The sequence below is a fragment of the Bubalus kerabau genome, chromosome 1 (genome assembly GCF_029407905.1).
Source record: "Bubalus kerabau isolate K-KA32 ecotype Philippines breed swamp buffalo chromosome 1, PCC_UOA_SB_1v2, whole genome shotgun sequence".
Classification (NCBI taxonomy): domain Eukaryota; kingdom Metazoa; phylum Chordata; class Mammalia; order Artiodactyla; family Bovidae; genus Bubalus; species Bubalus kerabau.
The window spans coordinates 10,624,008-11,120,315 of record NC_073624.1 but is presented as its reverse complement, the minus strand read 5'-3'; the positions used below and the strand labels follow the sequence as shown (position 1 = coordinate 11,120,315).

Sequence of the window (496,308 nt, the reverse complement as noted above, 5' to 3'; positions counted from 1 at the left end):
CGCATGTCACTGGATAATTACCAGACTCACAGGAGAGAATACACATAGGGTAGTTAGTGAGGTGTTGGCACATAATTTAGGGCAAAAAAAAAAAACTTGTGGGCAGCAAATACTTCCTGGGTTCCATGCACCGGGCACTGAGCTGGCTCAGGGCACTTGGAGGTGAGGTCTGCGGTCACCTAGGGCCCTGGCAGGGCTGCTGGACGGACACTGTGGAGGCATCTGGCCCCGATCATGGATGCTGACGGGGATGTCCATGCTGGGTCTGGAAGCAGGGCCAGTGGCCTTCAGCCTGGTGAGGGAGGCAGAGCCCTGCCCACCGGCTAAACTGAGTGCATCTGAACAAGGCTGCACATCGGGTGGGGGTGGGAGGGAGCCCTCTCCATCAGACACAGTTTCCCTCTCTGTCACCACCACCAGGCAGGGGGCTGGGAGTGGCTCCTCAGGCTCAGATGTCACAGCATTTCCTCGAACCTGTGTTTTCTGCTGGCATCATCCTCTCACCAGCCCTCCTTCCCCAACAGCCTGGACCTCAACCCTTCACCTGCTCTGCATTCCTGGAGCCACACCATCACCTAGAAACGGCCTGGAGTACCTTCTGAACATAGATGGCACGTAAGCACAGAGGTAAGTTAGCTGTGAAGTACAAGCGTGTGGATGAGAAGTCGGGCTCTGCAGGGTGCCAAGCTTGTCTCCTCCAGGGCAGCATCTTCCCGAGTCCCCGGCCCCCATGGACACTCTGAGGGCTGTGTTGGGCCTCCTGGGACAGTCCCTCTGTTTGCTTGCCCCTGAGATACCCTCACCTCCAGGCAGGGGCTCTTGCACAGGCCCTGAGCTCCCCGGAACCCACCCGCCCAGAGCAGCCTATCCAGCTCCTGGCCTTCAGGCTAAATGCCCACGATTCTCCATCTCCAGACAAGGCTGACCAGCCTCAAGGCTCCAGCTCAGGCCTTTGGGAAGATTCACTGCAAACGAGAGAACCGCCCCTTATCCGTCCCACCAAGGCCTCTGCTCGCGGTTCCCCAGCAGCATCACCGGCCCATGGGAGGCAGAGAGGCCAGGAGCTGCCCACGGGGAAGGGCCCGGGGCTGGGTAGGGGGACGGCTCAGGCACCCGCCGCAGCATCTCCGAAGACCGCAGACCATGTTCCACAAACACCCACCTGGGGGCAGAAAGCAGAAAGTGGTTACTTGTGACCTGCCTGCCCTTTGTCCAGGAAGAGGAACATTCCACAGAACACACATCCAATTGTTGTGTTGTGCACCTTGAATTCACAGTGTCACGTGTCAGCTGTTTCTCAGTAAAACTAGGAGAAAAGAAAGAGTAAGAAGAGGCCCGGAGAATCGATGGGAATTGAGAGTCCAGAGAGGAGATGAAGGGGTGGAGAAGCAGGGACCCCAAAGACTCCCTGTGGCCGGCCTGGGCCCTGGTCCCAGAAGGCGCAGTAAGGAGCCAGGACTCTGAAGACTAGGCCCCTAAAAGGATGGATTTAGGAAACCAGGGAAGCAAAAGTGTCAGCTTTGTGTGTAGGGGTGTCCTGTGTCTCCTGCCTTCAGTGACGACCCAGTGGACACAGCTCTGCCCCGGGTGGTCAGGGTAAATGCTCACCAGGCTTCCAGTCTGAAAGGCCTCGGGAGGGGACTGGGCATGGGCACCTCCCACGGCCAGCCCCGGAGACAGTGAAGGCCGTGGGTTCACAATACACTGGGCGGGGGGCACCCACCAACCCTCTCCTTATTGATGGGAAGGTGACAGCTGAGTGACTGGATGGCCAGCTCTGTGCTCCTCCCCTGGGCACTGACCAGTAAGTACAGAGAGATGGACAGACAGACAGATGGACAGACACCGGTGCAACGCAGAGGCTGTAGCTGTGGAGCAGGGGTTCTAGCTGTGGGCACAGGTTGGGATGGTAACAGCTGACCTTTGGCCTGCGATCAGCCTCCAGTCCCCCAGGGCTCCTGCCTGGGGGCTCCTGCAGCCCACCAACCGGGTGCCTGTGCTCCAGCTCAGATTTCCTCACTCTGAGACCGTGGTCTTAGGAAGCTGCCCCTGGCTCTGCCATAGCATCAAACGAAATGGGGTGACATGTGGTGGTCGCCAAGGACGCCCCGGGCTAGGGGGAAGCCAGGGCCTGAGCCACAGCTTGGACCAGCTGCTCGCCCAGACCCGAGCCCCTCAGGACCCCCGCCAGGCCCCCTTCTAAGACCCAGCATTCCCTGGGCTTGCTGTGGGAGCCGCAGGCAGCCCCCCCAGGGTTGTGAGAACTGACTTCCCCGAGTGTCACCAGCTGCAGACGCCCATCGTAAACCGTCCCAGCTTCCAGCCACCCAGGGCTTTCATCCCCCCACCCCAGCTGCTCATTACCCTGCTTAATTAGGCCAGGAAGTGCTCTGCAGAGGACACTCTCAGCAGGAGGTGAGGGGGGTGGGCATTGGGGGAGGTCCCTAGCAGCTCCACTTCCTGAAGTTCCAGTGGGGGCTGCTGGATGTGGTGGGAAGATGCTTGTTTGCTCCCGGCCCTCAGAGCTGGTCTGAGCGCTTGGAGAGCCTGCCTGCCCCCAACCGCTACCCTCCTCCCTGCTCTGCAGAGCAGCCTCCCACCCCACCCCCACACCGCCCCCAAGCTCCCCACCAGAAGAACTGGCACCTACAGGGTTTCAGAGAGAATCGCTGCCAAAGACAGGGCCTGAGACGAGACCACCTTCCATTTCCAAACGGCCTGACCTTCACCCTGAGCCTCTTTGGTCCCTGTGAGGCTGGCTAGCCCCCCACCCCCACCACCCGCAGGCCCCCCAGCAACGTAGCAGGAATGCTTCAGACTGGGGGTTAACCGCACGGATAGGCTGACGGCCCCATGACCTCCAACAGACTGCTCCACTCCTCTGAGCCTCGGTTTCCTTCTCTGAAAAAAATGGACAGCGGCTGTGATTTCGAGGGGTGTCCCCACAGCAGAAGATCCTCAGGAAGAAGCAGCTGGTGTCCAGTGTCAGATGGCGGCCAGGGTGTGGGTGGGGGTGGGGTGGGGGCAGCATCCTTACCCTTCCACCCCTCATCCCCCAGCTTTGCTCTGGGGGAAACTTGAGGAAGGGGAGACAAAAGTTCTGAGCACCCCCTGCCTATGGGGGCATCCATGCTAAACTTACCTCACTTCAACCGTTAAGTATCTGCTGAGGCTTCGAATAGGAAGGAGTAAACTGAGGCCCAGGCAGGGACAGGGAATAGCCAGGAATGCACAGCAGACCCTGTGCCCTGGTCATGGGCGGATGCCTGGTCTGTTTCATTGCCTGGAAATGCCTGGAAACATCAGAACCACAGTGGGAGGGAGGCCTCAATCTCAACACCCAGCAGGGTCATGTCCTTCAGGGGAAGTTGTCCCAGGACGACTGTCCAGAGGAGCCACCTTCCTGGCCTGAAGCCCGTGTCCGCTGGCCTGGAACTCTGGAGCTGTTGGCCGGATAGTCCTGGCCCACGCTCCATCCATGCTTCATGCCGGCCACTTCCATCATATCAACATTTTCTTAGAAAACGTGCATCTTGAGAAGTGGCCTCTTTTCCCTCTCTTGTAGGAAGACAGAAGTGAGGGTTGGTTCTTCTGTCCATCAGCACTGCGATACGGGTTTCCAGAGTAATTCTGAAAAGAACTCTGCTTTTATCTCATCCACCCCTGGACAGCCAGGGCATGGGGTCTCCCCAACCCCACCTGAGGAGGGCAGGGATCCCTTCATCCCCAAGGAGTACCCGGGACCGGGAGCCTAGCCTCCCCAGGACCTCAGAGGAATCTGAACTTCCTTGGACACATCCCAGGAATGTACCTGCCCTCCCATATCTCTGGCCCTGCTGGTTGTGGTGCTCGGGGACCTTCATGGTTGGAAATCCATACCATCAGAGAGAGTTCCCAGATGAGCCTCCAGAGCCGTGAGCCCTGTGGACCTAGACCTGGAACCCTCTGGCTTGGTCACTCTGGGCTGTGAGCTAAGGGAAGTGAAGCCAGCAGAAGCGTCCGATCACTTGGGGAATGCAGGCTGGGTCGGGGCACAGGGAGGCGGCCTGCACCCCACACTCGGGGTCCCGGCCTTGGTGTGGTCAGCACGAGAACATGGAGCCCAGGTGCTGCCCGTCCTGTGGGGCAGGAAAGGTCAGACCCTCAGCCAGCATGCTGACGGGAGGATGCTATGAAGGCATTTCTCCCGCCCCCGATCCCCTTCTCTCCACCGCCAGGAGACGCGGCCCCTGCGCGCTCTGACTCCCACACAGAGGCAGGAGCAGCTGGCGGCAAACACCTGCAGCTGCCATTGTTCCCTGACCTAAGGAGGTGGGAGGCCCTGGCGAGAACCTAGCCCAGTCTCAGTCACAGGCCCACTCGGGGCACTCAGGGTGCCTCCCCCAAGGCGCCCAGGAGAGGCTCCAAGAGGGGATTTCAGGGGTCCTGCCCGAGGGCGGGGCGGTCACCTTCCTTGGTGACACCCTTGTTCGGTCCCCAGCTCCCCTGAGCCTGGCCAGGCCGGGGCCCCCGTGGCTCTCCCTGCCCTCTGGTCTGCCTGGGCCACGACGTCTAAGTGCTGGGCGGCAGTCCCACCAAACAGCTGGGTGCACCCAGGCAAGATGTGGGTGGGCACCTGCCAACCTGCCAGGACACGTGGGACTGGTTCCAGGACATTCCTGGCCACCCATCTACCTAGAACCCAGGTGCCGATGCTGGCTGGGGACAGAGGGGGCTGTGGGGAAGACTGGGCTCCCCATCCAGGTCGTCGGTGTGTTGGGGCAGGCATGGACCCTGCAGGTGACAAGCCCAGTGCAGACAGGAAGGGAAGGTGGGCTCCTGAGAACAGGGGGCAGCCAGAGCAGAGTAACAGGGTGGAGGGGAGCTCTGAGGACCGGGTTCCCAACTGAGAAGCAGAGGTGGGGCGGACGGGGTTCCCAGCTGGAGTCCATAGTCGGCATGGGACCCAGGGGTGGAGAGCAGCACCGAGCCCGCTCCACGCCCCTCTCTTCCTGCTCCTTCCTGTGATTCATCCTGCGACCTGACCGCCAGCCCCTGAATTCCCCATGGACGATGCTGTCAGCCTGGCTCTCGAGGATAAGAGCAGGTGTTTTGAGGTTCTCAGGTGTTAACAAGCCCAGCACGCGGTTACATCACTTACAACACACCGTTTCTCATTTATACCTGCTCATGCCCATCCCCCTCTTCCTCCCATGACCTTCAGGTCCCTCCTCCCCTCCTGTGCTGACCTTGCAGATTTAGAGCCTTGCGTCTACCTGCCGTCTCTGCTTCCCTGTCACCTTCATTGTGGCTGTGGGTGACTTTTTCCTCTTTTACAAGTAAACAAATATAACACACTCAGAACAAATCAAGTCCCCTCCTCCTCCTCTGCACAGTGGCTCCTATCCCCCCGCCCCCAGCCCGTGGCCTCTGCCCACATCTGGGTTGCACCATCCAGGGGTCACCTCACTCAAACACACCCACTTGCCTGCTGGACCCAGACTTCCACTCTGGGTTTCTTGTCCAGGGTGTATGCTCAACTGTTGTTTTCAGCTGCTTCACAGTATGACTTAGTCTGGGGGTCATGATTTGTTTAACTTTTCCCTTATCGATGGATATTGGGGTCCCCTCCTTTTTTTTTTTTTTTTTTTTTAACTCTGATACCTTGGGTAACTTCTTCACAGGGCGGATAAATTTACTCCTTAGAAAACCTTCTTCAACAGGGCAGCACAGGGCTTCCCTGGTGGTCCAGCGGTTAAGAATCCACCTTGCAATGCAAGGAACACTGGGTCGATCCCTGGTCTGAAAAGATCCCACATGACTCAGAGCAACTAAGCCCGTGCGCCGTAACTACTGAGCCAACCACTGAAGCCCGTGTGCCTGGAGCCTGTGCTCCACAAGAGAAGTCACCGTAAAGAGAAGCCCACACACCACAGTGAAGAGTAGCCCCTGCTTGCCACAACGAGAGAAAGCCTGTTTGCAGCAGCCAAGACCTACCATAGCCAAAATAATAATAATAATAAATACATAAATATTAAAAAAAAAAGGAAAAAAAAAACCTGGGGCAGCAGGAAGACTCCAGCACCGCTAGTTCTGCCTCACTGGCTCTGCCTGGACAGCCTCATGCCATGTTGACCTCGGCCCCTGCCCCCCAGCCCCACCCTGAAGGGGGAAGGTGCCACTTCTCTGTTTCCATCTGGGCCGGGCCGGGCTCCTGTTTCTGCCCACCCACTTCTCTTGGGCGCCCTTTGGACAAAGCGGCCGGGACGTCTCCTCTTCCCATCGCCCGCCCGCCCACCAGGCTGCTCTGGACTATCTGCTTCTCTGTCCCACCCCTGTGCTCTGCATCCTCTGAACCTCAATTTCTGGGGGACTTTCTGGGGCCCCGCCAGGGCCTCTGTCACGGTTCTTTGGTTTGCAGCCCTGTCCCCTCACACCCGTGGAGTCCCTCCACCATCTCCTCCCTCCCGCCCTGCTGTGTTCTCTCCCAGCAGCCTCTCCTCCAGACCTTTACCAGGTCTGGAGACAGAGTGGAGAGGCAGCGATTATCTAATGAGCCCACACAATGCGGACGGCCAATTAAAATATCCCTCAGTTGTTTCAGGCCTAGGTCTGCCCTTCACAAGATCTGTCATGCCATCTACATGATTGGGTGACAAGAACTGATGTTTATCTTGCTGACAAGCGAGAATTTCAGCAACCTCTCTGGCTCCCCAGATAGAGGATATTTAAATACACTCACATATAATATACAAAAACACACAGAAAGTTACTGTCTTGGGTTTGTGAACTGGAAATCATCCTCAAAATGGGGATTTCTGTGGAAAAGGCTGTTTGCACGGAAACTAAATCTCAGCATTTTATTCACAGACGGAGCCTTTGCAAAATACAGAGCAGAAACGAGTGCAGCAGCTTTTGTGACTCCAAAGACCTTGACATTCCTCCCTTCTGCCTTGTTACAAAAGTGCAAACCAGAGGAAGCCTATGGGATGGGACCTGGGGTTGGTGGAGGAAACCTCAACACATTCCTATTTTATTTGCTGATACCAGTCAGAAAACACCCAATGCTCATGACAGTTTTAGAAAACACTTAAATGATTTCTGTTGTTTTCCTGAACCAACAACTAGATGTATTATTTTTGGAACTAAAACAATAATCAGGTGCTTTTATTGATTTTAAAAGATTTGACCATTATTATTGAACTCGATTTAAAATATCTTTGGGGGAAAGCATGCATTTAAAAGGGCTTCCCTGGTGGCTCGGTGGTAAAGAATCTGCCTGCATTTCAGGAGACATGGGTTCAATCCCTGGGTGGGGAAGGAAATGGCAACCCCCTCCAGTCTGGGAAATTCCATGGACAGAGGAGCCTGGAGGGCTGCAGTCCACAGGGTCACAAGAATCAGACACGACTTAGCAACTACACTATCACCTGCATACTTTTAAAACATGGACCATACCTTTCTTGAGTAAGTAAAACAAATAAAAGCGCATTTGAGGTTTTTCCAACATTCATTCTCTAGCCAGCATCCTCTATCTTCCCATCCCTGCTCTCCCCACAGGTTGTCAGTCCTGAGGGTGGGGTATTGTGAAAACTCCCTCAAAGCAAAACAAACACCATTTTTCCCTCCCCCCGCTTAACCTGTCCACTGAGGGGCTCCTGGGGAGACCATGGGATCTCGGGACAGCAGTGCATTGCTTATTTCTTTCACTGTAAAACAATGTTCATGGGACACGTTAGGGGTGTGCAGGGCATTTGTTAGTGTCACAGTTTTGGGACTGACAGAACGAAGGAAAGCAGATCTACATCCAGGATAAGTGTGCAACGAGGACACAGAGAGGAACCGTTTCCTTGCTGGAAGGGGTCTGAGGAAGGGAAGCTGTCTCCAGGCATCTGGCCAGTCTCTCAGGGAATAGAACCCTGGTACAGAGCCAGGGAGCTGCCAGGGGGGCTCGAAGTGGCTGTGGGGCCAGGCCAACCATGGCCAGAGGGAGGTCATCTGTTGGGACCATCCGTGATGTCCACTTCTGCACCAGGGCCTCCGCTCCTGGCCCAGTGTGCACACCTGGGGTGATGGGAGGTGGTCCTTGAGGTCCTGACCACCTGATTTCAAGACTTGTGATGAGAATTCCTGCGGACACAGCATCCTGCAGAGATGCTCTCCTCCCAGGTTACTCAGAGGGACCACTGAGGCAGTAAGGGGCTTGCACGGCCCACGACTTGTGCACAGGACATGGCAGTCAGCATCGCTAAGAGCAGACTCTGCACCCTGTGCTCACGTGTCCTGACTCTGTGCTGAAAACATTCGGTAGAGATAAAATAAAAACTCCCACGTGTACACTGTGTACAATGCCTAAAGTAGGTCAAAACCTATTGGGAATACCGAGAAACATGTTTCCTTTCTGGGAAAATTGTTACTTAACTTTGATAAAATCCAACCCTAGTTACTTTACCCAGGAAAATAAAAAAGACATTTTCATTTTGGAAACAAAACCACAACATCAGGTTTAGGTGCTGTAGCTGTTGTTTTCATGGGGATACAGAAATTAGAGTAACCTTTATTCACATGATACAGAAAACCACAAAGCGAAAGTATTCACAGGTTTGTGTTTTTTTTGTAAAAGGCAATTGTTTTGTAAGTTAATAATTTGTTTTTATTTGACTCTTTTTCCCCCTAACGATCTAAAATGGCTTAGTAGGTAACTGTGATGCTTACTTTACAAAATGGGCAATAAATTTTATTCCTAATCCAAGTGGCGTTTATTGCACAGGACGTGGTGTGGGCTGTGGGTCCAGGGCAGAGAGGAAGGACGTTCCAGCCTCTGCAGAGCAACAGTCCTAGGTGAAGAACAGTGTGATGCTGGTGAAGGCTCGAGAACGAAGGCAGCGAAGCCCTGCGTGTATCAGGTATGGGCGAACACCCACCTCCTTCCCCTCAGTCCTATGAAAACAGCCTCATTCCCAGAGCCAGAGCGGGGAGCACCACGCTGAGTGCACCAGCAGGACGGAGACCTGGATGCAGGTGGGGGTGGGGCAGGCAGGAGGAGGCCGCTGGTCACCCGCATGTCCAGATCTAGGCCAGAGCTGGTGACGAGCCCTGCCAGTCAGCACCTCAGGCTCCTGGCTCCACGGCAAGACCCGAGTCCTCGACAGCTCACAGACCATGGAATTTCTCAGACAAATAAACTCACTTAATTGCCTTCGCAGATCATCCGAGTTTCTCGTGGACATTGGAGGGGTGAGATGAATGGTCCACTGCACAGAGTCAGCCTGAAGGCCCACGACGTCGGCACTGTCCCTCCAGCATTCAGAGCAGCCCGGAAGCTCTCCCAATCACACCTGAACCCTGAACCTGGCCTCCATGCACCACAGCTTCCTTCCCACACCACCGCGTGTGTTTGTGTTCACATGTGTGTGCGCCCTGTGTGTGTGCACCTGTGTGTGCTGGGGGCCGAGGCTGGCGTGTTTCACCCCCCATGTTCACGATCACGGCATGCCTCTCCCCCTTGCCTGTCGGTGGTTGGATGACGTGGGATGCTGGGGGGTGGTCTCTTCTGAGCTGCTCTTCCCTCCCACCATCACTCCATTCCTATCACAGGCTGCCAGAGGCAGACCCACACATCCAAACACAAAGCCAAACCCCTCCCCAGGGGTCCAGAGCAAAGGTGGATATTGTCTTCCTTCTCAGGACCCTGGGAGTGACCACGTGGTGAGGCTGTGAGTCCAGGCCCTGGAGTTACTAACTACTTGGCTGAGACACTGTCTTCAGACTTCCTTGGCCTCACCAGCTGCTGCTCCCAGCCTCACTTCCCGTGGGGCACCTGTGCTTTTCTTGTGTTAATATTTGCCCAGTGTCCTTCCTTTGGGGGAACTATCTGCACCAATGCCCCTGTCGCATCTAATTTAGATGGGGAACTAACCCCAGGGGTCCATACCCCAACCACACAGGGCACTTGACAACCCCCTCCAAGCCCATTGGTAGCTCCCTTTTAGTAAATACTGAGCAGAAACCAGGGGCTGGAGGTAAGTTGGAATCAGTGCCTGAGAGCCACCTAACTGCTGAGAATCCTTTCAGAGTGGGTGGCTTGATCCTTGCTTTGGTTCTCTGGGGCTTCCCTTGTGGCTCAGCTGGTAAAGAATCCGCCTGCAATGTGGGAGACTGGGTTTGATCCCTGGGTTGGGAAGATCCCCTGGAGAAGGGGAAGGCTACCCACTCCAGTATTCTGGCCTGGAGAATTCCATGCATTGTACAGTCTGTGGGGTCGCAAAGAGTCGGACACGACTGAGCGACTTTCACTTCACTTTCACTTGGTTCTCTGAGCTTGGTTCCCCACTCCCCTCCTTCACCCTCCCCCTCCCCCCACACCCCCACACCTGCCTCCAGTTAGCAGAAATCCTTTGCTGTTGCTTATAAATAAAGCATCAGACGCAACATTTTAATCTCAGCTTTGCAAAAAGGGAAAAATTAAAGACAGAGTATATATTCATTTGATTTGTGTCATCCATAAGCATACACATGTATGTACGTATAGTTTACCTTTTTAAATGACGCTGCTATAGGCTGTTAAAGGTTAGCAACTAGGTTTGTTTGGTTTTGTCTTTTGAAACAAGGATCCCTGGGAGCATTCTGTGCCTCAGCGAACTCCAAAGTCGGTTCCCGCCTCAGTGATCACACCACCTGCCACCTTCGGGCTCAGCGGCCAAGTGGCTGGCGGGGTCCTGGAATCAAGAGGCCGCCTCAGCAGTCAGCCTCGCTGGAGAGGCCGCTTCTCACTGCGGCCTGCTGCCCGTGTCCCTCCGTTCCCTCTGCTGAAGGATTGAATTTTTAATGTTTTATTCCCCCAGGAAAACCAGCAAAAACAGGGACTTCCCTGGTAGTCCAGTGGTTAAGACTTCATCATCCAACGCAGAGGGCATGGGTTCCATCCCTGGTCGGGGAGCTAAGATCCCATGTGCCTCTCTCGGTGGAAAAACCAAAACATAAAACAAAAGCAATACTGTAATAAATTCAATAAAGACGTTTTGGTCCACACGCAAAAAAAAAAAAAAAAAAAAATCTAAGAAACCTGGAAAAAACAAATGGCTGATGAGGTGACTAACACACTCTTAGGATAAAGACACCACCCTCGAGTATTCTTGGTGCTTCAAACTGTTGTGTGATGTGAGCACTGGGCGATTGTGGGTTTCTTTTGCTTTGGCGCATTTCCTTAGTTGGGAGGTGGGGAGAGGTAAATCCCCTTTATATTTAATGAAGAGTATGAAGGACTATACAAATTAACATTCATTCAACCCACTCCTCACATATACATAAGATACCTGGAATGAGCTGGGGAGAGCTGGGGAGCATTACAGTAACTCTCAGATGGTGCTCACTGCTCTGTAGAAATGTGTGTCTATAGAAACCCTGTGCTGAGTTAGTTCAGTCATGTCTGGCTCTTTGCACCCCATGGACTTAACACACCAGGCTCCTCTGTCCATGGAATTTTCCAGGCAGGAACACTGGAGTGGAGTGGGTTTCCATTTCCTTCTCCAGGGATAGAAACCCTGGTCTTGATATTTTGGTCATGAACAAAAAAACAACCACAAAAAAGAGAGACTTTGACTCAAGTGTGAAAGTAGGCTGCATCCCATGTAACTGGGGCCACAGAGGTTCTCATCTTTTTGTTCCTGCAGTGCCCAAGCAAAGCTTTGTGTGAATATGAATACATAACGATAACGTGTATCTACTGAAATACAGGGCATTATTGAAATGAAGGAGAAGGGGTAGCAGGGGATGAGATGGTTGGGTGGGATCAGCAACGCAAAGGATGTGAATCTGAGCATACTCCGGGAGACGGTGAAGGACAGGGAAGCCTGGCAAGCTGCAGTCCATGGGGTAACAGAGGCGGACGTGAGTTAGCGACTGAACACACATATTGAAACACAATGACTTTAAGGGACTGGGTCTGTGATGGCCTGAACGCGTGTGTCCCTCCAAATTTCACATGCTAAAATCCTGATCCCCAGGGTGACGGCAGAGCCTTGGAGAGGTGATCAGGGTGTGGGAGTGACCAGGCTGTGTACAGGATGAGTGCCCTCCTCCTTCCCACTAGTGAGGGCACGGCAGGAAGACGGCGTCTCTGAACCAAGAAGGGCCCCTCACTGCACTCAGACTCTGCCCTCATCTTGGACACTCAGCCCCCAGACCGTGAGAGCTACTTGCAGGCTCTGGTGTCTTGTTGAAGCAGCCCAAGTGGACTGAGACAGGGTCCCAGCCTCACACTCCGTGCCACCAGAGTCTGAGATGTCCTGCCCTGTGCTCCTGGCTGCAAGTGCCACGACCACCTGCTGGTCACCACGGTGTTAGTTATCACCAGAAGCAGATCATCTGTCTGCTTCCACTCCAGCAAATTCAAAACCTCCCGTCTGCCTGGCAGGAGAAAGCCCTCCATTCCCAGCTCTGGACGAGGAGACTCCTGGGCGTTAGGGACCAGAAGGGAAGGTCAGAAAAGGAAGGTCCAGTTTGCTGATAAGCTCAGGCCATCAGAGAGCAAGAAAACAGAGGGATTTTAGCCCAGAGGACGCATCTGTGATGGGGCACCTGGTGTCCTTTTCTTGACCTGCTGGGCAGCTGTCAGCGATTGCATCACCCCTATTTTCCCGTTTCTATAAAACGAAGGGACTGATTAGATGCCTTTGAAATCAGCTTCAGGTCTAAAACTCCAATTCTATAATTAAGTCCTCCAGCTTTCAGTTCAGTTCAGTTCAGTCACTCAGTCGCTCTTTGCGACTCCATGAATCGCAGCACGCCAGGCCTCCCTGTCCATTACCAACTCCCGGAGTTCACTGAGACTCACATCCATCGAGTCAGTGATGCCATCCAGCCATCTCATCCTCTGTCGTCCCCTTCTCCTCCTGCCCCCAATCCCTCCCAGCATCAGAGTCTTTTCCAATGAGTCAACTCTTCGCATGAGGTGGCCAAAGTACTGGAGTTTCAGCTTTAGCATCATTCCTTCCAAAGAAATCCCAGGGCTGATCTCCTTGCGGTCCAAGGGACTCTCAAGAGTCTTCTCCAACACCACAGTTCAAAAGCATCAATTCTTCGGCGCTCAGCTTTCTTCACAGTCCAACTCTCACATCCATACATGACCACAGGAAAAACCATAGCCTTGACTAGACGGACCTTTGTTGGCAAAGTAATGTCTCTGCTTTTCAATATGCTATCTAGGTTGGTCATAAATTTCCTTCCAAGGAGTAAGCGTCTTTTAATTTCATGGCTGCAGTCACCATTTGAGGTATAATTGACAAGAAACTCGTACGTATGTGTGGAATCCACCTGCCACCTCCCCAGCACCTCCGTGTGTATGATAAGGACACCCCAGATCCACTCTCAGCAAAGTTCAAGTGTACAACACATGTTATTAACCAGAATCACCCCTTTGGGCATGACATCTGATGTGAAACTCTAAGTTCACTTAAGCCAACTTAATAATGGCCCTGATTAAATTGTTTTTAGGTTTGCTAAGTTCAGCTCACAGGAAAGCTCTTGCTAAGACAGCAGCATGTCTTGGTCACTCAGAGCCCTAGCCAGAGCCTGACCTGAACCCCAACTTTCAAGGTCACGGCTCACCTGCTCTCCCCTAACCACCCTGCAGGTGCCGTGTACCACCTGCAGAGAACAGAAGCAAGGAGGATGGGGGAGGTTAAGCCTCTCTTTACTCTGATCTAAGTTTCCTCCCCAGCCCACTGATCTGTTCCTAGCATTTGATCACCTCTTTGGAACCAAGTTAATTGCCTTTTTTTTTCTTTCTTTCTCTTTTTTTTGCTTGTTTAGATAACAGTCTATATCATCTTCAAAGGCCAAACGTCTGGAAGAGAAACAGAATGACATCTAATAATTTACTGGCCTCTGTTTCTAATTAATAATTTTGTACACTTTAACCTGTAGGGCCTGTTACTAGGAAGCTCAGACTTTTAACTGGAAAAGACAGGGACTTGTGTATTAATAAGGGGTTAGGAGTCCCTGTTAAGTTTTCTCTGCAAACCTGCTAGTGTATAAGGAAAAGAAAAATAAAAGGACAGAGAAATATCTGACCAGGTGAGTATTGTGTTTGTATTTTAAGTTGTTTTATTTATGATAGTTACTCATTTACTTGGCTGCACCAAGTCTTTATCGTGGCCTAAAGGATCTCAGTGCTGGACCAGGGATCAAACGCGGGCCTCCTACACTTGGAGTGCAGAGTCTGAGCCACTGGACCACCAAGGAAGTCTAAGTTATTTTATTTTTAATCAAAGACAATTTCTGGTGGCTGGCCCATCACTCCCTTTAAGAGCTGCCTTGAACAGTAAAGAGAGCACCAAACTCGCCCAGCACAGGACGAGGTTTGAGATAAACTGTCTCTTGTCCTTGATCTGAAAACATACATCAGAAAAGCAAGCTGGAGAGTAAAGTGGTTGCTCCTCTGATGGGTTCTGAGGGGTGCTCCAGAGCCCCGCTAGGGAATAACTCTGGTGAAGCCTCAGAACAGCAAGGCTCCCTCCTGTCTGTAGGTGGGTAAACTGGTCTGGTCCGTGGGGACCGGCTCCTTCCCAAACTGTGTGGGCTCAGTCACCTGCTTACAAGGAGGGCTGCGAGGGGTACCAGGTACAGAGGAGACACACAGCAGGGGCTGGCATGCGCCGGGCCTACCCTCCTTTTGGTCTGTTCGTTGGACCCCGACCTGTCCTCACCTGCCCACGCCCGAGGCCCCGCGCAGTCACCTGGCCACCCTGGGCCTCGGGCCTCTGAGTGCTCGCTCTTCTTGCCGCAGCTCTGCGTGTGCCCATGACTCTGTGTGTGTGCGTGTGCCTTGCGCATGCCTGGGCCTGTGAGCGTGTGCCTATATGCGTGCGCGTGCCTGTGCATGCCTGTGTGCCTGTGCGTGTGTGCATGTGGGTGACCCCACCCACAGCGACCCCTGCTCTAGAAGCTCTTCTGTCCCTTCTTGTTCTGCCTCCGTTTGCCCGAAGCCCAGCTCCCTGCAGTGCCCCACCCCCCGCCCAGGCTTCTCCTGGGCCTCGGTCTCCTCATGACCCCAGGACGGGGGCCACCCCCAAGCCCTGACCTCCCGCCCCCTCCCCTGAAGGAAATCGTGTCCCCAGTGTAAGGGCCTGAAGGCTGCTTCTCCACTGCAGCTCCACTCAACTCAACCTACATTTCTGGAGCAACTGTCCTTTGCGAGGACCTACGAGGTGGGAGGTCCTAAAACTGGTTTAAGGCAAAAAAAAAATCAAAATCATGGCTCTTGAGTTGGGATTGGAAGGAAGGTGGGGATTTTTCTAGGGTGAGGTAGGTGGGCAAGGTAGACTGCAGTAGGTCTATTTGGTTGGATTTGATTTTTTCAAGACTCTCTCCCCAAGTGCCCCCCACACAGGGAAGGACTGCAAGGGCCAAGTGTGTGCAAAGGACCCTGTATCCCCTGGACACTTGACACGGGGAGCCGGCGGCTTTCTCGCCTGTAAATCTGAAGTCAGGGTTCCTAGGCACAAGTGAATCTCTTCCACAGCAGCTGACGACTTTGAACTTGGGAACGCAGGGCAGCATCCGCTTCCTGTGCCAGCAGGGGACCCGAACCAACACCTAGGGAAGAATGGGGGACAGCACCTCCCAGGCCCAGGCCCCAGGCCCTTGGGAAGCTTGACCAGATGTGACACCTGGGGTTTGGTGACATTTCTTCACATCCTTATAACAAGCTTTCTCTTTTTTTGCTTGCTTATGTCTTTCAGCTACTTACCATCAAAAACATTTAACTGAGACATAGTGGCCTAAACACTGGAATTGGTAAAAGGAAGTGGGGTCTGAGATGTTCCCTTCTGCCCAGAGTTCAAAGTAGGAAGTGCTTGGCCCTCGGGCTGGAGGGCAGGTTGTTGAGACACTTGGTGGAGGCCCTCAGTGCCATAGGGAAGTCAGGAGCAACAGGGAAGTCAGGAGCAACATTGCTTAAGAAGTAAAGAACTATTGACCTTTCTGCAAAACAGCGGTTCAGTTTCAGAGGGTGCTCCAGGGAGCTGAGCCAGGATGGAAGCAGAGTGTGTTTAAACCCAACTGGTAGACGACAATCTTTTTATTTATGTTTCTAGACCTTGAGACGGAGAAGGCAATGGCACCCCCACTCCAGTACTCTTGCCTAGAAAATACCATGGATGGAGGAGCCTGGTGGGCTGCAGTCCATGAGGTCACTAAGTCCGACACGACTGAGTGACTTCACTTTCACTCTTCACTTTCATGCATTGGAGAAGGAAATGGCAACCCACTCCAGTGTTCTTGCCTTGAGAATCCCAGGGATGGGGGAGCCTGGTGGGCTGCCGTCTATGGGGTTGCACAGAGTTGGACACGACTGAAGCGACTTAGCAGCAGCAGCAGCAGCAGACCTTGAGAAAAATCACCTAACCTGTTAACTTGGTTTCTTTATTTGTAAAATGAGAATATTAATACTTAGCTCATAAGATATGGGGGGAAACCCTATGAAATAATGATAATAAGTTGACAAATACTAAGGTCTCAAATGGTATTATTTTTATCCCTCTTTTCTCTAAATTCCTCTGACATTACCATTACCATACACACTAGCCCTCTCTGTTTTTATTTTGGCTGCAACAGCTTGTGGGATCTCAGTTCCCCGCCCAGGGATGGAACCCAGGCCCCGGCAGTGAGAGCACCAGAAGAATCCTACTCACGAGGCCACTGGGGAACTCAGGAACTCGCTAGCCTTATTGATTTTTAAATTTTTTTGAGGGTGCTGACTTTGTATTGTAATCAGGTGAAAAGCCTCCAGGCAGTGAGGACACCTTAAATGGGTTTTGCGTTTCTCTCTTTCCCATGCAAGCGTCTGGGTGCACGAAGGACTGTGTCCGCTAACTGACTGGCTGTTAGCAGCAGCAACACGTCTGTGCTGGCATTTAGAAGCTGATAAACATTCCCACATGTTGACTCTTCATGAGCTAATGGTCTGGGTTTGGGGCTGAAAAGGAAAATGACCACATCACTGAAGCCACTTCCCAAATTATGGGATTTAATGAGCCAAGGAAATTAAATTATCCTCTAAAGTGTACTTTCTGGTTTACATTATGACTGGATGGCAGCCGTTGCTACCATCAGATTTTTGGGGAAAATTACACACAGAACTGGGTTCAAAACACTATGATTTTACTTGTTCGTTCACGTGTATGAAGAATCTACTATGTGAACTGCCTGATGCACAGATGTACACTGAATAGGGTCCCTGCCCACAAAGTCTGTGATCGGTCAGGAGGGCCGTGGAAATGAAGAACAATTACAACCTGAAGCACTAAGTGAGAAGTAGAATAAAAGTGGTAGAAAGTGTAAAAGAGCTCAAGAGGGTCAGTAAGTCAGGAAGGGCCACCTGGAGGAGGTGTCGCATACACTGGGCTTTGAGGGCGAATAGGGTTTGGGATTTCGGTAGGGAGGTGGGAGAACTTCCCCTCTGGTCCAGTGGTTAAGACTCTGCCCTCCAGTTCAGGGGGCATGAGGGCCCAGATTTGATCCCTTGTCCAGGAACTAAGATACCACGTGCAGCCAAAATAAATAAATAAATAGTGGAGGCTGGTCAACAGCCGTTTGAGCTGAGTGATGTGAAAAAGACCTAGAGCTTGAAGAGGCTGAGCTGGCAGAGGAATCGTTGGGAACTGGATTCAGGAAAGCTTCACAAGCTTCTGGGAGCTTGGAGTTAGTAGATTGGACAGGAGGAGACCCCAGAGGCCTCTGAGAGCAGAAGAAGGTTGTGTGAGATTTATTGTACAATTTGTGATTAATTGGTGGTGAGGTAAAGGTGGGAGGAAGCAGGAGTTACAGCTTTGTCCTGGTGCGTGGTGAGAACGCCAATTCAGGGGAGCACCAGGGCGGGCAGGGTGCAGACAAGTGAAGGACTCACCAGCTATTTGGACATCAAAGTCTGGGGAGACATCAAAGAGCCCATCTTCCAGAGACAACAAACTGGAATCCAGGAGTGTTGATGCTGGTGCTGACAGGGCCACCGAGTCAGGGTCTGGGGGTACTGGGACTGGGGCTGGAGCTCGGGGGAAAAAGCAGGAAGGACTCAAAGCTCACTGCCTATGCTGGATGCAGCTCAGAAGAATCATGTGATACAAAGCACAGAGGAAAGAAGGTGAACAGGCCAAGCTGAGTCACCTTCGGGGAGCTGGAAAATGAGCTGGAGAAGGAGACAGAGAATCCAAGGACAAAACGACCACAAGTAACGTCGATTAAGTGCTCATCATATTCCAGGCACAACTCTGAGGTCCTCTCGAGTATTAATTCATATAACTCTCACAACCACCCAGCGAGGGGAGCATCACCAGTAGAATCAGAGACAGAGACAGGGAACAGCTGCGGACTCCCCAGTGAGGCCCAGGGCCAAGGGCCGTGTCCTGGACCCCCAGCTGTTTTGCCTCCAAAGTGGGGGTACAGGCCAGGGATGAAGGCATCTCAAGGTGGGGTGGTCTCCAGGAGACGGTGAAGGACAGAGAAGCCTGGAGTGCTGCCGTCCATGGGGTTGCAGAGTTGGACACGACTTAGCGACTGAACAATAATACTGGGGCTCTGGCTGGGTTTTTGTTTGTTTGTTTGTTTATTTGTTTGCTTTGTGGCTGTGCTGGGTCCTCGTTGCCGCACTGGCTTTCTCTAGTTGTGGTGCTTGGGTTTAGGTTACTCCGAGGCATGTGGAATCTTAGTCCTTCAATCAGGAATTGAACCTGTGTTCCCCAAGTTGGGAGGCTGATTCTTAACCAGCAGACCACCAGGGAAGTCCCTGGCTCGGGTTTTTCACTCCACTTGATTATCTTTGTGCAGAATCAGGTCTGTCCCCCCATTGGTGGCCTGTTAGCTGCTTAGGGATTATTTTTAACCCAGTGAGGTACCAGGGAGACCTCGGATCCATCACCTTTATAATGACCCTCCAGCCATCCCCATCCGTGGACTCACACGGACAGTCCCTGATTCTTCTTGACCATATTTGGCCTCTGTACTGTCTACAACATCTTCTAGAACAGGCGAGGCTCAGCCCTCCTTTCTCAATTCATTTCTTTCTTTGTTCACCAGATAGTTATCGAAAGTCTGCTATGGGGCAGGTGCTATACTAGCTGGAGAAGATGAACAATGATCAAATGGATATGTATTTGTGAGAAAATCAGAAAGTGTGATGTGAGGGACTGGAGAAGAAGGAGGAGGTGAAGGACCGGAGAGGGAGGAGACGATGGAGCTATTTCAGAGAGCGGCTCTGATAACTAATAAGGACCTGCTGTGGAGCACTGGGAACCCTGCTCAACACTGTGATAACCTACTTGAGAAAAGAATCTAAAACAGAGTGGACATATGTATTAATATATGCAGAACTGATTCACTCTGGCGTACAGCAGAAACCAACACAACATTGTAAATCAACTAGACTCCAGTAAAAATTTTAAAGGGTCAGAGCTCAGAGTAAGAGATGACAAAGATCCAAACACTGTGAAGGATCCAGCAAGAGATTCGCCCTGGGGTATAAACAGCTCAGACATGGGGGGTGTATCCTGTTCATTCCATGCCCCTCAGAGCATCCTCGGCTGTGTCTCAGTAAACATTAGGGGAGTGGCTTCCTGCAGGTATAATTGGGGACAAACTACTGACTGTTACACCGGACTAGAGAGACATGTGTTGCCCAGAAACTTTTTTTAGAGGGCACTTTATTAAAACTAGAAATACCCAGTATTTTTATATAGGATGTGAATGGGCAGGGATGTGAAAAAGGTTTTTATATATTTTAATAGAGAACTCTTCTTTGCAGCAGTAACTATTATAATAAGATTTTATTGAACTAACCAATTATTAGAATTGTGCACATTTTATTACATGTAAATTTCATTACAATTTTCTGCCTTATAAAAATAATTATTTTGGGACTTCCCTGCAGGTCCAGTGGTTATGACTCCATGCTTCCACTGCACGGGGCATGGGTTTGAATCTTGGTCAAGGAACTAAAATTCCAAAAGCCATGCAGCACAGCCAAAACAGAATTATTTCAAGTAGGCAATACGTATATAAGGTTTAAAAATTGGAAAGCACAAATAGGAACTCAATGAAAAATCTTCCTCCACTTCTTGCTCTTGTTCTGCCCAGATCCATCCCATTCCCACCCCCACCCCCACGTGTGGCTACTCGTACCAGCACCTGGTGTGTTCTTCCAGTTTCTTTCAGTTCAGTTCAGTCACTCAGTCATGTCTGATTCTTTGTGACCCCATGGACTGCAGCACACCAGGCTTCCCTGTCCTTCACCATCTCCTGGAGCTTGCTCAAACTCATGTCCATCAAGGCGGTGATGCCATCCAACCATCTCATCCTCTGTCGTCCCCTTCTCTGCCCACCTTCAATCTTTCCAAGTATCAGGGTCGTTTGCAATGAGTCAGTTCTTCGCATCAGGTGGCCAAAGTATTGGAGTTTCAGCTTTAGCATCAGTCCTTCCAATGAATATTCAGGACTGATTTCCTTCAGGATGGACTGGTTGGCTTTCCTTGCTCTCCAAGGGACTCTCAAGGGTCTTCTCCAACACCACATTTCAAAAGCATCCATTCTTCGGCGGTCAGCTTTCTCTATAGTACAACTCTCACATCCATACATGACTGCTGGAAAAACCATAGCTTTGACTATACAGACTTTTGTTGGCAAAGTAATGTCTCTGCTTTTTAATATGCTATCTAGGTTGGGTATAGCTTTTCTTCCAAGGAGCAAGCGTCTTTTAATTTTATGGCTGCAGTCACCATCTGCAGTGATTTTGGCAAAATGGTTGTCTGAGGAGACCTTACAAATAGCTGAGAAAAGAAGAGAAGCTAAAGCAAAGGAGAAGACGAAAGATATAACCATTTGAATGCAGAGTTCCAGAGAATAGCAAGGAGATGTAAGAAGTCTTCCTAAGTGATCAATGCAAAGAAATAGAGGAAAATGATAGAATGGGAAAGACTAGAGATCTCATCAAGAAAATTAGAGATACCAAGGGAACATTTCATGCAAAGATGGGCACAATAAAGGACAGAAATGGTATAGACTTAACAGAAGCAGAAGATATTAAGAAGAGGTGGCATGAATACACAGAAGAACTATTCATAAAAGATCTTAATGACCCAGATAACCACAATGGTGTTATCACTCTCCTCGAGTCAGACATCCCAGAATGCGAAGTCAAGTGAGCCTTAGGAGGCATCACCATGAACAAAGCTAGTGGAGGTGATGGAATTCCAGCTAAGCTATTTCAAGTCCTAAAAGATGATGCTGTTAAAGTGCTGCATTCAACATGCCAGCAAATTTGAAAAAACTCAGCAGTGGCCCCAGGACTGGAAAAGGTGAGTTTTCATTCCAATCCCAAAGAAAGGCAATGCCAAAGAATGTTCAAACTACTGCACAATTGCCCTCATCTCACACACTAGCAAAGTAATGCTCAAAATTCTCTAAGCCAGGCTTCAACAGTACATGAACCATGAACTTCCAGATGTTCAAGCTGGATTTAGAAAGGGCAGAGGAACCAGAGATCAAATTGCCAACACCCATTGGATCATAGCAAAAGCAAGAGAATCCTAGAAAAACATGTACTTTTTTATTGACTATGCCAAAGCCTTTGACTGTGTGGATCACAACAAACTGTGGGAAATTCTTAAAAGAGATGGGAACACCAGACCACCTGACCTGCCTCCTGAGAAATCTGTATGCAGGTCAAGAAGCAACAGTTAGACCCGAACATGAAACAATGGACTGGGAGTTCGTCAAGGCTGTATATTGTCACCCTGCTTTTTTAACTTATATGCAGAGTACATCATGGGAAATGCAGGGCTGGTGAATGAAGTACAAGCTGGAATCAAGATCACTGGGAGAAATATCAATAACCTCAGGTATGCAAATGACACCACCCTTATGGCAGAAAGCGAAGAGGAACTAAAGAGTCTTTTTTTTTTTTTTTTTAAAGAGTCTTGATGAAAGTGAAACAGGAGTGTGAAAAACCTGGCTTTTTGAATCAACATTCAAAAAACTAAGATCATGGCATCAGGTCCATCGCTTCATGGCAAATAGATGGGGAAACAATGGAAACAGTGTTTCTTTATATAGATACAATTAAGTACAAATAGTCCACTCTGCATTTTGCTCTTCAAAGTTCCATAATACATCTTTCAAGTCAATACATGGAGGGTTTCTCCTTCTAGTGGCAGCTGTCTTGCATTCCGTGGTATGAAGGGCCACGATTTAGTTTGATGTGTCCCACAGATGGGCCGTAAGACATCCTGTCTTTTGTTATTAAAACAAAGCTTCAATACATAACCTGGAACGTTGATCACTTTACACATGTATGAGTAAAGCTGCAGAAGAAATTCCTACAGAAAAATCACTGGATCACAGGGCATATTAATTGTGATTTTATAGATAATGCTAAGTTGTCTTACCCAGAGATTTTACCATCTGACTGTCCTGACAGCAAAATCAAGAGAACAGTGGTTCATTTTCCCCATCATTCATTGCACGTGTGTTTATCAACCATCTACGCTCTCTGATGCACCAGGAGAAGCCCTAGGGATGTTAACAGTACAGACAGGCTTTCTTACCCAAAGGAGCCAACGTCGGGGTTGGTGGTTCTCAATGGGGACAATGTCACTTTGTGGTCCTGGAGACATAGCGAAGAAGGGCCTGGTCCAAAGTGTCAGTCGAGAAGTCCGGTCTCACGGGAGACGGACGCTCCCAGGTGTTGTGGACACTCGTGTCCCTGGAACCTGGAGGAAGGAAGGGGGGAGGTCGGGGGCTGGCCTCCAGGGCCAGTTAAGGAGGGTGGATGGGGGAGAGGAGGGGACAGAGAGGACCAGGGTCCGGGGTGAGGCAGAAGGTGAAGCAATGTGAAGCGTGCTAGGAAGGTGGGCGGTCGTGAGCGGCTGGGGGTGACTGCGTGGATGAGGTCAGAGGAACAGCGGCGCACCTGGTCCCAGGGCCCTGGGTACTTAGCTACGGAAGCAACCTGTGAGCACAGTGGGCAGGGCAGAGAGGGGATGGGTTATGTTCAGAAACCCTCTCTGCAGGCCAGAGGGCACGCTGATGGGCTGTGGTGGCCCCTCCGGTTGGGAAGTGACAAGAGCCACCGCTCAGGTGGGAATGGGGGCGGGGTTCATGAGACACAGAGGAAGGTGTAGGCAGGAGAGAGAAGGGGAGCTGCAGAGCCCAGGGCTGGAATTCCCTCTCCGGGTGCCAGAACTGGCCAGATGCGGTCGTCCAGGGGAGTGTGGCCCTCCCATCCCAGGAGCAGCTGCAGACGGGCCTTCAAGGAAGCCAAAGCAAGAGCAGCCCCGTGCTCAGCTCCCAGGAGCTGCTCTCGCTTCTCCTGGCCACACGGATTGGACAACACTACCTCTTTTCCTTCCAGGCAAGAGCCCCATTTCTGATGACTCAAAGGCTATGCAAACCCAGCTTGTGAGTAACATTGTCGCGTTCATTACCTCAGTTGCTCACCTGGTACCTGAAAGCTTTCTGCAACATACCCTCTGCCACCCTCAACCTTCTGGGGCTCAGCTTGAGTCCTGGGATTCCCACCTCCTCACAAGGAACCCTGTGTGAGCACCAGCCGTGTCACTCACATCCTTCCCTGTCTGTTGTTTGCTTTCCCAGCAACGCTGCAGGTTTCTTAGGGCAGAAATCATGGTTTAGGTTTATCGTCTTAGAATCTCTCTTGGCCCTTAGACCTTTGAACAATGACTGTTGAAGGAGTGTATCCAGCTGAATCCTGAGCGGTGTGTTGACAAGGCTGCCATGCGCCCTGGGGCAGGCCTGGTTTACACCGGGGTCCTGGCATCCTCGTAAATAATGACCTCTTTCAATCTCCAAAGTGCCCTGGTTTGGAAGGTAAAGTATATGGTACCCTCTTTACAGGACACCCCACTGTCATGGCTGCTGCCAGGTGTCTCTGTTTATAAGACTTTCCGGCCAGAGACACCAGCAAATTCTGGTCAACGCGAAATGATGGGGCCCACTCTTCTGAGATTATGAGACAGAAACAAGACTCCAGAGTTACAGAGAGATTGGGAATTCAGGCAGATCCTCAAGTCAATAAAGCTTCTCTCAAAACAAGCATGTTGTAGAATCAACAGAGAAATGCTGATCAAAAATAGAGTGTAGTGCCAGGCACCAAGGACCACAGGATCTTATAGACACACGGTGGCCTCCCATGTCAGGGAGGTACAGTGACTTGCCGTGGGGATGGGGGGACGAGGCCAGGACGTCATTGAATGGACCACTTACACAATCAGTGTGAAAAAAAATCTGGGCCTAGACATAGGAAAAATCAAATAGATCAGTGAAAGAAAACAGACAGACTCACCTGGTGGTCCAGTGGTCAAGACTTCGCCTTCCAAAGCAGGCAATGTGGGTTCGATCCCTGGTTGGGGAACTAAAATCCCACACTCCCTGAGGCCAAAAAACTAAAACATAAAACAGAAGCAATATTGTAACGAACTCAATAAAGACTTAAAAAATGGTCCACATTAAAAAAAAAAAATCTTTGATTTAAAAAAAAAAAGGTTGGGTTACAGAGGTGTAAGCCTTTGTCGAAGCTCCTTGGTTAGAATGCTGTAGGTCAGTCAGTTCAGTCGTTCAGTTGTGTCCAACTCTTTGTGACCTCATGGACTGCAGCACGCCAGGCTTCCCTGTCCATCACCAACTCCTGGAGCTTACTCAAATTCATGTCCGCAGAGTCAGTGATGCCATCCAACCATCTCAATGCTGTAGGTAATTTGTTTATTTCACTATAGGTGAGTTTTACCTAAATAGAAAGAACCATAAATGACTTCAGTTATCCATATACTTGCCCAAGTGTTTAGAGGTGAGACGGACTGTTATCTCAAATATATCAGAAAATAAGATCAAGTGCTGTGTGTCTAGACAGACAGCTGGCTGGGTAAGCAAACAGAAGGAAATGTTAGTTGTAGAATACACATACATGGCAAGTATATACATGTTCACTGTACAATTCTTACAACTTTTCTGTGTGTTTGAAATTTTTCATAATAAAATACTGGGGAAGGGGCCACCAATCCCAGAGTCTGTCTTCCCATTCTGTTGCTCTTTGCCCAAACCACACTGCCTCTTGGTTCTAGCCGCCTACTGGACAAACTTTTAGAGTCTAATCATCAAAGACAATCCATTTTCTTGCAAAGTCAGGCCAGACTAACAATAAAACGTGAGGGAGACAAGATATGTCAGGAAAAGCCTCCACAGAGCCAAGGACGTTATTAAGCAACTCAGATCTGAAAAACAGTCGCCCGGCTTCATCAAGGCCCCATTCTTTCACAGGGAACTCAGACAGGAAAGACCACGTTGCCTAGCGGGGAGCCCTCAGGCCTCGGCTGACCTGTGACCCCACAGCCTGTTAAACACCTGGGTTCGCTGGACACCAGGTCTGTCTGACTCCGCCGGGCCTGGTCCTCACACCTCATTTCCTCAGCGGTCCCAGCAACTTCGTTCTTAAGTCAGACTCACCTCACCCACAGGGAAGGTGCCAGGAGACACCTGTTCTGCCTGCACGGGAGCCAGACGCTGGCAGTCCCACCGCTGAGCAGGCATGGGGAGGGCGGCGGCAGGACACACTGCTGCCGCTGGGAGGTGAATGGACAGCGCGGAGGGAGCCGGCCTCGCCGCATCAGCTCAGGCCGCAAGTCCGCAGCCGGGCAACGAGGCAGGGAGGCTGAGCTGCACACGGCTCACAGCACTGGTGCAGGCTGGACCCCAGACGCAGAGGGCAGCCAGTCTCCACCGATTCTTGGGCTCAGAGCCACAGGCAGTCTTCCCTGGGCTGCACTCACACATCTGCATGGTACTCACTGACACTGTCAACTCTGAAAATTAAGGCTATCGATTAAAGATATAAAATACAGACACACCAGGTGATGTGCAGACCCTTCTAATACACATGTAACTCACCCTCACAAATTCAGATTTACAAAACACTTAAATTTGGGGTGATTTAAAAATTTGTTTATTATAAAGTAATACTTGCTTACAGTAAAAGATTAGAAAAGCAGAACACTGAATAAACAGAGCTAGGTAACCTCTCTGGTGGGCCAGTGGTTAGGATTCTACGCTGTTACTGAGGGGGCATGGGTTTTATCCCTGGTTGGGGAACAAAGATCCCGTCTGCATTGCAGTGTGGCCAAAAAATAAAATAAAAAGTAAAGGGCTGGTGTTGTTGGTTCCATCTACTTGAACAAATAAATTGAGTGACGTAGACTCGGCCTTGCTGCCGTTTTCTAAGGGACCAGCCCCACGGAGGCAGCCGGGGTGGGCCTTCAGCCCCCTCCCCAGTGGCTGTCTCTCCATCCATCAGGGAGCATTGATTCCCTATGAGACTGTGAACCTTTCTAGGCTGGTGCCCCTGAGGTACTGGACCACTGGTGCTGAGTCCAACTGCCAGCAAAGGCCTGGCCTCCCATCGCTGGTCATTCCCTCTGGCCCAGCTGTGGAAAAGCACCAGCTCCCCTCCCGCCCCCTCCTAATGCAGCTGGGGACTAGTGAGAATCTGCCAAGGGAACTCTCCTAAAAATTCAGGGAAGCCAACAGGAAAATGAACAAGGGAAACTCAGGAGTGAGGGACTCGGCAGATAGTGCAGGCTGGAGCAGACAATGGCTAACTCACTTGCAAGCCATTTCCTGTTTGGTGGGGGCCCCTGGGATCCAACCTTCACACCTCGCAGGCTGAGCCATTAGGGAGGGGCTGGGCTAGCTGCTCTTCTGGCTGATTCTAAAAAAACCCAGAGGAGCCAGAAGGGCTGAGAGGGCCTCACCTTGCCTCCTCCTCCGGCACCCAGTATAACCTTCTAGACTCATCTCCGGAAACCCTGCCTGCACTCCCCTGAGGACCAAGAAGCTGCACAGTCCACTTGAATTTCCTACTGGTCTTCTCCAGACTCTCCAGACTGTCAGAGGCCAGCACTCATTTCTGAGACACCTCTGTGTCTCTTATATTAACACAGTTCCTAGCATATAGTAGGTGCTTCTATGTCTTTCGAGGAGAATGAATTGAGTTGAACTGAGCTGGACCACATGGCTCCTGGTCAGTCAGTCCCAGTCTTGTACTCACTGAAGGATATCCCCAAATCCTTTTATTGAAGTAAAATTGCCTTATAATAATCAGTTTCTGCTGTACAATGAAGTGAATCAGCTATATGTATATATATATATATCCCCTCCCTCTTGGACTTCCCTCCACCCCCCATCCCATTCACCCCTCTAGGTCATCATAGACCCTGAACTGAACTCCCTGAGCTGTACAGAAGCTTTGCCCTGTCTCCTGGAAGGGCTGTTTTACACACCATAGTGTATGTAAGATAACCCCAGATTCTTCACAATGCCTTCAGTTACGCTCTAATTCTTGAATCCCACCAAGGTGTGTCCCTGGGGACCAGAGGCTGGGTTTCAGACAGTGCTTCTGAGTCCCAGGGGAACAGAAAATCAGTTGACCTGAAACTCTATTCTTCCCTTTCAGCTCTGGCTTCAGTAAGAGATAAGGGGTAAAGGGGAAACAGGGCGCCTCCTGCAAACCAGGAGCAAAGCGGGACCTCCCTATCTCCTGGGCCAGGACACAGCACCAAGGGCGGCTCAGCCCACATCGCGCTTATCTGTCCATTGGGGAGGGTTGCCCTCTGTGACACCAAGGCTCGTGCTGACAGTGACTTTCCCCTTCCTTTCCTCCCAAAGCCCGTGCTGCTCACTTTCACGTGGACTCTCCCTCAGTTTCGGGCATCTTCCGACTTGACTTGATGCAATAGGTTCGGGGGCCTCTCACTGCTTTTCTTTCTATCACTCGGAACATCGCGGCAGGCCCAGTTTCCCGTGATGCAGCTGGTACTCTCAGGTTGTGAGCACGGGTGTGTGTGCTTCTCTCGAGATTAGAAATTCATGGGTATAAAGTAATCTATTCTTTTAAAAAATATATATCATTTATTTATTTGGCTGCACAGGATCTTAGCTGTGGCATATGGATCTTTTTTAGTTGTGGCATGTGGGATCTAGTTCCCTGACCAGGGACGGAACCTGGATCCCCTGCACTGGGAGCATGGAGTCTTAGCCACTAGACCACCAGGGAAGTCCCAATTTAGACTTTCTGTTTTCCGAATTTTGTTTGAAGTAGATCACTTTTCTTCATTTCACTCTGTCCATGAACCACCCAGATGCCCTTCCTGAGGGCAACAGTATTTGGAGTGGCATTTTAATACAATCTAGTTTCAAATATGCATAAAACCAGTGTTCACACTCCTCCAGATCCATAAATCTGGACACCATTGATTTAATATACTTTTTAATTTCTCAGGAAACAGGAGCAAAACATCCAAGTTTTGGGTTAAGATAAAACTTGAAAGTTTCATGCCCAAAAGGATTTTTAAACACACTAGAACATCCCTGGGGGTCCAGAGGTTACAAGTTGGGGCTCTCAATCTCAATGGGGATGCGGGGGCGTGGGTTCATTCCTTGGCTTGGGAAATAAGATCTCACAAGCTGCATGGAGCGGCCAAAAAAGCAAAACAAAACAAAAAACCCACACTACTATTAAGTCCTATTAAAAAGGAGAAGTGAGTCTAGGCTGTTCTCGGTGGCAGCAGCCTGCTAAGTGCATCGTGTAGTAAAGCAAAAGTCTCTCAATCATGTCCGACTCTTGGCAACCTCATGGACTATAACCTGCCAGGTTCCTCTGTCCATGGAATTCTCCAGGCCAGAATACTGGGGTGGATAGCAATTCCCTTCTACAGTGTAGTGGTGTGTTCAGTTCAGTTGCTCAGTCGTGTCTTACTCTTTGCAACCCTATGGACTGCAGCATGCTAGACCTCCCTGTCCATCACCAACTCCTGGAGTTCACTCAAACTCATGTCCATAGAGTCAGTGATGCCATCCGACCATCTCATCCTCTGTCGTCCCCTTCTCCTCCCTCCCTCAGTCTTTCCCAGCATCAGGGTCTTTTCCAATGAGTCAGTTATTCAAGAAGTATTGGAGTTTCAGCTTCAGCATCAGTCCTTACAATGAATATTCAGGACTGATTTCTCTTAGGATGGACTGGTTTGGTCTCCTTGCAGTCCAAGGGACCCTCAAAAGTCTTCTTCAACACCACAGTTCAAAAGCATCCATTCTTTGGTGCTCAGCTTTCTTTATAGTCCATCTCTCACATCCATACATGACTACTGGAAAAACCATAGCTTTGACTAGATGGACCTTTGTCGGCAAAGTAATGTCTGTGCTTTTTAATTTGCTGTCTAGGTTGGTCATAACTTTTCTTCCAAGGAGTTAGCATCTTTTAATTTCATTGCTGCAGCCACCATCTGCAGTGATTTTGGAACCCAAAAAATTAAGTCTGTCACTGTTTCCCCATCTATTTGCTATGAAGTGATAGGATCAGATGCCATGATCTTAGTTTTCTGAATGTTGAGTTTTAAGCCAACTTTTTCACTCTCCTCTTTCACTTTCATCAAGAGGCTCTTCAGTTCTTCACTTTCTGCCATAAGGGTGGTGTCACCTGCATATCTGAGGTTATTGATGTTTCTCCCTGCAATCTTGATTCCAGCTTGTGCTTCTCAACTCCAAGGGCTGCTGGGGCGGGGCCATTGTCGCCTCGAGGTGTCAGAGCCTGTCAGTAGCCTGTTTATTCAGTCTCAGACTAAGACCCAAAGGTGCCATTGACTCACCTTCTGCAGACTGGAGAGCCCAGCAACTTCCTGATTCTGTCTTTGAAGCTGCTCTCCGGCCGTGGCTCTGTCTTCCTGTGGCTGCAAAGCTAATCTTGGACCTAGCGCCTTGTGTTGCCTTTTGCAAGTATCCTAAAATAGCCCCAGTGACTCCAGCACTTCTCCCCTGAGTCCTTCCTGGCCCGAGGTGGCCTCCCCTGGCCATTTCCCAATCGTCCTAACAAACACCCCACCCTGGGAGCCTGGTCCTGTCCACCCCTCAAGCACCGGCCAACCTGTCCTGGCCTGTCCTGGTGTTTATCTCCTATGCCTTTATGCCTCCTCTCTGGCTCTCCTGACCTCACCCACATTCAAGTTCAGCTAGGACTGGCCTGGAACTTTCCTCAACAGCCCTGAGCTATAATCACGTCACCCTTCCAGGCACCCCATGACCCTGAGAACCCTCAGCCATCACAGAAATCAAAGCATTAATTCCACCAGATAGGGAAACAGATTCAGCAAGGTGATGACGAGACCCACCCAGGGTCACATAGTGCATTTAACTGTGAGATCTTGGGCAAGTCACTTAACCTCTCTGTGCTTCAGTCTCCTTATCTTGTAAAATGGGAGTAGTACCTACCTCACAGGGTTGTTGTGGGGATTAATTAGATAAAATGTCTGTAAAGCACCGAAGGTTCTTGAAGAAGGTGCTATATAAATACAAAATAATATCTATTAAAGTTTGTTTATTTGTGGGGAAAAAGCAAAAAAGACACACCAGCTCTTTGTCTGGGGTCATTCCTCTCCCACTTTCTTCCTTAATAGGAATTTGCAGACATTATTTACATTTGTTTCATGGAGCAAAGGGAGAAGAAAATGGCAACCCACTCCAGTATTCTTGTCAAGAGAATCCTGTGGATGGAGGAGCCTGGTGGGCTGTTGTCCATAGGGTCGCACAGAGTTGGACACAACTGAAGTGACTTAGCATGCATGGATACATTGGAGAAGAAAATGGCAACCCACTCCAGTATTCTTGCCTGGAGAATCCCAGGGACGGAGGAGCCTGGTGGGCTGCCGTCTGGGGGTCACACAGGGTTGGACACGACTGAAGCGACTTAGCAGCAGCAGCAGCAGCATGGAGCAAAGTTGCACCTCCCTCTGAAGGTTGAATTGTCTCTTTTTTAACAGCAATCTCTTGCTTATTTGCCTGTTTCTTCTTCTTCTTCTTTTTTTTTTTTTTTTTTTTTTGGCCAAGTCCCATGGCACCTGGGATCTTAGTTTCCTGACCAGGGATTGAACCTATGTCCCCAGCATCGGAAGCACCAGGGAAATCTGGCTGAATGTCTCTTGAGATTAGAAGCCATGTCTCTTACTTCTTTGGTATTCTCATAGTAAATAACAACACTCAAAACAAAAACAAAAAAACTCTGTTGTATTAAACAAAAAGATTTTAAAAATCTCTTGTCAAGTCCAAGTGCCTTGCACATGATGAGCAGATGCTTTAGAAACACCAGCTGATGGATTAGCTGAAGGAAAGACAGATATGTGTGCAGGCATCTCTTTGTTCTTGCAGAGTCAGGCACCAACCACCTACCCACTGGAGGGATGTGGATTGCAACAGTGTTCCAGGGACAGTGAATACTCCCTAGGCACTGTGGGCAGTCAAACGAGGCTCTAATGCACATGTATACAGCAGAGCGAGGGCTGGGAGGAAGTCCAGAGATACCACCTGTAAGATGGGTCTTGAAGGAGAAAGATGGTTTCACAGAGCGTAGAAACACAAGGAGGGCATCCCCAGTGGTGTAGCTATAAAGAATCCTCCTGCAATGCAGGAGATGCAGGTTCAATCCCTGGTTCAGGAAGATTCCATGTGCTGTGGGGCAACTAAGCTTGTGGGCCACAACTATTGAGCCTGAGCGCCTAGAGCCTGTGCTCCTCAACAAAAGAAGCCACCACAATGAGAAACCTGTGCACCGCAGCAAAGAGCAGCCCCTGCTCGCCTCAAGTAGAGAAAGACTGCGCACAGCAATGAAGACCCAGCGCAGCCATAAATAAATAAAGGTTTTGTTTTTTTAAAGAAAGACCTGATATAGCCCAAGACATAGACTAAACCCCCCCCCCTCCCAAACCTGCCTCTTTATTAAAAAAAAAAGATGTGAGCCAAATTCGAGGCCAGGGGAACAGCAGTCAGAGACGTGACACTGGTTCTCTGCCCTCAGCACCAGCTGAGGGGTGGACTGGCCAGTCGGGGGCTGGACTGAGGTCTGGGTGAGTGGGGGCTGGCAGCACAGAGTTAGGAGGACACTGACCAGGGTCCTCAAGGAAGGACGCTGCGTGGATGAGACTGAAGACTCATGATGTCTTTGGAGGAGCCAAGAAGCACGCTTAACACGATTTTTTTCTCCAGCAGCAATGATACAGCAATCTCATAAGCTGCTTCCTCTAGGCTCTATTTGAAAACACTTTTCTGAAACTTCCTCATGGTCTCCACATGATAGTAACTGGCATCTTTGTCTGCTGATAGCAGAGCCTGTGGAGTGTAGGCTGAGAGGGTCATCTTCCAGCAGGTAAATGGTGAATTGGGTAATCAGGTTCTGAAAGTCGATTCCAAAAACATAGCTGGAGGGACCCTTGGCCTGACAGTTTACTTAAAAGTTTGGCGGTTGAAGTGCACTGGGCTTGAATCTCTGAATACCAAGGACCCATTAGAAGACTGTTCCAATTGTCACAAATCGTAGTGCCTGAAAACATTTTTAAACTGACTGTCTTAAAAAGAGAAAGTTCTCTAAAGATTAAACAGGAACAATTGTTATAACAGAAAATAAAATTATGGTTGAAATGTCTGTGGTTCCTTGGAAATGCTATGCTTTTTGTATTTTCCATTATTAGTGCAGTTCAAATGAAGGTTTATAGTTCAGGGGTCTTCATGTTTGCATTTTAAAATTAGGTAAATGACTTCATCTTTCAAGCTTGAATTCATTTTTAAATTTAATTTTATATTATACAGTACGCAATTTCCTGTTGTCTGCATTTAGAAGGCAATACAAATCTTTTAATTCTGTAAGTAATTTTTATAACTATAATGTAACTCTATGCTATCTTTTCAACATTTAAAATACGTTTAAATGTGCCAAAAAAAAGAAAAAAAGTCTGGAACTTTTGATGTCCATTAGCTCAGCATAACTAGCCGTGTGATGGATGAGTCGCCCAAAGCTACTGCTGTCCTGGTTGCTACAGTATAAACTTGCTTACCAGATCAAGGGACAGGGCACCACAGCTCTGAGCACTGGTGAAGCCACTTCTGTTTTCATTTGTTTTTTTATGTGCAATCCCAAGAAGAACCTCGGCTAAGAGCTTCAACAGGACTCTAAGAAGTCTTTCTAAAAGAGAGATCAGTTCATGTGATTCTCTTGCTCAAAACCTCTCAGTGGCTTCATCACAAAGCCTTCTCGCTTCCTGGGTCTCGGGGTAGCCACCAGCCTCAAGCCTCCAGGCTCCAGCCCAGGGTGCTGCTATAGCCTCTGGGCCGCGCCTCCACTTAACAGGCTCCACCAGCGCCTCCTCATCCAAGGAGACCTCGCTGTGTCCATGCTAGTTTCCACCACTCTGCACTGACACTTAAAACTGAGAACCTCAGTGTATCTGTTTGCCTTCTTGTCTACACCGTCACTGCCAAAGTGCTCAGACCCTGGTTTATGGAACTTCGTAAATGTGAATCAAGAGCCTGGTGCTGTGCCCGGAGCGGAAAAGGCCTTCAGCACGTGACTGCTTCTGTTTGATTTGATTTTACTCCCACACTTCATGCTGCTCTAGGTGCTGAGAATACAAAATGAAGAATCTCAATATACATCTGGGTCCTGCTTTAAATAAACAAACACATAAACACTGACAAAATGAGCTGGGTGTGTTTACTTGGCCAGCGAGAAATGCCACTCTGTGCCATGCGTGACGGGGGTGCACACGGACACTCGGGTCCCTGTGAAGGAATTGCTGGTGTCCATTTGCTCTTCACAGCTGACCACCGAGCCTCTAGCTGGAGGCCAAGCCTGGCTGGAGGCTGGGTTTCCAACAGCACGTCCCAGGGACCCAGAGTCCTTAGAGACACTTGCAGAGTTCCTGGCCACGGCACTGTCCCAGGAGAGATGTCTTTCCCCCATTGACTGGGAAGCCTGTTAACTCAGGCTGTTAGCCAAGCAGGGATGTATGCGCCTTGAGAACACTTGCTTTCCAAGGCCATCATATTAGCTTGTGTTTTGGTGGCGCAGGATGGAACTCAAGTTACCAGCTGCTCTGTCTATGTTTTACCAGGAAGCTCTCGCTCTTTGGCGTGACTAAGCCTAGCAGCATAATCACCTCTGAGTCTACACAGCCTAACTGCGGTCACCACAGGGCCTTCTCCCCTTCACCAGCCAGTCTCTCCCTCTGGAGCTCCCAATCCCTTCAGACTTGTCAGCCAAACAAAAGCCACCATTTCACAGGCTCTTCTTTCTTGGCTCTGGAGTGAGCTAAGGGAGGCTTGTTAATTTAAAAAATAATGACACCGTAAACATAACAGGTTTGACGCTCTAGGCATTTCTATGTGCTCAACTCTTACAACCTTGCTTAGGACATAGCAGCTGCTTAATAAACATTTATTGACTGAGTGCCTGGAGCAGTCAAACTAGGAAACGATATTCATCTCACAGTCATATTCAAGAAAAGCAGATTTTTTTTGTTGTTGTTTAAGAATGATGTTAGCTTAAACAAGATAATAATCTTATGTTGTATAGTAATAAAATGAACAGTGTTCACTGTAATTGTTTAAAGTTACTCTATACTATATACATGTTTACTCTTTATTCCTAACAATAAAGATAATAAGCAAGAGAAGCTAACTTCCATGTTCCTTTGTTTTTTTTTTGCTTTCTTTTTTTATATTTTAAGTTTTTAAAAAACTCATTTATTTTTAATTGAAGGATAATTGCTTCACAATGTTGGTTTGGCTTCCACCACACATTAACATGAATTAGCCATAGGTATACATATATCCCTGCCTCTTGAACCTCCCTCCTACCTCCCATCTTTTCCCACCCCTCTATATATTCCTCTTTAAAAAACACACTCAGATCAAGAAATCCAGAGCACATCGATAAATGGTTTTTACGGTGATGGCAACTAAGACCCTCTTTACCCTCCGACTTTGCATCTTCTTATTCAAGGTGATGGGTACTTGAGATATGTTGTATACTTTAAATGAACGGGCTCATGCATGTAAGAGTGATCTGACTTGGGACCTGTCTAGATAAATTGGAACTACACGTTTTTAAGGAAGTACACCACTTTTGTGTTGAACAGGATTAAAAATAATGAAATTAATATTCTTCCTATGAATGTGACAGTTTATGGTTTAAACAACTTTCTCCTTTGCTCCATGTATCAGTCATGGAGCGAAACAGGAGTCTGTATGATTCCTATTGAGTATCTGAGAAAATGTAGTGTAAGAAACAAGCTCATATGGCAGCTGATTCTAAAGCAGCTGGTTCAGCTGGGACTAAAATTACAGGCTGAGTCCCAGGCCTTCTGAATCCAAAAACGCCACACTTGCCTCTCTACTACAACTGCTTTCTCTACTAACTATTACTCTAAGTTAAAAAAATTATTCCATCTTAATTGGCTTTGACATCAAGAGAATTTTATTCCAAAGTTTAAGCTACGGGAATTCCCCAGTGGTCCTGTGGTTAGGACTCGATGCTTTCACTGCTGAGTATGTGGGATCGATTCCTGGTCAGGAAACTATTAAGATTCCTCAAGCCGTGAAGTACGGCCAAATGTTAAAAAAAAATGTAAAAACAAATAGATTTGAAGCTATGAATGCAGATATCCAGTTGTGTTTCTCACCAAGTCAAGGTGGCCTCCCCAAGCCCTCCAGCTCACACTAGATTCCACTCGGAACTCCTCACCAAAGGAGCACGTGGGCTGCATGACTTCGAAGCCCTTCATGACTTGAACATCTCACAGCATACTTCTGTGCTGTACTGCACAGATAAACCTTATCAACTGCATTAGAAAACCCTCGAGGCGAGAGACTGAGTTTTCTACCCATACACTTATTTCTACGTCACGTGGATCCAACAGGAGGGACATCACTGGCCCAGCAAGGGAGTCTGAGGCCAGGTGTACAGAACCCCGGGCACTCTGTCAACCAAAATAATGTGACCTGTAAACTGAGTAGGGAGGGTCTGAGACCAGAGGAATGACACAAGGAGCTAAAATAATTAAAAAGGAAAGTTAAAGAAATTAAGGATTGGAGGCTCTTTGAAAAGAGATTAAGGGAAGAACTCATTAAGACTCACCAGCTTCTGAATGGCTCGGAGAACTGAGATGCTACAAAGCTATTTGACCTGGTGTCAAGAACAAGGGGAGATGCCACAATGAGATAGGCCAGAGGTGGACACGCCAGGAATTCGAGAAGGAATTTCTGAACAGAACAACAGAAACCAAGTCGCCCGGAGGCAGCACAGAAGCTGATTCTTGGGTACAGTTTCTAGAAGAGGACTGAAGAAGTTTCAGCAGGCAGTAAAATCTGGTGAGGTTCCGAGTCCTGAACCACAGACATGAGCAGAAAGGACACCCCCTTGCCCCGTCTAGCGGCTGAGAACCGGGTTAACTAACATTGCAATAATCTCCTTAAAGGCTGCATGTGGTGTCAGAACCACGCCAAGGACGCAGCCTCCAGCTCCGGTGCCAGCTGGTTTGAGCCAGAGCAGACAGAGCCTTCCTCCAGGGACTGCAGCCAGGCGGGCTGCTCAGGGCCTCCCTGCTGGCCCGAGGGTTTCAAGCCTCAGGCTGGGGTTTCCTAGCGGTAATAGCTTACCAGCCTTACTGTGCTCAGTCGCTTCAGTTGTGTCCCACACAATTCAGTTCAGTTCAGTTCAGTAACTCAGTCGTGTCTGACTCTTTGTGATCTCATGGACTGCAGCACTCCAGGCCTCCCTGTCTATCACCAACTCCCGGAGTTTACTCAAACTCATGTTCATTGAGTCGGTGATACCATCCAACCATCTCATCCTCTGTCGTCCCCTTCTCCTCCCGTCTTCAATCTTTCCCAGTATCAGGGTCTTTTCCAAAGAGTCAGTTCTTTGCATCAGGTGGCCAAAGTATTGGAGTTTCAGCTTCAGCATCAGTCCTTCCAATGAATATTCAGGACTGATTTCCTTTAGGATGAACTGGTTGGATCTCCTTGCAGTCCCACACACTGCGGAGCAACTAAGTCCGGGTGCCAGAGCTACTGAGTCTGCGCTCTAGAGCCCAGGAGCTGCAGCTACTGAGCCCATGTGCCTGAGAGCCCATGTTCTGCAGCAAGAGAAGCCACTGCACTGAGAAGCCGTTGTACTGCAAGTAGAGGGTAGCCCCTGCTCGCTGCAACTAGAGAAAGCCCGTGCAGCAAGAAAGGCCCAGCACAGTGAAAAATAAATAAAATTATTAAAAAAAAAAATCTACAAACTTTGATCACCAACTTTCTTCTCTCTCTGTTTTGTTTTTGGCTGCGACTTGCAGCTTATGGGATCTTAATTCCCTGACCAGGGACTGAACCTGGGTCCCTGGCAGTCAAAGTGCAGAGTCCTAACCTCTGGACTGTCAGGGAATTCCCCAGTGTTCTTCATGGTTAAAAATATGTTATAAATAAGCTATGAGGATATATTGTACAGGAGGGGGAACAGAGCCACTATTTTATAGTAACTATCAATGCAGTATAACTTTTAAAAATTGTAAGCCATGATGCTGTACACCTGCAACCTATACAATATTGCACACCAACTATATCTCAATTTAAAAAATTTCTACATCGTAAAAAACTATGTTCAAAGAGTAACTAGCGTTTTCTGTGACTATATTAGTAATATTAATACATTTATTTCATCAACACTCATATAGACCAGTTATTTGTAGCCTGCTCCAAGGAGAACAGTCCAAGAGCTATTTCTGAGGAAAGAGCTGGGATTTTCTTGGTAAAACCAAACATAAATAAAAGAGGTCAATTGGGAGATTTAGCACTAGGCTAGAGTGAGAGTTGGACTGTGAAGAAGGCTGAGCGCCGAAAAATTGATGCTTTTGAACTGTGCTGTTGGAGAAGACTCTTGAGAGTCCCTTGGACTGCAAGGAGATCCAACCAGTCCATTCTGAAGGAGATCAGCCCTGGGATTTCTTTGGAAGGAAAGCTGAAACTGCAGTACTTTGGCCACCTCATGCAAAGAGTTGACTCATTGGAAAAGACTGATGCTGCGAGGGATTGGGGACAGGAGGAGAAGGGGACGACAGAGGATGAGATGGCTGGATGGTATCACTGACTCGATGGACGTGAGTCTGGGTGAACTCCGGGAGTTGGTGATAGACAGGGAAGCCTGGCGTGCTGCGATTCATGGGGTTGCAAAGAGTCGGACACGACTGAGCGACTGAACTGAACTGAACTGAGAGTGTTCAGGGAGGCCTGCCTGGAGGAGGGTGCAGGCAGGAGGATGTGGATGGGTCCAGACCGGGGTCCAGAGGGTCAGAGTGCTCAGGGTGAGTCCTGGGCATGTGGGTACCTGCAGACCTGTCTGTCCAACACAGCACCTACCACCCACGAGTGCCCCACGCAGCACTGAGATGGTGGGTCCTAACAGAGATGCCTGCGGTTAACTGTAAAATGCACACCAGATTCCAAAGAACTGCCGTGAAGAAAAATGCATGTAGACCATCTCATGGATATTTTTAATACTGATAACACATGTTGAAATAATAATCTGGTGGATATACTGGGTTTAAGAACACATTAAATTTACCTTCTCAGAACTGACGCACTAAGAAGATTAATCCAGCCACAATGGAGAGACAGAGGAGGAGATAAACCAGAAGAAAGGGAACCAGTTAGGAAGCTTCTCAACTAGAGAGATGAAACAACCTCGATTGGGGTGGAGACTGGGGGTGTCAAAAAGAACGGGGAATACAAGAGACTTCATGGAGGCAGAACCCACACGACTGTGGTTACGAGTAGCCAGGACAAAAGCAGAGAGTTGAGGGTGAACCTGGTGGTCTGGAACTATGATTGTTCCATTAAAGGAAATACGAAGTCAGTAAGGTGTGTGACTTACAAAGAAAAAATCCAGAGCTAGTTTCCCACCTTCCTTTTAACATGGTGAGATTCAACATCCAACTGGCATTTGGGGGAAATGACCCTGGGGCTCAGGAGAAAAGCCAAGCTGAAGATGGATCCATCCTTGGTTGGTTGAATCCATGACTGCGGGTAACTGCGGATATGGGCTGACCACTCTATGCCACTTTATAAAAGGGACTCCAGTGACTTTTGTTATCCTGGGGGTCCTGGAGTCAATCAATCCCCTGAAGATATGACTGTATTGAGAAAGGCATGACCTTTGAGTGAATGAGTTCCAGGAGGGAGAAAGCTAAAAGGCAGAGGAAGGAATGAAGGAAAGGTAAGTAAATCAACATCAGGCATTTTAAGAAGTTCTAATTTTTTTTACGGTTTTATGTCATCATTAAATAATCAATCATTTAGTTTCTGTGTATTAGGAAGGATTCCCCCCCACATACTCCAGTCTAATCTGGATGAGAAGAAAAGACACCCCCAACTACAGTGAAAGATTTAAGTAGCACTTCAAAATAAATAATAGAATGATGACCTAAGGAAGTGGTTGACTAGTGAGTCATACACACTGTAGTTTCTCCAGTCAGAGTACCTGGACAAATACCCCTAAGCGGGGGTGTTTCAGGAAAGCTTTAGGAAGGAGGTGAGTTTTGAGTGATCTGAGAAGTTGAGCTGTCTTTGTAAGCAATTGAAAGGGCAGGATCAAAAGGGAGGAGCAAGAAGATCCGGGGGTGAGTGAACCAGTTTGACAGGAGGGAAGGAGTCACTGGTTGGATGAGGTGGGGGTGGGGATCGCAGGTGAGGCTGGGAAGGCAGGTGGGAGCCAAACTGTGGCTTGAGTTAAGACTCAATGGACTTTCATGATCAAGGGAGAGTCATAGAATTTTGAGCAGGTGAATGACATGATTGAATTTACATTTTAGAACATTAAATCTGGTCATACTCTAAAGGTGAAGCTATAGGGTTCAGGGACCATGAGTTAAGCCCCTCCTCACAGATGAAATACACATGCAAGAGATTAAGTCTTTTCTAAGGGACAGCCAACTTTCCTGACTACTAATACAACTCACTTGCCACGATTTTAAAATGTTAAAATTAGCCTGACTTACAGTCCTCTGTGGGAATAGTACCCTGTGGAAGGTCGCTCTCTACTGAGAAAGGAGGGCTGTGCCAGTACTTCGGGAGGGACCTGGGCTCGGATGTGGAGACAGCTAAAGTGACAGGATAATGGTTCTGCCTCACTGCGGCTCCAGCTGGGCTCCTGGACTGAATCGAGGAGCAACCACGTCCGGGTGGGCAGGCAAAGGGGTAGAAAGGGCAACTGGAGAAGTGAGAAGCAGTGTAATCCGACTGGATGATCAGCTAGAAGATTTGAATTCTAGTCCTGGTTAGCAGGAAGAAACATGGAAGAACCGCACTTTTGTCACGTGCCTTCCAAGGTTCAAGTAATTGTTTTTAGCTGATCATACAGAATTTACAATGTATTTCTCAAAGAAATGGTGTTAGAAAATGCTGGTTAGTTCCCCAGATCATCCTCCAAGAACCTAGAATAATCCCGAAACAGCTGACATTACGGGAGATTTTGCAAAGAGAAATTCAAATATTTTTTGCCACATTAATTAACAAGCGAAACAGGTTAGTCAAACTAAGTCTTGTGTGTGTGTGTGTTTAATGGAAGATATTTAATTAGAAGATGGTATGGAAGTGGAGGTGGTAGGAAATCTGGAAGAGAATTTCTTTTGGCACTTCCAAGGTCATCTCAGATCAACAGCGCTCACAAACAGAAAAGAGGCAGAGAGGGCAAAAGAGAGAGACAAAGTATGAGAGCTGTATGCCTTTTGGGAACAGGATAAGAAACAACTGGTGTTTGTAGGGTGAGAAATGGGCCAGCCTTAAAAAGGCAGGGGCAGGCAGCGCTGAGAGTCCTGGGAAGAAGGAAGGAGGTGGGTGTCCCGGGAGGCACCAGGGTCAGTGATCCAGGTCTCAGGAGGTTAGGGTGAAGCCAGCCCAGAAAACAGATTTGAGGCGGTTAAATCCCAGGGGAAAGGTGGAACAAACAGTCAAGGATTGTGGGTATCAACTCCAACAGAGGCAGAGGAAGGCATGGGTACAAATGTGAGGCTCCAGATGGAGCCGGAACTTGAGGAACCCCGAGGAGACACAGAAAACCTCTGGGCTGGAGGAGGAGGACCTGCTCTGGTTGGGGGTGGGGGGGTTGCGGGGAGAGTTACAGTGGATCAGAGCCAGAGAGGAGAGAGAGAGAAAGAAAGAGGTTTGAAGCTATGTGCCTGTCCAATGGGACACCGAGAGATGACCCTCAGATGAAGAAGGCAGCATGGGTGCTGAGGATGGGGCAGGACCAGCACCACCGAGGGGTGACCCCCTCAGCCACCACCAGCGCTGCTCCTGCCCCCCACACGCCAGGGTAGTGTGGCTGGATTCCAGGACCCCGCAGTGTGTGGGGAGGGCAGCGCTCATTCCAACGGGCCAGAGTAACCCAAACTTGTCACCTTTCTGCTTGCTGGTATGTGACTTTTTAGGCGCTGTGACTACCAGGCTGGGGCCCAGATCACCGAGGGACAGGTAAGATGGAAAAGGGTAAAGGGCAGGATGAGGAGCCAGAGGAGAACCAGGAAAAGGCGGGGAAGCAGAAAGGCAGGATGTAATGGATTAGAAACAAATGTGAAGGGAAGCAGGAACCCTTACACAAAAGGGAAGGAAAGGTGAGGAAAGTCAGGCTGATCCGTGCGGAAATGCAGACAGACAGGGGTTAGAGAGTCCCCAGAAGAGAGTGCGAATTCAGGTCAGGTGGGTCACCCCACGGTGCGTGTCACCCTTCCCACACCTCACCTGGTCATCGGGCATCTGCCTTGGAGCTGCGCGTTACACACTCAAATGCATCCTCTGCTCCTGGGGGGTTCAGATAGGCGCTCATTTTTTTCAAAGATGGACACGTGGTAGCATCTGCGGGTGAATTTTAAAGCATTCAATAGTTGAGGTAATAAGCGAGCACAACTATCTAAGTTTGGAACAGGAGGCGAGTGGCGGGGTAGTGTGCAGTGTTGGATGAAGTATTTTCTTCCAGTAAACATCTAGTTAAATATACATGTTCTTTAAGATTTTTTTTAATGCTGCCTTATATATATAAAAAAAGAACAGGTTACTAAATTGATGGGAATAAAACGAGGGAGAGAATAAACCGGAGGCGCACTCCATAACATCCCAGCTGAGTGAGGCCACTGCGCCGGCCCGTCCGGCGGGCGTCCGCGCTCAGAGGTCCCCACGCGGGTTTCCGAGCGGCTGCGCCCGGGACCGGACGGGACTGGAGCGCTGGCGCCCCCCGGGCCAGGGGGAACCACCTCCACCCCCACGCAGCACCCCGCGCACCGCGGACGGCGAGGGGTAGGTCTCCCCCGGCCCGAGTGGGGCAGGAGGCCACGGGCTCTGTCCGGGTGTGGGGTCCGCCGCCCGGGACCCACGTGGGCGCAGCCCAGCGAGGCGCAGACCGCCGGCCTCCGAGGGGCGCGACCCCCGGCCACGTGGGGGCGGGGCCCGGCGGGGCTGGGGGGCGGTGCTCGACCGCAGCCCCTCCCCCCGGCCCTCGGGCGCCCCTCCCCCGCCCGAGCGCGGCCCGCGGGCGGCGGGCAGGGGCGGGGGCGGGGTTGTTGTTGTGCCGAGGCCCCGCCCCCGCCCGCCCCCGGCCCATCTGTTCCCCGCGAGCCGCGGCGACATTGTGCGGGCTGGGCGGCCGGGCCGCGGCGCGATGGGCCCGGGGCAGCCGCCGCGGTAGCTCGGCTGGAGCGGCTCCGGGAGCGGGCGGGCGGCGGGCGCGGAGGCGGCGGCGCGGCCGGAGATGCGCCCCGAGGAGGGCGGCGCGGCCGGGCTGGGCGAGCTGCGCTCGTGGTGGGAAGTGCCGGCCATCGCGCACTTCTGCTCGCTCTTCCGCACGGCGTTCCGCCTGCCGGACTTCGAGATCGAGGTGCGCGGGCCGGGCCGGGCCGGGGTAGGGGGTCGGGACCCGGGTAGGGGGTCGGGGCGGCGGCGCGCGGGGACCTCCGAGCGTCTGACTCTGAGGGACTGAGTGGGGGCTGAGCGCGAGGAGCGCTCCCGGCCGGCCCGGGTGGGCGGGTGGGGGTCGGGGTCCGGGCTGAGGGGACCCGGGCGGTGGGGAAAGTTGGGCCGTTACTCCGGGCGGCGTCCCGGCGGGCGCAGCGCGGGGCCGGGCGGTCAGGGTAGCGGGCGGCGGGCTTTGTGGGGCCCGGCGGGCTGGCGGGCGGGCGCCCCCGGCCGGCGCCCCGACCCCTCCCCCGGCCGCCTGGGGCCGAGCGCGCGGCCGGTCGGTGCCGCGGCCCCGGACAAAGGTGCGAGACCGGCGCGGCCGGGCCGGCGAGCGGGGGCCATAGGTCCGCCGCCCGCGGGAGGCGCGCCCGGCGGCAGCCGGGAGGGTGCGGGCCGGCGGGCGGGCGGGCGGCGGCGGCGGCGGCGACGACGACAATGCGGCGGCCTCGGGTGCGGGGGCCCGGCGCCGCACGCCGTTTTCAAAGTTGGGACGTGACTCGGACGAGCACGGCTTTTTCTAAAAAGGAGAGTGGGACGGCGGTTCCCGCGGACTGAGGGGGAGAAACGGCAGATTAGGGAATGCTGAGCGTCAGGACTTGCTCCACAACTGTCCCGAAGACCCCGTGTTTCCTTTTAGTTGGTCAAAATCCTCAGCACTTTAATTCTGCTGCTCAAAATGGTGGCTGTGGTGGGAGGTGGTGTGGTGACAATGCCGTCGTGGTGCCGCTAAACTTGCCCCTGCCCCATTTTCTCCCTGAAATGGGATAAAACTGAGGCGGTGCTGAATTACAGGTTAGAGTTCACGAACCCCGTCTAAAAACACTGTGGAGAAAACTTCAAATTTCAAAAATCCAAATATTCTGATTTGGTTGATTGGAAAAAAAAAAAGAGGTAACTAATTTTGTCCTAAATTGTTAGAGAAATCTAGCGTAACGTATAAATAACGCCTTATGTTCTAAGAAATAAATCTGTGGTTTCTAAGTATTAGCTGCTTTAATTCCAAAAGGAAATGTAACCTGATCTGAGAGGTCCAATTTGTATGTATAACAGAAGTGAAAAATCGTTGCTACAGGTGAATAATCAGGGCCACTTGAGATGAGTGTTTTCGCTTCGGATCCCAGTATTTCTTGCAAGTGACACTTTTTTGGTGGTTGTAGTTAAAGTGTATGCTATTTGAAGTATATACGAATGAATATTTGGAATAAAGCTTGTACATATTGTGATCATCCATATCTCTCTGATTTGGAGATGTTCAGTCGAAGACTAATGGTGACTTACTCCTGCAATTCTTCTGTAATCTTTTTCACATGAAGTGTTTTGATGAATTTGATGAATACAGGTTAAAGTTTTCACTAATTATCAGAAATTAAAATTTTCAAAGTAATTTTTAGGTTTCTAGCAAATTTGAGAGTGCAGAACTTACTGAGAACATGATCAGTTTTGATTCTCTATTTATTTTGGTTAGGTGATTTTTTTCTTTTTTAATCTAATAATTTACCGTTCTGAACTGAAGAAGGATCACTTGATTACAGTTTATGATGCACTGGAAGAATCTTCTTAAAAACAGACAAACAAAAAACAGTACTAATACTGAATTGTACCTGTTAGGATGGCTGGAAAGACCCTATAATCTTAATTTACTGTAACTTTAGAAATGAATAATACCAAGTGGTAGAAGTTGGATATCAGCTTTTTTAGGAAACTAGTTTTCAGCTGTGGGAAAGTACTCATCTTACTCTTGACAACCAAACTGAACCCATGGATTTACAGAAAATTTAGGAAGCAGAATCTTCAAGGACTTGGCTTCTATTTATCTAAAACAAGGCAATCTCTTAGATAGCTGACAGGCTGGGAGCATTCATGCTGCAATTCTGTAAGAGGTCAAGACCTCCCATTTAACTGGTCCCCAAAGCATGGATATTTTTATTTTTGCATGTAAGAAAACCTTTTTCCTCTGTTAATTAGCCTTGAATGTACAGGATTTAATTAGAAGAGTCAGTATACTGGATTCTTGTTTTTTGGGTTGTGTTTAGGGACATCTGTGTTGCTGCCCCCCAGATAGGGGTTCTGCAGTCATCAGATCAAAAATCTGCAAATGTGTAGACATATTTTAAGTTCAAAATTTGTGGTTTTAAAAAGCAGTGCATAATCACAATATAAAACTTGAAAATTATAGCAAAATATAGGTAAGAGAATTAAATCACCCATAATCCCACCACTCAGGGATAAAAATTGTTACTTAAAAATTCCCAAATGTGTTCACAGCGTATTTGTGGCCCATTTTAATTTTCCAGATGAGGAGACTGAGCTGTGTGTAGCTGGACAACTGTAGATTAATGATACTGAGTTCACTGGTTGGTATTATGAAACATCTGTTACTAGCTGCTTAACTGGATGGATTACCAAAGAAGCTCATGGCATACCTCCTTTGCCTCAGGATTATCAAATTCGGAACCACTTCATTTATATCAAGTTTTCTATGATTGTTTAACATTCCAGTGGATTAGGCTGGTTATGTTTTGTCCTGATTAGAGAATGAAGAATAGTGAATTGACCTTCCTGAAGATTTAGTACTGATTTTCTTTTTTCCTCTAACAAGTGTTCTTTACAGTGAATAGCATCATACTTAACTAGATTGCGGTTAAGGGAGGATAGACCATCTTCGGTAATCTTGTCTGGAGTTAATTGTGATGGGTATAGGGTTGCAGGGAGAAATTCCATTATAAACATTTTGGGTATATTTTCTCCAGAGAAGAAACTATGGGGCCTCTATGTGATTATTTGAAAATGGTCATGTAGAATTATCTGGTTCATACGGCGGCAACATGATGAAAATAATCTGATTTTTAATAGTCCCATGTACTTTTTTCCCCCGAGCTTCCTGCTTTGAGAATGAATCCTTTGGGTTGAATCCTTAGGCATGAATTATTAAGCATTATTATGTTTATTCATAAATATTATTCATAATTATGAAAATAGGTGATAAAAAACTTGCCGAGAGAAACTTATTGGTACAGCAGTCTTAGTTCTCTGGGCCTGGAGCCCAAGGACGGGTTATAGGAGGTTTTGTGTTGGTGTACATGTATGTACTCTGCTGTCACTTTCATCAAATTTTGAAAGCGACCCCAACCATACAAAGGTTAAAAGGCCTTGAACTAGATGAAAGATTTAAGTTGGCCTTGAATAGGGGAACCAGAGGCTAGTTTCATGACATGAGATCCCGTGGATCAGGAGTTAGAAAACTTGAATTCTTATGCTTGTTTTGCTACTGCTGCCTCTGTGACCTTCGGCAGGTCAAATAGCCTAATGGTGAAGGACACTTGTATAGCACTTTGTACATTTCCCAAATGTTTTCTCATCTTGTCCATCGTCATCATTAATCATTACTGGGAATTAGCAGTTTTGCGGATGAAGGAATTGGAAGTTTAGACAGGCTAAGTTTCTTGCATAGACTCTCACCTGGATCTCAGGTTCTTTGATACCAAATTCTTTGCTGGTGCTGCTATATCACACAGCTTCTTCTTTAGTTTTCATTATGTATAAAAATGAAAGGCTGGACCTAGAAGTAATGGCCAAGATTTGACAGTGCAGATCTAGAGTTCTTCGGTTCTTAATAATGCGGGGTACAAAAGATCCTTTTAAAGGATCTTAAAATACAGATCTTAAAGGATCTGTTTTCTGCCGAATACAGAGGGACAAGTTCATGATTTCATTTGGTTCTTTCAGCAAATACTTATTGAGCATCCCCTATGTGCTAGATGCAGTATATTAAGTGCTGGAGATACAGATGTGAACATAACACAAACACTCCTTTAGTGGAAGGAGACAGATAATAATAAACTGGCACAGAGAGGGCCAAGTTGAGGGGGTGGGTGGTTACAATTTAAAATAGGGTGATTAGACGTGGGAGGGGTTTCTCTGGTGGCTCAGACAGTGAAGAATCTACCTGCAGTGCAGGAGACTTGAGTTTGATCCCCTGAAAAGGTTGGGAAGATCCCCTGGCGAAGGGAATGGCTGCCTGCTCCAGTCTCCTTGCCTGGGAAATCCCATGGGCAGAGGAGTCTGGTAGGCTACAGTGCATGGGATTGCAAAGGTGTGGGTGGCCTCACTGACAAGATGGCATTTGAGCAGGACTGAAGGAAATAGGGGACTTAAAATTATTTAAAAACTAGTAGTTTGTGGGACTTCCCTAGTGGTCCAGTGGTTAAGACTGTGCTTCACTGCAGGGTGTCAGGGTTACCTGGTCAGGGAACCCACATGCTGCATGGTGCAAAAATTAGTAGTTACAATGATCTATTGAACGGAAAATACCAGATGATCAGTGTCTCCTGAAGACTCAGCATATGCTCCTTCTCTGAGGAGGAAAGCCCAAGAACAGGATGTGAATAACAGAGGGTAGGTCTTGAAACCTGAAAGGGGGGACTGCTCCCTCAGAGTGTAACTCCCCCAAGGTGAACCCTGGATCCCATTCTGCTTATACCAGTGTCTTAAAGGGGAAGTCGTTGTCTTCGTCTTCATTTGCCTGTTCGAGAAGCTTCAAAAGCGTAGAGATTTTCCAGTTGTGGAAAGGGCAGTAACCTCTCATCTCTGAAGGACAACTCATGTTAGCATGTGGCTTGCTTTACCACGGAAGTTCAGTTTGGTCTTGCTTAATTTTCTGGAACACAGTGAGGAAGCCCAAAATACGACTTGGCAACATGGCAGCATTTGGTACAACCGACCGTCTGCCCTTTGATCAGGAGAGTCTAAGGGCTGAATTCCAGTTTGTTTTTTTTAAGGGGCTGGCTTCTTGTGGTGTGTTGGGTTGGGGGTAAGAATGAGGCGCTCTGGCATTACTGGGAAACTGCCGGTGCACACGGTGGTTTAGATAAAAAGTGGGTGTGGACAGAGTCCAGGGGGACAGAAGGCACAGTTTCTAACTAGATGGCCTTAGATACAGTTGATGAGATTGAAGGTACTTGTCAAAGGAATCATGCAGAGAGCCAGAAACCTGGACTGTGGACCCACCTCTGTCATTACCTGGTGCTGCGATTTTAGGCAGATCATTTGGTTTCAGATGCCCTATCTATAAAAAGACAGTTGTGGACTAGGTGATTTCTAGGATGTTCCTCAGGCCAAAGTGCTGCGATTCCCCTGAGATGTTTCTCAGTATGCACGGCACAAGTAACTGATCCAAAAAGTTTTCCTGAGCTCATTGGTTAGGGTCAGGTTGCTCAGATAGTAAAGAATCTGCCTGCAAAGCCGGAGGACCCGGGTTGGATTCCTGGGTTGGGAAGATCCCTTGGAGAAGGGAATGACAACCCACTCCAGTATTCTTGCCTGGAAAATCCTATGGACCGAGGGGCCTGGCAGGTTACAGTCCATGGGGTAGCCAAAAAAAGAGTCCACTGAGTGACTAACACTTTCACTTTCTTTTTTTATATGCTGTGTTGGGGTCCCTATCTTAGAAATTAATTTTGCACCAAACTAAAGCAGCAAATCCACACTTCATGTCTTCATAGATTATATGAGTTTGTCTTTCTGTGGAAATCCTGTCTGCAAATACATTACGTTGAAGGTAGCTTCAACAGTGAAGCTGTTGATATTGATATTTTCACTGTCTTCGAGGTCCTTTCAAACTAATATTTTGTATTTTGAGATTATGAGAAACTCAGGAAGATAAAGGTCTTAAATTGTGTTCTTTCCCCTTCACTTCTATTTATTCACTTAAATTGAATATCGTTCAACACGTAGAACTTTGAATGGAGGCGGGTAAAGGTTTTGGTCTGGGGCTGATGGCGAATATTTCCAGGCAGCTGTGCCCCCCTTCCCTGTATTTTCCTGTTTCACAGGACTCTGTTCCTTGAATGCTTTTATATTGTTTTCTCTACAGGAGCCTCTAACAAATACTTGTTTATTCTGGAAAATAAACTTGTTTATTCTGGAAAACTCTGGAATTCTCTTTCTTTGATTTAGACAGGAGTCTTCACATGGTGGTACTGAGCTCAGGATTCTCCCAGCCTTGTTGCATCAGGGTATTCAGTGCTGACCACTGCCGCGCGTGTCGCGGTGGTGCCTCCTGTCCCTGAAGAACACTGGGCCCTGAGGTGGGGGGACTCTTCCCCATAGGGAGTCCTGTTCTGGATGTAATGTTTTTTTGTGTAGGGTTGAAGGGATTTATTTATGCCGACTTGGCTGTCATCAGCCCGGGAAAACAGCTCAGTCGCGTCTGACTCTCTGCAACCCCATGGACTGCAGTACGCCAGGCCTCCCTGACCATCACCAACTCCCAGAATTTAGTCAAATTCATGTCCATCAAGTTGGTGATGGCATCCAACCATCTCATCCTCTGTCGTCCTCTTCTCCTTTCGCCTTCAGTCATTCCCAGCATCAGGGTCTTTTCCAGTGAGTCAGTTCTTCGCATCAGGTGGCCAAAGTATTGGAGTTTCAGCTTCAGCATCAGTCCTTCCAATGAATATTCAGGACTGATTTCCTTTAGGATTGACTGTTTGGATCTCCATGCAGTCCCAGGAACTCTCAAGAGTCTTCTCCAACACTGCAGTTCAAAAACATCCATTCTTCGGCACTCAGCTTTCTTTATAGTCCAACTCTCACATCCATACATGACTACTGGAAAAACCAAAGCTTTGATTAGACGGACCTTTGTTGGCAAAGTAATATCTCTGCTTTTTAATTTGTTGTCTAGGTTGGTCATAACTTTTCTTCCAAGGAGCAAGCATCTTTTAATTTCATGGCTTCAGTCACCATCTGCAGTGATTTTTGGATTTAGCCCCCCAGAATAGTCTGTCACTGTTTAGATTGTTTTTCCATCTGTTTACCATGAAGTGATGAGACCAGATGCCATGATCTTAGTTTTCTGAATGTTGAGCTTTAAGCCAACATTTTTACTCTCTTTCATTTTCATCAAGAGGCTCTTTAGTTCTTCTTCACTTTCTGCCATAAGGGTGGTATCATCTGCGTATCTGAGGTTCTTGATATTTCTCCCGGCGATCTTGATTCCAGCTTGTGCTTCATTCATCCTGGCATTTTGCATGATGTACTCTGCATATAAGTAAAATAAGCAGGCTGACAATATACAGCCTTGATGTACTCTTTTCCCAATTTGGAACCAGTCTGTTGTTCCATGTCCAGTTCTAACTGTTGCTTCTTGACCTGCATACAGATTTCTCAGGAGGTAGGTCAGGTGGTCTGGTATTCCCATCTCTTTAAGAATTTTTCAGTTTGCTGTGGTCCACACAGTCAAAGGCTTTGGCATAGTCCATAAAGCAGAAGTAGATGTTTCTCTGGAAGTCTCTTGTTTTCTCAGTGATCCAAGGGATGTTGGCAATTTGATCTCTGGTTCCTCTGCCTTTTCTAAATCCAGCTTGAACATCTGAAGTTCATGGTTCATGTACTGTTGAAGCCTGGCATGGAATATTTTGAGCATTACTTTGCTAGCTTTTGAGATGAGTGTAATTGTGCGGTAGTTTGAGCAATCTTTGACATTGCCTTTCTTTGGGATTGGAAAGAAAACTGACCTTTTCCAGTCCTGTGGCCACTGGTGAGTTTTCCAAATTTGCTGGCATATTGAGTGCAGTGCTTTGACAGCATCATCTTTTAGGATTTGAAATAGCTCAACTGGAATTCCATCACCTCCACTAGCTTTGTTCATATTGATGCTTCCTAAGGCCCACTTGACTTCACATTCCAGGATGTCAGGCTCTAGGTGAGTGATCACACTATCGTGATTATCTGGGTCATGAAGATCTTTTTTGTATAGTTTTTCTGTATGTTCTTTCCACCTCTTAATATCTTCTGCTTCTGTTAGGTCCATACCATTTCTGTCCTTTATCGAGCCCATCTTTGCATGAAATGTTCCCTTGGTATCTCTAATTTTCTTGACGAGATCTCTAGTCTTTCCCTTTCTATTCTGTTTCTATGTGGGAAACAGATCCTTTAATTTTTTTCTTAGGGCTTCCCTGGTAGCTCAGTTGATAAAGAATCCACCTGCAATGTAGGAGACCCTGGTTCGATCCCTGGGTTGGGAAGATCACCTGGAGAAGGGAACGGCTACCCACTCCAGTATTCTGGCCTGGAGAATTCCATGGACAGGGGAGCCTGGCAAGATTTGGTCCACGGGGTCGCAAAGAGTCGGACATGACTGAGTGACTGATACACAAACACACCCCTGCACACATACACACACCCTTACACACCTGCCCCACCCAAAATCATTTAGGGGAAGAGAACAGGTTGGGGGGCTGTCTAGAAGGAGCCGCGATGCCACCTGTGCCATGTTGGGGGGCTGTGGAGAGGGAGCCCCGACGCCGTGCATACCTGAAGGGGGCCCTCTCTCAGCCCTCTTGCGGGACTGAAGCCAGGGGTGGTGAGCGTGCGCGTGCGGACAGTGAGTGTGTGCCCCTGTGTGGGGACTGAGCTCCTCAGGTAGTACGAGGTGTGTAATTTAGGCAGAACCTGGGCCTTCTGCGCGGCCTCGGCTCTGGCGGCACCACGGGCGTAGTGGATTCACACTGGGCATCATTTTAGCGGCAGGAAAGGTTGCGTGGTGGCGGTCTGAGCCGTCATGCATTGTGGGCCTCCAGGTGTGGAGTCAGGCCCTTCTGGCCGCGACTCAGTGATGTGGATCATCCATAAACCCAGTGCATGCAGTTTATGTAGAAACATTCGGAAGGCGGCGTTTGGAACCCTGACCTTGTGTGGCCTGGAAGATGGGCACTGGACACATGTCCTGTCCTCTGCGTCTCAATGTCACGGTCACTTCAGCTTTGGCCCCGGCCCAGCCTCTTGAATTTAAGCAAACTCTGGGAGAGGGTGAAGGACAGAGGAGTCTAGCATGCTGCATACAGCCCATTGGGTCGCAGAGTCGGACATGACTTGGAGACCAAACGTCAACAACACCCGCTTGGGCTTTCTTTGGGTGGTGTGTGGCCCCGGGACTGAATGTCATCACAGACTCTGCACCCTTCTGTGCACCCCTGTGACCCGCAAGTAAGTGCTAACAGGCACTGATGGGGCCACGGTTATTCTAAACTGTTTATTATCTTTTTAATGTTGAACCTTCAAGTCACCTACCATTAATAATTGCTAAGAATAGGGTAAGTTCTTATAGCTGAGAGTGCTCTGAGCAGTCTGGTGGAGGGGAGAGTGTTTTTCTCTAGGCCAGTTGCTTTTGATGAACACCACTCCCTGAGTGGTCATTGTTTCAACAACAATGCACTGAGGACAGTTGATTTGCTTGACAGAAAATGTGTTAAATTAGCAAATCTAGCAAATCTTTTCTCCCCCACCCCCATTGTGTCTCTTTTATTTCCCTGAAAGGTTGTGTTTGCAGAGTCTTCTAGGTGTGAGAGACAGTTTTTATAATCAGTTCTTTGTCTAGGGGACACTTAGATAGGGTAAAGGTGACTAAGAGAAACTTGTGTCATGATTAAGGGATTTAATTTTTTTTCACTCTTAGGCTGGTATTGATTTGGGTTAGTATCCCACACATTGTTTCTGAAAGACCTATTCTCTCCTATTTTCCACTGTGCTGTTGAAGCAGGCACCCCAGCTTTCCTTACTGGATATTGGGGATTGGGAGGGAAATGTTCTAACAGTGTTGAGAATGCCTGTGTCCATATAGCTAGATTTTCATCACTTTTGATGGAGCACCTCTCTTCATTATATATAACTGTACTTTGGAGTTGCATGTTACAGAAATCTAAAGTAGTAGTGAAATTACAAAGAAAAGTGGAATCTGAAACCCCAGGCAGTCTCCTTTCTCTGTTGTCACTTTTATTAATACTAGCTGCCCCAGAATGATTGTAGAGCTAAGGGACTGGGTGCGGTTCTGCTGCTGCCCTGGGAAATTGGAGTAGTTGTCGGGGAGGAAAGGGTGGCTGGCTGGGTGGCAGCCATGGCTGCAGGAGTTCAAAGGCCTCTGGGGTCCTGAGTGAAGTGCTTCCTGGAGAAGGCAGGGCTGGGAGGGGGTCACAGTGAGGAAGTCAGGGCAAGGAGATGAGCCTTCTCTTGTGTGGAGGGCTGCTGAAAGATGGAGGCAGGATGCTGCAGCAGGCCTGGAATGCCAGACCCGTTTGTGTGGATCTTTTTTATTCAGGCACTGAAGTTTTAGACAAGAATGATCTTAAAGTTTTAGACAAAGAATGTCCTGAGTACTACGTGTTTTGATATCTAGGCTTAACTCTAGGAGTGGAGTGGGTGTAAAATGCTTCAGGTAGCAGTGACAGGAAGAGACCTTTGTTGCTGGCTTTGAGTGGAACTAGATGATAGTGTTGGGTGCATCAAGAAGGTGGTATGGGGTAAGGATGTTGGGGGCTGCAAGTGATGGGACGCTGCACTGAAAAGCAGTGTGGTTTGTCCTAGAACCTGGGGTCTGGAGGATCGTGGCAGGTGTGCCGCCCAGTGACGATGTCCTTAGGTGCCCAGGCAGCTGCCTGTGCATGGTTACAGGATGCTTGCACAGTTCCAGGGTCTGCATTGCTGAGCGTTTCAGGGAAGTACAGGAAAATTACAATTTCAGTTGAAAACAGCCATTGGGTTGGTGATTTGAAGAGACTAGAGATAGCATCACCGTCTCAATGGGTATGAATTTGAGCAAACTCTCAGAGATAGTGCAGAACAGAGGAAGGAGCCTGGCATGCTGCAGCCCACGGGGTTGCAGAGTTGGACGCGACTTAGCAGCCACTGAACAACAACAGCAAAAGCAAGAGATGGCATTAGAGAAGGCTATTGGAGAGAGGACGAGGGAGCGGCTAAAACTGCATTTTCCTGGAATGAGAGAGGAAGAGAGCTCTCTAGGAGGCTTAAGAGAATGGTGGAAAAGAATTAATGTTTAAAAAAATTTTCATGAATAATATGCAATATAAGAAGAATCCTCAGTTCCTCCCGTGTTAACATTTTAGTGCCTTACTGAAGAGGTGCATTGTGGGACAACCCTTCCCTGGCTTTTTAAAAGAGTCATTTTCCAAATTTTCCTCCCTGTTTTGTGCTGGCAGTCCTCTTCACTCTTCTTCCCCTTCTGATTGTCGGGAGGTGGGGTGGTAGTGACCCCACCCCTAGGATTGCCAGTTGCTCCTTGTTTTAGCTTCCTGTTTAGGAAAATGAAAATGAAAATCTGGGCCCAGAAATGTACCCTTTTTATCATTAGAATTTTAAATTTGTTTATCTATTGATTGTTTGAAATTCTCCAGTTCTTAGATTCTTTCTGCTAGTATTTAATGATCTGTAAGACTACTACTGATAGTGTAGCGGATGCTGAAGCTGAAACTCCATCCAGTACTTTGCCACCTGATGCGAAGAGCTGACTCATTGGAAAAGACCTTGATGCTGGGAAAGATTGAAGGCGGGAGGAGAAGGGGACAACAGAGGATGAGATGGTTGGATGGCATCACTGACTCAATGGACATGAGTTTGAGTAAACTCCTGGAGTTGGTGATGGACAGAGAGGCCTGGCGTGCTGCAGTCCACAGGGTCGCAAAGAGTCGGACACGACTGAGCCACTGAACTGAAGACTACTACTTAAATGGGACTCTGATCCTTCTGTAATGAGAGTTTATGTACAAACAGGATAGCTATCAGTGCGATGTGAAAGTCGTTCAGTTGTGCCTTACTCTTTGCGACCCCGTGGACTATACAGTCCATGGAATTCTCCAGTCCAGAATACTGAAGTGGGTAGCTTATCCCTTCTCCAGCAGATCTATCTGACCCAGGAATCGAACCGGGTTCTCCTGCATCGCAGGTGGATTCTTAACCAGGTGAGCTACGAGGGAAGCCCAGCAGTGTGATATGTTCTTTCTAATCACAGTTCCCCATGCCTGGGGGAGTAACAGCTCCACAGAAAGGAGTATTTCCTTCACTTATTTGTTTGCCTTATCTCCTTCCTGGTTGTACAAAAATTTTTGGAAGTTAATCTGACTGTTCTACCTGCCCTTTGCCCCCTTTCTCTCCTCCTGTGTCTATATTAAGTCTATATCCTGGCTGGTAACCTGACATCTTGCCTGAAAAGATGCACTGGATCAATCCCCATTCTTGGGATTCTAGTTTAGGAAATACAAGGGTTACCAGGCTAGTGTGAAAAAGCATTTAGGTCACAACAAAAGCCTCGATACAAACCAAACTCTTGCATTTGGAGGAGCAGAAATTAAGGGGATTAATAGGAAGACTTCAGCCTCCCCCCCCACCGCCGCCACTGCTGTCCATCCTGCAGGAACCCCCAAGCATCTGGGGGAGTCTGCGCTCCTTGCCCCCCAAAGAAGGATATGTGCGTGTATTAAATATTTTATAAACATGGGCTCATGCTTTTACATACTCTCCGGATTCCTGTTTAATTCAGTTAACAGTAATACACGATGTAGAATGCTCTTTCATAGCATACATTGTGACTTTAATAGTTTTGGAGCATTTATGGTCTGATTTTATTTAACCAATCCTCAATGGAGCATTGAGGTTTTATTTTTAGTTGTTTACTATCATAACAGCCATGGACAGAAAGATTTTTTTTCTACCCAAGATAGGATTAGTGTTTTTGTTCATTAGATTTCTCTTATTACTGTCTATGTTTGAAGTCTCATCTTGAATTTCATAGTCAATTTTTATCTTACATTTCATGACAAAAACTAACATGAATTTGGTGCCCACTGTGGGTGCTCCAGGCACTGCTTAGTGTTTCTCATGTGTCAACTTATCTGTACTTTTTTTTTAATTGAAATGCAGTTGACATACAACATTATGTTAGTTTCAAGTGAACAGCATAATGATTCCATATTTGTATATATTATGGGCTGATCACTACAACAAGTCTAGCTAGCATTCAGTACCACCTATAGTTACAAATTTTTTTTCTTGCAAAGAGAACTTTTTAAGATCTGTTCTCTTAGCAGTTTTCACATACAAATCGTACAACACAGTATTGTTGACCATAGTCACCATGTTGTACATCCCATCCCCTTATGAAAGGAGATTGTGCCTGCTGACCCATTTACCCATCACACCACCTCTGCCTAGGAACTACCTGTCTGTTCCCTGAGAGTAAGTTGCAGACACGATACACCTCACTTCTAAACAGTGTTTTTATGCCTTAAAAAGGAATTCCCTTTAGCTCAGATGGTAAACAATCTGCCTTCAATGCAGGAGGCCCCGGTTCTATCTCTGGGTCAGGAGGATCCCCTGGAGAAGGGGATGGCAACCCACTCCAGAATTCTTGCCTGGAGAATCCCATGGACAGAAGGGCCTAGCGGGCTACAGCCCATGGGGTTGCAAAGAGTCGAACACAACTGAGTGACTAACGCTATATACTATACTACTATGCCTTAAAAATGCAGATGTTTTCTTACATAGCCATAGTACAGTTATCAGAACCAGGAAATTAATACTGAATAAGATCTTTAGATATTAATGTGTAATTTATAGGTTTTTATGATTTTAAATTCAGTATTATTTTAGAAATTATTATGGTGGCTTGGGTTTTTAATGTAGGATTATGTGTTGCATTTAGCCATTGGATCTCTTTCAGCTCTGTTAGCCTAGAGTAGTTTTTCAGTCTTTGTCTTTCATAACCTTGACCTTTTGAAATGGAGACTGTCCCTCAATATGGGTTTGTTGTATGCACTCTCTTGATGAGATTGAGGTCCTGTGTTTTGGCAGGAGTGCTGAAGGAGCGGTGTGTCCTTAGGGCAGCAGATCAAGAGTCACGTGATGTCACTTAGTCCGATGGCGATGGTTATTATTAACTTTGATTGCTTGGTTTGAGGTGGTGTCTGCCAGCTCTCTCCGCTGTGGATTTACTGTCTTTCCCTTACAATCGGAGACATACCTGGTTGGGAGAGGCTATGTAAATGTCCTGTTTACCATCAAAATTTCACCCATTTTAATCCTTGCACAGTGCTTTGCCTGAGTCAGTCATTACATAATAGTTGCCAAATTGTTATTTTCAAATTGTATCATTCTTTTCACACTTAAAAGTTGGCATTCATAATTTAAGAAATAATTTTATTTAAATTTTATTTGTTTTAGCGTCTCTGGGTCTTTGTGGCCTTTGCTCTTCGTTGCAGTGCGTGGTCTTGTCCCTGCAGTGGCTCCTCTTAAGCCAGCACGGGCTCTAGGCGCACGGGCTGCGGTAGTTGCAACATGCAGGCTCCGCAGTAGCGACTCGTGAGCTCTAGAGCACAGGCTTAGGAATTGTGGTGCACAGACTTAGGCGCTGAGGCATTTGGGATCTTCCCAGACCAAGGGTGGAACCTGTGTCCCCTGCATTGGCAGGCGGATTCCTCTCCACTGAACTGCCAGGGGAAGAGTGGAGTTTATAGTTTTCACTCATAGATTTAAAAGTGTTTGATTCAAAACTGTTTCTAGTATCTGATTTTATAAATTTTTTTTCTTGGAAATTTCATCTAAAGTGGATAAACATTGATATACTAATTTTCACAAAGTAAAATAATTTGTAAATGATAAAAAAATTGTAAAGCTTCAGGTCTTTTTTCGTTATACTTAAAAAATGTTTCAAACCTACAGTGAAGTTCAAAGACAAATATAGGTGAGCCTTGCATACCTTTAGTTTAGATTCACCAGTTGTAAACATTCTACTTTATGTTTTCTTTTTTGATGAACCATTAGAAAGTAAGCTGGCAGTGTGATACTTTTCTCCTGAAATACTTTGCCATGCGCTTCCTAAGAATAGGGACCCTCTCCCACATGACCGCATCAGCATATTCACATTTAAGAAATTAACAATAATTCTGTAATATATCAATATCCGAATGTTGTCACTTGTCCCCACAGTGACTTTTATAGATGTTGTCCTTCACCTCTATCCTGGATTACATATTTGTTTGGTTTTGGAGATAGTTTTTAAGCAGATTGAAGCCAATCGTTTATCCCAGTAATAGGGAAAAGTTGATCAAATGATTTAAATTTCAAGCTGTAAATATGTGAGGTGAAATAATAAGGAAAAAAGATTTCATTGGAATAATACTGGCTCCAGTCCAGGCAGTGCTCAAGGTGTGGACAGACTCTCTCTGAGCCTCAGCTTTGTTGGAGAGTTTTTTGCTCATTCCATAGGGTTATGCTAAGAGTCAAGTGTTCATTAACATTGTGTTTTAAAATCAGTTTTGTTAACTATAAATACAATAAACTTGCATCTTTTTTAAGTATGTAGTTTGAGTTTTGACCAATGCATGCACCCTTTTGAGTATCTTTACTTCAATCAAGATGTAGAACATTTTGAGGGAGTTTCCTTGTGGTCCAGTGGTTAGGACTCTGTGCTTCCACTGCTGAGAGCACAGGTTTGATCCTTATTCAGGGAACTAAGATCCCACAAGCCGCATACTGCGGTCAAAAATCACCCGCAAAAATATAGAACATTTTTGTCACCACCGAATTTTCCTTGTGTCCCTTGGCAGTCACTGATGTGCTTTCTGTGACTGTAGATTTGTTTGCCATCCCTAGAATTTCACATAGATCGTCTCACAGTCCATGTTCCTTTGTATCTGGCTTTGGTCAGCATGATTTTGAGAGGCGTATTGTTGTGTGTCTCAGTTGTTATGAATATAAGTGCTTGTATATTCACTTACTGGGGAAGGAAATGGCAACCCACTCCAGCATTCTTGCCTGGAGAACTCACTGGACAGAGGAGCCCATGGGGTCACAAAGAGTTAGACACGACTGAGTTACTTCCACTTTGCATGTTCACTTATAAGTCTTGGTGTAGATATTTGTTATTAATTCTTTTGAGTAAATAGCTAGCCATGGAATTGTTGGGTCATCTTAACTTTATAAGAAACTGCCAAATTGTTTTCCAAACAAATTTCTTTTTAAATTATTTCAATGTATACTTTGTGCATGTTAACAGCCCTGTGTACATTCTGTGACTTTCTGCGGTTGTGGAAACGCTGTCACAGTCAAGGTGTAGAATAGGCTCACCCCCTGAGAACTTTGATCACGCGCCTTGGTAACTGAGCATTTCCTCTAGCCCTCAGCAGTCACTCCTCTGTGTCACATAAATGGAACTGTACAGTGTGCAGCCCTTTGGGTTCCATGTCTTTACTTGGCAGAGTGCATTTGAGGTTAATTCCTGTTGTGCCATGTGTCAGCACTTAGTTCTGTTTATTGCCAAATACTCCTTTGTTGGGACACACCGGTTTGTTTATGCATTCATCAGAAGACCATTGGAGCTAGTTCTAGTTTGGGCGATCATGAATACAGTTGCTTAAGCGCTCATGTACAGGTGTCATTGTGAATACCGAGCAGCAGGATTGTTGAGTGCCGCAAAGTGCGCGGTTCCTTTGGAAAGCAGCGTGGTGGTTTCTGGCATTCCCTGCAGTAGTGTGTGAGCCTCATTCCTCTCTGTCTAGTGTGTGTTCTTGTCAGTGTGGTTTTGAAAACTGTCCTAAGAGGTGTATACTGCTCTCTCGTTGTGTTTTGAATTTGCATTTGCCTCATGACTAATTGTACCGAGTATTATTTGCCATCCACATACTTTGGAGAATTATCTTTTAAAATCTTTGCCCATTAAAAAAATAAATCTTTTGCCCATTTAAAAAAATGGGTTTTCTTAATATTGAGTTTTGAGAGTTTCTCATGTATTTACAATAGAAGTTCTTTATAAGGTGCATACTGAGAAAATATTTTCTCCTGTTCGAGGGCTTATCCTTAATTCTCCTAACAGTGTCTTTTTTTTTTTTTTTTTTTTGCCATGCCGCGTGGAGGATCTCAGTTCCACAACTAGGGATTGAATCCCTCCCACAGCTGTGAAAGCCAAGAATCCTAACCACAAGGCCACCAGGGAACTCCTCAACAGTGTCTCTTGAATAGCAGAATATTAAAATTCGAGAAATCGAACTTAACAGTTTTTTTTTTTTTTTTTTTTTTTTTGGGATCATGCTTTTGGTATTGTATTTAAAAAATGATAGCCTAACCCAGGATCACCAAGAATTTCTTTTGTGTTTTCTTCTAGAGGTTTTACAGTTGTGGTTTTATAGTTGCTTTTTGCATGTTTTGTTGATAGTGTATGAGAAATATTTTTATAGCTCTTCATTTGATCTCTAAGAAGTAAGTGGTATTTTTCTATTTCCATAGAACTGTCTGGGACAGTCCAGAGGGCCAACCCTTAGAAGCAAAGTTCAGCTTAATTCTGGAGAATACAGAATCATTTTATGTTGAAAAAGACATATCTTCATTCTGGGTTTGTGAAAGGGGATTTTCCTCAAAAGTTGGCTGCAGCGGGCTTTCCTGGTGTTTCAGTGGTTAAGAATCCGCCTTACAGTGCAAGGAACATCAGTTAAATCCCTGGTCCGGGAAGATCCCACATGGCGGGAAGCAAGTAAGCTCCTGTGCCACAACTACTGAGCCAGTGCTCTGCAGCCTGAGGCCACAACTACTGAGCCAGTGTGCCCTAGCTACCCAAGCCCAGGTGCCCTAGAGCACGTACTCTGCAGCAGGAGATGCCAGTGCAAAGAGAAGCCTGCGCACCGCAACTAGAGAATAGCTCCCACTCTCCGCAACTAGAGAAAGCCTGCATGCAGCAAGGGAGACCCAGCACAGCCAAAAAATAAATAAATCTTAAAGAAAAGTTGGCTGCAGTGGTGCTACAGAAGCATCAGCATTGTGTGTGTTAGCTCTTTCTCTGGAGGTTGGAATTTGATGATGAAAATAAAGAGTAGATTATTGAGATAGTTGGTACACGATAATTTAAGAAGCAAAAACAATTTGTTTATTTTGCATTCAGTTCCTCAAGTACTTAATGATTAATGGGATAAAAAGCTGTGAATGCAAACTCACATGCAGATTAGTACAAGTAAAACTGGAGAAATCTGAATAAGATCAGTGGATGTAGTTTGCTGGTGGCAATATCATAGTTGTGCAAAATGTTAGTGTTGGAGGAAACTGAGCAAAGTGCCCGGGTTTCTCTGTAGTATTTCTTACACCTACATGCAATTATGACTTTATTAACTGGAGATGTATTAATACATGTTTTGTTACCAAAATGTTGTTGATTGGAGACATGTTTGTAGACTTGATACAATTGACATCATCGTGTAACATTGTTAGAGCTTCATATTGATCACGGGTTCATTATACAATTCGCGATTGTTATTATCGTTCACATCTTGCTCCATTGGGTTTTTGCTCCAACCTTGTGTATATTATAGGTGTAAAATTTTCAAAAAATGACGTCACAAAATTTTGAGTGAAGAAACTTTTTTGGTGAATTTTATACAGATACTTTCTCTGATTGTCTGAGCAGCATATATACTACTGGTTTCTCAGAAGAGGATAGTTCTTCAGAATATAGTTTTGCTTCAGATGACGTGAATATTGTTGTTGTTCAACTGCTCATTGGAAGTGATGGACAGGGAGGCCTGGCGTGCTACAGTCCATAGGATCGCAAAGAGTTGGACATGACTGAGCAACTGAACAGAACTGCTAAGTCCTGTCCGACTCTGTGTAATCCCGTGGACTGTAGCCCACCAGGCTCCTTTGTCCATGGGGTTTCCCAGGCAAGAATATGGAGTGGGCTGCCATTTCCTTTTCCAGGGGAGGATACTTTACTGCTGAGCCTCCCGGGAAGCCCATACACACTGTGTATAAACATAAATAAGCACTTTTTAAATAATGCATAAAATGCACGTTCATGCTCAGCTGTGTCTGACCCTCTGTGACCCCACGGACTGCAGCATGCCAGGATTCCCTGTCCGTCACCAACTCCCGGAGCTTGATCAAATTCATTTCCATCGAGGTGGTGATGCCATCCAACCATCTCATCCTCTTATCCCCTTCTCCCACCTTCAATCTTTCCCAGCATCAGGGTCTTTACCAGTGAGTCAGTTCTTCGCATTAGGTTGCCAAAGTATAGGAGCTTCAGCATCAGTCCTTCCAATGAATATTCAGGACTGATTTCCTTTAGGATGGACTGGGTGGGTCTTCTTGCAGTCCAAGGGACTCTCAAGAATCTTTTCCAACACCACAGTTCAAAAGCATCAATTCTTCGGTGCTCAGCTTTCTTTATGGTCCAACTCCCATATCCATACATGACTACTGGAAAAACCATAACTTTGAGTAGAGGGACCTTTGTTGGCAAGATGTTGTCTCTACTTTTAATACACAGTCTAGGTTGGTCATAGCTCTTCCAAGGAGCAAGCGTCTTTTAATTTTATGGCTGCAGTCACCATCTGCAGTGACTTTGGAGCTCAAGAAAAGAAACTCTGTCACTGTTTCCTTTTTTTTCTCCCATCTATTTGCCATGAAGTGATGGGACCAGATGCCATGATCTTCAATTTTTGGATGTTGAGTTTTAAGCCAGCGTTTTCACTCTTCTCTTTGAGTTTTATCAAGAGGCTTTTTTTAGTTCTTCTTTGCTTTCTACCATAAGGATGGTGTCATCTGCATATCTGAGGTTATTGATACTTCTCCTAGGAATCTTGATTCCAGCTTGTACTTCATTCATCCAGCCTGGCATTCCCATGATGTACTCTGCATAGAAGTAAAATAAACAGGGTGACAGTATACAGCTTTGACGTTCTCCTTTCTCAATTTGGAACCAGTCCATTGTTCCATGTCCAGTTCTAACTGCTGCTGCTTGACCTGCATACAGATTTCTCAGGAGGGAGGTGAGGTGGTCTGGTATTCCCATCCGTTTAAGAATTTTCCACAGTTCTTGTGATCCACACAGTCAAAGGCTTTTTATCGTACATACATCATGATACTTCATTCTTAAATATTTCAGCATACATTGCCTAAGAACAATATAAAAATAAGAACATTCTCCTTTACAGCCACAATACTATTAATATTTCTAAGGAAAATTAAAAACAGTTTCATAATATTACTTAATCATATTTATAGTATTATCTAATATTCAGTTCCTCCCCCTGCTCCCATCAGAAAAATATCTTTCATTGTTGGTTTGGTTTTGGTCAAGGTTTCTTGCATTGCACCTGGATATTGTTTAATTTCTTTTCATCTAGAGTAGTCCTCTTGACTTTCTGCTTTTTATAACCCTTTGATGAGTGTCAGTCAGTTGTCTTATAGAATGTTACATGTTTTGAATTTTTCTCTTAACTCTAGATTCAAGTTAAACAGTTTTAGTAAGATTGTTTCATATGTGTCATTGGGTACTTACTCTTTCATGTCAGAAGCTGCTGTGATTTCAAGTTGTTACTGTTGAAATCAGTTGTGTCGGACTCTTTGCAACCTCATTGTCTGCAGTGTGCAGGCTTCTCTGTCCTTCACTATATCTTCTGGAGTTTGCTCAAACTCATGTCCATTGAATTGGTGATGCCATCCAGTCATCTCATTCTCTGTCACCCCCTTCTCCTCCTGCCCTCAGTCTTCGCTAGATTCAGGTGAGTTGGCTCTTCGCATTATGTGGCCAAAGTGTTGGAGCTTCAACTTCAGCATCATTCCTTCCACTAAATATTTAGGGTTGACCTCTTTTAGGATTGATTGGTTTGATCTTTTTCCAGTCCAAGAGGCTCTCCAGTCTTCTTCAGTACCACAGTTCGAAAGCATCAGCTCTTCAGCGTTCGGCTTTTTTTGTGGTTCAGGTCTCACGTCTGTACATGACTACTGGAAAACTGTAGCTTTGACTATACGGGCCTTGGTCGGCAAAGTGATGTTTCTGCTTTTTAATATGCTGTCTAGATTTGTCAGCTTTCCTTCCTAGCTTTCCTTCCAAGGAGCAAGCATCTTTTAATTTCAGTGACTGCAGTCACTATCCGCAATGATTTTGGAGCCCAAGAAAATAAAATCTGTCACTGTTGCCTCCTTTTCCCCTTCTATTTGCCACAGAGTGCTGGGGCCAGATACCATGATCTTCGATTTTTGAACGCTGGGTTTTAAGCCAGCTCTTTACTCTCTTCTTTCATCCTCATCAAGAGGCTTTTTAGTTCCTCTTCACTTTCTGCCATCAGGGTGGTGTCATCTGCATATCTGAGGTTGTTGATATTTCTTCTGGCAATTTTGACTCCAGCTTGCGCAGCCTTGAATCCAGCCTGGCATTTCATATGATGTACTCTGCATATAAGTCAAAGGAACAGGGTGATAGTTGATTCGGCAGTACATATACTAAAATTGGAAGAATATACAGAAGATTAGCATGGCCCCTGTGCAAGGATGACACGCAGATTTGTGAAGCATTCCGTGTTTTTGCTCGATGACAACCTAGAGGGGTGGGATGGGGATGGAAGTGGGGGGACATGGGTGCCTGTGGCTGACTCCTGTTAATGTTTGGTAGAACCAATGCAGTACTGTAATGCAATTACCTTCAATTAAAAATAAATAAAAAAACTAAATGAATAAATATTGAAAACAAAAAATAAGCGGGGTGACAGTACATAGCCTTGACATACCTCTTTCCCAAGTTTGAACCATTGTAACCATGTCTGATTCTGACTGTTGCTTCTTGACCTGCGTACAGGTTTCTCAGGAATTAGGTAAGGTGGTCCGGTATTCCCATCTCTTTAAGAATTTTCTGTAGTTTGTTGTGATCCATATCACAACAAGGCTTTCGCATAGTCAGTGAAGCAGATGTTCACTGACTGCAAACTTTTCCCCAAGCCGTGAGTAGGACTGTTCCTTCCATGGCCATCTTTTCATGTAAACATTAGTTGTGTGTGTGCCTGCGTGCTCAGTCGTGTCTGACTCTGCACAACCCCATGGAATGTAGCCTGCCAGGCTCCTCTGTCCATGGTATTTCCCAGGCAAGAGTACTGGAGTGGGTTGCCATTTCCTTCTGCAGGGGATCTTCCTGACCCAGGGATCAAACCCACATTTCTCGTGTCTCCTGCATTGGCAAGCGATTTCTTTACCACTGTGCCACCTAGAAAGCTGTTTACTGTTAGTGATATTTATTTTGATCACTTGGGTAGGGAAATTTTTTTTGTTTTTTGTTTTTTTTTATTTTTTATTTTTATTTTTTTTAATCAGAGAGTGTTTATTACTTTACAATATTGTATTGGTTTTGCCATACATCAACAGGTAGGGAAATTTATATTTTAGATTGAGAAGAAGAGAAACCTACTAATATCACTCAGGCAGCTTACCCTTGAGAGGAGGAGAGCTCTGTACACTGACAGGTGCCAGAAAGTAAAGTAAAAGACTTAGTCACTGCCCACAAAATCTGAGAGAGAGGGGGAGATATTATAGAGGTAGATGTTCAAATAGACTATTGTAGTACAGTATTTGTGAAATGAAAGTGTGCAAAATACAGCAGAAGCTAGTAGCTTTACAAAAAAAATAGCTGAGCCTGTTGGGGGATGGGTGTAGGGCATTTGGGACGGTTTCACAGCTTCCTCAGCCTGGAAGGCTGGGTAGAGAATTAACAGGTGCATAGGTACAGAGAGAGGGTCACTTAGTAGGATGACAGGCCATGTGGAAAGGAGGAAGAGACTGTGCCAGAGAGGGGATGGCACTGTGGAACCATCTGCAAGGTTGATGGGGGTACAGGAGATGAGGCTCAGTTAGTGCTGAGGTGATGGTTAGATAGGAAGGTTATTTGATTTTATTTTGAAGTCGGGGTTTTCAAACTTTTAAAGCTGTGAATCACTTTGTTAAAAGGAAATTTTATGCAGGAACTCAGTATATAAAATAGATAAAAATAGAGCACTGTTTGAAAAATTGCCATAGGTGATGAGCTATTCTAGTTTGAGCAGGAGAATGTTGTGATTTATAGTGTTTAGAGCAGGATGGCATATAGTCAGTGTGCAGAAAATATTTGTTGACTGAATGGAGAGTAGAGTTCAGTTCCCTCGTAGTACAGAGGCAGCAGGTTGGAACTAGAAAGGCAGCCACCAGGCTGTGCCAGTTGCCTTGGTGAGCGCTGCCGACCGGAGCTGGAGATTGAATGGGGCTGCGGGTGAGGGTTGGACACAGAGTTGGTTGGACAGTGGCTTGAAGAGACTAGTACCAGAGTCCCAGTTCCATCCCCAGGGGTGTGTCATCCCCAGAGTGTTCTGGGAATTTGTGGAGGCCTTTTGGTGCCAGAGGTCAGAGGCAGCACGGGTGGAGAGAGGATGGGCGTGGGGGTGCTAGGCGTCACAGGTCCAGCCTGAGGTCTTTCATGCAGGTGAAGGAAAAAACTGGGATTTAAACCCAAACTTATGGTTTTACCTGTCAACACAGGGTAGTTTTTGCAGTGTTTAAACAGGTACCAAGATTTTTAGTAGTGCCTCTGTTCAGAACCAAGGAAAGATGATACTGTTTTGTTTGAAACGTTGATGAGAGTTTTTCACGGTTTGGGAATATCCTATATTGTATCTTACTCATCACTGATCATAGTTAATTGCTTACACCTCAGCTCGGTGTTGGTCTGTGTTTTTATTTTGGGTTCTGTTTTAACAAATGACTGCCGTGTCTTCTAGTGAGTCCATGCTTAAGCATTTACATTTTGGAATACTTTTTATTATGTATTTAATTTTTGTCTTCTCTTGATTGTAGTTGGGGTCATATATCAATTATGTTTATGGTTGTAAGTTATATTTATGGTTGTAGGAAGGCATCATTATCTGTGAATTTCACCTCAGGACAGTGTGGGCGTTGTAAAGCTCAGTGCTGTGAGGAGGGGGTGCGGACTTAACGGGAGGACTCTCCCATCCCCGTGAGTCCTAGGACTCTGGCTTGGGGGCCGCCCAGATGCAGTTACTCTTCATTGAGATGAGGATTGCGGCTGGGGTGAAGGTGGTAAACATGGGGCACGCTGAGGTTGGGCTTACACACAGCCTCAAGTTAGAAACGTATGGTAGAAATTGTGAACTGGGATTTGGAGTTGAGGAGGAAAAATAACAGCATTTCTGGAGAGTGAGGTGCTTCGTGCGGGTTGTGGGCCAGCCTGGGCTTCCTCCCCTGGCCGTGCTCTGCGCCTGTGTGGCACTGCCCTATGACACGGACTGCCGGCACGCCCAGTTTTCTCACTTTTAAAAGTGGGGATAATATACTTACCCATTGAATTCATATGGAAATTAAGTGCTTTAAAACATGTCAAATACCTGAATAATGCCAACTTAAAAGTTGTATTCAAATTAGCTATTCACCAAAAATTCAGTAAATGCCAACAATTTTGAATAGATGTATGAATTCTATCATTTGGGCCTTATAAAACAGAATTTTTATGGAAGACTGAGGGCTAGGGAGATTTCCTGTAGACTCAGGAGTCATAAATTGTACAGGAAGTAAAAGTCTGAATTGGCAAAGATAGAATCACATGCTGCCAGACCTTCCCTTCCATCCGTGGACTGTGGACCAGCAGCAGCAGCATCGCTTGGGAGCTTGTTAGAAATGCAGAATCTTAGGCCTCACTCTGAGATTACTGTTTCAGACTTTGAATTTAAGTGAAGTTTCCAGGTGATTCCTGTGCATATTGAAGCACGAGAAGCACTGGGCTCAGGTGTGAGCTGGTCTGGTTCAGCAGGGGCGGGGAACAGGGAGGGAGGCCTTGCTCAGGGCAGGTGCTGGGCCGCCAGGCTGGTGGAGCCTGGCCTCGTTCCAAGTTTTAGCTTTGGGACCTTGGCATGTCTCCTCCATTCTCTGGACCTCAGCTTTTTCATCTTTAGGTGAGGCAAGTTGTCTTCCGCTCTGCTTTTTCTGGGTTTTCTCCTGGGAAGACACTTGTGCATGGTGGTTAGGATTTGGACGGTGTGGGAGGTGAGTGGAGCATTGGGAGTGTGCTTAGGCATGAGTACACCATGAATGGAAATGGTGGATTTTACTAAAGTAAATATATTTAGTCATCCTTTCTGAATTTTGTTCAGAAATCTTAAGATTTAAGAGACACATTCTTTAAGCATATCTTCAGATTTAAAGCTGGCAAGCTGAAGCTTCTGTGGTGATTATTTTTTCTTTATTTGGCTTATTCTCAAGTGAACATATCATAGTTGGATATATTTTATATTAACTTCTAAAATAGTATTACTTTTTAAAAAATCTAGAAATCACATTTGGCTTCCACATTTTGTCTGAGCTTCCTCATTTTTCTTCAGACTTTCTGAGGACCTTGACAGTATCTACTACGTTTTACCTGCAGGGATCATGTCTAGAATAAACAGAATTCCTTGGTAGCTCAGTCGATAAAGAGTCTGCCTGCTGGGCAGGAGACCTGCGTTCAATCCCTGGGTGGGGAAGATCCCCTGGAGAAAGAAACGGCAACCCACTCCATTATTCTTGCATGGGAAACCCCATGGACAGAGGAGCCTGCTGGGCTACCTCCATGGGACCGCGAGAGTCGGACACGACTTACCAACTAAACCACCGCCAGGTATTAGATAATGTTTTGTGTTTGATTTATAAATTTTTATTAAAAATGTTTTAGCTTCCTTGAAGTTGAAAAATACAGGTCTTTGCCCCGTGAGTGTAATTGCAGTGTAATCTTCAGGAATATCTTCAATTTTTATCCCAAACTCAGGTTGCCTCACTGAGGAAAAGAGGTTTGTAATACACAAAAGAAAAAAAAGGTATGGGGGAAGTGGAGAGCTCAGCAACACGCAGCCATGAGGTGTTCTGGAGTAGGTGGTAGTGGTTTCCGTGGATGGGCTGACTATTAAGGAGTGGTGCAGAGAAGGCAGTGGCACCCCACTCCAGTACTCTTGCCTGGAAAACCCCATGGGCAGAGGAGCCTGGTAGGCTGCAGTCCATGGGGTCGCTAAGAGTCAGACACGACTGAGCGGCTTCACTTTCACTTTTCACTTTCATGCACTGGAGAGGGAAATGGCAATCCACTCCAGTGTTCTTGCCTGGAGAATCCCAGGGACGGGGGAGCCTGGTGGGCTGCCGTCTATGGGGTCGCGCAGCTGAGATCAAGGAAGCCAGAGATCACTACCTCCCAGCCCCTAGGGGAGGCGCTTCGCAATGTCTTGCTTTCTGCAGAACACTTCAATTTGAATTTAAAATCTTTGTTCTTAAACGGGCTGCATTTTGAGTCCTGTGCTGACTGCCATCTGCTTTTCTCCCAGGTTTGGGAACATGAGGAAAGCCAGCAAGCCTGGGAAGGCCAGAGAGAGGGGAGAGGTTCTGAAGGGGGTGGGGGCTCTCTTAAGTAACTGGCTGCATATCTGTGTAATCATAATCTCATCTATCTTTGTACAGTTGGTTGAGGGGACCCCAACTCGTTGTCCTTGCAACGAGCAGGATCTACTCTCTAGTTGCGGAGCAAGGTTCTCATTGTGGTAGCCTGTCTTTTTGCTGAGCATGGGCTCTAGGGCGTGTGGGCTTCGGTAGTTGTGGCATGCGGGCTCAGTAATTGCAGTGCACAGGCTTCGTTGCTCCGTGGCATGTGGATTCTTCTCAGACCAAGGATCGAACCTATGTCTCCCACATTGGCAGGTGTATTCTTCATCACTAAGCCACAAGGGAAGCCCCGAACCCTTTATATTTTAGAATCATTTTAGATTTACTGAAAAGTTACTGTCACAGTACCAAGAGTTCATGTATTACCCTGTTAGCAAACTTTTTCTGTGGAGGACCAGATAGTAAGTATTTTAGGCTTTGTGGACAGATTGTCTTTTCTTGGAATAGCTTAGTTCTGCCAGTGTAAGGCAAAAGCGGCCATAGCTGGACAGTAAGTAAATGAAGGGTATGGCTATGTTCTAGTAGATATTTTTTTTTTTTTTTTTCCCCTTTGGTATGCCATGTGGCTTGCGAAATCTTAGTTCCCCAACCAGTGACAGAACTCAGGCCCTGGCAGTGAAAGCGCCAAGTCCTAACCACTGGACCACGGGTGAACTTCCTCAATAAAACTTGATAAGAGCAGGTGGCTGGTTGGATTTTGGTCAGTGGACATTAGTTTTCTGACTCTTGCTGAATACCCTTTACCCAGCCTTCCTGATGTTTAATCTTACACAATCAGGGTACATTTGTCAAAATGAAGATACTTTGATACAATGCTGCTAACCAAACCCAGACTTGATTTGAATACGTGTCCGTCTTTGATTCGGTTTTCAGTCTTGGCTTCAGCTTTATGCTTTGTTGACAGCATGTCTCCTCCGCCTGTTACTGTCAGCTGGAGACTCTGGATACTCATTTTGCTCTGTGAACTTTGTTGCCCAAATTGTCCTAGCTTTGGCCTTTGTGGTTCTTTCAGGTAAGCCTATGTCTTTTGGATATGTCCTCAGTTTTTCTTGTTTGAACCCTTTTTGTCTTTTTGGCTGCACAACATTTGGGATTTTAGTCCCCCAACCGGGGACTGAAGCTGTACCCCCTGCAGTAGAACCGCAGAGTATTAACCATTGCACCTCCAGGGAAGTCCCTCGAATACTTTCTGACTGAGTTATATTCCGTTATAAGGATATACTCCTCTTCTCTCTGGATCTTTTTGTGAGGTGGTGGACGTTTGGATTGTTTCCACCGTTTGTTTTGGTATGAATAATAACTTTGTGTATTGCTAATGGGTATTTTTGTGAGCATGTATTTTCTTTTCTCCTGGCTGGGTACCTAGGAGTGGAACTGGAGTTGTTTGACTTTATAATAAACCCCCAAACTTATTACCACAGTGGCTGCACGAGTTCCAGTTTTTCCCATCATCATTATTGCTCAGTATTGTCTGTATGATTATGACGTTCTGGTGGGTGTGGAATGCTGCCTCCCTAATGATGATGATAGTCAGCACCTTTTCATGTGTGTGTTAGTGATTCACATATTGTTGATGAAATTTCTATTAGGATATTTTGGTTATTTTAAAAATTAGTCTGTTAGGTGTATATGTTCTGGATGGAAGTCCTTTGTCAGAATTACTGTTTTACATATCTTTTCTTTCACTATGTGAGTTGTCTTTTCTTTCAGTCTATGAATTTTCTTTTTTCTAGTCTATGAGTTGTCTTTTCTAATTAATAAATTAGAATTTTCGAATTCTAATTTATCAATTTTTTCTTTTATGGTTGTGCTTTTGTTATCATCATATCTAAGACATTTTTCCTTGCCCAGGGTCACAGAGGTTTTCTCTTACATTGTCTTTTGCGGAGGAGGGCTGCACCTCGAGGCATGTGGAACTTCCCCACCACACCCTCTGTGGTAGAAGTGTGGAGTCTTAACCACTGGGTCACTGGGGAAGCTGTTCTTAATATTTTCTTTAGGTTTTATTGTTTTAAAAAAATATTTCTGTTTTTTTTGGCTGTGCTGGGTCTTTGTTGCTCCATGGGCTTTGCTCTAGTTTTGGCAAGCGGGGGCTGCTCTCTAGTTGCCGCGCGCGGGCTTCTCTTATGGCTGAGTGTGGGCTCTAGGGCCTGCAGGCTTCCGCAGGTACGGGTCCCAGGCTCTAGGTCAGCTGTTGTGGCGCCCAGCCCTGCTTCTCTTCAGCATGTGGGATCCTCCCGAACCAGGAATCAAACCCATGTCTCCCTCATTGGCAGGTGGATTTTTTTTTTTTTTTTTTTTTTAACCACAGAGCCACAAGGGAAACCCTGTTTTGGATTTTATATTTAGATCTGTGATCCATTTTGAATTGATTTTTGCTTATGGTGTGAGGCATTAATCACAACTGTTGTTTTGTTTTGTGTATGTTGTGGCACCATTTGTTGAAAGGACGTCCTTTATTCATTGAACTGCTTTTGTCCTTTTATAAAGAATCAGTTGCTTACATATGTGTGGGCTCACTTCTGGACCATTATCCTGTCTCATTATTGAACTTGTCTGTTTTTAGGCTAATACCACACTGTCTTGATTACTATAATTTTGTCATAATTCTTAAAATTAAATAATGTTAGTGATATTCACTCTGTTTGCCTATTTTATGTCCTTTGTACTTCCATATGGATTTTAGAATTATGCTGAGATTTTGAATGGGATTGTGAGGAATATACAGATCTTGTGGGAAATTGACCTTTTAATAGTATTTAGTCTTTTCTGTTTGTTTAGATTTTATTTAGTTTCTCACAGAAAAATATTATGTTTTTCAGTTTAGGTCCTACCTTTTGTTGGATTTTTTCCTGAAGCATTTTATACTTGTTTTCTATGCTGTTGTATATTTTAAAAATTTTTAATCATTTAAAAAGTTGTTTTTTACTGTCCTGTTGTACATTTTAAAAAGATTTCAGTTGTTTTTTGCTAGTTTATAGGCATGCAATTGAGTTTTATATATTGATCTTATATCCTGTAATTTTCCTAAATTCACTTTTTTAGCAGTATTTTTGTAGATTCCATTGGGTTTTCAACATAGATGATGTGATGATGTCTATAAATAAGACAGTTTTGCTTGTTTCTGATCTGGGTACCTTTTATTTTTCTTGCCTTATTGCTCTGTCTAGAACTCCCCATAAAACGTCCAATAGAAGCAACCAGAGCAGTCATCCTTGTCTTGTTCTTCATCTGAGGGAAAAGCATTCAGGCTTATCACCCTTTTATTTTGATTTTTTTTCCTAAAGTTATTTAGAAGTATGTTAATTTAGTTTCAAATACTTGGGAATCTGTCAGTTTTCTATTATTGATTTCTAACTTAATTCTATTTTGGTCAGACAAGTAGAGTTGGCATCTTTTTTTTTTAACTTCTCATATTCATAATTTTAATGCAAAGTTAAACTGTAAAGAAAAAACATTTAGACATTATAACAATAAGAGCAAATGTAATAGTTGGGAAAGTCAAGAACATGTAGAGAAGCAGCTCACTAAAAGAAGAAGCCAGTAGCCAGCATGTATGTGGGGATATGTTTGTCTTTGCTAGTGGGGTTGTCTGTTGTTTTTGTCTATTATTTCCTTTTGGGGATACATGCCTCCTCTACTCCACAGTTTCTTGCCTCAAGTTGGCATCCTTTAAAGTTGATTGAGACTTGTATTGTGGTCCATAACGTGGGCTTGCTAGTTATTTAATGTGTACTTGAAAAGAATGTGTGGTCTGCTGTCGTTGGCTGGAGTTTTCTTTAAATGTCAGTTCAGGAGCTTGGGTACCTTTAAACACAAAGAGTGAAATATGACATAGATTCTTTTCTCTTTCCCCAAATTCATAATGTGAGTGCTTAGATCCTGCTATCTCTTTCTACTAGCTGAGAACAGTCTCCTGATCAGAATGACAGCTCTGAGCTGGAAGGCCTTATTTCATTAGTGCACTAACCAGCCACAGAGGTTAGCTTATTGGCTACTTAATAATTAAATGAAGTTGGTTGTAATTCTTTGAGCATACACAGAACTTAGTAGGTTAACCCTTTACTGCCCAGGATTCCTGAGGTGTTCATGTATGAATACAGAGGAGCCTAAAATCCTTGAAAACTATGAGAAAAGATGTTTCAGTTAATTTCAAGAGAAGGTCTCATTTAAGAGGCATATTAAATGAAAACAAAATTACAGATTTGGAAACGAGTTCTCTGACTTGAATATTCCTTTATTAACTGATCTTGGAGTCTTAATGGAAGAACTTCTATACCAGCATTTCTTTCGGCTAGCCAGTTTTACTCTTTGAGGAGGTTTCACTAAAGCATTTCCTTGGTTATTTCATATCCTTGTAAGACACAGAGGAAGGTTAGTGGAAGAGAAGGCTGCACTAGATTATAGATCACTGGTGGTGAACCAAATATGGACTAGAATTCCAGAAATGAAAGAGACCTTGGATAAGGTGATGGGCATCTGGTGGTTGAGGAAATTCAGATGCAGAAAAGTTAGTGGTTGCCTGACAGCAGGGTGCCATGCCCCTCAAAGGGACTTTGACAGTCTTGAGACATATTTAGTTGCCACAAGTTAGGACAGGGGGCCCCCCTAGTATTCAGTGGTTAGAAGCCCAGGAAATTGCCAAATATCCACAGTCCCCAGAACAGAACAGTGCTCTGGGCCAAAATGTCAGTACTGCTGAGCTTAAGAATGGTCTGCATTCAGTTTATCTTGAGTTTTGATCAGAACCTGAATCTAAAACTGCTTCCAGTGATGTACATACTCGCCATCAGCTGCTCTTATTTTTCATTCTTTTCAACTTCATTTTAAGATTCAAGGTAAAATCCACATAACATAAAGTTAACCATTAACCACTTTAAAGTGTATAATTCAGTGACATTTAGTAAATTCAGTATGTTGTGCAACTGTCATCTGTTTGTAGTTCCAGGATATATCCATCACCCCACAAGGAGACCGCACACCCTTTAGACAGCGCTCCATTCCCTGCCCCACCTCTGGCCACCACTAATCGGCTTCTGTCTCTATGGAGTCTTTTTTTTTTTTTTGTAAATGTCTCTGGATTCTAAATTCTTTTATAAGGTTTTTAAGAAATAAACTGGATGAGAAATCAGGAGCATGGACATGGCATCTGGGGTCCCATTCTTTTCTGTCAGTTAAGGGGGAAATCATTCATTTGACCTTTTCCCTTTATTTATGTGGCTGCTGGCCCAGTAGCCAAAATATTTTTCTGCTTTACATGAGTCTGAAATTCTAGCCCACAATCTGTTTGCTCAGAGTTTTTATGGATGTCTGTGAAAGTCGCTCAGTCGTGTCCGACTCTTAATTCTCCAGGCCAGAATACTGGCATGGGCAGCTCTTCCCTTCTCCAGGGGATCTTCCCAACTCAGGAATTGAACCCAAGTCTCCCACATTGCAGGCGGATTCTTTACCAGCTGAGCCACCAGGGAAGCCCTTGGACGTCTGTAACAGAATTTAATTTCTCACTGATCCTTTCTTACCTGGTATGCTTCTGAGCCACCTCCCCAGGTACTGAACCTAAATGTCCTTACATTGATGTGCTTGAAATTAGGAACTGAAGTGATTAGGGAGGTAAATTCATCCCATTACTAAACATAAATGTGTTTGGAGTCATTTAGCACCTAATTTGTATTGCTTTGTAATTAAAAACAAAAACAAGTATATTCCTATGTTTTCATTCCTGCTTAAAACCCTGCAGTGGCTGCTTCTTGGGTTTAGAGTAAACTCTGAATTCCTTACCATTGTGTAATAGGGTCCCCACAGGCTCTGCGTCCACTCCTGGCCTGTTCCTTCCTCTCCCCGGCTCTTGGTGTGGGCACATGAGCCCTTTTTTCTCATGAAGGATCCCAGCTCCTTGAGGCCTCTGCACCAGCAGTTGCCTCTCTGCGCATAGGGAGACATGCCTTGTACTGGTTTTCGAATCTTAGCTCACATGTCCTCTCACATGTGAAACCTGCACTGATTATCCTGCTGTCTATGGCTTGTTGTAAAAATTTCGAGTGAGTATTGTGGAGAGAATAATACAGCAGATTCCCCTTACACACGCTTTTGTTCACAGTCAGCCAGTTTAGAGCAGCGCTGCCTCTTCCTGAGCGTCGCTGTCTGTCATACTGCTCTTTTCAGTTTTCTTTTTCTGCGGTTGGCGTTTTTTTGTGTACACCCAGGACTGCGAGTTTTTTGAGCAGTAATCTTGTCTGTCCTGTTTACTCTTGCCTGGAACATGTTCCTTTGTCTGTGTACATAGTAGGTGCTCAGTAAATATTTACTGAATGAATGAAATGAAATAAACTTCTTCAAATCAGAGACTGTGCCTAACGCATGTTTGTCTTCGTAACTGTGCCTGATCCAGAGCTGCTGCACACACAGGTTCCTCTCCTCTCCTGACAGTAGATTTGTGGATGTAGTAACCCACGTGCAGGGTTTCTGTGATGGGAGGAAGGAGAGTATACTCTTCTTTGCATTTGCTTTCAGATTGCTCTGCTTGTATAGTAAGACTGGAGATTTTTTTCCTGTTGCCATATTCACGTGCTATTTAGTCTCAGTTGTTGTCTGCTTATAGGTAAATTTGTAACTCATACTAGAAGCCCACATTTATCTTTCCTTCCCTGATTGGTTGTTTCTAGAACTCTGGAAGGTAAGATCATCTAGGTTTAACTCCCATTTTACAGATGAGGACTTTGCCCAGAGTCATACAGTAAGGTGGTAGGTTCAGTTGGGGTTGGAAATGAGAGCCAAGCCTAGCAGTTAAAAGTACTTTGTAATTTTCTCTCTGTTGCATATTTATGAGTTCTGTTTTATTGGTTGGACTCTATAAGTTTTATTAGTTCTTTGTGATCAGGGGCTATGTACTCTGAGTACCTGGTATAGCTTTTAACACCAAGCATAGACTAATGTTTTTGGACTAGGAGACTAATATAAGAGCATTGCTTTATTTGAGAATTAATTTAGTGTTATATCGCTATTTCTCCCTGCCTTATGGGAAGAGACACTTGGAGGACAGAGCTTGCTTACTTATGCAGAGGGCACATACAGGAACTGAGAACGGGGCGGATGAGACGGGGAGGGTTAACAGAAGGCTACAGGCGGAGGCTTTGCTCTTTGGAGCGAGTCCATCACTTCCTGCTGTCCAGTCCAGTGTGAAAGACCATCTGGGCCTCCCCTCAGCAGATGAACATGATGTAGTGGATGTGGGATATAAAAGCTGGGTTTTGCTGAAAGTAATTGTCAGGTTAGATAGATCTGGAAATATCCAGTGCAGAGACGGGATTGAAATGGGCAAAAAAGTGTAATGATTATTTATAATTATTTTGAGCCAGTGTAGATCTATTTATATCATGCAGACATATATTGAATACTTTTAAAATACGTGGTATCATTATAACATCGCTTTATGTATGTGTGTACTCAGTCGTGTCTGGCTCTTTGCGACCCCACAGACTGTAGCCCACCAAGCTCCGCTGTTCATGGGATTCTCTAGGCAAGAATACTGGAGTGGGTTACCATTTTCTACTCTAGGGAATCTTCCCGATGCAGGAATCAAACCCAGGTCTCCAGTGTCTCCTGCACTGGGAGGCGGATTCTTTACCACTGAGCCACGTGGGAAGCCCATTATAACATATTATATAGTTTTATTTCTTTTTAAAGTCATATATAATAAACATTTTCTGTGTTAATATTCAGTACTGCTGTAGAAATCAGTAAGTGATGTTTTTGTTTGTCATGGCTGATACTGTAATAACGTACCTCATTTCTTTTGCATGTTGAATGAATGATGATCAATAGCTGGTGGCTACAGTTTTGGTGTTCTTCTTTATTGTAACTAGGAGTTACAATAAATTACCCTTGGGAAAGGGTAAGTTCTGTGTATCTAGTCTGGTTCCCCAAAGTAAGGCCTTAGGAATTGCCACCATTGAGACTCGGCGGTGCAGCCAGGGCCAGTTGTTTTCTTAGAGCTACGCTTCTCTTCTGTCTCTGACTTTGCGTTTTCATTCCCTGCCCCACCCTGCGCCCTGCAGCTGCTTCTGTGCTGTGTGTGCCTAAAGCAGGCTTGGGCTTCGGCGTGGCTCCCATTCTCAGGGCTGAAGAGCCTGAGCCTTTGGCTCCCAGTGCAGCAGTATCGCTTGCTGGTTTTTCACTTTGGGGGAGGGATACGAGGACCCTTTCAGATCCCTCCCGTCTTCAGCAGATCTAACTGATGGAAGATAGAAAGACACCCTCCGCCCACCACCCCCTGCCCCGTGCTGTGGGGTCAGCCGGTAAGCCCTTTTTTCTGGAGGCTCAGCCAACCGCAAATGAGGACTTCTGAGGTTGGGATGGTTGTATCTGGAAGTCTGCTATATCCCTCAGAGCTCTCGAAGTCACTCAAGAAGCTTGCACATGACTTGCCGTTTCCATCAGGGGTGTGCTGCCTTTCTCTGGGGCTCAGCCACCTCCTTTCTCCTGATGGGGTGGGCACTGCAGTGTTTTTGTGCATCTGCACTCTGTCCCCTTAGATGGGCTGCAGTCAGACTCTCTTGATTAGCACTGTTACAGTTTTCTTCAGGAAACACTCTTTAAAACCGCTCTGAGGTGGAGAGAGCCTGGGCTCAGCCCCACTGCCACGCTTGGGGCACACAGACCTTTCCTTGACCTCGTTGGAAAGACATCCTCCGCAGAGCCCACAGGCTAGTTTTAGATGAGGGAGACCTGTGATGGTTGTGAACCTCCTCTAAAGGGATCAGAATCAAGGAGTTATTCTTGTGGGAGAACAAAGCTGGAGTGTGGGGAAAACAGGAACAAGCAGTGTCCTCACAGTGCTGGAGGGGTGGGTCTTCCTTGCAAGGTTCCCTTTTCCAGGCACTTACTGGTCAAGACCTCAAGTGATGCTTAAACTTTGCTTTTAACTGTTCTAATTGGATCCTTAATGCACTGTTCTGTCTTGGCTTTAGGCGACCTGTTCGGTCACACTCACTGTCCAACCACTGCTTGGCTTGCTCCCCTGCCTCCTCACCCCTCAAACACACACTGTTTGGATACTCTGGTCTGAGCAGCAGGAAAGTGGGTGTTTGGTCTCAGAGGACCTTCTCTGCTGCAGGACCTTAGGTCCAGTTTTCCATTTGGTATTCAGTCTGACATTTTAGACCAACCCTCCTCTCCAGATGTTCTGAAAGCTAGATGTGCAGTTTAAAGCTACATTTACTTGGAAGTTTCACATACATTTACTTGGAAGACAGTCTAGAATCAATCCAAGTCTCTGGAAGACAGGGTTTCAGATGACCAAGTTTTGAGGTGTATTGCAAGTATCGTTACTGATGTGAATTACCTTAGTTGGTAAAGAATGTACCTAAAAGATTAATTTGAGCAGATGCAGATGGAATCTTTTTGCTCACTCTCTAGGATGGGAGAAAACTTGTTGGGATGAGGAGTTGGAGTGTATCATAGCTCATCGGGGCCAAATCTGTCCATCATTCACCTTCGCCCTTCTTGGTGATCTTTCCTTTTGGGGCATGCTTACATGTGTGAGGAATCTGTAACCAGTGACGAATTCCTGAAGTGTGGTTGTAAAAGTTAAGAGTTGCCTATACACAACTCTTAAAATACTTCTTACTAAATTGTCTCTTATTTAGATGGTGGAAAAGTATGGCGGTGACTCAGTTCACTTAGAAGGCATTTGTATTGGTGCCTTTTGTGTGTAGCAGTGGGCCCTTAAGTGTTTGAATACATGAATCGATAGATGAAACGATTTTCTTCTTGCCAGTGAAATGTGCCTGTTGACAGGCACTTGGCATTTCGTCCGAGTCTCTGACTTCAGTGTCCTTTTTCTTCCCTTCTTAGAAGGTTCAGTATTCTGCCCTGCCTTTTTGGCCCAGTGTTTTCATTCAATATGCTGCTGCTTATTAGGTGAACTGCTTTCCTGCTACACATTTCAAATAAAGACTTTTGAAACTTAGAGTAATCCATATGTAAATTGGGACTGGACTGGCATTTTGGGTATAATTCACTGGAGCGCAGGCAGTATGACGGGGCTTGTAATTTCCTTCATATTTTATATTGTTCCTCTAGAGAAGTACCCATAGACAGATACCATTTTCTAAATGATTCCAGAGTAGTGCTTCACAGTGCCTATTCCACTGAGCCCTAGGTCTCTTCCAGTTATTTCATTGTGTTGTAAAACTCATGGTATTCAAGATAAAATTGTAATTCCCCTATAGAAATAATTCCATATAACAGGATACAAGGTACAAAACTATTGTACAGTATCTGAAATCTCCCCTTTTGCTATAAACTAGAGAGAAGGGAAACAAATGTTTGTACATTATAGTGGAAAATAGAGATCATGTTCTTCCAAATGTGCTTGCATGAAGTAGTGTTAATATCCCCTTTTAGCACCACGTGTGAACTATCTGGGGCTTCCCAGGTGGCGTTAGCAGTAAAGAACCCACCTGCCAGTGCAGGATACTTAAGAGACCCAAGTTCAGTCCCTCGATCGGGAAGATTCCCTGGAGCAGAGCATGGCAACCCACTCCAGTGTTCTTGCCTGGAGAATGCCGTGGACAGAGGAGCCTGGTGGGCTACAGTTCACGGGGTTGCAGAGAGTTGGACACGACTGAGCGACTTTGCATGCAGCATGTGAACTATCTGGGGCTGAAGTTGAAATGAGATAATGTAGTGGCCAAATGCATCTGGAACTCTTGGGAACAATGTGACCTATAGTATAGTACATCAAAGTACAGTAAAAATCTGAAAATCTAGGATTTTGTATTCCAGAAAGTTCTGATGGTATAGCATCTGTGTGCTAACCACTAGGCATACAAAGAGGTTTTTACTGTAATAATATTTTCTTATGGATAGGCAGAGTGCATTTATTAGAACTGTTTGGCTTGCTAGTAATATGAACAAATCGTGATAGATCTTAGCTGAATGAGAGAGTATATTTCACTACTCTTGATAAATTTGCCATTTATTTTATACAGTCTAGAAGTGATATACTGTATTCAGTTGTGATTATCTCAGAAGTCTTTTGACCTTTTTATTTCATATATAATTTGTGTTGGCCTCAAGTCAGTAGCGGAAATGGCAACCCACTCCAGTGTTCTTGCCTGGAGAATCCCAGGGACAGGGGAGCCTGGTGGCTGCCGTCTATGGGGTCGCACAGAGTCGGACACGACTGAAGCGACTTAGCAGCAGCAGCGGCAGCAAGTCAGTAGCAGAGGTGTAATAATAGTGGATTGCGATAACCTTAGTGATACCACCAAAGCAGCACTAATAACGTGTCTTGAATAAGGTAAAATCAGAAGTGTGACCATTCAGGATTTCAGTATAGGTTATCTACATTGCCTGGTACACATTTTTTTGTATTTAAAATTTTTAATTGAAATATAGTTGATTTACAGTGTTTCTGCTATACAGCAGTGATTCAGTTATACATAATTAAAAAACTTTTTTTCCATTGTAGCTTAGGATATTGAATATAGTTCTCTATGCTATATATAGGACCTTGTAGTATATGGTATTAATTTTTATATATAAGGTTAATAGTTATTTCAATGGGAAAAGAAACTTATACTGTATTCTGACGCATTAGATTGTTCTCCCAGTTGGCATTCACAGCCCTTCAGTATGCAGCACAGCTCCTGCACCAAACCGTTCAATAGATCCTCTTTTACAAGCCATTTCTGCAGTACTAAAGAATTTCTCTGTCTATATTTGTGGGTATTTCTTAATGTAAGATGATAATAATCAACTATGTTTTCAATAAAATTGTATGTGCATGCTGTTGTATTATATATAGTTCATTTTCGTTACCCTACATTCTACCATGGAAATGCCCACCGCACAGAGCGAAAGACAAGGCGGTGCGCTGTGGCAGTCCGGGCCTCACTGGGCCAGCAGTCATCCCGCCTCTGCTCTAAGCCTGCCTTGTTGGTGGGGAGGAACATGCCTGGTAGTACCTCTTCCTGAGACGATGGTTGTGTTATAAGTGAGTCTGAATTTGGAGATGAAAAATGTTGACTTCAGCAATTTAATTTTATCTCCTTGCTTGGTTTATTCTGTAAATAATGTGAAGCTTTTAATCTATCAGTCAATCATCCATCCATTTGTAGTCCACTGAGAACCAACTTCCTTCTTCCATTTAAATTTTGTTCACTGGAGATTTGAGGCTTCATCACTGCCTCCTGAGGCCAAGGTTTTCTAGTATACTGATGATGTCTGGGAAGAAACATTTTGGGATTGTTTTTACTATTTCCAGATCATTCCCATTCTGGGTTGGAGAGGCTGAAATGGTGAAATTATGAAGCCAGCAGTTAGTGCTAAGGGAGTTGAGTGCCCTGTTTACTGAAATACCTATGAACACAGCCCCTTTAATGGTGATGAATTTCATGCAGAATATTTGAACCTAGGCAGCTAAGGATATGTGTAGGGTCAAAGGTAAGTTGAGACACAAAGAAAGGGGTAGTGATTTTTATATTTATTTAGTGCTTTTCAAAATGATTACTAATACTGAATTTAGAATTGCTTGACTTCGTGGGTCAAGAAGGTGGAGTGCATATCTTTTTAATTGTTTTCTTTTTCTAGACCTTTATTATTTCTTACTGATTTTTGTATTGGTTTACTTCGCTGTCAAATATTGATAAATATCTTCCCCTCAGTAATGCCCTGAATGATAGAGTGGGTGAGGCAATGGAGGGTGTTAGTTAAGGGCTTGGGCTCTAAATTGCCCGGATTTAGATCTCAGTCACCAGTGAATGGATGGATACTGTTTGTCTAATTACTTCTCCAGTTCCGACTCTTAGATTGTTACAGTGCTTTGCCTTTTTTTTTTAAAGTAATAAAGTACCAGTGATATCAGATGTGCGCAATTGTGATTAGGGGGCTAGTCTTTTTAAAGTCTCTTGATATATAATGTCCTATTGAAGTTGTCAGGTGTGTTCTTTCACAACAGAGGAACTTTTAAGAATTTAAAATTGCTTCATCACATGGGTTTGGTGAGTGTTTTGCCCATCCTTTTTGTTGAGGAAGAGACTTAATTTCTGATGGGCTTTCTTACATAAATTCAGCAAGTTTCTGTGGTATGAATTCAAATAGAGAGCACATTTAGGTAAATACTGGCCATCCACAACCATTGGCTACTATTATGTTTTCTTTGAGGGTCACCTCTTAGTAATTAAGTTTCACTTTATAAAATTTCTGTTTTCTGGACAGTACTTGCTTCTTGGAGAAGCAATAATTACTTTTAGTTCCAAGGAATATTTTTTATAGCAACTTAATAACTTGTAGTTAGTGAAAGTTTCATAGATTAATTCACTGGTCAAGTTTTGCAAAAAGTAAGGGAAAAATGTTAAGAAATCAATGTCTTTGCTACAGTCTCTGTTTAGGGCGAAAGGTAAATTGTGGCTTCCTGGAGTTTCCTTGGAAGCGGAACTTCTGGGTAGCCAGGATTTCTGTATATTGCGAAGTTTACCACTGTACCACTGTTCATGAATTTATGGCCTAAACTTTGAATTTACTTATTTTGAGAAAAAATCTACATAGAATGTGTTTAACTTCCCAATCTTAAGAAAAAAAATTAATTCACTTTATTAAGTATACAGTTGCATTTCAGCAATTGGATATACCTGTGTAACCAGCACCCCAAACAAAATATCAACGATGGCATTTCCCTAAGAGTTCCTCCTGCCCCTTAGAATGATATCAGCCCCCTCAAAACACACACACCAGGACCACGCAGTCAGGGGGTGAGCATTAGAACCCACAATATGCATTCTTTCCTTTCCCCCCAGCCTAGTGGGGGACATACTTTTATCTGGTCCCAGTAACTGCGGGCCTCCTGCATGGCAGCACATGGTGAATCTCCTCTCTCCTGAGCACCTTATGCCTCTGCCCTTACTTTAGTGGTTCCACGTGTAGGCTTGGGGGCGAGGACTCTTGTTCCAGCTTTCTAAAACAATTAGCTTTCTTTTTTAAAAAAATTATTTTTGTCTTTGCCGGGTCTTCGTTGATGCGTAGGCTTTTTTTCTTTAGTGCTGAGAGTGAGGGCTTCTCATTTCAGGAGTTTCCCTGGTTGCAGCATGCAGGCTCAGTGGTTCCAGCACCCGGGCTCCAGAGCACAGGCTCAGTAGTTGTGGCGAGAGGGCTTAGTTGTTCCATGGCCTCTGGGATCTTCCTGGATCAGGGATATAACCCGTGTCTCCTGCACTGGCAAGCAGGTTCTTTACCAGGGAAGTCTGCACTAACTTTTTAAAAGATTGTCTCTGGCTCTTCAGATCATGTCAGACTACTAGCTACTGGGCAACTCTGGTTTTTTTTTTTTCTGGCCATTTTAGCTGCAGTATATCTTTCATAGATCAGTCCTGTTAAACTGGGCAGACGTACAGTAGGGTGCTGGATGATAAAAACCTGTTCTATTTATGAACATGGTGAACATGAACGCGAATTTCTGGGCACGGATTCTGCTGGTGTTCTCCTGCCTTTCGGTGCCCTACCCATGACCCCGTCCCGTGGGTCCTGCGGCCATCATTCCATCTGTTGCTCTTCTGTTGCCCCCAGTTCTCCAAGAGCTTCTCTGAGCCGTATCATCCTTGCCTGGTTCATCACACTCTACCCCTCTCCCCTCGACCCCCAGCACGCTGCACCCAGTGCCCTCGTCTCTCAGGCAGTGATTGATTCCCCCTCCTCTCCTGCCAGCTCTCTCCCAGTGGGGCCGCGCGGCAGATTGTAATGCTGGGGGAAGTAGGGTTCTGCCCTGAGCTCCAGTCACGCTGTGCAGCGAGGAGGACGACAGCAAGCTTTATTGTCTCTGTGGGTGTGGCTGTAGTGTCTCTGTGGTTTTCAGAAGATGGCAGTCACTGAAGACAGTTACTCTTCCTATGTAAGTCATAATAATTATGGACGATCACTGCCACCATTTAGATTTATGATTTAGCACAATTATGGTAACATACATCATTAAATGTATGTCAGATTAATTGTTATTTTGTTTGGCCAACACAGTAACCTCTGTGAATGCCGTGTTTCCTAGTTTGTTGCTCAGAAAGCCCTGGTGAAGATGACAGCAGTGATGATCTTTGAATAGGATCATAACCCCATCATTTATCCATGTTTTTGGTAGCTTTCTGAAGGCTTTGTCTGTTTTAACTGAAGGGGGGTTAAAAGGAACTATTTACTGTGTCCATTAAATATACATTCTTTCTCATGTTCTTTTCCATTATGGTTTACTCCGGGATATTGGATATTACTCAGTTGAATGTTGGTTACAGGCTAGTCCCCGTACAGTAGGACCTTGTGTGTATCCATCCTATGTATGGTAGTTTGCACCTGCGAATCCCTACCTCCCAGTCCTTCCTTCCCCCACACCCGTCCCTTGGCAGCCACAGGCCTGTTCTCTAGTCTTCGAGTCTGTTTCTGTTTCATAGTTCACTTTTACCATATTTTAGATTCCACGTATAAGTGATGTCATGTGGTATTTTTCTTTCTCTTTCTGGCTTACTTCACTTGATATGATTATCTCTAGGTCCTTCCATGTTGCTGCAAATAATGCCAGCTTCTTAATACACCTTGTTTCATAGAGCTCTTAAAATTGCTCTGATTTAGGGAACATCATTATTTCTTTCATGGATCAGGAAGCTGAAGCTTCGATTACTGAGTTGAATTGTTCTCTCCCGGTCTTGAGGCTGTTTGGCTGTTTCACATGAAGATAGTGACACCCATCTTGCAGGGTTGTTGGAAGGATTACAACTAGTGCACGCGTGAAGCATCAGGCATAGCGCCTGACACTGAGATTATTACACAGACATTTCCTGTTCTCAGTGAGTTGATGGTCTAGGTCATCCTCCACGACGTCCTAGTCTTTGCTCGAATCCGTTAATTTCTCAGGGAGGTCCATTCCTTCTTGAACCTCAGCGTAAAATGATTTGTATATAGATGCTGAATAACTGCCATCAGTACTTTGCTTTTATACACTGCTATTCAACCTGAATTCAGTGCACTGAAAAAAGTATTTCCATTTTGAATTATTGGAGCATTACTTTAAAATGAAAAACAACCGTAACCACAACCAAAAAATCCAGACTACACTTCCTGGTATTTTTTCAAAGACTTACTTCTTTCTGGTAACAGTTCATTGAGATATTCACAAACCACACAATTTACCCATTTAAAATATGCAATTTATTGGTTTTAGTGTATCCACAAAGCTGTGCAGCCATTACCGCGATCAATGCTAGAACATTTTCCACTACCTCTAACAGAAAACTTCTGACTTCTGGACAGTCACCCTCTACTCCCTTCTCCCACTTCATCCTCCAGAAACTTCTGATCTCCTTCCTGTGTCTGGGTTTGCCAATTCTAGACGTTTCTGGTAAATGGAATAGTATAAAATGTGGCCTTTTGTGATTGGCTTCTTTTACTTAGGGGCCTCTGTGCTAGACAGGTGTTAGTACTTCACCTCTTTGTTGCCGAGGAGTGTTCAGGTTTTTGGATACACCACATTTTGTTTATCCATTCATGAGCTGATAGGCATTTAAGTTGTTTTCACTTTGGGCCATTGTGAATAATGCTGCTATTATGAACGTCATGTATAAAAGCCTTTGTGTGGATGTAGGTATTCATTTCTCCTGAAGAACTGCCAGACTTCTCCCAAGTGGCTGTGCCATTTCACATTTCCCCCAGCAGTGTGTGAGGGTTCCATCCTTCCCATTTCCTCAGTAACACTTGCGTTTATCTGTCTTTTTGATTATAGCTTTCAAAGACTTTAAAGACACTCCAGGGAGGTCTGCAGTCATAGTGCCTGGTGTTTTCCCTGGTACTTCTTTGCTACTCTGACTTTGGGGTGGGAAGCTTACGTATCATGGGAACTGGAGGGTTAACTGATAGAGTGGCATCACTGGTTAAAGTCAAGGTGTATGTGAGGGCTGCATCTAAAAGTTCTTAGAAACACTTTTATATGCAATTTGTGGCATGTTTGTAACAGTTGACAGGTTTTATAGGAATGCTGTTGGTGTAATGCCCAGGGTTTGTCAAAAGTTTATGTGGAGAACTGATGGAGGGATTTAAAACTTGGTCAGTAACATGTCAGGTCAAACCATGTCTTGATTTGGTCTGAGAAGTTAAAACTAAGACATTCTTCCCGTCGTTTCATCGTTGTTGTTAATATTCACATATGATTGTGTGCATTTTAAAGGAGGGGATATTTTCTCAAGGAGGTGAAAATTGGTTCTTTCGGGCGGAGTGCCCTGAAGAGAGTGACTGGCATCCCCAAGCCTGCTCACCTTGGAGAGGAGCACTGAGCGGCCTGTCCTGCAGCCTGGGTCGCCGCTTACTGAGGTTGCCAAGCGGCATGTGACGGCAGGGATTCCCGCAGAGCCAGGTGGGCGACTTGCCGACGGAGTGATGGGGTAGGCCGAGTTCCAGCTGGTGGACTGCAGGGTGCACGTCTCTTCTGTAGCTGAATCAGCTGCAGCTGAACCTTGTCACAGAGAACCATGGGGGCAGAGTTAGAGCTTCTTATTGTTCAAGAGGTGAGAGATCCAGACTTTTAAAAAAGTTATGCAACCAGTTAAACAAAACAATAAAACTGTTGACCAAACAAATATTTCTTCATGCTACCAGCTTATAATCTCTTAGGTATCACAGACCAGTTGACCCATAAACCTTTTTAAATTATGTGATGAAGGTGGACAGCCCACACACAGGAATGCTGTTATTTACGAGCCTCAGACACTGGCAGCAAGATTGAGAGGTGAGGTAGGGTTGTGCTTGGTGGGCTATTGGCTGCGCTTGTCTCACAGTGAGATTCGTGGTGTAGCGCCTCTTCTCTTCGCTACGTTTAGAAAGCCTGGAGCCCCTTTTGAGCTGTACAAAGCCTAAAAAGGCAGTTTTCTGAGGAATTAACAAGTGAGATTGGTTGCTGAACAAGTTTTTGTTTAATGCAGTGGAAATTCTGGATGGATCATGAACACATTTAGCCTGAATTAGACTCACTGTCTGTTACCTGGATTGCCTTCTACAAGACCCTAAGAAAAATGAAACTGTTGGGAGCAGGACCTCCCAACTTAACCTGCTGAAATGGTTATTTTCACTGGTTGTCCTGCCCCCTAGACTATACAGTATCTCTCTGAGCATGAACTTCTATGTCAGATGCTCTGAAATACATGCTAGTAAATTAGATTTGGGGCCATCGTATATGAGTTATCAGTAATTCCTGAAGGTACTGGGCATCAGCAAAGATAAATCCTCTAATTTCACTTTCTTGGAATGCAGTTTGCTGTTACTTTTAATTATGCTTAGTTACAGTCAAGGCTGTTTGATAAGCTTTAGGTGGAGTTTGTATTCAGTGATACAGCTGGCAGTATTTCATACTGCCTGTTTCTGGTTCATCAGGACACATTGGAGAGACTTGAAAAGACTCGAGTCAGTTAAGATTCTTTACGTGCTTCCTGTTTGTCCGCACCTTTGAGTTGTATCTTTGTAAATGTGCTTGATTGCTTTTCATCAGATCCTTAGGCTATGTTCCTTTTGAGTGAGTTAATTACGCTTTGGGTAACTGATTTTGAAAACTCATGTTTGAACCACTGCTAATTCCACAGTTCTTCTCTCAGGTGGAGGTACCTCCTACACCTGCTTCTCAGGCTGACTGAGTTTTCTTCACACAGGACAGTCATCAGGCAGGAGAGGTTGTATTAATAGTCCTGCACACACTCTAGAGGAAGGGAAGGAGGAGGGTTTAAGTGTTGGATCCCCTTGTGAGCTCCCCCTGGTTGTTTTAGGGTAATTAATTAGTTTCCTTGGCTTGAGCTGAACTTTGGGCTCTGTGTTCTGGTTTTTAGTTCCCAATCAGCAGCCTTTAGGCACAGGCTGGGTGGGGGTGGGGTTTATATTTCTGGGGTGGAGTTTATATTTCAGGTCATCCCCAAATGAATGAAGTAACCGGAGTACAGTGCTTTTTAAAGCTTGGCCTTGAGGCTGGAAAATGGGCCACAGAAGGTGAAAACTTTGCCCTTAGAATCCTGGTGCCTTGTGCGATCTCTTGGTGTACTCTGAGGAGTTCAGTTTCTGGGCATTGGGTGGGCTGTGAGTGTTTGCTTCCAGGTTCTCTGCTGGATTGTTTGTGTGATAAGGTGGTCTTGCTTCTCTCTGCCACTCTGCCTCCCTTCCGGCTCCCCCTCCCCCTCGGCCTCCTAAATGAGGTACATCCCCCTCTGCTCCCAGACGTCTCCATCTCCCCGTTCCGACAGAGCCATCATTTATCAAGTTGTTTCACGCGTTGTCGGGAGGGGGCCCTGGGGACTCGAGTTTGTTTCGTCCCTTTGTTGTAGCCCCACAGGATGGGCCAGCTTAGTCTCCAGCCAACTGCTGAGCGTTGCGGCCTCCAGGAGCGAATGTTAAAGGGGCCTCCTTTCATCTGTGTGCTGCTGCCTCAGTCTTAGTCTAAATTCCAGCTTCTTGGAACTGTAATCACCCTGCACACACTCACTTTTCTGGATATATACGGCATCATGAGAGTCTTCTTTCAGTACTTTTCTTCCCCCCACCCCAGTCACTGAGAACTTGGAGATGGATTTTTCTTCTTTCTTTCTTTGTTACTCCTTGTCCATTTTCTGGTCTTTCTTCTTTATGATCTCACCTTTTTCTTAGTGGTATGTTATTATAGATAGATTTATTTAGTAAGGGGAGTTCCTGTTTTTTTCAGAAAGTCTTCTTAGGTATAAGATACGCAGGTGTCTTTTTTCCTGATGTCACACTGTTCAGTATCAGCAGAAATATATAGATGGTATAGGGTTAAAAAAGCTTTTAAAATTTGTCAACCTTGAAAGTGCAAGAAGTGCATTACTGCATATTCTAGGGGTTATGCATGGTTTCCAAAGTGTCTAAGAAAGTAGAAGGAAAATTGTACTTAGACTCAAGAATGTGGTGAGAGCATTACCCCATCTTCATTGACCGTAGCAATGAAACATAGAGGCTGTTCAGTGTAATTTAATAGTTTAAAAGGACAGTGTTTATTTTGTGGGATAAGAGAAGTTAGACTGTAATGTTACAAGGGTTATGACAATTTTTTTTCTGTGATCTTGGAGTATTTCCCTCCAGTATTTTGCTAATAAAACTTTGACATAAAGACAGAGGTTGAAAGGATTATACATTATATTTTGGGCTTAGTTTTTTTTCCTTTACCAAGTTGAATAGAACACATAGTAGTCTCACGGTGCAGTGGAAAGTTATGCTTAGATGCAAAATAACAGGAGGGAAAAGCACCCCAGATGACATGTGTCTCCTACGGTTTGAGCTCTAAAATGAGCCTGTTGTCTTGTGTTTATTGTAGATAAGCTGAGCCCAAAACCTAAAGCTGTATGTGTTGCTGGTTATCAAGTTCAGTGGGGAGTGTTTCCCCTCCTCTTCAGATTCTTTAAGGTGAAAATGCTTAGACACCTTCATCAGATTTGTTAACTGAAGAATAATTTACAAGCAGTGTCTTGAGTGCTCTGTGTTGATGCCTGTATATAAAGAATTTAATGATTTTTTTTTTTTAAAAGACATCAAATTGAACCCCAAATGTTTCCCATATGGGATGACCTTACTGTTGGGATACTTCTCAGCTATGAAACTGTGGTGTACCGATTCTCATTGATTTTTTTTTTTTTTTTAAACAATGAAACTTAATAAGATCACACATTGCTAATAAAAATAATTTTTCCTCTTTAAAATAACAATTTTATTTTGGCCACGCTACATGATGTGCGGGATCCCAGTTCTCTGACCAGGAATGGGACCCGTGCCCCGTGTATGGAGAAGGCATGGAGTCTCAACCACTGGACTGCCAGGGAATTCTGGGATTTTTCTTTTATTGCAATACTATTAAACTATAATATTTGGTTACATTTGTAAATAAGAATATGAAAGCTCAAGGACCTTGCATTCATTCTGAAAGTTTAATAGGTACTGTTTGCCAGTTACTGTTTTATGTAGTATGTCAATGAATAAAACAGAAGTCCTTTGGAGCTTAAATTCTTCTGGAGGTGGACAGGAAAGGAGACATACCAGGCACTCCATTTTTTTGACATTTTATAGCACCCATTGGTGACTTTTTTTTTTGGTAAAAAGTGCCAGACACTGTGGGTTGTATAATATGACCTTGGGCAAGGCTATGTTTCAATAAAACTTTGTATTTCTTTATGGTAGCAAGTGGCAGACTATAGTTTGCTGGCCCCTGTTCTAACATGTAAAAGACAAACATTAGATCATAGAAGTTTAAAAAAATCATGTAACAAAAGATATTATTAAGTCAGTGGACATACAAGAAATTTAAGAACAAAATATTGGCAAACTAGGTGACTATAAAGAGTCAGTAGCCCAGTGGAACGATGGGCACAGGGCACGAAGAAGTAAGCCACAGACGAGCAAGTATAAATGGCCAGGAAATACCTGAAAAGGTGCCGTTCTGACTGGCAGAAATTAAACGGATAGAAAATAGCAAGGAGAGATAAGAAGGCCTTAAATGATCAGTGAAAAAAAAACAGAGGAAAACAATAGAATGGGAAAGGCTAGAGATCAAGGAAACATTTCCTGCAGGAATGGGCATGATAAAGGACAGAAACGGTAAGGACCTGGCAGAAGTAGAAGAGATTAAGAAGAGGTGGCAAGTATACACGGAAGAACTACAAAAAAGGTCTTAGTGCCCCAGATAACCGCAGTGGTGTGGTCACTCACCTAGAGCCAGACATCCTGGAGTTTGAAAGTGGGCCTTAGGAGGCATTACTACAAACAAAGCTAGTGGAGGTGGTAGAATTCCAGGTGAGCTATTTAAAATCCTTAAAGATAATGCTGTTAAAGTGCAGCACTCAATATACAGATTTGGAAAAGTCAGCAGTGGCCACAGGACTGGAAAAGGTCCAATCCCAAAGAAGGGCAGTGCCAAAGAATGTTCCAACTACTGCACATTTGTGCTCATCTCACATGCTAGCAGGGTTGTCCTCAAAATCCATCAAACTGGGCTTCTGCAGTGTGTGAATCAGGAACTTCAGATGTACAAGCTGGATTTAGAAAAAGCAGAGAAACCAGAGATCAAATTGCTGACTTTCATTGGATCATGGAGAAAGCAAAGGAGTTCCAGAAAAACATCTGTTTCATTGATTACACTTAAGCCTTTGACTATGTGGATCATAACAAACTATGGAAAATTCTTAAAGAGATGGGAATGCCAGACCACCTGACTGGTCTTCTGAGAAACTTGTATGTGGGTCAAGAAGCGATATCACTTTGCAAGTTCCGTCTGGTCAAAGCTATGGTTTTTCCAGAAGTCATGCGTGGATGTGAGCCTTGGACCATAAAGATGGCTGAGCACCAAAGAATTGGTGCTTTTGAATTGTGATGCTAGAATAGACTCTTGAGAGTCTCTTGGACAGCTGGGAGATCAAACCAGTCAATCCAAAAGGAAATCAACCCTAAATATTCATTGGGAGGACTGATGCTGAAGCTCCAATACTTTGGTCCCCTCATGCGAAGAGCCGACTCTTTTAAAAAGAAAGACTCTGATGCTGGGAAAGATTGAGGGCAGGAGAAGGGGGTGGTAGAAGATGAGATGTTAGATAGCATCATTGATTCAATGGACGTGAGTTTGAGCAAACTCTGGGAGATAGTGGAGGACAGAGGAGCCTGGTGTGCTGCATGGGGTCACAAAGAGTTGGACACGAGTTAACAACCGAATAACAACAAAAATCTTACTGGAAGAGAAAAGGGTACTCTTAAGTACATTGCTGTTGGGAAATGATATTGATACTGCCTTTTTGGAAAATAATATGACATTTCAGTAAAATTAAAACATAGACACACAGACTCTGTCGCAGAGTGGTTACTCATTGAATTTGGGGGTTGAGGAGTTAGTGATAGTTCATTGTGGCTTGCTTTTCTTTTTTTCTTTTAGGTTTTAAAATTGTCATAAAATATACATAACATGAAAGTGTATCATTCTAAGCACTTACAAAGTGTTACAGTGTATCGGTATTAAGTACGTTCATAACATGCACCTGTTGGCCACCATCCAGCCCCAGAACTTTTCCTTTTATGAAATTGAAACTCTTATACTTAGTCCCCATTCCCCCTCCCCCAGCCCTGGGTAACCACTTTTTCTCTTTATGTGTCTCCGATTTTGACTGTTCTAAGTACCTCACATAAGTGAAATCTTTTCGTGGTGGGCTTATTTCACTTAGCATAATGCCCTCAGGGTTCATCCATGTTGTAGAATATGTCATATCTTTGTCCTTTAAGGCTGAATAATATTCCATTGTATCTCTAGACTTTTCTGTTTTTATTTTGGTGTCCATGCAGCATGCAAGATCCCAGTTACCCCGCCAAGGATGGCACCCTGCCCCTCTGCAGTGTAAACATAGTCTTAACCACTGGGCCACCAGGAAAGTCCCTAAACTACATTTTTTTTTCCCCCCCTAAACCACATTTTTAAAAATCAGTCCATCCATTGATGGACACTAGATTTGCTTCCACATTTTAGCTATTGTGAACTATACTGCTGTTAACAGAGGTGCACTCAATATCTCTTTGAGACCCTGCTTTCAATTCTTTGGGTTATAAACCCAGATGTGAAAGTGCTAAACGTACGGTTAATTTTTAATTTGTGAGGACCCACCTTTGCATGGTGGTCGTTCCATTTTACAGTCTCACCAGCAGTGTACAAAGGGCTTTAACTTCTCTACATTCTTGCCAACACTGTTTTCCCCCTGTGGTAGCCATCCTGATGGATTTGAGGTGATCCTGCATTGCAGTTTTGATTTTTCTCCCCTAATGATAAGTGATATTGAGGATTTTGTCATGTGCTTATTGGCCATTTGTATCTTTGGAGAAATATCAAGTCCTTTGCCCATTCTTTTAAAAAATCAGTATTTAAAAAAAAATTAGTTCTTTTTGTCTGTGCTGGGTCTTCGTTGCTGCATGGGCATTTGTCTAGTTGCAGGGCACAAGCTTTTTGTGGCAGTGGCTTCTTTTCTTGCTGAGCACAGGCTGTAGGGCGTGTGGGCTTCAGTGGTCGTAGCACTTGGGATCGGTAGTTGGCAGCTCCCCGGCTCGAGGGTACAAGCTCAGTAGCTGTGCTGCATGGACTCAGTTGCTCCAAGGCATGTGGGATCTTCATGAACCAGGGATCTAGCCCCTGTCTCTTGCATTGGCAAGCGTATTCTTTACCACTCAACCACCAGGAAAGCCCTGCCCATCTTTTAATTTTATTGTTGATTTTTTGTTGTTGTTGAGTTTTATGAATTCTCTATGTATTGTGGCTATTAATCCTGTAGTGGATGTATGATTTACAAATATTCCATTTTGTAAGTTGCCTATTTACTCTGTTGATGTCTTTTGATGTGCAAAATTTTTAACTTTTGGGGAAGTCTACTTTTGCTGCCTGTAATATCCAGGAAATCACTGCCAAGTTGAAATTCATGAATATTTTGCCCCATGTTCTCTCCTAAGAGTTTTATAGTTTTAGATCTCACATTTAGATTTTTGATCCATTTTGAATGAACTTTTGTGTGTGTGATGGTACACACTGGGTCTGTTCTGCCCAGCCTGTGACCTGCCTGTTCAGTGTGGCCTCACAGACGCATGGGTGAAGGTCTAACTTCTCTCACTTCGTGGTTTTTTTCCAACGTGACTCTCCCGTTTCCCCACCACTAGTTTTTGGAAAGACTGTTCTTGTCAAGGTCATCTGACCATATGTCAAACATTTATTTCTGGGCACTCTATTCTATTGGCGTATGTTTTGGTTACTGTAGCATTGTAGTAAGTTTTGCAATGAAGACGTGAGAGTGCTCCACTTTTGTTCCTTTTCAAGATTGCTTTGGCTATTTGGGTCCCCTTGAGAATCCATGTAAATTTTATGATGTTTCTGCAAAAGACATCTGAGGTTTTGATAGCGATTACATTGAATGTATGGTAGTATTGACTCTTCACAATATTAAGTCCTTTAGTGAACATGGGATGTGTTTCCATTTATTTATGCCTTTAACTTCATTCATATTCTGTAGTTTTTATTGGATCAATACAAATCTTACACCTCCTTGATTAATTCCTAAGTATTTCTGTTTTGATGCTCATGTAAGTGGAATTATTTTTGTATTAAAAAAATGTTTTCATGTATATAGAAATGCAGCTGAGTTTTGTGTGTTGAGTTTGTATCCTGTTACTTTTCTGAATTCGTTTGTTAATTCTAAAAGTTTTTTATTATTACCTTTAGGGTTTTCTACACATGAGATGATGTAATCTATGAACAGAGATAATTTTACTACTTCTTTCTGATTGGGCGGCATTTGTTTCTATTTCTTGTCTCATTGCTCTGTGTAAAATGTCCAGTATGTGTTGAATAGCAGTGCTTGAAGTGGGCATCCTTGCCTTGTTCCTGATCTTAGAGCAAACTCTCTTGTTCTGTTAGCACTCCTGGGATTTTAGCCCATAGTGGAAAACAACAGCAAGGCCTTATGAACAAGAAAGGGAAGTGTGACATGGTTATAAGGAGCAAAAAATGGAAACCAAAATGAACAAAAAGTCCATCTGTGGCAGAGTGAATGAACAGAACATGTTATATCATGGTCTGTTAGGTAGCCTTTCAAAGAATGAATTGGAGCTCTACCTGTCGACGTGGAGGAATTTGTACAAGATCATGAGGAAAGCAGTGTGTGGAGAAATATGGTGATGTTCATCAGTTAAGAAAAAGCCAACCGTCACATGCTTTTGTGTAATCTGCATTCATATTTCTATCAACCATATATGTGACTTTATGTGCATTCAGAAAAGCAAGAAAGGATGAAGTATTACTGATGTAGAAGATAAACAAGGAGGAAAAAAGATTGCATTTATAAAACACCTAGAATGAAGAGTATGATTGCCTTTTGAGTTTACATAAAGTGTTTTCGTATGTATGCATGTACGTACATAGTCATTTACAGCATTTTGTAAAAAGGATAAACAAACACCGTTGCTCAGGCATTGCAATCCTAATGATTTATCAAAGGGCTTCCTTGCACCTGAACTTGATGTCCTCAGGTCCGCGTGCCTTAAGTTACGTTTCTGGTTACTTCTCCCATTTGCCCCGGTGACTGAAAAATTGAACTCTTTCTCTGTTTTATGGCACAAAACTGAAAATGCCTCTGGTCATAGCTCTAGTAACTGATGAAACCTACATTTGAGTTCTGTCCTGTGCTATCCCCGCCCCCGTTCATGCTCTGTCTGCTTGTTGACTCCTTGGGCCTCTTGATTATTGGGTATGGAACCTGATCTGGTGGGGCTTCCCAGGTGGCTCAGAGGTAGAGAATCTGCCTGCCAGTTCAGGAGACAGGGGTTCCACCTCTGGGTTAGGAAAGATCCTCTGGCGAAGGTAATGTCAACCTGCTCAAGTATTCTTGCCTGGGAAATCGCATGGACAGAGGAGCCTGGTGGACTGCAGTCTATGGGGGTCACAGAAGAGTCAAACAGAACTTAGAGACTAAACTGCAGCAGCAGCCTGATCCGGTATAGAATGTAGTCTTCCTTGGGGAGAAATGGAAGGGAATGGTACATAGCAAAGAGTTGTAAGAAAACATTTTTTTATTTCAGTTGTCTCTCAAAAGATTTATTAGGAATGAAATCCTACCGTGCTCCGCCAGTCTGGGGCTAAGAAGCCAAGACTGGCTATAGCTTCTATCAATCCTTAAACATTAATTCCCAGGGCTAGATTGAGCCAGGTAGACTTTTATGCACTTTAGCTAGTCTTCCTTGGCCACTACATTTTGCACTGCTGCAAAACAGAGGTGCTCACCATGACGTGTGTACAGTCACTGGAGACTTCACCTGTGTTGTGTGGAACATTTATTGGTAAGTTGATGTGCAAGAAGGTAGAGCAGCGTATCTCCGGGTGACCGTGCTTCTCACTCTGCGGTCACTCAGGGTTGTCGGGTCTGATATCATGGCAGGTGATGTGTGCTGGGGCTGCAGAGCTGGCTGGCTGTTGGTGGAGGTCTTGGATGCTGCTGGATGAGTTAGACCTTTCTAAAGGCAGGAATATGGTAGAAGGCATGGGTGTGCTTAGATGATCATTTTAATACATGAACCACATAGTTTTATTCTAGTTTATGAAATGACTTTTGTGCTGTGGTAGGCTTTTTAAAAACCGCTTACCCTTATTTATATGGAGAAGGACGTGGCAACCCACTCCAGCGTTCTTGCCTGGAAAATCCCATGGACAGAGGAACCTTATGGGCTAGGGTCCATGAGGTCGCAGAGTTGGACACAATTGAGCACACACACGCACACACACACCCGTATTTGTATAGAATAATGTATTATATATTCAAATCTGATGAAACCTTTTTAAAAAAGTGTTGGCCTGGTGTGCCTCCCTAGAGGTTTAATAATTTACCTATGTCTTACTCCATGATACCACCCCACCCCGACCCTGTTTTGGAAAGAGTCCTGTGTTTGTTGTTTTTTAGTAAGTGCCCTCAAGAGATGTTCAGGTCCATAGACCACATGTGGAGGTATACTTCTCTAAAACATTGCTTAAATTAATGTCTTCATGTTTTCTTATGAACGTCCTGAAAAGAAGAGTGATGAGTTTGATGATGTGGTCTCAGACTGTAACCCAGAGTTTTAAACTAGAGAGACAAAAGTGACTTTACAGTTATGGAACTTAACTTGTTAATTACTTCACTGCAGGTGCTAAACCCCAGCTGCCAGTGTTCTTTTTAGTACAGTAATGAAAACTATCTCAATATTCATTTTAATAATTTTTGTTCACAAAAGTACCGTTTTCTTGTTTCACAAGTGTGGAATAAACTATCAGTATATGAGCCTGCTGTTTTGGCCCTTTTATAGGCAAACATGGAACTACTCTTTTTTTCCCCTTTGTAACTTGTGATGAGTGGCAGTGGTTCTTTTCTGCCATTTCTTCTTGTATGCCGCTGCAGATGGGGTTTAACACGCTCCGTCTCTACCAGAGGCCGCTAGTGCTCTGTCGCAGGGCTTTACTCACTGGGTGTTGGTCTTGACTAGAGTCTACTCACGGGTCATGCTGGGCCGTTTGAATTTTCTTCTGTGGCTAGAATGCTTAGAAAGACCGTGTTTTGATATTGTTAGCTTTTATTATTTAAATCAAGTGTGTGGTGTTAAATTGGAATCCACTGTTTTCCAGAAAATGAGCCAGTTATGCCAGAATCATTTACTGATTAATCTTTTTTCAGTTATTTGAAATGCTGTTAGGTTCATACACGTCCCCTCCATCATTCTAGGGTCTGTTCCTAGGCCAGCACTGCAGTGATTGAATTGTAACTTTATATGGAAAGCCTTAACATCGTAGGATATTTACCTGTTACTATTCTTTGCATAGAATAGTCATATTTTCATGTATGAATTTGTTAATAGAAATTATAAATAGTGTGTTTAAGAATTACCAGAAAATGATTCTGTTGCAGGAATGGGGACCCCTTGCAGGGCCTAAAACTGGGCTCTTGTCTAACACTCGGAAATGAGTTGTCCGAGGAGACACATGTGCTGACAAAGCAAGAGATTTTATTGGGAAAGGGCACCCGGGTGGAGAGCAGTAGGGTAAGGGAACCCAGGAGAAGTGCTCTGCCACGTGGCTCGCAGTCTCGGGTTTTATGGTGATGGGATTAGTTTCCGGGTGGTCTTTGGCCAGTCATTCTAATTCAGAGTCTTTCCTGGTGGCGCACGCATTGCTCAGCCAAGATGGATGCAGGCGAGAGGGATTCTGGGAAGTGGACGGACACGTGGTGTCTCCTTTTTACCTTTCCCAAACTCTTCCCGTTGGTGGCAGCTTATTAGTTCGGTATTCCTTATCGCTTACTCCTTGGAAGGAAAGTTATGACCAACCTAGATAGCATATTCAAAAGCAGAGACATCACTTTGCCACCAAAGGTCCGTCTGGTCAAGGCTATGGTTTTTCCAGTGGTCATGTATGGATGTGAGAGTTGGACTGTGAAGAAAGCTGAGCGCCAAAGAATTGATGCTTTTGAACTGTGGTGTTGCAGAAGACTCTTGAGAGTCCCTTGGGCTGCAAGGAGATCCAACCAGTCCATTCTGAAGGAGATCAGCCCTGGGATTTCTTTGGAAGGAATGATGCTAAAGCTGAAACTCCGGTACTTTGGCCACCTCATGCGAAGAATTGACTCATTGGAAAAGACTCTGATGCTGGGGGGGATTGGGGGCAGGAGGAGAAGGGGACGACAGAGGATGAGATGGCTGGATGGCATCACTGACTCGATGGACATGTGTCTGGGTGAACTCCAGGAGTTGGTGATGGACAGGGAGGCCTGGTGCGCTGCGATTCATGGGGTCGCAGAGTCGGACACGACTGGGCGACTGAACTGAACTGAACTGATTCCTTATCAGGATCTCCTGTCATAAAACAACTCATGCAAATAGTTACTATGGTGCCTGGCCAGGGTGGGCGGTTTCAATCAGTGTGCTTGCCCTAACAATTCTATAGAGCTGTTCAAATTTTGACTTAATGATGGAATAAGTAATAACTGGGAGAATTTGCTGATGTTTTGTTCAGGTGGATTTTTATTTTTTAACTTGGGAAAAAACCCTTTTCTTACTTTAAAGAACCTTTTCCCTATCTTTATTTGGGCCCATTTAATTGTGATACAGTCTTGTTTTTACATATTCCTTTGTCTGCATCTCTCAGCTCCTCTTTTTGAGCTTGTTTTCTTAAAAAAATGAAACCTCTGACCCAAGCATTCTAGAAATCCTTATATTTGGAATACATAAAAACAAGAAAGTGGGTCGATAGCTGTACATCAGGTTAGAGTGGTGTGCATTTAGGTTAGTTCCACATACTTAATTTTACTACCTGGTAGTATTCCACAGGGTGATTTCCCTGTTAAATTTTTTCTTAGCTGTAACTTGTTAGTAATTGTAATCCTATTTTAAACGATTTTATTATTTTTGAAATTAATCTTGAAAGAAAGAAAGAAAAGGCAGGGTCCCTTTAAGCAGTAAGAATCCTATGAGAGCCTAGGAGGATGGATGATGGAAAGGTGCCCACAGGGAGGGGGAGAAGGTCATGATCACTCCCAGGTGTTAACTCCTCTACCATTTTGCTGGTATATGAAAAGGTACTCAGCATCACTAATCATCAGGGAAGTGCAAATCAAAATCACAGTTAGGTGTCATCTCACACCTGTCAGAATGGCTGCTAGCAAACAGACAAATGGTAGCTAGTGCTATCCCCTCCTGGCGAGGATATGGAGAAAGGAGAATCCTTGTGCACTGTTGGTGGGAACGTAAGCTAGTACGGACACTATGGAAAAGAGTATGGAGGTTCCTCAAAAAATTCAAAACACAATTACCATATAATCCAGAGGATGTCATCGTCTTGAGGACAAGCCTGTTCTCCTACATTCATTGCAGCATTATGGAAACAACCCGAGGGCCTGTCACTGGGGAAGCTGATCGAGAAGGTGTGGTCTGTATGTGCATCCAGGTAAATATTATTCAGCCTTTAAAGAGAAGGAAATCCTGCCATTTGCAGCAACGTGGACGAACCCAGAGGGCATTATGCCGAGTGAAATAAGCCGGACACAGAAGGAGAAATACTACGTAAATTACATGTGGATTTAAATGGAACTCCTAGAGACAGAGTAGAAGACTGGTTGCTGAAAGTAGGGGAAATGGAGAGAGGCTGGAGAAAGGGCATAAACTCACAGTTATAAGAGGAATGAGATCTGAGGATGGTGACTGTAGTTGGCAACAGTATTGTATGAGATTTTCTGGAAAGTAGAATTTAAATTTCTCCCCACCCCCCAAGAGGGGTGTAAGTACATGGGGTGACAGATGTGTTAATGAATGGATGGTGGTTATCTTTTCATTGTGTCTTATGTGTATCAATATCTTACATTATTTGTCAGTTATATCTTTGGAGCTGAAAAAGATAGTTTTTAATTGAAAAAAGTGATACATTACCTCAATTTCTTAACATTGAAACAGTGCCGAAGCCTTGTGCAATGAAAAGATCTCATTAGTTGCTGGTCATATGTATGTTTCCAAAAGCGCTGTCTGTGTACCTCACCATCCCCTGTGTGTACACTTCCCTCTTCCTCCTAAGTTCCTATGTCAGTTTGATTTCTCCAACCTCTAATCCAATGTTATCCACTGTAAAAAATGTCACCATTTACTGAAGTTTTGCCTACACCCAGATCCCTTTATCTTCTTAGTCTCCTGCTTTTCTGCCTTCCACATTTCCTGCCTTCCAGCCGTTCTGTTAGTTTGACTCTGAGCATGGATCTGGAATATCTGCCCTTCTTTTCCTCCCTTGACCTGCTGCTGCTCTAGGCCAGTCACCAACATCCCATATCTGGATCATCGTTTGCTTCTAACCGATCTCTAGTGTACATGCCACCAGCAGCTGGAGTAATAAACAAATCCAGACTGTCGATTTGCTGCTTAAGAGCTTCCTGTTCATTGTCACAGAAGATAGACTCTTCGTGTCTCAGTTTGCGAGGCCCACCTCATCCTGCACTTAAGGTCTGCTCCTGCCTCGCAGCTCCTTAGAGCGTTTTAGCCGTGGCTTCATTTGCCTGGAAAGCCCTCGCTTGTGTCTTCTGTGTGGCTGGCTGCTTTACATCCTTTTGGTCTCAGGTCAGGCATCTTCTCAACTTGACCTCTGGTTCCAGTTGTCCTCCTGCTACCCAGATATTTCCAGTAAATGCTGAGTTAGGGACACGGCAGTGGAGGAGGTTGAGGTAGTGGATGTGGAGAGTGTAGCACGGTGTCTACCACGTAGCCAGGGCTCAGTGTGAGCTAGCCGACATTGCCGTCACTTGTGAAGCACTAATGCCAAAGAAGCTGAAGTTGAATGGTTCTTTGAAGACCTACAGGACCTTCTAGAACTAACACCAAAAAAAAAAAAAAAAAGTCCCTTTCATCATAAGGGAGTGGAATGCAAATACCTGGAGTAACAGACAATTTGGCCTTGGAGTACAAAATGAAGCAGAGCAAAGGCTAACAGTTTTACCAAGAAAATGCACTGGTCGGAGCAAACACTGTCTTCCAACAACACAAGAGAGGACTCTACATATGGATATCACCAGGTGGTCAATACTGAAATCAGATTGATTATATTCTTCTCAGCCGAAGATGGAGAAGCTCTATACAGTCAGCAAAAACAAAACCGGGAGCTGACTGTGGCTCAGATCATGAACTCCTTATTGCAAACTTCAGACTTAAATTGAAGAGAGTAGAGAAAACCCCTAGGCCATTCAGGTATGAGCTATGGACGGAGGTTCGTAACATTGTGTACAGAAGGAGGTGATCAAAACCGTTCCCAAGAAAAATGCAAGAGGGCAAAATGATTGTCTGAGGTGTCCTTACAGATAGGTGAGAAAAGAAGTGGAAGGCAAAGAAGAGGCTAGATATATCCATCTGAATGCAGAGTTCCAGAGAATAGCAAGGAGAGATAAGAAAGCCTTCCTAAGTGAACAATGCAAAGAAATAGAGGAAAATAATAGAATGGCAAAGACTAGAGATCTCTTCAAGAAAATTAGGGATACTAGGGGAACATTTCATGCAAAGATGGGCACAGTAAAGGACAGAAATGGTATGGACCTAACAGAAGCAGAAGATATTAAGAAGAGGTGGCATGAATACACAGAAGAACTATTGAAAAAAGATCTTCATGACCCAAATAACCATGATGGTGTGATCACTCACCTAAAGCCAGACGTCCTGGAATGCGAAGTCAAGTGGGCCTTAGGAGGCATCACCATGAACAAAGCTAGTGGAGGTGATGGAATTCCAGCTGAGCTATTTCAAACCCTAAAAGATGATGCTGTTAAAGTGCTGCAGTCAATATGCCAGCTTTTGTTCGGTCTTATTACTGTTTGGTGAGTGAGAAGTTCAGTATTATAGTTTGGATGTTGGTGGATTTCAGAGACAAACTTAGTACTAGTGGCTTTTAGTAACTACAACTTAGAAGAGTGTAAAACAGCCAGCTTCTGACATGTCCCAGTGATCCTTGTCCCCTCCCAATCTGAATTGGGCTGATGCACAGGGCCTGTGGAATCCAGCGGGAGGGGAGGTGTCCCTTCTGAGGCTGGGACAGGACGGCCTCAGCCTTGGTCTCCTGGCTTGTGTGTTACACAGCACGAGGACACTCCGGCAATCGTGTGGAGCCCCTGTAGGGGGATTGACCGGCTCACGCAGTGCCTGCCGTGGATGTGAGCCCCGGGAGCGTGGATGGTCCTTAGCTGATGGAACCCTGGCCAGCATCTGGTGACCGCACACCAGAGCCCTGAGGCCAGGCAGCTCCAAGCTCCCCACCCACTGAGGGCAGGGTGAGAAAGAACATGGTGGTGGTTTGAAGCCGCTACGTTTTGTGGGACTGTGGTTTGCAGCAGCAGGATGACTGGTCCAGAGTGATCTGCGATGAGCCTCACAGCTCACGTCCACGTTGCAGGCCAGAGCGCAGGTGCAGGGCGTCAGGATGTACGGTCCAGCTGAAAAGTGGATCCCACTGCCAGGAGGCAGCGGGTGTTTGTGCCAGAGAAGGCCGCCAGGCTTGCTGACGCACATCCCCGTGGGAAACGGCTTTACCCTCTGCTCAGGAGCCCGTCACCTGTGACACCTGTCAGTTTACACTTGTAACCTGGAGTCTCACTTTGCACCGTGAGAGGGGGCCTGATTTAAGGGGCTCGGTTTTCTTGCCCTTCTTATTTAAGTGTGAAGCTTCTAGTTTCTATGTCTGGACAGAGACACTTAGATGTTGTGGAGTCTCTGTCATTTGCCAGCTACTCTTAGGGTCTGAGTCTGCCTCATAGGGTTTTCCTGGTGGCTCAGCTGGTAAAGAATCTGCCTGCGATGCAGGAGACCCCAATTCAATCCCTGGGTCGGGAAGATCCCCTGGAGAAAGGGATAGGCTACCCGCTCCAGTATTCTTTGGCTTCCGTTGTGGCTCAGCTGGTAAAGAATCCGTCCGGAATGTGGAAGACCTGGATTCGATCCCTAGGTTGGGAAGATGCCCTGGAGAAGGGAAAGGCTATCCACTCCAGTATTTTGGCCTGGAGAATTCCATGGACTGTACAGTCCGTAGGGTTGCAAAGAGTTGGACACAACTGAGCGACTTTTCACATTCTGTGCCTCATGCTGGAGCTGCATCCTGTGCTTCACATCCTGTGTTTCTTTTTGGGTGGAGAACTCTGTCATATTTGCACCAATACTTTTCCTGCCTAGGACATGGCCCCTTGGGGTCTCTTCAGTGTTAGCGGTCTCCCGTCTCCACCCAGACTAGCAGGTGGTGGTTTCAGGTTTGGATTAGTCTTCCCTTTCCTTTGCTGTGTCCTGGAGACCTGTTTGGGGACAAGCAGCCCTCCTCCCAGTTGTGAGTGCACCCTCATTCCCAGCATCACGGAAACAAGGTCTGTCCTGCAGGCGTGTAACGAACTGTCGTTTGTCAGCAGAGCAGAAAGTTGCGTTTGTACAGAAGTTTCAGTTAATTGCATGGGAGGAGCATGTCTCTCCTCCTCTGTTGGTTCAGTTTATTCTTTTCCTTCAAAGCAAGTTGTTTTGCTGCACAGCTTACTTAGTTTTGCCTCTCACCAATGTCAGTAAGTTGTCCAGCAAAGTAAGTCTTTCTTAATAATCTGTCAGCTCCTGAGATGTAATTTTTCAAGCCCCTTTTCCAGCGTTCATAGCTGATGGCGCCTCAGGCGGAGAAAGAAACACAGCACGCCCCTGTCTGCCACACGTGCGCTGTGTGACTGGTCTGTACGTGAGAGCGACGGCAGAAGCGCGTGGGCTTGCAGGCCTGCCTCTGGACCTGAGAGCCCCTCTCCCCTGGGTGAGTGGGCGGTGTGAAGGAAGGGCCTTTTTTCCAACTGAAGAGACTAAATAAAACTGTTGTAAAGATGGGGACATACCTGTGATTTTTGAAAAGTACCGCTGGTTAGTTCGCAGTGAGCTCTTCATTTAAAGCAGAGAATATTGAAAGGGTCAGTTGAGGTCGTTTTGCACCGCACTGACCCTGGAAGGGCTCCTGGAGCCTGTGAGCTTAATTTAACCTGAGACCAACCCCTGTACCTGCTTTATAAGTGAATTCCTCCAGATTAAATTTTTGGAAAAGAGCTTTCACAGATGACTTCAGACCACACTTGTTTCAGATGTTTTTATTTTCGTTATATGCTTCTCCATATTCGTATTTTAAATTATTGTCCTTCAGGATAGCTAGAGCTTAGGGCTTCTCTTTTTTTTTGATAGTCTTCAGTCTGGAATCTTGGCTTGTGGGTCCTTGCTGCTGCTGCTGCTGCTGCTTCTGTCACTTCAGTTGTGTCCGACTCTGTGCGACCCCATAGACGGCAGCCCACCAGGCTCCCCTGTCCTTGGGATTCTCCAGGCAAGAACACTGGAGTGGGTTGCCATTTCCTTCTCCAATGCATGAAAGTGAAAAGTGAAAGTGAAGTCGCTCAGTCATATCCGACTCTCTGCGACCCCATGGACTGCAGCCTACCAGGTTCCTCCATCCATGGGATTTTCCAGGCAAGAGTACTGGAGTGGGGTGCCATTGCCTTCTCCGTGTGGATCCTTACCAGTTTTCAAACAGAAGTACTAAAGACTCATGGGCGTGTAGGGAAACAGGCACATGTAAAAACTAGGAATCTTCTAAAGGGGTTTACATAATAACAGTGGAAGGAAAAAAAGAAATGAACATGTAATAAATAAGTGATCGGTAAACTAGAAAAATAAAGCCCAGTAGGTGGACTGGACAATGATGGGGCAACCCTGCAGGTGCAGAACGGAGTCCTGCCACCCAGCCTGTGGCAGGAGCACTGTGGGTCCCCCAGGAGCAGGCAGGAGGCTGGCTGATGGGCACTGGGGTCAGAGGGCTGAGCGTCTGCAGGGGGCTGCCTGCAGGGTCCCCTTGGAGCTTTATTCTGACTTGAGCCTGTCATGTCCCTGGGCAGGGTCCAGTTAGGAGGCCCTGAGGGGTTGATGGTGAGAGAGCAGCTGGAGGAGGACCCAGCGGTTTCTGAATTGCATTTGCAGGAGAGTCACCGGGCCCCTTGCTGGGTAGGCTATAAAATGAGAGAAGGGTCAGGGGTGACTGAAAGGCTTTCTGCCAGAGCTATGGGACGGGGCAGCTCCTTGTGCTGGGCTTACTCTCCTGCTGGGCCCTCTGAGGGTCGGGTCCTTCTGTTGGTCCCTGGTTTTGGGATTCTGAGAAGGGAGTGGAGTATGAATGGCAGGAGGCTTGCGGGAGAGTTGGAGGAGGTGGAGGGGAAGCCTGGAGAAGGAGGGAGGTCAGGGCAGAGGAGAGCATGGACAAATTTACCTGCTCCTCCTTCCTGGGCCTTAGAGCTGGCTCAGGTGCAGATTGGTCAGAAAGAGGGTGTGTGTACATCACTGGTGCTAGCTACGATATTTTGCACCGATTCTTTTCAACCACCCCTGAGGTTCAGTCAGTCATTTAGTGCAGTTTCACTGCTCGAGAGCTACTGGTTTCTCAGTTGGAGGCAGATAATTAACCAGGAGTCGTCTTGCTTATGGAGAAGGAAATGGCAACCCACTCCGGTGTTCTTGCCTGGAGAATCCCAGGGACGGCGGAGCCTGGTGGGCTGCCATCTATGGGGTCGCACAGAGTCGGACACGACTGAAGCAACTTAGCAGCTTCTTGCTTAAGGCCAGCTGACGAAGTTCTTGATTAGTGAGAGAGTTTTCAGGGAGACCACATGCCTGGAGTAGTTTTACTCCAATTTGTCCATTGTCTTAAGTGGCCTGGCCACTGTGCATCCCTGAAGTGGATCTGCTCTGGGGGCTTCTACACCTCTTCCCCCACCCCTCCCCATTAGTAATTTTGGCAGCTGTCAACATTTATCCTACACTCAGGACACTTTCAGGAGTAAGGTCTCACGTGGATGTATGATGTTTGATGTTGTGTCATGTCCTGGCCTGGCGGTCCCAGGCGTTTGCACAGACGTGTGCAACAGGAGGCAGCAAGAGTGGCCAGGCACGTGGGCGTGGAGGCCTCGGTTTGTCCTTTCCTTGCCTGTGGTCCGCCTTCTTTCCCGTCTGCCTGTGTCACTCCTCCATTCTCCAGGTTGTTTGCATCAAAACCTTGAATCAAACCCAGAGTCTCCTACCTAATTCTTAAGAACCTCAGGCGTATTTTTCTTGTTAAAACCTTCCAACTGCCTCCTTCTGTGAAGTTTACATTTCCTACTGCAGACAACGGTAAATTTTGACTGGAAGATATTGGCTTATTTGTTTTTCTAATCAGCTTGATAAAGAGTCCAGTTTTTATGTGGAGGATGAGGGGACACGGGAGGGTAAATGAGGAGGAGAGACCTGGAGAGGAAAAGGCTGCATCTGAAGTGACCTGGAGGATTTGCGTTAGTAACTGGTTGGGAGGGGATCTGGTGGTGTAGAGGGTGGGCAGTGACTCTGGTCTGTTTGAATGTTGAATAAGCCATGTTTCAGAAGAAATGGGGTCATCGTTCAGTGTCATTCCCCATGCTATTTTCCCTTTCTGGCGTTAATGGTCTCTGCCTTTTTGGTGAAGTGGATCGAGTGGGAATTAAGAATTCTGACCTAGTTCCCTCTGTAGTGGCGATAACATGAAGACTTCCCACAGGTGCTTAAATTTACGCTACACGCCATCTTCGCGACATGGTGATTCCGGCAAACTTTGGACTGTCGTGTCATAGTGTATTTAAACTTCTAACAACAGAGATAAAATAGTCAAATTTCTGTTTGGAAATTTTACTTTGGGGATTTTACATAAACCTTTGAATTTTTAAAAAAATTTAATTGGAGGATAATTGCTTTACAATGTTATGTTGGTTTCTGCCACACAACAGATAACATTTGGATTTTTAAGTTTAGAAATAATTGCTTTTCCCCCATCCTTATTTCCAGAAATTTCTTCATCACTAGAACCACTTTTGAACATCTCAAGGGCAGATTTCTAGAATACTTCAGCCTCACTTCTATCTTTTTGAATCTGCTTTTAATACTCATTTCTGAAAATTTTGTTCCAAGTCCCTTTTCGCTTAGTAGTAAGATAGTTTGGCTTTTAGTTGCTCCATGGGTGTATAGCCATGGTCAGTACAACATAAGCACTTGTATGTTTCTATTTAACATGACTTTCAACACTTGTTATCAACCCAGGGAACCTCCTTGAAAAATGATTCAATCGGTGCTCTTTGCAGGCAGCCAGAACTAGCATTGACTGAGGTTGTCTCAAGCTGTTGTGTCTTCCTTAATTTCTTACCCCAAAATAAAACAATTGTGTAAGTGTCCTGTAATAGAAGGAACTTGATCAGTATTAATGTTCTACATAACTTGTTTTTTTAAAAAACAATTTCTTCATGGCTGCACTGGGTCTTCGTTGCTGTGTGCGGGCTTAGTCTAGGTATGGGGAGCAGCAGCTGCTCTGTTTGGCTGCGCGGGCTTCTCATTGCACGGCTGCTCTGGTTGTGAAGCATGGGCTTAGAAGTTATGGTGCATGGGCTTAGTTGTTCTGTGGGATGTGGGATCTTTCCGGACCAGGGATCGAACCCTTGTCTCCTGCATTGGCCAGCAGATTCTTTACCACTGAGCCACCAGGAAAGCCTCATGACTGTTTTGTGAGAGAATTTTGTTGAGGAGTTTTTCTTCAGCCCAGCAGAGCCACACCGCCGTGCTACTCGGGTGTCCCTTCGCGGAAGCTCCTGCAGGGCCTTGCACTGGCTCTGCCTTGAGTGCTTCCAGGTGGCCAGCTGGGCGCTCAGTGTGTAGATGCAAAACCCTGACAGGGTTAGTGGGCCCAGGGTCTCAGAATGCCGTCTGTTTATTTTTTTAAATTTATTTTTAATTGAAGTATAGATGAATTATCTAGTTCAGTTCAGTCGCTCAGTTGGGTCCAACTCTTTGCGACCCCATGAATCACAGCACGCCAGGCCTCCCTGTCCATCACCAACTCCTGGAGCTCACTCAGACTCACATCCATCAAGTCCGTGATGCCATCCAGCCATCTCATCCTCTGTCATCCCCTTCTCCTCCTGCCCCCAATCCCTCCCAGCATCAGAGTCTTTTCCAATGAGTCAACTCTTCGCATGAGGTGGCCAAAGTATTGGAGTTCAGCTTCAGCATCATTCCTTCCAAAGAAATCCCACAGCTGATCTCCTTCAGAATGGACTGGTTGGATCTCCTTGCAGTCCAAGAGACTCTCAAGAGTCTTCTGCAACACCACAGTTGAGAAGCATCAATTCTTTGACGCTCAGCCTTCTTCACAGTCCAATTCTCACATCCATACATTACCACTGGAAAAACCATAGCCTTGACTAGATGGACCTTTGTTGGCAAAGTGATACCTCTGCTTTTGAATATGCTGTCTAGGTTGGTCATAACTTTCCTTCCAAGGAGTAAGTGTCTTTTAATTCCATGGCTGCAGTCACCATCTGCAGTGATTTTGGAGCCCTAAAAAATAAAGTCAGCCACTGTTTCCCCATCTATTTCCCATGAAGTGATGGGACCAGATGCCATGATCTTCGTTTTCTGAATGTTGAGCTTTAAGCCAACTTTTTCACTCTCCTCTTTCACTTTCATCAAGAGGCTTTTGAGTTCCTCTTCACTTTCTGCCATAAGGTTGTGTCATCTGCATATCTGAGGTTATTGATATTTCTCCCGGCACTCTTGATTCCAGCTTGTGTTTCTTCCAGTCCAGCATTTCTCCTGATGTACTCTGCATATAAGTTAAATAAGCAGGGTGACAATATGCAGCCTTAACGTACTCCTTTTCCTATTTGGAACTAGTCTCTTGTTCCATGTCCAGTTCTAACTTGCTTCCTGACCTGCATATAGGTTTCTCAAGAGGCAGGTCAGGTGGCCTGGTATTCCCATCTCTTTCAGAATTTTCCACAGTTTGTTGTGATCCACACAGTCAAAGGCTTTGGCATAGCCAATAAAGCAGAAATAGATGTTTTTCTGGAACTGTCTTGCTTTTTCGATGATAGTGTTGTGTTAATGACTGCTCTGTAGCCAAGTGACTCACTTAAACATACATATGCATTCTTTTTCATATTCTTTTCCACTGTGGTTTATCATAGAACACTAAATGTAGCTCCTTGTGCTGTGGAGTAGGACATTGTTATTTATTTGAAATGGATATCTGTCATTCAACACACATGCCTTCCTGATACCCAGACCCACGTCCTCATCAGGGAGCTAAGAATCAGAAGAGGGGTTGTTTCTCCCCAGCCTGGTGAAGGGCCCTGCCCCACCAGGGACTGGGCTGGGTCAGCACCTGGGGACTCCTTTAGACAGCGTGAGGACAGGTTCAGTTCAGTCGCTCAGTTATGTCTGACTCTTTGCAACCCCATGGACTGCCAGGCTTCCCTGTCCATCACCAACTCCTGGAGCTTACTCAAACTCATGTCTGTTGCATCTGTGATGTCATTCAACCATCTCATCCTCTTCATCCTCTTCTCCTCCTGCCTTCAATCTTTCCCAGCATCAGGGTCTTTTCCAGTGAGTCAGTTCTTTGCATCAGGAAGCCAAAGTATTGGAGTTTCTGCTTCAGCATCAGTCCTTTCAATGAATATTCAGGACTGATTTCCTTTGGGATGGACTGGTTGGATCTCCCTTGCAGTCCAGTAGACTCTCGAGTCTTCTCCAACACCACAGTTCAAAAGCATCAATTCTTCAGCGCTCAGCTTTCTTTATAGTCCAGCTCTCACATCCATACATGACCACTGGATAAACCATAGCTTTGACTAGACAGACCTTTGTCGGCAAAGTAATGTCTCTGCTTTTTAATATGCTGTCTAGGTTGGTCATAGCTTTTCTTCCAAGGAGCAAGCGTCTTCTAATTTCATGGCTGCGGTCAACATCTGCAGTGATTTTGGAGCCCAAGAAAATAAAGTCAGTGTCACTGTTTCCATTGTTTCCCCATCTGTTTGCCATGAAGTGATGGGACCGGATGCCATGATCTTTGATTTTTGCGTGTTGAGTTTTAAGCCAACTTGGTGACTCTCCTCTTTCACTTTCATCAAGAGGCTCTTCAGTTCTTCTGTTTTCTGCCATAAGTGTGGCGTCATCTGCATATCTGAAGTTATTGATATTTCTCCTGGCAGTCTTGATTCCAGCTTGTGCTTCATCCAGCTCAGCATTTTGCCTGATATACTCTGATATAAATTACATAAGCAGGATGACAGTATACAGCCTTAATGTACTCCTTTCTGAATTTGGAACCAGTCTCTTGTTCCATGTCCAGTTCTAATTGTTAACTTCTTTACCTGCATACAGATTTCTCAGGAGGCAGGTCAGGTCTGGTATTCCCATTTCTTGAAGAATTTTCCAGATGAGTTAGAGCGTTCTTTTTCTTTTCCCAGTGAGTTCAGAACTGTTCTCTCGGTTATAACCACACCCTGGTCATTGCTAGTTTGTCCTATCTTTGCAGATTTCTCCTCGTAGTTTGATGGCAGGCATTTCTGAAAACCTCCAGTCACGTTCATCCTTCAGCCTGGTTGCTCCAGGCTCCTGTCTTTGGTCTTCTGTCTTCATGTCCTGGCCCTTCCTCTGCTGTGCAAGCCCATTCTTAATCACTGCAGTCTCTACCGGGAATGGGGACCGCTTGCCCCCTCCCAGTTGTGATGCTCCCCGAGAGGGTGTCTCAGCCTGTTGGCAGCCTCAGCATGAGCTGCGGAGCCAGGCACAGAGCGCGTCTTTAGGCGCAGGGGACTTTTCCCTCATGACACCCCCGTCACCTGACCACGGAGGCCGAGCTGATCGGCAGATGAAAGGGCCCACATCCAAGTCGTGTGTCCAGTGTTCTGTGCTGCTGTCCCCCAGGAGACCAGGACGTGAGGACACATGAACAGCCAGGGTATTTCCCGCTTTGTTATCTGTCCCTGCCCCACCCCCACTCAGTTTTTCACCAGTTAGAGATCCATTGTCTTGTTGAGGGGCTGGGGCACAGTATTAACAGTTCCCTGAGATGCCCTGTTCTCTGCCTTCCACCTACAGTTGCAGCATCTCATGAACTCTGCTTCTGCAGCTCCCCTTTCACCCCTCTGCCCTGGCTCACTGTCGTCCTTGGTGTCCTCCTGGGCTGGGCCTGGGACTGTCTCACCCTGGGCCTGTGTTGCCCTGGCCTGCGCACCACGCCCAGATTAACTTCCAGTCTTGATTGTTGCTTCTCTCCCTGATTTCACTGCTGCTGCTGCTGCTGCTAAGTCGCTTCAGTCGTGTCCAACTCTGTGCGACCCCATAAATGGCAGCCCACCAGGCTCCTCCGTCCCTGGGATTCTCCAGGCAAGAACACTGGAGTGGGTTGCCATTTCCTTCTCCAATGCATGAAAGTGAGAAGTGAAAGTGAAGTCGCTCAGTCGTGCCCGACTCTTAACAACCCCATGGATTGTAGCCCACCAGGCTCCTCCGTCCTGGTTACACCTAAATTAATTTCTGGCCAGGCCAGTGGTGAGCAAGGAGTGGGGCTGCTTAACTCCAGGGGTCTAGGGCTTCTGGCTGAATGAAGTAGCTTCGACATAAGTTGTCTGACCACATCTCCAGTTTTATTTTTGAAATTCATTCACATGTTTAAGTTAAAAATAGTATACCTTTCCAAATGACAACAAGCTACAATCATGAAAACAAAACCATCAGAGGAAACCCAGCTCTCTAGGAAGCTGTGCCATGAGCCACATGCTGTGGGTTCCAAGAGCACAGTCTCGGCGTGAAGTCCAGATTCCGACCCCAGTCTGAGGCTGAGCACCAGCCTCCTGGGCTGCTGAGACGCTCCCATCTCTTCAGTGCTCAGCAGTTACTTCTGGATTCTGGGGCTTGCCTGTGGGAGAATATATGTGTAACTTCAGACCCCCTTTTTAATATCTGGAGCCAGTTTTGGTAATTTATACCTTTTCAGACAAGCATGTTCATGTAGGTTTATACATTTATTGCTTTGATCAGTATTTTTCAGCCTGAGGGGAGCTGTGTGGTTTCCTTTCTAGAAAGTTGCTCCCTACGTCATGACTGGTGATGGCTGTCGTATCTGCAGCGCAGAGCTGCCAGTACGGTGTGAACTGTCTCGAGCAGCCTTTGGGATGAAGGTAATTTATACCAGGTTAGAAGCATCAGCTGCCAAAGTGCCAGCGGTGCTTTCTGAAGCCTGGGCCTGCTCGCCAGGCAGCCTGTCTCAGAGAGCAGCTGGGATGGTCCTCCGAGGGCCTGCTTTGCACCTCCTTTGTGTGAGCACAGTCCTGGGCATGCATGGAAACCCCCACCTTTGACTGTGATCCCCACTGCTTTGCAGCTGGTCCCCGTGCAGGTGAGAAAGATCTGTGCCTTTTACATCAAGTGAGACCCAGGTAGCTGTTTCCTCAGGCCTTTCCCTCCTTGGGGAAGCTTAGTGGGGTCTTTGTGCCTGGAGTGTGCACTTCCGTCATCTCCCTTCTTCCTTGGAGTTGAGGGAAGGAAAGTTGTTCTCTCTTTACCTTGTTTCACAAAAGATAAAGAAGATTCGGAATCTCGGGATTGGGTCCATTACTAGGAGGCCCTGCAGTGAGCTTTGGGAGCAGAGCAGTTGCTGAGCGGTGCTGGCGTGGAGGAGTTAGTGATGTTCCTGGGCTGCCTCTCCAGGATGTACTCCCTGTTTGGGGAAAAGTTTCCACAACACAGGCTCAAGGCCCCTACCCCCGACTCCTCCCCGGCTCACCCTGGGGTCCTTTTCTCAGCAGCTACTGCCAGGTCCCAGGGCTGAACAGGCTCATCCCTAATGAGCTGTGATGCCAGCTGCAAGGAGGGCGAGCGGGACACTCAGGAGCCCTGCTTGGTCCCTTCTCGGTGATTTGCTGGTTGCTCCCCCCACCCCCATCCCAGAGCATCTTGGCAGAGTTCAGATTTCTGTGCACACAGCTCAGTGCCCACAGTGAAAAGGGAATACAAAAGGGGGTGTGGAGTGAGGAGGAGCGGTGGGGGCGGGGCTTTTGAAGAGTGTTTAAAAACCCTGGTTGCCTTAGCCTGGGCTCTGGGCTGAAGGTGGAAGTAGTGAACCTGTGAGTAACCTGGATTTGAAGGTAGTTTTATTGTCTCATGCATCAGTTCAGTTGCTCAGTCCAGTCTGACTCTTTGCGACCCCATGGACTGCAGCATGCCAGGCTTCTCTGTCCATCACCAACTCCTGGAACTTGCTCACGCTCATGTCCATCGAGTCGGTGATGGCATCCAACCAGCTCATCCTCTGAGGTCCCCTTCTCCTCCTGTTTTCAGTCTTTCAGCATCAGGGTCTTCTCCAGTGAGTTAGTTCTTTGTATCAGGTGGCCAAAGTATTGGAGTTTCAGCATCAATCCTTCCAGTGTATATTTAGGACTGATTTCATTTAGGATGGGCTGGTTGGATGGATCCCTTTGCAATTCAAGGGACTCTCAAGAGTCTTCTCCGAGAAGGCAATGACAACCCACTCCAGTACTCTTGCCTGGTAAATCCCATGGACGGAGGAGCCTGGTAGGTTGCAGTCCGTGGGATCACAAAGAGTCAGACATGACTGAGCGACTTCACTTTCACTTCTCACTTTCATGCATTGGAGAAGGAAATGGCAACCCACTCCAGTGTTCTTGCCTGGAGAATCCCAGGGATGGAGGAGCCTGGTAGGCTGCCGTCTATGGGGTCACACAGAGTCAGACACGATTGAAGCGACTTAGCAACAGCAGCAAGAATCTTCTCCAACACCACAGTTCAAAAACTTCATGCATACAGGCCATGTATTAAAAGAAAGTTTGAGTTTCTGTTGTTCAGAAATCTGATTTTTGAAAAGACCACTTTCTGTTTCTTCAATCTGTTTTTTTTCTACACACCGTCACTTGGGAATGAATTGACTTCAGGGCTCACACATTACGGAGCGTTCACTGTGCATCAGGCTGGTCTGGCGTTTATAAGTATCCCCTCATTTAAATCGCCGTAGCTTCTGCCTGGGGATACTTGTAATGTGACAAGTTCTCTCCCTGACCCCCCGAATTGTGGTCAAAGATACATTAACTCTACTTTGCTAACTGTTACAGGTACACAGTCTGTAGTGTGAGGTGTAAGGACACAGTCCAGTGGTGCTCCGTTGACATGCACAGCCTAGGAACGTTGCGTGTCAGGGCGCAGTCCAGCACTGCTTATGTGTAAATGCACACCATCCAGTGGTGTTAAGTGTCAGGGCACAGTGTGGTCGTGGTCAGTGTATTCATGTTGCTATGTATCTGTTCCAGAACGTCTTGATCTTGCAAATCTCTAACTCTGTATCCATTGAAGTGAAAAAATTTTAACTGATAAGCGAGTCCTCTTTTTGTTCAGTGGGATTAGAATTGCTGTCCTGCTTCTGCTCTGCTGTGTCTCTGTGACACTGGGCACAGGGCCGTGAGAGCGGAGGCCGTGCAGGGAGCCCTGGCCGCCTGTGGCCGCTGCGGGGAGGACACCTGGATCCAGCCTCTGGCGGAGCAGTGACTCTGCGGGCTGGGTCCTGCAGGGCCCCGGGGAAAGTGCCTCTTCCGAGTCACCGAGTCTGATTTGGTCTGTTTTCTAGGTGCTGCTGAATTTGAGGCACAATATAATAGAGATACGTCTACAAAGGAATGTTGTGTTTCGTGCGTTTCTGTATCCTGTGGGTGACACGTGAGGCAGGGAGGCACTTGTATTCATAAGCGTCCAGAGTTCCTCTCAGAGCTCACACAGCAGATACTTCAGGCCCACCCAGCTCTCCTCGGAAGAGCGGGCTCAGCGTCCCTAGCGCCTGCCCAGAAGAGCAGGTGCCCTTGTGTCAGGTTTGTGCATCACAGCCACAGTTGCCCTCGGGCTGGCACGGTGTTTTCACACTGAGGCCCTGGCTTTCAAGGTGTCCAGGGCCCCTTCTTTCTCGCGTTGTTGGTTTCAGTTGTTTGTTTCTGTCAGTTAGTGTGCTTAGTCATGCTTGTGCCACGTGATGTTTTGGGGTGTTTACAAACTTAGGAACTTTTGAACATAGAACAATAAACAGAAGGATTAAAATATCGAGCAAAAAACCTTCCCTGTATATCTAGTAGAAGTGGACCTCCTCTTGTGTACACTGCCTGCTCCTCAGTGTGGAGGTCAGAAGCTGGTGCCCTTGGTGCTTTTGGGCCCACTTACAAGACCCTGAGTCTGGTTATGAGCCGACCACACCACCAGCAGAGTGGATCCTGGGGAGTCGGCTTGCACAGCAGGTGGACGGCCTCCGGGTGGACTGGACGTGGGCCTGTGTCCTGGGAGTGGTGACTGTTCACTGTGGGAGCTTGAGAAGAAAAGGAATAGGGTCCCCCAAATCCCAGCTGTCACCTCTGTCCCTGTAGCTCCTCGGTGAACCCTTGTTGAGCATATGTGTGCCATCTCTGCCTGAATCCCACGTGCCTGTCCCCTGGGATTCGCCCCCACCCCCGCACGGGCAGCGCCTCACTGCTGTTAGGTCCGACAGGCTGTGTGCGCACAGAATGTTGCAAGTGGCATGATTCTGGAGAGCTGTTGCAGTTGGCTTACTTGTTGAAACTTCAGGAAATGAATGCTTTCTGATCAATTATACATCTGCTCCATTACACTCCTGCATTACAATAGAAAGCAATACAGCCTGTTAGGTCACTTAAGCTCTCTTGTGACTGTGCTGCATTGACCTACACACCTGATCTCAGCCAACAGTCCAAGAAGCGATGGCACTGATTTATAAAAAGAGGTGTCTGCCTGTACAGATGAAAGAAATGGAGCTTGGTAAGAGCAATAGGGGAGTAAACGCCTAGAAAATCAAAGAGCTGCACCAAGCCAGAAAGGACAGTGCCGTGATGGGCTGTGGTGGTGTGGGGGGAGGGCCACTGGCGGGGTGTTGGGAATCTGCCTCTGAGTCTGAGCTCTCGCCCCTGTCTCCCCCTCCTTAGGAGTTAGAAGCAGCTCTCCACAGAGATGACGTGGAGTTCATCAGCGACCTGATCGCCCGCCTGCTCCAGGGCTGCTATCAGCGAAGGGACATCACGTGAGTAACCCCCGTCCTCTCCTGGCAGCGGAAGGAATTAACCAGTCCTAGTGATGTTTCGTATCTCCTGGAGCAAACCTGAGCAGATCATCGGCCGAGATGTACAGTGTATTCACACGTGGCTCCGGGCCCTGCCTTTCGCTGCTTCTGCAGCTGCGTTTTCATTGTATTGTGTTTTTCCCACTCTCACAAATCTAGAGCCCTTCCCCTTAGGTTCCCAGCTGCCACAGTCACATGGAGTGTTTTCCTCTCAGTGTAGGCCTTACTTTCTCATCTTTGTTTCCAGTATTGGTAAATTGATGCCTAACAAAATTAGATTCTTACTGTCGTTCTGCTTCTTGGGTCTGTGTCTCTTGTTCCTGTGAACAGTAGCATCATTCTGAGATGGAGCTTCTGGGCCTCTCACACGGTAGCTGCCAAGTTCACCCGCTCCCTTACACGTGAGACACGTAGAAATGTGGAGCTGGATTTCATCTCTGTCAGCAAGTACAGGCTCTTTCTGCTCAGGCTTTGGCCCTTGTTTCCAGGGACTCGGTAGCCATTCTCTTTATCCCGTTCCCACATGGTATTGAACTGCGGGACACTTCTGGGAAGCACAGACTGGATGGGGTTCCCAGTCCTGGTCCCCCAGTCCAAACAGAAGTTTGGGGTGTTATGGTTGTGTTTTTGGACAGTTAACGAAAGGTGATGTGTGGAATATTTCTGTTGTAGTAAGCTCACTCTTAGGGGCCTGTCAGGGCTGGGAGTCAACGTGTGGGTACAACGTGAGTGAGGGTGGTGAGCTGCTCCTGCACCCAGCGTGGTCCTCAGCCGCCCTCATGCGGTGGGGGTGCTCTCCTGGGTGCTCTGGAGTGTGCTGTCCGTCCCCAGGGGCGTCCAGGCTGTCGAGCTGAACAAAGAGCAGGAGGAAGCATAGGCCTTATCACTGAGACACGATGAGGAAGGGTTTGCTTTTTGAGCTGTGGCTTGGGGAGTTTGTGTGGTGTTTTAAGCACTGTTGTAGTCATACTGTGTATATAATTTCACTTTTTCTTAGCTTACATTTAATTATCGTAACTAATGTTTCTCTAAATAGGATTGTCAGATACCCCAGTTTAGTAGATAAACATTTGTGCCTTAACTCTTAACTGTTATATTTCACATAGCCTTGGACATAAAAGCTTGTATACCTAGTGAATCATGCTCTTATTTTAAATTTCTGTAAGTACTGTCACTGAGTCAAAAGAAAGGCCCGTTTAAGATTAAAGAAATACAGGACTTCCCTGGCGGTCCAGTGGTTGAGACTCCATACTTCCGCTGCAGTGAACATAGGCTCAGTCCCTGGTCAGGGAGCTAAGATCCACATGCCGCATGGCCCCCCAAAAAAGATTCAAAGCAATGCATTTCCAGGCTGCTCATTCCAGAGATTGTTTTATTTCACCTATGACTCATCAGTGTCCGAGGGGTCCCTTTGCCTCACCTCGCTCTGGCCAGGGTGCTGTAGGACAGATGCCCTCAGGACCCTTAGTCCTGGTTCCCACCACAGAGTGTGTGCTCTGGCCACAGCAAGTGTTCTAAAGTCTGCAGAGCACGCAGGTGTTTGAGAAAAGGGCCAGGGAATTGAGTCTTCATGTGGCTGCTTCCCAAGGCAGAGCCCAATAAGTGGGTGAACGCAGGAAGGACAGACCCGCTGGTGAAGTGCAGGTGGGAGGGTTGCGCCTGGGGCTTGAAGCCCTGGAGCAGCGCCTAGGGGGTTGCAGAAAGTCCCATGTGGTTCAGAAATGTGATTGGTTTGAGCTGCAGAATCTTGGCTCTATTAAATTTTGATTCATTGCCACCATATAAAATGAGACTTCACGATTAAACCCCATTCTGTTGGAAATCATCTAAGACACCTCTCAGCTGGAGGGAAGACAGGGCCCAGCCCCAGCTGGGGGCTCTTATCGCCTTGGCTGGTGTCATTGTGCACGTGTGGGGCTTGCGTAGCCCACCGCCACCTTCTTTCCCCACTTGTCTCTGAATGCTCAGCCATTCAAGGAGTCCAGTGGCCACGGCACAGCAGGAGTGGGAGCCCAGTAGGCCTTGTAGGCTGGGTGACAAGTTTGGAGGTGTGGTCCCCAGGGTAGGGAGCACCGGAGACCAGGAAGGAGTGAGTGAATGGATGAGGCCTGAGGGGCGAGGCGAGCACAGCACAAAGGCCTGTGAGGGCGTGAAGGTGACGACCCAGTGCCTCCAGCCTGGCAAGCTGTCCACCTCACCTGATTTCCTAGTTTATCGTGCACATTTGAAATCTGTACTGGAATTTCCTATTACATACTTAGGCCTTGTCTTCACAGGTGTGTTGGCGATGATCAAGCACAAGAAATACTTGTTTACGTTTGCAGAGCTGCCTCCTCATGGGTTCTGTCTCTTGCAGCCGTGTGCTGGTGCCCAGCCTCTTAACATTAGCTTCTTCCTCGTGACAGCACTGTATCAGTTACTCCTAAACAATTTCTTTTGAAATCAGATGTTAATTTATTTTAAAAAACAAACAAACAAATGAGCCTGGTCAAGTGTCCTGAAATTTCAGGTGGTGGTGTAACCAAGAGCAGAGAGTTTTCCCTTTTTGCCAGCACTGCTTTGGTGACTTTTCTGCTGTTGAAGGAAGCTGCGAGTCTCTGAAGGACAGAAGGAGCGGGGAGCCTTCAGCCCCTCGTGCCTTCGGCGCTCATCATCACCCTGTCCTGCGTGGTGGTGTGGCGCGGCATTGGTCCTGTTCTCTGCTGGTCCAGGGAGGCAAGTGTTGGTTCTAGCCTTCATCAGAGCATACCTGTGATATGTCACAGCATTTCAGAAAACATAAAGTGTTTGTGTTAGAAAAAAATAGATGAGTATACTGAAACAAGAACATTTCTGAATGGTGAAGTTAAGTTTGAGATCTGGTTGACCAAGTTGAATTAACTAGTCTGGAGTGAGGCTTCACCCTTCTAAAAACTTGATGATGATGATATGTAGTAATACACAGAAAAGGTACATTCCTTACTCTGCAGTGTAGTGAATTTATGCAAACTGAATACACTTGTGTGCAATGATCACTCAGACAAGGAAGCATCGCAATGAATTTTACTTTTTCCACTGAAAGGAACTGCCCAAAGTGATCGTTACTTTGTCTCTCCAGTGGTATCTGCGTGCATTTAGAGTGAATTTGTGCTCAGTATTCTCAGAGGCTTTCTTTTCATCCCACCCTAAATAAAGAAGATTTTGTACAAATGAATGCTTTTCTTTCCTGCTTCTAAGACTTAGCTATTACGTGGCGCTAAGAAAGGGCTTCCCTCATAGCTCAGTTGGTAAAGAATCTGCCTGCAATGCAGGAGACCTGGGTTTGATTCCTGGATCGGGAAGATCCCCCGGAGAAGGAAACGGCAACCTACTCCAGTATTGTTGCCTGGAGATTCCCACCGATGGAGGAGCCTGGCAAGCTACAGTCCATGGGGTTGCTAGAGTTGGATACAACTTAGTAACTAAAGAGAGAGGAGAAAGTTCGATCATCTCTCTCTGTATTACTTGCCTCACCTGTAAAATGGGAATGATAAGCATACCCATTACTAAATTTATTTAGTAATAATAATATTGAGTTAGATTAAATTATTTATGACATCCTTAGAGCAGTCTGGAGCTTTTAGTAGTGGGGAGAGCAATGCTTCATGGCTGATACTGGATGTGGGTGTTTTTAATTTACTCATTTGTTTAAGTAGCTAGCTAGGTAGTTAACTCGCAAGCTGTGCCGTGTCTCTGTTGTGGCATATGGGATCTACTTCCCTAACCAGGGATTGAACCCAGGTCCCCTGCATTGGGACCGTGAATCTTAGCCATTGGATCACCAGGGAAGTCCCTGTGGCTGTTTTTTTAGAGTATTATGGACACTGGAATTTGAATTCTATATTATTTTCATATGTCATGAAATAATATTCTTTTGATTTCGTTTTTCTCCCAACTTTTAAAAAAGAAAGATTTTTACATTCTTAACTTACAGTCTAAAGATAGACACTCAGGCTAGATTTGGTCCATGGGTCATAGTTTGCATGCCCCTGTTTTTAGAAAAATAGGTTCTTGTTTCTAATTCCATGAACTCAGTCAGCATGCTGTTCAAGATAATACGACATCTCCATCTCCCCAGAAAGTGCCCCTTTGCACTAAATCTAACCCCCACCCTCCCAGAGAAACCCGCCGTGTCCTGTCCAGTCATCTGGTCCCTGTGGATGCAGGTTGTTTGGCCTTACTGCAGAGCTGCTTCTGGTTGGGCTCACTCTGCATGTCCGCGTCCTTCAGGAAGCCCAGAGTGTGTGGCGCTCGCTGATGCTGCTGTCCACTTCAGTGCTTTGTTCCTTGAGGCAGGAGTCTCAGTTGTATCCAGTGCAAAAATGTCTCAAGTGTTCTGTCTACTAACTGGTGGACGTGTGTGCTGCCTCCAGTGGGGCTGTAAGGAATGAAACAGCTGTGAGCATCTGCACGGAAGTTTTTGTGAGCGTCTCTTCATTTTCTTGGGAATTGCTGGGTCCCATAGGAGAGTGTGTTTGATGTTAAGAAACTGCCAGACTTGTTTTCTTGACCACTGTAGTTGCTCCATATCTTTGCCAACATTTATTATTTTAAATTTTACCCAGGTTTTCATTTTACTGATTCTGTTGCATGTAATGTGGTAACTCATTGTGGTTTCAATTTGCATTCCCCTGATGATGAGGTAAATAACAGGCTATGACTGTTTTTTCCTGATGTGTAGCTTACCTATTTGTTTGACACTATATTTTAAAGAACGGTAAGTTTTAATTTTGTTGAAGTCTAATCTATCAGTTTTTTTCTGGTGTGTTATTAATATTTCCAAATCAGGACATACCTTTAATGTCAATAGATTTTCTTTGAGGTTTTCTCTTAGTTTTATAGTTTCAACTTTTTGCAGTTATTATGATGCATTTTGAGTTAGTATTTGTCTATGGTGTGAAGCAGAAGATCAGTGTCCACATTTTTTACTTATGAATTTCATGTATGTTCAGTCTATTCAGGTATCAGATTGTCTTGAAATTGAGAGTGTTCTCCACCTTTTTTATATTTTAGTTTTGCTTTTTAAGTGTTTTGACTATTCTGGGTTCTTAGCATACAAATTTAAAAATCAAATTGTCAGCCCTGCCACCCCCCAAAAAAGGCCTGCTACAGAAAATGGACACTTTGACCAACGTTGAATTCCCCAGTCCTTGACCATGATATGTATTTCACCATTTGTTTATCTGCTTTAATTTCAGGAATATTGTATGGTTTCAGTGTAAAGATATTATGCATCTTTCCATTTGTGCTTGAGCTTTTATATTTTCCAGCTACTTGTTGCCAGTTTATGTAAAATACAGTTGATCTTTTTATGTTGACCTTATTACTGATGCTTCCTGAACCCGCTTCTTGGTTCATTGGTCTTGAAGATAACTGAGGAGTTTCTCTTGTCTGCTTCTGCTTCAGCCTCTGTCCCAAGAGCTTCCTTCTCTTGTCTTAACACTGTGCTGGCCACAACTCTGGTGTTGTTCCTGATCTTGGGGGAAGTATACAGCCTTTCACCATGAAGTGTGATGAAGTGCTGTCCCTTTTGTCTCTTGCAGAATTCAATTTGCTGCTGTTTTGAGGATGGTGATGAAGAATATTGGCCTGTACTTTTATTTGCTTAGAAATCTTTGTCAGGTTTGGCAGATGGGTTGAGAAGCATTTCCCTTCTCTGGTTTCTGAAAAAGTCTGTGTAATTTCTTTTGAACAGTTCACCACTGAAAGCCTTTAGGTTTGTAGTTTTCATTGTGCAAGGTTTTATTTGAGTATTACTGATTCAGTTTCTTTAATAGATTAAGGCTATTTGGGTGTTTTATTTCTTAAAAAATTTTTTTTTAATTTTAATTTTTGGCCACACCAGCCAGCATGTGGGGTCTTAGTTCCCTGATCAGGGATCACACCTGCGGCCCCTGCAGTGGAAGGTAGAATCTTAACCACTGGACCACCACCTTTTTTAAAAAAAAAATTTATTTAAGTATAGTATTGCACTAATTTCAGCTGTACAACAAAGTGATTCAATCATACATATATATCCTTTTTCATATTCTTTTCCATTTTTCCTGTGGTTTATCACAGGATATTGAATATAGTTCCCTGTGCTGTACAACAGGCCTTGTTGTTTGTCCATTCTGTATATACCAGTTTGCATCTGCTAATCCCAGACTCCCAATCCATCACTCCCCCCACACCCCCTTTCTTTGGCAACCACATGTCTGTTTTCTATGTCTGTGAGTTTGTTTCATAGGTAAGTCTGTGTCATATTTTAGATTTCACATATAAGTGATATCGTATGGTATTTGTCTGTCTCTTCACTTAGTATGATCATCTCTAGGTCCATCTGTGTTGCTACAAGTGGCATTATTTCATTCTTTTTATGCTTGAGTAACATTCCATTGTTTATATGTACCACATCTTTATCCAGTCATCTGTTGATGAAAATTTATGTTGCTTCCATGTCTTAGCTATTATAAATAGTGCTGCTGTGAACATAAGGGGTGCATGTATCTTTTTGAATTATAGTTTTGTGTGGATATATACCAGGAATGGGATTGCTGGATCACACGCTAGCACCATTCTCTGTTTTTTGAAAAACCTCCAAACTGTTCTGCATAGTGGCTGTACCCATTTACATCGCCACCAACAGTGTAGGAGGGTTCCTTTTTCTTCTGGATGGTCTGTTTCTTAAGCCATGACTTTGGTAAGTCATTTTGGCATTTTTCAAGGAATTTGTCTGTTTCAGTTTTTAAATTTGTTTCCGTAGTGCTATTCATAACATTCTCTTATCCTCTTAATATCTGTAGGATCTACAGTGGTGTTTCCACTTTCATTCCCGATGTTGTATCTGTTCTGTCTCTCTTTCCCTCTAGAAGTCGATTCTTTGTACAGGTTTATCAACTTTTAAAATGTTTACTAAGGAACCAACTTTTAACCTTACCTACTGTTCATTTTCTTTTTAAAATCTTTTTTGTTTTATTGATTTATCTTTATTATTTCTTTTGTTTACTTTGGCCTACTCTTCTTTTTCTTTCTTCTTAAGTTATAGTACTGGTTATGAACCTTTTTTCTTTTCAATACAGGCATTTCAAAGCTATAAATTTACTACTAAGTAGTGTTTGACTGTCAGTTCACTTACATTTAGTGTAATGATTGGTATGGTTGGTTTCCTCTGTGTCTCTGGGGTTTTTCAGTGCCCACCTCATGGGCGGGTGTTCAGAACATTCACGGGTTGTATAGTCATCACTACTGTTGGCTTCCAGAACGTTGATCAGCCTCGTGAGGCACCTCGCATCCATGAGCTGCCACTCCTCACTCCCGCAGTCACCAGTCCCACTAACCAATGGGCTTTCTGTGCACGTCGTTCATTTACTATTCTAGGTGCTTCTGTAGGTGGAATACATACATGTAGGTATTAGGCTAATTTTATTTAGCATGTTTTCAAACACATTGTATCATGAATCAAGGACTCATTCATTTTATGGTCAGAAAATACTCTATTGTATCTTTTATTTCTCTATTAGCTCATGGACATGGTGCTATTTCAGTTTTTTGACCATGATGAATCGTGCTGCTGTATGAACATTAGTGTACTTGTTTTTGTGTGGATGTAAGTTTCATTTCTCTTGCCTATGTACCCAAGAGTGGAATGGTTGGGTCATATGGTAATTCTGTTTAAGTTTTGAGCAACTCGCCAAATATTTGCAAAGCAACTGCATCGTTTCATATTCCCACTAACAGTGTACGAGCATTCCCCTTTCTCAGAGTTAATAAGCAGTTAGCACTTGTTCTTACCTGTCTCTCTAATTTTAGCCTTCCTGGTGGGTGTGGCATGGTACCTTATTGGGTTTTGATTTGCATTCCCTGAATGACTAATAAGTGTCTCTTCACCTGTTTCCTTCTTATTTTTTTTTTCCTTCCTTTGTCCTTCAATGGTTTCTTTTTTAAGTATTTCACTTTATTTCTTATAGACTTTGTGGGTGCATGTGTGTATCTGTGTGTGTGTGTGTGTGTACGTATGTGTACATATGTGTGAGACAGAGAGATTCTGGGGTAGCAGGGTGCATCTTTAATTATCAGAAGCTGTTTAGAATTCTTACTGTACCATTTCTCACCTTAAACTTGACACTCCAGACTTCCAATTCATACAAATAATATTTAATTAAGGTCCCATCTGGCTTCCACTCAAGACAGTTCTTTATCTTTTTAAAGACAAAGATTTCCAAGTAGCTTTTCAAAAATTTCTAGATGACTTTTAGTACTCTTCTTTTTTACCGAACATAAGCATTCATATACACAAAATCTGTTATATATATATTTCCCTGTTAAAATATGTTTTATATCTTAGTCATATTTTCCTTGAGTTTGAAATTGTCATGATTTTTTACTTGTCATGATTTCTTAATTGATTTCAAGACATGGCAGGTACCATATAGTCCTACAAAAGAGACATTGGTTTAGTGGTTTTGGGCTGAATTGTTTTATGATCTTTATGAATAAGTACTTTTCAAATGTTCTTATGGGGCCTTTTAGGAATTACCAAAAGTTAGTCTCTTTATTTGTGGATGTGAGAGTTGGACCATAAAGAAAGCTGAACACTGAAGAATTGATGCTTTTGAACTGTAGTGTAGAACAGCAAAGAGATCTAGCCAGTCCATCCTACAGGAAATCAGTCCTGAATATTCATTGGAAGGACTGATGCTGAAATTGAAACTCCAATACTTTGGCCACCTGATGCGAAGAACTGACTCATTTTAAAAGACCCTGATGATGGGTAAGATTGCAGGCAGGAAGATTAGGGGACGACAGAGGATGAGACGGTTGGATGGCATCACTGACTCAATGGAGAAGAGTTTGAGTAAACTCCAGGAGTTGGTGATGGACAGGGAAGCCTGGCGTGCTGCAGTCCATGGGGTTGCAGAGTCGGATATGACTGAGTGACTGAACTGAACTGAATTTTTCTGTTTCGTCTCTACATGGCACTGGGATGCCAGGTCCTCACTGCTGCCTGCACGTGGACTGCAGATACCCTTTCATGTCTCAGAACTGACACAGCAGTCTTCCTTTACTCTGGTGATCTCAGGCAGGTTGTTTCCCTGCTTGGTCACACCTCCCAGGTCACGTGGGTCTCCTGGTAGAAGCTTATTCTGTGGAAAGCAAAACGAGCAGTTCTCTGCTGGGGTTCTGAGATGCTCACCCTGGAGTGTGTAGAGATGGTTATGTCTCTTTCTTGCAAGCTATTTTAAGGGGAGGGGAGGGAATTAGCATTTAGAACTTCTTTCAGACAAGAAGGAACATAGACATGGACCATGCGCTTCAGTCTTTTTGTTCCTTTGGAAGGATTGGTGATAACCATCCAGAACAAGCGCCCTGCGCTGGCGGCCTCAGCCTGTAAGAGCTGCAGGTGCTGCAGGCAGGGCTCCCTCGGCTCCTTGGGCCGAGAGCCCTGCTCCCAGGTGTCATGATGGATTTCGGTGAGCTACCCACATTCACTCTATGCTGGTTTGAGGTATCAGTGGGATGGAAATGAAGTTCCTTCTCTCTTTGAAAGAGCAAAATGTTTCATTTCTTAGTTGCCTAAGGCCCTTTGTTTTTTTCTAAGAATATTTCTTCTGACTTTTTCTACAGCTGTAACTACCATAGATTATAAAATAACATGGTAACTGCCTCTCTTAAAAATATTGACCTACATAATTCCTTTGGAGCTGTTGTTTAGTGAGAAAAATGTTTTTAAATCAAGCATTAGGTGAAATTGTATCCAGATTCTTTAATAGTTGAGATATAGAGTAACTATCTAACAATTAAACATCACTTTGTTACAAACCGGGGCTTTCCCGATGGCTCAGTGGGTAAAGAACCCACCTGCAGTGTAGGAAACACAGGAGATGCAGGTTCAGTCCCTGAGTCAGGAAGATCCCCTGGAGAAGGAAACTTGGCAACCGCTCCAGTATTTTTGCCTGGAGAATCCCTTAGACAGAGGAGCCTGGCAGGCTATAGTCCATAGGGCTGCAAAGAGTCAGACACGGCTAAGCACGCGGGCATGCATAACACACTGTTATATACAAGGCACATTAGGTACTAGTCAGAAATTTAAGTTGTCATTGAACTGTCTTAAATGTTTCCTGCAGAAAAACCTCTCAAATTTAGAATATAGTGTTTTGTATCATGCCTACAGGGTTACATGTAATAGCACATGAATGTGTTCTGTGTTCTTGCTTGTTCATGCTTATGTTCTGGAGGAGGTTTTTCTGCCTTTGCATCAGAACATGAAACATGAATGGATTAAGCCAGGCAGACCCTGGCCTTCTTTGCTGTTTGCCCTCTTAAGTCACGGACCTGACTTTGAACTAAATGCCCCCTGAGGTCTGTAGAGGCTGCCTGTATAAACTGAATGCCTCTTGAGCTCCATAGTGTGTGCCTGTACAGGTGACAGTCGACACGGCCTGTTGCGGTGTCTGCCGCTGCACACGTGTGCTGCGTGTGGCTGAACGTGCAGAACAACCCGTTCTGTGAGAAGCTTTCTTAAATATTGGTAAACTTTGGGACTTGACACTGTCAGCTCCAAGGAGATGGTGCAGTAACAAGCGTTTGCTCGAGGGCCTCGCAGGCCCTTCCAGGGGCTTTCAGTTCTGCTACTGTTGAAGATGTATCAGCCCCCAGTGCCCCCCGCCCCCACCCCCCAATCCTCTGTGTGGTATTCACATACCTTTGTGTCTGGGCCACTGGCTAGGCCTCAGACCTTCCACAGCTACCTGGAGGACATCATCAACTACCGCTGGGAGCTGGAGGAGGGGAAGCCCAACCCTCTGCGGGAGGCCAGCTTCCAGGACCTGCCCCTGCGCACCCGAGTGGAGATTCTCCACCGCCTCTGTGACTACCGGCTGGACGCAGACGACGTCTTCGACCTCCTCAAGGTGCGTGACTGACAGGCACCCTCCCTGGAGCCGCGGTTCAGGGAAGCCGGCTCTGGGTTGTGCTGGCCGCTTTGGTGTGTTCCCCTTTCCATATCCCGGGTCCCTGCTGCCATGGGAACAGTCGTAGGCTCCTGTCCGCTCTGTCATCATCCAGAATTGCGGTTACATTAGTCACTGAATGTTATTTCCTGAGGTCTGAAATTTGACTTGGCATAATTAAGATTTATGACACCTCCCAAGGACTTGACCCCATCCCCACCACACGCTGCATGCACGCGGCAGAAGTGTGCTGGGCGGGTCTCTGGCCACCTCTCCCTCACCTGATCCTGCCCTCACTGGGAGGTCGGGGGTGCCTGTGAGCTTGGGTGGGAACCATGGTGAGATCTGTAGCCCAGCTCAGCTCGGCCTTCACCAAGGCCTTGGTCTCAGTCACCAGGGGCAGCAGTGAGGTGATGCTGGTCAGTTGGGAGCGCTGGGCTGGGCTGGCATCGTGTGGGTTGAGGCTGCCTCAGCACTGACTCTCCTGTGGGGCTTGTCTCCCCTCGTGTGGTTCCAAGCCAGATGGGTCACAAGTTCATCAGAATTCTTGGGGCTTTCTCTGTTTTTGGCAACACGGGGGCAGTGATGGGGGAGGGTTTGAAATATTTCCACATCCTGTTCTTGGAGCAGGAGCCTTATCCTGGTCCGATATGTCTGGACCCGGAATGAGAATCACCCCAGGTGTTTGGCCATTGTAATGTGAGGAATCTGTGAGAATATATTTCGAATCCTCGTTTCCGTTTTCTCTTGTTGCCCAAACCTCTTTCCCTGACCTGCGCAGGGCCTGGACGCAGACAGTCTCCGTGTGGAGCCGCTGGGCGAGGACAGCTCGGGGGCCCTCTACTGGTATTTTTACGGAACGCGAATGTACAAGGAGGACCCGGCACAAGGGGGGTCCCATGGAGAGCTCGCTCTGAGCAGGTACCTTCCTGGAGGTCGTGTTGCCGTCGCCACCGTCGTTAACGCCCAGTGCCTCCAAATTCCACTGCACAGTTTAACGTCTCTCGTGGAGGAGGGAGCGTATGTAGCAGCGTGCCTGCGAGGAGGCGCGCCACACAGAAGCACGGAGGACTCGCTCTCCGGCCCTGCTCCCTGGGCTGATGCTGGGGCCAGCTCTCGGCAGCACCAGTGCGCCCTGGGCCTTCCCTGTGGCAGAGTGGGTTCTGGAGAACCCCATCCTACCCTGGGGTCTTGGCAAGAAAGAGGCCTCAGACAGCGTCCCCGAGCTGTGCTGCCATCTTCCCCGCGCTTCAGGTTGCTGGGCCCTTTGCTGTTAGGGAAGCCTGAAAAGTGAAAGTCTCTTAGTCATGTCTCTGCAGCCCCATGGACTGTACAGTCCATGGAATTCTCCAGGCCAGAATACTGGAGTGGGTAGCCTTTCCCTTCCCAACCCAGGGATCAAACCCAGTCTCCCGCATTGCAGGTAGATTCTTTACCAGCCCAGATGTTCGTGTGGGAGACGTCCATTTCCTTGGTTCCACGTTTTATTAATAATAACGGAAGACGTGAGGCTGCCCTGTCCTGTCCCTATAACTGCTGCCTTTATCCTGTTTAGTAACCTTGTGGCCAGACAACTGACATTTCTGTTTAATGTACTATTTCTTAGGGAAAGTGAAGGACAAAAGAATGTCTCAAGTGTTCCTGGGAAAACAGGTAAAAGAAGAGGAAGACCCCCAAAACGGAAAAAACTACAGGAGGACACTTTCATGAGGTGAGAAAATCTTAGTGTGTGAAGGTCCCTAACCCAAACCCTTATGCTGGAAGGGCTCGCTCCCTGCTTGCTCTTTGTGTCTCGGGGAGGATGTGGGTGTGCACTGGAGTCCTTGGGGTTCCCGGCCCGGCCCCTCTCAGGTTACCAGCTGTCTGGGAGCCCTCCCCCTGGGCAGTGGGGGCTCTGGCAGTGGAAGGCACCTGCTCACAGAAAGTGCCCTTCAGATCCCTTTGCCCCCGATTTCTGCACAGGAGGTGGAGTGAGTTAATACTGTGAGTCTTGGAGTTCTTTCCTGGTAAGGAAACTTCAGTAGTAAATGTGCTTTATTGTGTTTAGAACTCATTTTGTTAAGATGAGACCTTAAACATTTCTAAGTGTTTATTTGGTATTTAATTTTAGCAAAGAAAAAGATTGTTATATTTTGGGAAAATTTTAATTAATTATTTGGCCACAGTGTGCTTCATGCAGGCAGGATTTTAGTTTCCCAACCAGGGATCTCCTGCAGTGGAAGCTCAGAATCTTGAGCACTGGACCATTAGGGAAGTCCCGGGAAATTTTATTTTAGTATGTCGTTGTCTTTTAGGAATATCCACCATGTGAATCTCAATATAAGAGTTTTGAGGGTCTGACCTGTACTGTGTAAAAATACTTTTATACCTTTTACTTAAGGATCAGATATATAATTATTTACTTACGGAAGTTAAGTCACAGTCTTAAAAATTCTAATAACACAGAGCAAACTGCTTCTTTGTTCTCTGGTTTATTGTTCAGTTGAGTTCAGTTGCTCAGTCGTGTCCGACTCTTTGCGACCCCATGAATCGCAGCATGCCAGGCCTCCCTGTCCATCACCAACTCCCGGAGTTCACTCAGACCTACGTCCATCGAGTCAGTGATGCCATCCAGCCATCTCGTCCTCTGTCATCCCCTTCTCCTCCTGCCCCCAATCCCTCCCAGCATCAGAGTCTTTTCCAATGAGTCAATTCTTCGCATGAGGTGGCCAAAGTACTGCAGTTTCAGCTTTAGCATCATTCCTTATTGTTAGAACTGCTTAAATAAGCTAAATGCCTGAAGTGGACCAGATTTCACTGTGTTGCTTATTAACTGCTAATAAATGTTTTTAGGGATCTGATTATGGATCAGTCGATCAGAATTTGGTTTTTTTGTTTTAACAATCAGTGTTCCACTTAACTTTTCTGAAATTTTGACCATAGAATGCAAGCTTTCCTCCCACCAGAATTTGTGAGAAATAGTCCTGTCATTGTGTTTTATACACAAGACATCAGTTTCTGGGTTTTGTTAGCAGCCTACACGTCCATGTAAATCCAGCAAGCTGTTCTGTACATTCATCTTTGGTTCCCTTGAGCCCCAGAATCAGAGCCACCGTGGAGTGGCCTCGCCTCACAAGCCCAGTGCTCCTGTGCTGCCCTCTGCTGGTGACTTTATTCTGTAGCGTTCTGAATCCAGTGCAGTATTGAAGTGTTTTTAAATTAAATAAAATTTTGTGAAATCTAAAAAGTAAAACTAGTGAATGTAACAAAGCAGATACAGAGAACAAACTGGGGGTGAGCAGAGGGGAAACAGAAGGGGGAGGGGTGAGCTAGGGGACAGAGGTAGAAATGAGTATGTCACAGAGATGTGCCAGTGTTTTAGAACTGAATATGGAGTGTAATCTTTAAAAATTGTGCTCACTGCGTTTGTTGTACACCTGAAACTATACCTCAGTTAAAAGTTGTTTTTTTTAAAGAATGATGAAAAAGAAATACAGTAAGATATATGTAGAAGGGGGAAAATAAGTGAAGAGAAAGTTCAGTCCCTAAAATAATTTTTAATTTTTTTTTTTTTAAATAAATAAAGTTTAAAGTTCCGTTCCTCAGTCACACCAGCCACGCTTCAGCCTAGTGGGTGAGTGCGGCCTGTGCCTGCCTTTGTTGGCAGCAACGATGCGGGGCATTGCTGTTCTTCCAGGAGGCTGTGCAGGGCCAGAACATCCAGAGCATGCCCTTCATGGTCTAGGGAGACAGCACTATTGGTCATGTAACGCTGAGCATGTTTGTATCTCACATCATTAACGGTCCCGTTTTGCAGGGAATTTCGTTGACTTTGCTGAGGTCAAGGTGGCATGCCTTGAGCGGGGGTGGGCAACCTCAGAACCTGTGTTGCTCACTTCAACCTGCCGTGGGGGTCAATTCAACAGTCTTGTGCTCAGTGCAGCCCTCGGTCAGGTAGCAAGCCCTTTCCTTGGCCTTTCAGTGTCGACGCTGAGCTCCTCCATTCCTGGGCGGTGGTGCCGTATTCCTGTGTGTTGTCCTCCCCCTCTCTGTGCCAACTTGCCCGCCTCCATGTTCCTGACCTTGCTCTGCTGACATGTCAGAGACACACACACATTCTCTCCTGGTGTTAATAGGAAGCTGCTGTGCCTTATACACACACACTCTCTCTTTTCTGATACCAATAGTAAGGCATTGTGCCTTATACACACACATACACACACACACACACTTTCTCTCTCCTAGTATTAATAGTAAGCCAATGTGCATTACATGCAAACACACACACACACTTTTCTGGTATTAATAGGAAGCCAGTGTTCCTTTCTTCCAGGGAAGCACAGAAAATTTTGGCTGTGTTTTTGTTTTAATGGTGACCCCTTTCCTTTGTTCTAGTGACAAGCAGGAAGAGAACTCCTCAGCATCTGAGTTGCAGACGAGAAACGGTAACGGCCTTCGTAGGGGTTGGAGGGCTTACGTCACCTTCCAGAGTCTGGTGCAGACTGCTGGGACCATTGCAGTAGTCTTCCCACCAGCCTCCTTGCCCTCACACATTGTCTCCCTGTGTCCATCTCTCCTTACAAATCCCTCGAGATCAGGACCAGGTCACTTCACTTGAGCCCCTTCCCAGGCCCAGTGTAATAGGCTCCTAACATTGGGATGAATGCAAAGCTTGTCAAGAGCTTTCTTTTAACGTGAAATACTTTACAACATAAGGATGTGTACTGTGTTCTTATGTAGACTTTTTATGCAATCTGTAATACAATACAAACATTTGAGGAGAAAAAGCAATTTACAGTATCTCAATGTAACAAGGAACACTCCTGAAGCTCAAAGCCATTTATGTAGAAAAGCAGATGCATTGGAACATTTCTAGGTTATTGGAGTCGGAAGGTCACCATAGTTGTGTTTGTATTGACTTCATAGCTCTTAGTTGTGAACAGGAGAGTAGCCAGAACATCTGAAGTGTACATTATCAGCCTTAAAGGGTAACCCAGGGTGCCAGTGAACCTGAGGGCAGAGAGGAGAAGGAGATCCATGGGGCCTATTTCCTGACCATGACTCTCTCTTCTAGGGTCCCAGGGACCAGGGCAAGGCTCCTGGTGGCTCCTGTGCCAGACTGAGCAGGAGTGGAGACAGGTCACCGAGAGTTTCCGGGAGAGGACCTCTGTACGAGAGCGCCAGCTCTACAAACTGCTCAGCGAGGACTTCCTGCCTGAGATCTGCAGCATGATCGCCCAGAAGGTGCGCACACGGGCCCACGTAGCGCGAAGCTGCTCTGGGCAGGGTGCCTTCCTCAGAGACTTGCGTGGCCCCTCGCTCTGCTGAGCAGGCCAGCTTTCCTCCGGGCCCCAAGAGTAGGACCTCGAGCCTCCACTTTGCTTACTGTGGGTCCTGGGGTTTAGCCCTCACACTCCCCACCCTCATGGCTCCTGGACCCCAGGTGTGTCTCGGCAGGGCGCTCTTTGCATACCTCTCCTTGTGCATACGCTGCTGCTTCTTTCCCCCTTTTAGAAAACTCATCTGCTGGTCTCCCTCTCAGAGTTCAGACCTGTCTGAGGGTTGTCTTTGTTGCTCCCTCAGTTCCTCCTCTAACCTCGCGGCACTCCAGTCCTGGCCTCTTCCCGTGCATCCCGTCTGCTTCCTTGCCTGTTCCGAGGCTCTCAGAAGCCCTTCTGGAGTTGTTTCTGTGTGCTCTCCCTGGACTGTCTTAGCCTGAGGTTTCCCCCACAAGGTGTCTGCTCATCCTAAGTTTCATCGGGAGTTGTGGAGGCAGCTCCAGGCCATGAGCCACATCTTCCTTGTCACCGTAACCTCCAGGTGACTCCGTGGCATGCCTATTCTGTGGTCAATGCCTGATAACCATCCAGTTTCGATAAAATTGATGCTTCAGATTCTTAACAGTTATTAACAGAAAACATAAGAATGCCAGCCCTGCCCTGAAACCTGGGGACAAAGTGTTACGAGTTCCCGCTGCAGCACAGATACAGTGACAGTGATACACTGGGAGTTCGGTGATATTTGTAACTATTGAGCAGATCAGTGCTTTGGGGTGAATCGTAGAAGGTCTGACTTCAGGGCTTCAGGAATTGCGTTTTCATTGAGCGTCTCCTCATTGGTGTCCTTTGTCCTGGTAATGATGATTCTTCTTGGATCTTGTTGTCCACAGCCCACTGTGACCATTTTTGTCCAGGACTCGAGATGTGGAATCTAGTTTTCTTAGAGTAACCATTTAAATAGAGATTGTATGATTAATGACAGCACCTTGAATCATCTGTAAGGCATGTACCTAATCTGCTTAAACTCTTTTGTAATTTCTGCCTTTTTAACTGAAAAGACTTTAGATTAGGGAGTTAAGGGGAAAAATTTACAAGCATAAAACAGGTGGTTTTGATACAGAAAATATCAGGAGTTGATTCTTTGCGAGAGAAGAACTTAAATCTTAAGTGCAATTTTCAAGAACTATGACATTAGAAACTAAAGGATCGAATAATAGATTTGATATTTTGAAAGTTGTCTAGTACTTTAAATATGCAAGCTTTAGTTAAATGGGGGTGATTATGCACAAAAATCAGAATCGGCCTTATGCAGCAAAGAAGCTTAGCAGACCAGTAATTAGGGGAGTTTTCACACAGGGATCCCATCAGAAGCTCCAGAACCATTCAGATTTATTCACTAAAACTTTAAGAAATGATAATTTCCAAATAGTTATAAAATGAAGAAAGAATTGGCTTGGCTACCATTGACATACAGGTATCTTAGTGCCCCATTCTGGATGAATTTAAATTCACTCCTTCAGTGATGTAAATGCCAGTTCCATGAAGTGCACCAGCAAGATTGCAAGGAGGATTGGAGCCTGCTGGGAGCCCACGCTGGAGCCCTCTGGTCTGTCTGTCAAGTAGTTTAGAGTAGTAAATGAGTTTAAATGGCTGTTTCCATTTGCTAAGAGGTCTGAGAGACCTGGACTGCACGGGAGGGGGGAAGCTGAGGGTGGTGTTTAAATAGGAGAGTGTGGGGGCAGGAGGGAGGAGCACCCTCCTCCACTCCAGACTTGCTCTGGTTTTCAGCCCCGTGACTCCTAGCACAGATGTTCCACTGGCTTTTGAGGCAGTGCGTGGTCAGAAAACACTTCTGCAGGCTGTGTCTGATGGCCTGTGCCAGTGTGGACCCCCCCGGCCTTGTAGTCATTGATGTCACAGCCGGTTGTCTGTCTGGCTTGAGCCCTGAAGAGGGAAATGCTCCTTCATGAATTTCTGTGTTTACAATGTATTTGGACTCATCCTCTTTTTTTCTTCAGCTTGTAAATACATTGGTATTGGAGGTATACGAACAAGTCTCTTCGGTCTCCGTGCAGGGTTCTCTTCTGCTTGACTTCCTGATCTCCCAGGTCTCCTCTTCCTTTGGGTCCCTGGCTTTGGAGTGGCCTCAGTCAGCTGTCCAGCCATAGTTCTCAACTGGTTTTCTGCCTCATTGGCCTGGATGGGCTCCCGCTGTCTACCTGGACAGTTTGAAAGCTCGTTCCCACCTCTGCTCACTGCCCTGGGCTGAGCCCTAAATGTCCTGTTTTACATCTCAGCTTGCACAGTAACCTGAATACAGACAGACAGGAAGGTTCCTCATTGGCTGCCAGCAAAAGCTTAGCTTTAAACACTCAAGGTTTTGGCTCTTCCTTGCAGTGTTGTTTGTTTATTCCGCTCTTCTTGATATTGAAGAGGTTCTTGATGTCTGTTACAGTACTGAGTATGTTGAAGAAAGCCTCTGGTGTGGCATGAGCTTTGTGCTTCTGTTTAAATAGCCGAAAAAATCTTTAGGTCTTTAAAGCTGTATTGGCAGGTTTTCTGGTCTCCCAGGAGTCCAGTCTTCTTGCCCCAGAAAGTCTTGATTATGACTCCGGGGGAAATACCAGCAAAGGGTCCCTGTGCTGACCTCTGAAACTCTGTTCCAGTGCTTTTTTTTTTTTTGTCAGGAAGCTCTGGGCACACCTGTGGCCAGGGAGTTCAGGTCCTCCTTACGCTGCTGGAGTTGATGGGGGTGGGGGTGGGTGGATGGGGAGTTCTGCGCTGAGCTTCAGCCAGATTCTGTTTGTATTGTTGAGGATTTCTAAGCTCTGTTTCATACCCCCTTTGGAAGAAAAAATGTTGCAGTGCAAATAGTGAAGATATTTTTTTAACTGCTACTAACATATATATATATCTGTATATTTTTTATTAACTTTACTGGTTCTTTAAACCATTGAAGTTTGAACAATTAAACTGTTGACAGTTTAAAAGACTGCCTGCCGCAAGTAACTTCAGGTCATAAGTCTTGTGCCTTCCATGGCATAGCACACTGCCTAGAAAGTTGCATGGAAATTTAAAACACTCTTGGTGCGTTTCATACATGTTTTTTCCTAAATGTGTATGATGCAATTTATATAAAATGATACTGTTTGAGAATTCACATCAGATAGGAACTACTGAATTTATAAAACATTAATTATAGTGAAAGAGAATAGGCATAGGAAGTGTGAGGCAAAGTGGTGTCTCACTGAGCAGAAGTGTTTGCAGCCAGCAACCTGAGGTGGGGGAGCCTGGCGAAGGCAGGTTGAGGGACAGGCAGGGATTAAAATGGACAGAAGGGCCCCTGTGAGCAGGGGTGGTCAGGAGCATGTTACACAGGTAGGTCCTGGACCTGGCTTCTTGTTCTCAGCCTTTGTGGGCACTCTGCTCTGAGTTTTGTTGTTGTTGAGCTCTTGGAATTGCAGACATTTTTTTTGTTTGAGGTGTAATTGGTGTGTACCGCTAGTTTCGAGTGTACAACATAATGATTTGATAATTGCATACATTGCAAAATGATCACCAGGCGGTCTAGTTAATATCTGTCTCCTCACATGGAGTTTTTTCTTGTGATGAGTAACTTTAAAAATCTACTCTATGTTTACATACAACACAGTATTATTGACCGTGGTCACCATGTTGCGCATCTCATCACTTTTCCCTTCTCCAGGGGATCTTCCCAACCCAGGGATTGAACCCGTGTCTCCTGCATTGCAGGCAGATTCTTTACCAGTTGAGCCACAAGAATACTGGAGCAGGTAGCCTGTCCCTTCTCCAGGGGATCTTCCCGACCCAGGAATCGAACCGGGGTTTCCTGCATTATAGGTGGATTCTGAGCTATCAGGGAAGCCTATCTCATCCCCAGGAGTTATTAATTTTATAAATGGATATCTGTACTGCTGACTGCCTTCACTCATTTTCCCCACCCCTGTCTGTTGTCTGTATCTTGAGTTCAGTGTTTTTAGACTCTACATGTAGGTGAGTTGATACAGTATTTGCTTTTCTCTGACTTAATCTCACTTAGCATAATGCCCTCATGTCATCCATGTAGTCACACGTGGCAGCATTTTCCTTTTTGTGACTGAGTAATATACCCTTGTACATACGCCGCCTCTTCTCCATTCCTCCATCCACCGATGGACACTTAGGTTACGTCTGAGTTTTGGCTGTTGTGCTTCAGTGACTGTGGGAGTTATATTCCTGTTCAGGCTAGTGCTTTTACTTTCTTTGGAAAGATAGGCAGAAATGGAAATGCTGAGTCATGTGATCAAATTCTGTGTTTTATTTTTCAAGGAACCTCTGTACTCTTTTCCATAGTGTCTGTACCAGTTTACATCCCCACCAACAGTGCACAAGAATTCCCTTTTGCCATGTCCTTGTCAGCACTTGCCATCTCTTGTCATTTTGTTGATACCCATCATGGCCATTCTAACAGGTGTGAGGTTTTGATTTGCATTTCTCTGATGATTAATGATGTTGAGCCTCTTTTCATGTGTCTGCTAACCATCTGTGTGTCTTTCTTGGAAAAATGTCTGTTCAGATCCTTGGCTCATTTTTTAATAGAATTATTTGTATGCGATTGAGCTTACAAGTTTGCTTTTTTTACAATACTCTAATATCAGGTGACTAAATTATTATTATTTTTATTATTAATTTATTTTAATTGGAGGCTAATTACTTTACAATATTGTGGTGTTTTTTGCCATACATTGACATGAATCAGCCACAGGTGTACATGTGTCCCCCTGTCCCAAACCCCTTTCCACCCACTCCCCATCCCATCCCTCTGGGTCATCCCAGTGCACCGGCTTTGAGTGCCCTGTTTCATGCATCGAAGTTGGACTGGTCATCTATTTCACATATGGTGATATACGTGTTTCAATGCTATTCTCTCAAATCATCCCAGTAAGTTATTACTTCTTACGTGCTTAGTATAAATATTAATGTATTTTACATACATTTTACATACATTAATATTTATACTAAGCACGTAAGAAATAATAACTTACTGGGATGATTTGAGAGAATAGCATTGAAACACGTATATCCACCATATGTGAAATAGATGACCAGTCCAACTTCGATGCAACTAACTAGACAAACCACCTCATGTGAAGAGTTGACTCATTGGAAAAGACCCTGATGCTGGGAGGGATTGGGGGCAGGAGAAGAAGGGGACGACGGAGGATGAGATGGCTGGATGGCATCACCGACTCGATGGACGTGAGTTTGAGTGAACTCCGGGAGTTGGTGATGGACAGTGAGGCCTGGCGTGCTGTGATTCATGGGGTCACAAAGAGTTGGACATGACTGAGTGACTGAGCTGAACTGAACTAGACAAAAAATTGTATAATTCCTTTTGTGTAAAATGTCCAGAATAAATAGATCCACAGAAAGAGAATCACTTGATGGTCGCCAGGGGCTGGAGCGTGAGGGTGCGGCGTGGCTGGGATGGAGGTCAGGGCTTTGTCTCCGGTGCTGAGGGTGCTCTGTGGTCAACCAGTGGTTGCCAGGCGCTGTGAGCATGCTGAGCACCCCTCAGCTGTGCACTCATAGTTGTTCGTTTTGTGTGAATTTCACCTCAGTGTCTTTATGTGTGTTTCTAAATGATGCATAATCTCTGATTTTGCAGCAGTCCTTGGCATTTATGATTTTAAGTTTTAAATTTTTTGCTTTAATATATAAAAGATATTTAATAGCAACCTAGTGTATAGCACAGGGAACTCTATTCAGTGGTTTGTAATGACCTATATAGGAATGGAGTCTAGACTGAAGTGTGGATATGTGCATATGTATAACTGACTGAGGTCGAAAGGAGGAAGCATCAGGGGATGAGATGGTGGAATAGTGTCATCACCTAAATGGACATGAATTTTAGCAAACTTCAGGCGATGTGGAGGACAGAGGAGCTTGGAGGGCTACAGTCCATAGGGTCCTAAAGAGTCAGACATGACTTAGCTACTACCAAACGACAACAGTAACTAATTCACTTTGCTGTACAGCAGAAACTAAGGCAACGTTGTAAATCAGCTATACTCTTACAAAAAAATTAAAAAATTCCTGTTTCAATTTTAGCAAAATATCTTAATCTATTTAAAGTCAATTTTAATGCCTCATTGTAAAATCTATACATGATAGCAACCTCTTGGTACTTTTAACATTTGAATTTTAGAATTTACTCCCACTACTATGTGATCTCTATTAAAAAAGTTAATAAAAATTAGATCATTGTAGAACATGTAATACTGGATGATTTCCCTGGCTTATTTGGGAGTGGGTTGTTCTGTGTCCTAAATAATTTCTACACTCTTAAAGAGAACTGGGGAGACTGAGTGTAAAAAGTGCAGGAGACACAGTAACAAGGTTCCCTGTTTACAGCTTCCTGTGTTTGCTTCAGGCCTTTTCTCTGTGCATTTATTGGAAACCTGGGATCATACTGCCTGTCGTCTTGTGACCTGTGTTTTTCATTTAATGTCATGAGCCTTTTCATATTTCATTAAATATTCCTCAGAAAAACAATTTTAATGACTATATAGTAGTTATGTAATTTTACCTATTTTAAACCTATAGGATATTTACAGTTTTTCACTATTTTAAATATTATTGACTGTAACGTACTCAGAAACACTTGGCCCGGCTGTCTAACTGTGAGATGAAGTCCCACGGTGTCACTACCCTGCCCAGGGCTCCTGACATGTGTCTCGCTTGTCCTTTGGAAGACCTGTGGCCCCAGCACTGTGAGCCGTCTGTGCTACCACGTCTTTGCAGACATGCCACTTTTTCATCTTTTACAGTGCTGTGAGTGAATATTCTATTTTGTTTTTTCTTAGGATCATGGATGTGTTTTATTTACCTTCTGTGAATTTTGTACTCATGTTGCATTTTTTTGCTGGTCACAAAGTCAGACAAGACTTAGCAACTGAACAGCAACAGCTGTTAATTGCTTTAGATATCTTTCCTTATTAAGAATAATACACTGTTGTATGTGTTGGAAAAAATTATATAGTCTTAGGATGTGCATGATGACCTATTCTTGCCTTTTTTTCTCCTTGCACTGACTTCGGGCAGGAGGCATCTGTCTTGTTTGTTTACCAGGTTACTGTTGTCGCTGAGACGGTTGTCGTCTGTAACATGTCTTTGCTGTGGCAGGAGGGACTGTGCTCCACAGCGTGTCCTTCCTCAGGCAGGGGAGGACACGTTCATGCTCTCCTCACTGTGTGGTTAGCACTTGCTTTTCTCTGCTTTTTCAGTGGGTCTGATGTGTAGAAAATGCAGCACTTTTTTTGAAGGAAGTAATTCTGCCTGCCAGGCGTGTGTTCACCTGTACCCTGCCTGTCCGCCACCCCATCCATGGATCCTTGTTGAGCTGAGCAGAGGAGAGGTTTGGTCTGCTTTGCCTTGTTAATAGCATCTCCACACGACCTCTCAGCATGGGACAGATGTTGCCACAGTGGGTGTGATTAGAGACCTGTGACGGGATGAAGGGGCAGAGGGTAGGAAGGTGCTTCCCTGTCAGTGGGTGGCTTGTCCATGAGATTCCTGCAGCAGCCCTATTTCTGAAAGCGCATCCGGCTCATTCAAACCCAGTGTGGACCGCCCATTCTGGTTATAGGATCTAGAAGTCAAGTAACTTTGTTTAATTCTATTTGGGTGGCTGACTACAGTATCATGTGTACAGTAAAAGTAGTTAAGTTTTAAAAAATTCTCATCTCTCCTCTTTTACTCTGAAAGATTTTTACCTTATTTGTTAGCCAGCTCTTTTAAAGCCAGGCTCAGAATTTGAACAGTTAAAAATGACTTTCAGAAGGTCTGTTATCTAGGCAAGAGCACTTTCTATTTCTGAGTCAAACGATAATTGAAACTCGTTTTAAGGACCATTAAAAAGTAAAAAAACTTCAGTCAGATTGGTTTCTGTGTTTAATGATGATTTTGTATGTATGGCATACATATGTATGTCCTTCCCTTGTGGCTCAGACAGTAAAGAGTCTGCCTGCAGTGCAGGAGACCTGGGTTTGATCTCTGGGTCAGGAAGACACCCTGGAGCAGGTCATGGCAATCCATTCTAGCACTCTTGCCTGGAAAAGCCCATGGACAGAGGCGCCTGGTGGGCTACAGTCCATGGGGTCGTGAGGAGGCGGACACGACTGAGCGGCTAACGCTTCGCATTTGGATGGCAGTCTGCCATCATCTTTCTCTCCACGTCAAGACCACTTGTGTGATTTCTACAGAATAAAGGTATTCATGTAGAAAATTCTTAGATATTCTTTCTACTGAAAAGAAAAACGTATTCCTGCCTTAGTTTCACCTGACTTGGAATAATTGATGTTTCTTGCTAGTGTAATGTGCGTTTTCCCTTTGCAGACACCCGATTCCTCTTTCTGTATCTGTGCATCTTACAGGCATTCTCTGTTATTACAGGTAACAGTTATTACCTCTTCAGTAATAATTTTAAAAAAGAAAAAGTTGTGCCTTACGCATCAGCACAGAAGTCCAGGGAAGAAATTGAACATAATGGTTTCAGCCCTAGCTTGAGTTTTGTGGGCTACAGATGGTTCAGAACTAGCGCAATTGGAAACACCCAGAGTAAGACTTGAAGAAACAATTGATGGTGGTGGTCCTGGTTGTCTTTTCGTTCCTTGAATTTCTTAGGCCGGTGCATTTCTGTGCTGTCACTTCATCTCGTTTCTATTCCTTAAGGCAAAATGATGGCCCTTCCCACTGAACCCTCCTTTTTTAAAAATTGCTTGATTAGTAAAGTACAGAAGTTAGGCGTTTCTGAGGCATGCAGATGACTGAAGTTGTCTGTGCTGTCTCCCCCTTTCTTCGCTACTTAGGGGAGATTGGTGCCTCCTCTCCAGAAGGTTGTCTCCCAGAGACGTCGAGTTGCGTGACCATCGGTCCCAGCTCCCTCCTGTTCATTCCCTAATGTGTCTTGTGAGTGTGTGTCTGTACTCATTCATTGATTGCACAGATGACAAGATGAACTTGCATTTAAGTCAGAAGTCATCCAGCTATCTAATGCTGCGTGTGGGATAGAAAATGTGGACTCTGCTCTCAGAGCAAAGGCCTGGTTTTGCTTTATTACGTGTTGACTGAGCTTCTTGGCCCCTTGCAGGAGACCCCTGTGCTCAGCAGGCTAGAGAAACAGAAGCGCCGGGAGGAGGAGGAGGAGCGCCAGATCCTTCTCGCGGTGCAGAAGAAGGAGCAGGAGCAACTGTTGAAGGAGGAGAGGAAGCGGGAGCTGGAGGAGAGGGTCAAGGCCGTGGAAGGTAGGAGTGCTCTGCCGGGCCGGGGGTGGGGGCGGGGGCCCCGGGGCCTGCCCCTCAGTGTCCTTGCCCTCGTTCTGGGTCCCTTCCCGCCTTCTCGGCTGGGCTGCATCTGGCCTTATCATGTGAGGACCCCTCGCTTCCCTAGTTACTGCCTTCTGATTCATAATAGGCTCCCTCCATCCTGACCTTGATGGTGATTCCAGAACCCTTAGTGTCATTAATGCACTCATGTAGCCTGTTCCACACTTGTTTGCATACACTCGTTCGCACACACAGCACAGCGTCATGGACTGGGTCCAGCACACGGTGCCTCACAGCCCGACTGGCTTGTTGTGTCGCTGGGGTTTGCACCTCTTGGCACCATCACACAGTTTTACTCACCCTGACCTCCTGAATCGAGGTGCTGAGGTAGGGAAACTGACAGGTCTTTGCATGTTCTCAACTACTGGGACTTACTAAAATCCATCAGACCGTCTGGATAAGCACCACAGGGGATTGAGAGATGGCAGAGCTGAGCAGGGCTGAACACAAAGGCTGGTCTCCTTTGTGAGGCTCCGCCTTTAGGACGGGGAGGTGGTTGTTCATCTGCTGCATAGAAACCAACACAGAGGGTCTAGCAAAATGAAGACACAGAAGAATATGTTCCAAATAGGAGAATAAAACCTCAGAAAAAGTAATTTATTTGATAAAGAGTTAAAGTAATGGTCATAAAGATGTGCACCAAAGTGGCGAAAAGAATGGATGAACACAGTGAGAACAGGGAAGAAAATATTTAAAAGTGCCAAACGGAAGTCTCAGCACTACACCAAGGCTGGTCTTCATCCAAAGAAGGTGATGTTGTGTATATGATGGGGTCGTAAGGGAGTCCTCTGTTATGAGCTCCTTCTGGAAAACCAAATGATTAATTCCAACAAGTACGGCTCCCAGTTAGTCCAACTGAAAGCAGCACTCGATGAAAAGCATGCAGAATTAGTCAACAGAAAACTCATAGTTTTCCATCAGGATAAGGCAAGGCTGCATGTTTCTTTGATGACCAGGCAAAACTGTTACAGCTTGGCTGGGAAATTCTGATTCATCCACCATATTCACCAGACATTGCACCCTTGGGTTTCCATTTGTTTTGGTCTTTACAAAATTCTCTTAAAGGAAAAAAATTTCAGTTCCCTGGAAGGCTGTAAAAGGCACCTGAAACAGTTCTTTGCTCGAAATGATAAAGTTTTGGGAAGAGGGAATAATGAAGTTGCCTGAAAAATAGCAGAAAATAATGACACAAAATGGAGAATACATTGATCAATAAAATTCTTGGTGCAAATGAAAAATGTCTTCAGTTGAGTTTAGTTGCTCAGTCGTGTCCGACTCTTTGCGACCCCATGAATCGCAGCACGTCAGGCCTCCCTGTCCGTCACCAACTCCTGGAATTCACTCAAACTCATGTCCATCGAGTCGGTGATGCCATCCAGCCATCTCATCCTCTGTCGTCCCCTTCTCCTCCTGCCCGCAATCCCTCCCAGCATCAGAGTCTTTTCCAATGAGTCAACTCTTCGCATGAGGTGGCCAAAGTACTGGAGTTTCAGCTTTAGCATCATTCCTTCCAAAGAAATCCCAGGGCTGATCTCCTTTAGAATGGACTGGTTGGATCTCCTTGCAGTCCAAGGGACTCTTGAGGCTTCTCCAACACCACAGTTCAAAAGCATCAATTCTTCGGCACTCAGCTTTCTTCACGGTCCAACTCTCACATCCATACATGATTACTGGAAAAACCATAGCCTTGACTAGACGGACCTTTGTTGGCAAAGTGATGTCTCTGCTTTTGAATATGCTACCTAGGTTGGTCATAGCTTTCCTTCCAAGGAGTAAGCGTCTTTTAATTTCATGGCTGCAGTCACCGTCTGCAGTGATTTTGGAGCCCAGAAAAATAAAGTCGGACACTGTTTCCCCATCTATTTCCCATGAAGTGATGAGACCAGATGCATGATCATCGTTTTCTGAATGTTGAGCTTTAAGCCAACTTTTTCACTCTCCTCTTTCACCTTCATCAAGAGGCTTTATAGTTCCTCTTCACTTTGTGCCATAAGGGTGATGTCATCTGCATATCTGAGGTTATTGATATTTCTCCCGGCAATCTTGATTCCAGCTTGTGTTTCCTCCAGCCCAGTGTTTCTCCTGATGTACTCTGCATATAAGTTAAATAAGCAGGGTGACAATATGCAGCCTTGCCGTACTCCGTTTCCTATTTGGAACCAGTTTGTTGTTCTTAACTGTTTTTGTTGTTTTTTATCTGTCTTACTTAAAAATCAAGGGAACTTTTTGGCCACATGTTGACAAGTAGTAAATATTAGGTCAGTCCTGTCTGGAACAGGCAAACAGAAACATCAGAATTCCACGTTACACTCATCACGTCACAATATGGGAGTGAGTGAGGTGGTGGCATCACTTGTGAAGGAGTATCTGGAGCCGTGGAGGGGCACTGACGCTGCCTCCACCTGTGGTCCCCAGGGCTTGCCCGAGCCTGGGGAGGTGTGTGTCCAGACAGTAATTCTGATGATGTGAAGAATCGGTTGACTGATTGCTAGTTGTGAAATCCTGAACTGAGTTCATGACGCCTAATGTTTAACATTACTTTGCCAACAAAGGTCCATCTAGTCAAGGCTATGGTTTTTCCAGTGGTCATATATGGATGTGAGAGTTGGACCGTGAAGAAAGCTGAGTGCCGAAGAATTGATGCTTTTGAACTGTGATGTTGGAGAAGACTCTTGAGAGTCCCTTGGACTGCAAGGAGATCCAACCAGTCCATTCTAAAGGAGATCAGCCCTGGGATTTCTTTGGAAGGAATGATGCTAAAGCTGAAACTCCAGTACTTTGGCCACCTCATGCGAAGAGTTGACTCATTGGAAAAGACTCTGATGCTGGGGGGGATTGGGGGCAGGAGGAGAAGGGGACGACAGAGGATGAGATGGCTGGATGGCATCACCGACTCGATGGACGTGAGTCTGAGTGAACTCCAGGAGTTGGTAATGGACAGGGAGGCCTGGTGTGCTGCGATTCATGGGGTCGCAAAGAGTTGGACACAACTGAGTGACTGAAGTGAACTGAATGTTTAACAGTTTGATACATGGATGTTCATTAATTTAGTTTTACTTTACTTTTCTTTAGGCTTGAAATCGTTCTCTTTTTTAGAAACCAATTTTAGTAAAAGTTGTTGATAGCAAAATGTCACTCATAATTAAAGCAGGTATAGATTCTCTTACACATACAAGTTTATTTATACACGGGCATGACATTTGAGCAGAGGGAGCTTGGTGAGAGTGGGCGTCTGTGGGCCGTGTCTGCTCCCACCGGGCACCTTCCCACCTATCCCTCCGTCATGTGTCTTGCCTTCTGGTGGTGCCCTGAGTCCTTGCTTCTTCCTTCCCCACTGCCAGCAGGCCAGCAGTGCATGGCAAGTGTGTTTCTCGTGGCCATGTCTGGGAGCCAGGGAAGGCCTCCCCTTCCAGCTCCTGGGCTGTCCCGCTGGCCTCTTCACTTCCCTGGCACCTCCTGCACCAGTGTGGATGGGGTCAGACAGCTGTGCCGGAGGTGGGGGCGTGGAGCGGGCACAGAGTGAGGATAACCAGTGCGGGCGCTTCAGGGGCCTTGCACAGTCCTGGTGTGTTTGGACTGAGGTCTGGTCCTAAACAGGAGATACTGTCTTTGTGTGGGCAACATAGAAAGGGCTTGAGGTGGTCAGCGCGGGTGACTGTCTGTCGGCCCTCTGCTTCCCTTCTCTCTTTCTCCTTCCTCAACCCACCAGGGCCCACTCGCCTCCCTGACCCCCTCTCTGTGACCTCAGGACAGAAGTCCCTTAAAGCCTTCTCACTCGAGCACCATCCTGTCAGCACAGAGAGGTCGGCAGAGGGCGCAGTCGAGCACGTGTCTCCCTTGTGGAGTCCTGACGCGCCTCTGCTCTGTGTTCTTGCAGATCGAGCCAAGAGGCGACGGCTCAGGGAGGAACGGGCCTGGCTGCTGGCCCAGGGGAAGGCGCTGCCCCCCCAGCTGTCCCACCTGGACCCCCAGTCCCCGCCTCGGGCCGAGAAGAGGACGAGAGACCCGTGAGTGCAGAGTGCCCCTAGCCCTCAGCTGCCTGGTGTGGGGTCGGGCCAGCTGTCATTTTGTAGACGAGGGAGGGGGTGAGTGTGCTGACCCTCACTCCCTCGTGTTTTCTGGAGGTCATCAGTGTTACAGACTTACCTTAGCAGAGGTTTACAGAGGTTTCCTGGGGACTGTTCCAAGTCTTGGTCTGGAGAGCTGTGTGTCAGGTTGAATCCAGGGCGCTGGGGAGAGAAGGGGGTCTCCATCGCTGCTGATTTCTCACTCTCTGATTCACAGCTTCGAGCTAGATGATGACTTCACCGCCATGTACAAAGGTCAGTTCCCATGCTCCACTCCTGTGTTCCACCGAGTCTGTTCCCAGGTGTGTGTGCTGACCCTCCTCTTCTCTTTGGCCCCTCAGTTCTGGATGTGGTGAAGGCTCACAAGGATTCCTGGCCCTTTTTGGAACCAGTGGATGAATCGTATGCCCCTAACTACTACCAGATCATTAAGGTAGAGGAAGCCTTGTCAGCTGTACGACTGTAGCTTGTGCCTCTGTGGTTGTGTTGCGTAATCAGCTGGCTCTCCTCAGGGCTGGGCGCTGGGTGCTTCCCAGGCTTTCAAACAGCTCCTAGTGGTGTGGGGACTATGAAGCACTGTTCCTCCGATGGATAGTAACGAGTGTGGCCTGTTGTAGGTCCCCATGGATATTTCAAGCATGGAGAAGAAACTGAATGGAGGTTCATACTGTACCAAGGAGGAGTTTGTGAACGACATGAAGACTATGTTCAGGAATTGTCGAAAATACAATGGGGAGAGCAGTGGTGAGTGGAGGAGAGGGGTGCTGTGGCTCTAGCCTGCTGCAGCAGCAGAACCAAGAAAAACAGGCCTTTCCAGTCTCCAGGTTCAGCCCTTTCTCAGGACCGTGAAGAGAGGGTGTGTTGAAGCCATGGGCTGGGCCGTGCCCGGCTCTGTCGTCCTCCACAGCCAGAGGCGTGGCGGCTGCTGGTCCCGGTTTCGTCCTGGGCCTGCTCACCCACCGTCTTAGAGTCACAGGGCAGACCTTGGACGACGCAGCCGGTGTCGCTGCAGGTGCCGAAGCTTGGAGGTTCAGTGATTGTACTGAATGTTTCTGCAGTTTGGCATTGAAGAATTAAATTTTTACCGGTTTGGGGTCCAGGGGCCACTGTGCCAGCCGCACAGGCTGGACAGTTTCTTAGGCCATAAATTGTGTCCCATGTCATGTCTGTAGCCCTAGAAGGCAGGAGGCACGGAAGCCTGGCAGACTCGCAGTTGACTGGGGGGAGGTGGTCTGGGGGCCTGCCCGGGGTGGGGGCTCAGACCTCTGTCCCCCACAGAGTACACCAAGATGTCGGACAACCTGGAAAGGTGCTTCCACCGTGCGATGCTGAAGCATTTTCCTGGGGAGGACGGGGACACAGACGAGGAGCCGTGGATGCGGGAGGAGGAGAGGCGGGAGAAGAGGCGGGGGCGGGGCGCGAGGGGCCACGTGTGCACCCGCTCCCGGGACTCGGAGGCACCGGGCCGGAGGCAGCCCGCGGAGAACGGAGGGAAGGCGCTGCCCCTGGGCCGCCGTGCCACTGCCTCTGGGGCCGGTCAGAGCAGCTCCGTTCAGCCCCCTGGCCAGGTGGGTGCCTCAAACAGCAGCTGCCTCTCTGGGCCCCTGTGTCTCGGTGGATCCGGCCAGCTTCTCTTCTCAAGCTAGCCAGCGAGGATCAACTTCATCCCGTAGTGGTTTCTTCTGATTTAGGGACTGGGCGGGTGTGAAGTTCTCCTCCATCTTCATTTAGTCTTCATCTGTCTTAAATCCTTTTTGTTAATCATTTGAACTACACCTTCTCAGTGGGGCAAAAATTTGAATTAACATCTCACTCCTTGTAAGTCAAAGAATGGGGAACATCCAGTACATAAGTGCGCCTCTCCTGCGGAGCAGGGGGGAGGGGCTCTGAGGGTGGGGATGGAAGCCCCTGCCCCGCCTTCTGTCGGCCGGGGCAGTGGGGCTCCTCCACGAGCCGGAGCCTGGTCTTCAGGACGTGAAGGGTGTGCTCTCTCCTCCTCCTCCCTGCCTCTACCCCGTGCCCTCCAGAGGCCAGCAGGACAGGGAGCGTTTTGTCCTCTCCGGGGGTCGGATCCTGCTGCAGTCAGTGTCTCCTCTGGAGCCCCGGGCCCGCCCGCCCGTGGGCCTGGCCTGCAGCCCCCGCCTCTGGCGGTGCAGGTAAGCAGACTGCCCAGCGCGTGCAGGTGCAAAGGTGTGTTCCAGAAATCCCGTCGCTCCCCAGGGTAAATTGAATAACCACGGGGTTAACACAGCTTCCCTTTTTCTGTTGCCAGCCTCCAGCTGGAATTAACCACCACCGAGGCCCCGGGTGTGGCCCCCCTGATGAGAAGCTGGCCTGTGGAGGGCTGGCCTCCCTTGCTGACATGGGCTCTCGACCTGGACCCTTGCCGCTCGGTCAGATGAGCGGCCCCAGCCAGGATGGGCGCGTGTATCCCCCGACTCATTTCCAGCCAGGGCTCCTTCCTCCCAGGCACGGGGGTGCTCCAGCCCGACCCCCAGACTTCCCCGAGAGCCCAGAAGTCCCTCCCGGCCACATGTACCCACCCTACAAGTACCTGAGCCGAGTGCACTCTGCGGTCTGGAACGGGAGCCACGGTGCTGCAAACCCAGGACCCTTGGGGCCAGACGAGAAGCCCCCCGTAGGGCCAGGACCTTCTCACCAGCCCCGCCCTTTGGGTCACATGATGGATTCCCGACTGATGAGACCTCCCCTCCCCCCAAACCAGTGGACAGAACAATCCGGCTTCCTACCTCACAGCGTTCCTCCTTCAGGGTACCTGCACCCCCCATGTAAACCTGGTGCACAGCGGCTCCAGCCCCCTGCAGCCCCAGCACTGGGTTCTCTGTTTGGAGCTCCGGCCCCAGCCCTGCGGGGTGTGCAGGGTGGGGACTCCATGCTGGACAGCCCCGAGATGCTGGCCATGCAGCAGCTCTCCTCCCGTGGATGCCCGCCAGGCGTGCCTTACCACCCCCGCCAGCCTGCACCGCCCCGCCTGCCTGGCCCTTTCCCACCCATGGGCCTGGTGGCCCCCAAGCCTGCCTCAGGGGACCCTGGGAGGACACAGGACAGCAGTGACGTGCAGGAGCCTGAGAACGGCCAAGGTAATGTGTGCATGCGTGCTCCTCCCTGCCTTCCCCCACATCTGCCCTGTTAATTAGTGACCCATCCTTTTATGCAGACTAGGAAACAAAGGGTCAACTGGCCTCTGGTCCCTTTCACTTGCATATCTCTGGATTGAGCCCGCCGTGGTCCGAGGATTTGCGGTAACCGTGCTGCACAGCTGCATTCTTGCTCTGTCTCCACTCGTGCTGAGCCTTCCCGTGCTCATTTCACTCTCAGAATAAGCTTTGAGGGAACTTTGACTAGTATTCTTGTTTGTATGGATGGAAGCTCCAGGGCACAAAGGTGGTTATTTGCCTTCATTCAGCTCTTAAGTGGGGAGACTGATTCAAACCCAACACAACGGACCTGGCATCTGTGTGTGCAAGCTCTGCGTCGCCCAGCCTCACTTGAAAAGGACTGTCCTGAAGTGACCCTCGGGGAACATGTTCTCAGGGCTTTACTCCTGGCCCAGTTCTCTGCATGCCTTTCTCAGTGGGCCCGCATCTGTGCGCACTGGGGGTGGGGAGCAGTAGTGAGATGGGCGCGCCGTCAAGAGGGTTCTAGAAGTGCCGTCGACAAGAGTAATAAGTGCAAGAGAAGGGTGGAGGGCCTCCTCGGTGTGACTCAGGCTGGTTGAGGACGGACATCTAGCATGTGTCTGTGTGGGAGCTGTGGCACCTGGGCATCTACAGAGTGATGTGGTTCCTTGTCAACTGGGTGGAGGGCCAGGAGCGCAGACTCCCTTCAGGTGATTGCTTGGAGGGAGGCTGACTCTGAGTGCCGCCTGCAGCACGACTTTGCGGGCTTGATTGCAGACGTGACTGGAATCGGAGCTGTGGAGCGAGAGTCTCAGGAGCAGTCTGTTAGCTTAGTTGCCATGATGTTTGTGTTGTTTCGTTTGCCTTCTGTTTTTTCTTAATGACGTATAGCTGATGTACAGTGTTGTGCTAATTAGTATCTGCTGTACAGCAGAGTGATAGTTATACACATATACATTCTTTTCCGTATTCTTTTCCATCATGGTTTGTCGCAGGATATTGAATGTTATTTCTCTGTGCTGAAGTCAGACCTTGTTTCTCCACTCTGCATATGGTAGCCTGTCTCTGCCAACCCCAGTCTCCCTGTCCCTCGCTGTCCTGCCCACCCTCCTCTTGAGTCACAAGTGTGCTCGCTCTGTCTGCGAGTCTGTCTCTGTTTCATAGATAACTTCTTTTGTGTCATATTTTAAGTCCCGCATGTAAGTAATACCATACATGTATCTCTTTCCGATTTACTTCATTTAGTATGTAATCTCTAGGTCTATCCATATTGCTGCAAATGGCATTATTTATTCTTTTTTATGACCGAGTACCACCACAGTATGTACGCACCACGTCTTTACGCGCTCCTCTGTTGATAGGCATCTAGGTTGTTTCCATGTCCTGGCTCTTGTAAATAGTGCTGCAGTGAACATCGGGGTGCGTGTATCTTTTTGAATTATGGTTTTCTGCAAAGGGCTTCCCTTGTAGCTCAGGTGGTAAAGAATCTGCCTGCAGTGTAGGAGACCCAGGTTTGATCCCTGGGTTGGGAAGATCCCCTAGAGAAGGAATTGGCAACCCACTCCAGTATCCTTGCCTGGAAAATCTCATGGAGAGAGGAGCCTGGTGGGCTACAGTCCATGGGGTCTCAAAGAGTCGGGCTGGGGTCTCAAAGAGTCGGGCACGACTGCGTGACTAACACTTACTTTCTGCAAATACCTGCGCAGGAGTGGGATTGTAGGAGCATACGTTAACTGTGTTTAGTTTTTTAAGGAACCTCCATGCTTTTCTCCATAGCGTCTGTACCAATTTATATTCCCACCAACAGGTAAGAGGGTTCTCTTTCTCCATACCCTCTCCACTGTTGATTATTTGTAGACTTTTTAGTGGCGTCCATTCTGACTGGTGTGAGTTGGTACCTCATTGTGGTTTAAATTTGCATTTCTCTAGTTCAGTGATGATGAACATCTTTTTATCTTGGCCTCTTGGCTATCTGTGTGTCTTAATTGAAGAAACGTGTGTTTAGGTCTTCTGCCCAGGTTTTGATTGGGTTTGTTTTTTGGTTGAGCTGTATGAGCTGCTTGTATATTTTGGAGATTAAGTCCTTGCTGGTCTCACCCTTCGCAGCTATGTTCTACCAGTCCGTAGATAGTCTTTCCATTTCGTTTATGGTTTCCTTTGTTGTACAAAAGCTTGCAAATTTAATTAGGTCCCACTTTTTTATTTTTGCTTTAATTTCTACTGCCTTGGAAGACTGGCCTATGACAGTTTATGTCAGAGAACGTTTTGCCTGTTTTCTTGCAGGAGTTTTATGGTGTCATGTCTTTAAGGGGTTTTGCGTTTATTTCCGTGTCTGTTGTTAGGCGTTGGCATGTTTTTTGTTGACTGAATAATGAAAAGTGCACCTTTTCATCATTCTTGTGTAGCTTGTACTTGTGATCTTTAAAGCCAGTGTTAGTTTTTCAGGAGCCAGCAGTTCTAGTTGATCGTAAAGGTCTGAATTCTTGATCTTGTCTGTAAGCTCTGACCAGAATCCTATTTTGATACCCTTGGGCAACAACTCTGCCCTCCCTGAGAGATCATAATAATAAGATGCATTTATGGCCCAAAACAATAGCAAGGTAAAGAATTCTGAGTCTGTAATTAAGCATTTGAGTTCAGTAGGTTAATGATTGTTTATTAAATTTCTGTAATTCCTTGAAGATGCCCTTTGAGTGTTATACACTGTCCATGTCTTATTTTCAGGAAGCCCAGGCACGGCGGGTGTTGTCATTCATTTAGCAAATATTCATCTAGTCCTGTTTGTGCTCCCCTGGGTGGGTCTCCTGCCTGCAGGATGCTGTCGGGATCCGGCCTTCCCAGCGTCCTCAGTCCCTCAGACCAGCGTCCTGGTCCCTCCTCCTCACTGTCAAGGCGATGCCTCCCAGCCAGCCTGCACACAGATCACAGCCCTTTGCTCGTCCAGTGGTGGGCGGGGTGGGGGGCACGTTGTCATCATTTTGACCGCCTGTTCCCGTCGTGTGCTGGGGTTTCAGCTCGCCAAGTGCGACTTTGTCTCTGCTTTCCTTGCAGCGGATCCCTTGCCTGGGCTGGAGGAGAGACCAGCGAGTGTCGGTGCTTCAGAGGGGGCGTTCCTCAAGCAGCTACCTCACCCTGCGCCCCCTCTGCAGGCCGACTTTGCCAGGCGGAGCTCACCCCAAGGAAGGGGCCCAGAGGGCCCAGAGCTCAGGCCGGAGTCCTCGGAACCTGGGGATGGCTGCCCAGCGAGCACGGTCAGGTCTGCCTGGCTCTCAGGGAGTGGCTTCGCCAGCCCACCCGCCCAGGCATGCACCCTGGCAGACCTGGGGCCGCTGCCCGAAAACGGACTGCGGGTAGAAGCCTCCCCATGTGGGTCTGAGGGCAAGAGCAGGGCGCCACCCGAGGCTGGACCCCCTGCAGAGCCCGCGTGCTCCCCTCTGTACACGCCCGGCTTGGAGTTCCCCAGCTCCGCCACACGGTACCATGTAGGCCCAGGCCTGCAGCCTGTGGGTCCTGTGATGGGGGGCAAGCCTCCAGCCCCGCACCCTCCACCCTTTCCCCCTCGGGCATTTCAGTCTCATGACCCTCATTCTGGAGTCTTCCCTCGGTACCGCCCCCACCAGGGCATGCGGTATCCCTATCAGCCACCACCGCAGCCTTCCTACCACCACTACCCGCGGACTCCTTACTACTCGTGTCCACAGGGCTTCTCAGACTGGCCAAGACACCTCGCAGCCCCTGTAAGCCCGAGCGGGCCCCCCCCAGCTCAGCCCACCCCTGCCAGGCCCCTCTTCCCCGACAAGAGCGCTGTGACGGGGCTGCAGGGCTGCGAGGTGCTAAGTGCTGCCTTAACGCCCCCCGCGCGGGTGGACGCGGTGGAGGCTCTGGGCGCTGCCTTAACTTCGCCCACGCGGGTGGACGCCGTTGCTGCCAAGATGGCCGAGGGGCAGAACCCCGGCCCCGAGGGCAAGCAGGATGAGTCTGTGGAGCAGCCAGAGAGCCCCAAAGAGTTCCTGGACTTGGATAACCACAACGCGGCTGCCAGGCGGCAGGGCTCCTTGTCGGCCAGCGAGTGTCTCTACGGCGCGCCCCCAGCCCCGCTGGGCCCAGGCATGGCTTTCGGTTCACCCGCCTTCCCCCCACACGCAGTGATGCTGCACGCCGGGCCGCCTTACCCCCCACAGCGGCCAGCCACGCATTTCCAGCCCAGGGCTTACGCCTCCCCCTCGGCTACTCACCCGCCTCACCGCCCAGTGGCGGCCCAGCCCAACGGCCTGTCCCCAGAGTGCCCCCTCTACCGTTACCCTGAGGAGGGCCTGGGCCACTTCCAGGCCGTGATGATGGAGCAGATGGGCCCTGGAAGTGGGGCGAGGGCGTCCTTCCAGGAGATGTACAGACCGTCCGGGTAAGGCTGCAGCTGCATGCCTTTTTTCTACGGGCAGGAGCAGGGTAGATGCTAGTCTCCCAAAGAGAAGCGAGCTTGGGAATGAAAGACCGACTTGGGTGGTCTGGGCCTGGGAGGAGTGTGTGGGCTGTGTGCTCGGGGCTTCCTGGGAAAGCACTGGCATTAGAACCCAGTTTTGTGTGTGGTCTTTTTTTCTTTGTGAAAGTGAATTGGCATTTCAGTGCTGTTGGGTTAGGTTTTGGACACCTAATGGCCAGAGTTCAGGGGCTGTGGGCAGACTTTTGCCAGGGAGAGGGGGTCTCAGATCTGGGTGGGTAGTCACGGTGGTATCCTGGTCTCACCCCTCACCATTCATTTCTCTACTGATACTGAATGAAAACTCAGTGTGTCTTGAGGCCAGCGAGGCGACCTGAGATCCAGGGAGTCTCCAGGTCAAGGTTGGGAAGCCCCATCATAAAGCAGCACAGACCACCCTGAGAATCCGAGTGCCCCCCTGGTCCCCTCAGCCCCAGTGAGAACCCGAGTGCCCCCCTGGGTCGTCCTAGCCCCCAGTGCCTGGCTTGAGGGCCTTCCCTCTGCGTGTGCTCACCCCTCTCTGAATATCTGGCACGTTTCCTGTCCGTCCTTTGCCTTCTCTTCTGAGCCTTTGGTGTGTCTCCTAGCCGAGGGCATCCTCCTGGTGCAGCCCAGACCCTACCCTGGCCAGGGAAGTGGTGGTAGTGGTCTGATGGAGACACTGTCTGATATCTCCAGTTGTCTCCGAAGCATCCTTGTAGCTGTTTCTCTCTCTGTTTTGCTCTGATTTTTCCCCGTTTAGGATCCAGTCACATTTCATGGCTCTACATTTGGATGCTGTGCCTGCTCAGTAATTTACAACATTGGCTTTGCATTCTTTGTTTTTCAAAGACAGAGCGCCCCAGGCTCTGGCTTCTTCTCATTGTTCCCTCATATTCAAGAGTCAGAGTGAACACCTTTGTCAGGAGCACTGTGCAGGTGGCATCAGCCGTGTCTTTCCTGCCTCACGTGGCAGCCCCTGGGTCAGGGTCACTCGCCCAGTTGGTCCAGGTGGGGCTATGCGCCTTTTCCTTTGTACTGAGAACATCACATGCATTCCTGACCGTTCCTTCCTCGTGTCTCTAGACTGCAGGGGCCCTCGGTCCAGTCCCGGCCCTCGTTCCCAAAGACGCCGGCACCAGCGGCATCGCAGGAGGAGCTGCCCCCCCAGAAGCCGCCAACGCTTCCACTCGATCAGGTCAGAATGGTGGACAGCGAGAGCTGTCTGTGTGGTCCTGGGCAGCTGTGGCTCCAGGGGCTGTGTCTGGAAAGGCATTGTGTCCTGGGTGCCGTGAGGCCAGAGGGCCTCGGGAGCAGCTTCCTCCCGCCCCTCAGCCCCTTATTCCTGTCCCAGGCACCAGCTCTGAGATGGGTTAGATTTCCTTCCCCAGACTGGCTCCTGTAGTGTGACTCCTTGTCTGTCTCGTCTGGAAGAGTCGGGGTCCCCCACCCCCACCGCTGGTCTCCCTGGAGGCAACAGTCCTTGGCCACTGGACTGAGTCAGGGTCCAGGACTCAGAAACCACACCTGCGGGACTGCCCAACAAAGCAACATGGGGTCATTTTCCTAGATGGGAAGAGGGTGTGTGGCTCCTTGGCTTTGTTGTTTTTAACAGTTAACATGTATCAGTTTCGCTGAAACTGTCTGTATTTTGCTTCTCTCAGAGCTAGTCCCAGGAGGAGACAAGCCCCAGGGAAACAGAGAGCTGCAAGTGGAGAATGGGGCCCGGTCCCACCCGCCTCTCCTGTCACCAGCATCACGTCGTGTGTGGCCTGAAGCCTGGATGCCCCTCCTCACGACTCATGCGCTCGCAAAGTCCTGGGCGAAAGTGGGGACCAGACAGGCTGGACTCTGGTGGTTTCTGCAGGCCCTGGACACTTGTTCAGGGAAGACCATCCTGACCGGGGGCGGTGCTGGTGGGCTGTCATGCAGCTGCACTCCGGTAGCCGTCTGGGGACAGGACTCTTGTGTGGGTGTGTTTGGAGCTGGGTCCAGTTTACAGAGTTTTCATGTTGCCTTTATGATGATTTCTGTCAGTGGTGAATGTATTGTACATACAGCGGGGAGGGCGGGTGATGGGGATAGAGTCTGGCCGGTGGGCCCGCAGCCCTGCTGACCCCCTGTGTTTACAGCCCTTTCCCACTCACTCTTGGGGGGCTGCAGGAGGGGCACACCTAGCCGCTGCTGTTCCTCTGACGGCTCTTCCCCTCGGGCAGCTGCCTCGCCTGGCGCTCCCCCCTTGCCTGGCACCCAGGTCATGGTCCGAGATAGCAGTGCCCCTCCTGGCTGGCCAGCTGCCTGCCAGATAGGTGTAAACCAGTATCAGGAGCATTTGCTCGTTGGAAGGTGCGGTGGCGCGTCCCGTCCAGACCTGCCGGGACTGTGGTCTGGAAGGCGTCACAAGCTTCCTGCACAAATCACAGTTTGTGGCAGTGACTACTCAGGTTTGTATATGCTTAGTGTCAATAAAGAAGCTGCACAGTTTTTAATAGGAAAAATGTATCCTATAGATTTACAGCTTGAATTTAGGAATATTTCAGTATATATAGTTTTTATCCATTTTATGTGAATATAGTAAAATACGTCGTGGTGATTTAAAATAGCTGTCGAGAACAAGTTCTTGAAGTCACTTGTCTGTGATAGGAAACAGTTTTACAGTATTCAGTTACTTTATTATGGTTTTAGAAGCAAGCGACACTGGATTCTCCCTGTTTAGCATTCTTTGAGTTTAGCTGAGATGCCACCAAAGTTAGGACTCCTGTTTTAAGCTTTTGAATATCCCACAAAAGCAAAGGAGGAAGCAACTGAAGTGGGAGATACCTTGAAGTCACAGGTCTTTGTAAAAATAGCGTACTTCTAAGCATGCCTTTGAGATAGTAGAAAAGCTTGCAGGAAACATTGGTTGATTGATCTGCGCTTGTTCTTATAAATTCAGCTGTGTGAGGGGCCAAGAGAACCTTCCATCCAGCCCCAGCGTCCTTGCTGAAGCTGGAGCAGACCCGCGCTTCAGTAGTAGAGTCCCCGCGGAGACCAACGCCAGCTCCAGACACCCAGATGCTGCGCTCAGGCAGGGGGAGTGCTAGGAACGCAGGTGCCTTCCAGACATGCGCAGAAACATGATTTTTTTTTTTAACAGACTTATTTAAACTTTAAATTTGGCATGCTTTCAAGTGGGGCAAGTTTGGGGGCTGTGTTCTCATTGGATTCTGGTTCTTGTTGGAGCCCTGTCACGGGCGTGATGTCGTTCAAGGTGGGGACATCAGCATCAGCATTTGGGAAGGATGGGGAAGGGTCGTGGACAGATCCAGCTTTGCTCTCTAGCAGTGAGGGAACATGCTTGGCACACTCAGCCTCCATGTGTGTCTATACACCAGCTGGGAGGGGAGACCGTGGCCCCTGCCTCTGTTCCCAGTCCAGAGCCTGCTTGGGTGCAAGGCCTCGGGCACCCTTGCCTTGAGGGGAACCAGGCCTGGGTAGGGCCAGGAGGACTATGGCAATCCTGCCCATTCCGTCTGCCCACCATGCACACAGCCTTCTGGTGGCTCAGCCCCCCAGCCCCGACCCCATCTCCTGCTGCCCCAGAGCCTCCCTTCCGGGTGAGCAGAAAGGCCAGGCACTGGGAGCCCTGTTGGGAGTGAGGCTCTGTGCTGCGTTGCCCCACAGGGCTCCCCCGTTCAGGGCCCGTGCACTCTTCCCGACCAGAACTAGCCTGGGAGGAGGTCCTGGGGCGGTATTCCCCTGGGACCGCTGCCACCTGTCAGGGACCTGGAGGACTCCTGTCCACCACTCACCTTAGAGTCGTTATGTTAGAAACCGTCTTCCCCAGACCCAGGAGAGAGAAAAGATCCAGAGAGCAAACAAGAGCCTTATGGAATGTTTCTGGCCTTGAGTTTTTCCCCTCTTGTAAGAAGAGCTGTTGGCTAAAACTTACTAGGCTGAAGACAGGTGGAGGCCGAGTGGCAACAGCCGCGTGGACTCCTGTTCAGAACCTTTTCTTGTCCCGCCTTCAGTGAGACTAGTGCTGCCGTGCCCATCTGCCTCACTGGGGTCAGCAGGGCGTCCTCCCTGGGCGGGGCCGGGTGACTCGCAGAAGGCTGCCTTTCGTGTGGACTGAGTGCCTTCAGCCCCCGGCCAGCTTGGCCCCTAGACCCCGGGAGCATCCTTGTGACTTGTGCCGGTTCCTGCCAGTTCCAGGAGTGGGCCGCGTGGGCTCAGGGTTTTCTCGCTTTTTGAAAGTTTCCATCTCAGCCACACACACGGCTCTCAGGTCCTGGTTTGGATTCTCCCAGGATCCCTCAGCCAGCAGCCCCAAGGCAGGGACCCTTGGAGAGCAGCTGCAGCCAGCGAGTCAGAGCCCAGGGGAAGGGCCAGGGTGCCCCCAAGGAGAGTGGGGCGCCTGGGAGGCAGGCTGTTCAGCTTCCGCCCCTTGGGTGCGGGTTCCCCTTCCAGGGGCTGGCCCTCAACTGAGACTTGGCTCCTCCTGTTCTGGGTCTGGACTCTCCCTGGGGCGCTGGGCCTTCCCTGCTGTGTCCTCATGTGAGGCGGGTGCGAGCCTGACCTCCAGCTGCTCCATCCTCCTGTGCTTCATGGGCCCTGGCCAAGCACATGGTCAGCGGCATCGCCACCTGGTCTCTCCCTCGCTGAGCCCTTGCGGCTGATGTGGAAAAGCCTCTTAACCAGCTGAGTGTCCTGTGTGTTTGGAGAGGGTGGTGGGCCTGGGAGTGAGGCACTGAACGCTGCCCCCAGCTGGGCCCACGCCCACTCTCCTGCTGCAGATTCCTGTGCGTGATCCTGGCCAGTACTGGGAAGGGGAATGCTATTTATTTTTATATTGTGTATATTTTGTCTGGTCTGCTGATCCCCTGTTTCACTGAGAGCCACAGTTACCTCAGTACTTAGTTCTATACTGTGTGTTGGATAATTTTTTAAAACAACTGTTTAAAAATCTTTTTGATCCTTGGAGGTCTGTAGATTTATTTCCATATGAATTGGTTATTTTGTATAAAGTACATTCTTAAAAGAGCAGGGTGATGTGTGAGTTGTGTGTGTCCCATGTCACTGTCGTCTTTTATCGTCGAGGCAAAGTCCCACCAGGACAGAGGTTTGAGGCCCAGTGCCGCTGCCCAGAGAGGCGGCCCCCTTGGCCCACTCAGTCACTGAAGGCCCCGTGTGGATTGTGGGGAGCGGGGGTGCTCCATGGAGAACCGCTAGCTGGCAGGCCTCAGCAGCGTGGGGATTGTACACACTGCCTAGCCAGGCGTGTGGGGCCCCAGGGACACCCTCACCGCCCAGGCCCGGGCACGAACCCCACCTTCCCGACACCCGCACTGGTGCGCGTAGGTAACATGCTGCTGGGGCCGGGAGGGCAGTGGGCAGCTCCAGCAGGGTGAAGCCCTGTGAACGGCAGCGTGCTCTGGGAGGGTTTTTGTTGTTGGGGGTGGGGGAGGAGGAATTGGCCACCTTCTTATCAGGTGGCTGTAAGCTGTTAAGACACTGGAGATTGCTGGCCGGCCTTATCCTTAAACCATGGGCCTCATCAGTGATCTCTTGCTTCCTGGGCCGTGACCCTGTGGCCCGCGGGTGTGTGTGGTCACGTTGTCCCCCTTGGTATGTTGTCGCTGAGTTGGCTGATGCAGTCATGAGACTGCATTCCTGCCATGCTCACAGTGTCGTCAGTCTCCCACACTTTCCTCTAAAGTTCTACATCAGTCATTTAAACAAAAGTAACTTTAAAGTGGACTTATGCGTAAACCTCGATTTTGACATGAAGCCAGCCGGAGCGTTTGTCTCACTTGATTCTGAGTCTCCTTGGCCTGGGTTGGAGGAGTGGGGGCAGGCGGCTGGCACCCTGGCCCCTTTGCTGTCCTGATGAGTGGGCCCCTGTGGACTAGCACCACACCCTGAACACAGGTCCAGTTGGGTTCTGACTTGAGGATTCCCAGCTGCAACTTCTCTCGCCGTGACATGAATCTCTCACCAAAGGCCAGAATGTTCTGATAGTTTTAGGCAGAGCTTAGCTGAGTCCCTCAGGGTATGTTTCCCAGGTCTGTCTCCTTGAGACCAAAACAGAGTCATCCCACTGGTCAGCTCTGGAGTCGGGTTCTGTGGAACGTGTTAGTTAATCTACCCCATTTTCAGAATTACTGTTTGACCTTTACACTTGTTAAGCCCCGGGTGTACCATCCCCAACACCCTTGCTTGCTTCAGATTGGCACAAGAAACAAGAGTTGGTGGGGAGGAACCAGGGAAGAGACAGGAAGCCAGTCGTGAGTGAAGAGTGGGTTGGTCTCAGTTCTGGTGGAGCTTGCCGTTTGATGTCTGGAAACATGCAAAGGTTCCCTCGTATTGAACAGTAATGGCTTTTGTCTCTAATCCTCTCTGTCACTGGGAGGAAAGGTGGCTGAGTTTGATAAATGGGGAGCACCTCTAGGGCGAGATTCACCCAGGGCTGGGCCCTCAGAGGCGACCTTCACCCTGGACCCTTCTGGAGAGGCCTCTGGGAGGAGGGCCTCTGGGCTGCGGGCCCAGGCTATCCCCTCCCCCAAACACTGGGCCCCGAAAGGGCCGTGTGGTTTTCCTTTGGGTTTTTTATTATTTAAATATTTATGTATTTTGGGCTGTGCTGGGTCTTAGGTTGTACCAGTTTTGTTCCCCTTCTGCAACCCAGGCTCACTGTTTGTTGCCATGGGTGATTTTAACCAAACTCTGCAGTGAGAGAGGGACTGTGAGAGAATAGCCAGGAAGGCAGCTGTGGTGTTCTGAGCCCGTCCCTTGGCGTTCAGGGTGATGCGGGTACCACGCAGCTGCCTTCAAGAAGTCTCTCAGTTTGGAAAAGCACTGCCCGCTTCTCAGAGCTTGGGTCTGAAGCTTCTTCCAGAGGGTGGCAGGATGACAGTTGTTTTTGAGAGCCCTGCAGTTGGTCCTTGGAGCATGTCCAAGGCTTGATTCGGCAGGAGGAAAGCACGCTGCATCCCAGCCCCAGGAACTAAGATGTCACTTTTCAGCATTTATGGAACGAAGGCTCTTTCGCGCACCTGTAATCTCGCGGTCACTCACAGGACAGAAAGGGGGACGCGACTTCCCTGCAGACCTCACAGTAAAGGGAGGCGAACGGGGCAAGAGGCTGGACGCCAGCAACATGTGAGCAGAACTCATTACCCATCCGCCCGTCTGTGGCGGGTCAGGAGAGAAGTGGGCATGTGTGTGTGTATGTACGCACTTTTGTGTGTGCATGCATGGCAACCTTGACTGGAGAGAAGCATGTGTGTGCACGCACTGACCCTGACTGGGGCTATTCCCCGGGGGCCAGTCTCTGCTCCGTTCCTGGCTGGTTCTGTTCTGGCTCCCCTGAGCCTCGTTCTGGCTTGAATCCCTCTCCCAAGCCTGTGCCGCCACCCCCTGCGCCCTCCTCCTCCCCGCCCCGGTCCTCATGGCCACTGAGCAAGTGGCCCAGCGAGGCCAGGGTGAGCAAGCCGCTGCCCAGCCTTGCCCGTCTTCCGGGGCCCCGCACCCTGATACGCACGTCTGCCCCCACATGCCTGCCTTTGTAGGTTTCCTGTCCACACTGGTTCTGCAGCTGCGTCTTGGCCAAGTCAGTGGGGACACAGGTCGCCCCCCCGAGCCCTGCCATGCCTCCACTGATGTGCTTTGCTGAGACACTTGGCCCAGGGCGCACAGGGGCACAGTCGGCCATGTGGCCAGGACGGAATCCAAGGGGGAGAGGAGCACAGGGAGGAGTGGACGCTCCTCAGCCCTGGCCCTGCAGGTGTTTCAACACCCCCCTCCTCCACCCTGGCCCCAGCAGCCCCCATAGCCACCCCTGCCCCCCCACAGCTGAGTCGTCTACCAGCCCCACGGGGAGGCCAGGGTCTTCTGTGAGGGAGCCAGCTCTGTGCTTGGGAGTTCAGCTCCCTCAGGGCAGCCTCTGGGCTCTCTGACCGGTCCCTACCACCTGAGCTACGTGTAAAAGCTTTCAAAAAATATTTCAATTTCATTTCAGGCTTAAGGTCAGAACTGAGTGTGACCTGTTTACTTAAATCATAGCCTGCCTCTGATCCCATGCTATTTGCTTAAACACACTGTTGGCTTAAACAGTTACCTGCCTCTAACCCTGTTCCCCTTGCTGTGTGTTTGGTGAATGAGAGCCACCGTCAACAGTTAAGAACATGCACTTCCAACAAGGAAGGTGTCCACTGAGCAGAAAAGAAGCATGGCTAGAGCTTGCAATGATCTGCTTGTGGCCACACTTTACCTCGTGTGGGTCCTGTATCTGGGAGTCTGGGAGACAGGCTCCTTGGAACCCAGTGGAACGTCACTCTTTTAGGTAGAGTCAGACACTCGAGAAGGGGTAACTGACGGGACTTTGGTAAAGTCTTGTTTGTGGAAACAGACAGACTGTGACTTAGGTTTTGTAGCCTGAGAAGCTGCAGTGCCAACAGTCACACGGCACCCAGGGCACTGGGGACATTCTCCCATGGGTCTGGGAAGACGTTTCTCTCACATCCTGGTTGGATATCATCAGGGAGGCCCTGGGGCCACCACTCCAGCTGCCCACATGCTCGGTCTGCCCTCTTCTGGGAACTTGTGGGCCTTGGAATCAAAATGTCAGAAGAAACTGGGTGCTGGGAGGAGGTCCTGGTATCTGGAGAGCCTGTCTTCGTTACCGGGCGGCCAGCATGTTGTGGGCATCTCCAGGGGCTTTGTTTTGGGGGAGAAAACCGCAATCAGTGGTTTTCTGAAAGGGTGACGTCGACTCGGAAAAGGTGGGCCTAGTGCCAGGCACTGCTGTCCAAGTCTGGACAGGAAGCCTGGGGGAAGAGACAGACTGGTCCCCGGATGCTGGGAGTAAACCCCAGGGAAGCCGACAGTGACCTGGCTCTGGACAAAGATTCAAGAGGGGAGGGGTGGACAGGAGACGCCAGGTGTGGGAACAAGGTGACCTGAGGACCCAGAGAGCGTGAACACTTTCCCCTTAGTGTCCCCAGCCAGGGACGCAGACCAAGATTATTGTGCTGTGAGAAATGGACACAAGGCTGGACTGAGGGGCTGATGTGGCTACGCTCTGAGTGTGAAGGCAAAGCTATGGGACCCACATAGCCACCCCTCGGGATCTTACAATCGGGCTTAGTTTGGAGAACTGGTTACGTGTCATCTCAAGGGTCCATACATGCGAGAGAGAAGTAACTTGCAGGACCTGCACCAGGGAGCTCGTGAGGAGTTCAGACACAGGCCAAGTGGATCAATAAAAAGAAAGGGGGCTTCAGTAAAACAGAAGAGCTCCCCGACTCACCAGGACCCCAGTGTTCCAGAACCTCACTGGCTGGAGCTGGTCCCCGCGGCTGCAGATGCCCCCAACCCTCACCATTCCCTTCCGGGGGGCAGTGACCCGACCTTGTTCACTGTGGAGAAGGCCATCAAGTTGGCAGCCAGTGACTTCTTCCAGTAGCAGTTCCCGCAAGGCAGGTGCATCGTGCTCTTTTTCTGGATGGTGGTGGGAGCTAGTGGCCGCCGGGCCTCAGTTCACGTATCTGCACACGTAAATGTGCATTTGGAGGTTCGAGACCGGCCATATAGAAAGGATTTGTTCCGTCGTCAACCAGCAGACACATTCTTGGTGTTACTGAGGGTGAGTGACACTTGGCCACTGTGTGCGTCCAAGGTGTTCAGCACGATGGCCGTACAACCACGAACTGCAGCCTGCTCACCACTGGGTAACGGCCATTGCTCGCAGTTACCAAAAGCTAAGAACATCTGGGACCTACTCTCTCAGCAACGTTCTCAAACACAGAACAGTGTTAACTGCAGCTGCCACACCGAGCACCGCGCCGCCAGGACACACTGACCTTGTAACCGCACGCTGGGGCCTCACCCAGTTCACTCAGTCTCCATCTGCCTCTGCGAACCACATATCCCCTCTTGTTTTCTGTGTTTGCATTTTTTAATAGATTCTACATATCGGGGAAATCGTAGAGTATGTTTCTGTGTTTATGTTTATGTTTTATTGTATCTTCATTCACCCGTCCATGGACACTTTGCTTCCACACCTTGGCTGCTGCTGTGGCCACGGGTGCATTTCCACCGGGAGTGCACTAGGGTTCTCGCTCCACGTTCTGATTTATGGCCAGTGTGACAGATGGAAGGTGATCTTAGTGGGTTCCCTGATGACTAACTGCACGCAGTGTTTTCTCCTGTGTTCTTTGCCTGTTGCTGTCTGTGAATTCTCGTATTAGCCCCGTATCAGGTGTATGCTTGCAGTTGGCCCCCGCCCCACCACATTAAGTAGGCAGCCTTTTCACTGGGTGGCTGGTTTCCATTGCTGTGCAGAAGCTTTTGGTCTGATGTAGTCTCACTTGTTTCTTTTACCTTCTGTTGCATGTGCTTTAGGTTCCCGTGTCATGGAACTTTTCCTGCTGTTGGGAGTTGAATGCTCTCAGGTGCTCGATCCATCTGTATGAGTGGTGTAAGACAGCAGTCGAGCTCTTTTGCAAGTCAACGTCCAGTTCTCCCAGCACCGTTCACTAAGGAGCCGTCACTGCCGCTGGTTCCCTCGTCAGGCATTACTTGACTGTTTCTGGGCTATGGGTCCATCCCGTCGATCTGTGTTTACGCTGAGGAACGGAAACAGATCAGCCGCAGACACTGTCCAGTTCTGTCCATGCTCCCCGTTTCCCGGGGACAGTTCTTGGGGATTGGCAAGGAAGGACCCTTGCTAGGGCTGTTTCACTGTCCTGGCCTCAGCCTCCCTGGGAGTCTGTTATCAGAGCTTGGTTTGTTTACCCAGCTGGGTGAGTGGCAGCCCATGGGGACCAGGCTGAATACCAAGGGAGAGTGGAGGGGCCAGGGAGGGGCAGTGTGCTGGCCTGTGATGGGACACGACTCCAGCCCCCAGTGGCATCTGCAGTGGCAGCTGCCTGACAGGTGTGAGCTGCTGGGAGCTGAGCTGCGGGCACATGGGAGGTGCCTGAGATGCCACAGCAGGATGCTGGGCACTGCATGATCCTCTCCCCCTTCACGTGGGATCAGAACAGACTTCCCAGGTTGTCCCTAACTTGCTGGACTGGGATCCTGTCAGCCTCCAGGTCCAGCCCTTGATTTTGTGGTCAGCAAGCCTGCGTCTGGCTGTGTTGCAGGCTCTGCAGCTGCTGCCACAAGTGATGCCTCTGGAAGGCTGGGGGCAGAGGGCTCTCCTGTCTCGGCCACTCTGCCCCCGAGCTGGGCCCTCAGACAGTGTGTCATTTTGTAAAGGAGGCCCCAAGAGGGGAAGGACCCCCGTGACAGACCCCACGGGGTGTTCACACAAGGAATCTGGGATGTCGTGTTGACAAAAGGGCGGGCAGACTCTAACTAGTGACTGTCTTTCAATAGCTTTGGAAACTCAAATCCAAACTTAGGCTGCAGTGAACAGCTACAGCGGCATCAGCGACTGCAGGTGAGGGCCCCTCCATGCCGGTGCACAGGCCCCACCCAGGAGCGGGGAGGGGGCACGGTGGGGCGGGGGCGGAACCCTGCCTCAGGTCGGCCTTCCTGAAGGGCGCTGCTCACAGCCGTCGCGGTCGCCGCTTGCCCTCCTCGCACCCTGCCCTCTCCCTCTCAGGCCCATCCCTGGGTGACCAGGCCCCCAGTGCTCAGGAGCCTGCCACCTGAACAGACAGGGTCATCACTGCGTCTCAACTGAGTCAGTTTGAGGATTTGCTATTGTTAATTCTGAGTAAATAACTTAGTTCATCCTAGCACTGATGTGGGGAAAAGCAGGATTGTATTTTAGTTCAAGAGGACCACGACAGCCGTCCCAAGGCTGGGGGTCCCCTGGCCCCACACCCTCCACCCGTGGAGCCCTGTGTGACGTGAAGGCCGTGAGGAGACTGCGCGTCTTCCCAGCTGCGTCCACTTAGGACAAAGCTACACCTGAGTCAACTCAGGTCATCCTGAGGGTGGAGGACTGACTGACACCTTATCTTCAGGTCACACAGGGTTTTAAGTCTTGATGCACCAAACACACAGCAACTCCTCTCCCCGGGGCCCGCACCGCCACCTTCTCTGATGCTACCAAATCTAATACACCTACCTCAATCAAGCCGTCAGCCCCTCCAGAGCCCCTCCTGGAGGGTTTTGGGCTGGGAGGGTGTCTCAGGGTGAGAGTTGGATAAAAAGGAGCAGAAGCAGAGGAAGAGGGAGGGAGCTGTCGGTGGTCCAACACTGCTGGGCTGTGGCTCCTACATTCCAGATCACCCAGTAGAAGTCACAGCCCTTGTGTAATAAACCACAGCAACATCCACCTCCACCTTGTATTTTAATAAATAGAGCAGATTCATGGAATAGACCTTAAATCACATTTACAGACACTTCTAGGTCCAAACACGTAGGCGAGAAGCTGCTGCTGCCGGAAGGGATGAGGCCCACATGCACTTGAGGACTGAGTCTACCACCCCACTGCCTGTAGGCTGGATGGTGGAGCCCAGGACAGCAGCAGGTGCGGGACACGCACGCACCTGGCCCCGCAACTGCGCGCTACAGAACGGCAGGAACTGTGCTACTTTGAGACAAGCTAGAGGAAGGTTTCCTAATGTACTAACTGAGACTCCCATCATTACCCATCAGTCGGAGAACATTAGCTACAGAAGAGCACCCACTGACAAATAAGGGCAGGGGACAGCAAAGAGGAAGCTATAGAGGCCATCTTGTTTCTTCCAATGACGGGAGCGTCCTCGTCACGCACCTCCTGCTGGCTTAGTCCAAAAACTTCCTGTTGGCATTTGCACCAAACAAGGCTCCCCGCACTTCGGGCATCATCTGTGAAGAGTGGAGAACTTCTGTGAGGCAGTGCGGCCTGGCACGGACCCACCTGAGCCGCAACCATAAGGCCAAGCACTTATCCCAGCAGAGGCCGAGAGAGATGTGACGATCACACCTGTGGGCTTCAGGCCACTGCTTAATGGGGACAAAGAGAAGTGACAGAAGTCACCACCATCCGGGGCTTCCGTCATGTTCTGACATGGGCAGAAGTGACGCTCTCTCAACAGACAGAGCACCCACCCTGTGCCGAGTAGACAAGGCAAGTATGTACTGCGGCCTCCAGTAGCAACTGGAAAACCCCAAGGGCCCAACCTCAGGACGGTGGCTGCCATCCACGTGTGGTCAATGCAACTTTGCAAAGGACGTTTTCCATTTACCTAGTTTTACAAATTTACCCACATGTGCCTGGTGGTCAAGCAGACCACACTCCTGAAAAAGGCCCCACACCTGGGACAACTCAACTTTCCCGACCGCTTTCTGCAAACACGGGAACCCAGCAGCAATTCCTCTAACAAGTGACTTGATTCCTGTCACTCCTGCAGGGGTGTGGGGTTCTAGGGCCTTTGTTAAGCAATTCCATAGTAAAGCATCTCTTAAGCACCCCGATACATCTCACATGTAGTGAGATCCTAGACAGACAAAGCCCTTGTTCTATCCCCAAGCCCACCCTCATATACATGGTATCATCTCAGCAAATGACACTAAGTGTCCAAACCTCCATTCAAGAAAATGTCCAAAAACGTACAAAGAGAGACAAATCTCAAATACCGACACGTTCTCCACATCACCTCAAAGTAACCCCAGGCCAACTGACTGAGAAGTGTCCCCACACTCACCTGCTGGGCTATGAGGTCCAGCCGACTTTCAAGTGTGTTGGACACCTTGATCTTGCGGTCCCCGTTATAGATCTCAACACCGCCGGCTCTACAAAGAACACGGGAAAGAACCATGTGTATAGATCTAAGGAAAACAGACCCGTGGTGCAGTTACCTTCTTCCTCTTGAGTAGAGGCCAATGAACATACACAATCAACTTGAAACTGTAACTCATCCCAAGTGACTATGTGCCAACCTCACTTGGTTAATTCCAACAACTTGCCCCTCCCTAACAGAACAAAAAGGGGAATTTTGTCCCCATTTGCCAATCAACAGCCCCAGTCCTCATCTGATCCAGGCTCCAGTCAGCTGTGAAAAAACCCCTCAGGGGTGAAGCGTCTCTGTTTAATTCTGGAGTAGATGCTGTAACATCCAGGGTATGTACTGTCTGACTTTTCTAAGGCTCCAGACTCAAAACACCAGGAACAGTGGCCCTGACTGCAACCTGCTATTTACCAGACCTCAAACTGCTTGTCGGTTGTATCTCCGCCCGCCGCTAATTACCCATCAGCAGAGTGGCTTTGGATCCTGAGCCCTGGGTCAGCTCCGCATAGACGTTACCTCATGGCAGCTGCCAAGAGCTGGAAAGCTACAAGGAAACAATGCCCTGGCCTCCCCGACCAGGAGCTCCTGTGGCCAACCCCACTGCACCCAGCCGTCAGTGGAAGCACCATGAATGCTCAGTTCACACCACGGAGTCCACCAGCCAGACATGAAAGTAGTTTCCTGGCCAGAGGGAGCCATCCCCTTTCTCAGCATCTAGTCACACGTGGACCGAGCTTCAAGTTCTGGGTATAAAATCTGTTCTGCTTCTTGGCAGGATGAACCATAAGAAGCTGATTCACAAGAGAAGACCAACAGGAGCTGACAGGAGGCACAAATGAGCGGGGTTCCACTGCCCTCCACCACACTGAGCCCAGCGGACACGAGGAAGGTCCAGCATGTGGCTGTTCATGCAGCCAGAGCCACTTGCATGTTAAAAGCAGAAGCACTCCTTACATCTCCTCAGGCAGGTAGGCCTCCTGGTCAATCTGGACATCAACGTCTCTTTTGGTTGCAACTTTGTACACAGGGATTGCTTTTTGCACTGCAGCCTGGAAAGACAAAAAAACAAAAGTGTCATCAAAAACTACGCAGGAACCACAGGAGATGGGGGTTCGATCCCTGGGTTGGGAAGATCCCCTGGAAGAGGAAACAGCAACCCACTCTAGTATTTGTGCCAGGATAATTTCATGAACAGAGGAGCCTGATGGGCTACAGTCCATAGAGTCACAAAGAGTCAGACACGAATAAGCAACTTGACCACACACAGAGAACCGTTATCCTCAAAACCAACAATCTATACAAGCAAAGATATTCCTACTTATTTTTAACAAATGGTAGAAACCACCCAGGTGTCTATAAACACAAATGAGTAAATAAAATGTGGTCCATAGATTCATCCTTAAAAAAGGAAATTCCAACTCTGGCTATACCATCAATGAACCTTGAAGACAATATGCCAAGTGAAGTAAGCCCATCACCAAAGGACAGGCTTGGTATGATTCCTCTTACAGAGGCACTAGAGTAGCCGTGTGATACAGACAGGAGCAGGATGTGCCTGCCAGGGGCTCATGGAGATGCTGTTCAGTTTGGAAGATGGAAAGTTCTGGAGAAGGAGGGTGGGGACAGTTGCAGAACAGTGAATGTACTTAAAGCACAGAACTGTATGCTTAAAACTGGTAACAATGGTAAATTTAATGCACTTTTTACCACATTTTAAAAAGGAGTGAGCTGGGGGAAGGGGTATAGGGTAGATGGAAGAGGTTCTAACCTGACTGAAGGTAGCATCAGGTGTGGGCTCCAGCAAGACTCTAATAACATCATGACGGAACTTTAGTCTTTTTCTGATCCTGTTACCAGTTGAACAGATGTACACATACACTGAACTCTTCCTATTCCTCAGGTCTCACACAGTGTCACCATGGAGAGCGGACGCCACTCTGGCGGCACCCGGCCCCAGCAGCTTCACAGCGACGCCCACCAAGGCGCACTGCCCCACGTCTAGGTGGGTGGCCCAAGCCGGGCTCCGGGTCCCTGGCACAGCTCGCTAGTTCACAGTGGAGATAAGAATGAACACTGCTCCCCACCTGGCAGTCTGCTCTCCTAGGAGACAAGTGACCCGGGGCAGCCACAAACATATTGTGCGTTAAAATGTAGTCACTAAGGGACTAAGCTCTCTCAACCTCGCCCGACCATAAGCTACAGGGAAGAACGACCTGAACTGAGACCATAAGCTACAGGGAAGAACGACCTGAACGGAGTAGCTGGCACATAATCAGAGCTGGTGGCAGGGGGCGGGTCTACAACCTAAGGATCCTTCTGTCGCCATCGTGTGCCTGCCACGGCCTTGGTCCTCCCTGGGGCCAAGGTCTCCTCCCTGAAGAGAGAAGCTCCTCAACACTGGCCTCTGGCAGTGATGCTGTGTTATCACTTTGCTGGTACTTCCTGGCCTGCTCCAGGTGTAGGACGGTACTAAGTTAGCACTAAGCCCTGCTGCTCTGGGAGTATGCCAGTTCTCTGTGGTCTTGCCTATCCTCGGCTCCAATCCAGTAGGTACCGTTCTTACTGAATTTTCAGATCATGGTATTACAAGGTCTCCAGGAAGGGAGGAGGGTACTAACACAGCCGGCAGCTTGATTTCTTTGAGACAGTAAATCAGGGGCTTGGGTACACTAAAGTCAGAATCTCCAATGAGTGAAGACTTCTAGTCTCCATGGCTGAGCTGTCATTTCATACCCAACACACTGATCTTTAAAAAGAAAAAGGATTTTTTTCAAACTTTACCTTCACCAGAGGGAAATCCTGTTTCCTGCAGCGAACGATCATCCGGGGCTCCAGCAACTGGTACAAACCCTATTAAGGCACAGATGCAATCAGCACAAACTATAAAATAAAACAATAGCAAACAGAATGTCTTTATAATTCTCTCAGAATTGGGGGAAAAGTCCTGAGTTGCCCCAAAGAGGGCCTGCACAGCACAATAAAATGGGAAGACTGGTGTCACAAACCAGATAAGTACACCCAATGCCCCAGTGATGGGAACAAAACACAGCTAAGTGAAGTGAAGTCGCTCAGTCGTGTCCGACTCTTTGCGACCCCGTGGACTGTAGCCCACCAGGCTCCTCTGTCCATGGGATTCTCCAGGCAAGAATACTGGAGTGGGTTGCCATTTCCTTCTCCAGGGGATCTTCCCGACCCAGGGATCGAACCCAGGTCTCCGGTATTGCAGGCAGATCTTTAACCTCTGAGCCACCAGGGAAGCCCAAAATACAGCTAGGTTGAGGACAAATACTGTCTGTCCTGAGCAGGAAACACAGTTTATACAGCCTGTGGTCTAAACCTCAATACCTAAACAAGCATTTTAATGGTGAAATAAAACTAGGAAGGTTTATAGTTAGGGGTTACAGAGAACCAGTAAAAAGGATCAGTCTCATTCAACCTGCAAGATACCACCGTCCTCCCAAACATCTCCTCTCGACAAGGCAAAGAGCCAAGATGAAAACACGCAGGAGCTGTGTGTTCACAAGACGACGCAGGAGGGGCACAGCGGGCTTCTCACACTGTTGGTTCTGTAGGCGCGTGGCCATCTGTGGTACACCTGACCTACAGACTTACCTGGAGGACCAGTCCATCCAGCAGCACTTGGTACCTGGTTGTATCTTTTACCACTTTGCTGAGTCTCTGTTTTGCTTCATTTAGTAGGTCCTACAAAGGGTGGAAAACAAAAAAGTTGTCCAAGCACCTGGGTATTCAGCTCAGAACCCACACGGGGCTGGCCCAGCTTGTGTCCCATCAGTTCTCACTCTGTGGCCGTTTTCACTCCACAGATGTTCTCTGAGGTACACAGTAAAGCAGATGCTGTGCCAAGGACACAGATACACAGAAGCAGCGCCAGCTCAGCTCTCAGGGAGACAATGCTCTAGCGGAAGAGCCCTACTGACTCACACAAATGTGTGATACAGACTGGAAAAGCAAGTTGCAACATTAAGACAGTCATTTAAGATGGTTCTATTTTTTATTTAGAAAAAAAGAGTCTCTGAACAGAGAACAAAGTGTCATCAATGTTTACCTGTAAAGAGGCTGGACTATCAATGATTTCAATTTTGTGTTAAGTTTGTATTTTCTAATCATCTGTTACAAACACTTCTTTAACAGAAACAGAAATCTCACATGGTTGTAAAGAACACACTGGAAATTACTCTGTAAGTGATAAGCGTGTATTGGTTTACTGGCTAAAAGTGGACCCAGGTAGAGATAATACCCCTCAGTTCCACTGCTGTCCACCCAACATTGTCACGAACATTCCATCCCAGAAAGTTTTCCACGCATCTACTCTACTGAACACAATCTCTAGAATGATTGTGGGGGATTTAAAGAGGAGAGGGAAGCTACGTGCTCACCTAGAGACCAATCAGAATTTGGGAAGTGAGGGTAGAGAGAAGGAAGTGGTTCTGTGAGTGAGTCACCCTTGACCCCACCACTTTCCAGGAACCACTGCCAAGCATTTTAAGCCTTCATAATCTAGGAAGCTTATGGCACAAAGGTTTACAGCATTTGTGTTATACAACATCTGGCTGAAAGAAACTTCAGCCCCTTCTCACCAAGAGATCCCTCAAGCACGTTTCTTTATGCTAGAATTGACCATCCACACTGGTCAAGCAGGTAAGGGGGGAAAGGGGAGTTTGGAGACAGCCTTACATTATGAGAATCAAGTCAACCTCTAAAAAGCAGTGCAGCTGTTTATAAAAATAACCCACTATGAAAAATCTGGAAATGGGTAAATGAGTCTTAACACCGCCCACAACTACAAGCAAGGGCACATGAAGTTGGAAAAAACTTAACTCCACATAAGAAAGCTAAAACCTAACGGAAATTATGTTGTCCCCTATCTAGAGCATTCCTGTCCACTGAACAGACGTGCCCTACAGGTGAGGATGGTAAGTTATGAGCAGTGATGTTACTAGGCATCAATACTCCAGTGATACTGATTCTAAACTCAGCTCCTAGCTGCAGCCTGACACCTCATGGAGAGAGGTGTAAGTCACTGTCTTTACCTCTCAGCCTACAGATCAGTACTTTGAGAGTTGTCCACCTGCGCCTGCCTCTAGCTTCCTGAAGATTTAGGACCATGCTCCTAGAAATCAAGGAACTGAAACCTGATTATGACGACGACAACAGAACCATGTTTCCTTGGTCCTTCCACGTGTGAACAGTCAGCTGGCCTTCAATCCCAGTACCGGAAATCTCTACTTCAGGGACCAACAAATCAGAATTTCTAAAGGTTACTTGTGTTCTTTATCTCCCAACAACAGCAACAGTACCTTACAAGGTGTGAGGTTTAGAGAGTGACAGGAGAAAACTGTCACTTCCCTCTTCTGCATGAGGCACTGTACAGGCATTTTCCCTACACGAACCTTCAGGTGTGTGCGTTCCTCGTTCTACTAGAAACGAAAGGTTCAAAGAAGCTAAAAAATGCACCCACCAAACAGCAGACGGTGAAACAGAAACTCACACCTCACATAGATCCCCAAAATGGGCTCTAACACTGGAAAGCGTCAGGGCAGGCAGCGGGACAAGGTCAACAGTGAGAAGAACCACCAAAGGACGAAGCGCTGCGGGCAGCAGAGCTCGCCTGTTTGCTACTATGTCCTTCCATCTGTTTCCCCATCCTTTCCTAGCCACCTGCTTGACAAATCCCCTTCTTCAATAGTTTGATTCTATGCGCAAGCTGGAAAAATGAAGGTTTTAAAAGAGCAAAATGCACTGAAACACGGACATGTTGCCCTGCTCCCCATCATCTCACAGTTGGGGTTCGTTACTGGGGTTTGCTAAATCGAAAAGTCCCCCATGGCACAACGTTAGGCTGCAAAGGCCTAAGGAAACAAGTGCTTTAGAACAACTGAATTAGAGCAACATTTATTTTTGCAAAATTCTAATTAGCAAAACAAAAGCTCACACTGTTCTGAAGCACTGCACGTCACAGAATAGCTGCATTTGCTATCTATCGAAACGCTAACAGTTCAACAAAACAAGAGAAAAATAGAGCTCTGTCCCTGGCTGCTGCTTCTCCTCCCACATGACTGCTTTCCCCATGTCCTTAGCAATGTCTTGTTTCCTGGCTGTTAAGCTCGAGGCTTCTCAGGTTGTTGCCTGACAGTGGAACCCTACATCCACAATGGTGATGAGCTCATCCACACAAACAGACTGGGCTAGAGAGCTGTCTATATGCCAGCCCCAACCTCTCTCCTAAACTCACCTGGTATTCCAAAGCCGTTCAAAGGCCAAGATTCATCACATTCTCCACCTGCTGTTCCTCCTGTATTTACCATCACCTATCCAGGTACCTTACCTGGCAAGAAAACCTTAAGTCTTTTTTGACTCCTCACAACCTGAAGTCACCAAGTCCTACAGACTCCAATCTTTAAGAATCTGTGGACAAGGCCCTGGCCTTCTCTTAATGACCACTGCTGCCATTTGGTCTGGGCTTCTCTGCTTTTTGACCTTCAGATCCAAGTTAAGCCATAACCTCATTTTCTCTCCCTACATCACCAGTTCTCTTTCTCCAACACAAACCTAATCCTATAGCAGTACTTCTCAGCACGCTCCTTTAGACGCCCTGCAGCAAGATTACTCTGGGCTGTTTATCCCCCAATGAGGACACCAAAATCTCTCAAAAATGGGGCCTGGAGTTTGCATTTTAACAAGGCCCTCCATGAGATCTCCATGCCTATTAAGGGTTAAGAGAAAAGGTCAAAGGATACGTTCCACACTCCTGAGTAGGCATCAAGTCTAACCAAACCCTGGTGTCTCTCTCCAGCCTCAGATCCTATATTCCCTGCTCTTCTGGACAATTCCATTTCCTGCTGGTGTTGTCAATTCCTGGTTTTGGTTCATGCTGCTCTCTCCAATTCCGTCTCCAAGCTATGACTGACTCAGTTCTTCATGGTCACCCTCAAAAGGCTGTAGTGCAGACACAGTCTTTTGTCTCGACTCCTACAGGACTGAGCAACCCAAAACCCTGCAACCCACACAGCTGCCTCCCTCAAGGGAACCTAGCTAACTAGGAAATGAAAACAGGTGAGTGAAAACTAAAAGATCAAGTTGGTACTGAAAGCAGAAAGACATGTGGGTGTAAGAGTTTAAGAAGCAGATAAACTCTGGCTAGTTTGTGCTGCTGTGTTTGTGCTGTGCTTAGTCGTGTCTGACTCTTTGCGACTCTGTGGACTGTAGCCCGCCAGGCTCCTGTGTCCATGGGGATGCTCCAGGCAAGAACACTGGAGTGGGTTGCCATGCCCTCCTCCAGGGGATCTTCCCAACCCAGGGATCGAATCCAGGTCTCCCACATTGCAGGCAGATTCTTTTACAGTCTGAGCTGCTAGGGAAGCCCCTGGCTACTCTGGGGTCTGTAATAGGTGCTAGGGGAGTCACTTGTCTCTCAACTGGAGCACACTTGTGCTCACAATGCTGGGTGGGCTTCTGCTCTACGTCAGAAGATTCTGCTGTAGTTCCTGCCGTGATGTTACAGTGTGTCCTCACACTTGAGACACCCTGGCAGACAGTTCCATCTGGAAGCTTCCTGGCCCCTCTAAACAGGTCCAAAGTCATCTGATTGTTGTTCTTAAAAGAGTCCGCTCTCCTGACTTCCTATTTCATTAATGGAACCACCACTCTTCTAGGCAGCCAGGCCTGAAATTCAGCATTTTTTATCAGTCTTAAAGGAGGTGGCGGAAGATCAATCTGCGGCCAACGTCCAGAGTGTCCTCCTATAAAATCCATCCACTGACAGCCCACTCAGTCCTTGCTGCCATCGCACTAGTCATGTGACAAGACCAACATCTTAAGATATTTGTGTTTCTTTAGTCATCTAAGATGGTATGTCTTCTACTTAGTCAAGTTTTATATCTCCAGTTTTACAGCTTTTCCACATTGGGCCTATTCATTAACATTTATTCCTAATTAGTTACTGCTGGCATGTGGAAAAACTATCAATTTCTGTATATTCTCCTTGTAGCCAGTCACCATTTGAACTAATCACTAGTTCTTAGTGTTTTTTGGGTGTTGTATTTTTTAGTATATAATCGTAGCATCACAACAGTACGTTTCTTCCTTCCCAATATTTATCTAACTTATCTCTCCATTTGCTAAGAAATCGAGGGCCTCTGTAACAACAATATGAGTAACGGTGCATATAGAGGCATCCGTGATTGGTTTCTGAATTTTCCTTTTTGGTCATGCCATGTGGTTTGCAGGTTCTTAGCTCCCCGACAGGAGACTGAACCCATGCCCCCTGCAGTGGAAGTCCGGAGACCTGACCACTGGACCCACAGGGAATTCCCTGGTTTCTGAATTAATTCAAATTCCTTCAGGCTGCCTGACCTAAGTGTATGTTCCTGCCCTGTCCTTTGGATGACAGTACTCTCCAGACGGTTCTGTGTCTAACCTCTTCCCTGTTAAATTTAGTCTACATATTTATGAACTTACATCATGAACCCTATATATGATATTCTTCATAAAATAAAGTGAAAACTTCAACACTCTTCTACTTAAAGCACTCAAAGGTTCCTCATGTGCACTCAGGGCCCCTATGTTACTCCATTCAGGCTTTCCAGCCTCAAGTCCCCATCACCCTCAGACATTCTACGGTCCTCCATCATGAGTCATGTGACCCAGAAGAGTTTATATGTTGTCAGAGCAGTGAGTCCTTGAAAATGGGACACATATCTTATTCATTTCTTTATTTATTACAATATCTACTGTAGTGATTTGCTAACCAAAGGCTTTCTCTCTAAAAATCATTAATCAAGTCCTTAATCCAATATGAACTAGTGAATTGTCGATAATAGACATTTTATAATACTATAACTAAAAGGACAAATTACTCACTGTGATAAGGTCATCTCTCGCTCTGAGGACTTTGAGCCTCGCTTGATTCATCAAATTGGACATCTGACTGCAAAAGGCATGGAAAAGTATCATCACTAGAGCTGCAGAGAAAAAAATGTACACCCTTCTTCAGATACGCAAATACCTTTCTCTGTATGGACCCAAACAGAACTCCCTGAAATATATGCAGTGCTTTATACCCACCTATTCTCAAATATTACGAAATATTTATTGAGTGCTTACCAAGTGGCAAGACTTTATCAGTTATTTCAACTGTGTATTTCAGTAATCCAGTGAGGCTTCCATGCTCCCAAGTGAGGAAAGGGAAGTTAAGCAATGTGACCGAGGTTAGATAAGCAGTGAGTGGTCCGGATAAAACCAGAACCCGTATCTGCTGACCCCAGTGCACCTGCTGGACCCTCTCGGCCCAGTGATTTTCAAAGCTCACATTTTCTTCTGCTGCTCAATCTGCTTTTCTTTCTTCTCATAATATTCCATAATCTTCAGTCTTTGGGTTTGGACAAGACGACCTTTCTCAATGTTGAACTCTTCTTCTGCCTACCAAGAAATTAATTATTATTATTTCATTATACAGATTTGACAATTTTATTTTAAGCTGCTGGTGACCATGGTATTTGCTTAAATTCACTTTATTCTATATCTAAAACGAAAAAGTGTTATGACTCATCTTCAAAGATTACTCCTCATTCCTTTTGTTCAAAAGGAAAGATCAGTGATTTTTATCATAAATGAAGCCAGCGAGTAAAAATTTAATCAAGATAATAGTACCCACAAACAAATTTACAAAGTATATAATCAGAAGATTCTGTATATGAAAAAGATACAGAATTTGGAGTTAGAAGATCTGAGTCACTGTCTAAAATATTTGGTCAAGTAACCTCAGTCTAAGTGTCTTCCCTTATAAAATAAAACTAGTATTCTTTCCTTGTCGTTCAAAATCTAATAGTCCTTTTAAAATGATAAACTATATAAATTTGAGTTATTAGTTTTTTTAGTGTTAATTATTGAGTAGTCACTTTTTTTTAATCTGAAGTAAATTTTGTTTTATTTATTTATTTTTTTGAGTAGTCGCTTTTTACAAAGGCTGTCTCAGTGTGTCAACTGTCTGTGATTTTCAGGCAGTAAGAAATTATGACTTTGGAAGTTAGCTAAAGTTACTCGAATGAGGAAACTAGTTATACAAGAAACTGCAGCACTCAGATGGTCATCAAAACAATATTAAACATGCAACAAGGATATAGTGTACAGCACAGGGAAACATAGCCTGTATTTGTACTACTGGAGAATAAATTAAAAGAACAATGAAAATTAAGTATTAAATGGTATTTGATTATACCTAGAGAAAAGAACAATTTTACATAACGTATAGACATACTATGCAACTCAAAATTGCTCTGTTAAGCAATGTTATTCAGTACTAATTAGGAAAGCAAGACCATATAAAACTCGGGTAACTTTAACCTAGACAGTGGAATCTCACCTTTGCATCAATTTCTTCTGCTTTCTCATTGGCTTCTTGTTCAATAAAAGCCATCATGTGCTTAATCTAGAAGAAGGAAAAGGTTATTTTTGAATGACAAGAAAATATATCTTTTCTGATTCATTCAATAATCATTTACTGAAGTGCATTTCCCTTCTCAGGTAATGTTGCAATGTTGTAACAAATCCAATAGACTTTGAAAATGGTCCACATCCAAAAAAGACCCACAAACTCTTTAATAGGAAATAAATACAGTAATAAATAAGTACAGTTTATAAATGCTAAAAGACACTGGCCTCCAGAGGTAAACCCTGATTCAAACCTGCATTATCTGCCTTTATCACTCCTGCTGGACCCTCTGCTACTAGATCTGACTAAATCAGCACAGCCTAGAGCAAAACACTCATTTTAACCTCCATCAGAGAAGCCCGTTTACAGTCAACAGGAACACACCGTGCCTCTGGGAGTTCCGACAAGAGAAAGTCACCTGCTTCAGGACATTTAACTCCGCCCCTAAGACAGAAAAATCTGCCCTTAAATTACACTTTTCTTCTTCCTGCTAAATCTACTCGGTATTACCCTTTTGCAGTCAGATTCCTTTAGAGATTTGCTGAAATAAACCACCATACTCCTCAGACAGGAAAAGCAACATGGACAAATACTTGAATACAGGGAGGTAACGAATCTGGACACCCAGGATTTCTACGCGTCTGGTCTGCGCTTGGTGCTCAGCCCGGTCACTGCTGAGAATTACGGGGAGCGCAGGCGTCGCCCTGATGGAGAGCCCGCGGAGCGTGTAGGGGTACAGGCCATACATTTCTTCACTCTTAACCGTTTTACAGAACCAAAGATGCCTTTGATTTTCACCACGGTTTTACCTTTATAAGGTATTCTTCCTGGGGAACCCTTAGTTCTCGCTCTATCCTAATCAGGGAGGAGAGGGCCGGGGCGTGACCATTACTAGGCAGTGTGGAGGGCACCGCGTCCTTTCCCACAGCGACGCTCAGACGCCGCACGGGCTCTGGTGCGTGCTCACGCCCGCACGGCACCTGGTGAAGACGCCTTAAGCTTCCCCATAGAGCTGTTCTTGCCGCCTTCTGTGATCAGCCGAAGATGCACTTAAAGGAGACACTCCGCCCTTCTGAGCGCTGATTAGATTACGAATAAAAGCAAAGATGTTTCCGAGGAAATGGAAATTTCCAAGGAAGAATCACCGAATTCCTCACGTAACAAGACTCACAAGACGGTGAGTATGCGTTAGTCAGCGTTTTCCTACAAACTTCAGAAAGAAGGGGCCGACTTCCCTAAAAACCGTGGCCTGAGGATCCTTCCCCGAAGGCCGGGCCTGGACGCTCAACGCCCGCCCACCCCGCGAACGACGAGGCGCCGCGCCAGCGCCGCGACCCCAGGGCCAGCCCCGACCCGCACAGCCCCGCGGCACGCCCACCGCCGACGCCCGGCAGCTGAGGCCGGGCCCCAGGAACGGGGGAGGCCTGGCCGACGAGACCGCCGCGGGGCTTATCCAGGCCGGGGATGCGCCCGCCTGCCTCCTGGAGCCCAGCTTGGCGCTCACCTGCTTCTGCACGTCGGCATCGCTGAGGGCCATGGCGGCAAGCCGTGCGGCAGCGGACGATCGGCCGGAGCTCAGACCTGACACAGGAGACGGGCGAACGGGAGACGAAAGCCGGCGAAGCTCCCCGCCTCCTGTTTTGTGAGCTCGACTTCCGGTTCCTGCGCAGGACGCCGGGCAGCCCAGCCAGTGGGGAGAGAGCAGCCCAGCCAGTGGGGAAGAGAGCAACCCGGAAGTCCTGCCCCGCCCCCGTCGCGACTCGTGACCCCTCACCGGCTTTTCCCTAGTAGCCCGCTTGGGGGTCGTGTAGAAGGTTCACCGTTAGGCGTCTGACTGCTGAGCATTGTCGACTGTGTTCTTTAAAAACGTTTATTTCTGCCAGCTAGAATTTATTTTACTGTCCTGGCCCTAATGGAAGCAAAAGTTTCAGTATTTTACTTATTAACAGGTTTTTAGAAGAGCTTTTTGGAGAAGGGAATGGCAACCCACCCCTGTATGGCTGCCTGCAGAATTCCATGGACAGAGAAGCCTTTGCGATCCCACAGTCCGTGGGATCGCAAAGAGTCGAACACTACTGAGCGACTAATACACACATGCACCCACAGAGGAGCTTTACATTTACAGAAAATTGAGTGCCCCTAAAAACTGCTTCCCGTAATAGTAGCCTTTTACCTTTCTGGGGTACATTATATAATTCATTAGCCAACGCTGATGTGTGGACAAAAGCCTACGGCTTAATCAATTTCCTTAGCTTCCCCTTGTTGCAGAATATTCAGCTTCTTCACCGGTGCCAGATTAAATCTCAGAGATAGTGTGGGTTTTTTATTTTATTTTTTGCATGGAGTAAAAAACTATTTTTATTGCTTTGCCAGGAGAGGAGGAGGCCACAGCAGGCTAATGCCTTCAAAACTGTCTTGCCCTGGAGGGGGTAGTGAGTAGTCTTAAAGTGTTCAAGGAGAAACGTGTGATCAGCCCATGGACATTGTTCTGATTGGGTGAAGGCTGGAAGTCAGCATTATCAACCTTCTGGTTTCAACTGGTCCGGGGTCAGTTAGAACTGGACATGAAACAACAGACTGGTTCCAAATTGGGAAAGGAGTATGTCAAGGCTGCATATTGTCACCCTGCTTATTATTTAACTTACATGCGGAGTACATCATGTGAAATGCCAGGCTGAATAAAGTATAAGCTGGAATCAAGATTGCCATAAGTATCAATAACCTCAGATATGCAGATGATGCCACCCTTATGGCAGAAAGCGAAGAAGAACTAAAGAGCCTCTTGATGAAAGTGAAAGAGAGTGAGAGTGAAATGAGAATGAATGAGAGTGAAAAAGTTGGCTTAAAACTCAACATTCAAAGAAGGAAGATCATGGCATCTGGTCCCATCACTCCATGGCAAATAGATGGAGAAACAATGGAAACAGTGAGAGACTTTAATTTTCTTGGGCTCCAAAATCACTTCAGATAGTGACTGCAGCCATGAAATTAAAACATACTTGCTCCTTGGAAGAAAAGCTATGACCAACCTAGACAGCACATTAAAAAGCAGAGACATTACTGTGCCGACAAAGGTCTGTCTGGTCAAAGCTGTGGTTTTTCCAGTAGTCGTGTATGGATGTGAGCATTGGACGATATAGACAGCTGAGTGCCAAAGAATTGATGCTTTTTTACTGCGGTGTTGAAGAAGACTCTTGAGAGTCCCTTGGACTGCAAGATCAAACAGAGTCAGTCCTAAATATTCATTGGAAGGACTGATGCTGAAGCTCCAATACTTTGGCCACCTGATGCGAAGAACTGACTCATTGGAAAAGACCCTGATGCTGGAAGGATTGAAGGCAGGAGGAGAAGGGGATGACAGAGGATGAGGTGGTTGGATGGCATCACTGACTCAATGGAGATGAGTCTGAGTAAGCTCTGGGATTTGGTGATGGACAGGGAAGCCTGGCATGCTGCAGCCCATGGGGTCACAGAGTCGTACTGGACTGAGCGACTGAACTGAACTTGGGTCAATGTGCTTGTGGGCATCATAGTGTTAACTTCTTTCACCTGGTGAGGGTCTCAGTATCTGCAAAACAGCTCAAAGGACAGCTCAGAATATTATCTATAGCTCTTAAAGAACTAAAGGTCCTTGACTTTGTTTAGTGGCTGAAGTATTACTATTTTATCTTGCCTATTTTCCTTTCTTTCTGCATTTTCTCATTAAAAAAATTTTTTTTTAATTTATTTTTGAGCATACTGGACCTTTGTTGCTACACGCACAGCTTCCCAGATGGCACTAGTGGTAAAGACTCTCTCTGCCAATGCAGGAAATGCAAGACTAGGTCAGGATGAGATGGTCTTCACTCATTTGGATTACAATCCCTCTTCCCGTTTTTTTATTTTTGGCCACACCATGCAGGATGCAGAGCTTCCCTGACCAGGATGGAACCCATACTCCCTATAGTGGAAGCATGGAGTCCTAACCACTGGACCTCCAGGGAAGTCCTCCTCCTGTTTTTTTTTTTTTTTTTTTTTACAATGCTGTGCAATTATGTGGCGCTGAGGAGTGAGAATAGCAAACGAACACATGTCCTGGGACTTCCACGGTGGTTCAGGGACTAAGACTCTGCACTCCCAATGAAGGGGGCCTGGGTTCGACCCCTGGTAAGGGAACTAGATCACACATGCTGCAATTAAAAAAAAAAAATCCTGAGTGCCACAACCAAGACCAATCAAATAAATATTTAAAAAAACAAACAAAAAATGCTGCTGCTGCTGCTAAGTCGCTTCAGTCGTGTCCGACCCTGTGGGACCCCATAGACAGCAGCCCACCAGGCTCCCCTGTCCCTGGGATTCTCCAGGCAAGAACACTGGAGTGGGTTGCCATTTCCTAAGTACATGTCTAATCACGTATGAAATTAATGTCTGGGACAGATGTGACACTATCCAGATAAGTGTGCTTTTGTTTTTTGGAAAACTGTGTGCTGATTTTTATGATTTATTATTATTCTAAGACATTAAAAAATACAGAAAAGTACAAAGAATAATTCAAATGTACATGTACCACCATCCAGTTGAGAATCAGCATTTGTCACATTTGCCTTTGGGCTTCTCTTTTTAAATAAAAGATACAGATACACTTAACATTCCCTTTGGTGCAGCTTCCCCTCTCCCCATAAGAACGAGGTAAAGTTCACAGAGTGAAGCAGAAATGAAAGTTACTAGGAGTAACACACTATAATTAACTAGTTGGTGGTTTTCCAAATCCAATTTCCTCCTATATTAGCTTAGGTCTTGTGAAGAAGTTTTATTAAAACAGCTTTTCAGACAAATTCCAAAAATCCCATTGCCAGATAAGCCTATTTATGTGCTGTCTTGTCTGATTCTTTGTGGTCCTATGGTCTGTAGCCTGCCAGGCTCCTCTGCCCATGGCATTAGGGCAAGAATACTGGAGTGGGTTGTCATTTCCTCCTCCAGGGGATCTTCCCGACCCAGGGGTTGAACCCACGTCTCTTTTGTCTCCCGCATTGGCAGGTGGGTTCTTTACCTTATGGCTTCACCCAAATTGCTGACCTAAATTCCTTTCAGATTAGTCACTTAGAGATGGTTTACAGGCTCCTTGTCTAACCTGCTCCCAAGCTAAGACCTCAGTCTGTGGTTTATCTGTAAATTGAGTCACCAGAATAAACAGACCAGTTTGTCTGCTGGGGAGGACACTCACAGAGAGAAACTAAGGTCATCTGTCTTTGAATATTGAGGAATTAATTTTAAAAAGAAAAAAATAATGGCAGAAAGTAGTGAAAGTCTAACTTAGGTGCTTACATTTTTGTGCCCCTTCCAACCAATCATCCATCCGCATGGCACAAAGTAATGACCTCTAATCACTCCCCAATTTATAACCTCCTGTGGCTCCCATGTGCTCTTGGGGAGCTGCCTGAACCAGCCCTGCCACCTCACTGATCTTATCACTCCTCTTCCCCTTCTCATCAGGTCAGAGCTTTACTGGTTTGTTCTCAAGCTTTTCACCTGAGAAAATCTTTTCCTGCACTTGCCCCTTGGCTTGTTTATCAGTCTTCAGGTCTCAAAACATCCCCTTCTTAGAGCTTTCCATCAACACCCTCTCACCTTTTCTACTCCTGTCCCTTCCTTGTTTGTTTACTTCAGGATATACCACAATTATAAGCTTTCCCCCCCCTTTTATTTCTATGTTTTATCTGGTTTTTCAACGAAAGTGTCAGCTTCACAACAGAGACGATGTCATGGTTTTTCCCAGCATCCAGCACACGGCCTGATAGTAGTCGGCATTCAATAAACAACTGATAAACGAGAATAAATAAAGTGAATGTAATTAGTTTAGATTTTATAATCACATCAGGCTACAGTCTAGGACTCTGTGTCACTTAAGATCTGTTGGGAAAAAACCCCCAAACCTCTGAAAATCATGAACTGCTTGTGATTAAAGTAATTTCTGTAAAAGAATGACATTATTTTACCACTGTTTGCTGAAAAGACTACCCCTTCCTCCACTGGACTCTGTTGCAAAGCAATGAAGGACCATTCTGACCTTTCAACTCCATTGGCCTATATGCTATCCTTGTATACATTCAAAAACTTTTTTAGAAAAGGGGTGAAAACAAACCCTAAAGCTGAAAACAGTCCAAAATTTACCTAACCATATATCAAATTGGCAACCTACCACACGGGATTATTTTACATGACTTTTTTTTTTAATTTACATAGAATGAACTGCATATGATTTCGGACACAGGAGCAGTAAGTAGCAGCGAGCAGAAACAGTCTTAGTTTCTGGGACAGGGAGTCCTAACCACTGGACCACAGGGACTAACTAACTAGTTAAGAATGAATTCAGGCGAGGAAGAAGGTAAAAAGGAAAAGTTTATTGAAAAGAAAAGTACACAGGGAAAGGCACACAAGGGAACTCAGAGAGACAGTGACATGTCTTTGGTTAAGTTTAAATCCTTTATAAGGTGGCAGTTTTCTGGGTCTTTGTCTTCCCTCAGGCTGATCATCTCGTTTGTCCCCTCTCAGGTTGATTTGTTTCAGGAACCTCCCCTGGGGTTCGCACGCACACCTTGGGCAAGACTGATCTCAAAGTGAAGGCTTCTGGGAGAAGGAAGACTCATTATGGCCTAGAATTATCCCTTGACTTTTGACCCCAAGGAGCCTTTCTGGTGTATCACTTGTCCCCAAAATACAGGGGGAGCAGAGATCTCTTAATCTTTTACTCAAACAGGGTTTTGCCCTTCTTTGTCCTTGCCATATTATCACCCTGACTATTGCTATGACTGCTGTTACTTCCATTTTGGAGGGCAAACAGGAGGCTGATTGTAAATTCCTCAACTGGAGCCCACCTATCTGGTGTCTCAGGGAAGGCAAACAGGAGACTAGTTTTTAAGTATGTAATCTGAAGCCCACTTCTTCCTGCCTCATGAAATGCAAATAGGAGGCCAGTGGTAAATGTCAAAACTGGAGCCCATCTATCTCCTACCTCACACAGACTTAGGAAGTACAATTAGATGAGTCCTGACACCTGTGTGATCACCATACTATAAAGACTCTTTTCATCACCCTAGTGAAAGCTCTTTTTCTAGTCAATCCCACACTCTGAGGCAACAGTGCTGATTTCTATAACCATTGATTAATTTTGCCTGTTCTTGAAATTCTTCTAAATGGAATCACAAAGTGTGTATACATTTTTAAGTCTTGCTTCTTCGACTCAATATAAACATTTTCAGATTAATCCATATTGTAACATATATCAGCGGTCCCTTTTTATTGCTGAGTAATTTCCGTACAATTTAAAAAGTCAACTTTTAAAAAATTAAGATTAAGAGACCGTTAAAAGATTTAACAACCAAGCGCAATGCATGATCCTGGCTTAAAACAAAAACCATTAAGAGCCATTACTTGGACGATGGGGAAAATTTAACATAGCTCGATTAACAGGCACTACTAAGGAGTGATTTATATTTTTCTTAGCTAAGTCTTTTCTGGGCAAATCTATCCGATTTCACTGCCAAGGCACCACCACCCGAGTCCTCAATCACGCCGGCCTCAAGCCTCCTAGGACACTAACTCCAACCCTCTTTCGGATTCCGCCACTCACCCTCCCATCAATTCAGGTTTTCATCACTTCTTTTTTCACAGCTTTATTGAGAAATATACTTCACATACACTTCACCTTTTTGAAGTCTACAACTGAATACAATTAAATGGCTTCAAGAGTATCCAGAGCTGCTCAACCACCAGCACAATCAACCGGAAGACATCTTCATCAGCATAGAAAGAACCCCCTGACCCCACTAGCAAGGACCCTGCCCAAAGGCCTTCTATCCCTCGGCCCCTCCTCCGGGCCGTCAGGCGTGCAGACACCGTGGCTCCCTTAGATACCCTCGCGGGGCGGGTGCCAAAGCGTGCCTTCCTTGCGGCGCTGAGTCGCCCCCACCGCCCCGCATCTGCAGTGACCCAGATCCCCAGTGTTGCTGCGCCGGCGCTCCCAGGACCCGACACTCCGTCAGCCGGCTCGCCTACACACACTCACGCTGCGCCTGCAGCTGTTCCCGCAGGCTTTGCCCGCCTCCGCACCCACGACGGTGGGCCCATCCCAGTCCGCCTCCTTCTCGGCCGCCTGCGGCGGCAGAACCATAGAGCGGCTCTCCAAGTGGAGAGTAGGCCAGGAGAGGGTGGTCCTTCCGGGTCACGTCTGCAAGAAGAGGGGTGGCGCCTCCACCACAAAACCTCTGTGGTCCAGACTTCCGCTCCGGAGGGCGTATCCGCCCCCTTGCGGCGCGCCCGTGCCCCGCCCCAACGCCGGCGGTGACGGAAGCACGCCGGGGTGACCTCACCCGCCAACATGGCGGCGGCGGTAGATTAGGGCAGCGGGTCGGAGCCGCCGCCGCCGCCGCCGCCGCCACCGCGGGTTCGTGTGTGCAGCACCTGCCGCCGCCTCCTTCACCTCTTCGGGTTGCAGGGGCCTGAGCCAGGTGAGGGGAGTAGGGTCGCGGGCAGGCCGCGCCGGGCCCTCTCCCAGCGCCGCCGGAGGTGTCCGAAGGCCGACGCGGGAGACGAAAGAGTGAGAAGCTGAGGGCGCGAGGCCAGCCCGCTGCCCCGCAGACTTGCCTGGGCGAGGGTGGGCCTCGGGCGAGGGGTGCGTGCGCGGGGCTCGAGTCCTGGCTCCCCGCCCGCCAGCCGGGTCGCGGCTTCTCTCTGAGGTTCACGGTCCCTCTCCCGGCGGCTGCGACGCCGCTGTCATTTGCTGTTATATTATTTCACATGTTCACTTTCCCCACCCGTGGAGACACACGGTTCGCGCTAGGTGGTCTCTCCCTTTGGTCTTTCTCCCACCATCCCAGGGCGTCCCTGAGTGTTTTTCCTTCGTGCTCGAACTTTCCAGGCCTAGGCTTGCCCGCAGGTCCTGGGCCCTGGCCGCCGCCCTGCGGAGTTTGCCCGCTGCCCGCAGGAGCGCCGTTCCTCGCGGGGCCAGCTCGTTGTCTGTGCAAGTTTTAAGCCAAACAGACGGTCCCCTCCCGCCTTCCTTTTTTTTTTTAACTTTACTATTTGGAGCAAAACTAACAAGTCCTGCGAAACTGTCAGTGCGATTTCCCCGGGAGGTTTGGTCCAAACCAGAATGCTGGTCTATGCCCTGACTTGTGTGACCTTGGATGAGTTGCCACACCCTTCTAGTACCTTCTTTTTTTTTTTCTTCAGTCACCCAGAAAATTAAGCAAGTGTTTGTGTTGATAGTGAACTGTTGATACCTCACATACGCAGCTGGATAAACTTAAACACCGTAAATTGCAAATATTTAAAGCATTGTGGCATTTTCTTCGCTTGATAATAGACCGTTAGGGACTTTGAAATCCTTTTACTCTGATTGGTTAGGTACCATTCTCAGTTGTTTTTTTTTTTTTTCTTTCCCAAATGATGAATTTACTTATGCCGTCCTGTATCCCCGTAGCTGAGTTCAGCTGAAGGATACATGTGGTTGAGTCCAACCTGTTTGGTAGAGAAAAGGTGCTCGTTAGCACATCAGTTACTCAATATTTACTCCGTATCTTATTCGGCTAAGCTTTTAGGACAGGTGATTTGCAATAATAATGATTGTTTTAGGAATATGTTTCTTTTCTGAAACATTGTAGACATGCAAAACAAGTTTTAACTGTGATCCTGCCGTCCTGCTTTTTTATCGTGGTTTTTCAAACTTGATTTTGACGCATATCTTATTCCACATGAGTGTTCACCAAGAGTTATTAATTAATACGTATTAACAGGGTTGAAGGGAGGGGGCTATTTTCAGAGTAGCTGATTTTTTTTTTAAAACAGCTTTATTGAGGTACCATCAAGCCGTTCACGTGTGTAGTCATGGACTATAGAACTATCACGGCAGTTTTTAACAGCCACAAGAGAAACTCTGTGCCCGGCAGCAGTCATTCTTTATCCCCACACTCTCCTACCCAGGCAGATCTGTTTTAGGTTTTGTCTCTGTAGATCTGCCAGTTCTGGATATTTCATAGGAACAGAATTATACAATATGTGGGGTTTTGTGACTAGCTTTTTTTTTATTTCCATGTCGTAGCAGGTATTGGCAATTTATTCCTTTTTATGGCCACATAATATGCAGCGTATGAATAGACCACATTTTACAGATTCATCAGTTAATGGGCAATTATTTCCACAGTTTGACTGTTACATACTGCTGCTGTGACCATTCATGTGAACTTGTTTTTGCCAGGAGAGTGTGTGTTTTCTTTTCTCTGTCATATACTTAGGCGTGGAGCAGAGAAGCTGACAGTTACCTCTCCCTATTATGCACGTTATCCGCATACATGGGAAGCCTGATTACTTACTGTGAAAGTCAAACTACATGTTTGTGGGGAGAGAGAGAGTGAGGCGTTACTCTGTAAGCACATTATCTTCGTATGCCAGCTGCTGCGTGGAGACGTTTGTGGATGGCTCTTAACGCAGGATTGAACTGGCCTCTTCAATTAGGTGTGTTTCAGTTGGAAAGTGATAATGTACACTAAAATAATTTAGTGTCTGTTGAATTTTAAAATGAAATGCTTAGTTGAGTTTTTCAGTTGGACCCAGTGAAATTTCTGCAGTTTCACAATATTTATTAGGATTATGTAACTTTTCTTTGGGAGAAAGTTCTGGAATTCTGTAAGAACTAAGAAAGTATGGATTAAAAAGATGAAGTTAAAAAGAAAAAAACGAAGTTATTGGAGTTCATGTTCATTTCTGGAGCTTTAAAAAAAAGTCTTTACTCAAACCACCAATGGGACTGGAGTCTGGGAATCAGAAACTGTTAATGTTTAAAACTGCAGTGTTTTCGTTTGTAACTGAATTGTCTGTGGACTTTCACATTTCTCTTTATAAACTGGGATTATAGATCTACTCAACTCCATATGGGAGTATTTAACAATATAATAAGGTTACCATTTTATTTTGGTGGGAGGAAATGGTCTTAAAAACAAAGCTTCCTAAAATAATATAAATATATCATGTTAAATTGTAATTGTGCTTGTGTTAAGGGTTCTGTGGGGTTAAGAAATACAATACAGGTGTGATATTCTAAGTCAGTGTTTCTGAGGTTGGTGTTAGAGGTTTGTAATAGCAGCCAAGGTGGTCATGATGAGACAAGGTTGGGAAACAACTGCAAGACACCTGAGTTGCTGCAGATTTGCTTTTTATAAGATTTTAAAGCAGAATCTAATGGTTGCTGTAGGCGTTCTGGCTACCCTTCATATAAAATACCCAGTTCCTACACTGCTGTCCTGGCATTTGCACTGGTCTTCATAGTAGAAATCCAGTTTTAGGGAAAGCAAAGTGTTTATTGTGAGATTGTGGGTTTGACATTGTATAAACCCACCTATGTATAAACATAGGTGGATTGCCTATGTATAAACACGGATTAAGTTACCCTGAGCTTCCTCAGGCCATCCATCTGGCTGACAGCTACCTGTAACTTGAGAGAGGAACAAACTTAATATGTAAGGCAGAGAAAGAAATGGCTGGGCAATACAGCTGTATTCAATAGCTTGTTAGAATTGTGCAAAAAACAGGAGTTGTTATATTGAAGATCATTCTTGTGTTTAATCATTTCTTGACACCAAGAATACTTAGACCTAATTTGAATTAGGTGTTCTAGATGGAATGTAAAGAGTAAAAGTGGCTGTGTCTTTCTCATCATTGGAAAGAAGCTTGTGCTGTCTCAGATAGGAACGTCCTCTGGTGGATGAGGTAGTAGTGGACTGGACCTGAGCGTGGCCCCTGCTTCCAGGAAGACTAGCTGCTGGGCTCAGAGCATGTTTCCTTTTCCTTTAACCTGTCTTCTCCCTCCCCGCCACCACCCCATTCTCAAAATTGACAAAATTGCTTCTTTCGGTACTATGGGCGTCTGATATTTGGGACCTTGCCTTGTTTTTCTCCCGTTTCTTCCCGTTGTCATCAGTGGGAGTGTTTTCACTTCTGTGTCCTCTCATGCCCGTCGGAACGCTGCCAGGCTTGCAGGAGGTGTGTGTTGGAAGGGAGCAGGCCTGCGAGGTCAGAACGGAGGAGAGTGCTCTCCGCCAGGTGGTTGTGCTGTTCACCAGCTCTTCTGATTTTCAGCAGATAAATTGTCTACTTCTGTCTCTCCATTAATAAAGTTGAGACTGCTACTTTTTCGTTCCGGTGTGGAGGATTTTTGTGACATCTTCTGTGACAGTACTTCAGCAGTGGAGGTCTCGTGCAAGGGGAATTTGTGGTATGTGTTAGAAACGCAGGAGCCCTTGGTTCAGCATGCTGACTTCAGTCTGCATAGAGTGTGGCAGAGGGAGTGGCTGCCCTGTTCCCAGAGCACCCAGCAGTGGGGCTGTGGAGTGTGCACTCGGCATGTCCTCAGTACCTTTGAGAAATTGTAACTGAATACAAGTGCACCGGACATAAAATAGCATGTCTTTTTAATTGAAGTTGATGTGCGATATTATATGTTACAGTTATACAGCATAGTGATTCCAAGGTTTTAAAGGTTATACTCCATTTACACCTGTTATAAAAATTGGCTGTATTCCCGGTGTTGTAGACACATAGTCGTGTTTCTGAGGTCTGCCTGCGCCATCACCTGAACGAACGAGCTGCTCCGCTGCTCTGAAACTGGCAGCTTAGGTAGAGTTAGAGGAGCTGGACGGATGTTTTAACCTGTGGGTGTGCTGTGTTTGGGACATCAGAGACACATGTGAAGCTTAAAGACTGTGTGCTAAACTGAAATGACTTAAATGTGTGTGACCGTCTTCTTCCTTAGTGTGAATCATTAAGTGTAATAGAGTCATTCATCAACCGTGTGGATGTATGGCTACTGACATGTACACTACAGCTGAGGACTTCATTGTGAATAGGATGGTGAGTTTGGAAGGTGGAGAATTATGAAATCATGACTAAGATGGCATTTGTTGTTCAGTCGCCAAGTCATGTCCAACTCTGGTCAGCTTTATGGCATTTATGGTTAGGCAGTTGGGATTTCTAAGGAAATTTGAAGAGCGCTAGATTAAAAATCCTAGATGCTTTGTGTGTAGCATCTGGGCTGGTGTGTAATTAAAAGTGTCTTCAGAGATGTGGATTTCTGATAAATACAAGGAATTTTTTTAAGAATTCATTTTATTGTAGTATAGTTGATTTACAATGTTGTGTTAATTTCTTTCTCTTTTCTTCCCACACCATGTGGCTTGTGGGATCTAGTTCCCCAACCAGGGATTGAACCTGGGCCAGGGCAGTGAAAGCACCAAATCCTAACCACTGGACCACCAGGGAATTCCCAATATTGTGGAATTTCTGTTGTGGTTCAGTAGCTAAGTCAGTCCAGCTCTTTTCGACCTCATGGACTGCAGCACACCAGGTTCCTGTCCTTCACTATCTCCTGGAGTTAGCTCAAATTCATGTCCGTTGAATAGGTGATGCTGTCTAACTATCTAATCCTCCTCCTCCTCCTTCTCCTTTTGCCTTCAATCTTTCCAAGCATCGGGGTCTTTTCCAGTGAATTGGCTCTTTGCATCAAGTGGCCAAAGTATTGGAGCTTCAGCATCAGTCCTTCCAGTGAATATTCAGGGTTGATTTCCTTTAGAATTGACTGCTTTGTTCTCCTTGCAGTCCAAGGGATTCTCAAGAGTCTTCTCCAGCACCACAGTTTGAAAGCATTAATTCTTCGGCGCTCAGCCTTGTTTATGGTCCAGCTTTCACATCCATCATGACTACTGGAAAAACCATAGCTTTGACTAGACGGACTTTCGTCGGCAAAGTGATGTCTCTGCTTTTTAATATGCTGTCTGGGTTTATCATAGCTTTCCTTCCAAGGATCAAGCGTCTTTTAATTTCATGGCTGCAGTCGCCGTCCGAAGTAATTTTGGAGCCCCAGAAAATAAAATCTGTTTTCACTTTTTCCCCTTCCATTTGCCATGAAGTGATGGGACCAAATGCCATGATCTTAGTTTTTTGAATGTTGAGTTTTAAGCCAGCTTTTTCACTCTCCTTTTTCACCCCCATCAAAAGGCTTTATTCCTCTTCAGTTCTTCTATTCGAGTGGTATCTGCATATCTGAGGTTGTTGATAGTTCTCCCAGCAATCCTGATTTCAGCTTGTGATTCATCCAGCATGGCATTTCACATGATGTACTCTGCATAGAAGTTAAATAAGCAGGGTGACAATATACAGCCTTGTACTCTTTTCCCAACTGAACCAGTCAGGTGTTCTGTGCGGTAATTTCTGCTGTACATCAGAGTGATTGCTGTGCACACGTACACATTCTTTTCCATCGTGATTTATCACGGGGAACATGCTTCCTCGAGCTGTACACTAGGACCTTGTTGTTGATCCATTATAGTGTAGGTCACATCTGCAAACCCCACAGTCCCGATCCAGCCCACCCCTCCCTCCGCCCCTCGGCCACTGCCAGCCTGTTTCTGTTTCGTAGACGAGTTCATTTGTGTTATATTTTAGATTCCACATGTAATGTCATATGCTATTAGTCTTCCTCTTTCTGAATTATTTCACTTAGTGTAGTAATCTCTAGGTGCATCTGTGTTGCTGCAAATGGCATTATTTCATTCTTTTTTATGGCTGAGTAATATTCCAGTCCATGCATGCACACGTGTGTGTGTGTGTGTGTGTGTGTGTGTGTGTGTGTAAACACCACATCATTTTTATCCATTCCTCTGTCAGTGGACATTAGGTTGCTTCCATGGCTTGGCTATTGTAAATAGTGCTGCATTGGGGTGCCTGGATAAATACAAGAAATTTGATTATAACAAATTCTAGAAAATTCATTTTTTTTTTTTTAATTTAAAGCGTTATTCAGAAGATGAGTACTTCTTTTTTCCTCTTAACAAAAACAACTGAGACTTTTCAAAGGTTAAATTTTGTTATTGATTTCCTCTGTTCTCCTCTCTTTCGGAACTTTACTTACTAATTTATTCCTTGCTCTCTTTTTATTTCTAATCGGCTTTCACTGAATGTAAGCATGCTTAAATCTCTTTCATTGTGACAAAATTCAAGAATTGTCAGACCTTTTGTCTCTGTTCTCAGACTCCTTTCTCCCCTTGAAACCAGACTTTTATGTTCATTCTTTTTAATCTCTTTATATAGTCATCCTTTTATTCTGTGTATTTCAAATTCTCCATACTTTGTTTCGTTGTTTATTCATTTATCTTAGTTTAGTACAATGGCACCCCACTCCAGTACTCTTGCCTGGAAAATCCCATGGATGGAGGAGCCTGGTGGGCTACAATCCATGGGGTCACGAAGAGTTGGACACGACTGAGCGACTTCACTTTCACTTTTCACTTTCATCCATTGGAGTAGGAAATGGCAACCCACTCCAGTGTTCTTGCCTGGAGAATCCCAGGGACGGGGGAGCCTGGTGGGCTGCCGTCTATGGGGTCACACAGAGTTGGATACGACTGAAGCAACTTAGCAGCAGCAGCAGTACAGATCTTATATTTTGTCAACGTTCCCTGTCTCTTTTTCCTGTTACGGGTTATCTGAATGTTTTTCTTTTATTAGATATTTCTTAAGATCTTAAAACAGTCTGTATCATTGCTTTAAGTAGAAAACAATTATTTGGAAACCTTAATAAAACACTTTGGTTTGCAGCGACTATTAAGATACATAGTAGGAGTTAAAAGATACAAACTGATTTGTGGGAGAGGGAGAGGGTGGGAAGATTTGGGAGAATGGCATTGAAACATGTAAAATATCATGTATGAAACGAGTTGCCAGTCCAGGTTCGATGCACGATACTGGATGCTTGGGGCTGGTGCACTGGGACGACCCAGAGGGATGGTATGGGGAGGGAGGAGGGAGGAGGGTTCAGGATGGGGAACACATGTATACCTGTGGCGGATTCATTTTGATGTTTGGCAAAACTAATACAATTATGTAAAGTTTAAAAATAAAATAAAATTTAAAAAAAAGAAAAGATACAAACTGATTATGATATAAATAAATCCTGAGTTTGTAACTTACAGCCTGGTGAACATAGTATATATAATTCTGCATGATATATTTGAAAGTTGCCAAAAGAATAGGTCTTTAAAACAGGGGTACATGGTAGGTAAAACAGTTGGGTCCAGGTGGAGAAGTGGAGTTGGACTCGCACTGATCAGGGTACAAGTTAAAGTACCTCCTGAAGAGAATCGGAATAAAGTTGACTTGAGGAAGAGTTCAGAGGCGGGCAGTAAAGGTGGGCAGAGCGGCTCTGCTCTGCAGCGTCTTTCAGGGGCCCAGGTCTCTCCTGTCTTGTGCTGCCCCCTGGAGGTGTCTGCCATCGTCACATTTCAAGTCCAGAGAGGAGGTGAGAGGAAGTCTGCAAGGAGAGGACCCGCCACCACCCCATTGCACACACAGCTGCTTCTCTCACTGCTCGGGCTCAGACTAGTCGTATGGCACACGAAGCTGTGGAGGAAACGAGAGATGTCACCTGCAGCTGTGCACCATGGACCCTGCTGGAATGTGAAGGCTTTAATAGTAGAAGAATGAGACGTACTGGCTGGGGGCGTGGTGCAGCATAAAGAGAGGGCAGAGCTGCTGTTCTTGCCACACAGGTGAAAGTAGGGTAACTGGGGGAGATAGAAAGGGAGCGTGCTTTTGACCTGAAATCTGAATACATGCATTCCTACTGTAAGTAAACTGAAGTTATGTTTTTTAAAGATTACCAAGGATAAGTCTGAGAAATATTTATTTTGGTATTTAGTTGAATGGTTGGAGTTAATGGGAGAATGTACTGGCAGGTAACAAACTTTAAAAAAGAAACTATGTGTTTATTTGACTGCATCACGTCTTAGTTGCAGCACTCAGGATATTCCGTTATAGCGCAGGGACTCTGGAGTTGGACTCTAGTTGTGTTGTGAGAGCTCAGTTGCCCCTGGGGCATGTGGCCTCTTAGTTCCCCGACCGGGATGGAACCAAGTCCCCTGCGTTGCAAGGTGGATTCTCAGTCATGGGCCACCCGGGATATCCTGGCGTGTAATGAACTGTACCCTAAAAAAATATTCTTCTGGTTTTAGGTTTTGTACATCTGTAAGTAGACATTTTCGGAGCTCTGCCGGCCACCCCCATGGCGTCCTCAACTACCGTGCCTCTAGGATTTCACTATGAAACGAAGTACGTGGTTCTCAGCTACTTGGGACTCCTCTCTCAGGAGAAGCTGCAGGAGCAGCCTGCTTCCTCACCCCAAGGTATCGTCTTTGGCTTGTGGTTGAATTAAGTAGTAATAATTAATGTGTGCCAAAATGTGGGTCTGAGCACTGTATAGCCATGGCTGTGAGTCTGAATAATGCTGTCAGCTCTTAAAGACTAACCCTTCACTCTGTCCCTTCCCAACCCCTGATCCATTCCCAGAAGCATGACTTTTAATTTTTTTTTAAGAACTTGATTTTTTTTCTTTTGGTTGCACCACTTGGTTTAAGAGATCTTAGTTCCCTAACCAGGAAACCTGTGCCCCTTGCAGTGGAAGCATGGATTCTTAACCCCTGGACCACCACGGGAGGCCCACAAGCTCAATATTTTGAATGATTGCCATTGGTAGAGGTAAAAAACATACTAAATACATGTAATAAATAGAACTACATCTGCCTTTAGAGATTTCCTACTTAACAGGATATAGATTAGAATTAAATAATTATTTTTGAAGTTTATAACAAGCTCTTAGAATTATGTTTTTTTCCAAGGATATTAAGTTTTTTTGATCGAAGTGTAGTTTATTTACAGTGCTGTGTTAGCTTCAGGTGTGCAGCAGTGATTCGGTTATAGACACGTCAGTTCTTTTTCAGACTCTTCCATCTTTTAGGTTGTTACGAAATACTGAGCAAAGTTCTCTGTGCTGTACAGCAGGTCCTTCTTTATCTATTCTTTATATAGTAGTGAGGATGTTAGATTTAAACAGGGGATTAATCTCTCAGACTTAGAGTTTTTAGCACAATTCTTTGTATTGTGGAGTTGTGTATATTTTAACTTGGCAGATGAAGCTTATTAGAGTCTGAATTAGTCTTCCTCATTAACATATAACATCATCTTCTTAAATATTCTCATCACAGATTTTACTGTAGCTATGGAGGTAGTTCTTATCTGCTGCTATTTTAGCTCAAGAAAGTTTCCTTTTGTGATTCAGAAAAGATGGGCTCCCGTAGCCATTCCAACTATAGGGATGACCAAAGATGTCTTAACAGAGCTTGTATATGCTGACATATAATTCGAGGGTGTGTTGTGTTTTAAACATTGAATCATATTTTGAATTCACTGAGCTCAGTAGCTGTTTACACAAAATTATATCAAAATAGCTTCAAAGACACCATAAAAAAAATTTTTTTCCTACTAAAATTTAACTTATTATTTAAATAATATTTCAAATATTTAATTTATTATTTCACCAAACTCAGCAGCTATTTTACTTTGTGTTGTCTTCTGATATTACTCAATATTCACATAGTTTTTAAGAGCTTCCCAGGTGGCACTAGTAGTGAGGAATCCGCCTGCCAGTGCAGGAGATTCAAGAGACATGGGTTTGATCCCTGGGTCAGGAAGATTCCCCTGGAGAAGGAAATGGCAACCCACTCCAGTGTTCTTGCCTGGAGAATCCCATGGACAGAGGAGCCTGGCGGGCTGCCGTCTCTGGGGTCACAAAAAGTGGACACGACTGAGCACTCCTGCAGAGCTTTCAAATGGTTGTGCTAGTGGCTACAGTGACTATGGCGATCTTTTTCCCCCATTGTGTCATGTTTACATGCTTCTCTATCGTATCTCCATTATTGCATGTCTGAATGTTTCCATCTTTTCAAACATTGATAGACTGCGACACAGTTTTTGGTTTACCATAGGACCCCTTTCATCCAGGTCCCTCACACTGGTAGTAGGGCTTTTACTGAAGAAGTCAAGGCAAGAAGGAATTCTAAACAAAGTGGTTGTTATAAGAAATTTCAATTAAAATGTTAATAAATGTACATTCACTTGGTAATTTTGCTGTATGGTAAGGCATTTTTCTTTCTGAATATGAATCTGCTGATTGGAATTCCAGGTCCTCTTTCTACCATAGGCTATACTTCCATACCTATTACGTGCACTTTAAAATTTATGCTTAAAGTGGAGTAAGCACATGGAAGCACTTGTAGTTCCAGTGAAGAGACGTTCTAGATTTTCATGATTTTTTCCCCTCTGATCTTTTACAGTTGTTTCTCTCACACCTAACTTGAGGTTGTATTTTTAAAAGCAGCTTCACAAAACATAATTTCGCTTTCAGCAAGCCTCACTACATATCATACTTCAGTGATATCTGTAACTTTAAGTCAATTGCACCATTTCAGTGACCAGTATAACTTTACGGTTATACTGTATACTGGTTTACTGGTTATATTGGACCTACCTGCCCCCACCCCGCCGACCTCAAATTGAAAGTGCAGAGTCCTAAGCACTGGACTGCCAGGAAGTCCCAGTATTCCCAATATAATAAATACGCTGGGAGAACGATACCTGACTCTTGGCAGGCACACGCCCTGTACACGGGTGCTGGGTGGCGTCTGCCATCTGTCTGCATGTGCTCAACCTGCAGTGGGTCTGGTAACTCAGCACATTTGTAGAGAGGGTAGTGAAGAGCCGTTCTGCATGTTGCTTCCCCCCTCCTCTAACGGTTATTTACCTTTGTAAATTGTCCAGAGTCAAACTGCAGAACCAAAAAGGAGCGAGCAGTCATGTGGCCGCTGCACCTGCCTAGTTATTTCATCGCCAGCCGTGGAGAGGGCTCGATCAGAGGAAGTTAGCCTTCAGTTTGTCATGCTGGGCACACACAGGGACGCTGGGGCTCCTGCAGCCCACCCCTCCCAGCCACCCACCCTTCCAGTTTACATGCAGTGAAAGCCATCCATTATTTCATGTAACACCTGATTAAGGTTATTGTCAATAGAATCTCAATTAGCGTAACAGGGATAGTAATTTTTCAGTGTTGACCTCAGCACCCCAGATTCGGCCAAGTGAGTAAGTCCCAGACAGACTAATTGGTCTTTTTTCATATAATCACTTCCTTTCTTTTGGCCATGCTGTGCGGCAGGTGGGATCTCAGTTCCCAGATCAGGAATTGAACCCACACCCCCTGCATTGGAAATGCAGAGTCTTAACCACCTGCTCTCCAGGCTTGAAACATTAGAGTCATCCTTTAACTCTCATCTCTGCTTCCTTCCTCTTTCTTTCCCTCTTTCTTTGTCTACTATTATTAACTGTTACAGTTTTGTGACAGTTCTCCCATTTTCCTTTAAATCCTGCCTCAGGATTTGAAAGAAATGTCTCCTGACTTTTCTCCTTCTTTTCCTGTGTTTTCCATCATGTAATTTGAAGGCCACAGGCACGCTGCCCTTCCTCACATTACCTCTCACATCAGGAACCCACAGGTGCTCTTTTTCCCTCAGTCTACCCCACAGAAGACCCCGTTACCTGTTGTGTCTCCTGCTGCTGTTGCTGTAGACTGTCAGTGAGCCATTCGTATTCCTGTTAGTTTTTCACTTGAGCTGAGTTGCCCCTGTGACAGTTGTTCAGGTGCTGAGTCGTGTCTGACTCTCTTCAAGCCCATGGACCTCAGCACACTAGGCTTTCCTGTCCTTCACTACCTCCCGGAGTTGCTCAAACTCATGTCTGTTGAGTCAGTGATGCCATCTAACCATCTCATCATCTGTTAACCCATCTTCTCCTCATTCCCTCAGTCTTTCCCAGCATCACAGTCTTTTCCAGTGAGTTGGCTCTTTGTATCAGGTAGCCAAAGTATTGGAGCTTCAGCATCAGTCCTTGCAGTGAATATTCAGGGTTGATTTCCTTTAGGATTGACTGGTTTGATCCAAGGGACTCTGAAGAGTCTTCTCCAGCACCACAGTTCAAAAGCATCCATTCTTAAGCACTCAGCTTTCTTTATGGTCCATCTTTCACATCCGTACATGACTACTGGAAAAACAATAGCCTTGACTCAACAAAACTTCGTTGGTAAAGTGATGTCTCTGGTTTTTAATACGCTGTCTAGGTTTGTCATAGCTTTCCTTCCAAGGAGCAAGCATCTTTAATTTCACGGCTGCAGCACTGTCCGAAGTGATTTTGGAGCCCAAGAAAATAAAATCTGTCAGTGTTTCCACTTTTCCCTATCTGTTTGCCATGAAGTGGTGGGACCAGATGCCATGATCTTGGTTTTTTGAATGTTGAGTTTTAAGCCAGCTTTTTCACTCTCCTCTTTCATCCTCATCAAGAGACTTTAGTTCGTATACTTTTTGCCTTTAAGGTGGTGTTATCTGCATATCTGAGGTTGTTGATGTTTCTCGCAGCAATCTTGATTCCAGCCTGTGATTTATCCAGCCCAGGATTTCGCTTGAATTACTCTGCATATATTAAATAAGCAGGTGACAATATTCAGCCTTGTTGTACTCCTTTCCCAATTTTGAACCCATCTGTTGTTTCATGTCCAGTTCTAACTGTTGCTTCTTGACCTACATACAGATTTCTCAGGAGGCAGGTAAGGTGGTCTGGTATTCCCATCTCTTATAGTCAGTGAAGCAGAAGTGGATGTTTTTCTGGATTTCCTGTGATAGTGGTTCCTGATGATTCCCCAGACCTGCTTCCCTTTCTGTCTGAGGCATGAAGAAATTGCATCTAAGCAGGGCCATGAGACTGGTCCCAGCCGGTGAAACTCGGGTGCCGGGGCCTGTGTCACTGCCAGGCTGTGGCATTTAAGGGCCAGTGTGCCTTCTCCCCGTGCTTCCCTTGCCTGTGGTGTGTGTAGGCTGATTCAAGGGGGAGAGGTGTTCCTGAGGATGCAGTCTTGGGAGAGCACCGCCACCCTCAGGCGGGGCTGCTGAGTCACGGTAGGGCACAGTCTTCTTGCCTCCAGTCCCCAGATTAGATACGGTGCACACAGGAGGGGGGCACCTTTGGGTTAAGTTGCTGAAGCCACCGCTTTATTTGTTATTGCAGCCTAGACTCCTGTCCTCATTAGTGTATCTGCCCTGTGTGCACATTAGGGTGACCAGCTGTCCAGTTTGCCCAGGCTTGAGTAAAACTGGGAAAGTCCCGGGCAAACTAGATGAGTTGGTTACTCAAATACATACATATGTTCCCATCTACCCAGATTCCACTTATTCACAATATTTTTTAACTGTAACAAACTTCATGGTCCACAAAAACCAGGCTTTTTCAAGCCCTGTGATTTATTAAGTTTGTAAAGACCTACGCATCTATATAAGCATGTGTTAATCTTTTTTTTTCCTTCTGCTTGAGCATAGAACTTTTTTCCTACCCAAATCTTGTAGGATCTGAGAGGTTTACCTGCTTTGATGTTTCTGTTTTGGTTATGAAATTTGGTTGTTACCCTTGTATTGTTTCCTTAAGCCCAAGAACACAGTATCGTATGCAAATGTGTGTGCTAACCTTTCGGGGGGAAAACGTGGGCTCTAATCGCTCTCTCTGCTGCCTTGCTCTCCAGTTTGTTATCTAAAGCCTGAGTAGAGCTCCCTTCTGCGCATGCTCTTATAAATAGAGCCTCTGCCGCGTGCAGTGGTGCAGTGTGGTTAGGGTTTGGTTCCAAGTTCATGAAGCAATAGGTGTTAGAAGAGGAGGCTAAAGAAGGTGGCCCTATCATTACTCAAGATTTCTGTCACATGAAATGTCTTTCATTTTTTCCTCAGTGAGTCATGTGCTGGGTACATAACTTCTCCTTAAATAGTTAACTCTGCTTTTCCAGAAGTTGTCAGCTCGACTGGACTCCATTAGTTCGTGTTGAATAAGTTCAACGTTATATATATTCTGACTAGCAGAAGTCCCGCTGATTTGTGTATGTGATCCCAAATAACAACTTGTTACGTTCAACTTTGCTTGTGTTAATACAGAGCACCTTGATGTTGTAGTCATTAATAGGGATTCAATAAGACATGTCTTAGGTTAGGAAGGAGAGTAGGTTCGTGTCTGCTAATTAGTAATGTGACTGTCGAATGCATGTTGTCGTGGTGCTGGCTGGATATTCATTCAGCTGTTAAAACACTAATCCCCCATTCTACTCACCCGTCCCCCTCTCAGCACACACTGTTCTCCTCCGGTCTCTGTGAGTCTCATTGGAGTGAAATCGCAGTGTCTGTCCTATCGTGTCCAGCTTGTTTTGCTTAGCGTCGTGTCTGTAAGGGTCACCTGTGTTGCAGCGTTTTTCAGACTATTACTCCTTTTTAAGGCTGACTCATGTTGCCTTGTATGTAGAAAGCTTGTTTTGTTTACCCATTCATCTGGCTGGTAGACATTGGGTTGTCTCTACTTTTGACGGTGGTGAGTAACGCAGTGATAGGAATCGGTGCATGAATGGTCTGAGTGTCAGCTTGCCATTCTCTTGGGCAGATAGCCAGCTGTGAAATGGCTGGGCCATCCTACGTTTAAGCGTTCTGAGGACATGCCAGCCTTTCCCCCCCAGTTGCTGCGTTATTTTACGGTCCCGTCAGCAGTGCACAGGGGTTCTGATTTCACCACACCCTCACCAACATTGCTGTTTTCTGCCCTTTTGTCGCAGTTCTCCTAATGAGTAAGAAGTGGTATCTCCTTGTGATAGCTCATTTCTTTTTATTGCTGAGTAATATTTCATTGTGTGGATGTACCACAGTTTATCCATTCACCTATTGAAGAACATCTTGGTTACTTCCAAGTTTTGGCAGTTACATATAAAACTGATAAACATTCTGTGCAGCTTTTGTATATATGTAAGTTTTTAACTCATTTGGAAAATACAAAGGAGCATGATTGCTAGGTCTTATGGTAAGAGTATGTTTAGCTTTGTTAGAAACTACTAAGCTGTGTTCTAAAGTGGCTGTACTATTCCCGCCAGCCGTACATGAGGGTTCCTGTTTCTCTGCTTCTTTACCAAATCTGCTGTTCTTGTTTTAAAATATTCTTTACTGATCTGGCAGCACAGGGCCCTAGTTGGCTGCGTGCAGGAGTTGAGGCGTGTGGCATCTAGTTCCCTGACCCAGGATTGAACCCACGCCCCCTTCATTGGGGGCACAGACCCCTAGCCACCGGACTGCCAGAGCAGTCCCTGTTGTCCATATTTTTTTGCTTATAGCTATCCTGGTGGTGTGCAGTGGTAGCTCTCTGTGCTTTTAATTTGCAATATTATTGCCTGGAGAATCCCATGGATGGAGGAGACTGGTGGGCGACAGTCCACCCGGTCGCAAAGAGTCGGACACGACTGAGCGACTTCACTTTCTTTCACTTAATGTCTAAAGATGCTGAACGTCTTTTCATGTGCTTACTGGCCATTTGTATAATTGGAGAAATATTCATATACTTTGTCCATTTTAAAATTGGGTTATTTGTCTTTCTGTTGTTAAATTGTAAGAATTCTTTATAGCAGACCCTTATAAGAAAGAGAGATATAGATATATATAGTTCCGGATAGTGTCTTCCATTTTGTGCTTTGTCTTTTCTTGCACATGTAGAAGTTTTAAATTTTTATAGGATCTTGTTTATCTTTTCTTTGATTTCTAGTTTTTTGGTGTTATATGTAAGAAACAGTTGCCTAATCCAGGGTCACACACATTTTCACTGGTTTACTTCTAAGAGCTTTACACTTTTTAGCTCTTAAATTTAGATCTTTGATCCATTTTGAATTAATTTTTTTCTTACCATTTAGGAATTTTTAACAATTTAAAAAATTGAAGTTAGTTGATTGACAATGTTGTGCTAATTTCTGCTGTACAACAAAGTGAGTTAGTTACACATATATACATTATTTTTTTATGTTCTTTTCCATTATGATTTCTCCCAGGAGATTGGGTGTAGTTCCCTGTGCTGTACAGTAGCACCTTATTGTCTGTTGAATTCATTTTCTTATGTGAAGTGTGGGGTCCAGATTCATCCTTTTATGTGGGAATATCAAGTTGTTCCAGTGCCATTTGTTGTAAAAGCTATAGTTTTCTTCATTGAATATCTTTTTACCCTTATCAAAAATCAGTTGACCTTAAATATATGGGTTTATTTCTGGCTCTCAGATTCCACTTGTTTATATGTCAGTTCTTACACCTTTACCACATTATGTTGACTGCTTACAGCTTTGTAGGAAGTTTTGAAATTGTGAAGTATGAGTAATCCTTCAACCTTGTTCTTTTGCAAAATTGCTTTGACCATGTTCTGTCTTTTGCAGTTCTGTTTGAATTTCAGGACTGTCTTGTCCATTCCCAGAGGCAGTTGGAATTCTGATGGGATTGCACTGACTCCATAGGTCAGTTTGGGGAGTAGCACCATCTCAGCTCAGCTTTCAGGCCAATCTTGTGTGATCCCAGGTTCTGGTTCAGTTCCCTATTTCTGGGGATGTGCGCTTTTTAAGTTTCTTCTCGAGTCTTTCTATGAGGAACAGGAGATGTTTGATCCTGAGTACTATGAACCCGGACTTTGAGTGGGTGCTCACTTGACTTTCTTGTCTAGTCTGAACATCCTCATTCCTGTCAAAACAAAGATTATGGAGCACTGCCCCACACCTGCCGAACCAGGTGCTCCATGGGGCCTGGGAATCTGTATCTTTAATTATTGCTTCATTATTGTTTAATATTCTCTTGGTACTTCTAATGTGCCCCAGTTTGGGGAACCATAGATTTAGAAAACATTCTTGCTCTCAGAGGTCTAGGCCATACATAAAACTCTTCTAAGCTTGTTGATCTGATACTCATTTTGAGTGCATTCCGGGGCTGGAATATGATGGTTGCTGAGTCACCTCACCCTTTCTTTGACATTGAGGTGGGTGGGATTTAAGTGTGATAAAGTTTGTTTATCTTTGAAATATTTTTCTGGGTTTATAGTGCAGGATTTATGCTGCATTGGTCCTGTGTATAGCTCTTTTTTTTTGAAAGTCAGGGTGGAGTGCGGGTTGATTAAAAGAAAATCAGTGAATCTGTCTATGTCATGGGTTAGCTGAAGAAATAGCCTTTTGTATCCTGACAGCAGTAGACTTTTTACTGGTTTAGGTTTTCCACGTGGCTTATTATCAAGTATGACAACTTGTCGTGTGTAATTAGCATCACATTAGTCTCATGAGAATAGGTACGCCTTTAATCAGCTGCTTTTCTTTAATCTGACAGGATGAGGCGTATGGTAACCAAGACATTATTGTCATTTTCTTTGTGACATGGTGGTGGTATTGGGAGTGGTGTGATGGGTGTGGGGATGTGTATATGTTTTAGGCATGCAGATTTTCCTAAGAGGCAGATGGCAAATAAAGCATTCATATATTCCTTATTTTTAATTCATTATACTTCAGAAATTGTAATCATAAGTTTTTGAATTTAGTAATAATGTTTCTTATCAGAATATCTACTTTCTAATCTGATTTCTGTATAATGTATTTGTGCCTGGGCAAGTCATCTAAATTTACTAAGTCCCATATTCTTCGTATGAGATGGGTGGACTAACCTTGACCTTTTCGGATCTAAAGTTCTGTGATCCAGACGTTGGTGAAGCCCCTCATGAGCATGAGCTGGTGATTGAGGTCTTACTCTTGCCGTCCCTCCTCCGCGGTCTCCTCCGTCACAGGCTGGCACCGTAAATGTTCTCGTTACTGGCCTGTGTATGTGATTGGCCTGTGTTCTACTCTCTTCCAGTAAAGGACTACTCATTTTATTTATTTAACTTTTTAAAATATTTGAGGTAGCCTCAAAATATGCTGATAACTTTTACAAATCCCTCTGAATCTGTTAATAAGTTTCATTCTGTTGCCTTCTTTCTTGTGTCCCTTCTTCCCAGCAAGGTTGTCGGGTTATACGTTGTAATCCTTTGAGTCTTCATCACAGAGACAGTGACAGCTGTTGATGTCAAGTATTTGTGTGTTTTTTTAGTCTTTACTTGACATAAGTCTAGGACCAAGGGACTGGCTCAAATAGTTTGTAATCAGGTCAGACTAATGATGATAAACTACAAAATCATAGGTACAGGACAGTATATATTTAAGTATTAAACTGTGAGGCACAGATTAAATGATACACATGTTCAGTGTCAATGATACGTAAGTAGTCGGTGAAGTAGACTTAAATTGGTCCTTGCAGGGAGTTCCTTGTGGTCCAGTGGTGAGGACTTGGCGCTTTCACTCCTGAGGGCCTGGTTCAATCCCTGGTCAGGGAACTGAGATCCTGCAAGCCATTTGGCATCGCCAAAAAAAGAGAAATTGGTTCTTGCAGGGTGGACAGAATTAAATAACTAGGAAAAGGAAGAGTCCAGGTTAGGTAAAAATGTCTTTTTTTGTTAGTGAATAAATTGGCAGTGAGTTCCTACTGGGTGGGAAGAGGAATTAATTTTTTTTAATTTTGCACCATGTATCATTTAATGTGGCTTATAATTAGAACATAATGGAAGTAAATAAGTTGTAATGAAATCAGAATAGGAAGACTGTACGTTTCCATAGTGGGAGCAGTGGATCACAGGTACGTTGTCTGTAGGGTCCTGTGCAGTCATCTCAGCGTTGAGCAGTGAACTTGATTCTGAGGCAAAGCCAAAGCAAAGTGGAGGTGGGCAGTAGCTCCCCCTGTCCATGGGAGTGTGCTCCAGGATTCTCGGGTGGTGCCGCCCACCACCAGACTCTGCGTGTTCTGTACTAATGGGTAAGGGTGGCTTACATGGTCTGGACATGCTGGCTATGACTCAGGTCTCAGGACCCCACCAGATTTCATCACACTAGACAGAATGGTGTGCAGTGTAAAATTAATGAATTTTGTTTCTAAAATTTTCTGTGCAGTATTTGGGACCGTGGCTGATGCGGTTAGCTGAAACCACAAAGGGAACTACTATATTTAGTTCCCAGAAGAAGCTATGCTATTTTAAGGGGAATGTTATTCTTTAAGAGAATTGTTTTTCACGTAGAGCTTTATTACATAGGACACAAAGAAATGCAGTAGAAACTGTCAATATCAAATACAGTGTTACATTTCAAAACTCTTGTCTTTTTGTGGAATTCTGGATAAAAGCTAAGGAAATGACACTAAAGTGCACTCAGTTGAAACAGATAGTTGATACTGTCTGGGGATTTTTCTGATGATCCAGCTTAATTTAAGGATAAATTCTAGAATGTGTGGAATGGAGGGACTGCCTCTTATGTGAGGAAACCTTATAAAAAGTTTACCTGGCAGGCTGTATTGACTGGCAAGAGTCTGTTTCTGCGTAAGGACAGGTCAGGAGCAAGCTAGCAGATGTTGAGTTTGAGATGATTTTGCATAACTTAAAGGGCTGACTCAAGCTTTTCAGCCTGGTGTTTACCCTGCTTCTGTTGTGGAATTATGTTTGAAGAATTTTTCTTAAAAGCACTGTGTTCGCTGTGGCAGTGACTGACCAAAATTCTTACATTGTTGAGCATGGCAGAGATTATTTGAGCCTGGAGAAAGTTTGAAGTCAAGTCCCTTAGAGATAGGTCACGTTGGGAAAGGCAGAACACCAGGGACCTTCTGATATTTAGGACTGTAGCTTCCTGGTGAAATGTCTCAGACGAATTTATTGTGAAAGGTACCCTTAGAGTTAAAAAGTTAACTTCTCTTCTGCATTTTTTGATATAAATTAATTAAATTCTGTTGGACTTGTGTTCAGGAAAAGATACATTTTAGTTTTAGATCAATTGATATTAAGCCCTAGGCTGTTCTCTGTTGCAGCAGTTGGAGAACAAGGGTAACTGCTGGTGTTAAAACAGATGCTTTGGCTTTATGTAAACTGAAGGTTATTCCTGCTGGTCCAGACTTTGAGTGTACTGAAAGCAGGTTCTGTATGAACATCGTTAATTAGGAATCCATGGTGAGCTGATTCTGTGCACACTGTGCAATGTTAACAACGTTTAGAGATTCGGAAGGGGTGGTGAGTGGGGTCATTGTCTATAGAGCTTTTTTTTTTTTCTTTTTCTTTTTTTTCCTTTTTTTTTCAGTCTTTATAAATTTTATTTTATTTTTAAACTTTACATAATTGTATTAGTTTTGCCAAATATCAAAATGAATCCGCCACAGGTATACATGTGTTTTTTAAGTGATGTTGATTTGTTGGCTGTGCTGGGTCTTTGGTGCCTTGAGTGGGCTTTTCTCTAGCTGCGGTGAGCTGCTCTCCAGTCGCGGTGCTCAGGCTCCTCGCCGCAGAGCACCGGCTCTAGGTGCAGGCTCAGCACTTGCGGCGCGCGGACTCAGCTGCTCTGCAGCACGTGGCATCCTCCTGGACCAAGGATTTAACTCACGTCCCCTGCATTGGCAGGCGGACTCTTAACCCCTGGACCACAAGAGAAGCCCTCTATTGAGCATTTTTGATGTGGTGAAACTTAACTTGCTTATCTCTTTGCCCTTGACAGCTTCCCTTTGTGGCAGGTATTGTTTCCCTGTTTCAGTAACAGACAGGTTCAGGAAGGCTGTTTTCCTTGCCTGAGGTCCTGGGTAATGAACTGGAGTGCTTGGCAGGAAAGCTTTCCTTCCCTTCTATTGAGATGCCTTCCAGAAAGCCAGAAGGAAGAGAGAATTTCTTCGAAAGAAATGATTGACCCACAATAATTTTCTGATTTGTTTGCCTTATTTTAATAATGTTGCATATATTCTGGAAGTCACTTTACTGACTAGTGTAATTATATTAGTGCCATTGTAGAGCCATCTGAACTACAAATTACTTTAAAAAGGAAAGCCTGTTTTAATTATAAGCAACTTTAATTTATTATAAGTCTGTCTGTAAATGAACTAAGCTAGTCTCTGACATACAAACGCTGTCTGATGGCACTTAGGTAAAGTACTTCGAGTAGTCAGAATTCTATAGTGAAAGCACAGTGATGGTTGTCAAGGGCTGAAGAGAGGAGGTCATGGAGAGTTACTGTGGAATGGGTCTGAAGTTTCCGTTTTACAAAATGAGTTCTGGAGTGTATGGCACTGATGGCTGCGCAGCGTTATGGATGTATTTAATACCACTGAACTGCACACTTAAAAATGGTAGAGACGGGGAAATTTGTTAGGTGTATTTTACCAGGAGAAAACAAAAAGCCCATACGCCGAGATGGATTTTTATGCTTGACGAGAATTTATAAAGATTACCCTCCTCATAGGATACATTGTCTTGAAATTTTGCATAAGATTGTTTTTGTTTTATGTAATTTAAAAACTTAACCAGCTTTATTAAGAATCATTAACAAAAATTGCATGTATTTAAGGTGTACAGTGTGATGGTTTCATACAAACATTGATTGTGAAGTGATCGCCACAAGCAGGCTAATCGGCATTCTTTTTTTTTTATCATCCCCACCCCTCTCCCTTCTGGTAGCTACCTGTTTGTTCTCTATGAGTCTGTTTCTGTTTTGTTATATTTGTTCACTTGTTTTGTTTTTTAGATTCCATATATAAGTGAAATCATATGGTATTTGTCTTTGTCTGACTTATTGCACTTAGCATGATATCCTCTAGGCCCATCCATGTTGTCACAGACGGCAGGATTTCATTCTTTTTAGTGGCTAAACAGTTCAGTTAGGTTCAGTTCAAAGAGTCTGAAAGAGTCGCAAAGAGGTGGACACGACTGAGCGACTGAGCTGAACTGATACACACACACCCATGCTCACTGCAGCACTATTGACAGTAATTAAGCATGGGAACACCCTAAGTGTCCATCAGCAGACGAAGCAATGGATAAAGAAGGTGTGGCGCACACGCATGACGGAATACTGTTCAGCCTTTCATACAGTTCATGGGCTTCTCAAGGCAAGAACACTAAAGTGGATGAGATGGTTGGATGGCATCACCGACTCAATAGACATGAGTTTGAGTAAACTCAGGGAGTTGGTGATAGACAGGGAGGCCTTGGGACCCATGGGGTCGCAAAGAGTCGGACACGACTGAGCGACTGAACTGAACTGTTCAGCCACTAAAAAAGAATGAAATCCTGCCATCTGTGACAACATGGATGGGCCTAGAGGGTATTATGCTAAGTGAAGGAAGTCAGACAAAGACAAATACCGTATGATTTCACTTATATATGGAATCTAAAAAACAAAACAAATGAACAAATGTAACAAAACAGAAACAGACTCATCCAACCATCTCATCCGTTTCAGTATTTATAGTCTGACTCTCACATCCATACGTGACCACTGGAAAAACCATAGCTTTGACCAGACAGACCTTTGTTGGCAAAGTAATGTCTGCTTTTTAATTAAATGCTGTCTAGGTTGGTCATAGCTTTTCTTCCAAGGAGCAAGTGTCTTTTAATTTCATGGGTGCAGTCACCATCTGCAGTGATTTTGGAGCCCAAGAAAATAAAGTCTGTCACTGTTTCCATTGTTTCTCTATTTGCCATGAAGTGATGGGACCGGATGCCATGATCTTAGTTTTCTGAATGTTCTGTTTTAAGCCAACTTTTTCCACTCTCCTCTTTCACTTTCATCAAGAGGCTCTTTAGTTCTTCTTTGCTTTTTGCCATAAAGGTGGTGTCATCTCTATATCTGAGGTTATTGATATTTCTCCTAGCAATCTTGATTCCAGCTTGTGCTTCATCCAGCCCAGCATTGCTCATGATGTACTCATAAGCAGGGTGACAATATACAGCCTTGACGTATTCCTTTTCCTGTTTGGAACCAGTCTGTTGTTCCTTGTCCAGTTCTAACTGTTGCTTCTTGACCTGCATACAGATTTCTCAGGAGGCAGGTCAGGTGGTCTGGTATTCCCATCTCTTTAAGAATTTTCCACAGTTTGTTGTGATCCACACAGTCAAAGGCTTTGGTGTAGTCAATAAAGCAGAACTGGATGTTTTTCTGGAACTCTCTTGCTTTTCTGATGATCCAACGGATGTTGACAATTTGATCTCTGGTTCCTCTGCCTTTTCTAAATCCAGCTTGAACATCTGGAAGTTCACAGTTCACGTACTGTTGAAGCCTGGCTTGGAGAATTTTGAGCATTACTTTACTAGCGTGTGAGATGAGTGCAATTGTGTGGTAGTTTGAGCATTCTTTGGCATTGCCTTTCTTTGGGATTGGAATGAAAACTGACCTTTTCCAGTCCTGTGGCCACTGCTGAGTTTTCCAAATTTGCTGGTATATTGAGTGCAGCACTTTCACAATATCTTTCAGGATTTGAAATAGCTCAGCTGGAATTCCATTCCCTCCACTAGCTTTGTTCATAGTGATGCTTGCTAAGGACCACTTGACTTCACATTCCAGGGTGTCAGGCTCTAGCTGAGTGATCTCACTATCGTGGTTATCTGGGTCATGAAGATCTTTTTTGTATAGTTCTTCTGTGTATTCTTGCCACCTCTTCTTAATATCTTTTGCTTCTCTCAGGTCCATACCATTTCTGTCCTTTATTGTGGCCCTCTTTGCATGAAATGTTCTCTTGATATCTCTAATTTTCTTGAAGAGATCTCTAGTCTTTCCCATTCTATTATTTTCATCTATTTCTTCATATTGATCACTGAGGAAGGCTTTCTTATCTCTCCTTGCTGTTCTTTGGAACTCTGCATTCAAATGGGTATAGCTTTCCTTTTCTCCTTTCCATTTTGCTTCTCTTCTTTTCTCAGCTATTTGTATCTCCTCAGGCAATCATTTTGCCTTTTTGCATTTCTTTTTCTTTGGGGGAGGTGTGTGTGTGTGTGTGTGTGTGTGTGTGTGTGTGTGCGCGCGTGTGCCTGTAAATTCTCCAGGCCAGAATACTGGAGTGGGTAGCCTTTCTCCAGGGGATCTTCCCAACCCAGGGATCGAACCGGGGTCTCCCACATTGCAGGCCTATTCTTTACCAGCTGAGCCACAAGGGAAGCCATATATATATATACACACACACTTACATCTTTTTGAATTATTTCCTTCGGCATGATATCTGGAAGTAGAATTGTTGGATACTGTGGAGGTCTGTTTCTAACTTTTTGAGGAGCCTCTGTATTGGCTTCCGTGTTGACTGTATCAGTTAAACAGCCACATGTGTCATCTCCATTTTCACGGCAGTGTACCACCTTGCCAGTGTTTGTTATTTCCTGCCTCTTTGGTAATAGACGCTTCGACAGGTGTGAGGCGATAATCTCAATGTGGCTTTGACTTGCATTTTCCGGGTAATTAGTGATGTTGAACATCTTTTCCTGTGCCTGGTGGCATCTTTGTGTCTTCTTTGGAAATACCTATTGAGGTCCTCTGCCCAATTTAAATTGAGGCTTTTCTGTTTGGTTTTTTTTTTTAATGTCCAGCTGTATGTGTTCTTTATATATGCCAGATGTTATTGTTTGCAAATATCTTCTATTCATTAGGCTGCCTTTATACTTTGCACATGGTTTTTTTCACTATGCGAAGGCTTTTTAGTTTGATGAAGTCCCATTTGTTCATTTTTGCTTTTGTTCCCTTGCCTGAGGAGACATAGCCAAAAAAATGCTGAGATCCATGTCAAAGTGCATACTGCCTGTTTTCTTCTAGAATTTTATGGTTTCAGGTCTTATAAATCTTTAATCCATGGATTTGGGGTTGTTGTGTTTTCATTTTCATTTGTCTCCAGGTAATTTTTATTTCCATTTTGATTTTTTCAGTGATCCATTGGTTGCTTAGTAGCATATTGTTGTAGGTAATGCTTTAAAATTTTTATTTATGTAGTTTCAACTAAGATATTTACATAGGCAGAAATGTTCAATCAAATGTCATTTAACCAGATATATATTAACTGTGACCATGAGGGGATCTTTTCTGTTGCATTTCTGGTACAAATACCTAAGGAATTGTATATTTCCCACAACAGAAACCCTTTTGAGGATCTGAGTTTTATTTTGGTTAGCTTCCTCTGTTCTTTGTGTGCTACAGACCAAGCCCTTCCTTTCCTTTTACTGCATGAGAGTAGCTTTTGCCTCACACTTGGTTGTGTTCGTGGTTTTCCTAAGTTGGAAGATACAAATGCTTTGTTGATCATGGGCCTTCTCTTGGAACGCAGTTTGCATGAAGATACGAAGGTAAGGAAACATGATAACCTTTCAGGTTTTCTTCTCTATTGTGTCAGAAATGTTTCTGAGCTGTCTTCTTCCTAGCAGCCCAACCGGAAGACAGGACGCAGGCTGAATTGGTGGTTCTGTCCTCACACTGGCCTGAGGCCTGAGCTCCAGTCACGGCTCCTCCAGGGGTGGGCTAGTGGTGCAACCTGCCTGGCCTCAGCCTCCTCATTTTTACAGTTCTCCTAGCCGTTGGGCATGATAATGAGTTTTGATTTTGTACTTTCTGACTTAATGCTTAAACATCCTATCCGTGTTCTAATGTTTTCTGTCTTTCAATAGTAACCTTTCTTGTTGCTTTCAGGGGTTCAGCAAGATGCAGTTTCACAATCTCTGGATCAAGAAGTTTTATTAAAAGTTAAAACTGAAATTGAGGAAGAGCTCAAATCCCTGGACAAAGAAATTTCTGAAGGTCTCTTTATTCTTATTTCCTGGTTAATTAGTGGCTCTGTTGGTGTGGTTTCATTCGTTTTTTTACAGTCAAGTGTTCACAGCATTACATAACTTCTTGGGTCTAGGATTATAGTGGTGAAACTAGAAGGTACCTTTTCCTTTCCTGGGGGATCTGTTTATATTGATAAGTTTCTAAAATATACCCAGCAGATGAGATGGACCCTTTTCTGGTGTTAAGAATTGGCCTAAACAGTCATGTTAAGGTGCTTCGCGTCCAGTGTGATTTGTTATCTTATATTAACAGCATTAAAGAGCGCTGTCGGTGCGCCGCCTTCCTTCTCATGGTACATTGTAGATGGCGGTCGCAGCCTCGTGCCTGTGATTTTATGGCCACAGACTTTGTGCTTAACATTAAATCGTAAACTTTAAAAATCCATATATCAAACGAAGATTTACTCAGTCTTTCCCTTATTTGTGGAGGAAAGCATTTGGATTTTTTTTTTTAATTATTTGTATTTTACTCTTGGCTCTGCTGGGTCTTCGTGGCTGCACACAGGCTGTCTCTAGTTATGGTGAGAAGGCGTGCTCTTCACTGTGGTGCCTTCTCTTACTACAGAGCACAGGCTCCAGGGCGTGCAGGCTCACAGTTGCGGCGCAGGGGCCCAGTTGCTCTGTGGCATGTAGAATTTTCCCAGACCAGGGATTGAACCCATGTCCCCTGCGTGGCAGGTGGATTCTTAACCACTGTACCACCAGAGCAGCCCTGGGTTATATCTTGCTTTACTTTCCATAAATAATTTTTGCAGCTTTATTGAGATATGTACCAAAAATGTATCCATTTAAAGCTGCACAGTTCAGTGGTTAGTATAATCACAGGATTGTACAGCCATCACCACAGCCTAAAATTGGAACATTGTTCACATCCCCAAAAGAAACCCTGTAGAAGGTAACAGTGACTTCCCATCTGCCCCCACTCCCCCAGCCATATCATCCCCAACTAATCTGCTTCCTGTCTCCATACATTTTCCTGCGAGGGTCTGCATGTATGTGGAGTCACGCACTGAGCAGCGGCTTGTGACTGGCTTCTGTCACTTAGCACAGTGTTTTCAAGGGTCATCCACACATACACACGTGTTTTATTTGATTTGATAAGATTTTATTTACTTATTTGATTTGAGTGATTTGATTTTGATTGATTTGATGGAATGGGATCGGATTGATTTGATTTGACTGAATAACAGGGACTGTTGTAAATTAGTGTTTCATGAGGTGGTGGTGGGCTGTGGGGAGGGGGAAGCTCTCTGGGACCCTGTGGTAGATCTCAGTCTTCAGTGAGCTTATGCCTCTGGACTGTGAACTTCACGCCGATTTCTGGTTTTTTCCCCCTCCCCCTCAGGTGAGATAGGGTGGCTGGAGCAGGTTGGAGCTGGAAACAGGCACCTCAGAGACACTGTGCGTCTGCTCTCAGGCCACCGCAGTAGAGCAGATGTTTTAATAAAAAATCACCTGCATTTTTTGGCTTCTCAGTGCATATGAAAGTTACGTTGGCAACATACTGTGTTACACCAATTGTGCAGTAGCATTGCCTGGATTTACTTGATTTATTGATGGGATTAATTCAGATTGATTAGATTGGATTATGAATGGATCGTATTGATGGGATTTGATTGATTTGCTTCCCCTCACTGCTTGTAGGATCATAGTTCTCCAACTAGGGATCAAATCTAAATCTAGGCCGCTGGCAGTGAAAGTATTGGTTGGAACTAGTGGACCAAGGAGGAGAAGGAACTGGCAACCCACTCCAGTATTCCTGCTGGAGAATCCTGTGGACAGAGGAGCTTGGTGAGCTGCTGTCCGTGCGGTCGCACAGAGTTGGATACAGCTGAAGCGACTTAGCATGCATGCATGCATTGGAGTAGGAATTGGTAACCCACTCCAGTATTCTTGCCTGGAGAATCACAGGGAGAGAGGAGCCTGGTGGGCTGCCGTCTGTGGGGTTGCACAGAGTCGTACACGACTGAAGCAACTTAGCAGCAGCAGCAGTGGACCAAGGAATTCCCTGCCCAGTAATTTTTAAAAAGAAAAAATAGAAATCGTGTCTATAAATCAGCTCCCTGTTAGTAAGGAAAGAATATAAATATAAATTTATAGAAAATTAGAAACTTAACGTTAATCTTCTTTTATTTTCCTTTCCTTACATTTAACTGATTGATGCTACAAACAGGATGCAGGGCAGATTCCCAGGACAGCACGCCGCTTGTCCCCACAACCAGGGGTTATATGTCCTGTCTGCTCCCTGGACCAGCATGGATTATTACTGCAGTCAGAGCATTGCTGCGTCTGTGTAACAGGGAGTGAGGAATGGAGGAGGGGCTGGCTCTGTGGGTGGGCAGAGTGCATGACTGTGAGTTTAAAAGTTTGCTCTGAAAGAGAATGAAGGTCACGAGGTCCTCTGAGGTGGAAAAACTGATGAGAATCTGGTTTAAGAAGAGCCACATTTCTAGAGGTGAAAACAAATCGTCAGACCCCCCTGGGTGATGGGCTGGGAGAGGCTCTCCTTCACCATCTTGGTTGGAAGGGTCTGCAGTCATTCACAAAGCTGGTCTGCGCATTTTGACATGTCATGTTAGCCCTTTTCTTCTCTTGAAACTGAGATTTTCCATAAAAATCTTTCTTTAAGAAAATCTTTAAATCTAGGGCCTCTTGAAAGAAAGATTAATGCCCAGTAACGATCGTCTGACGTTTTCAGTGGCTTACACTATGCTATGGTTCCCAGTAGTCCGCATCCTAACCCCCTGGGCTTACAGCACAACTTCTCACCTGCTCATTCACGAGGGTGCCCCTTTTGCTTCTTCAGCCTTCGCCAGCACAGGCTTCGACCGCCACACCTCGCCCGTGTTCAGCCCCGCGAACCCGGACAGCTCCGTGGAGGACTGCCTGGCCCACCTCGGGGAGAAGGCGGCGCAGGAGCTGCGGGCGCCTCTGCTCGGGGCCTTGCAGACGCTGCTCAGCCGGTGAGTGCCTCGGGCAAGTCCCCACCGCTCCACGCTCTGAAGGCCTTATTTAGGTGAACAGTGTCGCTTTTCTCACTTGCCTTCATTTTTTCCTTTTTTGCTTTCCCTAATCCTCTCCTTTTTCATTTTGAGCAGTGATGTAATTGTTCCAGCATGAATTTGACTGTATTTATTTGTTGGACTGTCTGGTTTCAACAGATGCTTTCCCTGGTTGTAACCGCAGGCTGTTTCACTGGTCCTAACCACTTTTTACCACCACTCTCCTGCCCAGCATGCCTGGAATGGCTGGGTCTCACGCACTGTACGGTGGGGTTGGCGTTGTGTCAGCTTGGGGCGCCCGGATGTGGCTCAGCTTTGGGTTGCACACTGCCCGTGGTGCTTCTGCCACACTCCTGCTGTGGGGACTTCTCTTCCAGCTGTCAGCCAGAAGCAAGAAGCTCATCGTGAAAGTCTGTTAGCAGAAAGCCAAGTCATTTATTGAAAATCTTAAAAATTCCTTTCCCTTAATTCTTTGCTTAGAGTCGTTAAGAAATTGGTATGAATTAGAAAAAAAATGTCTGTTTTAATAAAGATTGACTGCAGCTAACACAAGGTGAAGACGGTTCCTTTTACTAAAAGGGCCAATATTCAGGTGCCAAGTCCCTGTTGTAGTAGGTGATCCCTTACCTTGACAAAGCAAAGTGTGTATGTTGCCATTTGTTAGAAGGAAGCACTTTGGGTTTAAGGAGAATTCAGTTTGTTCATATTCTGGTGACATGAGTAAATGTAAAAATCCAAACTATACACAGGAAACAGTGAAATGAAAATCATATCTAGATTTTCTTAACTTTATACATAGAAAGTTTTAAAAATTTTAAATTTTAAAAATAAATGTGGGTGTGGGAATTACAACTTCCACAGAAAATTGGGAGGTGCAGCCCAGCAGTGGCTTATGGAGTGTTTGTGGGGGGCGGGGGCAGTTTCCAAGCTTCTGACGCGAGAGGAGCCATACTTTCATTTAGTTTATGTGTGGAGATTTCATTCTTAGATTTGAAGAAACCTGCTTTTTGGCCAAAATAAACATAGAAAACTTATAAAAGCTGTTAGGACTGGGAGTAAAGAAACTGAGAAGCATGAGACAAAACCTGTTCCCAACCGTGATGCAGATTATTTGTATCAATCATTTCCCTCTATCTCAGTTTCTGTGTTAATTTTAACCTTACTGGGATATTATTAGTTCTCTGAGAAACAGTATAGTTTTATATATGTACAATTACGTGAAGGACAGGATTATATGTTTTTGGAGTCCTTTTCATGATCTACAGGAAAAGATGGTACCTTTTCACTGCAAAGTAAATTATATTTTTAAAAAATATAGTCTTGGGTGAATATTTGTTTTGTTTTCCCCAGTAGCTTAACAACTCTAAAAAGTTACTAATACCTTGAGAATAACTGATGATGAACTACAAGTATTATACAGGTTGGTGGCAGTATCTTTTAAGGTAGAAAATACCACTTATTCCTCCAGTTTTGTTGAAGTAGAAAATTAATTGTGAACTCTTCACATAGCCAAGCACCAGCAATTTGAAGGTTTTTTTCCCCCAAATTTTCCTGGCTGTCCAGTGGTTAGACTTTGAAGTTTCACTACCAAGGGTACAGCTTCAATCCCTAAGATCCTGCAAGCCTCACAGCATGGCAAAAAAGAAAGATCTTTAAATTTAAAAAGTTCCTCCCCTCAGTCTTCTTTGCAGAGTCAGGTCACTCATTAGATCGGGCTGGTTTTTCAGGCTGCTTGTTTTTCTGTGTTTAAATTTCCCTTGGAACATTTTAATCTGCTGAATCTTTAATGCGCATATATGTGTGTATATACAACGTTTCAAATCATGTTTCATTCGGGCGGATGCTAACGTCATTTAGCCTGATAAACTCCCGGTCAGGACCCCTGTGCCGCCCAGCAGTAGCAGACAGTTCAGTTCAGGAAAGGACGTGAAGGGACTGAATGCCCAAGTAGAGCTGCAGGGAGCACGTGGGCAGCAGATGGTCGCCTGTTTGCTGGAGTCCAGTGTCGGCGCAAGTCTTCCAGCTGTTCTCCGGGTACTTCAGTGGAAATGTGACAGCAGGAAGGTCGTACATAACATCTTACTAGAAGGGCCACCCATGGTCTTGGTACTTCAGTGTCCCGGTGGTACACTGTCACACAGACTTACAGAAGAGGGCCACACGTGTGTCAGAGCTGTTCTCTGTAATGTCCAGACCTGTGCGCTGTCCAACGGGAAATGAAGGTCACACGTATGTAACTTGACATTTTCTAGCAGCCGTGTAAAAAAATTAAATGTAGATTTTAAAATACATTGTATTTAACTCAGTGTGTTAAAAATATTCTAGTTTTAACATGTATCCATTACAATCATTGGTGAACTGTCATAGGGTCTTTTTTCTTAGCGAGTCTCTGCCGTCCGGTGGTTCCTCTCCCGTCGCAGTCCAGATGCTGGCCAGCTACCAGGGGCATCACTGCCATCGTGACCATGTCAAAACCCTGATTCAAAACAGGGACCTTGTGGCCTTTGGAGCCAGAGCTCATTGGGTGTGAATTCCTGTTCTGTGTTGCTCTTTGCCATCTCTGTGGATTTGGGATAGTCTCTTAGCTTTTCTGAGCTTCAGTTTCCTACTGTGTACTAGGATATATAAAGCACAAATGTATTAAAATGTAAAACATCACAGTAAGCTACCAGGAAGTGTACCTGTTATAAGTCTTAACTGTTCAAAAGACTGAAGTGATCAGGTTGTTCAAAGCAGAAAATGCCTTTGGAGTGAATTTTACAATCCTTTAAAAGCAAGAATCCTCTCCTTTTTTTAACATGTGTGTTAATTCTTTGCCCACAAAAGGTGGGTGGAGGTAAATTTTTATTAAATCTGTTATGCAAGCACTTGGTGCCTTCACCTTGCTGCCAAGTATCTGTTGTGGTTGTTAATTTGCACAGAAACCCAGGCTTAGAACACAGCACTCACATCCCCTCAGTAGATGAGTGTCTGTGTGACTGGAATGGGCAGGAGAGCCTTGGCCTGGAGCTGGTGTCAGTGACTCCAGATTTAAAGTAGCGTGTTTATTTGCCTTCTTATGCCTCCAATTTGAACAGTCTTCCAGTGACAATATCTCTGTAAGTTTTAAATACTTTACGTTTTTTGCCTTTAGGAGTTTATATTGTTCTTTTATATTAACGAAATCATTTTTATTGTTTGCTCTTACTTGATTCTATTAATAACTCAACTGTATATATTTATCTGCAACATAGAAATCTTGTTGGATAAAATTCAATTACAAAAAAATTGTTATTTTTCTTACGTTGTGAACTGCTTTCCCAAGCTGGTAGCATAAATCTTACCTGTAGAGAATGCTTAAAGAAAAATGCATAGCAAATGGTAAAAGCTAGTCTCATAGAAAATTATCTCTTGAATCATCTGTGTTACTTGAGTGCAAGTTCTACAGCAGAGTAGTGACTGTATATTTATTCATCTGGAAATTTAGAATTTTCCTTCTTTGTGACACAGATTTTTAAAAAAAATCTCTACAGGCCAGTGACATATCAGGCATATCGGGAATGTACACTGGAGACCACAGTTCATGCCAGCGGCTGGAATAAGGTATCAACCAAGTTATCTTTTCTGTTACAAGATTGTAGTGTGTTAATGATAAAGTCCAGGAGGGGATTGTTAGCATCGTGTGAGAGCTCGTTGTTCCATGAACCCAGCTGTGTTACTTGGGTGTGTCTGATGAAGGCTGGCCCAGAACCAAGGGTGCTGTCGTGCGCTATCTTCCTTCCATCTGTCCTGAATCCCCATTATCTCTTCATTTCTCTCCAGACGGTTGTTTCTGCACAGGTGAGTATGTTTTTGGGGAAAAGCACAGGCTCCGTTTGGGACGGCTTCTGGGGTTCTTACAGGAGGAGCCCTGGTTGTGCTGATGTTGACAAGATGTCTTGTGCCATGTCTCATCTGAGTGTTGCAGCTATTCCCTCAGAGGGGGCAGAAGGGACTTCATTAGCTTTTGTCTTGTTAGGTCAGGTGAAGAATCAGTTTTAAAAAAAAAGTTCTTGCTTAAGACCCCTTGACCAGTACATGTTAGAACCAGCACTGGAGCTGAGATCTGATTCCCACTTCAGTGTTTGGTGTCTTTCTGCTGTCCCTTGCTGCTCACCCACTGTTTCAGGCCATGTGGTCCACTTGTCACCTTGCTGAGGCAGAGTCTCGGGAGAGGTGGTCTAGGCTCATCCAGTTCACCAGGAGGAGGTCTGGCCCTTAGTGATGTGGTGCTTGGGATGAGAAAGTGCAATGCAGTTATTTTTATAAGTAGCCCCTCTACTGAGAATTATACTGCTATAAGCCAGACTGTGTGACTTCATATATCTAATTGATGTATATTATTTTTACTCACCTTAATACAGGCTTTGAAGGCATTAAAGCATAATCATTAGCATCATGGACCTGTAATCGGACTTGTTTCTGTATCAGCTTTGCCACTGACTAGGTGCATATCTTAGGGCAGGTTAGTTAAGCAGGCGAGGTCTTGATGTTCACATTTGTGACATGGAGACCATACCACTAACCTCAGAAGTGTTACTAGAACTGAATGACATCATGTGTGTTGAGTGCTTGTTTTAGGGCATCGTCTGGCACCACAGGGAGCACTCCGCAAACAGTGGCTGTTGTGTTAGCTTTGACACATGGAGCCTTGTTCCCAAACAGTCGCTCTTAGAGTTATATTATGTTACTGTCAAAGAGTTGTTAGAATATCTGTTTCACTTACTTTATGGAATAAAGCAAACCTCTCTTATGAACACTTGAAATAGATTTTATAAATAAAAGTGAGCTTGGTTATGATTTATTTCTTTGTATATCCAACAGCAAATAATTGAGATCCCTAATATCAGTAGCCTTACGTTTTTATCCTATTGCCCTTAAGATTGTTACAGTCAACTCTTGTTTGTCTCCCTTTCCCCATCCTATGGTTATCCAAAAAAATGAAAGTAACCCCAGTCTTCATGTTTCCTCTTCACCCATCCTTTTTTCCCACCACCCCATTCCCTAGTTCATTTCAGTCCCTTACCTGAACCACAGGCCAGACTCCACGAGGCTTGAGCCTTCATGGAAGTGAAGCCCACTGGAATAGGACCTGCTCTGCAGAGTCCAGCACTGCTCTCTGAGTCCCTTAGGGCAGAAAAGAACCCAGCTTGTCATGATAAGCAGCTGAAATGCCTCCTTCCACCCCAGTCAAAATCAGATTGGCTAATTTAAGCATTTAGCCCATATCTTGTATTTTATATTTTGCACAAGTATTTGCAAAATTTTGATATAACATCACTATATGAAGTGGCTGTCTGGTAGGTAAATGAGGCGCAAATGAAAAAGTATCCACAAAGCATGCCCAGTTTCCAAGCTGAATGTCAGTTCATCTGAGTAAAGATCGTAAAAGCATCTCGGTAAAATGCTCTTTAAATCAAAGTAACTGGAGGAAAAAAAGCTGGTCACAAACCCATATTAACAAAATGATTTTTTCAAAAGTATATGTGTAAATGTAGGCTGTACAGAATGTATATACTGAGGAAAATAATTGGAATGTATGCCAGAATATTAAATAATCCATAGTAGTTATCTCAGAATTATGGGTTATTCTTTAATTCTTTTTTATTATCCCTCATGGCAATTGGTTTTTTTCTCTGAACTTATCTGCTTATAGGAAAAGAAGAAAATGACCATGAGAGAGGAAAGCTAGAGTGTTTAGTGCCTGGTGCTCACATGGTAACAAGTAGACCATGGAAGTGCAATAGCAAGGAAGAGTTCGTTTGCTTTGGTTGATTTTTAGTGCAAATTACATCACTCATCTTTTAAAATCTTTTAAAATTACATCACTCATCTTGTAAAACGTCAGGTGTACAGAGTGGAGCACGCGGTGTGACGGACTTGCACCCGTCCCTCAGCCTCAGCAGTTGTCAGCCTGTGTCTGGTCTTGTTCGTCTGTTCCCCACTCTCCCCTGGATTACTTTGACGCACACCCTGTAGATACATTAGTGTGTATTTCCAACACCTCAATTATTAGCAGTAATTTTAATATCATCAGACAGCCTGTTTAGTATTCACATCTTCCCAGTTTCATGAAGATATTTTCCTAAGCTCGTTTGAGAATTGAGATCCAAATAAAGCTCACGAATAGTATTTGCCAGGCCTCCCTGTCCCTAACCATCTCCCGGAGTTCGCCCAAGTTCATGTCCATTGAGTCAGTGATGCCATCCAACCATCTCATCCTCTCTGCCCTTTTGTCCTCTTGCCCTCAATCTTTGCCAGCATCAGGGTCTTTTCCAGTGAGTCAGCTCTTCCCATCATGTGGCCAAAGTATTGGAGCTTCAGCTTCAGCGTCAGTCCTTCCAATGAGTTTTTAGGGTTGATTTCCCTTAGAATTGACTGGTTTGATGTCCTTGCTGTCCATTAGGCGTACAGATGATATAGAACTCTTGTGAATAGTGAAATGTGAAATTGATGGAAACAATTGTAGAAATACCCATGAAGCTTTGTGACCACAGCAGTTAGAGGGCAGTGGGTATGACTGTACAAAGACGATCTAAGTTACAAACTGTGAGAGTGTCATCAACCAAGTAGAAGATGCTAGTCTTACAAAAGGAAGCCTCTGCACTCACTGCATTTCAAGGAGTATGTAATTGCAATGAAGAAGATTCAGGAAAGAGGAACTTAAATGATGAAAGCGGTGGAGCAGTTGCTATATGAAGAACGGACTAGAAGGTTAAATTTCAGCGTAAAAAGTAATAGTGAATCAGAGGGAATACGGTTAAGGACTAACGTTAAGACAGTGAGAGGATTACAGGCTTATTTCTAGATTATTGTATCATAAAACTAGGGCAGCTACACTTGATACGTGAAAGAGGTGAATTTTGAACAATTAATAAGAGTATTACTCTATATGGCAAGTCTGAAACATTTGCGGCTCATTTCTGAGAGGCAGTAGAGCTTAAATGTGAATAACTTTAAGACATTGCATGTAGTACATTACTGTGGGAAATGAGAGTGTTGTGCGGCATGCAGGGCCCCAGGTCCTAGGGGTTGGTGTGATGTGTCTGCTGGGCTGGTTCACAGCTCCCCTCCCTGCCCCACTGAGACTGAGTATGGAGCTGGGTGAGCAGCTGTGCTCCTCTTTTCAGCAGTGCTGCAGGTGTCTGCTCGTGCAGAGAGCCATGTAGAGTCCTGTCTGCACCCCTGTGCCCCTCTGCTGGTGCTGAGAAGCGATTTTGACTGCGCTTGGGGCTCGAGTTCTTTTAGAATACCAAAAAGGAAAGATGTGTGTTTGCCACATTTTTCTTTCAGATTTAAGAGAGATTCCCTCGGAGCCGCTTTTACTTAAAAAAAAAAAAAAACAACCATAAAAAGCAAAGAATATTAGTAAGGATATAAACTCATTGTCTTTTCTGTTTGTCCTCTTCTGCAGAAATATATTGTAATCCCTCAGCTATGACCTTGGCAGGTCAGTGACAGGAAACTGGTTTCATTTCCTTTGGCGGTCCTTTTTGATGTTGTAGTCAGAAGGATTTCAGGCAGATGGTTAACTGAAAGTACTTAGTTCTCCTCAGTATGCAGGGCGTTTTGGGGAAGGAAAAGGACTCTAGTTAGTCTCTGTCATAAATTTTAATGACTTTTTAATATTGAGCCATAAGGTTATTAGGAGTGATACTAACAACTAACAACTCTGGTTTTTGATGACTTGTATAAGATGGTTCATGACTTTGAAAGTGTTGTGTTCAATTAGGTAATAAAAGGACAAGGACAGCGTGCACCAAGTGCAAAAGACGCACACTTGAAAGTGTGTTCGCACCGTGTCACCCCTGCGCTCTTCCTAGGCTGCCACTGTCGCCAGTTTCTTAGGTATTTTCCAAAAATACTGGAGGGTTCTACAGTGTTCACGCAAATGGTGCCATCATTGTACACACCCTGCTTTATCTTTTTTCACTGAAAATAAATCTTGGCAGTTGGGCAGTGCACAGTCTAATTCGTTTTAACAGCTTCTTGATATTTTTCTGGATGACCAAAATTTGACAGTGCCTGTTGGGTCATTTCCAGTCTTTAGCTGTTTTAATGCCTCAGTGAATTTCCTGTACATATGTAATTACACATACACATGTGTGTGCGCACACACGGAGGCCTGGTTGTTTTCATATGATGACATTTCTACCACCCGTGGCATAAAACGTACATGCGGTTTTCTCCAAAATTCACATTGAGGTCACTGTTTATTATAATAAAAAGGGAATTCCATAGTGATGCACCGAAATGTGTTTTCTAGTAGTTGAACATGTAGAATGACCTGTACGAATTTCGGTTTGTGTTTTACTCCCTCATCTTTGTGTTGAAGATTTTGGTGCCTCTGATTTTGCTACGACAAATGCTTCTGGAGCTGACGAAACGCGGCCAGGAGCCGCTGGGCGCGCTGCTGCAGTTCGGAGTGACGTTCCTGGAGGACCACGCGGCTGAGTACATCATCCAGCAGGGTGGCTGGGTACGTGCCTGCAAGTTGTTGTGGTTGTCCTAAATTTTTTCTTTAAGAAAAAAAAATTAAGTCTTTCATGGTTGTTTTTAACAGCCTAGGTTAAATTCATTGGTATTATCATTCAGTATTAATATTGTGATTGAATGGTGATCAATGGAAAGGCTATTCATGCAGTTTAATCTACTAAGATTTTGCAATACTTCTGAGTGCATATGTGGTATTTTTAAAAAGTGTTTATGAAACATTTTATACTAGCACAGAGATAACCGAGGGGTGAGGAATAGTAAATGAGCAACTGTGTGTTTACCGTCCTGTGGAAGGGAAGAGCATAGCCAGCACTCGGGCTCTCCTCTTTGCCCCTGGATTTCCACATGCGGGGACAGCCCCTGTTCTGAATTGTAGCTTCAATATGCACGTATTCCCAGAGAGTGTATTATCTTGTTTGTTTGGGCTTTATGTAAATAGTGTCATATGTATTCCTCTGTAACTTGCTTTTTTCATTCACTGTTATATTCTTGAGATTCATCTAGGTCATTGTTTCTCAGCTTTTTTTCATTATCTCCTTCCTTCCTGAGGATCCTTTTTAGACATGTTTATTCTTATTATCTCCCTCCTCCCCACGAGAGATTTTCAAAGTGCACATCCAAGTGTGTCTGTGTGCCGAGGCCAAGGCCTTTGACGTGGCCACGATTCTCCCCTCTCCACACCAGTTTTCACCCTCTATGGATTCCCTCTGCGAATGCGTAACCTGAGTCCACGTGTTGGTGGGCGTTTGGTTTTTTAAATATGTCAGTTTATTGGTAGTTTATTTAACGGCAGTCTTGCCACTGGACAGGTCCACCTTTCTGCTGTTGGAAGCATTGCTGTTTGGAACACTGTCGGGCACGTGTGCAGGAGTGCCTCTGGCCATACGCCTGGGAAGGAATTTCTGGTTCCAGGAGTGTAGACATGTTCTGAGTTGCAAGACAATGCCCAGCTGTTTCAACAGTATTTTCCAACTTGTTCTCTGTCAGCAGGTTGTGAAAATTTTTTTAATGGGAGAATTTTTGTTGTTCTGTCTCTTCCGTAACACTTACTATTGTCAGACTTATTAATTTTAATAATTATTTATTAAAATAAGATTGTTTAGGAATAATTGTAAATTTACAAGTTACAAAGGTAAAGCAATCCCACATCCCCTTCCCCCAGTTTCCCACATGTTAGCATCTTACATAACTACGGCTCCTTTGTCAAATTGATTTTTCCATATTGATTTTCTGTCCAGCACATGTGCTCAGCTATCTTATGAGTCTGACTATCTCTGGTTCCTTTGGGTTTCCTACATAGAAAACCGCACCATGTGTGAATAATGTCAGGTTTTTTTTTTCCTTTGAGTCTGTCTTTTTTTTTAAAAAAGGCACTGTACTAATCAGGACCTCCAGCACATGTTAATCCATCCTCGTCCTTTCCCTGATATTAATGTGAGTGCCTTTAACATGTCACCATTTAGTTATATCAGCCTCCATGAGTGAGGCTTGTCTGTAACTCCTTGTTGTGTTTCAGTTTTAAGCCTTCATAAAAGAATTTGCAGTTGGGAAGAACGTCTCCGTTTTTCCTCCTGTACTCTGAAACAGTTTGTATGAGATTCGGATTATCTGTGCCTTGCTTCCCATGACATTTCTTCACAACCACCTGGTGTTTTCTCTGGGGGAAGGTCTCTTTTTCTTGTCAGTCTCTGGTCACTCCCGTGGGTCTCTGGCTGACTCAGATCTGAGCTGCTGGGTCCTTGTTTAGTCATGTGGGATCATTCATGTAGGTGCACGGACTCTAGTTGCCATGCACGGGCTTACTTGCTCCATGGCATGTGGGATCTTAGTTCCCCCACCAGGGATCAAATCCACATTCCCTGCATTGCAAGGTGGATTCTTAACCCCTGGACCACCAGGGAAGTCCCTTACACTACTATTTTTTTTTTTTTTTTAAACTTTACAATATTGTATTGGTTTTGCCAAATACCGTAATGAATCCACCACAGGTATACATGTGTTCCCCATCCTGAACCCTCCTCCCTCCCCATACCATCCCTCTGGGTCATCCCAGTGCACTAGCCCCAAGCATCCAGTATCGTGCATCAAACCTGGACTGGTGACTCGTTTCATACATGATATTCTACATGTTTCAATGCCATTCTCCCAAATCTTCCCACCCTCTCCCTCTCCCACAGAGTCCATAAGACTGTTCTATACATCAGTGTCTCTTTTGCTGTCTCATATACAGGGTTATTGTTACCATCTTTCTAAATTCCATATATATGCGTTAGTATACTGTATTGGTGTTTTTTTTTCTGGCTTACTTCACTCTGTATAAGAGGCTCCAGTTTCATCCACCTCATTAGAACTGATTCAAATGTATTCTTTTTAATGGCTGAGTAATACTCCATTGTGTATATGTACCACAGCTTTCTTATCCATTCATCTGCTGATGGACATCTAGGTTGCTTCCATGTCCTGGCTATTATAAACAGTGCTGCGATGAACATTGGGGTACACGTGTCCCTTTCCCTTCTGGTTTCCTCAATGTGTATGCCCAGCAGTGGGATTGCTGGATCATAAGGCAGTTCTATTTCTAGTTTTTTAAGGAATCTCCACCCTGTTCTCCATAGTGGCTGTACTAGTTTGCATTCCCACCAACAGTGTAATAGGGTTCCCTTTTCTCCACACCCTCTCCAGCATTTATTGCTTGTAGACTTTTGGATCGCAGCCATTCTGACTGGTGTGAAATGGTACCTCCTAGTGGTTTTAATTTGCATTTCTCTGATAATGAGTGATGTTGAGCATCTTTTCATGTGTTTGTTAGCCATCTGTATGTCTTCTTTGGAGAAATGTCTATATAGTTCTTTGGCCCATTTTTTGATTGGGTCATTTATTTTTCTAGAATTGAGGTGTAGGAGTTGCTTGTATATTTTTGAGATTAGTTGTTTGTCAGTTGCTTCATTTGCTATTATTTTCTTCCATTCTGAAGGCTGTCTTTTCACCTTGCTTATAGTTTCCTTTGTTGTGCAGAAGCTTTTAAGTTTAATTAGGTCCCATTTGTTTATTTTTGCTTTTATTGCCAATATTCTGGGAGGTGGGTCATAGAGGATCCCTTACACTACTTACTTTTATAAAAAGTTGTCTTTTGCAGAATTCTGAGTATATGTGAAACAGAGAAGTGCATGTAATGAGCCCCATCCCTTAGTCCTAACAACCATTGACTTACTGCCAGTCATGCTTCAGTCTTGGCCTAATCACTTCCCATCTTAATATTATTTTGAAGCGAACTCCAGACATCCTATAATTTTCTCTGCAAAGATTTCACTGTGTATCTCTGAAGATAAGGTTAATTTAAAATTTTACGTTACAATACCATTATTGCATCACAAAAAAATTAAAAATAATTCCTTAATATCATCAGATAACCTTTTAGCATTCAAAGTGTCTAACAGGCTGAAAAGGGAATGAGGTTAGTAAAATGCTTCTCGGAGTTTGAATGAAATACTGGATTTGAGCTTACTGGAACTTGGACCGTCAAAGTAGATGGTGGGTCAGGTCGGTCAGGTCATGCTGACAGTGGTCTTGGGTTCAAAGAGACTTTTGTGACAAGACCCTCCTCTCTTTACCAGGAGCTTTCCTGCCGTGGGCGGGTGCTGTAGGAACATCCCCAGTGTAGATGCCCAGCCCTGAAGCAGACACCAGGAGGGAAGAGGGGAGACACCTTGAGAGATTCTGCAGAGATGGTGCCCCCTTTTTTCACGGCTCCCTCTCCCTCCTTTGTAAAGATGTGAGTGTTCAGGCGCCTTGGATGGAGCTCCTTGGGTGGGGGGGTGATGGGTCAGACACTGTCCGCACGTGTCTTGAGAGCATCGCCTTCCCTCCCTCCTTGTATGGCCTCCTCTTGTGGGAGCGGGGGCTCTGCTGGTGAGGTTTTCACGGCAGACACCGTTGCTGCTGTCTCCTTGAGGGCGGGCTGTCACAGTGGCAGCCTCTTCTCTTGCCACTGCCTCCAGCAGAGCCCTCCCCGCGTGCCTGCCCTCGCCGTGACTGTCGTGGACAGAGGCAGGACGCCCTGCTCCAGCCTCAGGTTCCCAGTGCCCTCCTGCTGTTGTTGCTGCTGCCCGTGGGTGGCTCCCCCAGGGACCTTCCTAGCCTGGATGGTGCTGTGATGGAGGAGGAGGAGCGTAGAGGGGGCATTGTTTATTCCCTTCTCAGTGTTCTGTTTCTTTATGATGGAGTGCCTCAAGCTTTGGTGGTAATTATAATTTGTTATAAAGTATTTTATTCAACTAAAATCTGTACGCTTAAAATAGAGCAGTATGTATGAGTGACTAGTGTGTTAATATTTAAAATGTCTCCTTTATAAATGTGAGTGCCTAATCTGTATTTCACACTGCTATGTTTGAGCACCCTGTGTTTTTGTATTTAAAACCAAGAGCATGCTTTTCTGGCCAATTGGGGAAAATGCATTCTCTGACAGAAAGTGTCAGCATGCATCTCCTTCCAGGCAGTTGGTGTGGAACGTGCACCGACAGGCCCTAACAACACTGTCCTGGAGGAGGGTCGCTGGGCACGTGGCGGTGCATGTCTGTTACGTAAGGTCTGTCATATGACTTCCCCGGCTGTGTCTGTCTTCAGCCGCTTGAACGTGAGCTCCTGAAGTGGAGCTGGCTTCTCAAACCTGCAGGAGAGGCAGTGAAGGAGGCAGTGACTTGGGGTGAGTGGGGTGGCCCTGTGTACTGAGCTGTAGTCGGTGGGGTGGCCCTGTGTAGTGTAGTCGGTGGGGTGACCCTGTGTAGTGAGTTGTAAGGCAGGCGTTGGCCTTAGAGATTTGAAGAAAGAAAAGTGATTCTTTGTCGTCTGAATCATAGAAAGAAATGGCTGGGATAAACGTCTTTGGAGGTCTGCACGGAGTTTTGCTTGTCTGCTGCTGCTGCTAAGTCGCTTCAGTCGTGTCTGACTCTGCGACCCCATAGATGGCAACCCACCAGGCTCCACCGTCCCTGGGATTCTCCAGGCAAGAACACTGGAGTGGGTTGCCGTTTCCTTCTCCAATGCATGAAAGTGAAAAGGGAAAGTGAAGTCGCTCATTCGTGTCTGACTCTTCACGACCCCATGGACTGCAGCCTACCAGGCTCCTCCGTCCATGGGATTTTCCAGGCAAGAGTACTGGAGAGGGTTGCCATTGCCTTCTCCTTTGCTTGTCCTAGTTCTTGTTTTATGAATATTTTGTCTTCAAGTGTTTTTTTTCCCCCCATTGTACTGTGTTTGAGATGATTTGCCATTGTACTGAATTGAGAGGTTTTAGAACAGAGTCTGATATGACTGAAGCAACTTAGCAGCAGCAGCAGAACAGTTTTAGGTTTATGGAAATGTTTACCAGAAGTTGCAGAGATTTCACATTAACTCCCTGCCTCCACACAGGAGAGCCCCCCGCTGGCAGTCCCGGCCAGACGGAGCCTCCATTACACTTGTTGAGAGGCACGCAGCATCCCCCAGAGTCTGCAGTTTACATTAGGGTCCAGACCTCTTGGCGATGCTAGCTATGCATTGTATGGGTTGGGATGGGTTTATAGTGACATGTGTCTGATGAGTGCAGGTTTCATTGCTCTAGAAATCCTCTGGGCTTCCCCTGTTTGTCCCTCCCTCTCTCTGAACTCTGGCAACCATTGACCTTTTAATTGTCCCATAGTGTTGCTTTTCTAGAAGACCATACTGTTGGGAGACATAAAGTATGTAGCCTTTTCAGATTGGTTTTTTTCACTTAGTAATATGCATTTGAGTTTCCTCCTTTCCTTGTTAGCACTGAATACTTGCCAAGTGGCATGTGGGACCTTTGTTCCCTGACCAGTGATTGAACCCACATCCCCTGCATTGGAAGCGGAGTCTTAAACACTGGACCACCAGGAAAGTCCCAGGCTCATTTTTTAAATTGGTTGTTTATTTTCTTAATGTTGAATTTTAAGAGTTCTTTTGTGTTATTTTGGGTAACAGTCCCTTATTGGATGTGTCTTTTGCAAGTATTTTCTCCCAGTCTGTGCCTTTTCTTCTCATTCTCTCAGAATTATCTCTTCAGTAGTCTAGCTTTTCATTCACCTCTCTCATTGATTGTGCCTTCTTTCTAAACCGTCATCACCAGGCCCACGATCTTTTAGCTTCTCTCCTGTGGCATTTCCTCAGAGTTTTGCATTTTACATTGAGATGTACGATCCGCCCCTGCTCCCACGCACCACATGGCTTGTGGGATCTTAGTTCTGACGCCGGGATCGAACCTAGGCGCTCAGCCGTGAAAACGCAGAGCCCTACCCACTGGGCCACCGGGGATTCCCTGTGACCTGTTTTGAGTGAATAGGTGCCTAGGTTCATTTTTGTAAAACAGATGTGTTTTTTTTTTTTTTTTTTTTTAAGTTTTGACTGTGCCATGAGGCAGGTGGGTCTTAGTTTCCTGACTGGGGATCAAACCCTTGCCCCTTGCTTTGGAAGCATAGAGTCTTAAGCACTGGATCACAAGGGAAGTCCCCAGAAAGAGCCTGACTCCTGCATCCCTGCCATGTCTGGCTCTGGCGTGTGTGTATGTTCTCTTTTTGCTGTGCCTTGTCCTTTTTTCTGGATAGCCAGGCTTGCTGTCCCGGATAGAAGGAACTGCGTCCGGAGGTCTGGGTGACGTGGTGAGGCATCAGGAGATGAGTTTGCAGGCCTGTGAATAGGTCTTTGCAGGTGAGCGAGCCTGTGGGCTCCCCCGGCCCTGAACTTGACAGGAGCTTCTCTTTCTCCCTCCTCCCTAGACGGCACGGATGGCCAGGGTGGGGCAGTGCTTGGCCAGGGTGGGGCAGTGCTGGGCATTTCCCTCCTCTGGGGTCAGGCGGTGGTTAACTGGTTTCCCCTGCCGGCAGAGCTTGTCAGGGAGAGCGGGGTGCTCGGCTGCTTCAGAGGGGCTCCTGTGCCCTCGCCCACCCGGAGCAGGGGTCTGGGGTGACTCCCAGAACTGTGGGGCTTCCCTCTGGCCGTGCCCGCCCCCACCCCCGCCCGCCCGGCCCCCTCCAGCCCAGGGCAGCCCTTGGCCCTGTGCCATCTCCTCTTCTCGCACAGCCCTTGAGGTTTCTGGTGGTTGAGCTTTTTAACCCACTGCAGGGCAGAGTGGAGACGTCTGAGCCCTGGGAAGGTTTTCTGTTTTGTTCTCACTGAGCCCCCACTAGTTCCTCAGTTACAGGGTAGGTTTTCTGGGTGCTGAGCGAAGCAGGCCTCCCGTGAGCTCAGGTCTGGCTGAGGAGGCAGATGGGAAGGGCTGGGCCGCACGTTCTGTGCTGTGGGGAGTGTCCCAGTATTCAGAGGCTGGGAAGGCGGGCTCAGTTGGGGTACAGTCAGGAGCACACATCTTATGGACCGGCAGCAGCTTTCTAGAGAGACGTGGAAAGTGACTGCTGGTCTGTACTGGGACAGTAGGGTGGGGGCATGTGTGTGTGTGCGCGCATGCTTCTGGGAGGGGAGGTTGGAATCACAGTTTGTTGGTGGACCCAGCTCTGCCAGTCATTAGCCCTGAGTTTGGGGGGAATTCATTTAATGTCACTGAGCCTCAGTTTCATCTGTTACAATATGGAGGAGCAGATGGTATGAGAGTATTCTCTGAACACGTGACGTTTTTTATAAGTATCAGGTTTTCAGACGCATCTCTCGTGTGTGTGTTTTCTTCTTCTTCCCAAGTCTGATAGAAGTTTCCTTCAAGTGTTGGTTCTCACTTTGCTGGGCAGTGTTCAGGGCACAGCCAGCTGTGAGCAGGACTGCCCGCCCCAGCTCCTGCGCCTGCGAGGGTCACTGTGGGGCAGGCTTCTCCTTGGTGTCATACGATGTGTGCTGAATCAAACCTCACTGTGAAAGAGTAGATCATGGGGGGATTTGTAATCTATAATAATAATAAATAGCTTGAATAAAATTAATTTTTGTCTTTTTTTCTTTGATTTGAAGCTTCTCATTTCTATTTTAAGAACTGCAAACCTCAAAAAGGTTTTGTTTGAATCAAGGACATCAGAAGACTTGGGAACTTTTAGGTCGGAATCTGTTTGAGTTTTCACACTGTGGGAGGTGACGTACAGTTTGTGATCTAAAGTCAGTTCAGGGGGTTGTGCAGCTGAAATAATTTTAGTGTATTAAGGGCTCAGTGTTTCATGAGATCTGCTCGTTTTATGTGTGAGTGTGGGTGTTTACTGCACTGTGTTTAAATGTGTCCTTTGTGGGTCTTAGTCATCATATTAAGGTGGAAAGTTACCTTAATATAAATCTCTCTCTCACACTCTGTTTTCTTTTTCTGTTTTTGTAGTTTTATTTTTTATTTTATTATTTTGGCTGCATCATGCAGGGTCTTAGTTCCAGTCAGGGACTGAACCTGGGCCCCCTGCCTCAGGAGTGTGGCGTCTTAACCACTGGACTGCAAGAAGTCCCTCTGTTTTCTAATTTTAGATTAATAGTGATCTCAGAGCCTTTTGATTGCTAGTACCCTGTCTGACCGAGTGTAGAGGAGCAGGCGTCTGTGTTATCTTCTTGGTGATAAGGGTTGGGGTGACAGGAGGGGTGAGTCCCTGAATGAGCTCCCCGGGGAGTGTGGTCTTGAGAGCCGGCCCCGCATCCTCGGGGCATCAGTCCCTCGGCAGCTGTGACCCTGCGTGTGAAGCGGTGCCTGCGGTGGCACGGCAGTTTGTGCCTTGTGTGGATGGAAGCAGAAGGGAAGCAAGTGCGGTGGTGCAGACGTGGTCGCACGCTGCTGCAGCCTCGAGGTGCTTCTCTGGACGATTCCAGTCCGCTTTCATTGTACCCACCTATTCTGCTGTAGTCCCTTCAGATATTTCAGTTTCTTCTCTACCTTCCTTTTTACTTGAAGAATTTCCTGAACATAACTTCTGTATTTGCTAGACGGAAACACCAAGAACAGCGTTTTCTGGTTACTTCTCGCCATAAACTCAGGAAAAGCACCAATGTGGGAAGCGGGGGCTCGGGCCCCAAGGCGAGCCACCTGGTCAGAGCCAGCCCCGGCCGTGGGCTTCAGGCCAGGTGTGCACCCTCCTCGGGTGCTTCGGTTTCCTTATTTTGACGGCAAAATGAATTAAGTCCGGTCTTCAGAAGGACATGGATGCCCGATTCTCACCGCAGCTGAGGGACCTTGGGCGAGTTCCTCCTTCTTGGGCGCCATCTGTTTAAACAGAGCACAGTTCTCTGTTAAACTCTCGTTGGTCCCAATTAATTTTATATTTTTGAGCCCTTGAATTTATTCCTTTGTGTTTTTGTGTCAGTGGGACTAAAGATACAGCTGTTTGCAGTGATACAAGTGTTTTGTGCTGAAAGTGATTGAAGTTGTTGCTGTGCTGCGTGTAGGTGAAGACCTCCCCCTGCTTCTCTGGCGCCTTCTCTCTGAGACAGCCTGCCCTCCAGTAGTGACCGTGACTGTCGCCGGAGAGGCCTCCAATTGAGATTCTTGCTTTAGCTGACCAGAAGCAAAAGTTTCAGTGATCATCTATTCTTTGTTTAAAATTTCTTACATAAAGCACAAAAATTTGGGTAAATCATCATTAAAATGTCATGACCCACATACAGAAATAAATTGTAAGGAGTCCGCGACAGCAGGGAAAAAGCGGCTGAGCCTGACTGGTGTTGAGCCCCTGGCTCTTGCCGAGCTGTTGTCTTGACAGCCCTGCTGATAGTGCTGTGTGGTGAAGACGTCTACTAGATACGCAGAAGGTTCTTAACTCTCAGCTTTGAGTTGTTAAAAATGAAGAGAAAAGTAACTTTGTACTAAATGCGGTCTTAGTTTAACTTTTCCTTCATTTCATCATAATGGAACTTCTGAAATTCCTGTTTCACTTGTTTGGGCTTCGAGCCTTTAATAAAATAGTACCATCACAGGATGGCTTTCCTGGTGGTCCAGAGGTCAGGGCTCCACGCTTCCACTTCAGCGGGTGCAGTTCAACCCCTGATCGGGGAGCTAAGATCCCACATGCCCAGTGGCCAAAAACAAAAATTAGCAAAAGTCTCCTTTCTGAGGATTGAAAGTTTTACCTTTTTTGTTATGGTTCTTTTGCTTTTGCTTTTTAAACCAACTCTTGGGCTTCCCTAGTAGCTCAGTTGGTAAAGAATCTGCCTGCAATGCAAGAGACCTGGGTTTGATCCCCTGGAGAAGGAAATAGCAACCCACTCCAGTATTCTTGCCTGGAGAATCCCGTGGGCAGAGAAGCCTGGCAGACTACAGTCCATGGGGTCGCAAAGAGTTGGACACGACTGTGCAACTTTCACTTTTTCCACTTTTTTTGCTGTGAGAGGGTCTCTTTTCAGCCCTTGCTGGGAGTACCCTTTGGGGAGCACGCTGACTCTCAGGGCCTCTGGAGTCCGCTTGAACGGTCGTCGTGAGGCTGCTCCAAGCCCACTGGAGCCGCGCCTTCTGTGACTGCAGAACCAGTGGTGCGCAGAGCATCAGCAGCAACTCGAAGGACAGGGACGCAGGGAGTCAGCCACATCTGACCGGAAAGGGTCTGGTCTTGGCTGGAGAACAGAACTATTCTCCTTGACAGAGTGGGGCCAGTGTGCTCGCATACGCTCTGCAGCCTCGTGTGCTCGCATACGCTCTGCAGCCTCGTGTGCTCACATACGCTCTGCAGCCTCGTCACCATCTGTGGTGTCGTCCAGGCTCGGCAAGACCTCCCGTCCGTCTCCAACACGAGCCCCTGGTCCCCATGTGTCCCCTGCCTCAGGGCTGCCGGCATCATGTGAAACGCGTGACTCGTCTTCATGTCTAGACGGTCAATTTGTTAAGCACCAAAATTGAGTCCGTTCTTCCCTGTGACCAGAGCTCGTGGCCACGGCCACGCTGCCTCTCTGTGGCTCCTACCAGTGGAAGAGCGGGAGCCTGTGCCGCCCATTGGGGCGGCTCCATCTGTGACCAAGTGCTCCCGTGCAGCGGAGTTCAGGCCGTAGCTCTGAGCCCTCTGTCCACTGCCAGCCCCTCCCTGGTCACTCCAGGCTTGTTCAGTCCCCTGCTCCGTGTTTCTGGGCCTCTCTTGGGCCAGGCTCCCACTCACCCTTGCCTCCCTAGCCGCTGCCAGAACACATTCTCCTGGTCTGCTGAGCCAGTGGTGAGCCTGGAGCACCAGCTGCCTGCCTGTGCTTCTTCCTCTGCCAGGCCGTGTTATTTACTGTGTTAAATGTGTTTGAAGTCGAATGGGATATGCATCAGTTTTCTGCTGATGCAGCGTTGAGGACGTGCTTAGAGAACCATCTTGTTGGAAACTCCTCCTCTGCGTTGGTCTGCAGGCGAGTGTGTTCAGTCCAGAAACGCCATAATTTTAAATGATGTGTTTGTTCCTCAGGCTCAGCTTAGGAGGGAGTTTTCCCGATGTGTATTCGCGGAGGTTGCTTTAGTGCCCTTGTGCTGACCGCGTGCTCCTCTTCTAGGGCACCGTCTTTAACCTGGAGTCAGAGGAGGAGTGCCCCACGGGTGCCGCGGAGGACAGCAACGACATCTACATTCTGCCCAGCGACGGCTCCACACACGTCAGTCCCCCGGAGTCGCCCTCCACAGCCACGGCCTCCTGGCAGGCCGAGAGCTTGCCCGTGTCACTGTCCGCCAGCCAGAGCTGGCACACGGAGAGCCTGCCGGTTTCCCTGGGCCCCGAGTCCTGGCAGCAGGTCACAGTGGACCCCGAGGAGGTCAAGAGCTTGGATAGCAACGGGGCCGCAGAGAAGAGCGAGAACAACTCCTCCAACTCCGACATCGTGCACGTGGAGCGGGAGGAGATCCCCGAGGGCGTGGGGGAGGCGGCCGCGCCGGCCCCTGCTCTGATGGCGGCTGTCCCCAGGGCCAGTCCCACGACGTCCCTGTTTGTGGAGCTCGGTGAAGAGGAGGCAGAGGCAGCCCCAGCAGAAGCTTTTGAACCGGAGCGGGAGGGGGTCCTGCCACCCAAGTCCCCAGCGGAGCCCCCTGCAGCCCCGCCGAGCCGGGAAGAGGCCACCAGAGGGCAGGGGGCACTCAGGGTAGGGCCCCGCCCAGGCGACCTCGAGAAGGCTGGCCCGCTGCCCGAGGGCAGGTCCCTCCTGCTCTTGGGAGGGGCGGCTGCCATGGCCATCCTAGCAGTGGCGGTTGGGTTGGCACTGGCTCTGCGGAAGAAATAGGTTTTCCTCCTCGGGGTCCACCGTGACCTGCTGCCAGGACTCGGGGCCCAGGAGAAAGAAGGAGGGTTTTAGTTGTCTCGACTGAATCCAAATGGGCAGCAGCTGGTTGGACATCCGCAGGACGCTCTGGGGTGAGGAGCTGGGTCAGCAGGGCAGGGGTGGCCCACCTGCCGGGGCTTGAGGTAGAGGCTGCGCACGCGGTCTGCTGGGCGGTCCCTGGCCTGGGTTCCTCTGAGATTCAGGGTCTAGGGTGTCAAGTGCTTCCTCAGTCTTGTCTGTGGCATCTGGGCAACCCCGGCTGTGAGCACCTGTGCCCCCGAGGGTGCGTAGCCTCCCCCATCAGCCCCCGTAGCACCTTCCCCTTTGGTGACAGCACCCCCTGATGTTGCCAAACGTCCCCGGGGTAATGCATCCCATGAGAGCCTCAGAGGCAGAGGGTTCTCGTGGGCACCTGGGGGTCCAGGCAGGAGGGCTTGGCTGTGGGCCCCTCAGCTGCTGATGCACTCCGGCCTGGAGCCTCCCCTCTGCCCAGAGCGTGCGCTTTACGACCCCTCCTCCGGGCTCCTCTGTTCTTCCCGTCGGTTCCGCAGCCCAAGTGCTCTGCGGTCTCCACCGCCTCTCAGGTACTGCCCTGCCCTCCGCGCCCGGGTCCCTGCTGGCCCGTGGAGAGGTCTTGCCCAATGCTTCCCTCGGCTCCCCTCATAAAGATGCTGCCTGTAGTCTTTTAAAAAGTAAATATAAGACAAGACCCAGGCCCTGACCATGACTGTGGGCAAGCTGTCTCTTGTACAGAAGCAGGAGGGTAGCTTGGCTGACCCCCTGAGGTGGCTTGCAGCCCTTCTGATGGTGGCCACCTGGTGGGGTGTCTCTCCAGTGGTCACTGTCTGTAGCCTGGGTTCTCCTGGGTTCTGGCCGCAGACTTCTCACTGGTCACATGGCCCCTCTTTGTCACCTGCTTGTAGTAAGAGCTCCCATACTGGGCTTCAGCCCAGGGGACGTACTCTTCTTCAGCACAGTCTCCTAAATACCATTGAAGTTAAAAAGCAGGAGAGAGGCCACCCTTGAGGCTCCTGCTTGTCTTTCAGAGTCCAGCAGGAGGCTCACACAGAGCTCATCACAGCCCAGATGCCAGAGCGACAGCCACGGTGGTTGTGGTCGGCATGTGCCGGGGATAAGGCGTAGCCCCGTGCACGGCCTGTGCCCCACATGGCGGGGGGCGGGGGGACTGCGTCTCTTCTCCCGAGGTTGAGTCACTAACAGGACCGTGCCTGAGACGGGTCATCTCAGAGTTACCTTAGTCAATGTAACAGGTTACTTTTTAGATCCTGAAATTTGTAATAAAATTACATTACCTATCATCATCACCAAAACTTGATGTTTTAAATGCGCTTTATTATTTTTATTTTTTGAAATTAAATCTTCCTAAAGCAGTACTGTTTACAAGTTGGCCAGAAGGGCCTGGAGCATGTGTGTGTCCGTGTGTGTGTGTGTGTGCACTGCCCCAGGTGTGCCCTGTGACTCCTGGGGAGGGAGGTGTTGAGCTCTGCACCTGGACTGAGGAGCTGGAGGAGAGCAGGTGGGGTTCGTGTCGTGGAGCTTGTCTTCCTCCTCGCGTGTGGTCTGCTGCATCGGCATCATCCTTTTCCCTTTTATAACGCTTTCCTTCCAGCATTTACATTTTTAAACTCTGGATCCTCAAACCCACTGGCTGAAGGTGCTGAAGCTCCGATGGGAGCCGGGTTGCTTGTGAGCAGCGGGCGGAGGCTGGGGTCTGGGGTCCACGTCCTCCACGGCAGGAGGAGTGAGGCGGGGCTGGGTGCAGTGCTCAGTGGTGACCCAGGCGGCTTTGCCTTTGAGCGGGGATTTCTCTGTGCCAAGCCCTTGCTGGTTCTGGTTGGTGGGTCTCCAGCACTCTTAATGTGCTGTTGAATGTCATGACTTCTGATCACTTGGCGAAAGCCACTCAAGGTTTCTTTAGGAAAACACCAGAATTAAAGAATGCTGATTTATGTTCTCTGTGGTAAATGATAGCAGTCTGGGCCCGCAAAAGCCCGGCTGGTCCCAGGGTGCCTCCAGGACGTCAGCACCGCCGCCTGTGTCTGGTGTCAGATGCGGCACTGTGTGTCCTGTGGGGCCTTCCAGTGCACGGGGCACACGCTCGCGGGAGACCGCGCGGCTGAAGTGTGACCCACGGTCAGAGCGCGTGCTGCCGCCGCCCGCCCACTGAGTCTGGAGGGGCTGGGTCCTTGGCCAGCTCCAAAGGGACAGGCAGCAGCTCACTGTTTTCCTGGGCCTCCTGTTTCTCCTGATGTCTTAGTTGTCCATTTCCTCAGACTAAAAGTGCTTCTTTGTGCCTCCTTGACGGAGGTTGGCGTGTTCTGGATTCCGCCCCTTACCCTTCCTCAGTGCTGAGGTGACACGTGGCCCCTTTTCCTGCCCAAGGCCCCTCTGCTCTCCCCTCACCTGCGTCTGTGCCTGTCGTCAGGGGAGGCGCAGAGCTCGGCTCTGGGAAGAGCATGCTCTGCTGGAAGCAGTGTCGGGAAAATGCACTGGAGGTGAAGTGCAGTGAGGACTGAAGACTCTGTGCACATGGTAACTCAGGGCTCCCTCCAGACCACCAGCCTTGTCTGACAGCAGCCCGAGACCCAGCGGGCACAGCTGGTGAAATTGCCGAGAATGAAAGTGACTCCTGGGCTGTGACCCGAGGCAGCTTAGCTGTGTGCGCTGGGAGTCCTCAGGAGCCCATGTGCACAGCAAGCCCGCCTCCAGACTTCAGTGACTGAGCATCTTCTGTTTTCTGTAACCATCGCTTAATTCAAGTAATCATGCACGTCGTCGTCTGTCCACAAGGATCCTGACCTAAGAGGCACCAGCTGCTCGGACAGGCTGAGTCAGGCGGCTGGGACACACTTGGGGTCGGGATGTCCACACGAGAGACTGCTGCGGGGAGAAGAGCCACACCACGCATCTTGCTTCGTGACGGACAGTATCTCTCACTTGGTCTAGAAAGTGAAGTGAAGTCAAGTCGCTCAGTCGTGTCCGACTCTTTGCAACCCCATGGACTGTAGATTCTCCAGGCAAGAGTACTGGAATGGGTTGCCATTTCCTTCAGGGGATCTTCCCGGCCCAGGGATTGAACCTGGGTCTCCTGCATTCCAGGCATATGCTTTAACCTCTAAGGCACCAGGGAAAACCCGACACCAAAACCTGCATGAACTTGATCAAAAGAGAGGATTACTGAATTAACAAGCAGAACAGTGGTAGGTAAGGTGAAGTGTTCTAAGAGATAGTGAGGTTATTTGGTGCTTTAGGGCTTCTTTTACAACACTTTTAATTGCTCCTGGAAGAGAATCAGCCCCCTCCTGAGAAAATCTCTCTCTGCTGAGATGTACTGACTGATGTGTGTGTGTGTGACTGTTCCCACCGAGGTGAACCCTTTAAACCTGGGAGTTGTGTTTCCAGACGCTCGACGGCACTACCTGCATTTACTTTGCGCCCCCCTGCAGTTGTCAGCCTGAGGCCCAGCCTTGGGTGCTGTGCATTTGACACCGAACCGTGTAGCTGTTTTTCTTTTTTGGTAAGTTTGAACTCATGGAACAGAGAAGTGGTTTTGGCAACAAGAACGTGTTAGTACTTAGTTACTCATGTTCACATTCTTCCCCAGGACATCGTGTTCACAGTTAACACGGGTGTTTCTGTCACCAGTGGCCTGCGATCTGGAGCCGCACCCAGCATCAAATGCACGTGGAACACAAGCCCGGTCCTAGGCGACGCTTGCGGCTGGGAGCAGAGGAGGCTGTGCTGTGTTCTAAACGTGAGTGCTCCCTGGTTTCCCTCGGTGGGCGGTGATCGCTTTGTTGGTGTTTACTTGCTTGGCTGCACTGGGTCTTACTGGCAACATGTGGGCTGTTTTGTTGCCACGTGGGTTCAGTAGTTGGAGGGCTTCCACCCACCCCCCCCAACCCCGTGTGGGGTCTCAGTTCCCTGACCAGGGACTGAACCCGTGTCCCCTGCATTACAAGGCAGGTTATTAACCACTGGACCACCAGGAAGTCCCGATTGCTTTGGGTACTTATTGTATTCTGTCTCCAGGAAAGGAAACTGCCATAGATGCTGAATGTTTAAGTCTGTTCTTGCATCTTTCACGCCTAGAAACCTGTTCTGCCTGAAGCAGTTTCTTAGGCACAGGTGAGCAGGGGGGCAGGGCTGGAAGGTGCAAGGGTAAGATCACTAACAGATAGGCAGTAGCTGCCCCAGCAGCTTAAAATTTGTATCAAAATCTTGACTTCTCTCAAAGAGAAAAGAGTGCATTTAGTTACACTGGAGACTGGTTACCATGGGCCTTTAAATCACCTCTGTACCTTTATTTGAGTCCAGAACCTCTTGTGGTGTTTGGTCTTTAAACGGAAAGCCTGCACTTGCTTGGTATGAAGGCTGTTCACAGGGGAATTTCCCACTCTAAGGAGTACAGGGACTCCCCTCCAGCCCTCTCTGGTCCTCCTTGGACATGGCAGGCAGTGGCCCTTCGTTTTGGCTGCACCATGAGGCAGGTGGGATCTTAGTTCCTAATCAGGGGTCAGATCGAGGCCTCAGCAGTGGAAGCACAGTCTTAACTACTGGACCCCTGGGAAGTGCCACACTATTGTAAAATTAAAGTTGTTTTTTTAAAAACAACAAGTGTGTTCTTGTTTTCTCTCTGAACAGTTTGCTTTTATTTTCTGTTTTGGCTGAACCACAAGGCTTTTGGGATCTGTTCCCCAACCAGGGATCAAACCCAGGCTCCAGCAGTGGAAGTGCAGAGTCCTAACTACTGGACCACCAGGAAGTCCCAGTCTGCTTTTGGGTGACTTTCAGGTGGGGACCTTCCCGGCCAACAGCAGACAAAGGCACAGTGTGGGGGTGGATGCAGAAGAAATATCCACAGGTACACGTGAACATCTCCGTCCAAGTGCGCTAGCGCAGTAAGTCTTAAACAGCCCCGGGCTTTAAAGTGGTGAGGTGGCACTCCGTGATCGTCTCGGGCCGTCTTCTCTGAGCCTGGATCAGCGGCCGAAGCTCGTGTCCGTGGAGGCGGCAGCTACAGTGTTGACACCGCCTGCATCTTCACAGTCTGCTTTTGCCGAGTGGTCACTCAGTCCATCTGCTGGAGCGAGAGAGGAGGAGCTGGGGTGGGCCAGGGTCGCAGACCAGGACCCCACACGGGGGCCTCCAGGCCCACACTCAGCACCCGAGCAGCTCTACCGAGAGGTTCTGTTGCAGCCCTGCAGGGTCTGGAAGCTGTTTAAAAATGCTGCTCTCCTTCCACCAGTTAGCCTGGTTTGACGCCGAGTTGGCGTCACCCTCCGGTTGTAAATGCCTCTGTAACTTCACAGCTGTGCACAGAGAGTGCTTTCAAGGCTCATCAGTACGTAGTGAAAGAAAGGGTCAGACACCTGAGCAGTGCTGCCAACACACAAAGCTCCACTCACCAGTATCTTCAAGTTTACAGACAAGGTATGCCTACTTCCCTTCCAGCTGGTCTGTGAAACCAGACTTTCAATACCCTGGTTGGAGGACAAACGTGTGGTTTTTAACCCCCTTTCGACCTCTCACCCAAGGTAAAGCATGTGTTTAATTTAAACTATACCAGTCCATCCTAAAGGAAATCAGCCCTGAATATTCATTGGAAGGACTGATACTGAAACTCCAGTACTTTGGCCACCTGATGTGAAGAGCTGACTAATTTGAAAAGACCCTAATGCTGGGAAAGATTGAAGGTGGGAGGAGAAAGGAGCGACAGAAGATGAGATGGTTGGATGGCATCACGGACTCAATGGACATGAGTTTGAGTAAACTCTGGAAGTTGGTGATGGACAGGGAGGCCTGGTGTGCTGCAGTCCACAGGGTCGCTAAGAGTCGGATACGACTGAGCGACTGAACTGAACTGATGCTCATTTGTGAAAAGGTGGAGCTGAGAGAAGACCAGGGAAGCCCAGCTCGGGCGCGTCGCTTGTGCTTGCCCTTCCCCCATACTCCCACCTCTCAACAGCCTGTGACAGCTGCCATCTCAGAAACACGGCTGAGGAAGCTCGAAAGGCATTCACAGCCGCAACCATCTCCTCCATGACTCCCGCAGTGAGGATCCTAGAGCTCAGGGAGGGGGCAGGTGGGGGGAAGGGAGACCAAGGCTGGGCTCATCCACCACTGGGGCTTACATTTCGGACTAAGTTCCTCACATAGGCGAGGAGGTTCTGGTTGATGAAGGTCACTGTTGTGCGGAAGACATCTCGGAGCAAGGCTGGCGAGTGGTCGGCTATCTTTTTGGCCAAGAGCATGGTGAGCAGGAGCTGGGTCTTCTCGTGGTCCATGTCCGGAGGGCAGGTTTGCATGAGCTGTTCCAGCACAGCCGCCAGGCACTGCCTCCTGTCCTGCGCACGTGGAAGCGGGGTGTGGTTACCCATCACCTCCCACCGGGGCAGCCGTGGAAAATCCGGGGGCAGGTGTGCCCCCACCCAGGGCTGGGGCCAGCACACGGGTGCAGGGAGAGGCCTCCGTGAACCCCTGGACCCCAGAGGACCTTCCGCACCAACAGTGAGGTGGGGCGCCAGTGGCCTGGGAGCCACGATGGCCGGGAGGCTCCCTAAGTGGATGGCCTTCCTGGGGGCAGGAAGCTGACCGGCCGGGCCCGGCACGAGTGTGTTTCTGGCCCCGTTTGGGGAAGAGTCATACTCGTGACACTGAGGGTGTTGTCTCCCAACTCCTGAGCCTGATTCGAGGTTCAGGTTTTCAGAGGTCCGGTGACAGGTCTTCCGGGAGACAATTCTCTAAGCTGATTCTCCCCCCAGCTTCTGCGGAAGCTCACGCTGGTCTGTCCGCCAGGAGGCAGAGGACAGACCTCAGTGGCCCCGTGGTTTCCCCACTCACCTCCTCCGACAGGCTCCTGACACTGAAGCGTGAGGCCAGGCCGGCCACCATCCCTGGGTGGATGCTGCCCTCCAGCCTGTCCCCAATCTGGGCGAGCTGCCGGGCGACTTCACGGACTGCCTCCTCCTGACGCTCAGAATCTAACGTCCAGACGAGGCAGATTGAGGTGACGCCTGCTCACACCCTCCCCCGGGGCCCCCACAACTACTAGGGCGACTAGAGCAGCGGAGCGCTCACACGCGGCGAACAGCCATCGTCCAGCAAGTGGCGGCAACCTGTCGCCCCAGCGGCTGCCCCTGGGTCTGCTCCAAGGCACAGCGCCCCCCAACTCCGCACTTCCTTCCTAGTGCTCTGAGCTCCCCCCACCAGAAGAGAAGGTTCTGGGCTCGGGTGTTTTCGGCTGTGGGGCTCACTCGCAGCCACACAGCCCAGAGCTCAGTGGGCGCAGGACAGGCAAGTGCACACTCAGAGGGGCAGGCGCTGCGTCCCTCCTCCTGCCCCACGCGGCCCAGTGAGATGCCTGGACCTGGAGACATGCATGTAGTCCCCTCCTGCCCCCAGAACCCCCCACGTGCCCGCCCTCTGCTCGGGGATGAGTCACCACCTCTGACCTGGACTACCTGGTTGACAGGACCACTCACCCCCAAGGTGCCACTGCAGCCTGGCCCCCCTCTGGTTTGCTCCAGCTGCTGCCACCTCAGTGCCCCCTCGGCCTCCCCATCCAGCCGAGTGAACACGGCCAGGCCTGTCCTGTGCTTTACTGCCAAACAACATCAGGTTCCTGACCCACAGGCCAGTTTCCTACCTGAGGGCCCTGCCGTCTAAGGGTGGGGTGGTGAGAGGGGGGACCCCAGGGATAGCAAAGCTCCTTCTGCCCCCACACCTTCCTACTCTGTCCCCAAGGGGGCCCTGGCTGGTGGGGACCTCTTAAGAGGTGGCTCCAAGCCAGGCCTCCCGGGAACAGGCTGACTCACAACTTGAAAAGGCTCCCCGGGGAGTTCCCAAGGGGCTCCCGACGGCCTCCGTGGAGGCAGCACTGTGGTAAAAGCTGAAGCTGGGGGAACAGCCCAGCCCCAGGCACGAGCCCGGGGTCCCCACTGCCTGGTGACCGTGGAGGTTGGCGTGGCTGTAGCACACAGATGTGAGTCCATGGGGGACATTGATGCCACGAGGCCTCCGGAAGCTGAGTGGGTTTTCACTGATCAGACTCCAAGAGGCCTGCTCCATTGGACATGGGGGGCCGAGCCTGAAGGCCCCAGGGCCGAGGAGGCTGACCAGTGCCTACCTGTCTCCGCTTCCGCTGCCAAGGGGAAGTGGCTGCAGCGGTTGCCGTCCGTCTGCAGCTCGTCGTCATGGAACAGGCGCCCAGGCAACTCGTGACCCAGCGCCTCCAGCTCCCTCTGGAAGCAGGAGTGGGGGCAGCTCTGCAGGAAGCCCAGCAGCAGCAGGCTCGTGGTGCGCTCGTCCCCGGGGTCGGGGCCGTTGCTAACCTGCGAGGAGAGGATTGTGGGAACGTGGTCCTGGGCTGGCCTCACTGGTCCAAGGCCTGAGCACCCTCTAGGCAGGCAGGGGCCAGTGCACAGAGCCTCCCTCCTGCAGACGTCGAGAAAGGCTGCAACAGTGCAAGAGGTGATCCCCCGGAGGCAGGCTGGGCAGGCGCACGGGTCGGGGCCACCCCTGCTCGCCTCCGCTCCCATCGTCTCCTGAGTCCAGGATGGCACTGTGCTAAAGCAGATTTTCAGCACACCTGGGCGCTGGTGACCACGAACACCACCTGCCTCTGAGCAGGCCTGACCACCCTCAGGTGGGTAAGGCCCTGCCAGGCCCACAAACAGCACAGGGGGCAGGCGGGACGCTACAACCAGAAGAGCATGTGCGGGCAGGGCTGGGGTGAGAGGGTGTCTGGAGAGGCCAGGAACGCCTGGCTCACAGCCTGGGCCGGGACGGCCAAGAGGGGAAAGTAAAGATCCTAGTAAAATGTACTCGAGTCTTTAATATTTTTCATTAGAAAAGATTAGAAAAATACTGATTAATCAGAGGGACTTCCCTGGTGGCCCAGTAGCTAAGACTCGAAGCTTCCAGGGCAGGGGGTCCAGCTTGGGTTCAATCTGGGCAAGGAACTAGATCCCACATGCCTCAACTAAAAACCTCCTCACGTGCTGCAACAACGAAGATCAGTGCAGCAAGTGTGAAAAGGGAGGGAAAAAAAATCAGAGAACGCTTAGAGGACAGGTTTTAGAAGGCAAAGTGTTTGAAATAAAATGCATAAAATAAGTGCTTATGTATTGCTATGCAGCCTCTACTTCTCCAGAATTCGTCCTAAAAGGGGAAATGCACGTAACAGCTCTACTAAATCTTCGCAGGAGGCCAGGCAGTGCTGGCAGCTGAGGGGCTGCCGAAGGTGCTCCCTCTGCCTCAGGAGGCGTCCTGCCCGGGAGAGGAGGGGCTGTGGCGGCTGGACTGCATCCCCCAGAACCTGAGAGCAGGACCTAACTGGGAAGGGGGGGTCTTTGCAGATGTCATGCTGAGGCCAGGTCATCCTGATTCGGGGCTCTATTCTTGGACGGGGCTGAGGGAGAGCCAGTGGGGATATGGCCACGTGAGTAACTTAATGCTGCTGAGCTGAGTGCTTAACAAAGGTGAAAAATCAGAAAAATCTGTAAGAGGATGAAAATTCTGACAGCAGGGAGAAAGAGGAAGCTGATGGATGTCTCCCCACAAACCCAACTGTGGGGCACTCCCGTGTTGAGGGAAAAGGGGAAGCAAACCCCGGGAGCGAGTCACTGCATCCCCCCCACCCTGAGGCCATTGAGGTAAGCCGCACAGGGGCAGCTCCCCAAAACCCTCCTGCCTGAGTGGCTCCTGACCCGCCAGGCTGGGAAGCATAAGGCCCCGTGCCTGGCACAACGTTGCTCCAGAAGCTCCCACCAAGCACACCACCTCCCCAGTGCTGTCTGCTCAGATTCAGAAAGCTGGCCCACGTTCACAAGTCACCAGGAGGGCCCCAGACGCAGCCGCACCCAAAGGGCTGGAGGGGATGTGGAGGGAGGGCCCGCGGGGAGGGGGCGCCCCAAGACACCACACAAGCCAGGGTGGGAAGGAGATGGATGAGAGCTCCTGATTGGCTCGGCCACAGCTTCCCTTCTGAACCCTAAACCTGCTCAAGGACCCTACATCCTTGAACCCATCTTGCATTCCAGGATCGACCAGGCACAGGCAGTGAGCGGACAGGGGCTTGTGCGCTCCAGTCACCCCGGGCCCGCCCACCCCTGCCACGACCACCGCATCATCTGACCTTCAAATCCATGGCCTAAGCAGCTTCACGGGCTCCAGCTCACAGGATTCTGGGTGGACGGCCTGGAAGAGGACATGGAGGGTGGGCGTGGGGCCCCGCAGGGGATAACGGAGTCATCTGGGCCCTGGCTCCCCTCATCTGCACCCCGGGCCACACACCTGAGTTTCCTCGTAACTGAGACCAAGACCACCCCCCACCTCAGGTCCAGCCTCCCACCCTGAGCTCACTGGTCAGGCAGGCAGGGCCATCTGGCTCCCAGACAGTTTCTAAGTGAACACTCAGAGCGCTGGGCTCCCTCCACAAGCAATTCCTAGACATTTCCACGGATCTGTCCCACTGCAGACCCTACCCGGCTGCCGGCCCCAAGGCACCGTGGCTGCACGGCAAGGTGTGTAACAGGAGGAGAAAGAATGTCTACCTGACAGTCACGGAAGACTAAGGCTTTGGGATGGTGTCAATTCCACACTAAACTGCATAGGTGAAAGCTCATCAGACCAAATCTTAGAAGATTATGCCCCCGACATGGTAAATATAGAAGACTGAGAGCTCTGTGTGCATCGTAGAGACACCCAGAGTAACAAGTGTCTGCAGATCAGTCTCAACAGAACAACCCGTTTTAAAATGTATGCACAGCATACTCTGTTTATACACAGCATTAGGCTAAACCCAATGAATTGCTGCTCTGTAGGGCAAAAAGTCAAACTTGGCAATTCCATATGGTTCCTACATACTCAGGAGGTTAAAAACAGAACAGAAAACCAGTTCACCTCCAGGAGACAGGAGCAGAAGATGTAAGACGTGGCAAGTATACACAGAAGAACTATACAAAAAAGATCTTAATGACCCAGATAACCACGATCCTGGAGCGTGAAGTCAAGGGGACCTTAGGAAGCATCATCATGAACAAAGCTAGTGGAGGTGATGGAATTCCAGCTGAGCTATTTCAAATCCTAAAAGATGCTGCTGTTCAAGTGTTGCACTCAATATGCCAGCAAATTTGGAAAACTCAGCAGTGGCCACAGGACTGGAAAAGGTCAGTTTTCATTCCAATCCCAAAGAAAGGCAATGCCAAAGAATCTTCAAACTACCACACAAATGCACTCATCTCACACGATAGCAAAGTAATGCTCAAAATTCTCCAAGCCAGGCTTCAACAGTACCCGAACTGAGAACTTCCAGATGTTCAAGCTGGATTTAGAAAAGGCAAAGGAACCAGAGATCAAATTGCCAACATCTACTGGATCATCGAAAAAGCAAGAGAATTCCAGAAAAACATCTGCTTCATTGATTATGTTAAAGCCGTTGACTGTGTGGATCACAAAAAACTGTGGAAAATTCTTAGAGGTGGGAATAACAGACCATCTCACCTGCCTCCTGAGAAACCTGTATGCAGGGCAAGAAACAACAGTTAGAACTGGACATGGAACAACGGACTGGTTCCAAATTGAGAAAGGAGTATGTCAAGGCTGTATATTACCACCCTGCCTATTTAACTTATATGCAGAGTACATCATGTGAAATACCGGGCTGAATGAAGCACTAGCTGGAATCAATACTGCAGGGAGAAATATCAATAACCTCGGATATGCAGATGACACCACCCTTATGGCAGAAAGCAAAGAGGAAATAAAAGAGCCTCTTGATGAAGATGAAAGAGAATGAAAAAGCTGGCTGAAAATTCAACATTCAAAAAACAAAGATCACGGCATCTGGTCCCATCACTTCATGGGAAACATACGGGGAAACAATGGAAACAGTGAGAGACTTTACTTTCTTGGGCTCCAAAATCACTGCAGATGGTGACTGCAGCCATGAAATTAAAAGATGTTTGCTCCTTGGAAGAAAAGCTATGACTAACCTGCTGCTGCTGCTGCTAAGTCGCTTCAGTTGTGTCCGACTGTGTGTGACCCCATAGACAGCAACCCACCAGGCTCTGCCGTCTCTGGGATTCTCCAGGCAAGAACACTGGAGTGGGTTGCCATTTCCTTCTCCAATGCATGAAAGTGAAAAGTGAGAGTGAAGTCGCTCAGTCGTGTCTGACTCCACAACCCCATGGACTGCAGCCTACCAGGCTCCTCCGTCCATGGGATTCTCCAGGCAAGAGTACTGGAGTGGGGTGACATTGCCTTCTCCGATGACCAACCCAGACAGCATACTAAAAAGCAGAGACTTTATTTTGCTGACAAAGGTCCATCTAGCCAAAGCTATGATTTTCCAGTCATCATGTATGGATGTAAGAGCTGGACCATAAAGAAAGCTTAGCGCTGAAGAATTGATGCTTTTGAACTGTGGTATTGGAGAAGACTCTTGAGAGTCCCTTGGACTGCAAGGAGATCCAACCAGTCAATCCTAAAGGAAATCAGTCCTGAATATTCAATGGAAGAACTGATGCTAAAGCTGAAGCTCCAATACTTTGGCCACCTGATGTGAAGAGCCAACTCCTTAGAAAAGACCCTGATGCTGGGAGAGATTGAGGGCAGGAAGAGAAGGGGACGACAGAGGGTGAGATGGTTGGATGGCATCCCTGTCACAAGGGACATGAGTTTGAGCCAGCTCCAGATGGTGAAGGACAGGGAGGCCTGGCGTGCTGCAGTCCATGGGGTCGCAAAGAGTCGGACACAACTGAGTGACTGAACAACAACACAAGGGCACAAGATCACCTTCCGTCTGGAAATTTTCACCAGGAACCTTGGGCTGGACTCTGCCACCCTGAGGGCAGAAGACAGGTGAAGCCGTGCTGTAGGGTCCACCACTTGTAGCTCCCCTAAACATGTGGGACTTGTCTGGAGCAAAGCAAGCCCGGTCAGGGGACTAGGGACACTGATCAGACACTCACACGTGGCAGACAAAGGAGGGGGGCAGTTCTGTGGGGCAGCCGTGGAGAGAGCTGGGGGCCTGCTGGCCAGGGCCACCTGTGTGATGGCCAGCCTGGCTGCACGTCACAGGCAGGAACGAAAATTAGGGAGCTGTCAGTGATCGTGTCTGGACTGTCCCAGAGAGCAGTCTGACTTGACCTCCCTGGGCTGGTCACTCTGTGTGAGTGGGTGACTGGTCACTGTGGGTGAGGACTGGGCAGGTTGCTCTGCCACCATCCACTTGTACATTCAGTCCTGGGCCCTCTGGTCATCTCAGGTTCCCTGGCCTGCAGGAGGCAACCTTCCTTTCCATCACAGTAGGTGGGGACCCTTGGCCCAGACTGGCTTTCCCGAGAGGCTCTACAGGCTTCGCTCCCTAAAAGGCAGCTCAGTTCTGAGACAAGTGGCATATCACAGCGGCTCACACAAGCACCATTCGGAGATAGGACATTCCCAGGAAGGCTCTTATTTTGTCAAATTATACTACATCCCGGTAAAAAGAACAAGGACTGTAGTGCAAATGTCCACGACGGGTGAGCAGACGAACACTGTGCCCATCACAGTGAGCCTCACTCAGCCTCAGAAAGAGGGAAATCCTGGCACCTGCACGCGGGACCCGGAGGACACTGTGCCAAGTGACAGGAGTCAGACCCCAAGGGCAGACCCCAAGTGGCCGGCAACCCGGGTGGTAAGACGCAGGGTTCTGGACGGGACGGTGGGGGTGCGGGGTCTCACTGCAGGTGGACATACATTTTCCCCCACATACAAAAAACAGGGAAACTGTGGCAACATGGAGGAACGCTGAGGACGTCACACCGAATGAAACAAGCCAGACACAGGAAGACACACACGGGCCGGCTCCACTTACACGAGCAATCATGTCCGTTTCTAGAGAATTACTAATTCCTTATTCATGCTACTGAGCTGCACACATAAAATGATTATATGTATAATTTTGCATCTGTTCCACCACAATGAAAAATGTTTGAAAAAAACTTCCTTTTGAACCTATGCAAGTAACAGTTTGTTGTTATTTAGTTCCTAAGTCATGTCTGACTGCTTGAAACGCCGTGGACAGTAGCCCGCCAGGCTCCTCTGTCTTTAGGGATTCCCCAGGCAAGAATACTGGAGTGGGTTGCCATTTCCTCCTCCAGGAGATCTTCCCGACTCACGAATCAAACCCAGGTCTCCTGTATTGCAGGTGGGTTCTTCGCTGTTGAGCCACCACACAAAATGAGGAAACTTAATTCTATCGGGGGGGACCAGATGTCAGTTCCATCTAACAGATGTGTATGGACTACAGAGAGTTTCAGAAAGAGAAAGGCTCTTCATGTGTCTAGGGAACAAACACCATCTCAGCACCACTGCAAGCGAACCATCAGGTCCCCGCCGTGGCCTCACCCACTGCCTGCCTCCAGAAGAGCGCGGGGCCCCTCACCGCAGCTCCAGGCGCGGCTCTGAGTTGCTGAAGCCTGTTTTTGCAGTAGCACTAGTTCAGAGTGCCCGGTACTACCACTTGCATGAGCCTCTGAGTCTGTCCTCTACTGCGGATACACACCGAAAAGCCCCGAGTCGCCTCCAGAGGGCAGGGCTTGCCAGCGGTGACTCACAGACTTCTCCGAGAGCAGACGGGACAGGGTCGGAGTCTCTTGTGATCTGTGTTCCCCTGAGAATAAACAGATTATGGACAGCGACGGCGTCCCCATGGAGCAAGAGTTTCTGCAACACTCACATGAGTGTTACATTTTCCTGTAAACTAGACCAAGGAAGCGTGAGCCAGCCCCTCTTCAGACAGCTGCTCTTCCCACAGTAACACGTCAAACAAAGCTGATTACATAATCGCTCTTTTTAGAAGATGAACAGCCTGTGGGATTCTCTGGGAAGTCTCAATGACAGTTGTAGGTGTAAAAGATATCCTGAAAACAACGTCTTTCCTCTAAATTCAGGGTCCAACCTCCAGAAGCACCATCAGAGCCCGCTTGGTCATTTACGACGGGGTCAGGGATGCCTGCGGAACAGGGCACAGTTGTCAGTGAACTAAGAACCCCTTAGCTCCTCGTAAGTGATGAACCTTTGCTCTTGGTGGGACTGTTTTTCCCTTTAGAACATAAAGCATCAAAAATTATTGTTTTAGGGCTTCCCAGGTGGTGGGTGCAGTGGTTAGGATTCCATGCTTCCAATGCAGGGGGCCCAGGTTCAAGCCCTGGTCTGGGAACTAAGTTCCCGCAAGCTATGCGGTGAGGCCCAAAATCCAAAAACAAACAAACAAACCAAGCAAACTTTCATAGCTTCTTTTCAGTCTCAGACATTTGAGATTTGCAACATTATGAAACCACGTTCTCACTAAAAGCTTTGTTCTGTAACGCACTGTATTAAAAATGTTAACAAGCAATGGACACTGATACATCCAAACGTATCAACAATATTTTAAAATTTTCTCCAGTTTTACTTTCTAACACAGAAAATAGATAAAACCCGGTTAATCAAAAGCTTTTCAGGGTCCTCAGTCATTTTTGTGTGTAAAAAAGTCTTAGAGACCAAAAGGTTGGAGGGGAGGAACTAGACCTTTCCCTTGAAAATAAAAGCATATCTATTAACACAACAGTTTTCTCTGCCATCCATTTTAATTAAGATACTTAACCAAAGTGACTGACTCTTTCACAGAGAATCAGGTGACTAGGTCTCACACGGTTCAGATGTCACTTCCCAGCCACACACATCCTGAGCTTCCCCCAGGCGCACACACACTCAGTGATGCCAGCCAACGACAAAGCCCTGCTGAGAACACTGAAAACACTTAAAATACACCTGGTACCCAATGCTTTTGGATCCTGTCTTATTTAGAAATCGCCTGGGTATACAATGATTGCCATCATTAATTCAGTGTTCACGCTGTAATCTGGAATACTGTTAAAAACACTGTCAGAATTCTATTCAGTTTAGTTGAAAACAAATTTACATTTCTCGTAACTTTAAACACTAAGAATAGTATCAGTTGATTTGAGAAGGAAATCTATAGAAGTTTGCAGGGGGTGGAGGTGGGGCAGAGAGGAACCAATTAGCATATAATATACAATTTACTAGTATAGTGAATATTGATTACTACATGTAATCAACATTAAGTATTGATTTATCAGTAATATTGATAAATCAGAGAAAACACAGCTTTTTAAAATCCAAAATTATTAATTTATCCTCATTTGTCAAAGATTTACCTTAACTATGTGAACCTGTACTCTTCTTTTTATACAGAGATATAGTTGATGTACAGTATTATATAAGTTACAGGTATGCAACATAGTATCCACCGTTTTTAAAGGTTATACTACTTCATAATTACTATAAAATACTACGTTCCTGTGGTATGCGGCAGTGCCCTTGGAGCTCACGTATTCTACGCTCCATTGTTTCTCTCTTAACCCCTAACCCCATCGTGCTCCCCCCTCCCTCTCCCCACTGCCAGTGGTTTAGTTGCTAAGTCGTGTCCAACTCTTGTGACCCCGTGGACCGTAGCCTGCCAGGATCCTCTGTCCATGGGATTCTCTAGGCGAGAGTACTAGAGTGGGCTGCCATTTCCTTCTCCAGGGGATCTTCCTGACCCAGGAATCAAACCTGGGTCTCCTACATTGTAGGCAGATTCTTTACCATCTGAGCCACCAGGGAAGCCCACTCCCCACTGGTAACCACTGGTTTGTTTTCTGTATCTGTGAGTGTTTGTGAACATATGTTCTTAAAACGTTTCTGAGTTTGTTTTGGTGTATTTTTAATTTTTTGAAAGTCTAAAGTATTTAAACTATTAGAAATGAGATTTCCTGATTTCATGGAAATTTAAGATAAATTTGACTTTCATAAACATATTTAAGTCCAAAAGCCAATGAGGACACAGTTCTTCCAATTTAAGATACTTTACAACCAAACTCCTCAATGATGAAAAAAATGCTTCCCACATTTACACACCAAGAGGCAAAGGTCTTTCTGAATAGCAGACACACAGACAGCACCCAGCTTTGGTCCCACAAGTTCCGCGCCAAGTCAAGAGCAAACGCAGAAACGCCAAGGCTCACGCGTCCAGATGCAAGGACTGGTTCCCTGTGGTGGCACAAAATTATGAACTGAGCTCAAAAGACCAAGGACACAAACCGCCATCTGACCACCCGGATTCTCTGTCCTCTCCTGCTCGACACAGAGCAGACCTCCCACGTCTCCCACAAGGACACAGTCAGCAAGACCACCAGTGGAGAAACTTGTCCACGTGCGCAAACCTGAAACCCAGCCAAACACTCTCTAGACAGAGCTGTTCCACTGGCCTGAGACACGGCCTCTGGGGCCAAGTCCACCAGGCATGCTTTCGGGCATGGCTCCAAAACTGCCAACACAGAGAAATGGCAAAACCATGATTTTCCCACAAACATAGAACAATAAAATGAAATATGCCCAAGATTTTATTTAGCTCATTAATTAATGAAGAAACCAGTAAGATGATTCAGCCAGTTTCTGAAAACACGGGTTTGTATGGCCACTGCCAGTTCCACTCAGATCACCTGTGCCAGTCCTTCCCCTGAAGCGAGTGAATGGAAGCGAGCGGGAGCCCAGCCCAGCACCCATGTGGGCTCCTTCTGACGACTCACCCGGGACACACTGGGGCCCCACTTCCACCAAGCACCGCCTGGACTCGCTGGAGTGTGGGACGCCAATCTCCGCCTCCTCTGTGCTGGGCTTCCCCACAGACCCCACCACTCGCTCACCTGCTCCCCTACTCGGTCCCTGCTCCATCTTAAGGCCTGGGGACCACTGGTTTTCAACCGTGGCTGCACACACTGGCATCAACAGAGAGGCTGTAAGACATCCCGATTAGACAAGAGCTCACATGTGGAAACATCCAACGAATCCACTAAAATAGCCCAGCAAGTAACAAGTGAGTTCACCAACACTGCAGGACACAGACCACGTACGCCCACTGTACTTGTGTGTGCCAGCGATTAGCATCTGAAAGAGAAACAGAACTAGGACAGCAGTGAGAAAAGTTAAATACTCTGGAACACGTTGGACAGAAGAAGCGTTAAGAGCTGTACCCTGAAAACTGTGCATGCTTTTCGTTGCAGAAAAGCACAGATCCAAATAAGCGGGCTCATTCCGGTCCACAAGCTGGAAAAACACCCACGGACTCAACAGGATCCCCGCAAGCTCCCACCAGGCTTTTTCACAGAAAGAGAGAAATGGTTCCTCTTTCATAAGGAAATGCAAGGGGCACAGAATAGCCAATGAGAAAAAGAACAAAGCTGGTAGACTCACTCCCCAACTTCAAGACATGACTGACTGACAGGAATTGAGACCGTGTGGTACCAGCAGTGGCGCAGAAGTCCAGAAACAAAGCCCAATGCCTGCAGCGCATCCGCCTCCGACAAAGGGGTCAGCGGTACTGAGACAACTGGTATCACGGGAGCAAAAGCATCAACTGAGGCCCCTCCCTCGTATTATACACAAAATCTACCTCAGAACAGATCACAGAAGAGAACAAAGAAATAAAACTTTACGGCCTTGGATGAGGCAGTGATTTCTTAGATACGACACCATATAAGAGAGAAGAACAAGCCATACAAAATGAAAAATAGACAAACTGAACTTCTTGATAATTAAACCTTGGCACTTCAAAGGACATAAGCAATAAAAAGACAATCCACAGAATGGGAAAAAAAATGCTTGCAAGTAATTCATCAGACAAGAGACTAGTACTCAAAACATATAAAGAATTCTTGTAACAATAAAAACACATTTCAACTGGAAACTGGGTGAAAGATTTTAACAGGATCCAAAGACATACAGATGGTCAACAGCACAGGTGAAGAGGCTCAACATCACTAACCACTGCTGCTAAGCTGCTGAGTCACTTCAGTCGTGTCCGACTCTGTGTGACCCCACTACAGAAATGCTCATCAAACCGCAATGAAGGGGAATTTCCTGGTGGTTAGGGCTCCCTGGTCAGGGAACTAAAATCTTTACTAAAAGCCAAGCATAAAGTGCAAAGGAAGGGAGGGAGGAAGTAAGAACAGAAAGAAAAGTGAATGTGAAGACTCACTTTCACATCCACTAGGAGGGCTAGAATCGAAAGGTGACAGCAAGAGGCAGCAAAGACGCGGCTCAGCCGGGACTCCACACCACGTGCACAGATCTCCCGGGGGCAGGGCGGCGTGGAAAACAGTGCGGACGCTTTGGAAGTTTTGCAACTCCTCAGAATGTTAGGCTTCCCTGGTGGCGCAGATAGTAAATAGTCTGCCTGCAATGCAGGAGACCTGTGTTTGATCCCTGGGTCGGGAAGACTCTTCATTCTTTCCAGAATGTTAAGAGTTATCACATGACCCAGAAATTCCACTCCTAGCTATGTATACACACAACAGAAATGAAGACACACGCTCACGTGAACGCTCGTCATGACGTTATCCAAAGTAACCAAAAGTCGAATGTCTATCAACTGTTGAATGGATAAGGAAAATGTAGTAGATCCATAAAATGGAATATTATTTGACCATAAAAAGGGAGTGAATTTCTCATACAGGCTGCAACATGGATGAACTCTGAAACATGAAGCTGAGTGAGTCACAGAAAACCAGAGTTCATTCATGGAATGATTCATGGTATGGTTCCATTGATGTGAACTTCCCAGAACTGGTGAATCCACAGAGGAAAAAGTGTTGCCTGGGGCTGTGGGGATGAAGGGACTGGGGGTAACCGATGATGTGCGTGGTTTCTTCTGGGGCTGTTGAGACATTCTAAAATTAGACTGTGGTGATGGCCGCACAACTTTGCAAATACACTGGAAACCACTTCGAGTTTGCAAATTTTATAGCATAGGAAATATCTCAAAAAAGGGTTTTAGAAAAACGCAGCCTGAAGGAGGGGACAGTGAGATAAGTGGGGGAGCCACCCCACACACAGGCCCTGGAAGTGCAACTCCCCTACCCCACCAGGCGCTCCAAGTCCAGTGTCCGTGTCTCCCGCTGCCCTGCCCTCCCTGGCCCCCAACAGATGTGTGCACAGGGGGTGGGGCAAGATGACCCGTGGGGGCCAGGCGTCCTGAAGCCCCCCTGGGGCGTCAAGGTCCACCTCTGCAATAACTACTCTCCCCTCAGAGCCACAGAAAAGCAAAGGGATGTCTCCATGGCCTTCTGGTGAGCAGGAGCCCTGGACCCAGAAGAGGCCTCTCCTCACGTGTGGCAGCTTGCTCCTGGCTGCCACCTCCCTCCCCAAGGACAGAAGGTTTTCATGCACCGGAAGGTCACCAGCCCCTCTTAACCCTGCTGCGTGACTCAGAGGGCACTGGTTCCCTCCCCTGCCCAAGCTGACAGGACACTAGCAGGCAGAGGGTGACTGCAAACGAGCCACCTCCTTGCCATCTAAGTGGGTGGCTTCCAGGATGCTGGGCACTGTACACAAGAGCCAACAAGAACTCAATTTTCACAGAACCTCCAGAAGTGGTTGCTCTGTAGTCCATCCAGGTGCTCATGTTTGCTATTCACGGGCAACTTTCCCATTCAGTCCAGCACAGCAGGAAGAAAAGAGGAAGGAAACACATCAGGAAAAGGAGGAAAGGAAGGAGGGAAGGGCTGGGTTCCGGGCGGGGATTGGGGACCGGGAGGCCAGGACAGTTGTTGGAGAACAGCCCCAACAAGGGTCCAGGGTCCAGGCACCAGCCCAATGCTTTCCCCACCCCCACAGCTGCCAGCAGGGAGGGATGTGCAGAAAGGCAGGGCCCTGCCCACATCCCACCACCCCCCACCTCACCCCCGGCTCTACCAGGTCCAGAGGTACCAGGCAAGGCACATCGGGAACCCAGGCAGCCCACTCCAACCAGAAGAGCCGGACTCTGAGGTCACAGGCTTGGATCAGTGTGTGTGGCACTGTGAACTCTGTCACAGGCTTGTCCTCAGGTGAGCACTCACGTGACCTCTGGGGGCCCAGCCAGGTGAGCACTGGAGGTCCAGTGGGCAGGCACTCCACGCCCGCATTCCCTCCACCAGACACCCACCACCAGAGATGCAGCCACAGGAGCACTGGCCACAGCTCTGGAGCAAGGCTTCTGAGGGTCCACTGCCCAGAGGCAGTGTCCCAGAACCCCAGCACAGCACTCGGTCCGGGATCAGGACCCAGGCCCCTCTCCCTAAAGCGGCAAAAAAACAGCAGCAATATCGCTCACCACCTCCAGCGCTGCCAGGACCCTGGCCCTGGGAGGCCGGTCACCCTCATCGTTCCTCCTCGGGGCTGGGGCTCCCTAGCGGGCCATTCTCCTCTGCAATGAGTGGGACCTCCAGTCCTGGGTCTGGGAAAGCCTGGGAGCAGAGCCCCCTCCCCAGCACCTCAGAGTCCATCTCAGATGGACTGATTCAAGACAACAGGAACAGGACCCAGTCCCTGTTCGGGCAGCTCTTTGCTCCAGAGCCTCCATATCCCCCGAGTCCCACGGTCGCCATTCCCACCACACAGCACGGGATCCGCGCAGCCCCCCCGAGCCCCGCCCAGAGACGACCGACCCTTCCAGGCCGCCCCTCTGGCCACCCCATCCGCTTCCCCCGGTGCCATCCTAGAGCCACCTCGATCTCAGCAGCCGACGGGCTCCTCCCACCCTCCCCAGACTCGACCACAGACTCTCTTCCAGGACTAGGGGGCCCGAGCTCAGGCTTTGCCCAGAGATGGCAGGGACGCAGGTCCAGGAGGGCCCCCTTCCCGACCCACCCAGGCCCCGACGGCGGGACCGAGATTGGAACCACTTGCCCCTGCGGAGGCCGCCGAGGAGGCCTGGGCAGCAGACAGACCCGCAGGTAGGGCACAGCCGTGGGGGGAGGGGGGAATCGCCCAGAAACGTCTCCGTGGTGAGGCCCCCTCAGTGAAGACCACCCCCTCAGTGAAGACCACCCCTCCGGGTGACAAGCACCCTCCCCGTGAGGGCTCTCCTACCCCAGCAGCGCAGGGCGTCCCGCGCCCGGCCTGTCGGCCGAGGTCTCGCCCTCCCGGGGTGTCCGGTCATTACTTCACTCCATAAACCTACCTTCATCGCCCGCAGCACGCCCAGTGCGGCGCGAGCCGGGGAGGCGCCTGGACCCGCGGCCGCCCCACGCGGAAGGAGCAGCGGGACGGAGCACGGGGTCGGGAGAGGGGAGCCAGGGGGCCGGGGGCGCAGACGGCAGGTGTCAGGATATACTCACCTCCACCGCAGTGCGAGGCGGCAGGACGGCAGCGCGACGTAGCGCACGGGGCGCGCGCGGGAAAGACCACGTCCCGGGGGCGGGGCGCGCAGCCGCCGTGGGCCCACTTCCCGTAGTTTCCGCCCCGCCCACACCGGCCACGGTCCCAACCCATCACATTCCCCAAAGAGCTCCGCGGCCCCGCCCCGCCCCGCCCCCCGGTGCCAGGAGGCTTAGCGCCGAGAAGCAGGAACAGAGGCCGAGAGGGACGAGGGCAGTCGCTAGACGGGAACTCAGGAATAGAAACCAAACTTGACAAACAAAAAGACCGGAAGGAAATATAACCAGAAACCATCGACTGCTTACAGTAAAGTTACAAAGTCACTGGATTTTTCTTTTTGTACTTTCCACTTTTTCTTAAATGACTGTGGCCCCAATTTTACAATGAATGAAAGCTATGTAACAAAGGTCACATAATGGAGCAGATTTCAAATGTAGGCTGTGTTATCCACGTCCCAGCTTGGCTTCTCTATCAGAACTGCGTATCCAAGTGGTTAAAGTATACACAGCAAGTAATTCTTTTAAATGGAGCTCCTGGCAGCCAACACAAGAGAGACAGAGGGACAGATTTCACATCCTACAAGCAAAGGACAAAGCTGCCAATTTCCACTGCACAGGAGTCCGGCTTTATCTCACACCTAACTTTAAAGGAACTCTCTGGCTTTTATGTGCACCTGTGGAGGAAGTGTGAACAGGGACGATCTAGGAAATCTGAACAAGGGCACGTTCATGACAATCAACACAGGACTGTGTGAAGGGAGAACAGCACAAGCCACCCGTCGGGGCCCCAGCTCAGCACTCTCTCCCCGAAGTGGCTGGAAACAGACCCCGGTACCTGGCCGCTGAGGCCGCCTGCATAAGCCATTAGCCACCCCAACCCCCACCCCCGCTACATTCTAGGGCAACAAATGCATTGCCAGTACGCCATGGGGCCCAGCCAGGCCCAATCATGTTCCCTAAAAGCTGCTCCCGGGCTTTCACTGCAGTTTTGTCAGGAGGAGTATAACTTCTAACCAGTGCATACAACCAGTCGTCCTTCCAGCCTCAGCACCAGCTCGCACTCACCCGTTCTGAGTGACAGACGGACGACATGCCTCTCGGTCTCCTTACCCAGGCCTCTGACTGTGACTTCACTTTCAAAAAAGTGTACTAACCCTTGTGTACTGATGCAGGGAATGTCAGTTGGTGCAGACACTATGGAAATTCATTGAAAAATTAAGAACAGAACTACTATATGATCTAGCAATTCTGCATCTGGGTATTTATCCAAAACAATGAAATCACTATCTTGAAAAGCTATCTGTACCTCTACATTCACTGTAGCATTATTTACAATAGCCAAGGTACAGGGACAACCTCAATGTCCAAGGGCTGATAAACCAGTAACGAAGATGTGTGTGTATGTGTGTGTGTGTGTGTGTATATATATATATATGGAATACTGTTCAGCCATAAATGGGAGTTCCTGCTCTTTGCAAGAATATGGATGGACCGTGAGGGCATTATGCTTAGTGAGATAAGTCAGAGAAAAACAAATGCTGTGTGATCTCACTTACATGTGGAATCTAAAAACACCTAAACTCAGATAAGAAAACAGACTGGTGGTTTCCAGAGGCAGGGTGGGTGTGAGTGGTGTATGGTGAAGGGGGTCGAAAGACACAAACGTCCAGTTATAAAACAAATATGTCTCGGGAATGAAATATTCTGCGTGGGGACCGGTTAACACTGTTGTGTTGTGTACATGAAAGTTGCTGGGACAGTAGACCTTACAGGTTTTCATCCAGAGAAAAAAAAATGTCAGGATGTGAGGTGATGGATGTTAACTAGACCAACTGGTGATCGATTTGCAACGTGTACAAATACCAAGCCGTTATGTGGGTGGCCAGGAGTCAGAAGCAAGGGGTTGGAAGGTGATCCAGGCAGAGGGTGCTGGGTTCTGAAGGGACAGGAAGAGGAGAGGGACACAGGGATGTCCCCTACCTTCCTCCTGAGCTGCTTCTACCATGGAGCCTGGGCTGGGCAGACAAGCCAAGGGCCCTGGGAGCCTGCAGGACTGAGGTCAGGACTCTGAGGGGCTGTGCACACGGTTGCTGCTGTTTTGATGGGCTCGTGTCCCTTGAAACCTAGGAAGTGAGGCCTGACTTCCCAAAAACAAATCCCTTTGGGGTGGGGGCTCTAGGCGGCAGCTGGGCTCATGCCCCACCCCTGGGTGCCCCTCCCAAGATGCCCCTGTCCTGCCTCTAGGGATCCCAGACACCACTTCCTCACACCTGGCACCCAGCTGACTCCTAATCTGTGGGGTCAAGCCTTCCTCCATTCCTGGCACACCAGCGCTTCACTGCAGGGATCAGCACTGACAGTCAGTTCCTGCAGGTTGGGCCCTCTCAGCTCTAGACCATCAGCCAGACCAGCAGAGTCTGGGAGAGCACTTTCCGGAACCAGGGCCCTCCAGGGTCCTCCTCTATGCTCCCTGCCCCGCTCTGAGGGGCCACTGTGGGAGGCCAGGGAGAGGAGGCTGAGGGCGAGTGGCTGATTGGAAGGGGCCACCACTCTGTCCATGGAGAAAGGTCTGGGGCTGGGAGGGGGTGGACCAGCTCCCAACCTCCAAGGTGCTTTCCCACCAAGACAGAGTCGAGGTTCTGGACCTTGAAGGACAGGCAGCAGAGTCAGGAGAGAGGACTGTAGTGCAAATCCTGCTGGTGGAGACGGGGAGGAGAGCTGCTGGCCCTGGAGCGGGCAAAGCTCCAGCCAACAACCAACATTAACCAGGGAGGCCTCCACCCTGGGAACCAGAGCAGAGTCACTTCCACAGGACTGCTTGCTGCCTGAGAAAACTCCATAGTGACCCTCCGGGCTCTGCGGCCTGGCTGCGGTCAGAACGGACTCCAGCGAAGAGCCCAGGTGACACCAGCGGGTGCCTAGTTGTTCCGACACGTCGTTTCACCCCTCACCCTCCCACCCAGCTTCTCCAGCAACAGAGGTGAGCCTCCTCCCACCACCCCACCCCAGGGCCCCTGGGCGACGCTGGAGGAGCGGCTGTCCTCAGCCTGGACAAAGAGCTCGGGGCAGAAGGCCCTGTTCCTCTGCCCACTCCTTCCAGACCTGCGGCAGAGGAGGGAGTGGAGGTTGTTGGGGGCGGGGACGCTGGGGGCTGTTGAGACATGGCAGCCTGGCCCCACTGGACGCCCACTAGTAGGGGGGCCCGCAGGGGCTTTAATGGGGGAGTCCTGCCCCGAAGATGTGCATTTGCTTATTGAGTGGGAAAGAGATCCTCTTCCACACAGAAGGAGAAATAGCACCTGCCTTTAGCCCTGCCATTCCTCCCTGCTCCCCTCCTTCCCGCCAAGGACACGGTCACCACCAACAGGCCTCATCATTGTTTACCTCTGTGACCCTCCCTAGGAGGGTGAGGACACCTGGCTCTTCTGGAGGCTTCTTTCGGACATCTCCCCACTGGAGAACCTGGCAGCCCAGGCTGCTCTCTGGAGCTTCCAGGAAGGGGGATGGAGGCCTTCTGGGGGTCCCCTCCAGCTGACTGTGGAAGGCCCAGCATCATCCAGCCTCATGGTCTCCTGGTGGTGGCCCCTCGGAACGTCCTAGGACACTGTCTGTGCAGAGCAGTAAACTAAGTTCCTGGGATGAAACAGAGATTCAGGCCAACATTTAAAATCATCACTAGGAAACTGCAACTCTGCAGGCTCTGCAGACCGTGTGAGGTAGCCCTGGGCTGGAGGGACCAGCTCCCCTGTCCTCCTGGGTCTCCGACCTTCCAAGAACATCAAGTCACGCCAGGTGAGGCATCTGCAAGATGCAGGAGCCTCAGCCCTTCAGGGCCTTTGGGGACTAGTCTCCAGGAACCAGGCCGTGCACTGTTGGGGTAAGGTCCTTGGCTTGGATCCCATCCAGCCCGGTACCACCCAAGAACCAGAACCTGGCTGAGAGGCCACGTGGGGATGGGGCGGTGTGCACTCCGGCCGCTGTCTCCCTCTGTGTCTTCCTGCGAACAGGTGCCTCCTCAGGCCCGCAGCATCTGGGGCTCCACTGCCAGGTGAAGTCCCAGCTGCCAGGCCACCTCGGGGAGGGGACATGGGAGGTGGGGCTGCCACCAAACGCCACCTGCCAAGCCCGCAGCCACAGGCCATCTGGGAGCCATGCTGGAGGCCCATGTGTCCTGCCCTGGCCCAGCTATCAGGATGGAAGGCTTCCTTCCTCCTCACTGAGCATCCCATGGGGAGAGTCTTCTGGTCAGAGAGACAGCCTGTGTGTGCTTCCCACTTCCCACTGCAGCTCCTATGACAGGGCCGTGGACACCAGGCTGTAGACAGACTTGGAGCCACAGATGAGGTGGGTCCTCGCAGGGGAACAGTAGCAGCTCCAGGCAGCTTGCCCTCTGCTGTCAGCCTGAAGCCACCATCGCCTCCTGCCATGTGGGCACCTATGAACCGCAGCCAACCCTGCCTGTCTCCAGCTCTAATCAAGGGCCCTGAGGAACCAAAGGGGGTCAGCATGGCCCCTCCCCTGCAGGCACCGGCCCAACCCAGACCTCCTGCCCAGAACCTCGGGCCACGCTGACTCTTTTCTGCCCAACGCCCACACAGTGCCAGACTCTCTGGGAAGCAGCTGCCTTGTTCAGTGCTGACCCACCCACTGCCACTGCGGAGGGCAGCCTGTGCCCTGGGGATTCACCGGGAGGAACGAGGCGCCACAACCCTGCGGTCAGCACACCAAGGAGTGCACAGGGGCCAGGATGTCAGGCCTCTCCCAGCCCCTGCACCCCACATGCACTTGGGGAGGTCAACACATCTCAACGACTTACGCCTGGAGGCTGCAGACCCTCCTGGCACTGGGCTGTGGGCCTCAGGGTCACCCTGACAAGGAGGACACTCTGCTGGCCCAGCTCTTAAGGGCAGCCTTGTACCCTCTGGTTGCTCCAAACACCCACTCAAGGGATTTCAGTGGGTGACCAAGACAGGATAATGTGAACAAAAATAAAGCTGGCTGAAAAAGCACAAAGGGTGCACTCTTCAAACCCACAGGCACGCTGCTGCCGTGTGTGGACACCATCCCTGAAGGGCAGTGCCTGGGGTCCTATCAACTTCAGGAGAGCGACTTAAGAAATACACCCTGCATTTCTTTTAGAAACTTTTATTGCGCATAAAATGGCCCATTCCCCTTTGTAAGTCAGTTGTTTTCTGTAAACTCCACTTTCTGCCCTACTGAAAAAAATCCTGCTCTTTGGAAAGATCGGGAATAGCCTCTCATTGCTGGTCAGGGCAGCTGGAGGATGGCTCCTGGGGCAAAGGCCGGAAGACGCCATCTGAGCAGGCTGGGCCCTTGGCCTTGGCATGGGCTCGCTCACACCCAGCGCTGCAGAGGGAGACTTCCTGCGGCCCTGCCCACGTGGGGACGCGACAGGAGCCATGCGTTCCCAGAGCTGGAAACCGCAGCAGCCTGTCAGCAGGCACTACGACAACCTGCACACTAGTGGTTATGAAATGGAGCGTTCAGAAAAAGTGCTCTACTGGAGCCCGAAGGCGCAGCACCGCGCAAGGGAGCTGGGGAGCGTTTCCGAGCTTCTCTGCAGCTCCGGGCCTTCCCCATGTTGGCAGGCACGGTGCGCTTCCGCGGGGCGGTGCCGCGTCCCTTCTGGCTGCTTCATAAACCCGTCCTTGTCCCGGGTGGGCAGGGGCTCGCGGGACGGGCCTGGCAGTCACGGTGCACCGGGTGGTGGGTGGGAAGGGCTGGCAAAGGCCACACAGGCGATGAATCCTGTCCCAAGCCCAGCTTTATTGGAAGGCTGGGGTTTAAAGATGCAATCTAGAACACCCTCTGCTCCCCTGTTAAGAAAGGAGAACAGAAATAGAGGCTCTGCTTCAACAAGCAGGAAGTGAGGGTCCGAGCCACAAGCCCCCTGGATTCCAGGGGGTGACGGATGACAGCTTTGGGACAGACTCAAGAAGAAGACAGTTCTCTGCTCCTTTGCAGTGAGAATGAATGTGTTCAAGTTGAGGCACGATGTGGTTCCCCAAGGACGTTCCGAGGCTGGTGTGGATGCCCCTCATCCTGCCCTTGCAGCTTCCCTTTCCAGCGTGTGGTCCTGCTCCACCAGGTGGGCTGGAGGGCCTCAGGACAGGCCGAGCTCCTTTGCAGACGGGCACGGCTGCTGCAGATTCTGACGGCTCTGGGAGCTGGACACGGTCAGCCCCTGGCCGAACCGCAGCCCGAGCTGGCTCCATGGTGCTTCTCATTCCGTGCCTCCCCACAAAGAGGTGTGAGCGGGGGGCTGAGCAGAAGCTGCCGCGCGCGCACGTGTGTGTGTGCGCATGTGCGTGCGTGCGTGTGTGTGTGTGTGTGCATGCGTGTGCGTGTGTGTGTGACTCCCCGACCAGAGTCCCGTCTGCGTGCTGTCACCGCAACTCCGGTTGCTGGGTCCGGGCCTCACCAAGCAGGGTCCCTCATGCTGGTGCCGTGGCCTAAACCGTCTTCAGTCAACGTGGGAGATGAGACCTTGGCTCCAAAACGGAGAGAAACACGGGTCCTATGGACCCGGGATTTCAACAGGGAGGATTCTGAGCAGTACCTGGCCAGCAGCCTGGCCTCCAGCAGCTCAAGTACATCCTTGATGAGTGAGCGGTGCAGACACGGACACCTGGGGCCAGGCACAGGGGATGGGAGCAGCGCACGGGGGCCCACATGGGTTCTCTCTGACAGGAGGGCTCCGGTCAGCCCCAGGAAGAAGGGGGTGATGAATGGAGGGCAGCGCGGTCAGCTGGGACCCAGCTCCACGCCCCGACCTGGGTGCTGGGGCATGAGGGTCCCAGTAAAGATACAAAAGTGAAGCTGCTTCAAGTATAAAAAAATAAGTTAATTGACAAAGAGGGTCCCCAGAGGCTGCATCTCCCAGGCTGTCAGCCTCGTTTGGTGCAAGCACAGGAACCAGGCGTGGAGGACAGCCTCCCACCCGCCGCGAGGCGTCCATGACAAGGCCAGCCTGCTGGCGGGGCCAGAACCTGGGGCCCCGCCCAACCCCAAAGTCAGTATTTTCCAGTGTTGAGAATTAAAAGCAAATGCAGCAGCCGCAGGGCACAGCCAGGAGGCCTGGGGTGTGGGCTGGGCTTCTCGTCCACTTCTGCGTGGTGCCAGGGGAGCGTGGTCACTGCGTCCTCCCAGGCACCTTCCCTGGGCACGCCCCCACACTCGCACGCTCTGGAGTGGGCGGGCAGGGGGCTTCCTCCAAGGAGGCTGAGCCGCTGGACAACCAGCTTCACCCACGGCTCCCCACAGCTCGGATGCCTGAACCCTTCTCAGAGCCACGTGGACCTGAGTGCAAACTCCCCGGAGGCCCAGGCCCTCTCAGACCGGGGGTCCGGGAGGGGGATCTGGGCAGTGCGCAGACCGGCCAGGGCTGGGCTGGGCTCAGGACCAGTGCAGGCTGAAGCCCTTGGACAGCATGGCGGCCTCCAGGTCCTTGTCCTCCTCCTTCTCCCGCAACCGCTGCTCCTCCAGCAGGGCTACCAGGGCGTCTCTTTGCTCCACCACCTCCAGCATCTCGTTCAGGATCCTCTTCTCCTCCGCCAGCTCCTCCTCCGTCTTCAGGTGGTCTGAGCAGAACCACACAGGTGAGTCCTCTGCAGGGCGGAGGCAGGGGGCCTGCCCCAACCGCCCCCATGCCCGCCCCGCGCCGCCTACCTTCCACCGCCATCCGCTCGCGGAGCTCCTGCTGCAGCCGGCTCTGCCGGTCTTCCAGCTCCAGCTCCCGAGCACTGGGGGTTTGGGGGGGAAGGGAAACAAGGAGCTGACTGGTGGGGGTGGCACAGCCCTCATCCCCCACACTAGGAGGGGCTGTGCTCCTGCTGCAACAGGCCCTGGGCCCACACCCCCCTCCACCCTTGCCCGAGGAACTCACAAGATCATCAGCTCCGACTCGTAGCGCACCATGGCGTTCTTCTCCTGCACCAGCTTGAACCACTCCTGCATCAGCTTGGGGTCGTCCTTCTTGCCCATGCCTGCCGAGAGAGGGCGTGTCGGGCCACAGAGCTGCTGTCTCCCGCCAAGGACTGTCACACGGGGACAAATGCGGAGGGCTGCCTGCCGCGCCCAGGCCAGGCCCAGGGTGCCTGGGGCCACAAGGGCGCCACGCTCCCCCCAGGGCAGCCTGCGCCTTCCTCTGTCCCCCTTGGCCGGCTCTCACCCCCCAGCGGCTCGCCTGGACCCTCCTGCTGGACCGCTTGCTTTCTCTGGGGGAGGTTCTCGGTGCTCTGCCCTCCTTTTCTCTTTTCCATTCATTTCACGTGTGTTTGGGACTTGCTGGGTCCTAGGTCTGCTGTGAGACCAGTCTAATGAAGAGGCAGATGGCAGACCGGAAATACACTCAGCCTTGCTTTCTGCACACTGAGTGAGGGGCCAGCATTTCGCTGTGGCCACTGACTGAGGCCACCTCATTTCTGAAATCCTGACCAGGGAGGTGCCTCTCTCAACCTTGTGGCCCCTCAGGCTCCTGACAAGTGCTCTGCACACCCCCTGCAATGGCAGCACGGCCCCAGGAGGCGTGGGGGTGGGGGTCTCTCCCAGGGCAGGGCGACTACAGGTTCCCGGCTCTGATCCAAGCCCAGCCGCAGCTTCCGGGGCCGCGGCCGCTCACACTCAGCTACCTGCACCCCCTCGGCTGACCCCTGTCTCCTCCAGCGGTGGCCTGACCCACTTCGGGCTCAGCTGCGGCAGGGGGAGGGAAGAAAGAGCCTTCCAAGGAGCCACATCACGGAGGGGACACCAGGAAGCCCACGGCCGTGGTGAGTCCCACCCTGGTGCAGAAACCAGACTGTGGTGGCTCTTGGCTGTTTTCGGATTACAAGCCGCCTGCAGTCTCAGGGAAGCTGGGGGCCGTCTTCCTAGGGAACTGCGTGAGCACAGCCGGTACCTCTGCCACGGACACCATGTGCTCACGGGCCCTGAAGTCTGCTCACAGCTGAGCTAAGAGGTCTCTCTGAGCTTTGGGGGCATGGGTCGGAAGTCCTCTCCCAGGAAGATCAAACCCAGGGACCCGGCCTCCCACCCCATGCAAGGGCAGGGCACGTTTGCAATGCACTATCCTGGGCCCTGGCTGCTGTGCAGCACGAGCTGAGTGCTGGGTCAGCTCTCCCTGCCCTCCCGGCAACTCGACTCTTTGGCTTCGAAAGCAGCCCCGTCCAGCTGTGCCCGTTCCTTCCTGAGCGGCTCTGCACGGGGCACCCATGGGGCGTGGACGGCAGTCTCGGGGCGCCAGGACGCCTCCCTCACTGCTCGAGCCAGCTCCAGAGGGATGGCCGAGATGGACGTGGCTGGTGGCGGTCAGCGGGGAGCGAGCGCCAGGGAGGGAAGAGGAAGGTTAGCGGGTTAGCAGGAGCCACACTCCCCGGCCCCGCCCGCATGCGGTCAACGACAATCACCACCACAACGGACTGCAAACCAGACAGAGTTAACACACACACTCAGCAAGACACAGGGAAAGAAGTCTGCTTTCAGTGCTTGTCTGGAAAGAACGGGGCATCTGTGTAGACCAGTCTTGTAAGGACAGTATTCCTCGACTCCACCAGCACAAATCACTGCCCACGGGGCGGGGGCTCCCCCGCGTCCCGGGATGTGAGGCGGAAGGGCCCGACCACGAGCAGTGGCCTGGAGCTGCGGTCACTGCAGCCTGAGCGGCCCGAGGGCTGGACCTGCTCCCTGGCTTCACCCCACTCCCCAGTCCCCCCGAGACAGTCGAAGGGATACTGTACCTTGTGAGGGACTGCCACATACTCAGGGGTTTGTAACAGGGCTACCAGGTGTCAGAGGAAGAAGAGAAAGAGCTGGGCTTTGGGTCCCTGCTTGACTAGTGTCGCTACACCCCTGAGAGGCCGCGGGAAGGAGGTGGGGGTTACGTTACCTTCCTGGACACAGCAAGGGCAGAAGGAGAGAGGTCTACGCCGTGGAGTCCCGCCACTGGGCTCAACTTCAAAAAGGGCCAAACAAGGAGGAGGAGGAGACGAGACGGACAGAGAGGAGGAGGCATTCGGAAGTGGGGAGGGACAGGGAGAAGGTGAAGTGGACAAAAAGCATAAAAGTGAGAAAGGAACAACAGGAGGAAAAGAAAAAAATACAAGAAATGGAAAAGCAGAAGCAAGGGAAACACAATCTACAAATGAGTTCAGTCCTTCCTTCATCCGGCACAGAAACTGGTCGGGAGCAGCCCTGGGCCCGGGCGGGCGGGCACTCTGTCCTCCTCAGGTCCTTGCTGGGGGCGGCGGGTGGGAAGCTAGGAATGACCACAGGGCGCCTCTGAGGCTTGGGGACCCTCCCTGTAAACAGCCAATGTGCCAGCAGGCCTGCCTGAGTGAGAGTTCTCAAGATCTCCATGTGGGTAAATCTAAGTGCTGGGGTTCTCCTGGTGTTGAACCCACGGAGGCAGTGCCCAGTCTCTGATGGGCCCCTAGGGCCGACACCCGCTCTGCTTTGACCCTGAGCAAGGACTTGTCGGCCCAATAAGCTCCCCAGAGGCGGCCCCCGTCTGTATGAATCACCAGCCCGCCTCTGGGCACAGAGAGCGCTGACCACCCCTCTTCTGCCCCTTCTTGTCCTCCAAGGGTCGACACCACAGCGGGCACACTGCTACACTGTGGACAAGTCCAAAACTCACAGAAACAAAGCTGGGGCGTCATGGACGGGGTGACTGAGAGCAGACGGCGTGCAGGGGACGTGGCTAGACTCGGGGCCTGGGGCTGTCAAGGGAGGGGGACTGCTTAGCAAGGGACCATCACAGAACCACAGGCACACGCAGGAGCCACGGCCCCGGGGGCGGGGAGCAGGGGCTGGGCTGTTAGAGACAGCCCTGTTTAGGTGAACACGAGGGCCAAGCAGACGCGTGCTGACCGAGAGGCCCTTCACCTTGCAGCGGGGTGCGTGCAGGTGCCTTGTGATCTCTACAGGCTTTTGTGTGTAAGCCTGGTATCAGGCGAAACGTCAGAACTAAAGCAGAGGCCATGTGTGTGTGTGGTGGGTGTGGACAGAGGCCATGTGTGTGTGTGTGGTGGGTGTGCAGAGGCCGTGTGTGTGTGGTGGGTGTGCAGAGGCCGTGTGTGTGTGGTGGGTGTGCAGAGGTTGTTTGTGTGTGGTTGGGGTGGGCAGAGGCCGTGTGTGTGTGTGGTGGATGTGTGCAGAGGCTATGTGTATGTGTGTGTCTGTGTGTGCAGGTACAGAGGCCATGTGTGTGGTGGGTATGTCAGAGGCTGTGTGTGTGTGGTGGGTGGGTGCAGAGGCTCTGTGTGTGTATGGTGGGTGTGGACAGAGGCTGTGTGTGTGTGGTGGGTGTGGACAGAGGCCGTGTGTGTGTATGGTGGGTGTGGACAGAGGCTCTGTGTGTGTGTGGTGGGTGTGGGCAAAGGCTGTGTGTGTGTATGGTGGGTGTGGACACAGGCTGTGTGTGTGTGATGGGTGTGGACAGAGGCCATGTGTGTGTATGGTGGGTGTGGACAGAGGCCGTGTGTGTGTGTGGTGGGTGGGTGCAGAGGCTCTGTGTGTGTATGGTGGGTGTGGACAGAGGCTATGTGTGTGTGGTGGGTGTGGACAGAGGCCGTGTGTGTGGACACAGGCTGTGTGTGTGTGGTGGGTGTGGACAGAGGCCATGTGTGTGTATGGTGGGTGTGGACAGAGGCCGTGTGTGGGTGTGGTGGGTGTGCAGAGGCTGTGTGTGTGTGTGGTGGTGTGCAGAGGCCGTGTGTGTGTGTGGTGGTGTGCAGAGGTTGTTTGTATGTGGTGGGTGCGGGCAGAGGCCGTGTGTGTTTATGTGTGGTGAGTGTGCAGAGGCTGTGTGTGTATGTGGTGGATGTGTGCAGAGGCTGTGTGTATGTGTCTGTGTGTGCATGTGCAGAGGCCATGTGTGTGGTGGGTATGTCAGAGGCTGAGTGTGTGTGGTGGGTGGGTGCAGAGGCTCTGTGCGTGTGTGTGTTTTTGTGTGTGCAGAGGCCATGTGTGTGGTTGGTGTGCGTGGAGAGGCTGTGTTTGTGTGGTGGATATGTGCAGAGGCCCTGTGTGTGTGCAGAGGCCGTGTGTGTGTGTAGGGTATGTGCAGAGGTCATATGTGTGTGGCGGGTGTGTCAGAGGCTGTGTGTGTGTGTGTGGTGCGTGTGCAACAATCACGGTGATCCAGTGTTCTGGACAGATGGGGCCATGACCAGCTGGGCACTGAGGCAAGCAAGAAGCTCCTTTCTTACAAACACCCTCGGCTTATACTCGTCTACATCCAGCCTTCTCTGTCTCCAGATTGGTGCTCAGACACCTGCACACATCCTCAAACGATAGGGTCCCCACCGCTGCTGCCCCCTGGGACAGATGTTACACACAAACAGGCTGTGGAGACAGTGGAGCAGCATCTGTGCTCATCAGCAAGGTCAGGGACTCAACACAGTCACACGCATCCAAACAAGGAAGCCTGTGCCTGCAGGTGCAGAGAGACCGTGCTTCCCCTTCCAGACATCACGGAACACAGCTTTAGACCCTTTTATGCAGAGCACGTCCCAGACGCCCTTCCATACAGAAGCCAGTGTGAGACCACAGAACAGGACTCAGGACAGAAATCTGGAGGGGCTCCCCGGTGCCAACGGGCAGTGCAGACACGAAAGGGCCAGAGCCCCAAAGGGTGGGTTGTGCGCTCTTCCTTAACCTTCCTGAGTGCTCTGGTGTTTGCACAGTATATACTTTATAATCAGAAAACCAACCAATAAATACTGTTTTAAGAAGAAGAAAAACCAACCAAACAAGGTGAGTTTCCAACCCCAGACCTGAACCTGACGTGAGAGTGCAAGGGAGGCACAGAGGTGGTTTGGAGCTAACCTCGTCTGGAGATGTGAGAGACACTAGATGTGGTTCACCACAGGAGGCAGAGTGGCCGCCCCTCTCACAGCAAACAAGTCACTTACGTTAGTCTCGTCAGGGACGCGCTCCTGTTTGCGCATCACTCGCAGACCCCAGTCACCACCCCGAGCGCCCACGGCCCGCGGCCTGCAGGGCGTGACAGTTGCCAGCAACCCCCTCCCCGACACCGGGGCAGGCCACCAGTCAAGAGTTTGAAAAGCTGCAACTTATCATCGTGCAGCCAGGCACATCCCATGGATTCCAAAGGGCTGTGTGCACTGAGCGTGAGAGTGTGTCAGAGATCAAAACACGGGCACATGGGCGGCCTCATCGAACCCCAGCACTGGCCCCAGCGGCTGCCTGGACAGTATCGGCAGGTCTGCCATCCAAGGAGGGCCCCGAGGCTCGGGGTCAACCGTGCACACCCTGGCCAGGATCTGCCTCGCCCTCCACCCAGTGCAGAGGGCCTTCCTTCAGAAACAAACCCGACAAAGGGAGGCAGCCCGAGGACGGGGCGGGCACCAGGCCTGGAAGGGTCACCGCGCCGCCCCTCCCCGCCGAATGGAGAGGTCCAGAGAGGGTGAGTGGCAGGGCTGGGGACACAGAGCGGCCTGAAGCCAGTCTCATCTCCCTGCTCAGGGTCGCTGACACCACCTTGCCTTTTTCGTGGCCTGGGGCCGGCAGGACCCCGCGGGCTGTGGACAGTGGGCAGTCACGGCCAGTCTGGTGGCAATTCCTTGTCTCCGCTCATTCTTTCTATGCTTCCACCCCTCCCATTTTCTCCTACAGGCGTTGTCTGAAGCACTGTACCCTCCCTCCCGCCCCGTCGCCTCACTACAGGGACCCTCAGGGTAGCTAGAACACTGGCTGGTTTGCAAGCTGCATGGCGGTGTGCTGCCTCTGACGGGATAGAAGGTTCTCCCTGACAGGCCTGGCCTATAAGCACAGAGCTGGGGAGATGCCTTATTGGGAAGTTCAGTATGAGACAAACCTCTAGACTGGGGGGAAACGAAGAGGGAAAAGCACGTGAAAACTGAGCTCTAACACACACACACACACAGGCTGGGACACACCCACACACAGAGGCTAGGACATGCGTGCGCACACACATGTGCACACACGCACACAGACTGAGACACCCACGTGTACACGCACACACACAGGCTGGGACATGCACACACACGGGCTGGGACACACACACGCACACACAGGAATGCTGGGGAATTTCGAGCATTTCTGAAATTTCCTAAAAGCAGAACCGAGCCAGGCTCATGCTCAGACGGAACAGATCAGCCAACAATCTGCCAGCATCAACTCAGGGGAGCGGACCACACAGGAAGGCTCAGAGCGGGGTGGGTAGGTGGGGGGCTTCCCCACCTCCCATCACAAGCCATGGCAAAAAATGAAGACCCCCTCCCCAGTCCCTTATGCCATTTCTAAACCATTCATGCTCTTTCCATTTCCCCTGGAGATGTACAAATCAAGAGGTGAAGTCTGGAAACCAGAAATCGGGTGTAAATATTTCTAATTCAAAGTTCTCCAGAAGAGACGCAGTCTTCTCCTGAAGACGTCCAAGTCTCCTCCCTGGTCTAGAGCAACAAGACCGGCAGCTGGGCAGCGGGACCCTGTCTCTGTTCTTTAACGGATCCTCTGCAATCACAAGGTGCAGCTCTATGAAGAGGAGTCTTGATACTCTCTGGCTCAAAAGGAGACTTTCAACAGGTCTGGAGCCCTTAAAAGTCGGCTGAGAGCCACTCTAAGACCCCAGGGGGGCATGACAGTGCGACAGGCAGGGGCTGGGCAGGGACTTCAGCCTGGACTTCTCCCTCTCACCTCACAGGAAGCACAATCGGTGCTGGGTTCCTGTGGCCCTTTGGGGATGCAACCTGGTGGGCTATAGTCCATGTGGCCACAAAGAGTTGGCTACAACTGAGCACATGCAGTAGACAAGTGATGAGGCTCTACATCTCAGGCTCCAGATTTCAAGAGGGTAAAATTCCACCAAATAACGAGATTGCCAAGTGCTCTGCGGAGGAGACATCAGCAGGAACTGAAACGGGAGCTGCTTCTGACATCTACCTTCTCCTTCCAGACTTGTGGGTGGCGGCAGCCGCCACGTGAGGGTGGAGCCCCTAGAGCCACAGCGGGCTGACATGCGAGGACCCAAATCAGGCAGCAGGGGTTTATAATTCAGAGATACACTGAGCTCCTCTTTCTACATATTTCACTCTCCCCTGGAACTTGTTGGAATTCTATCCCGAAGGCTGGAAGCTGGAATCCAGGGACACAGAAATGGAAATGGCCAGCATCCTATCACTCAAGCATCAGGAGTGAAGGGAACAGAACTGGCCACACGGGGTCATCAGTGTGGCTGCCGTTCTCAAGCTGGGAGGGGAGGCCGAATGCAATGTCAAAGAAATAGGTTTGACAGTCCTTCCCAGGAGACTCTGAATTAAACAAAACAATTGAGATTCATTTGGAATCGACACAGACGTTCCCAGAGGTGTCAGGAGGAGGCAGAAAGTGAGCCCAGGACATCAGTCAGGGTGGGATCTGTTAGTTGGGGTGTAAGCATGAGCCCTTTTACAGCACCAATGGCCATGGGGTGGCAGCACCTGGATACGGGAGGCCTGGAGGGCCGTGTCGAGGGTGGACCCAGACACCCGGGGTCAGAAAGCAGAGGGGAGGCCAGGACACCCACCCCAAGGAGGCCGGAAGCCTCCTTACTGGTGTAGCCTCTCTAAGACCAGGGCTCTATCTTGAGTTGCAATTACAATCATGCTTGGTTTTTAAATGAATGGGCCAGGAAGAGACTCTCTTAGAAGAATGGAATTATGGTTAAAAAAAAAATGAGAGAGAAAGATCTTGCCCGCTCTTCCGTTCTGAGACCACTTTCAGGCACGGAGCCTGCCTGGGAGACAGAAGTCTGACCGCCTGACCAGGATGAAGGACTCCAAGAAAGCGCTGGGCCTGGGAGCCCCAGGAGTAGCTACTGGCTCAGCTCCTGATGCGAGGGCAGCCGTCCGAGAGTCCCCACCCAGGTCTAGAGGCGACACCGCTGGCTGGGTGCTTCTCTGGTCCACCACGAGTGGTGAGCCTTGTACGGCGAGGCACCCACAGACTGGACTCCTCTGAGGCAGTGCTTCTACTGTGGAAGCGGCCTGGGACACTTGCTAAAGCAGGTGACCAGGCCTCACCTCCAGGGTCCCTGACGCAGAAGGTCAGGGGTGAGGGTGGGAGGAGGGGGTGAGACTCTGCAGTTCTAACAGGCCCGGTCTGGAGGCTTGGAGGCTGCAGGGACCACACACACAGGACCAGCCTCGACTTCTCCTGAGTTTGGTGAAAAGAGGATGCAGTAGTCCCAGGACAGAGTTGGGGGGGGGGGGTGCATTTTCAGACGCCTCCCCCGGGCACCTGGACCTTTCAGGTCAGCATGAACACGCGCTGACGGAGGCTATGGGCATCCTGGGGGAGGTGTGAGGGAGGGGGCTTGGGAAGGTTGTGGTGGAGCATGTGCGTGTTGCCTGAGTGTGTATGTGCACGCACATGTGCTGCTACCATCAAATGACCAAACGGTGTCAGTGGGACTGGGATGCAGATCGAATCAGAGGCTGACGCTGTGGCTGGTGAACCTCTAAATTTACAGAGAATTAAAATACCCCAGCAGCAAGGGTTGTCTCAGGTCTCCCCCGGCACACACATATGGGCGAGGCCGAGTCAGCACACTGCTCTGTTTGAGCTGGAAAAGGGCCTGTGCTTTACCATCCGGTTATGGTTATCAGGCTGACTTCTTGCTGTTTGTGAGCGGGGGGCGGGGGGTGGGGGAGTCAGCAGGGTTAGTTCTGTAACAGGTCTGCATACATACCACCCAGATGCAAGTCGATGAGGTCAGTGTAATAAGACTCTCCCCAATAGTCTACAACAAGGAATCGGGGAAGCGTTATTGGATCAGGTAACCCTCTGGCCCCCCAGTCCCTGGCAGTCAAGGGCATGAAGCATAAGAAACACCCAGGGAGGCAGCAGAAAGCATGCGTTTCCCCCAGGCACCCCACAAACATGCTTCAGCCACAGGCCTCCTGGTGCCAGGGGTGGTTCCGAAAACCAAGGCGGTGGGGGGGGTGGTTGGGGGATGGAGGGGGGCAGTGTGTAGCCAACCAGCAGCTGGGACAGGGCCTTGGCTCTGCTGGAGATCCTGCTGGGATTCAACCTCATCTAATTCAGACTTAGAAAATGTGAGGGGCAGGTCAAAGGCTATGGACTTCCCTAGTTTCACGTATCAGATGCCCCAGACTAAGAGGCTGAAGGCCAGACGCGAACGCCTAAAGAGGCTGTGTTAGCCCTCAGCTTGCCTGTCCACACTTACCCCAAGTGGAGCAGAACCACATCTGCTAAACGGGTCTGAGTGAAGAAGGCCCTGTGGCCCTCAAGGTCACCAGGCCCCCAGAGAGCAGAAAACAGTGGCACCTCGCTCCACAGCTGCCCACCAGCACTCCTGTTCGTCACAGCGTGGTGAGGGTGACCCCAGGACCATGACAAACGCAAGCGCAGTCAGCTGCAGCTCACCACCCTTTCCTCCTCATCTCACAACCCAGCAGCTGGTCCCAGCAGCCTCCAGTTCCACACGAGGGCTCCCCTTGGGGGACACAGACACCACACGCTGAATGAGGCTGTCCCAGTAGGTTCCGAAAACAAAGAGGGCTTCCCAGCTGCTCCAGACCACACACCTCAGGAATCTCGGTCTTCTCTGAGGCTCTGACCCCAGACCTGCTGTCTGGATGCACGTGAGCCTTCTCTGGAGGGCAGCTCGGCCACCAGTGGCACCTCAGAGAACCCATGGACTGAGACCGAATGGCCGGTTCAGGAAAGGAGCTGACCAGTGCTGCTCAGCCCACAAGGCCTCCTCAAGGGTTCGGCCACCAGCAAGCACACCAGCAAGAGGAAAGGGACACGAAGCCCAAGAGAAGACGATGTCGCCAGGTGGGAACACAACCCAGGAAGTGAGGTGCTTGAAATGAAGAAAGCAAAGCTCTGAGTTCCTGTGTCCAGCTACTCCATCCTGTTTCCGAAATGCATTGTGGGAGTTTCCCAACAGAGGTACCACTGCATGTATATGAACCAGAGATGCACATTTGGACAAAAGTGCTGGAAAGTCTTGCTTAGTGGACTCTGGATCAGAACTCTGGTTTTCACCCTGCTCTCTGGAATGCCCGGGCTCTGCAGGTGGTGTTCTGGGCTCTCCCAATACCTGACTCACAACTACTTCTAATTCAGCAATAAGTTTCAATAAGGCACACCACGTTCAAATCTGTGATCCACCAGCTTGCGACCCATGGAAGCCCATCACCACGTTGACCTGTGCTGTCAGGTCAGCTTGCTTCTATGTGGCCCCAGGACCACCAGGCTTCCTCTGCCCTGTGTGTGTGAGTGTCCGTCCAGCCTGTCAGGACACTTCATTCATCGATTTAAGTCCTAGCCTGTGGGCAGTCTCACTCAGGGAACCCACCTCTCAAAGCATCCTACCAGCTGACCCTCCAGGCACGGACTGACCCTCCAGGCGCAGGGTGACCATCCAGGCACAGGCTGACCCTCCTGGTGCAGAGTGACCCTCCAGGTGTAGGCTGACCCTCCAGGCACAGGGTGATCCTTCAGGTGCAGGGTGATCCTCCAGGGGCAGGCTGACCCTCCAGGCTCAGGCTGACCTTCCAGGCGCAGGCTGACCCTCCTGGCGCAGAGTGACCCTCCAGGCGCAAGCTGACCCTCCAGGCGCAAGCTGACCCTCCAGGCACAGGGTGACCCTCCAGGTGCAGGCTGACCCTCCTGGCGCAGAGTGACCCTCCAGGCGCAGGGTGACCCTCCTGGCGCAGAGTGACCCTCCAGGCGCAAGCTGACCCTCCAGGCACAGGGTGACCCTCCAGGCGCAGGGTGACCCTCCTGGCGCAGAGTGACCCTCCAGGCGCAAGCTGACCCTCCAGGCACAGGGTGACCCTCCAGGCGCAGGCTGACCCTCCAGGCGCAGGCTGACCCTCCAGGCGCAGGGTGACCCTCCAGGTGCAGGCTGACCCTCCAGGCGCAGGCCGGCCCTCCAGACACAGGCCGGCCCTCTAGGCGCAGTGTGACCTTGCAGGCACAGGGTGACCCTCCAGGCTCAGGCTGACCGTCCAGGTGCAGGCTGACCCTCCTGGCGCAGGGTGACACTCCTGGCACAGGGTGACCCTCCAGGCTCAGGCTGACCCTGCAGGCACAGGCCGGCCCTCCAGGTGACACCACACAGTACAGCTGGCTCTTGGTTCACTGCGTGTTTGGGAGCATATATCTGAGGTCCGTTCTTCACCAGGAATCTAAACTGCAGTTGGATCTACAGCGATTCTGCTGCAACAGCAGCTCCGACTTTAAGCTTCAGACCCCTAGACCGTTCTCACTGTGCACATGCTGAGTTCCCATGGCTGTACATGACCTGCTTCATTTACAATCACCACCTCTGCACACCAGGGTGCCCACCCTGCAACCAGGGCTGGACTGGACACTGAAGTTCTTAGCCTTGCGGATCTCTACCACAACCTGCATTTTCCAACCTGTGTTCATTCATATTTAAGAGTAACTTTTTTTCTTTTTCACTTTAAACTTGAAACCATAATTTATCTTGTAAAAAGGGGTTCTGCTGCTGATAAAACAGCTTGAAAACCACTGACACAGATGAAATTCTGGTTGTACATGTTTGCAAAGAGGTAATTATCTAAACAACTAGAAAGAGGAATTTCAGCAAAATCCCAGACCAGTCTCCATGGGCCCTTTCCTCTGGCCCCTTGGCAGGCAGCAGCCCGATAAGGAAATGCCGAGGGGCTGTCAAGGACACACCATGGGCGGCTAGCAGGGCCATGAGTGCCGTGAGGAACATATGCTAGGATGAGGTTCCTGTGAGGGACCACTTTCCACCATGGCAGGCGGGATCCGAGGGCCCAGGGCCCTCCTGGTACCTTCAGCCAGCAGAGACAGCAGCAAGGGCAGGGCTGTGGGTGCCCATTCACACCAGGTACAGGGCAGCTCCCTCCAGGCGGTCAAGGCTTGACTGAGGAGGCTGGGTCAGGGCATGCAGCATTGGGGGCACTGCTCGTGCACCTGAGCCCCAACTCCTGGACATAGGGTCCAGTTTTCACTCTGGTGGTACAGAGTCCAGATCATGCAAGACCAAGACGTCACAGCTCATCTTTCTGCCTCATCCCCTCGTCACCTGAAGGTCACCCTGTGTCGACTGCTGGCTGTATTCCGTGCAGGAAGGCCCTGAAGAGGAGACTTCCTTTGTGCCTGCCTGGCTCCATACTGAGCGCCAGCCTCCAGAACCCCAGAGACGCGTCCTGACACCAGATGCTCACTCGGAGGCCAGCCGTCGGTCAGTCTTCCAGCAAGATCAGAGGCAGTGACGGCTGTACAGGTAGCCACCTCTTCCTGCTGCTTCTTTGGTTTATCCTCAGCCCACTTGCCTGGAGACTCACTCCACCCTGCCCAGGAGCACAACCACCACAGCACCTGTCTTCACTGCAGGCTACATGAGCCCATTCTGACCCTGGTTGCAGTGCTCTCCACAAAAGGGTGGAGGCTCCAGCCTCGGGGATGCTGGGGAATGCAGGGGAGAGTCCCTCGAGTCGGGGTGGGGTTGCAGTGGGGCCAGTTCAAGGGTTCAAGGTCCTGAACCAAGAGGCCACCCTGGGCACTGGGTGCCTCCTTGCTTTCTCTGCAGGCTCTGGGGAGAGTGGTTTGACCACACGGGTCCCATGGTCTGCCCCAGCACACGGCCCTCATAGCCTCCTTCCAGGCTCTGCTCTGCTCTGCTCAGGCTCTGCCCCAAGTGACCACCTCTAGGACAGAGCCTGGTCCACCCTGGGGCGTCTGTGACGCCACCCTCAGCAGGGCCTGTGGGGGGTGGGGGGCTGCGTGTGCAGTTCTGTGATGGCCCCTTGTGCACAGCCTGCCCTGCTCCCAGCCACTGTCTTCTTGGGGAGACGATGGGGAGGAGAGAGAGGGAGAGACCCAGGGCATCACCAGCAGACACGGGGGATGAGGGCAGGGGGAGCCCTGAGACAGGGGGTGCGGGCCAGGCTCGGGGAGCCCCAGATGCATAGGCCTTTCTCCTCCTTTGCTTCACAGGAAGCCCCAGGTCCCAGTGACGAGGGGACCAGAGAATCCTGCTGAGACCCACTGACTCCGCGCTTGGGGCGGGAGCTAACCTCCTGTGGTGGGTGGGAAGGGGCTTTCCCGAGGACCCTGTCCTCTAGGCCCAGTGGTACCTGCTTCCCCACGCAGTGCCTTCTCCACGGCGACCCCCCTCTCCTCCAGCTGCCGCTGCTTCTCCTCCACCTGCTCCAGCTGCCGCTGGATGATCTGCGGGCGACACACGGTGAGTGTGAGGGGTGAGGGCAGGACACACAGTGTGAGGGGGAGGGGAGGACACACAGTGTGAGGGGGAGGGGAGGACACACAGTGTGAGGGGGAGGGGAGGACACACTGTGAGGGGGAGGGGAGGACACACACTGTGAGGGGGAGGGGAGGACACACACTGTGAGGGGGAGGGGAGGACACACACTGTGAGGGGGAGGGGAGGGCACTGTGAGGGGGAGGGGAGGACACACTGTGAGGGGGAGGGGAGGACACACACTTTGAGGGGGAGGGGAGGACACACACTGTGAGGGGGGAGGGGAGGACACACACCACTGTGAGGGGGGAGGGGAGGACACACACCACTGTGAGGGGGGAGGGGAGGACACACACTGTGAGGGGGAGGGATGGACACTGTGAGGGGGAGGGGAGGACACACAGTGAGGGGGAGGGGTGGTCGCAGTGTGAGGGGAGGGAGGGGAGTGAGGGGGAAGGGCAGGGGAGGGGAGGGGAGGAAGTAGGGGGGTGAACCCTCAGGCAGCCAGGACTCTGGGATCTGGGTGGGTGTCCAGGGCACACACAGAGGCTGAGAATGCTCCAGCAGGGCTTCCTAACAGTCTGGAAACCCTGCTTCCACAAGATTCAAAAACACCCAGCACAGACTTGCAGTTGCCAAGGGGGTGGGGAGTAAAGAGGGAATAACTGGGAATTCGGAGTAAGAGGTGCAAACTATTACATATAGGATGGATATAACAAGAGCCTACTGCACAGACAGGGAACTGTAGCCAATCTTCTGGGATAAACCCTCATGGAAAAGATTAGAAAAAAAAAAAAAGAATGTCTATGTGTGTATAACTGAGTCACTTTGCTGTACAGCAGAAATTGGCATAACACTGTAAATCAACTATACTTCAATTAGGGCTTCCAAGGTGGCACTATTGGTGAAGAACCTGCTTGCCAATGCAAGAGACGTAATGAGACACAGGTTTGATCCCTGGGTTAGGAAGATCCCCTGAAGGAGGGTATGGCAATCCACTCCAGTACTCTTGCCTGGAGAATCCCATGGACAGAAGAATCTGCTGGGCTACAGGCCATAGGGTCGAAAAGAGTGAGACAAGACTGAAGCAACTTAGCACACAAGCATACTTCAATTAAAGAAAAAACACCAGCAACCACGTGGCTGGACCAGCCACACTCTGCGAGGAACAAGGTTTCTGGGGGATAATGGACCCCTGGGAGGACCTTGCACCCGGAAGCCACAGTCTGCTGTTATTTAGTTGCTAAGTCATGTCTGAATCTTTGTGACCCTATGGACTGTACTAGCCAGACTCCTCTGTCCATAGGATTTTCCAGGCAATTCTGGAGTGGGCTGTCATTTCCTTCTCCAGGGGATCTTCCCGACCTAGGAATCGAACTCGCATCTTGTGCATGGGCAGGCAGATTCTTTACCACTTAGCCACCAGGGAATAATTTACATTAAAAAGTTATTTTTTGTTAAAAGGAAAAAACAAACATCAAAAGGCCTGGGCCTGAGGACAGCACCAACCTGTAAACCCAGCTGCGTCAGAGGCCAGCTGGTCACAGAGATTGGACTGGCTGGTTTGTAGTGGTTATTCCAGAGCTGGGAACCTGGAAGACTCCAAGCTGGGCGTCTCCCTTTCCACCAACAGCTGCCCCCAAGAGAGGCTTCTGCAGCTGCATCAAGCCAGAGGCACAGGCCAGGGGACAGTGGCTCCACCCCGCCTCCTCTCTTGCCCTTGTGTGGATGTGGAAAGCAGGCTGGGAGGCAGGGAGGTTCTGCTGCCCTTACCTGGGCGCGGTGCAGCCGTTTCAGCTCCTCCTGCTTGGCCTGCCTCCGAGCTGCCTTCTGCACACGCCGGGTCAGCTTGGCGTTCAGCTCCTCCTCCGTGTAAGTTCTCGGCTGGAGGGGACAAGAGGGTTTCTTCGGTCAGTGGCTGGCTAGGCTGGTGTGCACAGACGCCCAGCCCTCATCCCTGCAGGAGCCCCACGAGAGACGCGCCCCACGGGGCAGGGATGGAGGCCAGCTGCACACTGACTGCTGGGCACTTAGGATGTGGGGCAGCCTTTACTGCGGAGACCACCATCCTACACTTTCCCATGTAAGGACGTCTGCTTTCTTAAGACTCTGGGGGTAAACGTGGTCACATGTTCTCCCCAAGCCTCTGGCTTGTAGGGGAAACGCAAATAAGGAAAAAGAAAAGCCAGGGTCCTTTTACTTTTCTGTTTGGAATCAAAAGCCCCTTTCTTTAGATGAGCACCACTTCCGAGGCTCCTGGAGGAAGTCTTGCCTGAAGTAAACAGGTGCTTCTATTCTGAACAAAGGTGTGCCTCGTGGGCACAGTGAGTGCGGGTGCAGGGGGTGACCATTGGACTAGCTGGGGTCCAGGGGTGGGGGTGGGGGTGGGGGCTGAACAAGGGACAGAGTCACGGCCGTGGCCCGCCCACCTCTTTTCTGGACTTCTGGGAGGTCCGCTCGAGGACGTCGTCACTGGAGAGGTCTGAGTCCTCCGAGCAGCTCAGCTGGCGCCGCGTCCGCAGCTCTGGAGGCGGGGCGGAGCAGATCATGACCAGGGGGCCCACCCCCTGGCGGCCCGGGTCGGGAGTGAGGTGTGGTCCTCCCCAGTTTGGTTCTGTCCCCGCACCCAGAGCCACAGGCCTGGATGCTGACACGCACCCAGGCGGGAGCCCACATGCACCAACAGGCCGTGTCCAGCTGCAGCGCCTTCCCTAGGAAGCACATCCACCTGTGGCCCCTGCCCAGCCATTCGCTTGTTTTGAAACGTCCTAAGTTTAGCTGCCTCCTCCCTAGGAAACCCCAGGGGAGGCAAGGCAGCACAGGCAGGGGTCTTTGGAGGGAACCGTGGGGACAGGAGAGCCTGCACCCCAAGCTATGCCCAGGGCGGGGGTGGGGCTGCACTGCCGAACCTGCTCTTGAGACGGGAGATGCCCTGGGCTTGCCGGTGTCCACTGTGGTCCCGCTGGAAGGGGTGCTGGGGCAAGACCGGCCATCGCTCTTCTTCTTCTTGTCCTTCCTGTACCCCGAGAAGACAGACTTCCACAGAGACCTGGGCTTGGCGGCCGCTTCCTCCAGAGTGCCGGGGCTGGGCCTCTCCAGGGGCCGGCCCTCGCCTTTGGGCTTCTTCTCTTTCTTGCTTCTCCGAGGAGAGAAGAGGGATGACCTCTTCTTGCTCTTCCCGCTGGAGCCCTCTGACGAGGTGACCGAGCCGTCCGGGCCCCCTGAGTCTGAGGGAGGGGACAGCACCTCCTCACTTGTGGCTTCGTGCCTCGGGGCAGGTTCCTCGGGGCCCTTGGGGGGCACGGCAGTGGCTCTGCGGGGTGCGGGGGTCCTGGGGGCTGCAGCTGCTATGTCCATCTCCTTCATCCTGCTCAGCTGCCGGGCCATGGCATCCCTCAGTGCCTGGCTCCGCACCGACTTCTCCCGGGCCCGCATGCGCTCGGCCGCCAGCTCCTTGGCCTCGGCCGAGACCAGCGGCAGCCCCCGCTTCTGCAGTGGGACCCCACTCTCTGGCCCCCGGCTGTTCTCCGGAGCCAAGGGCTGCTTGGGGTGGGGCCAGTGGGAGGGGGGTGTGAAGAAGGTCTCCTGCAGACTCGAGTCCTCCGTGCGGTCGTCACATGTGTTGTCATCATACGTGTCCTCCACATCGTCCGCAAAGGGAATCTCATCCACGCTCTCCACGAAAGACTTCCGCGCCTCCTCCTGGGGGGGCTGGGTGGGCTCCCGCGGGGGCCTCACACAGACAGCTGGGGGTGGGGGTGCCGAGGCCACAACCTGCCCTGCCAGGGCTGGCTTCCTGTGAAGGGTAGCGGGCTCCTCGTCAGGCGGTGGGGGCGGCGGGCTGGAAGGGGGTGTGAGCATGGTGGAGTCAGAGGTGTTGAAGCTCTGGCTGCCCGGCGTCCTGGTGCGGGAGGAGCTGCCCTGCAGGCCCAGCCCCGAGCTGCTGGACAGGTCTCTGTGCTCCTCCCGGGGGCCCTTTGGCTCCCTGTCGGGCGGGGACACAGGGGTGGGTGGGCAGGGCTGGGCCCCCTCAGCCGCTGGCAGCCCCAGCTTCCTGGGGACAGGTGGGGGTTTTAGGAGCCGGAGCCCCTCGCTCTGGGGGGCCTTCTCTGCTGGATAGGCCTTCAGGGGCGGGGACTGGAAGGCGGGCTCAGACCCTGGGCTCCGGTGCACAGGCGTGAGCCCCAGGCTGCGGCGGATCTCGGCACTCTTCATCCAGAACTCTGCCACCAGGTCGCTGCGTTTCAGGGCCTCATCCCCAGGGAGGGGGCTGCCCAGTGTGTCCTTCGTGACCCCCTGGTTCTTCACGGGGAGGGGGGCCAGAGGAGTGGAGGTTCTGGCCGGCACGGGCTGGGAGCGGATGGGGGACAGGGTGGGGGACGGCACGGTGGCCTCAGGGGATGGCTGAGGCTGGGAGCAGATGGGCAGTTGGGTGGGCGGGGACGGGCGCTGGGGGCTGGCAGGTGAGGGCGGCGTCCTGGCTTCAGGCTGCGATCGGATGGGAGGGTGAGCTTCGGGCTCCGCTGGCGGGGTCGAGGGCTCCGGCAGAGGGCTCTCGGCGGGTGACCTTACCCCAGCGGCCACAGCAGCAAGGGGGGGACGGGCGCTCTGTGGGAAAGCAAGGTGACACGAGCCACTCAGAAGGCAAGGCCGTGACAGGTGTTCTCTCCCACCAAGGGCCTGAGCTTCCTGAAACGGCCTCTCCACCCTCGGGGCCACAGTTGAGGGCCAGCAGGACACCCCCTCTTCTGCCCTGTCCAGTTCCGGAGCCCCTCGCCCAGTGCACACAGGCAGCTTCCAGGTTGGGTTCATCCCAAGTGTACCTTGCTCTTCGAGCCCTGAAATGACACCAGCCAAAGGATGCCACGACCCACCCCAGCCTGCCAGGGTCTCTGACGTGAGGTGGGAAACAGCGTCAGTTACACTCTGCCTCCAGGCACTCGTTCCAACCACGCCTGGGCTCATCTCAGGGGAAATCACCCAAGTCACCTGGCTCCTCAGGACCCAAAGACCAAGTCAAGTAGCTCCCGGCCTCCAGCTCTGGCCTCCCTGCAGACAACTCCCCTAAAACCTGCTCCGCTGGAAACAGTGTAACTCTCTATTTAGGGAGCATCTTGCACTGTGTGGTATGAACACCCCTGGTAACCCAGACACACATTTTTTATTCAGAAAAGCATAGTCATTTGAACGTAACACTGAGAAGAAACAAGTCTGTTACTCAAACCAGTGATTCCACAGATCCTGCTGTTTCAGCTTGCTGTGGGACCAGGACAGCGGGCCAGACCGGGCCGGAGCCCCAGCCACTCATGCTTCCAACAGCCCCGTCAGCACCGGAGGCAGTGGGGTCAACCCTTACCTGTGCCCCGGGGCTGCGGGCTGGGGAGGACAGGCCCATGGGCTCCTCAGGGGACCGGGTGGGGCTGGAGACTTGGGAGGCACCTGAAAAAACAAGAGGCAGGATTTGCAAGAAGAACCACCTCCTCTGGCTGGATGGGGAGCCCAGGGGAAGGGGCTGCACACAGACCTCTCTCTGGGTGCCCTGCTGAGGCCGGCGGTGGCTCCTCCTCGCCGTCCGACACCCTCAGCTCCAGCTCTGCTCCCACCGCCGGCCGGTGCAGCTCCGTGTTGGCCTCGGACGGGACGTCGTCCGACCAGTGCTGATCTGGCCGAGGGAAGCAGCAGCACAGTCCTCCAGTGAGGCTGTGCTCCCCTCCAGGCGCTGCCCGCCTTGGAGGCCAGCTGCCAGGACATCAGTGGCAGCGTGCATCCCGTCCCGGCCTGGCCCTGCCCGCTGGTCCCCTGCTCCCCAGACTGCCCATATCATCTCATTGTTCCAGCCTCCAGAGGCAGCGGCTGCCTTAGAGGCCCTGTAGGAAGTCCCACATCTGCTCGGTTTCTCCCCATAATTGAATGAACACAGCCCCTGTCCACCGGGGGCGTGAAACGACAAGCATTCAGGTCAGTGCAGAGCAAGGAAGGAACCACGAGCCCTAAGAGCCACTCCTCCGAGCGCCTCGCTTTCACTTTAACGTGCTGTCCCACCTTCCCCGAGCTCAGAGCTCTGCGGCCCCGTACCGTCGTCCAGCTCGGCGCCAGTGTCCCCTGCGTCCCCATTCTCCGCTGCCTCCCCTTCGATCTCTGCTGGTTCCGAGTCCACGTCTCCCTCCAGGTCATCCTCATCGAATGGGACTGCAAGGCAGAAACGTCAAAGGAAGGACAAACAGAGAGATGGACAGACACACTGGCAGTGGGGATGGACAGTGGCACTGGGTTCTCGGGGCTGTCCATGGGCAGACCGCGGGGAGAAGGGAGAGGGCTGGCTGGGGCAGGAGTCAGAGGGCCGGGAGCTGAGAGCAGGCTGGGAGCCGGGCTGGGCCTCCTGAGCACACGGACCCGGCCAAGCAGGAGGTGAGGAGCGGCCTGGGCCGGCCAGCTTTCCTCTTCCTCCAGCAGCTGCTGGGAGAGCCTGTCTGAGAAGAATAGGGGGAGGCAGGGGGAGAACGCTGCTTCTCAGGCCCAGGTCAGCAGGTGCCCAGCACACGTGGCAGCCAGGACCTGCGCCGACCACTAGACCCTCGAGGAACAGGATGAGGGGCCGTGGCCAGCCCTGCCTCTCAGGGAGGGGACCAAGTCCAGGCAGCGAGGGGGGGGGGTCTGTTCTCAGCTGCACCACTCAGCCTGGATCAGAGCTGTGTGTAGGGCTCTGATGGCTGGGCAGGGCTGTAGCCTCGCTGGGAGAATTCAGACACGTCTCTTTCAGCACACGGGAGAGTGGGGAGGGACATGTAAAGGTCCTTTCTGGACCCAAGACCAGCCCCTCCGTGCCACAGGATGAGACAAAGTGTGATTTCTCCCAAGGAAGCAGCCCACACTCACACACTCACACCGGTCCTCACCCCTGCACACAAAGCATTCAGACCAGCGTCTGGGCAAGAGACGGCCAGCCGCTGAGCAAGAGATGGCCAGCGGGAAGCTGTCCAGGATGCCAGGCTGGGAGTGCCTATGCTTCCAGGACCTACTTCCCTCTTGCCGAGGTGCCTGGAGGCTCTTTTCAGGGTCTCCTTTCAGGAGAGTGGCTGCCCTTTGACCTGCACGTACCTGGGCCCGAGGGTCCAGCCCTGCAGAAACCTGAGGCCAGGTCATGGGACCACGACCCGCAGGGACCAGCAGCCCAGCCTCTCGAAGCTGCATCCCCCGCGGCCAGAATGTAGTGACCAGCAGTGACCAAGAGCAGCCATGGGGTCAGAGCAAAAGGAAGCCAGGGACAAGAGACAGCCGTGACGGCCACTGGAGGTGGGCACCTCTAGGAGCTGGGCCTGCAGCTCGTGACCCGGGGGCCCTGGTGTTGTAAACACTTCATTCCGCCGTGAGCTGTTCTCACCACCTCTTCCATGCACTCAGCTTATTAGAACAAGGTGATGACATACACCCACTCCACAGAGTGCTAGAAAGATCCATCTGGAGTGGGTGAGGAGCCCCACACCGCTCCTTCTGAGCAGCCACAGAGCTGGTGGGGCCTGAACACTGTCCTGTGATGCTGGCATTGCTGGGAAAACCCTGGGGAGGCCTCTCGGTTACTCCCGCTGACTGAGACGTCCAAGTGCTCACAGTGCAGCTGGGCACTCACCCAACACGAGGGGAAGGGCTCCCAAGGCAAGCAACCCTCCCACCCCACGCTGCCTGTGGGACAGCGAGCTGGCCGCTGCAGGGCTCCCTTTCAGAGAGGATCTGACGGGGACAGAACCCGGGCCCGCCCCACAGAGGGCGCCCCCCGCCCCCAAGCCCACACGTGTGCTCGAATCCGTCTGTGAGCGGCCGGGCATCAAGAGGTTAAGTTCACATGTTTGCTGGAAGCAAGCGTGACGCGGACCCCAGCCAGCCGGGGTTCTGGGCACAGCGCACTAGAGCTGCCCATCCCAGTCCTGGCCCCACAGCCCCCAGGCTTCTCCTACTCAGACACACGCCTGTGCCCTAGACGCGGGATGGGGAGTCATCTACGGTCCTCAGCGGTACCCTGAAAGGAACGAGTGTCACACATATCAAAACACAGCGAGAAGCTTCAACGTGGCCGCAGCAGCGCTGAAAGAGAGACATTCTGAGGGAGGAACTGAGGGTTAGTCCAGGGCAGGACGGAGCGGGATAGAAGCAGGCACACGCGGAAGCGGGCGTCGCCGACACACTCAGCTCTGGTCTAGTCCGTGGCTGCTGGGACGTCCCGACACCTCAGACTTGTCCAACCATCCTGGGAACAAAACTAACTAGGGGGGTGACCAGCAGCCCTCCCTACGGCTTCGTGGCTCCTGACGCATGAGCTGAGGATACCGGGCGGCTGGTGGGGCAGCCTAGGGCTCCTGTCCTGCCCACCCAACAGCGGTGCCCTGGCCCTTCTGCACCTCACAGCTGAGGCCAGGACCTTCAGACGATGGAGTGCCATGACCTTCCTGGATACCAGAGCCCCTGGCTGAGAAACGCCCCCAGAGCAGTTCACTGAGGACAAGTGAAGCCTTGCGACTCCCTTGTGGCCCAAGTGCTCAGAGAGCCCCGCACCTCAGCCTGCAGACCCAGCCTGTCCCGCGCCTCCAGCTGAATCCCCCCACCAGTACTGACTGCCTCCTGCCATGATGCTCCTGTTCGTGGTTCCTCCAGCCTCCTCGCTTTCACAGACGTGAAACCTGAGTGCTACACACGGTCCTTCGGCTTCAGCCTTCGCTGATCTCTACTAACAGTGGTGTCTGTCTTCCCTGCCGCCTGCACTCCTGCTCTCTCCCCTTGGGTCCTCCCAGGAGGGCGTGGGGTGTGTGTCTGGTCCATGCAAGGGCGGGCGGCCTGAGTGAGGCATGCACGTGCCCCCACCCTCTGCCGCGCATGCACCAGCGGCAGGACTGGAGTCCCGTGTTAAGGTACCAGCAGGGCTGCCGAGAGAGGGTTACGGTGAGTGGGCAGAGAACAAATATCACCAGACTACCTCCGGAGACCGACTCCAGCCAGGCCTGTACTGCTGCGCGGCGGACGGAGGGGAGGCCGGGCACTGAATTTAAAACAGACAACAAATACACAGTTACACGGGAGTAAGTGTTCCTGGTGAGGACAGTGAGGTCCTCCTGGAGTCTACAATGAAGGAGAGACAGACGAGGCCAACAGCTCAAGGCCCTCGGTGCCCTGTGTGCTGGGCGAGGAGAGAACAGGGTGGGGGGGTGGGGGATGATGCAGCTTGAGTCCAGCTGGCATCCCCAGGCAGCAGGCTCTCTCTCGGCTCTCAAAGAGCTCCTGGGTGTTTACGTGGCTGCAAAAATGGTTAAAGACATTGGTCCCTGTGGGCACTGAATGCAAACACAGAAACAAAAGGGCAAGAGACAGAGGGGAAGACACCGAGGTGGGCACGCCGAGGTTGGGGCATGGATAAGGATGCCCCCAACGCTCTCTAGGTTTTCCTTTTGTTCCTTAAAAGAAGCCAGAACAAGGGTCATCGTCATCCTCTTGTGGGATGCAGAGTGCCTCCCCTAAAACCCAGAGCTGGAAATGACGCTGCTTCAGAGGCCTCCCTGACACAAATGTCTTCTTAAGACTTCATTTTAGTCCGAGATATGGTCCCTTGACCCCGTTCTGTCCACGCACACTCACACCCAGACACACAGCATGATGAAGAGCGAGGACGTTTCCACAAGTGGACAAAGAGGAGCCCTACCTAGTGACACAGGGCAAAGGCAGCAGATTCTCAGTTCTTCCAAGGTGAAGTTCACCCCACTGTTTCCAGTCAGAGGAGAACCCCCTCTCCCCTCACTGACGAGAGCCCAGGAAGCAGACACGCCTCGCTGGCTCTTACTTGCGTGGAGCCAGGCAGCCTTGCCCTACAGGAGAGTACTCTGCAGCCCAAGGGGAAGAGGGTGGAGGCGCCCGGGGCCCTGCACCCCGAGCAGTTACCTCCGGGAAGGGGGGACTCGGGCGCCAGTGCCGCTCGCTCCTCCTGGCTCTCACGGATATGCGTCCAGTGCACATCGGCCTGGATCTCCAGGGGGTCGGCCGGGTTCAGCAGCTGCTGCAGCCTCCTCGGGCTCCCGACTAGGGGACCAGGTTCCAGGGGAGGAGAAGGCGAGGGAGGGAGAGAGGACAGGAGGGAGGAAGGAAGGAAGGAAGACAGGGGAATGTCAACAGTCCAGGGATGGAGGAAGCAGACACCACAGGACAGAAAACAGAGGAAAAGTCACCATATTTGCCAGGATCAGTGTGAAGCAGAAGCAGGCAAAATCGAATCAGTGCACGCGTGCGCGCGCACGCACACACACACACACACACACACACCTCCTACCTGTCAGTGTCACCGCCTGGTTTAGTGTGATCCCACCCCTTGCAGCCTCAGTGCACGCGCACACGCACACATACCCGACTTCTCGTTCAGTGTGACTCTGTCCCTTGGAGCCACAGTGCACCCACATGCACACGCACACACACACACACGCACACATACGTGACTCCTACTCGTTCAGTGAGACCCCGCCCCTTGGAGCCTAACTGTCATCCATGAAGAGTGTTACTCCCCCGCCAGTGCAGAGCCCCTTCCTCTCTGCCGCTCTTACCACCTCAACTGCCTCTAAGGGACCCAAGCGCAGGTCACGACTGGCCTTTGCAAGGCCAGCCTCTCACACATGTGGCTCCAAGGCCACCAAGCCCGTGCCCACTGCCACTTGCCGCGTGGACAGAGATATGGACAGGCCGGGCCATCCTGCAGGAACCAGCAGCTCACACAGGCACGACATGACTCTGTTGGGACTCTCAGTCATCTTCTGCCCCTTCTATGCTGGGCTGTGGCAGGGGTGGACTCAGAGGGGCTGCAGCCAGGGAGAAGGCAGGTGGGGTTTGTCCTGCAGACCACCACAGCTCAGGGAGCTCACAGGAGCAAGAATTCAATCCCTCTGTGCCTTTTCTGTAGTCAAAGCCCTTTCCCTTGATTCTCCTCTAGGGGCCCACTGGTCCCCCCTGGACACCAGAACCAGCTCCTCAGCCAGGTGAGAATCCTGCTGCTGGTGTCCAAGGAACACGCATGCATGCCCACCCTGCGGGCTCTGCATTGTCAGTACTAGGACCACACCATACGCTGGGGTCAAAACAGGGGACAGCCAGCAACGTGGGGGAGAGGGACCACAAGAGGGAGGGTGGCTTTTCAGCAGCATCTGATCTGAAGGCCTCTCCGCAGTCTACCAGGGCAATCTGGCTTCACCACAAGAACCACGACCTCCTAACTTTCAAGCAACAGGAAGAGTGCTTGGGGCAGAGGCCACCGACAAGGCCACCAGATGTGGGCAGGGGCGCTGGGCCGGGCTGGCATGGTCTCTCCTGGGAGCCACTGGCTGCTAAGGGCTTTCTCAGGGGTTGAGGGTCCCTGGCGGAGCTGGACGGGCTGCATCTCCGGACCAGGACAACAAGTCCAAGAGGAGATGCAGGCCCCTCCTCCAGCTTCCAGGCGAGCAGAGAAAGACAGTAAGGCTTCTCCCTGGAGCTGCCCGGGTCCCACCAAGCAGGGGGGCCTGGGGACACACTGCCTGGGCATGGGGAGGGCTTCTGGCACTCTGTGATGTGAGGTGAGCAGCTCACATCAAAGCAGGAGCAGAGTCTTAACTGGATGGAGAACAGGCAGCAGGCGTACAAGGGGCAAGAGGGGTCAGTCGGGAGGGCCTGGGGCGGCTGCCTCTCCTACCACTGCACTCTAGGAAAGCCCCCTTCTCACGTGGGACCTGCTCCTGGGGGCAGGGCGGAGGCAGCAGGGGTACCTTCACCTGCACTCAGGTCCTCATCCCCCTGTAGGAGCTGGCCTTGCAAGCCTTCTCTGTCCCAGGGCCAGTACTCTCCTTCTGCAGGAGCACCGTGGGGGCAGACAGGAGGAGGACAGAGAGAAGCGTCACCCCCGGTTCCTCCAGCTAAAGCCCGGCCCTACTTCCACATCCAGGAAGTTAGGTCTCAGGAGGGAAGAGGGAACGCACCCTGACCCTCAGCTGTGTCTGGGCTACAAGCCACCAAGGGACCTTCCAGGGAGGCTGTGCCCTCGCAGTCCCCGTGGACTGACCCCAGGCCATCAGCTCTGCAGGCAGGCTGGCAGCTGAAGGAACCCCGGATGCTGCTTCCCCCAACTTCTCACATGACGGGGTGTTCAGGCCCCAAAGGACACCCTGGAGCCCCGCCCTGGCCTCCGGGTGGGAGGGAGGGAGGTCTGCAGGAGGACCTGGGCCAAAGGGGTGCCCACATGCCCATGGAAGCCCTGCCTCATCTATCATGGGTCACCGGCTAGGGGACACACAGCGCTCCAAGGACCCCAGGAACTGGCACTGTGCCTGGCCAGCGCCCGGCCCTCACTGAGTTGCAGTCCCCGGGCTGGGACTGGCCGCTGAGCACAGGGACCTCCACGCGGGGCAGAGGTCCCAGAGCCATAGAGGGCCAGCCCTGGGGGCCAGGCTCCAGGCCAAGGAGTCACACCCTCGTGCCTTGTCCACGTGCCTGGAGAGAGAGCACAACCCTAAGAGACACGAGTCCCCAGGGGCTCTGGTCTCTGCCTGCCTGGCCCCTGCTCACCACTCCAGACCCGGGGCAAGCCGGCATGGGGGAACGGTCCTCTGAGCTCCTTGTCACCACTCGGGCTCACACACACAGCCGACGGGATGGGACCAATACCTCGAGGGCCCGACGAGGCATCTCAGAGCCAGCCCGACCGACCCGCCAGGACACGACTCCCAGAACGTCCCCACACCCCATGAGTGAGCCTGCCCGGGGGCCCTCTCCTCGATGCTCTGAAGCCCCCGACACCCAGGACCAGGGCACCCCAGAAAGCTAAGTTCCCTCGGCTGGAACAGGAAAGGAAGACCAGTGACCTGAGCTTCAGGATGCCCTTGCCCACCTCCACGTCCAGCTTTACCTGACGGCCCGTCATGGGTCCCCCAAGGCCTGCGAGAGAGGCATCCGTCATGGGTCCCCAGCCACAGAAACCCACCCCCACACTGTGGTCTGACGTCAGGGTCAGGAGGAGAGGGCGTCCACTGACCTTCACTAGACTCGTCCTCATCCTCCTCCTCGTCCTCCTCGTCTTCCTCCTCCTCCTCCTCGTCCTCCTCGTCTTCCTCGTCCTCCTCCCCGGCCCCGAAGCTTCTGGAGGCCTCCAGCTCCTCTTCACTCTTCCCTCTCAGGAGCGCATGGATCCTCACAGCCTCCTTCCAGGGTACACCGCCCAGGTCCGAGGTGGGCAGCGGAGGCTCCTCTTCCTCCATCTCTGACTCCGAACTGCTGTGGAAACGACCAGAGAATCCAGTGAGGGGACGTCTGGAGGCCAGGGGCACAGGCAGAGGAGCTGGAAAGGCAGCGGCCCACTGCTGGGCAGGATGGGACAGAGGACGCCTCAGGGGCCAGCGCACGGGGGACAGAAGGGGAAGCAGAGGGCAAGAAGGGCACTCGGGCTGCCTGTGCAAGCCTCCCCGCCCTGCAAGAGGCAGTCACTGCTCGAGGGCCCAGGCGCCCGCTCCCAGGGATAAGCACGCCCCACCTTGCTCCGAGGGCCGGGCCCGGGTGCCCGCTCCCAGGGATAAGCGCGCCCCACCTCACTCCAAGGGCCCAGCCCAGCTGCCTGTGTCTGGGAGGGAGACCCTAAGCCCTCAGTGCCCCGCCTGACGGGGGAAGTCTGACTTCCTGCGGCCTCCGGTCAGGGTGGAGAGTCTAGAATGCAGTTTGGGGCAAAGGCTTTGAGTCACACAGCGTCAGCTGACCTGGAGCCTGGGCTCAACCACAACTACCCCCGAGAGGGAACGTGAACCCGGAGGCTCCGAGGGTATCGCCGCATGTCAGCACCAGGAGAGTGGCTCTGCCTGAGCACAGCTGTGAGCACAGCCCCTGAGAGGGTTCTGTATCATCGTCTTTATAGAAAATTACACCCCACCCAAGGGTGATGGGGGCAACTGTCACTTCCGCTGGGTCAGAAGCGAGGGTGGTCTCCTGGGCTGTGTTCCCCTAACCCCTCACGGGGCAAATGGCTCTGCCACGACAGCCCTGTCCACGCTGGGAAGGGGGTGTGAACACTTGGTTGTCGGGTGAGCTGTGGAGTGGGAGATGTACTTGACTTCACCACGCCTGTGCTACTCGTGGGTCCTCCAGCCATCCACTAGCTTGTTTTACCCATTTACAGTCAGTCTGTCATTCAGCAAATGCTTCTGAGCACCTACTGAAGTTTAGTTAGTAGATCAGGAAGAAAAGAGCAGGTCCTCACTGCTCAGCTCAATCAGGTGAATCCTCCTCCATTCATGCGTTCATTCATTCATGCCACTAAAACTAACCAAGTGTCTTCTGCTCACGATGCCCTTCCCAGGGCATTAACACTAACCTGCCACAGAAAAGATCCTAAGTCTCGAGGGAGACAAGATGCAAACACCAGGACTAGACAGGGTGGCGATAACTGAAGTGGGCTAGGGTCGGTGCGAGGCAGTTTCCAGAAGGCAACTAAGACTGTGGACCACAGAACGCGTGCCCTCTGGAGTCTGATTAGCTTTCAGTGTTAACTGAGCTACGGTTTCTGCCTTATCACCGTGACTTCATTTGTTTACTTTCTTATTAACTAACAACACTGAGCAACCCCGTGCTTGTCATTTAACATCTTCCAAAACAGGAAATCAGGGTAAGAATGCCCCCTGTGCTCATCCCTAACCTCAGGTCAATTTATACAACTTCAGGTGGGAGAGCGGAGGCCAGGCTGCCCTTCCTTCGAGCCGAGCGCACTGGGACCCCAGTCGTGGGCTGCAGTTCTCTGTAGGGGTCAGGGGGAGCTCAGGGCAGCACATCCCTGGGCCATGTCACGAGGGTGGCCAGCATGATGAGGTTCTACTCGAAGCTGCAGCAGCTCAAGGACCGTGAAGAAGAGCAAGGGACGCACACGGCATAAAAAACCAGAAGGTCAAGCCTCACCTTTCGCCACAAGCTACAGGCTCTCAGTCCCTTTCTGAGCGGTCTCGCCACGTGCTTCCAGAGACGAGAAGCAGGCAAGCCCACCCCCTGCCTCTGTGAAGGCCAGAGGGGAGACAGACATTTCCTCCCAGGCCTCACGGTCCATGGGCCCTTGGAGCAGCCCTTCAAGCCTGGCCAGACTCCTCACGGCACATCAGACGAGGAGACAGACAGGGAGGCCACACAACCTGCCTGTCAAGGGTCACAGCCAGCACGCAGACCCAGGGCTCCGCGGCACCCACCGCAGGCAGCGGTCCCCAGAGGCTGACCTGCTGGCCGCGTCCTCCTCCGTGCCCGTGTCCAGCACGCTGCTCAGGTTGTGCTCGGCCTGCGTCTCCTCGGGCACCTCCTCCAGCCCCTCCGCCTGCCGCACCGACAGCCGGTAGTTCTCCAGCTCAATCCTCTCCGGGGTGCCCCGCAGTCTCTTGGCGACGCTCGGCTCCTCCAGGCCATTCACGCTTGGGCCTGCACGACAAGCAAGAAGCAAAGTGCTAGGGTCAGCGATGGGGATGACGGAAGGAGCATTCCCCTGGAAGGAGGGGCAGCCGTCCTGCAAAGCTGGGGAGCTGGACACCACACTGGTCAACAAGGCTGGGGCCCGCAGAGCCCAGAGGAGGCTGGTGTGCGTGGGGGCATGCAGAAGACCCCCTATCTGCCCTGCAGGAAAGCCTGGGGAGCAGTGGACACTGGCTGGGGGGAGAGGCCAGGCCGGACCTGAGGGAAAGCAGCCTGTCGAGGGGAGAGTCCTCCCACTGCCCCCACCCCTTGGTCCAGGATCCCGCTGAGGTTCGAGCGCTGCATCTGGCTGGTCTATGGGGGGGGTCCAGGGAAGCAGTGCTGTGGTGTGACCGCGCATTTGTCTGTCTCATGTTGAGATTCATGGTAAAGGCTCTTTGTTCCGTGGGGCCCCCCCGCATGGGCGACCGCACCCACACAGAACAGTCAGGCCCCCTCATTCCTGGTGATGCCAGCTGGACAGCTTGGTTGAGCTGGTGCTTGTCAGCTCTGTGTTGTAGAGGGACCTTTCCCCTTTGGAATTAATAAGCATATTTGTGCAGTTATGTGTGGACACCCTGGACTGCCTGTTCCCAGCACCCCTGCGTCCACGGTCTGAAGATCACTAACAACCTTGCCTGGGTTGGCTGCTTCTCTGGGAGGCCCACGGCAGTGCTTTCTAAATTCTAGCATTCCTCTGTGAAGAGCTCTGAGGACTGCACTGGGCATGTGGACTCTGAAGGGCTCAGATGTCCGATGTCGTCGCCACGCCCCCTCCACCCACATCCCCGTCCTCACATGCCCTGACACACCCTGTGACCCCACGCTTGGGCAAAAGAGGCGCCCCGACCACTCTTGCCTGTGCCCACTGTGACAAGACGCTGCGTGTGGACGCAGAGTCACACAGACCCACCGAGACACTGGACCCCGCCAGCGACTGGCTGAAAGACCTTAGGAAAATCATACGACACGGAGAGTGCATTTCCTGATCCTCAACGAGGACAGCCCCATGCCCAGGGTTACTGTGCATGTGAAGGGGATTATATTCTCACACACACACACACACACACGCGTGCATGCGCACAGGGGCCGTCCCCGTGCCCGTGTACACTGCCCTCCTCTACTATGTTCACCATGCACACGGCAGCACTCCACACGGGAGCTAGGGGATACGTCTTGAGGTCCAGCAACCTTTTCACTGCCGAGTTGTACGGGTCTCCTGTATCCATTTGCCCTGGACTGCAAATAGCAGTTACTGCACACAGAAAGCCAAGGGAGAGCACAGCAAAGGGACCCCAGGTGGAGGCAGGCAGGCCATGGGGCTCGCACCCTGCCAGGGCAGGCGCCCAGCTTCTGTGACACCCCAGGCTCTACAGAATGACACTGGGTTTGGCTGGTGAAGTCACACTGCCAGTCTCGGAGGACAGGTGGTCTTCCAGAGAAGCTCAGAACTCGAGGAAAGATTGAAGGACAGGATTGATAACCGCTCCTCACAGACCAACTGTCTACCTGTCCATCTGGGGTGACCGTATGCTTACGTGAGGCACAGAGAAAAGAATGTGTGGCTGCAAGGGGGAGACACTGAACTGCCAGGAGTCAGCAGCAACAGAGGGACTGAGCAGGGGAAACGCGACAGGGATGAATCAGAGCGGTCCCAGGAGACCCACCCGGTGGGAGGGGACAGCCTGCAGCCCAGGGAGTCCTTTCCGGAAGGCCGAGGGACTCGTCCACACCACAGGCCTATGTGCCCTGGCTGCAGGATCCCAGGGAACTTTTGCTTTCATGTTAAGTTTTCTAGTTAAATTCCTTTTGCTGCTATTATTGCAGCATCTCCCATGGGTGATTTTCAGGCACGTGGGAATCCTGGCACATGTCACTCTCTCTAAGGCACATACCCTGGTCTCCACTAAAAGACCATCCCAGGGCTCCGTGTAGCTCTCTAGCTAACACGTCTTTCCTGTGCTGGAACACCTCACAGGGGAACCTTGGCCTGGCCCAACCGCCTGCTGCGTCAGCCTGTGGGAAGCTGCAGCTGTGACGAGCGCACTGGGGCTGGCTGGTGCTCTTTAGTCCCTGACAACCGAGCTCTAGCTGAAACTCTTGCCTCCCCACCTGGCCACCCACCTCCACACACCTGTGCACACGCGGGTGTCACAGGGGCCACCCACAAAACAGGAAAGCCCCTGTGATCTGTCCAAGGGAAGCAATCTATCCAAGGGAAGCGATCTGTCCACCAAGCCAATCGTGCGGCTAATCACATACGCAGCAGGTAAAGAGAAGGATGGCCCCACAGGTCAGCCCAGCCCAGGCCTCTCTCCTCCCCCTGCCTTGGGCACCCTCTGCAGGCCCCCAGGGCTCAAGTGCATCTTTATCACGCCAACTACCCTCTGAGAACACCTCACACAGGGATGGGGACTCGGGGAGGGGAGCACCCTCTGATGCGGAGCACTTCCAGTTGTCTGTGCCCCTGGGCACATTTTTTAAGAAACTGCCCGTAATCCAGCCATCACAGGGACAAACCTGCCCACCCCCACCCCCACCTTCCACAAAAGGCCCTCTGCTCTGCAGCAGGCTCCTGTTGAAGACAACATCTCCCTCCCCCCAGGTAGCCCAAGATGTGTTTCTGGAAATGAGCCAAGTTCCAGCAGCAGGCCCACCGCTACCGTTGGAAACACGGGCTCTCGTCTGCCCACCGTCCCTGAGACCAGCCTGGAGACTGGTCAGGGGCCCTGTGAGGCTGACGGGAGCAAGCACAAAGCCCTTCCCAGCAGCCAGCTGGGCACCACGAGGCACCATCTAGTGCGGACTCCATCCTGCAGGGGCCAGGAGGCAGCACAGAAGGCCCTGGGGCACGGGCTATGGGTGGAGCCAGACTACCCCCAGGCCCCGTGAGTGCAGCCCAAGCCCCATTCCTGAGAAGCTGTGACCCTGCTGTTCCTCTGACTCTCACGTGGGTGCTGAAATTCAGCTTCACTAAACTCCATCTGTGACTGCTTTCCTTTCGTTGCTATGGTGAAGAGCCTCTGGTGGTCACAGAGTCAGCAGGTGACCTCACAGCCTATCCATGCAGGCTGAGAAAAAAGCAAGGCCAAATTTAGCCAAGCCCTGCAGGGACTTAACGTGCTGTGCCGGCCAGCTCCCAGGCCCAGACAAGCAAGCCCTTCTCACTGTTCTGTTTCTCCAAACCTCTGCCGTCTGGGAACACAGCCCAGTGGGCCGTGCGGTCCTCACCCTGCAGGATGCATCGTCCAGTCAGCAGAAACAACCCAAACTCACGCTTACTCTGATGACCCCAGCATTTTCTGGAAGCCCCGCCAACAATCATGGCTGATAGTCCCCAAATCCTGTCAGATCAACCAGCTTCCATGTGTTCTAGCTTATTTGCTCCTGACAACAGCCTTGTGAGGTAAGGGGATCAGGGAACCTTTTGTCCACGTTTTCTAACTTCATTAGATGGAAAAGCTGAACCTCAGAGAGACCATCAACCAGAGACGGTAGGGTGACAGGCTGCAGGGCTGGAGCCCGAGTCAGCGTCTTCTCTGCACGTGTTCCCTAGCCCGGCTCTGTTCTTTGATGACCGTGTTCCAGGGTGCAGGGCGGTCTGCTGCGGGTCATGAAAGACCTCTGGACCTCTGTTCCAGAAGGTGTCCTCAACATCTGACAGTGTCTGCAGCGCCTGCAAGGACGCCTGCTCGCACACGGGGTGGTGGGCTAACAGCCTGCCCGGGTGGAGACCCCGCGTCACTGCCTTGGTTCTCACACGCCCTCCGCCTGGTCTCCCACAGGGAACGACCTTGTGGAAGCTGATTTCACGCATGCACCCTGTGCTCACTTCTGACTCTAGGCTACAACGGTGGTTGTCAACCAGATGACCTTCTCTTTTGGGGTCGTCTGGCAACATCACAACCTGGGAAGGGGTCCTGACATCCATGGATTCTACAAACAGCCGAAAACACGCAGCACAGAAGTATCTACCCAAACATCAACAGCACCGAGCCCGGAGCACTGCCTGGAAGTCACAAGAGACTGTCTCCAACCTCGTGCCCAAGGGGCCAGCTGCCGACCAGATGCTGGACCGCAGCCCAACAGGCAAGGTCATTAGGACGGAGCGGTGAGCTCAGACATTCCCCTCTGCTGCTCAGGTTGAGGCATCCTGATCCCAGAGGGCAGTGCGTGGAGCCCTCCCACCCCTGGGAAGGGCCACACCAGGCGCACAAGCCCACACGCTGGGCACAGCACCCCACCCTTCCCAGTCCTCCGGTATGGCCCGGCTCACAGGAACTGTCCATCCCTACCGTCTACGGAAGGGCTGCCCACAGACCCGCCTGGCCCTCCAGCGTGGGGCCTGGGGAACAGAAGCCCACAGGTACATCAGGAGGTCCACTCACTAGCCCAGGGAGAAAACCAGACTTGGAGACACGATGTGGAAAAACACTGCTTCATTTACCATGTGCCCAGCTCTCTTCATTTTTCCAATTCCCAAAACATCCTCTGCGGGCTTGCAAGGCCCGTCGCAGCACGCCTGCCTGCAGCTGGGCCCAATATGCTCAGGCCTCTGAGTGCTCGTGTGCCAACCCGAGCTGACCCGACACGACAGAGCTCAGATGGCAATGATGCACGCTCCCTGCTCAGCCGGGTTTCAGGGTCATTTGATGTGAGTGGAGTCCGGAGGGGCCCAAACTCAAGATAGGTAAGGAGGTCAGTGTTTCCTGTCCTGATGATTCTGCTCCAACTGTCAGTACAGAATCAGGCAGACCCCGTTTCTCCCTCTCCTTCAGCCAACCCCACCCAGGGCCAGGCTGGGCCACTGCTGAGAACTGTAAAGCAGTGTATCAGCTCCACCACCCTTGAGAAGAAACCGGGGCTCAGGGAGCAGCATTGATCATCCCCCTGAACACAAGCCTGTTTTTTTGGGACTGACAGGCAGGAGAGTCTCCACGGAGGGCGATGGGGAGAGGCTGTCCAGGTCTATTCTCACTGACATGACTTCAGGCTTGGTTTCATTAGAATTCATCAAAGAGAGCCGATACGGAGAAAACAGGAGGAGCTGGCTCAACGCCACTGCTCTCCTGCCTGGTCTCTTCTGGCCACCCCCTGCACACACCCGGGATGAATGCCCTTGGCTCTCGAATACACTCTCTTTGCAAAGGCACATCCCCAGCCAGAGAGTGGGGGTCACTGCTAAAAAGCTAAACATGTATTTCCTGGGAATAACCAAACACACACTCACGGATGACAGAGGGTGCTCAGGAATGTCTTTTAACGAGTCATCTCTGCGGAGCCGACACGCAGCTCTTCCCTCTCCCCAGCAGACCAGCTGAGGCTGGAGGCCAGGGCAGTGCCGAGGTGGCGCTGCGTCCTGGGTGCAGACTCCACCGGCTCTGCCTGGGTCGGTTACGTGGCCTCGATCCAGTCTGCAAAATGCTGCCTTCCTCGCAGCAACAGGGGAGTGCTGTGTCTGGACAGCGCCTGGCACACGGAAGTGCTGCATGCCTGCTGTATCAACATTACAAGTCCTCCTGAATTGTGCTCTGAGTTTCTGTGATACCAGCTCCAACAGCAGGCTGACCAGTACAGTCACTGGGGAAGCCTGACACGCCATGCTTCACTCTGTTTTTATTTGATGGGGACTCCAGGGCAGACGTGGGCCATCCTGGCTGTAAACATCACAGCCCTTGGCGTGGTGTCTGCAGCCGCTGGGAGCACGGCCATCAGCTCGCGGCAGCCGCCGAGCCCTGCGGCTCCAGGGCTCCAGCCCCCGCTGGGGCCGGCTGCCCACACCTGCACCCGCTCCCCCTGGGGCTGGGCCTCCAGCAGTACTGAGGCCCCCAAGAAAGTTCTGCCTCACTGAAGACAGGCAGGGAGCCGGTGCAGAGTGACCTATGGGAGACCAAACCAAGGGTAAAACCTTCTTTTTTAAAGGAAGACTCTACTGACCCAGAGAAGTCTGTTGATGGCAAATGCTGGGAGAGAAATTTCACAACGGGTCTCTCCTACCTGGAGATTCTTCTAGATCCTGACTCGGTTCTAGAAAACAGGGACACAAGAGTAAACAGGCTGCTGTAGCCGTACTGGGACCACCTCAGCCGTAGTGTTCCCCTTCGGGGTCTCAGGCTCTTTGCCCTCAGGTCCCTACTCACACTTTCAGGACCTCTGAGAAGCCACCTAGTCCCAGGAGGGTCGCCCTCTCGGGAACTCACCTCCAAGGATGTGCGGGTTGACCACCGTGGAAGAACACGAGAGCTGAATGACACACGCTTATTTGGGCCTCTGCATGGAAACAGCCCCGATGCTGTCACGTGTCTGAGGCCCAGGTCCTCCCGGCGCCCCGGGCCTCGCCTGGCAGCCTGGGTCTACAGGGCCCCTGGTGGGGCCAAGTTTTCTCAGGGAGTTGGCTGTGATGGAGGCCCAGGCACACCGGGACCCCAGGTGCAGGAACTCAAGAGAAGCAGGTCCCTGAGCGGAGGGCCCGAGCTCTTCTGGAGACCGGGGCCCCTTAACACAAAACAACTACCAAAGAGCCACAGTTCCAGGCGAGGACAGTGTGAAACATCAGTGGCATGGTGGAAATAACCCTGATACCTTACACAAGCACAGAAGAGCAACACAAGGCACACACCACGGACAGGCTCATGCGGTCAACGTACAGTCCACAGTGAGCAGGCGAGGACAGAAAGAGAGGTGGAGGATACGCAAGAGGTAACAGAGATCCTGGTCATCACCCGCACAGCCCAGCAGCCCTGGAAGGCATCCCCAAACTGCCCTTTGCACCAACAACAGGTGTCTGTGAGTGATGGGGGCGCTCTGACCTCACCTGTGGACATCATCAAGGGTGAGATCAAGTTTGCCTGGCTTGCGTTAGGGGGTGGGTGGGTGGGAGAGGGGGAGACTTGCCCTCTCAATCACTGTCTTTCTTGGAGCAAAGCCTTGCCCCCACCCTTACCCCAGAGGACCTGTGGAGCAGGAGGCAAGACTGAGTGCCACGCCTTCGGGGTTGGACCAAAGCCTTGCCCCAGGGGCCCTGTGGAGCAGGAGGCACGACCCAGCGCCACGCCGTCATCCCTGCAGGTCCTTGGGATGGTCTCCTGCACCGCACTCGCTGGGTGCAGGGCTGGCCCTTGAGGTGCCGGGTGAGCCCTGGTTTGGGGGTCTCGGGGAAGTCGCAGAGCTCTACAAAAGCGCCTGGGGTCTAGGTGCGAGTGTTCCCAAAGCCCTGTGCAAGTCAGACACCCCAGAAAGGCCGTGTGCGGGCTTGTCTCCAGTGTGTTCCTCAAGGGCAGGGTGAAACCCAGGGTCTGTCCCATGTCCCCGTCTGCACACAACAGCCCTCCCGGAGAATGGACCAGTCAGGGGAGGCTGGGTTTCAAGAAGTTTCGGGAAGAAACTGAGACCCAAAGGGAATTCTCCAGGGTCTTCACCCACTCTTTTTCTCCCAGTCTTTTGCAGAGGCCAGGATGGACCTGACTGACTGATTTCTGAGAAAGAGCAAGAATAATTCTGGACCCAGCAAGGTGCTGCAGCTGTGCAGGCACCCAAGGGTGGAGGGGAGAGGCCCTTCGCACCAGACCCGTCTCCTAGAGCACAGCTGTGCAGATGGGGTGCTCAGTGCCCCTCGCCCCACTGCGGTGCCCTCTCGGGGCCCGATTCAGCACCCACACTGGCTGAGCCCAGCTCCACGGGCTGCACCGCCAAGGTCACAGCAAATGTGACAGGATCTTGGAGGCTCAGCCCTCCAGGCTCCAGCGGTCAGGCAGAACCGGTCCCCCGGCTCAGGGTCCGTGTCACAGAAAGAAAGAGTCGGGAGGACAGACCTGGACCATCCCTGTCGCCTGAGAGCCTCAAGCAGAGGAGAGGTGCCTACGTGCTCCTGGGCCTCGCACCGGCTCGTCAGGAGGAGGACACCGGCCTGGGGCCCCAGCAGACACTGGCTTGGGGGGAGTTTCTGTTCCTCACCTGCCTGTCCCCCAGGGCCCTCATGCAGGCTGACTGGATGGGGGACACAGGTGGCATCTTCCTCCACGAAGCAAGCAAATGTCTTCCACCATGCTCCCCCACCCCCAGAACAGGGGCCTTTCCATTGACAGGAACCTTTTACTTCAGGTATAAATGCCCTTTTAATATACCTACACTCTCCCCCGACCTGGCCCCAGAGTGAGCGTCCTGAGGCACAGCGTTGTCAAGCCTATTCCTGAGACCTGCCTGAGTGGGCCCTTCCCACCCTCCAATCAGGAGAAAGGGGAGGAAAAGAAATACTCAGAAACCTGAAGATTGTTTGGAATTTATTCTCTTAAATAAGAACGGTAACATTTGTTTAAAAAAAAAAAAATTAGAAGCACAACACCTTAGTTTCACAGAAAACAAAGTTTCACGGAAAAAACAAAGTTACACAATTAAATAAAAACAGCTCACAAAGAAACACACCAAAACTCACAACAGCAGAGATTAAAGGCAAGCATGGAGCTTCACAGAAGGCAGGCCGGAGGTAGAAAGGCGGGCATCCCTGACACAGCTCTGGCCTCCGTACCATGCCTGGAGACCCACTGCTGCTTAACGGCTCAGGAAAAGTGGGGTGTGGAACCCCTTAACTCACTGGTCAGGCCTTCAAGGCCACGCTGAGGCCACTGTCAGGAGAGACTATGGGATTCCACTGTCTACAGACACACTAAACACCAAGAGACAGCAGGAAGCTGCAGTAACAGGCCCAGGGAGTCAGACATGCCTTGGAAGCGAAGCGGTCCTCAGGGCCCCTGAAAGAGAGCCCTGTGCCCCTGGTCTCTGGTGCTGGAAGTATGCTCTGCTTGCTTTCTGAGACACTCACCCTACAGTCTCCACCTCCACCAGGAGCCTGGCTTCTCTGCTCCCTCCAAACCCCGACCGGAACAGTAAGATAGGCTAGGTCCCCAGGTAAACCAGAATTAAGGAAAGAGAAGCTTTAGAAACAGCTCCACTAGGATTGTGATTATTACTCAGGGCACAATATGTAAACGTGTACTTATACACATGAAGCTAAAGCAGTACAAGCACGTGGGTGTATATATGTAAACGTGCATACATCACCATTTGCTATGACTCTCGGGACTGGGCAGGGAAGCTGGATGCAGAAGTCTCTGCCTCACTAACAGGTTTTCCAGAAATGGAAGCAGACTTGGGAAGCAGTGGGAGATCTGGTAATAACCCCCTCCTGATGGCAGGAACCCAGGATAGGTCGGAGGCGCCCTGCCATACGACCGTCCCTGCTGGTGCAGCAACACCTGGTCTCCCAGTGCCCACTCGGCAGGCCCACCACGAACCCGGGTGCCACGCAGGCCTGTCTAGGGATGGGGGCAGGCAGCGCCCAGCCAGACAGCCTTGTGTGTTAAGATCATCTTTCCGTAACATGACAGACAACGAAGCCTTCCTCCCGTCCCATGTCTGTCGCAGGGACTGGAAGGACAGCGTTTCTGATCACCATGACCCCCACCTGTACACTTCAGTTCTGGTTCCCCACCATACGAGGTGTAAAGGGGAGTCCTCTGGATGAAGAAAGGGCCTCAAAACCCGCAACTGAGGGTCTTGTATTCAAGGGGAAAACGTACCATCTGGGGTTTTCTTTCTTTCTCTACCTGTTCTCCGAATGTTTCCTATGGGCAGGTGATCTGAGGCCAGGGTAAGGAAACCTGTGCCAGGCCCACGAACCTGCAGCAGCCAGTGTAAGAAGCTTGAGACAAACTAGTTACAGACTGAGAACAGAAAAGAGGGTTTCTACATCAAAAGCACATCACATACGAAGATGTTAAAGCAGGCAGCAGCCTGGCTGCCAGAGACAGAGGACGTTGGACTAGGTTCTAACTCACGGGCTGTGTTTGTATTTTTGGCAACAGCAGTAATTGTGGTGGAAGAGGCGAACACAAGGGAAAGGAGGGAAACGCCCCAGACTAAAGAGGGCAGATGCACAACAGCCGACCCGTCACGGCTCCCCTGGCCCCACCTCCCGGGAAACGGGGACCCGAGTGTGAGCCACGCTCCACACACCACTCACTCCTGCTCAGAGTGAAGCCCAGGGCACGTGCCAGGACCTGGCCTGCCAACTGCCGTCCACAGCACACATTCTGAAGCCCTCCAACACCTGAATTTTTCTGAATCTTTTCAAATCAAGGTTCCAGTTAACCAAAACTTTAGTTTGGGATTTTTTCTATTAAAGGAGCAGAAGAAATCAATGTCATGCCACGTGTAACGGGCAACCATGTCCTGCTCCTCTCCTGTGGAGGGGAAGTGCTGGTGTCTTGGGGCGTGTCCACACTCAGAGCTGTCTTTCTGAAAGCCCAGGTCTCCAAAGACAGCTACCCACTGGACCCCAGTGCTCTGGGCACTGGCTCACTGCTGCCCACAGGGTACCGCCAACCAGGGCTCACATCCTGAACCCGCGTGCTGGGAGAGGTGCGTCTCCCTCAAAATCAAGAGGGCCCACAAGCCTTTGATTCAGTCACATGCCCAGCTCTCATCTTCTATCCCTGCTTCAGAGAAGGTTCCTCTTCTCTACGGAACCCTTTTCTCTTCACAGCTCCTAAAATCCTAAAGCCTACCACGCTTCCAAAGCAGACAGTCAGACAGCAAACTGAACCAGATCAGGTGCGTGACCAGGAACGGCCTGACCTCCGCTGGCTTCACTCCTCTGCAGATGTTCACAAGAGCCTGAGCGCCCTGGCTGTGTGCTGAGCCCCAGGTGGTGCTCACCTGCTCAAAGGCACACGTCCGCGTCTCTGCCAGCCCCTCCCCAACTCGGGCCCTCAGCACCTCATGAGAAAGATGGATTATAAGAGGTTTAAGGGGTAGCAAGTCCTTCGTGGCTTAAACATGGCTATAAAATGTTGGTCCAACCTCCAGGGCACCTGCAGACTTGCCCGGATCAGAGAGAGCCACACGCAGCAGCAGAGCTGAGCTCTCTTACGTCCCGCCCCTGGGGCTCAGGCAGTTCCGAAGCGCGGTCAGAGGAGCAGCACTACCAGCCTCCCATCTGAGGACCAAGAGGACCACCCTGTTCCTCCTCCCTTTGGGAATCCTATGCCCAACTCCTCTCCCTCTAGCCGATAACCTGTCCTTTCCACAGGGTGATTTCTGTGGACGGGACGACGCCTGTGACAGGTGAGAGCAGGGCCCTGATGACTTCCTCTCCCGCCAGCTGCAGTGAGCTGGCCTGTGACCAGGTGGGGCTGCACAGGTCCCCAGGACCACCCGCATCTGTGGGACTGTGGACACACCACACAGGCTGCTTTGGCAGAGAGGAGGGAGAAGTGGCTTTAAGGAAAAAAACACTATTCTTCACAACAAAGCTGGTTCCGTGAGCCCTTCTCTTCCTGCCTTCCGAGATCAGAATAAAAGTATTTTCAGAAGTGGCGGTGGTGGCACTCGCCTCCTGATGCAGGAAGACGTTAAAATGGAACCAGCCAGGGCCTCTCCTTCAGCGGTCACGGGTGTGGGGAGAACAGCAGCAGCTGCCCCAGACACCAGGGCAGCGAAGGGGACAGAGGAGATCCAGTGCAGGTGGGCCTGTGTGCAAACCCTGGGACCTTCTCACAGTTCCACGCCTGGCCTGAGGAGCCCACCACGAGGGACTACAGGAAGGCCCTGCTGCCCTGGCTCGTCACGTGGGTCAGTGCTAAAAGTAGCCAGTTCTGAACTCCTCTTCTCTGGACAGGCCTGGGCTTGGCCCCCAGGTGTCTGATGGATGTGGGCAGGTCCCAGGGCCCGGCAATAAAACTCTGAGACTTGGAACAGACGGCACGAAGTGTGGGCGATGCCGCTGACCTGATGGTGCCCTACTGACTCACAGTGGGCCAGTGAAACTCCCCTCGGATCTGCACCAGCACCTCCGACAGCCCATAGAGAAAGGGGACTCCGAACGCAAGCAGCTGGCACATGAAAAAGGAGTCCGGAGGGTTCTGGGCCGCCTGATGCCCAATCGATGAAATGCTGCACTGGAGGTGCTGGCTCATCCCCTTGGCCTTGTCGCAGAGGCCGAGCGAGTGACGCGCCACCCAGCCAAACAAGGAAGTGAGGCTACCTGGGCTTCTCTCAGCAGGGCTGGCACTGGTGCTGGGCCGTCCGCTGGCGTCCGCGGCGGGGCTGTCCTGCAGGGGTCCCCGGGCCTCCTAGGAGAGGAAGATGACTGAGTGAGGCACCACGTCTCAAGAGACAGTGACACCTGGCTGTGGTCGGCTGGCTGTTGTCACCAGGCAACCCAGAGACGTGCCAGGATACATATCACGGGGGTCGCGGGAGTCACGGTCCAGAGGTGCCTGGTACCCCTTCCCATGGGCTCTCTGCCATCCCAGAGGCCCTCCAGGAAGCAATGGTCAGCTGCCGACATACACAGGGACACCCCATCTGAGAGGATACCAAGCTCACTTGAAAAGACAAGCAGGGAGCTGACTATGCTCAGTCTTTTAAAATAAAGTTCTTAGATGAGTGGTCCCTAGAATAAACAAAGTTAAAGGAGTTGGCTGCAGAACATTTATTTCGAGCCAAATCCTTTTCCAGCGTTCTCCTCTCAGGAAAGGTGCAACTTTCAAGGCAAAAGGCTTTTTTTATACAGAACAAACAGAAGGGAGGGGTGGACACGCTCTTCCCAACGTAGCTCAGGTGCTGGCAAGAACACTTCCATAGTGAAACCCAACATTCAATGAGTCCTGACATGCTGCCCCTTCCCAAATCAGACCAAGACCACTTCTCATACCCTCCCACTCACAGGAAGGGCTTCTCAGTGGTCACTCAGGGCCTGTTGGCCATGCCTGAGCTGCCACCGCACTGGACAGTCACCTGGTGCCCCCACCCCTGCAGCCCAGCCCCGTTACCTTTCCAGAAAGAGGCGCCCCTGCCGGTCTCTTCCTCTGTGCAGGGCCAGACAGCCGGTAACAGTAGTGTGGCTTGCAGTAGAATTTACCTGCAGGCATCAGGGAGCAGGGGAAGAGGTAGTGAGCAAGTCTCTGAAATGCCGGACTTGACTGCTGGTCTTGGCACACGCGTCCCCATTGCCCCAGCCCGACCTTGCCCAGGCCAGGGTTCTTGTCCAGGGAGGCCAGGCCCTCCTCTTCCCTGTGCCCGGATGTGTGGAGGCCACAGAGCCATCACCCAATCAGGGCCCAGAGCAGAGACTGCAGCCTGTACAGCAGGGCCAGCAAACAAAGTGGCTGTGTGTGCAGAACAAAGATGTGGTCACATGAAGAGCTAGAGGAGCATTTCTGGGGGAACCGAGAGTGAACACAAGTGCTGGAGGCATGAAGGCTGCCACGGGTGGGGCAGCACTGAACATTAGCTCTGTTGCAGCCCTCTGGCAACCATGTGCGACTTGGCGCTGGTCAGATTGCAGCTCAGATCCTTAGTGGGTCAGATCAGCATTAAAGACAATGCAAAACAAACCAAAAAATCCTACAATCGACTGTGACTAGAACAAAACAGAATTAAGCCTAATAAAGAGCATCAGCGTGCACACGGCACCCTCAGGGTCCGGCAGTGTTTCCCAGTGCTCAGCTGTGCCCACCTGGGCTGCCTGGGTCCTGGCGTAACATTGTGTCCCGCTGCATAACGTGTGTCCCGCTGCATAACACGTGTGTCCCGCTGCATAACACATGTGTCCTGCTGCATAACGTGTGTCCCGCTGCATAACATGTGTGTCCTGCTGCGTAACACATGACCCGCTGCATAGCACGTGTGTCCTGCTGCATAACACGTGTGTCCCGCTGCATAACACGTGTGTCCCGCTGCATAACACATGTGTCCTGCTGCATAACATGTGTCCCGCTGCATAACTCGTGTCCTGCTGCATAACACGTGTCCCACTGCATAACATGTGTGTCCTGCTGCGTAACACATGACCTGCTGCATAGCACGTGTGTCCTGCTGCATAACACGTGTGTCCTGCTGCGTAACACATGACCCGCCGCACAACATGTGTGTCCCACTGCACAACACATGTGTCCTGCTGCATAACACGTGTGTCCCGCTGCATAACACGTGTGTCCTGTTGCATAATGTGTCCTACTGCATAACACGTGTGTCCTGCTTCATAACGCGTGTCCTGCTGCGTAACGTGTGTGTCCTGCTGCGGGTGGGATCACAAGCTTGATTAATGCCAACCCTGGCTTTTCCCATGACACTTGTAGTGGAATTCAGTCACAGAGGGGTGTTTTTTCCTCACCCCTTTCTTTACTCCCACTTATAGTCAAGGTTTTGAAAATTAAAGGACAGACCCTGTTAGAGAAACTGTTGAAACCAGAGTAATCCCACTCATCTTTCTCCTTTGGAGAGAGCAGCTCCTTTAACAAATTAACTTTCCTATTTTTGAAGTTAAAAATAAGAGGACCTAACAAGAATATGATAGAAAAGATCAATGAAACTGATTGTTCTAAAGATAAAACTGACATCAGACTAATTCAGAAAAACAGAGAGAAGACTCAAATAAATAAAATCAGAAATAAAAGGAGACATTACAAGTGATACCACAGAAATACAAAGGATCCTAAGACGCTCCTAAAAACAACTATTTGCCAATCTAGATAACCTAGAGTAAATGAATAAATTCCTAGAAACATAATTTATCAAATCTTAGTCATAAAGAAACAGAAAACCTGAACTGACCAGTACTGAGTAAGGAGACTGAATCAGGGATTAAAATTCTCGCAAAACAGAAAAGCCCCAGACCGGATGGTTTCACTGGTGAATTCTATCAAACATTTAAAGAACTAACAACAAGCCTTCTCAAATGCATCCAGATGACTGAATGGGGACACTCCCAACTCATTCATGAGACCACCATCAACCTCATACCAAAAGCCAGATAAGGAGCCTGGGAGAAAACTACGGACCAATATCCCTGATGAACACTGGTGCAAAAATTATCCACAAAATATTAGCAAACCAAATTGAACAGCACTTTGAAAGGATCAGACATCATTATCAAGTGGGATTTATTCCAGGAAGGCAAGGAAGCCTCACCCACCGCTCTCCAGAGTCCACCCAGGACAGGTGAGGTGCTTCCTGACACCCTGAGTGTCATGGCTCCCTCCTCCTCTGCACTGTCCAAAGTCAGAGTCTGCACTGTGCCCTGGAGCCCACAGCCATTCTCACACTGAATGCTGCCAGGGCACCCCACGCAGGACCCAGCCTGCTTACGTTCCATCCACCCCACAAGAGAATGTGTCTCCAGGTGTGGCACAGAATCTAGGGGCAAAAATACTTGTGGATCAATTCTTTGGACCTGGAAAGATCCTTCCAGGTAAACCTCACAGACAGAAACACGGGGCGGGCTTCATTCACCAAGCCCATCAGGGAGATCAAAGGCGTTCTCTGAAGACCTGGTGTGTGCGGTACGGAGAGCTGCACCCCGGCCCTCACTTTTCATTCGTGTAAGCAGAGGACCAGGGGCCACAACAGGGGCCAGCTTTCCTCAGCTCCTCTCACTCACTATTCAAAGAGCCTGGATGAGGGACTATCTCCTCACTGCAGGGCGGCCCCCTCCTGTGTGAGGGCCACCCCACGAGGATTCACTCCCCCTCCTGTACACCTGCATCTTTTCATCACTGTTGGATCAGTAAGATGGCCTCTCAAAAAGTCCCTCTGGGGTTCTGTAGGAACGGGTGTAGAAGTCATCAATGTCTTGGGTGACTGTTTGCAGTTAACCCCAAGGTTTTTCAGGTGGCAGACACACCTCTCCATTAGGCTTTGTTACCAGTTGGCATAATCCTCCACCTTCTGCCTTGTCAAGGTCATCCCACTATGAAATCAACAAATACCGCAAAAGGCCAGGGCTTGACCAGCACAGTAAACCAGATGAAGGCCTGTGCCACGTGCTCTCAGTTCCACAGAGATGCGGATGCAAGAGAGAACGGGTGACCATGCGCACAACTCGGGCACCTTCGGGAACCAAAGTCCGAGAACAGCAGCCAAGGACGCAGTTTCAATGTGCTGCCACTGACCTCAGGCAAGAAACGTGGCTTTTTGAGACTGTGATTCTTCTTCTCTAAAGCAAAGATAAAAAGACTTATTCTCCTTGGGCCCCTTTTATCTTAAGATCCTGCCGTGAGGTAGGAGAGCATGTTATCTGTGAAGCCAGGGCAGGCGTTTAGGTAAACACATGCCCTTCACTTCTCCATGGTCACCAAGTCATCCATGACACTGCCTGGTGACTCTGTGGACGGGGTGGGAATGCTCACGAGAGGCAGAAAGAAAAGCATCTGTGTGAGCAAGCAGTGGGGACCGTGTCCGGGCGCACCTCCGGCGCAGGGAGCTCACCGTCCTCGAGGGCGTAGGCATAGGCCGACAGGCGCAGGGTGGTGGCGCAGTGCTCGCACTTGAAGCAGCTCCGGTGGAAGAACTTGCCCTCGGCGCTCAGCCGCTCCATCACGTAGACCCGCTTCTGGCAGAAATAGCAGGTGTCGCTGCCTCCCAAGTTCTGCGGGAACTCCTTCTTTATGGAGCCCTGGGGGATGGAGGCACAGGTCAGGGAGAGGTCTCCTAGCACTCCCCGGGTGCACGACCCTCACTAAGTGGCTCGGCCTGGGGACCGGAGCCTCGTGCCCACCCAGCACTCGGCACGGAGTCTGTTCTCTGCCATTTACTAACGATCAAACCAAGTTCTTTCATCAGACTCTGATCTGAAGGTGCTCCTGTGGTTCTCCATGGACACAGGCTCCTGGACCCTAGAGCACTCACTAGGAGATTCTGTGTATACCGTTCACACAACATTCTAAACAACAATTTCAGTCCTGGAAGGTCAGTTGCAAAATACAGACCCCTCAGAAAAAAAAAACAAAAACACACCACATGGCACATAGTGGCTGCGTATGTCACTAGAGCTACTTAGAGCAAAGCAGGCGTGCTCTCCAGAGCTGCCTTATCCAGACAGACAGTGCCCTTAGCGTATCTTACCAGTTCCTTCTTGTCTAGAAGGGTTTTGGGTTGTTCTTTCCTTTGAAGCTGATTGGCTATCTGCTCAGCCAATGAGCTCACTCCGCCCGTGTACATCTTTATATACTTCTATTGGTTGGAGATTGTAAAATGACCAGAAAGAAGGAAAATGAGAAGGAAATAAATAAATAAATTAAGAAGACAGGGGGGGAAAAATCTTTGAAAGGTATAAAATGAACACAAGGTGCAGCAACAAACATGCCAACACAGTGCCCACGAGCAGGGGACAAGGTGTCAGTGTCCACACGCTGGCGCCAGCACAGGCGGGGGCAGCGGCCGCAGGGACAGTGAAATTCAGGAGCGAGAACCTGGCCTCTCTCACGTCTCTGGATGGAGTGCAGGCGACGCGCAGGTGGGAGGACGGTGGATGTGAGCAGACAGGAGTGGGAAGGGCCTACGGCCCAGTGGCTCAAATTGCATACGAAGAACTCGAGGGGACCGCCCCCCCCCCGACCTTGTAGACAGCAGGCACCAGACAGCGGGCACGTCCCCGGCCTGGGAGAGGGCTTGGGGTGCTGCTTCCTCATTTACTGACAGAAAGACAGCAAGGCCAACTCTCCGCCTGGGTAATGTGTGTCCCCGGGGATGACGTCCGTCCTCACTGGTAACCGCTGCACTCAGAGCCTCCGTGCTGGGCATCAGAGGCCCTGGCTTTACCAGGAAGGACGTTCCTCTGCCCGTTATCCCATGGAGAGTTCTGTGCTCCTCTGGGCCCTGAGGCCAAAGCCGTCCGGGCCAGCCAGGCCACTGCTGAAGCCGCTGCAGGAGTCTGCAGGGCTGCTGTGGAAGCCAGATGTGCTTCCATCCAGGAGGGGTCCTTCATTAAGTTGAAACAAGATAAAAGAAAAAAATCCAACCACCTCAATCCTTTTTCCAACAAAGCTGAAGAAGTCACAGGAGAAAACTACGCATTTCAATGGCAAGTCTTCTTGTGGAAACCCTGCTTTGAGCTCGTCTGCAGGGAGTGAGGCCCAAGCCTCACCCGCAGCCTGTGTGTGTGACACTCTCAGCAGCCATGTGCCCGCGAGCCTGAGGAACCCTCTCCTCATTCCACACCCACAACATGCAGGAGGGCTGGGGATGCCAGCAACCCCGGCAGGTGGCCATATGGGAGGGAACCACCAGCCTGAGCACCGGCACATCCCAGATGAAGCGAGGACACCAGAGGAACACTCCGGGGAAACGCTCTGTGGACTACGAGGACAGCAGCGGCGCATCAAGCAGTTCCCAAGGTTCAGCTGGAGCTGAGGGCTCAATTATATTTTCAATTTAAAATAAGGAGATTTCCAAAGATTAGTGCCATTTGCTCATTAACTCACAGCTCATACCCATCGGTGGTCGAGAAACACAAGTGCTTCTTAGACCGAAGCCCTCTTTAGATACAGATGTGAGGGAAGTGTAAGCCTGGAACAGACAGACACTCAGGTGCAGCCAAGCTAACCCCAGGGGCAGAAAACAGCACATCCCCTGCAGCAGACAAGTGAGCGCATGGACCAGACACCGCGTTGAAGGCTGTGACATGGAGCAAGTTCGGGGTCATCCCGGCTCAGCCGGGACCCTGTGCTCCCATCAGAAACCAGCACCCTCAGCAAGCGCAGCCCAGGGCTGCCTGGCACAAAAGCACCTGTCACCTTCAGTTCTCTTTGTTTTTTAGCATGAACAGCAGATGGTTTTCCTCTCCCAACTCTCAAGAAACAGTTGCAATGTAGCTATCTCTGGACTGACACTGTGGCCACCATACACGCACTCCATTCTGCACAGTCTGCCAGCAGCTCAGGAACAGGGACAGACAGAACGGGCCGAAGGCCCTGCCACCTGTCTGCAAACCCTGCACGTCTGGGTCAGATCCATCGCAGGACCCAGCAGAGCTCATTCCTCACATGATTACAGTTCAAGAGGCACCTGGAATACTGGGTAGCCACCACTCCCTTTAGGAGATTTAATTACACTACAGTTCTTATTTTATAATGCATTAACAGGAAGGCACGTGGAGTTAAAAACACTCTATCATTAACTGGTATGGTTGGAACATGCCGAATGTGGGCCAAAGTGGACAGAACTTGCTACAGTGAAGCGAGCAGCCGCCTGCACTCAGCTGGACGCCTACCACCCTCACATGCATGACAAACACACACAGCTGGGTCCCTAAGGAGACAGGAAGGACGTTTGTGTGGGAGAAGAGAGTGGAGGCTGGAGAGGAAGCAGCTTTGCCCCGACTGGGCCGAGCTACCTGTCGGAGGGAGTCGGAGGAGGGGGAAGCAGGGCGGCTGGCGGAGCGGAGGCTTAGAGAAAGCTCCCACTGATCGACCAAAAATCGACGAGAAGGCTCAGGCTCTGGCTATAAGATACAAGATGGAGAAAAAAACCAAAGGAAATGTGAAATGAAAAGTCACACACTGTCCTGAACACAAGCAACTTGGCAGTTTCAGACCCATCTGGATTACAAATGCAGTAAAAAAAAAACACTCAGTTCCAGAAGCAGCAATGGCTCATTCCAGGCAGTGTCCAGCCCACACGTCCTGTGCGCCCCGCCGAGCCCTTCATGGCCTGAGCTGGAATCTCTCTTGGGCAGAGGGGATTCCACCAGCTCATCACTCTGCAAGCCTGATGGGGAGGGGACCACAGGGACAGCAGATCTGCAGTGAAGCTCGCTCTTTGTACATAAAAGCCAGGAAAGTGGCTCCTCCTTCTTCTGGTGGGGCTGAGAGAAGCCAAGCTGACCCTGGAGCCAGCCCCCAACCCTCTGCAGTCCCCATGCAGCACGTGGAGCTAGTGGGCCTAGCAGCCAGATTCTCCGGGCCCCAGCGAGAAGGGGCTGAGAACTCAGCAAGCGGTAACTGCTTTGTTTCCTGCAGGTTTGGGCTGAGATACCTGTGGGGTGCAGGGAAGAGGCACCCCTCCGCTCTGAGCTCCCCTACTTCAGCTCACACTAACTGCAAAGCTTCGGGTGTGACGGGGTGACGGAGAGTGTCACCAGCCTCTGCTTTAGAGGCTCAAATAGAAAAGACCAAACTCCCTGGACAGTAGAGAAGCAGGCGAACGCACAGCTGGATGGGGGTGGTGGAGGAACAGTCTGACAGGGACATAAGCAGTGACCCTCGAGAGCATCTGGACGGGAGCCCTGCACTGAGGAAGCTGGAAACTGGCCCCGGGATGATGAAAGGAGCTTCCTGCCCACCTGACCGTTTCCCCCTGCACCCCGAAGCCCCAAGCTTCTAGCTGCTGCTCTGTCCAGTCTCTCCTCTCATTCACCACTCTTCCCTCTGTTCCTGCTAAGGCTCTGCTTCAATCAAAATCATTGTGACCCCTCCTCAAATATGCATTCCCCAAAGCAGAGGGTTTAGCCCTGTTCAGTATAAAGGCTGAGATTTCTTCTTGAGAGGAACCAGCCTGGGAAGAAGGATGAAAGAGGCTGGGCACGTGCAGAGAGGCCATGGTGACACGGGTGACGTGGAAAGGCCACCCAGCCCCGCCTCCTGCCCCAGGGACCTCCTTCCTGTTGCCCTGGTGACAGTACGCAACACAGGGCTACTGCTACTTTCCTGATGGGCCCGGGGGAGCCAGAACTACTGCTCAGTCACGAGCACACTTCTCAGAGAGCAAAGGCAGAGGAAGCCAAAAAAAGAGGAGAAAGCCCATATGAAATGAACAGCGAGAGCTGGTTCTCGCTCTGGCTGCAGAGAGGCATCCACTCAGGGATCAATTAAAGGGTAACAACAACCAAGACCCTTCCATAAAGTCAGCAGGCTTTCACACGGGCATCTCTGCTACTCATCAGATTATTCGATGGACAAGTGTGACTGGCTGTCTGCCCCTAGTTTCTCAGACAGAGGATCGACAGCTCCCCATCACAGGCTCCGCCATCACCTTCCTTCCCTGCCCTGTCCTCTTCATCCTTGAAAACTCCCCATGCTGGTAAGAGCTCTGGCGTCCTTGGGATTTCTACCTCGGGATCCCAGACTCGCGGAAGAGCCAAGCAAATTCCTCCTGCTTCTGGAATCTGACCGTTCCCCTGGAGTCAAAGGCACGTATTTACGGGTGGGAAAGGGGGCTGAGGGCGGGAGGAAGAGGCCTTTCATAGAAGCACACATCTGAGGGTTCTTTTCTGGAGTGGACGGATGCTCTCCAGGAATGCTATTCCCATGGGTCATCACTGCTAGCAAAGAGTTCTGGCTCTTGGCTGGGTGACCAGAGTGTGCAAAAAGCAAGGGCCAGGGGCCACGCCCGCCTCCCCCCCTGCCCCCCGCCCTAGCGTGCCGCGTCTGTGTGGCTGCCAGCATCCCATGCCACGGGCATGCTTTTACCCTTTCGTGCTGGGGGCTCTGCTTGCCACGGCTGTCGGCATCAAAATCCCTGTGTGTCTGTTGGCAACAAAGCAGAAACTTAAGCTCCGTCCAAACTCTCTATCTGGACCTACTGAGTGACAGTGCGACAGAGTCAGAGTTCATTTCAACACACATCCTGCAGCCTGCTGCCCCCAGCAACCACAGCCCCATCCACTTCAAACCCCATCACCCAAGGGCAACTCCCAGCACAGCTGTCCTTCTCCAAGCCAGCCACATGGATAAAGGGCTACGGTTAGTGCAGAGGTGGAGCAGACACGTTTCTTCGAAAACAGCAGCACACGGCCAGGCATTCAGTGGGAGGTTAACAGGAGAGGCAGGTTAGAGGGGCGAAGCTTTCCACTACAAGACACTAGGAAGGAAAGGTGGGGAGGTGGAAATCGGCTGGAGTGAATGACCATGACAACAGTCCACAGGAAACTCCAGGGTGGGGCATGGTCCCTGAACAGGATCACAGGACAGGGCGAGGAGAACAAAGAGCTGTGCATGGGAGGACAGGCCCAGTACACAGGCCCCTGCTGTCCTGAGGAGCACTCATGGGGCTGTGGAGGCCTCTGGTCACTCTGGATAACCCAGGATTCATTGTATGGCCCTGCGCCTGTGCAAAACTGACCCAAAGCTTCCAAGTTTCTCTGGAGCCCATGAGCAAGTGGGTCCCTGAGGGCTGGATGAGGCCAGGACTCAGGCTCCAGAGTCACACTCTCGGGCTTAGCTCTTGGATCACTGTTCACTGCGTGACCTGGCCTCCTGACCCTCCGCCTTTGTCTCCTCAGCTGTAAGAGGATGACGCTAACGGGACCTGCCTTGTAGGTTTATCGTGAGAAGAGACTGAGATGACACAGGAAAGCGCTCAGAACTCTGCCTGGCTCACAGGAAACGCCTGTGGTTGTTCTCTGACATGGACAGGGCCCAGGGCAGTCACGGCCCCACAAGGGCTCAGGGTCCAGACCCAGGGACATCGGCTGGGCCCGCTCATCAGACATAGCACAGGGTTACCTCCTGAACAGGCTACCATAGCTAAGGAAATGTCTTTCCATAGATCCTGCCTTTCTTTAAAATCACTGTTTTATTTTACAGGAATGTACAACACAAGTCAAAAACGCTGTTCTGTAACGCACTTTCAGTGGGCGTGCTGGCCACAAACATGTGTGGCCCACTTGCCATGAAGCAGTTCTCCAGTGTCTGCCTGGAGAGCGAGAGGGGTGGACGGAAGGGCAGCCATTTGTTGGCAAAAGCCAGATAAACAGGAGGCAGGCTTGCAAAATCGGAAGGAACCAAACTCATAAAGTGAAGCCTTAGAAAAAGCTTCCAAAGTCCACCTGAACTGCGTCTCCCTGGGCAGCAAGACCAACATGACTGACTCCAGCAGGGCTGCATGAAAGTGTGCGCAGGCTGTCGGACCTTGTGTCTGGGTCAGTGTGGTTTAAAGTTTAGTTTACAGCTGCACAGTCATCTTCTTATGATACAGGACTGGATTAAACCACCCAGGGTTTGACCATACAATTGCTACCCTGAGGTCCACCAGTACCGGTCACCACGGAAACGGGGGGACTCTGACTTGGTCTCCACCCTAGCCACCCACACAGGCAGGCAGGCACACAGGAGGCAGAGCATGCAGAGGGGGTCACCTGCTGGCCGCCACGTGCCCGACAAGGAGGCGGAGTAGGGGGAGGAGAGAGGGTGATCACTTTTTTGGGGCAGGTCCGAGAACGCTCCTTGTCCCGTCGCTTTTACACCAAGAGACACAAACAGAGAGAACACAGGTGAAAAGACGGCCACGCTGAGGCTGGTTCTGGAAGGACGAGAGGCTCCTGCCAAAGGCATCCTGAGACCCCTCCCCGACCCCATGCCTCCATCAGCACAAACCCGTGTCTTCAGGGAGCACCCGCCCCGCCTGCCGTCAGCCTCTGGTTGGAGGCGCACTATCTGCAGATCCGAGTTTCGTGCAGCCACTGTGGGCTCAGGACCTAGAGTGCAGCACTTTCTAAATCCCACAAACCTGGAGCACATTCTTCTTTGTTGGTTTATCAAGAAAGTTGGGGGCAGAAGAGAGGGGCCCAGGACATACCCTCACTCACACTCGAAAGGTTCTGGGAGATGACCAAGGAAACACAGGGAAGAGCAGGAGACAGGAGACAAAAAGAGCACCTCTGCCAACTGACGCTGCAGCGTCCGCAGACCACTTCCCCAGATGCCCCTTTCCACGGCGTCCACTTCCTGGGGGGCTGTCTCTAGCATAGGACCCTTTGATGCTTAACAAACCACCAGCTTCCTAGGTCAGAGGGGCCTCAGCTTCCTCACGCCCAGACCGACGTGTGGGGTGCTGCTTGCAAAGCCCAGGAAGGGGGAGGCAGGGACACCGCTCCTGTCAGCACCCCCAACCCCCAAAAGGAGTCCTCCCGTGTCCCCATGTGTGTGGCGCCTGGCGGTGTTCTCTCCCTCAGGGACTAGGTGCAAGGCTCGTGACGCCCCCCGGGTCAGTACTGGGGATGTGTCATCCGTGACATGATGCATCCATGAGGGCGTGAACTGGGGTCACAGCCCCCCACAGCGGGGAGGCCGACAATTCTGCTTTACACGACACACAGCATAGGTCTGACGCTGCAGAGACCCGGCTGCGCCTTCTAACCTGCATCTCCGCTGCCCGTTCCCAGAGCAGACTTGACTGTACGGGTTCTGTTCTGCCTGGAGAAGCTGGCAGTATGTACTCAACTCCACTGACCGCGACCGCAGACCACCCGGACGTGTGCAGGCAGCACCCGCACGGGCTGAGGCTCCAGGCACCCCTGCGGCCTGGCAGGGGTTCCTGCCCTGGACTGCTCCAGGATGTGCCACTCAAGGCCATCTCTTTACCTGGAGACTCCTGTCTCAGGCCACCTCTGTGACGAGTGTAAGAACCTGGCAAAGTAGCTCATCTTCCCTTTCAGGGATCCTCCATTAAAGACTGACCTTTAAATCAGAGGGTCTACTCAAGGTGAAGGGTAAATCAGTAAATCAATTGCTACAGAAATCAACTGCTAACAAGTTTTTCTCAGAAGACCACCCTTCCCCAACCACATGAAGAGGCAGCTTGGCTTTGTGGTGAATCTGGACTCTGCTCAGAAGCCTCCATTTCAGCCTCACAGGCCTGCCTTATGTGCATATTCTTAAAAGAAAGGTAAACAAAGAAACAATCTGCCCTAAAAGTCATTCAACTAAACCTAACTCACCACCTCCCAGCACTTCCCAGCACAGGAGGGCACCATGGCCACACACCGACCACCGCTCAGAACCCCAGTCCTCAGTGATTCCAAACCATGAGTCAGCAGACCCAGGCCGTACTCCTGACGCAGGAGGGACAGAGCAGAGGCCTCCCGTGGCTGACGGGCTTCCTGTGACTGCCAGGCGCCACCTCCTTTCTTTCTGCCCGACTCTACCATGTAGAAGTCGCTCTACAGGAGATTCTGCAGAGACTTCAGTGAAAATTTCTAAAAAGGATATTTTAAATGTAGCAAAAACACCAATGAAGTGTACAGATCCATGTCCATGGTTTGAAACAAGGAAACAAACCACAGTTTGAAACTATTACCTGGATAACATTTTCCTGTTTAACAGGAAAGGCCCACTGCCCTGAGCCCCAAACTCAGGATGGTCCTCCAGGGGTCATGCAGACACGAGTCAGCTAAAGGTCAACTTGGGACAAAGGTTTTAAGAGCAAAACCCCAAAGACTCTGGAAACTCACCACGCAGTCCCAGCTGGTTTCAACACTGAACAAACAGCCCAGCCTGCTCACTGGATTCCCAAAACCGAAGGGGTTATAGAGGTCATGTGATACTCTTAGTGAAAGTGAAAGCTGCTCAGTCGTGTCCGACTCTTTGCGACCCCATAGACTATACAGTCCATGGAATTCTCCAGGCCAGAATACTGGAGTGGGTAGCCTTTCCCTTCTCCAGGGGATCTCTCCAACCCAGGGATCGAACCCAGTTCTCTCAAATTGCAGGCGGATTCTTTACCAGCTGAGCCACAAGGGAAGCCAAATAATACTGGAGTGGGTCACCTATCCCTTCTCCAGCAGATCTTCCCGACCCAGGAATTGAACCAGGGTTTCCTGCATTGCAGGCAGATTCTTTACCAACTGAGCTATTAGGGACGCCTGATACTGTCAGTACTCTCTGATAGATCTTCCTGGAGTCTACTCAAATGCGCACAGATCCCTATCCGGGGCTCCAGAGAGGCCTCCACCCAGCTGGCTCAGAGGAGGAGCGGGTGGGAAGGCCTGGGCCCAGGCAGTTCCTTTACCTGTTTCCACTGGGGGGTGGGAGCAGAGCGACCCTGCTCGGGCAGGCAGCTGGACGGCTGGCTGACCCCACGCTCCTGTGTCAGCTGTGACACACGGGCCAGTGTGGGGAGGGACAGCACATGGAGACAAAAAAAAACAAAAAAAAACACACATTAAGGTAGAAGACACGAAGATGATCCTCACAGCAGACAGACACACATCTAAGAACTGAAGAAGGGCTCAGAGAATTAATTCTAGAAAGTTACACTTATAAAGAAAAACATATAGATTACACTTGTGAAAAAAACAAACAAACCCCAACTAGGTCAAAAGCAAATGCAAAGGAGAAGACAGACAGAGCTGTAATTCTGAGTATCCTTTTCCGAAGCTCACTGCTCTGAGCCTAAACCACTAATTGCCACTTGGAAAATGAGGCGTGCATCTCCTGAGGACAAACTTCCTCTGGCGGACAGCATCCCATGTTCCCAAGGTGGGACAGGGCCTGGGCTGCAGGCTCCTCGGCACGGACGCCTGAGGCGTGAGGATCTGAGCGAGCACCAGACGTGAGAAGATGTTCATGTGGTGGTCCCGCCCTGGTCCACAGGAACAGGGGCTGATGACGTGGAGAAGGTGAAGAGGAGACGCGCGCTTAAGCACCAGGGGTCCGGGAAGAAGCTTTCGGTGTGGACCGCACTATGCCAGCACCTCCTCTCATGAGAAGCCAGAGTGACTTCTGGACGAGCAAGAGGAGAGACGAGACCGGACAGACATCACCGGCCAGCCCTCAGCAGGACTCGGGGGAGTGAGGTTAGCCCACGGAGCATCTTGACAACATGCCCACTCTTGACCTCGGCAAGGACAGTCTAATAAGGCAGCTCTATCAGCAGAGTATTCACCTCCGTGCTTATCATTAGCGATGAGCAACAAGTCAACATCCAGCACCAGAAGAAGGGTTAAGAAAGGCACAGAGCGCACACTTTGGAAGAGACTCGTAAGGAGTTTGGAACATGGAAATATTGCCCAAAGTTACGGGAAGAAAGCAGAACAGAAAAGTGTACATCAACGACCTCAACTATGGAAATGAAGACACACTGAGGAAAGACCCGAAAGAAACACGGCAAAACATCAGTAACACTATAGGGGCCTTAATTACCAACATTATACTTTTCAGCATTTCCCTCAATAAGCAGAAGCAGAGGTTTCTGGGACTGAGGTTGATCAGGGCAAGCGCTGGTTTATTACTCACATATGTATGCGTGTGAACACACACCTACGTGCAGAGACTGAGACCCCACCACGCTGCAAAGGGCCCGGGTGGGCATCTGTCACAGACACCTGAAACCTGCCTGGTGACGCAGTAACCCTCGTCCCTCCCCACACAGACGCCGCCTCGAGCCCGGAGCCCTCGGGGGGTCTGGGACATTCCCCATCTTACCAGCCCCCTCCTCTGGGGCCAGACCAGGTCCCGGCGGGTGAGTGGGGCCTACCTGTCTCCTCACACCCACAGACTGTGGGGGCGCGTTCTCCTCAAACTTGGCCAGCAGCTGGGTTGCCATGTACTTCACTTTGTTCTGGTTGCCGAGGGCCACGTCCATCCTCCGGTCAGTCAGCGTGCTCACCAGGGTGGGCCTTGCTCCTCTGTGGCCCCGGGGTGTGTCCTCCTGAGGAACATGGGCCCCGAGAGCCACCTGTGTCAGAGCAGCCCCCCTGACCCCCGGGCCTGACCCCCAGGCCTGACCCCCAGGCCTGACCCCCGGGCCTGGCGCGATGGCTGGTCTCAAGGTTAGAGCGCTCCTCGCAGTTCTCATCTCAAGATGGACTCAGGGCGGGGGCAGCAATGAAGAGGCGCTCCGGCTTTTGCTGGTGTGGCCACATCCCCGGAAGGCCCCTTGCCCTTCACCATGTGTGTGACCCCACAGAGAAAGGAAAGCTACATGCACACGCGTGTGCTCCTGGAATGCTCTCCAGAGAACAGAGGCACAAGGCCACAGGAAACATCCATGCCCACCCTCCTCGCGTGGATGAACTGGAAAGATCCAGCAATACTAACTCAGACATTGGGGGATTAAGCCAGGAAGAGGCATACTACAGTTGCTCCAGCGAACCCCAGGCATTTCTCTCACCTCCTCTGACTGGCTGGTCTTTCTCCTCTTCCCAGCACCATCCAAGTCTTTTTCCTTCTTGTCCTGCACCAAGAACAGAGGGAAACCACGTTCCTTCACTCTCTGCACCTCACCTCTAGCTCTGCAGCTGGAGGAAATCCCATCCACTTACCTTGGGCGAGCGCTTCCGAGAAATAGTCTGCCCGAGTTTGCTCAGGAAGGAGATGGGGGACTTGGTGCTGGCTATTAGGACAGCCCTCTCCTCCGCATTCAGGTCTGAGGCGTCTGAGGGCAGAAATCAGCAGTGGTCAAGGACAGCGCCAAGGGCGCCTCCCCACAGGAGGGCCAGGGCGCTCTGAACCTAGCAAGAACACCCGAGAAAATGCACACAGAGGCCTGCACGCGAGGCCTTCTCTTCTCCATGCACACAAACAGGACCAACACTTGCCCCGATCAGCTTCAGTCACAAAACCCTCCGCTTCTGCTTTTCAAAAACTGCAATCTGCCTGTGCGTCTGGGTCACAGCACAGTGCCAAAGCCTCACTTTGAGGATAAAAAGTTCAAGCAGAGCCAGAATGGGAGAGACGTGGGGAAGACAAGGTGCAAGCCAAGCCATCATTCTGGGGTGTGCAGACAGCTGTACTTAGCTTCACACGGAGTAGGGCTCTCCCTGACGGGCACCCTGATGTTAGACTTGTGGATTTCTGTCGCAAGAACTGTATCTCTAACAAGAAAAAGCCTCAGAGGTCTACAAGTATATGGCTAGAAGACGCTGGAGAATGGCACCTCAAATCTCTGGATTCCAACGTTTTATTACTGACAACAGTAACACTGAAATAATAGTTGAAATAACTAACATTTATGTAAGTGCTTCCATTCACCAAACTTTCTTTTCAGCATTTCACAATCTAATTATATACACATTGTCCCCATTTTATAGAAGGGGAAACTGAGGCACAGGGAAGTTTAGCGACTTGCCTCCAGTTGAACAGGGGAGGCAACGGGGTGCAAACCAGGTCAGGTACCACCATGCGTAAGCATTATGATGCTTACTTAATCTGTTTCCCAGCAGCCTGAGGGCCAAGGGAAGATTTCTGGAAACACTAAAAAGCAGGAGAAGAAAGAGCAGCCAGAGAAAGAACAGTCACAGAGGAACGAAAACGAGGCAAGTGTGGTCCAGGATCACAGAAGCCAAGAGCAAGACAGAGTTTCAAGGGAACAGACGTCGTTCCAAGCACTGAACAACGTGGAACAGCCAAGTGCCTGAGAGGGGGAAGGGGGAAGGATATGAGTTTGGTGATTCTCCCTGACCACGGAGAACAGTTTGGCCAGAGCAGAGACTGGGTTGCAAAGTGTCACAGAGACTGGGCAGTGAGGAATTCCAGGCCACAGCAAAAGCACTTTTCAAAGAGGCTGGTTTGGAGAGAAAGGGACAAGACTCTGGACAGGAATGCTCAAGGATTCAACATTCGCAGGTGTGCTGAGCAAAAGGTGGGTCAGAAGGAGGGCCTGCCAACACCTGCAGAGAAGCAGGTCTGATGGAAGAGGGGGCACAGGGACCCACCCAGCAGCCCCGGGGACCCTTACCTCGGGAGGGGAGCGAGTCCTTGAACATCTCGTAGAACTGGGTCAGGTACATAACCATGGACAGCTTGTCCGGCTCTCCCACTGAGGCCATCTCTCTGCCTGTCATGATGGGAGAAATGCCCAGCTCTTTCTCAGCAATATCAAAGGCCAGCTGGTTATTCTTCTCCACATTCTGCTCATCCAAAGAGTCAAAATCTCTGAGGAATAAGATGAAGAAGACATGTCAAGACCACGCTTGACAGAGCCCCAGACCAGAAAACAGTGTATCATGGAGTAGTCATTAAAAAACCCGAGTTTAGGACCTCACTGAAATTGGGCAGCAAACCTATCTCACTTCTCAGCTTGCTTCCTCTTACTAATAAAATCAAATTATCCTCAGGAAGAACTCCAGATTAAAGATCTACCCACAAATGACAAGAGGGAAAAGCTGGAAAACAAAACATTTCTCCAATAATGTAAACTTCTTACTAAAATGTAGGCTCAAAGAGAGGAGCTGTTTTTATTATGTTTCCCCTGCACCTGCATGTGGTCTGTGTGTATTAACCTCAGGCTCAACAGGGAACAGGTCCTGTTTGGATGAGGCTGTGTTTAAAAAGCCTGGAGCCATCACCCCCGCATCCATGGAGCTGACAAGCTGTTGATAGACTAGGTCGGCTCTAGTGAATCATACTCGGCCTTCTGCTCACAGGGAAATTCCAAAACTTTCCTCAAAAGGTTATTTCATTGCTAAGTCCCTGAGTTTCCCTAAGTACTTAGATTAACGAACGTTTCCCACTGGGTTTCAGGCTTCCTGCTATTCAGTCAAGTAAAGACTGATAGCTTCCTTCATTAGGTGACTTCAGACTAACCGAGCAGGCCTTATTTTATGTTACCCTACTCACTTGTGTCACTTTTTCATTTGCTAAATTCCTTTACTCTGTATATTAAGCCTATTAAACTCTGGAGGCCTCATCCTGAGTGAAGTCACTACAGCCTGAACAGTGCCAAGTTAACGCCTCCGGGCTTTGTGTGCATCAGGAGGAAATCCCCAGGCCCCTGGAGCCCCTTCGGTCCGTCCTTCGGAAGTGCGGCCCCATGCACTGGCAAGGCTCCCTCCGGCGCTTGCGGCCCCGGCCCTCTGTCCTGCTGTCGCTCTGGAGCAGAAGTGACTCGCCCGCCCGCTGCAGCGCTCCCGTGCCACTACCACATTCGTCCCCAAGCTGCCCCAGAGCGTGACTAGGTGACTTCTCCTCGCTTTATATCCGCCTCTACATGAGCCAGGGACCGGGCGCCAGAGGTCACTTACCTTATCCAAGCAAATCAGAAATCCCCATTTCTAAACACCAGGTGAGGCTGCTTTATTAACATAAATGGGAACTAGGTCTTTCAGGATTCCTTCGGTAATCATTAAAATAAAACAGACACAAAAATGGGCCCGTACGTGGACCTAATGATGAAAGGATACAGACAGTCAAGATAATCCCACATGCTCTGCTTGCCTCTGAATCTTCCTGCTTGGCTTCCATGGTAAGGACCGCCCGCAGGGGCAGCTGGGTGCACCAGGCACCAGCTGACCTGGGTCGTCCTGCTGCGCTAGTCTGCGTTTGATGAGCACAGGACGCCCAAGAGAGGAAATGGCACCACACAGGGAGGTAAGGCCACCCGAGTGTCACCGCTTGACACTCGCATAAAGTGCAGGAGACAGAGACAATGCGGGCAAGCCCCACTGAACGGAGCAGGTGCTCTGCCAGGAGGGACACACGTGCTTCGGGTCCCACCCAGCCAGACTCTCCTCGTGACCAGCAGCACTGGACAGAGAGCTGGCTGCGTGCAGAGCTCAGCTGGGGCCAGGAAACAGGGCTTCCCGTCATGGGATGTTAGCAGGCTCAGGGGGTCCACCTCGCAAGTATGGAGACTTATACACTCAGCTGGCCACTACTGGGCCGAGCTACAGAGCACCTGAGAGACAGAGCTTTAAACACGGCTACATCAAGACCAGTCACAAGCTGCAGAGGAAGCACTGCGCTACGTGTCCCGTTCTAGGAAAAGGCCACCTGAGCGCGGGGAATACGGATGAGGCCGAGCCTGGACTCACATCAGGTCAGGGCGGTATCTGTGTATGATGGCACACAGGGCCAGGCCACTCTTCCACGACATGGTAAGGTCCGTCACATTCACCCCAGCGTAGCCATCCGTCTGCCGCTGGCACCAACCCAGCAGCTTGCTGGAACGAGCCACAGACTCTAGAACAACAACAACGTTATTATTGGAGGTGTGGTCACCTGGGAGCCTTGACGGAGAATCCACATAACCAGTCTGAAAACATACTGAAGGCAGGGACAAAATAGCTGTCACTGGTTTTCAAAAGTAAGAAGCTATTTAACTGGTATTATATAATTTTTTTTGGCTACACAGTGTGGCTTATGGGATCTTAGTTCCTCAACAGGGGCTGACTGAACCCGGGCCCATAGCAGTGAGAACGCAGAGTCCTAACCACGGAACCCCCAGGGAATTCCCGTGAAGTTTTAGGTAGGCAAGAAACTCCCAATTTATCCAGACTCTGAGGTCAACGTCCATGCCCCAGACAGATGACAGACTACCCGTGGGTGACCTGGACCCAAGCACACTGAAGCCCAGGGTCCTGGCGGCTCTCCAGAACAGGGCTGCAGAGGGAATGACCACCTGCTGACACCCTCACACCAGCGGCCCTGAGATCTCCCTGGAGAGCTGGCAGCAGCTGGGGGAGGAAACGCCTTCCCTCCAAAGCAACACTTGGAGGACCCAAGAAGAAAGGTTCGGTCCTGCACTTTCCAGGTGAAAGCAACTCCACAGGATCACACAGGTGGAGCCAAGGACCCCAGAGCGGCAGGCTGAGCCCTCAGCAAGACAAGCCGTCATGCCCTGAAACACTCAACACAGAGACAATGCACATCTGGGGACATTTTCCAGTCACTGATGTGTCTCCTAAAATATGAAAAGCCACTATAAAAATCCATTTTTCGTAACTGCATCAGAAGAGCCCTGACATAGAGCATTTAGAAGAATCTGGTAACTCCTATTCGTGTTCAAGGAAGTCTGTTCCTTACCTTAGGCAGCTGAAAATATTTAACCTTGTACTGATCACTAAGTGCTTTGTGAACATAAGATAAAAACCACATTTCTGAAAACCCTGTTTTAAGTCTTTCAGGGAAACAAATCCTGAAACGACACAGAGAAGTGCTGCTGGCATCCTCGTCTGATCTCCTGGCTCCTAGACTAACTTCATTCAGTTGTTTCCCAAGTCTGTGTCCGTCAGTCCAGTATGTACTGGACAACCCCAATAGTTCAGGCTCCAGAACTACAGTGAACAAAGACACATTCTCCAGGGAATTCCCTGGCGTCCAGAGGTTAGGATGCCTTGCTTTCACTGACAAGGGCACGGGTTCAATCCCTGGTCGGGGAATTAAGGTCCCACAAGCCGTATGGGGTGGCCAAACAAGACACATTCTCTGCTTTCAAGGAAGGTGATCTTGATATTCCAACAGCACGTCAACCTCAAGATGCCCACAACAGAACTCAAACCTCAGAACAGAACCTTCGGCCCCACTTCCTTATTCAGGCTCTTCAGTGCTTCTGGCTCCTTAATACTCCTGGCTACCACTCTTGACACCCCGCTGTACACCAAGTGTTGCAGTGAACACCTCACCATGCCCCCAGGTCCTCATAGCCGGAGTGAGGCATGATAGGCAACCCCATTTCAGACACAGAAACCCAAGTTCAGATGGCAAGGCACATCCTTCACTGACGGGCACGGCTAGACTGGACGCAGTCTCCCTTCTCATCCATAGCCTCAACGTCAGGCCAGTGAGCCTGACATGGATGCAGCCCTAACTACCCACTCGGCCCGGTGCCCTTCTCCGCCTGGCTCACCTGCAGTGACCACTCTCCTCCCGAGGAGCTCTTCAGAGGCCTCACCAGACACAAAGTACAGCACGGGTCTGCCTCGACCATCGTGTCCTGCAGGCTCGTGGTCCTCAGCTTCGAGGCCACGGCTTCTCCGATAGGACCTTCCCCGCAAACCTGGGCTGGCATGTACACTCAAAGGCCCCGCACATACACCCCACCCTCTCAACAGCACGTATCCAGTTTCTCTCCACTCCCTCGTGACCTCTGAGACCAGGTTTCCCAGCCTTGAAGCACTGCTATTTCCTGGCTGTGGGGCTGACTTGTGTATCACGGGGCAGAGCAGTCCCATCCCATCCAGTCCTGACCAACACTGTGCACACCACAGCCCAGCCTTCGCACAGAACAGCTGAGTTGGCTGAAAGGCCAAACCGGGACTCACCGTTGCGGGCCAGCTTTGGGGTGGTTCGGGAATTCACAAGGTTCTCCATCTCCAAATGAACATCTTTTGTGTCTCCAGTATCATACAGATGGCGCACCTGGCAGGAAGGTTATAAGTCGTGAAGAAGGGAAATCACACACCAAGGAACCAAGGCCCACCTGAGAACAGAATGCCCACAGTGAAAACCTGGGCAATGTGTGGTCAGAAGGGGTAACGCCAGCCCTCACCCCTTCCAGGACGCAGCAGGTCACACACACAAACGCGCACGCGCTGTGAGGACCTATGACAGACAGACACCTGGCCATGGCGGGAGGGGCTTGCTTAGTCTCTGCTGGGCCATGACTCCCAGTAACGGCAGGTTTCACCCCTAAACACAGAGGCCCAGTGTACAGTCTAGGACACAGATATCTTGAATGAGCTGCTTTCTCAATGTTGTTGGACTCTTTGGAATTACTGTGCTTTGTGAAATGTCACTCTTGGTGCAATAACAAGGCTTCAGATATTCTGAGCCGGACGACAGTATTTTTTACTTGCAGAGTCTTATCTTCCCAAGTCCTCTCAAGGGACCAGTCGGTCTGCAGCACAAAGACCCAGGGAGCTGGGGTGGTGGTCTCCGTGGCGCAGACAAGGAGACAAGGGCAGGGGAGGGGAGGGCCCGGTCACGGTGACTGGTGGCAGTGACACAGGTGTGCACCACACGCCCTGCCCAGGGAGCCAGGGCTGTGCCCTGCTCGTCACTGCACACCTGCCGCCCTGGCTGCTCTATCTGCTGATGGAAAACGCCTCCTCGGCCAACTCAGGGAGACGTCACTTGGTTCTTAAGGAAGGCTGTGTATGCTCGTATCCACAGGGTCTGACCGGGCCTGACAGTGGCCAGGGCATGCCCGACTGGCCAGGGACTCTCACCTGGCTCGGCCGGAGAAAGTTGACATTCACGTTAGGGTATCTGGTGACCGGGTCGATGCTGTACTGGCTGAAGTTCTTGCTCACGTTCTCAGGGGTGGTCTGAGGCAGCAACCTATAAATGCTTTCCCTGCAACAACGAACAATACGCTCAGAGCAGTGACAGCAACGAACACCTCTGATGATATTTCCATGCTCTGAGAGCCCAGGGCAGGGCCAACCTTCCTCCTGGATGGGGTTCCCCCACCCCCACATCAGCCCTGCTTCCCATCCCCTCTACCTCGAGGATCCCACAGGCCCCAGCCTGCTACGCCCCAGCAAGAAGGGCAAGCACACTGCTGTGGGCGGGAGCAAAGCCTGAATCTAATTTACTACTGTGCTCTGTTTTGGCAAGTTCACCAAATTTTTAAGAAAATGAAAAAAACTTGCCACCTGCAAAGGCCCCCTGCCACACACCCCGCCCACATGTCCAGTTTCTCTCCACACCCTCGTGACCCCTGAGACCAGGAGTCCCACCCTCAAAGGACTGCTATTTCCTGGCTGTGACCCCTTAGGTAACTGTGACCCCAGAGGACCTTATTTAACAGACTTAAAATGATATGAACCCCGAATTTCACCCAGCATATCCTCTTTCTCTAGTTCTGGTCAAGGCACCTGTTCTTTATCAGCATGCAAATCTCAGGTCTTAGCTCATTTGCAATTATCTGCTTCAAAATATCTGACATTTGAGAAATGCTTACAAGTAGTTTGGTGTTTCCCTTTGAATTCAAAGGCATCTTTAATTAGTTCTAAGTTAGGACATCCCCAGCTACCACACTGATTTCATTAGTGTAAGTCTCTCTAGTTCAAAGACAAGAAGGACTTGACACAGGATTTTCATACCCCTGTTTACATAACTGTCACAGAGGAATCAGAGAACACCCGTCAGTGTTACACAAAGATTCAGACACCGCTTGGAAGAGTTTGCTTTGGAGAGTGACAGGAGAACATCCCTGAGATAACCAGTAGGTGTCTATGATTTTATGAATACCTATCTTACCTTTCTTCTCCTAAATAAGAATATATCATCAATTAAGAAGGAGAAACCTGAGACCAGCCTACAACTGATGCTCCATCTCATCGCGGAGGGCCCCTGCGGTTACCTCTCTGCCAGGACTTCCAAGGGGCTTGTCCCCAGAGACCAGCTACGCACCATCCAGGCTGAGTCCATAGCAGCCAGAAAGCCCCGGGCTATTCCTGTTCCCATTGGCCAAAAAGGCTAGAAGGAGATAGAAAACAGAGAATTAATTACCTTTTAATAGAGGGAAACTAAACTCCTGAGCAAAGAAAGACTTTGCCCCTGAGAGGACGTTGTAGCAGGACATACTGCCCTTCCCCCCAACAACCTGGCAGGTCCTAACCCTAACTCAGCAGGCTCTGAGCCCCTAGGTTGGACTCTACACGGCAGGATGACACAGACGCTCCCAGCCTGGGACCCCATGTTCCTAGTCATGCCGCCCCTAACACCCGCTCTCACCTCCAGGAGGCTGTCCCCCACCAGAGCCACCAGCAGCTGGTGCCCGTTGTGCTCCCGCACCAGGGCCGCATTCTCGGAGGCATACATGCACGTGAAGTCGAACATGGCCACGTCAGGCTGCCCGTAGTGGTTGATGGCGAAGTCCAGCGACGGCAGCTGCTGCTGGGTGGAGAAGTCGGCTGCCTCCCGGGCGTAGCTCAGCAGGGCCTCCTGGTCCACATTCTCCCGGGAGAGCAAGAGCTCCGTGTCGGCGTAGTCCTGTCTCCAGAGACGGGGGAGGCTCAAGGGAAAGCCCCGGCAGGGGCATAGGGGCCCATCGGCCACGGCCACACCACCTTCCCTGCCCGAGAGTGGCTTCCTGTTCCAATAAGTAAGTCCTCCACACAAATTCGGGAAGGGAGGGGGCTTGTTTCTAAAGAACACAGGTTTTGCCACCTAGAGACAGAGGCCCTGCTTTTCCATCGTTCTTGGAACAAGTCGCTACTTGTGCAGTCTAATCCACTCCACCTCACGGAGCTGCTCTGAACACCAAATACAATGACTCATGGGATGGTGCCTTGTGAACTGAAAAGCATCCCCAGTTAAGGCCGCTATCAGCAAGCATCCTCTTCTGACAGCAACTGGGCGACACAGGACACTCAGCCTGAGTCTCCCATCGACCCCAAAGGAAGAACCCAAAGCTTCCATGGCCGACGGATAAGGAGGTGGGGGCACCAGCAGCCCAGGGAACCGGCAAGAGATACACTGAGGATGGAACAGAAGCTTTCCAAACAATACACAGGATTCTGGAAGGCCCCACAGTAATCCACCAACAAAGAAAAATGACAAGAGAAAAAGGGCTCTCCACAGAGAGGATTGAGAAACTCCTCTGCTCTGGAGGTTCCTGCACACTGATCAGGCCTCCTCCTCAAGGGCGACCGGAGCTCCCCAAGTGTCTCTGAGGGCACCTCCAGCTGCCCAGACAAGATGGAAAGGGCAGACACGCACACTCACGTTGGTTTGTTCAATACTTAGTGAGTAGCCACCATGGGCTCAGGATTCAGTGGCACACACCCTGTGTGCTAAAAAAAAAACAAAAACAAAAAGGAAAAGTACATCAGGTTGCACCAATCTAGATTGTTCCAACATAATGTCAACTGATTAGCACAGTCCTGACGAGGACGGTAGATGTCAAGTCTTAGCCTGGCCCCAAGGCGCACCAGCAGGCTCATGAGTATCTCTTCCTGATGAAACATCCAACTGAGTATATCCCACTCTGGATATACTCCGGCGGCACGGGCTGCATCCACTGCTCCGCTCCCTTCTCCTGACACACACAAAGGCCACGGGGCTGAGACACAGACGGAGGCCCCCGAGGAGGAGACTGCTGCGGGCAAGCTCCCTGCTGCCCAGCACTGCCCAAGGCAAAGCGGCAGCATCACGCATCAGCACCTGCGGAGCTGGGACGCCTGCCTCAGCCGCGAGTCTGTGCTGGGCCGCAGAGGCCTCGGCCAGCGTGTCAGCACAGCGGCAGTAATTCTCGAACCCAGGCCAGCAGACCCAGCGAGACTTAAGAAACTCTCCTAAGGAACCGTCTCTGGAGGAGCCATCCACCTGTGGCTCTGATTCCATTTCCAGGTCATCGTCTCAGGGAATGTCACACAATCAGTCATCTGGAAAAAAGGCTTAGCTGGCCCTGACTCCAGGTGAACAAGAGTCCTCACTGTCAGGCCACAAAGAGGTCCAAATAAAGCCTGACTGAGGCTCTGTTCCCTGGGCCTCTGTAACCAGATCCCAGAAACACCAAACTCCCTTCCCTCTATAAGCCCCTTAGCTCTACAACCCTCTCCCAAAGGACAACCTATTAACCAACCAATAATCAGCCACATGGGAATGCACCATAAGCCACAAGCCTAAGCACTAAAATTACACTGAATATTTATGCACAAAATGCTACCTGAGATTGCTCTGCACAGCCCCACGCAGGAGTGGGGAGTAGGCAGTGCTGGCCGCGTGCTGATCCCTGTGAAGCTGGATAAGAGGCACACGGGGGTTCATTACCCACGTCTCTCCACTTTTGTTCACACTTGATATTTTCCAAAATGAGATTTTTTAAAGTGTTAAACTAAAAAACATCAGAGGATTACAAAATACACAGTCCCAGAAGATGAGCGAGATATTCGTTTTAATGACTTTGCAAGAAAAACTAATCAGACAATAAAATTCTTTATCTTGGTAATCACATGACCTGATACATAAAAAGAGGTCTAAAAGAAATCCGTGACTCACATGCAGTATCACCCCTTTGTCCAGTAAGCTCTGCTTCTTGGCAGTCATAACGAAGTAGTGTGTGTCATCTTTGTAGTAGACAATGTTCTCCAGGTCGATCCCTGCGACAGAGGACAGACTCACACGTGAGGGTCTGCTGAGAAGTGGGGGGATGACTATTATCAGTCCACAGAGACCGGGGTCCTGGAACCCCAGGCAGGAAAGAGAAAACAGGTGTCTGAGCCCGATTTTCACACCCTGCCCGTTTGTTCACAAAAAGAGGGAAGCCTGGCCATCCTCACGCTGCTCTGCATTTACCTGACACCCTGTTATCCTAACAACAGCCATCAACAGGAAGCAGAAACATGAGGATGGGAAGAAGGAAGAGGTTAACCCTGAGGAAGAGGGTCTGAGTCAGTTCTCAGGTTAAGCTTCTTTGATACCCATCAAGGCAATGGGGGAATCTCCCAGACGCTCACGAGCAAGACAGACAACCAGATGCTGGAAGCAGAGAGCGCACCACTGGCTCTTTAAATCTATTAACCTAAAAAATCAGATGCAATGGTAAGAAACTGTGTTCTAGAAAACAGCTAACTGCAATCTGTCACACATTTTTGTTGCAGTGAAATGTCCAAGTGAATCTATTCACAAGCTACCACACAACAGCCTCGTTTTTATCTGGCACGTGGTTTACTTTAGAAGCAAATGAACTCAGGAAAAAGAAAACACACTCAACACCTGCAGTCTGCTTCTCAACAAACCAGGGCTCCCCACCCACAGCGACTCAGCGCCAGGCAGGGGAAGAGGTTCAAGCAGGAGGAGCAGCCCAGCCACAGTGATGAGCACAAAAGACAGCAGAGCAGGAGACAGAGGCATGTACGGCACAACGCTCAGAGCGAACACAGCAGTGCAGAAAGGGCAGAGGCCACAGCACGGCCGTAGCAGCGACGACCCCCGCCCCGCCAGCCCCCCAGACGAGGACCAGAGTGATATTCAGAGTCTTTCCTTCCGCCGTGGAGATATTAACACCAACCTGTGGCTTCCCTCAGTTCCTGGAAAAATTTTTGGTTGAATATAAAAGCCACACCACTGATTTCTTCCACTTTGGCTTCTGCTGTTGTATTTCGGTTAATAAAATTCGCTGTAATGGCAATGGCCAATTTGCCACGGAATTCTTTCCGACGAAATCCTGGGAAGCGGGGAAGACATTTTCAGAGATGACAAAAGCTGGCCAGAGAAGCAGGAAGTTCACGTCAAACAGGAGAAATAGGAGGGGTTCTGATGAGGACATGGAGGAGTGTGGGGGGTGGGAATCACGGGAAATTGAGGGCAGCTCTCCTCTGTCTGGAAGTAAGGAGTCTACCTCCCAAAGCCTTCCCAATCCAGCAAGATGTCAAAGTCACCCACAGCTAACACTGAAAATCTGACGGGCCAGAGAAGCACTCAGTGCGAGGCTCCGTCTGCTTGAATAAGTCAGGTCTAGATCTGCAGTGCCCCCGGCTCATGAGAGCCTGTCTCCCTGCACCCAGAGAAGTGCCTGAGAGCCAGCTGGTGGGGCCTGCCATCCACCAGCACAGGCATGGACCAGAGGAGGGGTCTCAGGAGTGGGGACTCTGAGGACACAAGCTCTTACGGGGCTTGGGGAGGGCGACCCTTCCCTGGCTGTGAACCAGCAGGAGGAGGAGACTGCCCAGTACCTTCCAAGGTATTCCTGCGGCCATCCCCGCCGATGATCACTTCAAACTCATATTCTGACACAGGGTGCGTTTTGGGGTGCACCAGGGCCCGCCAACCTATCCCTGTGGACCAAAGTCAGAATGAAGGTTGTCACCAGACCCATTCATTTACTTGAGATGTTCATACACCCAGATCTCTAGATATCCAGGTGTGCAGATGGCACAAAACCCCATGTCAAACATAGCAGGCGTAAAAGCATGGGGCACAAACCAAAGAAAGAAAGAAGCTTTGAGTAAGGCTCACAAAGGAACGTCCCCCAGCACATAACCTTCTATAATGGATCCAAGCACCCGGCATGTCTCATACTATGTCAGGGCCTCCTCATTAAGTCAAAGTTCCTCCACAGGCTGTACAAATGGAGAAGCCCTTTAACCAGCTCTGAAAACTACCCGAGACGCCTGTCGTCTCCCCCCAGATCAAATCTTTCTCACCCTTTCCAGCCCCTTTCCCTCCTTATTTGTACACTCACGTTCATTTTCTTGATCCTCGGGAGGCTCCACAAGTCCTCGGAATTCCACATTGACGTGGATCTCAATGCCTAGGATCAAGGCTACTTTCAAAAGTATTAGCTGAAGCTGACGGATACCTGAGTGGGCAGAAGATTGCACGAGTGAGGGTCCTCAGTGGGGCAGACAGTCAGCATCACTACCCCAGTTCCCCCACCCACCCGTGCACACAGAGTTTACTCAGCTGCTTAAAGTCACCGGCAGCAGGCTTTTCCCAGCCATGCCTGTAGCGTCTTTCCTTTCCCAGGGCAAATACAACTCAGTGCAGATGTTCCAGAGACACACACGGGGCCATGCCCACCTCTTGGGTTAGGTATTCCCAGCACACGAGAGCACTGAGACAGCAGGAGACACGCACCCTCCCCCATCCTCCCTGATGGGCTCAGAGTTCCCCATCCTCTCTGATGTGCTCAGAGTCCCCCAATCCTCCCTGATGGGCTCAGAGCCCCTCCCCATCCTCCCTGATGTGCTCAGAGCCCCTCCCCATCCTCCCTGATGTGCTCAGAGCCCTCCCCCATCCTCCCTGATGGGTTCAGGGTCCCCCATCCTCCCTGATGTGCTCAGAGTCCCCCAATCCTCCCTGATGGGCTCAGAGCCCCCCATCCTCCCTGATGTGCTCAGAGCCCTCCCCCATCCTCCCTGATGGGCTCAAAGCCCCCCATCCTCCCTGATGTGTTCAGAGTCCCCCAATCCTCCCTGATGGGCTCAGAGCCCCCCATCCTCCCTGATGTGCTCAGAGCCCTCCCCCATCCTCCCTGATGGGCTCAAAGTCCCCCATCCTCCCTGATGTGTTCAGAGTCCCCCAATCCTCCCTGATGGGCTCAGAGCCCCCCATCCTCCCTGATGTGCTCAGAGCCCTCCCCCATCCTCCCTGATGGGCTCAAAGCCCCCCATCCTCCCTGATGTGTTCAGAGTCCCCCAATCCTCCCTGATGGGCTCAGAGCCCCCCATCCTCCCTGATGTGCTCAGAGCCCTCCCCCATCCTCCCTGATGGGCTCAAAGTCCCCCATCCTCCCTGATGTGTTCAGAGTCCCCCAATCCTCCCTGATGGGCTCAGAGCCCCCCATCCTCCCTGATGGGCTCAGAGTCACAGTGACCGAGCAGAACCTATGACACTGACAGGACTCACCACAGAAGGTGGAAGATGGGCCCCAGGGGCACCTCCCACTGGACACAAAGGGCTGCACTGCCTCCTGAACTGCCCACGGCTTTTCTCACCTCGTACCTCGCTGATGGCCACACATCCATACACGCTGAAAAGGGCACCCTCCATCCAACCTCAGTCTCTTACTGTCCCCCTCCCACCTCTGGTCCACAGGTGTAGGAACTAAGGCTCAAAATGATATAAAATCTTGCTCATTATCACAGTGAGAGTTATGTATCTGTTCAACGTCCAGTGAGTACCTCCCAGGTGCCAGGCACAGCAGCAGCCCAGGGCTGCTGAGAGAGGGTCCGGGCTCTAAGACAAATCCTGCCACGCACAAGGCAGACAAGTCCACTGATGTGACGACCCTGCCCTCTGCTAAGACCAAGGTGCCGGCAGGCTGTGACAACATGCTAGGAAACATGCTAACCCTCCTTGAGGTCATCTCAGTTATTTCCCCCCCGCCCACCCTTCCGAGTCACACTCCCAGGCTCCTTAAATCCTCTGCTGGCACACACTATAGCTGTACACAGCTGAGTTCCAAGATGCTTTATACCGTACAGCCCAACAGACAGAGCGCTTCTGCTACTAGTGGAATGTGGCCTCTGTCGGCCAGCAGGTGATAAACTGGCACAACTGCTTTGAAGCCGATGTTTACAGGACACACCTGAAGAGCTCCGAACAGCAGCTCCTTGATAAGGCTCCCCTGAAACCATCAGTGACGATCAACAGACAAGACTTCAGCCTCATAAAGTAGACAGTCTGTTCTGAACCACTTTTCAGATCAGCATGAAAACAAAAGCACTGTCTGCATTAATGTCTACTGACTCAACGGGCCCAGGCCGAGCCTGGAGGGGACCAGAGTCCAGCAGGAGCCCTGCGTGCTGCAGAACTCGCGAGAACCACCCAAAGAAGGAATCTCACTATCGACTGGCCACTCACAGCCAGACCAGGAGTTTGTCCTTCTGATCCCCAGGGCCACCCCCAGAGCATGTGCCCTCTCGTCAGGAGGCACCCACAGCAGCGCATCACAGCGAGCCCACACCTCGGGCCTCTCCCTCTGGACTATGAGCCACCAGAGGGTCAAAGCCCACACTGGAGGTCTGTTTCCTGGACTGGCCCCAGCGCCCATCCCACCCACTGCCAGTGCTCAGTAAGAGCCCAGGACCTTAGAGCTCCTTAAGCTAAACTCATTTTGCAGGAGACACATTGGTACTTAAGAATCTCAGGTTACAGAACCTCCGGAGGGCAGGTACTCCAACTCCAAGTCGAGTGTGCTCTCTACACAACAGACACGAATGATGACAGGGCCCACCAGCTTCTAGAATCTGCCTGCCATTGTCCCCTGAGAAGTGGGCAGAGGCAGGATTCCATAGGAGTGCTGATCTTACTTACTGATGTGGTCGATGGCCCCAGCACAGAACTTGCCATAGAACTTCTTGGCACCCAGACCTCTCAGGTCATGTATGGTGAAGGGCCAGAGGTGCAAGACGTTGTTGCGGGAGAAGGCATCTCGCTTCTCAATGACGACCACCTTAGCTCCCAGCAAGGACAAATCGATGGCTGTGCGGAGACCGCAGGGGCCGGCTCCAATGATGAGACACTGAAAGACATGGCTGCTTTCAGGGCAAAGGCAGCACTCTTGACCTCATGACTACCATTCCCTAAAGCTCCCACAGGGCTATTCTCCCCATTACCAAGAAACCTTCACTCCCATCTGGGTCAGAGTGGAGCGCCCACAATGGCTTCTGAGAGAAGCTGTGAGCACTCTGGATGGAGGAAGACTTGACTTTCACTGCTGGACAGAAACTCAGACAGGGCACCTGCAGATCTTTACCTGGGCCATGACATCAACGCAGGATGAAACTCACATGTCACCTCTCATCAACAGGAGAAAACCTTTTGGAAGGCTTGTAAGTCAAGCAGATCTCCATCTGCTTGAGGAGACACAGATCACTAAACACACAGCCAAGCAAGCCTGGGTCCTGGATGGACCTACTGCTTGAAAGATTCCCAGGAGGTAATCCTCAGGAGTCAGAGCTTCCTGTGCTGAAGAGAGTTCTTGAAGATCCATGTTCTAGAGAAGGACTCTGGCTGACACTGAACTAGTTCACATGCATGTCCAGAGGAGAGACAGGCACTGCCTCTGGCTTCAGATTCTCCTCATTCTTAATAAAACTCTAGAGCACACTCATAAAAGTATGCCCTTGAATTACTTGAATTCTGTGTATGAATACCTACCCAAATACAAACCCACAAAGGGCAAGTTAAGGCTCATGAAATAGTAACAGCAGTCCTAACGTCATCTCCAACTTCTGCAAAAGCTAGCTTTTCCAGCTTCTCACAGAAAGGGCTCTTACATAATGAGGAAAACACAGAATGTGTTATCCTTCTCCACTCCCCACGCCTCCTCCAGCACACTTGAGTGGACATCTTCGGTCTTTGCCTAAGATTTCTCTAGATGGTGAAGCAAGCAAAAGAAATTCTTTGGTTTATAAAGCCCTTGCTTATCAACACAGGCCTCCGGAAAACGGATGAAAGGAGGTCTGAAGCCTGTGGGAAATCCCCAAGTTGGCCAATACTCTGCACACCTTACCAGACACTGAGTCCAGAGGCTGCTCTGCCAAGCACCAGGCCACCCAGACAGACAGGATCCCAACAGGGCCTGGCTACCTCTGTGCTCAGTGGCCTGCGTCCTCTAACAGCGTGAGAGTCAACCAGAGCAGCAGCAAAATCAAACAGCCCCCATATCATTTGACTGCAGGGTAGTTCTCAGCAGCTGAGACTCCCATGTTCCTGTGTCAGTCCAGGGGTAAGAGCGGGGCAGGAGGAACGGTCGAATGAACACAGGCAGAGGACCCGCACGCGGGCTGAGCCCGACGCCCCCCCAGGCGGTGGATGACCCTACCCAGCCTCACAGGCTACCTCTGCCTGATGCCCTCTCCCTCTCCAGGGAGTCCCAGGCCCTACCTTGGTGTTCGTGCACACCTTTCCCTTCTTGTAGTCTTTGTGGCTGCCCCGCTTGTCCAGCTTTGCCCAGAGGGCCTTGGCTTTCCAGTAGTTAAGCTTGGACTTGAGCTTGTGATAAAAGGAGCGGTGGTCCTTAGGCTTCAGTTCCAGGTGGTCACAGAGCTCTTGGAAGGCCTTGAGGGTCCCCTTGCAGGTGGTGGCCTGCACGAAGCGGTCAAAGAGGACGTGGGCCCGATTCGTGGCCTCGTTCTTACTCTCCTCCATGTCCCTACTCTCGGCGCCCTGGACAGGTGGGGCAGGGGGAGGGCTGTGGACCCGCCTGATGCCGTCACGTTAACCTAATAAAGAAAAAGGGTTGGTTAGCACGTCCCGGTCGGTATCTAGAAACATCTTCTAGGAGACAGTTTCCAAGTGCAGGAGTCATCTGTTAGACAATGTAACACGCGGCCTGCCCTCCACACGCCAGGCACCATCTGAGGCCCCGGGAATGGAGAGGAGCAAGACTGCTGCTGTCAGGGACATCACAGCTGAGCAGGTGAGACAGGCTCGCGCTCCGCTGAGCATCAGAGAGAGAGGCACGGGGCTGGGGACACGGGCAGAGGCCCCGTCACAGGGAAAGGGTCCTCACCCAAGATGGGCCTCTGAGGGACAACAGCTGAGCTTTCCAGGAGGAGCAAGTGTCAGCCAGCAGGGGAGAAGTGCAGGACATGGAGAGGAAGGAAAGTAGAAGGCCTGCAAGGGAGACTTACAGAGGAAAGGACTGAGTGAATGCTGACACCAGGCCAAGGCGTGACAAAGAGAAACACTCATCTGGGGCGGGGGGCGCGGCGAGCTCCCCTCTGACCCTGGTACATCTGACCTGCCTTGGTGGAGGGGCACACTGGCCAGTCGGCCGAGGCTAAGGCCCAGGGACCCGGCGTCCAGGTGGGAGCCGCCCACTTGGGGCTGGCCAGATCGCACGGAGAGTCCTGGCAAGAGGATGGCCCGGGGCCCCGGTCACCCGTCTGTGCTGCCGCCCCTTCCACCCCTGAGATCTGAGACTCGCGGACGGAAGGGGCGGCAGCACAGATGGCTGTCTGGAGAGATACAGAGGCATGGGGTGGGTGGGGGAGGAGGTAAGTGGACACGGTACAGACGCAGGGGAGGGCGCGGGGAGGTCTAAGAGGACCACGTTCACTCACCATCACCACCTAGAAGTACTGTGAGAGCTGGGAGGCAAGGGGCCAAGGGCCAGGGTGGCGGGGCAGCAGAGGAGCAGGGCAGGCCAACAGGACGAGCAGCGGCATGGCCGGGGTCCACGTGCAGACACCCCAAGGACACTGCTGCCTCCCTCAGCCCCACTGTCCCCTGAGCCAGCGAGGAGGTGAGAGGAGCCCTCCCGCCACAGGGCTCACTGCTGGGGCTCCAGGTGAGCAGCCGCCCAGTGTGTCCCCGCCTCCCACTGAGCGAGACACAGGGCCTCACGGGAGCTCAGCTCTGTAGAAGCGGGAGTGACCCACTACCCAGCAAGGCAGGTGAGGGCGAAGGGAGCCACCAACTGTCTGCTGAGGATGCCACCTGCCTGCCTCCCAGCTCCGTCCAGAAGCAGCGCCACAGAAGAGACCCGCCTTCCATCCTAAAGCTCTGAGGAGGTGAGAAGCACCTTGGAAAGGATTAGTAACACTCTGCTTCTCCCCACACCTTGCCATGTATTACAAAGTTAAACCAGATCAACTGAAGGTGTGGGCGGTTTACCCTAGATACAAGGAACTGCCATTTCCCGGGTTTCCCTCATCACCAAACACAACAGTCCTCATGTTCTCGTTGTTGCTGCTGCTCAGTCGTTCAGTCGTGTCTGACTCTTTGTGACCCCATGGACTGCAGCACGCCAGGCCTCCCTGTCTATCGCCATCTCCCGGAGCTTGCTCAAACTCATGTCCATTGAGTCGGTGATGCCGTCCAACCATCTCATCCTCTGTCATCCCCTTCTCCTCCTGCGTTCAATCTTTCCCAGCATCAGGGTCTATTCCAATGAGTCAGTTCTTCACATCAGGTGGCCAAAGTATTGGAACTTCAGCTTCAGTCCTTCCGATGAATATTCAGGGTTGATTTCCTTTAGGATGGATTGGTTGGATCTCCTTGCTGTCCAAGGGACTCTCTCAAGAGTCTTCTCCAACACCACAGTTCAAAAGCATCAATTCTTTCATGCTAAGCCTTCTTTTTGGTCCAACTCTTACATCTGTACATGACTACTGAAAAAGCCACAGATTTGACTATACAGACATTTGTCAGCAAAGTAATGTCTCTGCTTTCTAATATGTTATCTAGGTTTGTCATAGCTTTTTTTTCAAGGAGCAAGTGTCTTTTAATTTCGTGGCTGCAGTCACCGTCTGCAGTGATTTTGGAGCCCAACAAAATAAAGTTCGTCACTGTTTCCATTGTTTCCCCATCTACGTGCCATTAAGCGATGGGCCCAGATGCCGTGACCTGTTCTGTGGAGGCCAAAGACAGTAATTCTTTACCTGACACACGCTGATTTGCTTCTCATCTCAAATACATCACTAACTCAACAACCTCCTATACACACTGCTAAAAACACAGCCTTTCCCAGCACCCCCGTGGCCAAGAGTTCAGCGAGAAATGGAACTGGAACTAACCTTCAGTCTCCCCAAAGCAAGCTTATTCTAGATAGAAGAACACAGCAAGAGAAATATGTTAAAATTTCTCAAGAATCCATTCTTTTTCTTACAAGCCAGTGGTCATCTTAGAAATGTCAGGTGGTCAAAGTTTGTAAGTGGCAGAAAAAACCAGATGTGTTTGTCCAGAGGTGGAGGAAAGGGGAACAGCCAGCCAGTGGCTAGAAACCAAGGTGGCAGGGTGTGTGCTCCGTGGGCGCCCTCCTTGCCTCCTGCCCCGGGCGGGATGGGACCTCTGCAGCTGTATCTGCTCCGCTCCTGTGGCAGCAGAGGGCTCCCATGATCCGACCTCTGCCTGCCTACCTGTGTTCACAGGTGACTGGCACTCCTCCAGCCACAGTGTCTGGAAAGCACTGACCGCACCAACTCCAATCACTCCACCTCTCGTCCGGCCCCTTGTCAACAAAGAAGATGATTTTTCTTTGTTCCTAAAGAGCAGCAGCTGCCTTCCACTCCCTGCCAGGATGAGCAAGGAGCCCGAGGGACCTCTGTGTTTCAGCTGACCTCAACACACTCAAGATCCTGCGACATGCATTTCTAAAAGCCTCTCCCTCTCCTGAAGTCTCAGCATCTACTTTCAAAGAACTCTGAAGTATGGGCCAACACTCCCTGGCTGGCTGTGTTTGAAATAAATACCTCCAAAGAGCTGCCCATTTCCTCAAACCTCACCACACACAAACTCCTTCATTAACACCTGCCGCTCCACCCCCTCTGCTGATGCAAAGCGCTTTCAAATGAACAGGCTCCAGTCGGAGGTGCACGCGGAGGAAGTGCCCATCCATGGGAGTTCACCCCAGGTCACTAATGACAGCAGATAAGCGGAGGGAAGGTGGCTCCTGGGACAGTGTGACAGCCGCCTGAGGTAAGACTACACTAGATCAAGTCCCTCGGGCTGCCTCAGCTTTCCTCCTCAACAAGCCAAGAGGCCACAGCAGAGACACTCCAGTGCCTGTTCTGCAGCTCTGCTGGCGGGACGTTGTGTGCAGCCTGGGCACTGCCCAGTGCTGGTCCACGCTGACGGCCGCTGGGCAGACAGAAGGCCCTCCACCATCACCCCCATGCCCTCATTCCTGAAGGTCAAACCCAGGTCGTGCTTCTCTCAGCCTCTCCTGAACCACCCCATGGCTGTGTACGTCCCAGCAGCCTGGGAAAACCAACAGTCGTGATCGCAGGAACCTACAGACCTGGAAACCCAGCTGGAAGGTGCCAGAAATCCGGGGGGTTGAAAAGCCAAGGTGTGGAAGGAAGGAACAAGGAAAGTGAGGAGTCTGAGGAGGGAGGTTGGAGGAGGAAGGGAGGCCCGGTCTCCCGCGGCGGTGCGGTTTCTGCCGCTGGCGTTGCCTTGCGAGCTCCAACCTCAGCAGCTGACTGCTGACTCAGAAGCACATTCCTTGGCTGTGGAAAGGAAAGTGCTGGAGAGACAGCCTATGAAGAACACGCGGGAACAGAGCCTATGTTTCTATTTATAAGAGCAAGAGGCTGTTACTGACTCATGGCTGGTTTGAGAACACTCAATCTCTGGCTCTTAGAATAGATGGGTGGTTACTTGAGGGGTGGAGGAGATTTATTTTTAAAGATAGAAAAAGGAAAGAGAATCAAAACAACAAAATGACAATTATACTTCAAGGATAAAAAATCAGAGCCAAGTTTGGTTAAATTTCTCCCGAGCTTCTCCACCACTACTAATATACCAGCATGTGTGCAAAGCTGACTCGTGCGAAGGAATCTATGAAACGCTCCCTTCCTAGTGCACTCAGAAGCGCTGCTTGTCTGAACAGACCTTAGGAGGCCAGGCAGACAGGAAGGCTTGTTTTAGAATGTCATTAGGAGGAAACTTACAGAGATTTCTTCGTGTTTGCGGAAACAAGGACCAAGGTGTCCAAACGCCTTGCGTTCTTGATCAGTCTCTCTAAAAAGGACCGCCCAGGCCACCACCATCATCTGTGGATGGGGACACTGAGTCCCTCGCCTGGGGCGGCTGACTGAATCAGACCATCTGGAAATGAAGCTCCTTGTCACCCCAACTGCTTCCCAGCTCTGGTCCCAAAGCCCTCTCATCCCTCACGGCCCTGGGATAAGGTTCTCTGGTTCCCAGGAAGCAGCTCACAACACAAGAAGGAAAGCAGACATTTTCATGATCCTTGTTCCTGACTTCGCTCCATTCCCTGTTCTCTGACCTTCCATCCTATTTAGCATCAGATGAACACTTGGCAGGATGCTGAGGACACAGAAGCCTCCAGGTGGCCCTCCCCATTCCCTGGTTCTGCTCTTTAGTCCTGCCCACCGGTCCTAATTCCGCAAGCACGTGACTGAGCATCCCCACCCCCACCCCACGGGCTCAGGGCAGGGACTGAGTCTCTGCAGCTCCAGCAGAAACACTCTAGTGTCTGTGGAGTTGACAAGGGCATCTGTCCGGGATCCCTACGTGGCTAGGGAGGAGGAGGCGGAGAAGTGGATGGAGGTGACAGAGGAAACTTCTATCTAATGTGAGGGCTATGCAAGAGCAGACGGCTGGGCCAGAAGAGCAACTATGAATGCAGTACTCTGCTATGGGCCCTCAGACCACTTTCTTCTGGCTGTGAAACAGCCCTCTCTAGAGGGGGCCAGGAAGAGCCTGGACCATGACCTCTGGGTTCTCCTCCAAGTCTGCAATTCTGAACAACACGAATCCCCAATACTGTGTTTTCTCAAAACCTTTTATTTTACTTTCTTCAATAGCAACCTATTTCTTCAGGAAAAACACCTACACAGTTGACCAATGAGTCAGAAAGGACTTCTGCTCATAGAGAACAGACCCGTGGTTGACAGGGGGAAGCGGGGAGGGAGAGGGATAGGCAAGGAATTTGGGGTTGGTAAATGCAAACCATTATACTCAGAGCAGACAAACAATAAGGTCCTACTGTACAGCACAGGGAACTACACACTCAATGTCTTGTGATAGACCATGAGGGAGGAGAAAACACAGAAAGAATATCTATGTGTACAACTGAGTCACCGGCTCTACAGCACAGGTCAGCTACGTGTCAACCAAAAAATTTCTGTAAATATATATATATATATATATAGGATCACAAAAATAAAATATTGAAGGATCAAAAAATATATATAAAACTGAACTTTAAAAAGAAATGACCCCTGCCCTTTGTCACCCCAAGCAAATACTAGAAAGAAAGTCCAAGTCAGAACCAAACACCGGTAAACATAACAGCTGATGCCAATGCAAATGCAGATGCCTGCCCCCAGACAACCCAGAAAAACAAAGAATCAAAAAGAACACTAGCCCCAGTCCCGGGATCTCAGGAAGTTATCTTCACTTGCAAAATGAAGGCAATGTTCAATGAATCAAAGGGTTTTTTGCAGGAATTGAGGTAATGAATGCAAAATGTTAGCAGTGCTGGGTACACAGCCAGACCCAGTAAATGACAGAAGTGTTACTATTAACTAGTAGTTGATAATCCCATTCACAAAAGGTTACATTAAGCTAAGTAAGTGGCTACTCACATAACAGAATGAGAGAACTCAAGACCGCTCTGTCTTTTGAAAGAAAGAAGAATGTAGTGAAGCCTCCTTTGTGCCCCCCGCCCACCCCTGCCTGTCCCAGAGGGTGTGACCAGGGCACTGGGCAGGAGGGGCTGGAGGAGAAGGCCCGCCAGCAAGTTCCTGCCAAACTCCGACGTTCACATGGAAGATACAAGGACTGTCGTGAAAGCAGCCAACACTGAGGAGTTACTAGCGGTCAGATCCAAACGGCATCTCAGCCTCCACCACAATCTACCACCTGCGTTTTGCAGACAGGAAAGTGCTGCTTAAAGACACTTAAGAGTCACACAGCAGGAGAGCGGTGCGGCCAGGTTCCGGCCCTAGAGCCCAAGGCCCAAGCTGCCACGAAGGAAGAACCACTCGAGGCACAGCTTGAGAAACAGTGCCGTCAGAACAATGCACAGCCGCCAGGCATAGAGCCTCCAGAAAGGCAGCTTCAGGTGACATGAGCAAGGATACACAACCAGGATTCTTCTTCTTACAATGTATCACTGTATTGCCTCTTTGAGATGGAGCCCTTCAGTCAATAAAGGCCAGGGTGCTCTGGTGTCACAGGGACTCCGAGTTTCTGCTCCCCAGCCTGCATCCTGCAGCGGCACCTCTCAGGGAGCGATGGACCACAGAGCACCTGTGAGTCACCCAGCACTACTCGGCCTGGCGTAGGGACTCACGGCAGGACAGGAGGGGAACCTCAGCCTAGTCACTACCAAGAGTCCAGAGCTGCGGGACAGAGACCAAGAGTCTGAGGGCCATGAGGATGCAGGTGGGCAAGTGAGGAAAGAGACAGAGAGAGACGCTCACTGAGGTTGTGGAAAAGCACAGCCAAAAGCTGTCCACCTGTACACGGGCTGGACCCGCTCCTTGGAGCTCAGCCCCGTGCACCAGGCTCCAGGCACAGAGCAGCTGCTCAAGAGGCTCTGCTGATTCAAGGCCCTGTGGCAGCCCAAAGGGACATGACAACCCCACAAGGATGGCAGGGGGGCTGCAGGGAGACCCCTCCAGGACTCCTCCCCTTAGGCGGACAAAGCTCCCAAAGCAGCATTAAAGCCAACATTTTTACAATGGCCCATATGGCATCTGGTCCCATCACTTCATGGCAAATGGATGGGGAAACAATGGAAACTGTGACAGACTTTATTTTGGGAGGCTCCAAAATCACTGCAAATTGCAGTGTGATTGCAACCATGAAATTAAAAAAGACTCTTGCTCCTTGTAAGAAAAGTTACGACCAACCTAGACAGCATGTTAAAAAGCAGAGACATTACTTTGCCAATGAAGGTCCGTCTAAGCAAAGCTATGGTTTTTCTAGTAGTCATGTATGGATGTGAGAGTTAGACTATAAAGAAAGCTGAGCGCCGAAAAAGTGTTGCTTTTGAACTGTGGTGTTAGAGAATACTTTAGAGTCCCTTGGACTGCAAGAAGATCCAACCAGTCCATCCTAAAGGAAATCAGTGCTGAATATTTATTGGAAGGACTGATGCTGAAGCAGAAGCTCCAATACTTTGGCCACCTGATGCGAAGAACTGACTCATTGGAGAAGACCGATGCTGGGAAAGATTGAAGGCAGGAGGAGAAGGGGACGACAGAGGATGAGATGGTTGGATGGCACCACCGACTAAATGGTCGTGAGTTTGAGCAAGCTCTGAGAGTTGGTGATGGACAGGGAAGCCTGGCGTGCTGCAGTCCATGGGGTCGCAAAGAGCCAGACACGACTGAGTGACTGAACTAAAACACAGTAACACAATTAAGATTCTCTTTCATAAAATATTTTCCAAAACAAAAATTTAGCGATTAGAGTAACAACATCTGACTTAAGACAACTGGGCTCTCACGCCTGCTTCCTGCACTCTCCATCTGCTGCGTATATCACGCAGCCTCTAGAAAACCCCACCATACACTAGTGAGCAGACAAGCCCCTCCAGCCTAGTGTTACCATGAGAATTCTCAGCTCACGGATTCCCCGAGAAGGTCCCGGGAGCCCACACCCCTGACCTCGCCCTCTCGCTTCTCCTCCTGTGGCCCCCACGCTCGGCCCCTCAGCCACACGGGCCTCCTTGCTGCCTGCAAGCCCTCACTGCCCCCTCATCTGAAATACTTTCCCCCAGGTCCAGTTGTGCATGCAGAACACACTACTGAGCAGCCGCTGCGTGCCGAGCACTGTGTCAGGTCCTAGAAACATCATGGGGACAAAGGAAAACCTCGCTCCACACGGGGCGCCCGTTCTCTGAAAGGCTGGCACGTGTGTGCCACACCTTCACCACCCCTGGCTGTTATTAGGATGTTGCCTCCTCTGTGTGGCCCTCCCTGACCCGCACCGGCTCATCTTTGTTTCCCCCCGAAGCACTCACCGCAATCTGATGTACTGTAAATGCTATTTACTGCCGGTCCTCCTCTCTAGAATGTGAACTCTGTGAGAACAAGGACTTTTGCCCTTTGCTCCCTGCTGCACCGTCGCACCCAGAACCCATTTCTGACTCAGAGCAGCGCACAAGTACCTCTCGGATTAGTGCACGGATGGGTGGCATCGGGGTTCAGGCAGAACTCTGCTGGGGCGTGAGATGAAGAGGAATCAAATGAAAATGCGCTCAGAGCCACCAGGTTGAGAGCAGGAACATGCACGCCTGGGGTCCTATGAGGGGTCCTACTAGGGGACCCAGGCCTTCTCCAAGGCCACACCTGCTCACACGGGCCCCGCCCAGCAGGAGAGGAGCCAAGACCTGGAGGCAGCTTTATTTTCGCAGCCAGTTTCTGAGTAACTGCCCCCCGCTCCCATCAAAGAATCTGGTTCCAGAGAAGAATTTATCAGTGTCAGGAAACACTACATGGCAGCTCCCAGCCCACCTGCCCCAAAAGATAAAGTGGAGGACCTACAAGCTTTCCAGATCTAAGGGGGGTGTGTGTGTGTGTGTGAAATCTGCCTCAGAAATCCATGCTGCTGTCATAAGCCAGGGTGTCTGCAGCCCTCACTTAGGGCTGACGACAAGGGGGAGCGGCACCGCCCACCAGCTTGTGACAAGGTGCCCAGGGATGAGTGGAGAAGGTGGGGGGCACCAACAGACAGCTAGACACCTGACACCCCAGCTTCAGGAGTGGGGTGGGGAGGCGGCTCCTCTGAGCTGCAGGAGGAAGACAAGCCGACAGCGCACACTGACGCGGCCACACTGAGCCGGGACCTGCAGCCTGGGTGGGGGCAGCGCCGGCTGGATTCAGGCCCCCATCCGCACTCACCTGCCCACTCTTGGCACCCCGCCTGCAGGCGCAGAGGCAGCGCCTTTGCCTGTCCGCCTGCACTCATTGTCCTCGCACCCCTCGGGATGTCCCGCCAGTCAGGGGCTTTGCATTCTCTTCTGAAGCTGGCCCCATCTACGATCGAACGTGTCCCCCTGTCTGGGGCATCCTTACATGTACAGCTCAGGGTGTCAGGTCATTCATGTCCTGTGCGCCCGCCCGTCTTCCCCACTCCCGCCTTCCCACACCTCCACCCCGTGCACATCTCCAGCTGCAGCCCCTCCCTTCTGCTGCCTCCCCGTCCTCCTAACTCCCCTCTACCCGCCTGTCCCCACCGCTGGACCCCCTGGCGAGCCCTGTCACCTTCCCCTGCCTCTCAGTCTGGCTTCTGTCTCCATCACTCCACCAAGGGTGGCGTGAAAGGCTGACACTTCAGTCCTTATCTCACTCATTTGCTTTCTGGAGCTTTTCCTGGAAACCCTCCTCTCCCTGGCTCAGCCTCCTGCTCTCAGCCACTAACTGGTCTCACACTGCTCAGCTCCCTCGCACGGCTACAGCTGTTTCGGCTGCCCCCCTCTCTTCATAAACTGGACGACCCCCCCCACAACACTTTTATCTTTGCTGACCTTGCTCCTGACAGCCAAACACCACTGGACATCTTCATGCAGACACTCCATGGGATCCCAGACTAAGCAGCGCACACAGGACACTGTTCTCTTCCCCGGCTCTCTCCCCCTAAGCACTCAGATGCCACCACCGTCCACCCGCCAATGAAGACTGGGGGTCATTTCAGACCCTGCTCTGTGTCCACCCCTTAATCCAATCACCTCAGAGCAAAGACCTGTTGATTCGAACTCTCTAGGACCTCTGGGTTCCAAAGCATCTCCCTATCTGTATTCTGGTGGAACACCTGTGGTCTCCAGCTTGGACCATTACAACTGCCTCTCAATCTTAAACTCCCTACAGGAATGCTGAACACACTTTTCAAAGAAAAAACGTGATCTCTTCCCTTAAATGTGATCTGCTACATCCCCCACTAGCCTACTGTTTCCAGGAAGTAATCCAAAGCCTCAGCAAGGTTCACAAGGCCCCAGAGGTCTCGCAGCCGCCTCACTTCCTCCCATCCACACACAGACCGCTGTCCTCAGCCACCTTGGACGCACATGTGCGGAGCCCCACATGCAGTCGTGTGTTTCCCGCACGCAGCACAGACGTCACACCCTGCCCTCCACCCCCGTGCTCCTGCTCACCTGGGCTGCCCCTCCTCCCCTCCACACTCCCCACTGCTCTGGGGTAAAGCCCAGGTCTGCCTTCCAGCAGCTCAGGGGTGCTAGCTGGCAAGAAGAGGCGCTCATTTCTGTTTTGCACTCAGCACATGTGGCAATGGGAAGGAGGAGAGAGAGAATGAGAGGCTCATGTGGGCCACAGAGTCTACTGTCACAGAATCCAGAAGGGAGAAAAAGGACACGTGACGATCCGTCTGTTACTAACTTGTTATTGACTTAAGGGGCGGAGAGCAGGACTCGGAAGTGGCCAAAGGGAGTACCTGAGGCAGCTCTGGACAGTTCTCGATGAAGAAAAGGACTTCTGTTTTCAGTCGACATTTCAGAACCTCATTTACAGCTTCTTCAGATACTACAGCATCCCTGGTCACCAACATGGTGATGTCTAAGCTCCCCGGGGGCTAGACGGTCTACAGGAGAAGACTCACCGGCTGCCCACACAGTTCTTGGAGATGGAAACACGGAAGGAAGGAGGCGATAAAGCAGGTGTTAAGACTGGTTGTAAAACAGGAGTGGGATGACAGAGCTGTTTCAGGAGGCCAGCAGTAAAGGAGGAAAAAGATCTCTCACATGTCGATGACAACCTCTTCACCTCCACCCACACACCAGGCAAAATGACCCGATCTGCCTCAGCTCCGGGCCTCGGGAGAGAATGCGGCTAGCCACTCCTCTCAGCTGTCTCCAAAGCAGAAATTAACCAAGAGGGCTAATCATAAACCAGTTCTACAGAATATACTTTCCCTTCCCAATTAGCTTAAGAAGGCATGGGATTGGGATGTTCCTGGTGGCCCAGTGGCTAGGACTGCACCTTCCAATGCAGGGGGTGGGTACAGGTTTGATCCCTGGTCAGGGAGCAAAGATCCCACATCCCACATGTCTCGTGGGCAAAAAACCAAAACAGAAAACAGAAGCAATATTGTAAGAAATTCAATAAAGACTTTAAAACTGGTCCCACATTAAAAAAAAAAATTCTTTAAAAACATGGGGGTGGGGTGGGGCATGGGGCTAAGGCATAATTCCCCAGCAAAACACAATCTTCTCTGGATCGAACACTCCTCAAAGCAGCCCTCTCATCCTACTGACTCCACTGAGCTCTGACCATCGACAATCACTCCTGCAGCTACAGCCCAACTCCTTCAGGAGAGAAAGAGTCCATCTGGTTAGAAAAAAACAGAAAAGGTCGGGGGGAGGTAACAACAAACTTCATTTCCTTACGCTTAAGGAATATCGCGAACTCAAGCTGTACTCTGGCAGGCTCCTGAAAGGGCACAGCCCACAACTCCTCCTTACTTACGCCACCCCTGCCCTAGGGATGACCCCCTTCCTGTCTAGTGGGTGGGAGGGGCCGTGGATGCTGAAGTATAGCCAAGACTTGAGTTTCTTTTCTCCCAAAGACCAACTGCCAAAAATCAACTGCCATGAGACCTTCGGGCTCCAAAATTCCAACTACTCTGGGCTCAAGGCCAACACTTAACCAAGGTTTCTCCACAGAGGACTAATTAATCTTCACTTAGTTCAGCACCAACAACATTAGGCAACGAGGCCCCCCCCCAGGGCCTGAAGGCTCTGCTCCACATCCGCCCACGTCCTAAACACCAGCAGCACCCCACGGCCGTGGGGGGACGGCCGCCTTCAGCATCCTGCTCTGGTCCAGCAGCGGCAAGCTTCGGGTGACACGCTGTTCCCTGACCACCGCTGGATTTTCTGAGACCTGTGCCCAAGCTCTCACGGCTGAGTCACTGGGACTTGACGTGTTGTACCAAGTGTTCCCTAGGGGTGGCAGTAGGCATGATCTACTGCCCTACCCTCTCACCCTCTGCGGCTGAGGTGGGCCTGCCTCCAGGAAGCCCTCTCGCAAGCTGGGGGACCTCAGTACCTCAGCTGAGACAGGACCACTCAATGCCGAGCATGACCAGGTCGTCTGGGAGCATCTCACTCTGAGGTTCCCCTTTTGGGGTACCAACTGCGTATTTCACCTTCAGAAATAACACTCCCTGTGGGCAGGGAAAAGGGACTGTATCTGTTCCACTAATCACACATCTGAGGCAGAGACTGGACATCAGACACAAAGACCTTGTAAAGGGCCTTAACTAAGCAGCCTTTTGTCTCAAAAGACATCTGACCAGAAGCCCCAGAGTCTTCTCGTATCACAGCATGAGCAAAGCAGGATGCAGTAACTGTTACACGAGGATGACTACCCCACCCCTGGCCAAAGGCAGCCTCTCTTTGTGCTCACTGCCTACCTCCTGTGGGGCGATTCAACCTGCCTGTTCACACTGAGGCCACGATCCCGGCTAACAGCAAGTGTGTTTTTTAACAACAGGCACTGACAATACAACAGGTGGGCCAGGTCTCTGCCGTCCTGAAGAGTCCGGCTCCTGAAGAGGAAGTTAGTAACAATCAGGTGGTGAACCACACCTGCTTCGTGTGCTGCAGTCCAAATGTACAGAGTGACATTGCGCTGAAGGCAGGGAAATCTGTTTACCTCCTTTTCAATCAGCTGGGGAATTTAGAAAAGAAGGCAGGAGATGATAAGCAGTGAGAGAATATAGACAGCCACCTCTCCCGCTGACCCTTCAAATGGAACCACTGAGAAACAGTCATACTGTAAGATTTTAGTTTCACTAAAATTCCTGCTCACCCTGAAATCAAGTGATAACAGAGCAATAGAATGGCCAAACAGCTAGAGGGGGGAAAGTAATGGGATCCACATAAAGGACTAACTGGGTCACAGGCCTCTAGGCGCCTCCCCTTCAGCCCCGCGCAAGAAACAGACAGGTGAGGCTTGCTCCCTGGCTGGATGCTCCAGCCAGGTCAGGGGCTGGACGCCCTGGCACAGCCAGAGCAGAGGAGCCAAGGCAGAGCCCAGGCTGTGCCAGTTCCTCACTCACAACCTGCGGGGCTTGGCAGAGAGCCGTAAGAGCTCTGTGCGGGCCCCCACTGCCCACGAGAGCACACCCAGGCAGGTGCGGTGCAGCGCTCAGGGCCCGAGGGAGTGGTTCTCTAAACAACTCTGACATATAACTTACACACCATAAGAGTCATCTGTTTTAAGTGTATGATTCAATGGTTTTTTAGTAAATTTACCAAACTATGCAACCATTGCCACAACAGTTTTAGAAGAACATTTCCATCAATCTCGCGATGTTTTTAATAACTTCCCAATCTGAAGATGAATCTGTTTCAACAGGTGTTAGGCTGTTGAGTAGGAAGGCAGTACTCACTGCCGTTGCTGCCAATTTGCCCATTCTAGGTAACTCAGAAAAGCAGAGTCATGCAACATCTGTCCTTCTGTGCCTGGCTTGTCTCGCTCAGCACAATGTTTCCAATGCTGATTGGCGCTATTTAACACGACTGAAAACTGTTCCACTAATCACACATTGCATGTGTGTGCTCATCCACTAATGGGACACCTGGGTCGTGTCCACTTTCTAATTGTCAATAATGCTGCTGTGGACATGGGTGTATGAGTTTGTAGACCCCACCACAACTCTGTAATCCAATTTGTATGTCGTGTTTCTTCCAAAGTGGTCTTTCTAAGCAAAGCTCATCATTTTGCTGACAGACTGAACTCCTTAGCTGCTAGTAGCAGCCTACTCTCCACTCCCAACACGCACCTATCTCTAACTATCTATCTGCTGCTTCAAGAAGCCGCCTCATTCCTCCCTGCGCGGCGTGGTTCATGGTCAAGGACATGCTTCCCCACCGCACACACACAGTCAACCCCCTCGGGTCGTCTCTGCACAAGGCCAACCACAGCCATGAGGCCACTCACCACCCATGACGGCTTCGGCTCCACGTCCCGTCTAAGGCCCTCTGGACACCTTCGCTCCTCACTTCTCTGGGCACACACCTTTCCCCTGCTCCCTCCCGGCGCTCCTGGAGGTAGCAAGTTCCTCTCAGGTTTCTACCCCCAGAATTTAGCAGAGTGTCAGAGCCACGACAAGCATGCAGATCCCTATGGAATGGATTTTTGGTTTATGAGTACATACTTTGAGCGTTCAAGATAAGTTCCATTTTTAAAAAGCTGTAGAAATACTTGTGCGTCCAATATTTTATTTTTAAAACCACAAATGACGTGAGCTGCTAACATCCAAACCTACAAAATATTAGTTCCCCAAGAAAGGAGCAACAAATAACCACATTTTTCCCAAAGGATTCCTTTCTCAAACATGCCTGGACCCTGATCTGTTTCCAGTTTAAGAAGGAACACACTTCCTTAAAGCCAAAGGGTTACTTGTAATGAAGAAAAGCCTTGTATCCAGAATATTTAAAGGATTTATACAAACCCATAAGAAACCAGCAGATACTCAATGAAAAATAACCAAAATACCTGACTAGGTACTTCACAAAGGACATCCAAATTGCCAGAAAGCATCTGAACAGGTACCCAATATTATTAGTCATCAATAAAATTCAGTCAGAACCACAGTGAGAAACCGCTGCCCACTCATTAGAATGACCAACAACTAGACACTCAGAATATAAGTTCAACAACCAGTGTGTCAACCTACAACCACTTTGGAAAACTGCTCAGTAGTAGTTCCGGAAGTTGAAGAAACTCTAGCATAAAACTCAGACATTCTATTCCTGGGAATACTTCTGAAAGAAATCTATGTCTATATTAACCCAAAGACAAGTACAACAACGCTTATGGCATTACACAGACACACGCATTTATTGTATATAGCATTAGAGTTCACAACACTCTAAAACGCAAGGCACCCAAATACAAAATGAGAAATAAGCAGCAGCAATGGAATACTACTACGAACTACCGCCTCATGCAGCAACGCGGACGACGAGCACAGACCAACGGAGAGCATGAGAAGGCAGATGGGCACAGGAGCGAACACAGTACCAGGCTCCTCTCTGTAGAGACCAAGGACAAACACAAGTCACATCTACGGGCGAGGGAGCTCCCTGGCAGTCCACTGGTTAGGACCCTGTGCTTCACTGCCAAGGGCCCAGGTTCAATCCCTGGTCAGGGAACTAAGAGCCACAAGCCACAGCCAAAAAATCAAAAACAAAAGCCCCCAATCTATGGAGTTGAAGAAGTCCATCAAGAATAATGGCTGGGGCTGGTGGGGTGGAGTCACTGTCAGGGAAGGGGCAAGGGGCGCCAGTGGGACCCTGCTCTGGACGGTGTCACATGGGTGGCCAGGCAGCGCTGTGTCAGTTTGGTTCAGCTGGGAACTATGTTTCCCAGAACCCCCAGAGCTCTGAGTTAGAACTGGTCAGAAATGCGACTCGTACAAGGTTTGGAGGCCACACCTTTCCGAAGGTCTCAACAGTCGGATGTGCAGATGAATAGAGACAGAGGCGCCGGGGTTCCAGCCCATCCTTGCTCTCCCTCCATTCCAACCCAGCTCTCCCTTCTCGCCGCTGACCCTGCTGCCCACCAGCAGTCCCCGCCAGCACCAGACCCCGGTGAGCCCCACTGGACAGCAGGTCTCCAGGAGCTCTGACCTGTCCACCCACACTGATGCCTTGGGCAGACTGAAGAGGGACTCCCCTGTGACCTCCAACCCCTCATCTGGACTGTCACTGCCCCAACACCTCCCACGGTGGGGAAGGTCCGACTTCTGTAAGAAATCCCTGTCTCCCAGATTTCATACCGATCGGCTCCCAGCTGAGCGACGGACGCATGCAGAGGTGTATATATACATACACATCTGTGTGTGTGTGTGTGTGTGTGTGTACACACACATGACTTGTAATACTTAAGATTTGTGCACTTTAAGAACATACGTTGCTGCTGCTGCTGCTAAGTTGCTTCAGTCGTGTCTGACTCTGTGCAACCCCATAGACAGCAGCCCACCAGGCTCCGCCGTCATTCAGTTCAGTTCAGTTCAGTCCCTCAGTCGTGTCCTATTCTTCGAGACCCCATGAATCGCGCAGCACACCAGGCCTCCCTGTCCATCACCAACTCCCGGAGTTCACTGAGACTCACGTCCATCGAGTCAGTGATGCCATCCAGCCATCTCATCCTCTGTCGTCCCCTTCTCCTCCTGCCCCCAATCCCTCCAGCATCAGAGTCTTTTCCAATGAGTCAACTCTTCGAATGAGGTGACCAAAGTACTGGACTTTCAGCTTTAGCATCATTCCTTCCAAAGAAATCCCAGGGCTGATCTCCTTGAGAATGGACTGGTTGGATCTCCTTGCAGTCCAAGGGACTCTCAAGAGTCTTCTCCAACACCACAGTTCAAAAGCATCAATTCTTCGGCACTCAGCCTTCTCCCCCGTCATACCACCATTAAAAAAAAAAAGTCAAGAAACAAACAAAACCAGGACCTTTTTGCCCATGTCCTGAGAGAACAGACTCTGGGCAGCACACGCCACTGGAATCTGCACCGCACCCCTCACACCAGTGAAGGACCTGAAGCAGCGCTGCTGGCCAAGACCTGGGGCAGCCCGCTGGGTGCGGCCAGAGCCTAGGGGTGTGCTTCTGGACACCAACAGAACATGTGCTCCCTGCCTGGCAGCTGCCGACTCCCTAGCATCAAGTTCCAAAGTCCAGAGGGGGCTTCCCTTTGGAAGGGGAGACTCAGCACAGCCCCTGTGCACCTGGGGTCTCAAATGGGCGGGAAGGCATGGGGACAGGGGCTGCAGAGACAAGGCAGCAGTCCAGCCTGTCCAGAGCCACAGGCTGGCGCTGCTACAGCGGCCTGGGGCACCGCACAAGAGTCAGTCCCCAGACTCACTGCTTTCCAGAAGACCCACACGTTTTGCTGACATTTACTCCCTCATAGCTCAGTCAGTAAAGAATCTGCCTGCAATGCAGGAGACCCAGGTTCAGTTTCTCTGTCAGGAAGATCCCCTGGAGAAGGAAATGGCAATCCACTCTAGTATTCTTGCCTGGAAAATCCAATGGACAGAGGAGCCTGGTGGGCTACAGTCCATGGGGTCACAAGAGGCGGACATGACTTAGGGACTAAACCAACCAACCAACTCCATTCAGCAAATCGTTTATTGAATGAGCGGTATATATCAGGTCTGACACTTGGCTTTGAAATTACGAAGGTGAATAAAAATACAGTGACTGTCCCTGTGGGCTTCCCAGGTGGCTCTCGTGGTAAAGAACCCACCTGACAATGCCGGAGACATAAGAGATGCGGCTTTGATCCCTGGGTGGGGAAGATCCCCTGGAGGAGGATATGGCAACCCACCCCAGTGTTCTTGTCTGGAGGATCCCAGGGACAGAGGAGCTTGGTGGGCCACAGTCCATAGGGTCGTAAAGAGTAGGACATGACTGAAGCAACTTAGTGCATACACATGCATGCCTGCCAGGCTGGATGAAGCACAAGCTGGAATCAAGATTGCCAGGAGAACTATCAATAACCTCAGATATGCAGATGACACCAGCTTAATGGCAGAAAGCAAAGAAGAACTAAAGAGCCTCTTGATGAACGTGAAAGAGGAGAGTGAAAAAGGTGGCTTAAAACTCAACATTCAGAAAACTAAGATCATGGCATCCGGTCCCATCACTTCATGGCAAATAGATGGGGAAACAATGGAAACTGTGACAGACTTTATTTTGGGGGGCTCCAAAATCACTGCAGATGGTGACTACGGCCATGAAATTAAAAGACACTTGCTCCTTGGAAGAAAAGTTATGACCAACCTAGATAGCATATTAAAAAGCAGAGGCATTACTTTGCCAACAAAGGTCTGTTTTGTCAAAGCTACAGTTTTTCCAGTAGTCATGTATGGATTTGAGAGTTGGACCATAAAAAAAAGCTGAGCACTGAAGAACTTATGCTTTTGAACTGTGGTGTTGGAGAAGACTCTTGAGAGTCCCTTGGACAGCAAGGAGATCCAACCAGTCCACCCTAAAGGAGATCAGCCCTGGGTGTTCAATGGAAGGACTGATGTTGAAGCTGAAACTCCAATACTTTGGCCACCTGATATGAAGAGCTGACTCATTGGAAAAGACCCTGATGCTGGGAAAGATTGAGGGCAGGAGAAGAAGGGGACGACGGAGGATGAGATGGTTAGATGGCATCACCGACTCGATGGACATTGAGTTTGAGCAAGCTCTGGGAGTTGGTGATGGACAGGGAAGCCTGGCGTGCTGCAGTCCATGGGGTCGCAAAGAGTTGGACATGATTGACTGAACTGAACTGAATTAATGCACGCCTGCCCTTATCTGCTGGAGGATACAGACAATAAGCAAATAAGAAAACAGCACATACAAGTGACACCTTCATAGTGCAGGTCTGAACTGCATGGGTCCACTTACATGTAATGTTTGAGGACAGTAAATACTGCAGAGCTACACAGACTGTGGACGGGCAAACCCACAGATACAGGGGCTCCCTAGCAGTTCAGTGAGTAAGACACTGTGCGTCCACTCCAGGGGGCGGGGGTTTGAGCCCTGGTTGGGGAACTAAAGACCTCATACGCTGCATGCATGCATGCTAAGTCGCTTCAGTTGTGTCCAACTCTTTGCAACCCTATGGACTGTAGCCCGCCAGGCTCCTCTGTCCATGGTATTCTCCAGGCCAGAATACTGGAGTGGGTTGCCATGCCCTCCTCCAGGGGATCTTCCCCACTCAGAGATCGAACCCACATCTCTTACATCTCCCTCACTGGCAGGCGGGTTCTTTACCACTTGTGCACCTGGGAAGCCCCATCCATATGCTGCATGGCACAGCAAGAGAAAAACAAAACAAAACAGTAAGAACCTGGAGATCCAGAGGAATCACAGATCGGAGAGCCAAATATAAATTATATGCAGATTAACCCCCGCATCGTTCAAGGGTCAACGATAATTACAAAATATGACTGCCAGGAAGGAAATGCACAGGTTATGGTGACTAACAGGAAGGGACCTGAGACAGGCTGGTCACGGGAGCGTCTCTGAGCAAGTGACTCACAGTAGAGTCGACAGGACAGGAGAGAACAGCCTGGAGCCCCCCGCCCCCACCACTACAAGCTCCCCTCTGGAGTTCTTAACACAGCCTTCCTCCAGAGTGGACAATGTCCATCCCAGACTCTCTCCACTTCACATTTCACAAGGCGTTTCCACACAAGTCGTCTACTTTCTCACACAAGTCTGAGCGCATGTCACCACCTGTCCCTAGTCACAAATGAGCTATCAGCGGCACCGTGATTAATTTCCCTCCATTGCCTCCCTTCCACTTCCTTTCACCATCACTTTTAAGTTAGAAACTCTTCGACTACTTCTTCCAAGGACCCATCAATCCGCTAAGGATATTATTTTAAGTGGGAAAACGCCAAAGTCTAGCTTTCCCACATCTACTTCAGTCCTTACACTTATTGTAAAAAGACAAGTTCAGTCCAAAACAGGGAGAAAAAAAAAAAAAGGATGACTATGGTTAAGAGGTAAAGACACACCACAGGGACGTCTACAGGGTGCCCGCAGGTTTAATTACACTCCAGGATCCGGTTTACATGACCATCCCCAGATCTGTGAGTCCCTAGGGGCAAGGACCACGCCAGATCTCATTCCCAGGACTGTAAGTGGTCAAGACATCAAGGAACCCAACAAGCCACTTAAAAAACACCAGCACTGTTCTCTTTCCCCTCTTGTAAACACTTATAGCAACTAGATTTTAAACTAAATGCAAGACTCTACAATCACTCCCTGTTTTGGAAGGAGAAGGTTCGAGAGACTTTTTGGCCATCTCTTATTGACTGTAATAACTATCACCATTCACTGAACTTCCCCATGTGCCAGCCACGGCACTGGCATGTCACAACGATCTTTACACTTGGTCCTCACACAGTCCCACAAAGAACTCTTATGATCTCACTGTGTACATGAGAAAACTCAACCTCAGACAGTCAGGAGCTTGCCAGCTCGGAAGCTGAAAATGACAACATCTAAACACAGGAGTGCCTCACTCTAAAGCCCACGTTACCCCACCTTTTCCCAAAGGACTCTAACGTGTCCATAGGAGACCAGACACCCGATGGGAAAGGCCAGCATTCTGAGCCTCAGATGCTCCGTATCTGACTTATCACTAACACACCGCCGAGATCAGCAGACTCAGCTCTAGACCAGCAGCTCCGAGCACTTCTAAGGAACAGACCTGGGACCGAGCAGAGCTCCTTTATGACGCTGCCCTTGCCAACATTACATCCGGCAGATAACTGCTGAACTCTGGTGCCAAGTACAATTTTGCACAGAAGATTTGGGTGTCGAGAGGTTTGAGTTCTTTGGTCTAAGACAGTGCTCTGATGACCAGAATCTGAAAGACCTGAGTCGAAGCCGAGCAGAGGGTGGGGCTACTCCTCACTTGTAAAGGGAGTGGACTGTTCTCCCCACCAGTGCCCTGGCTTTGGATGGGCAACCAGTAACACAGGACAAAGACACATCCACACAGGCACTGGAGCGCAGGACTCTGAAGGGAGGCTCGTCCTGCCCTGGCCCCAGCCACCGCGCACGGCAGTGCTGGCTCCCAGCGCAGGGGAGGGCTGCACCGGCGGAAGCCCACACGCCCGGCGAGGAGCAGCGTCCACACAAAAGGGGGGCACACAGAGGGGCTAGCAGGCAGAAGCACGGCCGTGCATCCCTGCCAACCAAGGCCCACAAGCGCTGTCTGGATCGTGGACAGTGGGCTCAGCCAGGGGAAGGGCTCTGACTCACTCTGTACACCTTGTGAAGAACCAAGCAAAAACTAAAGAACAAACCCAGCCTCCTGTCTATGCAGCTCTGAAAGGTGGCATCGGACAGTCATTTCCACACTTAGAAACGGAGGCCCTTCCCGGCTGGAGAGGGATTCGGGATGCCAGGATCCCATCTTCGTATTACATCAGAGCAGCCGTGCTCCTTTAACGCAAACAGTCCCATCACTACTGCCTGTCGACAGGCATGTCCCTCAAGGCAACGTGGAAATAAGAGGCACCCACTGGAAAGACACCGGGAGCCTCGGACCCCACTGCACACACTCACGGTCTGAGCCCCGTGAGGCAGACCCAGGGGTACGTGCTGCAATTTCCTGAAGGACTAACACTCCTCCACGTGGCCCAACAAGGCCAGGCATCCCAACCAGCAGTCCTGCTCTGTGGCTTGGCAGAGACTCCAGTCCAGTCCTGTCCCTCTTATCAGAGCGGTGAGCCCTTTCCGGTCAAGCTTCGTGAAAACAGTCATTAAGGTCAGTGTTAATTCATGTCTGACTGTGAGTCTGAAGGGAGAAAAATGGATTGGAAAAAAATGTGTCCTGAAGTAACTTTTTGGGTTCTTTGGCTGTGATCATATGAAAAATCTCTTAAGACAGGCTTTCCGATGCTCAGGGACAGGCAGCAACGGACCCCCGACGAAAAGGAGAGCTTCATTCAGAGGCTCTGTTCACCAGAGCCGTTGGCTGCAGAGAACCCTGAGGGAGCCTGGCCTCTGCACCCAGACACCTGGAGCAGCTGGACGTGGTGGGTGCCCTGTAGTTCCATCAATCCTCCCTTCTGGCCAGTATGAGGCGAGCCCAGCCCAGTGTTCACTAAAGCAGTCCTGACCAGCTGGGCCCACTCTGCTGGAAGCCCAGCAGCCCACCTGCACCACAGCAGGCCAGAAGGTCCAAGGGGAAGGCCCGCCCCATCAGGCCCCTAAGAGTAAAGTCACAAGTAACCTTTGCTCCCCGGGCTCTTTAAACAGGAGGCGACACTCTGGGGCTGCACCATCCCCTTAATGCACACGTCAGAGCTGGCGCTCTAGCTAAGTTTTACCTCTATGACGAAAGCATGTTGACAGCAAGAGTCCCTAATCTCTATGAGGAACCAAGTGAAATTTTTCCAATTCTTGTGTATTCTCCTGAAGTTAACTCCTCTTCCTACGCTTTCTTGGGCCACTAGAATAGGTTCCTTGAAAATGCCTCTATCCTTCTTTTATCAGAGAAGATTAAGGCAGAAAGAACAAAACCCCTTCAGTGTAGAAAGTACTCTTGTGCGCTCACAAAAAACAAAGGCTCTCTCCAGGCACGAGGCGGCTCCCTACTCCGGGCCTGGGCTGAGCCTTCAGAGTAAATCAGAGCTGTCTGCAGCCTCGGTTCGGCCCCGACCTCTTTCTCTTCCCTCTGAGAGCATGAACTAGAAGCAACAGAAGAGCCAGAGTTCCACAGTCTGCATTCTGGGGGCCTGTCCCACCGCGAGAACAGGCAGTCCGAGCTTTGTGCCATGACATCAGCCACCCATCAATGGCGAGAAGGTCAGGTTCTGTCTATGGAACCAACCACTGCGAACTGCAGAAGACTGTCAAACTGCAGAAGGCAGTGCAGGCGTTAGAGAGGGCTTTCTTTTACCCTGTGTTCGTTACACAGAAAGTGAGAAGAACAGGGGAAACCTTTTTTATGGAAAAAACAAAGAACCCCCCCCCCCACTTCCCTAGGTACTAGCACAGCCCACATAGGACCCTGTACCTGGGCCAGGAAGGAAAGTGGACGCCTTTGTCTGTGAGGCGCTGGATGGAATCTTCCCAGGGCCCCTGCCAGGAACACAGCCAGAGGGTTAGAAAAGTGTCTGCTTTTTTTCCCCCTCTTTTAACCTGAGTGCGCGCGCATGTGCATGTTTTCAAATAGGGCTCCAAAGTACTGAAGAGAACGTGGAATAAAAAAGAAAATACTTTGGTTGTCCAGACATTAATTAAAAAATCTCTATCCAGAAACTAGACAGTTTTGACCTGTGCATCACGGCTGGTTCTTGATACTTGGTTATTTTCAGTCCATTTTCGTCCCAGAAAATACCGTCCAGCTCATGAATGAAGCCGTTTAGCCAAGGTTAGAATATGCGAGGAGACGGGGGTGGCAGAGGACACAGGGCTCCGAGAGTGGGGATAAGGAGCAAACTAACAGAGCAAACATTGTCTACAGCCGCGCAGCCCGGCGAATGTGCCCTCTCCGCCTGTTTGAGCAAATTATTACATTAAGTCCCAAACAATGACATCGAGGCAGGGAGAGCGGCCGACCCAGCCTCCGCTTTGCGGGTGGCACCAGGGCCACATTCCATGCAAGTCCGCCCCAGCGATGGTCCGTGCCAACAGCTCTCCTGGGCACCCACCATGGGGGTGCTGGGTACAGCCAGACAAGTCATCACCCGGATTAAAGGCCGAAGCGACCGGGTTTCCAGAGGCGGACACTGCACCCATACACGTACCGCTTTGTGAGAAGGCACAAGGCAGGTGTTTCAAGACACATTTTTCAATGAAACAGGGCGAGGCCGCACACGTCAGGGGAAACACAGGCTGCTGGACCTCGCACAGCTCACTGCTGACAGTGTCACTGCTCCCTCCGAGCCGCTACACATCGATATAAACGATACACACACATCAGAGGCCAGGAAACATAAACATCTCAGAGCACTGGGCTCTTCTTTCTTTTTAAACAGCATGACTAGATGTAAAATTCAGACTAAAGGGTAAGCCCATCAGCACATGGGCTTCCCTTGTGGCTTAGCTGGTAAAGAATCCACCTGCAATGCAGGACACCTGGGTTCGATCCCTGGGTTGGGAAGATCCCCTGGAGAAGGGAAAAGCTACCCAACTCCAGTATGCTGGGCTGGAGAATTCCCTGGACTGTATAGTCCATGGGGTTGCAAAGGGTCAGACACGACTGAGCGACTTTCACTTTCATCAGTATGTGCTCTGACATTAGTCGGGCCAGAACTCCCCTTCTCCCCTCCCCAGGATGCCCTGCCCTCCCCCGGTCCCTGCCCTCTCCTCTCCCCAAGCGGCTTCCCTGGGGCCGACAGCCAGGACCTGTGGAGTGGAGCTGACAGCCCAGGTCTGAGAACCACGCTGTGTTTCCCTGTCCCTCACCCACTGAGGGACACGAAACGGACATTCAGAGGACTCCCTGGCCCCAGTCCACCCAGAGGCACACCCTGCAGCACGCAGTAAGCCCCCAGGCAGGACAGTCACCTGTCCTCTGTCATTTATACCCCACAGCTCCCCAAGAAAGCAAAGAAGATCAGCAGAAGAAACTGTTCCCTTCTACCCGACAAGCTACTCCTTGAGGCTTAGATGTCGAGGGTAGTGTGGACCCCTCTGCTCAAGGGGAAGAGGGGCTCAGAGAGCAGTGGCCCCCCTCCCAACAAGCCCACCACATGCTTCCCCACCCAACCAAGAATACCGTTCCAGCCCCGCCCACCCACATCAGAGACCACAGAGACAAAAGAAGAGGCCACACTTAACTGGCTGACCAAGATAAAGGGATGACGTAAGTCATAAAAGCCAAGCACCCGGCAAGTTCCTCACTGCCCCTCGGGACAGGGGAAGGTCTGGCCACGAGCCATGCCAGGGCAGGGTCAGGGCCAGGGGCAACTTTGGAGAGGGCACGGCTACTTTCTCAGGTCACAGGGACACACAGCAATACCCTTATGAAGTTGTCAGGATCTAGTCTGACAGGACAGAAAGTCCTTCCCATTAAAGAAGGTGCTGCCGGCGAGAAGGAAGAAGCAGCCGCGGGTGTAGAGGACCGGGGGCAGGTGGCATCTCAGGCCGCAGGTCTGCCTTGGAGGCTCCTCTGGCCACCCTGGGAGTGTGGACAGGAAGTGGGACCCTCACCGGCTCTCACACAGCAGCGCCACTTCCATCTGCTCTAGCGCCTGCAGGCACGGAAGACTTGGTTTTCTGTAGTTTGGTGGGGGGAACTCTTTGAACAAAAAGGGGAATGAGGCAGCTTATCTATCCTATTATAAGAGCTGGCACCACTGGCTTTGACCCTGGCTCTGCAGCTGGTACGCCTCCCATGTGAGCAAGGGTCCAGGCTGGGTACTTACTGCACAGACAAGACTAAGGGAAATCCTTCCACTTAGGGCCACAAGAGCTCCTTGTAAATGGGACACATGTGTCAAGAATCTCTCGGGAAGAGCTTCTGTGGGACACCTACCCACAGTCCCGGAATCTCAGCACCTGACACAAGGAACCATCTGAGTGTCACACTCGTGGACACACGCACATACATTCACACGCACACACCCAGAATCACCAGGGGACAGCGTCTAAAACCCCTGGGCAATTTGGGAGCGTTCCTCTTATCTGGGACACAGACTAAAAGCCTACACTTTGTGGTGATGTCTGTTTCTTTCTTCCTTTTTATGAGGGTTGATTTACTTTCTCTCTTTTGTTCCAAAAGCAACACTCTGCTTCGAGCCCAGTTATCACAGGAGGACCACATCTGAGCTGAGGCAGCAGTAAACTGGTTCTTAGAAGCCGCCTATTTTTAACCTCTGGTCCTTCCTGCCCTCTTCCCAAGGGAGCGCCCCTCCCTCTGCCCTCCTGCGAACAGCTCTGCCAGGGCAAAGGGCACTCACACCAAGCGGGAAGCGGGGTGGGAGCCCTGGAGCTGCCCCCACACACGTCAGACAGCAAAGAGGTGGACAGAGGAGCCTGGTGGAGGAGCAGGAGGGAAGACGTTTTTTTAAATCACAAAGAAAAGTGGGTGGCAACCTACTCCAGTGTTCTTGCCTGGGAAATCCCATGGACAGAGGTGCCTGGCAGGCTACAGTCCACAGGGTTGCAAAGAGTCAGACATGACTTAGCAACTAAAGAAAAACAGTTGAATTACAGTGTGGTGTTAATTAGTACTGCACAGCAAACTGACTGCACATCTATACAACATTACGCACCTTCCTTTTCATATTACTTTCCATTACGGTTTGTCACTGGACATTGAATACAGTTCCCCATGCTGTACAGCAGGACTTTATTGTTTTATTGATTCTATATATACCAGTGCATCTGCTACTCCCAAATTCTCAACCCAAACCTCTCCCACCCCCTTCCCCCTTGGCAGCCATCAGTCTGTTCTCTATGTCCCTGATTCTATTTCTGTTTCATAGACAGATTCATCTGCATTGTCATATTTTTTGACTGACCTTTCTGCTTTTTTATAAGGACCCTTGTGATTACATCGGAACCACCTGAATAAACCAAGACAATCTGGTCTCTTGAGAACAGACACACTATACGAAAAGTTGTCCTCACCCGTCTAGGACCGGAGCACTGCTCTGGGCCACGCAGCGGGCCTGGACGCCTGTCTTCTCTGTCTCTCAGGCACAGTAATCCTGCAGCCCACAAGCCCTCTTGGCGGGCTGAACCAGACAAGACAGCTCCTCACCCTGCAGTGACCATGCCTGCCCACGGGCATGACCACAGCTCCCCTGAGACGGTCAGCCTTCTAGCTTCACCACTAGCTTTTCCTGTGGGGAACACAGGAAAGAGGCGGACACCTGCCTCCCTCTAAACTCCAGGACATGCCTCTTTTCACGAGACCTCGTGCTATCTCATCCCTGTAACTGTCACAGAACTGCCAACCTCTACTGAAGAGTGAATTCTGCTAATTCTGGTTTTCCACTGACCTGTCATTGTAAATTACAAGTATAGGAAGAAGTCTCAATCCCTCAAAAGTTAAAATTTTTAACATGACTCGGAACAAGGTTCAAACGAAGCAGGTGAAATAGATCCAAAGCATAAGATAAGGTAAATCCTCTATTTTATTTTAAAGCAAGAGTAAAGAAAATGAGGAAAAGAATCTGAAAAAAATGTGTGTGTGTGTGTGGCTGAGTCACTTCGCTGAGCACCTGTAAGTAACACAACACTGTAAATTAACTATACTTCAATTTAAAAATGGAGGAAGAAGAAATGAGATCACTTTTTTAAAAAAGAGCCTAGAAATGATAGTCTAGCTGATAAACTCAGTGATTTTCATCTTCAGAGAGACTGACATCTGTGAATTCACCCACACATGTACTTACACCCTGCCTCTCGAGGTGCAGACAGCCCGCGGCCACCAGCAGACAGAGCCGGGTCTCCAGGTCCTCTAGCCTCCGCTCCAACTCTGAGTACTGTACGCACTGTATCACAGCAGGTCCCAAAGCCGAGCCCCCGATGCCTGTGCCACCCCTCTCCCCTCCTACCACCTGCCCTAGAATTAGAAATCTTCTGTAACCTGCCAAGTCCCCCTGCCCGTCCCTGACCAGAGAAAGTGCAAGAGCTTGGGGAAGGATGGCCCACTGTGAGTCACAACTGTGCTGCCTGTCTCACTGCATTTCTGAGAGTTCCCAGGGCAGCCCTTTAGGTCAGGTTGCACCGTTCAGGAGTTCTGCCCATGCGTCTGCAGCAGTGTAAACCCTGGGTGGTGGGGGCCATGGGAGCACGGTGCTCCAAGGCAGCTGCTCCCCCCAAACCTCACACCTCAGCCAGGCACCTCCCTGAGAGTGGTGTTTTGGGGGACACTGAATACACAAGACAGGAACCGTGTCCCCAGAGGTTAGGGCACATCCTGGAAACCACGAGACAACAAGGGGGCAGATGGAACATGATCCTTGGAGAGCTGTCTCCATTCCAGTCCTTTTGCAGAACAGGGGACCACTCAGAGGTCGGCAAGCAGCTTCAGAACTTACAGTGACTGGCAAGTCCATCAGCGATTTACTCTGGACCTTCTGGCTCCACATACTGAGTATATGTGCCAGACGCTGGGGCATGCTTCACCTACATTATCTCCTCTTATCTTCAGAATAGCACTAAAAGCGTGATGCCGCCCTCATTTTAGAGATCAGACCGTTAAACTCGGGTTTGAGAGGATTACCAAGGTCACACAGGTGAGGGCTGGGAGCCCATCTCCGGAAGGCCAGGGGGCTCCAGTGCCTGTGCCCTTCCACAGGGGTCACCCCACGTGACGCATGCAGATTTACCGTGAACCCTCTTGGTCCTCTTGCTCCTGTAGCAGCACATTTTTATGAGCGTGCATGTCACCCCCTCATATAATCTCCTACATGCTGACAAATCTCTTAAATGAAGAGCAACTACCCAGTCTACCCACAGGCATTGAGTAGTGCCCGCTCTGTGCTACGATCGCATCAGATACTGCCAAGAGATCAAAGAGAAAACAAGATAAATTTGTAAAGGGGAGGAAGAAAGAGCGAGACGGTTACTACTAACACACGGTGACAAACACGACCAGAGGCCCGCGAGCAGGCGCTCCTCTGCACATGCCCACCACCCAGGAACCGTCAACGCAGGTTCAGACGCCACAGCTCTGAACAAGCTCCCTATCAGCAAGGGGCCAAAGAATTCTGAAGGGTGAGTTGGGCTGGAGTGCTCTGGAAAGGTAAAGAGGTGAAGCAGAAACAGCCTTTAGATTCAGAGGAATGAGGAGAATTGGAGAAGTTCGCAATACAGTGCTGGGATGAGAGAAAATAGCATTTTAAACGCAGCAAAAAAAAAAATTCAGGCAAAGGAGAATTGTGAAACACAGGTCATTCAGAGGACAGCTGTCTGTGTAAAAAAGATAAAACTATTCCTAAACTGCCTGACCCCTGAGGTGACAGGGATTATGAGACAACTCTCTGGAAGAGCCCTGAGTGGCCTGAGAGTAAGTTCGCGGCAGAGAGTGACTTCAGTGTGCTGGTCCAGTAAAGGGCAACACCCGTGACCACATCTACAGAAGATGGGCCCAGCCACTCAGCCACTTGGTGACTGAGGTTTACGGCCATGAACTTGGGCACACACCCAGCCACTAGCCAAAGAATGTTCATGAGACATTTTTAAACACTTTCATCCCATAATGAACAGGAAAGGAAATCCCACTGTCAGCTCCACCCTGTGTCAGCCTCCTAAAAGAAGGGCTTCCCAGAAGAAGAGCCAGGATAGTGGGCTCCAACTGTGCCATCTGCTGACGTGGCCCCACTTCCCGGCTGGGTCACTTCCTCTGCCGTCTCAGACCGAGTGGCTCTGCATGCCCAGTAAGCTCCTCAGCAAACAGACGTGAGTGCCCAGATGCAGGAGAGGTCACCAGGCATCCTGACAGCATGCACACTCTGGAGAGGCAGGGCGGCTCATTGAGAGCTGTGCTCCCCTTCGGGAACAGGGCTGTGACACAGGGCTCGTTTTATACGTAACACAGCCGCTCTCAACCCACCTGGACAATTTCAAAGTGGAAGCTACAACCCGAGCCCTACCCACCCTACAGTGCTTATCAATTTCAGCAATGTCTGGGAAATGCTTCGTAAGCTGTGAAGTACTAGAAGAACACAATTCTTCCCTTAGAGCGTCTGAGAAATCAGAGGCCCTTTACGGCACTCCTCCTTTCTTGTCAGCACCCCACTGTCCCTATCTGGTATTTAATATCCTTTTCACCAAAGCAAAAACTCAAAGCACAAAGAAGAAACCACAGATTTATTGGTCAAGGTCAAACACCAAATACATGACTTTGGAGGAATGAAAGCCACGGCTCAAGGTTGTCATGAAGTCAAACATCTTTCGTTGTGGGAGAATAAGAGAGCCATCTCCTAATTCGCCGCTAGAGGTTCAATGTTCTGGGCCCTCCTAAAGGTGCCCTGCAGTCACGCCCTGGGACGACACTGGCGTGGCCACCCAACAGCCTCAGTGCCGAGCGCTGCGGAGCTGATCCGACGTCTCCGTGGGCCACCCCAGCCATGCACACAGGAGGCAGCTTCCTTTTCTGTAGACAGGCCCAGACTAGCTTCGTGATTAGACCTCCTGGGGGCAGCCAGTCCCCACATCCAGAGTGGTGGAAGCTTAGGCCAGCACCCCTCCTTGCAGACCCTTCAGACAATTGTGCATCCTCATTTCCTTAAAGCATCACCGAGCCCCAGCGTCTAGACGAGAAAGCTCTGGAGCAGGTGGGCAGCTCCACCTGCCCAGCAGCCTCCTCCAATTCCCCGCCACTCTCCACTCTCCTAGCCTTTAAAGTCTGCCCAGCTCTAGAATGGAGAAGGCAGAATTAATCCACCCTGGGTCCATGTGGGGGAAACGGAGGGAGGAGTGGAAATAGAGGAAAAAAAAAAAATCAAACCACCCATCAGTCAGTCTACCAAAACCCTCTGAGCTTCCATGATTTGCTGTGAAGAGAGGAGCCTGCACACGAGCTGGCACATCCTGCAAGGCAGGGCCACACCCAGGGTCCCGGCAGAGCCCCAGCAAGCAGAAGGTACTGCCCTGCGGGCCTACACAAGACCAAGAAGCCTCATTCAACCCAACTCTGTCCCACCCCATCCATGTGACCCTGGGGGAGCTTCTTAGCCTCTGTTTCCTTAAGGCTGGGACATCCATAAAGTGCCTCTTACAGGGCCAGACACACGGCAAATACTCGATAAAGGCCTCAGAAGACAACAGTGCTGGCGGGGACTCTGCCTTCCAGCCTTACGTCAGGAAGTTGACGGCAACGTCAAATTCAAACACTTCCATTCAAGAGACCTCGTGAGTGCACCGTTCTCAGTGGAAAGCAGTCTTCTGACATCTTTCCTGCTCTTTCCTGGGCATCAGGTCTGAAGGCAGACAAAAACATCCAGTTAAATTTCCCGTACATCCACAAGGCCTGACTCAGACTCCAGCAGAAGAAAACAGGAACTTGGCTAGCTAAAATAAACCGAACACAAGAACCTCTCTGAAGCTAACTCTCAAGAACAAGTAGAGAAGGAGGGGACATAAAGCAACTCTACACAAGCCAAGAATACCCCTCCCCAGGAAAGAAGGGACATGACAGGCCAGACCCCAGGGATGCGTGACCTCCCGAGGAGCCACCAGGCCTCCGATGAGACACTATATCTTAGCCGTCCCTATAATTTCTATGACGCAGGAGCAGGGGGTGGTAGGGATCAATATTCCAATATCCAACAAACAAGAAACCCCTAGTTTCAGTGTTGAGAAAAAGAAGAGTCATTTAAAGAACACTGTGCCAAAGAAGCGGGGAAGGCGATGGCACACCACTCCAGTACTCTTGCCTGGAAAATCCTATGGACGGAGGAGCCTGGTGGGCTGCAGTCCATGGGGTCGCTAAGAGTCGGACACGACTGAGTGACTTCCCTTTCACTTTTCACTTTCATGCATTGGAGAAGGAAATGGCAACCCACTGCAGTGTTCTTGCCTGGAGAATGCCAGGGACGGGGGAGCCTGGTGGGCTGCCGTCTATGAGGTCACACAGAGTTGGACACGACTGAAGTGACTTAGCAGCAGCAGCAGCAGTACCAAAGAAGTACAGTGTTTAGACAAAATGCTGTGTCAGGAAACTGACTGAAAGGAGGTGGGAATTCACCTCCTGCTGTAATACAAGCTCCACAAGGGGAAGGAGTTTTATCTGTTTGGCTTGCAGCACCTAGAACCATGCTTGGAACCTAGAGGCACTCAGACACTTGTCGAGTGAACAACAGGAAGAAGTGGCATCTGTACGACATGATTAAGGGCACAGACCATGAGTCAAATAGAGTTAGATTCCAATCCTGCCTGGTTCTGTTACTTAAGTCTCAACCTCTCGGAAATTCAAAACCCCCATCACAGGATTTTTGTTAAGGATTAAATGACAATGTGTTTAGCCACTCAGAATGCCTAGCACACAGGAAGCTCTCGGTAAATGGTGGCTCAGCTATTAATATAATCATCTCCTCTCTCCCGCCCCACTCCTCAAACTCCCTGGTCGGAGGGAGAAAAGAGAGGCAGAGTATCAGAGCGCTGGCCTGGGGCCTGCTCCAGCCTAACCCGCATCACGTGTGTCTGCCCCACCCCCAACAGCCTCTCTGCCCTCCTGTTCCCATGAGACCAGTGCCCACCCGTCCCTTCTCCACAGGGAGCGCCTTCTGTCCTGAGGAGGTGGACATCAGCACAGCCAGACAGCAGGCACCCCCAACCCCGACCCCTGGGAGAAGCCAGCGCAGCGCGAGAGACAGACGTCGTCTGAAAAGGCTCCCAGCCGACAGCCCGCTGCAGCTAAGAGCCAGGACGGCCTCCCACCACTCCCACACGGATCCCCCACCAGCGGCCCTAACATACTAACAGGGTTTTTACAAATTAGCACTTTATCAAGCTGCTAAGACCACCATTTCCTAAGCTGAGCCGCACGATTCTCCCGACAGCTCCACGCAAATGCGCGCCACAGCTCAAGGAATCAGGACAACTTGCCGGACAACTTCAGCTGGGGTGGGAGGGAGAAACAGCTCCTGCCCGAAGGGCCCCCAGCTGGCATCTCAGAGCTGCTGAAAATTCAAACTGCAAAAAGATCTGAGACAGCCCCAATTAACTCACCGAGCTGAGCATAGGATCCAGGTTTCCTGAGGACATATGTGCAGAGAACCTAGGAATTTCAGACTTACAGTCCTAAGCCAAAATCCTGGACCATTAGGTGGTGGTTGTGAATGTGTACGTGCAAAAGGGGAAGGAATGAGCAGGAAACTGACTCCTACGTGTGTCCTCTGCACTGCTGACCTCCCAGGAGACACAGCTGCAGAGGGACACACGTCAGCTTCTCACCCTAGTGACACCGCACCCTCTCATCCGAGGTCCCAAAATCACACCCACTCGTCCAAGGTCCCAACACTGCACCCTGACAGACACTGCACTCTCTCTTCCGAGGTCCCCAAACCACACCTTCTCATCCAAGGTCCTATAGCAGTGAGTGAAGCAGCAAAGCCAGGGGGGCACACATCAGGATCACAACTTCTGAACAAACAGGGCTCAGGGAGGGGAGGAGAGCACAAGATGTGAGAGGAGCAGCCCCCCAGGTGTGCTCAGGCCTGCCTTCCCTGCCCCTGCTGCCAACGAAGACGTCACCTCCAGAAACAATACACCCCTCCACCCACCGTGCTGCCAACTGACTCCCGCACCTGGATTATCATTCAACTGGAAGGAGAGACAGAGAAAGAATCCGTGACCGTCTCTATGCACGTGGGAGGCAGGGCAGGAGGGGGTGGACCCTCAGGGAGCAGGGCACACTCGTCAGACACACCAGCTCCAGCAAAGAGGTCAGACACACACACTCACCACAGTAGGACTTCTTGCTGAGCAACTGACCCCCAGCTCCACCAGGGCCAGCAACGTTACAAAACCCCACTTCCCAGCCCTCCTCGAAGCTGGCTGTGACCGTGTGTTCCACGTGCTGGCCAACAAGATGTGGGAAGAAGTATGTGAGCCTTCCAGAAAGACTGCTTTTGGGGAGCTTCTCACCTGGAGCTTCTCCGTCTCAAAGAAGATCACCTTTTTGTCTTTCTTTCCATTTCCTCCCTTTTGTGTTTTTCCTAGAAACAGAAAGATAATGGCTGGAGCTCTGGCAGCCATGTCTGACCAGACATGGTAAACTAGAGGAAGGCGATCACGTGTCAGGGCAGTGGAGTTAAGTCCGTTACACTCTCACCTGGCAGTCCACGGGGGTGGACCACATGCTGCAGCTAAGCGGACCAGAACTTCTCTCTTTTCAGACAGAAGGAGCCGTCCTGATGACCATGGAAATGGCTACCGGCTGAGCCTCCCACCTCCGAGCTTCTCTACATAATGGAGAAAACCTTCTTACACGTTCAGGCCCTATTCTGCACTGACCTTTATCTACTAAGGGAAGCTCTGAAGGAGACAGAATGGTGCACGGTCCTGCATGGAGACAGGACAGACTCTGACTGGTGTCTGCTTACACAGAGCAACCTTGGCTGGACGTTCCTAAGTGGAAGCCCTGCTACTAAAAAAGAAGCAGAGCTTTTCTTGGAGTTAAGAGGAAGGAAGCTTCATCCTCAAGAAACCAAATATTCCACATCACCCATAACTGACTCTCAGAAGAAACTGACCCAGTGAGGGGGCATGGATTTGATCTCTTGGGTGATATTAACCTATAGATATTCCTCAGCAATTAAAATATTGCAAACCCCATGACTACCAACTTCTAATGCTTTCAGGCCAGCTTATCTCCTACCACCTTCTGCAGAAAAGCCTCACCATCACAGAGCCAGCAAACCTCGAACCCTTTCATTAACTCACCAACTAGCACACAGCCTTCCTCGGGGTGGTGCTCAGTTCATGTGCTGCTCTGTCCCCAAAATGCAAACGGCTGACAGGGACAACAGGGCTGGAGGCAGTTATGGAAGAAGGAGATGGAACTGTCCTCCCTGCAAAGTGTCGCCCCTGCTGGCCCAACCTCACCTCTTCTGCTAAAGCAGGAGCAGACGCACTTCTCTGCCCCAGAGCCAAGGTCAAGTTGAACTGTCCAAGAGTGAGAAAGACCATACTACGGTCACACTGCAATCGACAGGGCCAGAACAGGCCAGAGAATGGGGCTCAGGCGGTGGTGGGTGGCCTTGGGGCCTGTTTTGCAGCACGTGTGATTTACAGTGACTGCCTACCCTTTGCAGAGGGGAGGCGAAGGCAGGAGGATTTTTTCATGTCAAATATTAAGTAGGTTAAGGAAATAAATTCCCCCGAGTAGGGACAGAATCCTTCTAGGGCAGAAAAACAAACAATTAAGGGAGGAAAAAAAACTGGAAAGGGTACAGAAAGAAAAAAAAGAGACGAACTTTATGTAAGACAGACCTTATAAGGAAAGGTTACAGGAAATAGAGTCATTTGACACACAGATGAAAAAACTCAGGACACCTTCCCTGCCTTCAAGAGCAACTAGCGTTCCAGTGCCTAGAAGAGCACTGTGCACGCAAAAGGGCATTTACTGTTTGTTGTGCGTTAGTGGGTGCTCATCCTGTTCGACTCTGTGACCCCATGGACTGCAAACTGCCAGGCTCCTGTCCATGGGATTTCCCAGGCAAGAGTACTGGAGTGGGTTGCCATTTCCTCCTCGAGGGGATCTTCCGGACCCTGGGATTGAACCCGTGTGCACACACTGTGAGCCCCAGAGCCTAGCTCCTTGAACACGATGGGTGCAGAACAAATGGACATGAATGAAGCCAACCCGTATTTGCTGTTCGCACCCCGTGTGCGTGGCACCGGGACCAGAGCAAACAAGAGAGACACCCCTGTCCTCAAGTAGCTTTCATCCTGGGGGAGAGAGCATGCAGGCAAACCCCACATGTCAGAGGGAAGCACGCGCGCGGGGGAAAGTACAGTGCGGGAGTGGGCGCGCCAGCTGTGGCAGCTGCTGCTGTCACCCGGCTGGTCCGCGACCAGGGCCACTCTGGCTGGGACACGCCTGGGCACACGGGAGGAAGCAGGGAAAGCAGTCTGGAGGAGGGAAAGGAGGCTAACTGCAAAAACCGAGGGAATGCATGACCGTGACTTGGCTAAAGAACTATCACTGCAGACCGTAGGAAGATTCTGGATCAAAATACACAAGTGGAGTAGACAGAATATGCTAATGGATAAAGTGTGAGGGATGAGCATAAGAGAGGATGACCCAAAGAGTTTTTGCCTGAGGAGGTAAAAAGATAAATGAAGAACACACACAAACTTTCTTCCTGTCGGGTCCCACTGATGGCAGATGGAGTAATCCCTGGGCCATTCGCACTGTGCAGCTGTGTCTACTCCAGGGAAGCGGGTTCTCTCCCACACTCCAGATCTGACCAGGGTCAGGGGTATGTACCTTCAGATCCAGCCTCTCACCCTGACCCCTACTTCACTTCCAACATTCTAGGCCCCATGACCCTTCGCTAAGTGGATGGGCACATGGTCTCACAGCCAAAGAATCTGCTCCCTTATCAATGCTGAACAGGTCCAGAACAGCTCAGTGCAGCTCTTAATAAAAAAAGGTCTACATTCTTAGCACATTCACCAACTGCTCGAGTTTCCTCCCCATACTTTGTGCCACCTAAGGAGGCAACATCATCTCCAACATGGCAGGAGGTGGCCCAGACTCGGGGGTGGAGGTGGAAGAACAGGAGATAAGAAAGGGAAAACAAGAGAGGCTGGAAGGTCTGCACCCCAAACCCACCCTAGAGCTGTGCCTGCCCTCAGCCATTCAAAAGCATCTCTTGTTCAAGGGAAGGCCTCCCGTCCCCACACACACTGGCCACCACCACCATCACCAAATCACCCATCAAGACCTGGCCCTCTCCTCTTCCACCCAACGTTCCAAAGAGCAAGAGTATTTGGCATTTCCATGAGATTCAGGTTTACAAGTATACTGTTTGGGGTTTCTTTTCCTAGCCAAACCCATATAAGCTATGTCCTGAACATTCAGCCTGAGACAGTAAGACCTACAGAAAAAAAGAATTCAAAATGGGGCAAAAGTAGGAAAGTGCTTCTTACTGATTATTCTCTAGGTCAATGACTGTAAGTCGTGCTAAATGTATCAATGAAGTGTTTGCTGACTGCTCACGAAGTGGCCAACAGACAACAATCCCTGGGAGAGACATGCAGAAAGACAGTATTCTTACCCTCCAGAGGCTTACAATCCAATTCAGGAAGAAATAACCACAGGCACTACAGCAAACCAGCGAATACTGTCTTCCTGTACTGGGGGCCAGGCAACCAGGGCGAGGAGGATTGGGGTTTGGGTGAGAAGACACAGAGGAGGCACAGACAAGACTGGAGGCAGGATTCCGCCCAGCACGTGCAGGGGGCCGGGAGCAAGGTGACAACCGCCCGTGGACATTCACAGCCAGGTAGAAGAGCTGACTGGGGCCTTGCAGGGCAGCCCAGCCTTTGAACGGGCTGGCCACAGACAGGAGAGTGGTACCACGGAGGATGGAACTGCAGCCAGGTAATGTCCAGGAGGCCTGAACAAGCACTTGAGCATGAAATGAAGGGAGAACAGACTAGAATGACAGCAATGGGAAGCGCAATCTTAAAAGGAAACATTCTTACAATACTGAGCGCCAACTGTGCAGGTACAGTTTTAGACGCTGGACACGAGCAATTTCCAAAGACAATTTGAACAAAGAAATAACAAAGCAGATTAGCTATAGTAGGTATACAAACCAACTGCTGACTTCATTACCTGCAACCTGTTCAAGGGTAGGAAGGCTGACAAATACTTTATACCCCAGTCAGTGGCTTAACTTTATCTACAACTTCTCTAAAAACAGAATGTTTAAGATGCCTTGGTTAGGGACATACACGCATGAGATGAAAGGACAGCCATCTTTAATCCTTCATGGAATTATCAGTATTTTTGCTTCCCTGTGTTTTGCATAAGTTTGGATGAAAAGATCTGAAAATCCCCATCTTCCAAGCAGTAAAGCAAGGTTGTTGTTACCACACGATGGCCTCCATCACTGTTCCTCACCCTGCCACTGCCAAGCTCACCTTCCCTCTGCAAGAGTCTGAGGAGGTGGGGCCGGAAGACCTCTGACACCTGGTGCTGAGGGAGGCTTTCGCTCATCTGAGCCCCCTTTCACCCTCAAAGCGCCCCCAAAGCCTCAAGGGTCATGACAAAGCTGGCACTTTGGGCCTCATTGAAGACACAGCCACACGCACTGGGGGCCTGATAATGTCTTCCGTCATCTCTCATCCTAACCCAAACCCCAAAATTGCCACAGGCTGAACATAAGCCTTCAAGGTCAGATGCTCCAGCTTCAGACAACTGAGCACCCAGCTGGGGGGTCAGATACCTCGGGGTGTATTGCAAGGACGTGGCCCCTCTCTTGCTGCATTTACAACACAGGGCAATTGCGATTCTGAGCCCCTCAGAGACTCTTCAGCACAACAAGGATGACTAAGACGCTAGCAGAGACTCCTTCTACACGTCCCCAGGCAGGTGGAGGCATATTTCCTAGCCCCAACCACAGGACACTATACGTGGAGTACATTCAAAATGGTATGATGGCTGGAGCTGCAACCCTGTGCCCTAACAAGAACGAAGAAGCCGAACACCAGCCTCCTCCACAGCCCCAGAGAGACTCAAGGAGGGCAAGGATGGAGGAAGAACAGTCTGTGGCCTTCACTCCGGTTGACAGCACCTAGCCCTCCTCTGACAGGCTGTCCTCCCGCCACATCCTTCTGCCAAGTCCCTCTTGCACAATTGCAGCCAAACACGCACAAGCCCAGTCTTCTGGCGACGCACAATGTGACTGCTAATGGAGGGTATGGCTCCACGGAAGACATCGCTGTCCCCAAATGAGGCGCCTTCTATTTGATCATCTGCCTGTGTGGCTCATGCATGCATCTGGGTTGTGTTCACCAGCTCTGCACATGGCACATGTCCATACTTATTACGGACTGTAATGGGTTGCGGGGGTGGGGGGGAAGGCGGGCGGGGGAGTCGAAGGGATTAGCTCCACAAGACTCTGACCCTACTGAGATTAAAGTCTTAAAACCAGACACACACACCTCTGCCAGCCATCACCCACCTCAGTGCTTATCGCAGCCTACACCGGAATCCTGCAGACACCAGGTTCCATGGACAGGGAATGTGAATCCACAAATAAACTGCGCCTTTAAAGATCCTCAGCAACCTAAAAGCAGCTGGTTTCTGGTATGAACCAGTCCTCAGAAAGCAACTCTCACTTCATCCATAAAGAACAAAGTCCAACAATTTGAGTTTTGTTTAAAAAAAAAATTAGGAAAAGAAATAATTGCTCCACACAGATAAAGACTCGGACACAATCACTGGTTCAAGAACAGGGCTTGGGGGTTTTCAAAGCGGCCAGAAGGCAGGCAGTTTTACCTGCTCTGCTAACACTAAACACGACTAGTCGAGGTCCGGGTGGAGTGGAGGGAAATGGCCCCAAGCAGAAGCCCTGGACTGCAGCAGCACAGGGCAGATGCGGGGCTCACGGTGGGGCCTCCGCCGCCAGGGCAGACCAAACCCAGCACAGCTGACCTCGCCGCACAGGTGAGCCCAATGTCGGAGGAAGCCGAGGCCAGAGGAAGCCCAGGCGTCCTCATCTCTCCTTTCCCTCCCTCCTCCTCTTTATTTAAAAAAGAAGGGCAGTATTTCTGTGCCTAAGAAATGTGATTGCAAGAGTCCTGTATCAGAAAACAGCAACTGAGACATTGCTCTGGCAAAATTTCCAGTATTATCACTTACCTGCTGAAAGTAATCATAAATCCTTCCTTCTCTCAGAAGAAAAAGAAAACGATGATTAACTTTTTTTAAAGGATTTCAGTAATACCTGGGATATCTAAAAGATCCTTAAACTGGCACCAGATGGTTATAATTTCAGTGTTTAAGGGAAGCTCTGAAGTGACATCATTTTACCCAGTGATCAGAGCTGGTTTCTTACCATATATTAGGGAGGCTTTATGTTTTGGTCTCCTGCCTCAAAGAAAGTACCACTCCAAACCAAGTATTAATACTGTGATGACGGGAGTAATGATACTACTGAAAACAGCAGCTGCAATTTATTAATCACATTACCACATGCCCAGGCACATCTCAGAGCCAATTATCTATCTTTCCTCATTTAATTCTCCTTGTGAGGTAGGTGCAATTATCAGGCTGATTTTACAGATGAGAAAAAGGAAACACAGAGAGGTTAAGTAACTTGCCCAAAGTCAAACAGTAAGTGATACAGCTGGCGCTTAACCCCAGGAAGTCTGGAACCACCCTCTGAACAGCCTCTGTCCTTTTATCTGCTAGCATCTTCATCCCAAAACAGCCCTTTGAGTCATCACTATCATCTGCAAATTACAGATGGGGAAAAGGAATGAAGAAGGGCCACCAAATAATCTGTCCAGCTTGTAAGCTACAGGGTCAGGAGTCCTCTCTGGGTCTCTGAACCCCCAAGGTCTACACTCTCCACTTCCCCACAGTCCAGGGCAGTCTGACCAACCAACACAGGACGTCTGTAGAGAAAGCAGTTCCTAGGACCAGAGAGGTAACACTGGTCCTGAGGGCATACCAGCAGGGAAGAATGATGAACCATCGTGCCATAGGGAATCTGCTGTCTGCTGTCCACCCCATGGCTCTTAAACAGAACCTACTCTGTCATATCCTGCTCACGACCCACAGATGTGCTTATTATTTCCCATGGTATCTCCAGTGTGGCAGGACTTACCCAATCTCATCTCCCACTCTCCCCAAGAAGCCCAGCCCTCCAGTTTGGCCACCCCGCCCCTTCCCCGCAGCACCGCCCTTTCACTCGGATGTGGTTCGGTGGTTCCTGGCACCTGAACTCGCCTGTGCCCTTCTCTCTTCCATATCTCAGACCCCCTTGCCTCCTTGAGTCCTGCCTGAGCTCCTCCGCCTCTGAGCGCCTTCGCAGTTCCAAACAATTTCACACTTATTCACATCCAAGCAGCACTGTTTGCCATTGTTTCTGTTTCTCCAATGGAAAATTCCTTAGGGGAACAGCCAACCGTGCAGGGCCTCAGGAGGCACAGCCACCAGAAGGCACAGGCTTGGGAGTCAGGCTGAGACTGGATCCTGACTGCCCCTGCCCAGCTGTCCAATCCCCAGTCAGACACCTATAAAATGCAGGTGCAAACCGAACCTCCTTCAGAGCACTTCTAAGAAGTAAATGAGAGACTGCATCTTGACACTGTTTTCCACAATGCTGGCAAAAATGCTCCATAAATAATTGCTTCAACGATAACACATCAGGCCAGAGCCTGGCCTAAGACCTGCTGAGAGTGCAGCTGGAGTGTGACAAGCAGCGTCAATCCACTGACGGGCGATTAGTGAAGGTTAGGGGTTACTTGTTAGAACTAGACAAGAGAAAGAGGGAGCTCAAGGAAGTAAAATAGTAGAGTGGAACAGGAAAAATAGGATCCAAGGATGAAATCAAGTTGGTAAACACCTCCTGGATACTGACTGTGTAAGCACTCCAAGGGGGACACGGGAGTGTAAGCAAAGGCCCCCACTCACAGGGCTTACAATCTAGCTAAGCAGTTAAGACAACGCATAAAATAACTAAAAACACAAGTAAGTACATAACTGCTAAACAAATGGTACGGCTGGGGTTCCCAGCTTTTTTCAGTTATAATGACTCCTTTTACCATCAACTATTATTTCTGATCATTATGTGATATAAGGTATTCCTTACAACACCTTGTTGATTGAAAAAAATGCCTAACAATAAAAACAATCTACTCTTAACTCAACATTTTTCAATGAATTTGTATTTTGTTAATCACTACAGCATCTATGTGCACTGCAAAACAGTAGAACATATATACGTCATTAACTCAAGTTCTGATGTGTGATGAATCTACTCAACAGATTCACAAGCCTGGCCGATGGACAGTAAAGACACACACACATGCACACACACAATCTCTGCCCAACGCATGGGGAATCACTCAAAGAAATTTACTGATAACAGTTCAGAAGCTGGTAGAGACTAGATGACAAACTTCTAACAGATTCAAATCAATGAAAATTTAGCTAACTTAATTACAACAAACATTTAAATATTATAATGAATAAGAAATAGTGGAGGATGGATGGGATGAAGCTGGGTGGAGGGATGGGAATGTGAGCAGTGGCCCAGCCTGAAGCCTTCTCAGTGGCCCACTGAGGGGAGGGAGGAGGTGGTCATAACCTGGGCACAGAGTCAACCTGCCATCCGGAAGGGACACACCTGCTCAAGACACAAGCAGGACAGATGCCAGGAGCTCCTGTGCAAAGAGCACGGGCTCCAGAGTCCATGGGTCTGGACTTGAACCTGGGACCCACCCCTCACTGGGTCTGGTTAGTGAGGGCAGGCTCCTAAGCCCAGTCTCTGCTGTAAAACAGAGACCAGCACTGCCTGCCTCACAGGGAAAGAAGGGTTTTGAAGTGAGGCTAAAATAAGTAACCATCATGAAGTGAGCACAGTGTCCCAGAAGCAGATAACACCACGCTCTCACGACCACACCACAGAGAGTGAGTGTGAAGGTATGACCGAGCCCAGTGTCCCTCAAGCAGAAATTTACGGAAGGAAGAGTAAAGGAGCTCAAAAGGCACGAGGCATGCAGACTAGCACGGGACGGCAAAGCAGAAAACACCTAAGGATCAAACTATGAATTCAACGTTTGGGTAAATTCTTAAACTATTTTATCCATTAATTGTGTATTTTATTAATCACAAATCAAAATGTCTCATGCTGCAAAATTTTTGCGAAAATGACTAGTTTTTAAAAGCTTTATAAATAAAATCTATCCCTACCAAAAAACTGAGTTAAATTCAATCATCTTAAGAATATGTTTTACTTTCTTCCAGATCATTTCATAACAGTCCGTGTACTGCTTCAGAGTCGGGTGTGGAGCTGAAACAGAGGACAAGATAAAACAGGAACGATAAGACACAACAAGTAGTGTTCTATGTTTGGGTGAACACTGATAAATTACACAGTTTACAGGACAGCACTGGGAGCCTCTTCCCACCACCCCCAGTGTAAGGACTATGAAAACATCTATCGTGCACCAGGAATACGACAGGCATTAGGGGACAGGACATCTCGGGAGAGAGGATGGGACACAGGACAACGCAGGGATGGGAAAATTACCAAATTCTGTTCTGAATTTGGCCTGTTTTTAAAATTTGGATTTAAAAAAAAAAATGTGTATATGATATTACTATAGAAATCAGATGCTTTTTCAGAAGTGAAAACTAAAACTTAAAAACAAGACAACATGCCACTGTAGTGAAGAACACAGTTCTGATTGCAGAAGCTTCTCTACCTGTCCCCCAAAAGGGGGCTCCAACCAGTGTGGCCTCAGGTGGGGGATGGAGACCCCCCCAGGTGGGCTCCACACCGGTGAACTGCCCCTCAAGGACACAGAACTAGGCCCTAGTCCACCAGACAATGAGCAGGAGAGCCGCCTCTCCCCATGAAAGGCAGCTGGAGGTGCCACGGGACCAGCACCCTGTCACACAGCTGCCCAGCACACCAACGCCAGGCCCTCAGAGCAGCGGTTCTGTGCTATCCAGGCCACTGTGCCAGGGGGGTGGGAGAACCAGCCCAGGGACTTTCCGCTGCAGATCCTGGGAGCCTGAGCGCTAACAGAAGGCAAACCCAGGGCTGAGAAGAGGACCAAAGCAAAGTCCGATTAGCAACTACACTCTGAGTTTACACGGCGCCTCTTTCTTCCATCAAGTACTTTGGAGACACTACTTGACCAGGCTCTTCAGGTTCTTTATTTAAACATTTTCCCAGCAAGTCACAGACATCTCGAGCACCCAAGAAAGCCATGTCCACTCTAAAAGATTATGAAGGGCCCACACACCCATACCAGTTTACTGGAGGGGAATCAGCAGAGCACCAAGACTCAAAGCACCCCTGCTCCTTGCTGTCCTGGCCAGGAACACAGGTTGCTTCTCAAAAAGGATTCTGAGATTTTAGGGAAAACTGAGTATCCCACAGGTCCCAAAACAGGCATCTAGAATGACAAAGAACAGAGTCACAGTCCTGCCTCACCCACAGCACAAATCAAGAGCCCAAGGGGCCTTGAATTATCTCTAAAACAAACCAAAGAAGGAATACAGGAGAGGGGGAAACAGAAGGAAAAGGAAAGGAAGAAAAAAGCTCATGCATTGTGCTGAGGTCACAGCAGATATCCTGAGATCCATTTTTATCTCAAGAGAGGGCACCGGGTGCTTCCACAAGCCTGTCTACTGCAAGCCAACCAGAGCAGTAAAAGCTGCGGGATCACCCGCCAGTCACTTCACACTCTTTCTATACGAATACGCAATTGTTCAGCATTGACTGTGAGTCTACAAACACCAGGCATCGTGCTGGGTCTGAGCACAGAAGTGAACAAAACGTCTCCCACGCCCCAGAGAAGGAAATGCGGTGGTGGACACAACTGTCAGGATAAAATGTCAGCACACGAACGAGTTCGTACTTACACAGTGTAAGGAGGCCTGTGCCGGGAGAGAACAGAGAAGGGAAGAGGAAATACCAGAAGGCCCCCTGGGCTGGGGGTCAGGTGGTGGGGAGCTATGTCGCCTGAGACTAGAAGAGGGAGCTGAGGGAGGGTAGGAGCTCTCTGCAGGGGCCGAGAGGCGCAGGTGTGTGGCCCCCCAGGAACCCCGGGTTTGGAGCTCCCCAGAGAGGACGAGCAGGATGGCAGGGCAGGCAAGGCCACATCACAGACAGCCAGGCTTGGCCTCTTGAGGAAAGTGGATTTAAGGACCTTGCTTCTTCCCGTGTCCCTCCGAGTTCTCGGCCCAATGCCTTCCTCATGGCAGACACTAAGAGCGCACACGCTTCATTATAAACCACTGACCGTTTAACAGGCAGTGCAATCACTTAAAATCTTGGCTCTCAAGAATTTTCTAGAAAAGAAAAAAAAAACCAGACCACAGCATCTGATTAAATGCCCAGTGAAACATTCAAGTCGCATGTCGGTCCCTGGAAGGGAGTAATTTTAGGCCTCAGTAGTGACAACAGGTCTCCCAGAAAAGGCAGGACTCCAAGTGGAAACTGAAGCTTGGGAGAATTCAACAGCGCCAGCTGGGAGGACGTTCCGGGCACACAGACGGGGTAACCTCCAGGGCACAGCTGGACCCCTGGACACCTGGACAGCAGTCCAGCCAGCCCAGCCAGCCCACCCTCGGGGGCCTTGCAGGGAACAACAGGAAGGTTCCCACAGCCTTGCACCAGCCAGTCTCCTGCCTGGCACACTCCGGGCGAGCTGCAGGGACAGGAATGTGAGTGAGACTGTCTGCCCCCAGGAGGAGACAGGAAGGCAGAGAGCGATGGATCTCATTCACTGGGATAAAAAAAAAAAAAAATCAAATGCCAAGAAGGAGAGTGAGAAGAGGAAAAAATCCAAATTGTTGTAGAATTATGCAACTGAAATTCCATGCATAAGCCAGGAAATTCAAAGGTCACAGTTCCCACAGCAACTGTAACCTGAGCCGCCGGCCGTGGAGTCTTTGGCAAGCCAGGCCAAATGTGAAGCACCCGCCCGACCTTGTTCAGTGCTCAGCCTGCGGCCATAGGCCGCCAGCGGTACCTGCCGCGGTCCTGGGCCGCTGCTCTGAGGTCACCTGCGAGGCCACACCAGGCTGCAGGCCCAGATTCTCCGGATTCTTTGAGGCGGAGCTCCACCATGACCCTGTGCCCACTCAGCTCTTCTCTGGGTTGGGTGACCTTGAGAGGGACGGGGGAGAGGGTGCTCAGGGGAGGGGTTGCGCCCCTTCCCTCCTAGGTCTGCGCATCCCACACCTGCAAAACCTAACCAACTGGGAGACAGGGTGGGACCAGGGCAGCAAGGGAATGTCAGCTTCAAAGGACACCATCAAAACGGTGCGAAGATAACCCACAGAATGGGAGAAGATTCCTGCAAGCTATTCCCCTGACAAGGGCCTCATCTCTAGAGAAAATGTAACTGAGCACATGTTCCTTCCTCAGAGAGGCAGAGCCACCAGTAGGCCACCCAATGCCCTGCCGGCATTCTGAAGCAGCCTGTATCATGACAGTGGAGCAAGTGCCCAAGTTCCCCTTCTACCCTCACCCCGCAGCCTGGGGTCAGTCCAGGCTGCGGGTACCTGCCTGTGGGTGGACAGAAGACCAACAGGCACCTGGTGATCAGGGGCCTTTTCAAAGGACAGGGTTCCTGAGGTTCTTCTCACCATTCAATCATCACGACAGAAAAGACACACCCCTAGAAAGCTGACATCCTGGAAATCGTTCCTCTCTTCAGGTGACGTCATATGTGAGCAGCTGAAACTATAGGCTCCGGGCAAAGGATGACTGGCCTGTTCCTGTGGCTGCCAAGGCAGCCACAGACAAGAAAAGCATTAGGGCTCCGCTCCCAGCGGCTGTCTGACCCGAGCACAGCCCTCCGTGATGTCATGAGAGATGACCGGACTAAAGCAGGTAAGAGCCACTCTGAGGCCCTAACACACAGGAGCTCAGCACGTGCGAATCACTGAAGTGTTGCTATTTCTTCTCACACCCAATCTGATGACCCACTTCACTTACAAGAGCCGGGTCTAAACTAATGATGTGGTTGCTTCAGCAACCAGAACAGCAGCAATAACTGTGGCTGACTCTAGCATGTGCTGACTCTTTGAAGAACTCCATACGAGATTTCACTGATCCTTACAATCACCCTATGACACAGATGTTATCATTCAGGCTTTGAGTGAAGAAACAGGACAGTAATGTTCTCGAGGTCACACAGTGCTAACTGGTAAAGATGGAAGCAAACCCAAGCCACTTGACTCTGCAGCCCCACATGTGACCACACCACAGCCATCTTCAAGCACCTGCCTCATCAAGAACAAAGCAGGCAAAGACCTTCCAAAAACACCCCAAGGGTGACTTCCGTGAAAGAACTGCCGGTCTCAGGTCGATCCAGTGATCGCAGAACCATGTGGAGGGTTCTCTTCTACAGAAGAGAAAGGCCAGAACAATCCAAGATACAACCATCACCTACTGATCACAGGTAGCTCTGCTGAAAGTGGGAATGCGGGACTAGGCTTCATTCAAAGCACACTTGCTATTAAGGCATCCAGGCACTAGAATGCCTCACAGGTGACACCAGCAAACGAGCCTAGGAATTTCAAACTGCCTCACACACTACTTGTTACTGCTGTTGTTCAGTCACTAAGTCATGTCCAACTCTATGCGACTCCATGGACTGCAGGACGCCGGGCTCCTCTGCCCTCTGCTGTCTCCTGGAGTTTGCTCAAACTCATGTCCATTGAGTTGGTGATGCCATCCAACTATCTCATCCTCTGTCGCCCTCTTCTCCTGCCCTCAATCTTTCCTAGCATCAGGGTCTTTTCCAGTAACTCAGCTCTTTGCATCAGGTTGCCAAAGTATTAGAGCTTTAGCATCCATCCTTCCAATGAATATTCAGGGTTGACTTCTTTTAGGATTGACTAGTTTGATCTTGTTGCAGTCCAAGAGACTCTCAAGATCTTCTCCAGTACCACAGTACCAAAGCATCAATTCTTCAGTGCTCAGCTTCTTTATGATCCAACTCTCACATTCATACACTACCAGAAAAACCATCACTTTGCCTATATAGACCTTTGTCAACAGGTGATGTCTCTGCTTCTTAGTATGCTGCCTAGGTTTGTCATAGCTTTCTTCCAAGGAGCAAGCATCTTTTAATTTCATGGCTGCAATCACTGTCTGCAGTGATTTTGGAGCCCAAGAAAATAAAATCTGTCACAGCTTCCACTTTCCCCCTTCTATTTGCCATGAAGTGATGGGACCAGATGTCATGATCTTAGTTTTTTTAATGTTGAGTTTCCAGCTAGCTTTTTCACTCTCCTCTTTCACCCTCATCAAGAGGCTCCTTAGTTCCTCTTCACTTTCTGCCATTAGAGTGGTATCATCTGCATATCAGAGGTTACTGATATTTCTCCCAGCAAAATCGATTCCAGCTTGTGATTCATCACAAGCCACTTGATTCCCACCCTATTTCATAAACCCACAACTGTCCTGCATTTGGACAGACAGGACTTCTACCTTCTCCACTGTCTTTACCCAGGTCTTCTCTCCATCACAGTCCTGTTCCTATGCTCCATATTCCCTCCAGGCCCCAGCTACATGGTTTATACCTACTTGTTCATATTATATGCAAAGGAAAAAAAAAAGCCACATTCATTTAGTCCAACTTAGAAATGGAAATATCCAATTAAGAAAGGGATACAGAACAAATGAGGCACTGGAATACCACATATGCAAGTAATCCCAAGTATATCTCCCCAAAGAGACCTCAGCATTCCCACCGACTGGGAATGTGATCTTGGACAAGGAACAGCCCATCTCCTGAGCTGGCTGCTCACAGGGGACATACTCCTTACTGCTGCAGGCCATAGGGGGCATGTGGTTCAGCCAACACAACACTGACACGGAAGTCAGATGCCTACTTCTTTTTGGTCTTGTCTGAGCAACACTGGGAGAAGGACTGCTAAAATATCTTGCAGGATCAGGGTAGGAGACAGTTCACATTTTTCATTACGGTAACTTATCTACATAACCCAGATACACCTCTAGTTATTAAATTCTATGTCTTACACTAGAGTAAATAGAGCTGAAAATCTCATTAGATAGCACAAGAGAGTTAAGGTTACAATGGGAAGGGACACTGCTCTACTTTCCTGCCTTGTGCTTAAATACAACTTCAGTATACTGTGTTCAACCTTAAGCTGCTCCCAGAAGCCTGGTACCCACTCTGTGTTTAAGAGCCATCAGCTTATGGCTGTTTTTATCAGCAACATGATTAATAAAATGCTATGAAGAGCCTGTATGCTTTAGTCTTTGCTTTCATAAGATTTTAAGTTTCTAAAAACTAAAATAAAGTCACCAACATAAGAAGTGCTATGCTTAGCCACTCAGTCATGTCCAACTCTTTGCGACCCCACGGACTGCAGCACGCCAGGCTCCTCTGTCCATGGGAAGAAAGTCTGATTAGTAACGGCTATGAAACTGGTTATAGACTACTCAGCTGTAGACACCTGTCAAATAAAACAGGAACACCTAAACACATAGAAATTTGTCATGTAAATTTGAGTTTACTCAAGAACTGACTGCAAATTTGACTCATCAATTAACAACTTTTATACTTCAAAACTATCAAGAAAGGACAACCCACAGAGTAGGATAAAATGTTTGCAAACCATCTATCTCATTAGAAACTCATATCCAGAATATATAAAGAACTCTTACAACCTGATAAATAAAAAAGTAACCCAAATTTTCTAACGGGCAAAGGATTTTAAGAGATATTTCTCCAAAGAAGATACACAAATGGTCCATAAGCACACAAAAAGCTGCTCAACGTCATTAACTATTTCAAAAATGCCCATCAAAACCACATTGACCTACTCCTTCACACCCACTAGGACGGCTGGAACCAAAGGATAACTGCAAGAGGTAGCAAGGATGTGAAGGAGCTTGAATCCTCGGACAATGAGGCTGGGAGTGGAAAACAGTGTAGCCACGCTGGAAAAGTTCTGCAGCTCCTCAAAATGTTAGACACAGTTATCACGTGACCCAGCAATTCCACTCCGAGGTATGTATACATACAAGAGAAGTGAAGCCACACACCCACTCAGAAACTTGTACATGAACGTTCATCATGACGTTATTCAAAACAGCCAAAAGCCAAATGTCTATCAACTGTTGAATGGATAAGGAAAATGCTGCTGCTGCTAAGTCACTTTAGTCGTGTCCGACTCTGTGCGACCCCATAGACGGCAGCCCACCAGGCTCCCCCGTCCCTGGGATTCTCCAGGCAAGAACACTGGAGTGGGTTGCCATTTCCTTATCCAATGCATGAAAGTGAAAAGTGAAAGTGAAGTCACTCAGTCGTGTCTGACTCTTCGCAACCCCACAGACTGCAGCCCACCAGGCTCCTCCGCTCATGGGATTTTCCAGGCAAGAGTACTGGAGTGGGGTGCCATTGCCTTCTCCAAGGAAAATGCAGTATATCCATAAAATGGAATATTATCTGGCCATAAGAGGAAATGAAATTCTGATACAGGCTACAACATGGATGAACTCTGAAACATGATGCTGAGTGAAAAAAATCTAGTCACAGAAAACCACATATTGTATGACTTCATTTATATGAAATGTCCACAATAACAAATCTAGAGAGACAGAAAGTAGCCTAGTGATTGCCTATGGCTCAGAGGAGAGAGACTGGAGAGAAGAGAGTTACTGCCATGGGTACAGAGTTTCTTTACGGGATGATAGACATGTTCTAAAATTAACTGTAGTGATGGTTGTACAACTCTGCGGATATACTTAAAACCAGTGAACTCACACTTTAAATGAATGAACTCTGTGGTACGTGACTTACATAATAAAACGGCTTTGAGCAGTACCGTGTCTTTTGTGTCCTTGTATTCTCACAAGTAACACAGGCTCTGGCACACAGTAGGTACTAAGCAAATGTTAAAATAAAGAGAACAGGAGCGCTGAGTCTTTTCACCGAAGATTTCATTAGAGGAATTCTGCCACCATACTGAGGGACCTCTGTGAGCCAGCCTCAGCTTAGGGGAGACAGCGAGTCTGCTCCAGCTCCTTCTCCCAGCCCAGCACACCCCTAAACATCAGGCTGATAGTTTCTGTCCAAAGTCTCTTCTAAACCCCTAAATCTAGGATGCCTTACTGGTGAATATAGAATATATATATATCTTTGAAAGCACATGAGCTATTGGTCAGGTACCACGAGGAAGAGCCCCCACCCCCATCCCCACACCCCCAGCAGTCTGGTTATACAAGCAGAATCAGCATTCATGAAATAATCAAAGACTTCAGGGCATTTATCCCTAGACAATGGGGATAAATCAGGAAATAAAGACAGTAAGGGCTTTTGGTCAAATGCAGGGACACTCTTCCAGGGTTCCCCAAGCAGATTACTGAAAACTACTTCCCAGCTTTGTCTATATGGCATTCCTGCTCCACAACAAGAATGAACTGCTTTCTGCACAGCACTTGTTCAAAGTCACCTTATGTTACAGTTCACTGTACATATATCTGGCTCTCCTACCATATAACACATTCCCATAGAACACATTCCTAATGGACAAGGACAACGTTAACAATTTATGTCTCCTTGAAAACCGTTAGCACAAAGTCTTGCACACAGGAAATAGATAATTTGTACGTGTTAAATTTAAGTATCAACTTCACAAAAACATTATTAATACCTATTTTCTAAAGCCAAACAGGGAGTCACGTTTACATGCCTGTAGCAGCTAAGCGTCCAATTGGCCTAAAAGCAGGATCCTTGACTGCTAACACGACCTTCACATGACCTACAGCAGGCGGCCACCTGGTCCACGCCCACCTTTCTTTCCAAAAGCCCTGCCTGCTTCCTTCCCATCATTGAGCACCCCCTAAGCCCTCACAGTCCTCCCTGGCTCCACAGCAGCTGGCCCCTCTGGTCAGGCCCCTCCACTCCCCAGCCTACAGCTCTGGCCAGACTGAGCACCTCGTCACAGTTTCCCAGGCCCTGCCCTGGGCCTTCCTCCAGGCCCTTTGCACACTTAAGCATGTCTGTGATTTATGGCTCGTCTGTACTAAACTGTGAACTCCGTGAAAGCAGTGTTTAACTCACTATGGTGTTGTGCGGGTAAATGCCTAACAACCTATTCTCTAAACCATTTTTGTGTTATTTATATGCACGTACATTTATTCTAAAATTTACTGATATAAAGTTGTATAACATATAATAGCAATAAAATACATAATATTAATAAATATATGGTAATAAGTAATAGAGTACAAAATATATAATAGTAATACATATATAGTAAGAAGTGGTGGTGGTGGTTTAGTCACTAAGTCGTGTCCGACTCTTGTGACCCCATGGACTGTAGCCTGCCAGGCTCCTCTGTCCATGGGATTCTCCAGGCAAGAATACTGGAGTGGGTTGCCATTTCCTTCTCCAGGGGATCTTCCTGACCCAGGGGGTTGAACCCGGGTCTCCCACATTGCAGGCAGACTCTTTACTGACGGAGCCACAGGGAAGCCCATAGTAATAAGTAATAAAGTATAAAATACATAATGCTCTTTAGTCCATATAGTCAACTGATTCTCAAAGTTTTTGTTTGTTTGTTTGTTTGTTTAATTCATATCTATGGCCAATCCACAGAAAGGTCCTTATGGCAGAAAGCGAAAAGGAACTAAACAGCCTCTTGATGAAAGTGAAAGAGGAGAGTGAAAAAGCTGGCTTAAAACGCAACATTCAAAAAACAAAGATCATGGCATCCAGTCCCATCACTTCATGGAAAATAGATGGGGAAACAAGGGAAACAGTGACAGACTTTATTTTATTGGGCTCCAAAATCACTGCATATGGTGACTGCAGCCATGAAATTAAAAGACACTTGCTCCTTGGAAGAAAAGCTATGACCAACCTACACAGCATATTAAAAAGCAGAAACATTACTTTACCGACAAAGGTCCATCTAGTCAAAGCTATGGTTTTTCCAATAATCATGTACGGATGTGAGAGTTGGACCATAAAGAAAGCTGAGTGCTGAAGAACTGATGCTTTTGAACTATGGTGTTGGAGAAGACTCTTGAGAGTCCCTTGGACTGCAAGGAGATCAAGCCAGTCAATCCTAAAGTCAATCCTGAATATTCATTGGAAGAACTGATGCTGAAGCTCCAGTACTTTGGCCACCTGATGCAAAGAACTGACTCATTGGAAAAGACCCTGATGCTGGGAAAGATTGAAGGCAGGAGAAGGGGACGACAGAGATAAGATGGTTGGAAGGCATCACCGACTCAAAGGCCAAGAGTTTGAGCAGGCTCCAGGAGTTGGTGATAGACAGGGAAGCCTGGCATGCTGCAGCCCATGGGGTTGCAAAGAGTCGGACGCAACTGAGTGACTGAACTGAACTGAAGTGAACTGACGGCCAATCCATAGATTCAACTGATAAATAAGTCAATGTTGGTTATCATCATTTACCTTAAGGAGTAAAAGAAAACGGGACAAGAAAGATATATATCAGGACTCCCCTGGCAGTCCAGTGGTGAAGACTTCGTGCTTCCTCTGCAGGGGGCAATTTCGCCCTGGTTGGGGAACTAGGCTCCTATGTGCTGCGCTTAATAGCAAAAAAAAAAGCTGTATCAAACATGACATAAGCAACTTCTCTCTGAACTGGACCCTAGCTTTTCAAATACTAAAAGAATTATTTCCTCAATTTTTTTGTGCTATTCACAATATACTGGATATGGACACAAAACATTTTTAAGTTTAAATATGCAAAATGTTAACATTTTTCCATCACTTTCTTAGACAATGAACAAAACAACAAATCAAGCCCCAATGTGTACAGTCTGTTGGTTTCTATGGTATAAATACACCCACCATGGCCAAGTTCAAGCTCTGGACTTGACACCTCTGAATACAGAGCTGGGAGGAGATGTACCATAGTTCATAATTATACACTATTTCCACCATATGTGGGCAAGAGTCCTGAGAGCATAGTTCACGCTAAAATAATGAGGAAGGAATGAACTTTGAGAATATATTATCCTTGTTTCCAATACAATTTATTTAACTTTAAGCTTATAAAATTAATTTTTAACAACAGCTGTATTTAACAACCAACTTGCAAAATTTCTGAAAATTTAACCACAAGGTATGAGCAAGCTCTGGCAGGCCATGGTTCACTCCTACACTCCTGGTGTTTAGTACACAAAAGATGCTCATGCATGTCTGTGGAAACAAAGTATAATCCTGCGGTGACTTCACCCCTAAGACTCCAGAGAGAATCAAGACTTTCCTATGACAAGGTTTTCCTAGAGCTGGGAATTTTGAAAGCCAGAGAGACCAGCACAATCTTCCCTCTAACACACTTTCACAAAGGGCAGGGGGCGGATCTTTTAACCCTTATTATAAGGGTTCGATCCCTGAGTCAGAAAGATCCCCTGGAGAAGGGAATGGCTACCCACTCCAATATTCCTGCTGGAGAACTCCATGGACAGAGGAGACTCGTGCGCTGCAGTCCGTGGAGTCGCAAAGGGTCAGACATGACTGAATGAGTACACTTTTTCACATAAGCTCAAATCTATGACACCTTTTTCGATACATTTATTCTCCCTGAGGTATTCCTTTCAGAACACACTCAGCAGTGGGAGGCTAATTTTAAACCCCTCAATCTGACCTGGTTTAGCATCCTGGGTGGCACTGTTCACAGGGCATTCCTTAAAGCTCTCTTAAAGTTCTGGCTCTCACACTGGAAAAAACAGAGCCAAACAAGCACCCACTGATCCAGGTTCCTGGAGCTCAGTTTGGTCCTCTCCCTCCCTCTCAACTGTCTCTGGTCTGCATGTCTCTGCCCGGTTCCCTGTGGGTCCTGCCCAGCTGCCTTCCCAAGAGTGGTTTTGGCCCCCCATCCTCCCCGCTTACCACCACCTGCCTGTCACTAAGGACTCCTTGGTCTCCATCAGACTTCACCCACACCCTAACCTGAACCCTCCTCTCTACCGACCAGCTTCATGACAAAGCCTGAAGAACTGTTCCTCCAAAGACGCAGCAGACAGACCCCAGCCCCACCAGCCAGCAGCTAGTGGGCCTTGCCTTCCACAGACTGTACTGTGAATAAAAGGGGAGAGAGCCATTTCATTTTCCCAAGTATAAACTACAGCTGAATGCACTTTTTCAGCTACGTGTGCTGCTCTCCTCCCAGAAAGCAGCACGGTCCCTCCCCGTCCTGAGTCTCCTGGGTCTGATCCCTCCCGTTTCTGGTCAGTTTGCTCTCATCACCCTGCAGTGAAAATTATTCCAAACTGCCTACCCACGGGGCCCTGGCCTTCAGCCCATCCTCCCCAAGTATCTTCACACCATGCCACATCCCTATTTCAGAACCTCAGGCTCCCTATCACAATCTGAGAGAGTATCTCTGTTCCTACGAAACAAACACTCAAGTATTTAGGGCTTGATGTCCCTAGTTTATAAAAAGAGAAGGAAAAAATATGAAAAAGCAAATGGGACAAAAGACAATGGGTGCTTCTGGAACAAGAGCTCCTTGTACCATTCTTGCCTTTTCTGAAATTATATCAACATAAGGTTACAAAAAAAAAAAAAAAAAAAAAATAAGGTTACAAAAAAAAAAAAAACAAACCCTAAACCCTCATCTTAGTGTCAAAGTTTGATGATAAGAGCTCCTTCTCACGGTCACATCTCTGATGTCTTGTTTTTGTCCCTCTCTACACCTGGACTCAGGATTTCCCCTGCTCCTCCCTGCCGACTGCTTCCTTCACTGACTCACTGCTTCCAGGGGGACTGAGGAAGGAAAGGAACTAACACTCCCCGACCATCTGCTGCCAGCCAGGCGATAGCACGTTTGGCACTCAGTGTGTATTATTCATCCAGTCCTACCAAGGGCTCTACCAGGGAGCTGAAAGTCTGAGACCTAGAGGACGAAGACACAGGTCCAGGACTCCACAGCCACTAACGGCACAGCTGGGATGGGAACCCAGGTCAGCAGAGGGAGAATGACACAGCAAACGGGACAAAGGGTAAGTAATAAAATCTAATTAACAGATTAGGGAACAGATACAAAGCAGCTGCCAGTACTGTTCTGGCCACTTCTCTGTAGTCTGAAATTACATCACGTTATCCAAAAGCTACACTTTTCCTGTGCCCCGACAAACAGGTGGGCACACCCACCCAGTGAGGCCCAGAAAGCGCAGGCGTGCGGCACAGTGACTTTACGTGGAGGCGTTAGAGCAACTCGGTGCTGACAGCACGAGGGCTCGCTGTCTCCGGTTTTTCTCCAGAATCAAGCCATATTTTTGGCGCATGGAAAAAGTGACGTCTCTTAGTCGTGTCTGACTCTTTGCAACCCCATGGATTGTAACCTATCAGGCTCCTCCGACCATGGGATTCTCTGGGCAAGAATGCTGGAGTGGGTTGCCATTTCCTTCCCCAGGGGATCTTCCCGACCCAGGGATGGAACCTGCATTAAAGGCAGATGCTTCACCATCTGAGCCACGAGGGAAGCCAGCAGGGCGCATGGAAAGTAAGACCAGCTTTACCAGAAGAGGGGCTGGGAAGACACAAAACCTGACACTACAGTGCTACCTGGGTGTCTCCCCCTCCCTATCTCCTCCATCTAATCAGGGTCTCCTTTCCAAAATGTCTCTGGCATCAAGTCCCTGCCTATCTCCATCGCCAACATCCTGTTCTAGTTGGTCATTCACATATTATCATGACCTGTGGGCCAAATCCAACCTGCAAGTGAAGGACTTTTACATTTTTTTTAATGGTTGGAGAAAAAATCGACAGATAACTATTTTGTGACATGTGAACTCAAACTTGGGGGGTGGGGCATAAAAGCTTTACTGGCACACAGCCACACCCATTCATTTACCAATTATCTGCTTTCCTACCTATAACAGCAGCCGCGTGGTGCATCAGCTATTCTATGGCCCACTGACACAGAAAATATTTACTTTCTGGCCCTTACAGAGAAAAACCTGCCAACTTCTCCAATAGCTGGTCTTGGCCAACTTTCACCTTGCCCCACTCCACCAGGTTAATCAACATAAAACACAGCTTCTGTGCTGCTGCTCTGTGTCCACAAGCCTCCGATGAACTAACTGATTATAAATGCCAGTGCTTCCTGGCGTTCATCAGACCAGGTGAACAAACCTGCTTTGAGTAAGAGCCCACAGTGCCATGCCTTTTTGCTCATGTTGTCCTCTGCCTTTCAGAAAACTCTTCTTTGTCATACTGAGTAAAGTCAGACACAGGAAGACAAATATCATCTGATATTGCTTATATGTGGAATCTAAAAATCCAGGTACAAATGAACTTATTCACAAAAAAGAAACAGAGTTAAAGATGTAGAAAACAATCTTATGGTTACCAGGGGGAAGGTATGGAGGGATAAAAGGGAGATCAGGATTGACATACACACGTTAATATATATAAAATAGATAACTAAATAAGGACTTACTATATATAGCACAGGAACTCTACTGAGTACTCTGTAATGGCCTAATGGGAAAACAATCTAAAATAAAAAAGTGGATATATGTATGTGTGTAACTGACTCACAGCATCGTAAGTCAACTATATGCCAACAAAAATTTTTTAAAAAAAGGAACAAACAAAAGAAAATTCTTATTGCCTTCAATGGCACACTCACCGTTAACTTGCCTCTTAAGACCCTGGGAAAGAGCATCTCCCAGTTTCCTCTCCTCTGCTCCCCAGCACCCTATACTTACCCTCATCACAGTTCCCACCACACTACACTGCAAGCATCTATTTGTGTGTCTGTCTCCACAGCTACAGAAGATTCCAGAGGGCGAGGAACGTCTCACTCATCTCCCAACACCCAAACCAAACAGGGCTCCGAGGCCCATACACACTGAGCTCAGCTCCGACTCTGCCAGGCGGGCCTCCTCGCTGCCGAGCCCCAGGTGCACCACATTGTCTCTCGTTCCAGGCACCCCTGCACCGCACGGGGGCTGAGACGCAGCCCACACAGGCCCACGCGTCAGCAGACGAGGGTCCAAATGCCAGCCTCCCCTCATTTGTGTGCCCTTGGCCAAGACTCCGGGTATCCGTCTTCATCTGAGGAGCAGGGCGAGAGCAGCATCTGGAATGCAGGGCTGAGGAGGCGTGCGAAGTGTCTACACCAGCGCTGTGCACATAAGAGCTCAATGGCAAGTGCCTGTGCTCATCCTCCCCAAAGGCCGGAGGTGTCTGCCTGTGCTGACTGGCATCTCACTGCCGTTCTTCTCCCTTCACCCAGCTGTCTCTTCTGAAGCAGGGACGTCGAATGCCCCTGGAACTTGGGCCCTGCCTGGTACCCAGTGCAGGACAACATGCAGAGAAGGGGCCCAGCAGATGACAAAGTCATGAACAAATTACTCCAGGAAGTCCAAAGAGATGCTAACAGGAAAAGCAAGGCAGAACCAAGGATGCAGCAGGGGGCATTGAGACTGAGAGTGCGGCTGGGTGGCATCTGGGTGCTTCACATGGGTAAGTGCGGGGCCAGCCAGCCTCACCCGAGACGGCCCCTTCAGTCAGCCGCAGCACCAGCTCCACGCGTGGCGTTCATGGCGGCTTACCAAGTGTCGGCAGGATTCTCAGTGCTCACAGCCGCACCAAGCACTGACGACTGCCATGTCATCGCACAGACGGAGACGCCGAGGCCCAAGGGGGTTAAAACACACATACAAGGCCACATACCCTAGTACATGATGCACAAGGAGTTCCAGAGTTCAAGCTCCTTACTGCTATACATTTTGGAGGGGGTGTGTGTGAGAGACAGAGAGAAAGAGGGTGTGTGTGTGATGGGGGGGGGGGGTGTCTCTGAGAGGGTGTGTGTGTGAGTGTGAATGAGAGAGATAGTGTGTGGCAGAGAGAGAGGATGTGTGAGAGAGGGTGTATGTGTGTGTGAGAGAGTAGGTATGAGTATGAGAGATTGTGTGTGAGAGACAGGGTGTATAAAAGAAAGAAAGGGGTGTGTGTGTGTGCGAGAGAGTATGTGTGCGAGTTTGTGTGAGAGAGAAGGTATGTGTGTGAGAGATAGTGTGTGAGAGGGTGTAATGAGACAGAAAGGGTGTGTGTGTGTGAGAGAGAGTATGTAAGAGAAAGGGGTGTGTGTGTGCGCAAGAGTTTGTGTGAGAGAGAAGGTATGTGTGTGAGAGATAGTATGTGTGTGAGAGGATGTAATGAGACAGAAAGGGAGTGTGTGTGTGTGTAAGAGAAAGGTGTGTGTGTGTGAGAGAGAAGATACGTATGTGAGAGAGGGTATGTGTACAAGTGTGTGTGAGAGAGAAGGTATGTGTGTAAGAGTGTGTGTGAGAAAGAGTGTATATGAGAGAAAAAGGAGTGTGTGTATGAGAGTGTATATGTGTGTATGGAGAGAGAAGGTATGTGTGTGAGGTATAGTGTGTGTGAGAGTATGTGAGAGAGAGGGTGTATATGACAGAAAAAGAGGTGTGTGTGTGTGTGTGTGTGTGTATGAGAGAGAAGATATGTGTGTGCAAGTATGTGTGCGAGAGAGTGTATGTGGAGAGAGAAGTCATGTGTGTGAGAGAGAGTGTGTTTGTGAGAGAGAGGGTGTGTGTCACGTTCACCTGGGAACCTTTCTGAGGACTGTAGCCCAGGGGACAGCCTCTCAGATAGCTCAGAGGGACTGCTCCAAAGGAGAAAGGAAGGAGCCAGGATACGTATGAATGTTTTTGCTGAGAAAAACATGTAGTCAAGTATAAAGAGATTACTACTACTCACAAAGAACAGACATCTCAAGTTAATGATTTTAGTGCTTTTCTACGTACAAGAAGATGCAGGAATCTGGGCTCACTGAAATTCTCCCTCAGTATCCAAGCTATCTTCACTATCCAGGGCTCAGCATGCCCAAAGCACAGAATGCTGGTTTTTCTCCACTGTGAATTCCTCTCAAGCTGCACTGTCCGGGGGCAACTGCAGTGACTAATGCCTTGATCCTTGTAGAACTGGAATGGTGGCAACATTTTTTCCTTTACAGAGACATGGAATCCAGGAAAATGTCACTCCTTTCTTTTCCTCTTCCTTTGGATTTCTTTCTCAGGTAAGATTATTCAGGCAATCCATGAAACCTAGATGTAACGAAGCGGAGCTAGAAGATCATGAAGCACAGGCACAAACCAAAAAAACAGAGACTCAATCCCACATTCTGGGTTTTAATTTAATCTGGCACCATCCTTCACCAGCTAAGAGATCTCAGGCAAGCCACCTAACCTCACTGAGCCTCATGGTTCCTAACCAGTTGGTTGGGTGGGCATCATATATGAAAGACTCTTGGAAGGCCTAAAGGACGTCTTGTCATAAAGTGTACTGATAAAGCACACTCCTGATAAATTAGTTCCCTTCCCACCTTTCCCATACCTCAACACAAGCAAGGTTTTAAGCCAAACCCCTTACCGTCCTTTATGTCCTACCAGGGAATAACCTCTACCCTACCCTGGGTTTTCCTGCCTGGCTGGACCTATGCCCACGCATCTGGGCTTCATAAAAGCCTGCAGAAGCAGCCTGGAAACAAGCACAGGAGAGCAACTGCATCCAGAGCGAGGGAGGTAGCACAGGGGTAGACGGTCCATGGCCCCGGGGTGCCAATGAATTCTGCATGGGGAGAGGCTGGCCGGCCAGGCGCTGCCAGGACACACCTTGACCACAGCCAGGACAGCGCCTGGAGGCCCGCAGAGGCAGGGCCCAGGACCGAGTACAGCTCTGAGGCTGCACCTATGTGGGGCATGGAGAGGGCAAGGCAGGTAAAGATGACGGGGAGCCACTTCCACCAAGAGTGGAAGAGGAGACTCATCAGGAGAAGCTGATACAGAAAAGCAAAGTTCTGAATTTCTCAAGAAGGGATTCAGTTGCAAAACTCCTAGCCTATGGAGAATTCAAGAAATACAGACACACACAATTATACTTTGGAGGTCACTCCACATTTTCATACACCAAGTTTGCTTGAAGCAAGGATATTTTTAAGCTAATGGACCCTTCTCTGAGGTCACTGGTCCTGGACACAGGGAGTTTCATTAGCAACATGTGAAAGGGTCCTAAATGTTATTACCAAATGGAGCCAACTCAAGTAACACAGCAGGGAGCAAAGGGGAAGATGCTTAACCATTTCCAGGAGAGGCAGCAATTTCTATCTGATACATTTCTGATACATGATCCAAAGGTCTTATTAAATAAAAGGTTAAACATAAGCAAAAACCGTATCTCACTGAGCATATCCAGCAAGAAGTTCTAACAGGCCTTTTCCATGATAGATCAGCTTCCAAATACAGCATATGACAAAGAGATACTCAAGGAAGAAGTGGGAGAGCTGGCGGGTACCAGCACAAGGTGACCATGGAGTTCCGAGGTTCGATAACGTGGCCTGATCTAATTCCCAAAGCATTGGTTAAGCGCCTCCTGCTCAGGTTTGCTCCCACCCATCAGAGCACCAGGGAAATGGCAGCCTGGAGCCTGGCACCTCCAATGCAAGCAGCACAGGCCACAAATGGCAGTGGCATTGAGCTGAAGGGCAGCCGGCAGGAAGAGGAGGTGGGCCTGGCCTTTCCTGCAACCAAGCTGCCTACTTGGACCTCAGAGAGCAGAGGCAAAGAGATCCTCTGTTTGCAAATATACAAACATTACTGAAACAATAGCCATGGGGGTAAATTCTAGAAATTCTCAATCTTACCTGCACAAAATTAACAAAACCAAATGGATAAAAAAATACTTTGCCTGACAATATAAATTTTCTTACCACTCCATGTTCAGGGCTCTCTGGCCAGTGGAGTCGTGAATCACAACACGTTATAGTCTTCCGCATCTGTGCCTACTCTCCCCACCCACACCCTCACCCCCACCCCCACCCCTGCTCCAGGCTGCTTGCAGGCAAACAGCATCTTATTGTCCAGCACTCACCTTACATACAGTAGTTGCTCCATAATCACATGCTAAGAAGAAGCCCCAGCATGAAGTCAAAGCTCTCAGATTCTGGGCCCTCTGTCCCCAGGCTCCCTGAGGGTGGTCCAGGCGGCAGCATCTCTGGGTCTGCTCAGCCCACTGAGGCACACCGAGTCCAGTGAGCCCTGGAGGCCCAGCCATGCTGCCATCTCACCAATCTCTCTCCCCTGCCCTTTACTGTCCTTTTCTTCCTTGCTTCCTCTTCTTTTTGCTCCCTCCACACATCACCTCACAGCAAGGTGATTAAATGCACAGGATCTGCAGTCATCCGGCCTCTGCAGAGTATCTACGGTTCTGGACCTCGGCCTCTCTGGAAGTTTCCCGAATGGGAAGCAGGAGACTAGAAGTGGTGTGTGCTCACAGGTGCTCGGCAGTGTCTGGCCCACAATAAGACTCACTGGGTGATAGCTGATCCTATATAATTGCTTATGGTATGGATGGCATCACTGACTCGATGGACGTGAGTCTGAGTGAACTCTGGGAGTTGGTAATGGACAGGGAAGCCTGGCGTGCTGCGATTCGTGGGGTTGCAAAGAGTCGGACACGACTGAGCGACTGAACTGAACTGAACTGAAAGGTGCTTAAAATGCCAAAGGCAGAAGGTTGTTTTTTCCCCTACCTATGCAAGTCTGGTTTTGAGACGAGCCTCTCTGCTTTGGAAACAAACTGAAACAGGTCCATGTCACGAGTTCAAATACTTCCTATTCGTTTTTCATAGGGAAACAAATGACTCTGACCAGGCATGACCAAACTGGGTAAAAGGTTCTGTTCCAAACAGTGGTTAGGATCCCACACTAGTTTGTTTAAAAACAGAATAAAATAAAAATCATCCATAAAGTAGTTGAGCTAGGACAATGATAGGGTTTGCGTGAGTTCTTGGTTTTAGGAATCAGAAACCCACGCTAGGCAGAAAAGTACAGGAGGGAAGGGGACAGGTTTCCTGAGCTTTTCAGGGAGCAGACTTGTAATCAACACTCTTTCCAGATCCCATGGCCCAGCCCGAGGTCCCTGAAGACCCTACACTGTGCTAAGTGTACCTTCTGGGGCACCCACAGGTGTTCCTCTCTGGATGCTTCAAAGTTATCTCCTCCAACTCTGCCCGTTTTGACAGAATACGTCAGTTTAATCTAAATGCACCTCTCATAGACCACTTCAAGCAGATAATGCAAAAGTGAAGAGAAGGACAATGTGGAACAGTGCAGGGATGGTTGGAAGAGAGAAAGGGTGGCCACCAGAAAGGAGGTGAGTCCACCCCAGTCAGTCGCCTTTGACTGGTCAGTGACAGCACAGCTGTGGACCCGAACGCCTGAGTTTGAAGCTGAGCCCACTGTTCCCAACGGGGCCATCGCTGAGCTCTCCGCCTCAGGGTCCTCGTGCAGGAGACAGGGGTGCCATGAGGACTGAGTGTGCCGCCCCCACCGAGCAGCCACTCAGAACAGGCCCAGCACACAGCCACCCTCCTCCATGCACTCCTGCAGAGACCACCATCGAGACACTGCTTACCCACTTCTCCTCCTCTCCCACTCACAAACCCCAACGACTCAATCACAAGGCAGCTGGAGGGAGTAAAGTGAGGGAAGGCAGGGAGGGGTGTCGCAGGGGCCCTCGTAAGTGGGCATTCTGTAGGCCGGGACAGCCTGCGGCGGTGTGTTGTCATAACCCAGGGGGTGACGGGTTAGAGAAGTATCGTCCACCCCGGTCCTACCTCTGGGCTGCTCTGCCCCTGTCTTCAAGCTCCAATGCTGACGTGTAGCAACAGAAAAGAGGCAGGGGAAGAGAAAGGACAAAGCCAGACCAACCGAAGTTCCACGTTGCCTTTTGTGTAGTTAGCTGTTTCAAGATAGTAAGAAAAAAATCAATAAAGCTACTAGTCAACCACCTGACGGAATGCTGCTCCCCTCCTTCCAGAGTCCACCAGACCAGATCCATCCCTAGATACACGGTTAAACAGACCTCTGTAGACCGGCCTAACACAAGAAGACCTCTCCTGGCCTTCAGCCAAACACACACACACACACACACACGCCTGCTCTTTCCTCCTCTCCACAGACAGTGAGGAGGCACCTCTGAGGACTGACCACTTAGCAGACGCGCCTGCCTTTCCTCTTCCACCTTCCTCCAGGGTTCAAACCAACAATCCTACTTCTCCCTTCTTTAATCTGATTATTACCACTTTATTCCTTTTTTTTTTTAATTGTGGTGATTTTTTTCTTCTCTGTGAAGACTGACACTGACAAAAAGTGAATGAACTGCAGAGTTTTTAGGGCAAGAGTTGCCCTGTCCTCCCTCCCCAGTTTCTTGATTATCATAATAAGCCTTAACACCAGAAGACAGTTAAAGCCCACACCAAGAAAACAGCAAGTCACGTGCAGCTGAGCCCCAGAAGGAAGAGATGTTGTTCTGTCCCCTCCACCACCCACTCCACAGGATCAGAGCTGAATTCTGAAAAGTGGAACCAAAGGTGACAGAAGGGTGCATGGAGGCAAGGGAAAGCCCAAAGAGAGTTTAGGTAAATTTCTGAACAATATCCCCACCACTCCCAGTGTACCACATTATTTGTAGAAGTTAGAAACCAAAAAGGAATCAGATTTTCAACTCTGCCACCTAAAGTAGAAACTGAGAGTCTATTTACTGCACAGATTTTAGCCCAAGTGCCAGGCCTCCAGGTTTACAATTTCAACCTGCAGCTTAAGTTTAAAAGCCTGGGTACTAAAGGAGTTACCTGAGTTAGAATATCACACATTTCTTTCGTCCACAAACCATTTCAATTGTCTCCCTCTCTATGTTCCCCATCTGGCCTCATAAAACATTTCACACTCTCCAAATACAGATATTTTTTCAACTCTTATTTTTTTCTTAAGTAATGACCTGGCTAAAGAATGCTTCTGGCCCAGGAATAGTCCAGAATCTTTTCCACTATTCTACTTCAATGAAAAATGAAACCCCTGTACAAGCACAGCCCATCAGAGCCAGGCAAGCAGCGGCAACAGGTGTCAGGGGCTCTACTGTCTGCTCCCCGTCTCCACTAACACCCAGGGAGGTTAGAAGCACACACTTGAGAATCAGCCCAGCTTTGAGGCCTGACCTGCCTTATCACTGCCTTGACCTCCATCTCACCAAACCCTAGTTCATCAACTGTAAAACCAGGGAAAATAACATGTCCTACCTTGTAGACTGTCGTGGGGAACAAATGAGGTGATGTACGTGAAGCGCCTGGCACACATAAGCACCCAACAAATGTCAACTATTCTCAGCTGTCTAGTAATCTGAAAAGCATAATGGTTTGGTATCTTTAAGTCTTCCATGTTTCAAAAAAGAGGGTTTTTTCCCTTATGAAAGTATTAGTGAAATTCCATAGGAAGGAAAAATCGAAGTCCAACTTAGCCATCAACTCACAACTTAGAACAAATCATGTCCCCCCCATTTCTTTATCTATAAAGTGGGAAATAATATACTGCACTAAACCTGATGACCTTGGACAAAAAAGAATCAGTGAGATAACAGGCGATAAAAAAGCTTTCACTTCCTCAAAGAAAAGCAGTAAGGAAATCCAGAGTATGATTATTACTGAAACGTCACATCCAGTATAACGGGACATACATAAACCACCGATGTTACTCAGGCTTTCAAGAACATTAGTTCTGATAGCCTTTTAATCTGGTCATAATGAGCCTGGTACAGTAGGAGGCGGTACATGGCTGCTCCCTGCAAAGCCCAGTTCAGAGGTACAGCCATCAAATCCAGGAGTGTGCCCTGTTTGCTGGTCAGGTGTCATCCACCCAGGCCATTTCTTAGATGCCAGTGCCAGCAGAAATTAGGAAAGGCTTATGGTTCCACCTGGACAGGTTAAACCAACAGCAACCAAAATCCTTACCCACAGGAATTTTCAACAGACCCAAGAAAGGGTCCACTCTGACCCTTTATTCTCCTGTGCTGAGCGAGTAAGATCTCATCTACGGTGCGTACCATCCTTTCTGAAAAAAAAAAGCACATGTGAGCTGGAAGGAAGAGCTCAATTGTTTCTTGTTTGATATTTACTTCAAGGTTCAGAGGTCTGAGTTTCCTTTTTAACGGACCATAAAAATTTTGGTGTGAGAGCTAGAGGTTGGGATGGGAAGAAGAGTGGGGGAATTGCAGGGATAGTCTTAAAAAGGGAACATGCAAACAAAGCTGTATCCAATTTCATCATCCACAGGTCTCCCAAACTCAAACAAGAAAGAAAAAAAAATTACTTATGGTTATTAAATACTTACTATGTGCCAGGTATACTTGCACAGAATATTTGGTACACATTACTCTAGAACCCATTTTCTGCCCCACACCTAGAAACACCATGATCACCTGAACCATACCAGGTGTGGGGTGGGGGGACCTCGTAATCTAGCAGTCAAGTTCTAGACATTTCAAAGGCTAGCATCGTGAACACAAAAAGGCAGCTTGGCTAGGAACCAGGTCTAAGTTCCTGCAGATTCTTTTCAAGAGGACCATCTAAACCCTGTTTTCCCTATAATTCTGGAATTAAGCCATGGTGTTTAGTATCCTATCCAAAAAGTAAAAACAATTTAAAATCCTGGAACACAAGGAGAATTCACTCTAGGGCCACAACAACCTGAGCCAAGTTTCTGACCAAGTCCACTTGACAATGAAGTAAGACGTGTATACAAGCCTGTGGAGGGCCCTTTACAGAGGTGCTCGGAGGAGAGCCAGCACCAGGAGCTGCCATCTGCGTGGCCAGGTAAGGAGGGCAGGGCCTCCCAGCCAGCCCAGCGCAGACGCGGAAGGTCGTGCTCACTGCAAAACCCATCGCACCTCACCCGCACCCCCGGGGTACGATCCAAACGGCTGTCTCCCAGGCAGACTGTCAGATGGGACTCGCCAAGTTTAAACGCCATCTCCCCATCCACGTCCCAGAAAATGAGAAGGTGTAAGCCTCGAGGAAAACACTGCTCACAACTGGCTTGCATTTCTCAGCACTAAGCACTGATGTCACCGTAACCGATGCCTGCGGTAAACAGCCGCCACCTTAGAGCTCACAGGCTGTGTGCGGGGCTGCAGACGCCTTCCTTCAAGTGAGTCTGCGGGGAGTCGGGAGACTAGGGCGGTCCATGAGCCTCAGGGGACGGGGGACACGGGGCACATGGGGGATGGGGGCACCCGGGGGTTGGGGGGGGGGGGGGACACGGGGGAATGGGAGCACAAGGAGACAAGGGGACGAAGAACATGGGGGGAGAGGGGAGATGAGGGGCACGGAGGAAGGGGAGACACGTGGGGACCTGAGGGGACAGAGGGCCACCGCAGGAATGAGGGAGTCGAGGTCCCGCCGCGCCCTCCTTCTCCGGCGCGACTCCTCAGCTGCGCGTCCGCTCGCGGGGCCCCTCGTGCCCGGCCTCGGCGGCGCTCCTGGCAAGTACGTCCAGCCTCCCGCCCGCCGCCCGCGGCCCCAGACCCGGGCCTGCCGTCCGCTCCGGGGCTGCAGCGGCGGCCAGAGGGAGGCGCCCGGCCCGCGCGGGTCCCGGGCCAGGTCCGGAGCCCGTCTCACCTCCGCCTCATGCCGCGCTGCGCCAGCGTCCCGGCCGCAGCCCACAGTCCAGACCCTCGGCCGTGGCGTCCGGCGGCCTAGCCCCGCGGCGACTCCCGCTCGGGCCGGCGCCTCAGCCCCGCAGCCGCCCCCTCAGCAGTCGGCGTCCAGCGCGAGCAGCACCGCGGCTGCTGCTGTGGTAGCGGCGCTGCCGCCGGGTGGGGCGGGCACATGGGAGGGCGGGGCTGCGGCCCCTGGGGCGCGACCACCGGACCCCGGCCTCGGGGCGCTGACCTCAGCGCGCCTCCGGAACCCGCTCTGCCGCCCGTCCCCAGGGACGCCGGCGCGACCCGCTGGCTCAGACTTTGCCAGAAGCTCATGGTTCTATGCAGAAGGTAAAAGAGAGGGCCGCCTCCACACCCTTCCTTCTCTCCACTCCCCCCGCAGCTTCAGTGGTATATTCCTCAAAGCCCGCCCCGAGGGACCAGGGAGAAGCTGATTGGTTGAGAACCTTGGACGGGGGCGAGGAACCGCACGAAATGACCAATGGAAAAGCATGGTGGGCACTTCAAAGCCGGCCAGAAAGGGAGGAGAGAGGATGCGATTAAAGGGCACGTTATTTGTTGCGCTCTGTAGCCGCCGCACAACACAAATGGAATTTTCTATCTGATCCAATCCAGACAGGAAACAAAGAGATTGGGGATTCTCAAATTTTGGAGTTAAGAGAACGAAAAGAAAATATGGAGAGAACTGAAGAAGATATCTGCGTGTGCCTTTCCCCCGTCCCGTTGTCAGTTGTCTCATCTAATCCAATAAGGATATTGGAGTAGAATTGATCTCTCGTAGTCCTTCTCATACTTTGCAAGTCTATAATCCTTGGCTTGGGATTAGCAATATTTACATATGTTCTTCAATTTGGGACATCAGCTAAAGAACTTTGATTGAAAGTTGACACCAGTTCCTTTGTTCAGACAGTATTAACCCCAGCTTTTGTGAAGGCAGTCAATATCCTTTCTGACTCCCTCTCTGAAAGCAGAGCGTTCTTTTCATATGTGGAGGGCCACACTTTGCCCAATAATTTCTACTCTAATTTGACTCTACTGAGAGTCACCTCCTCATCTTCTCTCTTCCTCCACATAATCGGACAACACCTCAGTTAATAATTCGTTTGCCTGTTGAACTGTCCAGAGCCCCTGGCTTCAGCAACAGGTCTTGCTGGTCAGGCCTCATCAGAATTGCCAAAGTGCTGGTCACTACCTCAGGTCTGTGGCAGCCATTTAATTCTACAAGGACAGTGAGCTCTCAGTCTCCCTGCCTGTCAAATTCAAGACTTGAAAGCATCCTGAAAGGGTCCCACCTACTCTGTTTTAGAGGTTTACACGGGCAGCAGGCCGGCACTTTGGTAACAACCCTCCTGACAGTTCCACTTTCTTCTTTCAGAACTCTTTAATTTGACTGTGCCAGGTCTTAGCTGCAGCACCAGGGATCTTAAGTTGCCGCACGTGGAATCTAGCTCCCTGGCTAGGATAGAACCCAGGCCCCTTGCACTGGGAGCCTGAAGCCTTAACCACTGGACCACCAGGGAAGTCCCAAAGCTTTTCAACCTCCCTACACCCCTCAATCCTCTTCCAAGTTGTATCAGGTGTCTGGGGTACCCTTAGTAGCTCCACTCCCCACCCAGACAACTCATCTTCCAACTATAAGGCAGAGTTCAAGAAAGTCAAGTTCCTCCATGAAGCCTTCCCAGTCTGATGAACAGAAGATTCTGGTTTATAGAGTTCCTACTTCTACTCTGTGTTCCCCAAACCCTGATTTTCTGCCCTATACTATGCAATTTTTATTGACATATTTACCTCTCTCCTTCATTTACAGCAGCAGCTCCTGCTGCTTACATTTAGCATTAATAAATGCTTCCAATACACTGGGTACTGTTTGGAAGTGCTTTGCATGTATCACTTCATTTCAGCCTCAGACAGGCTTAGAGAAGTTGACTTGCGCAAGGCACACACAGTGGAGGTCTAACTACAGTGCCCACCTTCACATCCCCCACAATGCAAGGCTATCTCCTATTTCTTCAGAACCAACTGCATTCCATACAAAAGATAATGTGATGCACCTATATCGTGTTTTACATTGATCCCTGTACCTGTAATATTTCAGCCTCTAACAGTCACGTCAGGAAGGTTAGGAGCAGTTTGTTATAGGCAAAGCTACAAGTGGACTGATGCACTTGCCTCCTGTAACAACGCTGTTGAATAAGGCATTTAGTTTTCCAAGTTGTGGACTGGCCCCTGCAACCCCTGCTCCCTAAGTGAACACAGACTTTTCATATGTAGCAAGTAGAGAACCTTATAAGCAATAGGGGAAGAAATACAAAATAGCAACAACAACAACAAAAAAAACCCCACACCATGGAACAGAGAAGCCTGGTACAGCAAGTGCTCTCAGTGGACTTCTGTAAACTGGGAGAAACACCTTCTACTTCACTTTACTGGCTTATTGTTCATATGTCGTCAATGAGATTATGGCTTTGACACATCTGGCAAATTCCACAGAAAAGGGCAACAAAAACTGCGTCCCACTCCCTATGGTGCCTGGAGACAGAATCAACCCATGCCCGTGACAAAGGGGCTTCCCTGTGTGGGGTTGCTGACTCTAATTCTGGGAACTTCCTGATTTGCCATTGAGTGAACTATCCTGCTCCACTGACAGGGGTGCCGCAGCTTGAAAAATAAGCTGGGCCCATGATTTCATTCTCTTTACACTGCTGAAATCGTCACAGGGATGGGCAGGCCAGCAAAGTGGCGGGGAAACCAGTAAACTTTAGATACCAATTGAGAAGGCTGAGCACGGCCATCCTGGAGTCAGTATTTCCAAGTTGCTGTCTGCCTGATCCAGCCCTTACCCATCCAGTTAATTTTCACTCCCATAGTGCCTCTGTCTTTTCCCATCCCCAGAGAGCTCTAAAACGCCTCTGCTTATCTGGGTGTTTTATTTATGCATCCAAGTATTTCTTGGGCACCCATTTGAGGTAATCCTGATGGATCGTCCAGGAAGCCTGCTCCTACTGATTAGATGAGTGTGGGAAACATCAGACCCCCTTGGTGAGGAATGGATCAGATCAGCAGGTACCAGGACTCTATCCCCAGCTAAACATACAAGCTGGCATTAGACCGCTCCTGCCCCAGGGCAGGAGGAGCATGGGGTGGGGTCTGGGGAGAAGGCCTGTGTTGGGGAGGAAGGTGGAGAGATTGAGGGCACCCAGGAATACCTGCACATGAACCAAACAGAAGGCAGGATGATGTCCATCCATACTGTGGCCACTGAAAGAATTGTGGTGTGGTCTGTCTCACTTTTAAGAAAAGGAAAATTCCTGATTTCCAAAGTAATACATGTCCATCATTTTAAAATGTTTAATAGGGAAAATTACAAAAATAATAAAATCTAGCCATTCCTCTTACCAGCATATCAGTGTTACAATTTTGATGTTTTTTCCTATACTTTTTTTGTGTGTACATGTGTATTTTCTTTTTTGTATATATCTCCCCTGCCCCCAACCAGGGATCCAACCCATGCCCCCTGCAGTCTTAACCACTGGACTGCCAGGGAAGGCCACATGCGTATATCTTTTTTTAAATAAAAATTGATCAAACTGCTTGGTAATCTATTAATACTTTCTCCTTAACAAGACCAGGAATTTTCCCATGCCATGTAGATTATTCTAAAAGATGATTTTAAATGGTTGCATCATATGGCTATAGCTTAAGTTATTTAATTCTATTTTTAGGCATTAAGATTATTTTCAAGTCTTCATTATTATATGTAACTTCAAGGATTATCCATATATGTAAATGTTTATATATTTTTACGATTATTTCCTAATATTTCTAGAAATAGAATTGCTTGGTCAAAATGTATGCACTTTTTTTTCCTTTTTTTTAAATTTATTTTAAATGGAAGCTAATCACTTTACAATATTGCAGTAGTCCCTGCCACACATCAACATGAATCAGCCACAGGTGCACACGTCTCCCCCGTCCTGAACCCCACTCCCACCTCGCTCCCCACCCCATCCCCTGGGCTCTCCCAGATCACCCACTTTGAGTGCCCCACCTCATGCATGCAACCTGCACTGGTCATCCATTTTATGGTAATATACATGTTTCAATGGCACTCTCCCAAATCATCCCACCCTCGCCCTCTCCCACGGAGTCCAAAAGTCTGTTCCTTACATCTATGTCTCCCTCACTGTCCTGCATATATTTCTAGACATGGAATTGCTTGGTCAAAACGTATGCACATTTTTTAAATGTCTCACACATATTGCCAGTGGCCTTTCAGAAAGTTTACAGCAGTTCTATCCTCACCAGCCATCTAAGATGTGGCTATTTCTCTGAACCCTCGCCAATCCTGGACATCTCTTTTGTAATCCTTGCCATTTGACAGATGAAAAACAATATCTTGTTGTTTTGATTATCATGGTGTATGTTTAACCCATCAAGGTGATAAATATGTATCCTTCCTTCCAAGTCCCCTGAATTGAATAGTGAAATGAGTGCTTCCTTTTCTCTCCATTCAACCACTCTTCTCCAGAATCCCTGAGAACAGATAGAGAAATCAAGAGTAAAATCTGCTCAAATGACGAGACAAGCTCAGGGCCATGGCACCTGAACCAGTAAAGAAGGTAGTGGAACAGATGGCTCAATAGAGCACATATGCCCTAAATTACAATTTTGAAATGGGTAACAAGTCCTTACATAGAAACTTTTTTAGCTATAAAAGGAGATGAGTCCTCTGAGTTATATTTAGTACTGGCTAATACGAAAATCATTTGCATTTCTTCAACAACACCCAGTTCTGTGATGGGGCGAGTCCACAACGAGCCATCCCCCATTTCGAGTGGCCAAGCCACCCTATATGACTCTCAATTCCTGCCTAACTTTCTGGTCCCTTGGCTTTGTTTTTGTCTTGTGACTTTCTCCACAGCCTCTTCTCCCCTCCAGCTGTCAGTATCCTAATTTCCCACTGAAGAACTTATCCCTCCCCCACTCCCAGCTGTGTTTGGTCAGGATTGAGTCCAACCCCACTCTGGACTTGACATGGGATGCAGGAAGCTCTGGGAGCTGCTAGCAGCCATCCTGAGCCATGAGGTTGAACCTGCACCAGAAGGAGAGGAGTTGAGAAAGTGAGAGGGGAGCTGCAGCTGCTAAGTCGCTTCAGTCGTGTCCAACTCTGTGCGACCCCATAGACAGCTCCCCCGTCCCTGGGATTCTCCAGGCAAGAACACTGGAGTGGGGTGCCATTGCCTTCTCAGGAGTGGGGAGCTACGTCAGGTCAAATCTGTGAGCCCTGATTCAAGTCTCTTGGGAAGCCTGTGTGTAAAACAATACCTTCCCTCTTTCTTTACAACACTTAAACCAGTTTTCGCCAGCTTTCTGTCACAAGCCAAGAATGCTGACCGAAACACTGCCTATGGATGGATTCCGTGGTGCCGCAGGAACTCAGTCCATTCAATTCAATTGTTCTCAACGTCACTGCCACTAGTTCAGTTCATCATGACCCCAAGAGTGTTCTGATGCAAGGTACCACCAAGGAAAAACCAAGCTACGTGGAGCCTGAGGATTCCAGGTTGCCTTGGATGGACTCAGAAGCCCGCCATCTACCTGTAGGATGAGAGTCAAGGGGGAGAACAGGAGGGTGTGGTACAATTTGATTCCTGGGCGACCTCCGCTGTCATGTGGACCTACTGAAGACAAGAGGGTCTGAAAAGCTTGATGTCCTGCTTCTCTTCTACACTGAAGACTGATTTGAAAACAAGCCAGTCTTAGGACTTCCTTGGCGGTCCAGGGGCTAAGACTCTGTGCTCCCAATGCAGAAGGCCTGGGTTCAACCCCTGGTCAGGGAACTAGATCCCACACACTTCAACCAAGACCCAGCACAACTGAATAAATAAATAAACGTTTAAGTTAAAAAACAAAACAAAACAAAACAGGACTTAGGATCTGCCCTCAAGGAGCTGACAATTGGGTTCAGATAGGAAAGGATCGTTGCCAGGTGGGAAGTATTATCTTGTGAGACTGAGAAGGGGCCCATTCAAGACGTCAGGGGAGGTTTTGTGGAGAAGGGGCTGAGTGGCCCCTCAAAAGAGAGTGAGAGAGAGAGAAAGGTGTTTTAAGAGTTGAACCTTTTTAACTTGTCCTGGTTCCCACATGCAAAGAACAAGCAGAGTTCCTCCCTAAGGACCATCTCACTGCCCCAGGGGGAGGCAGGTTGGTGGGTTAGGAAGAAAGGGAATTTGAGAGGGAAAAGACGAACATACTAACATCTCAGCGGAGAGAGTGATGGAATGGGGAGTCTTTGAAATTACCTTCTTTGGCTTATTTGTGCTCTTTCATTTTGGGAGAAAATGGACTGTGGAACCTCCTTTTGTATTTTAACATAATAGTCTCCCCAAAAAAGGGAAAGTTAATCAGAAAAGCATCCATATCACAGCATCCATATCACCCCATATTTCCTCTAGACTTATGGTCTCTAGGTCCTGCTCCCCCCACAAGCACAGGTCTTTAGCCAAAGCTCACCTGCTCTGAAGCCCAGCCTAGACATGTCAGCATAGTGCCCTCGGAGATTATGTTACAGCAGAACTGCCGAGGAGAAGCCTGTAAGTAGTCTGGGCCCCTTGGGCCAGACATCCCTAACCTTATTTAGAGGAGAAGTTACCTTGATTTCCTGGAGATGTTTACTTCCTGACCATGAAAGCCCTGAGGAAAGAGTAGGGACAGGTGACACCTGACCACTCCCCTGCTCACCTGCCTGGACCTTGAGCTGGGCTGCCCCCGGGGGTTGATGCCTCAGCTCTCCCGGGTGGTGGGCCCACCTCCTGCAGGAGCACTTGAGGGTCCACCCAGGGTGCTGTTCGATACCGCCTTCCAGGGTGTCCCAGCCTGATGTGCGTGGAAAGCACTGAGGCCCCGTGGTGCGCAGGTCCAGGCCTGCCGTCCCAGAGGAGGGCTCTGGGTGGATGTCTGTGGCTTTTGCCAGCCCAGCGTCCAGGCCCTCTCACGGGGTAACGGCACCTATAACCTCTTTTGTGGGTGGCCATGTGATCACGGTGCCCTACTCTGGAGGCAGCCCAGGCCAGGCAGGCTGACTTCTCCCCCTGGAATTTGAGTGCTGAGCAGAGACACACACACTGAAAATAACCGGAGCTGATTCATCCAGTCGCGAGTCACTAAAGAAGGAAACCAGTGTCTCTCTACTTTCTTGGGCCCCTTAGCTGCCTGGGTTCTCATCCTTCCCGAGGCCTGGCTGTTTACTTTTCATTCCGTTGTGTGAACTAATTCCTATTCTTCCAGTAAATGTCCTCACCCTTCCCCAAAGTTAGCCCTAAAGCCTACTTCCATTACTGGAAACCAAAAACCCCCAAAAGGTATAAGTTCTAACCCTTGTAACAACCTCATTTGTCATTATTATCCCTATTTTAATGTAAGGTAGTTGAGCTTCACAGAAGTTAAAAGACTTGCCCAGGGACCCAGAGCTCACGAGTGCCACACTCGAACGTGAACCCCAGTCACCTGACTTAGAGGCACGACAGGAGTGCGGGTTTCATCATGAGACTAAAACGAGCCCACTACCCTGGTTTCTGCAGAAAAATCCTGATCACATCAGTGTCTCTGAATAGCAGGAATCCTCTCCAAATCAGAAAAATGGAGAAAGTAACACTTCACGGAGTTATTGAGAGTTGATATTAGCCTTCTGAGTCGACCCAAGTACAATGTTCTCTGTGTCTCTCTCTTCTCTTGCCCTTTGGGGCTCTCCCCTACATCTCTATCCCCCTCTTGTGTCCTGGTGTTCTGTTCCTGAAAGGCCTATCAGAGAATGCAGGAAAAAGAAAAGAAAACGCAGACACCCTCCAGGAAGGAGTGCAAGGGGCACATAAATATGCATAAAACCTAAACCTTCCACCGAATATGCCTTTGGAAAGAAGAGAGCAAGAGTTTTCATTCCTCTTGAGGATGATGGAAACACAGAGACACTAAATGTTTACATTGAGGTTACACCGCAAACTCAGAGGCAAGGTGACCCCAGGCCAGCTGGTCTGAAAATTCCAGAGAACAGGCGTCCCAAGTTTCTGGTTTGGAACCTACCTGATCCCTGCTTCCCCTCTTTCCCTACTCTCTGTCCCAATTCAAATAAATCATTTACACGTCCACGTTGGGCAGATTTCTAACAAAGTTTCCCCAGACCTCTGTCCATCACACATCTTACCTCTCCCTTCAGGGCTGTGACTTACTTAAACTGTTCTTATAACTGTTTGAATGGGGGGAAAGTTCCCAAAGTTGTATTCCCTACGCTGGAAAAATTAAAGTTCCCTTAGAAAATACAGTTAAAGACAGAGTGCTATTTCCACTAAGATTTCTGATGCTTCTTTAGAGACAAATTAAAGTTTTCCCAGGACTGTGATTATAAAATCGCACATATAACTAAAAGATCAACCAGAGTTTCCCTGGTGGCTCAGTGGTAAAGCATCCATCTGCCAATGCAGGAAACAAGGGTTCGATCCCTGATCTCGGAAGATCATAAAGCAACTAAGCCCATGTGCCACAGCTATTGAGCCAGTGCTCCTGAGCTTGGGAGCCACAACTTCTGAAGCCCACTCACCCTAGAGTCTGTGCTCCACAAGACAAGCCACTGCAAGGAGAAGCCTGTACACCGCAACCGGAGAGTAGCCCCAAGAAGCAACGAAGACCCAGCACAGCCAAATAAATAATTAAATTATAAATATATATATACACACACACATAGGTGTAAAGATCAGTCAACAGCTATTCACTAACTATCTGCCATAAGCAAAGAATTTACTAAAATTGACACTAGCTTACAACGAGTAAAAAAAATCCACACAGTATGAAGTTAGTCAACGTAATTTTGATTCTTGTGATTTTTCTGGTTTCTAGGGCCAAGAAAACAAATACCCAGATAATTTCTGGGATTTCTTTTCTTCTCCTGTACATTGATTCCTTCCAGTCTTGAAAGTTTTATACTCAACAGCACATGAATTTTTAAAACTATGACCCATCATTTTAGCAACTTGCACATAGACATTTGTCTTCCACAGACACACAGATTATTTAAAGTTACAAACATGGTGTGCTTGTTAGTTTATATTCTCTTTTTCATTTTATAAGTCTTTCCCTGTTTCTCTCTGTATGTGTCTGGATGTAAGCTTTCACTGAAACACAAAATATTCCATTATACGGATACACCACAAAATTTTTAAACTGTTCCTCTAATGTGGGGACATTTCAGTTATTTCTATTTTTTTTTCTATTATAACTAACACAGTCAAGGATACCTTTAATGTATTTAGAATTTTAAAAATCTTTATTAAATAACTTCATTGGGAAAAATTCCTGGGTGTAGTACTTTTATAGCTTTTCCTAGTATCATGTTGCATTCCTCCCAAATTTTACCAATTTACATGCAACCCACAGTAAAAAGCACAATTTTACAGCACACTTAGTAGCATTAGAGGCTATGTTTTTAATTGTTACTCCCATTAGCAAGAAGTAAAGCAGAGTTGCTATGATCTTCACTTTTGATTACTGTCAGTGAGGAACATTATCTGTGTATTTTTTCTTATTCATTTACTCATCCGAATAAATTTCTTATTTCTTTCTTTAAAAAAAAATCATTATTTATTTACTTGGCTGCACCAGGCCTTAGTTGCAGCATGCTGCATCTTTCGTTGCAGTGTGAGAACTCTTAGTTGTGGCATGTGGGATCTAGTTCCCTGACCAGGGATTAAACCCAGGCCCCCTGCACTGGGAGCGTGGACTCTTAGCCACCAGACCATCAGGGAAGTCCCTCGTTATTTCTTTCTAAAATGCCGGCCATGACCCACCAAACTGATTTCATGACCCACTAATGAGTCATAATCCACAGTCTGAAAAAAATGTAAAACAGGGTTTCATTTCACACTGCAGTCTCTGTTATCCCCTCCAATGAACTGATACACATGGATTAAGCCAAATCAACTGGACACCTGCCCCCAGCAGCCTGTGAAATAAATCGCCCATTTTCAGAGACTAGATATTGGTGGTCGTGGACAAGCAGGTGGCAGTGAGGACTAAGACCTGCTGTCGCTGTTGCAAATGGCCATCCGGGGGCTGGCTGCCTTCCCAGGGTTTGCCTGGCCTGCCCCTGAGGTGTGGCAGCTCTGTGGTATCATGTTGGGAAAGGGCATTTGGGCCTGAGGTCACAGAAGCCCCTGGGGGCCATCCTTCATGTGGACTAGCCCAGAGCATCTCCAGTCCAACCAAGAGGCTAGAGCAACGGGTGAATTATGCCCAAACCCTGGCCGTGCCAAGTGATTACGGGGGAACCAGAAGGAGGCCCAGGCTGGGTAAGCAAAGGCATTGTCTCAGGAGGTCATATTACTCCAGGAAGAGACATGAGAGTGCTTCGTGGACCAGGCAGGCACTGGGAAGAGGCCCCTCCAGGTCAGCACCCAGGGATGCTGGAGGGTGAGTCCAGGCAGGAATGTGGGAGAGCTGAGGTCATCCGGGGACACCCATCTCCCAGCCACTCCCACAGCCGCCCTAGCACACGAGTTTTGTGATCCACATCAGGTGGCTGTGTGACCTTTAGACAGGTCCTAATTCTCGTGCCTATGGATGAGGGGAATGACCAAGCCTTGCCAGGGGTCTCAGAAGAGACAGTACTTTTATGCCAAGCCATCAGGGAGACCATAACCAACCTCTATCAGCCAAAATTACAGCAAGCACCTTGAGAAGCTGTTGACTGGTGGAGTTCTGGCTCCAGGTCAGTAAATTATGCTTTCTAGTGTGTCTACATTTCTAATGTCTCATGTTCAGAACCTTCCGGCCTTACCTAATTTCCTTGAGCACCTTAGGCATTGCAAACTCAAACTTGCCTTCCACCCCCTTCATAGCACTTATGAATATTCATGAGGTGTCCTTAGCCGAAAGCACTGGGAAAACCTGTTCCGACAGGTGGGCTCTCCTGTGGGCAGTAGTACCTGCAGAGAAGAGGTGACCCTGGCCCTTAGATATTCAGGGAAACCCCTCAAATTCAGGAGGAGTTCAAGCTATGCTGAAGGGTTTCAGGCCTGAGAGAAATGAGAATTTCTAACTCTTAGGTGTTCTTAAGTTGCCTCTCCCTTCTTCAGAGTGGCTACCACATTCCTAATTGTGGTGTCCATCCTTCTTTCTAAGTGTCCAGCCTCCTCGAAGCAGTGGGGAGATCTACACGTGACCCTGACAACTACTAACAGGAAGTCCATCACCTACAAGAGGACACAGCTCTCAGCCTGCGGACTTGCAAAAGCATACTTCTCTTCCCCCGCTTTCCCTGGAATACAAATCAGAGCATTTCGTTTAGTGAGGAGACCTGTTCTCAGAGAGATGCTTCCTCCTTCCTCTGAAACAGCACCTTCACCCTGAGCCTCTCTGAGGGGCTTGAGCATGTGGACAGTCACAGCAATCACACACCTGCCCTAGACAGCTGCTCACGGGAGAGAGAAAGCCATAACCAAGCTCACCTGGGAACACACCATCCCGATTGAGCAGAATGGTGGGTTGCAAACTTAGCTCGTTAGAATCACCCTGGAGCTTAAAAAATTGGCTGTATCTCAGACCAATTAAGCCAAAATCTCTGGAAATGGGACCCAGGCATCAATATTTTATTTTATTTTATTTATTTTACTGGGAATTCCCTGGCAGTGCAGTGGTTTAAATGCTGTGCTCCCAATGCAGGGGGCACAGATTCGATCCCTGGTTGGGGAACTAACACCATGTCTCTCAGCTGCACCACTCGGCAATAAATCAATATATAAAAAATATTCCTGGGCTTCCCTGGTGGTTCAGTGGTAGAGAACCCGCCTGTCAATGCAGGAGACAGCGTTTGGATCCTTGACCCAGGAAGATCCCACATGCAAAAGATTAACTAAGGCCGTGTGCCACAGCTATTGAGCCTGTGCTCTAGAACAGGGGATCTGCAACTACTGAAGCCCATACGCCCTAGGGCCTGAGCTCTGCAACAAGAGAAGCCACTGCAATGAGAAGCCTGCACCCCACGCCTAGAGAGTACCCGGCTCTTCCCAACTAGAGAAAAGCCCATGCAGCAACGAAGACCCAGCACAGCCAAAAATAAACACATAAAATTGAAAATATATATATTAAAAAAAAAAAAAACAAATTGAAGTATAATTGACCTACAACACTATCTTAGCTCCTGGTGCACCACATAGTGATTCGGTATTTCTATATATTACAAAATGACCACAGCCAGGCATCAGTACCTTTTAAAGCTCCCCAGGTGTTCCAACATGCAGGCCGGGTTGAGAACTGCTCCCAACGGTGCAGCCTTCTGTTGATCTCTCATTTAGCAAGACTTCACCCTTCTCTCGAAAGGAACCTTTATAACAGCGAAACCTCTAAACCGTTGATCACAGTAACAGACCAATAAGAAGAACTATGGGGGTGGGGGGATGGGATGATGGGGACGGATGAGCAGACAAGGAGAAGGCTTTACATCCAGAGGGTATTTTACCATGGAATCACAATCCTTGGATTCTAAACAAAGCCAGTCTCCAGGAAGACATTCGGCCCCTGCCTCGCTTCCGGAGCAGCTGAACTTCACACCCTTTGTCAGAGCTCTCCAAGAGAAACACCTGCGCGGCAGCCACCGCGGCCCCCGGTGCGGTCACGCGCGCCGGGTCCAGCCCGGGGCTCCAGGCTTGAGCGCGCGGCCTCCGCTGGCCGGAAGGAGACTCCGGGGTCGGGGGAGGGGGAACGGCCTCGCTGCGGAGGTGATGGACGCGCTGCCCCCAGCGCCGGCAAGGGCATCCGGCAGCCGCTGTTTGCGCGGAGGCGGCTGGGAGCCCTAGCCCCGCGGTCCCTCGTGTAGGTTGCGGTGGGGGGGCGTTTGCGGGAACCCGCGCGGTGGGGCGCTGTCGGTAATGGAGGCCCCGAGACGGCGCAGCTGCGCTAAGGGCGCTTTTAGGAGACGAAATAATACCAAGATGTCAGAAACGAAAAGCCTTCCCAGCCACAAGCGATTTAAAGGTGTGACTTTTGAAGGCAGCAGCAGTCCAGACAGCGCTTGACCGTGTGGTGCGGAGACCCGCCCAGGAGAGGACGGGGCAGCACTCACCCGCGGGCCCTCGGGCCGGCGGTCCTCGGCGCGCGCAGGTGCTCCGGCCGCTCCCGTGCTGAGCGCGCCCCGCCGGCCCCAGGCCCCGTCCACGCCCGGCTCCGGCGGCCGGAGAGCGCGACCCGCGCGGCGCGAGGAGGAGGCCCGGTCCTGCCGCAGCCTCCTCTGCGCCCGGCTCCGCGGTCGCTATGGAAACCAGGCGCAGCCCGAAAGGTGACACAGAGAGGCGCCCCGGGCCCTCCCGGCCTCTGCGGGGCCGGGCCAGGTCTGCGGTGGTGGGGCTTCCCGGGCCGCACCCTCAGAACGTCCCCTCCACCCGCAAACAGACCCTCCCTTCCCCGTCCTCCTGGCCTCCTCCCTCGCCCCCTCCCCAGCCCCACCTCAGTCCTCTCGGTTCCGTGGAAATGCTGGCGCTTCTCCGGCTCTTCCAGTCGGAGACCCCGGACGCTGGGCTGCTCAGCGACCTGCGCCTCTGCTGGGGTCCGGACCCCGCCTCACTCTGCACGAGCCCTGGACTGCAGCGGCCCGCGGACTGGAAAGCAATCTGCCAAGCTCTAAGGAAGGCAGATGGAAGGCTGGAGAGCTCGGAATAAATTCCTCAGCATTTGCCTATTATAATCGGAGCAGAAAGAAGCCTTAGCGATGATCGCGTCTTCAAGGATCGTTGGCTTCAGTGACATCCATCAAGCTGAGCGGCGGAGAGCAGAGCTACTCCAGCAGCACCCTCAGGACAGGGCTGATGCCTCCAAGAGCCCCGTGGCTCCTGCGTGTCTCTGTTGCTGCCTGGCAATCCCGCCGTCCCTACCTCTTTTTCCTTTTTTTTTTAAATATCACCTTCTATCAGATTATGTTAACACCTCAGGCCTTGTAAGGTCTGCATAGTATTCTGGGGCGCAAGTGTCCTATTTAATATTTATTTTATCTTTTGGCTTCACTGGGTCTTCAGAACTGCCAGCCCTGGCTTAGTTGCCCCTCAGCCTGTGGGATCTTTGTTCCCCAACCAGGGATGGAACCTGTGTCACCTGCTTTGGAGGGTGGATTCTCAACCACTGGACCGTGAGTGCAGTCTCCCTCCCTGCCGCCTTGGCTCTTCTGTTGTCCACAACCATTAATGTGAGTTGCCCAAGCTCCAGGATCCCTGTATGGCTCAGAGGTGTTCCAACTTAGCACCCGAAGTCCTTTCTTCGTCTCAGCACTCTGCCTCCATGTCTACTCTACCTCAATCTGCAGCTGTTTTGCTCCAGTTCCAAAATAAGGGAAGGAAACACTTTTATGGAGCTCTGACATTGTGCCTAGGCTATTCGTGGGTTATATCGTTTAATCCTTGGGTCAGCCTGTGAGATTTTACATCACTGTTTTATGAGCTAAGAACATAAGAACACAAAGAATTTACTTACTTGTGTAACCTACACAGGCAGGTCAAGGTAAAGCTGGAATTCCCACCCAGTTCTCTCTGACACACAGAACTGACACAAAGTTGAAGGCAGGAGGCCATCTGGGGTTGGCCCAAGTGGGGGAAAACTTCCTAGAATATCTAGAATCCCACCTTTCATTCACTTATTTATGAAAGTGAAGGCCCCCGGCTTCCTAGAATATCTAGAATCCCACCTTTCATTCCCTTATTTATGAAAGTAAAGGCCCCCGGCTAGGGAACAGCTGCTCCAACAGCTCTGCAGCCTCAGGAGCCACAGGAGCAGAGAGACAGGGACCCATCTGCGGTTCCTGGTGCTGCCCACAGCAACAGGGGGGCCATCCATGTGGTACAACATGGACACTGGAGTCCATCCACCAGAAGATGGAGAGGGCCTGAGCTCTGCTCCCAGGGATGAGGGGCCCAGCAGCTGTGCCAGTTTAGCTTGGAGACTTCTGCTGTCAAATCTCTGATGGACTGTCCCAGGAAGGAGAGGTATGTGGCCCTCCACAGGGCAAGAGAAGGGCCACTAGAGACGCAGGTCAGTGGAGCCAGCTCTCTGCTCAGTCTGAGGATTTCCCATCACTGCTGGCTCACAACAGGGTGATCTGCAAGTGAGCTCAGGAAAATGCAGGGTCCACGCAGCCAAGAGCTTGGAGGAGGATACCCTTCATTCTCCAAGGCCATCCTCCACATGTATGGCCCAAATTGACGTGGGTGGCACCAGACACCTGCTTTGGGAAACGTTGACTCTGTGACTTCCAGTTCCCTTTCAAATCAAAGATTCTGTGACCTGTCAGTGTCTGTTTTTCTTGTACTGCTATTTCACTCCAGTAGATAATGTTTTTAGTGTTTTTGACTCTTTGACTCCCAAAACAATTCAGAATGGTTCGTACTATTAGAATGCATATTTAAAAAAAAATTTTTTTTAATGAAAAAATTGAATCCAGGAGGATCCCTGGGAAAAAGTGAGTTGCTACAGAATTCAGGTACTAAATTAAAAGCAAAGTTTGTTCCAGTGAAAGTCGCTCAGTCATGTCAGACTCTTTGCAACCCCTGAACTATACAGTCCATGAAATTCTCCAGGCCAGAATACTGGTGTAGGTAGCCGTTCCCTTCTCTAGGGAATCTTCCCAACCCAGGGTTCAAACCCAAGTCTCCTGCATCGCAGGCAGATTCTTTACCAGCTGAGCTACCAGGAAAGCCCAAGTTTGCTCCAAGTCTGGGCAAATAGAGGCAAGTGTGATGTTATTGGTTCTCACTGTTCAGGAAGGGGATGCCCACACTCCACTGGCCTCAAGTTCCCACTGGGACTAAGAAGCCCAAAATGACAGGAACAAGTTCTTCCCTTCATTTTATTTAATTTTTATTAAAACTTTTTAACATTTACTTTTATTTATTTAGCTGCACTGGGTCTTCATTGTAGCATGCAGGATCTCTTACCTGTGACGTGGGATCTAGTCCCCTGACCCAGGATCGAACTCTGGGCCCCTGCATTGGGAGCTCATAGTCTTAGCCACCCCCAGGGAAGGCCCCTCCCTGCCTTTATGCCCTCCCCTTCAATAACATGCATGGGAACATTTTATACAGAGTTGGTGCTTAGTGTGTTCTGATCGACTTGACTTACTTTTTTTCGCCACACCATGAGGCTTGTGAGATTTCAGTTCCCGAGCCAGGGATTGAACCTGGGTCACAGCAGTGAAAGCCCAGAATCCTAACCACTAGGCCACCAGGGAAATCCCTTTTTTTGTTTGTTTTGTTTATTTTCTTTTTTTCAAAATTTATTTATTTATTGGTTGTAATGGGTCTTCGATGCTGCAAGGGCTTTTTCTCTAGTCGTGGCAATCTGAGGCTGCTCTCTCCTTGCAGTTCTCAGGCTTCTCATTTCTGTGGCTTCTCTTGTTGATGTGCTGCATGGGCTCTAGGGCGCTCGGGCCTAGTTGCTCTGTGGCACGTGCGATCTTCCCAGACCAAGGATCAAACCCATGTCTCCTGCATTAATAGGTGGATTCTTTACCACTGAACCAACGGGGAAGCCCCTGTTTTTCACTTTTCTTAAAGATGGAATATGATGCTTTCTCCCTGGGGCCTGGTAGAAGCAGTGTCCTGGTCAGGCTCTCAGCCGTGGCTCTGAACTCACATGAGACTGCTCCGGGGGAGGGTGGAAGGGGGGCTGGACCTGGCTATAGTGGGCTCCAGGCTGCCGTGGTGGCGCCCACTGGTCCCTGCTCATGTCTTCTGAGCAGGTTTCCATCCTCAGTGTGTCTGTGCTGCAGAGCACAGCTGCTCCACACACAGGCCTGCTTCCCTCTGGAGCTCTGGTCATGCCCAGTAGTAACAAGAACCAACACCGCTATTTCTTCTGCTTAGAACACAAGCCCCCTGATAGGTGCTCATCCTGCCGCTGCTCTGTTAAGCAGTTACTTACTTCTCAGCTCTTTTTCCAGGTGAGGAAATGGAGGCACACAGGCTCAGGGACCTGCTAAAGGTCACAAGCCCCACGGCGACCTTAGCATTCTAGCTCTAGGTCTGTGCTCCCAACCACATACCCCCTGCCCCTCGGCAGGTATCTGTATGTCCTTAATCAAGTCACCCAGGGACCAAGATCCAAAGTGAGGTTTTCTTGGTGAAAAGACTGCTGGTGCTGTGTTCTCTGCCCTCCTCTTTCCAGGCTCCTCTCTTCCCTGGAGACAGGCGCTGAGGTGGCCCTGTGTTTCCTTCCCCACCCAGCTTCCTGGGAGGGCTGCTCTCCAGCCTGCCCCCAGCTCTGCTTGGCTCAGGGCTTTGGAATGAAAGACGCAAGACTGAGCTCCTAGGAGTGACTCACCTCTGCTTGGAGGGATTACTCACCTCTGCTTGGAGGGCTTTCATGCCATTAGCCATTCCTTCTCCATTTTTCCTAAAAATGCCAGATGGTCTATATTTTATTTTAAAATCAGCAGGGGGTCTTCCCTGGTGGTCCAGTGGTTGAGAATCTGCCTTCCAATGCAGGGGATGTGGGTTTGATCCCACATCCTACATGCCACAGGGTAGCTAAGCCCATGTACCACAACTAGAGAATCCCCCAGACACAGCAATGAAGACCCAGTGAAGCTAAAAGAAAAAAAAAAAAGAAAGAAAGAGTAAATAGACTTCTTCATAGACTTTTCTTTGGGTGATTGTCAGCACGACCTGTCCCTTCACCTCTGTCTCTCCCACTGTCCTGGGATCATTACAACCACCTGGGCAGGTACTGCAGACCCTGAAGGCCTGGGTCGCTCTCCACCTGTGACCTGTAGGTAGCACTTAATAGGAACCTCCTGATCCCACTGTCTCAGGCCATCTCAGGTCCAGTGGAACGGGGCCAGGATCAAGCCCTGGGTGTGGCTTCCAGGCCTGGGTCGGCAGGAGCAGGTCTGTGCTGGGCATCTCCTGCTTCTGCTCCTGGTAGACTCAGCTAAGCCCAAGGGCAAGAAGACACCGAGGGCGTGCCCACAGGAGGCGCGCCCTCCTGTGCAGTTTCCCACACAGCCAAGAGTCAGCCCTTTCTTCCACTCAGCCCAGCCGAGTTACTGGCACCAAGCACAGTGTCTGGAGTCGTATGAATCTCATGCCCGTGAATGTTCTCTGTAGGAGGCTCCCAGGCTTGAAGCAACAAACAAGCAAGTCAATACTCTTCCCACGTGGACACCATGGGCCTGCGGGCCTGGGAGCAGCCAGGCTCCCCTGTGGACTCGGTCAAATCTGCTGAGACAAAGGCCAGATGGAGGCCGGACTTCAGGGGTCACGCAGAGAGCATCTGCTCTGTTACAGGGTGGCAGGAAGTGCAAGGACCCATGGCTTCCTCTGTCCATGGGATTCTCCAGGCAAAAGTACTGGAGTGGGTAGCCATTCCTTTTCTCCAGGGGAATCTTCCCAACCCAGGGATTGAACCTGGGTCTCCTGCATTGCAGGAAGATTCTTTACGTTCTAAACTTCTCTTTACCATAGAAGCCCCATTGAACAGGTTACTTCACCCAGGTTACTTCAAACATGTCTTTAGACCTAAACTGAGAAGATCTGGATTTGAGTTCCAGCCAGATTATCTATTAACTGCATGGCCCTGAGCAAATCAATGAGCACAAATTTCGTTATCTGTCGAATAGGAATGGAAACATGTTTCCTTCACACAGGAGCACGTGAGGATCAAATAACAGCACACATGAAAACCTTTTGTAAACTGTAATGTGCTCTGGAGCTGTCAAGGGTCGTATAAAATGCTGTTTATTGCAGTTAACAATGATAGTTTAAGTAGTTTGTTCCTCTACTCAAGTTTTGACCAGAACAGTGTGAACAGTAAACAATGGTGAGCTTTGATTTTCTCTCACTTTCTAGTCCGCGTTCTGCCCCAGGCAGGCAGGAGCAACAGGGACTGGAGGTTGGCACGGCGCAGACCTGCAGGGGACACAACAGGTAGGAAAGAAACACGTACCTGTGTACTCATTGTGGTCAGGGGCTGGATCCTGACAGACTTTAGGGTGGGCTGGAGGGGACCAGCCCCCCGCAGAGCCGACCATCACTCAGCGAGAAGCATAGTGGATGCTGACCCGCTGACAAGCCTCCCTACCCACTGGGCTCCCTTCCCTGGGCTGCTCAGAAAACCCTGGTCACCTCTACTCTGGACTTTGACTGCAAGGACCTTGGAAGCAGCTCACTGGTGGACTTGGGATCTCTTCAGTATCCACAGCCCCTGTGTTTCCATTCAGACTCCCAAGCAGGCAACACTGGCTCACAGAAAAGAAGCCTACATTTTAGGTATCAGAAACTTCATCCTTTATGCATCCCAGTGCCTTTGTGTCCGGGACAAGAGTTCCAGAAGTAAGGATGCTGCTGTTGCTGTTACCGAACAAAGTTCATGTGCACAGTAAGGGCAAATAGAAAGATCGGAGTTTGGAGCAGAGGGATGTTTATTGCAGAGCCCAGCAAGGAGAACAGATGGCTTATGTTCAGAAACACTGAACTTCTCTATGATTTTTGGGGGGAAGGTTTTGGGGTTTTTTTTTTTTAATATTTATTTATATGTATTTGGCTGCTCCAGGTCTTAGTTATGGCACGCAGGGTCTTTGATTTTCATTGCAGCATGCAGGATCTTTTGGTTGAGGCATGTGGGACCTAGTTCCCTGTCCCTGCATTGGGAGTGTGGAGTCTTAGCCACTGGACTACAGGGAAGTCCTGAAATGTATTTCTTAAATAATGAGACTTGAAAGTCAAGATTACACCTTGATCCATGGGCTGTAGGATGGATGTTGTGTTAGCAGGCAGGAAAACAGCATTCATCTCATTGTACATCTATCTCCATCAGAGCTCCTGGTGACCAGGTTCTTTGTCACTGAGCAGCAATATTTTTGAAAGGAATCTCTTTTTCTGAGCAGTAGGTCTCCGCAGAGGATTTAAAATATTAATTGAACCATGCAGTAAACAGAAGTGCTGTCAGCCAGGCTTTGTTGTTCCATTTGTAAAGCACAGGCAGAGTATGTGCTCTTAGGGGCCCTAGGATTTTTGGATTGTAAATGAGCATTGGCTTAAAGTCACCAGCCACAACAGCCCCAGCCACAACAGCCCAAAGAAGAGAATCAGTCTGAAAAAAAAAAAAAAGAGAGAATCAGCCTGTCCTTGAGGCTTTGAAGCCAGGCACTGACTTCTTGCTTGCTATGAAAGTCCCAGATGGCATTTTCTCCCAGTCGAGGCTATCTCATCTACACTGAAAATCTGCTGTTTAGTGTAACCACTTTCATGAATGATCTAAGCTGGATCTTCTGGCTAAGTTACTGCAGCTTCTACATCAGCACCTGCTGCTTCACATTGCACTTTTATGTTATGGAAATGGCTTCTTTCCTTAAGCCTCACAGACCAACCTCTGCCAGCTTCAAACTTTTCTTCCGCAGCTTCCTCATCTCTCTCACCATTCAGAGTGTTAAAGCTTTACTGTGGATTAGAGTTTTATTAAGGGAATGTTGTGGCTGCTTTCGTCTTCTATCCAAACCACTCAGACTTTCTCCATATAAGCAGATATCATATCAAGTGTTTTCCTTACTTATCATTTGTGTGTTCACTGGACTTGCACTTTCAATTTCCTCTAAGAACTTCTTTGCATTCACAACTTGGCTAGGACTTCCCTGGTAGTGCAGGGGATAAGAATTTGCTGTCAATGCAGGGGACACAGGCTGGATCCCTGGTCCAGGAAGATTCCATGTGCTCGGAGCAACTAAGTCCGTGCACCACAGCTACTGAGCCTGTGCTCTATAGCTCACGAATCACAACTGCTGAGCCTGCACGCAGCAACCACTGAAGCCCAAACCCTAGAGCCTGTGCTATGAAACCATAGAAGCCACCACAGTGAGAAGCCCAAGCACCACGAGAAAGAGTAGCCCCTGCTTGCTGCAACTAGAGAAAGCTTGCACACAGCAACAGAGACCCAGAGCAAACAAAGCAAACAAGAAAACAGCTTGGCTACCTGGTGCAAGGGGCCCAGCTTTCAGCGTATCGTATCTCAATTTTCTTGCTTTCTTTTTTTTTCGTTTTGTTCATGCCACATGGCATGTGGGATTGTAGTGCCCCACCAGGGGTTGAACCCACGCCCCCTGCAGTGGAAGTGTGGAATCTTAACTATTGGACCACCAGGAAAGTACCCCCATCTCAGCTTTTGACATGCCTTCCTCACTAAGCTTAATCATTTTTAACTTTTGAGTTAAAGTGAGACGAGTGGCCTTTCCTTTCACTTGAACACTGGTAGGCCTTTGTAGGGTTATTAATTAGCCTACACTCAATACTGTTCTGTTCAGGGAACAGGAAGAACGAGGAGAGAAAGGGAAAGGAGGGAACCACCAGTTAGTGGAGCAGTCAGAACACCCACAGCATTTATTGATCAAGTTCATAGTCTTACACGGGTGCCCCAGACAGTTACAATAGTACCCTAGGTCACCATAACAAATATAATTAAAAAGTTTAAATTATTGTGAGAATTGCCAAAATGTAACAGAGACACCAAGTGAGAAAGTGCTGTTGCTCAGGGCAGAGTTGCCACACACAGATCATCAATCTGTAAGAACCACAGTATCTGTGAAGTACAATTAAGTGGAGCACAATAGAACAAGGAATGCATGCATTGCTAGGTTATCAAAATTAAAAGGAGAGAATTTTAAAAGCAGCAAAAGAAAAACAGCTTGTTATAAGGGGACTTCGCTGGTGGTTCAGTCGCTAAGACTCCATGCTCCCCATGCAAGGGGCCGGTCTCCATAGATCACCCATGCCACAACTAAGACCAGTACAGCCAAATAAATAAATAAATCTTTAAAAAAAAGAAAAACATTGTGTTAAGTCTGATGGCAGCAGGTAACTCTGCAGAGGAGAAAGTGCAGTCTGAATAAGAGGAGAACGGAGCGCATGAACTCACACTGAAGAAAGGGCAGTATGCACAAAGGTGCTAAAACTTTACAGGGGTGCAGAAAAGGCCAGGGGTGAGTGTGTGTGTGTGCATGCTCAAGGATGTGGTTGGAAGCCCCTGTGCAAAGGGCAGAGGCTGGCTTGAGTGTGAAGAGTCCGGAATTGGAGTGAGAAGGGTTTGCTGCTTAACCAGGGGAAGGGTCAGAAAGAGATTGCTCAGAAGAGTGAGCGGAGCGGGTAGACTCTCTTAAGCTTGCAGACGCAGGAACAGAACAGGCCGTCTCTCAGTCTCTCCCGCACTCTCCTCCCAACAGCTGTGCAAAGACCAGCACGTGACCCTGCAAGCACAGCACTGCAGCTTCTGACGGCACCAGGAGGAGGGCAGGGAAACAAAGGCCACAGGCACAGCCACGCCAGCTGCCAGGAGCCCCAGTCCCCACGGCGACACAGAAAAATAGTCGTGAGACTGCATCCAATGTCACTCTCCACCGGGGACCTCCCAGCCCCCACCCCGGGACTGAAGCGCCAGGCCCGGGAAACAGGCCGCTCCTCTGTCTCTCCCTGGAAGGTCCAAGGGTTGCTCCGCCTGGGCAGGGGGGATTCCTGGGGAGCTGGGGTGGGGAGGTGGATGTTTAGGGAGCTCCGATGACAGAGCGCAGGGCCAGCTCAGCACAGCTCAGACCAGGCTGCCAGCACAGCTCGTGCCCCTCCTCTGTGCGATGCCACTCCTGCCCCTGGGCTGGGTTCTGCCAGCAGGACTCCAGGAGAAAGTAGATCCATCTCCTCCCTCTCCTCGCTTCACCAGATCAGCCCTCCACCTGTCCCTCCTTTCTGCCTCAGGTCCTACACCAAGACCTCTGCTTCGATGACTTCAGACCCACTACACACAATTCACATATTACCTTAAACCAGACGTTTTAACTTTCCTGAGCCTTGATTTAAAAACAAACAAACAAAAAAAAAAAACTTCTACTTTCTCTCTCTCTCAAGGATAAAATGGGGTTTAAAAAGTAACTAATGGGGACTTCCCTGGTGGTGCAGTGGACAGGAATCCTCCTGCCAGTGTAGGGGACACAGGTCCTGGTCCAGGAAGATTCCACATGCCGCAGAGCAACTAAGCCTGTGCACCACAACTACTGAGCCTGAGCTCTAGAGCCTGAGAGCCGTAACTACTGAGCCCGAGTGCTGCAGCTACTGAAGCCTGAACACCAAGAGCCTGTGCTCCCCAACAAGAGAGGCTTGTGCAGCACAGCAGAGTAGTTCCCGCTTGCTGCAGCTAGAGAAAGCTTGTGCACAGGAACAGAGGCTAGCACAGCCAACAAATACACTAAAAATGATTTTTTTTGAAGATGGAGACTCTTTTTCAGGAGGTTAGTCACTCTGCTGGGCCCTCACAGAGGTGCTCAGGAGACCCCGCAGTCTCCCCAAAATATCTTGATTAACCCTGACAGTGCTTTCCAGCAGAGAACACTGATTTCAGCGTTAAGTAATACAAAGAGCACAGGGCTTCCAGGTGGCTCCATGGTAAAGAACCCGCCTGCCAATGGAGGAGATGCAAGAGATGTGGGTTCAATCCCTGGGTCAGGAAGATCCCCTGGAGAAGGAAATGGCAACCCACTCCAGTACTCTTGCCTGAAGAATCCCATGGATGGAGGAGCCTGGCAGGCTACAGCACATGGGGTTGCAAAGAATCGGACACAGCTGAGCCCACACACACGCATAGGAGCACAAACCTGATGTTTAATCCTCCTGATCAAAAGGGAGGTGATAAATTATTAGTCTCTAGTCATGTCCCTTGACCCTCCTAGAACCCATTCTTTTCCTAAGGAGATTCGCTGCTTCTGTCCAAGGCAAACAGATGGGCTCTAGGCCCTCCTCTATTCACGAGCCAGGTGGTCACCATATGTCTCAGATCAGGCTGCTCCCACCTGCTCATCCCCCGCCCCCGCAACGTCCCCCCATCTCCTCCCACTCACCTGCCTTCTCAACCTTCCAACCGGGTCCATCTTATTACGCCTTTAATGGAACCCCTTCCTATCCTCCCTCATATTCCAGGCATTTCATTGCTTCATGTTTTCTAGGGTTTTTAAATCCACTCTTCTTTTTCACTGCCACCCCTTGTCTTGGGCTGTCACCTCAAGGGTGCTGACAGAGAACGCGAGGGAGGCGGTGTCTCGAGTGAGGCCGGTGGCCAGGTATGGCTGCACAGGTGAGACCCCACGTGCAGACCTACAGAACCCTCACGGGCCTCTCTCCTTCCAGTTCACAAATCTGGGCAAATGAGACCTGGGTCCCCGTGAACCTATCTTTCTTGTAGGCTGTGACAAACGTCTGTACTTTGAGTGGGTCACAAACACCAAGAGGACACGGGCAGGACAGCCACATTGGTCTGACTTTCAACAGATCAGACAGAGCAGTGACAAGGAGCCGAGATAAGGCTGGACCGGAGGGCGGCAGGTGCTGAGGCGGCCTTTTGGGAAGTGAGTCCAGGAAACCCTGTACCAGCCTGGGGTATGGAGATGTGGGTTGTGGGCTGTACCGTGTGTAGCTGAGCATCACTGGGGAAACCTCCCAAACATTCCATTTTCTTCTGGAGGGGCTGCGGGTAGCTGAGTTGGGAGGTAAGGGACTGAGATGGGGGAGTGGACCGGAAGGGGAGTCTGGAGAAACCATGACAGCACGCGATGGCAGAGAGCCACGGCTCCAGGAAGGGCAGCAGGAGCCAGGACTGGGGCTGCCTTTTAGGGAAGCAGCCTTACCAGCAATTCCAGTTTAAAAAATAACTTTGCCAGCGCAGATCAAGTCTTGGCTCCTTCTGCCTGGAACTACGACGAGGAACATGTCTTTGGGGTTCAGCCACAAGTCTCTCTGGCCCCTCCTTAGTCTGCTGGTTACTGGAGACAGCAGAGGCTCGTGGGACCCTTTAGCTGGGGAAGGTCCCAAGGGCCTCGGTGGAAGTCTGGCCTCAGAGTTGGACAAGGCTGACAATTATTGATAACAAGACAGACTGTTCCCTGGCACAAGAGCAGGAAGAATGTGGCCCCACCGCCAGGGAGGAAGCTGTGGCTGCCTTTCAGCGTGACCTTCCTGGTTATCTTCCCGCCAGAATCTCTCCCAGTGTGCTATCCCATATGGTATTAGGAAGACTGAAGCCAATTAAGATGGAAGGAAACCTCTTGTTTCAGAAGACACATTCACCACACCCCACCCCTCTCCAAAAAAACCTAACAAAAATCCAGAAGTCCAGGGACTTCCCTGGTGGTCCAATGGTTAAAACTCCAAACTCCCAATGCAAGGAGCCTGGGTTCAATCCCTGGTCAAGAAACTGGATCCCACATGCAGCAACTAACACCTGGCATGGTAAAATAAACAAATTAAAAAAAAAAAAAAAGAGCAGGCATCTCAGACTTAATGCACTAGTTTGCTTCCCACTCCAAAGCAATTGATTTCCTTGTCTTATTCAAATCACTGAAGGAAAACCACTATTTACCAAGTCACTCAGGACAAAAGCGAGGAGTCATCCTTTTTTCTGCTTTCTCTGTGAATCCTTCTCTCCGTTTCACCTTCAAAATGCGTTTCACAATGGACCACAGCTAACTAATGCACCCCCTCCATCAGATCTAAACCACTATCCTCTCTCTGCCTCAGACCACAACCCCTGCCTCTCTTCCTGTCTCCAACCTCGGCCCCTTTGGCCTGCTCCGTCCTCCATGGAAGCCCGAGTGCTCTTTCTAAAACAGATACTGCATCATGTCGCTCTTCCCCTTAAAGATGTCTCCAGACTCCAGATCTATATCTGTCCGCATCCTGCCAAGCCCTGCTTAACTGGCCCGTCTGCTCCCTGGGCACCTCCCTTGTGACTCTCCTGTGGTCCACAGGGTCCCGCCCACCTACTGGCCTTCCTCTCAACATGCCCAGTACTTTCCCTCCCTGGACACGCTCCTCCCGGGGCTCGGTGCCTCCTCAGTCTCTGGGTGGCAACATCTCCTCCAACATCTCCTCAGACGTGCCGAGCCAACCAGCCCCTCCAGTCACTCTGCCTGGTTTTATGTGTGACTCAGAGCACTTGTGAGCACGTGAAATCCTCTGGCATATTCATTCTTTGTCTGTCTGCAGCTGCCCCATCTCCCACCACCACTCCAAACAGAAGTTCCTCCAGGAAGGGACCTGTCCATTCACCGTGTTCCCCAGCCTGGAACACAGCTTGGCCGCTAGTAGGGGCAGACATCGGGGGAGGACTCCAGCCCCCTTCCCGCTCCTGCCCCCACGGCAATCCCTCCAGAGAGGAAGGGGGTCCCTGGGAAGTCCTTCTCGCCGCTAGGCCTGCTTCCATGGCTTCCTGCTTCCTCCTGTGTGGACCCCATTTGCTGGGTGTGGGTAAGCCACCAGCCCCCTTATGGCTGGGGACGAGGGTGGGTGCCAAGAGTAGGGGCCAGCACTTCAGGGAAAACACAGGCCGCAGCCCAGCTCCACAGCATCACAGCTTCATGACTCCAGCTGCGTTTCATTAAAAGTGGGCTGGCTCACTGGAACCCAGACCCTGTGGCCAGTAGTCTGATTTCTGCCTCATTTTTGTTCTCCTCCAAGCTTCAATTAAGGGAGCAACAAAAGATCTCTATCATGAGCCATGTGTGATGATGATCTCATCAGCTAAGACAAATATTTTTTTCTGGTTGTATTTATAGAACCTTTCCTTGTTTCCTTGGACAACCCTAGCTGGCATTATCTTGTTCGCTTTCTTTCCATCCAGATCTGTATCTGTGGGGGGCGGCTTTTTATCTGCTGCTCTTTGCTGCCTTGGATTTCTAATTCCTCTGTTTTGCGTCTCAGCTTTCATCTGTGGGTCTCTTTTAAAATCAAACAGTTTGGAATTTCCAGTTACCAAGACAGTAACTAGAATTAATTAAAAAAAAAAAAATAGACACCATTGGCTATGGATGAGCACTTGGCGATGGTTTCTTTTAGCAGTTATCTCAGTGCCTTCGGGAGGAAAACTTGGTTCTCCTTTCCCGGTTCTGCCAGTCATATGTTTCCTGGCGACGGGCCTCCCTTCAGCCCCACTGGGTGGGAAGCGCAGCCCGCCCCTGCAGCCCTGTGGACGCGCACCCTCTGCCGCTTGGAGATCTACGTGCCAGCAACGTTCTGGCTTGCTCAGGGGCCCATTTACCCTGGGTCCTGTCAGGGCCAGGAGAACGAGACAAGACCCTGGGAGCAGAGAGGGTGGGGGTTAGGGGACTCCTGTGCAGCCTGGAGCCTGCCCTACTGACAGGGATGCAGAGAGCAGACAGTCTGGCCAACAGATCTGCCCTCGGAGCTTAACTCTCATGCCGCAACTTCTCAGCTAAAGGTGTGTTTGCCCTGTTGGGCAGAATGGTGCCTTCCCCATGTCCCTGCTCACAGGCCATGTTGCCTTCAAAAAGTGGGACTGCTTCTCCGGTTAGGATCTGATTTGTGGGATTTTTTAGTTCCCCAATCAGGGATCGAACCTGTGTCCCCTGCACTGGAAGGCAAATTCTTAACCACTAGCCCACCAGGGAAATCCCAAGCCCTCACTATTTTTACATATAGAACCCTGATGATCATACAGCATGCAAACAGGTTTACAGTGTATCTATGGCACTTTTCTTTGGGGGAGTGATGATCAGGAAAAAGGTATTTAAAAACACTCTTTAAGTGTTTAAAGATACTGATACAGAGGTTGAACAACATCGTCTCAATCTTAGTTCTTGCCTTCCTCTCTTCTGATCAAAACTTGTCTTTCAGCAAAGAATCTAAAACACATTCCCTCTAATTTATGTCTGATAAAAGTTTAAAACAGCATCTCTCATAGGGATATTTGCTTACTAATAGCCCCAACAATGACTTCCGATAAAAAGCCATGAAGATCTAGTCATGGAATTGTAGCCTGGGCCAAGCAGGAGGAGGCTGCTTTCTGAGAAACTTGGATTTATTTATTGACTAGCTTTTTAAGTTAAAAAAAAATTTGGACAAACTGTCTGCCAAAAGATCTTGTTTATAATCAATTTTATATGTAAGAAGCTTCTTCTTGGGTATGCTTTAGAAATAGAAACATAGCTTCAGCCATAAAAAGGAACAAAACTGGGTCATTTGTAGTGAACGGGATGAACCTAGAGTCTGGCATACGGAGTGAAATGTCAGAAAGAGAAAAACGTAGAGTGTATATTAATGCATATGTATGAAATCTAGAACGATGATACTGATGAACCTGTTTGCAGGGCAGGAAGAGAGACCAGATGTGGAGAATGGACTTGTGGACACAGCTGGGGAAGGAGAGTGTGGGACTAGTTGAGAAAGTAGCATTGACATGTGTACATAACCACGTGTACCATAGCTGGGGGGAAGCTGCTGTGGAGCACACGGAGCTCAGCCTGGTGCTCTGTGATGACCTACAGGCAGAGGGGTTGCCCAGGCGGGAGGCTCAGGAGGGATATGATATGGGTACACATACAGTTGATTCGAGTCGTACAGCATGACATTGTAAAGCAATTACATGCCAATTAAAAAATAATAAATAAAATATAGCCAGTTCAAAAAAAAAAAGAAATAAAGAAATGTTGCAACTTCTAGGATCTTGTAATGGTCTTTCTGAAGTCAAGATAGTTTTGAAAACTCCAGGGCCTGTGATCATCTAGACCGAGGCCTTCTCAGTGTCCCTAAAATCAGAGCTTCCAGATTTGGTCACTGTTATTCTGCAAAAGACCTAACTAACCGGGTTAGATGGGAGGGCAGCGGCGGTGCCTGCGTGCGTGGGAAGGGGAGGGTGGCGGTGCGTGTGCAGCAAGAGGCAGGGCTTTTCGCAGCCTCTTTCTTTCACCCTGTGCAGACCTTGCCACATGTGCACGATAGCTGGATTTATGTCCCTGAGATTCCCTGAATTAGCCCGACTTCCTCAAAGTCACCCTCCCACAGTTCTTGGCTTTAACTAGAATCTTACTAGTGACCTAAGTCCAGTGTTGGCTTTAAAAGTAAGAAAGAGACTGGGAACAATTAGATAGGGTCCGCATAAGAACAAATAAAATGACTGGAAAATAGATCCTTTGCAGAATGCAGTTGGAACTGTTAACCTTGGACTAGGAAGGGCAGAGAAAGAGGTTATTTTGTGGGGACGAGTAATTAACTCTTCTCTTTCGTCTACCTTTTTGGATATAGATGGGGTATAAATAACATTCTCACTGCTGAGGATCAAATACAAGAAACCAGGCTTGATTTCGCAAAGCAGAGATGTAGAGTGAATACAAAGGAAAAATCCCAGTACATCGTTAGACATTGGTCCTTAGAGGGCTTGGTTTTGTTTCTTTTTCTGTAAATGTAGGAAAGGCAAGACACAGCAGAGATGGTTTCGAGAATGGAGCTGGACTGTGATTACTAAGTACATGTGAATTAGGACCTTAGTAAGATCCTGTGGAAGCCAGAAAATGTACCCTCCCTGTTTTCTGAAAGGTCCTGATTTTAGGGCCAGTTACTCTGACTATTTTCATTTCTGATGGTTAAAGGCATCCTGGTGAATGAGTGGGAGGAATGTGAGTCCTGTCCTAGACTCTGTTGTTTACTGACCTGCTGACCTCAGACAACCCACAGCCTCCTCACAGGGTCACGTGTGATGACAAAGGCCTTCCTTCTTACTTAAGTTGTTAAGAGTGTCAAGAGAAAAAAAAATGACAGCGTTCTACAGAATGTTCAATGCTACATAAATATAGCAACTGTTATTAATTTGGATAAATTGTTCATTAGGCCTTGATCAAAGGTATTTCCAGCTGTCAGTGTTGACCAATACTGATTCCCAGGTTTGAATCTCAAAACCTGTGAAATCCTTCCATTCGAACGTCCTCCTATCTGTCTATCCCATCACCCCTAAGCTCAAAGAGTGCCTGCTGGGGGGCAGTTAGTGACAGGACACGGCAGGGCACAGGCAGGAGGTGGAGCGGGGGTGCAGCATGGCGAGAGCTCTCATCAAGCCAACGGTGCCCAGGATCTCCCCGGAAGGGCAGAGGGAGGGACACGTCCCAGAGGGGCTGGGTGCCAGTCCAGGCTCGGGCAATAGGAGTTAGGCCCACATACAAGAGTGAGGAGGGGGCGACCCCAGGCCAAGACTCAGAGCAGATGAAAGCTGAGTGAACTTGGGGAACTGCGAGTACAGTTAAAGGACAGTTGCAGGGGGTGAAGGTTAGCCACGAGCCACGTCCAGCGGGCTAGTCTGCCCAGCTAAGGGCTTCCCCTCTAGAGGAACAGAGAGACGCTGGGGGCTTCGAAAGAAATGCGGACACTTCACTCCCGGTGCAGCCGAGGGGAGTGTGGAGGGGGCAGGGCTCCCAGGACAGAGGCGGTGCAGCTGCACTGAAGGAAAGCGCTGGGGGCCAGGGGCAATGCGAAGAGGTGGGGGCGTCGGCGCAGCAGGAATCAGAGAAGAGAAAGCCAGAGGCGGAGGCGCATCAGTGGTGACCAGCTCCTGGGGTTGGCCCTTGAGAAAGGGAGCTGAAAGAGAGTGGGGTGACAGTCTCCAACAGTGACAGCCCAGGAGGCTTCCCCTCGGTTCAGTTCAGTTCAGTCGCTCAGTCGTGTCCGACTCTTCGCGACCCCATGGACCACAGCACACCAAGCCTCCCTGTCTATCACCAACTCCCGGAGTTTACTCAAACTCATCTCCAATGAATCAGTGATGCCATCCAACCATCTCATCCTCTGTCGTTCCCTTTTCCTCCTGCCTGCAATCTTACCCAGCATCAGGGGCTTTTCCCCTACAGCATCTTAAAAAAGACGAAACACACAAAACCTAATATCTACCCGCGTCGTCATTGGAGGTGTACTGAGAACCCTGAGTATGCTGTTGCCCTCGTGGCCGTGGCTGTCCACGGGATGCCTCATCTTCAGAACTGAAACTCTGTCCCCACTGAACACAGACTCCCCACCCCCCGCCCCCACCGGGACCCCGGTGACCATCTCTCTGCATTCAGTCTGTCTGAATGTGACCATTTCAGCTCCTCACGTAAGTGGAGTCACACGGTGTCTGCCCTTTGTCACTGGCTCATTTCACTGAGCACAATGTCCTCAAAGTCCGTCCACGCTGTAGCTCGCCTCACACTTTCCTTTCCTTTTAAGGCTGAATAGCATTCCTTTGAATATGCTCTTATCTCTTTGAAACTTTCAATCATGATCCATAATGCAATATTGCTTCTGTTTTAGGTTATGGTTGTTTTGTTGGTTTTTTTTTCCACCACGTATCATGTGGAATCTTAGTTCCTGACCAAGGATTGAACCCATACCATCTGCGCGGAAAGGTAAAGTCTTAACCACTGGGCCACCAGGGAAGTCCCCATGGTCTGTAATAAAAAGTTTATTTGGTGTCATGACCTAGAACACATGTGTGTATTATGTTACTGAAATGTTATATTTTTAGCATATATTATTTATAATAATACACAGACTAATAAACATTTTACCCCCAAACTACCCTTCCTACATGTGAAATAGTGATATTTTGTTTCTATTCTGTTTCTTAAATATAAAGATTCTAGTCACAATGCTCCAAATCAGTCTCGTGACACGCTAACCGGCTGTGATCCCGGGTCTGTGAACAGTTGGTCTGTCTGATGCTGACGCCAGCACGGCTCCATGGAGGGAGCACTAGGAGCTCAGTGCCAGAGCCACCAACGCCGGAGGCCAGGAGGAAACCAGCGTCACCCATTTGTCTTCATGATTGGCCTTTATTTCCGGCACAATCTATCCAGCAAAAGTCCCAACTATTAGTTTATTTCTGGTGTAAATAGGGTAATTCATGAATTTGCTGCTTTTCTTCCAATGGTTGCCAGCTGGCATGGGTTTTTGCTCTGGTTTATTCACAGCCAGTGGCCATTCCACTCCACTTTTCTATCCCCTGGGAGAGGGTGCTGGTGGAGTAAACTGCCCCTCTTCACACCCCACCCCGCCCATCTGATCTGGGAATCAGGAAGGCGGGACTTTGGCAGCAGGTGACTGTGGCCTCTGGGCCCTGCAGGGCTTCCAGGGGTGCAGCTGTTGCACAGCTGCAGGAAGGGTCCCCTGAGGGAGCATCTCCAGGGGAGACAGGGGTCAGCCTCCAGGATGGACGCCGGGGAGTGCCTGCCAAGAGAAGAGAGGAGTGTCCCAGAGCAACGGACATCAAAGGTCAGGCCTTCCATGGTATATTTGGGTAGGGCTGCGGCAGCTGGCTATGGCGATGCTCAGAGAAGGCCCCCGGGTTCCACCCCAGTCTCCCCGCCATTCCTGTTCTACACTAAGTGCCAGGAGAGCTTCACCCCTCCCGCCTTATTAATTAGCTAATCTCTATTAAGTTCCCAAAGGATGAGATCAGAAAGATCACCGTCTCCATAGCAATGAAAACGTCAATGGGATGGGAGAGAAATCAGAGGGAAGTTCATGTATCCCTGAGGTTCACTGAGCACCGCTGTGTGCCATTAGCTATGAAGATGCCATGTGAACAAGACGCAGTTGCCTCTGAGTGTGCCCTGAGGATGTGCGGTGGGGGCGGGGGGGAGGGCGGTGTGACCAGACCAAGGACTCCAAGTTGAGGACATGGACTCTGCAAAGGTCTGGCGATGAGAAAGAGCTGGGCTCTTTCACTTTTCAGGAAGTGGAACTGAGGTTGTCCATGTCAGAAGTATAGAACCAGTCAAGGGTTTGATGATCTTGGGCGATTGGGCCAGTGAGCGTCACAGAGAAACCAGGACGCCTCAGGACTTGGGCTGAACCGTTGAGCACCAAAAAATATCTACAAAACACTCTGAGCTGGAGAGTCGACTAGATAAGAACTTGGAACTTTTATAACATGACTATATATGGTGCCTTATTTATTCAAAGTTCTATTACATCAGTGATTCCGTTTCCTCTTTGTAACTTAGTGAGGTCAGCCCAGTGGGCATTCACTTATCCTAATTCCTCTCTCCCACCCCAGTCCCTTTCCTTGATAAAGGAGCTGAAGATCAGAGGGTGAGTGACTTGTCCTACATCAACCAGAGGAAGAATCTGAACACCCTGACCCAGACTGGGGCTCTGTCCACCACCTTGGGTCACCTCTCCAGTCCAGACTCTCCTCTTGCCAGGCTTCTGAGTGCTGGCCCTGTGGGATGACCTGTAGATGACCCGACCCTGGGATGGGGTTGGAAGAAAGGACAACTGGGCTTCGTGTGAGGGTGCTCAGAGGCCTCTGGATGCCACACAGTGTGACTGCTGGGCACCAAGAGCTCGGTCCTCCCCCATCTGTCCCCTGCCTTCCCCGGGGTCACTGGCTCCGTCCCTCTGGGAGGGGCCCTCAGACATGAAGTGTGTGGTGCAGAAGCTTTGGTGTCAATGTTTACAGTTTGAATTTTGACTCTGGCACATGCTATCTGGCAACCTCAGGCAAGTTTCTTAAACTTTCTGGGCCTCAGTCAAATGGGACACCAGTAAGCAATCAGTAGGATGGCTGACGCAGTTAAGCTTGGGTCATGGTCTGGCCTCAGGAAGGGGAGAAGTAGTTCATAGCCTCTGCCGTTTCATCTGTGGGTCCTCCCTGCCTGCTCTCTGCTGAAGGCCCTGCAGAGGTTACCCCTGAACCCAGGGCAGCCAGAACACTGGGGCCCTTGTTCTGGGATCCTGGGGGCTTGCAGTATGCCTCAGGGCATCCTGTCCCAGTGACTCACCTCCTTCAGAGGGAGCTGTCCCAGCCTCCTCAGACGGGCCAACTGACCACACAGACCAAAAATAGCTCCAATGAATGGAACTTGGATCCCAGGAAGCCCACAGCCAGCCCTGAGGGTGGAATTCCAGGGCAGGAAGGGCTTCCCAGGGTCTTGCACTCACCCCTAACCCTGACCCCACACAGACACTCCTGCTGTGAAAGTCTATGAAAACCTTGAGCACATCAAGGAGGCGCTTGTGTGGAAGCTAACTTTCTTGACCACCCCCCACCCTGCCTGCAAGAGCTCTTCAGGTAGCACTGGCCCGAGTCCCCCCGCTCCCTCTAAACGCTGATCTTCTCAACCTCTGTGCTTTGCTTGCACAAATCTTATTTCTCAAACAGGGTTTATTTCTTGCCCCTAGACCATCTCTGAGGTTTTGTAGCCCCTCCTTGGTTCAGGGGGATCTGGGGTGGACACGGACAAGGCCCAACGGACATGATTTGCCACGTCCAACGGACATGCGGTGCCAGCCGTCAATACTCTCCTCACCCAGGAGAAGGGAAAAGGAAGGCCAACATCCATGGACACAGGTGCCCTCTTTTTGGTAATCTGAAAAGTCACTAGTATTTTCTCAGCCAAACAGGCCCGGAAGGGGAGCTTCAGGGTAGGGAGTGGCAAGACGTGGGGGTGACGACTGGGTGGGGCCGGGGAAGGCAGAGGGAGCCCTGAGAGTGTGGGTGAAGTCAAGTTTCCAGAAGGTGAAGTGTTAGTTGGCCTAGAAAACAGAGATCCTGCCTTACTTCTTTTTTAAAAAATACTTATTTGGCTGTGCCAGGTCTTAATGGCGGCATGTGGTATCTTATCCGGTTCCCTAACCAGAGATCGAACCCGGGCCCCGAATTGGGAGCAGAATCCCAGCCACTGGACCACCACGGAAGTCCTCTTCCTTAGTTCTTTATTTGACCTCACTCATTAGGCCAATGGACCACGGCCACTAATTCATTTAACAAACACGACCACCTCACTGGCTTTGGAGTTGGAAAATACAGAAAGGAAAAAACCAACCTGGCTCTCTACCCTGGAGTTAATTGTTTCTGTGGAGGACTCACAGAAGTGAACAGATGGCTTGTCAGTCTGATACAGTACAGGCAAGTCAGTCCAATACAATACAGGCAAGTCTGCTGAATCTACGTGAGGCTAGGGTTGGGGAGGTAGAGGGATTCAGGGAAATCTTCCCGAGGAGGTGACAACCGTGCTGAACCCCGGGGGTGAGCCTGTCCAGGAGAAAGAAAGGGCCCACAAGAAGGAATAGCTGCTCAAGGCCCAGGTTGGTGAGAGCAGGGTTGGTCAGGAAGCCGTCTTGGAGCTGGCTGTGAGAGCTGAGGCTGAGGAGGTGGGCAGGGCGGGGTCCCACAGGTGGTGGCAGGCTGCTTCTGGCAGAGGGGATGGACCCACCTGGCAGTCAGGCGTGCAGCTGGGCCATCATGCGGCAGAGGGCAGAGCTTCTCCACTCAGACAGCTTGGACGCAGAGGTCCTCAACCTTTCTGTCACCAAGCACTGGTTTCCTGGAAGACAATTTTTCCCTGAACAGAGTGGAGGTGGGGGGCAGGGGGGAAGGTTTAAGTGCATTACATGTGTTGTGCACTTTATTTCTACTATTATTACACAAGCTTCACCTCAGATCGTCAGGCATTAGATTCCAGAGGTTGGGGTCCCCTGGAGAAGGTCAAAGCTTCTTCCCATATACTGAGACCAACACACTGAAGTCAGGATTTCTTCACTGTTCTTGACAGTTGGCATCCGCTGGGCGGGGCAGGGCCTGCAGGTTGGCTCAACCTGGATGCAGGTTGCACTCAGGGCAGGAAATAAGGGGCAGCCCTGATCCATGTGCAATGACCATGTGGCTGGGAGGCAGGGGACAAGCTGGAGGAGATGTGGCTGGGATCCAGGCTCACAGTGGACCTGCCGGGTCTCCCACGTCCCAGCAGGTGAGCAACCTCTGTGTGACCGCTTCGTCCTATCTTTGAATAAAATGATCCGACATTCCTCCCTAGGGAAGCCGCTGGACATCCTGCTGCCCCTGATCGGACAGGCGCCCTGCTGCCTGCTGCCACGGGCCAGCTGGGACTGCCATGTGCTTTGAGCGCATCCTGACCTACCAGGGTTCCCTCAGACTCCAGTAGAAAGGGAACGGTTGGGATGAGTCTCCTCTGAGGTGTTCACTGTAGGTGTACAGCTTGTCCTGCTTTCCAGAAACTTGTGGTTGGGCCGACTGACTGTCTTGGGGGCAGGGTCTTCATGAGCCCCCTGGGGCAGAGTGTGGCTCACAGCCAGCTGCCGTCCTGAGGCCCACAGACCTGCAACGCTGCACCAGCTCCATAAGGAGGAGGGCGGTCCCAGCTCCTGGGACCACAGCAGACCCCGACTCCCGCTCCCCACCCTCGTGCTCTCCTCCCTTCTCATGCTTCTCCCTGGCCTCCTCTTTCAGCCCCTCTCTCTTCCATCCTCCGCCCCACCTCTCTCACACCCTGCACACCCTTTGCTCTGCTTTCTCTGCAGCCGCTCACGGGCTGTGGTGTTAGAGGTACAAGAAGGCCCTAAGCACCGTGTATTGCCTGGTGACTTTCCCATGCTCTCTCCTCCAGAACTTGGACCAGCCCCTCTGCTGGGCACGGCCCTGAGGGCACCGTCCCCCTGCGGTTTGTGTCATTCGATGGGGGTGCCTTTCAGGTGTAAAGAGTACTCTCGGGAGTCACCTCAGTTTTAACATGGGACTCAAAAGCCTTCAAAGCAAAGAGCCTTTTAGGGGAAGATGCTGGTCCCTGGAGGAGACCATGTCCTGGACTGGACTCTGAAGCTGACACGGGAGGAAAACGGGCAGGGAACAACCTTTGGAAGAATGACACAGCCACAGGACACGACGGAAATGGACAGAACCAACGAGGCCCCAGATGCTGGATGAGAATTCCACTGGACCTTGAGCCTCAGAGTAAGTTCATCTTAATACATCAGCAAGGGGCGCCATGACAGTTCCCAGACCAACCATAAAACGTCAACAAGTGGGCCCCTGGCCCCGTTCCTGGAAATCCCCACCCCTTACCCAAAGGAGCTGAAATACCCCTCCCACCCATTAGCATATGAAATTACCCAGCCCTATGAAACCTATGGAGAAGGAAATGGCAACCCACTCCAGGACTCTTGCCTAGAAAATCCTATGGATGGAGGAGCCTGGTGCAGGCTACTGTCCATGGGGTCGCAAAGAGTCGGACACGACTAAGCGATTTCAGTTCACTTCACTTTTATGAAACCTATGTGCCTGGGCGCTGCTCTCACTTTCTGAGATGGCCCACACTCTGTGGAGTGTGTTTCTCTCTAAATAATCCACTTCTTACCTAGCAGCTTGTCTCTTACTAAATTCTTTCTGCGGTGAGACGTCAAGAACCTGAGCTTCCTTAAGTCCCGAGACCAGGTGCAAACTCAGTTAAAAGATCCTGGGTTCAAGTCCCCCGTAACTGTGGGTTACACAGTTTCAAACCTCATGGATAGACTCCACATCACGGAGCTCCAGAACCTTGGGACATGGAGACCGGAAGTCTCCTTCCCTACAACCTCACCACGACCATACCTGTGACAGGCTGATGATCCGAGCACATCAGTTTGCCAGCAACTGAGTTTTCCCGTTTGCCGGCTGACACTCAGCTCCCTCCTCTGCCTGGAATCCTTCCCTGTCACCCAACTCAGGGACACCTCTCCTCGCCTCCCCAAACTCTTCTGGAAGTCTGTTCCCTCATCTGGCTCTTTACATCACATGACATCAAACCACTGCTCAAAAACAACAGCTCTGTTAGGACTGGAATGAAGTGAGTGCTTCTCATCCTTAGCTCTTCGGGTGTGACTCGACCTGGCCTGGTTCTTGGACTTGTTTCTTCCTGCTCTTGCCTTCACCTGGTCCCTTTCAGCCTCACCAAGTCCATCTCAAGACCCCGCACCTGCTGTTCCCTCTGCTCAGAGGACTTGTCCCCCAGACAACCAGAGCTCCCAGAACGTAAATCTACGAGAGCAGAGGCTTTGCTTTTGCGGTCCTCCCCATTAGATTTCTAGTGCCTGGCACGTGGCGGGTGGTGGGTGACAGTACTGGATGTAACCCAGCGGTAAATAATACGCTGCCTGGCACCATCCCCTCGTGTGGCTGCCCTCCCCCATCGTAGCATCCTACCCAGTGTCCAGCCCAAGTCCTCCTGCGGGGTTGCTTTTAGAAATGTTTGTGGACAGAACGGGAAAGAGTCCTTTCATGCCTTTCCCACCAGGCAGGCTCGGCTGCCTCTGGGGCAGGAAAGGAGTAACCCTCGTCCTCCCGGCTCATCCTGGGCTCGGGCGGTCAGCCCAGTCCCTGGAATGTCACTCCGGGGCAGCAGAGCTTCCTCCACTCAGATTCCTTTCTCAGTGCTGCCAGCATCGCCTCCCAAGCTGATTGGACTCAGAGAAAGGGTTCTGACCTCCTAGAACAGCGTGCACCTAATCGTAGGAGGAAACAGGACTCTGCTGAGCTACGGGGAGATCTGGAGGGATTTACCGAGGCCATGGCTTTGCCTGCTGTGTTTCAAGCCCAGGCAGACGATTAGGTGATGGAGTTAAATATTCCAAAGTTACCTCATCCTCCCCCTCTCTCCCTCTCTCAAGGGGGAACATTTGGTTCCTCCTCCCCAACCCAGTCCTTCTCCATATTTGGGGATCTGGAACGGGCACCAGGGGCATGGCCGTCCCCTCTCGGTGTCTGCCGGGAGCTGTAGTTTCCGCATGAGTGCCGCCAGTGAGTGGGCTGCCCCTTCTCAGCAAGGTGCCATGCGGAGCCTCACCTTCTGGTCTCAGGTCTCTGGGGATGGTTTCTGTTGTGGTTCCATCTCCCCACCTGTAAATTCAGATAATTATCTCTTTCCCTAACTGCCAGATTGTTTGTTGGGAGGGGTAATTAGCCAGCATTCAGTAAGTGCTTTGAGCTCATGCCAGCAAGGAATGCTTTATAAATAAAAATTGTTATCTTTAAAGACGAAAACACTAATTTCGATTGCCCAATTCCCTCCACAAACCAACCCTTTGCCTACACACCAAAAAGATGCTGTTTAATTCCTTGTATGAGCCTTCCACCCGCCCCGCCCTGCATCTCAATACACTTTGTCTCATCATTTCTAGTTTCATATCCCCGAGAATAAATGCCCTCGCTCTCTCTCCTCTCTGAAAGGAGTGGAGGAGATAGACAGCTGTGCCCTGCTCTGAAAGCACAGGAAAGTCACCACAGAGGGATGGGTTGGGCCTGCTCTCAGATCAAGACTGCTGCCTGAGCGTGGTGGCGAGTCCAGTCTCTCTGCCTCTCTGCACGAGGCCGACCTTTGCTCCCTCTGAAGAAGGGACAGAGGTTTCAATGCAGCAGTAAGGAGTTTTTAAAGGTTTTTTTTTTTTTTTTTTTTTTTCTGGTTATACCACTTGGATTGCAGAATCTTAGTTCCCCGACCACTGCAGAGCCCTAACCACTGGACCACCAGGGAAGTCCCTGAAAGATCTTGATAAGAACCCCTTCTCCAGAGACTTGAGAGAAGACCTCTTCTGCCCAGGAAAGGGACTGATCCCATCAGGGAGGCAGCGGCTTAGAGCAAATGGCTAGAATCCTGGCCCTGGGACTTGAGGCAAGTGGCTCACCCCAGCCTTGGTTCCCTCCTCCGTGAAAAGGAGATGACACTGAGGTCAGAGTTTAGTCAAGCGTTGCCCAAGGGGAAGCTCGAGCCAGACACGTCTGGACTCGAATCCCGCCAGGGTCTGCTGTGGACATGTGACTTCTCTGATCCTCAGGCGAATTCCCTCTAGATGGGGATAATGAGACCATGTGAGGACCTTGCACAGAGCCTGGCACAGAGCTTCTCAGTAATCACCGTCGTGACTGTTGCTAGTGCCTTGCATACGCAGAGTCCTGACTCTCAACACACTCTCATCGCACTGTGATTACCGGTCTCACTTCTCATCACCTCATTTTGTGATAACAAAGTAACGTAAAGGTGCTTCCCAAGCTGTATAGTATTACACTTTACAGCGTAATGACGAGGAGTGATTAGTCCAGAGAAGGGCTCTGGACTCCTTGGAGGTCTCCTCCCAGCCTCAAGTTTCCGTGGCATCAAGGAGGTACAATTGCTTTCTAGTACAAAGAAGCGCAAGTGTGTAAACTGTCAGCAGGATTATTTATTTCTTGTTTTACATGTGAGTAATAACAATGTCCTCTCGAAAAGCAACAAGGACTCCTGTAACACACAGCATGCCAGCTCATGGGGCGGCACAATCACATCTAACCATACATGAGCACTGTGTGTGTTTATGGAGGGTGGTCATCAAAGAGTTGGAAGTTTTCACTTACAGGTGGTGGGAGTTCAGATGATTCTCATACTTTTTAGTCTTGTTTGGATTATTTTTACTCTGTGTATCATTTTTAAAAATAACTGTTTTGGGCGGTACTGGGTCTTTGTTGCTGCATGGGTTTTTCTCTAGTTGTGGCAAGTGGGCGCTACTCCACCTGGGCTTAGTTGGGCTTCCCAGATGGCTCAGTGGTAAAGAATCCACCTGAATGCAGGAACCGCAGGAGATGGGGGTTCATTCCCTGGGTGGGGATGATCCCCTGAAGGAGGAAATGACAACCCACTCCAGAATTCTTGTCAAGATAATCCCTTGGACAGGGGAGCCTGGCGGGCTACAGTCCATGTGTTACAGAGAAGAAGCCAACTCTGACTCCATGTTGGAAACTGTTTCTTTGACTTGCTTTTTGTTGCTTTTGTTATTATAATCATACTTATTAGTTTGTCTCAGAGGACCATGCCTCTCTGCTTGATTGTAAACTAAGGAACCTTTGTTCAGCTCAAAGAGAGATAGTCTGTCCCTGCCCACCTGTGAACAGAAGAGATGAACACCCCTTTCCAAAGGCTGACATTGGAGACATTTTGCAAGACTGAATACCCTTTCTCTTTACGCTCCCACCGCCTCTCCCTCTCTATGCTGCCTTCTGACTCTAGCTCCTCATTGTTTCTTTCCCTCTGACTCTACAAAAGAACTTGGCAACCAGACTCTGACAAGATGGCTATTTTGAGGCACTACCCTACTGTCTTCTCGGTCAGCTGGCTTTCCAACTAAAGTCCTTTCCTTGCCTCAACACCTTGTCTCTCAGATTCATTGGCCTGTCATGTGGCAAGCACAGCGAGCTTGGACTCAGTAACACGTGGGGTTACAAAGAGTTGGACATGCCCGGGTGACTCCACAGCCTGTTGGATCATCCCAGATCAGGGACTGAACCCATGTCTCCTGCATTGGCAGGTAGAGTCTTTACCACTGGGCCACCTGGGAAGCCCCCTGTGTGTGCATCATTTTAACAAAAGCAGTTGAAAGAGCAGATATAGAACAATCAGATTGAGTTCCGCTCAGTTCAATCGCTCAGTTGTATCCAGCTCTTTGCCACCCCATGGCGGAACGCCAGGTTTCCCTGTCCACGACCAACTCCCAGAGCTTGCTCAAACTCATGTCCATTGATTCAGTGATGCCATCCAATCATCTCATCCTCTGTTGTCCCCTTCTCCTCCTGCCTTCAATCTTTCCCAGCATCAGGGTCTTTTCTAATGAGTCAGCTCTTCCCATCACATGGCCAAAGTATTGGAGTTTCAGCTTCAGCATCAGTTCTTCCAATGAATATTCAGGACTGATTTCCTTTAGGATTGACCGGTTTGATCTTCTTGTTGTCCAAGGGACTCTCAAGAGTCTTACTCAACACCACGGTTCAAAAACTTCAGCGCTAAGCTTTATAGTCCAACTCTCACATCCATACATGACTACTGGAAAAACCAAAGCTTTGACTAGACAGACCTTTGTTGGCAAAGTAATGTCTCTCTTTTTTAATATGCTGTGTAGGTTGGTCATCGGAGAAGGCGATGGCACCGCACTCCAGTACTCTTGCCTGGAGAATCCTATGGATGGAGGAGCCTGGTAGGCTGTGGTCCATGGGGTCGCTAAGAGTCTGACACGACTGAGCGACTTTGCTTTCACTTTTCACTTTCACGCATTGGAGAAGGAAATGGCAACCCACTCCGGTGTTCTTGCCTGGAGAATCCCAGGGACGGGGGAGCCTTGTGGGCTGCTGTCTATGGGTCGCACAGTCGGATACGACTGAAGTGACTTAGCAGCAGCAGCAGCAGGTTGGTCATAACTTTTCTTCCAAGCAACAAGCATCTTTTAATTTCATGGCTGCAGTCACCGTCTGCAGTGATTTTGGAGCCCAAAAAATAGAATAATTAAGCCGATGCAAAGAGCAACAGTAGTTCCTGTTGTTTATTTTCTAGTTATTACTTTTAGGCCCTAGACCCATGGGACAATGTTGGGCAAATGTTTGTTTTACTTGCTGCGATTGGCTGAGTAAGAAACCCAATTTTAGGACTGACTGAGGTTGCCAGGGCTCAGAGGGCTGTTCTCCGCGTCTTCGAGCTTTTCAACTTCCCTCTCCATTCTACTGCCCTCACCTGGGCCAGGTGTGAAATGATGATTTCTGGAAATCCTCCCACCAATTTTCCTCCTCCCCCACTACCCATATACCTGAATCAGGACTTGCTGACCTCAAGTTTCATTTAGGGAAATAACTTCCCGAAATAACTTGGGACATACAGATTCTGTCAGTGGTTCCTAGGCTTTTAAATACAAGACACCACTTTTAAAAACTATTTTTATTTAATATTTGGCTGCCCTGGGTCTTTGTTGCTTTGCAAGGGCTTTCTCTAGTTGTGGAGAGCAAAGGCTGCTCTTTGTTGTGGGTTTGCCGTGCGATGGTTTCTGTTGTTGAAAGCACGGGCTCTGGGCAAGTGGGCTTCAGTAGTTGCGGCTCATGGGCTTAATTTCTCCGTGGCATGTGGGATCTTCCCAGACCTGGGATTGAACCTATGTCCTCTGTATTGGCAGGCAGATTCTTAGGCAGATTCTTATCCACTGCACCACCGGGGAAGTCCCCAAAGACTACTTTAATTGCCCCTGCATCAATCCTGTTTTGGAATATTTCTCTAGTAAATAAAATCTATTGACCGGTAACAATTGTAGCATTATCTCAGATAAATACACAACTTCCTAGAATATTAAACTATGTTGAGAGCCCTTCCATCAGTTTTCCCCTCCCAGGGTTGGCCCGGTACAGGAAACCATAGGTTTTTGGGAACCAGAGCTGTTCTGGGACGGGAGGAAGGGAGCCCTGGGACAGGGGTGGCTGTTCTTAGCCAGGATCTGGGCATGAATAGCAGCTCTGGATGCTGTGACCTACCCCAAAGCTTGGGAATAGCTGGGCTGGTGAGGAAATGTTTTAAGGCAGGGCGAGGTCCTTCCTCTCTGGCATGGAATGGGGCAGAGGTTCTGTGGCCTTCAGCTGGGGGACAGTGGCTGTCGCCTCCCCTCCCCAGCCTCAGTTCAGCTCCAGTATAAGGCCCTGTTCAACCCTGAAATTCTATCACTTGGGGTGACTGAGTTTATTAGATTATTTCCTAGGAAACAAGGAAGAAAGCACAGACAAGAAGGCAGGTGGGGGTCCCAGGATCTGGAAATACCACGCGTCTCTCCTTTCTGGGGGGCTGCGTTGGGACACGATCTCCTTAGCTTCCAATCTTTCACTGTGTTCACCAGCGGGCATACCTGGAAGTCAAGACCAAACGATGCAGAACAGCTCAGGGCAGGTGGGTCCCTTGGAGCAGCCCACACCTAGCACTCTGCACCACGCAGGATGCCCAGGGATCCTGAGATGGGGGGCCCTGTCCTGTCCTCAGGAAGGGCATGGTTGTAGGGGAATGACACAAATAACTACAAGAAAACATGGATGTTGGGAAGGACCCACAAGAGAGGCATGAAAAGAGCAAAGCACAGTGGGGAGTTTTAAGAGAGAAGCGATCAGCTTGAATTCCGTGGAAGAAGGACAAATTCCGAAGGGCCCAGTGTCTTTCCACCTTCATGACAGAGCAGGGCTGACCAGTACCCAGGGAGCATCCGTTACTCACTTCACATCACGCCTGGTCTGGCATCATGAAGATTTGCTCAGGTGCACCCTCTGGCTCCTAGGGTGGGTGGGAACATGTGGAAATTGGATGGCAGGTCTGCCTGGGGCAGAGGCTGAGGGTGGTACCAGTCCCCTTGAGAGCAGAGGAGGAGAAGTTTCTGGCCATCTGGAGAATATCCTGGCACAGGCTCTGGTGATAAATCTCCAGTGACTACCCCAGCTTTGTCGCTGAAACCATGAATTCTGAACTCAGACAGTTTCTGAGCTTTACTTTCCCATGTAGCATTAGGAACACTAATATATCTGTGTTGTTTTGCTCACAGTTTTGCCGTCAAGCTCGCACAGGATGAGTGAGAGCGCCTTGTAGAGTCAGAATCATGTATCAGCTTACAAGAAAGGCTTGAGCCACACTGCCCTGTTGAAGTCCCAGCCCCGCTCTGCACTCCTGTGTGACGACCTGTTGCCTTGGCCTCTTCATCGGCACCGTGGGGGTGACAGCAGGACTCTGGTCCCAGGGTTGCTGGTGATTAAGAGGAGTTGGACGCACAGTACTTGGAGCAGCACCTGGTTCTCTGAGCCATTGTTACTATGTTGTAAGGTGCTGCACAGGACAAGGAGGAGGACGAGGAGCAGGCCTTGGACGCAGAGGCAGAGTGAGGGCTCTGCTGCGTCTACATGGAGGGGAGGAGCCAGCCCAGTTCAGTCCTGCCCTGAACTCCAAGTCCAGGCTTTAAAAAGGAGCCATAAAAATGCCATCTCACTGACGAAGGTCTGGAGCCCTTGACCACCCTGGAAAAACATCACCTCCGCCCTGCCAATATTTATCTCTTCGGCTTGCTTCTGGCCAAAGTCCACACCAGGCGTGATTCTACTGCTTGCAGAGCCTTACCACCGACGTCCCTGTACTGAGGGGCTCTGACTGGAGGAGATAAGCCCAGAGGGGCAGCTGTGTGGATGCTGTCTCTTGTCACAAAATGTAGAGCCAGCTTGGAAAGGGCAGACAGGCTGGGCTGGCTCCAGAGATTGGCATCTGACCTTTGTAAGGAAGAGTCAAGAGTCAGATTCCGTGTCAGAAAGTTAAGATTACAGAACTCTGAGGAGGAATTGGATTCTTTCTCCTCCTTACCCACCTCCCAGTGTATCATCTCACCTTGTTTGGCCTGAACTATTCCAGTGATTTAAAGCATTCCTGGGGCTGTCATATGACCTCTTCTGATCCTCACAACCACCCCACATGGCAGGTGTTGGTGTCAATGTCCTCAAATGAGAAAACTGAAGGTCAGAGGACTCATCTGACTTTACAGAGGTCCCCAGGATTCTTGGCATAGCTCAACTCCTAGACCGGAGCCCTTTCTGCTACAGAAACACGGACTCATCACCTGCTCAGAGCAGACAAGTAAAGAGCAAATCGACACCCTCAGGACCCTGCTCAGGCAAGATACACTGAGCACTCTACAAGCAGAAGGGAGAACAGCAGGTCCCAGAGCTTGGGTGGGCTGGGGGATGGCTATCGTGTGGGTTTTGTGTCTCATTTACTCTACTAGTTTTCCCGAAAGGATTCCACCAATACAAATACTGACACGGCTCAGGCCTTACAGATTGAGAGAACTGCCTTGTTTCTACTCATTTATCCCAAAGGGAGGCTAGGTGGTTTATTTATTTTTAAGTACATTTACTTACTTCTTTATGGCTGCCCTGGGTGTTTGTTGCAGAGCACTGGGTCTAGGGTGTATAGGCTTCAGTAGCTGCAGCACATGGGCTCAGTAGTTGTGGTGACTGGGCCACTGGGCTTAGCTGCTCCGCAGTGTATGGAATCTTCCCAGACCAGGAATTGAACCCACATCTCCTACACTGACAGGTGGATTCTTAACCACTGGGCCACCAGTGAAGTCCCGAAGTGGTTTCAAAGCTCTTGACTCATGAGCCCCAAGTCGTTAAGACATCTGTTCACTCTACTTCAGGTGGAATAAATTAGGATTGCTGTATCTTAGCTTGAGAAGTTCTGGATACATTCAGATGGAGCTAGGGAGTATCACAGAGCTGGTGTTCAGGGATCAGTTGGTGGGCACAGCAGTGCTAAAGTTATGTGATGACAGACCACTCTGGGGCCCTGCACAGTCAGAGATTGGATGAAACACAGAAATAGAACACAATCCTATTTTTAAATTATTTTTTGCAAGCTTCCACTTCCTTAAATACGTTGACCTCATTCTGGCAGCCACAGACCTACCTGCTGGCAGGTCAGCTTCTTTTAAGGCTGTGCTGCCGTCTCCTGGAGAGGCCTCGGCATAGCAAGAGCCTCCTCCTTAGGGATTAAGAAAAGGGCCTTTTTCAGGTGGCACTCCTGAAGCCAAGGCTTGATTGTGCTAGTCCCAACTAGCCCAGGCCTGATCACATCTGTTTCTTGATGCTACTACTGCTTCCCTGATTTTACAGGGACGACGTCTAAAACCAGCTCTGAGAAACAGGGTTTTTTTGTTTGTTTGGTTGTTTGAAGTCCAATAATTATGTTATTTCTACTGATCTTCATTATCTGCTGTGAGACCTCAGGCATAACTGATAACACATCCTGGTAACTTCAGCCTTGAACCGATCCACACTTCCCAGAGGCCTGTTTGCCTCTGGATTTTTCTACGTGGGAATGAGTATTGCCTGGAGATGAAGAGGGATTTAGGGCAGACACTGAGTACATGTTGGTCCCAAGGGCAGTGACCCCACCAACAGAGGCCAGTCTGAGCACAGGTTCTCTCTCTGCTCTTCTCCAGCCCCAGATTTACTATTAGAAAAGAAGGTTAGGTGTCATCAGTCTTGTCACTCTCAAGTTCTCCTATTTTATTTGTCCTTAGCATTTATCACCATCTAACATACTACTTATTTTAAATTTTGCGTCCTTTCACTATATGGAAGCTCCACAGAGGCAGATATTTGTCTCCTGTCTTCACGTGCTGTCTTCAGCCTTTAGAAGAAGCCCTGGCACTTACAGGGTGCTAGGTATATGCGGAGTGAGTGAAGTCCTGGCTTTATGGCCTTATATGGTTATGGCTCCATACTCCTCATCCGCAGAGTCTGACGGATCTGATGCTTCTGCCTCAGCCTTCCGGGAGGACTTTATGTAGAGATGAGAGCCGAGGCTGGTGACCAGAGAAGGGGACGTTGACGCGATCAGGTGCTGACTTTGCTCCTGGCCTGGCCCGTCTCATGTAATCAAAGAGGAGTCATTTCAGGAGACCTCAGGGTAGGAACTGGGAAACCTAGGGTTTAGTACAAACTTGAGAGGCCCCGAAAAACCTGAGTGAAGCGCAGTAATAAATGTAACTTGTGTCTGCGTACAACCACTTAATAATTACTATTACAGCCATAACGTAAGGAATACGTGCTCTGTCCCAGGGCTTTATTGCAAACTGCATCACACACCGTACGGCTCTGTTTTTCACGAGATCTCTATTTGGCACGAGGTTCGGAGTCCCACTGTGGACTGACCGTGAGCTCGACGGGGAACCGGCGGAGGCGGCACACGGACTGCCTTTACTGCCCGCTGCCGGGGCTGCATCCCGGAGACCTGGGGCGCAGGTGCCGGAGGCCCACGCCTCCACCCATACCCCCTTCCGCGCCTTCCGTCGGCGGGCTTCCTCTCGCCGCGACAACTTCCGGGGCGCGGGCTGCCGGGGCTTGTAGTCCGAAGTTCCTCGGCTGCCTTGGAGGACTAACGCTCCAAGAACGGAACTACACCTCCCAGAATGCCCCGCGCCGCCGGGGGCAGAGCGTCGGCCGGGCCTGCGCGCGCAGGCAAGATGTCGGCCCCCGTGTTCCCGAGCCCGCGGCTGCGGCCCTACAACTGAGAAGACCACGGGCGGCCATACACCAGCCGGGGTCCCAGTCCTTGTCGTGGGACCGGGTGCCCAGGGACTCAGTGCTGCACAAATCCGAGGGCGCCAGGCTGTCCCGCGCCAGAACAGCCTGTGAGGACCACCCCTTCCTCCTCCCCAGACTGCACCGCACACCCCGCGCCCCTAGAGGGCTGCGTCCTGGCGCGCACTTATGAAGAGTGACCCCGCAACCTCCGCAGCCCCGCTGAGGGCGCTCGGGGGAGCCCTGCGGAGCAGCGAGCCCGTGCGTGCCGTTCCGGCCCCGTCGGCGGCCGCGCTTCTGCTGGAGGAGGCGGCCGACCTGCTAGTGGTGAACCTGGACTTCGGCGCGGCGCTGCGCACCTGCGAACGCGCCTGGCAGGGCCTGGCGGAGGAGCCGGCGGGCGCGTACGTCCGGGGCTCGGTTCGCCTCCGGGGACGGTGGGAGGCCTCCAGACGCCAGCACTCCTGCAGTCTGGTTGCTTGTGCGACCCTTATTCTTTGTTTTCCTCGCGGTGCTTCTCCGCGAAGCAGGGACTCACCTTGTGTCGGTTTCCGCGGAGGAAACGGTCGAGACGTGAACGGGTTTTAGTGGGACCCCACAATCAATTCTTTCTCCCTATATCAGGGTAGAATGGTCTAATGGGAAAATAGAATTGATTTGTTAAATTACTGCAGTAAGCTGGTACCGGAAGTCCTCTCCTTCCACCCCTCCCCGAAGAAGCCCCCCTCATTCCTCGGGTTGGGGTTCAGAGCAGGAGTCGTGTTCTGGTCCTCTTGTTAAGATTGGATCAAAGAATTGAAATCTTGGTCCTGCATTGCTCTTTGGATTAGGTCACACTAGGGAGGGTGTGGGTAGACTGGTCAAAGCTGGCCCCAGAGAAGGATGAACTGGGGAGCCTTCCTTGAGTGTTTGGGGGTCGGTGAAGACTGGGTGCTGTAAAGGCTGAGGGTGTGATTCTGATGCTGCGCTTGGGCGGAGACTGCTTCTGCCCTTTCTTCACTAAGCAAACTCTTAGGGCTGGTCCTCTTTGCACCCACATCTGTGCTGCAGCTGTTCTTTCCCCCTTGGGAGTAAATGAACGTTTCCTGTTGGTTAACCCTGACTTTACCTGGATACAGAGACGTGTGCTGGTCAGCAGCTGATTGGCCTTTAGATTTATAGAAACGTTTAGCTCCTGGGCAAAGGGCAGTTTTCTCTTGCTGGTGCTCATGAGACGGGTCATAATTGTGAGGCCCTCTTGAATACTGGGGATGGAGGGAGGTGAGAGGTAATGGCTACTGACTTGGGAGCTGGTAAAGAACAGTCCCAGGCTGAAGGTGGGCATGGCAGTGCAGGGGAACCACTTCTGAACTCCCAAATTGGCTTTTTTGCTGACAGCTCCTTGGAGGTGAAATGCTCTCTGTGTGTTGTGGGCATCCAGGCCCTGGCAGAAATGGATCGGTGGCGGGAAGTCCTGTCCTGGGTTCTTCAATATTACCAGGCTCCTGAGAAGCTGCCCCCCAAAGTCCTGGAACTGTGGTAGGTCCTTAGGTCCTTACTGCTTCCCCACTGAGTCAGCTCAGGAGCAAGAGGGTTTTCCCCTGGGTCGGGAAGATGCTCTGGAGAAGGGATAGGCTACCCACTCCAGTATTCTTGGGCTTCCCTGGTGGCTCAGACAGTAAAGAATCTGCCTGCAATGTGCGAGACCTGGGTTTGATCCCTGGGTTGGGAAGATCCCCTGGAGGAGGGCATGGCAACCCACTCCACTTCTTGCCTGGAGAACCCCCATGGACAGAGGAGCCTGGTGGGCTACAGTCCCTGGGGTCACACAGAATCCGACATGGCTGAGCGACTAAGCACATCACACCCCTTCAGTTCTCATATCTCCTCTTTTTCTTCCCATACCATTTCCCTTTAAATCTAATTCTTTCCCTGTTCCCCACCCCCTGTCCCCCCGGCGCCCTCCAGACTCAAAACATATGCATGAAAAGATGAGGAAGAAGGAATTTAGGAGTGGGATAGGGAAAAGAGGAAGGGATGGGAGACATGAAGTGGGGTGACAGAAGGGGGAGGTGCCAGAGCTGAGAGTTGCTTGCTGCTTCTAAGAACTTCTGATTCTTGCCGTGTCAGTGTCCCTTAGGGAAGGACTTGAGGGCACAAAGGAGAGGCTGGGTAGGAGGAGTTTAGTGGTTAAGAGAAATTAACAAACCGTGAAGCATTGACCACTGTTTTTCTGGGATTGTATTATTTGGGGCTGCAGTGTTCTTTTATACAGTAAAATGCAAGAGCCTGGAGCCGTGCTGGATGGAGTCCGTGCTTGGCTTCAAGACCCTGACAACCAGGGCCTTCCAGAGTATAGATCCTTAGCAGAACTTCACCTGCAGCGGGTGCTACTTCCTCTGGGCCTCCTGTCAGAGGCTGAAGAGCTGGTGGTGGGCTCTGCAGCCTTCAGCGAGAAACAGCGGCTGGATGCGCTTCAGGCCGTTAGTGCAGCGAGGCAGCAGCAGACACATGGGCACTCTGGCTCCGAGGAGACGCGGACACTAAACCAGGAAGGTGGGACATCATCCTTCTGCAGCCCTCTGTGCAGAAGCTGAGGGCTTCCTCCTGGACGTGGGGTCCATCATGACCTTCCTGGGCCTTGGGAACAATGCTTTGTATGTTTCCAAGATTGCAGGATAAGAAATCTGTTAAGGTGCTTCAAAAGCCCAGCCCCTCTGCAGTTGGCTTTGGGAGGCAGGTGGTGCAGGTCTCAGAGCCTTACTTTTGTCTCTTGAAAATCATCTCCTCCGTGGGCCCCTATCGGTAGATCTGTCTCCACTGTGCTGGCCTGGCCAGGATGTTACTTCACCATCTCCTGAAGCAGTGCCTTTCAGCTGTGGAGGGTTGTGCAGGGAAGTTCTTCCTGATGCTGAGTTGAAGTTTTCCTCCTGGTGGTTTTTAACCCCCTGATCTTTGTTTTCTCTGTTCGTGACACATAGAATAGGCATACATGGAGGACCTTCAGCCCTCAGGAGACTAATCCTGTCTCTGAGGTGTTTTCTTTGTGTGCTTAAGAGCAGGGACCTGCTGAGGCAGGGTCACTTCTTTGCAGCAGGTTGTTGGCTTCAGGGACTCCATGTAACTCCACAAACCCTCTGCCTGTCCAGTGCCTGGGGAGGAGGCGCTTGGATGGCGAGTCCAGGGTGTCTTCAGGGCTTGAAGGTGGTGTTCATGTTTGTGCTCAGTCCAAGATGGGATTCTTCACTGTGCCTATGAGGTGCCCTTTGTTTTCTGCCTTTACTGATCATCAAGAATTATTGCTGTGTAACTGTGCATATGTCTTAGGCCAGAATATGAAGAATACTGTGAAGCTGTTAAAGAAACACCAGATGTACCAGGTTCCCCAGCTAAGTTGACATTTCTGTTGAAGTCCTGTCCCACAGAGCTGGTGTGGTGATGTCAGAGTCCTCTTCTACAGAGGTGGTGTCTGGTGATGTCAGAGCCCTCTCCTGTGGAGCTGGTATGTGGTGACGTCAGAGTCCTCTTCTACGGAGATGGTGTCTGGTGACATCACAGCCCTCCCCTCTGGAGCTGGTGTCTGGTGATGTCAGAATCCTCTCCTACAGAGGTTGTGTCTGGTGATGTCACAGTCCTCTCGGATGGAGCTGGTGTCTGGTGACATCGGAGCCCTCTCCTGTGGAGTTGGCGTCTGGTGACGTCGGAGCCCTCTCCTGTGGAGCTGGCGTCTGGTGATGTCAGAGCCCGCTCCTCTGGAGCTGGCATCTGGTGGCATCAGAGTCGTCTCCTCTGGAGCTGATGTCTGGTGATGCCAGAGTCCTCTTCTGTGGAGGTGGCGTCTGGTGTCGTCACAGTCCTCTTGGATGGAGCTGGTGTTCTGATATAATCAGTGCTGAAGGCATCTCTGGATGCCTGGAAGCTCCCTTAGAACCATTTTGTGGACTGCATGAGGAAACCAGTCTTGGCTCGACTTAGACTCAAAGCTTGGAGTCGGGAAGCTGCTTCTTTACTGAAGTTCTACTCTGTCACCCCGCCAGGCTCCTCCTCCCACAAGTTCCTGTCTCTACTGACGTTGCTGCGCCAGCTCTGGGACTCTGCAGTCAGCCACTTCTTTTCTCTGCCCTTCAGTAAGAGCCTGCTGGCCGCCTTGCTCCTCTGCCTCCTGGTGTTGAGGTTTGATCCAGGTGAGTGAGGACACCTGCCTCCCCACCCACCCTCCCAGGACAGGGCGGTTGACCAGGGCTGGGCCTGGGAGCCCTCCTGGGGGTTTTCCGTGGTCTCATCTGCAAGGAGGAGCTGGTGGACCTGAACCGGAGCCTGCCCACCTTGAAGGAGAGACCAGTCCTGGAGAGAGTCCATTCTGCCTTGTCAACTCTGGACGTCCAGGGGTGAACTCTGAGTAGAGCCTCAGGGTTTATTTGTTTTCTTTTTGGCTGTGCTGGGTCTTTGTTGCTGCATGCAGGCTTTCTCTAGTTGTGGCAAGCAGGGGCTGTTCAGTAGTTGTGGTGCTTAGGCTTAGTGGTTGCCACACCCGGGCTGTAGAGCATTCCGGCTCCAGTAGGTGCAGTGTATGGGCTTAGCTGCCCTGTAGCATGTGGGATCTTTCCAGAGAAGAGATCAAACACGAGCAGGCAGATTCTCAACCACTGGACCACCAAGGAGTCCCCTCAGAATTGAAAAAGAAAAACCTTCATCATAATGTGTAAAAAAGTTACATTAAATTAAAACATATTATGTTGTAGAAATACAATTACAATAGGAAAAATATATTTTAGAGAATATGGAAAACAGAAAAGTATAACGGAGAAAACAAATCACCCTTCAGTCAGCTACTGTAATCGTTAGTCTTTTTCTGGATGTTGATGCAGTTTTGCTTGTCGTTAAGTATTCTTTTTTTTTCCTTCTAGTTTTATTGAGATATAATTGACATTCAGCACTGTATAAGTTTAAGGTGTAGAGCATAATGATTTGACTTACATACACCATGAAATGATTCCCACAGTATGTACAGTGAACATTTATCCTCATATAGATAAAAAATTTTTTTCCTTGCAATGAGAAACTCTTAGGACTTTCTTAACTTTTGTATGCAACATACAGCAGTGTTAATTATAGTCATCATGTTGTACATTACATTCCTGATACTTATTTATCTTATAACTAAAAGGACTTTTTGACAGCCTTCTTCCAGTTCCTCATTCCCCTATAAGTATTCTTTAATACATGGCTTTAGGGAATCCCCAGGCGATCTAGTTGTTAGGACCCCATGCTTTCACTGCTGAAGGCCTGGGTTTGATTCCTGGTCAAGGAGATAAGATTCTGTAAGCCATAAATTGTGGCCCTCCCCCCACCAAAAAAAAAAAAATGGCTTTAAAACTTTACACAACTAAATAATATTCCAGTTTTCAGTAACTTCCATAATTGATTTTACAGTGCCCTGTTTTTGAACATTTCAGTGATTCCTTTTTATTTATTTGTGTAGTTTTTATCATAGCATAGTTGCTTTACAGTGTTGTGTTAGCTTCTAATGTACAGCACAATGAATCAGCTGTATGTATGTATATACCCTTCCCTTTTGGACTCCCTTCCCATTCAGGTCACTGCAGAGCACTGAGTAGAGCTCCCTGTGCTATATACTGTGTTCCCATCAGCTTCGATCTTGTACATAGTATTGATATGTATATCAGTCATATGTATATGTATGTCAGTCTCATTCTCCCAGTTTCCTCCCGCCTTCCACCTTGGTATCCATACGTTTGTTTCCTACGTCTGTGTCTCTATTTCTGCTTTGCAGATAAGGTCATCTATACCATTTTTCTAGATTGCACAACATATGTGTTAATATACAATACTTGTTTTTCTCTTTCTGACTTAACTTCACTCTATGACACCCTCTCGGTTCATCCATGTCTCTACACATTTCGTTTGTCCCTTTTTATGACTGAGTAATATTCCACTGTGTGTGTGTACTGCATCTTTGTCCATTCCTCTCTTAAAGGATGTTTAGGTTGCTTCCATGTCCTGGCTGTTGTAAATAGTGCTGCTGTGAACAGTGGGGTACACGTGTATTTTGAATTATGTTTATTTCTGGATATATACCCAGTAGTGGGGATTGCTGGGTCACATGGTAGCTGTATTTAGTTTTTAAGGAACCTTGATACTGTTCTCTATAATGGCTTCACCAATTTACATTCCCACCCACAGTGTGGGAGGGTTCCCTTTTCTCCACACCCTCTCCAGCATTTATTTTTTTTTTTTTATGGTGGGGGACGGGGGCAGGTGACTTCCCTGGTGGCTCAGACGGTAAAAGCGTCTGCCTACAATGCGGGAGACCCTGGTTCAATCCCTGGGTTGGAAAGATCCCCTGGAGAAGGAAATGGCAGCCCGCTCTAGTATTATTGCCTGGAAAATCCCATGCACAGAGGAGCCTGGCAGGCTACAGTCCATGGAGTCGCAAAGAGTTGGACACAACTGAGCGATTTCACTTTCGCTTTTGATGGTGGCCATTCTGACCAGTATGAGGTGGTACCTCCGAACATTTTGATGACTTCTTGCTGTTTTCTGCTGTGCTCTTTCCCGAGGGTGAATTCACCTTGTGAGCACTGGGCCAGAGGTTAGGAGCTCACTCGTGAACTTTTCTGTGTGTGACTGTGTGTGAATTATAACCTAACCTCTTCTCATGAATTTAGACTTAGGGTTGTATAACTTTCAAAACTGAAAGGAAAACTGGAAACCCTTAATTTCAATCCCTTCACTTTCATTTTCTTTTTCGGTTGGGAAACCTAAGAACCAGAGAGAAGTGACTGCTCCAGGGTCACACAGACATTCTGTCTGCTGCTCTTCATTTAACCCTAAATCCTTCTGTATCCCCACTTCCCTTTTTCTTGTCTGGGAGCTGTTTCTGCACAGCTCAGCTTGTCCATTTGACCCCATGGCTGGTACTGAGCAGGAGATTCCTCTGAACAGCTGTTTGCTTGAGGAGAGTCACTGGTTAGCCCTTTGGAAAGCTTAGGAGTTTGTGTTCAGTCCTGTCCACCCTCTGACCTTTTACTTTATCCAGAGACTTAAAAGTAAAAATTAGAAAGATTTTTGTGGTTCTTAGGAGTCCTTCAGTCTCAGAACCCTGGTCTTCTGAGTGGGGATGGCAAGGGGCTGTTCCAGGAGCGCCCAGGACAGTCCGTGCAGGTTGGTGAGAGCCCAGGGCTGGGCTGCAGTTAGAACCCGGCCAGGAGGACATGAAGAGGGTGGACTGAAATAGCTTTCTTAAAAGTAACATATTTTTTTTAAGAAGGAAGAAAGTCTATTAAAAAGTCAGTAATTCAAATAAGGAAAAACAAACCAAAGTAGCCAGCTCAGCTCTCATTCAAAAGAGGCTAATTTTACTTTTATTGTTAATATAATTAACTTATGATAAAAAGAGGTAGTATTATGGCTTGGCTTCAAACTTAAAAGGCACAAAGAGGAATGTAGTGAAAAGTCTCTTCCCAAATTCATCTACACAGAGGCAGCCATCATTACCAATTTTTTAGTATTAAAAAGTTAGATTAAAACATAATAAATTTGGATCTTTTTCTCAGCAAACTGAAGTTTTCTCTCATCCACATAAAGAAAATACAACCCAGAGATTATATTCTGGAGAAAGGGAAATTCTCTCCCGTTGGGAGGGGAGGAGGGGCACTGGCATGGTCACTCCCCAGGTAGGAGAGTTTTGGGGGAGGAGTGGCCGAGTGGGGGGCGGGAGGGGTAGGGCGGGCACTGACTGGCCTCTCCCTGCAGCGTCTCCCCGCTCCCTGCCCTTCCTCTACAAGCTGGCTCAGATCTTCCAGCGGATCCGCGAGGCCATGTCTCCTCCTCTCTGCCAGCTTCCCATCCAGCACTGAGTGGTCGTCCCTGCTCGCCTCAACCCCCTGTGCCCCAAGCCTGCCGGAGGAGCAGAGTCACTCGTCCTTGGCAGCCTGCTTCCTGCAGCCAATGGGCCCTGCCAGCACAGCCAGCCTAATTCCAGGGGAAGCTGACCTGGCTGGGGCACCGTGTCAGGCTGCCTCAAGCACCCTCCCCTTGCGCCCTGCACTGGCGGGCCTGGCAGGTGTTGTGAAGACAAGACCAAGATGCACAGCCCTGCAGAGGCCCCTGCAGAGAAGGGGTTGTGGGAAGGGAGTGCTTCCTCCTTGACATTCCTTGACACGATCCGTCTTCCTGCAGAAGCAGGGGTTGGTCTTTCAGGCCAGAGGTTCATGCAGCTGGAAATTTAGAGCAAGGTCCTGGCTGGGGGACCTTGGCCTTGCACTTGCATGGAACACTTACCTCTGAAGGTGGTCCCCAGGACAGGCTCCATAGTCTGGTCTGGCTTATCACCCCCCATTCCTCCCCAAGCCCGGAGATGTGCCGTGGGCTGCCCTCTGCTCACACTGAGCATGGCTTCCTGAGCCTCAAGTCCTCTTCTAACTGGGTAAGGGGATCTGGGCAGCTGCCTCCTGGACTAAGCTCTGTTCCAGCTGTCAGTGGCCAAGCGGGGCTGTGTGAGGAGGTGTCTCTGCCTTCTCCCTCCTGTTGCCCCTTCCTTCCTGCTGCCCCCCACGCCCCTCAAGGTAATGGTTTGTGCTCTGCCTTGCTGGTTCTTTCACCAGCTGCTGCTGCATCCTTGGCACACCCTGTTGCTGGCTCCCCCCTTTCTGTGTCCTGTTCCAGTTATGTTCTGCTGTTCGTATAATGCACAAGTGTTTCTGCTCCTACATCCTTGGAAAGTAGGCCAGCCTCAAAAGCTGATGCACTGAAAATGGAGCGGATAATCAGGGGAGCTGGAAGGATGTGTGGAGGGGGTTGGGCAGAGGGGAGGCTTGGGAGGCAGTGAACGATGTTACTCCTTGTCTGGGGGTGGGAGGCAGTAGGGCCCTGCAGTTGTGCAGCTGAAATGTTTCAGTGCTTTCTCTCAGTGGCCGCAAGAATCCTCCCTGTCTCTGCGGGGACGTGGAGGCCATTGCTGTGGGGCTGGGGGTGGAGGCGCCTAGCAGGCCAGGAAGACCAGGGGCTTATCAGCTTTGCATTAAGACCCTCAGGAGCTCCAGGTCAGCAGCATCGCTTTCATAAAATGATGGAGTGAGTAAACTTCAGGCCCTGGGAGGTTAAGTCCTAGGGTGTCGTAAAACATGCTGAGAGAAGGGGAGCCGATCAGGCTTGGGGATTTCTCCTTTACAGTGATTTTTAAAACCTGGTCCTGTTCGTGCCACGGATAGAACTCTTGAGTGGCTTCCCCTGTGCCTGAGGGTAAAACCCCAGTTCTTATGGAGTGTAGGGACCTTGGGCACTGGTTTTGGCCGACACCCGCACCTCACGTGGGGCCTGATCCAGCCGCTGGCAGTCACGGTTTTCTGAGCACTGCACCCCTCACACCTCTTACCTTCTGCGCCTGCTGATCCTCTGGAGGCCCAGCTCCCCTCTCGTACGGTGGGCTGCCCCTGGGAATCTTCTCCTGGCCCGTTTCGTATGCTTTCTGCAGTGGTGGCCCCATGCCTTGTGACTGTGGGATCCTGGGGCCTCTGTGAAGCTGGGGTGTGTGACTGCAATGTTGAAGTGGTGGGAGGCTGCCCTCCCACCTGTTGGTGTGTGGCTGTTGGGAAGTGATTTAACCTCATCTCTAAGGTGATTGTCCTCTCACAGAAATTTTTGGGTGAGGTGGGTGAGTAAATGAGCCTCCAGGGCAGTGTTAGCAGGTTCCTGCTCTGGGTAGGAGTCCCATAAGGGGTGGCTGTGTCCTCACTGCCCGGCTGAGGGCCGGGGGTTAGAAGGTGTTCAGAGGCATGTCAGAGAATGAGTGGATGTAACTGACAGCAGCCTCTGTTCCAGTGCGGGGGAGAGGGGTTGTGTTGTGGAAACCCTGACTTCTGTCACCCCGAAGCCCGTGTGACCCTACTCCAGGCCTCGGGCATCTTGGCTTCCTGTTTGCCAGGTGCTCTGCAGTCTTGTCTGGCATCCAGCCCCAGCTCCCCTCCTCGTCTGGCAAGGAGCTGGACCCGCTGCTCGAGTGGCTGGGCCTTGTCTGGGGATGCAGCTGCTGCTCCGGCTGGCCTCAGCGCGGAGCCTGATGACATCTGAAGCGAAGGGCGGGCCGCCTGGTCACTCCAGCACTGGTGCTGACCAGGGAGGTCCCCACTGCTTCCGCTGCCTTTCAGCCCTTGAGGTGTGGCTGGGCCAAATCAAGATGTGTAAATATAAAATACACACTGATTGCAAACACAGAGCTAAAAAGTGGAGACTCGGTAATTTTTATATTGATCGCGTATTGTAAATCAAGATGATGTGTAAATATACACACTGATTGCAAACACAGCTAATAAGAGTAGAGACTTGGTAATTTTTATATTGATGGCATATTTGAAATGATAATCTGCATATATTGGACTAAATAAAATCTGTTATTACCTGTTTTTTCCACTTTTTTGTGGGGCTCCCAGAATGTTTCAGCATGCATGGAGAGCTCGCTTCGTGTTTCTGTGGGCCTGTGGTCAAAGCACCCAGTACACAACAGGTCTGGAGAAGTGGCCATGAGGTGGGCCTGCCGGCATGTGATCCAGACAGACTACCCCATTGCAACCCCTTCTTTGTGTGTTAAGGAAATGGAGATCCCAGGGTGAAGTGACCCCCAGGCTTCAGCTTGCATAAGACAGGAGTCCCCTCCACAATCCACGTCCCTCACTGCTCACGGTGCCCCTCATGTACCCAAAAACCAGCCACTGGAGCTTGCCATCCTCACACGTGCCACCTCGGCCCCAGCAAGTGGGTCGCTTCCACTGGTTCTGAGATAACGGTTCTCGGGGCTGAGGGGCAGCTGGGGAGATGGTGAGGTAAGGAGCAGCTGGGCTGCATGGGCCGTCACAGGTGGGGTGGACAGTGGTGGGGAGGACACGGTGCTGCCTCTAGAGAGGGGCTGAGGGCATATTTCGTGGCTTTGTGACACGTGGCAGGTGACACCATGGATGTGTTTGCTCACATGTGTTCATGCTCTTTTAAAAATGATGTTTTATGTGTCTAAAACTGAGAAGGCACAGAGGGTGTCTTTCCCTCCTGCTCCACACCCCTGGCCCCCTGCCCACCACCATGGCCACCTGGATCCTTCCACGTAACCTCTGATGCTAAGCTCCTCTTTCTCCACAGATGATGGCGTGCTGCACACGTGCGCCATGCTTTTAAACCCAGTCTTGGGTGTTTGTCCGCATCCGCTCTTGCAGAGCTGCCTCACTCTGTTCAGCTGCCCCATGCTCCCTTCTGTGACAGGCTTGCAGTATAAGCCCCACACCTTTCCCTGTAATGCCATGGAGCCGCTCCACCCTCTTCTGAGCCCGAGTCTGAGAGGAACAGATGGGCATCACACCTCTGCTGCCACTTCCTGGCAAATGCAGCCCTCTGTCCAGCCTGCCTGGTACCTGGTGAAAGGCTGAGAGCCAGCCTTTCACACTCCCAGATGCTCCACTTCTAAGTCTGGGGTGGCACTGTCTCTGCCAACCACTAAGCCAGCCACGGGAAATGGCAGAGAGGCCTGATGTGAACTGCAGAGAGGGCGTCTGTCCGCCTCTCCCCTCTGCTCCCCAGCTGGAGCGGCCCCGGGCTGGTGGGCCGCTGTGTCTGCACCCAGGAGTGGCTGTGGGTTGTCGTTCTCTCGTGTGCTCTGCTCAGGCAAGCTCCCCTCCCTAGGCTTCCCTCACCACCTGCCAGCCCCGTGCTTTGGAACTTGACATAGCAATTGTTAATGAGATTGCTTCTCTACCTCTGGAGATCTTGGTTCTTTGATGACAAGGAGCTGAATTAAGAGCAATGGACATGGTACTTGCTTCAGGAGCACGAATGCTAAAATTGGAATACAGAGATTAGCATGACCTCTGTGCAAGGATGACACGAATTCGTGAAGCATTCCATATTTTTAAAAATAGTAAGGGCCTACTGTACAGCACATGGAAATCTACTCAATACTCTGTAATGGCCTATATGGGAAAAAACCTTAAAAACTGGCTATAACTGATTCACTTTGTTGTGTACCTGAAGCTAACAACGTGGTAAATCAGCTATACTCAAAAAAGAAAAAAGCAGTGGACACAGGGCCCTACTGAAACCCCCATGTGTGCCATTCCTCCAGGGTTAAAGTGGGATCCAGATATTTTTGGCCAGCCTCCAGGCCACTTGATAAAAACAGATTAAAAAAAAAATTTTTTTTTAAGCAATGGTCATGTATGGATGTGAGAGTTGGACTGTGAAGAAAGCTGAGCGCCGAAGAATTGATGCTTTTGAACTGTGTTGGAGAAGACTCTCGAGAGTCCCTTGGACTGCAAGGAGATCCAACCAGTCCATCCTAAAGGAGACCAGTCCTGGGTGTTCACTGGAAGGACTGATGCTGAGGCTGAACTCCAATACTTTGGCCACCTCATGCGAAGAGTTGACTCATTGGAAAAGACTGATGCTGGGAGGGATTGTGGACAGGAGGAGAAGGGGACCACAGAGGATGAGATGGCTGGATGGCATCACCGACTCGATGCACATGAGTCTGGGTGAACTCCGGGAGTTGGTGATGGACAGGGAGGCCTGGCATGCTGCAATTCATGGGGTCGCAAAGAGTTGGACACGACTGAGCAACTGAACTGAACTGGACTGACTGATATATTTTAGAAATTTAAAAAATTGTATAAAATCAAATTTGGGACTTGTGATCCCATGCGTCTGAGATAACCACTGTAATGGTGGGGGTTTTTTTGTTTTATCTTTGAAACATCCAGCCCTCTTGGTAACCCCAGTACTTGAGAACCTGTGAAAAAGTGGCTGCAGACGGGGTTTGTTCAGGAGAGTATTAGCTGGCTGAACTGCAGGCCAGCAGAAGGGCCTTGCAGCCAGTGGGGGGGTGGGTAGGCTGGCAGAAAGGCTGAGGTAGAAGAGGGGTGGGGGCCACCAGAGCCGCTGTCCCTCCCCAGGTGGCCTGGCAGGGCTGGGTTTTATGACCCACTTCTAATTTTAATACTGACCCCCAGCTCTCATTTCACACTGTTGACAAGCTCCTGTTTTTCAAGCACCTCTGAAACTTTTCACATACCCTTGTCACCTTTTCTACCATCTGAGATGGGGACTGACAAGCATCAGGTAATATTTGGAGACTTGGTTGAAAAACCAAAGGATTTTTGCAGAAATCCTTTTAGAGAAAAGTCACATTAACAGTAGCATCAACGCTGATGGCAGAAAAGCAAATCTCTCCCTGTGGAGAGATGCTGGCTCTGCTGCTGAATTGCTCTGTAACTTTGCAAACGTCGTCTAATCTTCAGGTCTCTCTTTCTCTCTTTCTTTCTTTTTGTAATGCCAAAAACATTTTGTATTGGGGTATAGCTGATTAACAATGTTGTGGAAGTTTTAGGTGAACAGGGAAGGGATTCAGCCATACATATACATGTATCTGCTAAGTCGCTTCAGTCGTGTCCGACTCTGTGCGACCCCATAGACAGCAGCCCACCAGGCTCCCCCGTCCCTGGGATTCTCCAGGCAAGAACACTGGAGTGGGTTATTTCCTTCTCCAGTGCATGAAAGTGAAAAGTGAAAGGGAAGTTGCTCAGTCGTGTCTGACTCTTAGCGACCCCATGGACTGCAGCCTACCAGGCTCCTCCGTACATGGGATTTTCCAGGCAAGAGTACTGGAGTGGGGTGCCATCGCCTTCTCCATACATGTATCTATTCTCACCCAACCCCCCTCCCATCCAGGCTGGCATGTAACATTGAGCAGAGTTCCATGTGCTATACGTAAGTCTTTATTGGTTATCCGTTTTAAATACAACAGTGTGTACATGACCTCCCCAAAGTTCCAGACTGTCCCTTCCCCCTCAGCAACCATAAGTTTGTTTTCTAAGTCTCTTCCTGTTTTGTAAGTAAGTTTGTGTCATTTCTTCTTAGGTTCCACATATAAGGGGAATAGGTCTCTATTTTCATACCTTAAAGATGGGGATAAAATTTTTATGCCTTATTTTCTTTATGATACTTTTGTGTCACGTGAGCAAAAGTCTACTAAAAAGACTGGAAGGTGTTAAATGATACAGGGAATGGAGTATTTAAAGTACTACAAAATATTTATTATTATAAAATAGGATGGTTAAGTCTTTTTGATAACATCCACTTAAAATATTGGTGCATGAAATAGGTTAAATAGACACAGACTTTGCATATAGCACATTTAGTTGGATTAAATAAGATTAATGGTCCCTGAGGGATCTGTGTCTTGTTACATAGGCAAATGCAAGTTAACACTTTCTTGGGGCTGTTTAATCAGGACTAGGTCAAGAAATGACATGCTGTTTGCCTCACCTTTTTCTTCGGGCTGTGGAAGGTGAGGCTGGAGAGTGGGGAGGTGATGGGGTTTGTGAGAGAGTATTTGGTAAAGACAAAGACAGGGGATTGTGACCTGAGAGGGAGTTACTCGGTCTCAGACAGGGAAGCAGGTGTGGGTGGACACTCAGATTTTAATGGTGGATCTGTGAGGTGGTGCTGCTGGGGTCAAGACTCCAATGTCCACTTGACCAGAGTGAAAAACAGCGTGGTCCTGGGGTGGCTGTCCTGCCACACGGGGTGGCCAGACTTATATTTTCAGGGTTGTGAATAGGCCACATTACTCATTATATTTGTAAGACATGAAATGTGTTCATTCCAACAACCTTACTAAAAAAAAAAAAAAATGCATAAAAGCAACATCATCTCTACCTTCTCTTCCATACAAGTGCATATTGTCATAAACATGTATCTAGTGCTTTCTATGTTCTTAATATTATCTATTAAGTTTTCAGCATTACTGCTTCTCTACTATACACATTTGTCTCCTGGGGTTGCTGAAGCAAATGACCAGAAGCCAGGGGGCTTCAGACCATAGAAGCCTACTCTCTCATAGCTCTGGAGGCTGGAAGTCCGCAGTCAGAGCCTCTCTCTCCAGAGGCCCCGGGGAGGATCTTCCTGGTATCCCTGGGCTTGTGGCCGAATGTCTCCCACCCCTGCCTTACCGCATTCTGTGTTTCTATGTCTTGTCCTTTTCTGTCTCGCTTAATGTTGCTGGATTTAGGAAGCACCCTAATCCAGGTGCTCTCGTCTTGAGATCTTAGTGACACCTGCAAAGACCCTTATTCCAAACGAGGTGACGGTCGAGGTTCCAAGTTCTCCTCTTAGCAGCCACATAATCCTTCCTGCTGGTGTGCTGGGCCTTCTAGTTCTTTCCAACTTTTTGCTAGTATAAACAACAGCTCTGAGCAGGCTGTATGTGCAAAGGCCATGAAACGACACGGTTATTTTTCCTGGGATAGTTTTCTAAAGTGGATTTATGATGTCAATGGTGAAAGCTGTTTTCCAGCTCTTTTAACACACCGCCAGGGTATGGTGGAGAAAGCCTGGATCTCTGTGATACCCATAGCGTTCTGTGAAATTTCTGGGAAACAAGAGAACCCAGCAGCCCTTCTGAAAGTGAAGAGTCAGCTGTATGCAGAACACCAAGGCCTGAGGGGAGATACTGACCTGACGGCCTATCTTTCCTTTGGTGCTGCTCGTTTGGTGCTTTTAATAGGGCTGGCAGCTGCAGAAGGTGGTCACAGGATCAGTAACAGAGCCTTAGGTGTGGGTGAGGGCAGGGCTTCCACTGGCCTCTGACCAGCTTGCCCCTGTTTGTGAAGGAGGCGAGTTTTTCTTCGTTCCCTGAGCTCAGTGTTCTCTGCACGTCACCTGTCAGTCTTTGACCCCCAGCTCTAAGTGCCCACTGCCTCCTGTCCCCTCCATCTCATTTTTCTGTGACTGGCAGGTGAGGGCCTAAAGGGCTGCCCCCACCCCCGGCTCCCACCCAGGAAGCTGAGCTTAGCCAGGATCAAAGGCAACACCATGGGAGTGGATGTGTTGAAAGCTCCCACTTCTGACGTCAGCCAGCTGGCAGGAAGGGAGCAGAGGAGGAATCAGAACCATCAGGGAAACGCTGCTGTCCCCTGCTTGAAACAAGGCCACCCAGACCCTCCTCCACGGTGGGTTTAGGAGGGGACTCGCCTGGGAGCAGGGCCGCCTGGGCTGTGTGCCTACACCTTCGTGCAGTGGTCAGCCCTCAGAGGGGAACCAGCACACCTGCGATTCTGTGGCCATCAGCGCCCGCTCCCTTTCAGCACCTGCAGGGCTGGGACACAAGCAGGGAGCCCAGCATTCAAATGCAAGGGGTCTTAAGGCAGGCAATCACCCATCACCAGAGTTAAATCCATTTGGCAAGTGCCTAAATCTAGATAATCCTATTATCAAATACAGTTTCCTCCAGGAATCTCGAGCTTCCCCTAGCAGTGTGGGTACCTGGAAGGTACCAGGTCTTCCTCCAGGCTCCGGTCTCCCCTCGGCAAAGTAAACTCCATCTTTTCTTTTTTACTATTTATTTTTTCTTGGCTGCACCTGGTCCTAGTTGCCACACGTGGGATCTTTCACTGTGGCATGCAGACTTCTCTCTAGTTGTGGTGTACTGGGTTTAGTTCTAAGCCCCATGGCATGTGGGATTTTAGTTCCCCAACCATGGGTCAAACCCACGTCCTCTGCATCGCAAGGCAGATTCTTAATCCCTGGACCACCAGGGAAGTCCCTACTTCACTCTTTTTACAAGAACGAAACACTGTATCCTAGTTGGGTCCAAATCACCTGCTTTTGAGGCTGATTTTTAAAAATCTCTATGGGAAGCAGGGAAGTTCCGAACTGTCAAGAGCAACATTGCTCTTCTCTGTGAACAGCCTGTATCTTACTTCAGTTTTTCCACCTGCAAAAAGGGGGACTGTATTAGGGTTCTCCAGAGAAACAGAACCCATAGGAGACACACATACACAAAGAGAGAGAAAATAGGGAGCTGGCTTGCATGATCATGGAGCCTAAGACATAGTCTTCAAGTTGGATCCAGGAGAGCTGCTGGTGTGAGCTCCAGATCAAGGCAGGAGAAGACCAGGGTCTCAGCTCAGCGGCCAGGCGGGCAGCTAGTCCCTCTTACTCAGCCCTTTCATTTAATTCAAATCTTCAGCTTACTGGATGAGGCCCACCTCATCCAATTGGGAGGACAATCTGCTTTACTCATCTTACCGATTCAGATGTTCATCTCATTCAGAAACGCCTTCACAAACACACCAGAATAATGTCTGACTGAATGTCTGGGTGTCCCATGGCCCAGTCAAGTTGACATCACAGGGACTGAAAACACATCTCCTGCTTTCATTCCAAACTTCTACTCAGGGAGAAAGACATAGAATGGAGGTGGGATCCAGGTTTCTCCAGACCAAATAATTGTGAAACAGAGGACTTAAAAACCAAAAAGAAGTCGACGTTTTTTACTTTAAGACTCAGGCTACTATGTTAGTCTTCTAAGATGCCACACAAGAAGGGGCTTAAACAACAGAAAATAATTATCGCACAGTTCTGGAGACTGGAAGTCCAAACTCATAGTCCGTTTCTGGTGAGGCCTCTGCTCCTGGCTTGCCAATGGCCACCTTCTTGGTCGGCCTCCCTCTGTGCATACACTCCTGGGGTCTCTTCCTCTTATAAGGACATGAATCCTACTGGATCAGGGCACCACTCTTATGACTTCATTTAACTTTAATTACCTCCCTAAAGGCCCCAAGGACCATCTCCAAATAGAGTCACATTGAGGGTTAAGGCTTCAACAAATCATTTGTGCGGGAGAGGGGACACAACTCAGTGTATGCCAGCTACCCTTCTTTTTATCTCCCTGGAACCAAAAGATGCCATGTTCAGCATTTATGGCATAGACATGGCTCCTGCCAACCCTTAACCTCATAAAGGTGAAAGATGAAAAGGGTCAAGGAGTCATGATGATGAGGCTGCTGAAGCCTCATAACCACCAGTCTTAATGACATTAAGAACTTATTTGGTAATTTCAAAGAGAACTCAAAAAATCAATTTACTCAGCAATGTTTATGTGCATCTTTGATGCACTTGACTAGCTACTTTTGAGAGAGAGCACCAAGATGAATAACACCCCAGACTTCAAAGTGTTCCATCCAGTTTTGTAGAAATAAACACATGCACATATACACAGACCAAGAATCCCAAGTAGGGACTTCCCTGGTGGTCCAGTGGCTAAAACACTGTGCTATCAATGCAAGGGGGCCCAGGTGTGATCCCTAGTCAAGGAACTAGAGCCCACATGCTGTAATGAAGATCCAAATAATATTAAAAAGAAAAAAAGATTCCAAAGTGAAGCGTGGTAAATGTCATGGAAGTGATAAAGTGATCAGTATATGCTATGGGAGTTTCAAAGAGAAATAAATACACAGTTAATGAGAGTCATCATCCTTTATTGAGCATTTGCCATGTGCTCGGCAGTTCGTTTAATTATGTTTCTCAATTTTTAGGATCTTTATAGACAATTCAATTCATAATTTATTAAGCACTGTATGTATCAGTGTGTAAAGCATTGTGTCTGAGATGCTCTAAAATACAAAGATGATTAAGACATGTGCCCCCAAAGGACTTCCCTGGTGGTCCAGTGGCTAACACTCCGAGCTCCCAGTGCTCAGGGCCCAAGTTCAATCCCCAGTCAGGGAACTGGATCCACATGTCACAACTAAGACCCAGTTCAGCCAAATAAATAAATATTCAATAAGACACATGTCCCGTCCTCTGTCCTCTAGAAACTCACAGTACAGATCGGACAACATAGGAATGGACGCTCAGCAGAACAAATTGCTACAAAATCATGTTCTCATTCTCCACCAGCCAGAGATAGACAGTCAGGAAGGGAAGGTGGATCTGTGTGCTGGGACACTTGGCGGGTCATCACATCCTGCCAGAGCAGCTGTGTGTGGTGGCACCTTGCAGAAAAGCTGTGGATTTGCCTGGAGTCACTCGGGGTTTGGTGGGCAGGGCCTGAAGAGAGCGGGAGAAGAGACTGGAGTGCCTTACTGTCTCAGCTCAGTTTGAACTCTGGTGGGGAAGTTTGCAATGCTTACAGCTTAACTGGGGAGGGGAGGAGGGGAAGTGAGGGAACTGTAATCAATCGCATGGCCAAATCTAAAGTGCAAAGAGAGGGCCAGATCCATTGTCCCCACCCCACCACCCCCAACCCAGGGGAGTGGGGCAAGGCCCTTGGCCCTTCCACATCACTTGCAGCCCCCAAGAGAAGGTCTTAGCAAAGAGGCAGAAAAAAGAGGCAGCTGAAATCCTGAGGTGGTTCTGCATATTCTGGGCTTTAAAGTAGGAAGAGGGAGAGATGATAAATGGATGGAGAAAGAGACTTGAAAATAATGGTGGAGGGGTGATGTCCAGGAACAGAGGAGTAGAAGCGGGAGGGAACAGAGGACGCACTGAGAAGTACCTCCTGTGGCGGTGGGTCGGGGGTGTCTCACCGTTCTCTCAGTGAATCCCCCAACAACCAGGCCAGCCTCGGGCAGGTGCAAGGGCTTCAAAGCCTAGGTGATGAGCAGCCCCAGAGCTGAGCTTGGAGCCTGTCCCTCCCACCGAGAGCCCTGCTCCCACCCTGCCGCCCCCTCCTGGGTTGGGGGTGTCTGCGCAGCGCACCGAACCCCAACCAGCTGCCTTTCCTGCCACAGGAAGAGGATCAAAGTTTGGGAGCGTGAACACTTACTCAAACAGCACTTTCCATTTCCTTCTTGGGCGGCTGGGTTCACAAAGTATGATCGTGCAGAGCATAGTGCAGGAACCGGCCCTCCACCCCACCCCCGCGCGCTGCTCCCCTGGCGGAGACCGAGCCGCCGGCGGGCCGGTGGGGCGGAGCGATTGTGACCTGTCCGGTCCCTCCCTCCCCGGCTCTGTGATGCTGCGGGGCAGCTGCTGGCCCAGTATGCCTGTCCCCGGCACCCTCCCTCCTGGTGTCACAACAGCGGAGGCGGCTGTATCTGGAGCAGTTGGGGTGGGCAGGCCCAGGCGGGAGCGAACGGGCTACTGGAGCAGCCGCGATGGTGAGCCTGCGGGGCCGGGGCGCGAGGGGCGCTGGGCCGGGGATGGGGAGGGAAGAGAGTGGGGGCGCCCACCCCAGAGCCGCTCTCCTCCGCGGCTGACAGCTAGCTCTTTGGATCCGCGGAGCTCGAAGTCTCCTAGGGGTGTCAGTTCAAGGTCGAGGGGTTCATACCCTCGCGCGGGGGGTAACACCCACCTGGTGCCAGTGGCCTTTTCCTAGAGAAAGTAGAGTCTGGGGCGAGTTGCGCCTAAAGGGAGATTTGTGCACGCAGGTGAGGGGAAGGGGACCAGGGGCCGCCCGCGCAGAAGAGGTTAGGTTCCGAGACATCACCGTGGGGCAACTCAGGGACCCAGTGGGGGAGACGGGCCGGCGGGGTGGGGGTTGGGCAGGCAGGCCGGGGATTCCCGACTTGGGGGTGGGGGCTGGGCGGGGCACTGGGTCAGGTCCCACCAACCAAGTGTACAGAGCCCCACGCTGGGGGCTTCCTTCTTTCCCATCCCAGGGCCATCTGGCTTGGGTCTGGGACACTTCCACCTCCAGCTCAGCTTCCCAGGCCCTGGCACCTGCTTCCAGCTCCCCAGTTTTTCAAGCGGTCAAAGCCAGAGGACTTTGGCACACAGGGTTTCAGACAGCTTCTTTCCTTCCTACCCTGGCTGCGGTGCCCGCCCCATCTGTCTGTCTCCCTCTCCTCTGGGACTGGGATCTTACTTGCTGGAGAGGTCCTCTCCCAGGGCTGCAGTCCCACCAGCTGGAGGCCCTCCCCTCGCCCCCTGAGTCCTGGGGTGGGTAAAATTTGCTGCCAGTCGACTTCACCCTGATGCCTCAAAACACAAAGAACCCAGAAATCTCCTGGACTGGAGGCCCCACTGTCTGGGGCTCAGGGAGGGTGGCAAGATTGGCTGGGGGAGGGGGCGGCGTCAGCTTGACTGGCAGGCCAAGGTCAGGCTGTCCTGGCACTCTTCCTCCAGTGTCAGTGGCCAGCAGGACAGGTGAGAACCTCCCTCCTCCTCATTCTGGAAAGTGCCCAGGGCCCCTGGCTCTGGCCCCAGCTCTGCCCATTCGAGCTCCAGGCCTACTCCCCAGAGCAGGCTCCTAGGGAATACTGGGACTGGCCAGAGGAGTCCACCCCTGCCTGAGGCCAGGGGTCACAGAGGGAGTCCAGAGCCAGGAGTTTCTGGAGTTTTGGGCTCCTGGCTTTGCAGCTAGCTATGTGACTTCAAGTCACTTAATCTCTCTGAAGTAGTTTTTCTCATCTCCAAAATGAAGAGGGGTTATGGTTCAAATTTTCAAAGTTCCACCTAGCTTTACTATTTTAACCTTTTCATTGCAGAGAAATCCAAGCATATACAAAATGAGAGCGTTATAATGAACCCCTGTGTATGCCTCAACCAGTTTCAACAATTATCTACTTAATGATGAGTCTTACTTCATTCACTCCACCCTGCGTTATTCTGAACCACATCCCAGGCAGCTTACTCAAGATCTGATATTTAATATTTATAATATCCAGCACATAGCTAGTGCTGTGTAATTTTCAGAGTGCTGCCTCTTACACACGTGTTCTAATTCTCACCTAAAAGCTGCAGTGAGTCTTAGAGGGGATTCCAGGACCCAAATCCAGCTCTCTGAACAGAGGTCAATGTGCACTCAAAAGGCAGGTTTCTGAAAATATCTAGTAAATAAAAAAATGTAAAGTAAAAACCTTGTTTTAAATGTGCTAAGGAATCTGAAAGATATTTAACTGAAAATCTATGGCTGAATGTTTTGGAAAGAGACTCTTTGTTTTGAAACACTGAATTTTATGTAACAGGTTCTATTTGGAGCATTTATATACATGGGCAGCACTGTCTTGATGGGAAGACATTTTTTTTGTTGACTATTTCACACTCACAGAGCCTCTTTTTTTCCTTTTTTTGGCGTGTAATTGCTTGTCAATGTTGTGTTAGTTTCTGCTGTACAACAACATGAATCAGCTATATGCATACATGCATCTCCCCCGTCTTGAGCCTCCCCCCCCACCCCATCTTCCATCCCACCCTCTAGGTCACCACCAAGCTGAGCTCCCTGTGCTACACACAGCTTCCTGCTAGCTGTCTGTTTTGTGTATGGCTGTGTACATATGTCAGTGCTCCGCTCTCAGTTTGTCCCATCCTCCCCCCACCCCCATGCCCACATGTCTGTCCTCTATGTCTGCATCTCTATCCTTGCCCTGCAAATAGGTTCATCTGTACCCTTTTCTAGATTCCATAAGTATGCATTAATATACGATATTTGTTTTTCTGACTTACTTCACTCTATGACAGACTCTAGGTTCATCCACATCACTACAAATGACCCAGTTTCAGAACCTCTTTTTTAAAACCCCTTGACTTGTTCCTAAAACCCTAGGATGACACACCGGCCCCAAAGTCCCACCCGTGCAGAAGGACTTTCCTTCCGCAGTGTCTGGACGCCCCTCTGGAGGGCTGGGAAGGCTGCCCATGTTGAGGATGGGCTCGACATTTCTTAGGTTCTAAGTGAGGATTTTATAACTAACCCTGTAACTGAGCATCCCAGTCTGCTCCCAGGGTCCCTCTGGCAAGCAGTTCTCTTGGGAGCCAAGGCTATGACACCTGTCTCGGTGTCAGTGATTCCAGGCCTCAGAGAAAGTGTCTGTGGCTCACAGGGGATGAGGGCACAGCCTGCTCAGTGCTCTCCTCCTGGGTTAGCAGCATGCCTGTGCATTCTGGCGGGGAACTGACATCAGATGGCAACAAAGAGCCTGTCTTCCTGCAGAGCTGGGAGGCTAGAGGGCAGAGTGTTCTGTGTGAGATGGACACTGCTTCTGCATCCGCAGGCCTCTGCGGACTCCCCTGTGCAGGTGGTGTGGCTGAGTGCTGCAGAGCCCAGGCGTGTCTTCCAACTCGGCACCTGCGGGGGCTGCGGCCACTGCACTGTTCTCCCTTCCCATCACTAAGTACGGGTCCCCTGAGGTCCCTGGGCACGTCCTCTGGGCAGCAGTGGAGCCCCCAGCCCCCAGGCAGTGTGTCCATAGGAAGCATCCAGGCTTCGGTTGGGCCCACGCAGAGCCCAGGGGTGACGCTCTGTCCTCTCCGAGTGACGTCTCAGTGACCTTGAAAGGAAGAGGGAAAGTTAAAATAGCTTTTGAGAAGGAAAGAGCTGGCACGTACAGGGCTAGTGATGGGGTGGGTGGGAGGATGTGGCGCTCTGGGACGGGGTGGACCGCTGCTTCTTGCCTTTGGCCACCAGGGACCAACAGTGCTCTCCGTGGTCTTTGAGGCCAACATCCCCCGTTGGCGTCTTCCTGTTAGAATTTCTGTGATGAGCTGCGTGTGGAAGAGACCGGGAGGACAGTGGGCACCACATGTGGCTGATTAAAGCTTGCTTGCTCTCTCCTGCTCCTGACCTGAGTGTCAGCTAAAGCTCAAGGGCCTTTGGCCTCATAGTGTCTAAAGAGTCTGGGAGTCTGTGACCGGCCTGGCTGCTCCCCAGGCTGCCTGTGGTACCTTGTTGCTGCCCAGCTGCGGCGCCTGCCATCTGAGTCCTCACCTGATGTTAACTGAGGTCGACTCTATTCCTGCTGTCGCCAGCTTGCTATCTGTTCTCTGAGTCCAAATATGATCTAATTGAAGGATTTTGAGAAGAGATAGTGCAGCCTCCCAGGAATCATGTTGTTCTTGCTTTAATCATCCCTCGGGAACCCTGGCTCTACTTTTCACCCGTTGTCTCTGACCTGGATCCTGGCATGATTCATCATCCCAGCCTGACAGCTGGAAGTACGTGGGCCTAGGAGTAAGCTTCCTGAAGGCAACCATGTGGCTTGACACACAGGTGGTCAGGGTATGTGGCCTGGTCCCGGGTTTTCACTGGCCCTCACTGCTGGCCTGTCAGTTCCCTTCCAAGATAATATGCCCGTTTTGCTGGCTTGTGATACTTCAAAACCATTTTTTAAAGCTCCAGAGCCTCCTTCTGCAGAGGACTGCAATTAGCGGGTCTGAGTTCTCTGAGAACAAATGGAAAGGAAACGATTAATATTAAAATAGAAATAGTATAAGGTTGACACAAGGAGAGATTTCTGGCTGTGGAGTTATACCAGCACTGTCAAGTCTGGAGCATATTTTTCCTACTGTTCTGCAGAGCTGGGCACCCTCTCCATGGAGGATGGTCATGGGCACACGGCCTACACCAGCCTAGACTTCGGACAGCCTAAGCAGTCCGTGGGACCTGCCCTAAATTCTCCTGCTCCAAATCCAGCTGAAATGCCCCAGATCCTACCAGCCTGTCTGAATTTTCCACGCAGCCTGCAAATAGTCCTCCCCCCAGGAAACCAAGCCAGAAGCTGTTTTTTCTTCCTTTAGTATCGACTGCTCTGCAGGCCCTGGCCACCCGCTCCTTGTTAAGCAGGGTTTTCATTCCAATCACCCCTGAATTTATTGAGCACCTGCTGCATTCAAGCCCTGTACTCGATGCTGGGAATCTGGCAAGAAAACAGGGGCTCTTTGCTGTCCACCAGAAAAGTCGAACAGTGAACCGTTAGCTAGGAGCGTGCAATACAGTGTTGAAGAGGAGGTGGCCCATGCTGGTGTGGGGGCTTCCAGACCTCCAACAGGAGAGGTGATCAGTGAGCACGCAGAAGGGTGAGCAGGAGTTGGCCCAGCCCCTCTTGACGCTCTCTTGCGCACTTGGCTGTAGATCTGCTGCAGGAGCGGATAGAGCAGGTCACTTCTGTCGTCACCCAGTACTAGATCTGGGTAGGGGTGTCATACCTTGCTTGGGGAAGGGAGCTCCTGTGTTAAGACCCTCCATCTCCCTCACCTTCACCCCCTGGGTTGCTGGGCCAAGAGGGGACCCCTTTCCTCTCACAGGGTCCCAAGAGCAGAGAGCTGGAGTCAGCCCTACGAGCCCAGAGTCAGGATAGAACTGGGGGAGGAACAGTGTGAGAGAGAAAGCTTGAGCTCTGCCCGCCAGAGAGGGAATCTGAACCAACCATGAGTTTGGAGCAAACACTTGATGTAAATACTGTCTGCTGGGTCAGCACACCCCTCTCCCTCTCAGCGCACACCGGCCCTGCCCCACCTCTCACCACCCCCCTCCCCTTCAGTACACACCAGGCCCGCCCCCACGCCTCAACACACACCAGCCCCCATCCCCCCCCAGCACACACCAGCACCCTCCTCAGCACACACCAGCCTCTCCCCAACCCCCCAACACCAGGCCCTGAGCACAGGCCTGGTTCTTCCAGGAAGGGTGGCCTGTTTTCTGAGGCGCCCACACTGAGCCGTTCTCTTCTGTTCTCTCTGCAGTGGAGCTTTTTCTGGTCTGGAGTGTTGTTGTACAAGCTTTCCTGGGCTCCAGCTGTCAGGCTTGGGCTGCAGTGAGCATGGGGGCTGCTGTGGGCATGGTGGACCACTGTGGGCGTGGGGGACTGATGTGGGTGTGGGGGGCCGATTTAGGCGTGGGGGGCTGATGATGGGGTAGGGGGCCGATGATGGCGTGAGGGGCTGATGAGGGCATGGGGGGCTGCTGTGGGCATGGTGGACCGCTGTGGGCATGGGGGGCCAATGTAGGCATGGGGGGCTGATAAGGGCATGGGGGGCTGATGATGGTGTGGGGGGCATGGCCCCTGGGCCCTGGGGGCTCAGAGTGAGAACGAGGCAAGGGTCCAGGGTGGCGTCCAGGAGAGGACTCTGCAGAGGTCAGAAGGTCTAGATTTCAGCCCAGGCTCTTTCCTTACAGAGCTGTGAAATTCCCAATCTGTCCTTTACCTGTCTGAGCCTCAGCCTCTTCATCTGTAAAACAAGGGGTGGGAATCGTATTAGATGACCTGTGAGGCCGGCCTGGCTCGAGCTTCTGAAGGCTCTGAGCTCACAAAACTCCCCGGTTACCTGTCTTGGGCATGAGAGCCCGCCCCCAAGGCCGTCAGCACTGGACATGCTCCTGGCTTTTCTGTGTAGAACCTCCAGGCAGGAATGAGAGGTGGTGACAAGTAAGAGCCGCTGGAGAAGCGGGTGGGATCCTTGTCCCCTCAGGGCAGGTGCAAACGGGGCACAGATGTTAGCACTGGGGGCCTCGCCTAACTTCATTTCACTGGTGATTTCCTTGTGTAACTTTATTTTATTTATTTATTTATTTTGGCTGTGCTGTGTGGTTTGCGGGATCTTAGTTGCCCAACCGGTAATTGGACCCTTGTCCCCAGCAGTGACAGCCCCTGAGTCCTAACCACTGGGCCGCCAAGGAAGTCTCCCTTGTGTAACTTTACAGTCCTTGTTTGCCCGACAAACTGGGCTCTTGGTAATTGCCAGCTGAATGAATGGCGAAGTGGAAAGGGACAGGACAGGCCTGGCCCTTGTCGATGGGTTGCTGTGTCAACGCGCCCTTGTCGATGGCCCTTGTCGATGGGGCCCCACCTGGACCTCGCTGTCTCCTGTCTTTAATGTTGGGTTGTCAGCATGAGATGTCAACCCTTCAGAGAAGCATGGCAGTGTGTCGCCTGCATACCTGTCGTCCAGATTTAATCATTGCTATTTTTCTGCCATGTTTATCTGCTGTGCTTGTTGAAGTCAAGTCAAATGTAGATGTCATGACATTTTACCGTAAATGCTTCAGAAGTGACTCTAAAAATAAGAGCTTTTCGATACTTAACTACACTTTCATTATCATGTTTAACAAAATCAATCTGTTTCTCTATTTATCCCCTCAAATATTTTGATTTGTTCAAACCAGAATTGAGTTAAAATTCATACACGCCATGTGTATTTTATGTTTCTTAAGTTCCCCTTGATATGGGTCAGTTCCTCCCTCACCTTTGATTTTCATGAGTTGAGAAGATCGGGTCAGTTGCCCTGCGGAACTTACCAGCTTGTGGATTCATGCTCGTAGTGTCTCTTATCCCTGGACCCCTGTGTTTTCTATAAAGTGGGAGCTACTTATAAAGGGTTTAATACATTAAGGCTGAGTATTTAAGTTTTAACAAATTTTATTTTTTTATTGGAGTGTAATCGCTTTACCGTGTTGTGTTAGTTTCTGCTGTACAGCAAAGTGAATCAGCTACATGTGCACGAATGTCCCCTCCTTCCTGAGCCTCCCTCCTAGCCCGTCCCCCGTTCCAGCCTCTAGGTCATCACAGAGCCCTGAGCTGAGCGCCCTGGGTTGTACGACAGCTTTCTGTTGCTGCCTGTTTTACATGCGGCAGGGTGTATGTGTCAACCAACGCTTCTCTCTCAATTTGTCCCATCCTCCCATCCCTCTCTGTGTCTACACGTCCATTCTCTACATCTGGGTCTCTATTCCTGCCCTGCAAACAGGTTCCTCTGTACCATTTTTCTATGTTCCATATGTATGTGTTAATATACAGTATTGTTAAGGCTGACAAGAAGCTTTCCTGGGAGGTGTGCATGTCCTACTGCATTATTGGTTTTCTCGCTGCCGTGGGATTACAATCCATCCCAGGATCAGAGGTTACAATCCATCCCAGGGTCAGAGGCTGGTAACCATTGAAGTTAACTTCCCCTTGTGACCTGTAAGTAGCAGTGATTCTTTGGCACTCTGTGAACATCTAGTTCCCCTTCAGTCCTTGTCCAAATCAACTATATAATTAGAAACTATTGTATGCAATATTTCTTAGTATATTATTCCTTCCACCCTGACTAGCTCACTGTCTTCTGTTAAAAGAAGTGCTCTCCCTCATCAACAGGGCTGTTTGGATAGGTAGATGCGTTTCTCTCCTGTGGGCTTTTTTTCTTAACAACATGAAGGGCTTGTGGATTTTTGCGTGTCCATCCCGTTTCAGTTGACTACTGCTGTTCCTCTTTCTGACCCTCGGGTTGTTTCACCTTTGGCCGAGGGAGCCTCTTGTGGTTTCTGAGCCCTTTCTGGGTCTGTGCTCTTGGGCTCCCCATGGTGTTCCAGAAGGTTCTCACAGGGGATCATCTTGTGTGTTCCTTGCCCCAGACCTGGAATCCCCCCACCCCCTAGGGAGTCCTGCTTTCTGCTGGTGGAGACTGGTGCTGAGAGGCCGCCCTGGAGGCATCTATGGGCCCATCAGTTATTTCTGAGTCTATCTCATGCCTCCAGTTACTCTTGTCAATTAGTTTGACAGGGAAACCAGCTCCCTCCTCCTGAATGTTGTGTGCCCGTGTGTGAGGCTGATTTCCGCAATGGAGAGTGGCATATTGACTCGCATGAGGTTAAAGGGATGTGTGGACATCCATGTCCCCACGTTGGTGGTCTTCAGGACTTCAGATCCTTCTGTCTTCTCCTCTTACCTTTGATCTTCCTAAAATACCCCAGCATCCTTCCAGAAAGGCCCAGAGCACCCATGGGGAGGGGGTGCCTGGAGATGGTTGGGGGTGGGGCCACAGGACAGCATGTGGGACCAGCTCCTTTCAGGCCTCTCCAGGTCCCCTCGCTCACATACCCCACCCTCAAGGAGGCCATGGCTTCCTGTGAAAGCGTGGTCCAGTCGGTAGCTGCTGGATTTGGGGGTTCTTGGAGAAGGATACTGCTTCCTCAGGCCTGAATCGAGTCCTAAGACGAAGCCCTTTCATTGTAAGAGGAGCGTCAGCCTGAGGTCTCCGGCTTCCCATGGATGCATCTTCCAGGGGGAGAGTAAGGCTACAGGGAAGAAAATGCATAATGATGAAGCTGAAGACAAGGCTGACCATAGCAGAAGTGATCGTGGTGACTTATGCTTTTCACACGCAGGGAGGTTATGTACCTCAGCCCAGCCCACACAGCACAGCTCGTAACTTGAGAGGCAAGATTCGTAAGCAAAGCCCTTTCCTGGCCACCAGGCTCATGGAAACATGGCCGGTTGTATTCCTGGCCAGGCCTCTGTGACACCCGGAGGCCAAGCAGCACGGAGACCGTGTTAGAGCACTGGGTCCTGATGCCTCTGACCACCCCACACCCACACTGGGAGAGCCCCAGGGTCCCAGGAGTCCCATACCCCTTGCCCAGCCCTGGTCTCTGGAGGCTGTACTCTGCGCTTGGATTCCCTGGAGCTGGAAAATGCCAGCTCGGGTCATGGATAAGAATAGAAGGCCACACACCAGGCACATGGTTCCCGGCCCAGCTCTGTCCCGGGCACAGAGGCTCCTGTGAGGCCAGAGCTTCCCTGGAGGGGCATGGGGGGTGATGGGCACACCGTCCCAGCAGAACCATAACACACACACACACACTCTCATGTCTGCATACACATACACACTGCCAGTCTCGAACACGCTCACGATCACACTCTTACAAACATACACCCACACATTTATCACTTCACACATTCAGACACATGCACCCCTCCCCATCCTAAGCTGTTAGTACCAGAACCAATCATGTAATTGTGGCTTCACACCACAACATGGAGAAGGACCCTCTGAAGATCAGCTTTATTTGGCCCTTGGCCTGATGGGTGAGGGAATAGGTTATGGTGGCCACAGAGGAGACTTGGCTTGCCTGTCCCCTCCCAGCCCTTCCCTGCTGATGTGCTGATCCTGTTTTTTTTTTTTTTTAAATAAATGTTTATTTTAAATATTTATTTATTTATTTGGCTGTACCAGGTGTGAGTTGCAACATGTGGGATCTAATTCCCTGACCAGGGATTGAACCCAGGCCCCCTGCATTGGGAGGGCAGTGTCTTAACTGCTGGGACCCACAGGGAAGCCCCTGTACTGACCCTTTCTTATTCCTACATTTGTACACGAAACAGTAATGACAACCATGATACAGACTCCAAGACACAGTCCTCCCGTGAGTGTTTCTCTGCTCTGTGATGGGGAGCTGTGGACTGTGTGCGTGTGTGTGTGTGAGACAGCGTCTGGGAGACTCTGGCTGAGGGAGGAACATGATCGGTGCACCGGGCACGGCGGTGGATTCGAGGATGGATTCTGCTGTTCTCACTGGTTCTTCTTGGACCGGCGTCACCGGTGCAGGAGTCCATCCGTGGTTGGGAATTTCATGTTTCATCTGTGCGGCTGGCCTTCTCTTTCCTTTTCTTGACACAAAGGATTAACCATGGAAAGCCACCCTCACAGCAAACCATGGAGCTGGGGTTCTTCCTTGGAACCAAGTCTTGATCCACATGCCATGGGGCCCAGAGCCCACCTGCTGGGCAGGGGCAGGGTGTCCTGCCTGCCAAGTGCTAGGGAGGGACACGTTCTCAGAGGCGGGGCCTGGGGGCCTGGGCAGAGGCCTGCTGGGGCTCTGACTGGCCTGCTCTCTGCCTGCAGCGGGAATGCATATCCGTCCACGTGGGCCAGGCTGGGGTCCAGATCGGCAATGCCTGCTGGGAGCTCTTCTGCCTGGAGCATGGCATCCAGGCCGATGGCACCTTTGGTGCGCAGGCCAGCAAGGTCCATGACGATGACTCCTTCACCACGTTCTTCAGCGAGACCGGCAATGGGAAGCACGTGCCCCGGGCCGTCATGGTCGACCTGGAGCCCACAGTGGTCGGTGAGCATGGGCCAGGGTCCTGCCCAGGAGCAGCACCAGGCTGCAGAGGCCGTGGTCCACCATGGTGCTGTGGTCCACCATGGTGTCTGGGGAGGCTTGGGAGGCTGACCTCCCCGTGGAAGGGTGACCCTCCAGACCCCCACCCTCACCCCATGTGACTCATGGTTCCTGGAGCCCTCCCCAGTCTCAGGGTCTCAAGTGGGGATCAGAGGTCTCTGCTCCTCCGTTAAAGCTCCAACCTGGTTCTCTCCCCTCAAAACTGCTTAGGCAGACCAAAATTGCCAAGATTGTTCACTAAATACTAAGAATCAAAAATACCAGTAATTTCAGAAATTATAAGAAGCCCTCACATAGTCAGTTTCCCAAAGTGTATGTTTCCAGTTCTGTATTGATTGCAGTCCATCCTGGCAGGCCTGGTGTAACCTTGCAGCCTCTCACACACGAGACGAAATAGCAGCAGGCACTTTCTCTTACAGCCCGAGGTTGATGGATGTTAGAACGAACCTCGTCTGGATCTTAGGGAAACAGGAGTACTGACTTGTGTCAGGGCAGGATCCTTGTTCTCCCTGCTGCCAAGCCCACAGCACCCCTGGTTCAGTCCACACTCTTCATCAGCATTTCCTCAGCTTCAAAGCCTGCTCACCAGCAAAGACGGATGAGTCCCCAGGGGTGTCTGGGCACTGCCTTTAGGGCCTGAACACTGTTTCTGGGGCCACAGACGCCAGTATACCTCCACTTGTACAAATATAGAAAGGACAGATGACCTTCCTGGGCCACTGCACAGAGGGGTGCTTTCCCTGGAGGAGCAGAGGGTGCTGTAGAGGAGAGGGGATGGCGGTGGGGCCTAAGGCCCCCTGGTCTGCTGTGTGTCTGCTTTGGTGGACCTAAGAGGTGAGCAGAGCCCCCATGCCACTGGAACCATTCTCGGGCTCTGGCTCTTCTGGAATGTGGAACACAGCTTTGCTTCCAAGTTGTTCTGAAATATCTCTAATGCCTGATGTGTATTGTTGCCTCTGGAGGTGGAAGTTAGGGCTGGGACAATCCCTGGGAGGCCTGGGAGCAGGTCATTCTGAATCTTTCCCTGTGTCCTTGAAGCATCTGGAGGCGAGTGAAGGTGGTTATATTCTGGGGTAAATTTTGCAGCATGAAGGAAAAACTGGAGGGAAGCCTTGGGGGTCCGGGCAGTCAGACTTGGTATCTGCCCAGCTTTGTAAACAAACCCAAGGCTCCCTAAGGTCCTGCCAGCAGAGCAGCTGGCTTCTCACTGCTGCTTGAGGCCCAGGCTTCTGCTCTATTGGAGCCTGTGTTACCCTGGAATTCCCTTAGCCTCGCAGATGTATTCTGGGGTTGTCTGTTCCACCTCAGTAGAGTTTAGTAGATAGGGGTGTCGTGTGTTCTCGTGGGAGGGGGGTGTCTTCTCTGGGAACCAGGGGTAAGACTGATGGTCGCCCTATCCCGGTAGATGAGGTTCGGGCCGGAACCTACCGCCACCTCTTCCATCCGGAGCAGCTGATCACAGGAAAAGAGGACGCAGCTAACAACTATGCCCGGGGCCACTACACGGTGGGCAAGGAGAGCATCGACCTGGTGCTGGACCGCATCCGCAAGCTGGTACGTGTGTGCAAGGGCGGGGAGCTGGAGAGCCCGCCAAGGTCGACAGGCCGGCGGGAGGACGCGGCCCCCGGCTGCAGGATAAACACCTAAGACTTGGGAATTTCTGCTTGTGTTCTGTAAGAGGCACGTGCTGGGTTGGCGCCCCTTCCTCCTCCTGGGCCATGTGGGCTGCCCTCCAGGCTGGTGCCTGGTAGCACGTACGGATGCTCTGCGGTGGTGGTGGGGAGAAATCCCAGGGGTGAGGAAGGTGGAACTCTTTGCTGGATGGCAGCAACAGGTTTCAAAGCATTTTTTGTTTTATTTTGAGCAGTTGAAAAGGTGAATTTATTTCACTTAACAAAGCATTTAACTTGGAGGAGAAGAGGAAGACTGTTGATCTATTTCAGCTTTACAGATGCTATTACAAATGCCACACACGTTCCTTTGTTTAATCCCCTAAACAACCATACAAAGGCGATCTCGTGCCTGGACTTTACAGTTGGGGAAATAGAGAGCCTGAGTGATTCAGTGACTTGGTCTGGGTCCCCCAGCTAGAAAGTGGCTGAGTCAAGATCTGAACTGGGTTGGTTTGACTGGGAAGCTCAGGGAGTCACTTGTCTACTTGAGCCCCGTTCCTAATCTGTACAGTGGAGAGGCGAGCTTGATCAAGGGCTCTTAACTTGGGAGCTAAGGGTGCCGAGTTTTCGCGTGTTCACTTTTCCTGTTTAGAGCAGAGTTCATGGGGGTCATCAGTCCTAAAGTCATTTGCAATCCCCAAAGTTCAGAACATCCAACTGAACACAGTCATAGATCACGTCCAGCGGGGAAGTTGCATGACCTGCGGATTCTCTTAGTTCTGGTGAGAGCTCACTGTCCTTGCTGAGCACAGTAGGACTCCTCACTGAACGATCACAGTAGCCTTATTTATGAGAGGAATGTGTTTATTGTCCGCACTTTAAGAAGAAACGTGAGTCTGGAGGGTTCGGTAACTTGCTCGAATATTTACAGCTGGGAAATGGCAAAGTTGATGTTAAATCTCAGGGTCTCTGACCCATTTATCCCTCTGAAATTGGTGCCCTGAGCCACCTTGCAAGGTCGGGCTGGGCTGTATAAGCCTGCAGTTTCCACAGAATCAAAGGACAGGGCCAGGGAAATGGGCAAGGAGCTGGGGTCCACACGGGGCGAAGTCCTTAACCACCATGGTTTCGGAACCTCATTCCTGGTTCAAACAGGCCACTGGGCTGGAAGCTTCATGGACCTGGAGGCGAGAGCGTGTTTGCTGCCCCATATTTCAGCCGTTCCTCCCAAGAACGCTGCAGCTCCTATGTGTGTTCTGACTTCCTCAAGGACGGTTTGATTTCACCCACTTGAAAATGTTATGGGATGGAGCAGGCGGACAGAAAAGGCCGTCTGCCGGTGCCCACGCGAGGGTGTCCTCAGAGCTTTGTCTATGTCCTCCTCTCCCAGACAGATGCCTGCTCGGGTCTGCAGGGCTTCCTCATTTTCCACAGCTTCGGGGGCGGCACCGGCTCGGGCTTCACGTCTCTGCTCATGGAGCGGCTTTCCCTGGACTACGGCAAGAAGTCCAAGCTGGAGTTTGCCATCTACCCGGCCCCCCAGGTCTCCACGGCCGTGGTGGAACCTTACAACTCCATCCTGACCACACACACCACCCTGGAGCACTCGGACTGCGCCTTCATGGTGGACAATGAGGCCATCTACGACATCTGCCGGCGCAACCTGGACATCGAGCGGCCCACGTACACCAACCTCAACCGGCTCATCAGCCAGATCGTGTCCTCCATCACGGCCTCCCTGCGCTTCGACGGCGCCCTCAACGTGGACCTGACTGAGTTCCAGACCAACCTGGTGCCCTACCCCCGCATCCACTTCCCGCTGGTCACCTACGCGCCCATCATCTCAGCCGAGAAGGCCTACCATGAGCAGCTGTCCGTGGCCGAGATCACCAGCTCCTGCTTTGAGCCCAACAGCCAGATGGTGAAGTGCGACCCTCGCCACGGCAAGTACATGGCCTGCTGCATGCTCTACCGGGGGGACGTGGTGCCCAAGGACGTGAACGTCGCCATTGCCGCCATCAAGACCAAGAGGACTATCCAGTTTGTGGACTGGTGTCCCACGGGCTTCAAGGTGAGAGCAGGGGACACGATGGAGACAGACAGCTAGAGAAGCAGAGGGAAACCAAGGATGGGGAGGAAGGGGTGGAGACTGGGGTCCTGGGCTGACACGGGAGCTTTGGGACAACACGGGGAGAGGGGCGTAGGCCAGTGTAATGCTAATTTCTTTCATTCATTCATTTGTTCAGGCGCTTGTTTTAGGCCTGGAGAGCCTGGGAGGGGGTGTTTACTGGAAGAGGGGAGGGGCAGTATTGCAAAGGGGGTGGGCCCACCGCTCCCACCGGATGGTCTGCAAGCATCTCAGAGGTCTGGCAGGAAAGAACTTAGGCCAGTGTGTGCAAGTGGGCTAACCAGGCCGAGGGGGTGGAGGTAGCCCTGATCTGACCACAGATCAGAGAATGCAGTGACCGGATTATTCAAGTTGCCAGACAAGAGGGGCGGTTCCCTCCTCTAACGAAGGATGTGTCCTTCTCCCCAGTTTGTTTTGAAAAATTGTTCACCTTGTATGTTTTCATCAATTTAGAGTAAGGATAAGAAATTTTATGGTTATTATGTGGCTGTGATTCACTTACATTATGAAACCCTGACGTTTCCACTAAGTAGGAGTGAGCTGGGAGCCGGTTGTAGGTCTGCGTTCTGTGGGTCAGTGGGGGGATAGAAGACCCCGGCTCTCAGGACCGAGGATGCTCTTGGGAGCCGCCCCTCTGAGTTGCCCTGGCGGGACAGGCAACTACCTCTGCCCAGGGTCTCTCATCAGAGTTCACCATCAGAGCAACTGCCACTGTTCATGTTAGCTAGTCCCCTCCGGCAGGCCTTTAATAATTCAAAGGTTTACCGAACACCAGGGGAGGTTGTGCCAGTTGCTGGAGACAGAGAAGAGCTCGTCGTCTCAGTTTTCCCTGGTGGGACTTTCACAAACGAGGCACCGCGTGCCGGGCTCTTGGCTGAGCTGCTGATGGGCGAGCGGCCTCCGCACAGCTCTGCTCCCACCCTCGGCCGGAATCCTCTCCCCTGCACTGCCTGTCCTAATGTGGCAGTTCTGGTCACTCTTGTGAAAACATTCACGATCTTACCCCGAGTTGTTGTCATTTTCTCTTTCAAACAGAAACAGCAAGACAAGCTGGTAGTAAAATGAACAGGCAAAAAAGGGTGGTCGAGAAATTAACAAAAAAGAGATGCCCCCATAGTCTCATCCTTTTATTTATTTTTTAAAGTCTTTGAATTTGTCACGATACTGCTTCCGTTTTACGTTTCTGGTTTTTTGACCACGAGCCATGTGTGATCTTAGCTCCCCAACCAGGAGTCGAACTGGCACCCCCTGCATTGGAAGGCGAAGTCGTAACCACTGGACCAGGAAAGTCCCCCCAGCCCTCCACTTCTAGCTGAAGTTCGGGGTTATGACCAGAAGGATAAGGCAGTGCTGGAACCTTTGGCTGCTTCTCAGAAAAGCACATGACATGGGGGCGGATGGTGTTGAACTTCATGCTGTAGCACACTCCCCGGGATGTCTGTCCCCACTGACAGGGGTCCAGGGGTGCTGCTGTTGAAGAGAGAGCACAGCTGGCTGGTCCAGCAGACACATGATGTGGCACTGACTTCCCCTCCTCACTTTGATCCTCTGCCCCCATCTCAGCATCACTTCCACCCCCACGATGCTGCTTTCGTCTAAGGGGAATAGTAGACCATTCTGGGTTACCCGCCTTGGCTCTGTAGCCTGGTGCCACTCCCACCTCTGCCTCTCAAGAGGACTTGTATTTTAAAGCTGTGAGTTTAAGAGATTGGCAGTGAAGACCCAGTGGTCTAGGCAGGAGAGGCATTTGGGGAGCAGCTCCCAGTTCTCAGCGTCCCATGGGTATCGTCACAGTGGTCACCTGAGGCCCCTTCCAGGTCCCCAGAGTACTTGGTTTGGGGTGTGTGTGGGAGAAGGGAGATTTCCAGGATGGTAGCCCCCCTTCAACTGGGCCGGATCAGCTTGGAGGGCCCTCCATGCTGCCAGAACTTGGGGAATCCACTTGTCCAGCAAGACTTTTTAACTGACTTTCTTTCTTTTAATTAATTAGCTGTGGCTGTGCTGGGACTTTGTTACTGTCCTCGGGCTTTTCTCTAGTTGTAGTGAGCAGGGGCTGCTCTCCAATTGTGGTGCTTGGGCTTCTCATTGCAGTGCCTTCTCTTGCTGCAGAGCATGGGGTCTGTAGCGCAGCCTCAGTAGTCGTGGTGCACCGGGTCGGTTGCCCCGAGGCATGTGGAATCTTCCCGTGTCCCCTGCATTGGCAGGTGGATTCTTCACCACTGGACCACCAGGGAAATCTTTCTTAGATTTCCATGCTTTTCCTCCAAGAAGCCTCACACCCCAGAGGCAGAGGGCCTGGTAGATGCAGACACCATCCCCAGAAGCTTTTGCACCTTTTTATTTATTGCTTGAGGATATCTCTGTGATCTTTTAAACACCACCCTTCACCCTTGGCGGGGCTTCCCAAGGGGCTCAGTGATAAAGAATCCACCTACCAATGCAGGAGACCCAGATTCGATATCTGGGTTAGGGAGATCCCCTGGAGGAGGAAATGGCTACCCACTCTAATATTCTTGCCTGGAGAATCCCATGGACAGAGGAGCCTGCCAGGCTACAGTCCATGGTATCACAAAGAGTTGGACAGGACTGAGCATGCACTCACGCACGCAAAATTCACCCTTGGCAGAGAAATTGCCCTAAATCTATTGACCGCATAACTAAGAGAAAAACCTGAAATTCCCCTGGAAGGAGTGAATTCACAATAACTTCCGTCTCCGGGCACTGCCACGCCCCCTGCCTGACCCGTGTTCCGGACCCTCACTTGTCTGCTTACGTCTCCTAGGAGCATTTCTGCCAGCTCTTCCCCTCCGCTTGAATTTCCCCACCCAGTCCCCTTACTTCTGCTTTCTCTTCCACGTGCACTTCTACCTGCCTGCCCCCCACCTTCACATGTGATGTGATGTGGGGGCAGAAAGGGGATGTGATCCCCTCTCATCACATCCAGGCCTGCTGCCCCGTACCCTCCCCACTACATGACCAGGGTGTCCCAGCTTGAGTTATCCACTGACCACCACGTTTTGGTCCTCTGTTCCCAGGTGGGCATCAACTACCAGCCCCCCACGGTGGTCCCTGGGGGAGACCTGGCCAAGGTGCAGCGGGCCGTGTGCATGCTGAGCAACACCACGGCCATCGCCGAGGCCTGGGCCCGCCTGGACCACAAGTTCGACCTCATGTACGCCAAGCGCGCCTTTGTGCACTGGTACGTCGGCGAGGGGATGGAAGAAGGCGAGTTTTCCGAGGCCCGGGAGGACCTGGCTGCCCTGGAGAAGGATTATGAGGAAGTGGGGACTGATTCATTTGAAGAAGAGAATGAAGGGGAGGAATTTTAAATACAGATGTTCCTCCTGGCTGTGTCTCTTTATTCCTGCTACCCCTCCAAGCACGTTAACCCAGCCTGGATCCTGACACCAGTGCCCATGGGTGACAAGCCCACACAGACGCTGAGCTCTGCCAGACCCTCATGAGAGGATGGTGGCTTTGTGTCCCCAGAGGAGAACAGAGTCACTGTCTCTGGGTCAGGGTGGGAGGCCGAGGCGGGATTTAAGATTCTAGATGCGGCTGGCCCCACCGCAGACACAGCCTCCTGGCTGGGAAGCAGGCAGTTGAGACCTGGGCTTTGGGAGGGCTCTGGAAAGGGAGTGGCTCTGTGGTCAGGGCTTGAGGAGAAGCAGGAGTGCATTTCTGCCCTTGTAACACACAGACACGGCAGCGGGGTCACCGCAGGCAGTTCGGTGCTGTGACCAAACTGTGCAGTTTGGGTGGGGAGTCAGAAATGACCTTGTGGAGACCCGGGTGCAGCCCCTAGCCACCCCTGAGGTTCTGGAGTCAGAGGATGCCGGGACGATGTGTGAAGAGCAGGAGGGAGGCCAGGGCACCAAGGATCGAGGGGAGGATGTGATGCCGGGTCGGGCCATTTGGGCCGCTCCTAGAGAGGAGGTCAGTTTCCTCTAACTGAAGCAGCGTTTGGAAGGCTTTATGCAGAATGTCTCCTGTGCACACACCCCTTATCTCTCACCCCCAGCAGTCTCAAGGGCTCCTCCTCTTGTTTTATGCATGAAGACACTGAGGTGCAGAGAGTGTATGTGCTGGAGGTGGGAGAGCGGAGCCAGAGGCGCGACCACCGTCTTCTCTTGGCGCTCCGCACTGTCTCCACCCTTGGGATTCATGTCCTGTTCCAATAGCCGCCTCATGAGATGAAGGGTGGGGAGAAGCAAAGTCCACTTATTACAAAAGAGAGGACAAGTTAATGCGTCTTTCCCTAAAGTTGGCAGCTCCAGTAGGATTGGGGGGAAAATCATAAGCCGCCATGATTAAACTCGTGATGAGACCCCCAGGGTCTGGCCCACAGCAGGTCCCGATGCATGAAACGTACAGCTCAGTGACTGCGCACTTTCCTTGCTTGTCTCTATTCTGTATCCCTTGGAAGCCCAAGAAAAATAGAATGAAACGTCCCAAGGAAAGGAAGATCAGGCTCCCCACTCGTCAAGGACTGTTTCAGAGAGACCACCGTGGCGGTGCTCCTCTGTGATGGAGGCCGTGGGCTGAGGAGGCCAGGTCTACTCGCGTCCAGACCCCCTTGCCTGAGGTCATCCCGCGTCAGTTCCTGGGGGCTGCAGAGACCGAGGTCAGGAGCTATGGCCCATCTCAGGAAGGGGCGTTTTCTACTGATGGAGGGGAGGGACCTACCCATGAGTTTCAGATGAGCCTCATGTGTGTGACTGTGACCTAATCAGGGAGACAGGAAGAGACCCCCAAGGCCAGCGTTTAGGGGGCGGTTGTGAAAGACAGAGGGGAAGGGAGGGTGCTGGTGGGGTGAGGGGTCGGTACATGCTAAGTTGCTTCAGTCGTGTTTAACTCTTTGCGACCCTGTGGACTGTAGCCCGCCAGTCTCCTCTGCCCATGGGATTTTCCAGGCAAGAATACTGGAGTAGGTTGCCATTTCCTTCCCCAAGGGATCTTCCCGACCCAGGGACGGAACCCACGTCTCCTGCATTGGCAGGCGCGTTCTTTACCACTAGTGCCACCTGGTCATTTGAAAAGACCCTGACGCCGGGAAAGATTGAGGGCAGGAGGAGAAGGGGACGACAGAGGATGAGATGGTTGGATGGCATCACCAACTCAATGGACTTGAGTTTGGGTAAACTCCAGGAGTTGGTGATGGACTGGAGGGCCTGGAGAGCTGCAGTCCATGGGGTCACAAAGAGTCGGACACGACTGAGCGACTGAACTGAACTGAACTGAGTGCCATCTGGGAAGCCCAAGTGGGTCAGGGAGAAGTTAATTTAAATGAGGGTTTGATTGACTCCTGCAGAGGTGACATTGCAGCTGAGAGGGAGGCAGCCTTTCACTCATCTGAGAAGAGTGTTCCAGGCAGAAGGCACAGCAGTGCAAAGGCCCTGAGCCAGGAGGGTGGGGACCTGAGGGAATGGGATGGAAGGACTTGGTACACTCTGAAGGGCTGTGTGCTTGGAGGAGGGGTCACTCCTGTGACTGCCATTATGTCAGGACCCGGGAGGAGACGGGGATGTCAGGCAGACAGGCCCCAGCTGAGAGCTGCCCTGCATCGCTTCCTGTTTGTGCACTCCACCTCAAGAATGCCCAGCCGGCTGGCCAGCCAACGTGCCCAGGTCCTTGAACTGCAAAGGGCGTTCACTCCGGCCAGACTCGTTTGTTTCTTTGACCCTCCCAGTAGCTGTGCGGTAGGCTGGCCAGACGTATCATCGTTGCGTCCATTCGGTGGACAGGGAAACTGGGGCAGGGATGCACACGGGATGGTGGCAGTGGCTTGCTGAGATCACCCAGCTCAGGCATGGTGACGCTAAACCGCACACACGCTCAAGGAGCTGGTTCTCGGGCTGGTCCATACTCCGGCCTCACCCCAGCATCTGGCCCAGCACCCACAGACCAGCACACAGCCTCCACCAGGAGGTGCCAGCCACCCCCCTACCCAGGCTCTAGCCCAAGAAGAATGCAGCCTGACCCTCCCCGTGGGAGCTCTGGTCAGCAGGCCTTGGCAGGAGAGAGGCCGGCTGAGTCAACAAGAGGCTGGCAGGGGCTCAAGCTGCCCACCAAGGTGGAGTCAGGGTCCTGGAGGGGGCGGCCCACTCCCACCCCTCACTCTCCGAGAGACCCTCCCTCCTGTTGCGCTCTGGCCCTGTTAACCCCTGCAGGCCTGGCAGGGGAAATGGCCTGGTGAGAATCAATCACCCTGCAGAAAGGTGCTGTGAGACCTCGGGTAGGTCACTTCACCTCTCTGGGCCAACTTCCTTACCTGTGAGATCCTTTACTTACCCATGAGGATGGTGTCAGAGTCTTTATGAATTAATAAACATTACTCTGCACAAGACCCTGCTTCTGGGAAAGATTGAAGGCAGGAAGAGAAGGGGACAACAGAGGATGAGATGGTTGGATGGCATCACTGACACGATGGACATGAGTTTGAGCAAGCTCTAGAAGTTGGTGATGGACAGGGAAGCCTGGTGTGCTGCAGTCCACGGGGTCACAAAGAGTTGGACATGACTGAGTGACTGAACTGAACTGAACTCTGCACATAGGGCTTCCCAGGTGGGACTAGTGGTAAAGAACCCGCCTGTCAGTGCAGGAGATGTAAGAGACCGCTGGGTTGAGAAGATCCCCTGGAGGAGGAAATGGTAACCCACTTCAGTATTCTTGCCTGGAGAATCTGAAAAACTGATTTGGATCCTTATATCCGGACTGGAGCCAGGAACAGGAATGCAGCCTACATAGAGAAGTACTTCTATCTGGAGGGAGGCTTAGAAAGACGGGAGAGTGCCTCTGGCCTCAGTTTACCTGTCTGTAAAATGGGGCACAGAATTTCTGACTCACAGAGTGCCTTACAATGAGCTAGCAGAGACAAAGTGGCACAGAGTAGGAAGTGTCCTAAGTCGTGTCCAACTCTTTGTGACCCCATGGACTGCAGCACGCCAGGCTTCCCTGTCTTTCACTATCTCCCAGTTTGCTCAAATTCATGTGCGTTGAGTTGGTGATGCTATCTAACCATCTCGTCCTCTGCCGCCCTCTTCTCCTTTTGCCCTCAGTCTTCCCCAGCATCAGGGGCTTTTCTAATGAGTCGGCTCTTCACATCAGGTGGTCAAAGTACTGGAGGTTCAGCTTCAGCATCAGTATGTCCAATGAATATTCAGGACTGATTTCCTTTAGGATTGACTGGCTTGATCTCCTTGCAGTCCAAGGGACTCTCAAGAGTCTCCTCCAACACACAGTTGGAGTGCCTACCCCGCTATAGTAGGTACCTATAGTTGTAGTAGGTGATAGGTACAACACCATATCTGTAGTAGGTACGTATATTTGTAGAGTGTCGTGTATTTGTAGATTATCCAGTCTCGTCATTGAATAGCGTTCCATTTTGTAAATATACTGTGTAACGGGCATCTGGGTAGTTCCTGTTTGGGAGCTATTACAGATACTGCTGCTATGAATATTCATGCGCCCTTCTAATAAGCATGTTTATGCATGTCTGTTGGATTTGCGGCCAAGAGTCGGCTTGCTTGGTCATGGGGTTGGCATATGTACAGCCTCAGTAGATCTGCCAAGCAGCCCTGCCACGTGCTTGACCATTTTCCACTCCCACTGGTGGCGTGTGAGAGGCCCACGTGCTCCCCCACACTTGATGCAGGCAGTTTCATTTCACTCAGCCTATCGGAGGTGAAGTGGAAACCAGTTTTCTGAAGGAAATCTCAATACAAGCCATCGTTTCTAAGACAGATCAAAGGCGAGACATAGTGGAGGCCAATGCTATGTACAAGGGGGAGTCTACTGGGATATCTTGCTATTGTTTTAGTTGGTTTTGCTTTATTTTATACTTTTAGAGGTGATTACATATTGTTAAATTTAAACTTAAAGCATTTATGTGCCCTTGCAAAAAACCTATGAAGCCCTTGCTGCTGGCGGGCAAGTAGCTAAGAGGCAACGCTAAACAAAGGAACTTGGGATTTGCCTGGTGGTCCAGGGGCTAAGACTCTGTGCTCCCAATTCAGGGCACCAGGGGTTTGATCCCTGGTCAGGGAACTAGATCCCACGTATTGCAACTAAAAGTTTGTATGCCACAACTAAAGATCCCGCATGCCGTAATAAAGACCCAGTACAGCCAAATAGTTAATTTTTTAAAAAAAGAGTATGTGGTTAAAAAAAATACAAGCAAAACTTAATGGAACTAATAGGAGGAAGAGACACATCTGTAATCATGGTAGGAGACTGTAACACACATCTCAACAATTTGTGTGAATTTAGCAAAACTAGAAATAGGGTCAAAATCAACTATATTTCTCTCCACTGGCCACAATTATAAAACATTTAAAAACTGAAACTACTGAAGTCCTAAAGGATAATGTAAGAGAAAATTTAGATGACCTTGAGTTAGGTGATGAATTTTTTGGTACAACATCAAAGACATGAATAATGAAATCATTGATAAGCTGGACTTCATTAAAATTGAAAACTTGTAAAAAAAAAACACTGTTAAGAGAATGCGAAGACAAGCCATGGACTGGGAGAAAATATGCTAAAAGACATATTTGATAAAGGACTGTTACCCAAAATATACAAAACTCTTAAAACACAAAAAATAAGATGAACAACCTAACTGAAAAAAAAGACGAAGCAAACCATCTGAACAGACACCTCCAGGAAAGATGTACAGATGGCAAACAAGTATATATAAAGGTTCTCAACACCATGTGTCAGTAGGGAATTACGAATTGAAACAACAATGAAATGCTGCTATCCATCTATTAAAATGGCCAAAATCCAAAACGCTGAAAACACCAAATGCTGGTGAGGATGTGGAGCAACAAGAATTCTCGTTCATGGTTGGTGGAGATGCCAAAGGGCACAGTCACTTTGGGAGATGGTTTTTTATAAAACAGTTTCTTATAAATTAAACATACTCTTATACCATATGATTCAGCAATCCTTTACTTCTT

General features: G+C 49.7%; 9 protein-coding genes, 3 long non-coding RNA genes, 2 other non-coding genes and 1 pseudogene across 64 annotated transcripts; 6 read left to right on the top strand and 9 right to left on the bottom strand.

The window, feature by feature from the left end:
* Window positions 1-20,178: 20,178 nt before the first annotated feature.
* On the bottom strand, window positions 20,179-36,024 carry LOC129641328 (uncharacterized). 2 transcript variants are annotated; one of them, XR_008709306.1, is made up of 5 exons: window positions 35,990-36,024; window positions 24,541-24,772; window positions 24,332-24,431; window positions 22,575-22,739; window positions 20,179-22,260 (listed from the first exon to the last, which is right to left on the bottom strand). It is a non-coding gene; the product is annotated as an uncharacterized LOC129641328 (long non-coding RNA). The 2 variants fall into 2 exon arrangements; XR_008709307.1 differs by lacking the exon at window positions 35,990-36,024 and adding an exon at window positions 29,679-29,754 and having other exon boundaries at window positions 20,179-22,346.
* A 4,059-nt stretch (window positions 36,025-40,083) lies between these two features.
* LOC129643204 (chromatin remodeling regulator CECR2) lies at window positions 40,084-158,190 on the top strand. Of its 10 annotated transcripts, XM_055567461.1 has the most exons (20): window positions 40,084-40,416; window positions 41,322-41,364; window positions 111,870-111,968; window positions 115,779-115,873; window positions 126,639-126,822; window positions 127,643-127,782; window positions 128,468-128,572; window positions 131,236-131,285; window positions 131,915-132,084; window positions 141,271-141,424; window positions 145,383-145,512; window positions 145,790-145,827; window positions 145,914-146,005; window positions 146,190-146,316; window positions 146,851-147,140; window positions 147,600-147,728; window positions 147,845-148,673; window positions 151,764-153,114; window positions 154,255-154,366; window positions 154,833-158,190. In XM_055567461.1, the coding sequence occupies exons 3-20, from the start codon at window positions 111,888-111,890 to the stop codon at window positions 154,836-154,838; spliced, it is 4,083 nt and encodes a 1,360-aa protein (XP_055423436.1). In that variant the 5' UTR covers window positions 40,084-40,416; window positions 41,322-41,364; window positions 111,870-111,887; the 3' UTR covers window positions 154,839-158,190. The 10 variants fall into 10 exon arrangements, with proteins under 10 accessions (XP_055423436.1, XP_055423441.1, XP_055423446.1 ...); XM_055567466.1 differs by lacking the exon at window positions 111,870-111,968 and having other exon boundaries at window positions 40,264-40,416; XM_055567471.1 differs by lacking the exons at window positions 40,084-40,416; window positions 111,870-111,968 and adding an exon at window positions 40,694-40,771.
* On the bottom strand, window positions 42,052-42,513 carry LOC129649089 (acidic proline-rich protein PRP25-like). Its single transcript, XM_055576503.1, has one exon. It carries the CDS (start codon window positions 42,511-42,513, stop codon window positions 42,052-42,054), a length of 462 nt encoding a protein of 153 aa, XP_055432478.1.
* On the top strand, window positions 63,877-63,980 carry LOC129642511 (U6 spliceosomal RNA). Its single transcript, XR_008709780.1, has one exon. It is a non-coding gene; the product is annotated as a U6 spliceosomal RNA (small nuclear RNA).
* Window positions 158,191-165,444: 7,254 nt separating the features above from the next.
* ATP6V1E1 (ATPase H+ transporting V1 subunit E1) lies at window positions 165,445-185,554 on the bottom strand. Of its 4 annotated transcripts, none has more exons than XM_055567573.1 (9): window positions 185,375-185,554; window positions 177,262-177,327; window positions 176,209-176,318; window positions 175,761-175,827; window positions 170,493-170,582; window positions 169,662-169,730; window positions 167,835-167,929; window positions 166,797-166,884; window positions 165,445-165,957 (listed from the first exon to the last, which is right to left on the bottom strand). In XM_055567573.1, the coding sequence occupies exons 1-9, from the start codon at window positions 185,477-185,479 to the stop codon at window positions 165,895-165,897; spliced, it is 753 nt and encodes a 250-aa protein (XP_055423548.1). In that variant the 5' UTR covers window positions 185,480-185,554; the 3' UTR covers window positions 165,445-165,894. The 4 variants fall into 4 exon arrangements, with proteins under 4 accessions (XP_055423548.1, XP_055423549.1, XP_055423553.1 ...); XM_055567574.1 differs by lacking the exon at window positions 185,375-185,554 and adding an exon at window positions 178,835-179,057; XM_055567578.1 differs by lacking the exon at window positions 185,375-185,554 and adding an exon at window positions 178,140-178,416.
* Window positions 185,555-185,648: 94 nt separating this feature from the next.
* BCL2L13 (BCL2 like 13) lies at window positions 185,649-236,815 on the top strand. 10 transcript variants are annotated; one of them, XR_008710190.1, is made up of 8 exons: window positions 185,649-185,816; window positions 194,367-194,537; window positions 211,595-211,702; window positions 214,541-214,697; window positions 218,249-218,318; window positions 222,487-222,602; window positions 223,090-223,233; window positions 234,669-234,807. XR_008710190.1 is itself a non-coding variant. In XM_055567515.1 (7 exons), exons 2-7 carry the CDS (start codon window positions 194,417-194,419, stop codon window positions 235,383-235,385), a joined length of 1,317 nt encoding a protein of 438 aa, XP_055423490.1. In that variant the 5' UTR covers window positions 185,649-185,816; window positions 194,367-194,416; the 3' UTR covers window positions 235,386-236,815. The 10 variants fall into 10 exon arrangements, 7 of the variants coding, with proteins under 7 accessions (XP_055423490.1, XP_055423496.1, XP_055423534.1 ...); XM_055567515.1 differs by lacking the exon at window positions 222,487-222,602 and having other exon boundaries at window positions 234,669-236,815; XM_055567521.1 differs by lacking the exon at window positions 222,487-222,602 and having other exon boundaries at window positions 185,649-185,905; window positions 234,669-236,815.
* On the bottom strand, window positions 190,549-190,620 carry TRNAE-UUC (transfer RNA glutamic acid (anticodon UUC)). The gene has a single exon. It is a non-coding gene; the product is annotated as a tRNA-Glu (tRNA).
* A 3,252-nt stretch (window positions 236,816-240,067) lies between the features above and the next one.
* Window positions 240,068-257,734, bottom strand: BID (BH3 interacting domain death agonist). Of its 6 annotated transcripts, none has more exons than XM_055567596.1 (6): window positions 257,636-257,734; window positions 245,584-245,645; window positions 243,574-243,778; window positions 242,289-242,428; window positions 241,580-241,792; window positions 240,068-240,528 (listed from the first exon to the last, which is right to left on the bottom strand). In XM_055567596.1, the coding sequence occupies exons 2-6, from the start codon at window positions 245,593-245,595 to the stop codon at window positions 240,517-240,519; spliced, it is 582 nt and encodes a 193-aa protein (XP_055423571.1). In that variant the 5' UTR covers window positions 245,596-245,645; window positions 257,636-257,734; the 3' UTR covers window positions 240,068-240,516. The 6 variants fall into 6 exon arrangements, with proteins under 6 accessions (XP_055423571.1, XP_055423585.1, XP_055423577.1 ...); XM_055567610.1 differs by having other exon boundaries at window positions 240,068-240,525; XM_055567602.1 differs by lacking the exon at window positions 257,636-257,734 and adding an exon at window positions 257,479-257,627.
* Window positions 257,735-262,803: 5,069 nt separating this feature from the next.
* Window positions 262,804-419,338, bottom strand: MICAL3 (microtubule associated monooxygenase, calponin and LIM domain containing 3). 22 transcript variants are annotated; one of them, XM_055567325.1, is made up of 43 exons: window positions 417,969-418,469; window positions 404,006-404,105; window positions 403,298-403,397; window positions 401,837-401,961; window positions 397,968-398,267; window positions 338,972-339,309; window positions 337,397-337,604; window positions 334,821-334,937; window positions 334,312-334,413; window positions 333,648-333,803; window positions 332,636-332,736; window positions 330,368-330,625; window positions 329,994-330,109; window positions 328,855-328,981; window positions 327,949-328,045; window positions 325,720-325,867; window positions 323,646-323,842; window positions 322,231-322,343; window positions 322,080-322,142; window positions 321,444-321,617; window positions 319,977-320,060; window positions 317,326-317,424; window positions 315,659-315,715; window positions 313,585-313,692; window positions 311,316-311,423; window positions 310,680-310,866; window positions 307,244-307,332; window positions 306,454-306,541; window positions 294,188-294,383; window positions 291,976-292,214; window positions 288,870-289,007; window positions 287,914-287,976; window positions 285,024-285,137; window positions 284,473-284,610; window positions 284,305-284,387; window positions 281,858-283,556; window positions 281,378-281,472; window positions 280,722-280,832; window positions 278,824-278,917; window positions 267,579-267,644; window positions 265,581-265,680; window positions 265,364-265,437; window positions 262,804-265,275 (listed from the first exon to the last, which is right to left on the bottom strand). In XM_055567325.1, the coding sequence occupies exons 6-43, from the start codon at window positions 339,233-339,235 to the stop codon at window positions 265,091-265,093; spliced, it is 6,456 nt and encodes a 2,151-aa protein (XP_055423300.1). In that variant the 5' UTR covers window positions 339,236-339,309; window positions 397,968-398,267; window positions 401,837-401,961; window positions 403,298-403,397; window positions 404,006-404,105; window positions 417,969-418,469; the 3' UTR covers window positions 262,804-265,090. The 22 variants fall into 22 exon arrangements, 21 of the variants coding, with proteins under 21 accessions (XP_055423300.1, XP_055423289.1, XP_055423294.1 ...); XM_055567314.1 differs by lacking the exon at window positions 417,969-418,469 and adding an exon at window positions 405,671-405,810; XM_055567319.1 differs by lacking the exon at window positions 417,969-418,469 and adding an exon at window positions 405,671-405,810 and having other exon boundaries at window positions 401,837-403,397.
* On the bottom strand, window positions 389,427-397,961 carry LOC129643197 (uncharacterized). Its single transcript, XM_055567457.1, has 2 exons — window positions 395,633-397,961; window positions 389,427-391,768 (listed from the first exon to the last, which is right to left on the bottom strand). The coding sequence occupies exon 1, from the start codon at window positions 397,885-397,887 to the stop codon at window positions 396,847-396,849; it is 1,041 nt and encodes a 346-aa protein (XP_055423432.1). The 5' UTR covers window positions 397,888-397,961; the 3' UTR covers window positions 389,427-391,768; window positions 395,633-396,846.
* Window positions 419,339-437,431: 18,093 nt separating the features above from the next.
* Window positions 437,432-443,623, bottom strand: LOC129641327 (uncharacterized). Its single transcript, XR_008709305.1, has 3 exons — window positions 442,915-443,623; window positions 440,744-440,854; window positions 437,432-437,750 (listed from the first exon to the last, which is right to left on the bottom strand). It is a non-coding gene; the product is annotated as an uncharacterized LOC129641327 (long non-coding RNA).
* Window positions 443,624-444,903: 1,280 nt separating this feature from the next.
* On the bottom strand, window positions 444,904-452,973 carry LOC129643130 (uncharacterized). Its single transcript, XR_008710103.1, has 3 exons — window positions 451,018-452,973; window positions 449,339-450,372; window positions 444,904-448,979 (listed from the first exon to the last, which is right to left on the bottom strand). It is a non-coding gene; the product is annotated as an uncharacterized LOC129643130 (long non-coding RNA).
* Window positions 452,974-453,096: 123 nt separating this feature from the next.
* On the top strand, window positions 453,097-463,589 carry PEX26 (peroxisomal biogenesis factor 26). 3 transcript variants are annotated; one of them, XM_055567264.1, is made up of 5 exons: window positions 453,097-453,590; window positions 454,564-454,704; window positions 455,426-455,721; window positions 457,203-457,349; window positions 460,974-463,589. In XM_055567264.1, exons 1-5 carry the CDS (start codon window positions 453,376-453,378, stop codon window positions 461,162-461,164), a joined length of 990 nt encoding a protein of 329 aa, XP_055423239.1. In that variant the 5' UTR covers window positions 453,097-453,375; the 3' UTR covers window positions 461,165-463,589. The 3 variants fall into 3 exon arrangements, with proteins under 3 accessions (XP_055423239.1, XP_055423255.1, XP_055423247.1); XM_055567280.1 differs by having other exon boundaries at window positions 460,942-461,177; XM_055567272.1 differs by lacking the exon at window positions 460,974-463,589 and adding an exon at window positions 460,268-460,896.
* Window positions 463,590-464,982: 1,393 nt separating this feature from the next.
* On the top strand, window positions 464,983-465,081 carry LOC129642540 (uncharacterized; annotated as a pseudogene).
* A 7,876-nt stretch (window positions 465,082-472,957) lies between these two features.
* TUBA8 (tubulin alpha 8) lies at window positions 472,958-490,782 on the top strand. Its single transcript, XM_055567256.1, has 5 exons — window positions 472,958-473,108; window positions 483,328-483,550; window positions 485,013-485,161; window positions 486,611-487,291; window positions 490,384-490,782. Exons 1-5 carry the CDS (start codon window positions 473,106-473,108, stop codon window positions 490,675-490,677), a joined length of 1,350 nt encoding a protein of 449 aa, XP_055423231.1. The 5' UTR covers window positions 472,958-473,105; the 3' UTR covers window positions 490,678-490,782.
* Window positions 490,783-496,308: the final 5,526 nt, after the last annotated feature.

What these genes read in the sequence shown, in the direction of transcription:
- LOC129649089 (XM_055576503.1), bottom strand. Translation starts at nt 42,513, where the DNA reads ATGTCGCCGCGGCTCGCGGGGAACAGATGGGCCGGGGGCGGGCGGGGG.
- LOC129643204 (XM_055567460.1), top strand. Translation starts at nt 42,635, where the DNA reads ATGCGCCCCGAGGAGGGCGGCGCGGCCGGGCTGGGCGAGCTGCGCTCG. An exon ending in TGCCGGACTTCGAGATCGAG is followed by an intron (nt 42,761 to 115,778) that starts GTGCGCGGGCCG and finishes CCCCCTCCTTAG; the next exon opens with GAGTTAGAAGCAGCTCTCCA. An exon ending in CCGTTCAGCCCCCTGGCCAG is followed by an intron (nt 147,141 to 147,599) that starts GTGGGTGCCTCA and finishes CGTGCCCTCCAG; the next exon opens with AGGCCAGCAGGACAGGGAGC.
- ATP6V1E1 (XM_055567573.1), bottom strand. Translation starts at nt 185,479, where the DNA reads ATGGTTCTGCCGCCGCAGGCGGCCGAGAAGGAGGCGGACTGGGATGGG. An exon ending in TGGATGGACTGGTCCTCCAG is followed by an intron (nt 169,731 to 170,492) that starts GTAAGTCTGTAG and finishes GTGCCTTAATAG; the next exon opens with GGTTTGTACCAGTTGCTGGA. An exon ending in GCCTACCTGCCTGAGGAGAT is followed by an intron (nt 166,885 to 167,834) that starts GTAAGGAGTGCT and finishes TGTTCTTTGTAG; the next exon opens with AGCCGGCGGTGTTGAGATCT.
- BCL2L13 (XM_055567515.1), top strand. Translation starts at nt 194,417, where the DNA reads ATGGCGTCCTCAACTACCGTGCCTCTAGGATTTCACTATGAAACGAAG. An exon ending in ATGCCAGCGGCTGGAATAAG is followed by an intron (nt 218,319 to 223,089) that starts GTATCAACCAAG and finishes TTTGTGTTGAAG; the next exon opens with ATTTTGGTGCCTCTGATTTT. An exon ending in TCATCCAGCAGGGTGGCTGG is followed by an intron (nt 223,234 to 234,668) that starts GTACGTGCCTGC and finishes CTCCTCTTCTAG; the next exon opens with GGCACCGTCTTTAACCTGGA.
- BID (XM_055567596.1), bottom strand. An exon ending in GGCAGCGGAAGCGGAGACAG is followed by an intron (nt 242,429 to 243,573) that starts GTAGGCACTGGT and finishes TCTGGACGTTAG; the next exon opens with ATTCTGAGCGTCAGGAGGAG. An exon ending in TCAGGAGCCTGTCGGAGGAG is followed by an intron (nt 241,793 to 242,288) that starts GTGAGTGGGGAA and finishes CCACGTGCGCAG; the next exon opens with GACAGGAGGCAGTGCCTGGC.
- MICAL3 (XM_055567379.1), bottom strand. Translation starts at nt 339,235, where the DNA reads ATGGAGGAGAGTAAGAACGAGGCCACGAATCGGGCCCACGTCCTCTTT. An exon ending in TTCTAGACAAGAAGGAACTG is followed by an intron (nt 310,867 to 311,315) that starts GTAAGATACGCT and finishes TCCATCCCCCAG; the next exon opens with GGCTCCATAAAGAAGGAGTT. An exon ending in AGCAGGGCACCCAGAGAGAG is followed by an intron (nt 284,388 to 284,472) that starts GTCTGTGTGCAG and finishes TTGTTTTTTCAG; the next exon opens with GTGCCTCCCAAGTCTCCAGC.
- LOC129643197 (XM_055567457.1), bottom strand. Translation starts at nt 397,887, where the DNA reads ATGTTTTTCTCAGCAAAAACATTCATACGTATCCTGGCTCCTTCCTTT.
- PEX26 (XM_055567264.1), top strand. Translation starts at nt 453,376, where the DNA reads ATGAAGAGTGACCCCGCAACCTCCGCAGCCCCGCTGAGGGCGCTCGGG. An exon ending in GCGGAGGAGCCGGCGGGCGC is followed by an intron (nt 453,591 to 454,563) that starts GTACGTCCGGGG and finishes TTTTGCTGACAG; the next exon opens with CTCCTTGGAGGTGAAATGCT. An exon ending in GGTGTTGAGGTTTGATCCAG is followed by an intron (nt 457,350 to 460,973) that starts GTGAGTGAGGAC and finishes TTCCTCTACAAG; the next exon opens with CTGGCTCAGATCTTCCAGCG.
- TUBA8 (XM_055567256.1), top strand. An exon ending in CCTGGAGCCCACAGTGGTCG is followed by an intron (nt 483,551 to 485,012) that starts GTGAGCATGGGC and finishes CTATCCCGGTAG; the next exon opens with ATGAGGTTCGGGCCGGAACC. An exon ending in TGGACCGCATCCGCAAGCTG is followed by an intron (nt 485,162 to 486,610) that starts GTACGTGTGTGC and finishes CTCCTCTCCCAG; the next exon opens with ACAGATGCCTGCTCGGGTCT.